The sequence below is a fragment of the Ambystoma mexicanum genome, chromosome 6q (assembly GCF_040938575.1).
Source record: "Ambystoma mexicanum isolate Mex_15411 chromosome 6q, UKY_AmexF1_1, whole genome shotgun sequence".
Classification (NCBI taxonomy): domain Eukaryota; kingdom Metazoa; phylum Chordata; class Amphibia; order Caudata; family Ambystomatidae; genus Ambystoma; species Ambystoma mexicanum.
In genome coordinates this window covers 281835694-282412409 of record NC_090937.1, presented here as the reverse complement: position 1 = coordinate 282412409, position 576716 = coordinate 281835694, and the positions used below count along the sequence as shown (strand labels likewise).

The following is a 576716-nucleotide window of genomic DNA, read 5'->3' as shown; positions in this document are numbered from 1 at the left end:
CCTTCGGGAAGAAAATGTTAGCGATTCTCGAATTGCAGGGCACCGGTCCGTCCGCGCCTCTGAGTGGGGTCGGTCGTGATCGGTCGAGAGACACCGCTCGCACGCCTTCGGACTCTGGTGGTCGGCACGATTCGTGGGAGAGGTCCCGCTCGGACAAGGGGCATCGTTCTCGTCATGCCCGGTCCAGGTCCCGGTCCTCGACACGCTCGAGACCGTGTGAACCTGTGATGTCTTCGAGGAAGACGTTGGCACCGAGGTCGTCGACGGACTCTTTCGAGGCCCCGCCTCCGAAGAAGTCATCGGCGCCCAGGCTGTCGAAGGACACGCTCGGGGCTCCGGCCTCGAGGCCTGTGTCGACGCCATTGATGCTGTCGGCACCGCATTCGGCGTCAACGCCGATTCACTCGATTCCCTCAACGCCTTTCGAGGCTGTGTCGACGGGGGTACCCCGAGGCTCGGTAGAACCCCCTAGAAAGGCTCTGGCCAAGGTCAAGCATGGCTTTGGTTCACATTCTGTGCCTTCTTACCGCCATCTTGAGTTTATTTCAGAGGTGGATGAGGGCTCTGATGATGGCATGGTTCCTAATACGGTGCCAGACGAGATTCTCTCGGGCCATAGCCAATTTGAGGACCTGAGGCAGTCCCTGCACGATGCTAGTGGGCTGGACACCTCTCCGGAGGTGAAGTTTTGTAGGCCTGAGCCTGGCACTCATGCCGACTCCTCGTACCGGCGCCTTATGTCGAGGCTCACCGAGTACTTGGGATGGTCTGCTCCCCCAGGGGAGTTTCTTCAGGATGACCTTACGGATATCCTTGACCTTGGCCCACCAACGCACCCGGTGCTGCCGTTTCATATGGCTCTACAGAGGAGGGTGGCGGCGGCTTGGACTGCTCCGGAGAGACTCCCGGCAGTGGGCAAGTATTTGCCGCGAAAATACAGCCCAGCCAGTAGCGACCCCTGCTACTTGTCCAAGCACCCCACTCCGGAGAGTTTGGTGGTGCAGGCGGCTACGGCCCTGGCAAAGCAGGCGTTGTATCCTACCATCCCTCCTGATAGGGACGACAAGCGTTTTGACGGCTGGGCGAAGAAAGTGTTTTCTTCAGGGGGTATGGTGCTTCAGGCGGCCAACTCCGTATGTGCCTTGTCACGTTTCACGCACACTCTGTGGAACAGTTTCCTTAGCTGCTGAACATATTCCCGAAGGGGACGAACAGGATGGTTTCCTTGCCATGGTTCAAGATTGCAAGGATGCCATGTGTGAGGCCATTCAGTCGGGTTTGGACATGGCAGATTGCGTCAGCCGGTCCATGGCGGCAAGCACCGTGACACGCAGGTTTGCGTGGTTGTGGAAGTCGGGGTTTGCTCCTGATGTGCAGGCCCGGCTCCTCAACATGCCCTTTGACGGGGAACAACTTTTTGGCAGCAAGGCTGACGAGAGCCTTGAGAGGTTGCAGACCTCAAAAGCTGCAGCGAAAGTCGCTGGGCGCTGCAGTTCGACAACCTCCGCCTTTTCGTCCTAGGGGACAGCAATGGAGGGGAGGTTCCTTTCGTTATTACTCATCCTTTGGTAAAGCGAGAGGAGCTGCCAGTCAAAGGGGCCACCGTAGGAGTGCCAGAAGTGGAAAACAAGGTACTCGAGGTGCCAAGGCCGCTCGGGCTGTTGCCTCTTTGCCCTCAGGCAACGCCGCAGCCGCTTCAGTTCAGTCATGAGGCCATGTCCCATGGTTCGCCGGTTGGGGGAAGGCTGGCGCAGCATCTTGCAGAGTGGCGCGCCATTACTTCAGATGTGTGGGTTCTAGAGATCATAACCCACGGCTACTGTCTTCCTTTCCGGCAGAGGCCTCAAGACAATCCACCAGGGAATCGCTCTTTGAAGAGCACGGATCCGCTCCTTGCGCAGGAAATTCAATCCCTGCTGGAGAAAGGCGCCATAGAACTGGTGCCTGTAGTGGAGAGGAACAAGTGATGGTATTCCCCTTATTTTTTGATTTCCAAGAAAGACGGGGGATTGAGACCCATCATGGACTTGCGCGGTTTGAACAAACTCCTCAGGAAGGACAAGTTCAAGATGGTTACTCTCTCTCAAGTCCTCCAGGCCCTTCAACTTCAGGACTGGTTGGTGTCTCTCAACCTCAAGGACGCTTATTTTCATGTGCCGATACATCCAAAGCACAAGAAGTACCTGAGGTTCACGGTTGGCGACTCACACTTTCAGTTTCGGATCCTGCCGTTCGGATTGACCTCCGCCCCAAGGGTTTTCACCAAGCTCATGGTAGTGGTGGCAGCGCACATCAGGAAAGGGGGGATTCACGTCTGCCCCTACCTGGACGATTGGTTGATCAGGGCTGTCAGTCACCTGCCACTCCCTCCACAAGCTGGGCTTCTCCCTCAACTTAGAGAAGTCCCATTTGACACCAACTCAAAGGCTCCAGTACATCGGAGCAGTGCTCGACACATCCCTGGGGCAGTGTTTTCCTCCCCTGGTGAGGGCTCATCACATCTAGCAGATGGTGCACAAGTTTCAGCTTGCCCAGAGTCTCCCAGCGTTCGAGTTCTTGAGATTGCTCGGCCTCATGGCATCCTGCATTCTTCTGGTGTCGGACCCTGTTCAGGTGCCGTCCTCGGTCGCCCAGGACCTTCTGTGGTGGGCCGTCGAAGACAATCTGATGAAGGGGGCTCCATTTTGGCTACCCTGGCCGGAGTTGACGATCGTGACGGACACATCCCTCACGGGATGGGGAGCTCATGCCAACGAGTTGACAGTCAGCGGTCGTTGGTCTCCGTCGGAGTCCGGGGTCCAGACTCCATATCAATCTGTTGGAGCTGAGGGCCGTCAGGCTAGCCCTGAAGGCTTTTCTGCCAACTGTGCGAGGGAAGAATGTCCCGATCCTGACGGACAACACTGTGACCATGCACTACCTCAACAAAAAGGGCGGGCAGGGTCACTTCCTCTGCAGGGAGGCGATGCAGCTCTGGTTCTGGGCAATCCAGCAGGAAGTTTCGATCTCGGCAGTTCATCTGGCCGGAGACGAAAACGAGACGGCGGACGCTCTGAGCAGGCAGAGCGCAATCTCTCATGAGTGGGAGTTGGCTCAGGAGATTCTTCTGGAGATCTTCGCCCTTTGGGGGACCCCTCAAGTGGATCTCTTCGCCTCCAGTGTCAACCGTAAGTGCGCGAGGTTCTGCTCGCGTGAATTTCCTCCGAAAGGAGCCTTAGGAGACGCGTTCGTGGTGGAGTGGTCATTCCCACTGCTGTACGCGTTTCCTCCAGTCCCCGTCATTCCGCAAGTGCTGCAGAGGTTACAGAGGTTCGGTTCCCGGATGATCCTCACTGCTCCGGCGTGGACACAGAGGACGGGGTACCCGGACCTTCTGGACTTGTCCATCTGCCCTCCACGTCGTCTTCCCTACCAAGACGATCTGCTCTCACGGGAGGGGGGTCAGGTTCTCCATCCAGAGGTCAGATCCCTCAACCTTCACGCTTGGTTTCTGAAAGGTTGAGGTATAAGGATTGGGACCTCCCTGAAGACGTGATGGAGGTGTTGCTCTCGGCCAGACGGCCAGCAACAAAGTCCCTGTACCGTTGCCATTGGCGTAAATTCTGCGACTGGTTCAGGGTTAATAATGTGGATCCTTTTTCATGTGACATTCCTGTAGTTCTGTCTTTTTTACTTTCTTTGGCCCACAGGGGCCTGCAAGTGGGTACCGTTAAGGGTTACCTGGCGACGCTGTCCATATTTAAGCGCTCGTCTGAAGAGTGTTCCTATTTTAAAATTCCTTTAATTTCTCAGTTTCTGAAAGGGCTCACTAATGTGTTCCCTCCGTCACCTTTCCAGATGCCCGGTTGGGATTTGAACCTTGTTCTCAAGTTTCTCATGGGTGCTCCGTTTGAGCCTTTGCATTCATGCCCTTTGAGACTGTTGACTCTTAAAACTGTATTTTTGGTTGCGGTCACTTCCGCTCACAGAGTGAGTGAGTTACAGGCACTTTCAGTTAAGCCACCCTTCACTGTGTTTCATAAGGACAGGGTTGTCCTTAGAGTTTGTCCTTCCTTTCTTCCGAAGGTTGTGTCGGAATTTCATTTAGGCCAGAAGGTTGTTCTTCCGGCGTTTTATCCTCCTCCACATCCTGGCAAGGAAGGGGAGAGGCTCCATAGGATTGATCCTAGGACAGCGTTTAAGCTTTTATATTTCACTCATGTCCCGGGTCAGAGTGGACGATCAACTTTTCATTGGTTACGCTGGAAAGCGTTTGGGACAAGCTGTGACAAAACGGACTTGTCTTGCTGGATTATTTTGGCTATCTGTGAGTGTTACCGCTTGGTGGGTAAGGACCCACTGGTTGGCTTACGGGCCCATTCTACCAGGGGTATGGCTGCCTCTACTGCCCTACAGAGGGGTGTTCCTATTCGTAACATCTGTGATGCAGCCACCTGGGCTTCGGTACATACTTTTGTACGTCACTACTCCCTCGATTCCATCCGGGGGCAGGATCTGGCCTTTGGCAAGGCAGTCCTTTACTCCGCAATTTGATTGGGCAGTCTAAATTTCTTTTCTAAATTCTTTTCCCACCTCCTTGCATTGGTACTGCTTTGGGAGTCTGTCATAGATGTGGAATACGTCGGAGGAACCAATCCCCTCGAAGAACAAGTTACTCTCTTACCTGGTAACGTTCTTTCGATGGGATGGTCCGACGACGTATTCCATATCGCTCCCTCCCTGCCTTCCCCACTACAGAATTTCTTATGCGATTGAGCTTACGTTTCCGCAAGGCTTTGTGTGGTCAGACTGGCAGAAGACTGGTGCCACACGTTCTGGGAAAAAACTACAACTGAGGCTATGGGCGTCGTGCGTCCTACTTATAACATCCAGTGACGTCGGCCGTCGGAGGAGGTCCTCGAGGATGGCGTATCGACATCATTGACGCAGGAAGCAGACGCCGAAAGATTTTCCAAAGCAGCACAGCTGTGGTGATTACTGTCATAGATATGGAATACGTTGTTGGACCATCCCATCGAAAGAACGTTACCAGGTAAGAGAGTAACTTGTTCTTCTTTTGCATCCAGAAGGGTGTCAGCCTAGGGTAAGCAACCCTGGGAGGCTTAAAGGCACTGTGCGCTTCCAGAAGCTTGGGGAAGGGAGTCCAAGCAGGCCTGAGAGTTTTTGTCAACCAAGTTGTATTGACACTACCGGAACCTTGCTTGGAAAACTCCAAGGGCATTTTTAAGTTGAACAATTTTTTTGTACTGGCAGCACCAATCCTGACAAGAAGCCCACCTGAATCCAGTCTTGGATATATTTTCTTTGGATCACTATTCTACTTTTAAAGAAACCCTGCACAACATTTGTTTCCAGAGTGAGGGCAAGCATATGTTTGGTATTACCCAAATTGTTCGAACACAATTGTTCGAATGACAGAATTGACCGAAAGTCAAGGGTCCGAATTGACCTTTGCACAATAAAATGGGGAGTTGCGGGGGGTTTGTGTGTATATGTAACAATTGACCTTCACAATCCAGTCAATTGTGCAAAGGTCAATTGTAATTCAAACAATTGTAGTTCGAACAATTCGTATACAACCATATGTTTGAGACAGACAGTTGTTGTTTTGAGACTTATGGACTTCGACTATCCTTAGAAACATCAGTTGAGGGAAAACCCAAATTCGAGATATGGCAAGTTAAGCATTACACCAACCCAAACATCTTTCATGTAGGGTTTGAACGATTATCTCTTGTGTCTGTGTCTCTCTTGATACCATGCCTGTCTCACATATATTAGAGCAACAGATTGCATTCATAGTACCATGCAGAGATCTTAGAAAATCCCCAGCATTCCTAAGCCAAACTCAACTATTTTGATTGGTATTAGATACGCTTTTAATCAGTACATTGCTATTTGCGTCAGGACAAACGCTGCCCTTTTTTACAATTCGCTGAAAAAAAAATATATTGGCACTAAGGTAATGTTTACCCTATTACAAATGCCATGCAAAATTGCTCTTACACTTGCCCTGAGACAAAGTTACTGTAATTAGGTGCCTGCTGTTTAAATTATCACGCACAAAGGATTAAGATAGCCTCATTTAACTACAAAAATATCCTAGAAGCTCTTCAATGTTTATGTTTTTAGAGGATTTAATTTGTGAAGAGCCAGGAAGCATGACGTTTCACCTTTGCATGCATAGAGAGAACAGCTGTAGAAAAAATGAACTTGGTTTTAATGAATCATTTAGCATCATTTTTTTGGTTTGCCGTGTGATGGTTGGTAGGAGGTTTACAGAATGTATCATATGTGTGGCACAGTGCAATTCCAAAAGAGCTGTTGTGACTTGTTGCTTGATTTACCTTCAACTCTGAGTTCTAATGATGTACATGTGTTCTGCTTTTTAACCTAACCTCAGTTTATTGACTGGTTGTTTAATATAATGGAGAGCCCCAAGGAAGCCCTGTCAGACAGATCCAGGGATCTCCTAAAAGGTAAGCATATTTTCACTTAAAGTGTACCACCAGGCGTGTATTTCTTTTATATTACGTTTGCCCCTATTGAACTACATGTGGCTCCTATATTTGCAATTATACATGTATTGTCACTGTTACTGGTACTATTTATACACAGTGGGCACAGAATGACACTCTGAAGACTGGTAGTTTGGCAGATACCATAGTTCTTATTTAATTCATCCCTAATCTTTTGTTGTGTGCTAATCCCCGCACATTTTTGATTTTTGTAAAGTTTTTTCATTATTTTCCAACACTCCAAATTATAATAGAGTGATTTCAAAGCGCAAAGGGCTGCTTTTGGGGGGGAAGTGTAGGGGTAATACAAATGGAAGGGAGTAATGGAGTGGGAAGTTCAGTAAACAATTCATGAGCATGTGAATCCATGCCAGACCCATGCTGGAGAACAGGAGTTACAGGTAAGTAACGTGTTCCTTCATTAAAGCGGGGAATCATTAGTCTTCTGATCATAGAGCCCAGAAAAAACACTGTTGATGAAACCACAGAAAGAAGTGAGGAGGAGGCGAACGAATCGGCTGCTTCTGAAGCCAATCATGCTGCCTTTTGCACTCACCCACAGCAAGGGAGCTATAGCCCAGAGCCTGGATGGAGCAGAAAGACAGGGAGTAAGCAGAGCCTGTGATTTGCTCAAGCCCAGGAGGATGATGTTGGCTTGGGGTAGAAGAACTAAAGTCTGAAAAGTACCCAGGTAGAAATTCCTGCTGTTAACTATTTCAGTCATTCCTCAAGGAAAGGGAGAATCTCAAGTTCTCGTCTATTAGGTGCCTGTTAAGCCTACATTTTAGGAGTCCCGGATGGGAGGAGCCAGGTGACAACCTTTGGACCAGTGAGAGATTGACATAGCAGCCAAGGAAACATGCTGGGGCACTGTAAACACCCTTTGGCTTTGTTCGTCTTGGAAATAACCAGAAGGTGACTGTATCTTTGGACCTTTTTGTTATAGGATTGGGAAGTAGACGTGGACTAGGACCTTGTAGATTAGACCCTTGTTCTTAATTTTATTTACCTCGATCATCGCTGTGGCAGGTTGGAGCTGGCTGTTAGCCTATTGCCTCACCTCCCCAATGGAGCACACTCATCCCTGCTGGCCTTCACTGCCCTCTCCCATTATGCATATTTGACTTGTTTGGAGGCTTCCTCTTTTGATGCCATGTTTCCCTCTGCTAGGCTGCAGGTTTCACTATTGAAACAGAAAAGGCACTTGTTCATTTCAGAATGTGCTTACTATTATGCTTACCTTGTGGGCACCATTCTTTTAGTATTTTTCTTTCTTGCGGGCAGATTGGCACACTTTGCTCCTTTCAGATTCCTAACCAGAAAAACTATAGCACACAGGTTCTTTTGGCAAAAATGGTGGTCGTTGTGGCTGTATGCAAATGTTAACTGCTCTGCCGGCCTCCTTAAAGCCCCATCCACAGTTTGGGCCTGTTAACTAGGTGGTATAGGCTTTTATTGTCAAATACAGATTACCTCATTCCTGGACCAAGGTTATAGATATCTTCAGGCTTTAAGGAGCATTCTTTTTATTTAAAAAACGTTTTTAATAACCATTTTCAACATGTACATGAGGGAAATTCAGCATCACATGTGACGTAGTTAAGAATAAGACATTGCTGCACCCCATGTGTCAACCCAACCCTCACCAACTGTAAACAGCACCTTCCAGTTGCGTCCGAACCCACCATCGCCAGGAATAATACATTACATTGCGTTCCGGCAACTTCGACCATACACAAACTGCCACATATTCAAGATAGGCCACGTGCCGTCGGGGCATTATCTGGGTGCGCAAACATTGCCTCACTCGTCTCCCTAAATCCCAGATACACTGCCCTATGCCAGACCACAGTCTCTGCCAGTGCCCACCTCTGCAAATCCTTCCACCACGCATCAACGCTAGGGTCATCTCCTGACTTCCAGGACATCGCTATTCTGCGTTTGGCTATCACGCGAATGAGATCCTTCATTTTAGTAATGTGCTTTCAATGCGTTGCCTTTCTCCCCCAGATTTTGCATCTTGATAGATATCCATCATCCAACTCTGCTGCTTGGAAACCTTTTGAAAGGGCGCGTAGGGAACCCGATTCGGTCGTCGATCCGTCTTGCTCTGTGCTTGTTCTTGGGCCCCTGGAAGTGACGTTGGTCGTCTTATATATAACACGTCACTACACCCCATGCTTCAGTTCCTTTTTTCTGTGCGATTGAACGCTGCATCAGGAACACAACTTTTGAGTTTTCTCAATATTTTTGGTACTAAATTTGTCTGTTTTCTTCAGAAAACATTGACGCAATGTCATCTGACCAGGTTTGAGGCTTCAAGTGATGCTGCAACTTTGAGGCCAAAATGTCCGTAACTGACCCCCACAATGTTTGTCTGTGGTGCTTAGGTGTGATTCACGACACAGAAGCTTGTGCGTCAGTGTTGGGGAGAATTCTCATTCAGAAGCTCATTTCCCTTACCTAGTGAGTCCCTCCGCAGCTTTGCTGGATTTCTGGAGTTATTTTTTTCACTTGGTAAGAGTGTGAGCTTTTCCCCCACTCTTACCCATGTTTTGCCATGTGTATTTCATCTGTTTTTGTGATTGTGGGCTCTGGAGTACACCACTTCAGTAGCCCCCTTCTTTTGTTTGCCCCCTTCAGCGCAGTGACACAGGGTTGTCTTTTAGACGTCCCACCGACTCCATTTCTGGGGCTGACTACTGTCTCCCAGAAAAGGGTAAAGTTGCCATTAACTTTACTTAGTCATTTAACCACAGGTCCAGTACACCCCATCTTACATGGAGTATTCGAAAGGGTTACTTCTTAGCCCTTTTTATCTGTACCTCCTCGAGCATTGTTTCGCTCCTTTAACATTTAGACTTGGCTGGTGGCCGTGGTATCTACCCTAACTTTTCTACAACGATTATACACATAAACGTGGTATTGTTGTAGGCTATTATATTAGCCTCAAACTTAAACCCGCTTAACCAAATACTTTTTCTTTTGGCTCCCAGTGTTCAAAGGGTTTATTCGCCATTTCTTTTTGTTAAAGTCCTTCTTGTGTTCTACTTTGTGCGGCAAACCAGTTTTGCCTTCTTTGTTCACTGTCTTTTGGCGGGCTTCTGCCAAGAAGCCCTCCTCTAGGCGCCTGGGTGTCTAGGTGGGCTGAATGTGAGGGAGGGGGGTAGTCACCCTCCTGCACAGGGTATCCTAGGAAACCCAAGTCACACTTTGCTATGATTGGCTGAGGTGGTTGTCCGGGCTGGACAACTGCCCTGCTGCGTGATTGACAGCCAGGCTGTGTGAATGGGGCATTTTCGCATAAAAGGCAGGACTCTTGGGCTGGAAGTCAGAGTCGCCACTGGAACTACAAGGAACCGAAGAGAAGCGGAGAAGAAGTTGGCTGCTGCAACTATCCCGTCCAGGTGAAGCCCTGCTGCAGTCCTGAGCTATCTACCCTTCAACGGCCAGAGAAGATCCAGTCCGGAGTCTTCTTCCCTTGAGCCTGGTGGGGATAACCAGCTCGTCTTCTACAGCCAGAGGATCCTCTTCGTGGTCGAAATCGCTGCACACTGCTGTAGTGGTCCGGATAGCCATCTGAAGAGCCTCTCCTGTTTTTAAGGCGCGCACCTTTTATTCACCTTCGCTGCTGCCGCCTTCAGCCCTGTGTGGTGCAGACCCTTCCAGACGTCGTCCTTCTTGCCGAAGCTCCAGGAACCGTGGGTATGCAGGAAACTACCAGGAACAACTGCCGTGGCACCAGCGTCTTCATTGAATAAGGTACTGTGTTCTGCTTGAGGAATTCGGGTGAATCCCTTTTCCTCCTCCTACAAGGCTTGTCCTTATCTTCCCTCCTTCTTATAACTTTTGCTTCCTCCATTGACAATATCTAAGTACTCCTGGCTACGTTGAATCGTGAACTGTCCGACTGTGTGATCCTCGACAACAGGAACCCGGTTCCACTTGACACTGGCTCCGGCCTATTGACTCTTGAATTTCTGTCCATGAGTGTTCTCTGATTTTGTCTGCCTTGACAAAAGTATTGCCTATGATTTTTGCCCCCAACTCTCTCTGGGTATCTCAGGTGCTAAGTGTGTTTTGCCCCGGTAACATTTCTTGCCGCGGATACGCATTTATTTAGTAAGACCGAACTGTCATTACTGTCAAAAAGTGACCGCATATGTATTCCCGGTAACGTCTTTTGTTTCATAACACCGGTCTGTTAAAACATAGGGTACTTACCTTGAGTTATACCGTACAAAGTGAATTGGTTAGTTGTAGTGTATTTTACGTGTGGTTTTGAATTTATAGAAGTGTTGTGTTTATAACAAACGGTTTAAAAAATAAATGTACTTATATTTTTTTACCTGAAACCTTGAGTCAGTGTTTGCTTGAGTCACAGTAAGTGTTGTCCCTTTGTGTAATCTCTGCTACTGCTCATATACTCTTGAGATAAGCCTGGCTGCCCCGCTACTACTACCACTTTAACATAGTAGTACGGGCTTGTACCAAAGGTAAAACTTGTATTACCACCTGTAGTCTTAATTGTGTGTAGTGGTCCCTAAGGGAACTGCACGGGATTCTGCCTAACAGTCCTGCTCGAAAATGCAGCCGAAATCCCTACGTGACAGATCCGGGAAACTGGCTTTGAGCCGACCATCCCCAAAATTACTGGCGTGGCCTCTCATCCTGTCTTCTGAGGCAGAGACTGAGGAACCCACCCCTGACAAGGGGAAGGAAACGCATTGGAAAAAGACTAAGAAACGGTCCTATTCCAGGAGCCATTCCTCGTCGTCTTCCTCGCGAAATAAGAAGCGGCGCCACCATCATCGACACGAGTTCAGCTTGTCGTCGGCACAAGGTAAGCCCTTGGCGGGGCCGACCACTCAGAAAGAGAGAGAAAGTTTCAAAACATCCATGTTGGAAATGTTTAAGCAACAAGCTGCTGTAGGTGCGGTTTCCACCCCCAACCAGCAAGCTTTGGCAGCAAAACCAGCACTCAGTGCTTCTGACCCCAAGCTATCCAATCCGTCAACTCCATTGACATTGATAACGTCTTCGGGCTGCACACCGACCAAGGCACAAAAATTCCCACTAGGCCTTAAAGCCAATGCCCACAGCGTCCATCGGTCATCCAAGCTTCCCTCGACGCTGAAAGAACCATCAGCGCCGAAAGTCCCATTGACTTCGAAAGCCGCTCCATTGGCAGTAAAACCATCCGCCCGACTGTCAGCGATAGTTTTTTAATACTGCTGTCAAGGTCTAGGTTCTTCGACTCCATGCAATCAATCTTCGTCGCTGATGACCATGGGGATATCGACCCTGTTTATGTGGGAGCCGGTGGTGTCGATTATTTTGACGATCAGGCCAATTTGTTAGTACTAGCTCATGGTTTTCAAGACGCTAGTGTCCTAGATAAATCCCCAGACTTTTAACTACAACAAGGCCAGCCTTACACGCATGCTATTGCAAAATTCAGGCCTTTGGTTGACAAAGTTGTAGACACCCTTGGTTTAAAGTCATCTGCCACACCGTTTCAGGGGTACAAACTCACTGACATCGTGGAAGAGGGTCCCACAGTTGAGCATAATATGCCATTTATCCTGGCTATTGCAGACCCTTTGGCCTTCTTATGGCAACACCCTTGTACTATTCCCCCCCGTAAACGCCAATTGTATGTGGCTGTATAGACTGGCAAGAGGAGATCCTTCTTTCCTCGCTACACACCCTTCCCCAGAAGGGCTGGTTGTGCAAGCTGCCACAATCGCCAGCAGACCTGCAGCATCCACTTCCAATCTGCCTCCGGATAGGGAGGGAAAGAAATCTGATGCCTTGGCCAAGAACGTTTTCACTTCTGTCAGCATGGCGCTCAAGGCCACCAACATAGCCTACAGATTTGCAAAATATTCCTTCGACTTGTGGAAAGCTGTAAAGCATGCTGCTGAATACGTCCCTGAGGGTGCTATGCGGGACAGATTTTCACAGCTAGTGGAGAATGGGAAGGAGGTAGCCAAGCAGTCATTGCAAACGGGTCTGGACGTAGCGGACTACGTTGGCCGCTCTATGGGGTCGATAATAGTGATGAGGATACAGGCCTACCTGAAAACCTCTGGTCTACAGGCTACTGGACATGCCCTTTGAGGGAGACATGCTTTTCGGTCAAAAAGTTGACGACTCTTTAGAAAGATTTAAAGAGTCTAAGATTGCAGCTAAATCATTCGATGTAGCTGCCCAGCCGGCCAAGCCTGCCTTCAGTTTTGCCTCAAGAGGCAGAGGCTATAGGCGTTATCTACCCTATGCCAAAAAGGCGCAGCTCCCGCAAGGCTGGCAGGGGCAGAGGTCTTTCTCGCTCCCCGGAATGGGCAGAGGGGCGTTTAGAGGCTCACAAGCAGCAGCTGGGGCGCCTTCTCCCTCCAAGGCACTTTGATTTCCCCCTCCCACGATGCACCGGTTGTTGGACGGTTGTCAGGGCATTGGTCCCAGTGGCAGGAGATAACTCCGATGCTTGGGCCCTGGTGTTGATTCGGTGGGGTTATTGTCTGCCCTTTTTTGAGAAAACCACCAGACAGACGCCCACCACCCCCAGTCCAACCGGGACAGGAGCTTTAGGAAGAACTAAGAGCCCTGTTATCAAAGGGTGCCGTGGAAGAGGTACTTCCCGAACAGAGAGGATCAGGCTGGTATTCCCGGTATTTCCTAGTTCCCAAAAAGGGAGGAGGTCTCTGTCCCATTCTGGACGTCAGGGCTATAAACAAGTTCCTGAGGAAAGACAAATTCAGCATAGTGACGTTGAAAGAAATTCTCCACGCTCTCGAACCTTAGGGACTAGCTGGTGTCAATAGACCTGCTGGACACCTATTTCCATGTGCCCATACATCTCAAGCACAGGAAGTTCCTAAGGTTCCTCATAGGGGACAAGCACGATCAGTTGAAGGTACTTCCCTTTGGGTTGACCTCCGCTCCAAGGGTCTTCACCAAGCTCATGGCGGTAGTGGCGGCTCACACCTCAGGAGATCCGGGGTCTGTATTTCCTTACCTGGGCGACTGTCTGTTCCGGGGACAGTCAGCAGGGCAAGTCTTGTCTCATCTGGAAGATACCTGCCTACTACTGCACAGGCTGGCTTCTCCTTAAACTTGAAGAAGTCCCAATTGCCGCCAGTTAAAAGCCTCCAGTTCATCGGAGCAGTCCTAGACACTCGGGTAGGGAAGGAGAGAGTCAGCAACATAGCACAGACGGAGCATTTATTTCAGAACCACGCCACCTTACCTGAGGCTTCCTTCCTCTGCCTCTTAGGCCAGAGGCCAGACTGCGCATGAGATCCCTTCAGTGGCTCCTGAGGGACCAGTGGTCTAAGTACCTGGGAGCACCCACAGATCCTCTCTCTGTCCAACCTAGAGGTCGGTGACCTTGTCTGGTGGGACAGGTGCAACAATCTTATGGCGAGGGAAACCTTCTGGCCTCATTGGCCTCAGGCCTGAGTGGTCATAGATGCATCTCTAACGGATTGGGGCGCTCACTGCGAGAATTTACAGATGAGCGGCTGCTGGTCAGCAATAGAATTCAGGTGGCACATCAGCAGGCTGGAATTGCAGGCCATCAGGTTAGCCCTGAGGGCCATCGCCAGTTTCTCAGAGGGAAGCATCTCCTCATTCTAATGGATAACACAGTGACCATGCACTACCTCAACAAGCAGGGTGGTGTGCACTCCCGGCCTCTCTGCACATAGGCAATACACCTGTGGTCTGGTTACTGGAGAACAGAGGTGTTGCTAGGAGGGGCTGAGGGGGCTATAGCCCTGGCTCTTTTCGTTGTAGCCCCGGATAGAAGCTCAGGTACTACAACCAAAATGCTAGCTAGCCCCGAGTCCTGCCAGTCCCGATATTAGCTTAGCCCCTAATCTTTTCCAGACCTAGCAACACCCCTGCTGGAGAACGTAGTATCGGTCTCGGCAGTTCATCTGACGGGGATGGAGAACACTTTGGCAGATGCTCTGAGCAGGCAGAGCACTGTCTCACAGGAGTGGGAGGTGTGCCAGTAAGGTCTTAACTCTCTGGGGTACCCCAGCAGTGGATCTTCTCGCCACAGAGTCCAACAGGAAGTGCAAACAGTTTTGCCTAAGGGAATTCCCAGCCAACGGCGCACGAGGGGACGTGTTTCTGGTGGACTGGACCTTCCCTTTTCACTACGTCTTCTCCCTTTTCCTGTCATTCCTTGGGTTCTCAGGAGGTTGAAGAGATTTAGATCAACCATGATCTTGATCGCCCCCGACTGGGCGAGGAGAATGTGGTATACTCTTGGATCTTTCCGCCTCACCAGTTGCCTCGGCATTCGGATCTCCTGACCCAGTCGGATGGTTGAGTGCTCCACCCGACCCCGGATTCCCTCAACCTACATGCGTGGCTCTTGAGAGCTTGAGGTATGACTGGGACCTCTCTGAGGTGGTACTTGAGGTGTTGCTGGCTGCGCGCAAACTTTCTACAAGATCTCTGTACGCATGCATGTGGAGAAGATTTGGGGAGTGGAGCAAGGGATGTGAGATTAAACCCATCTCTTGTCCCACCACTACAGTGATGGAGTTCCTTCTGTGACTTGCCTCAACAGGCCTTCAGGTTCCCACAGTTGAAGGCTATTTGGCGGCCTTCTTTGGGTTCAAAAGGTCCCTGGACAAAGGTTCTTTCTTCACTATTTCGGTCATGGCCCAATTCCTGAAGGACCTTCTCCATAGATTTCCGCCAACTCCCTTTGTTGTCCCAGATTGGAATCTTAATCTGGTTTTAACCTACTTGATGGCGGCTCCATTTGATCCCATGCACTCATGTTCTGTAAGGCTGTTATCCCTTAAAACAGCCTTCTTGGTGTCAATTATGTCTGCCAGGAGAGTTAGTGAGTTGCAAGCATTGTGCTGCAAACCTCTTTTTCTGTGTTGTTTTCGTGAGAAAGTTTATTTCATAGTCAGACCTGGGTTCCTTCCTAAGGTAGTTTCAGAGTTTCATCTGTCCCAATCTATTGATATAGCGGTTTTTTACCCTTCGCCAAATCTCTCGAAAGAGGAAGAGCGGTTCTACTGCCTTGACACCCAAAGAGCGTTAAGCCTTTATGTTGCTCATACATCTGAGTTTCGGAAGTCAGACCAGTTATTCGTGGGTAATTCTTTGTCTCGAAAAGGTCTTGCTATAACCAAGCAAACCCTGTCACGTTGGATTATTTTGTGTATATCTGAGTTCTACCATTCAGCAAGCAGGGAGCTTCCGACGGGCATCGGGGCACTTTCAACCAGAGGGGTTTTAGCTTCTACAGCCATTCAGAGGGGAAGGTCCTGGTAGGGACATATGTCGGGCAGTCACTTGGTCGTCTATGCATACATACACCAAGCATTATGCCTGGGATGTTGCACAGAGAGCTGATGCAGGCTTTGGTAGGACAGTCCTGCAGAATCTACTTGTTTAACACTTTCTGCCTAGTGCCTGCCTCTGTTATTCTAACTGCTTGGGGAGTCTATCAATATGAGGAATCTGCGGGAGAAAGGCAATCCATTGAAGGAGAAATTACTTACAGTAAATTACCGTAAGGATCTTTCTATTGTAAGGAACTCATGCTGGCAACAGTAAAGACAGACACAAGGGATCACAGTTCAAGGGTGTTTAATAAACTATATAAATGGGTGAGACAAGCACCTAATCTAAACCTAAATCTAAGATGGGAGTAAGCTTCAATCATTAAATAATCATAAGGCAGTCCTAGTGGCGTCTTGTCAAATAAAAGAGCCTATACTAAAATAAACTATTGCCAGTCCTTACAGCTAAGTTACAAAAAATAGTGTAGGATAGTGTTCACAAGAAAAGAAAGAAGTGTTCACAAAAATAAGTCAGGATGGTATAGCGAGATCTCCCTTCCCCACGTTTTTAACACTGGACAAGGTGGGCCTCTTGAGCACAGCACACAACTGGGCTTTTCCAACACTAGGCTATTGTTCTTCTCAGCGATATCAGGATTTGCAGTGGTCAAGTCTCTTTACCATAAGTCTCTTGCCTCCAAGGGCCTTAAGTGTTCAAAAATTCCAAAATAAAAGTTTCTTTTGTATGTACGTTGGGTGATGGCTTTTCACCCCTGGATCCCCCTCTTCCGGTCTCAGACCCTTCTCGAATGTTGGCCTCCCGCCATTGGGTTCATTGCGGCTTATTACTCCATATATTTCACCTGTTGGATTCACAAGCCTTAATGTCCTTCTAAACAATCTTTTACTGTGGACATCCCTCACCCGGGTTCACTCTGTCAACACAATGCTCCCGGGGTTATCAAGCGTCAAACCATTTTGTAGGCATCCCTCAGCCGGGTTCACACTTGCCAGGTAAACAATTCGCTCAGTTATTGCAAACATCCCTCGGTCGGGTTCTTGCGTGTTCTAACACAATTCATGATCGTCTCATCTCATCAGAAAACCAGGGTTCCCTTCCACTAGCTTTTTTTCGGCATCCCTCTGTCGGGTTCACACTTACCTTTCTTCGCTAGACCCCCATTGGGTTCTTTCCTGCTAAAGTCCCGGTCTCGGCCCCCAGTCAGGCTTCACATACTTCAAGGTCCTCGGGGTGCTTCCAACCACCCTATTTCGCAGGCATCCCTCAGTCGGGGTCACATTGCCATTGGTTGTGGGTCAAAGACTTACGACTGTACAAGGTGTTTTAATCGAACCTTGTATAACCACTTTGACCTCTTACGACGGGCCCTCCTATGGCCCTCTGGTATTTGTAGTAGTTTTAACAAAACGGGACCAAGACTGGTCTTTCAATTGAGTGCCCATGTGGCTCCGGACCAATCTGCAGCTGGTCTTTCCCTGCGGTTTTAACAGTTCTCCAATACCCACAGTCTTGGTTCTTCAATTCATCTTGTGTTGCCATCTGCAACCGTCACTCAAGATAGTTCACTTTACTATCGGTTCTCCCTCCGACTCACCGGCTTTGATGAACCGCTTGGCGTTTCTTGTCTCTGAAGTCAAGGACGATACCACGGTAGCAAGCGTTTCTCCCTGCCTTGGTTATCAGTGTAGGAGGGCTCCGTGCCCCATTGACATCTGCTACACCACATGCTGGCTGTTATTCCCGGTCTTAAGATTCCTGTCACCGAGGCTTTGTGGGTCTGGGTCGGCAAGGGCACTTCTCTCCTTGTTGTCCTTTTGGTTCTATCCGGCCTTACTCCTCTTGAACTGCCGTCCTGCAATAGCTGACTTTTTGTGTGGTCTGCCTTGCTCGTAGTGTGCTCTCGTGCTCCACCTTTTATCCTTGTGGAGAAGGGAAAGAGCTGTCGGGTGTGTGGTTATTATCAATTGCCTGACTTTGCCTGACCCTTCTGTTGGTACATGTCAGGTAAACGGCTGTAATGTTAATCCGTTGTTTTTCATGGTGTAAGAAAGTGTTCATGTCGGAAAAGGGTTGGGGTAGAGTTTCTGAATATCCTATGGGGTAGGATGGGGAAGAGTTGTTATAAGGAAGAGGGTACCACGTCTCACCCGTCGGTGTCCCACTTCCACTCCCGAGGAGCCCCCATCCTCGCGCACTGGTCCATCCCCAGGAACTGGATCCAATAGCGATGGCCGTGTCCTGGCAACCTGGATGACAGACCCCCGGGGACTAGTCAGTAAGATACCTGCAGTTTTCTTACACTGTGGATTCTTCTCCCGCAGATTCCTCATCAACCCTTCCATCTATCCCTGCTAAGAAAGTCCATGTGGGTTGATGCTTCTGTCCAAGCGAGAAGACCTCTGATGATGGCTCTTACATGACCGCTTCAGTCTTGACAGTCTGTTTCAAAAAATATATATCTTTTTTTTTTATAATCTTTCATTATGTGGGATTACCCTGTTGGGATGTATCCTCTTACGTTTTTTACAGGCTGATTAGCCTCCTCCGGTTTTTTGTTCCTTCCTCTGTAGCATTCAGGCACGGGGGAAAATAGAAGGTACTGAAGCATGTGGCATAGTGACCTGTTTTATATATACGACGATCGAACACAGAGCAAGACGGATCGACGATCGATGGCCGAGTCAAGGTCCACTAAGCCCCCTGCCGAAATGTTTCCGAGCAGCTGAGCTGGATGATGGATATCTATCAAGATGAGGAATCTGCGGGAGAAGAATCCATAGAAAGATCATTACAGTAAGTAATTTCTTCTTCTACCACGCTCGCGCAGGAACACCCCTAACAGATATGCCTCTTGGGACCCAGTGTCCAGGTCTACCCCACCTTTAGACACTTTATTTGCATTCTCCGCCCAGTACCCCTGGATCTTTCGGCAAGACCAGAACATGTGAAGCATGCCAGCGTTTTCCACCATGCATCTGGGGCAATGCCCTTTATCCGACCCCTGAACCGGGAAATCTTGCGAGGTGTCGGGTATGCTCTGTGTGTGACATACAGTTGTGCGAGTTTTAGCCTGCTGTTCCTAGAGACTTTTTTTGGGTGCAGCAGTACTCGCACCCATTCAGCATCCGCGAAAGGCCTCCCCTGGTCTGCTTCCCACTTGGTCCTCACTCCCAAGTCTGAAGCATGCAGTTTGTCCAGGAGTAATGGACACCACATGTCCACCCTTGGACATATCATACATTGCCTCTAGCCCAGTATCCCCTTACACACCCTCCCAGATTATCAGCCACCTTCTTTCCAGCATGCATATCAGACCCAAGTGTAACCGAAATTGTCCTCTATGTATCCCGAACTGCTCCGTTAGCGTTGTGAAATCTGTCTGTTTCCCGTCCTGAAGCAGGTCTCCCATGGTAACCACACCACAGCTTTCCCATTGCCTGTGGACACCCCTCACACATTGTGGCCTCCCTGCCAGCACAGTAACCAGGAGGATATGCGGGAAAAGGGATCCTTCACCTCCAATGCTCTTCAAACCCTGCGCTCCTACGCTCTTACCCACTGTCAAGAGGTGCAGTGACTGATAACTCAAAAGATCTCCTTCAAATAATACTGTAATGGAAGGCTGCAAGAGCGTGGTGTCCAGCGTTGGTTCGTCCGCCAGCCAACCTGCTATGAACTGCAACTGTCCAGCCAGGAAATATTATTTAAGCTTTGTTACCCTGATCCCACCTGCTTAAAGCCATCCTGTGTCTATTCCCTTAACATAGAAATCCCTTAAGTGTGGAGTCTAACCTGCTAAAGAACTGCTTGGAACATTCACAAAGTAGTATAGCAGCCGGTGGAGGACCACCATCTTGAGGTGTGCCGCCCTGCCAGTCATCGATAGAAGCAACCTACTCCAAAATTCTATTGATTTCACAACCCTGTCCAGGGTCGTTTTATGTGTTGCACTCAGCTCAGTCTTAACATCATGGTAAATATCAACTCCAAAGGTTTGGAAAGTGCCATTCAGGGCAGGCAGTTAGTCTCTTCTCTGTCCCCTCAAGCCTGCCAGTGGGAACAAGCCCGACTTATCTCAACTAATGGGGATACCTGAAAGTTCAGCAAAACAGTCCAGGGCGTCTAACATCAGACTGTCATACACAGAGCAGCATGTCTTCTGTATACATGGAGATCACATGTGTCACTCCATCTATCTGGATGCCAGCGTCCGCATATTCCTCCCTGAGGAACACGCCAGGATCGTGTTCTGAAGGCAACTGAACCAAGGAACAACAAAGATTACAAAGAAAAAAGTACTTTGAATATTTTTGAAAAAGAGCCGGAAAATAAGGGAAAGAAATCTAAATAAAATAAACATTGGAATTTAGAGAGATCTACACTCACAGCAAGAGAGAATTCTAATTTAGTATCTCTCTTGAAGAACCACAGGTACATACCGTGGGGAAACACGTGTTGAGAGAAACAAAAGTGTATATAAGGAAGTCAATGTATTGAAAGAAGAAATTGATAAATATGTGAATGGAAAATCAGAGTTGCATGAAAATTAATGCAAATGAGAAAATTCGAATTTGGACTTGCATGAAAGTCATTGCAATAGAGATAGAAATTGACAATTGGGTAATGAAAATATGAGCAAGAATGCATGAAAAAACAAAAATGGTGGAAAAACAACACATTTGTTATCAGAAAAATGTTTTTTTTTGTACCAGAAGCGCATCCCACAAAAGTGTTTTTTCAACAACAACAAAAAATAAGGAAGAAATCATGTTGGAAGCAAGAAGTTCCCCTCGAATACTGTTCAGGGAGGCCTCTATTTGCCTGTACCAGGATCTCACGGCCGTGACACTACTGAAGAGGAAGGCGTTGAAGCCAGTCACTGAATGGCTGAGGGAGAAAGGTGTCTCATACCACTGGGGGTTCCCCACTTCTCTGATATTCTCCTGGAGCGGGAGCACCCGTCACATACGCAATGTAAACGAGGCAGAGAGGCTACTGCACCCAGACGCAGGGGAGGGCACCAATAACGAAGAAGCACCCTCTGAACAGGAGGCGACGTCAGAGGATCAGAGGCCCGCCGCCCAAAAGTAAACGGCCCAGCAAAGATGACTAAGGTGACCAATGGTATCGCGGATCCGAGCAGCATCACCTAGAGGACTACATGCCGGCCACAGGCTCCGACCATATAACAAAACCTACGCAGCAAACCGATGAACTAATCACACACTCAGCTCTCATCACCTAGTAGCGGAGGCCAGAGTGCCGCAACTTTAGAAGGCAGCGCTTGCCCAGCCGGAGTCCCCGTTGGTCGAAGGCTGACCAAGTTTTGTTGTTTCAAGGGGGGAATAGGGGTAAAAACCGAAGGGGGACTTAAATCATCAACACAGGGCCCAGCCGGGTTGACAGCCACCCAAATGCAGTGTTGGAGAATGGAGAAAGGCAGCAATAATTATCCGCAATCTTAGCACTCTGGGAAGGGGTCATCCACTAAAAATGTAACCATGATCACGTGGAATGTCCATGGCTTGAATTCCCCCAGAAAAAGGAAGTCTGTGGAACATCGCCTAGCCCAATTAGAGGCAGATATTGTTTGCCTACAAGAAACCCATCTCTTGGCTTCGGATGAGCAGCGAATCAGGTACTGCAGATTCCCCAAAAGGTACTTTGCATCCTCCAGACAGAAGAGAGGAGGGGTGGCAGTCCTGCTCAGCCAAGCGGCGGTCCTGTCTAAGGTCTCAGTTAAGCGAGATCCCGAGGGTAGATTCTTACTGATCAAGACCTCTTGGTCGAACTTCCAATCACCATTGCGGCCATTTACTGCCCAAATGAAGCCCAGGAGTGCTTCCTACGCAGGGTTCTCCCAGTTATAACCACCTTTGTCGAAGGCAAATTGCTGATCGGGGGGGGACTTTAACCTCACCCTGGATCCCACCATTGATAAGACCCTGCCACCAACTGGATCAGACTTTCGAAGGCACAGGGGCTTGCAGAATTCCTGAGAGATACAGGAACAATTGACGCATGGAGACTGGCAAACAACAAAGTACATGATTACACCTTCTTCTCACACGTCCAGAGGGGGCTTTCCAGGATAGACTTCCTACTTATCTCAAGTGTTTTGTTCCCCTGCATCGTGGACATCCACATAGGCCTGAGGGTAATTTCTGACCATGCCACAGTTGTAGCGCAACTCCAAACGGAAGCCCTACCAACGCTGCCACAAAGGGCCTGGAAGTTACAGGACTACCTCCTCTCGGATATAGCAGACAGCCAGGAACTATCGGAAGCCTTGGTCAACTACTTCACAGAAAACTTGGGTAAAGGTTCCACGGAGGAGATGGTATGGGACGCTATGAAGCCAGTTATCCGAGGTGTTGCCATAAACTGCTCGGCGGCACACAGGCGCAGACATCAGCTTAGGCTAGGGGAACTAGAAATGGAGGTGGCAGAGAAAAAAGCGATCCACAAAAAGTGCCAGTCGGTCAAGTCATGGAATGAACTACGTAAAGCTAAAGTAGTCCTCGAAATGCACCTGGCGGACCGGACGGCCCAAGCCTTAACATACATGAAGCAGTATTACTACCTGAACAGCAACAAGTCCAACCGCCTGCTTCTGCATAAGCTGAAGAAACTGCATACTAGAAACAACATCACAATCCTACGGGACCGAGAGGGGAAACCCCGCTGCTTGGACTCCAAAAAGCTAGCCATCATGACTGAGCACCATAGGGATGTGATGTCAGGGAAGCCCCCGGGTGTGGAGTCACACGCCGAGTATCTGTAAGTGGTCCCAAAGCCGCCTCGCCATCCACAGATGGACTCCCTGGAAGATCCCATATCCCTGGAGCAGGTGACCGAAGTGATTCGCTCCATGAAGAACACAGCCCCTGGCCCGGACGGTTTGCCCGCACCATTCTACAAGAAGTATGTCCACCTCCTGGCCCCCCACCTGGCCTCTCCGTTCAACACCTTCCTGGAAACGGCCTTGGTCATCCCCCTCCATGGAGGAATTCGTCACGGTCCTGATTCCGAAACCCGGGGCAAACCCGGTACTCTGCTCATCATACCGCCCCATCAACCTGCTGAATGTGGACTCTAAAATCTTTTTGAAACTTCTAGCACGCAGGTTCGCTGGACTTCTCCCAGATCTTATACACCCGGACCAAACAGGCTTCATCCTGGGCCATAACACCCAGGACAACATCAGACATATCCTAAACGTCATTGAAACGGCCAACAGAACTGGAGTGGAACTAGCGGTGGTGTCGCTCGACGCACACAAGGCTTTCGATATGCTGGACTGGGGCTTCACGTGGGAAACGCTGTAGCATTACGGGGTGGAACCCAAATTCCAGAAATGGACAATGGCAAATTATCAGCACCCCACCACAACCCTTAGAATCAATGGGGCGACGTCCCCCAAAATAGAGATCACCACAGGCACTCGCCAGGGATGCCCTCTGTCACCTCTCATCTTCGCATTATCGATTGAACCGTTTGCTTCCAGGATCTACCAGAGCCCCGGGCACTGGGGACTTAAGTTTAAGAACGAAATGTATAAAGCAGCATTGTACGTGGACGATGTGCTGCTGACGCTGTCCCACCCATGCACATCTCTTGCGGCGCTAAGGGAGAAGTTGGATAGTTTTGAAGCTGCCTCTGGGTTCACGATCAATCCCAAGAAGTCAGTAGCCCTGGGCATCAACATTCCTAATGCAAAGATAGACTCTCTGTCAGCCAGTCTCCCGATCCAGTGGGCCAGATCACACTTGAGCTACCTAGGCATCCGATTACCCAAGCTAGTGGAACGCACTTTCAAACTAAATTTCACGTCCCTATTGAAGGACCTGCAATCGGACATGTCCCGCTGGCAAAACCAGGCGATATCCTGGATGGGGAGGATCACAGCACTACAAATGAACTTGATCCCCAGACTGCTCTACCATTGCCAAGCTCTCCTAGAGACAATTCCCAAGAAAGCCAGGCAGAAACTTCAAGGAAGCCTGCTGAAATTCAAATGGGGGTGGGGGGGGGCAAGAAGCCATGTGTTGCCAGGAAGGTCCTGCTCAGGAGCCCTGGATCTGGTGGCCTGGGAGCCCCCGAGGTGAAGAGGTACTGCCTTGCTGCCCAGCTCTCGGCGGAGTTCATGTGGCAACCGGGCACTAATAAACCCCGATGGCTGAAGTTGGAGGAGGACTGGAGATGCTACCCACTGGAATCCCTTCCACATATCACATGACCCAAGCACCCTCCAAACACTGGGCCTCTCATGTCAACCAGGAACATGGTGAACAGCTGGAAGCAGGTGGCCAGGAAGTGGAACTGCAAGAGTACGGTGGGCCTGCTCTCCCCGATCTGGGAGAACCCAGATTTCACTCCAGGGATAGGGCAAGGGGTCTTAACAGCAACCCTTCCCAGGGGGAAGATCTCGACCCTGTACAGGTTATTAGAGAGAGTAGCCTCGGAATCGAAGGAATCCTACATGGAACGGTGGGAGCGAGACATTGGCAGAGAACTAGACATGGCCAGCTGGAACCGCACTTGGGCCAGAACTCACAAGACCTCCAAATTTGTCACAAACAAAGAGGGGGCTATTAAGGTTTGTTATAGGTGGTACATCACACCGGAAATCCTACATAAATGTAACGCCTCCATACCGCCACGCTGTTGGAGAGGCTGAGCGGACACAGGTACGCTGTTCCATCTCCTTTGGTCATGCCCGAAGGTGCATAGGTTTTGGAGGGAGGCCCTGGAATAGATCCGACTCATCACGGGCCTAACGATCCCGTGGGATCCAGGAATTGTCCTACTGTGGGACACAGGGGAGGGACAATTCCCGATGTCAGACAATCTAGCGGTGCTCTGCACGCACTTACTCACTGCAGCCAAAATCTCAATCGCCAGGCTGTGGAAACTCCCGGAGGGCCCGGCGATCCCTGTGTGGTGGGTGAAGTGCTGGGACATTGCCGCAGCCGAGAAAATAACTGCCCTCTGCTTCGGCAGCAGTGCAAGTTTTACAGCGTTTGGTCCCCATTTCTAGACTACGTGGAGAAATTTCCCGGAGTAGCCAGACAGCCACCATCTCTCCGCTCGCTGTCAAAAATGGACTAGATCCCCCCCAATCCGTGATTAGAGCTGCCCAACTTTCCGCCATCGTTGAACGCATCCCCTGTAACAATAACCCGAGACTGCAGCGATCCCAATCATGATACGGCTGGTGTCTATTATCTGTCTGACCTGTGTGTACCAACAAAAACCATGTGGGACCCTTTCCACAAAGCTGCTCCTTTTATCCTCCTCAGGAAGGCGACACCTTCACAGGCTGGTGTGTATGAGCTGTCTGGCCTGGGAACTCTGCCCAAGAAGCAGCCCCTTTGATGCCCCTTAGGAAGACCAACATCTTCCTGCAGGGCACAGGATGGTCCCGTAAGAACTGGCAGATAAAGGAACTCTTGGCATGTGAAAGACACTCTTGCACCAGCATGCTGATTACTGAAGTCCTTTTGAATTAGGCAGACATAGAATGGGGATGGGGTTAAAGTAGCCAGAGGAGAGGTTTAGGCCAAAAGAGGGGTTCCATCATCTAGGACTCTCTAAACATCCCACTCCTACCTCACTTCCTGCAGACAAAGCACCTGGGTATGACATCTGAAGGCAGAAGACACTTGTTACCGCAGCCTTGATTGACATCAAGCCAAAGACAACAGGCCTGCTTTGGACTAATTAACTATATAATTTTGCCTTTATAATGGGAAACCCTGCCCTTAGTTGATTCATATTTTGACTTGAAGACAAGAAGGATTCACCTTGGGACTCTGTTGTGGATATAGTGTTTTCCAGGGTATTTGCCCACTGAGGGTTCCAAGGAAGAGGAAACCTCTTCTCCCTAACCACTTTAAGGGCACATTGGGGTCGACACTGGACACTGCTGTGGACAGGAACCCCGGATACCGAAGCTATAGGAGACTGGATTAATTGATGTAAAATACCATCGAAATTGTTAAGTATAGAATTGTACTGCTTCTTTATGTTCACCAATATTATTTCATGTGTTGGTTTTTTTCTTAGTTGTATTAGGTGTTATCACTTTCTTTCATTTGGTTTTCTTGTATGTTCTTTCAAAACAAACTATTTTGTATTGTTGAATATTCTACAAATTCCTTTGACTCTATAGGCAGACAACCCAACACCTATAAGTTTAACCCATTCTGAAACCTATCTTTTCTTTTTTTTTTTTAACTCAACTTTATTAATTTAACAAATTGTAAATTAATATTAAAACTCTAAGGCACATGCTAACATATATACAATACTAGCGGTACCACCCAGCGTTGCACGGGTCTGTAGCTGACATGCACATGGTGGTCTGCTATAGCCTTGTGTATGTTTTATTGTGTCATAACTTCTTATTTTTGAAAAATTGCAAAATAGACAATCTCCTGAAATTGCTTATACTGATAGCACAGGGCCGGACCCTGCTCCACCCCTTTGCAGGGCGAATGGGTGGAGTTGGTCAAATTTGACTATCGCCAGTACACCCCAGGCTGTTATGCCGACCTTGTGTCCTAACTTCCTATTATTGGAAAAGTCGCTAAATCGTCAATCTCCTGAAATTGCCTATACTGATAGCACAGCATAGGACCCTGACTGGTATGCCGACCTTGGCCCAAAATTTCAGCCCACCAGCTGTTGTGGTGCTGGAGCCAACAATTGCAAAATCGACAACCTCACGAAATCGCCTATAGTGATAGCACAGGGCCGGACCCCACCCTGTGCAGAGCGAATGGGTGGGGTTGGTCAAGTATGCCGACCATGGGCCAACATTTCAGCCCACCAACTGTTCTGAGGCTGGAGCCAACCCTGAACATACAAACACACTTTCACAAATATATATATATTTCTGAGGCTTGTGGAATCTGCTTAGATCACATGCTGTGCATAGGTCGACATCTAGTGGAAGCTGCAGAGTATTACAGTTTGTTTTTCCAAACTCGAAAATGGGCGTCGACATAGGGCGTGCCAGTAATACTATCCCTAGTGTGACGTCCACTGTACCCATGATCCCTCACGCGTGTAGGACCCTCAGATTGTTTTTTTTCCGCCGTACTTGTCGGAAGCATTGTGCGGAGTTCCCTGGCTTTCAGCCATTTTGCTAAAAATGATATTTATATTTCCCCGTTCTTTCACCTCCACATCGAGATCCGAAGATCGACGCCGCTCCGAAGAACAAACAACCGTCGAGACTGCACGACGGACTTTGGGCCCCAGAAGGTCTCTGGCCTCGGCCCGGGCCTCGGAAGGCCTGTGGCCTCGGCCCTGCAAGTAGGGAGAGTGGGGGGTGGAAACATACTCACACTTGTTATTATTTCCTACATACATTAGCCCACTGTCTTTAGGTGACATATGGAGAGTACTCCATTTAAATTTTGCCCCAAGTACAACCGCAAGTACCCTTGGGTTGACAAGCACGCCACCTGTAATCTCTGTTTGCCTAGGGACCACCCCGAGGCTAACTGCAGAGCGTGTAGCCTTTTTAAGGCTAAGACACTAAAGGACCGCTCCACTAAACGTTGGGCCCACCACGCCAGGCAGCTGGAGGACATGGAAGCGGTGGGTGCCTTCAGTGACGGCAGCGACGCCGTCCCTTTGGCCGGCGAGGGCACAGGGGCGTTGAAAGACACCCAAGCGCTAGTTCCCGACCCCGGAAGATTGTCTGGCAGGGCAGTTAGGGGGACCACACCCGGCGACACGAGCGCTACCACAACTACTACACATAAACACACTAATCCCAACTGGGACTCGATACGCGTGTCGAGTTCTCGGAAAAAGGAGGCACGTAGAGAGCGGTCCACGGAATCGGTGTCCTCTGGGCGTTCCAGGTCGAGACCACCTCACGACACAAGGCAACCGTCCACAGTTGCGAAAACTCCACGCTCCCCAAAGACACAGAGGTACGATCGTCAGATAAAGAGTCCGACCTCCACCCCAAGCTGCACATTTAGATTCGGCCCCGGTAGCCCGTTCGGCGTCTGCCTCCGAAGGTCGACGTGCACACTCGAAAGATTCCAAAAGTACCGTACACACCCCCGAATCTCGACGCCAGGCGTCGAAAAGTGCAGAGAAGATGAAAACATCAGGAAAACACTCTTCTACTCAAGGGGAAGGGGACAAACAGCAGAAAAAGTCATCACACTCTACTTCTGCACCCCAGACACACAAGCACATTCACAGGTCTTCAGATAAAGATACATCCAAGACCCGAGTCCCTGTCACTAAACCTAAAGTTGCCCCTCCCACTCTAGAGGTTATGGGAATAGGAGAGGAGCCTCAACAGGAGGTGGTCATCCCCAGCTCCAGGGAATGGAGCTCTCAGGACATAGACAGGGTCATGAGGAGAATGTCTTCCTTAGCTAATTTCTACAAGAAAAACACAGAGCATTTTCTCAGTTATCAGAGTACCCCTGACAACGCTACTCCTTCAGGATCCAAGGACCCTCAGACTCCTAATAAGAGACCTCGGGTTCAGACTCCAACTCAGGGCCTGATTTCAGACCCTTTCTACATCCAACTTTACCAACAGTATGGTGAGGATCCAGACATAGAAATGTTGGACGACCAAACAGTAGTCGATTATTATGGAGATGACGAGGGTCAAGGTGAGGAGGAGGAAGACTAGGCAGAAGTCTACAATATAGACTCTCCTGTTCGCAAAGAACCACGGGTTACTGACTCCCCAGTAGATAACCAGCCCCTTCTAAATGAGGTCTTGGCTAGAGCTGCAGAGCACTTCCACATAGATACTCAAGGGGCACAAGAAGAGAGGGACTTTGCAGAGGAGATCATGGAGGACAAGAAACCCATTTCCCAAGCAATTCCAATTCTGAAGTCCATACAACGCAGAAGTGACCCTTCACTCCTCACTCCTAATCTCAGCAGGGCTGTTAACCCCAGAATTGAGAAAATGTTCAGAGCTGCCCAATCAGACCCACTTTACATAAGGGGTCAACTCAAGCCCGACTCGCTAGTAGTCACTAACACCAGGAAAAGGGCGGGGACACCTCTATCGGCATCTGAAGCTCCCCCAGACAAGGAGAGCAAAAGAAATTATGGGTTAGGAAGGAAGGTGGCCTCAACATCTGCTTACCAAGGAAGAATCGCCAACACCACCACTCTGCTGGCAAGCTATAATTGCCACCAGTGGGAGCAGGTAGCTACTCTCATTGACTCCGCACCGGAACCACTAAAGGGCCAGTTAGCCCAGGTCACGTCGGAGGGTAGAGCTGTGTCTGGATGCATTCTAAAGACCTTTGACGCCGCAGATGATGCAGGCCGGCTCATAGCAGGGAGCACAGTCATTAAGAGGCACGCTTGGCTTAGACAATCTGGGTTTAAGCCCGAGACCCAAGCTACCCTTATCAACATGCCGGTGGAACCGAATGTCTTATTTGGCAAAGCAGTTGAGGAGGCACTCAAAACTGCCAAAGATGAATATGATACCCTAGCCCACGAACCAAAGAGGGAATAGTAATTTTCGTCGCTCACGCGGCCAACATTCCCAGAGGGGCTCCAATTACGCACAGGGGCAGGGTACATCGTGGGGTGGCAACCAACAGACTACCCAGAGTTACCGCAGAGGTAATAAAAGGGCCCTTGTTAGAGGTAGAGGCAGCCCAGCCAGAGGCGGGACGCCTGCCGGAAAACATTGACGCTCCGCTCAGGGTCCCTTCCCATGCATCCCCAGTAGGGGGACGCATTTCCATCTTCACCCAAGCATGGGAAGGGATCTCATCGGACAGATGGGTGCTGTCCACAGTGTCCACAGGATACTGCATCGAACTTCTGGAGCGACCCCAAAACCACCCTCCACGTCAAAAAATGCACTCCCTAGACCACCAGAAGATCCTCCTCGAGGAAATCGTCAATCTTCTTGCAAAGGATGCGATAGAACTCGTCCCGGGCAACAAGGTAAACAAGGGTATTTATTCAACTTACTTCCTTGTGCCAAAAAAAAATGTGGCAATGCGCCCAGTATTAGACTTAAGCCCTGCAAACAAGTATGTCAAGCCCCAAAGATTTCGCATAACTACTCTCCAAGAGGTAATCACCCTCCTAAAAAGAGGGGAGTACTTGCCAACATTGGACATGAAAGATGCCTATTTTCATATTTCCATGTTCCCAGCGCACAGAAGATTCTTGCGCTTCAAGGTGGACAGTCAGCACTACCAGTTCAAGGTGCTGCCCTTCGGTATAGCCTCGGCTCCAAGGGTATTCACCAAGGTACTGGCGGTGGTGGCAGCACACCTATGCAGGGAGGCAATCCCAGTGTACCCTTACCTGGACGACTGGCTCATCACTGGGGAAACCCCAGTAATTTGCAGATCCAACATCCAAAGAACTATCGACCTCCTTTTCGAATTGGGTTTCTCGATCAACGATAAAAAATCAAGCCTGGTGCCAAGCACCTCCAAACAGTTCCTAGGAGCTGTTCTAAACACTGAAGAAGGGTTGGCCTTTCCATCAGAGGAAAGAATTTGGAATATACTTCTGCAAATTCCTCAATATCAGCCCGGTCGTCAGATAAGGGTGCGCAAAACAATGCGTTTACTAGGCATGATGGCGTCTTGTATTTACCTGGTTCCCCACGCGCACCTGCGCGTGAGACCCATGCAGGAATGGTTGGCAAAACAATGGTCTCAGGCAAGTGGTCAGTGGCACGATCTAGTGGTCGTTTCACCAACGCTTGTACAAAGTCTTCACTGGTGGACGAGAGAGATCCTATCAAAGAGGAAACCCTTTTTCGATCCAGAGATGCAAGCTGTAGTCACTACAGACGCATCCCTATCGGGGTGGGGAGTACACCTCCTTCACCACACAACTCAGGGTCTCTGGTCTCATATAGTGGCCAAGAATCACATCATTCTGCTAGAGCTTCTGGCAGTCTTCAGAGCCAAGCGTTCGAACCCCACTTGATAAACTTGTCAGTGCAGATCTTAACAGACAGCACTACAGCCATGTTTTACATAAACAAACAGGGAGGGACTGCCCTGAAAATTTGGATATGGGCACGCAGACGGAACATTTACCTGTCATCTCAACATGTTCCAGGGGATCTCAATTCACTGGCGGACGCTTTGAGCAGGCATCCCCTTCCAGAAGAACACAAATGGTGTCTGCACATAGAAGTTGTAGAAGACCTCTTCTCACAGTGGGGTTTCCCCATTATAGACCTATTCGCCACAAGCGAAAACAGACAATGCCCAGACTTCGCATCTAGGTTCCCCCAGCCAGGCTCCAAGGGGAACGCCCTGTGGATGAACTGGTCAGGGATGTTTGCCTACGCTTTTCCACCCACTCCTCTGATGATGAAGTTGGTCAACAAGATGCACAGGGAATCGACAACGCTCATCCTAGTTGCTCCCATGTGGGCGAGACAACCATAGTTCCCGCACTTGTACAGACTGGCAGTGTGCGAACCAATCAAGCTCCCATGCTGGCACAACCTACTATCCCAGCACCAAGGACAAACAGTGCACCCTCAACCCAGTTCAATGAACTTGGTTGCATGGCTCCTGAAGTCCTAGAGTTTGGCCATCTCAATCTACCTCAGAGATGCATGGATATCCTAAAGGAATCCAGGAAACCAAACACAAGGCACTGTTACTTTGATAAATGGAAAAGATTCGTTATCTGGTGCCAGAATAAACAAATCAACCGGTTGATTGCACTCCTTCCAATATTGTCACCTATATGCTCCACCTGCTGGACGCAGGTTTGGTATTTAATTCACTCAAGGTACACCTGGCGGCGCTTTCTGCCTACACCACCTCCCATAACAAGGTGTCGTGGTGGAAAGTACCAGTGGTTAAAGCCTTCATGGAAGGGGTAAAGAGACTCCATCCTCCAATTTCAAACCCACCACAAGGATGGGACCTTAATGTGGTACTTGCTAAACTCATGGGGCCACCCTTTGAACCCATCCATAAGGCTAGTCTCAAACACCTGACCTATAAAACTGCCTTCTTAGTAGCCATTACATCCATAAGAAGGGTCAGTGAAATTCAGGCTCTGTCAGTGCAGGATCCTTTCTTTACTGTTCATATGGATAAACTGGTTCTACGAACACACCCTAGGTTCTCGCCTAAGTTCATTTAAAAATTCCACGTTAAGCAGTTCATTGAGCTACCGGCCTTCTTCCAAGAACCCAAAAGCTCTGCTGAGGTGAAACTACACACGCTAGATGTGCGAAGAGCGGTCCTCTACAATGTAGACAAGACCAGACCGCTGAGAAAAACAAACCAACTGTCCGTCTCCGTAGCTACAGGCAGAGAGGGAGATCGTGTCTCTAAAGGTGCCATCTCAAAATGAATTGTAAACTGTATCCAGCTGTGCTACTCCCTTTCTGAGAAAACTCTGCCTTTTTCGCCAAGAGCCCACTCTACTGGAGGCACTGGGGCCAGTCTGGCTTTCATTGCAAATGTACCCCATGACACCATTTGCAAAGCAGCTACATGGAGCTCTATTCACACTTACTCGGCACTACTGTATTGACACTCATTCCAAGACAGCTACTCAAGTGGGACAAGCGGTTCTAAGACATCTGTTCGCTCATGACCCTTCTCACATCCCACTTCCTTCTTCTAACACTGCTCGCTAATGTATGCGCAGCATGTGATCTAAGCAGATTCCGCAAGCCTCAGAAGGGATACATTACTCATCGTAATCGTATTTCTGATGCTTGTATCTGCTTAGATTCACATGCGCCCTCCCTTCCTCCCCTCTGAGAGAAGGCGCATGGATGCTTGTAGTCTTATCTATCTATCTATCTGCTTGGATAATCTGTACCCAGCTACTCCTCATGCTACCTCATGTCAGAAAAAATACAATCTGAGGGTCCTACACGCGTGAGGGATCATGTGTACAGTGGACGTCACACTAGGGATAGTATTACTGGCACGCCCTATGTCGACGCCCATTTTCGAGTTTCGAAAAACAAACTGTAATACTCCACAGCTTCCACTAGATGTCGGCCTATGCACAGCATGTGCATCTAAGCAGATGCAAGCATCAAAAATAAGATTTGGTGAGTAATGTGTCCCATACAGATTCTGCCTTTAGGATCAACATTAAACCAAGAGGTAAGATACTCTAAAATCATAAGAATCGTACTTTGACAGAATCAAGGAAATTATTAAAAGGCATATTGCAAGGCAAAAGCAGCGCAGATTACAGCTTCCTTCAAAGCTTCTAATATTATTGCTAAACGGGGCCTGATGCATCATCTCCAAACCTCTCAAGACAACGAGGTGTCCAACCTATCTTTCGATTGTTCAAGATAGGAACATCTCTTTTAGTAGGAGATAAACCCTCACTTCTTACAGGCGTTCATCCCAGCCATAGCCCAACAACAACAAAAGCAGTTGAAAATACATCTTTTGTGTGGCTTGTTATTTCAGTCTGCCTCATCAATAAGAGAAAACCTGAGAGGGGAGTTGTTCTGACTTACTTGGCCTCAAGGGACTTGAAGGGGTGGGGAGATCACCTACAATGTTAGAGTGGCCTAAGCATGTTGAACAAGTCCACAGAACACATTAACCTGCTGGAATTGCAAACTATCTGGTTGGATCTAACTGTTTTTCACGCCACAAGGCAAGACATGTTTGTGCTGGTCAACGTGTGAGTTCTGTGACTGTACACTACCTCAACAAAAAGGGGTGGTGTGAGGTTGCTGCTTTCAGGCAGGGGCACCATGCATATGTGGTTCTGGGAGCTGGACAACAATGTTCCGTTGTTAGGCAGAATCCTGGGCAGTGCCCTTATGGACCACTACACAAGATTAAGACTACAGGTGGTAGTACAATTTCCCCTTTGGTACAAGCCTGTACTACACAGTTAGAGTGGTAGCAGTAGCGGAGCAGCCAGACTTATCTCAAGAGAAAATGAGCAGTAGTAGAGATTACACAAAGGACTACAATTACTGTGACTCAAGCAAATAGTGACTCGAGGTTTCTGGTTAAAAAGTTAAAAAGTACATTTATTTTTAGATCTGTTCACGAAACACTTCACTTCTATTAAATTAAAACCACACTTCAAAATACACTACACACAACCAATTCCCCTTGTGCAGAGCAATTCAAGGTAAGTACCTTTGGATTTGTCCGACCGGTGTTGTGAAACAAAGACATTACCGGGGGTTATCGCTTGATCACTTTTTGACAGTAATGACAGTTCGGTCTTACGAAAGAGAAGCGTACCTGCGAACAGAAATGTTACCGTAGTCAAACACACTTAGCACATGAATTAACACAAGAAAGTTGGGGATAAAAATCATAGGCAATGCTTTTGTCAAGGCAGATAGAATTAAGAGACCCTCTCTAAAACATAGATAAAAGTCAATAGGCCTGCGCCAGTGTCAATGGGACAGGGGTCCTGTTGTCGAGGATAACAAGGTTAGAACAGTTCACGATTCGAGATTGCCAGGAGTACTTAGATATTGTCGAAAGGGAAGCAAAAGTTATAAGAGGGAAGGAAGATAAGGACAAGCCTTTGGTGAGGAGAAAAGGGTTCACCCTAGTTCCTTAAAGTCGGACAAAGTCGGACACAGTACCTTATTTGTATGAAGAAGAGCTGGTGCCACGGCAGTTGTTCCTGGTAGTCCCTGCAGACTCACGGTTCCTGAAGCTTCAGTTGTGGGGACAAGAAGGACGATGTCTGGAGAGATCTGCACTACCCAGGGATGAAGCCAGCAGCATCAAAAGCAACGGTGAATAAAAGGTGCGCTCCTTTAAAACAGGAGAGGCTCTTCAGATGGCTATCCAGACCACTACAGCTGTGTGCAGCGATTTCGACCAAGAAGAGGATCCTCTGCCTGTGTAAGGTGAGCTGCTTGATCCCACCAGGCTCAAGGCAAGAAGACTCCGGACTGGATCTTCTCTTGTCGTTGAAGGGTAGATAGCTCAGGACTGCAGCAGGGCTTCACCAGGACTCAGGAGTTGCAGCACCCATCTTCTCTTCTGTTGTTTGCAGTTCCAGTGGCGACTCTGACTTCCAGCTCAAGAGTCCTGCCTTTTATGCCAAAATCCCCCATTCACACAGCCTGGCTGTCAATCACTCAGCAGGGGGATTGTCCAGCCCGGACAACCACCTCAGCCAATCAAGACAAAGTGCGACTTGGGTCTCCAAAGATACCCTGTGCAGGGGGTGACTACACACCTCCCTCACATTCCCCTCACCTAGACACCCAGACGCCAAAGGAGGGCTTCTGGACAGAAGCCCGCCAAAGGTCAGCGAACAAAGGAGGCAAACCTGTTTTGCAGCGCAAAGTAAAACACAAGAAGGACTTTAGCAAAAAGATAAAACCCAACTGGAGCCGAAATAAAAAGTATTTGGTCAAGCAGGTTTAAATTCGAGGCTACTATAATAGCCTAAAACAGTACCACGTTTATATAGTGTAATCGCGGTAGAAAAGTTAGGGTAGATACCACTGCCACCAGCCAAGTTTTACTGTTAAGAGAGCAAAATAAAGCTCAGAGAGCTTCAGACAAAAAGGGATAGGAACTAACCCTTTCCAATATTCCATGTAAGATGGGGTGTACTGGGTCTGTAGTTTTAAATGGCTACATAAAGTAAATGGCAACTTTACCTGTTTCTGGGGGACAGTAGTCATCCCCAGGAAAATGGAGTCAGAGGGAAGCCTTAAAGACAACCCTGTGTCACTGCACGGAAGGTGCTGTGTAACACACACAAAAGTGGGGCTCATGGAGTGGTGTAGCTCCAGAGCCCATGATCATTCAAACAGTAGAAATACACATGGCAAAACACATGTAAGAGTGGGAAAAAGGGCTCACACTCTTACCAGGTGGAAAAAATAAACCCCTGAAATCCAGCAAAGCTGCAGACGGACTCACTAGGTGAGGGAAATTAGCCATGAATGAGAATTCTCCCTAACATCTGTTGACAGCAACCCATCTGCCTCGAAGAGAGAATGTTGTGGTGGATGTACTAAGCAGGATGTTCTTACAAGAGTGGGAGCTTTGCCAGATCTCGGCCAGAGCTTTGCTTCCTGGGGGGCTCGCTGAGTGGCTCTTTTAACCTCCAATCTCAAAGGAAGTGTGATTTATTTAGCTGCAGAGTGTTTCATCTGAATGTACGCTAGAGGAATGTGTTAGTTGGACTCTATATATTCAGCAAACTCCCAGATCCCTTCTGTTTCTTGGGAGACTAAAGAGATCTGGGACAACCTTGATTTGTATCACCCCGATTAGGCCACGAGGACCTGGACCTCTGAGCTCCTGGTCTCTTTGCCAACCCTGACACCTTGCAGCAAATGTGCATTGGCTGTCCCAGGCAGAGAGCAGAGTCCTCCACCGAACCTAAGCCTCTCCAACCTTTTTGTTTTCTGCTAAGAGGTTGAGGTACAGAAACTTGGACTTGGCTTTGAGGTCCTGGCCAACCTGCCATTAGCTAGGAGACAGTCTATCCAGTTTTCCGGTGCCTGCTGGTTCAATTTGTTTTTACCACAAAAATGTAGCTATAATATTTTTTGCTGCTTTTTTGCTTATTTCCTTTTGCTGCTGAAAGCAGGGAGCCGCCCATGGTTCCTTCACCCACCATCTCTCCATCCCATATTGCCTCACCAACCATCTCAACGCCATCTCCTCCTCCTCCGCACTGACCACCAAACTCATCCTCGCAATAAAACCCTATCTCACCACTCCCAACTGCCTCTCCATTGCTAGAGCCACCATAGGAGCCAGGCTAGACTATTGCAACGCCCTCCTAGCTGGCACTTCAACCAAAAACCTGAATAAACTCCAAACAGTGCAAAACAATGCGCTCCGCGCTGCCCTGCACATCCCCAAATTCGACCATGTGTCGCAGGCCAGAAGAAATGCTCACTGGCTCCCAGTTAAAGAAAGAATTCACTTCAAAGTACTCTCCCTCACACACAAATGTATCAATCATACCGCTCCCTCCTACCTAGCAGAAACCATCACCAGGAAATCCTCCCTTCGTCCTATAAGAACCCCCCATGACAACCAACTCCGAGTCCCCTCCATAAGAAGAGCTAAAGCTGGAGGCATTGGCTTCCCACACATAGCACCTAAGCTCTGGAACAACCTCCCTAACTCTCTTAGAGCGGAACCTTCACTGCTTTCCTTTCGGAAATCCCTCAAAACCCTGCTCTTCACATAATCACCTCCTACCCTCCCCTCCGACATGATTGACATATTTTTAAACGCCATGATGTCTGCACTGCTAAGTTTGTAACTAAAACATGTTACTGTAAATCTAATGCCTTGTAAACGTATATTTCTAAAACTTATACCGTAACTCAATATGCCTGTAAACTTTAACAACCTTCCTTCTGTAACCAGCCAATTGCTTATATGTAACAGCGCCACGATGCCCACGGGCTGAGCGTGCGCTTTAAAAATATGAATAAATAAATAAACCCCCACGGCCCCTTAATTTTGCATCAAAAATGCAGTAAATAAATTCAGCAATATAAATTTAGAGGTAAAAAGACTGGATACCCTTCTGCTGATGGCGTACGTACTCCTACCTCCTATCCCCTTCCTCCATACTGTATGGGCGTCCCTCACTAGAGACGGGAGACGGAAACTTTTTCTTCTTCCCCTTTAAATTTAGAGGCACATGGGGGCGCTGCCCTGGGAGCATGATATGATATGGCATTTATAACGCGCCTATACTCAAGTGTTTCAAGGCGTGACGAGGCAAGGGAGGGGAACAGAGGGAAGACAGAGACAACGATCCTACTAGGCCAGGTGATATTCAGATTACGCAAGTGCAGTGGAGGGAGAAAAGTGCAAGGGGGAAAGGGGAGAGGGCAGTGCAGTACACAGGACAACAATAAAATAAATAAAAACCAATGAATACAATAAATGAGAAGTGCAGCCAAGTGCATGGGTAAGTGCAGACATCAGGTGTCAAGTGCTGGTAGGGTGATGTAGGGATACAGAAACAGCCCCCGAGAGCACGGGAGTGCCAGTGTGGCAGTGCAGGTGTGCAACTGCCGGGGAGGGGCCCTGGGCCCGAGAACAGAGAGTAGCCAGATGACCAGTGCATTTTCAGATTCAGCCAGGAGTTCAGCAGGGGAGAGGATGAGAGAAAGCAGAAGCAAAGACAAAGGTCTTGAGGTGCTTCCGGAACCGGAGACGGTTCTCCTCAAGTTTCAGAGAGGCAGGGAGGGAGTCCCCAGCCGATGAAAGAGACCTACCACCAACCTGCGCTCCCCTGACTCCGCCCACCGGCGCCAATCCTCAGTCCTCTTTTCTGCATAGACGGGAGCAGACCGCTTTCAACAGCGCTCCTGGGTTTGGCTTTGGCCTTGTGATTCCACACGCTCTTTCCCGGATACTGTCTTTTGTCTTTAATCAGGTACTCTGTCCTCTGGCGCCACGCTCCTCCCCGGGGCATGTCGACGTCCTTGGGCTTCAGCAGGTGTCCAGCCTGCAAAGGTCTCTTCCTGTGTCTTACCCCCATGCTCTTTGCCTCCGCTGCCTTGGCCCCGACCACAGTTTACACTGCATGCTCTGAAGAACAGGTTAGCTCGGTGGAGAAAGCTCTTCAAACAATTGCCTCCAGAGGACTTGAAGGACTTCGTCAAACACAAGTCAAGGCCCAAGGTAGGGCCGCTTTTTTCATCTGCACCCTGCAAAAGTGACTCCTTCCCAAGGATATGTCCGAGCGGGAGGGACCGTTCAGTTTCTGTCACCAGCACAGGTACGAAGGCTGCTTCATCTACTGGCCGCCAGGCCGAGGAGTCACTCAATCCTACCGGTAATGCCACTGAGGGACGGCAAGGTTCTTTTACCGGGTGTCCACCCAAGGGGCTACGCTCTACTACTAGACAAATGTCAAGAGGCGCGCCTGTACGCAGCACTACCGACAACACAGTTGACGGCACACCGCCTACCAGACTCGTCCTGAGGTGCAGGGTAGGCCTCAAGCTCCAACACCAAGAGTCCTGGAGGAGGCCGTGCCCAGCGAGGCAAACACCACTGCGCAGGCACGTGGAATGCAGCCTGACAAAATTGCCGCCACGCCAGGCAAAATGGCCGCTCGTCCGATACCGCCTCCTCGTGCAGAGCAGGTGGGAGAACAAGTTTCGAGATGGGACTGGTCTTCACCAGGTACGCGGCCTACAGCTTATCCTTCAGTGACGCAGGGCAGATTCACCCTGCAGACAGCAAGGCAGAGTACGCCCAGACCGCAGCAACCTCAGGGTCCTACTCCTACGCCACCTAGAGCCCCACCAGCGTCTGAGGACAGATTCTTTGAGAAATTCCTCACGCTTATAAGATCCTCTTATATGGGCACCATCCTTCGTGATGTGATCAGGGACATGCTACCTCCTGTCCCGCTGGTGGTGCCCATAGTCATTCCTCCTATAGCTCCAGCGTCTCAGGCCCCCATGCAGCCTCTGCTGCCCATGCCTGCCCCAGTGGTTCCAGCAGCCATCGCCACACCTCAACCTGTGCCGCCCAATACTCCTCCACCTGTCCCCAACCAGCCGGACACCCTGGTGGACACCCCCGAGGAGGAGGACAGTGACACTCTGTTTTCAGATAAGGCTTTCTATGATCGAATTGCAGGTCAGGCCGAATACCAGGTGGAATAACCAGAGGTGCAGGGTCCTGGCCGAAGTCCTCACTCTACGCTCTGTGACTAGAACAGGGATTCCGATGCAGAAGGATGTTGTTGATTTGACCAAAAAGGGGTGGCTTAAACCCCATTCGGCACAGCCCACCAACAGGCGCCTCGACGCCAAGTACAGACAATTGGAGGGGGGATACACTCTTGCTGTCGGCACACCCTCAACCACAGTCATCAGTGATTGCCACGGCCTCTATCTACTCAAAGCCTCAGTCTTCCTCTGCCACCTCATCCTCGGCTCTACTAGGTAAGGAGAAGAGCTTGGAGGCGTATGGAAAGAAGGTCTAATACAATGCATTGCTGCACGTTCATCAGTCTGATGCGGATGCCATGCTCTCAGCCATTAACCAAAGGCTGTGGTGGGAAATAGCCGACTTCCTTCCGGAACTTCTGGTACACAGTCAAGCACTCTTCAAGGGAGGGCTGGCAGAAGCAAAGATGGCAGCTCAAGACATCATGGAGTCCACAGTGACACATATAGACACCTCAGGCTGTGCCATCTGCGTAGCCATGGACATGAGAAGGACTGCTTGGCTACGGGCTACCAAATTCAACCCGGACGTCCAGGAACGCATATTGGACTTTCCATTTGAGGGTAGCGACCTCTTTCATTCCACCACCGATGAGGACCTTGATAAGAAGAAGAACAGTTCCCACACAGTGAAATCCTTACCTATCCTCATGAAGTCGACGCCCAAGACGTACAGCCAGACGCACCAGTGTTCCGACAAGTGGCGTGTCTTCGGCGGGTTCCAAGGCTTCCAGGAACGAAGGTCCACGGAGCCGGCCAAGTCTCCCAAGTCAGCACCGCCACAAACAGCACAAGGCGGGTAATAAGGGCTTCTTTCAGCCCCCCTCCTCAGCCCCAGCCTCAGGAAAAGAAGGCATGGCATTCTCCTCCGGGTCCACGTTCTCTGGTGAGGAGCAGGTTTGCCCTTCACGCACAGTAAAGGTGTTCCTAATTCGCGGACCCCTGCATTCTATCAGTAGTGTGCTCGGGCTACCACCTACCGATTCCTCCCTCTCCTCTCCCTCCCGCCCCCGCTCCCACAGATTGGGACAACAACTCTGTTGGCGGAAATGTGATCGCTCGTAGAGAGCCAGGCAGTGGAAGAAGTCCCAGCCTCCCAGCAGTCTATGGGCTTCTACTCCAGGATTTTCACCATACACAAGAAGTACCAGGATTGCCTGAGAGTTGTGTTGGAACTTTCCACCCTGAACCTTTCCCTCCCTCTTCAAAAGTTCAAGGTGGTTACCCCAGCGCTTATTGCGGAGACCCTGTGCAAGGGAGACTGGAGGTGCTCTGTGGATCTGAAGGACGCGTACCTACATGTCCCAATTTGGCAGCCTCATCGGTCCTTCCTGAGGTTCAGGATCATGGGCTTCCATTTCCAATACAATGTTCTACCCTTTGGCCTCAATTCAGCCCCCAGGGTCTTTACCAGGCTTATGAATGCAGTGACAGCCCTACTCGGGGCCCAAGATCACCATGTCTACCCATACCTAGATGACTGGCTCGTCAGGGCGAGATCCCCGGAGGCGGTCCATCACACCTCCTCCGCCCTCATGAATACGCTACACGAATTGGAATTTTCCATCAATCTCAAGAGTCTGGCGTTCCTGGGCCTCATCTGGGACACGAGCACCGAGAGTTTTTTCTTCGGACGACAACATCACAGCCATCAAGAGGGCGTGGGGTCATTTTCTCAACAGACTGGTGACCTCAGCATGGTGGTACCAGCACCTCTTGGGTATCATGGCGGCATGTCTACTGGCAGTGCCTTACACAAGGCTCAAAATGAGAAGATTACAGCTGCACTTCGCAGCCTCATGGAGGCAGGAGCGTGGTTCCCAGGCAGAACTTGTCAGCATTTCTCCCTTTCTCCACCAGGACCTTGTCTGGTGGAGCACAGACTGCAACTTGAGGATAGGTAGACCCTTCAGGCAAGCAGCACCACAGCTTACCGTCTCCACTGATTCTACCTTGGAGGGCTGGGGGGCTACCATGGACAACAACAGCCGTCGATGAGTTTGGTCTCTTCAGGAACAGGAGGCTCATATCAATTGGCTAGAGCTGAAGGCAATCTGGCTTGCTCTCAAAGGCTTCTTGCTGCTTATCAGAGGCAAGACGATCCTCATTCAAACAGCCAATTCCACCAGCAATTATTAGATGAACAAGCAGGGTGGCACCAGGTCTCCTCCTTTATGCACCTTGGCGGTCAGCATTTGGGAGTGGGCTCTGGTGAACAACCGGGGGAGTCAAACCTGGAGGCGGACCCACTCAGCAGGTTGGGTGCAGACAATTACCGATGGCAACTGAACGATCAGGTCCTTCAAGGGACTTCAACAGATGGGGGCACCCCCAGGTGGATCTCTTCGCCACCTGGTACAACAGGACGGGCCCTCAGTTCGCGTCCTGTCAGGGACAGGGCCTAGGCTCCCTGGGCGATGCATTACAGTTACATTGGAACAGCTTGAACGCATATGCATTTCTTCCCACTCCCCTGGTACACAGGGTGATCTGCAAGATAAGGGAGCCCCACAACTCAGTATCATTTTGATAACTCTGTGGTGGCTGGCGAGACCATGGTTCTATGAGATGCTCAGCCTGTCGGACCAGCCTCCGATTCACCTTCCATTGGGCCTAGCTCATCTACTATCGCAGCAGGGGGGCACAGTAATCTACCCCGCCCACAGAAGTTAGTCCTCGCAGCGTGGTTCCTGAACAGGTTACACTGAAGCACCTGCAGCTTTCACAGGCTAACCTAGACACCATACAGTGTGCTACTAGGAGCCATTACAAAAGCAAGTGGTCTAGGTTTTGCCAGTGGGCTCAGTCTAAGGAAGTTGATCTGCTTACTTGCACGTTGGACGACGTGCTATCCTTCTCTGCACACCTCACCCACTCAGGGTTGCAAATAGCCGCACCTGTCTGGCGGCCATCGGAGGAGGACGTTTTCTCTTTCTCCAATCCGGTGGTTAAGACATTTGTCGGGTCTCACCATGCTATAACCGCTTATCAAAAAGCCACACCCTGTGTGGGACCTCAACATAGTTCTGGGCGCCTTGGCACATAAACCCTTTGAGCCAATTGCGTCCACGGACATCGGGCTGGTCACCATTTAGACAGCCCTCTTGGTGGGTCTTACGTCTGCACGCAGGCTCAACGAAATCCAAGCTCTTGTGGCTTCCAAGCCTTACATTACCTTTCATATGGACAAGGTGGTCCTTAGAACGCATCCCGCGTTCCTCCCTAAAGTAGTCTCTTCGTTCCATCTAAATGAGGAGATAGTACTACCATTTTTTTTCACGGACCCTAAGGACGATGCTCAGAGGGTCCTGCATCGTCTGGATGTTAGGCGCATTCTAAAATTCTACCTCGATAGAACCAAGAGCTACCGCAAATCTGAGGCTCCCTTTGTTACCTTTGGGCTTGGGGGGGCAGGTCAAAACCAGTCTATCAGGCTTCTAAGGCTTCCATAGCAAGGTGGATGGTTTTGGCCAGTAAGGAGGCTTAGGAGGGGCAGCACAAGCCACTTCCAGCAAACATGCATGCACACGCTATCAGAGCCAAGGCCACAGCAGTCACCTTCCAGAGGCACATTCCATGGCAGGTCATCAGCAGGATGCCCACATGGGCCACTCCTTCGGCCTTCTGCAAGCATTGCTGTCTGAATGCCAGCTCTAGATCAGATGTGACTTTCGGACAGGCAGTATTAAGGAACTTGTTTTCTTAAGGAGGGTCACCTCTCCGCCCTGGGGCTACATTCAGTTGTAATCGGCCATACAGTATGGATGAAAGGGGACTAGACGTAGGAGTAACTAAGTTACTTACCGTATTCATTAACCTACTCCTAGTCCATAGTCCTCTTTCCTCCATACGTCCTACCATCCTTCCCCCTAATAAAACTGGTGTCATTAGGCAATGGTAATATTGTCAGCGCGTCAGGAGTGGCGCCAGTGGGCAGAGTCACGGGAGTGCATGCTCCCAGGGCCGCGCCCCCACACGCCTCTAAATTTAAAGGGGAAGATGATGTTTTCTAGTGAAAAAGGTTCCGTCTCCCGTCCCTAGCGAGGGGCGCCCATACAGTATGGAGGAAAGGGGACTAAGAATTAGGAGTACGTTAATCACTATGGCGAGTAATTTATAATTTCTCCATCTTGTACTGGGAAAGAGTTCTGGGCCGATCATCTTGCTTAACTTCCTCTGTTATTGACTTCTTCATCTTGTGGGATGGTCTCCAAATTGTCAAGATGATTGGCTACTTGGCTTCCAGCTCGATCTTTTAAGAGTACTCTGAAATAGGGTTCCTTCTTTTATACACCTACAGGTTTGTAGTTTCTAAGGGATTTACTAGTGTTTTTCTACCACGCAGGTTTATTGATCATAGGTTGGATTTTAATTTGGTCTGAACTTTTACAATGGCGGCTCTCTTTTGGGACTTGCCTGCTTGTACTTTACATTTACACCCTGTTACAAAGCCAAACAGAACCAATGAGGGACACACACAGAAGGTTGTAATGTGAGCACAAAACATGTTTATTAAAACAACGTGATGGGTGGGTTAACTTAAGGTAATGCAACATTTTGTGAGGGTGATTTCTTGTTAGGATCTCCAGAAAACCCAAGTCTCTGGTAAAACAATAAGTCTATTGAAGCAATAAAGTCTCTCAATCCTAGGAGATTTCATGAAGGCTCAATCACAGACTATGATAGATTGGTTATTCTTTGCCAGTTCCTTTCCATAGTTCTGATGTTTGTGAGGTGTTCCTCTGCTTTTGTAGTGGTCATGACTAGAGTGGTAGAGACATATAGCCAACCTAAACCCAGGAATCTCCATCAGGCACTAGACCACTTAGACTAGTGTATCTGGAGTGTTGAATGGATCCTCTTTCCTTCCTGTTTACGGAAGCTAACCCTATGAACCAGTATCCCTTTCTCCTCTGCCTCTTTGTCAGGTAGCATTCTCTCATACCTTTGGGGCAGTTTCCTTCCACTGTAGTGGTGTACTGTCCCCTCCATCTCAACACCACCTCCTTGATGCTCTACCACATGCTTCCACCATTCTCTCACACGCTCGGTTGATGTACAATGCTTGTGTTCCTCTCTGTGTGGTTCCTCTACTTCTTTATCGTCTCCTTCCCCCTTCTCTTTGTCCTCAACTCCTTGTCAATGGTGTCTTCTCTTTTTCTCATGCTACTTTCTTCCACTCTCACCCCTGCATGGATCTTCTTTCTCTTTTTCTCCTTATTTCTCCACCTCACCCTCCATTCTCCAACAACTCCTTTCTTCCTCCTCTATTAAAATTCTTCTCTTCTCTGATTCCCTTTTCCAGCATCTCCTGTCTTATTCTCTTACCTCCTCTTTCCAAACTCTCCTCTAACTCCACCATCTTTTTCCAACCTCTTCTCTCCTTCACCTCCTCCTGCCAAACTCTCCTCACCTTTAGCCGCTCCACCCCTGCCAAGCTTCATGCTTCTTTTCTCTCCATTGACCCACACTGTCTTATTCAGGCTCTCTCTTTTTAAAGTTATGAAGGGCCTTTAATTGTTGTCTTAATGGAGTTAGTAGCTTTTCCTCTTGGGAAACTGTTATGGAGTGCTTGTATTGGATGAGGGTGTTTAACCCACACTTTCTACAGGTGCATGTAATCCCACAAGCCGCACGTATAACTGTGGGGACAACCGTTTTGGAATTTTACATAGGTGGTATCGCTGCAGAGCAATTTGATCGTGCCCCCCCCCCCTTTCTCTCCTGTTTGCCCGCTGTGGTAAGAACTGCAGATGGCTCCCGGAATGCCTGCATCTGGCTTCAGATACCTGCCAGAGCATGAGATGGACTCTCTCACTTGTCTGCTGCCTTCTCAGCAGCTGCACTGTTTTTGGGGTTTACTTGACTGTGCCTGTATTTTTGAGTTCCAGGATTTCTCGCTTTGTTCGAAAAAAAAGATTGTGCATTCTTGAAGTGTTTCCTTCTATGCCTTCCTAAAGAGACATAGTTACAACTTGGGGCCATGTGACAAGCCCCTGCCATACGTACGGTCCGAGAACTAAGAAGCCAGAGGATCCTCCCTGCACCATTCCCAGACCAGTATCACTTAGCGGGCAGTGGCAACAGGCCCCCAAAATCAGACTGGGAACTACTTGGCATGACCCATGTGGGGATTTTCCTGATTGACATCACCAGAGCCAGGCAAGCGAGTGGGCTCCAGGTTCTGTCAGTGAAACCTCTTTACCTTGCTGTCTCTAAGGAAAAGTTTAATTTCAGAGAATGTGGTGACAGATGTTCCTCCTCATCCTGATCCTTTCCTGGCAAAGGAGCTGCTCCATTGGCTACATCCCAAGGGGACTGAGTTTTATGTTTCCTGTACAAGAGACTTCCAGAATGATGACCAGCTTTTGTGAGCTTTACAGATGCTTGCCAGAAAGAGCTGTTATGAAACAAATTGCCCAGTTGAATTGTCCTTTGTTTATCCCAATACTGTACCCTGGAAAACAAAGTACTTCTGACCTTTTAAGTCGTTCCACAAGGGATCTAGCTGCAGCTTCTGCTCTTCAGAGTTGTCGTCTGCCAAGTGGCCTCTGGATTCTTTGACTGGAGAAGGCATATATTTTGGTTACTTTGTTCACCAGAGATTTTAGTGCAGGTGCTGGTTCTTTGTTGTCCTCTGTTAGCCCAAGGATCAACGGACGACTCTAAACCATATAAATGTTTGCCATCCCTTCTGTTGTACACATAAAAAGCAGGGATTTGGCTTTGACTAGGTTCACAGCCTGGGGTTAGGGTTATCGTATTTACCATTCTGTCATTCTTTGGGGCTATGGACCTCAGTTATTCCTTCTCTCCCCTTAGTTTAAGTTCACTTCCTTGGCGAGTAAAAAATCACTCAGATTCTTTGGGATTTATAGTGTCCTGAACACTTCTTTGTTGACTGTGGGTCTTTTGTGGCTGCTGCTTATGTTGTCATGATTATGTGATGACCCTCCTGCACACTCCTTCCTGAGAGCTGCCCCCAACTGCTTCCCTTAGGTCCTTCGACAGGGGTCGGGCTTCAGGCAACATCTCAATATTTTGGACCCCAGTGAACTATCACCTTTCCCCTCTTGATTGTTAAACTAGCTTCTCTATCGGGTTCTCCTTTGCTTATGGTCTCTGGTTCCTGTTCAAGCCCTCATTCTGTTCTCACCTCTACCATTTCAGGAGTGCTCTTTAAATCCATATTGTGACGGTCTTCCCAGACTTTGCCTTCTTTCCTGGGGTCACTTGCTGTCTCTACCTTCGGATGTTTTCACTTCTCTCCTAATCTTGGCCTTAAAACTTTACTATTTTACTATGTCTCTCTCCCCCCTTGTGGCAGCTCTCCCCTTCCACCACCCTGCCATATTTCCTCTAGTGTTTCATCTCCTTCACCTCCTCCTGGTTCTTCTGATTTTCTTCCTCTTCCTCCCTATTCACTACCTCTTTCACATCCTCCTTCCTCTGGTTCCTCAGATGTTCTTACTCACCACCTTTTTCCATTTGTTCTGCTCTCCTCCTCTCCCCTTTAACTGCTTCTCCTCAGTTGCTCTCCTCTGTCTTGTACCCGGTCTCTTCCTCCACTTTCTCGCCTTCCCTTCTCCACCTGCTTACTGCTCTGCCACTCTCTCCTCTTCACTCATCGCTCCTGCTGCTCATCACTTCAATCCATCCCCACTGCTGTTATTCACTTATTTAGGCACATGGGGGTGGGGCAAAGCTCTGGAAATGTGTGATTGATGTCAGCTGTCACAGCGATGCAAGCATGTTTTATGATTGGGTACAGCCAGGGCAAATACGGTTTCCCCAGAAGGCTTGTGTTACGGAGCAAACATCCCCTTGCCGAGATTCCAATACTGTTGTCAGCTATCGTGAAATAAGTATGACTGTTTTTCGCTATCGGCCAATCCCTTCAATGGACCTCCAGATTGCCAGACCCTCTTTTAGGATCCCCTTCATTAAATAATGTCTTGCTCGTTTGTGAGACCGGTAGATTACCACAAATGAAGATAAGCAGGTACCAGGGTGTTATCTGTGTGTAAGGATTGCAAGCTCCTTTCCTTTAGATAAACCGAATTCTCCAATGCGGCACATGGGCGGTGTGCTTCTTGTCCTCCATATATGTACTGTAACTCTCCCAACAGGCCGGGGCGCCAAGTCGGACCCTGAGACAGTAGTGGGCCTGATGACACGAGGAACAACTTGTGGACTTCAAGCCTAGGTCCGTCCGTGACCAGGCCTCCTCAACTTGAGGGAACTCTTTATCATTACATGTCCCTCTGCTGATCTGAACAGACCGGTCAAACTAAAGAGCGGGGAACACGCGCACCGCTAACCACAATGCTGAAAGAAAAAGGCACACAATTAAGTGTATAGAAGACCACAAAGTATCAAAACAGTCTTTCTAAATGCTATACCTTGAAATACTCTGAACAAAACAGTAGCAATGGAGCCAGCAACAAAAAGACCAACGGATTACTAATACTGTAGAAGACAGGACTTACTAGAGAGGGTAGAAGAGCTGTTGGTTCTTACCCCTTCAGAATGTGAACAAGAGTCAAGGAAGTCAACCAGGATAACCACAACGAAAGGAGAAAATAACAAACGGGGTGTTAGTACAGGAAAATATACCCGAACGGCACGAGGCACGCACTAGGTCCTAGGTGGTGCACTATCAGCAGAGCATCCAAGAGTGCACTTATAGCAGGACTTGGAAAGTCTTTCAAATGAAGGTAGTTGAGAAGAAATGGAGGCTGAAGGAAGTGGATGGTTCATAGAGTACCAGAAAGTTATGATAGTGTGGGAAGTACAGCCGTTAGCAAGTGGAGACAGCTAGATAAAACAGCATTGGCTCCCACTATGAACAGGAATCAAATGAGTTAAGAGAACGCTGCTTGGCGAGTGCAGAACGGGCGTGGAATAACAGAGTCGCAGCGTCCGGAACTGAAGAGGACGGAACTCTGGAAGTCGAGTGTTGCACACGCCTCGTGTGGATCCTGCTAGCGGTGGACAATGGAGCGTTGTGCAGAAACAACACAGAGTATCGGAACAGGCTGAGGTCTGCAACAGTCAAGTACGGTAAGGATGAAACGCGAGACAAGGCAATCCTTAAGCGGTCCAGGTCAGATAAATGCCGGCGGTTTTACAAATCGTCCAGGCAGTCAGAGTCCGGGAAATGAAGCAAAGTCAATAACAGGAATCAAGAAGTCAACGAGGATAATGGTAAGAAAGCTTAAACATAAGCGCCGTGCAGTGCCTCAACGCCGATTTTAACCCCGGTCAGGGAGGCAGGGTCTCAATCCCATTCCGGATGGGTCAGCTGACAAGTCATGTGACGTTTCCCCAACTCCTTTGTGCGTTGCCATGACTACACCAACACCTCCAAAAAGGTGCCGCTAAACGCTGTAACAATGAGAAGCGTCGCTGCAAAGGCCAGCAAACCGTATTAGGGCGCACCCTGCGACCAGGTGCAACATGTACCTCTAGCCTTGGGCGTTTAGTTCTCGGATAAATTAAGGTTCCCATGGGAATATGTGTTTTTCCTGCAGATGAGGCTATGAATAGGATGGGTGAGGTTGGTTATGCTTGGAATATCCCTTCCAAGACCTACATCACATAGTGGGTCCCTAAATCCCAGAGTCACCCATCTACCATCACCTAACCTCTTACTTATGAAATTGTCATACTTCCCTCCTCCAATTCTGTACTGCTTTGGGGGGGGTCTTCCAATGTAGGAGTCTCTGGGAGGAAGGTATCCATCAAAAGAACAAATTACCTTTGGTTCTTTTCTATTTAGTAGATAACTCATACCTCACACAGATTCCATATCAACACCCCCTCACCCTCAAATGGATTGCTTGTAGCATTACTGTGGCTCCACATCCTGTGAGTGCAGAGATAAATTGGCAGAACTGTGGTAATCGGGTGCGAGTGCCTCAGTGTATTTCCCTGCACATCTCATCCAAAGCCATGGCCATCAGTGATGTTGTGTAGACCTTGTGAGGAGCTGCTGAGCGCCTTCTGACGGCTCTGTAAAGTGTTCTATTCAGTCTTCTCTTGGGGGAAGATATTTAAAAGTTTAAGAAACAGCTGGAAGGACCTATGCACCCGATGTAACATTACCAAAGATAAGAAATGTATTTTTCTCAGGCCCCGGAAAATCCACTTGTACACTAGCATAGTACGGACCTTTTTATGAGAGTCGAGTACCATGAAAAGGTACTTAGAGATGGTAGAACATTGATTGCTGAATTGAAGAAAAAAAATCCATAGGTAAATTGTATTAAGGAACACGTGCTAGTCATTGGGTTGAAATGGTAGGGCACAGGAAGCAAGATTTATTTAGTTCGTATACATGATTTATTCAAAATTACTTATATAGCGCTTCATATTTAACTCTGGATTTCAAAGCTCTTGCATGATAGACAGTGATTGATTTTTTGTGTTTAAGGATTACAAAGTACCATTAACCCATGAGCATGACTGTTATGTTGGAAAAATACAAATGAAACTATTGTCCCAGTCTTGGGCCCAAAGTCATTCAACTGTAAAAGCAAGAATAGCTACAGTAGTAGCACACCTGCATGTTCTTAACCACTAGAACACATTTCTAATGGCGTGTTTTGCTGCTGTTAAAAAAGGAAAATTATTGTGCAGAAGGCCTACCAAACAAGTCGAAACTTGTCAATCCAAATGTTATGTCATATTTAGTTGTGTCTCATGCCATCCTGTCAAACCTGAGTAACTTCAATGTATGTTTGTTTTCTAGCATCACTCTTGGCGTTAAGATTCCTGCCAGAGTTCAAGAAGAAAACCGTGTGGACCAGGGCATACAGGTGGTAGCCAAGGACTGCCGGGATGTCGCCTGGTGCCATTGTCTGCAGATGAAATATTTCTACATTGTGTATCACTGTTGAATAATGTGGAGGTCATTCTTTGTATGGTTTCAAAGCTCTCAGTAGAATGAATTACGGGCTATACAATAATTTATTTCCGAATTTTTGCACAAATATATTTAAACATTGCCACATTTTTGAAGTATTGATATCATGGGTAAGTATTAGATTAGCAGTGGAAACTTCCTAGAAAGGTTTGCAGTGTTTCCCCATTCAACATTATTAGACATTTTTGTAGCTTTTTGTTCCTAAAGGTAGTTGGTTCTCTGAGGCATTGTACTGAAAGACCACAACACAGGGTAGTTTATCCCATAGCAGTTTAATTCAGGCGTCAAATGTTTTGAAGAATTTAGGCACGTTTGCCTGCTGCAGGGGCCACCGTAGTGCCCGTCTCTGCTCCTATTATTTTATGTCCATGTCCAGGTGGTCTCTACCTTTGGCATAGTCTTGCACAGGAACAATCGCACCTTGCTGCAAATGCTGCCACAACTCAAATTCACAATAGACCACTCGCACATCTCCCCCACATCTAGCAGGCCATCCTCCCCTTTTTTGTAAACCTCACTGCAGTTGTGTAGTCCAATTATAAACAAGAATCTTCACTGCCTTGTCAGTGCTGAAAGAATGCTTTCCGTCAGTCCACTTACACATAATCGAAGATTACCAATTCCAAACTTTCCAGCACCGGGACCTCTCAACACCAGGGATTTTAGCTTTCTCTTTGCAGTCGGACTTAGATGACGAGGACACAAGACCAGTGTAAAGTGTTTGAAATGTAGTAGCCAGGATTCCTTTCTTCCCGTTCAGTTGTACATTTCTCCTCCCATTACCATGTTTGCCCCACTGATATCACCAGTACCTTTGGCTGCAGCTGGAATTACAACTGCACCCACAGCCACTTCCAGCAGGCAAGATTTAGAGCCTGGATCATTGGATAGCTTTGCTCAGTAGCTGACGATAGACTAGATTCCTCTCAAATACTTTTAGATAGTTCTGTATTGCCACCTTCCATCTCCACAGAAACCCACACCTTGGCTCACCTCTTTCGACTGAAAGACCCTATACAGACCTTATGGCCTAACCCTTTTATAATTAATGGAAGTGAGATTTTCCAATTTCACAGTTTTCAACCTCAAGTTGTCATCTGCTTTATTTCTTGGTCCATGTTTTGCCTCTTTTGTACCTTTTTGAAATTGTATTTATCAGTGGTTTATTTGTGCTTTATAATGCTCTCAGGTTTGAAAGACAGAAGAAGGCATTAGATCATGCAGGCCTGGTAAATGGCTTTTATTTGCGTTGATGTCCTATGAAAGCTGTATTGTAAAGTTGGGAGACAAGCTCACATACTCTAGCATGGGAGTGCAACAATATCATGGCCCCATGATTGTTTTGTTCATTCCCATTCACAATTATCTATATAGCTTACTTTGCATATTGTTTGTATTTGGCATCTACATACAGATGCTATCGAGAAGCATAGTGAAATCATATATACAGGATGGTTGAAATAACATCCCCAAAACATTACACACATTTGTTTCACTTGAAAAAAACATGAATAAAGTGATGGTATTTCTCTAAGCAGACTATATTGTGATTATTTCTATTGCTTTAGTACATTGATCTATTTCAAATAAGTGGTTTTTTCAATAACTGGCTTGAGGAGTGCTTCGTACACTTATGGGCAGGTATTCCTGGTTTGCTGACTTTAATTGGACTGCAAGAAATAGGTGGATCTTTAACATTATTTTTGCCCAGGGTAGTAACGATGTAGCTGGAACCGTCAGGCCAAGCATATATCGGCTCATGCAATGAAAGACCTGAAAGCGTGTTTGGGAAGTCGCTTAAGTTGTTCCAGCCTCATTTTTTGTAGGAGGAAATGGAGACTGAAGGGAACCAAGCATTCATTAATGAGCATACTCTAAAAGCACTACTGTTATCCAGTTGTGATCCTAGTGAAAATGTGCAAACATATGCCGATTTCCTGGCGATGATCTCTCTAAGTTAACATTTTTGCCATTGCTAAAAAAAAAAACTCAACCCAAAGTGATGTCTGCCCAATACTCATAAACTGATTTTAAGCATGTTGGGAGTTGGTTTTTGCGCCAGCCAAATAAGATAATGTCCTTACTCCGTTTGATCAAGATAATTCTGTATTTTTTATTTTAGGTATCATTTCCAAAACAAAAGTATTTCAACAAAATCTTTGATTTGTTGTTTAATCACAACTTTCTTATTTATCATACATTAATCTTCCCAATAAGACACTCGTGGGTTTCTCTGTACAGGATTTCCTCCCTATTTTTGTTTCTGCACACAATGCTCTTCAATGTTGTTTAAACCTTATTAGTCTGTTGGAATCTTAAAGATCTCTCTATACTAATTGGCTCTCTACATGTGTTTCACCACACTTCATACTGTGGATCTTCAGGAGGTTCGGTGTCCCACTCCCTAAGTATCCCTTATCCAGGTGATCCTCCCTCACTAGTCCACCCCCAGGAACTGGATCCAATAGCGATGACCGTTTCCTGGCTACCTGGATGACAGATCCCTGGAGACTAGCCAGGGAGACACCTTCAAGTTACTCACACAGTCACAACATTCCCGTAGAGCGAACCGGAGAGTCGCGGATGGGACAGTTCCTACACTGGGACTCCGAGCGCGGCTGTGCAAACATGGATGACGTTTGCAGACAAGGTGGAGAATGACAGGTAACCGCGAAGTTCGTGTAGGAACAGCAAAGACGGAGAGAGAGGAATCACGGAGAAGCACTCTCATGAAGCTTTGACAAGCCTCCTAGGTAACCAAAGCAGCAGGTACCGGAGGGGCGGGAGCAGGTGTTGGAACCACAAATGGGTAGTGAACAGCTTTGAGAAGAGTGAAGGGCAAACGCACGGCATCCTGTCACGCATGCAAATAAGAAACCGGAGATGTCTTAGTGGAAGTACTGCATACTCCTATGTCCCGTCCCCTTTCCTCCATCCGTGTGGGCACCCCCCTGGAGTCCCCCATCATGGTTAAGGTACCGGAACCTTTGGCAGTGAAGAATTGAGCTTCCACTTTAAATTTAGTACAGCGCACCCCTTTTTTTTGCTTGGACCGTGTCAGGCCTGGCAGCTAGCCGCTTGCTCGCCGTTCTTTGTTTTTTTAATCTTCTTCACCTCCCTTCTGTGCCTTGTCTCCCCCAGCGTATGTCAGCTGCAGTAGGCTTCACGGTGGAGGGAGATCATCTATTCTTCTCCACCAGGATATCTCAGAGAGTTTGTTGCCAGTACCCCACATCAAGACAAGTTAGGCCCTTTGTTTAGCAAGGCCCCTCAGCATGGAGACTCCTTCCCTGGGATGTCCACTGGAAGGGGGCCTTAGATTCTGGTAGACCCGAGGCCATTAAGGCTACCGACTTCCAAGCCGAGGGGCTCTTCTCTGCGTTCCGTCAACAGACCCGAGGCCGGCAAGTCTACCGGCTGCCAAGTCGACGATCCAGTTCTTCCTTCTCTTCTGCCCCGAAGGGCAAGGGATAGTCATGTTCTGCCTCTAAAAGTCAGGCCGAAGCACAATACAAAACATCTACCAGCTCCATAGCTGAGGGCACCCTGCCTACCGGAGCCACCTCTGAGGTCGTTGTGCAGGGCGATTCAACCAAAGGCCAGCGGGCCAAGGGCTCTGTGCCTACCGGATCCATCTCTGAGGTCCACTGCTTCAGATTCTAGGGCCATGGAGTGCCTTTCTATGTCTGAGTCAGCACGTGACGCAGGGCCTTCACGCCCTCCATCCCAGGGCGTGACGCAAGGCCCAAAGATGCTGGACAAGCACGAAGCAGATCCGGTAAGACCAATGGCCATCTTGGATTCAAATCCGGGGCCTTCTCCGGTTCCTTCGCACACAGAGTGGGCCATGCTTGAAGGTTCCAGTCCCCATCCCTCTGGAAGCGGCCGTGGACCCTATGGTACAGGCAGATGGTCTCCTGCAGTGTTACAACTACCCTTCGCAGCCTTACACCTACACACCCCAGGCTCCTAGATGCTTTTATTGGGCTGCTGAGGGCCGTGCCCCTTGCGATCTGGCAGAGTGCAAGGATCGCTTCTTCAATCGCTTCCTCCTCCTCATGCGCTCCCCACAGATGACATCGTTCCTCAAGGGTATCATTAAGGAAGTGATCCCACAAGTCGTGCCTCCGGGCCCTCCTCTGATTCTGCCGGTGCTGCTGGGGCTGCTGCATGTTCCTCCCCTCGTCACGGCCTTATTGGTACTTCAGAGCCCTCTTCCTGTACCATCAATGCCTCCCCAGCAGTCGCTGATGGATCCACAGCTATCTTTGGGTCTGGATCGGGGGGGGGGGCCTCTGACTCCGGTGACCCAGGACCCGGACTCCTCCCGTCTGGAAAAAGGGGGCAAAGGGGGTGATGATGAAGATGATTCCCAGGATGAAAAGCCTTTGGCCTCAGTGAAAGCGTTTCATGACCATCTTCAGGGCCGCACAGAGTTCTTGGGGGTTCCTCAGCCAAAGCAGGCCCCCAGGAGTCAGGGGTGTTGGTAAAGGTGCTGGCTCGGCATGCCACAAGCCACTCAGCATTCCCCGCCAGAAAGATGTTCTGCAGGTAGCAAGAAAGGTCTGGGAGAAGCCCAGTGAAAACGTCCAGATGAACAAAAAGTTGGACAGCCGCTTCAGGCTTTTGGGGAGCTGGTCCTCCTGGCCTCCCACCCCAAGACACACACTTCAGTGGTGGCGACAGCTTCCTTGTATTCTAAACCATTGTCTTCATCCTCTGCGGAAGCCGCATCCAGTTGTCTTTCGAAAGAGAACAAAGCCCTTGAGTCTTTTGGCAAGTGTTGCTACCTCAACTCTGGGCTGCATCTGCGGCAGGCTGACACCCTCCTAGCGGCAGCCAACCAGATGCTGTGGTGAGAGATTGGGGAGTTCTTGCCCGACCTCCCTCTGGAGAGGCAAGCTTCCTTCAAGACCAGCCTGATAGATGCCCGGACGGTTGCGCAGGACCAAATGGAATCTTTGGTCTCCCACATCGACACATCCAGCAGTGGGTTATGTATGGGGGTCTAGATGAGGAGCACAGCGTGGATGCCTGGCACTAAATTCGCTCTAATGTGCAGAAGAGGATCCTGGATCTTACTTTTAAGGGGTCAGATCTTTTTCATTCGTCCACTGATGAGCTGATGCAAAAGAAGACCTAAACACAGATCGCTACCTCCTTGACCATCCTGACTAAACCAGGGCAGAAGTCCTTTCCAGTCTACTGGCTTCAGTCTTACTCATCCATTTCCTCTACCTTCCTCTCCTCCTCTGCTTCAGATAGGGTACCTGGCCGTCTTACAGGATATCCTCTCTCTTTTGGTGATGCAGGCGATGGAGCCGGTTCCTCAGTCAGACAGGGGCTCTGGCTTCTACTCCAGATTTTTTGTGGTACCCAAGAACAACCAGGCTGGCCTGAGGGTAGTCCTGGACCTGTCATTCCTCAACCTATCTTTACCACTCAAACCCTGCAAGATGATTACTCCAGTGCACATAGCCGAGTCTCTGTGTACACGGGACAGGATGTGTTCCCTAGACCTCAAAATGTGCACCTTCATGTCCCCATCTACCAGCCGCATTGAAAATTCCTGCAGTTCACGATTATGTTGTACCACTTCCAGTACAAGGTGCTGGCTTTCGGCCTCAACTTAGCCACTTGTGTGTTCACGAAGCTGATGAATGTGGTAGCTAGTCTCCTCTGCCTGGAGGGCCACCACTTACACCCTTTTTGGACAAATGGCTGGTGAGGGCCAGCTCGCCCCAGGGGGCAGTGCACACCTGCCAACGGCTGGCGGACATTCTTCACCAGCCGGGGTTCTCCCTCAGTCGGCAGAAGTCGCAGCTAACTTTTGCCCAGGTCTTGGTGTTCCTTGAAGTGCGTTGGGACACGGCTGTACATCAGGTGTTCCCCACGCCCGAGAGGCTCCTTTCCCTCTGCAAGGCGATAGCAAACTTTCTGGCCAATTTGACCACCTCAGCATTGTGGTTCCAGCATCGTCTGGGATTGATGGTGTCTTGCATGCTCACGGTGCGGCACGCCCGCCTCCATATTAGGTGCCTGCAGCTCCACGTGGCGGCCAGTTGGGACCAGGAGACGGGGTCGCAGTCAGACAGGATTTCGATTCCCCTGTCCCTCCTCCCGAATCTTCGCTGGTGGATGATGGACTTCAACGTGGCAGTGGGAGCCCCCTTTATCTGGCCGGATCCCACTCTGGTGATGATGACGGATTCCTTGCTTTTGGGCTGGGGCTACCCTGGAGGGCTAATCGATTCATGGCGCATGGTACAGGACTGAGGCCCTTCTGCATATCAATCGGCACAAACTCAGGGCGGTGGGCCTGGCGCTCAAGGCTTTTCTGCCGCTCATTAAGGACAGTGCGTTCTGGCCCGGAACGACAACTTGAACAAGCAGGGTGGCACCTGTCTGCCCTCCTCTGCATGGAGGTGCTGTCAGTGTGGGGATGGGCCCTGTCAGAGGGGATATGGATTTCCTTGGTCCATCTCCCGGGGGACTGCAATGCAGAAGCAGACCAGCTCAGCCGCTTGGAGTTCAACACCTACAAGTGGAAGTTACACATCAACTCCTTGTTGCCCCTGTTTCAAAGATGGGGGTTTGCAGATCTGGATTTATTTGCATCTCCTCTGAATTCCAAGTGCCCCCGGTTTGCTTCCTGGGCAGACCGGGTCAGGGGTCATTAGGGGACGTGTTCCTGCTCTGCTGGCACAGCCACATGTGCTATGCGTTTCCTCTTCCTTTGCTCCAGTGGACCCTCTGCAAGTTCTGGGCGTCGGTGGGCTGCAGCTTCATCCTGATTTCCTCCCACTGGGCATCCAGGGCTTGGCTCTCGACTCTGCTGCAGTTGTGCTCCCATGGGCCTGTCCATCTTCCGATACCCAGCAGGAACTCAGCAGGGCGGGGCAGTGGAGCACCCTGGTTTTGACCATCTGAGACTGCATCTTGCTCAGTTTTATAAAGACAATTTGGACATCATACAGGAGGCTGTCTACTCGATCCCAGTACAAGAGCAAGTGGAGTAGATTTTACCACTGAGCTCACGACAAGGGGCTGAGCCCTCTCACCTGCTGCCTGGACAACCTGCTGGCTTTTTCTGCACATCTGGCTCATTCCGGCGTTCAGGTCGATGCCTGCCGGACCTATCTGGCGGCCATTGGGGCCTGCAAAAGCACGGTTTTTCAGCAGACAACCCGGTGGTTAAGGCTCACAAGGGGTTGTCCAGGCTCTTTCCTCTGATACATAGGCTGCATCCGGTCTGGGACCTAAGTGTGGTTTCTTGCAGCGCAAGCCCTTCGAGCCGACGGCCTTGGTGGACATCTAGCTGGTGACACTGAAGACCATGCTATTGGTAGCGAGCGGCAGGCCTTGTCATCATGCAAACCCATCACCGCGTTTGTTAGGCAGAATTCCGTGCAGTGCCCTTAGGGACCACTACATACAATTAAGACTACAGGTGGCAATACAAGTTTTACCTTTGGTACAAGCATGTACTTGTAGGTTATAGTGGTAGCAGTAGCGGAGCAGCCAGGCTTATCTCAAGAGTATATGAGCAGTAGCAGAGATTACACAAAGGGACCACAATTACTGTGACTCAAGCAAACACTGACTCAAGGTTTTAGGTAAAAAATATAAGTACATTTATTTTTAAACCATTTGTTATTAACACGACACTTCTATTAATACAAAAACCACACGTAAAATATACTACAACTAACCAATTCACTTTGTACAGTATTTTTCGAGGTATGTACCCTGTGTTTGAATGGACCAGTGTTATGAAACAGAACACGTTACAGTGAATACAATTGCGATCCCTTTTTGACAGTTCAGTCTACTAGATAAACGCGTATCCGCGGCAAGAAATGCTACTAGGGTAAAAACACACTTAGCTCCCGAAATACCCAGAGAGAGTTGGGGGCAAAAATCACAGGCAATATGTTGGTTAGGCAGACAGAATATCAGAACACACATAGACAGGAATTCAAGAGTCAAGGGGCCGGAGCCAAAGTCAAGTGACACCGGGTGCCTGTTGTCGGGGATCACACAGTCGGACAGTTCGAGATTCAACGTTGCCAAGAATACTTTGATATTGTCAATGTTCGGAAGCAAAAGTTATAAGAAGGCTGGAAAAGTAAGGACAGGCCTTAAAGTAGAGAAATATGGATTTCACCCAAAATTCCTCAAACATGACACAGTACCTTTCTCAAAGAACGAAGATGGTGCCACGGCAGTTGTTCCTGTTGGTTTCCCGCAGACCCATGCTTTCCTGCAGCTTCAGCACGAAGAAGGATGATGAGGGGGTCCGCACCACACAGGGATGAGGCTGGCAGCAGCGACAATGAATAAAAGGTGCGCTCCTTAAAAACCGGAGAGGTTCTTCAGGTGGCTATCCGGACCACTACAGCAGTGTGCAGCGATTTCGACCACGAAGGCGACCTCTGGCTGAAGAAGATGAGCTGGTTATCCCCACCAGGCTCAAGGGAAGAAGACTCCGGACTGGATCTCCTCTTAGTCGTTGAAGGGTAGATAGCTCAGGACTGCAGCAGGGCTTCACGTGTACCGGGTAGTTTCAGCAGTCGACCTCTCCTCCACTTCTCGTCGGTTCCTTGTAGTTCCAGTGCCGACTCTCTGACTTCCAGCCCAAGAGACCTGCCTTTTATGCGCAAAACCCCCATTCACACAGTCTGGCTGTCAATCACCCAGCAGGGGGGTTGTCCAGCCCGGACAACCACCTTGTCCAATCATGTCAAAGTGCGACTTGGGTTTCCTAGGATACCCTGTGCAGGGGGGTGACTACACCCCTCCCTCACGTTCAGCCCACCTAGACACCCAGGCGCCCTGAGGAGGGCTTCTAAGTAGAAGCCCGCCAAAAGACAGTGAACAAAGAAGGCAAACCTGGTTTGCCGCGCAAAGTAAAACACAAGAAGGAGTTTAACAAAAAGAAATGGTGAATAAACCGCACCAGAGCCAAACGAAAAAGGATTTGGTCAAGCGGGTTTAAGTCTGAGGCTAGCACAATAGCCTACAATATTACCACGGTTATATAAGATAACCGCGGTAGAAATTTAGGGTAGATACCACTGCCACCAGCCATGTCGAAATGTTAAAAGAGCAAAACAATGCTCTAGGAGGTACAGATAAAAACATTTGTTAAGATGGGGTGTACTGGATCTATGGTTACATTTGACTAAGTAAAGTTAATGGTAACTTTACCCTTTTCTGGGGGACGGTAGTCGCCTCAGAGATGGAGTCGGGGGGAGTCTGAACGACAACCCTGTGCAACTGCGCAGAAGGTGCTGTGTGACACACACTAATAGGGGGGCTACTGCAGTGGTGTACCCCAGAGCCCACAATCACAAAACCGGTCAAAACACATAGCAAAATACAAGTAAGCGTGGGTGAAAAGCTCACACTCCCACCAAGTGGAAAGAAACAACTCCAGAGATCCAGCAAAGCTGCTGAGGGACTCACTAGGTAAGGGAAATTAGCCATGAAATGAGAATTCTCCCTAACAGCGTTTCACAATGAAAAGGTCATCTTGTGCACGCTTCCAAACTTCTTGCCCAAGATAGCTTCTCCATTCCATTTGAATCAGGAAATCTGCCTGCCAGTGTTCTTTCCGAACCCGCAGTCTGAGGCCGAAAGGGCCTACATTCCTTGGACCTCAAGAGAGTCCTCAAGTTCTATGTCTCTCGGATAAAATCCTTTGGGAAGACTGAGGCATTGTTTGCCACCTTTGGGGGCATAAGCAAAACAAAAGAGGTGATGATTGGAAGGTTTAGAATAAATCTTAACCTCTGGCATTGCTCTGGGCAACCCTCCAGACCATCGTTCTTCGCCTGCCAAGCCATTACAAAAGGGGAAAGACCATATGCAAATCAGGCCTGTTCCCACCCCCAAAGGGGTAGTCCAGCCTGAACTGCTAGGTCACATCCCTTCTGCACGAGACCTCAAGCATCCCCAGACATGACCCCTTTTGCAATGCCGCAGACGGGCTAAAAAACGATGGTGTGGAAGGTTGCCCAGAGCAACGCCAGTGGTTCAGATTAATTCAAAACCTTCCACCCATCACTTTTTTGGTTTCACTTTGTCTCCCTGTGTGAGAGAGGGTATGCCCAGACGTGGGTCCCTTGCTCGCTGCGCCATAGGGAACCAAACTGCACCTCACTGAGGAGGCCCGACAAGGCCATAACATGTCTGGGGTTGCTTGTGTTTCCGTGCAGAGGGGACCTGGCCTAGCAGTTCAGGCAGGGCTGCTCCCATTGGTGGCAGTACCTGACTGATTTGCATATGGCTGGACCCCTTTTGCAATGGCGCAGACGGGCTAAAAAACAGTGGTATGGAAGGTTGCCCAGAGCAACGCCAGTGGTTCAGTTAATTCAAAACCTTCCACCCATCACTTTTTTGGTTTCCCCTTTGGGGGTATGTCTCCCGGCTTCCAGGCTTCCAAAGCTATTATCGCCCATTGGATGGTTCAGGCCAACTCTGAGGCATATACGGCCATGTGCAAACCAGTTGCTGTGGGGATACATGCCAATGCAGTCAGGGCTAAAGCCACACTGGTCGCGTTACAGATGCATGCTTCTTAGCATGTCATCAGCAGGGTGACTACTTGGGCCACTCTCTCTGCGTTCTGTAGGCACTATTCCCTGGATACCAGCTTACAGGCGGGATGCAGAGGTTGGTCAGGCGGTTCTGAAGAACCTTTTTGCTTCATCGTAGCTATGAGGCAGGTTGTCACAGCTCCACCCTATGATCTTGTTTGGTGGAATCACCCACAAGGATGGAGGAAAGGGGACAGGACATATGAGTAATTAAAGTTATTCACTGTAGTGACTAGAGTACTCACAGTCCTTAGTCCCCTCTGCCCCATACGTCCCATCCACCTTCCCCCGCTCGTATGCCAGGGGGTAAAATATTCAGCATAGCCAGGTATTAAAGCGTCAGATGTGTTGAAAGGGGATTGAGGTGAGGTGCTGGAGGGCGGGTCTCGGGTGCTTTCCCATCCCTGGGGCCACGCCCCTGCACGCTGTACTAAATTTAAAGGTGAAGCTCAATTTCTCACTGTCAAAGGTTCTGGTACCGTCCCCATGAGGGGGGACCCCCACAGGGATAGAGGAAAGGGGACTAAGAACTATGAGTACTATAGTCACTAAGGTGAGCAACTTTACTTTCTTCATCAACCCAGTATGGTGGGAAACCAAAAGCATACAAGTTCCTGTTATAAGCGGCCTCCGTTATACTCTTCCTCGTCCCGGTATATTTTGAAATTGACAACTTTGCAAAACCATCCCTTTGTGAAAATTAATGAAGGGTGAGCGCAACTGTTCCTTGTCCAAGTGGTTCTGGGAATAACAATTGGCAATACTTGGTAAAGAAGTATACCAAGTCGGCCAGACATTAGGGAAACCACAATAGATTGGTTGCCCACAAATAACTGAAACCAAAGGAAAGAACAGGGGATGTGGATTGTCCACCGTGGCATTGTAAGTTCCACTTCATAGGAGGACAAACACTTCCCAAATAGTGGATAAACCAACAAGTAGTAGAGCTGTGCTTGTGTCTGTGCCACTTGGTTTTGGAACATTTTTGAGTGCTTTACTTTGCATACCATGAAATTGTGTGCAGAGAACTGAGGAAGACTGCAGAGGAGCAGCCCAGAGACGCATTGTTTTTTCCTTGTAGTATATTTTGAAGTAATTAGCTTTGCCAATAGGGATACTTTCTGCTTATTAGAAGATGTTCTTTACCCATAAATTCCTTTTGCGATCAGGCATTAATATTATTAAAGTTCCTTCCTTTCTATGCCACTACACTACTGGTCACTAACTCGAAAAACTATCAGTGGAGCTTTGTGGGTTGAAGCAATATGTTCATTATTTCTCGTTTTTGTTAGGCACATTTTCCTTTTTTTAGGGATTAAAAATGCATGGTGCATATGTCTCTTAGCTCTAGGTCTGGTGTTATCACTACACACAGGAGAGCGTAATGTGGATAGTAAGCAGGGGCACAGGAATTTTGGATCATCATGTTCCAAGGTGCAGTTATTCAAATGCAATTATCATCATTACACAAATTATTAGAAGCATGTTCTCCTGTCCCTTGAATTACTTAAAGTGGCACTTGAACTCCTTTCAGCATGTATTTGACACATCCATCAGCAAATGTACTCTGTCTGAGTTTGACAGCTACATCAGTTATGACAAGAGATATTTGTGTTTGTAATATAAATGAGTAATTTTCCAGTGGCATAAAACATACAGTGCCTCATTACAACTTGGGGCGGTATCCCGCATAAATCCACCAGAATACCGCCCAAACTATTTACTGTTACCGCAACTTGGTACGGAGGAATTTCTGACAGATTACAACTGTTGGTGGCGGTGTAATTCCCCATTCATATTGAGTCCATATGGAGTCCATTGGACTAAAATTGGCTTTTTTGGCAGAATTACTGCTGCGGAAATTCCAACGATTTCAGTTTTGAGTTGTAGGATTTACGTCCAGGATTTTTTTGGAGGCATATTCTCCACTCCAGGCCCGAAACTGTAATTTGGCATAGTTGTAAAGTTGGCGGTAATGGAGTTACCACCAACTTTACCACTTACTGCCAAACTCGTAATGAGACTGGTTGATGAGTTTTCTGTATTATCACATATGACATATTTTATTTTAGCCTATGTGTTTGGAAAAAGTGTTGTAAGATTTGTAAAGAATTGCAGTGACTGGGAAGAGGAAATTCCTTTCCAAACTCTCTTCTGCGACGGTAGCTCACAAAGTGGCTTACCTCATTAGTTAGTTGCGCACATGGAAAATAATGTGCGCACAACAGCCAACCAGTCCTGCACTAGAGAAAAATAATTAGAGGGAACATTGTTGAGGGGTCCCCCAAAGGGCGAAGATCTCCAGGAGAATCTCCTGAGCCAACTCCCACTCGTGAGAGATTGCGCTCTGCCTGCTCAGAGCGTCCGCTGTCTCGTTTTCGTCTCCTGCCAGATGATCTGCCGAGATCGAAACTTCCTGCTGGATTGCCCAGAACCAGAGCTGCATCGCCTCCCTACACAGACGAAGTGACCATGCCCGCCCCTTTTTGTTAAGGTAGTGCATGGCCACCGTGTTGTCCGTCAGGATCAGGACATTCTTCCCCTCGCACAGTCGGCAGAAAAGCCTTCAGGGCTAGCCTGACGGCCCTCAGCTCCAACAGATTGATATGGAGTCTGGACTACGACAGAGACCAACGACCGCTGACTGTCAACTCGTTGGCGTGAGCTCCCCATCCCGTGAGGGATGCGTCCGACACGATCGTCCCCTCCGACCAGGGCAGCCAAAATGGAGCCCCCCTCATCAGATTGCCTTTGTCGGCCCACCACAGAAGGTCCCGGGCGTCCGAAGACGGCACCTGAACAGGGTCCGACATCCTGCCGGAGGACTGAGACCACTGGAGTTTGAGAGCCCACTGCAAAGATCTCATCCGCAACCTGGCCTCTGGCACCAGAAGAATGCAGGATGCCATGAGGCCAAGCAGTCTCAAGAACTCGAACGCTGGGAGAGTCTGGGCAAGTTGAAACTTGTGCACCATCTGCTGAATGTGATGAGCCCTCACCTGGGGAGGAAAACACTGCCCCAGGGACGTGTTGAGCACTGCTCCGATGTTCTGGAGCCACTGAGTTGGTGTTGAATGGGACTTCTTTAAGTTGAAGGAGAAGCCCAGCTTGTGGAGGGAGTGGCAAGTGACTGACAGATGATCCAGGACTTGCTCGGGAGAGCGCGCCCTGATCAATCAATCGTCCAGGTAGGGGTAGACGTGAATCCCCCCTTTCCTGAGGTGCCCTGCCACCACTACCATGAGCTTGGTGAAGACGCTCGGGGCAGTTGTCAATCCGAACGGCAGGACCCAAAAGTGCAAGTCGCCAAGCGCAAACCTCAGGTACTTCTTGTGCTTCGGATGGATCGGCACATGAAAATAAGCGTTCTTGAGGTCGAGAGACACCAACCAGTCCTGAAGTTGAAGGGCCTGGAGGACTTGAGAAAGAGTAACCATCTTGAACTTGTCCTTCCTGAGGAGTTTGTTCAACCCGCACAAGTCCATGATGGGTCTCAATCCCCCGTCTTTCTTGGAAATCAAAAAATAAGGGGAATACCATCCCTTGTTCCTCTCCACTACAGGCACCAGTTCTATGGCGCCTTTCTCCAGCAGGGATTGGATTTCCTGCGCAAGGAGTGGATCCGGACTCTTCAAAGAGAGATTCCCCGGTGGATTGTCTTGAGGCCTCTGCCGGAAAGGAAGACAGTAGACGTGGGTTATGATCTCCAGAACCCACACATCTGAAGTAATGGCGCGCCACTCTGCAAGATGCCGTGCCAGCCTTCCCCCAACCGGCAAACCATGGGACATGGCCTCATGACTGAGCAGAAGCGGCTGCGGCATTGCCTGAGGGCAAAGAGGCAACAGCCCGAGTGGCCTTGGCACCTCGAGTACCTTGTTTTCCACCTCTGGCACTCCTACGGTGGCCCCTTTGACTGGCAGCACCTCTCGCTTTACCAAAGGATGAGTAACAACAAAAGGAACCTCCCCTGCATTGCTGTCCCCTAAGACGAAAAGGTGGAGGTTGTCGAACTGCAGCGTCCAACGACTTCGCTGCAGCTTTGGAGGTCTGCAACCTCTCAAGGCTCTCGTCAGCCTTGCTGCCAAAAAGATGTTCCCCGTCAAAGGGCATGTTGAGGAGCCGGGCCTGCACATCAGGAGCAAACTCCGACTTCCGCAACCACGCAAACCTGCGTGTCACAGTGGTCGCTTCCATGGACCGGCTGACGCAATCTGCCATGTCCAAACCCGACTGAACGGCCTCACACATAGCATCCTTGCCATCCTGAACCATGGCAAGGAAACCATCCCGTTCATCCCCTTTGGGAATATGTTCAGCCGCCAAGGAAACACAGTTCCACAGAGTGTGCGTGAAATGAGACAGGGCTCAAATGGAGTTGGCCACCTGAAGCACCATACCCCCTGCAGAAAACACTTTCTTCGCCCAGCCGTCAAAACACTTGTCGTCCCTATCAGGAGGGATGGTAGGATACAACTCCTGATTTGCTCGGGCCGTAGCCGCCTGCACCACCAAACTCTCTGGAGTAGGGTGCTTGGACAAGTAGAAGGGGTCACTACTGGCTGGGCGGTATTTTCGCGGCAAAGACTTGCTCACTGCCGGGAGACTCTCCGGAGCAGTCTAAGCCGCTGCCACCCTTCTTTGCAGAGCCATATGGAATGGCAGTACCGGGTCAGTTGGTGGACCAATGGCGAGGATATCCATAAGGTCATCCTGAACAAACTCCCCTGGGGGAGCAGACCATCCCAAGTACTCGGTGACCCGTGACATAAGTCGCCGGTACGAAGAATCGGCATGAGTGCCAGGCTCAGGCCTACAAAACTCCACCTCCGGAGAGGTGTCCAGCCCACTAGCATCATGCAGGGACTGCCTCGGGTCCTCAAACTGGCTATGGCCCGAGAGAATCTCGGCAGGCACCGTGTCAGGCACCATGCCATCATCAGAGCCCTCATCCACCTCTGAAATGAACTCCAGATGGCAGTAAGAAGGCACAGAACTCGAACCAAAGCCATGCTTGACCTTGGCCAGAGCCTTTCTAGGTGGCTCCCCCGAACCACGGGGTACCCCCGTCGACACAGCCCCAAAAGGCGTCGAGAGAATCGGCGTCGACGACAGACGCGGCGCCGATAGCATCGACGGCGTCGACACAGGCCTCGAAGGCGGAGCCGCGAGCGTGTCCCTCGATATCCTGGGTGCCGACAGCGTCGACGACTTCCTCAGAGGCGGAGCCTCGAGAGAGTCCGTCGACTACCTCGGCGCCACAGGCGTCGATGTCTTCCTCGAAGACTGCACAGGTTCACGCGGTCTCGAGCGCGTTGAGGACCGGTACCTGGACTGGGCATGCCGAGAACGATTCCCCTTGTCCGAGCGAGACCTTTCCCGCGAATCATGACGACCACCCGAGCCCGAAGGCGTGCGAGCGGCGTCTCTCGGCTGATCACGACCGACCCCACTCGGAGGCGCGGACGAACCAGTGCCCTGCGATTCGAGAATCGCCAACATTTTCTTCCCGAAGTAAGCCCATTCCTCCTGTGTCGCATGCTTGGTGGGGTAAGCGATCAGCCGACGGGCGGAGTCCTCGGATGAGGACGGGGAAGGCGACCGATGACTGTGCTTCCGGGAGTGCCTCGAAGAGGCAGAGGAGTGGCGAGACCGACTCCAGGACCGAGACCCACTGGACTTCCGACGACGACGCGGAGGGTCGCCCCTCGAGTCGTCCGTCGAAAGCCCTACAGACCTCGACTTCCGGGGCTTGGACACCTTACCTACCGATAACTTCTTCTTGCACTCCCGCAAGGCTTTCGACGTGAGCGACTGGCAGTCGACACAGTCATCCGTGTCATGGGCCTCCTCGAGGCACCAGAGGCAGGCATTGTGCGAGTCCGTGACCGACATCTTGGACCCACAGTTCCCGCACTTCTTAAAGCCCAGACGCGGTGTGGAAGACGAGGTAGACATCTTCACGAAGAATAATTTCACAAACGAACAGGTTCGAAGAACAGAGATGAACTACAGAAACTCCAAAGAGTCAAGGCGTACCGAGATTCACGAAGCGAACACGTTCGCTGACAAAACGGAACTGAGGCTACGGGCATCGTGCGTCCTACTTATAACATCCAGTGACGTTGGCCGTCGGAGGAGGTCCTTGAGGGCGGCGTATTGACATCATCGACGCAGGACGCAGACGCCGAAGATTATCCGAAGCAGCACAGCTGTGGTGATTACTGTCATAGATATGTAATACATCGGAGGTCCCAATCCCCTCGAAGCACCATTTTGACTTTATGATTGAAATTGTATGTGCAAAATTAAATAGGATCATATTGGATCAGTGGGCGAGCATTGGAAATATTAGAGCTTGGCTTGTATACATAGCCCTTGTAAAAATGGCTGCCAGGTTCTGAAAACAAAAGTAATTAATCTAAAAAGGCTGATCAGTGAAAAGGGACTAAGACTCAACCCCCGCAATAAACTGTGGAGAAAATCCGGCACACACTTTATTAAGCATTGACCGTGATACATAGACTACATTGACAGTTGTAAGGGAACTCATGGTGGCAACAGTAAAGACAGACACAAGTGATCACAGTTCAAGTGTGTTTATTAAACTGTATAAATGGGTTGGAAAAACGCCTAATCTAAACCTAAATCTAAGATGGGGGCAACCTACAACCATAAAATAATAATTAGGCAGTCCTTGTGGCGTCATGTCAAATAAAAGGGCCTATACTAAAAAAATATATATATTGGCAATCCTTAAAGCTAATTTCACGAAGAGTGTGGGATAATGTTCACAAGAAAAGAAAGAAGTGTTCACAAATGATAAGTCAGGATGTTATAGACGGGGGTCTCCCTTTCCCATGTTTTTAGCATGGGACAAGCCAGGACCTTTGAGCACAGCACACTCCTCGGCCTTGCCAGCACGAGGTTACAGTTCCTTTCAACGATGCCAGGACCTTCTGGGTCCAAGTCTCTTTCTGGCAAATTTGCTTGCTCCGATCCTTCTTGCAATGTTAGCGTCCCTCGATCGGGTTCACTACGGCCTTTCACGCAAAACGTAGCACTCAGGCTTTGTCTTTTTCAACAACTTTTCATTGCGGGCATCCCTATGCCGAGCTCACATTAGCCAATTTCACAGTTCACTCAGTTTTATCACATTGCAGGATTTACTTCTCTTAGCTTTTCCCTTGGTATCCCTCCATCGGGTCCACATAGCCATTCCAACAGTACAGTTTTCGTCTGTGTTAAAGACATTCAAGTGTACGAAGGGATAAAGTGGGCGGAAGCAGAGACTGTGGTATGGCAGGAGTCCAGTATGATGGGAAGGGGAGAAGAGGTGGGAACCCTGTTGGCTTGGAAATCATTGATATCGGAATTGTTTGGAACAAAGCCAAATTTGGCGGATTCCAATGGAGAATGTACCACACCGCGCAGCGCAAACACAGAGTAAACAGACTTGATGGGCTTGTAGGGGGGGTGGGTTTGGGGATTGGAGATCAAATTGCATACTGTACACATTCAAACTGTATTAAGGTATATTGTATTTTCTCCAGCATGGGGTCTGGCATGGATTCACATGCTCATGAATATTCCCCGTCGTCAGGCTGGGAATCCTCGGTAAAGAAAAAACCAGTATCAGTTTTGTTTCTGATCTGTCTTTCGTAGTAATAACCAATCACTGGTCTCTGCGTCATACTGACCACAGCCAATGACTGCCCTCTACCTAAGCACCGCCTCTGGCAGCCATCTTCAGATTTTTACCGCACGTTCATGTGTTGGGATCCTCGTGCTATTGCTCTCGAGCGTTAGTGCTATTTTTTCACGTTTTTTTCTCAAAACTTTGTTTTTTCCGGTCAAAAGAGCCTCAAGCTCCACCGACTCTCCATCCGATCAACGGGGACCCGTGTCGGATTCGTCTGCGACCCTCAAGGGTGAAGATTTCGTCGAGCTACGTTTGGAGGACTCCAGAAGCTTCTCAGGCCCGGACATGGCCCAGGAGAAGGGAAGCTCGACGCCCGGAAAGCTGTTCAGGGCCTGCCCTGGATGCCAGCTGCAGAACGTCTTTAAGGAGGACGAACACTCCTTTTGTCTCTACTGCTTACATGAGGACAAGACGCACGTGGAGAAGGACTGTGCGTTTTGCGGCAATATGTCGGAGCGGACCATGAAGGACCGCCACCAACGCCTCGCCAACTGGCTGGAAGGGAAGAGCCCGTCAGGCGAGAAGAAGAGGAAGAAATCCGAGCGGTCTTCTAAGACCTTTGAGGACGCCCCGGCGACGGGGGTCCAACACAAGGCCAAGCACCGCGAGTCCGCTGGCACCGGGAGCGCCGAACGGTCGGGCTCTACGGGCGCCAGGCAGGGCGCACCCTCCCCGGCACCTTCAGCCACAAGCCAACGCTCTGGGTCGGGTAAGAGGAAGGGCGAGCACCCGGCGAGGCTCCTGGAGAGGCCCCGGTCGAGCTCGAAGGCCCCATCGGAGGGGGAGCGAGGCAGTGTCCCCCCCCTCAAGGATAAGGCGGTGAGCGCACCTAAGGTGGTGAAGGCCTTAATCCATCCGGCCAAGCCCTCTATCGATACTGTCGCGGCGGCCCTGGCTCAGCCTGTGGAGGCTACACCAGTGGTGGCGACCTCGGGGCTCAGAGTCTCCCTGCCACCTCGGAGGGAGTCCTCTTTTGTGCCCATCGATAGGACCCCTGTGAAATCCCCGGCGGGGAAGAAAAAGGGGGGGCAGGGCGTCGTCGTAGATTCGGCTTCAGAGGAAGAGCTGATCGAGGTCTTAAGCCACGGCCTTGGCGTGGATGAAGACCGGCCCGTCGGGATGGATCCCGACGCAAGTGACGACGACAGCGTCGAGGGTGCCGACGGGGCCCCTGATCGCCCGTCGGATTCCCCTCTGCCAGCGCCGCAAGACAACTCGGCGGCCATTTTGTTGGCTATACAGTCCTTATGCTCAGAGATAAGGACGAGACTACCGTTGCCGACGGAGGAGCCTCTCCCGTCGGGGGATCCTGAACCGGGACCTTCGGGTGTTCCCCCTCCCAAGAAAAGAAGGATTCACCCTCCACCTCCTTTTCAGCCGTCGCGACCCGTCCAGCCCTCCTCCCCGTCCACCCGAGGGGATGATACGGGGACTGACACGGCAGCGACGGGTACGGACGACGAGGTATACGACGAGGATCTCCCGTCGTCACCTCCCACCAGGGCCTCTCCGCCCGACGAGATTGGATCGTTCCACTCCATGATCGCCAGGGCATCCGAGCTTTTCCAACTCTGCCCTGAGGAGAAGAAAAAGGAAGGATTCCTTTATCAACGGCGCGAGGCCAAGAGGAAGATGGTCCTTGCGGTGCCTCTACTGCTCTACTGGACGACATTTGGGATGAGGGCCTCGCCCTCCTCAAGAACCCTTCCACGACGCCAGCTAGAAGAGACCGGTACGAAAAGAAGTACCGGGCCCCGGACGCGGCCCCCCTGTGCCTCCGGGCGCAGCCTACCCCGGACTCCGTCGTCTCCGCGGCGGCCAGGAAGAAAGCGGGGGGGGTGCGGCCTCCAAATCGACTTCCCCACCGGACGGCGAGGGAAAGAAATTGGACGCTATGGGACGCAGGGTCATCTCGTCTGCAGCGACGACGATTAAAGCGGCCAACACCTTGGCTATCGTGGCCCGCTACGACAGGGAGCTATGGTACAAACTGGCTCCCCTGCTGGACTTCCTACCGGACGACAAGAGGGCGGATGCCCTAGAGATCCTACAGGAAGGTGAGGTGGCGTCGGACCACGCCATCACTATTGCGACGGACATCGCCGACACTGGATTTCGCCATTTGGGCAACGGCGTGTGCCTTAGGCGGCGTGGATGGCTCAAGGCTACGGACTTCCGTCAAGACGTACAGACCAGAGTCCTGGACATGCCGTTCGATGGGAACAACCTGTTTGGGAAAATAGTGGACGATTCCCTTCAGGCCATTAAAGCGGACACTGAGACGGCCCGGGCCCTTGGGGTTCTACAGCAACGACGGACGCCCTTTCGGAGCAGCGGAGGCAAGGGCGCCTCCAAAGGTTCCGGCGGCGGTTTCTCTACCTACCGTCAAGCGGCCCGCTCGTCGTCTCAAGAGGCCTACAGAGGACGAGGCAAGTCTGGAGGACCCCGCCGTCGTCGCCAAGGAGGTCAAGGCGGCAAAGCCTCGTCGAAACAAGATTGAACCGGCCGTGGGGTCGGGCCCCCACCGAAGCACCCCGGTGGGAGGCGGGCTGGCGAGCTTCGTCAGCGTGTGGGAGTCCATCTCCACCGACCGTTGGGTGCTGGACGCCTTGGCCCGGGGCCACGCGCTCGAGTTTCAAAGAAGGTGCCCGCGCGTCCCCCCCGTGGCCAGGAGAGAGCTTCACGTCCCTCAGCTTCTCCTGGAGGTAAAGGCGTTGCTCAGGAAGGGCGCCATCGAACTCGTCCCAAAGAGGCTTCGGGGCTCCGGAGTTTACTCGAGATACTTCCTCGTGAAGAAGAAGACGGGAGGATGGCGCCCCATCCTAGACCTGCGACGTCTGAACAAGTTCATCAAGGCGCAGAAGTTCCGGATGGTCACCCAGCACGTCCTGGGTCAGCTGGAGGAAGGAGACTTCCTGTCGTCGTTGGATTTGGAAGATGCCTACTTCCATATTCCCATCCTAAAGGGGCACCGAAAATTCCTCAGGTTTGTGGTCCAAGGGCGTCACTACCAGTTCAAAGCCCTCCCCTTCGGACTACGGTCGGCACCCAGGGTATTTACCAAGTGCCTTGCACCGGTGGCGGCGCAGCTGCGCCGCGAGGGGATCCACGTCTACCCCTAACTGGACGACTGGCTCATCCGAGCCAAGACGAGGGAGCTCACCGTGGACCACACGGCAAGGACCGTCCAACTTCTCACGGACCTGGGATTCTCCGTGAACTACGCCAAGTCCCACCTGGTACCCGCGCAAAACGCACTGTTTCTGGGAGCGAAGCTCGACACAGTGTCCCTTCTGGCCTCCCCGTCGGAGGAAAGGACCAGGTCCATCCTGGGCAAGGTACAGCGGATGTTGGTTTCCGACGCGGCCACGGTGAGGTCCATCAAGTCCCTCCTCGGAATGATGTCCTCTTGCATCTACCTCATTCCCATGTGCAGGCTCCGGATGCGCCCGTTGCAGGAGTTCCTGGACGCGCGCTGGATCCAAACGACGGGCGGCTTCGAGGAGAGGATCACACTCGACGAGAGTTTCCGCCGAGCGGTCCGGTGGTGGGGCACCCGCGCGCATCTGACGGCGGGCATGGACTTCCAGACCCCAGACCACCAGGAGACAGTGACCACGGATGCCTCCCTGGAACGGTGGGGAGCGCACACCGAAAATCTGCACGCGAGAGGCCTCTGGCTCCCGACGGAGAAGTCCCTCCATATCAACGTCCTGGAGCTCCGTGCAGTGTTCTGGGCCCTCAGGTCCTTCCTTCCGTCCCTCAAGGGCAAGCTGGTGAGGATCTTCACCGACAACACCACCACCATGTTTTACATCAGGAAACAGGGCGGAACCAGGTCCCCAGCACTGTCCAAGGAGGCGCAGGACCTGTGGCATTGGGCAGTCGCCCAAAGGATGTTTCTGGTGCCGTTTCATCTGGCAGGGATAAAAAACACCATCGCCGACTCGCTCAGCAGGGAGCTGCGCTCGTGCCACGAGTGGGAACTACGGCAGGATCTAGTGGATCGCCTCTTCCGACGGTGGGGCACACCCCAGATCGACCTGTTCGCGACGGCGACGAACTCCAAGTGCCGGAGGTTCGCCAGCAGGTTTCCCCAGGCGAGGAGCATGGGCGATGCTTTCTCGTTCCCCTGGGAGGGCCTGTTCCTCTACGCGTTCCCTCCTTTGCCACTGCTAATCCGGCTCGTCAACCAGCTCAAGAGGTCACGGTGCAGGATGATCCTCGTCGCACCTGCGTGGCCGAGGCAGATATGGTTCCCGGACCTTCTGGACTTGTCAGCGTCCCCGCCAATCAAGCTGCCGGTGGACGCGGATCTACTCTCCAGGGAAGGAGGCGCCATCCTCCACCACGACCCGAAATCGCTGAACTTGCAGGCCTGGCTCCTGCAGCGCTAGCGTTTGGAGGATACGACATACCGGCCGACTGCAGAGAGGTTCTTGCAAAGGCCAGGGCGTCCTCGACTCTTAAATGCTACGGACACAAATGGAAGAGGTTCTCTGTCTGGTGCCACGCACAGAAGATTAACCCTCTACGGATTACGGCTCCCCAGGTACTGCCGTACCTGCTGACGCTGGCCAAAGCTGGACTGGCACACGCGTCCATCAAGATTCATCTTGCTGCGATCTCCCGATACACCAGAACCACGGGCCGGACGTCCATGTGGTCTCATCGTCTGGTGAAAGAGTTCATGAAGGGACTGTTCAGATCGTTCCCGCCGGTGAAGGCGCCGGCCCCGGCGTGGGAGCTCAACGTGGTGCTGACCAAGCTCATGGGACCTCCGTTCGAGCCTCTGAACTCGGCCCCGTTGAAGTTTCTGTCGTGGAAAACAGCGTTTCTTGTGGCCATCACCTCCGCACGACGGGTGGGAGAGATCCAGGCCCTTTCCTGCAAGGCCCCGTACTTGACTTTTCACGACACGAGGGTAGTGCTCAGGACGCACCCCTCCTTCATGCCCAAGGTACCGTCGGTCTTCCATCTCAACGAACCCTTGGTGTTGCCTGTGTTCTTCCCGTCGCCTTCGTCGCCGGCTGAGAGGACTTTGCACTCGCTGGATGTGGCTAGAGCGCTACGTGGACCGCACGAAGTGTTTTCGGAAGACGTCACAACTCTTTGTGAACTTTGGACCTGTCAATCAGGGGAAGGCTGTCTCGAAGGCTTCCATTTCCAGATGGCTCTCCGGCTGTATCATGTACGGTCATCGGTTGGCAAACCGACCGCTGCCTGGCCGTCCGAGAGCCCATTCCACCAGAGCGATCGCAGCTACCACGGCGTTCCTTTCTGGTGTGCCCCTGCTGGACATATGCAGGGCTGCTACGTGGAGGTCGACGCACACCTTCACGAAATTCTACTGTGTCGATCGGGATTCCAGGGAGGAGGCCAGGGTCGGCCAAGCAGTGCTGCGCAACATGTTCGCCTGAGGTGAGCCTGGTGAGGAGGTAAGATGCTTAATGTTGAGTTTGATGTAATGCTTAATGTTGAGCCTTTGCCACCTCCCGTGGTTGTGCATGTGTGTACTGCTATGTATTCTTTATTCATGAGCATGTGAATCCATGCCAGACCCCATGCTGGAGAAGGAACAAGTTACTTACCTGTAACTGTTGTTCTCCAGCATGGGTCTGGCATGGATTCACATGCGAACCCTCCCGCCTACCCCTCTGCGGCTCTTCACTTGGTCATACTGCCACTTCACGTGCTTCCAAATCTGAAGATGGCTGCCAGAGGCGGTGCTTAGGTAGAGGGCAGTCATTGGCTGTGGTCAGTATGACGCAGAGACCAGTGATTGGTTATTACTACGAAAGACAGATCAGAAACGAAACTGATACTGGTTTTTTCTTTACCGAGGATTCCCAGCCTGACGACGGGGAATATTCATGAGCATGTGAATCCATGCCAGACCCATGCTGGAGAACAACAGTTACAGGTAAGTAACTTGTTCAGTATATTTGGTCTGTATTGTTTGTTGGTTGAAATAATAAAAATGTTTTAAAAAAAAAAAAGTGTACGAAGGGATTTGCTCCACCCTCATAGCATCACTTACACACGTCACACCAGCCTCTCCTAAGTCCTCTTAGGTTTTGTAGTTTCCATCAAACAAAACAACCCAAAAGGGCTCCAGTCAGAGTCCTTCGAAAGAGTGTCCTGCGACTCCTGACCGCTCTGCTTCTGAACCTTTTACTATGGGTTCTTTAACGTTCAATCAACACAAGATCGTTGTTCAACAAGGTTGCTGCCTGCAACCTTGGACCCAACACAGTTTGGTTTTACTATCTGTCTTCTCCCACTCACCGGCTGTGCTGAGCTGTTGGAGTTTCTTGTCTCAGGAGTCCAGGACTGCACCACGGTGGCAATCGCTTCTCCCCACTTTGACTGTCAACGCGGGAGGGCCCTGTGTCCCGCTGACACCTGTCACACCACACGCCAGCTGGACTTCCTGGTCATATGCTTTCCTTTTAGGAGGCTTCGCCTATCTGAGCTACAAAGGGCAAGGGCAATTCCCTCTTAGTCATCCCTCCAGGTCTCTCCGCCTTTCTCCTCCGCTTGAACTGCCGGTCCGGAATAGCATACGTTCGGCCTTGCTCGAAGTGTGCTTTCAGGCTCTTCCTTTTATCCCTATGGGGAAGGGGAAGGGCCGTAAGGTGTGCATAGTTATTGTTAATTGCATGACTCTGCCTTGTGTTGGGACATGTCAGCTAAACGGCCCGGGTGTTGGTCCGTTGTCTGCCTCGTTGTAGGAAAGTGTTGGATAGGGCAGGGGGTAAAACCTCTGAGCATCCTATGAGGTAGGATGGGGAAAAGGTGTTATAAGAAAGGGGGTACTGCATCTCACCCGTTGGTGTCCCACTTCCACTCCCTGAGGACCCCCCATGCAGGAGATCCTCCCGCACTGGTCGACCCCCAGGAACTGTATCCAATAACGATGGCCATGTCCTGCCACCTGGATGACAGATCCCCGGGGACTCGTCAGGGAGACACATTTGGGTTTCTCACACTGTGGATACCTAAATATTTATGGCCATAGTAAGTTCCTTTTTTTAGCATGTTATTTCGGGCACGCTGAGTTGATGTTGCTGGTACCTGCACCAGCACATCTCTGAAATTTAGTAGCACATATGTTGAAGGCGCTAATATAGAACTGCCTGATCCAGGGTATTGTAATTGAGAGTATGCCGGCAAGCGCTTGCCAGTGTGAGACGCCCGGGAGCACTTCCCAATCCGGAGGCCCAAAACGAGCATCATTCAAACCACTATTCAGGGAGTGGGAACATTCGGGAGCCTCAACTCCCTTGTCCCCAAACACTGCATGACGCCAAGTGCAATCTGGTCAGTCGTATTCTCTGAGATAAAATCCCTGACCCTGTTTTCATTCTCGTTTGATTAGGGTCTGCTGCAAGAGAGGAAAATCGAGGCGAAATTCGCCCAATAAGTACTACCTGTCTACCCGGAATAGAAGGTCCGTATATGATGACCGTATCATTCAATCAGAGACAATTAGAAAAGGATCTGTAAACAATACATTAAGTTACTTAAGTATATATATGGAGGCAGGATTAAAACCAACATTGTTATTCCAGTAACTGAGACAGGAGAGTCCCTAGCCCATAAATGGATGAATCGTGGTCCATCACAGAAGAACTCCTTAAGAAAAGAAATGGATACGTTTCCCTGCATGTGAACCAAATCCAGGTCAATAGCCGAGGATGGAAGGATAGGTTTGGTTATAGCAACCTACACCAGAGCACCTCACTTATAAATCCTGTGTGTGTTTTGTAATCCCACAGACCATAGAAGACAAGAAGGGGTAGTCCCACGACTTTTAAAGCACTCATTTCAAAATATACGTCCTGATGAATGCCCAATTTTAAGTTGTGTAAGAAGACCGCCAAGAAGGGGCGGATCCTCAATACTGGGCTGAAACACCAGGGTGTTGATCATATATTATATAATACCTCCTTCTGAGATGCGGATTGAAAAACAATAACTTGTCCGCAAAGAGATACAGGCATACAAATGTTAATATTGGTAGAAAAACCATCACACAATGAATCTCTAGATCAAGACTGATCTATCAAGGAATGTACATATTAGGTTGTTTGTGTATGCATATCCCTATGGGTATAATTAAGTATAAAACCTGTTGTTTCAATAAATAAGCACTTTACTTTTCTAACGCCATTTTTGCTATTACTTCTTTTTTGCACTCATGCGCTCTAATGATTAGGCAAAATATGTAGGCCTTTCGTTAGGAGTTTTAGAAACGTGTCACTTGTCATGAAAATGTTATGCATATTCTTCTGTACACCACTTGCGCTGTGTTTTTTTTTTTGTTCTTATTGTCTGTGGAATTGTATGTATATCACAATACATGTTATCGAATAAATTAGCTCTATGACAAACATAAATTGGAGGTATAGCGCAGTATCTGTTCTTGAACCACACACCTTCCTGTCCAGGCTGTTGCGTCTGCACAATAGAGGGCAAGGTAGCCTAACACTCGCTTTTTTGTTTGCTTGATGCAAACCCCCGTGTTTCAAGTAAGGCTCCCAATCAACAAAAATGGAGGGGACAACCCTGCGTGTTTTAATGATGCCAGACTAGAGGCAAGGAGTTTCAGATGAACATCAATGTATTCCGATATCCTTTCTATCAATGATCCCATTCCATTCATGATGGGTCTACAAGGTGTACATTTCAAATATTTTGTATGTACTTTTTGTGCAAAATAGAGTGGCTAGACAACCCACTGCATTATTTGACTGTAACTATGCCAAATACTTAACGCCCCTTGTGCTTCAGCTTATGACCTGGGGGTGAGGCTGCCTTTGACTGTCGTGGGGAAAATAGCATTACTCAAAATGACAGTTCTCCCAAAGCTTCTTTATTTTTTTCAGGATATACCATTATGGCTAGGTGTTATGTTTTTTAAGGAGCTGAAAACTGCCATTAACTCTTTTTTTTGTGTGGCATTCGTGGGCAGTGCGTTTCCAATGGCACACCCTGACTCTGCCCTGCACACATGGGGGATTTGCAGCCCCGACTTTAAGATATATTGGATGGACGCACAGGCGCAATACGCAGCTTTTTGGTTTGCGTGGGAGGTGTCCATTCTGCACGTCAAACAGGTGGGCTAGATGTCAGATCTTTAGTGGTGCCTCCTTTGTTTGTAGACTCTTGCCCATTTGACCCTACGAGCGTCAATGCCCTGGCCTGTTGTATGGCGTGGAAGCTAGTGGGGGGTCACCCATCGCTATCATGGAAATGTTCCGTTATGGAACTGTACCCGGCTTTTCCCAAAGTAGATGCAGTGACTGAGTGGCGATGGTCTCAAATTGGATTTAACACTCTCGGGAGCATGTTTCTCTATGGGAATTTGATCTCTGCAAACGACATTCCTGCTCTTCCCAATGGCTCCAATATATTGGCACTCATAGAGTGTTTAGAGAGCGGTGGGCAGGCTTCCCGGTTGTACCCGAGGACGACTCCTTGCTGGGATATGTTATGGATGCTTATGGTTCCCAGGGCATGGTTTCTTCACTATACAACTTAATCCAAAGCCGAGCATTGTCGCCCTTTGCTAAACTCCGCTCCAAATGGGCACTAGATTTGCATCTCGATATTACAGACGAGGTTTGGAGCGACATGTGTACGCAGACTCGGGAGGTCTCTTATAACTCCTGGTTTCGCCTCATTCAATTTAAAGTCCTACACAGATACCACTACACCCCAGCCTGTCTGAAACTCTTCAGGCAAACCATTGCGACCTGCTGTCCCAGATGTGGAGAGGATAACGCTGGGTACTTTCACATGATGCAGAGCTGCTCTAAAATGGATGAGTACTGGAAAGATGTTTGTACTATACTTACTGACATGACTGGTAGTAGACTGGATAATTCCCCCATGCAATGTCTGTGTTAGGGAGAATTCTCATTCTATGGCTAATTTCCCTTACCTATAGAGTCCCCCAGCAGCTTTGGTGGATTTGAAGGGCTTGTTTTTTTTCTCCTGCTAAGAGTGAGACTTTTTTTCTCACTCTTAGGCATATTTGCTATGTGTGTTCTAGGCTATTTCTTTGTGTTTAATGTCTATGGGGTTTATCTCACCCTCATAGGAACCATCTTTATACACGTGTTACACAGCACCCTCCGTGTAGTAATACAGGGGTGTCCTAGTGACCCCCCAAACATAGACTCCATATCCTGGGACTGACTACTGTCTCCCAGGGCATGTAAAGTCCCCATTGACTTTACTAGTCAATCTTGATGAACTAAACCAGTACAAGCCATCTTACTATGGCGGTACTGGCAAGGGTTAATAGTTTTTCCCTTAGGTTCATTTTCGAGAGGGTACCGTACAGTCCCTCTCTCAAAGGTTTCTGGCTGGTGGCAGTGGTTACTACCAAAAATATTCGACCGCAAATATTTCCCTATGAAATGTTCCCATTGTTCGAGGCTACCACATTTACTGACAGCCTCTAACACACCGCCGGTTTATTTTTATATTAACTTTACTCCGGTAGGTTTTATTTGCCAGAACTTTAATATAACTTCTTTCTCGTGTCTTTCTCTAAGATCCTAACCCAGGTCGGGGATACTTTGTTCGTCCTTTTGGCGGGCTTCTGCCAAGAAGCCCTCCTTTCGGCGCCACTGAGTCTGGGGTGGACCCATTGTGTGGGAGGAGTAGTAGGCCCCCTGGACAGGGTTGCCTCAGCAACCCATGTCGCACTCTGCCCTGATAGGCTGGAGGGTCTCCCGCCAGGATGACCACTCCACTGTGTGAGTGACAGCTAGGATGTATGAATGGGGGTCTTTTTGCATAAAAGCAGGGTCCTGAGGACTGGAAGAGCAAGACGTCACCACTGGAACTACGAAGCCGAAGAAGAGAGAAACCAAAGACATCTGCACCAACTGAACCACCGGTGAAGCCCTGCTGCAGCGTCTCACCGCTTTTCTCCACACGATGAGAGAAAATCTTCATCTGCAAGAGCCTTCTTCCCTTGAGCTGGTGGGGCCAACCAGTTTGCCAATCGCCTTCCAGGACCTGCCTTGGTCGAATCGCCAGTGCACTGCACTCGGAGATCGGATAGCCGGGCACCCGTCCACCACGACCGCGATTTAAAGGAGCGTACCTTTTACTTCGTTTGGCAGCACCCTGGCTGGTTCCATCCCTGGGCAGTGCAGTAACTCGAACCTTCCTCCATGAAGAGATCCTCTCTTCCTCTGCTGGATCTCCCGAACTACAGGAACTGCCAGGAAAAACCGCCACCGCAGGAGCCTCTTCTACATTTTAAGGTACTTTGTTCGCCAGGCTTCCCTTTTCGTTTGGTATCGCTAAAGGTGTTTTAAATCCTTTACCTACCTGCTGGGTTGGCCGCCCCTATCATCTAACATTGTCTTTCACCTTCTGCAACCACCTTTTCGAATCATTTAACAAAGACTTGACTGCAGCTACAAGAACATTTTGCTCCTGGGCTCTTTGCGCTGTACACTGACTCTGGCACAGGCCTATTGACTCTGGCTGAATCTGTTACAACTGCCTTCTCTAGATTGCTTCTCACCTAGAAATGTGTTGGTGCACCTAACTCTTATAACCACCTTTTCCTTCCCACTTTTTAAACTTGTGAAGTGCCATTTTGCTCGGTTTTCACCTCCGTATTATACATACTAAAGTACTGCTTTGCCTAAACTTTTTCACAATCTTATTGGGAAGTGTTGCTAGGGTGCTTAAGAGTATATTCCTGTATAACTTGTTCTTTCCCTCCCTTGTGAGAAATTGCTAGAGTGCCATGTGCGTTTGGTTTTCACTGTGCCATTTTGCTCAGTTTTCACTCTTGCTCAAACTTGTCTACAATTTAACCAGGGAGTTGTGTATATTTTTCTTGACTGATTTTAACTTGCTTTAATAACTGTGATTAATGTGTTGAACTAGAAGTGTGTAAAATAAATATATATATTCTTTTTAATACAAAGCTTTGGTCAGTGTTTCCTTGTGCCATAGTATTGTAGTCCTATTGTGTGAACCCTGAATACCGCTCATCTACCTCTTGAGATAAGTCTCACTGCTTAGCCACAGCTAACAACTAAATCTTTGTGGCACAGACTGATACCAAGGGGGATTTATTGCTCATACCTGTAGTCTTAATCTTCTGTCGTGCTCCCTAAGGGAACTGCACAGGATTCTGCCTAACAGTCTGTTCCATGTATTTGAAGATCAGGTTGGGCATGTGCGAAAACTTGTGAACCTATGCCTAGTACTTGCAATGCAATGTGGTAACGACCTTCACAGGACCTGTGGTAGCTGCCCAGTAGTTATGGTTTATTTGCTGAACTCATAGGAAGAGCACTTTTTGGGCAGTTTATAATTTCGCCCCCCCTGGGCGAATCCTCACCAAACTTTGCAAAAAAAAGTATATGGCTTTATTTTGCAAAGTTTTCTGGAGTTTCGTCCAGGGGGATTGTAGGGCCGGTCCCAAAATGTGTGGAAATCCTCAGACGCAATGGAAATAAATTTTGCTCACACCTTCAGCCCAAATCGCTGGACGGAATTTCACTAAACGTGCGCCAGGAGCAGCGGTTTGGTCCCAAAAGCGTGCTTTTGTACATTTGGTGTAAATCCGTCCAGTCGTTTTTTTTAAACGGGCAAAAAGGAGGTAAAAATATTATTTGGTCCGGTCCGCGTACTTACTCCCCGATTCGGGTCCACAAATGCCCCCTGGACCAATCAGGGTCCAGCGTGATGTCCACACGCATTGTTCGCGCCTGCTGATTGGTTACTTAAAACCGTGAGGTGCATTATAACAGCTTATAACTGTTGCCGTTTGACGAATATGCACAAAAGTTTTGAGAAAGATTAGAGACCCAACTTTGAATGTTTGTGAAAAGTCTCGATTTTGTCAAGTGGGGGCTAAGTTGAATGACTATTTTTTGTACATACATTTTGACACTTTTCAAAAAATAAAACATGTACGGATTTGCAGCAAACTCGTGCAAGGAGCATTGGCAAGGACTCTAAAGCAAATGTGTCTGTTTTATTTTTTGAAAAGTGTCATAATGTAAGTACAAAACATTGTGATATAACTTTGGGGTCTGGGCAATGGGCATGGCCCTGAGCAAGGACAAATGTGTACTCTGATTTGCTTATTGGAACAAGCGCCATGGCCGAAACCATAGGTTTGAATGGTAAAAGATAGTCTGCTTGCGGCTACAGCCTGAAGTGCTGGACTGGATTACAACAAACCTCTGTGAGGAGCATCAGCAAGGACCTGAAAGAATGCTTTTGCAAATCTGTCTGTCAAAAAGTAAGTACAAAAAACAGTGATATAACTTTCCCGCCACACTCTCTCCGTGGTTTACTCTCACTCGCGTACTCTTTCTAAATCCCCTCTACACTTTTCTACACCTCTCTCAATCTCACTCAACTTCCACCCCACCACACTACACTTAACTGGTACCACTCTCTCTCAAACACAACATCTTACCTTCCCTCTCTTAGAACACTGCCACCATCTCCTCCGCACTACACCCCACAGCCCTGCTCTACCTTGTCTCTTGATCCACAACAACTCTACCTGATCTCACCCTTCCTCTTTCTATCGCCTCTGTGCTGGCTTTTATAGCCCAGCCTAGCCCCTTCCAACATTCCCCACCCCCCTAAGCTCACATTGGCCTCCCTGGTCACGTTTCCATTGGTCAATCTCTGGCTAAACTGTCCCTTTGGGGATTGGGACTTCCCTTGGAAGATTTTAAGAAGGAGTTTTAGCCCCACCCCTTTCATTCTCCGTTTGAGGGTGGCAGCCATGTGCTAAGGCTGTTAATTTTCATTGTGGTTTACTCCATATACTGGTGGGTTTAATTTCCTATTGGGTTTAGGGAGGATTTCGGTGTCCACTCTGCCTGCTCCCCTCCAGTTCCTTCTCACTCTGTTCGTTTTCTGTTCCCCTACCATCCCCCACGGATCCGTCTGGGGTTGGTAGTACGGGTGTTGGGTGCCCCATCTCTGTTTGGCAGGTAAAATCTCAGTCCATTCCATTCCTGTTCTTTATTAAATTCCCCTGGTTCCAGTCTGTGTTTTGTTGGTTGCACCCAGGTGAATTTTGGGAGTTGTGGTTCTGAAAAAGATGATAAATATTATATTAAATGTTAAAGGTATTTGTTACAGAGTTGGTCCCCAGGCGCTCAGGCCGATCTGTAAACGAAAAGGCGGGGTTGGTTAGTAAGGTGGGCAGGGAGTAGGATAGTGAGAAAAAAGGTGGTGTCCTGTTGGCAGCTTCAGTTTGGTTAACACTGTGCGCTGAGCTTTGGTGCAAGTATCGGATCGATGCCAGTCCTCGTGTGCTGTTGGTGCGGCTAAGTTGTTTGTTTCCTGTTGCAATGTGCTGAAGTGGGTGCAGCTTGCTGGGCGGTGAGAAGTGTTTGTGTGCGTGTTTGTGTGAGTTAAGTATGCAGACATTTTGAGCTTTTTTGGTTAGTGGGTTATATTTCTTGCGGTCGACCTTCGCAGTTTGGTTAGATGCTTAGATTTGTGAATCCTGTATGGTGGTGGAGAGATTCTTCTAATTGATTACTCCCTATTTTTTGTTTTCGGGGGGTCGATTCTGCACATTGGGAGACTAGTGAAGCAAACTTGAAAAAAGACAGGTCGACTGACTACCCCTCTCTTTTAGTCCCCGAGTGTCTACCTGTCAGTAAATCGGAGATCTATTCATGTGATAGATAATTCAGTGCATTGCCCACAGACATTCTTTTTTAAAAACCACTAAAAAATAGTGCACACTTATAAGATATCAAACACCCACATCTAATACAATCATCAGAAACATTTAACAATTATTTCACAAAAAACCTAATTGTGACACCAGTCAATGAAAATCAAAACAATACTTTTGGGAAAAGTACTTCCTAGATATGTAAGGATTATGATTGACCAGTAAATCCTATGGTCCTATGGTCTGACACTTGTAGGTGAATACATATGCACAACAGTTGAGATACTGTTTGTTTCTTTGTTTGTTTTATACACCCTCCCCGGATTTATTAATCTAAAATGTACTGGTTTTGATCAATACTGTAATTCATATAGAATAACCAGCAATCTACAATTAAAAGTGGAGAGCAGGAAAATACCTGAATTAATATTTCCTGTTTATGTCGACATATGTTTCGGCCACATGGACACATAGTGGGCACTCTCAAATGCTGTTGGTCTAATTGATATATGGGCTATCTTCAGGACAAAGAAAATAATTTTTCAAGAATTGAATTCTTGCCAAATGCAATGCTTCTTCAATTTCAATCTATAACAGAATTGAAGTAAAATGAATATCTTCACATTTCACTCTTTCTAAATTTGCATATTAACAAGGCAATGCCTGCAGTATTTGTCAAACCTACCACCATGATTACTGACCTGTAGTTCACTATGCTTAGTTAGGGACATTGAGAAAGGTCCAAACCGGAATCCTAGTACGATTCAGATCCAGATTTCAAGTGCAACACACTACCTGTGGACATATATTAGACTATGAGAATGTTCTTCCAACTTTCCAGCATGGGGTCTGGCATGGATTCACATGCTCATGAATATTCCCCATCGTCAGGCTGGGAATCCTCGGTAAAGAAAAAATCAGTTTCAGTTTCATTTCTGAACTGTCTTTCTACTAGTAACCAACCACTGGTCTCTGGGTCATACGGCCCCCAGCCAATGACTGCCCTCTACCTAAGCCCCTCCTGTGGCAGCCATCTTCAGATTTTTACCGCACGTTCAAGTGTTGGGAGTCCTCGTGCTTTAGCTCTCGAGATTTTACTGCGTTTTGCGTTTTTTCGAAGAGTTTACTCTTATATTTTCGGTCAATCGAGCCTCAAGCTCCACCGATTCTACTTCCGATCAACGGGGCCCCTTTTTTGGAACTTTCTACACCCCTCAAGGGCATCTTTTCGTCGAATTTCCACTTCTCAGAGGATTCCAGAAGATCTTTGAGGCCTACCGCGCATGGTCATGGCCCAGGACAAAGGAAGCATGATGCCTGTTGGACCAGGCTGTTCAGGAGCTGGCCTGGATGCAGGCTACAGAACGTCTTTAAGGAGGATGAGCACTCTCGGTGCCTCTACTGCCTTCACGGTGACAAATCGCACGTGGAGAAGGACTGTGCGTTTTGTAAGAACATGTCCGAACGGACAATGAGGGATCGTCATACTCGACATGCCAACTGGCTGGAAGGGAAGATCCCAGCAGCAGGTGAAGAGAAGAAGTAGTAAGAGCGATCTTCTAAGACCTTTGAGGGCGCTCCGGGGACGGGGGCCCAACAAAAGGCAAAGCACCGGGAGTCCGCGGGCTCCTGGAGCGCCGATCGGTTGGGCTCCTCAGCTGCCAGGCAGGGCGCATTATCACCAACGCCATCAACCACGAGCCAACGTTCTGGCTCGGGGTAAGAGAAAATTGGAGAACCCGGGTAAGCTTCGGGAGAAGTCCCGGTCGCTCCCGACAGAGACAGCCGAGGGGGAGCGAGGCGGTGACCCTCCCCCCAAGGTGAAGGCGACAGGCGCGGCCAAAGTCACAAAGGCCCTGATTCACCAGGCTAAGGCCTCGATCGAGGGAGTCGTGGCAGCCCTGACAAGGCTACCAGAGTGGAGACGACCTCTGGGCCTAGAGTTTTCCTGCCACCGTGGCAAGAGGGAATCCTCTTTTCAGCCCATTGATAAGACCCCTGTGAAACCCCGGGCTAAGAAAGAGGGGGTGGTGGCCATTACGGTCACAGATACCACCTCTGAAGAGGAGCTGGCTGGCGTCGCAAAGATCCTGAACATGATGTTCGAGGAGGTCCGGTCCTACGGGAAGGATCCCGATGAGGCGGACGAAGAAAACGACTGCAGTGCTGACGAGGAACCGCGGGCTGTGGAGGGGACGGAGGGTCCTACTCCCCAACCGTCGCTCACGTCACAACCAGTGCCTATGCCACAAGACAACTCGGGAGCAATCTTGGTGGCTATTCAGGCCTTGTGTACGGAGATAAGGACAAGGTTGCCCTTACCCCCAGCGGACGATCCAACAGAGCCTGGACTGTCGGGAAGCCCACCAAGCAAGCGGAGGAGAACTCATCCCCCTCCTCCTTTACAGCCTTCACTTCCTTCCCCTCTTCCGAGCGATGAAAGGGGAACGGAGACAGCGACGACGGGGACAGATGACGACGGTGGTGACGACGGAATGGACCTTCCATCACCACCTGCTCAGGCCTCCCCTCCCGACGAAATTGGCTCCTTCCAGGCCATGATCTGAGCTCTTCCAGATCTGCCCCGAAGAGCAGAAGAAGTAAGGTTTCCTCTACCATCGGCGGGAGGCCAAGAGGATGTTAGGGAGCATTCTCATTTTATGGCTAATTTCCCTTACCTATAGAGTCCCCCAGCAGCTTTGCTGGATTTGAAGGTTTTTTTTTTCTCCTGCTAAGAGTGCGACTCTTTTTCCCACTCATAAGCATATTTGCTATGTGTGTTCTAGGCTATTTTTTGTGTTTAATGTCTATGGGGTTTATCTCACCGTCATAGGAACCATCTTTATACACGTGTTACACAGCACCCCCAGTGCAGTGACACAGGGGTGTCATAGTGACCCCAAACATAGACTCCATACCCTGGGACTCACTACTGTCTCCAAGGGCATGTAAAGTCCCCATTGACTTTACTAGTCAATTTTTATGAACTAAACCAGTACAACCCATCTTACTATGGACTGGGAAGGGTTAATAGTTTTTCTCTGGTGTTCATTTTCGCGAGGGTACCATACAGTCCCTCTCTCAAAAGTTTCTGGCTGGTGGTAGTGGTTACTACCAAAAATATTCGACCACAACTATTTCCCTATGGGAGCTTCCCATTGTTGGAGGCTACCACTTTTACTGACAGCCTCTAACATACCGCCTGTTTATTTTATGATGAACTTTACTCCGGTAGGTTTTATTAGCCAGAACTTTAATATAAATTCTTTCTCGTGTCTCTCTCTAAACTCCTAACCCAGGTCGGGGATCCTTTGTTCGTCCTTTTGTCGTGCTTCTGCCAAGAAGTCCTCCTTTCGGCGCCACTGAGTCTGGGGTGGATCCATTGTGTGGGAGGGGGAGTAGGACCCCTGGAGAGGGTTGCCTCAGCAACCCATGTCGCACTCTGCCCTGATAGGCTGGAGGGTCTCCCGCCAAGTTGACCACTCCACTGTGGTCACTGTGTAAAAGCAGCGTCCTGAGGACTGGAAGAGCAAGACGTCGCCACTGGAACTAAGAAGCCGAAGAGGAGAGAAGCCAAAGACATCTGCAACGACTGAACCACCACTTTTCTCCACACGATTAGAGATGATCTTCATCTGCAAGAGCCTTCTTCCCTTGAGCTGGTGGGGCCAACCAGTTTGTCAGCCGCCTTCCCGGACCTGCCTTGGTCGAATCGCCAGTACCCTGTACTCGGATACCCAGGCACCCGTCCACCCGGACCGCAATTTAAAGGAGCGTACCTTTTATTCGTTGGGCAGGTCTGCGGCTGATTTCATCCCTGGGTAGTGTAGTAACTCAAACCTTCCTCCACGACGAGAGCCTCTCTTCCTCTGCTGGATCCCCCGAACTGCAGGAACAACCGCCACCGCAGGAGCCTCTTCTTCATTTTAAGGTACATTGGTCCGCCAGGCCGCCCTTTTCGTGTGGTAGTGCTAAAGGTGTTTTAAATCCTTTACCTACCTGTTGGATTGGCCACCCCTATCGTCTAACATTGTCTTTCACCTCCTGCATCCACTTTTTCGAATCATTAACCAAAGACTTGACTGCAGCTACAAGAACATTTTGCTCCTGGGCCCTTTGCCCTGTACCACTGACTCTGGCACAGGCCTATTGACTCTGGCTAAATTTGTTAGAACTGCCTTCTTTAGATTGCTTCTCAACTAGAACTGTGTTGGTGCACCTACTTCTTATAACCACCAGTTTCTTCCCACTTTTAAAACTTGTGAAGTGCCATTTTGCTCGGTTTTCATTTAAGTATCCTCTATGCTAAAGTACTGCCTTGCCTAAACTTGTTCACAAACTTTTGCTTGGGTGTGTAAGAAGATATTCCTGTATAACTTGTGCTTTCCCTCCCTTGTTTGAAATTTCTAGAGTGCCATTTGTGTTTGGTTTTCACTGTGCCATTTTGCTCAGTTTTCACTCATGCTCAAACTTGTCTACAATTTAACTAGGGAGTTGTGTATAATTTTCTTGACTGATTTTAACTTGCTTTATTAACTGTGATTAATGTGTTGAACTAGAAGTGTGTAAAATAAATATATATATTCTTTTAATGCAAAGCTTTGGTCATTGTTTCCTTGTGCCATAGTACAGTAGCCCTATTGTGTAAACCCTGAATACTGCTCATCTCCCTCTTGAGATAAGTCTGACTGCTTAGCCACAGCTACCAACTAAATCTTTGTAGTAGACTGATACCAAAGGGGATTTATTGCTCCTACCTGTAGTCTTAATCTTCTGTAGTGCTCCCTAAGGGAACTGCACAGGATTCTGCCTAACAGAGGAAGACAGTCCTCTCAGTTCCTTTACTGGACGACATCTGGGACGAGGGGCTGGTGCTCCTGAAGAACCCGTCCATGGCTCCTGGTAAGAGGGACCGGTATGAGAAGAAGTACCGGGTCCCGGACCCCGCCCCCACGTGCCTTAGGGCACAGCCATCCCCGGATTCAGTCGTCTCCACGTCGGCCAAGAAAAAAGCAGCAGGGGCGACGGCTTCAAATTCCCCGCTGGACGGTGAGGGGAAGAAACTGGACGGCATTGGGATGGCGGGTCATCTCTGCGGAGACGACTATTAAAGCGCCCAACGCCCTTGCGATTGTGGCACGCTACGACAGGGAGCTGTGGTTTAAGATCGCTCCCCTGCTGGACTTCCTCCCGGACGACAAGAGGGCTGAGGCCCTGGTAATCCTACAGGAAGGCGAAGTGGCTTCGGACCACGCCATTACGGTGGCCACGGACATTGCTGACACTGGCTTTCGCCAGATGGGCAACAGCGTTTGCCTTCGTTGGCGCGGCTGGCTTAAGGCCACCGATTTCCGCCAGGATGTGCAGACCAGGGTTCTGGACATGCCCTTCGACGGGAACAACCTGTTCGGCAAGACAGTGGACGAGTCACTGCAGGCCACCAAGGTGGACACCGAGACGGCTCGGGCCTTGGGTGTTCTTCAACAACGACGGCTGTCCTTTCGGAACTCCGGAGGCAAGCAAGGTGCCTCCAAAGGATTCGGCGGCGGTTCCTCGTCGTACTGCCAAGCAGCCCGCTCCTCGTCACAGGAAGCCTGCAGAGAACGCGGCAAGACAGGAGGATCTTGTCATCGTCGCCGAGGAGGCCAAGGCGGCAAGACCGCGGCCAAGCAGGACTGAACAGGCCATGGCGTCGGGCCCCCACCCAAGCACCCCAGTTGAGGCCGCCTGGCGAAATTTGTCAGCGTGTGGGAGTCCGTCTCCACTGACCGTTGGGTGCCAAATGCCCTGGCCCGCGGGCACACCCTGGAATTTCAGAGAAGGTGTTCCCGTATACCACCCGTGGCCAGGAAGGAAAAACACGTCCCACAACTACTTCTGGAGGTTCGAGCGATGTTAAGGAAGGGAGCCACACAATTCGTCCCAAAAAGGCTCCGGGGCTCCTGAGTGTACTCGCGGTACTTCCTCGTCCGGAAGAAGACCGGCGGTTGGCGACCCATCCTGGACCTTCATCGTCTAAACAAGTAAAAGTCCCAGAAATTCCGGATGGTCACCCTCCAACACGTGCTGGGACAGCCGGAGGGAGGCGATTTCCTATTGTCGCTGGACTTGGAGGATGCCTACTTCCACATCCCCATTCTAAAGGGACATCACAAATTCCTACGATTCTTGGTCCAGTGGGGGCACTACCAGTTCGAAGCCCTTCCCTTCGGATTGAAGTCGGCGCCCAGGGTATTCACCAAGTGCCTGGCACCAGTGGCGGCGCGGCTGCACCTGCAGGGGATTCATGTCTACCCCTACCTGGACGACTGGCTCATCCAAGCAAAGTCAAAAGAACTCGCGGTCGATCACACAGCAAAGACCGTCCAACTGCTCACGGATCTGGGATTCTCGATCAACTTCACGAACGCCCACTTGGTACTGTTGCAAGTCGCCCTGTTCCTGGGAGCCAGACTCGACACAGTGGTGTGTTTGGCCTCGCCGTCGGATGAAAGGACGAAGGCCATCTTGGGCAAGGTGCAACGGCTGTCGACCATGGAGGTGGCCAGGGTGAGGTCCATGAAGTCCCTACTCAGCATGATGTCGTTGTGGATCTACCTCGTGCGCCTATGCAGGCTGCGGATGCGACCACTGCAGGAGTTCCTCGACGCCCGTTGGATGCAAGCGGCGGGCAGTTTCAAGGACAGGATCTCACTCAGCGAGAATTTCCACCAAGCGATCCAGTGGTGGGGCACCATCACGCATCTAGCGGCGGGCATGGACTTCCAGACCCTGGCACATCAGGAAACGTTAACGACGGACGCCTCCCTGGCGGGATGGGGAGCGCACACTGGAGATCTCCATGCAAGAGGCCTTTGGCTCCCGGAGGAGAGGTTCCTGCACATCAATAGCCTGGAGCTCCGAGCCGTGTTCTGGGCCCTCAGGTCGTTCCTTCCGTCCCTCAAGGGCAAGGTGATAAGGATCTTCACCGACAACACCACCACAATGTTTTAAATCCGGAAGCAGGGGGGCACCAGATCCCCAGCCCTAACCAATGAAGCGCAGGCTCTGTGGCACTGGGCCGTTGCCCAGGGGATGTTTCTGGTACCCTTCCATCTGGCAGGAATAAAGAACACTGTTGCCAACTCACTCAGCAGAGAGCTGCGCTCGTGCCACGAGTGGGAGCTGCGGCAGGATCAAGTGGATCTCCTTATCCGACAATGGGGCAATCCCCAGATTGACCAATTCGCGACGACGACGAACGCCAAGTGCCGGAGGTTCGCCAGCATGTTTCCCCAGCCAGGAAGCATGGGCGATGCCTTCTTATTCCCCTGGGACGGCCTATTGCTGTATGCATTCCCACTGTTGCCATTGCTGCTGCGACTCATCAATCAACTCAGACGGTCCCGGTGCAGGATGATCCTCGTCGCACCAGCGTGGCCGAGGCAGATTTGGTTCCCGGACCTTCTGGACATGTCAGCGTCCCCCCCAGTCCAACTGCCGACGGACGCAGATCTTCTCGCCAGAGAAGGAGGCGCCATCGCCCACCACGACCCGTGGTCGCTGAACCTGCAGGCCTGGCTCCTGCAGCACTAGAGTTCGGAGGGTATGATATCCCGGGGGACTGCAAGGAGGTGCTTGCAAAGGCCAGGGCGTCCTCGACTCTCAAGTGCTATGGACACAAATGGAAGAGGTTCTCTGTCTGGTGCCGTGCACAGAAGATTAACTCTCTGCGGATTACGGCCCCTCAATTGCTGCCGTACTTGCTATCGCTGGCCAAGGCGGGGCTGGTGCATGCCTCCGTCAAGGTCCATCTGGCGGCTATCTCCCACTACACCAGAACTCAGGGGCGCTCGTCGCTATGGTCCCATCGCCTGGTGAAGGAGTTCATGAAAAGACTGTTCCGATCGTTCCCGCCGGTGAAGGCTCCGGCCCCAGCGTAGGAGCTCAACGGGGTGCTGACCAGGCTCATTGGGCTGCCATTCGAGTCGCTGCATTCGGCACCGTTGAAGTTCCTGTCGTGGAAAACATTGTTTCTTGTGGCCATCACCTCCGCACGACAAGTGGGAGAGATCCAGGCCCTCTCCTGTAAACCCCCATACCTTACATTCCACGAGATGAGGGTGGTGTTGAGGATGCACCCCTCCTTCATGCCCAAGGTGCCGTCGGACTTCCATCTCAATGAGCCCTTGGTGTTACCTGGTTTCTTCCCGTCGCCTTCGTCGCCGGCTGAGAGGACTTCGCACTCGCTGGATGTAGCTAGAGCGCTGAAGTCCTACGTGGACCGCAAGAAGAGCCTTCGGAAGACATCACAACTGTTTGTGAACTTTGGACCTGTGGACCAAGGGAAGGCCCTCTCAAAGGCTTCCATTTCCAGATGGCTCTCCGGCTGCATCATGCACTGTCACCGGTTGGCAAACCGACCGATGCCCGGCCGTCCGAGAGCCCATTCGACCAGAGCGATCGCTGCTACCACGACGTTCTTGTCTGGTGTGCCCCTGCTGGACCTCTGCGTGTCTGCTACGAGGAGGTCGACGCACACCTTCACGAGATTCTACTGCGTCGTCCGGGATTCCAGGGAGGAGTCCAGGGTCGGCCAGGCAGTGATGCGCAACCTGTTCGCCTGAAGGTGGGCCTGGTGAGGAGGTAAGAGTTGCTTAATGTTGAGTTGATGAAATGCTTAATGTTGAGCCTTGCCACCTCCTGTGGTTGTGTATGTGTGTACTGCTGTGTATTCTTATATTCATGAGCATGTGAATCCATGCCAGACCCCATGCTGGAGAAGAAACAAGTTTCTTTCCTGTAACTGTTGTTCTCCAGCATGGGTCTGGCATGGATTCACATGCGAACCCTCCCTCCTACCCCTCTGCGGCTCTTCTCTTGGTCCTACTACCACTTTACGTGCTACCAAATCTGAAGATTGCTGCCAGAGGAGGGGCTTAGGTAGAGGGCAGTCATTGGCTGGGGGCAGTATGACCCAGAGATCAGTGATTGGTTACTAGTAGAAAGACAGTTCAGGAACGAAACTGAAACTGATTTTTTCTTTACCGAGGATTCCCAGCCTGACGATAGGGAATGTTCATGAGCATATGAATCCATGCCAGACCCATGCTTGAGAACAACAGTTACAGGTACGTAACTTGTTCCTTCAATTACTTATTTTTAGATCATTCAGTAAGTGTTAATTCGAGGGGATTGGGTCCTCCGACGTATTCTATATCTATGACAGTAATCACTCCAGCTGTGCTGCGGTGATTACTGTCATAGATATGGAATACGTCGTCGGACCATCCCAGCGAAAGAACGTTACCAGGTAAGAGAGTAACTTGTTCATCTATATTACCTTATTTATTCATATCCGCTAAGAGACGGGTCTTCACAGTTATTTGCGTGTTCACAGCAAAAGCTGTTATTATGAATGTTCAATCTTTCTGCAGTGTTTATTACAACTTCTTATCTTCACCCTGGGTTCTCTGTCTAGGGAAAAGAAAGGAACAGAAGCTATTGTCTATTGTTTGGAAGTGGCCTCATTTGCTGGTCCATTTGAGCTTTCCAAATCACATCATGACATATTTATTCAAATGCAGAGGATATTTAAATACCGTCATAGTCGGTTCAGAGATTCACCAGATGGAGTAGATGGAATCTTCAAATATTAGTCCTCGTTGTTTTTATTTATTCCTAAAGTGGTGGTGGAGAGGCCTAGGTTTCATGCTACGTTATGTTCCACCATATAATGGCCAAAGATGGCGGCTATACCTAGGTTTGAGAGTCCTGCAAAGTGGGAGAGGCGCCCAGGCTTCATAATACATTGCGTTTCACCATACAATAGACAAAGGCGGCGGCTACAGCTATATTGAGGGTCCTGCAGAGTGGATGTGACGCAGGCTGATGGTCACAATTCTAACTAAGTGTGGCACTTCTCACATTCACAAATCTATCTAGGTGTGACGGATGGCAACATTTACGAACCTGTCTAGATGCGACGCTGGTTAATGTTCACAATTCTGTCTGGATGCGATGCTGCTAATGTTCACAATTCTATATGTGTGACACTTGTTAACATTCACAATTCTGTCTAAAGGTGGCACATTCTAACAATCACAGTTCTATATGGATGCAACACGGTCTAACATTCACAATTCCGTCCTAGTGTGGCACATGCTAACAATCGCAGTTCTATCTGGGTGCGAGTCAGGCTGGTGTTCCTAATTCTATTTAAGTGTGGCAATTGCTAACATTCACAAATCCGTCTGGAAGCGATGCAGGCTAATGTTCACAATTCTAAGCGTGGCACTTGCTAACATTCACAAGGTAGGCTAACATTCACAATTCCGTCCAAGTGGGGCACATGCTAACAATCACAGTTCTATCTGCGTGCGAGTCAGGCTAATGTTCACAATTCTGTCTAAGTGTGGCAGACACAGATGCTTTGGTATACCTACACTTGAGAGTAGATTAATAAAAGGTGATTGCTGGTGTTGAGTATTCCCTGAGAGTGATGCAGGTGACATTTGCCTGACAAGCTATGTTCTGAGGTAGGTAATGTAGAGTGGCAGGGTTTTCTGGAGTAGAGCGATTGCTCTACACCCCACCCATGCCACACTTACTGCAGTAGTTGCTGCTGGTTGACGGCTGGCGTCTGCCTTGATGAGAGAATTCTAGCCAGAAGAGAAGCCAACAGGCATTGTGGAAGGGACAGTGGTACCCGCAGTTAAATACAAAGCACACTGAGGGGGAATAATGACTGGGGCCCCAGGTTGTTCCTTCCCTGACAAATGTCATGACCCTATCACCTCACATACATCCCTTCACAGGGTGTGCACGACTGCTGAGAGATGCAGACAAGCTGGGCTGGGGCTCCATACGAAGACCCACTTGATCGTGTACATACACTGATCCTTTACTGCTGAAATTTTAGGGACTGCTAGCATTCTGTGGTGGTGCGGAACAATGGGGATCCTGTAGAGGAAACGAATGAGGAAGCAGACTGAAGAGTGGCACCGACAAATGTGGCTGCCCCTCTAAACAATTGTGCAACTCTGAACCCCAGAGGGGGACCAGCAGCATAGAATACCAGTTGACACACCTTCTGGATGGCTGGCCACATGCTAAAAAGAAGAGACCCTGGAGTGGAGATTCGCCACAAATCTATTGCAGAGCATTTGACAGCTCAGTAGTCACTGGTGATTGGTGGGGGTGCTTTGCAGCTTACAGACCAGATATGAAATAGAAGTTGTGATTTCATTGCCTCCGCTTAGGCATCCTCATACTAGAGTAAACTGTGGGTAAAAACTCCTTTACTTGAATACAATGGACAAAGGGTTGTTCTGTCACCTATCCCATGAAAACAGCTGTGATGTAGCAACATCAGGTGACCCTAACCATAAACAACACTTATGGGCTAAGCGACTTTAGATTTGGTATATGAAAATTTAGAGGAGAATCCTAACAGCTTTTTCTTTATATAATTCCTTCAGTGAAGCGAATGCCCCACTGTTGCAGCAATATGACAGTGGGGAAATTGTGAGGTAGCAATAAGCAAGTGAAAACGGAGACATATACCAGCTCCAAAGATTCTACTTGTGAACACAATACATTAGCGGTACTATCGCAAGTGTCTGCCGTGGAGACGCCAGCGCAAGAAATACTGACTGCTTTTAGGGAATTGTGGGAGGTATTGGCACAGAAAAATAGGGAACTAAGGGTGGACGACTTTCTAATTTTCAACCATCTAGAGAAAGTCACAGAAAGTGTGTCAAGTACAAAAGTGATTGTATCAGTCCTTGAAATCATGATAAAACAACTTGTCACATTGGCTGGATGGTCTGCAAGAGCAAAAGAGTTAGGAAGAAATTTATCGGATGCTGAGGGGCATGCCTGCATGAATAATATACAATAATATACTAGTGCTAGGGCTGCCGGAGACATTGGAAAGTCAGGACACAATGAGCTACCTGAAGTAGTAGTTATTGAAAGAAATTGGAGCTTCTGAGCGCTCACTGATATTCATGGTAGAACTGGTCCCAGAATTGTTGCCCAGCTGCCTTTTGAAGCGCCGCCTGTGTGATGATTGCAAAGGTTCTTAATTCTCAGGACAAAGAGGCAATACTCATACGTCCTGTCCCATTTCCTCCATCCTTGTGGGCTTCCCCCAACATGGGGACGGTACCAGAACGTTTGGCAGCGAAAAATATTGAGCTTGCCCTTTAAATGTAGTACAGCGTGTGGTGCTGCGGCCCCCGGCGTGGGTACGCCCCACTGAGGCCCCGCCCTCCGGCGCCTTACCTCAGTCCCTTTTTCCGCACAGACAGTGTTGGACCTGGAAGCCAGCGCAGAGACTTTTTTAAAACTTTTCGCTTGCTTCACTTCTTTGTTTTTCAATCTTAACCTCCCTTTGGTGCCTCGTCTCCCCCGGCGCATGTCAGCTGCAGAAAGATTCATAAGATGTGCTTCATGCGACCGCTCATTCCCGGCCTTGGACCCTCATGCACTCTGTCTTGAGTGCCTAGGCCTGACCACTGCTGGGACCCGTGCCCGGCTTGCAGCACTCTTGGTCACAGGGCATTGAAGAATCGGTTGTTGCGTTGGAGGGAGATATTCCACACTTCTCCTCTGACGCACCTTAAAGACTCCAGGACCTCTTGTCAAGACAAGGTAGGCTCTATTTACAGCGCACAGCGATTCCTTGCAGGGGGTTCCCACAGGCAAGGGTTCCCCAGATTCAGGTTCTGGCAGGCCTGAGGCCTGTAACGCTACCGGCTCCCGAGCCGAGGGGCCCGAGGCTCTTCTGGGCGCTCCTGGGGCAGACCTGACAACCTCAAGGCTACCGGCTCCAAAGCCGTGGTGCTCAGTGGCCCTACTGGGCTGTCCTCGGAAGGGAAATCAAGTTCATCCTCTTCTTCAACCCCAAGGGGTAAGGGATCATCGGGTGCCACCTCCAAGAGTCAGTCCTCAGTTCGATCCAGCACAACTGCCGGTACAGGTGCAGAGGGTGCACAGCCTACTGGAGCTCACTCTGAGGTCCTGAGTCAGGGCGTTATGACTACCGGCATTATGACTACCAGCCAGCTGGCCGAGGGCTCAGTGGCTACCGGAGGTATCTCCGAGGTCGACGCTTCTTCATGTACAGGACCTAAGCTGTATCCTCCCATGCCCGAGCCCTCTTGTAGCTCGGGGACTTCGCGCCCCCCTGCCCAGGGCGTGGTGCAAGGTTCCAAAATGGCAGATAGGCACGTGGCAGAGCCTGCTAGGCCGGTGGCCATTTTGGATTTGACTCCGGGCCCACCTGTGCTGTCGCCCATTGAATGGGTCTTGCAAAAAGGTTCCAGTACCCTTCCCTCTGGAAGCGGCAGCAGAATGTATGGTACTGGCCTCCTGTCTCCTCAGGGGTACATCTACCCATTGTAGCCTTATGGCTACACGTATTAGGCGCCTGAGTGCTTTGACCAGGAGCAGAGACCCAGCGCCTTGGAGGGCCGGGCCCCTAGGGATCCAGCAACTAGCGAGGACCGCTTCTTCAAGCGTTTCCTCCTCCTCATGCGTTCCCCTCAGATGATGGGGCTCCGGAAGGTGATCCTGCAGATGATGCCTCCCCGGCCTCCTCGGCTGGCTTCTCCGACTGTTCCTCCAGCGCTACCGGTGCCAGGGATGGTCCCTCCCCCAGTCCAGGCCCTACCGGTTGTTCAGAACCCTCCACCACCTCCTGTATCACCAACGCCTCCCCCTCAACAGTCATTAGACTTGTCCCAGGGCCCGGACTCTCTTCGGTCTGTAAAAAAAAGGGGTGGGGAGACACAATTATTATGACGCCCAGGACGATGAACCCTCAGCATCCGTTAAGGCCTTTCATGATCGCCTTCATGGCCTGGCAGAGTTCTTAGGGTGTCCCTCTGCCTGAGTAAAGCCCCCCAGGAGTTCTAGCAGAGGTTTTGGGCAAGCGCACCATGATCCGGTCTGGCATACATCTCCAGAAGGATGTCCTGCAGGTGGCAAGAAAGGTCTGGGAGAAGCCCTGGGCCAATGCCCAGATTAACAAGAAGTTGGACAGCAGGTTCACGCTGGCAGTAGGGGAGCTAATCCTCCTGGCCGCAGCCACATTTTTCAGTGGTGGCTGCGGCCTCACTATATTCTAAACCATCGTCTTCATTGTCTTCCTCCACGGGAGCCTCCTCCAGTTGTCTTTCCAAGGAGGACAAGGTCCTCAAGTCTTTGGACAAACACTGTAATGCCATTTCAGGTCTGCATCTCCTTCAAGACGCTTGGTCTGGCAAACGCCCAGGGCCGTAGCGCAGGACCTCATGCAGTCTTTGGTCTGCCACATCGACACAGCCAGAAGAGGGCTGTGCTTGGGTGTCACGATGAGAAGGACGGCATGGATGTATACCACTATGTTTTCATCTGACGTGCAAGAGCAGATCCTATATCTGCCCTTTGAGGACATGGACATCTTTGTCATGATGCCTACCCCCGGGGACCCAGACCACGTCCAGCAACCCCGGAAGCAGGCATCAAGTTATCCTAAGCAAGCCCAACAACCCCTGCTAGGGGCTATTCGGATCCAGTCCTGGCTCCTATGGCGCCAGGCTCATATGGAGAGTCAGTCCTGGCGCCATAGGCGCCAGGCTCATAGATTAAAACTTACCTGATGCAGACCATGCTGCAAGAGCTCCAAGCCAAAAGAGGCTTGGAAGGTACTACTTTACTTAGGGACTATTTTTTTACTCGGGCGGGGCTGGGGAGGAATACTTACCTGGGACTACTTTAGAGGCTATTTAAACCACGACCGAAGAGCAGCACACGCTTCGCGTTATTCTGCATCCAGCAGCGTAACGCTCACCGTGCCTGCAAGTCTGCATCAAGCCTTCTGTCACGCCCGCCTCGAGTTTGGAGCTCCTAGAAAAAGGGAGAAAGAAGGAGAAAAGGTTAGAACAAGAGCAATACCTTTAATCCTTACCTGAATTCCCGATCCATCGCGCCTTCGAGCTGGAAGAAAGAAGTTATTTTATGCGCGTCGCCTCGCCTGCTGCAGCGCCGCGCTGAACTCCCGGCCTTCGCAGCATCTTCACATTCCACTGCATCCTCCTGCATGTTCCCGCCGCACTCCGGCACCTAAGGAGAAGACAAGAACAGCAAGGTGAGCCAAGGGAATATACAGAGGAATATTAGTTACCCCCCATAGACTTACCTGATTTTACCACCGGGGGTACTATTCCTCTTTACGGGTCGGCGTAGCTTCCACTGCATCTTCGCCGAACCCCGGCCCCTAAGGGGAAACAAAAGGACAGCAAGGTGAAACAAAGGGACTAACAAGGGGAACCCTCCCCACCACAATAGACTTACCCGATTTTACCGCCGGAGGTATTATTCCCCAAGACTTCATACTTTCTCTCAGCGCCTGAATAAGGGAGAAAGGAACAAGTTACATATTTACATTAGTTTATCGAACTGTGTTGGAAAATACAAATCCTTACCAGAATACTATCGGTTGCCACGAGGAACTCTTCATTAGGGTCAAGCTGCAACCTGCAAGGAATCGGACAAGAGTGAAAGTCAGGCATTTGAACTCTTACGAACTTTATACTTACGGCGTCTTGCCGGGAATCTCGGAGTCAATATTGTTCTGGAACTCACCAATTCTTTCGAGCCAGTGAAGCAACTGGTTATTAACGCGCCCCTGCGCTCAATGCAGGATGGAGAGCTCATCTTTTCAAACCATCAGGTGAGACTATAAGAGGGGACATCAAAGGCGATCTGTGGGGAGAACAGCGGGGGTGGGGGGGATTTACGCACAACTCCACAGGTGGTTAATTCCCTTTCTGCATTTGCAGAAGATTATTCCTACAGGCCAAGCAAACGAAGCTAGGTGGGCCAGTCCAGTCCGTCATCTCGGCCCTACGTGTCACATTGGTGGAGACCGCAGCTGTCCAGTTCCGATCGACGCCTCTGTGGGAGCCAGGTGAGCGTAACAATCTTTCATTCGACAACCGATGACAAGTTCACAAAGAAGAAAACCTCCACTCAAACCGCCAAGTCATTGGCCATCCTGACGAAGCCTGCGCAGAATGCCTTCCCTCAGTCTCATAGCAGGACCGAATTCATACCATGCGCTTTCACTGGCTTCAATGGTTTCCAGGACTGCGGTATGCAGAGGACTGACAGGTCACCCAGGGTCAACAGGAGGAGTCAGTAGAGGACTTTGCTTGTGTTTTTCTGCTCACCCTCTTCTGACCCCGCCTTTGACGCCAAGAAACAGTGATGCCTCGGCATGGTGGTACCAGCACCTTCTGGGACTGATGGCCTCCTGCGTGCTCACTGTACAGCACACTAGCCTCAAGATGAGGCGCCTCCAACTCCACCTGGTGGCCAATTAGGATCAGGAGGCGGGGGACTCAATTGGACAGGATCCCAATGCCCCCACTCCTGCCAGATATTCGCTGGTGGTTGATGGACGGCAATGTTTCAATGGGAGTCACCTTCACCCGACCGAGCCTACCCTGGTGGTGACAACGGATACCTCTCTTTCGGATTGGGGGGCAACTCTCGAGGGCTACACTATTCATGGCGCATGGCCCAAGGCAGAAGCCCTCCTGCATATCAATCTGCTCGAGCTCAGGGCAATGGGCCTGGCCCTCAAGGCGTTTCTGCCCCTTATCAGGGACAGGTCTATTCTAGTCAGGATGGACAATTCTACTACCATGTTTTACATTAATTAGCAGGGTGGCACCCATTCCCCCCTCCTCTGCATAGAGGTGGTATAGATCTGGGAATGGGCCCTGATGGAGGGGGGTTTGGATTTCAGCAGTCCATCTCCCGGGGGACAGCAATGCAGATGCAGAGCAGCTGAGACGGTTGGGGTTCAACATCTACGAGTGGGAGTTGCACACCGACTCCTTGTTGCCCCTGTTCCAGTATTGGGGGTTCACAGACCTTGACTTGTTCACATCTCCTCTGATTCCAAGTGCCCCCAGTTTGCTTCGTGGGCAGGATGGTGTCGGGGGTTTCTGGGAGACGCCTTGCAGATCTGTTAGCAGGGCCACAGGTGTTATGCGTTCCCTCCTCCCCCTCTGCAAGTTCCCGGTGTCAGTGGGCTGCAGCCTCATCCTGATTGCCCCCACTGGCCTTTGAGAGCTTGGTGTTCGAATCTGCTGCTGCTGTGCTCCCAGGATCCCGTTCACCTTCCGATCCCCAACAGGGGCTTCCTGACACAGCAGGGCGGGGTGGTGGAACATGCGGACCCGGACCGGCTGACGTTGGTGACCTAGTTCCTGATGGGCTAAGGCTTCAGCATGCTCAATTTTCGGATGACAACTGGGACATCATTCAACAAGCCAGGAGGCCCTCTACTCGGTCCCAGTATAAGAGTAAATGGACTAGGTTCTGGCATTGGGCTTGTGACAAGGGTCTGGATCCTGTCCACTGGATGACGTGCTGGCTTTTTCAGCACACCTGGCTCGTTCGGGAGTTCAGGTGGATACTTGCCACACTTATTTGGCAGCCATCAGGGCTTACAGAATTCCACTGAGCATGTGTTTTCGGGGGCCAACCCAGTGGTTAAGGCCCACCTCAAGGGGGTTGTCTAGGCGTTTTCCTTCGGTGCATAGGCCGCATTCGGTCTGGGACCTCAGTCTGGTTCTTGCAGCTTTGTAGCGCAAACCGTTTGAGCAAATGGCCTCTGTGATCATCCGGCTGGTAATGTTAAAAATGGTTCTACTGGTAGCTCTCACCTAAGAGCAGGGTGAGTGAGCTACAAGGGTTGTCTTCATGCAAGCCCTTCAAAACAACAAGGTCATCTTGTGCACTCACCCATACTTCTTGCCCAATGTGGTCTCTCCATTTCATCTGAATCAAGAGATCTGCCTGCTGGAGGCAAAGGGGGCCCTGCATTCCTTGGACCGCAAGAGGGTCCTCAAGTTTTTTCTCTCTCAGACGAAATCCTTCAGGAAGTCTGAGGCATTGTTTGTCACGCTTGGGGGCCCCTCCCCCAACTCTCAGGCTTCCAAGGCTTCCATCGCCCGTTGGATGGTTCAGGCCACTTCGAAGGCGTATACAGCCATGGGCAAACTAGTTCCTGAGGGAATTTATGCCCATGCGGTCAGAGCTAACGCCATGCCCGTCGCATTTCAGATAAATACTTCTTGGGATGTCATCAGCAAGGCTGCTACTTGGCCACTCCGTCAGCCTTCTGTAAGCACTATTCCCTGGATACCAGATCCAGAAGCGATGCAGAGTTCGGTCAGAACATTTTTACTTCATCCTCGATATGAGGCAGGTTGTCACGGCTCTACCCTATGGTCTTGTTTGGTGGAATCACACACAAGGATGGAGAAAGGGGATGGGATGTATGAGTAATTAACGTTACTGACCGCAGTGACTAGAGTACTTCTAGTCCCTTTCCTCCATACGTCCCACCCATCTTCCCCTGCTTGAATGCCAGGGCTAATCTGTAAAAAGTGTAGCCAGTTATCTGGCGTGGCTTGGCAGCCATGGAGTAGGCTGTATCTCCATTGTGCTCCGTGATCCGGCGATCGATCCTAAGAAGCGTGTGCTGCCAGACAACAGACTGCTGCATACAAACGGCATTATGGATGTACTAAGGTGACAGGAAAAGAAAGCATCCACCCGCGAACGAATTGGCCCAAGAGAACGTGAGATTTGATACTTTTTATCACAGACCGAGTGCGGCTGTATAATAACAAGATGGCGACTACTGCAGAACAAAGGGACCCGTGAAAGCAGCAGTAGCGTATGTGGAACGGGCTGCTAAGGGAGGTACGTGTTACAGCTCTTCTAACGGATTCTCTGACTCTGCCTTTACAGGCATCTATGTATGCGGTTTTCCCCTGGAAAGGCACCCGCAACATGGAGGAGCCGGGAACCACCGGCAACGCTTCAGCCTTTCTCGACTCTCATTGCGAGCGGGTAGCCACGCCCCCAACTTCCGGAATCACATATCCAGAGACTCGAACATCAGACCGATATGTTGCTTCTCTAGTCAGCGCTCCGTAAGTTCGCTTATCTTCCTATTTCTCAAACGTACTCTTGAATTGTACTTTCCTTCTTGAAATCCCTTGAATTTACTTTCTTCTGTTTCTTTTGATCTGTGTTGTTAGATATTTTCAGTGACTGTTCGTACGTACGTGGCTAATAGTTACTTCCTTCAACAATCAGCCTTCTCTCAAGGTTTGTCCGGAGCGTAGCGTCACGTTGCTAGAGATTCATTCTTTAGTTTGCTTGTTCTACTCTGCACATGTTCCATTTAACTTTGTTGTTCCTTCGTCACACGTTAGGAAGCAGGCATAGGAATATTCTGCAGTCTTCGGCCCTAAGTCTTCTGGATTGTTATACCCCTTCATGTCAACAGAGTTACGGGTACTTTGGTAAGGCTATATATTCCCTTGTTTCTCGGTTATCTGTTTCTATCTTGACTGTGATTACCACATTTGAGCATAATCTTTTCACCTTCTGCTCTATTAGGTCCCTTACACTGTAGCTTTTCTGTCACTATCGACTTGGCTGATAGTAATCAGGAATCTGTCATTGGCTCCAGGGTAAGCTCTTCCTCCACTCCTAGATTTATTATACATTTGTTGTATTTCCCTCTTTTCTCATTCTATATTCTATTTATATTAGAATTCTCCACGAGGGGATTTTGGTCTGCACTAAGTTCCCGTGTAGCACAAAGAAGACACCACTGCTGCCCACAGGAGTCTATGCACCCTAGCAGCCCACCACAGGGTTTTTTCCCCTTTAGGGTTTTTTTCCCTGGAGGCTCCACTTCTTCCTAGCCTATTCTGCTTAGTGGTGGAGGGGCTTCTAGGTGAGACTCACTTTCACGTTCTGCATGCTACTGAATTGTTGAAGACCTGTGTGGAGGTAGGTGCCATTTTTAAATGCCAAGAGAAATATTTAGATGAAAGTGCATTTCAAACCATAAGATATAACAGTAAGCAACGCCCAATTGCCTTTGCTGAGATAGTCCTCGGCATTTTTAAACGGCTCTATGTTCTACTATGGATCAACAGATTCAGCAGCTAATAGCTGCCGTTCAGTCTCTGACCTAAGAGGTACAGAGTCTTAAACAGGAGAATGCCAATCTGCGGCAAGCGCAACAACAGACTCAACAGCAAGCTGCCCAGCTGGCTGCTCAACAAGCAACAGCCAGCAGGGTTCCACATTGCTCTGAAGTTCCTCCTGGACCTTTACCCGGAGGTCAATTTGATGGCAACCCTCATAAGATGGAGTTTTTGGATGCTTGTGCTATACAATTCTCTTTTAAGGCCGCCTTCTTTCACACGGATCGTGACAGAGTGGGTTATATGATCTCACAAATGGGGGGGTCCTGCTTTGGCCTGGGCAACTCCTTTGGTCACAACAAATAATCCTATACTGGATTCCTACACTGCCTTTTGTAATAGTGTTAGGTCCATGTTTGGAAGGCAAGAAATACGCATAGCAGCCCAGGAACACCTACTAGACCTAAAACAAGGTAGTCAAGACATTTTAACCTATATTACTAGGTTCAAACAGATTGCCAGTGAATCCACTTGGTCAGACGATGCACAAGTGACTCTTTTCGGAGAGGCTTATCTGAAGATTTGAAAGACGAAGTTTCTAGGGTACCACGTCCCACCTCGTTAACAGAATTTATAGCACTAGTCATGCAGATTGACTATAGGATGAAGGAACGGAGAAATGAGAGACGCAAGGGGAAGCTCACCACTCGTTCGTTCGCTACACCTCCAGCAACACACAGAGGCAACACAACTGAGGAACCTATGCAACTAGGAATAACAAATAGAGGTCCATTATCTCCCGAAGAGAGAACACGCAGAAGGACTCAGGGTTTGTGTATGTATTGTGGCGCGAATACCCATACTGTCCAAGAGTGTCCCATCACTCCTCCTCGACGGCCGGGAAACGCCAACGCCCGGTCGTAGGGGGAACCGCGGTCTGGGATCCTGATTCTTCTACAGGTTCCTCTCCTAACATACACATTTCACAAGGAAATCAGTTCTTACACACTCCGATGTTGGTTTTACACATTACTCTCAAGTATGGTAACCAGATTTTCTCTGGGGTTTCGGCTTTAGTAGACAGTGGGGCAGCAGGAAATTTCATCGATGAATTATGGACTAAGCAAAACCACATTCCTCAGTTCTCCAAGGGTGAGGTTGTACCAGTAGAGAGTATGGACGGGAGCCCCCTGATTTCTGGTCCAATAATTAATCAAACCTGCTTATTATTTATGACAATTGCCTCTCACGAGGAAATCATTACCATGGATATAATACGAGCCGCTCATTATCCTGTCATCTTAGGGTTACCCTGGCTACGAAGGCATAATCCTTATATAAATTGGGCAGCAGGATCCTTCTTTCTGGGATCAGAGTTTTGTCTGACCCACTGCCTGGGTCATACTGACAGTAAGTTGTTCAAATCAGGACAAATCCAGACAGGCTACCACAATCAGTTCAGTCGCTGGGCTCCCCTCTGAGTACCAGGAATTCGCTGAGGTATTCTCCTCTTTGGAGTACTCTCTGTTACCTCCACATCGCAGAGATGATTGTGCAATAGACCTCATTCCAGACCAACCATTACCCTTCGGGAGAATGTACATACTTTCTTCTTCTGAAAAGGAGGTTCTGCGGGAATATTTAGATCTGAATCTGCGAAATGGACTCATCACTGAATCCACTTCTCCTGCTGCAGCTTCCCTGTTTTTCGTCCCCAAGAAGAATTCTTCAGAGTTCAGACCTTGCATCGATTTCAGGGGATTAAATAGAATAAGCATCCCCGACAGGTACCCGATGCCTTTAATCCCCGACATTCTGGAAGCAGTCAAAGGAGCTCTCATTTACACAAAGCTTGATCTAAAGGGTGCGTACCACCTTATCAGGATTAGAAAAGGGGATGAATGGAAGACTGCTTTTAGGACACCATTTGGCCATTTCCAATACCAAGTTATGCCATTTTGTTTGTCCAATGCTCCTGCAGTTTTTCAAAGATTTATGGACCATCTATTCTCCGATTTGCTGCTACACACGGTCATCGTATACCTTGATGACATTCTGATTTTCTCCAAAGATACCTCTGAACACGAGTCTCATGTTAAAGAAGTTCTACACAGACTCCAAGTTAATCATCTATCCTGTAACCTAGAGAAATGCTTTTTTCATCAGCCTAATGTGACCTATCTGAGATATATACTATCCGCTCAAGGCATTGCAATGGACCCTGAAAAGGTAACTGCCGTAAAGAACTGGGCTATTCCCCGATCCATTAAAGAAATTCAACGCTTTGTAGGATTTTCTAATTCCTATCGCCGTTTCATTCCCAACTTTTCGGCTCTCACTCAACCTTTGACTAACCTATTGGAAAAAGGAGTTCCATATGTCTGGAACGAGGTAACACAAAAGGCTTTCGATACTCTCAAGAAGAGATTTACTTCTGCTCCCATACTCATGACTCCGGATCAGTCACATCGCTTTATTCTCGAGACTGATGCCTCTCAGTACGCCTTGGGAGCTGTCCTGCTACAAGATGACGATCAGGGTTTGGAACGGCCCATCGCTTATCTGTCCAAAACTCTATCGCCTGCTGAATTGAATTATACGGTTCTCGAGAAGGAATTGTTGGCGATCAAAAGAGCATTTGAAGAATGGAGGCATTTATTATTGGGGGCACAGCATCCAGTGGAGGTTCATATCGACCATCAAAATTTAAGAATTCTTCAATATGCCCAGACCTGCAACAGCCGACAGGCAAGATGGGCACATTTCTTTTCACCGTTCAGGATTGTGTTTTCCTTCATACCAGGGAGATGTAATTTACAAGCAGACGCTTTATCTCGTAAAGAGATTACTCATCAATTTCCAGTAAGACCTGAACCTATCTTTCCCCGCAGTATACTTAGTGTTACAAAATGCTGCAATTCACCTGATTTTCTGAAATGTCTGGAACAGAGTTCCGGTCCCTCCACACTGAAGGGGCTGACAAAAAAGGAATTAAGTCTTTTGTCTAAGAAGGAAGGATGTTATTTCCATGGTCGACAAGTCTATGTACCGACTAAATCTTTACAGAGAGAAGTACTTGGCATGTGTCATGACTCCAAACCTGCAGGACATAGGGGCTACATTAACACCCGTGAATTGATCTCCAGTTATTTTTGGTGGCCTTCCCTAAGGAGTGACGTTTGTAAATACGTGGAGTCATGTCCAGTTTGTCTACAAAACAAAAGCCCAAGACACTCTCCCTTCAGAGCATTGGTCAAGATGCCTTTGCCCACACGCCCTTGGCAGATTATTTCAACAGACTTCATAGTAGATCTCCCTCCGTCTGAAGGATGCTCAACTATTATGGTAGTCATCGATTCATTCACCAAATTGGCTCATTTTTTACCACTAGCTGGTCTTCCTTCTGCGGCCCAAATAGCTCGAATATTTATCTCCAGAATTTTTTCTCTTCACGGCCTACCGGAATCTATAATCTCGGATAGGGGCTCTCAGTACACATCAAGATATTGGAAGCATGTCTGTCAGATTTTGGGAATCACTCGGGCTTTAAGCTCGGGTTATCACCCCCAGACTAATGGCCAGACCGAGAGGTTAAACCAAACACTGGAAGGTTATCTACGGAGTTATATCTCAGCAGCACAAGACAACTGGTTTGGATTACTACCCATCGTCAAATATGCCTATAACAATGCCTACCATTCGGCAATCAAAACTTCCCCTTTTTTCTGCTCTTATGGATTTCATCCAGTCTCCTTTCCAGACTAGAGACTTACTGATGACAAATGTCCAGACGAAAAGACACTCAAGGAAAGGATACACTGGGGTCAACACGCTGCATCCCAGGTGCTGAAAGCAACCCAGGAAAGGACGAAAAAGACAGCCGACCGTCTTCGAACCACAGCTCCTAATCTACAACCAGGAGATTTGGTCTGGTTGTCTTCTCGATTCTTACCCAGACATCTCAAACCTTCCAAGCTTTCCCCTAGATTTATGGGTCCGTTCCAGGTGGTCTCAGCTGTTGGAGCAGCAGCATTTAAATTTAAACTACCCAGAACATGGGCACGAATACATCCTGTGTTCCATGTTTCCCAGTTGAAGCCAGATATACGAAATGTATACCATCCCGTGATCTCCTTGCGTCCTGCACCAGTCCTGCTTGATGCCGGTGCAGAATACGAAGTCGCAGAGTTATGTGATTCACGTATTCATCGTGGGAAATTACAGTACCTGCTAGATTGGAAGGGATATTCTCCTGCCGATCGAACTTGGGAATCTAATTCCAGCATTCATGCTCCACGATTGATAAAACGGTTTCACAAAAAACACCCCGTAAAACCAGGGGGTAGTGACTTTAAGAGGGGGCATACTGTTACAGCTCTTCTAACGGATTCTCCGACTCCGCCTTTACAGGCATCTATGTATGCGGTTTCCCCTGGAAAGGCACCCGCAACATGGAGGAGCCGGGAACCACCGGCAACGCTTCAGCCTTTCTCGACTCATTGCGAGCGGGTAGCCATGCCCCCAACTTCCGGAATCACATATCCGGAGACTCGAACATCAGACCGATGCGTTGCTTCTCTAGTCAGAGTTGCACAGCGCTCCGTAAGTTCGCTTATCTTCCTATTTCTCAAACATACTCTTGAATTGTACTTTCCTTCTTGAAATCCCTTGAATTTACTTTCTTCTGTTTCTTTTGATCTGTGTTGTTAGATATTTTCAGTGACTGTTCGTACGTACGTGGCTAATAGTTACTTCCTTCAACAATCAGCCTTCTCTCAAGGTTTGTCCGGAGCGTAGCGTCACGTTGCTAGAGATTCATTCTTTAGTTTGCTTGTTCTACTCTGCACATGTTCCATTTCACTTTGTTGTTCCTTTGTCACACGTTAGGAAGCAGGCATAGGAATATTCTGCAGTCTTCGGCCCTAAGTCTTCTGGATTGTTATACCCCTTCATGTCAACAGAGTTACGGGTACTTTGGTAAGGCTATATATTCCCTTGTTTCTCGGTCATCTGTTTCTATCTTGACTGTGATTACCACATTTGAGCATAATCTTTTCACCTTCTGCTCTATTAGGTCCCTTACACTGTAGCTTTTCTGTCACTATCGACTTGGCTCATAGCAATCAGGATTCTTTCATTGGCTCCAGGGTAAGCTCTTCCTCCACTCCTAGATTTATTATACATTTGTTGTATTTCCCTCTTTTCTCATTCTATATAATATATTTATATGAGAATGCTCCACGAGGGGATTTTGGTCTGCACTAAGTTCCCGTGTAGCACAAAGAAGACACCACTGCTGCCCACAGGAGTCTACGCACCCTAGCAGCCCACCACAGCGTTTTTTCCCCTTTAGGGGTTTTTCCCTGGAGGCTCCACTTCTTCCTAGCCTATTCGGCTGAGTGGTGGAGGGGCTTCTAGGTGAGACTCACTTTCACGTTCTGCATACTACTGAATTGTTGAAGACCTGTGTGGAGGTAGGTGCCATTTTTAAATGCCAAGAGACATATGTAGATGAAAGTGCATTTCAAACCATAAGATATAACAGTACGATACGATGGTGTCCAGTCAAATGGTCGACAGACAAATGGTCGACACAATTTGGTCAACAGGTCAAATGGTCGATTTTTTTAAAATTTATATATATATTTTTTAGGTTTTCGTTTAGGGAAAAAAAGGGGGTTTTTAGCAAAAAAAAAGTGGGTTAGGGGGGGAAAACACAAAAAAAAAAAACAAATTCGACCATTTGACCTGTCGACCTTTTGGTGTCGACCATTTGTCCTGTCGACCATTTATTTTCGACCAAATGACCTAGAACCCGATACGATCATTGAAGCAAGAGGACATGCAGAGGTTATGTTATAACCATGCTGACCGCAGGCACGGAATGACGGAGTGAGCGGCACCCAGGAGCGAGTGCAGGCTGTGTGAGATGATGCGGCGCTGCAAGAGGGGCGCATAATGGCCAGCTGCCGTTCGCAAAAAAAATAAAATCGCTGACCCAGCCCCCTGGGATTGTAAGAAGACGCTGGGTGCCCCCCAGCAGTAGAACTTGCAGCGCGCACATGCACGTGGCGTGTGCGGCTGCCGGCAGAAACGCCCGCAGGGCTAGTGGTGTGGAGGGGGCTTGCGGTTCTGCGCAGGCTTAGTGCTGGACACTGAAGGCACGCTGCCTATTGAAGCACGCGACTAACTGGGTAAACAACGAAAAGAGGGAATGTGACCTGAAGGTCATGCCCTTAAGAGCAATACGGTAAATGCGGAGAGCCGTGTTGCGTTTTCCTTTCCTGATCCTTTCTGTTCCGCTTTGTTGCGGGCTGGTTGCGCAACACTAGTGATGTAAGATGGGGGGACCCTGCACATCACAAGGCCAGCAAACGAAGGCAACCAGACCCCAGTACTGTGCTTAGGGAGATTCTGCACGGCTATTACTGTGGAGGGCGGCCTGCACCCCTGCAGAGGCCTAAGATAAGCCAGTTAAGGAAGAGGCTGAGCACTAACAATAGGGGGAGTGATTGGAGGGTCACAAGCCCCCACCCCCTCTGGAATCAGGCAGAAGAAAGCTCTCCTGAAAAGGGGGACAAGATCACAAATAGCCCCCCTGAGAAGTGGCACACAGCGAAGTGGCGGAATTCGACATCCCTGCAGCAACGCTGCGGACATCAGAGCGTGTGAGGGTACGTGGGAGAACACAACCCATCTGAAATCAGGGTGCAGCGCATGCTGCCATATACTGCAGCTCTCTGAAGGGGACGCGCCCGAGCCTGGACTGTTCTGGTGTCGCCGCAGAACTACTGGGGGATAGAACTTGTATGACACGAAGGGACCAGAACTGGACACGCAGACAGGGGGGCATCATGTCGGTTAAAGGACTTGGGACCAAGAATAAACAACCCACAATAGAGGCCTTTGCCAAAACGCCACGGACTCCCACTGCTCCGGTACTAAGCTCAGTGACAGTCTCTGTGGACAGTACTCCAGTGGGAGAAAATCACCAGGTCCTAGCAGCGATAACGGAGCTGAGGAACACATGGGGGACAGCAATGGCAGACCTACGAACGGCCCTAGAGAACAAAATAGATGCAGTAGGAATAGAAGTTACCCTGCTGCTGTCGGAGTGCTGGCAAAAAGAACAAGTGGACTGGAGAGTGCGGTGAAAACCAATACGGAAACCAGTACAAATAATGCAAAGGAGGTCCACATATTGAAGCAGCGGGTGGCTAATCTTGAGAACCGAGCAGAGGAAGGGAGGGCAAGATGGAATAACATCCATGTGGTTGGCTTGCCGGAGGGGGTGGAGGGCCAGGACCCCACAGACTATGTGGAGAATATGATCCTGCAAGAGATAGGGGCAGACAAGCTCTCACAAGGGTTCACTGTTGAACAAGCACATCAGGCCCTGATGAGGAAACCACGGCCCGGGGCCCCTCCTCGGGCGATAATTGCGAAAATATTAAACTATAAAGACAGAGAAAAGATCTTGGAGTACTTTCGTAAAGGTGGAACGATAGAAAGGGCATCTACCAACATCACGGCGTATCCTGATTACACAATGTTGGTGCAAAGACAGCGATACAGCTATGTGGCAGTCAAGAGGAGACTGCACACGGCTGGGATCAAGTACGTGCTTTTGTACCCTGCGAGGTTAAAAGTTTTGCACAAAAGTAAAGCGTTCTTTTTTGAGACCCCAGAGGAAGCGGCGGCGTGGCTGGACCTGCAGGGCTGCCCGGAGCGAGATGAGGAGCAGGATCACGAGAAGCACGATAAGTGAGGGGGATGCAGTAGGAACACTGGGGCGATAAGTGGGGGGGAGCCCCATTAAGAGATGTTGGAACATTTGAATTGTATTATGTTACTTTCGGACTTATTTATCCTGTTGGACTGGAATATAGATAATGAAAAGCATAAGTTGACTGGGAAAGTATTAGATGTAGTAAACAGGAGCAGCAGAATGGAGGCAACCTACCCCCCAGGAGTTAGTAGTAAGACAGCCACTAGGGTGGCTTGACCCTGCTGAGCCGCGAGTACGGGCTATTGCCAGAAAGGACTAGATGCGGGGGTGCCTGAGATCCAGGGATGGAGCTGGGCAACAGTTGGGGAGGGTGTTGTTGGGATGGGATCGGGAGGTGGGCGGGTGCAAGGTTGGGGGAGGGTTTGTTGTGTTTTTAGTGGGGAGTTAAAGTTGGGACACAAGCCTATATAGACGAGTTAAGCAATTGGATTTGGACTATGCAGGGGAAGGGAGGAGAGGGATTCTGCCATGCCATGTGGGATCTTAAAGTAGTTACCTGGAACGTCAGGGGGCTCAATAGTTACTTGAAGAGGAATAAGGTCATGCTATACCTACATAGGCAGAAGATGGATATTGCTTTACTGCAAGAGACACATCTGACGCGAGACAATTTGGAGATGGTTGGGAAGAAATGGAAGGGGACTGTCGTCCCATTTCAGCTGCTGCAGACGCTGGTTGAGACGGATGGGAGGATGGTTATAATGAGGGGGTTGGTAGAAAATAGAGAGATAAGTGTTGTAAATATGTACGCCCCAAATCAAAATACAGCGGCATACTTTAAAACATTGTGTAATAACCTCTGCATGTGTGCGGGGTGTGAGGTGATCGGGGGGGGGGGACTTCAACTGCGTATTAAACCCTAAAGTAGATAGATCAGATGGGAAAATGGATCGACCTGCCCCAGCTGCTAAAGCGCTGCAGACACTGCTGAATGACTTTGGGTTTGAAGATGCATGGAGGGCGCAACACCCCCTAGAGAGGCATTATTCACATTATTCTGCCCCGCAGCAATTACATACAAGGCTAGATTATGTCTTTGTCACACCAGAGATAATGGCAGAGACCATGTACATTGAATACAGAGCGAAGGTCCTTTTGGACCACTCGCCTTTGATCCTCTGATGGTAATATCGTCCCCCGAGGGCGAGGATACCGACATGGCGCCTCAGAGCAGAGGCGCTGAGGGACCCCCTTTTTAAGGAGGATATGAGGGAGGAGATTGTTAACTATTTTGAGACAAATACTGGCAGTGTGGACTCGGCGCGCATATTGTGGGAGGCCTTCAAGGTAGTGATGAGGGGGGTAGCTATATCAAAATCCAAAGGACTGCAAGGAGGGATCCCGGCTGACCTGCGGGAATCGGAGATTGAATTGGAAAGGGCACTGAAGGGAGGAAATACTACTAAAGAAGACACCGAAGTGATGCTCAGGCTGCAGCAGAAATGTGCTGGGCACTGGGAGAGACTGTGTAACCTCAACTACTAAAAATATATAGAGAGACAGCATGCGGGAGGAGATAAACCTGGGAAGATTTTGGCATGGCTATATAAGAGTGAAACCCCTAGACCCACGATCAGGACGATAACAAGAGAAGACAGGAGGGAGGTTGATACCCAAGAGGGATTCAACCAGGAGTTTGCAAATTATTACGGGCGGCTATATGGAGATGATGGGGAGGATAATCGCGCGACTATAGTAGAAACATTGGAGGATATAGGATTGCCGCAGATTAGTGCTGAGGAAAGAGAGGAGCTGGATGCACCGATCACTTTGGAGGAGCTAGAGGAGGTGGTGAGACAGTTGCCTACTAGTAAGACTCCGGGGGCTGATGGACTCCCAAGTGAATTCTATAACACATTTAAAGGAGAGGTGCTTCCCCCGCTGTTGGATATGCTGAACGAGGCATATGAGCTGGGCAGACTGCCTGAGTCACTTAGAGAAGCGAATATAATACCACTACCCAAACCAAATAAGCCTGGGCATAGCTGCGGTTCGTACAGACCCCTATCAATGTTAAATCAAGACAGTAAAATACTGACTGCAGTTTTGGCAAATAGATTGAGGAGGGTCATTGGTAAATTAATACATCCTGATCAGACAGGCTCTGTCCCTAATAGAAAGATATCCAATAACCTTAGAAGGCTCCACAGAGTCATTGAATACGGAAACGAGAATGAAGGTGAACTAGCAATTGTGTCGTTGGACGCAATAAAGGCCTTTGATTCGGTTAAATGGCCATGGCTTCTGGCGGCCCTGTTCGTTATTCACAAGATCATTCCTACCAAAACCATATTTTTAGTTTATTACGTAAATGTTTAAGTTTTAGCGTAATATTTATTGCACGAATTATTTTTGAATTCGTATGACTGATGTGTGTGTCTTTCTACTTCTGTTTTATGTTTTAGGCAAAATTATGGATTCAGCCTGCACAAATCTTTACAGCTGAACGCATTATCGCCTCATACATGCAGTTTTCCACATTATAAAATCCTGTGGCATACATCTGATGGGAGTGCACCGTCCTGAAGAAGATGGGCATCAATTGTGAATCAGCTTAGATGCCTTGTACCATCGAAACTACTGTCTGTTTACATGTAGGACCCAGTGTATTCAATAGGTCATGACAGTATAGTAGTTGACGTACGGCACCCCTCCTTTTTCTGTTGGTCTTAACTTTAGAAGTAACCAACATTACCTTGTCTAGTAAGCTACAGCGGTTCTTATATTGTTAAATGTGGCCGTAGCCTCTGACCGCCAGCTGGATGATCCCCTTCAACCGACATGACGTTCAGACTGCTTGGCTACATTAAGTTAGCATTGACTGAATTATCAGTCGTGTTTTTAGAAAAGTACTGTGTTTTTCAATTTTCTAATTAAATGGTATTATTCAGATAATGAGCTCTAAACATGATTTAATATGTATATTTTAAACATATAATGAAATACAAATAAAACGTTCATGGTTTCTAAATTTCTTTGCTTTTGGTATGGTTTGATCTGTGGTTCTGAATTTGGATGCCCCCCTCCTAGTTTTATAGACGGGTTCCTCCATAATTTGTGTTTTTTTTCCGCTGACACACTTTACGGTTATTATTCTGGCGGTCCTGGCCGGCTATGGGATGGGTCCTGGATATTTATAGTGGGCTAAGATGTTATATAGCGAACCGCTGGCTAGAGTTAAAACTGGAGCAGTGATATCAGAAAGGTGGCAACTCCGTAGGTGCAGACAAGGCTGCCCATGGTCCCCTATGCTTTATATACTGGCCCTAGAACCCTTCGCGATCTACTTGAGGCAACAATATGATACGATAGGCATCGCTGTAGGGGGTGAACGACATCTGATATCCTTATATGCAGATGATATGCTGTTGTATCTACGACATCCGGAGGAAAACCTCCAATACATTCTGGAAGTAATGGACAGATATGCGGGGATGTCTGGTATAGCGGTGAACCCTCAGAAGTCCAGCATGTTTCCATTAGGCGGATATAAAGGGATCCCCTTGAAGCAACTACCGGTGTTACAGATACCATGGGTGGTCAGCACGTTTCGCTATCTAGGGATAGACATATACCACACAGTGGAAGAGGAGTATAGGTTCAACACAGAGGTAGCCATCAAGAAAATCGAAAACTGCATGAGGTTCTGGGCAAAGCTGCCCTTAGCAATGATGGGGCGTGGGGCGATGTTGAAGATGGTGGTCCTGCCTAGGCTCCTGCATTACTTTGGGAACATCCTGCACTGGATACCAAAGAAGTTCTTCACTAGACTGGACAGTATGTGCAGGGATTTCCTGTGGCATGGTACGCGGACCAGAGTGGCCCTCTGGAAGCCACAGAATTTCTACCAGAAAGGGCGTATAAAACTGCCTAATTTTGAAGTCTATTATGTAGCAAGCCAACTGCAATATGTTGCTAAATGGCTATAAGAGGAGGTGACCTCTGAATTCAGGTTGTTTGGACAAGATTGTGCCCAGTTTTATTTAAAAGAGATGATGTGGCTGCCCAAGGCATAAATGGAAGGGCGCCCTAAAATGATGGTACTTGGATGGAAGATGTGGCGTAGGGCATGCCAGATGATGGAGAACTCGTCCCCGTGTTCCCTGCAGGTACCACTAGTTGCACTGGCGGGAGGAGAAAAGCAACTGAGGATGATAATCAGGAACCACTGGGAACCGGTTGGGATAGCAACAATGGGTGATATTTGGCAAGAGGGGACTATCATAGATTTTGAGGTGTTGGGTGAGGAAACCGGGCTACATACAGGCCAGTATATTACGTATCACAGAATGGTGCAGGGAATTAAGAGAACATGGCCTGAAGTGGTACTGGAGGAAGAACCAGATGGTACCATAGACATAATATATGACATAGCGGAGGGGGGACATGAGATATCCAGAATATACGAGATGATGATGTCTAAAGTTGGAAAGGAGGTAGTACAACTGAGACAAGACTGGGAAGCGGAAGTGGGAGCCCTGATGGATGATGGGATGTGGGAACAAGCCCAAGGGTATCACAAAAAGGTGTCGAGGAATGCGACGTTAAAGCAGATACAATTGTATATTACGCATAGGCCGTATATGACACCCCAGCGGATATCGAGGTTTAAAAATGCAGGACGGCAAGCATACCCTAAATGTGATGAAGAGAATGCGGGTATGGTGCATATGTTTTGGTCATGCCCGGTTATTGAGCGCTTCTGGAGCGAAGTGGCACAAAAACTAGCAAAAAGAGGAGTTAGGATTGTGGTGGATACAGTGTGGGCCTGTTTGTTGGGGTGGTTCCCTAGACCACAGAAACTTAAGCATGTGAGCAAACTAAAGGACCTGGCATATGCTCTCGCAAAGAGGAGAATTGCTGTGGGGTGGAAGACATGCCACAGACCACGATTAGACGTGTGGTGGAAAGATTTGCAAAAATTGGCGGAGGCAAAAACCATGGTATGGCTAGATGCGAGCAGTGCTAGGTGGGGAGGAGGAGACAGAGACCCTTATGGCCTGGAAATTATTAATAGCAGAGTTGTTGGGTCAATACAAGACCCAACAGAACCCATGGAAGGGGAGACCCTACCACAAGATGCAGGAACAGAATGTGAGAAGTAATAGGCTCGGAACGGGGGGAGGGATAAGGGGAGCAGTGAACACAATTAAGCAAAGTATAATTGAAATGTTAATATATGTACTGCAAGTTTGGTTTGTATTGTTTGTTTGAATAAACTAATAAAAAATGTTTTTAATAAAAAAAGTGTAGCTAGGTATCTAAGCGTCCGATTTATTCATAGGGGACCAAGGTGAGGCGCCGAAGGGCTGGGTCTTGGCAGGGCGTTCCCACGCCCGAGGCTGCGCCCCACACCCTGTACTAAATTTAAATGGGAATCTCAATTCTTCGCTGTCAAAGGTTCCGGTATCATCCCCATGTTGGGAGATACCTACAAGGATGGAGGAAAGGGGACTATGGACTGTGAGTACTCTAGTCACTACAGTGAGTAACTTTAATTATTGTGGTACTCCAAGACCCCACCAGCAATGAAAGTGGTTTCAGCACAAGAAATATTGGTTGTATGTTATACACAATTGGTACAGCGAGCAAGAAATATTTTTTTTTAGAGCAGTCAGATACTATGTGACGTGAACATAAAGTACTGTGAGGTACCTGAGGGCATCCTCACTTCTACTCCCCTTGGATCCTCTTCTCAGGTGGCCAGGTAAAGGCCATCGCTCTTGGATCCCAACATCAGGGGTGGAGATGCGAGGGAGGATCACCTGGGTGGAGGGACCTTGGGGAATGGAGAGACAATGTTTTTGGATGAGACATGGTATCCCCCTTTCCCTTGTAACAATACACCCTCCCCCCCACCTTCATAGGTTACTGCCAGTCATTTCCTCTTACTTTCACTCAGTCAACCACTCTAGTACTGGGACGAGGAAGAGGCGATTAGGAGTTGTACGCACTAACATTAATTTTCACCGCTCTGGTACTGAGATGCGGAAGAGACTTGAAGACTATTGCAAGGGTCAGCATGTCCAAAAAATGAAAGTAATTGTTGACATGCATTTGGCATTAAAGACTTGCACCTGCAACCAGTTAACAAGTCACAGGTGCATAAAAGGAGGGACAGCCAGCAGAGACTGGGAAGGAGAAACCCACCTGGAAGAGAGCAGGGAAGCTGCCCTGAGTGAGGAAGAAACCTGCCGAGCAGGGCGTTGCCAGGTAGGGTCCTGCATGGAGGACAGGACGCTGGCTGCAGCAAAGGGGAGGCCGTGGCCCGAGCGGGTCGTGACAGGGTTGAGACGGCTACAGTCTCCTTTGGCTTGTACCTGCAGCTGTGGGGCACGGAAGACTCCCGAGTACTGCAGGCCATTGATAGCTTCCGCAAGTGAAGAGCAGAGCTACCAGCAACATGCAGCAAGGTTCGAAGAAGGCAAGTGCTGCTCGCTGGGCTTCCAAAAAGTGGACGCGGAGCGAAGGACACCAGAAAAAAGAAGGGAGAGGATGCCCAGAGGAGCGGCCGAGAACCGGTGAGTGAAATAAAGAAAACACTCATATCGGGCCACTCCTGTGACTACTACAGGGCATATAGTAATGCTGAATGATGTGAAACATGTGACAATTGATGGTGAACACAAAGTGAGGGGTTTTGGATATAGAGCAAGCTTTGAATAAGTAATGAACATTAACAAGTGAATGGTTTGGAATTATGTGAAAAAGCAAGTGATGAACATTTAAATGCAAATGATGAATCATTACGAATAAAGGAAAAAGCAAGTGATGAGCACTTATGAATACTGTGAAAGCAAGGTGGTGGAAGAGAGTGCGCATCAAGGAGTGAGTTGTGTGGAAGAACACATTGTGGCAAAGCCAAGAGACTGCCAAGGAGAATATAAAATGAATGTAAACCAAAGCACAGGTGCAGTGAGAGAGAAACCTGTGCTAGCACAAAAACCTAAAGAATGCTGATAGCTAACAAAGTGCCCTGGGTTATCGGTTGTATGACCTGTAATGGGTGGACCGTGTGGTCTGACAACTGCGCCTAGACCAACGATACCCTGCTTGGAAAAAGCCAAGGAAAATAAAGATAAAGAATATAAATTTAGGAATCAGATTGTTGATGTGAATGAGAAAGAGAGCAATTTGCATGAACTATTGTGGAGCCTGAAGGATTATAAAGTTGACCTGGAACCTTTTTTGATTATAAGTTTACAAGCTGGAAGAGCTGTCATCTTGGGGAAGGGAACACTGAGGCCTTTTGGAACTGTGTTGTCTTCTTGGGGAAGGGAACCCCAAGACCTTTTGGAACTGTTTTGAACTTGGGGAAGGGGAGCTGGAAAGTAGGCCAAGAGCTGGAAGAAGCTAAGAACTTTATTTGGAACACTAATTCTTTTGTTGCTGACATTGTTTAGCTTTACTTGTGAGGGCAAGTACAGGTTTTGGACAAGACAGACCTTTCTTTTTTTCTCCAAAAACGATGTGGGCACAAAGACAAGCTGTAAGGCAGAAAAACAAGTTCAGAGCAGGCAATTCAGGCGATAAGGAACCATATTGAGCAAATGAGATACTTTGCAAGATAGAACCCCGTTCCACCCACCCCATATTGAAGCCAGACAAGCCATCATTCTGGGGGCAGGAGAGTGTCATAAGGAGGAAACATTTTACAATAAGGGGGGCCTGTGAACAATCGCAGAATAGTTTCCTGTAAAGTCAATGAACGGGGACCAGACCGAGAAATAATTAGCATATCGTCCTTCACATAATGCCATAATTTTATCAGCAACCAAAATGTCCCACATCTTGACCCACCACATCTGAGCCACTGGGCCCCCAGTGGACTTCCAAGTCTGGGCAGTGGTCAATTAGGGTGGCCATTGGGCCCATGAAAGGGAACAGACCAGCCCCCATTTCCCCCTAAATCACCACATGTGGGTCCATAGGGAGAGACAATGCTAAGGTTGACAAAGGGTTTGGCCTGAGCCGATGCGTTAAGTCCTAACTGCGTGATCCTGCTTTACTCCTTGCAACAGCAGTAAAGACGCTTCATCCCAGCACAGAAAAACACCCCTAAGCAGGGGAAAGTGGTGCCTGCCTGTCGAACCCATCCCACAAGAAAATCAGAGCCGCACAACGGCGGATTACAGAAATCGCAGGAGTTCCCCCTCCACCCCTAGATGGCAACCGCAGCGAGTGATGGACACGACCGGCCGGGCTATGGACATTACTGCTGTGGCCACCCACTGAGTTCAACTTACCTTGCAATCTTAGATCTCAAAAGTAGCTGTGTCGCCGTCTCGAAAGGAAATGGTGGCTGCATTACGATGTGGCAACGCGTAATGTATATAAGCAAGCAGTGCTTTGTTACCACAAGATGATTTGGGCAGAGAAATCAAAACACTATGCAAGTCGGATAACAGAAGCATCCTGCTCTTCTAGGGAACTGTTTTTAGTAGCAAAAGAACTGTCAGTTTCCCCTATGGGAAGTCAAGTCAAAATGCCAGATGCACAACTGCGATGTAACGCAATTAGTGCTTATTTTTTCAATAAAATCCAAGAGATTCGTACAGCAATCAGAGGCAGCTGGGGAGGTTGAAAAGCCCCAGGAGTTATCTGTAAGGGAACATCCTTCTCCTGTTCTGGCAAACACTTTTAGTCTGGAGCCCATAAATGATGCTGTTACACTGAAGGCGCTTCAGGGCCTGAAATCAGCCTCTCCTTTGGAGGGCCATTGGTATGTTCGCAGATGCTTTACAGCACTCCTTTGCCTGGGAGAAAGTCCCAGCTGCTCTGAAACATGCAGTGGTGACACCCCTCCTGAAAAAATCTAACTCGGATACACGAGTACTAGCCAAATATAGGCCTATCTCTCTTCTCCCAGCCATGATGAAATTAATGGAAGCTGTGATCACTCTACAGTTTTTCACATTTTTGGAAGAAAATCATTGTCTTCACCCTTCTCAATTGGGTTTTCGATCCATAATGGGTACAGTGTCAGTTATGATCTCTTTGCTAGATGACCTAGCTTTGCTCCAGGACCGTGGAGAGACCGGGGTACTAATTCTCCTCGATCTCTCCGGAGCATTCAATATGATGGATCATGACATCCTACTAACACGGCTGGAGCAAGCAGGGGTTACTGGACCTCTTCTGGCATGGTTTGCGTCTTTTCTTGAAGGGCGTTCTCAGACAGTTTCTTTTCAAACCTGTTTTTCCTCTTCCTTGGAACTGACCTGTGGAGTTCCTCGGGGGTCATCTCTGTCCCCCCTTCTTTTTAATCTGTATGTGCATCATGTGGCGGACATTATTGCTGAATCTGGAGTCCTTTTCTATACTTATGCTGACGAAACCTAGTTTTTTATTTTAATATACCACACCAATTTACAGAAATAGCATCATAGTGTACAACAGACCACAATACAAGTTACGTCTATTTAACCCCTTGTTCCCCCCCAACTCACACCTTTGCCCCGGCCTACTCGACATCACATAAATCACCACTTTCCTGTCTACTCTTTACCAATCACTCTGACTACTGCACCCTCCTGCACTGGTTGGGTTCTGATGCTCTAATCTCCCGTGTGGAGTTGGTCAAATCCATAATAAACTATCTCCAAGCTTCTATCCCTCACCCTTCCTGGTCCGAGTCCCTGCTTATTGCTTCTTGCCATACTGCGGTTTCTGCATTTGCCTATTTTAGCAGGTCTCTCCCCCCCACACTTGCACCAGAGGCCTTGTCTGTGCCTTCCAACCCATCGCTATTCTACGTTTCGCTAATATATATGCTAGGTCCCTCCGTTTACTCACATGCTTAGCTCTCTTAGGCCTTGTGAATCCCCCCAGCAGACAGGCTATGGGGTTCCAACATCCAAGGTGATATCCGCTTTTGCTAATGCACGAGCCACCTCCCCCCAGAATCTACCTATCTCTACACAGGCCCAGAACATGTGGACCAGATCTGCCTCCCCACACTTCTGGCATGATTGTATTGCTGCTTGGCAAAATTGTGCTGTTCTATTTGGGGTTAAATATGCTCTGTGGAGGGGGCGCTGTTGTGCTTGATGGAGTATGGGCGTCTGAAAAGAAGCTCCGAGCTGGGCGACCACATCCTGCTTAATATCTGCTGCAGTACAACGTATTTTGAGGAAAGAAGACTGGGGGCTCCTTCCACAAAACCTCCTCAGACTGCCACCTGAATATTGAACCGAGATTCTGCTCCGTTCCACAGATATCGCCGCCTCTGGTGGGCCGGGAGGCCGTGTTGCCCCGATCGGCCTACTACATCCGGCGAGGTCTGCCTTCATCGCTTGGACTCGCCGCGACTGCAGGGCCTGCAGTGGGGGAGGGGCGAGCCACTGTAGCCCTTCGATCACCCAGCGCCGTGGGAGAGGAACGGCCGGCGCCCATTCCGGTGGGGGCCTGCACCCTGCCTCTAGCATACCATCCCATGTGGCTGCCGCCCTCCCTTGCTCACAGCCCACGCAGCGTTCCTGTGAGGTCTTGTCCCGGGCTAAAGCCCAAGCTTCCTTGTCGGCCTGTTGGTCCGGGGGATACTGCCCCCCCATCTTCAACAGGACAGTCGCGACCTTTGTGGCCGCCCACCTGCCCCAACGAGAGCATCGTACCTGTGTGGGTGTGAGGAACCCATGCCGGGCCCACACGCGGAGGGAGCCGACTCCCCGCACACATGGTGAGTCCTAACTCTGGTGCTGCCGCTGCTGACGGTGGCTGCAGCTTCCCTCTGCTGCCGGCCCATCAATCGGAGTGACCGGTGCTTCCCCACCACCTACTACTCTGTGCTCCCGCAGATCCCGACCCCCTCCTTCCTGCCTCCACGCGTGATCACGGGATGGTGTTCTCTGGCCTCCATCTGCAGCGCCACTACTGCTGGTCTTTTTCTCTTTCCCCGTAATGCTACTTCTCCATTTAACCCGAGTTCTCAAATGACACTTAACGTGGCACGTCTCCAGTGCTAATCAGCTGTCCTTGGGAGCAGGAGATCTTCATTCTCCCCCTGATGCGTGGGGGGACACAGTACATTCGGCTACAGCGGTGCCCAGCTGACTTTATCAACATTGCCAATTTAGCTATTATGGACAATGCTATCTGCTAGTTGATCCTGGTTCCTCAGTGGTGAATACATACCTAAGAATTGTATCGGATGACCTGTTTCTTGTGCTAAATCCTGTGGCTCCATTTCTGTGCACCTTGTTCCAGGCTTGGGCGAACACGATCTGGAGTGGGGCTGCACCTGTATATCCTAAGCTCTATTGACTTAAGCTCCCTGGCTGCGTTGGATGCCACGCCATCATCTTTTCCTTAAATCTCGATATAGGTGACTGCAAGTCTGTCCAAAACTACGGGTGGGTTCAACGCTCTGCCTCTACCTCAGTGCTCTGATGACTACATGAAAGCCGGATTGCCTCTTCCCCGCTGCTTGAGGGGTTTATGGTTATCCTAGCTCCACCGCTGAGCACACCTACACATACTGGATACCGCTGCACAGTTCCCCCTGACGGGGCCCTTCTCCCCGGACCCTTACATAAGTTCTGCATCCAAGTCTTTCGAGCCTCTCGGCTTCCTGCCAAGAGCCTGCTCCGACTCATACTGCTGATCCTGCCCGAGCCTGCTTACCAGGACCACCCTGACGATCAGCAATACACCTCGACCCCGGAGCCCTTTATCTGCTATTCTCAGACCACACGCTTGTGATCAGTCCTATAACTTAAGTTTGGTGCATGCTGTGTGGGATCGCCCTGGTTCCCCCGGTACGGATCGTTCGTTAAACGTGAACCCTGCTGGAATCATGACCAAAGGGGCTGGCAAAAAACAAAGTTCCATCAACATGTTCACGAAGGCTCCAGCTAGGTCGATTGAACCCAATTCGGAACCTGAGCCTACCACATCTACACCTCCTGGCCCCACAGAGTCCCAGAAGATGATGGAATTCATGCGGGAATGGTTCACTCCCCTTTATTCTAAGCTTGATGACATAACTGGAACCATATCATCAATGAAGGCCCACATGGCGAAAACTGATGGCTGGGTCACGGAGGTCGAGTCCAGAGTGGGTACTGCGGAGGATGACATAGCTGCCCTTCGAACAGAGGTCGCCACATTGTCCAGACAGGTGTCGGAGGTTGCCAAGTGTTAGGCAGAATCCAGTGCAGTTCCCTTAGGGAGCACTACACAAGATTAGGACTACAGGTGAGAGCAATACATCCCCTTTGGTATCAGTCTGTACCACAAAGATTTAGTTGGTAGCTGTGGCTGAGCAGTCAGACGTATCTCAAGAGGGAGATGAGCAGTATTCAGGGTTTACACAATAGGCCTACTGTACTATGGCACAAGGAAACACTGACCAAAGCTTTGTAGTTAAAAAGTAGATATATATTTATTTTATACACTTCTAAGAAAACACATGTATCACAAGTATCAAGCAAGTTAAATTAAGTCAATAGAAAAATATACACACTCCCTATATAAATTGTAGACCAAGTGAACCAGAGTGAAAACTGAGCAAAACGGCACAGTGACAACTACACACAAGGGATCCTCTAACAATTTCTCACAAGGGAGGGAAAACACAAGTTATCTAGAAATAGGTTCTCATACACCCTAGCAACACCTCCCATCAGTTGTGGACCAGTTCAGCAAGACAGTGCATAGTATAGGCAATACTTCAAATGACTGGAAGAGCAAGGCGCCGCCACTGGAACTACGGAACCGAAGAGGAGAGAAGCCAAAGACACCTGCAACGATTACCACCACTGGTGAAGCCCTGCTGCAGCGTCTCACCACTTTTCTCCACACGACGAGAGGAGATCTTCATCTGAAAGAGCCTTCTTCCCTTGAGCTGGTGGGGCCAACCAGTTTGCCAATCGCCTTCCCGAACCTGGTGTGGTCGAATCGCCAGTGCCCTGCACTAGGAGACCGGATAGCCAGGCAGCTATAAATGGACCCTGGCGGATCCCAGTAGGAGTTCCCCTTTGGCCCTCGCTACCCTGAGTAATGTATCCCGATCATGGCAGTTCAAATCCCTTGCAATGATGGGGCACGGGGGCGCACCAGGCTTAGGTTTGGCCGGCGGCGCGCAATGGGCTCGCTCTATAGCAAATTGTGGGGACAGCTTAGGAGAGTCAAGTAGGTGGACTAAGGTGCGTTCAATATAGGCCTCCATAGCTGTTAGGCAGAATCCTGTGCAGTGCCCTTAGGGACCACTACACACAATTAAGACTACAGGTGGCAATACAAGTTTTACCTTTGGTACAAGCCTGTACTACTATGTTAAAGTGGTAGCAGTAGCGAAGCAGCCAGGCTTATCTCACGAGTATATGATCACTAGCAGAGATTACACAAAGGGACCACAATTACTGTGACTCAAGCAAACGCTGGCTCAAGGTTTCAGGTAAAAAATATAAGAACATATATTTTTAAAGCATTTGTTATAAACACGACACTTCTATTAATTTGAAAACAACACGTAAAATACACTACAACTAACCAATTCACTTTGTACGGTATACTTCAATGTAAGTACCCTGTGTTTTAGGGGACCGGTGTTATGAAAGAAAAGACGTTACCGGGAATACACTCGCAATCACTTTTTGACAGTAATGACAGTTCGGTCTTATAGAAACGCGTATCCGCGGCAAGAAATGATACCGGGGCAAAAATCATAGGCAATACTTTTGTCAAGGCAGACAGAATCAGAGAACACTCTTAGACAGAGATTAAAAAAGAGTCAATAGGCCGGACCCAGTGTCAAGTGGAACCGGGTTCCTGTTGTCGAGGATCACACAGTCAGATAGTTCACGATTCGGCATAGCCAGGAGTACTTAGATATTGTCAACAGAGGAAGCAAAAGTTATAAGAAGGAGGGAAGACAAGGGCAAGCCTTGGAGGCGAAGAAAAGGGATTCACCCAAATTCCTCGAGCAGAACACAGTACCTTATTCAAGGAAGAAGCTGGTGGCACAGCAGTTGTTCCTGGTAGTTTCCTGCAGACCCTTGGTTCCTGGAGCTTCAATCTGAAGGAGGACGTCTGGGGGGGTCTGCACCACACAGGGCTGAAGCCGGCAGCAGCGACGAAGAATAAAAGGTGCGCTCCTTAAAAACAGGAGAGGCTCTTCAGATGGCTATCCGGACCACTACAGCAGGGTGCAGCGATTTCGACCACGAAGAGGATACTATGGCTGTAGAAGATGAGCTGGTTATCCCCACCAAGCTCAAGGGAAGAAGACTCCGGACTGGATCTTCTCTGGTCGTCGAAGGATAGATAGCTCAGGACTGCAGCAGGGCTTCACCGGGACGGGAAAGTTGCAGCAGTCAACTTCTTCTCTGCTTCTCTTCGGTTCCTTGTAGTTCCAGTGGCGACTCTGACTTCTAGCCCAAGAGACCTGCCTTTTATGCGAAAAACTCCCATTCACACAGCCTGGCTGTCAATCACCCAGCAGGGGGGTTGTCCGGCCCGGACAACCACCTCAGCCAATCATGGCAAAGTGCGACTTGGGTTTCCTAGGATACCCTGTGCAGGGGATGACTACACCCCTTCCTCACATTCAGCCCACCTAGACACCCAGGCGCCTGGAGGAGGGCTTCTTGGCAGAAGCCCGCCAAAAGACAGTGAACAAAGAAGGCAAACCTGGTTTGCCACGCAAATTAAAACGCAAGAAGGACTTTAACAAAAAAAAGAAATGGCGAATATACCCGACCGGAGCCAAAAGAAAAAGTATTTGGTCAAGCGGGTTTAAGTTCGGGGCTAATATAATAGCCTAAAACAATACCACGTTTATATAGTATAATCGCGGTAGTAAAGTTAGGGTAGATACCACTGCCACCAGCCAAGTCTAAATGTTAAAAGAGCGAAACAATGCTCTAGGAGGTACAGATAAAAAGGGCTTAGGATTAACCCTTGCCATTACTCCATGTAAGATGGGGTGTACTGGATCTGTGGTTAAATGACTAAGTAAAGTTAATGGCAACTTTACCCTTTTCTGGGGGACAGTAGTCCTCCTCAGAAATGGAGTCGGTGGGAAGTCTAAAAGACAACCCGGTGTCCCTGCACTGAAGGTGCTGTGTAACACACAAAAGAAGGGGGCTACTGAAGTGGTGTACTCCAGAGTCCACAATCACAAAAACAGATGAAATACACATGGCAAAACACAGGTATGAGTGGGAAAAAAGGGGTATAATCTTACCAAGTGGAAAAAATAACTCCAGAGATCCAGCAAAGCTGCTGGGGGACTCACTAGGTAACAGAAATTAGCCATTGAATGAGAATTCTCCCCAACAGTACTGGCAAGGGTTAATAGGTTTTCCCTTATGTTCATTTTCGAGAGGGTACCATACAGTCCCTCTCTCAAAAGTTTCTGGCTGGTGGCAGTGGTTACTACCAAAAATATTCGACCGCAAATATTTCCCTATGGGATTTTCACATTGTTCGAGGCTACCACATTTACTGACAGCCTCTAACATACCGCCGGTTTATTCTTATATTAACTTTACTCCGGTAGGTTTTATTTGCCAGAACTTTTATATAAATTCTTTCTCGTGTCTTTCTCTCAACCCCTAACCCAGGTCGGGGATCCTTTGTTCGTCCTTTTGGCAGGATTCTGCCAAGAAGCCCTCCTTTCGGCGCCACTGAATCTGGGATGGGTCCATTGTGTGGGATGGGGAGTAGGACCCTGTTATGCTTGATCTAAAATGGCGCTGGTGCGCAATGCATTCTGGGAGCGCTCTGAGCCATGATGGATATTTACTTCATGCCGCAGTGAAAAGCTGCACACATTTTGCTGAGTGTTAGATTCACGGTGCTGAGAAAAACATTCTTTCCAAACCTGGTATGCGGTCAAGGACATTTCTGCTGGGAAAGCTAACTTTGTTATGGTTTGCTACTGTTCTCCGTGGAGCGTGTTTTTAGAGAAGGGAGGCACTGCGCTTCTTGGGGGGAGCTCTCGATTGACCCATCTGGCAACCGACGGCTGTTCCTCAACTGCGCAAGTGCAATTTCCAGAAGGTTCGAGAATTGACTCCCCTTTGTGGAGTGTGTATATATGCGGAAGCCCGGAGGTGGTCAGGTGAGACTTCAACCGGAGAAGGACGCTTACGTCCGGCCCTCCTGTGAGCTGTGGTGCTCTCGGCCAGGCTGTTCCCGGGGTCTTCCAGCCGCTTCTGGACGAGATGAGGAATCCTGTTACGCTCACGGTGATGTATTTCCTTTTGAATTCTTTATTTCTTCTGTGATTTATGTCCATATTATTTTTGTGAGTTATTTCTATGTACTTTTAAGCTTTGAATAAATAGCCGTATAAGAGCTGATTATCTTCTAAGAGTGCGTGGCTGTGAGTTATTGTGTCTGTCTACGTTCAAAGTATTTGCACTATATTTGCATTGTTGCTTTATGGTTGTTCCGTGCACTTTGGGGGAGAGCAATACAGACCCATGGACAGGGTTGCCACGGTAACTCATGTCGCACTCTGCCCTGATAGGCTGGAGGGTCTCCTGCCAAGATGACCACTCCACTGTGTGAGTGACAGCTAGGCTGTATGAATGGGGATCTTTTTGCATAAAAGCAGGGTCCTGAGGACTGGAAGAGCAAGACGTCACCACTGGAACTGAGGAACCTAAGAGGAGAGAAGCCAAAGACATCTGCAACGACTGAACCACCGTTGAAGCCCTGCTGCAGCGTCTCACCACTTTTCTCCACACGACGAGAGGAGATCTTCATCTGAAAGAGCCTTCTTCCTTTGAGCTGGTGGGGCCAACCAGTTTGCCAATCTCCTTCCTGGACTTGCCTTGATCGAATCGCCATTGCCTGCACTTGGAGACCGGATAGCCAGGCACCCGTCCACCCGGACTGCGATTTAAAGGAGCTTACCTTTTATTCGTTGGGCAGCACCGCAGCTGGTTTCATCCCTGGGTAGTGCAGTAACTCGAACCTTCCTCCACGACGAGAGCCTCTCTTCCTCTGCTGGATTCCCCGAACTGCAGGAACTACTAGGAACAACCGCCACCGCAGGAGCCTCTTCTTCATTTTAAGGTACTTTGTTCCGCCAGGCCTCCCTTTTCGTGTGGTAGCGCTAAAGGTGTTTTAAATCCTTTACCTACCTGTTGGGTTGGCCGCCCCTATTGTCTAACATTGTATTTCACCTCCTGCATCCACCTTTTCGAATCGTTAACCAAAGACTTGAATGCAGCTACAAGAACATTTTGCTCCTGGGCTCTTTGCCCTGTACCACTTACTCTGGCACAGGGCTATTGACTCTGGCTGAATTTGTTAGAACTGCCCTCTCTAGATTGCTTCTCAACTAGAACTGTGTTGGTGCACCTAATTCTTATAACCACCTTTTCCTTCCCACATTTAAAACTTGTGAAGTGCCATTTTGCTCGGTTTTCATTTAAGTATTTTCTATGCTAAAGTACTGCCTTGCCTAAACTTGTTCACAAACGTATTGGGAAGTGTTGCTAGGGTGCCTAAGAATATATTCCTGTATAACTTGTACTCCCCACCCCCCCCCCTCGTGAGAAATTGCTAGAGTGCCATTTGTGTTTGGTTTTCACTGTGCCGTTTTACTCAGTTTTCACTCTTGCTCAAACTTGTCTACAATTTAACTAGGAAGTTGTGTATAATTTTCTTGACTGATTTTAACTTGCTTTATTAACTGTGATTAATGTGTTGAACTAGAAGTGTGTAAAAAAAAATATATATATTATTTTTAATACAAAGCTTTGGTCAGTGTTTCCTTGTACCATAGTGCTGTAGCCCTATTGTGTAAACCTTGAATACTGCTCACCTGTTACGCTCACCTGACTCCCACAGAGGCGCTGGCCTGGTTCGCGCTGGTGTGACCTTTTCTAAGGTGATCCGCAGGGTTCGGAAGACGGACTGGACCGGGCCCCCAAATCTGGCTTGTCTGGCTCGCAGAAGTATCCTTCTGCAGGCGAAAATAGGGGATTAACTGTCTGCGGGGTAATGCAATCGGCCTCCCACTTTCCCCTCTCACCCTCCTCGAAACCCTTCTGTGATTTCTCGTAGTGTCTCACCTTAGGGTCTGGAAGGACGAGCTCTCCATCCTGCTTCTGATGCAGGGGCGCGTTGGTATCCAGTTACTTCACTGGGTTTTCGGATTGGTGAGAGCCAAACTTGCTTGGCTTCCAGGTAAGTTTTTTGATAAGAGGTTTCCCTTGTGTCCATGCATTAATGTACTAATGCTAGTGTCTTTTTTCCCATAGGGGCAGGGGTACGGAATGCCGGGGAACAGGCACCGACCCGAGATGAGAGGTGAAATCCTTGTAGAAATCAGGTAAGTCTTTAATGAGCGTTTTTTGGTAATGTCTTTTCATTTGCTCATTAACGCTGATGTCTCTTTTTCCCCTTAGGGGCCGGTGTCCGGAAATGCCAGGATGCGGCGCGGACCCGAAATGAAGAGGGAATGAATCAACAGGTAAGTCTTAACATGGAGATTTAGCTTTCCTTATTCCCTTCTCTTTCTCACCTTTTGTTCTGGTCTTTTTCTCCCTAGGCGCGCTGGGGCGTGACTGCGAATCCGGATGATCGCTGCTGAACATGGAGGCGCCCTGTAAAGGTGAGTGGAATGCGGCGCTGCAGCGATCGACGCGATGAGCTTTTAAATTAAAGTCTTCCTTTTCAGGATTGTCGGCGAGATGTCTCTGGGATGCGGATTTAGCAGGTAAGGACTTTTCCTTCTTCTGTTCTCTTCTTCTCTTCCTTTGCAGGTGATCCAGGATGCTGGCAGGCGTGGCAGAAGTCAGGATGCAGGAGCAGACACGGTGAGCGTCCAGCTGCTAGATGCAGAACAACGCGAAGCACGTGTGGCTGTTCGAGTGGGGTTTAAATAGCCTTGGAAGAAGTTCCAGGTATGTATGTTATGTTATGTTACCTAAATTTGTAGAGCGCACGGTCGCCCAGGGGCATCATGTATCCTTCCTCCAATCAGGTATGTATCCTTCCCTGACCACGCCCGGATGGTAAATTAGTCCCACAGGTAAAGTAGTTCCTTTCAGGCCTCAAGGAGGCCGGGATCCTGCAGCATGGTCTGCATCAGGTAAGTGCACCCAAGCACACCCATAATGAGCCTGGCGCCTATGGCGCCAGGACTGATGTCTTTTATGAGCCTGGCGCCATAGGCGCCAGGACACTGTCCAAAGGGCCCCTATATGGGGTTGCTGGGTCCTTCCTTGGGGACTGGATGTCCGCTTTCGGGGACGCAGGGCTTGAACCGGCTCCCCGGGAGCGGGCATCATGACATCACCTCCTTCTTGAGATAAGTCTACCTGCTTAGCCACAGCTACCAACTAAATCTTTGTGGTGCTGACTGATACCAAAGGGGATTTATTGCTCATACCTGTAGTCTTAATCTTCTGTAGTGCTCCCTAAGGGAACTGCACAGGATTCTGCCTAACACATGGTCCTGATTCATAAGAGCGTTAAGTTCCAGCACATTGTGTCCCACATAGACCCCTTGGGACGTTATGTTTTGCTGTATGGCAGGCTACACAACAAAGAGATTGTACTACTTAATGTCTTCGGGCCCAACACGGACGACCCTGAGTTCTATACGCACCTTGCTAATCTACTTGCCGGATTCCCCCTGGTACCCATCCTCTGGGGTGGGGACTTCAATATGATCCTTGACGTCGATTGGGACAGGTCGGGCACCAGACCTTGTCAGCTCTCCAGAGCTGCCAAAGTAATCCTGCATGCCTTGTCACAGTTGGCGGTCTCGGACGCATGGCGACTAGTACATCCCGGTTCCCGAATGTATTTCTTTTACTCTTCTGTTCATGATTCACATTCCAGGATAGATAGGTGTCTGACGTCTGATATACTCATTACAAACATCACACATATGTCAATCCTTCCCACAACATACATAGATCATTCCCCAGTGACCATTTCCCTTAACTGGGGTACCAATCATAATAAAAACCGCTGGTGGAAAATGAAGCCACAATCTCTATCGTACATAGCCTTCAATGCAGACCTGGAATCTGTCATAGACAAGTATTTTGCTCTAAATACCTGGTCGGTCCCCACACAAGCTACTCTATGGGACTTGTTCAAGGCTTACATTAGGGGTATAGCCATCTCCAAGGAATCCGGGATCCACAAGGTTTTTCAAAGAGACATATCGAAGAGAGAAGCAGCACTTTCCTCCCTCAAGATCCATTATGCCCAGTCTGTCTCCAGATACCCTTGCCAATATCGGTGTAGAATTAGACCCATTCCGCGCTCATGCTGAAAGGGAACGGAAATGCATTGATAATCACGGCCTTGCTCGGCGATATGGAGAGGGTGAGAGGCCTGGCCGCGTGTTGGCCAGACTCCTCCACCAGGAAACGGGATCTCTGCATATCCCAGCTATAGAAAAATCTGATGGTTCCTTGACCCTTCTTCCACAGGATATTAACGCACAGTTCCAATCATTCTATGAATCCTTATATACAAACGTCGACACCGCTCCCTTGTCGGAGGTTGACGCATACTTGGACAGTCTACCCCGCTCTGTTCTCTCTGACGCAACTAGCACCTGTCTAGACATACTTATTACGGGCGAAGAAATATCAAAAGCCATTGATTCACTAGCTTCAGGTAAAGCCCCTGGGTCTGACGGCCTCCCGATCAAATTTTATAAACAGTATAAATCCTGACTGGTCCCCCAACTCCTGGCATTATGGGAAGAATCCTGCAAGATGGGTATACTTCCACCCCTGACCTCCCCCGCGAAGCCATTATAACTGTTCTACTCAAACCGGGCAAACCTCCCACTCAATGTGGGTCATATAGGCCCCTCTCCCTCATCAACTGTGATGTTAAGATTTATGCTAAAATTCTGGCCCAACGATTGACCCCTTACATGCCCCACATTATTCACCCAGACCAGTCGGGATTTATCCCAGGCAGATCCACATCACTCAACCTGCGCGGTCTCTTTAACATTATCAGTTGAATCGACCTCAACACTCGGGCAGTGGCGGAAGCCCTCGACATGGAGAAGGCTTTTGATTCCATCTCATGGAACTACCTTTGGCGGGTGCTCAAGAAATGCAACTTTGAGCCCTGTTTTCTTTCCTGGATCAAGCTGTTATATTCGGATCCCGTGGCCAGGGTCCGTAAAGAGGACAGATGCTCGCCCCCCTTTCATGTAGCTAGAGGCACGAGACAGGGTTGTCCCTTCTCCCCCTTGATTTTCACCATAGCTATTGAACCTTTAGCAGACAGGATATGGATAGGAATCTCCCCCCACATATAAGACTTGAGCGGCGTGCGGTCGGAGAACGAAATATTCGCTCTTTAGTCCTTTCTCCCCCTAACCTCAAATGTAGCCCTTTGGACCCAGACGTTCTTTGCTTTATCTAAAATTTGGACGCTGTCCAGTGGTTCTCGCCCCTTTCACAGCTGTCTACCACTCTGGAATTTCCTCTCGGGAGCCCCCTGCATTCCCTCGACCGTAGTATGCCACTGGGCGGAGGCGGGATTCGAAACGATTCAGGATGTCATCGATCAAGGTAGCTTTCTGGAATGGTCGGACCTACCGGAGACTCTACGACGAAGGTCATCCATCTGGCTCCAATACTCAGGCCTCTGCTGATTTTTCCCATTATGCCCCCTGACGACCCTATTTTGGCTGAAATCATGAACGCTACAGCCACCAGAGGGAAGGTTTCCAGATTGTACACTATACTACAGGCCAGAGCTTCCCCCCCGCTTGATAAGCTTAAACACAGATCAATATGACTGACCAATGCTGGAAGCGTATGTGTGCTCGCACTCACAACGTGTCATTTAATTCCCGTTTCAAACGTATTCAATTAAAAATTTTACACAGATTCCACTACACCCCAATTAGATTGCACCGTATGTCAACTGATCATTCCCCCAGGTGCCCGAGGTGTAGATCCGAGGATGCAACTTGCATTCATATGATTTGGTCCTGCCCCTGCCTTGACCAGTTCTTGGCAGAGATCTGCTCCACGCTTTCTGCTATCCTGGACCACGAAATCACCCCATCCCTCTGAAATGTCTCTTTCATGATTTTCCTGGTCTTGGCCGGGATTTCAAAATTTTGCCGGGGCTATGTATGCTTCTCGCAGCACGCTGTATCCTGCTGTGTTGGCTTCGCCCCCGAGCGCCCACGCACTCACAGTGGCTGGCCGCCGTGACCTGGGCCTCCGACACGGAGGAGGCATGGGCGGCCCAGCAACCCCCAATGTCCAAACCCAGAAATGTCTGGTCCCTGTTTCGCTCCTACATCTCCTCTATCTCGATTAATGAGGATGGCAGTTCAATTGAGCTGTCTTCCCCTATTAATGTCTCCACCTGAACAACGGCCCTAAATGTTGTGTCAGAAATGTGTTTTGTATGATGGCTGGTCCAGTGCCCCCTCGATTTGATTGTTGATACTGTACACCAATTATTGATGTCATTTCTGTAATTGCTGATCACTACTTACTGCTCGCTCTTCTATTGTTATGTCAAGCACAATAAATAAAGTTTAAAAAAAAATATATATAGATATGCTCTGTGGATTATATATAGTTGAATCTGTGGAGTCTTGTACTCCTGGATACCTTTTTGTGGTACACCATAGCTCTTTTCCACATCGCATCTGACATTGGTTGTCCTGTCTGCTCCAACTCCCTCACCTCTTTGGACATCAACAGACTCATATTCACGAGACTTCGTGCCCACCCTCTGACACATCAGAAAATGTTTCAATCGTATCATCTATCTGTAACGGAGCTCTGGTGTCCGGCCACTTGATTCTCAAATTCCTCAGCAGGCTGACGTGTGTAAGGTGTTGCCCCGAATGCACTCCTGTTTCCTCTATCAACTCCCCAAATCCTTTAGACACGCGCTTCTGTATCAGGTCTCATGATGTCGCCACCCTTTAGGTTCCCAATATTTTCTCACATTCAGCCTCAGTTGGTCACTCACCCCTTCTAATGCCACAAGTGTAATCTACAGGGAATATGGTGCTATGTTCCCCATCAACTGACAGGCTCTGCGCCACATAACACACCCCAATCTCATCAACCTGGGCGAGCCTTTAGTGTGGGAGTTCTTTATCCATATAATTTCACTTAGAAAGAACTGGGTCCTTGTTGGTTGCAACAGCCGCAACTCCTGTGTCTGTTCGTCCCATAGCCATTTAACCACTAATTGGAGCTGGCTAGCCGCAAAATACACTTCGAAGTTTGGTCGTTTTATACCTCCTAGTTCATACACATGCTGGAGCTTCCAAAGTGCCACTCTGCACCTTGAGTTATGCCACAAGAAATTTCGGCATATATTATGCAGTTTATTGAAGAACGACCTCAGTATCGCAAAAAGGACGTTTGTGAAAAAGTGAAGGAGTCTCGGGAGCACCACCATCTTCAACAGTGCTGCTCGTCCCATCATGGATAATGGCAATCTAGCCCAGAAAGATATGGAAATTTCCCATTTAATCGGCAGCACCGGCAAGGTACGCACTGACTTTTCCAATGTATCCACCTAATGGGAACAGACTTGACTTTTGTGGATTTATTGTTATACCTGATAAGACGGCGTATCACTCCATCACACTTAGAATATATTGCAAATTTGTCTCAGGATGTTGCAAGTAAAGAAGCATATCGTCAGTGTACAATGAGATCAAATGCCTTCCTCCTGTGTTTCTATCCCTGCCTCCCCATATTCATCCCGCAAGTAAACCGCTAGCGGGTCCAATGCCAGAGAAAAGAGCATCAGAGACCACAGTCACCCCTGTCTTGTACCCTTACTTAGTTGCCATTGTTCTGAGATAATTGTGCCCGTTTTTTCTCAGGCTACTGGTTTGTTATACAACAACCGTACCCATGTACCAATACCAAACCTTTCCAACACCACCACCAGCCATGGCCATCAGACCGAATTGAATGCCTTGACTGCATCCAACGATGCCACCACACATTGTCATGCATCGTCTTGAGTACAATCTATCACGTGGTGCAATCTGCACAAATTGATGACAATATTCCTATGCGAGTCTGATCCGAATGTATAAGCTTAGCTAATGATCGGTTTGAGCCTGAGGTCCATCACCGATGTGAGTATCTTCCCGTCCTGATTCAGCAGCGACAGGGGTCTATACGAGCCACAGTCTGTATCTGGCTTATTCAGTTTCAGAAGGGGGACTATCAACCACTCTCGTAACGATCCGGGCAATCTGCACATTTCCAATGACTCATTAAGCATTTCTTGCAGTGGAGTCAGGATATCTGTCTTGTATTGTTTATAAAAATTCACTTGGCACCCCGTTGGCCCCTGGGACTTTGCCCGTCGGCAGTTCTTTAATCACTTACTCTAGTTCCTCTATCATAACAGAGACCTCCAACCTGTCTCGTTCTTCTGCACTCAGCTTGGGTAGACTCATCTCGGACAAGGCTTCCTGTATTTCTGCCTCGTATCATTCTGAGGTTTCTTCATACAAGCGCTTGTAATATTCAAAAAAACATTTGTTTACCCCTTCTTGTGTTTTGTGCAACCCTCCATCCATTTCTGATACTGCTCTGATTGGTTCCCGCTTTTATAGAGCCAGGCCAGCAATTGCCCGGCTTGTCGCGTTCTGTGTGTTGTCTCTCAATGTACTTCCTATAGCTTAAATTGCTTAACCTATCCCAGTGCTTCCGACATTCTTGTTGTAGGCAGGTCGCCTCCTGTGTTTCCGCTAGGGACCTATCTCCCGATCGCGCTTTAGCTTCCAACTTTCCCTCCGTCACCTGTAAATCCTGTATAATAACATCCTAAATTCCTTTCGACTTTGACATGGCCACACCCCGCACCACTACTTTAAAAGCCTCCCACAATGTACCTGCCGATTTAACACTGCCTTTGTTATGCTTGAATATTCCTGCACCTCCTCTCTTAGATTTTCTCGGAACCCTGTATCTCTGAGTGCTTCCACCCTAAGTCTCCAAGGCGAATCCTGGCTCGGCAGGGGAGGTTAAGGGGTGGGGGAGAACTTGCAACATGGCAGACAACCAGAGGAGAATGGTCTGAGAGGACCCTAGCTTTGTAGTCGGCTCGTGTGAACTCTGCTAGCAATTCTCCTCCCAGACACACATAATCTAACCACATGTGGAGACTCATGGGGGTTACCAGACATTTGGTCGAAAAAAATTGGTCGACCAGACAAATGGTCGAACCAATTTGGTCGAAAACCAAATGGTCGAATTTTTTATTTTTTTTATTTTCACTTTTTTTTTTTTTTTTTGGGGGGCCCCCCCCACCCCCTTTTTTTTTCTAAAAACCCATTTTTGTAAAAAACGAAAACCCAAAAAATAAATATATAATTAAAAACAAAAATTCGACCATTTGGTTTTCGACCAAATTGCGTCGACCAAATGTCATTCGACCAGTTTTAGGTCGACCAAATGTCTGGACACCACTCATGGGGACATTATAATGAAAATATACCCGGTCCTGCTGATGCATTGTTCTCCACACGTCTTCTAACTTGAATGTGTGCAGCAACGTGTTTAAGGCTTTCACTACAGGGGCTGGATGAACAAATTTACCATCCGACCTATCCATTACCGGGTCCAGGATACGATTAAAATCTCCTCCCCATACTATTTCCCCATCCCTGTACGGGCTTATCTTGGTATACAAGGAACAGAAATATGCAGCTGTGTTGTGATTAAGTGCATAGGTATTAATAACACTTATTTCCCTGTTTTCCACCCTCCCCCTGAGTATAATCATCCTACCATCTGTGTCTAGGTGGGTCTGGAGGACCTTGAACGGGACTGTCGGTGCCACACATATCAACACTGCTCTGGCATATGCCGAGTACGTGGAACCCAAGGTCACCCCACCCCATTTCTGTACCAGGGTGTCCTGTCTGTCTTTGGTCAGGTGCGTTTCTTGAAGTAGGGCTATATCAATTTGTTGGCGTCTTAAATATGTCATCACTCTGTTCTGTTTTATATAACTGTTCAACCCTCTAACATTCCAGGCTACTATTAGCACTTTCATCCTCCAGTGGTCTTCTCCACCCTTTTCTTGCTGTGCTTGTCTGTAGGCCAACTTTCCTCTAACTACCCCCCCTCCCTCTCCCTAACTGTTCCCAACATTTGCCCAGCTTCTAGTTCAAGGCTCAGGCATCCCTGCATCGCTCTCCAATCCCAGCTTAACTGCCGGTATTCGGAGTGCAGCAGGAGCATACTGAACTACTAGTATCCCGCCTAATCTTACCTAATGTGGGTGATAGTGTGATCCTGGTGCCTTCTTAAGTTAAGCGGCACCAGCGTCTCCTGCATTTAGCTAGCTGTATATGAATAGTCAATTTTCTAACTCGAAGTTCAATGTCTAATCCATATACAGTGGCCGCCGAACATTTCAAGTGTACGATATTCAAGCAATGCAGATTCACTTATCACTTCCGCTACTTGTCTCATCAAAACTAACGTAGGTGATAGTATGATTCTTGGTGTTACTTAGGACTAAGTGTCACCAGTGATTCTTGCATTATGCTGATTGTAGTTAGCATTCAATTGTTCAACTCGAATGTCCCTGTCGGATCATTACGTATTGCCACAGTGTGGCTCATGTATTCATTAATTAAACAACGCAGATTCACTTATCACGTTCGCTGCTCGTCTGGCCCTCTTTCTCCACTGGCATGTTCATAGCGTCCATCCATTTGTGCACGTCTTCCAGAGGAGTCTCGAAAAACACAGCACAGTCTTTAGTTTAGTTTAGTTTATTATTTGTATAGCGGCCAAACCCAAGGTCATCAGGGCGCTTTTCATACAGGAAATACAATACAGACAGGAAAACAATACAAGGATTTACAAATATACAAAGGTCAATAGTAGGGTACATCAGGTTAGTAATGTCAGGGAAAACATTCCATAAATACAACAGAAAGTGATCCAGTTGGCATATAAGTTATGTGATTAGATTAAGGTCTTGCTCATGGAGCCAAGTTTTGACCCTTTTCCGGAAAAGGAGGAATGATGGTTCCTCTCTTAGAGATATTGGTAAAGCATTCCATTTTTTAGCAGCAGGGACTGGGGACTGGGACGCTAACCCCACCTGTGCGTTGTTGTTTAAAGCGTGGAATGGTGACGCAGTGCGACTGGGCTGTTCTGGTCCGCCGTGTAGACGATTGTCTGGATACGGTGTTGGCTAGGTAGGTAGGAGCTTGGTTGGATAAGCACTTATTGATCAGGGATAGTGTTTTAAGGTCGATTCTTTGCTTAATGTTAAGCCATTTTATTACGTGTCTGGTTGCAGATATATGTTGTGTCCTGGGGATGTTTAAAGCTGCTCTAATGGCATTATTTTGCATAACTTGCATTTTATTGAGGTTTTGTTGTGAGGTGCCCAAATAGAGTGCATTGCAATTGTCGAGCTTAGATAAGACTAGTGCTCTAGCTATTGTGATGCAACTATTTAGTTAAATAGGGGCGGCAGGCAGTAATGATCTTGCAGGTATGAGCTGTGGATGATGCCAGAGTGTTGGTTTGTCTCTTTAGAGTGAGTGCAGCGTCAATGTAGATTCCTAGTGTTTTCACAGCATTGGCAACTTTAATTATGTTGCCATCTATATTGAAGGAGGTGAATAACGCACTCAGTTTGTTCAGGTTAGCTGAGGATCCTAGGAGAAGCAGCTCTGTCTTCTCGTCATTGAGACAGAGACCGTGCTTCGCCATCCATGCTTGTATAATGAGGTAAATGTCATTTAGGGTCTTACTGTCTACAATGTGATCACCAGTGATAGGAATTAGTACCTGGGTGTCATCCGCGTAATTGGTGTATCTAACACCCAGATAGTCAAGTTTATCAAAAAGGGGCTTAGTGAACACATTATAGAGAGTAGGGGACACACATGACCCTTGAGGAATGCCGCAGGTCACTGCGGTGGGTGAGGCAGAGGCTGAAGGTGCAAAGACCCTCACGGATCTATTGTTAAGGAAGGACTCTATCTAGGCGTTTGCTTGGTCAGAGAAGTGGGTGGCAGATGAGAGATGTTTACATAAGATTTTATGGTTCACCAAATCAAATGCCACTGATAGGTCAAATAAGAGAAGCAAGGCTAGTTTTCCTTTGTCTTTCAAAGTCTGGATTAGAGTCTTAAAATCGAAAAGAGCTGTTTCAGTCCCAGGTCTAGGTCTGAATCCAGATTGTCTGTCCTAGCAGGTTGTTGTCTTCTAGATGAAGTTGTATCTGCAAATAAGCAGCTCGGTCCAAAATGTTTAACAAGAAAGGAACCATTGTGATGGATCTGTAATTTGAAGGGTTGTTGGGGTCTAGTGGTGGTTTCTTTAGCAATGGGAGTACCCTGGCGTCTTTGAGATTATTAGGTACTATACTGGATTTGAATGATGCATTAATGACAGAAGTGATGAACAGAGCCAGTTCTTTCGCGGCCTCCTTAATAAGTGGGGCTAGGCAGGTATCTCCCTGAAATTGGATGGTTTGAGTTGCATGATAATAATCTCAACTTCTTTGATGGATAGGGGAGTGAAATTAAATTGGGGCAAAGCATTCCTAGTGTGAGAGGGTGATACCTGAATGGCATCAGTGTCTGAGATAAGTTTTTTTTTGCTTTTTATTTTATTTTGTAGAAAGGTTATTTTGTCTTGTAATGTGTTCTGTATATTAGTGCACCATAGGGCATCTTTAGTGCAAGTATCAGGAGGTGGTGCAGGTGATTCCAACTCTTTCAAGATGTTAAATTGTTCCTTTGTACTGGACGTAGCTTTGGAAATGTGATCATTAAAGCTATCTTTTTTTTTTGTCTTGGACAATGGCTACCTTGTAGTTAAATGAAGCTGCAATGAAATTGTCCTCATTTGCTGATGATGGTGTACACTTCCATAGTGTTTTGGACGTTCTTTTTAGTTTCCTAAGAGTCTTTAGGTGAGGAGTGTACCAGTTATTGAGGTGAGCGCTAAGTTTAGCTGTACGTGGCTCTCTGACGACGAGACCCCTGAACACAGGCTGTTTGGGAGGGACTGTTCCCCTTTTTATCTGCGGGAGGTGATCTGGGTGACTAATGCATGCATGAGGGAACGTCCTAGAATGCTAGCTTTGGGACGGAACATGTGGCGACGGGCCTGCCGGATGATGGGTAACCCTTTGCCGTGTGTGCCGCAGTTACCACTGGTCGCACTGGCGAAAGGAGACGGGCAGCTCAGAGCAATCATCCGGACATACTGGGAGTCAGTGGGGTTGGTCACCATGGGAGATATTTGGCAGGATGGGACCATCATGGAGTTCGAAGAACTAGAGGCAGTGTCGGGATTGCACAGGGGTCAATATGTAACATATCACAGGATAGTGCAGGAGATCCGGAGTAGGTGGCCTGAAACTACCTTGGCCGATGAACCGGACGCCACGGTGGAGATACTATACGACACATCGGAGGGCGGGCATGAGGTCTCTAGGTTGTACGAGATGTTGATGACAAAGGTTGGTAGTGATTTAGTGCACTTGAGACTGGAATGGGAAACAGAGTTGGGGGCCCCGATGGCAGATGGGTTGTGGGAGCGTGCCTTGGGGTATCATAAAAAAGTATTGAGGAATGCCAGGTTTAAGCAAATACAGCTTTATATAACGCACAGGGCATACATGACCCCCTTGAGAATATCCAAATTTCGGGACACTGGACGCCAGGCGTGCCCCAAGTGTGACGAGGAGAATGCAGACATGATACACATGTTCTGGGCGTGCCCAGTAATTGCAGGCTACTGGGGTGAAGTAGGCGCAGAAGCTGGCAGGAAAGGGTATCACGCTCAAAGTGGATTCAGCCTGGGCCTGCTTACTGGGGGGATATCCCAGAACGCGTAAACTCAGACATGTTGAGAAATTGAAAGATTTGGCTTATGTGCTTGCTAAACGTAGGATTGCCATGGGATGGAAGGAGTGTCATAAGCCACGAGTGGAGGTCTGGTGGAGGGATCTCCAAAAATGGGCGGAGGCCGAGACGGCGGTGTGGCGGGATACCAGTATTGCAGGGGAGGAGGAGGAAATGTGCTCCCTCGCGGCATGGAAATTGATGATATCCGAGCTGTTTGGAACAGGGTCGGCTCAAAATGAATCTGAGAGCGATGACGCCCCTCCGCTCGCAGCGGATACCGATGGCGGACACCATACAGGCTCATAGGGGGGGAGGGATGGGGATTGCAGTGCTTTTGTTGTTAAATGTGTTTATCTATGTTCTGTTGTATTGTTGTTTGGTTTATATAAAATAAAAATATATTTAAAAAAAAAAGTTTAGCTGTACGTAGTTTAAGGGGCGCCATAGTATTGATGGCCTTGAGCATAGTTTCATTGTACAGGTCTACTAGAGCTGATGGGACTGAGTGCTCTATAGTTGGGTGAATGATAGGTTGTAATAAAGGTACTAGTTTATCTAGGGTTAGATTATGTTTATTTCTGGTCATCGTGGCTGGCGCTTGGGATTGAGGAGTAGGTAGTACGGCATCTTTGATAATGAATGAGATTAAGTGGTGGACGGTCCAGGCACAAGGTGTATTAGATAGTATGTCAATATTGCAGTTTAGATCCGCTAACCAATCTAGCGTTCTTCTTTATTATGAGTAGGTTTGGTTATCCGGTGTGTATACCCTAATTCAGAGATTGTATCCGTAAGAGCACAAGCTTTAAGGTCTTTAGGATCTTGGAAACCTAAATTAAAGTCACCCAAGATGATGACTTGAGAGTTGCTTTTAGTATTAGATGATAGCAAGTGGGAGATATCGTTTTCAAAGGTGGTGGGCGGGCCTGGTGGGCGGTAAATCAGATGGATTGTGATAGTAGATGTAGAGACCGTTTGATAGAGAATAGTTCTGCTGAAGGCATGGTTTGGTTATTGAGATTTCATAAGCCTAATGCAGTTTTGTAGATGAATGCAATGTCTCCTCCTTTAGAAGCGTTGGCATCTCTGTCTGAACGGATGATAGAATGGTTATCCGGGATGGCAAGAGCTAGTGATGGGCCTGATTCAGAATGAAGCCAAGTCTCTGTAATGTCAATACAGTCAAGGTCCTGGAGTGTGAGGAAGTCTGCTATGTCATAGGCATGACCTGGTAGTGATCTGGCATTGATAAGACCAGCTTTAATGATAGGTGTGGTGTTGTTTTGGCTGGCTTTAGGTGACCTAAGGTTGTTTTTGGAAACATGGGGTGACGTAGCTGTGTTAGCTGAGGTGACGGAAGCTGAGATGCTAACTTTGCTGGTAGGGGTATAGTGTGGTTGTAGAGATCTCGAGCAAAGTCTATGGTTTCTGAGTGGTAAAGGGGAAGGAGTGGTGAGCAATGGTGACGGTGCGGGTGGATGGTGTATTCGGTGATTGGTGTTGCCTAGGGGCGATATAGCACCTATCAAAGTTCGGGTGGCAAGAGGGGGTAGGTTGGTTGGGTATTAGGCTTTGAATTCAGCAAGTAAGCCTAATGGTGGTAATCTCTGATGATGGTTAGAGTTCTAAGTGTGAGCGTGGTTGTAGGAATGTGGATGGAGGTATAAGTGCTGATGGCGGGAGGTTAGATGCCATAGTTAAGCGGGTAGCAAGTACCCTAGGGTTAGTTAAAGTGTCCATGGGTAACAGGAGAGGATTGCCTATAGTGGATGCTAGTAATGGCAGGTCACAATAGATTAGGCAATTTATGATGAGAAGTAGTATTTGGTGAGATTACAACATGGCTATTCTGTGGGGGTTGATCAGGTACCTAAGTGTGCAACTTCTTATAGTGCATAGGTCTTGACCATAAGTGGATGGCTTATGGTATCAGTTTGAGAAATGCTAGGGGCCATACAGTAACATATTGTAGGACAAAATGCAGTACTTGCAGAGGATAGGTGAAAATCACCAGCATATACAGGTGCAAATGTCAAGTTGGCAATGGCTAGCTAGGCAAGATAAATGGTCACTTTATTACAGTACATTCAGTAGTTCAAACAGCGTAGTCGTTTAACAAGCTAGTTAGGCAATAATGAAATGAGGGTGGATCACGATACGTAAAATCACAGGCTGCAATTTGAACTAAAAATGTGCAGTGGTCAAAGCGCAATGTGAGGTGGGTTAGCTAGTACTGATATCCAATTGTCAAATAAATGATCTCATATTGGGTACAGAGGCATAAGCATATGTGGCGAAGGCCAGTGACTAACGGCGGCGGATCAATCACAAGATAGGCATCAGTAAGTACTCAACTTCAGTAAGTATAGGGTGAAATCATGATACGGTGTGTGCTAGCCGAGTATACACATTTTAACAGGGTATGGCTATTGTGTTGGCAAGAAAAGTATGAGGCGAAGTATGTATATGCCGTGTATAGAGCAGCAGCTGTGTAGATTTAAAATGACATCAATAACTTGAGACATTAGATGACGCTGGGTGCAACTGCAGGCAATTAGTAGTGTTAGTTCAAATCAATTTGAAGCTCCGAAATGTATGAGAATCAGTGCCGGGTGCATAGTGCAGCGCAGCGTAAACTGTGACAATTGTGAGTTTGAAATACAATTGTGGTTCTGTTAATCAAGTATGCACTGTAGACGGTGGCGGACCCTCGCTGTGCAGGTATTGGTAGGCTAGGGAGTCTTTGGGAGTAGTAGTCAATGTGGCCACAATGAATGTACGTAAATTGGCTTGCTTTGAAGTGGCGGGGAGAAAGACGATGCAGACACAAAAGAGGCAGTAATACCAGTGATGGGAGCAGATACTGTAGAGGGGCATCTAGAATGTATGAGGAGTAATAGTTTACTGAGTTACTTAGTACAGTACCTGGATATGTTGTAGGACGTCCCGGCACTCACAGGGCCTTGTCTGTGGGCCTTTGGTGGGAGGCCGGCATTCACCTGCCGGCTCCCTATTGGCCCTTTTAAGAGTGGCTGGGACCAATGGGAAGGGCAGCCCCAGTAAACGGGGAAGTCGGGCAGGCACTCCGGTGCCGTGTTAAATGGCTGCCATCTTTGGGTACATTGCAATCGGTACGGAATTGTAGATTACAACTGCCACGAGACCAATGCGGCAAAAGGTGACTTAATATGATGTAGGTGTAAATATACAACTATGAGGGCATCTTAAGTGTAATTATGGATGTGGATGTTGTTGGTGATGTAGGACCTTATGTAGGACCTTCATTTTTGCTAAATACAATAAGATGTATTTAAGATTAGCTGCGCGTAACCTCCTCTTGACTGCGACATAATTCATCCTTTGTTTTTGTACCAGGAATGTATTATCAAGGTATGCCGTGATGAACGCTGATGCCCGGCTAATCGTTCCTCCTTTCTGAAAGTGTTCCAGGATCCTTTCTCTGGCCTTGTAATTCAATATCTTGGCGATTATCGGCTGAGGCCGGGCTCCCAGCGGTGGTTTCCTCATCAACTGTGAACCTTTGGGTGAGGGACTCGGCTCCTATCTCCTGCAACAGCATATTCTCGATATAGTCTGTCGGGTATGGACCCTCCTCAACTTCCGGAAGACCTACAATCCATATATTGTTCCATCGCGCTCCACCCTCTGCCTCTTCAGCCCTGCTTTCGAGATTCCTCATCTGCTGCTGCAGTACGGAGACTTCCTGTGAGTTTTCCTTGCAACTACCTGTGTTAGCCTTCACCTCCTTCTCTAGCACTCCTGTGCATTCTGTCAGTGACCTGATATCCTGTCTCAAGAGTTTCACATCTATACTGATTGCATAAATCTTGAATTCCAATGTTGACTTTAGTTCCACTATAGCCGCCAGTATCTGCTGGACGCTTCTCCTAGGAGCCTCCTCTTCACGTACCTCTTGTGCTGTTGTATTTGCAGCCTCCGCCCCTATGCGCTGTAGCACTCACTTGCACTAAATCACGTGTGTTTCAGTTTCTTCCTCATTATACGTCCGTGTTGGACAGTCTCTTCGCCGTCTTGCCGTTCCGCACGCCCATTGCCCATATTCCTGTGCCTTGCCTGGCTTAATGTCACTGCACAGTATGTGGTGGGGGAGTTCCACCTGCCCCTTTGTATCTTCAGCACCTAGATAATCTTTCCTTTATCTGTAGGCGTTCCGGTGGGGGCCTTTTTGCGATTGGTGACAGTGCCCCAGCCTGCCCAGTCCTCCGCCGTGCACTGACACCCCCACTTTGCTCAAATCTCTTCCTAGTTCCGTTTAGCGCCCGTCGTAATTCCAACCTCTTCTGTGGCTACTATCCGGTGTTGTGTAGTGCTTTCTCCAGTGACCTCTCTATGCCTGGGCTCCCTAAACTATCAGCCCCATCTAGATTATTCCACTCCAGGGGAAGTTGTATTTAGCACTTATTCTCCCTACCAGAGTCTGTTACGCCTTCTCTGGGCCTCTGCACATCAATCTTCCCCACACGGCGCTGACTTACTTGTATGTCCGCACCCCAGCCTGTGTTAGTGTTGCTGGCCCCATCTCTGAGCCAGGAGCTCACATTATGTGGATGCGGTCCGGGCTGACGTGATTTTAAAAAATTGTGCATTGTCATGCCCCAGTACATTGAGGCTATAGTCCTGGCGAGAACCGTGCAGCTTTATAGCTGTCTCAAATGTGTTATATCTTCTTCCTATCGCTTTGGATCCTCGGGGGGCCGCCTGCTCCTGTTTTCCATCGGTCAGTATTTAATATGCTCGACATCTTGGCTTGCACGCCCTCGGCTGCGCTGGACTGTACTGGAACGACCCCCCAGCTCTCTGTTCATGCGTTCACCGGCCTCTGCTACTGAACGGGCTGAGCCACTACCACTGCTCAGAGGCGGACCGACCCCCGCAGGGGGTTAAAAAGGGACAGCCTACATAGCAGGCTGTCCCCTCTGGCCACCACCTTCCGGGGGTGGCCAGCCTCTACTCTTCCTCCCCAGGGGAGGCGGAAGAGGTGTCCCCCAGGGCCTGACTTCTGGGCAGGTTCCCGGGGGACGCATATAATGTGGGAGCTGCAGGAAATCAGTCTCTTTGTCCAGCAGCTCCCGCCTTGTTTTGATCCACATCGGTCCAGTGTTCCAGTTCATTACGTCAGTCCATTGCCACAGCCATCGGCTAGGATCGGTAAGTATTGGGTGCACACCAGCGCCTGGCTATCGGGGCGTTGCGGGGGGGGTGCTCGCTGGCCGCCGTGCTAGCTGGCGTGGCCCAAAATATGCTATCCATGACTGGGGATTATATATTCTGCCATTGCTGTTAGTTGCCCGCTTGGCGCACTCTTGTCGGTTACGTGGTTCTTACATGTTTTCAAGCAAATATTTTGCATGGACTCGTGCCACTTGCAATAAACTACCACAGTTAATATTGGCATCTTGTCGGATGGTCTGGTACATTTCTAACAGTTTTCGTGGCCGCCGTGAAGGGGCCCCTGAGGGACCCTCACGTATGGAAGCAAGGCACAATCACCACACACAAACTGATACACCAGACATGAGGTTGTGTTCCCAAAAGCTAGGGTTTATTGGAAAGCAAATAGTCTCAGTTGGCCAACTGGGTCCCAGGCCCCGCGACGTGTCTTTCCAGACCCTGGGGGACGCAAGAGAGAGAGAATCGTACAACAGTTACATATATACAAAACACGCATCTTACGATCAGTGGTGACACATTCAATACCACCCATAATGTATTTCCTTTGAATTGGGTAGGATGATTGACAATTGTGACGAGTATGACACCTTCAGACATTTATTTAGCAACAGTTTGCAATTTCATGAGCCTGCAGACACAATTCTTTGTTATAAGAACATACTGCTTCTGTTCTCTGCAAGCAAGCTGCGTGCAGGGGAGAGACACATTCCAGGCCTCGCTATCTCCTAGTTTCTATTTGTGTACTGGGGGTCAACTTGCTCTCCAGGGCTCTACAGGGCTCAGGACGGTGGGCCGCAAAGAAGAGCATAATTAAAGCCATTTAATGTTCGCTTCTAACATTTCTACTGTATTAACGAGACTAGCTGGCACCTGTGTACTGATTAAAATGCCTCGCTGCTTACTTCCAAGGACTTGTGAGGGAGGAGACCGGGCATTTCTGTCTGGGTTGCTGCGTTATGTTTCAACAAGTCTCTCGCGACCTTGCGTTATGCATGAACAATAATGTACTAGTGGAGCAGAATAAGTTTTCAGCAAAGCAGTTTTAACAGAAAGCAAAAGGCAAACGTTAGAAAACAAAATGTCAATTTCAGTCACTTCAAAATGGCTGCACTTTAGTCAAGCTTATGGCTATATATTTCTAATACTAAACACATGAAGCGGTTGGTCTTCGGCCAACAAAGTCCATTGCCTCATGATTGAGGGGTTTCTACTTTTCCTGGACTGACAGCCGCACCACTTTCAATGAAATTGCCATGTTGTAGTTTCCTTGATTTATGGCTGTGGCCTGGCCGCCGCGCCACGTGTGACGCTCTGCCGCGGTGTAAGTTATTTTGTCTGTTTGCATTGTTGCCTGGCCACCGCGCCACTTGTTATTACGGGGTAAACTTGTCTGAGGTTTTACATGCGTTTCCATTTAAATCATTTCCAGGTTTATGATCTTTGTGTGGCCGTCGCGCCACTGTATTACGATCTGGCATTAAGGTGGTGCAACGTTTTTCAATGAAATGCCGCATTGTAGTTTCCTTGATTTATGACCGTGGCCTGGCCGCCGCGCCGCGTGTGAGGCACTGCAGCAGTGTAAATTGGTTTGTCTGTGTGCACTGTTGCCGGGCCACCGCGCCACTTGTTATTACGGGGTAAACTTGTCTGAGGTTTTACATGCGTTTCCATTTAAATCTTTTGCAGGTTTATGAACGTTGTGTGGCCGCCGCGCCACTGTATTATGATCTGGCCTTAGGGTGGTGCAACGGTTTTCAACGAAATGCTGCGTTGTAGTTTCCTTGATTTATGACCGTGGCCTGGCCGCCGCGCCATGTGTGACCACTGCCGCGGTGTAAGTTAGTTTGTCTGTGTGCATTGTTGCCGGGCCACCGCGCCACTTGCAATGTACTGCCTCAGGTAGTATGGTCTGATGTTACATGTTTTTAGAACAAATAGGTCGCAAGTGTTAGGAATGCTTCCATGCCATGTGTAACGTGCTTGCCTTTGACAAACAAAAGTATTTATCCTCGGAGTGACCTGTTTAATCTGTTATTGCTTTTGCATTCGTGTCACAGTTACTGGTTTGAACAGGTTTGCAATTAATTTGCTCGTCCGCCGCACCATTTGCAATGTGCTGCCACGGGGTTATGGTCGGACGCTGGTAAATGCGTTCTGAACAAATATGTCGGATACATTTTTATGAGTGATTCAATTTGTTGGAGGTTGCAGGAAGTTGTTTGGGTTGCACTGAAGGCTTTGTTCAGCATGTTTACATTCCTTGAGAAGGAGGTTGAGGACTCCCGGCTGCCGTGGTACCTCAGTTGGCTGGGCGGTTTCTAATAACTGCAGGATCATGGGTTCAATCCTTAGGGGGGCCACTTTTGCAGGGGCTTTTAAGGTATGCGACTGCATGATGCAATGCTAACTTGTTAAAGCTCCATATTATTTACCCCATCTGGCAAACGCCGGCACCGCCGCATGAACTCCCCGCCATAGGCAGGTTCGAGGATGTAGACCATTGCTGTGTTGGTTGTTGGGGGATTGCGTTACACGTGCTTTCAGGGACGCCGCGCCCGGAGAGCATATAATGTTTGTCTTGTTTTCCGCTATGTCCACCGCTAGTACAACGGTCATGCTGGCATGCTATTGTTCGGGTGGGGGCCATGTGAGGTTACAACATAGCAAGATTCTAGGCGTGCGTCCTAAGGGGTTAGGTGTGAAAGGGTTACTCCGTAGTTGCAGTGGTAGCTGGTTTTTATTATATAAACCATTCCGTTAAGGGCATTTTTTGTAGGCCCGAAGTTTGAGATACGGGCAAAAAGGGACTTATCTGTGTGTCACGGGCCTTTGGCAATGTAAGGGATGTATCATGAATTGATTTATAAAAAATCTTTTTCTGTACTAAATACAGGTCGCATAGTGAGCGAAGTATAAACAAATGAATGTACCCTTACTGGTAATGAAATGCTCTAGGCAAATGTTTTGTTGGACAGATACAGAGTTTTAGGCCTGTCCACAAGTATTTCCAAGGTATGGTCTCCTAAGTAGCAGATCCATAAGAGAAAGTCAAAAAAGTACTAACCACTCACTGTGTTAGAAGGTACAGGAAATAGAAAACAATGATTTATTTGCTAATCATAAAGAAGAACATATAGTGCATAAAATTAAATATAATACTGGGAAATGCGACATATATGTAAAAAATGTAAAAGTAACAAAGGCATCAAAAGACAATTGAAACATATAATGTAAACAGTGAAGTCAACATAAAATACTGCATGGTTAATATACAGATAAATCTCAATTATTGTTTCATTAGCACAGTAAATATACATGCTTATATGGTCACATAAGTGCTTTATGATTGAATCCGAAGAAAAAATGAAAAATGAAACAGAGGGGCTATAAATTTGCCCAAGTAACGAAAGAAATCCTAATTATGGAATAATTTCCTATTCATATTGGGCATTCCTTTTAAATATAACAGTTAATGTTACAGGGTCTTAGGGAAAACAAAATATCTTTTAGCCAACGTGGCAGAAACTGAATAAACAGAATCTGGAACAACGGGGAACCGTGATATTCAAGTGTTCCCCGTGGGTTTCACGTTTCGGCAGATTTTCAGTAAATTGCGTCCGCCTTCATCAGGGCTCTGTAGGGGCGACCCTGCAATATATATAGAAAACTCCAGTGAGTAAATTTATAGATTGCCAACAATTGTTGGGCATGAATGATAGTGCAAGTACTCTCACTGCACCGTGCTGGAAGCTTACCTGCCGGTGCTATATATCCTAAGTTACCGGTTTTCAGTCACTAAGAGGCCAAGGCTGAGCATGGAGGATCATCAAACTGGGTCCCACTGAGGTATACTGGGGCCCGGACAGTGGAAGTAATCCACACGGTAGTGCTGTGTGGGGAACAGAAAGACAGTAGAGGAATAGATCGGAAGTTGCTCGAGATCCATAGTACTGTAGTGGCCTCCTAAAAGGGCAGTCAAAAGTAATGGCTAGAAGGCCAGTAATGCAAAGAAAAATACTCATGGTGGAGGTACCTGCCAGGTAGATGAATGTGCTCCACTAGTTGGTAAGTTGGTTGTTGATGCGAATATTTTTTTTGCCAGAAAGCTATTTACTGAGAAGAGTCCTGGGTGGGTCAGGGAAAAGAGGAAATAACCAGAGTGAGGGGAAAGGCCAAACCTGACAGGTGAAGTCCTAGCTACAGAAGTTAGTACATGCATTAAATGTAATATGCACATGTATGGAGTTGCACAAAAGGACCGTTGGATATGTTCAAGTTTAAAACAGTGAACTAGTACGGTTCAATGGTGGCATCAGTCTTTCAATACAGGTGGCAGAAAACCCCAGTCATCTCAAGGCTGCCGTGCATGTTCGTATCAGTATCAAGCATGCGTGGGATCTTGGTTTAATAATGGTGACCCCATGGAATTCCGATTAGGGAATGTGCGTACCAAAAAGTTGAAAAACATATTTTGCGGTATATTCCATTGTGGACCTTAGTTTGTGGCAAGGTGCAGCCGAAAAAGGGGTAGGGGGAGGTTCAGTTATGTGAACTTGCTTCTTGTGTGCAGGCATGCTGTACGTTTCTCTATGAAGGAAACTCCTGATCCAGAGAATGGGGGTACCATTTTGTAAAAAGGGCAACACCACGTGAACATCTGTGTGCGGTAAGAGTTCGACCGTAGGGATCTCCTTACCTAATTGTGGGACTCGATTGTGCCTCCTGTGTAGTAAGAGCGGGCTGTCCGGCTTGTCTCTAACGCGTCTGGGCGTTGTCTGTGGAGACGCGGGCGGGGAGTGCCGTTATCTATATAGAAGCGTCCCTAACGACCACGCGTACGTGGAAGCAGAGGCGCCATGGCAATGGCCAATCCCGAGTGATCAGGAAGCGCAATCGTATACAGAACGTGCACGCGCTCACTCAGGGTATTTTTGTTGTTTTGATTGCCATGGAAACCCTTATGTTGACCAAACCGGAGGGGGTTAATACTGACGCTCATTGTGAGTCCGGAGGTCATCCCTCATGAAGGATAGGTTTGTTTAAGTAAGTCCCAGCACGTGGTTGTTCATTTCAATAAATAACGAACCTCGTGTATGGGTCCACATGTAATTGTAATGTCTGTAAACACATGGCTTCTCGGACTCAGAGGCCAATTTATAGTGTGGGTACTCGAAAACATGTGAAACTAGTGGGTTTGGTGTAGGAGTACCTGTATGTAAAGCAGGTGTTCCAGGGTGCACTCCAGCTATAAAAAAGGGGAAACAGTGTTGCAAAATAATGATTATGTACACCGGGGTACGTCAGGAAATGTGCAGCCCAAGGGGAGGGGTGACAAGGTTTTTGTTTGTTGAGGATCAAGGGGACTGGTTCCCCACTCTAAAACTGGCTTAAATGAGAGGCTGAAAGATCTCGTTCAGGCCATGATGGTATGTGTCTAGGCGGTGAATCCATCTAGATTCTTTTTTCAGAAGACTGTATTGGATATCAGGCCCACCCTTAATTTTTTCCACCACCCACCACAGAATGTCGTTAGGAGTGTGGTTCAAGGCAAGGTAATGTTCCACTAGGGGAGTGGTAAGATTTTTGCATCTAATTTTTGAACGATGTTCTGAGATGCGAATATTGATTGCCCTGGTGGTCTGGCCTATGTATCTGAGGCCACATGGTCACTCAATACAGTAGATTACATTTTTGCTTTTGCAATTCGACAGATCCCTAAGGGTCCATTGTCGTTCACCGATGAGAAAGGTTTTCATCTTCTTGGTGAATTGGCATGCAACACAATTGCCGCATGGATGGTGACCTTGTAGGGGGCGGAGGGTGCGAGAACTCCCGCTAGTGGTATCTTGTTGGTAGAGAGAGTGTACCAGATGTTCTTTAATGTTTTTGGAACGTTTGTAGGCGAACCTCGGGGCTGCTCCTCTGGCAGGTTCAGACATGCTAAATGCCAGGATTTGTTGACAATTTTCTTTATTTGTGCCGTATGTATACCGAAGGTGATAACACGTGTCATACGTGTTTCAGTGGGTAAAGTATCTTTCCGTTCTGGATGGATGAGGTTATCTCGATTGGTGTTGCGGGCTCGTTTGCTTGCTTGTGTGAGCTGTCTTTTGGGGTAGCCTCTAGCTTGCAAGCGGGCGGAGAGGGCCTCAGAGTGACATTTATAGTCAGTAACCGAGGTACAGTTTCTCTGAATACGGAGAAATTGTCCGTAGGGCAAATTATCTTTAGTGTGTGCTGGGTGGTTACTGGTGTAATGTAGGAGGGTATTCCTGTCTGTAGGTTTTTCGGTAAAGGTTGCATTGTAAGGTGCCCTCTTTGTGTCTGATGATTAGGTCCAAAAAGTTAATCTCAGTGTTGCTATGATCAATAGTGAAATGTATGTCTGTATTGCAGGTGTTCAGTTCAGTGTACGTACCCGTCCAGGTAAAAATTACATCGTCGATGTAACGATGCCAATTGCTAATCTGGGCCTGCCACTGATTTTGGTCTGAGAAAATATGGTCGTTCTCGAATTTGGCCATATACAGGATTGCCAAGCTAGGGGCAAATGCCGCGCTCATAGCAGTTCCTTTAGTCTGCAAGTATATTGTGTTGTCAAATGTAAAAACGTTTTTGCATAGTGCTATCTCCATAAATTCCAAAACAAAATTAATCGGGGTTTGCAAGGGGTAGGGTCTGCAGAGAGCCATTCCCAAACACACTCAATAGCATCAGCTTGGGGGATGTTCGTATATAGGGACTTAATGTCCATTGTCACCAAAAACTGAACTGCGGGGCCAAAGGCAAGGCCCTCAAAAACTGTGATTGTGTGTGTGTCGTATCCTTTAGGTATGTAGGTGTTTGTGTACTAATGGGTTGGAGAAAATGGTCTACAAACTTGCAGAGGGGCTCCAGAATAGAGCCACAGCCCGACACAATAGGGCGACCGGGCGGGTTAAGGGGGTCTTTATGTATTTTAGGCAGGGCATAAAAACATGGAGTTCTGCCCGATGGTCTACTCAGAAAAGCTGCCTCTTTATCTGAATTCCAGTATCTTTCTCGTGCATAATTAACAGCATTGCTTATTTCATGACAGAGATCCTTTGTGGGGTCCTTGCAAAGAATTCTATAGCTTTCTCTGTCGTTGAGTAATAGCAATGCCATGTCCTTGTATTGTTTGTTACTCATTATCACCAAGCCGCCTCCTTTATCAGAGGGCTTAATGATAATTTTTTTGTTATTCTGTAATGATGTCAATGCTCTTCTCTCCGCTATGCTAAGGTTATGTTTGGTTCTCATGGTTCTGGTTTTTAGTCGATCTAGATCCTGTAGAATGCATTTCTCAAATGTGAGAAGATCATGGGGGACTTGACTATCAGTCGTAGTGAAGGTGGAGGGCAAATGAAGGCCAGTGTCATCTTTGTCTGCTTCTAGGTCTACGCCATGTTCCTGGAAAAAGGTTCGCAAACTCACTTTGCGGAGGAAGGTGCGTACCTCCATTTCTGAGTCGTACCAATCTGTTGGAGTTGTCGGTACGAAGGATAGACCTTTAGATAATATGGATAATTCAGATTCGGAAAGATCAATTTTTGCTAGATTAAAGACGGGGGTTGTTTGGACATTTGGTGGGGGATTTAATACCTCTGCTGGCGTCGTCGTTGGTTTAGTCTGCCTCCGCGGGGGCGAAAACCCCATTGTGGTTGCCCCCATTGGGGGTTGCCAAAACCTCCACCTAAAAAAGGGAAGAAAGAGGGAGTAGGTTGAGTGGGATAGGCAAAATTTGCCTGTTGTCGACCCTGTTGTGGCCTAGATTGGTCGTCCAAGGTTGACCCACTACTTGAGCCTGAGAACGTGACGCCCCTACAGCGATTTCTCTGTGGTTTTGTGTTCGGGTTACTAGGTGCCGTCCCCTGATTCAAATCGGAAATGTAGTTGTCGGCGATGTATGGATAAACTACTTCAAGTTGAAATTCCTTAATATCCTTCTGTAGTTTTTGTCTTTCTAGTTAGTGTAACAGATTTAAAGTCATCAAATACTTTAAGATCTGAAAGTTGATTTTTAGCGTTGGTGATGGCAGTGTTTGTTATAAAGGTAGTCTCTTCCAAGTCTAAGTCTTTCTGAATTCTGTTGCTAATGCGTTGTGCTGTTGTGATGGTTAGGACCATCAAGTCCCTACTACATTTAGTTGCACCATAGCTGAAGTTTGTTACATATTCCTTGTCATCTAGGAAGAGGCATGGAGTGTTCCTGACAATCAGGCCGCTAGGGATAACGTTGGCTTTCAAATACTCCCTCAAGAAGTGTGCATGAAGCTCCGTGTGAAAGCACTTTTTCTTAAGGCGTAGAATGCTCTCTCCTGTACTGGTTGTCCCTACCGGAAGATTTGTACCAGTGGGGTCAAAGAAGGAGGGGCCAGAAATGGTATCCTGGATCTGTTGATCTGTAAAGCTCAAGGTTTGGCTTTCTGCCATGCCAGATGGGGAATAAACCAAAAAAGAAGGGGGGGATATCTTAGACTACTATATTGATCCAGATGCTCAGCCTCCCAAAGTGATCAAGTACCGGAAAACAATGATCTTGGGAGAGAGAATAGAGGCCAAAATGGAGGAGAGAAAACGTATGGACTACAATTTGTGGTCACAAGGACCAAAGTCCTAAATGTAGAGTATACCCTAAGCAACAAGGTTGCCTAAATTAGTAACATAAAGTGCCCCGCATAGTGAGCGAAGCCATAAGCACGGAGTGTTTCTTTCCCGCAAAACGAAGAAAGTTGGTAAGGCGAACAGGTCAATGTTTGTCACAATAATGTTTAGTAATTTATTCTAACAACTGGACAGGGTTAAGAGGACCAATAGCCCCATTAATGCACCGGAAAACCCGCTTGGTATTAATTTTCAGTTTTTGCCCCATCTTTAGGCCAATCTGTCTGTGGAGGGATCACAGGACCTGTTCCATACCATTGACAAGATCCCCAACACCCCAGGTTCAAGCGAGGATGAGGATGAAGGAGCACTCTGGGCCTTGTTCCAGGAGAAAATGCGCAGTGAAGGAAAAGGCTGGGCTAAGAAGCTTTTGAAGGGCGAACAGCGCCCGCCCACCCAGCCCCTGGTAGTAAATGCACAGATTTGCCCACCCCCTTTGGTGGACACCCACCACCGAGTGAGATTGCCCTGAAGCCGTTACCTGCTAAAAGGAAGCGTCAGCAGAAGGGTAAGAAAACACTAGAGGAGGGTCAGGTGGTGGCGCTGCCACAAGTCGCCGGCGAGCTGGCACAAACTGGGGTGGTGGCAATAGCCGCACAGTCCATTGCAATGCCTGATTCGCTAGTAGGTAACGGCATGCCAACGGTGGCTCTGGCACCAACACTTGTGCAAGTTCCAATTGCTAGTCCAGCTGTGGTATCCCCAGGAGGGGGCATACTGGGCAATGAAAGATTTGGTTCGATTTTGGAGGAAATGTTGTTGATGGTCAGGGGAGGTGGGGGCCTACCCATAAGGGTGGACAACCAGCCTGTGGCAAAGAGTGTTTGGAAGGGTCCAAGTTTAAGCAGTGTAAGCAAGGCCCCCCCCCCCGCTCCCACCTCCACTGCACCCCCCTTATTCAGAGCAGCAGTACCCTGGGAGCGGCTCACACCATGCCCCGCCTGCTCCAGAAACAAATCAGCCTGCAGTGACGGTCTCCCCCCTGCTGTCTGGCAGGTCCTCTTTAGCTTGGCACATCCCCCGGGACATGAAAGAGCGGGTATGGCTGTAGAGGATGCCGGCCCTAATTTAACTTTAAGTGCAGAGGAAAACAATAAGAGGCAGAAAAAATATCATCCTGAAGAGAACATTGCTAATTGGGAAAAAGCGTTTGCTATAATGTCTGTGATAGTGATGGAAAAGAATTAAGGGAAGGTGGGTATATTACCTTATTGGTTGCGCGTACAGGTATCAAAAGTAAGTTGGTCTTTGAGTGATGAGCAGAGACACAAAGTAAGTACAAGTATGTGTTTATTGGATATTTGTTAATTTCACAGTAAAAATCTATTGTTCTTAAGGATCCTTTGAGGTAACTTCTTGTTTAATGGAGTCCTTTAAGAGCCTTAGTAGTACTTCATAGTATGATCCTTGGAACTTCATTATGTCCCTTTGTTATATTGCCCACAAAGGGAGAAGGTCCTTAATAATGTTGTTGTCTTTAGTGCGCTGAAGTACTACTGTATTTTTTAGGTCCTTGGAAAATTGGTTGCAATAGTTTGCTCAAAATCCAATGGGATAGCTTGTTGCTTCCTTCTTTGCTTCCTATTTTGTTGTTTCTGAACAAAAACAAGCATCAACGTACCGTTATAAATCTTCTACGGTAAAGTTTGTCTCAAACCCAATCCAAAATGGCGCCCCGTACGTCATAGGTACCAACCAACCAATGAACTACACACACGCGACTACGCGACGTACTATGTCATCGCACTATTTAAATTAACCTAGCGCGAATTGACATTGGCGTCATCGCAAACAACGACCAGACCTCGGTTATCATACTGGCGTTCGATTTTTCCTCGTTGCAATTACTGCATTTAGGGTAAGCAGAGTTCTCCCATTTACTCTCTCAGGCTCATGCCTTCATATAAATACGACGCCTTTAAAAAATATGTCCTATAAAGAACCGAAATTTACGGTTTCATTTGTTTGTCACCCTCTCATTAGGTACCCTTGCCTGTAGGGCTTAAGAAACATTGCCGCGCACAAACAAATTAATGTGTGCCGGTATCTTAAAAGGCACCTTGGAAAGTAGCCACCATGAATTTATGAGGTAAGCCTTTAACGTGCAGGTACTCCTCAAAAAACGTTACAAGTGATAGACAATGAAATATGTTCAAATATACAGGCAACCAAACTGTTATCCTTGCACTAACATGAAATTATTGAATGAAACACCGCACAATGTAGTAGTGGGTCACAATTGAGAAATAGCATGTTGAGGGAAATAACATGCAAAGAAGAAACTCAGCTAATCCCGTTGGGTAAAGCAAGCCCAGTATTTCATTTCTAAAAAATGTATTTATCACTGCGAAGTTGCACCAGTGACAACACTTGTGTAGTAAGTTCAAATACCAATCAACCTTTACTTAATGAGCCAGTCATGCAATTGTAACTGTTCTGCCTTATCTTTACAATAGATGGTACTCTCATAGCAGAGCACACTGATCTGTGAACCCTACCCAGTTTTAACCACTGATAACTTTACTATACTTTTTTCTCTTTTTCCAACTAGCAACCAACCATCCTATACATCACAGAATTAGGAGCACAAACACAGTTACATAATTATGCACCGGTCAATCCTTTTATAACCTCCTGAAGAACCAGTATTATTATATTGGAGAAACACTATTGGATATTGGAGGGAATCAGCATGTTGAGGGAACCAGCATGTTAAGAAGAAACTCAGTTAAACAAGACATTTATATGAAGTGATATAAATGTCTGCACCAAATGCAACTATCAACCTTAGCACCACAGAAACAACAAAATAGGAAGCAAAGAAGGAAGCAACAAGCTATCCCATTGGATATTGAGCAAACTATTACAACCAATTTACCAAGGACCTAAAAAATACAGTAGTACTTCAGCGCACTAAAGACAACAACATTATTAAGGACCTTCTCCCTTTGTGGGCAATATAACTAAAGGACATAACGAAGTTCCAATGATCATACTATGAAGTACTACTAAGGCTCTTAAAGGACTCCATGAAACAAGAAGTCTCCTCAAAAGACCCTTAAGAACAAGAGCAATTTCAATAGATCTTTACTGTGAAATTAACAAATATCTAATAAAAACGTACTTGTACTTACTTTGTGTCTCAGCTCATCACTCAAAGACCAACTTACTTTTGATACCTGTAGGCACAACCAATAAGGTAATATACCCACCTTCCCTTCTCTCTCTCAAACATTGGGCAACCTCAATGTCGTATTTCCATGCAGCCACAGTTACTTCACTCCTACACTCCAACTAGCTTGCATTTGTGAGCTCGCTTTGAGATTGCAAATAGGTTGCAAATTTTGCAAAGCAATGGAAAAGAACCCCAAACATGGGCCAGGTTTGAAAAAATATAGTGAGACAATTGTAAGAGAGGCCAAACTGTATGGATCTACAGTTTGGCTTGATTATGACAGGAATTTTAGAAAAATGATGGAAGATTGCCCGCAAATGACCTGGGACCAAAAAGAGATGGAGTGGTGGCACACTTATATGGGAGGCAAGCAGAGGACCAGTATTGTTTGGGCCGATTTGTACAAAGGAGGCAAGAGAAATTGGTATGGTAAGAATGACCAGGGAGGTAAGGGTCGCCCCTATTATAATGGCCCTCAGGGACGGGGGGGCATGATTCCGGAGTTGCCCGCTCAAATACAAATGGAGCACAAGAGGGGCGGTAGACAAGCAACAACACATGCCGGTTATTTAACAAAGGTAACTGTACTTGGGGCCCCAAGTGCAGGTACAACCATGAATGTGAGAAATGTGGGGGAGGTCATCCGCTGGCCAAGTGCATTAAGCGAAAGGGTGCCCCTGGGGGCAGTAATTGCCCAGATGCTGAATTGCCTCCCCCCGGTCACCAGTTCAAGGAGGCAGAGAAATGATTTACAGACCAAGGGACCCTCCCCGGTTATTTTTCCCATTTTAGTAGAACATCTGAATCATTATCCCAAGCGGCAGGAAAGGGATTTGCTTTTTCGCGGTTTCACAGAAGGATTTTGTATTCCTTATGAGGGCCCACTGACCTGTCGGTTAGCAAAGAGCTTACCCTCTGCAATGGATCAGCCAGGTGAGGTAGGGAAAATGATAAGCAAGGAACTGGAATTGGGCAGAATTTCTGGCCCTTTTCCAGCCCTCCTCTCCCCAACTTCATCGTGTCACCATTAGGCATAGTTCCAAAGAAAGAACCCGGCAAGTTTAGGCTTATTCACCATCTATCCTACCCAAAGGGCGAGTCAGTGAATGACTGGCTGAGTCCTGAACAATATTCCGTTCATTATGCCTCCTTTGATCAGGCCATGGTGGTGGTAGCGGGCATGGGAAGTGGGGCTTTGCTCGCAAAGGTTGACATTGAGTCTGCATTCCGCTTACTGCCGGTGAACCCGACCAGCTTCCATTTGCTCGGTTTTCAATGGGAAGGTAGCTTTTATGTTGATAAATGTATGCCTATGGGTTTCTCAGTGTCGTGATCCCTTTTTGAGTCATTCAGCACTTTTTTGGAGTGGGCAGCGCACAGGTTAGAGCAACGAGGCGCCATTGTACATTACTTAGATGACTTTCTGTTTTCAGGCAGGGATGGCTCCAGTGACTGCGCGCTTGCCATGTCTTCCTTCCAGTTTTTAATGATAGAGATGGGGGTTCCTTTAGCTCCAGAGAAGACAGAGGGGCCGTGTAGGGTCCGGACTTTCCTAGGCATTGAGATCGATAGTGTGGAAGGGACGTGCAGGCTACCAGATGATAAAGTCAAAGGGTTGGTGGCAGAGATTGAGAATAATCTGGCAAAAGACAGAACCACATTGGAAAAAATGCAGCAACTCCTTGGGAAACTTAATTTTGCAGCCAAAGTGATCCCAGTGCGCAGGGTCTTTGCGCGCAGGCTAGCCAAGGCAACTGCAGGTGTAGTCCAAAAACAACATCATATCAGATTAAGTGCGGCCCTAAAGGCAGACTTAAGGATGTGGTGCAAATTTCTAGAAAGTTTCAATCGGGTGCAGATTTGGTGGACTCCCTGGGAGACCAGTGTGGAACTGCAGTTGTATTCCGATGCAGCGGGTAGCAAGGGTTTTGGAGTGATTTTAGGGCCAGAGTGGTGCGCCTAGCGATGGCCACAACAGTGGCACAAAACATCATGGTCTTGGAAATGTTCCCCATCGTGGTCGCCCTGTTGTTGTGGCCTAAAACATTGGCCAACAAAAAAGTGCGCTTTTGGTCAGACAACAAGGCCGTTGTCCAGGCAATTAATTTACAGTCCGCATCTTGCCCGGCGATACTGAGCCTGCTCCGGAAATTGGTGGAGATTTGCCTTTACAGTAATATTGAATTTAGGGCTCAGCATGTGGCGGGCGCTGTAAATATTGCTGCTGACGCTCTTTCTCGATTTCAGTGGACCAAGTTTCGGGAGGCCCACCCGGTGGCCAGGTTGGAGGAAGCGCATTTCCTGAAGGAGTGGTGGCAGCTGGTAGAGTGAACAGGGCGCTCTGTGAGTTAAGTGAGCGTTCGCTCATGCCTTGTGTCCGGTTTAGATACCACCAGAATTATGGTAAGTTTAGGAATATAACTGTGGCTTTGAATTGCATGGAGCACAATGCTGAGGAACAGGTACGCACATTTGTGTTCTGGGCACACAGCGAATACAAATCAAAAAGCTGGGCAGCATCTCATCTGGCAGCAGTAGCTTTTCATTTTAAACTGGAAGGTAAAAGTGATCCCACGAAAGGGTTCCTGGTGCGCACTGCTCTGAAAGGCTGGGCCCAATCGGAGCTTAGAAAAAAGGACGTGCGCAAGCCCATTGACTTTGTGTTACTTGTAAAGTTACTATCTGCCTTGTCAGGTGTGTGTTTTAATGAATATGAAATATCCCTATTCAGGTTGGCATTTGCATGGGCCTTTTTCGGGGCTTTTAGGATCAGTGAGTTGGTTTCGACATCCAAGAATGACATATCTGGGAGGGCCATTACCTTGGGAGATGTCTCTTTGTTCAGCAGGGGCATGGGAGAAGGGATCAGGATCCAGTTGAGAAAAAGCAAAACAGACTAGCAAGGTAAAGGTTTTAATATTGAATTGCATGGGTCTCCTCTCAAGGATAGTTGCCCTGTTTATCCCCTCAAGCTCTTCCTGGCGATCAGATCTTCGGGTGCTGGCCCCCTGTTAATTCACACTGACGCGTCCCCCCTTTCTGTGTTTCAATTCCGAAAGGTGCTGGCAATGTCCCTTGGGGTCCTGGGCATCCAATGTGAGGGGTGGTCCACCCACAGCTTTAGAATAGGTGCAGCTACCACGGCTTTCCAACAAGGCATGTCTCCCTGGGCTATTATGAGGTTGAGTAGTTGGGAATCTGGCCGTTATCGGCTCTATGTACGCCCACAGCCTGGCACATCCCCTGAAAACTGTTAGTAAACGCCCCACTCCCGCAGGTCCATGTGCAAGGTGGTTGGTCAAAGGGGGTTCGGAGGGATAGTATGACCGACTTATGACACTCAATTTTTTCCCACAGATGACGCAGTATGGGTCATCGGCCACTCATTCATAACGCAGGCAGAAAAGAGGGCCTTGCAATGGAATGTTGGCCCCAAACTAGGATTTAAGGGGACCAAGTTGGTATGGTTGGGCACTCCTGGAATGAGGTGGCACTCTTTGCTGCCCGCCATTCATTGGCAACTCCGGTGGAGGCGGGCACCAAGGATGATGTTAATTCATTTAGGTGGCAATGATCTGACCAAGTTGGGTCGGGGGCGCTTGCTGGCCCAGATAAAGGTGGCCTTGTGCATAGCAGCCCAGGAGTTACGGGACACTGACATTTTTTGGTCAGAGGTGGTGCAAAGACAGGTCTGGAGGGAAGTCAATTCCTTGGCAGGCATGGAAAAGTCCAGGAAGCGTCTTAATAGAAGCGTGGAGAAATTCACAAGGGCTGAGGGCCTGGGTTACGTGGGCCATTGCTGCTTGAACTCCCTACCTTCCCATTTCCATGCAGACGGTGTTCACCTATCAGACAAAGGCAACGATGTGTTCTTGACAGCAATACAAGTTGCACTAAGAAGGGCTGGCTGCAGATAATTGTTATGGTGAGTATTGTCCTAGTGTATGGGAGCATTGGTGGCAGCGTAAGCCACCACCAAAGAGTGGCGGAGTATCGGGCGGTCCTGGCCAATGAGGGACTTTCACTCTGCAGCTTTGGCGGCAGTGGCTCAGGTTTGGCCGGGCTCGAGCCAAATCCATCGACGTGCACTGACTCCCCTTATAGGGCTCTATGCCAACAACCTCCTTGTCAGTTCCCCTAAGTGTCGTACTGGTAGTAACCAGTGTTTGTCTGGTAGTAACCAGAAGCGTGGTCAGCTTGTGCCTGTGGCAAATAGGGTGACACGGTTCACCCTTACCTGACTGTAATGTAATATGTGGCTGGGACCGTCCCAAGTTTATCGTTTTCTCCAAATAAACTGTGACCTTGTATATTCCAAATAACCTTACAAAAGTTGACTGTTGTTATTTCATCATGTGTGTGTGTTATACTGGCCACATCAGGTGGGGGTGACCAATGGGGATCTCCCCGCTATGTCTGCAGCTGCCATGTCCGTCGGTGCTGTAAAGACTGGTAGGGGGTGTCTGTACTTCCGCTCTCTATGTGGTAGAGGAGAGGCACAGAGGACCCCATCCAAGATTCTCTATTGTGGTAGCAATGGACGAGCAATACAAGGCCTAGCTTCTCAGGAGGTGATGCAGGCTGGTTCTTAAGTACAGTGTAGTCCCCGAACCCCCCACAAAGGAATGTCCACACACTGTATTACTGAAAACACAGTCTTTATATAATTAATATTCAAGGGTATGTACACGATCACAATAACGCACTTTGTACTCGGAAGTCAATAATGATAAATATATACAATTCTAAAGTGGTACCACTAATGTTATCGAATCTCATTAAAGTGCATCAACTGTACGGTTAAAATGTCACACAAATTAATAACGAGGAAACCAGCAATAGAGATAGGCAGGAACGTAAGATGGTTGAAACAATAGGCAGAATACTCACCCCGTTACCTAGACACAGTTCTGTGTGGAGATCCCCCCCCCACCTGGGCAACCTGTAAATAAAGATATATAGCACAAGCCCAGTCCATATGTTCAATAGTCTTACTTCCTCCTATTAAGGTTTTACCCCCCCAATGTACCTGGTGGAGTAGAGTTCTCCGACGATGCGTCGACCGATCCTTCTTGAGTGACTCCCTTTAAGGCAGGAGCCACGGATCGTCGAGAGGTGTCGGGGAACTCGGCGTTCGGTGTTGGGGAATCGACGGCCCTTCTTGAGTGCCCTCCCTTTAAGGCGGGAGTCACGGGTCGTCGAACGTCCGACGGTGAACAGGTTGAACTACGGCCGTGAAGTGGCAGCTTCGTTCCTTGCGGTGCTCGTCGACGACAGAGCGTTGGCGTCCTGCAAGGAAGAGGCGTGCTGGGCACCTCGGTGACGATAGTTCTGGACCGCAAAGAGATGATGAAGAACTGTGGCCCAGCAAGGGCATCGAGTCGTCGGCGTCTCTGTGGTCTTTAGGTGGCGGGAAACCCACCGGTGGATGCTCCTCGGCGCGTCGACGGTCGGGCCTTCTCCAGCGGGAGACAAGTGGATGACGATGCACGCGAGAGCGTCCGATGATCAATTGAAGTTCTTAGGCAAACGGGAGCACGGCGGCTCCGGTCGGCGACGGCAGTCGTCGACAGTGGCGGAAAACAGTCTGGGTGCTTCTCCTTGGAGTTCCGCAGCAGTCCCCGTATCGGGTCGGCAGCCTGTCAAAGGTCTGTCTACCAAGGAGCGTTGGCAAAGATCAGCTGTGCACGATGGTCCCTCGTAGCTCGGGAAGAGGGAGCCTTACCAGGTCCTCTCTGGGTCAGTCCTTGGAGACACAGCAGCTTTCAGATTGTGAAGGAGAGCAACATCAATTCTTCTCGTCCAGCAGGGCTTCAAGGTCAAGCGTCAGTTACTCGTCGTAGTGGACTTCAGCTTCTGAACACGATTCCTACCAGTGAGAGGTCCCCAGATATACTGTTGATCTCCCATTCATTCCGCTGGGTCACACTCAAGCATCCAATCACGACTACGGGCATTCATGCAGGCAGGCAGCCAATCAGGCACACGAGGTATTCAGGCCATTCACTTCTCTCCAGACACTCACAACAAGTTATGTGTATTGGGACAAGTATCGAGCCATTCAACACCCCAAGCTGCATTCATACCGGTTTCGGGCAGGGCTGTCTCAGTCATTGGGTCAACCACCAGATACTAGACATCCACAACACAGAATGCATATTCGTCACACACTCAATTCACCCGGGTCCCACCCGCAGGAGGTACCCACAACATACATCACCGGGAAGGCTCCAGCTAGTCTGGCCAGGCCTTCACAACAACACCAAATATGGCATTTCCCCCCAACAGCCAGTCAGGGGGAAGGGACAGAGTCAGGGCTTCCCAGGACTTTGGGAAAACAAGGTAATGGGTAATAGAAAGCAAGAGGCCACCGGGGCCATCTTGTTTTCCATCAGGAATCAACTGATCCCATTGGCAGGGCCGGGGTATCCCAAAATGGAGGATGCTCCGCGCACCTGTCAACTTCAGCATGGAGCTGCCACCAGCCCATACCCTGCTCTGCGGGCCACCCACAGGTGCCCAAAAACATACACTAGGGGCACAGGGTTGTGCCCCAACCCATGGGTGCCATAAGGGTATCTCACAGGTCCGTTCACCAAACCAAAACAAAGAGAGATGCACCGCCAGGAGTCCCACATGAACTCCTGCGCGGAAAACACAACAGAACACACAATAAAAAGCAGTAAAGGACAAGTATACGGAGGCCCTGTCCCTCCGATGCATTTCCAGCATCACAGGTGCCGTCCTCGCCTTCTTCCAACCCGACTTGGGAGGGCCAATAGCTACTTTATCACCCATGCGTGCCGTGCTCTCACCTTACTTGGCTCTCTGCTACGCTCTGTTGGCCCGCTGCATGTACATCACTTACTGTGCCTACGTCGTGTGTGGGTTCCTCATACAGACCATCTTAGTCAGTTTCCTCATCACAGAAGGTGCGCGCCGCGCCTTCTATGTGCTCGTTTCTGTACTGTCATTGGTTATGATTGTCTGTCTATCTTTTTTGTTGTTTACGCACCCTGAAGCCTGCAGGCTTGTGGCGCGATGGAAGAAACATTTTAAATAAATAAATAGAACATTCCGAGTATTCAACGTTCTTCCTCAGATGTTTCCGGAGGGCTCTCCCATTTATCTCTGTACAGGCTTGGATGCGGCGTCCTTGATACAGTTCCGTTTCTCCTTACTGCTGTTACAATGTCACCGAAATGCACGAGCCGCGTTGGTATGATGGCAGCCATGTTTGTAATAAGAGCCAGCCTTTGTATCTTCAGCTCGAGTGCAAACAAAGTTCCCTGTTTTTTTGTGTTTTTTTCCACAGTGCGCTGCTTACATAACTCACCGCGCCACGGGCTGCGGTGCGAAGGTCCGATCACTACCAGTCACTTATGTGCCCCTCCATCTTGTTATTGTCTGCTAGCCCGACTTTTAACTACCACAGGGCAGACCTGCCTACATTTGAAAATCAAAATTCCTGAGATGTCTGCCCCGCCCACAGTCACACAAAACTCCACCCATTTTCACATGACTCCGTCCACAGGTCAAAAAGGTAAACTCTGTTGTAATGTGACGTCAGAAATGTGCAGTTGAAATTGAAATATGCACATTTCATCAAATTGCCTTTTCACAACCACCCACATTGCATAGGACAAAAGGCATTTGCCTTCCATAATTCAACACGTTAAAATGTGCATATGTAAACTCCAAGAACCAATACAAAGGTTTTCCCTGAATTTTGCAGTACCGAAATTGGACATTTCCCCTTGGTTGTTTTTCATCAGGTGGTGGTGTGGTGAGTTGTCCAGCCTGCAAACCTGATGGCTGTGGTGTAATGGAGTTTAGAGCAAACAAGGCTGCTAAATTACCCCTCTCCTAGTCTACCTTTAGAAGGAGTCAGAAGAAGCAAACACAACTGGATAGATTATATAATTCATCTGTCCAGGTAATTATGCCAAAAAGGTAATCATTTAAAAACACATTTTAATCTACATTCAATTCAATACAATAACGTGCTCTGTGTGCTGTCCAAAAGGCATCACAAACATTTGAGAAGAATTTTATAAAAATAACTGACTTTTTGAAGATTGCCACACCGTTATTTGGGTGGAGATAAGGCTGGATAGTCCACACATAAGCAGGTTAGAGTTCGAAGGAACCCCCGTCTTGTCTCGCTACTTCCTCTCTCTCTTCGCGTTCGATCTGTGATGGGAGATCTTCTGAGATCCTCGTTCTCGAAGTGCCGACAGAGAGAGAGGAAGTGACGAGACGAGGGTTCCTTCGAACTCTAACCCGCTTATGTGTGGACTATCCAGCCTTATCTCCACCCAAATAATGGTGCAGCAATCTTCAAAAAGTCCGCCGGATCTATGCAGGTCCCGCGCTACTATTTTGAAGAACCTCTGAGAAATCACCAACCTGAATAAACAATGAAAACAGGAAATCCATCAATGCACAAAATGCAATCACTGATAAGGAAGTGACATCCTAGTGAAAATGACAAATGCTCTAGTCTAACCATTTTTATGATTAAAAAAGTTTCCAACAATTATCTGACACATCGGGGATTGATATTGAACTTTTCTGTCAACTCACCAATAACTACATACTGTCCTGAACAGGGCTATAATATAAACAGCGGAACACCAGGGAAGGTGTTGACGACATCTGTTCAGCCGAAACATATGTAGACATCCCACAGACACCCCAACTAAGCTGTCTTTTTCTCAAACGAACTTTCAGCTAACGCTGTACATTAAGAGTTCTCCCCTGCCATTAGTAGTTTTTGGTAACAAATTTTGCTGTCAATGTGATGAATTATGAATGTCACTTACTAACACAAGTCAACATTGGTATAAAAATGCGATAATTCCGGACTGTTTTTCCTCCTTAAATTGTTCTTTGTATAAAAATCTTCTCAAATGTGTGTGATGCCTTTTGGACAGCACACATAGCACGATTTTGTATTGAATTGAATGTAGATTAATAGATTAAAATGTGTTTTTAAATCCTGTTTGGCATAATTACCTGGACAGATGAATTAGATAATCTATCCAGTTGTGTTTGTTTCTTCTGACCCCTTCTAAAGATAGACTAGGAGAGAGGTAATTTAGCAGCCTTGTTTGCTCTAAACTCCATATAAGTGGTCCCTATACTGCTTAAATTCCCCTAAAACAAAGAATTTCGGGACCTACCCAATATTTTCCTCCTGTGGTTCAATGGGACTGAGTCCACCCTAACTTGGGCAAAAAGAACGAAAGCAAAAGAAACGTGTGTTCGCATTGAAAGTCGGCAAAAAAGAATGAATGGTGAAGCAAAATAAACGTGGCAGGGAGTCCGAGGTGGCGCAGTCCTGCAAGCATAACAAAGACAAAAAAAAACAATCAGTGAAAGCTTTCCCCCGTCAAAATTCCTGAGATTTCAGGATCTTTCCTGGAGACCCGGAGAAATGTTTAAAATTCTTGAGTCTCTGGGAAAAATCCTGAGGTTAGGCAGGTATGCCACAGGGGCTCTCTTGCATTGCAGTGTCGTGCAGGTCTGCAAGCCTGCTCTCTGCTCCTTCCCGTATCCTCGGAGCCAGCAGCCGCCGCAGAGCCCGGTCTCGTCTGTATTACTATACTTCTGCTTCCAATGTTGTGGCACGTCGGCGCGGTCCTTTGTCCTCACTCGACCAACAACTTAATTCTTCATCCGTGGGGCGCTGCAGCACTTCTCCTTGCCGCAATACACGATCCGGATAAGGAGTCCTAGCGAAATTAAACATATGTTGTTCCCTGCATTTTCATGTATCTGATCTTCCGAGAGTATGCGTCTTGGCCAACTCTGAACATGTCATTTTATCAGGATTCTTCAGGATCAACAGGAGCTCCTCTGGGTTATGTTCTATCGCATGGCCCTTTAGCCACTTCCCCACCCACCACCTGACAACACCTAGTTGGTTTTTCAGCTGGACTTGCTGCATACTGACGCCCCAGAAAAACTTTGGGACTGTCTGGAGAAAATTGGCAGTTGGATGTCAGCAAACTGGCTAGAACTAAACAGAAGTAAAATGGAGGTGCTGGTGTTCGGGCCAAAAAAGGTGGATCACTTCTGGAATTCGCAGTACTAGCCCGATTCGCTGGGTCTCTGCCCCGTGCCCTGTGCTTCAGTAAAAAGCCTTGGGGTTAAGCTTCTGCCCACTTGCTCGCGCGAGGCGCAGATCTCTGCCATATGTAATGCTGGTTTTGGAAAATTGAAGATCTTGAAGATTCTTCCTGGGCTTCCTTCCCCCTGCCAATCAAACAACATTGGTCACAGCAACTACAATTGGGTCATTGGATTATTGCAATGGAATATATTTGGGACAACCCAAGTATCGGATCCAGAGCGTGCAGATACTCCAAAACTCAGCAGCAAGATTGGCACTTATGGCGCCACGGCTGACCCCCTCAGTAGCTCTTCTGCATCGTTTGCACTGGCTGCCAGTGGCGACACGCAATGAGTTTAAGACACTTTGCGTCGTTCACTGGGCTGTGAACAACGCTGGCCCTGAATATCTAAAAAGTAAGATAGAGCGGTACTGCCCAGCCAGACAACTACGCTCTGCGTCACACTTACTCCTCAAGATACCTAAATACCAGGAAGCGACTGGGTGGACGTTCTTTCTCAGTCCTGGCCCCAAGTTTGTGGAATGCTCTAATAGCCACTGATGACTATCTCCCTTTCCGGAGAGCTTTGAAAACACAGTTTTCTCTGCAAGTTATGAGTGTGAAGCATGGTTGCGCAGTTGCCAAACTTTAGTTGCTAGATACCGTAGGGCCTTAGTTCTGCACTTTTATAAATGTTCTAATAATAATAATAATAATAAACTGCATGCGCTCAGTAATGCAGTGTGCCCTAGCTCCCACTCGAGCGGTACTGGTGCGGTCTGCCCCTGCGACTGGCGAGGAGGTGGTCCGCAGTCCGGAGTCTCACTGCCAGGACCTGCTGCATAGTGTGCGGCATCACCCTGCCTCTCTGCGAGAGGCGGTGCCTGCAGCTCCTGCCAGCCCTGATTCTGCGGACGCCACCGGGACACTGCCACTGCTGCGTGGCTACAGGCCAGCAAGTCTTTAATACGCGCTAAGTGCGGCTGACTGCCTCATATCGTAAGACCTCTGCCAGCACCTGATCACGGTGGGCCCTGTTAAATAATGACCTTCACGCAAGGTGCCTCATACCTGGCCAGAACTCACCCAAAAGGGTTTACCCTTCATCTTCTTTTACTCTGCCCCCCTGCCTAAACATCACACCAACGACCTAAACCGAGGGACCTGTACTAGGCAACCTGCTCCAGCGACTGGATCCAGTCCTGCAACTTGGCGCCTTGTGTGCGGGAGCTGCCGCAACTCCCCAAGGCACATACCACACACAAACTCACGTGGCCCTGCTAGAGCTCCAGACTACAGCTGAACCAGGCTCAGAACTGGGTGAGAGCACCCTGGCCTCTGTCTCTCCCCTACCTCTTCCCTCCCATTACTGCAACTGTGGAGCTGGGCTAGTCTACCCTTACATTGCTGAGGTTCACAAAACACAAACCAGTCACCGTGACCATAGGCCTGCTTCAGTGAGCTGTTGCTGCTGTTCTTCCGAGAACAGGTGGTCTGCGAAATGGGCAGCCATAGCATGGTAGATAATTGGATTAATGAGCAATGAGCACAAAATACCCACACACTCAGCAACAAGCCCCCACGTAGGGGCCTGCAATGAGGACAACAACAATCAAGCGACTTGTTAAATTTCAGGCAGAATGGCACTTCCCTAGTAAACCCTGCTGTTTGCGCCCTGGTGGCGTGCCTACCTGATGGTTCAGCTGCTTGCAAATTGCTCCACCACAGACTACGCCCCAGCAAAAGAGTATTCCTGGACTTCCCCGGGAATTACACTGCAAGCACAGCTGGGCCCTAGCTGGACAAGACATAGCACAATCAACATTGCCTGCCAAACATCACCAAAATACATACATGCCAACCCTCCCGATTTAGACGGGAGACTCACGATTTTTTCATTAAAAACAGTCCTATTTTTACTGTGTCCCGCCTAAAATAACAATATCCCCAATGCATTCTTATGGGGAAAATGCATTCTCCCGATTTCAGTGCTGAAATCTCCCTCTCAGGGGCTTCAGAATGTTGGCATGTCTGAAAACATGTCACCTACCAAGAACAAGAAGAAGTACATGACGATGGAATCTTTCATGGTGCAGGGGAAAAATGGCAACGCCGTACAGGCTGAGATCCCTAATCAACAACTGATCCTGGCAACCCCACTGGATTAACAGGAGAACCAAGTTCTCGCAGCAATAGCGGATTTACACACGTCCCTAGAGTCGAGGATAGATGAGGTCAAAATTACAGCTCCTCTGACAAGACGTCAGGCAACTAGCCTAGAGGGTCACATCTGCGGAGGTGCTCCTGCAAGAGACAGCAGACTCTACCAAGGACCTAGACAAGAGGCTCAAGGAACCAGTGGTCGAAGTGTACCAAAAGAAGTAGTGGAACTATGTTCCCTGCTGGTCTGCCCCGCTCCCCACAAACCCCATTGCCACGCCCCCTCCCATTTGAAATACAAACCCCAAAACACATGTGCCTGCTGTTTAAGGCAACGTTCAGTGCAGTGCACTAAAAGTGCAAGTTATCACTGCTTCCTACACTTTTATTTTAAAACAAAACCGTTCCGGAACGGTTTCTTTTTAAAATAAAAGTATAGGAACGGTAAAACATAATTAAAAGAAGTAGAGGAGCACCGCTCCCAACCGCTCCCGCCCACTTCGACCACTGCAAGGAACTGGAGAAACGAAACACCATCCTTGAAATGCACGCAGAAGATGCTGAAGGCAGATCACTCAGAAACAAAGTGCAGGTTCTGGGTATACCGGAAGGAACCGAAGGGCCAGACCCCACCTCGTATATCTAGAACCTATTACTTCAAGAGATTGTGTCATGATTACTAACCTCGGGCTCCTATTTAAACCTTTTCCCCCTTTAGCTGTGGCAAGTGGAGGCAGGTGGGGAAGTCAGGTAGGGGCCAAGTAGGTAAAGACCTGGCATTCAAAACACTCACATCAGTTACTCAGAACTAACACTCCCATCACATAGGAAGTTGCACACTTGTTTCCTGGTTTTACATCACTTCCTGCCACTCCAATATGGACTTTGTGAACCATCCTGGAAACTACAGTGCATTCTAGTGTTTGGGCGTGGCTGCCTTTAAAAGCCACGCCCGGAGATCAGCTGGTGCTTCGTGTGCATCCTGTAAGCTTGAGAGCACACGCTTAACGCCACTTGGTCATCAGTCTTCAGTTTCCCGATCCGGCTTCTTCTTGCGGCCGGAGTCAGCGCTCGCATCATCGGATCTAGTCCTGCAACGAGAAGAAGAGAGAGAAAGCAGTTGACAGTGAGTTTCACGCGCCTGCAAATCTCTGCGCAGCGCACTTTAAGGCAGAACTGTAAAACTTACCTCGTTCACCACTTGGAGCAGGAACCAGCTTTCCCATCATTTCTCGCGCACCTTTCACCCGACTCAGGTGCCCTGCAAAGAAAGAGAAAAGCAATTAGAATTCTTCTGCCATCTCCACTCACCGCAATTGCTGCAGTCCAGTGCTGTAAACTGGCACGCAAATCAGCAAGCGCTGCGGCAGATCAGAAATACTACATTTGAATAACCCCAGTGAGGTGACTGGGCAGTCACGAACTTGGTGACTCTACAAACCTAGCACTTACCTGAAAACTTACCTGAACTGAAAATCCCAGTGCAGTAACTGGGTAACACGAACTTGTGGAGGCAGTTCTCAAGAACAGCAACATCCGAAGCTTCACCCAGAAAATGGCGCCCCTGCATGAGAAGGATGGAGAGTGCACCAAACTAAACACATAGGTGAGACACGCACTTTGGTGAATTAGGTATCTAAGTGGGTTGGGGGAGAAGGAGGGTAAGCTATCCCTTTAATTCAATCCTAACCATTCACTCTTTTGGCAGGCCAGACTTCCCACTAACTGAGGGGTGGTGTAGAGCCAGAGAAGGAACCGGAGGACTCTATTACTCCTGCAGAGACTCAGGTAAGCGTGACAGATTGGACCAGGCAAACTTTCACAAGGATTCACTATCAAAAGAGTCCATGGTTCACTGCCAAAAAGAACTCTGCCAGGATCACACCCACGACCAATGATTGCCAGAATCCTTAACTTCTGAGGCCGGGAAGTCATCCTTCAACACTCTAGAGAGGGCGGCGAGATAGTACGTGGAAGCTCGAAGAACGCTATCTACCCGGACTATACGTCATCAGTTCAAAGAGCCAGGAACTCATTCATCCCTATAAAAGCAAGGCTGAGGCATCTGAATCGCAAACACATGCTTCTGTATCCTGCAAGACTCAAAGTCCTCTACAAAGGGAAAGCACAATTTTTAGAGAGCACAGAAGCGGCTGCCATGTGGATGGACCACAATGACCTGTCTAGCAAAAATGACTCAGAACCTTGACAAAAGATGTCACAGAAGCTATTTGCAAAAACTGCGCACCTGGGTTTTGGGTCTTGATATGAGCACTAACTATATAAGGCAACCAGCCGTCTCTAAACCCATGAGAAACAACTGCCTCCTTCGTGGGAACTACTAGGGCTACCTAAGGCTGGTCAGATTTCCTTAACTACACAAGGAGAATGTCGCTGCTGCAATCACCGTTTCTACCACTGGCGGGAGTGGAGCCCAGCTATTCATTGTTGGTCTCCACCACTCGCCCACAAGTTACTGAAGGCCTCCAGCTCATTGATGGACCGTATGCCCGGTAAACAATGGCTGGATCAAGCCTTATATGTACCGGGCTGCCTGAACAACCTGATGTTTTTGGGCACTATGTTCAAGTTTTGGGTTTGGATTTTGTCCATTTTATATGTTATCCATACAAGGCGACTCTTGAGAATTCTCGTCCACCAGGCACGACGGGCACTAAAAAGGTTGATTTGTGATATCTGTAATGTTCATGCTAGCTCTGTGATCCTGGCAGACTCTACTTCAAACTGGCAAGGGGCTATTGGGGTCAGGACAGCAATGCTACTACTAGGGAACAGTGGCATAGGGCATGGGAGGGCTACCCATCACATAATGCAATGTCTACCGCCATAAGAATAATGTAATGGAACGTGTGAGGCCTGTGATCCTAACTTTGCAGGAATAGAGTAAAATCCTACATAAGACACAAAAAGATATCAATAGTACTGCTCCAGGAGACACACCTACTCCCAGAGGGACAAGAGGCGTTGCTGTCCCGTTGGGGAGGGACTGGAGATGGAGCTACCTATTCCACATTTGCCAGAGGAGTGCTCACTTGGATCGACGGCACACTACCCTTCCAATTACTAGATATAGAAAGAGACAAGGAGGGGAGATACTTGATTGTTAGAGGGTATCTTGAACATACTCCTACTTCCCAAACCATAAGATCCCGATCCAAACACACCCCCTATGTAAACTAGTAACAGCCAGGAGTGAAGGCTTTGTTCTGTGGTACAGAGATTTTAATTGTGTATTGAACCCTGTACTGGACAGATCTTCCCCCACTGAACAATAACACCCCCCCCATCATAACCTGTACCACACTGAACACAATGCTGACAGACCTTGACTTAGTTGACGTCTGGAGGGAAATACACCCAGCCAGCAGAGGCTACTCCTACTACTCTTCCCCCATAAGCTACACACACACACAAATTGACTATTTCTTTGTGGGGTCACTACATCTACTAGAGATCATTAACGCAGAATACACGGGCTGCACAATATCAAACCACTCCCCCATGGTGATTGAGTGGTGCCTAGCATACCCTAGACCTCCTATTCCAACATGGCGCCTACCCAACGGCGCACTAACTAATGTAGCCTTTAAAACGTCACTCTCAGACGTCCTAATCAACTTCCTTGAGAACAATGTTGGAAGCGTGAACAGTTGGGGCACCAAATGGGAGGCAATGAAAGTAGTGACCAGAGGTGAGGTAAAGGCTGAGGGCATCCGTCGGGGTACTACATGAGACCGTGGAATCTACAGAAGACACTAGAGACCCAATACCTGGGCCAGCTGTCCAATGAAAGAAAATGGAAAGGCGCACAATCTAGGTGTCGCAATTCCTGGCAGACACTGTTTAAATCTGACTACACTGTCCAGACTGTCCGAGCACACATGGGGAGGGATAAGCCCGGGAGACTATTGGCATGGCTTTGCAAACGGAAACACCCTAGATCACAGACAACATTGCTTTACGCCGAATGCGGGATCCACTGGAGATCCCAGCTGGCGATTAACAAGAAGTTTCCCTCATACTATGCACAATTGTATAAGCACGACAACCCAGTTTCCCAAAAGGACCTGGATGAGGTGTTCTTCCAGAGACACCCCCTCCCCCTGAAACTCTCAGACATTCAGCGAGACTCGCTGGACCTACCCATCTCTGTTGATGCATTGAACAAAGCCATTGCTTCTTTGCCCGCCAGGAAGACTCCGGGCACAGATGGGCTCCCCACCGATTTTTATAAGGCCTTCACTGCCATCCAACACTTCTGAAAGCCTTTACAGTGGCCTATGACACGGGCACACCCCCGGCCAGCATGAGGGAAACCCTAGTGATACCCATTCTCAAACCTGGGAAACCAGTAGACAGGTGTGATTCTTACTGACCTCTAGCAATGCTAAACTGTGACATAAAGATACTACAACAGTGTTAGCTAGAAGCCTCTGCACGGTCATCACAATGCTGATACACACAGATCAGGCAGGATTTGTCCCTGGGCGCAGTACGGCCCTGAACCTCAGAAGACTCCAATACATCATAGACCAGACCCACACCTGCAAAGAACACTACGTGGTGGCATCCCTAGACGCCACTAAAGCATTTTACTCGGTCTACTGGGAGTGGATGTTTACAAACTGGGACATTTTTGGGTGGGCCCGACATTCATTCATTGGGTCAAACTTCTGTACACCTCCCCCACGGCTAGATTAAAGTCGGGTAAGCAAATATCCAATATATGGAATATTCAACGCGGCACCGGCCAAGGCTGACCAATATCGGCTATGTTATACATACTGGCCATGGAACCCATAGCGCCATATATGCACCAAGAATACTTAGAAGCACCATAACAATAGGCAACACTAAGCACTTGATATCGTAAGCCTTATGAGCATCTAGTGCGATAATGCCAAAGTCTATACCCGAGCGACTCCCCGCTTCGAGTAGACCCAGGACTCGTCTCACATTATCCTGCACGTTCCGGCCCACGATAAACCCTGTCTGGTCACTGTCTATGAGCTCGGGAATAACCTTCATCATGCAACAGGCCAGGATCTTTGAGAAGAGCTTTGAGTCCATATTAGTTAATGTTAAAGGTATTTGTATAGCGCACCTTCAGCAACGGAGTTGGTCTCCAGGCACTCAGGCGGATCTGTAAACAAAAGGTGGATGGGGTGGGTTAGTGGGTGAAGAAGGCGTAGGAAAGTGAGAGGTGGTGTACTGTTGGCAGCTTCAGTTCAGTTTTCATAGTGCGCTGAGCTTGGGTGTGCAAGTAGGATCGAGGCGGGTCCTCGCGTGCTGTTGTTGCAATCTATGCATTGGTTGTTTGTTGCGGTTTGGTGAAGTCTGTGCGATTTGCTGTGAGAGAGGTGGTTGTGTGGGTTTTGTGTGCATTAAGTAAGCAGAAATGAGAGGTTTTGGTTAGTGGGTTGTATGTCTCATAATCCCCGTAGTTTAGTTATGCATCAGGCAGCCACACTGGGTTGACATACTCTTCCCCCAGGTCTCCAGTCCCTATGGCGACACTGTGGCTGGATCAGCAAACCAATTGGCACAGCACCCCTGGCTCGGTGAGCACTGTCCCCAGATCGCCGGTGGAGTTCCACCATCACCAACCAGCTTCTCCCTATCTATTCACTGTCGGTAGTCCATTGGGTGGTATACCTTCTCTTCCCTTTCCTGACTGTATCAGTCCCGGGGGCTGAGGTTGGCCTCCAGCTAGGTTATTGAGCTTGGAACCCCCAGGGGGCGGGCACAATCCTGCTTATGTAGTGGAGATATATTATCTGTCCCCTTTCTTTCCTATGTATTACTGTTTATGGTTCATTGCTGCCTGTGCCCTCAAGGGTTGCCAGGTGCCATTGCTGGGTAATACCTTGCTCTCCGTTCCGATTGATCTGTGGGTCTTCTTGTTATGATTGGTGAGTTTTCTTTTAAGTAGATAGTGGATATGTTACATGTGCTTATATCCTTATTTTAATAAGGGTTGATGATTAGGGGAGTCAGGGTAGGCTCTTCTCTCGGCCTAGTTCCTCTGTGTATGTCCTCATGGGCATTCTTTCTGGTTATGGGGTGAAGAGCCATGGTTTGAGGAGTTTCCTGAAGTGTAGGTGATCTGTTGTGTTCAGTATGTTCTTTGGTAGTTCATTCCAGGTTTTTGGGGCGAGGTGGGAAAAAGAGAATCCTCTGAGTTCTCTCTTGTTGTATGATTTGGGTTCCAAACAGATGTTGCAGCTGGATCTGAGTGGCCTTGCAGTGTGATGTACGTTTAGTTTTCTTCTGATGAACTCTGCACCTTGGTCGTGGATTGCTCTGTGGGTTATGCACATTGATTTGAACATGATCCGCTGTTTGATGGGTAGTCAGTGTAACGTTTCCAGCGCTGGTGTGATGTGTTCTCTTCGAGGTAGTTTAAGGAGCAGTCTGGCCGCCGCATTTTGTATGCATTGGAGTTTATTTAGGAGTCGTTCTGGGAGGCCTAGATATAGGCTGTTGGCGTAGTCTAGTCTGGACATGATGAGGGTGATGACGGCAGTTGTTTTGTTGGTGAATGAGAGGAATGGTAGGATCCTTTTAACCGATCGCACAAGAAAGAAGGATTTCTTGGTTAGGGTGTTTACTTGTGGTTCTAGAGTGAGTTTGTTGTCCATCAGTGCTCCTAGGTTTTTTTTTACAGTTGATGATGGGGCTGGGGTTTCACCAAGTTCAGTTGACCATGGAATGTAAAGGTTGTCTTTTCCGCTTTTTGTGATGATCATTATTTCTGTTTTGCCTGGGTTGAGTTTGAGGTAGTTTAAGTTCATCCAGTTGTATATTTCACGGAGGCAGTTCTCTAGTGTTGCGTTGTCTTCTTGTAAGTCTTGTAGATTATTTGTGTGTTGTCAGCGTAATTGAAGCAGGTGAGGCCATGTCTTTCGATGATTTTAATTAGCTTTGAAAGGTAGATGTTGAATAGAAGTGGCGAGAAGGATGATCCTTGTGGGACTGCGCATGATGATTCTCGAGGGCTTGATTTGTAAGGTTTCATCCATATTGTTTCTGTTCTATTCGTTAGGAAGAATCTGACCCAAAGTAAGGCGTTGTCAGTGATTCCGAATTCTTCCAGTCTCATGATGAGGACGTTGTGGTTAACTGTGTCAAAAGCTGCAGAGAGGTCTAGAAGTATCAGAGCGGTGTTATTGTTTGAGTCTGCGTTCTCCTTTAGATCGTCCCAGATTGAAATAAGTGCTGTTTTTGTTCCTCTTATTGGTCGGAAGCCTACTTGTGCCTGGTTTAGTAGGTAATGCTTTTCTATGAAGTCTTGAGTTGTTCTGTATATGTGCGTTTCAAGGAGTTTAGCTGGGTAGGGGATGTTGGAGATGGGTCTGTAGTTGGAGAGGTCCTCTACGTTTCCTGTTGTGTCCTTGAGGAGTGGTTTGATGTATGCTGATTTGAAAGCTTGAGGCACTCTTCCCGTAGAGATTGAATGTTTGAGGACTTTTCTGTAGTATTCCATTGGTGTTCCTTGTGCGAGGATTGATTTGTAGATGTCAGGGGGTCAGAGATCCGCAGGGGAGCCAGATTTGGTGCTCTGATTTACGAGTTTGATGAAAGTCTCCACTGACATGTGCAGGAAGTTTCGAAGTTTGTTCTGGTGTTCCTTGCATCAGTGGGTGTCTGCAGTGTTGTGCTTGCATGGTCTGTTTTGTATGGTCTGTTGGATGGTCATGATTTTATTATTGAAGTGGTCTGCAAGGTAATTGCATAATTTCTTCGATGGTATTGGAGTGTTGTTGCAGCCTGGTGGGTTTTTTATTTTGTTTATGATTTTAAACAGTTATTTTTGGGTGTTTGGTGCTTTGAGGATTCTGTTGTCGTAATATTTCCTTTTTGCTTTTTGTATTTCCTTTTTGTATGAATGGGTATGTTGTAGTTTGAATTTTTTTCCGCGGTCTTTATTGATCCTCCATTCTAATTCTAGTTTTCGTTTTTTCCTTTTCAAGACGCCTAGTAGTGGGGTGAATAATTTTGCTGTTGCTCTTTTGCGGGATGGATTGAAAGGTTTTTCTTTTGCGATCTCGTCGATGGGTGTGGTGATCCATTTGTGAAGTATATCTATTTTAGTGTCTAGGTCAGCTTCGCCCATGGTCGTTGTTTGCGGTTTGGTGAGCTCCAATGGTTCCATTAAGTTGGAGTTTTTTATGGTTCTCCAGTTTCTTTTCATGATGATTGGTAGTTTATCTTGTTTCTTGGTAATTGGGGAGGGCAATGTGATTACGAATGGGATGATGAGGTGGTCACTTTAGAGGATCTGAATTAGTGGTGCTGTGGTAATTAGTTTTCTGTTGGCAAAGATTGAGTCTAGTGTATGTCTTGCAGTGTGGGTTGCTCCTTTGACCAGCTGATGTAGTTCTATTGTTAGTTGGCCGCAGCGATTTTTGTGAGGCTGTGGTTTCTTCATCGAACCAGATGTTGAAGTCTCTGAGGATAATCAGTTGGTTACGCTCGATGGCTAGGTTGGTGATTGCTTCTTTGAAGTTGTCTATGAAGGCTGCATCGTACGTTGGTGGTCTGTATATCAGTATGAATTTCAGATTTGTTTTGGGATTTGTTGATAGACGTATGATTAGGGATTCACATTTGTTGATGTTTAATGAGTCTTCCGCTTTAATTTCCAGGTGTTCCTTTAGGATGATTGCTAGTCCACCACCTCTTTTGGTCTTCCTGTTTACTTGCATGCACTTGAAGGTATCAGGCAGGCCGTTATTGAGGGTGATCTTGTAGTTGTCATCTAGCCATGCGTCGGTTACGAAAAGGATGGCGATGCCTCCGTTACTTAGGAGGTCGTAGATTTCGGTGGCGTGTTTGGACATTGATCTTGCGTTGATTAGGTTGCATTGGATCTTTTTGGTGTCATTAGGTTTATTTTTTGTTCCCGGTATTGGCTTGTGGGTGTTCAGTCGGGGTGCATTTATGTTGCCTCTGAGCGGTAGAAGTTCTATGAAGGCGGCTTCGTCGTTGAATCTGTCTGTGAGATTGATAATTGGGTCGCTGACTTCTATTGTTTCTTCATTTTTTGTCATTTGGTGTGGGTATCGATAGTGCCCATCTGTTCTTGTGATGTAGGGAGTAAGGGGGTTGGCGTCAACCCATTCTCTTCTTTGGTCCTCTCTTCTTTTGTTCCGTTGTTCTGGTGTTTTATTTATCCATCTGGTAATGTTGGTGTTGTTGGAGTATCTAGGTTGTTTGGTTGGTGCGAGGTACGGTGTTGGGTATAAGGATTTTTCTCTTGTGAAGTTTGTTCTGTTGATAGTATTGTTTTGCGGGGTGGGTCCTGTATTGAAGGCGTCTTCTGCTGGGGCCGGTTGCGCTTGTATATCTGTTGCTTGTACTGTGTTCCTTTTCTCTTTGTCTACGTCCAATTTGCGTCGGGTCATTTTGTTCTTAGTTGGGAGGAGTCAGTCTAGGCGTTAGGTTTATAGGGGCAGTTTCTAATTGTGGTTCCTCGTGCCAGGCTAGTGTAGATTTTAATTTTCAATAGTTCCGTCTGATAGTTTCCGAGGGTGTGCCTTTCCGGTCAGGTGGGTATAGGGTCAGTGGGACTTTTGTTCTGTCAGTTGTTTTCAATCCTCTTAAGTTGTTCTGTCTGGAGGTTTTCGAGGGTTTGTCTTATTCTGTCAGTTGGATATATTACAACGAGGACTGTCCAGGGGTAATGTACTTTAGGAGTGGGCGTATGGATTGGGCTGAGGGTGCAGGTAACTGTGGAGGGAATTATGGTACTAGTTACAGACTTCGGTGCTTCCTGGATGTCTTGGGTGTCGGGTTCCTGGGATTCAGTAGTAACAGCTACTGATAATCCCTAGACGACTACGGGACAGGAGGTTGAGAGTTCAGAAATGTTACCAGTGGTTTACAATGAGATTGTATTCTTTGGAGTGGAGTATCAGAAGTCCGAAGCAATGTATGTTTGGCAGGATCCAAAGCTGATTGAACAGTTTGAGTCTGATCCTTGGACAGTAGTGGGTAGATTTGGTTCCGCAAAGCAGGCTGTGATCAAGATTGGGATCTTGATCTATCGGGAGAGGGTTTGGCTTTACAGATGGCAGGGTTGGTCCAATATTAGGAAGGAGATGCCTAGGTGGAGGGGAGGTTTAGGTTTGAAAAGAGGATGGTGGTAATTAAGGTCAATATTGACGTCTAGATATCGGGAGGAAGGTTCAAGTTTCTAAGTGACCGGCAGCAATTAAACCTAGACTGTGAGACACAGGCAGCAAATGAAACGCCTAGGCTGGAGTACCTGGATAGCGGGAGAGGCTCCGGCCTCACAATGTGGCAGGTTTAAGTTATGAGAAGGAGGTTTGGACACCAAGAGTAGTCTTTTTGGACACCTAGAGTAGTCTTTTCACAGTGCACATAGATGGAGGAGGGAGATTGGACCTGAGGGTCTTGTATTGAGGTGAAGAGGTGTTAGGGAGAATTCTCATTCAATGGCTAATTTCCCTTACCTAGTGAGTCCCCCAGCAGCTTTGCTGGATTTCTCGAGTTAATTCTTTTCACTTGGTAAGCGTGTGAGCTTTTCCCCCACTCTAACCCATGTTTTGCCATGTGTATTTCATCTGTTTTTGTGATTGTGGGCTCTGGAGTACACCACTTCAGTAGCCCCCTTCTTTTGTGTGTTACACAGCACCTTCAGTGCACTGACACAGGGTTGTCTTTTAGACTTCCCGCCGACTCCATTTCTGGGGCTGACTACTGTCCCCCAGAAAAGGGTAAAGTTGCCATTAACTTTACATAGTCATTTAACCACAGATCCAGTACACCCCATCTTACATGGAGTACTGGAAAGGATTAATTCTTAGCCCTTTTTATCTGTACTTCCTAGAGCCTTGTTTTGCTCTTTTAACATTTAGACTTGGCTGGTGGCAGTGGTATCTACCCTAACTTTTCTACTGCGTTTATATTATATAAACATGGTACTGTTTTAGGCTATTATATTAGCATCGAACATAAGCCCGCTTGACCAAATACACTTTCTTTTGGCTCCGGTCGGGTTTATTCGCCATTTCTTTTTGTTTAAGTGCTTCTTGTGTTTTACTTTGTGCGGCAAACCAGGTTTGCCTTCTTTGTTCACTGTCTTTTGGCGGGCTTCTGCCAAGTATAGTCTCAAATATAGGGGAGCACAACTAGAAGGGTGCTGTATAGTGGGGAGAGGCCTAAGGTTTAATTGCTATATCAGATGCAGTTCAAATGCAGTTTGAACAGTTTCGGGGCACTTTCAAAATACAGGGGCACACTTGGAGGGGTCCTGTATAATGGGAGAGAGGCCTAATTTGAAAGCAATTTCCAATGTAATTCAGATGCAGTTAAAATGCAGTTTAAAGCAGTTTCAGTGCACTTACAGAATACGGGACACTCTTGGAGGGGTCCTGTATAGTGGGAGAGAGAGGCCTAAGTTAAAAGCAATTTCCATTGTAGTTCAAATGCAGTTTCAAGCAGTTTCAGTGCACTTTCAAAAATACAGGGGGCACACTTGGAGGGGTCCTGTATAATGGGAGAAAGGCCTAAGTTGAAAGCAATTTCCAATGTAATTCAGATGCAGTTAAAATGCAGTTTCAAGCAGTTTCAGTGCACTTACAGAATACGGGGCACACTTGGAGAGGTCCTGTATAGTGGGAGAGAGGCCTAAGATTCACAATGCAGTATGGTGCAACAGGTATGTATGATGGAGTCAATGTATGTTGTAGACAGAATAGATTGTTCCTACCTTATTTGTTGATGCTGGTTGACAGCAGCCTAGTTGTTGGTAGTTATTTCAGGGTGCTGTGTCTGTCGCAATTGCTGGTGTGGTGAGATGCAGTATGCAGCCACTGTTAGATGGCTGTAGTATGGGTCTATGGATTAGACTTGTGCCTCTAGGTCAGGGAAAGCTAGGCAGAGGGTGCGCTTATTACGTGTAAGAGCCGCAGGAAGCGTGTGCAGTGGTTAGTCTTATGAGAGTTAGTAGGAGGCCCCTGACTTCCCCTTGCTGACACCTGCAGACACTGACTGGAGCTGCTAATTCAGGAGCCGCCCTTCGCCGCAGAGTTGCACGGGCAGAGGGCTGCCCTGGGAGGAAGTGTTAAAAGGGAGGGACAGCCAATCAGGGGAGGGACTGGCCAGAATGAAGGCTCTGGAAGGCTCGGGAAGGGGAAATCACACGTGCGCAGGAGCGCTAATGGGGCCACAGAGAGGCGATTGGGCCTAAATTATAAAAGTGCTATTCCTGGTGGGCAATTTCAACACTACACCTTACCTGCTGAGTGAGTGAGGGTAATAGGGTGATGCGAGTCGCAAAGTAGCAGATATTTACCCGGCTTGTGGATCAGAACGGTCATAGGGAACCCCATAGACTGGGCTACCGGCTAGGAGGTCATAAACGACTTGAAAAGATCTAACACGGGGGGAACCAGGAGGTCACAAACATTTTGTAAAAGGAAGCCATGAAACCATCAGGACCCGGGGCCTTATTCTTCAGATTCTTAATTGCCCATTCTACTTACCCCGCTGGAATTGTTGCCTCAAGAGCCTTCCGATCCTCACAGGAGAGACTTGGCAGATGCGCGTCTCGCAGGTATTGTGCCTAGGGTTCCGAACCAAAAGTGATCCTCAAGAATCCCCATTTTAGCTACCTCTCCCCGCTGCACCACCCCTTATTTGTCACACAGGGCTAACACTGAGTTCTGGGTCTGGAGCTTGAACAGTTTGGCCTGGCCACCAGAAGACGATTGGGTCGGTTCCCATTGGCATTGTAGAACTGTTTGGTTTTTAATATTGCTTGAGCAGTCCCGTCAGCCAGATGCACCTCCAGTTGCTTCAATGCCACCCGGAGTTCACGTAATGCCCTGCGAGAGCCCAACATATTATGCTCCTTCTCAGCCTGGGCAACCTCCTTTTCTAACCTCACCCAAACCAGTTGCCTTGCTTGTTGTAGCCCGCTGTTTTGCTAATAAGCTCCCCCTGACTACCGCCTTTATAGTGTCCCACACTATGTCCCTCGAGGCTCCAGAATCCATGTTTTCCCTAAAGTAATTGTAGATGAGCTCCCCCAGCTCGCCAGTCAAGACAGGGTCTATAAGCACTGGGTCATAAAACGTCCATGGGTGCCTGGGCCTCTCGGGCCTATCCAGTATTGCCAGTGCCATCGACACAGGGCATGATCAGACAACATGCGCGTACCCATCTCCACTCGCAAACATAGGGGTAGCGTGCATTAGGAATAAGGACGAGGCCCAATCTAGAGAAACCCCTGTGAACATGTGAATAAAAAGAGAAGTCCCTTTCCTCTCCACGCGCCAGCCTCCACGTGTCAACTAACCCCAATTCACAGAGGAAGAGGCCAAAAGCCATAGAATGTTTGAAGTATAGCTTGGTCGTGGGGGGGGTGGTATTTGTCAACCAAAGGGTTGAGTACTAGATTAAAGTTCCCTCCTAGTAGAACTTGAACCTCAGCGAAAGGCAGCACTTTAAGTAGGAAGCTTTCCAAAAATACAACTTGGCCAACATTCGGGACATATAGGGACACCATCGTGAACATACGATCCCACAATATGCCTTTGACACATACATAGCGCCCCTGCAGGTCCCGAAGGACCTTGACTTTCGAAATCGGGATTTGCTCCCCCACTAAAATGGCCACCCCCTGTTTATTCTCACCTCCAAAGGCAAAAAACTGGTGTGGGAATGCCCTATTCATCATTCGCTTCTCATCCTGCGCTAGCAAGTGGGTCTCCTGCAGGAACACAATGGAGAGAGAAATGCCCCTTAGTTTGCCCGAAACTTATTTCCTTTTCACAGGGGAATTCAAGCCCTGTCCATTCCATGTTCCCAAAACCATGAGATCCTCCCCTTCGGCATTCACCCCTACATCAGCCAGCATTTCCCCCCGCAAATCAAGAAGCCCAGTTCCCATTTCCACCACCCAAACTACCCACACATTAGTTGCATAACATAAATGCCCTACCCACAGCAAACATTTAGAAACCAACCTCTCCACCACACCCCACCCCAACCGCCAACGATGCTCAAACATGAGCGGCCTCCAGACATCTGGAAACCTCTGGAAACTTTATCGGGAACCCAACTTGAAGTACGGAAAAGAGCCACATCAACTCACCTCAAACCCCATCCCCAAAGGCGCCCACCATCTTCAACACCAGGGAACCCTGCACGGCAAACAGAGAACTGCTCAAAATCACAAAATATTCAAGTCTTTCCGATTGGCACCTTCACTCGCCTCCCCCTTTCCCACTTTGCGCCATTTCTGCCTGTGGACCAGATCAGTGCCCCGACCAGTCCTGTTCACCCAACGCCCCCCCCCACCCACCCCCTGCACCCTCCAAATTCAGCAGGCATTCCGCTTCCTTCAATGATCGTACTACCCAGCGCCTCCCCTGATGAGTGAAATTGAGCGCAGTAGGAAAGTCCCACCTGTAGGGGACTTCCTTTGTATGTAGCCACTCAATCAGTGGGCGCAGTGCCTTTCACTTCACCAAGGTCGCTGACACCAAGTCCTGGTACAAGTAAAGTGACATGTTGCGAAAAGTGATGGAAGACAAGGGTCTAGCTGAAGCCATTATGCTTTCCTTCAGTTTAAAGAAATGACCCTGGGACAGCACATCAGCATGCCTGTCCTGGGATAGGGCGGTGCAAGATCTGGGCCGATGAGTCCTGTCAAATTCAATCTCTTGATCCTCAGGCAGCTCAAGGATGGAATGAAAGAGGCCAGCCACGAAGCTGGGTAGGTCTTCATCCCGCACCGCCGAGGAGATGCCCCGGATGCAAATATTATTTCTACAGGAATGGTTTTCCCCATCCTCCTGCTTATCTTCCAGGACCTTGCAGCGGGCCTCCAAAGCCTCCAGCCGATTGGAGCACTCACCCACCTCATAGGACTGCTCACAGAGAGTATCCTCCACTCCAATACCCTGTGCTCCACCTCAAGTGCCAAAATCTTGTGTGGGAGTCCCTCCGTGCTTTTGTGAATCTCGTTCCGGATCTTGGCCAACAGGTCCTGCAGATCAGATTTTGTAAACATCAGTGTGAACATAGCTGGGAGGGGGTCCGTTCCATGCACCTGAGCCGTTACTACATCAGTACGCTTGCTCCTATCTGCAGGCTGCAGCATAGTAGAAATACCCCCCTGCTTGGCCATTTTCGAATGTTTAGCCATGATGAAGTTGGGAGGCAGCAGTCAAACCAGCTTGCATGTGCTGCAAGAACACCACATGAGAGGACAAGGGGTATATTACCAGGGTGCTGTCAATCCAGTCAAGACCCTCTCTCAAGCATTGCAGAGCTGGCCAGCGCTTCTCCCAGAGCGAAGGTGTTAGCATCAATGACAGATCCTTCAGAAGGGCGCAATATATGATTGAGCCTTAGAGGAAGCTGCCAAAAGGGCCTGGGATCCGCAACAGCCTGGGACCACAGAAAACTTAGAGCCAGCCACTTCACCCTTTAACCAGAGTAGGCTTTGCCAGCAGGGGCTCAGGGGGCAATACGTCAGGGTAACCAAGCAGGCCTTGGGGACGGCAAGGTGCCAGATGATGTTCCCCACCCAGCTAAGGGTGGGCCTAAGGGACCCAATACAGCAGACTGAGTGCCAAAATGTCATCAAAATGTCACCTTAAATCCACGGTGTCTCCTGCTGGGTGCTCCCCTAATGCCAGTACCTCATGATCTGTATCAGAAGGACCAGTGTGCCCCAGGCTCTGCACTGCAGCACTGGGCAACCTTCCCATTCGTTGGTGCCTCTGCCTTCCCGAGCCTGCATTCATTGTGCTCCTTCAGGCAGCCCCTCTGTGATGCCTGCACCACTCCCCCATCGCCTGCCAACGGAGTTCCCCACCAGCTGGAGGACAGCGACTAGTGCTGCTAAGCCAGTTCAAGGAGGAGCCACTTCCAGTCAGCAGGGTCTGCAGGGCACCCTGGAGCATAGGCGCCTCCAGGCGCAGCCAAGGAGGTCAAAGACAGGCAGAGGGAGCAGTGGACACATGCTCCAAGCCCCAGGCACCGCGATGCCGGTGCCATTAGGGAGGGTCCTCTGGGGGGGGTTGCGGGCTCACATCCAGGATGCGATCGCAACCATCATGGAACAGGCACCTCCAATCCTGACACTGGTTAGGCCGCAGTACTGCTCCCCCGCCGGACAGAGGACACACCGGGGACGGCGCCGCAGATGGACCAGCAGCTCTCGCCCCGCCAAAAGCTTCATAAAAGGCGGCTCAGACCCAGCACACACGTCAGAACTGTTTAGCTACAGCACCTTACTCCTCACAACCGGGGTCAGCCCAGGGCTGCTATCTTTTCACCTGGCTAGCTGCACGCCCTCAGGGTCAGACCTCAGAACAGTGGTGACCTTAGAAGACTCAATTAGGACAGAATGTTACCGCGTGGCACCGGATCGAGCACCTACCGCCCTTGCTACATTTGGGGTGCCAGGGAAGAGCTACAGACTCCTTCTCGGCCCTCCAAACACCGGAGACACTCAGGCAGCCATCTTCATGATGGTGTGCCTAGCCACACCCTGGCACAGACAGAGTTTTAAGTTGAATTTACTGACTCGGACTATCCTTAGTATATTTAGGTAGGGAAACCCCACCATAGCATAGGGAAAGTTAGGCCTTACACCATCCTGACATTTAAGTAAATAAAAGTGTTTTATTATTTAAACATTGAATCTGTTGTCTGTGGCTTGCTTCATGATGCCTTCACAGTACATTCTTCTATGACCAGAACATTTAAAAATAATCTGAGAAATGCACCCAACTCTTTGAATCGCCTGAAGAAGTGCTGGAGTAGATGGAGTATTGTAACATCTGCGCTTCTATGGACAAGGGGACTCAACGCCACAAAGATGATTCTATGTGGCATTGAACTGCTTAGGAATGAAAAGATAAATCACTGAGTTGTAGTCTTTCGTTGCAGGGGTGGTAAGATACACTGAACAGTCTACTGGAGATGGACATGCTCACTTCTGGAATGGAGGGAGATATGGCTGAGGTCTGAGGGTTGCGCATCACCTGATGTTTCCTTTCAGGTGGACATTTTCGTTCAGGGAAGAGGTTAGATCTATCATGTCGTGAAGAGTCACCCTGCCCCCTGGTGATCCCTGAATTCGGGGAAAAACCCTTGCAGGGGAAAAAACCCATTGCAATATGGACCGTGAGTTGCATTAGAACAGAGCAAGGATAAGCAGGTTGGCAGACCACAGGGTACAGAGTCTGTACCAAGGCAAATCAGTTGGCTTGGTACAGAACTTGGAGGAATAAGCAGAGCAAGAGCCAGTAGCAGTCAGGAAGCAGTCAAAGGCAGGTAGGGAGCAGGAACTAAGGAAGGCAGCAGGACGATGGAAGAAAGGAGAAGTACCAAGGAAGGAAGGCACAGTCCAAGAACAGCAAGGAAAGGAGAAACGAGCATCCAGCAATGAGGAAAAGCAAGTTGCAATGCACAGCCTTACCGGAGACACTGCCTTTTGTAATGTGGAAGCCTTTCCGTGCTGCAATGTTCGAACGCAATGGCCAGAACCAGAAATGCTTGGCCGCCTTCTTGGAAAGGTCATAGAGACACTGTGTGGGCACCATCTTGAGAGGGGCAGAGCCCGTCTGTAATTGGACCAAAGCGAAATCTGTGGGTGTAACCTGAAATCATGCTCCCGCCAGGCAGAAATGACTGGGTTTACTGGGATTACGAAGGTGAAATCGGCATAACAGAAGGGAAGCATGTAAATCCAAGGCCTTCTCCCAAGTACGTTCACTCGGAGCATAGCCTTTCCAGTCAATAAGGTATTTCAACTTTCCGCGATGTATCCTGGAGTTGCAGATTTGGTGTACTTCATATTCTTCTTGATGACTGTTAATCACAGGAGAAGGTCTCCTGGGAGCAGGATGTATGGAATCATCAGACTGGTAATGCTTAAATTGGGATGAATGGAACACTTGATGTATGTGTTTCCAAGAAGAGGGCAATAAGAGATGAAAGGCAACAGGATTTATGACCTTTTGAAAGGAAAAAGGTCAGAAGTATCGCAGAGCAAATTTGCCAGGTGTAAGGTGAGAAGGTAATGTGCGCGCTGAAAGCCAAACTTGATCTCCAGGTTTAAAGGCAATGGTTTCTGACCTTTTGTGATACACATACTTTTTAATGTTCCGTCTGCCCTTGGCTAAATGCTCTGCCACTGATTGCTGCATCTTCTGGAGGTGTTGTACAAATCCATCCAAAGAGGGAGATGTGGTGTTTTTTGGTAGGTTGCCAGGTATCCATATGGGGTGAAAACCATAGGCACATTGAAACGGACTCATGCCTATCGAGGTGTGGTATGAATTATTGTAAGAGAATTCCGCTGTGGACAACAGATGAACCGAATCGTCTTCTGTAGCAGTGACAAAACACTAAGTATTGTTCAAGGGTTTGATTGACCTGTTCTGTTTGTCCATTGGATTCAGGATGGTATACAGAAGTGAGATTTCTTTGTATGCTTAGTTGTTCACAGAGGGAGATACAAAACTTGGCAGTGTATTGTGGTCCTCTGTCAGAAATTATCCGTTCAGGTAGACCGTGCAGTCGAAAGATTTCTTTCACAAAGACATTCGCCATTTGAGAAGCAGTGGGTAGTTTATCCAGGGTAGTGAAAGGAGCCATCTTAGTGAAAGAGTCTATAGTTACTATGATAACGGTGCATCCTCCAGAGAGGAAGATCAACAATTAAATCAGTAGATATGATTTGCCAACGTCTTGTAGGGATTTCTGCTGCTTTTAGGGATCCTACAGGTATTTGTCTAGGGGTTTTTGACTGTGCATTTATAGAACAGGTAGAGATGAAATGTTGAACACCCTTTCAAAGATCAGGTCACCAAAACCGGTGGGTAATGTTTTCAATAGTGGTGGTGATCCCTCTATGACCTGCAACTGGGGTACTGTGGTGAAGAGAAAGTAACGCCAGGTGTAAATTTCATAACGGAATAAAAAGGCAAGCATCTTTGAACAGATATCCCCCCATAATGACTAAACCCCACTTGTCAAAAAGGCATGGGTAGGTTTCTTGAAAGATCCTGGCGTATTCGTTGAAATGCTGTCTGTATACTCAATTTGAAAGTGGAGGTTGGCAATATCCTTTCTCTTTGTAAGGGAGCCTTCTGTACTTGTCCTCAGTGGGATAACATATCCGCCACTAGATTCTTTGTTCCGGGTATACAAGTCAAAAGAAAACGGTATTGGGACAAGAAATGGGCCCAGCGTGCCTGCATGCTGTTTCTTCAATCAAAAATCTGTAACATTTGTATGTTCCTGTGATAAGTTTGTATTTCAATCATTTCTGGGGTTCCAAGTAGAAGAGGTCGCCACTGAACACAAGCCAACTTCATAGCCAGCAACTATATTTCCAGGACGGAATAGTTCCTTTCGTAGTCAGGCAAGGTCTTGGAAAAATAACAAAAGGGATGTTCTTCTTGATCGTTTTGCCGTTGTTTGAGGACGGCACCAACAGCTTTATCTGAGGCATCAGTTTCTAGGAAAAATTGCTTCTGTGTGTCGGGTTGGTCAATGACTGGTGCTTCGGTCAAGGCTCATTTGAGGGATTGAAATGCATTCTCAGTCTCACTGCTCCATATGAAAGGCTGGATCTTTTTTAACAAGTAAGTTTAAGGTAATACTTTTTTAGAGAAGTCTGGTATGAACTTTCTGTAAAAATCGGCCAAGCCAAGAAACCATTGTATTTCTTTAACAGATGTGGGAGCCTTCCAGTTAAGTATGGTGCTTGTCTTACAGAGATCCATAGCTGCTGGTGGGTCCATAGCAATGCCAATGGCAGATAAGATGTACCTCAAATATGGGACTGTTGTGACATCAAACAAAACATTTTCAGGTTTGGCACTTAAATGTTTTTTTTGTAGGCGATGCAAAACTTCTACGCATTTTTGATGTTCTTCTGGATCTTAAGAATAAATCAAGATCCCATCCTGGTATACAACAAATGAATGGTGTAGCAGATCGGATAACAGATGGTCAATGAACTGCTGAAACACCGCTGGGGTATTGGAGAGACCGAACTGCATGACACAATACTCAAAATGGTCAAACGGTGTCCTAAATACGGTTTTCCATTCGTCCCCTTTTTTAACAGAGATTAAGTGATAAACTCCTCTGAGGTCCAGTTTGGTGAAGGTTCTGGTGCCACAGACAGCCTCCAGGATGTCTGGTATTAGTTCTAGAGGATACTTATCATTCAGAGTAATGTTGTTTAGTCCGTGGTAGTCTATGTAGGGGTGGAGATCAGTAGTATCTTTTTTTTGCCACAAAGAGCAAGGCGGCCCATCCAGGGGATGTGGATTCTCTGATCGATCGGTTAGCTAGAATTTCCTCGAGATAAGCCTAGAGAGAGCATCTTTCTCGGATGGAGAGCAGATGAACATTCTACTGAAGGGAGGTGTAATGTTTGGGAGAAGCTCAATGGTAAAATCCTCTGGACGGTGAGGCGGCAAGGTCTTCACAGAATCTTTTTGAAACACCTTAATGAATGATGAATACTTAACTGGAACTGCACACAGTTGTATTGCATTAAGTGCAGGTTTCTGGAGGGGTTCTTTGATTAAGTGCTTGGGGCATTTGTCCGCCGTGATACAAGACGTTACGCAATGCTCAGAGCCCAAAAACAATGTCTGTGCGCTCCAATCTATGAAAGGATTGTGCAAATTTAGCCATGCTATACCAAGTATAATGGGATAATGTGCCGCTTTAATGAGATCGAAGAAGACGATGGGCCTCATTATGAGTGTGCCGGTCCGGAAACAAGCTGGTAAACCTACCGGCACCATTGTTTCTGGACTGGCACACTACGACTCTGCGGGTGGGTGCCGACCTGCCCGCCAGGGTCAGACCTGGCGGGCGGAACGCCACCCGCCCGGAGAGTTTTACTGAAGCACCGGCACCCTTGTTAACGGTGCCGGTGCTTCAGTGGTCCCCATTCCCCTGGAGTCCTATGGTACTCCTTGGGAATGGAGTACAAAATTACTGGCGCCTGATTCCCCGGCCAGTGGGGTCGGAATGCCCCAGTGTTACCGGGAAGTCAGGCATTGGTAATTCATTACGGGTCCGGCGGCTGCCTGCTGGTTTTACCGGCACGGCTACTGCCGGACCCGTAATGAAGCCCTATCTCTCGGTGTTGTGCAATCTACATCTTCAATTCTAGTGTATTTTTGGTTATAGGACCGCTCTCCAAGGGCCTGCCGTCCACACCTTCAATGGGTAATGCTAACTCTTTAGCAATACACAGAATTCCATTACTGGAAGCCCAGGATCGGTCCTTAAACAGACCTTCAGCTCCATAATCAATCTTGACGGGTACTTCCCATATCTGATCGTCGGTATGCCAAAGGGTTATTCGTATCCCCAACATAGATACACCATTGTTAGGTAGTGTCGGAATTTCAGTGGGTGTTCTCAACAAGGTACTTTTTTCTGTCTCCCAAACCATAGTCCCTACTAAGTGCGCGAGCTGGTGTTTCCCTGTTTTCCTATGTGGTGCCAGAGGGCAGGAGTGAAGTAGATGCATGGAGGATCTGCAGTACATACACAAACCTCATGAGCATCTGCGTGACTGTTCTTCTGCAGATAAAGGTCCTCTTGCTGCTCCTATTTGCATAGGTTCAGCGAGATCTGTAGAAGCTGTAGCTGATGTTTCTGGGCTGGTCACAGGTGAAAAACAGGTTGGTAGGGGTGTCATTTTCTTTTGTTCCGTCTTCCTTTCTTAAAGACGCAAATCAATCTGTAAAACTAAAGCCACCAACTTTTCAAAGGAGGCAGGTCGAGGGGTCCGAGCCACCTTTCAATTCCTCGCTCAGTCCCCGTCGATACAGAGTAAAACATGCATCCTAAGGCCATGCATCTTCTATAGCAAGCTGCTTAAATCAGGTTGTGTAAGTCAGTTTATCCATATTGCCTTGTTAATAGTCCAACAGCTGTTCGTATTTAGAGTCGGTTAAGTCTGACATATCAAAATAGGCTTTGAATGAGGCGATGAATCCATTATAGTTGTTCAAAAGCGGATCATCCCGCACAACCAAAGGGGTAGCCCAAGCCAAATGACTGGAAGTCATATGGGTAATCGTGAACCCGATTTTAGCTTTGTCAGTTTGAAATAGGTCTTGATGAAAAGAAAACACCACAGTACAGGCATCTAAATATTCCTGCAGATTTTTGGGGTCTCCCTAAAACTTTTCCACGGAGGTGATTCCTTTCAGGGAACCCATAGGTAGAGCATCTCGAGTAGTCAAGCTCTGTCTCAGCCAGGCGTTCTCGTCTTTCAGTGATTGTACCTCCACTGACAGGTTCTGAACAGCGGCTTCACCTTCTTGTAATTGGGCCATCTTTTATTTTTGTGGGCGTTAAAAACTCTGAGGTTCACGCCTCACTCGAGATTTTTAATGTTTTCTTTCAGGTGGATGTTTTAGTTTGGGGGAAGAGGTAAGGTCTATCCTGTCAGGATGCCACCCTGCCCCCTGGCTGAACAGGAAGGCAAGGGGGGCTTCGCCTCAGGATGACCCCTGAATTAGTGGAAAACCCCTTGCGGGGGAAAAAACCCACTGCGAGATGGTCGGTGAGTCGCAGTAGAACAGACCAAGAATAAGCAGGTCGGCATACCATGGGATACAGAGTCCATGCCAAGGCTGATCAGTTGGCTAGGCACATGACTTGGAGGAATAAGCAGAGCAAGAGCCAGTAGCAGTCAGGAAGCAGTCAAAGGCTGGTAAGGAGCAGGAACTAAGGAAGGCGGCAGAATGATAGAAGAAAGGAGAAGTACCAAGGAAGGAAGGCACAGTCCAAGGAGAGCAAGGAAAGGAGAAATGATCCTCCAGAAAAGGGGAAAAGCAAGTTGCAATGCACAGCCTTACTGGATACACAGTCTTTTGTAATGTGGAGGCCGTTATGCGCTGTTCGAGCGCCATGGCCAAAACCGGAAATGCTTGTTTGCCATCTTGGAAATGTCATAGAGACACTGTGTGGGCGCCATCTTGAGGGGGGCAGAGCCCGTCTGTAATGGGACCAAAGAGAAATCTGTGGGTGCAACCCGACATGAGGTTTTGGATTCTGAATAAGGAACTGCATCTGAGACAACACTAGATCCTCTGATGAACTAAAACTGGTGCACCCTCCTAACTGGGGCTGGTCATCTACATCAAGGACAACATTTCTATTTTTAGCATGGTTGATTATGCTCGTTAAAGGGGAACACTGGTTTGTCAGTCCTTCAATATCTGTGTCTTAGAGAAGACTGTAATTTGCTTGACACTTAGACCATGCAGTTTGTTGCTGCAAATGTATTTTAATTTATTCTGATCCTGTGTCATTACAATATTGTTTTGAATCTTTTCGGAGTTTAATATTTACAGTAGGCTTTCTTACATTTCTTTCCTGTCAAGCTATTTCTAATCTGCTGCCATGGATTCCTCATCTATGATATCCCTATCCCAGGGCAGCTGTTCTCCAGAAACCTTTCCACTGCCAGGGGGTACAGCGTGGCTCTGCGTCAGTGCCATCCGATGCCTCTATGCGCCTTGCACCGGATATGATGCTCGGGCCAGTATATATAGCGGTCCATAGCCGCATGACCTCAGTTCCTTTTTTTCTGCACGCTCTGTTTGCTAATCGGGAACACACTCATCAAGTTTATTATTTTTGAAAGCGTCATGCTGACTACGTCGAAGTCCTCCGGTTTCAAGCTGTGTGAGGATTCCGGTCAGCAGATGTGCGTCTTGGATCCGCACCGGAAATGATTGTACTGCTTGGATAAGGACCACAACACCCAGTATTACGAAGGATGAGTATCCGCGGTCGAGGTCGCACAGCGCGGATCGACGCTTGGAAGATCGGGCAGCTCCATGTATGGTGGAGTAGGATTAGAAGAGGTCAAGCTCCCCAAGTGAGTCCTCTCATCCCCACTCGTTTTCCTCATCAAAGAAAAAGAGCTACCGATCTAAGGGTTCCCCTTAGCAGCTGGCACAGGTGCCTTTTCCAACCCAGTCCTCCAAACCGGAGAAATGGGAGAAATTCCACCTAAAGATGCTTGACATCTTCGCCAAGGCAACAGAGGCTCTGGCCCGGGGACCTGTGGTGCAGGCAGCAGTGGCGTCAGATTCAGCTGTGGGCCAATGGGACCCACTTTGTCTTTCGCGACTGACAGGGAACCCCTCAGAAGACCACCCCTGAAAGCATAGAGCTCAGGCCTGGTCCAGAATTATAGTAAGGTCTCTCTGCACTACCAGGCCCCACCCTGGGAGGCACGTCCACGGCGCTGTCAACAGCATAGTCATCGGCAGCGATCACCGTCAGGGGCTCTGTGGGAATATGTCCCACCATCGACGTCTTTATGTCTAAGATGTATGACATCTACAGCGAGGAAGGCAACCAGATCCCTTTTGGGCATGAACCCATAGGTTCTAGGGTGGCGATGGACTTCCCAGAGTATTTTTACAGAGGAGGTGTAGACGTGCTGGACCTGGCAGAGGACCTGCAAGGGGCCAGCATCCTAGACTGTTAGGCAGAAACCTGTGCAGTTCCCTTAGGGACCACTGCAAAAAGTTTAAGTCTACAGGAGTTAGCAGTAAACCCAATTGGTAGCAGTCTGCACCACCCAGATTTACCTGGTAGCTGTGGCTGAGCAGTCAGGCTTCTCTCAAGAAGAGTTAGGCAGTATGTAGAGTATACACAATAGGGCTAAAAATACAGTAGCACAAGCAAACACTGACCAGAGCTTTGGTATCAAAGTATATAATTATTTATTTAAAAACACACTTGTAAAAATACACTGGCACTAATATGTCAAGCAAGTTCAAACAGTCACTATAAATATATACACCTCCCTAGTTAATTATTCGACAAGTCTAGGTTAAGACACCACTTATTTAGCAAAACAGAGGTGAGCGCGTAACCGTAGATGGCACTCCAATAATTCGTTTAAAAAGGGAGAGAAACGGCAGAATAGGAAAAACACACAGTACCAACACTTTTAAGAAACCACAGCAAGTCAAGAAAGGCAGGGTCTACTGTAGAGCAAAAAGTTCATAGGCCAGGCCCACTCTTGGAGAGAGCAAGGCGGAATGTGCCCAAAATCACACAGTGGAAATGCACTCAGTCTTTGCAGAAAAGTCAAAAGAGGTTGGATCAAGTTAGAAAGGTAATGTTAACAGGTCCGAGGTCACCCCAGGATAGAGAGTCAAGGATTTATGGGACACCTTGAACAGTCTGTTGCAAGGGAGACCAGTCGGGACACAGTACCTGAAATGGGGAGACCGCTCCAGCGGGGGCAGTTGTTCCTGGCAGCGGTTGCAAGTCGGAGCTTCGCCCAAGGGAAGAGATGATCTTGATGTGGAGGAAAGCTAGAGGTTGTTGCACTGCCAGGGAAGAAACCAGCCGCAGAGTTTCCCGGTTAAAAGGTACTACCCTTTTATTTGCGGTAGTGGAGAAGCATGTTTATCTGTCCGTCGGGGTGCTTGGCACGGGCGATTCGACCATGAGACGATCCAGGAAGGCGAAAAAGGCAAACTGGTTGGTCCCACCAGCTCAAGGGGAAGAAGACTCTCCTGGAAGAAGATCTCCTCTGTTGTTGGGGAAGTGGTGAGTTTCGTACAGCAGGGCTCCACCGGTGGTGTCGTCGTCATAGATGGCTCAGCTTCTCCCCTCTTCTGATTCTTTAGGTCCTGTGGTGACTTCTGAAGTTCCAGTCCCCAAAGCCCTGCTTTTATGCAGCAAAACCCCCATTCATCAGCCTAGCTGTCACTCAATCATGCTAAGTGGTGAGCCGGGTGGCTCACCACTGGGCCAATCACACAAGAGTGCGACTTGAGTTGCCAAGGCAACTCAGTCCAGGATGCCTAATCCCCCTCCCACACATCCTGTTGACCCCAGACAGAGTGGCACCATTTGGAGGGCTTCTTTGGAGAAGCCCGCCAAAAAGTGGAACAAAGGGCTCGACTTGGGTTAGAGTTTCAGAGGCGAACACAAACGCCATTTTAAAACCGAGTCCTGTCAAAAAGACCCAACCGGGGAATAAATATTAAATAAATAACCCGGCGGTATCTTTAACATTGCACCAAAAAGTGGTGCTTTTAAAATGAATGGGAAAATCCCATAGGAAATATTCCGGTGGAATATTTCGCGTGGTATCCACTGCTACCAGCCAGAAACTCGACAAGGGGGGATTGGACAGTGCCCCCTTGGAAAACAGACCCAGGAGCAATCGAATTACCCTATTAAGACTAGTAAAGCCAATGGTGACTTTACATGCCCTGGGAGACAGTAGTCAGTCCCAGGGTCTGGAGTCTATGTTTGGGGGTCACTATGACACCCCTGTGTTACTGAACTGAGGGTGCTGTGTAACACAAATACCAAAAACACATTAAGCCCTATGGAGTAAAAGACCCCATAGCCCATAAAACACATTTCATAGTCAAAGGACATTCTCAAATCATGCCTAAGAGTGGGAGAAAAAGAGTCTCACTCTTAGCAGGAGAAAAAAATAAACTCCAAAAATCCAGCAAAGCTGCTGGGGGACGCACTAGGTTTGGGAAATTAGCCTTAACAGAGAATTCTCCCTAACACGGACACTTCCCCAGAGTTGGACATTTTACCAGCTCCCACCCCAGGTAAACTTCGGGCCGCTTTCCAGCACCTGATGGCTAAGGTGGCTGATACTCTGGGGCTCTCTGCTCCATCCAGGTCCAGAGTTCAATGTGAACTCTATGACGTTCTGGTCTATTTCCTAAAGAAGGAAACCCTCATGCCCCTTAATGTGGCGTTGGATGCCCTGGTATTGGAAGTGTGGGGAAAACCTGTATCTGTTTCGGCAGTGGATAGTGACCTGATGAGCAAGCACTGTCCCACTCCATCGGACCCACTTTTCCTTTCCGGCCACGCTTCACCTGAAAGCCTGGTGTTTCAGGCCACGACAGCAAGATTGAAGACCTCTACCTTTCTGCCCCTTCAGCTGGAAAGGGAGAGTAAGAGGTTTGACGCATGGACAAGAAGGTGTTTGCGTTAGGCAGTCTAGCAACGCGGGCCGTGAATGCCTCTTGTGCCATAGCAAAAACACCCAGGGTTTTCACCAAACTGCTGGCAGTTGTAATAATCAGGAGGGAGGGCATCCATGTCTTTCCCTACCTCACTGGAGCTGGTCTCGGCGCATCTGCTCTTTTGAACAGTTTGGGCTTTTCCCTGAACTTCAAAAAGTGTCAGGTTCTGCCGTCCCAATCTCTCTGATTTATAGGGGCAGTCCTGGATACTCACCTGGGCTGGGCTTTCCCGCCCGAGGATGAACATCTTTCGGATGGTCAATGTCCTGCAATCACAGGAACAAGTCCTTTCCTTCGGCTTTCCGGCACCTTCTGTGCCTCATGACCTCCTGCATCCGAGTAGTGCCAGAGGCAAGGCTGAGCATGAGATCGCTTCAGTGGCTTCTCTGTTGCCAATTATCGCAATTCCAGGGCCACATGTCGAACCTTCTACAGGTCTCGAGCAAGGTGGCCCAGGATCTTGCGTGGTGGGCCGTGCGGGACAACTTGCTAAGAGGTGCGTTGTTTCTTCAACCTTGGCCCCAGGTGACACTAGTCACAGATGCATCTCTGATTGGCTGGGGCACTCACCTGTCAGACCTGACAGTGAGCAGACTGTGGTTTCTCGCTGAGTCTTGAGAACAAATTAACTTGATGGAGTTGAGGGCAATCAGGCTAGCCCTTGCTGCTTTCCTCCACTCTGTGAAACGCAAAACTGTGCTGATTCTGACAGACAACACAGTGGCCATTCACTACCTCAACAAACAAGCTGGCGTGGGGTTTTTGCCTCTGTGCAGAGAAGCAATGAGACTGTGGTTCTGGGCTCCGGAGAACCGTGTATCTCTGATGGCGGCTTATCTGGCCAGACGAGAGAGTGTCACAGCAGATGCCTTGAGCAGACAGACTGTGGCCTCCCATGACTGGGAGCTCTGTCAGAAAGTTCTAGAGGAGATCTTCTCTTTTTGGGGAACTCCTCTAGTGGACATCTTTGCTTCCACTGCCAACAGGTAGTGTGAGTTGTTCTGCTCCAAGGAATTTCCTCATCAGGGAGCTTTGGGGGATGCACTGATGGTCGAGTGGACTTTTGACCTCCTTTATGTATTCCCACTAATCCCTTGAAAACAACAAGGGGGGGAGGGGCGGTTGCTCACCAGCTACTTAAAGGGTTATGCCTGACCAGAATTCTTTAACACGAAAGGGGAAAGGGGAGAGCAGGCAAACCCGGACTGTGAATTATGAGCAAAGGTCATGCTCAATGACAGTGATGTGTTCTGGAATGTCATGGAGGATAAAAGACTGGTTCCATCCATATGTAGGTGACTGGGTCGTCAGATGGATATGTATTTAATCAGTGGCTTGTCCAGACACAGGAAGACGGAAGGAAAGGGAAGGTTCTAACTGTCCCTGCCTCTCTTACAGGATGTGCCTAGTATGTGCTGGTGTGCTGCTTGTATATCAGTGGATAGAATAATAAAAGATGGAAAAGTATTTCTTCTATTTTTCTAAGGTCGGAAAGCCATGGTTATGCAGTTCTCACAGTATATCTTTTGTGAAATTGGAATGGCCAGCTCATTAAGCCTTAATTTGTAAAAATTGGAAGAGATAGGGACAGAGCACCCAGTAAGTATTTGTGACAAAAATACGTTATTAGCCTATACTCTAGATCTCTGTCTCCAAGATAGGCAAAGTACTAGCTAAAACCAATTACATGAAATTACTTTGAAGATCAGTATAGTGACTAGGTCTCCCTATGGTTATTGCGTAGTAAGTGGCTTGAATGTTCCAACCATCAACACGTATTTATCAACTGGTTTCAGTGGTTTATAATATTGTGAACAACTTCTTCAGGACTGTCTTCTTTTTAATTAGAGGCTTATATACATACATGCAGTGGCATATTCATAGTTAACAACATCTCTTCCATACCAACAAGACGTTCGTTTTGGAATGGTTCCACCTCTGATTGCTTTAGAGCAGTGGTCTTCAAACCTTTTTGGCCTGGGCCCCCTGAGCAAAGTTTGGGCAGGCCGGGCCCCCCCAAAAGTGCCAGATGGACAGTATGTAGAAATCGCTATGAACTTTTGCATGCCGTCACTGCACCCTACTCCCAGCACAGACCCTGGGCTCTCCCCACCCTACTTCCACCACTAACCCAGTGCTGCCGCCCATCCTGCTCCCACCACAGTCCCATAACACAAGCATACACACATCCATACACATTTAAATAAAAAATAAATTTCCATAAACGTACCTTCTGCAGGGGCCTGGGCGTGGTTGCTAAAATGCCCCGCTCCAGGTTGCTCTGCCCGTATGTGCGAGGAGGCGCAGGAGCAACCCCTCGCACATACATACATGCAGTGCCCCAGCCAGCACTTCCAATGAGCTATGCAAGACTGGCGAAGCAAAACACCCCCCAGCGTTGCATAGCTCAGTGATCATGTGCGGCTGGGGAAATGAACTGTCAAAGGCAAACAGTGTTTCCATTTGACAGTTAAGCCAGCCCAGGAGCACTCCCTCAGCTGGAAAAAGCTGCTGAGGGTTGTGCTCAGTATTTTACTGGGCTTGTTCCTCGTCTCTTCCATAATGGGTGAGGTGGCCAGTGGGTGGGCACCCCCTCACCCATTATGGATGAGCCGGCAGGCTTGGACTGGCCTTTAGGGCAATAGGGCGATGACTGTACAAAAATGCAAAATGCTAGTGTAGGCCAGTCAAAATGTGCCACTTTTTTGGTTAATGTGGGCCAGTTTGAGGAGTTACTTCACTATGCAGCTAGTAGTTTTGACCATTGTTGCTGAATAAATATTTTTTAAATATCACAATTTGTTTACATTTGAACAAAAAACAATCCCTTGGGTACTATTCAAACAGTCTGTGACTGAAGGACTGACTATCCATTTGCAACTGCTGGCCATTTTTTCATTGGTGCCTAAGACCGTTTTATGGTCCAGTCTGACCATGTGAGCTGCCCCTTCCCATTTCCTCCAATCTTAAAAAAAATAAAAAAGAACGTTTTTTTTTTTTACATTTCATGCTGGGCTCTGGAACCCCCCCACCCCCCCCCCCCCCCCAGGGCGCGTCCCACAGTTTGAAGACCTCTGCTTTAGAGAGACATACATTTGAACCAGATCACAGGTGTACCTTGGACCCAGATGTTAGATGTTGTCTCAACAGTTGTCTCAATTGGTTTTTCTGGGATGTAGACAACCCTTGTATGTATCAGTTTTGGTCTCACTCGCATCCGTCATTATTTCGGCTTACAATTGCGCCTGTTCGGAAACCACAATGATCCTGGTCACCACCGACATGGGGTTGGGAGAACGTGGTATCTGGCGTTGTTGAACATGTCCATCTGCCCTCCATTCTGAGGGGAGTGGAATTGCTCTCCCAATCGGAGGGGCAGGTCCTCCATCTCAACCTAAGCAGCCTGAGCCTTCATGCTTGGATACTGAGAGGCTGAGATACAAGGACTGGGACTTGTCGGACGACATCCCTGATGGGCTCCTTTCAGCTTGGAGGCCTGCTACAAAATCCATTTATGCCTCCAGGTGGTGTACATTTTAGATGTGGTACCGTGAGATGGACCTGGATCTTTTATCCTGGCCTCTGTGTTGGATTTTCTTTCCTTGGCCCAAGTGGACCTGCAGATTTGCACTATGAAGGGTTACCTCGCTACTATTTCTGAGTTCAAGACGTCCCCGGAACAGGGGTAGTTTTTCTCAATCCCCACTGTTAGGCAGTTTTTGAGGGGTTTGTGTAACCATTTTCCTACCCGCCAATGTGTGATTCAGGCGTGCAATTGGAATTTAGTTTTAATATTTCTCATGGCCGCTCCGTTTGAGCCTCTTCATTCTTGTTCAATTAGCTTGCCCAACCATAAGGTGATTTTCCTGGTTACCATCACTCCAGGCATTGCCTGTTTTACCTCCCTATTTGTGTTTTTCTAAAGAGAAGGAGACACTGAGAGTGAGATCCTTCTTTCTGCCGAAGGTTGTCTCGAATTTCCATCTCTCTCAGAAGATTCATCTTCCTGTGTTTTTTTTCTCTGCTTCACCCTTCCAAGGTAGAGGAACAATGCCATCAGCTGGACCCGGTACAGGCCCTTAAGTTCTACATCTTTCGTACTAGAGAGGCTAGAAAAGATGACCAACTTTTCGGTGGTTTTGCTGATGCTCGTGCTGGCAGTGCTGTGACCAAACAGACCCTGTGCAGGTGGCTCATTCTTTGCATTTCAGAATTCTAAGATCTGGCTGGGAAGGATGTGCCTTGGGGTCTCACAGCTCATTCTACCAAAGGAGTGGCTGCCACCTCTGCCCTGCAGAGGGGAGTCCCTGTCCTGGACATTTGCCAAGTGGCAGCAAGGGCATCTCTGCACCTGTTTGCTGAGCACTACTGCTTTGATTCCCTTGTGGGTCAGGAAGACCTTTTTGGTAGGGCTGTTATCCAGAGTTTTCTGTTTTAGGTGGTGTTCTTTCTTCCTCCCTTCTCCAGATTGATGTACTGCTTTGGGAGTCTATCATAGATGAGGAATCTGTGTCAGGAAAGAATCCATTATAAGATCAAGTTACTTACCTCTCTGTAATGTTCTTTATGATGGATGTCTCTGCCCCAGATTCCTCATCGCCCTCTGTACCTGCCACTCTTGCGGGAAGTTAGTACACCATTAGTTCTAACGTTCCTCTGCTTCACAGTCCTAGAGAAAAAGGGTGCAACTGAGGTCATGGGGCGCTGCTATATATACTGGCCCGATATCATATCCGGCGGGTGGAACCGATGCGGAACCACGCAGCGCTCCCTGCGGCAGAAAGGTTTCCAGAGACAAGCTGCACCAGAATAGGGATATCATAGATGACGAACCCCAGGCCGGAACCTCCTTCATAACAATCCCGAGAGATAAGTCATTTATTCCTTAGTGGGAATTGATATCACTTTGATTAATTCTTGGAGTATAATATGGTCCCTGCCTTTCATAGAAATGCTGATGAAGAATTTCTGTTCAAGACATGGTACAGACAGGTGATTAGGTTTAAGCAAGTAGCAATTAAAAATTACAGACATGTGGAGATTCGAAGGTGGTGATTCTCGTTGTCGTTGGTACTCGAGGTTTCTTGAAATATCCAGATCATGTGATCAGTATGGTGGAGACATCTGCATCGAGAATGGGCTTGCAGAACACTGTAGAAAAGATGGGACTGAGAAGGCAGGCTGCCTCTGTGAGGCACTGGACAGTGGATCAGTGGATCATTGTTCAGGTGGTCTTCTTTTTGGTTCTGGTGGAGGTTTGGTGGTTACGCTCAGTTGTTGTGGGATTGTTCTGGCAGAGTAAGCATATGGCTCTGTTTTTTGCCTTACAAGACAATACAACTGTCCTCTGCAACTCCCCTAAACTGACTTGCATAAGCTGTTTCTCTGACAATTTTGTATGATGACTCAGACGTATCGCATTGTGAGGGAACACTGCCAGCTTGTGGATCCCCATCCCATGATTCCCTTTGGTGTTAGAAGTGGGAGATAAGGGGTACTATAACATTTCCATTTGGGTGGTCGGGAGTAGGTTGGTCATAGGTGGTGTTTCTTTGGTGGTGCACAGGGAACCTATTTTAAGAAAGTAACAGGATCAGATGAAGATGGTTCAGAAAAATAACTGTGTCAGGTCAGGAGCGAAGAGACGCTCTAGTCAGTAAAAGGCTATATCTGGTTAATGGTGTCATGAGACAGTAAATACATTTTCAGGTCACTGGTTGTATAAAATGCCCTCCGAAGTTTAACTGTGAGTTAGGAAAAGCAGAATTGTACTGGGGAAGTGGTCAGAGATATTTGCAGAGTTCTGAAAATGACTCAACATTTACATTCTGCCTTTTATCCCCAAACCAGCAGTGTTGTGGAATGCAGGAATGTTGACATTCAGAACCACTTTTCTAAGATTTGCCAAGAGACTGCTATCAAATTGATTGAGGCACTACCTTTAGTCCTACTTCATACTTCATATGCATAATAGAACATTTCAAGCATGGACTGTTTCCGCATGAGACTTTCATACGGTGCCCTATGCGCATTGGTTCTGCCCCTCCTCGATCTTCTTGGAGCCTGAACCTCCATTTGTAAGTTTAAGCTATTTTGAACTATTATAAGTCCCTTGTAAAGGATATCAGACTTCTCTACACCAGGTGAAAGAAAGCTTGTCGGAACCTCCTGATAGACCATGCTATTCACTGAAGCCTGAGGTCAGAGTCTATCCGTGGGAGCACCAGACAAAGTCGGCACTTCAGCCATGCTGGAAAGACCTTTCCAAGTTCTTCTCAGGACTCAAACAGCCATCAAGTGTGAAGGGAATGCCGTCTAGATTCATGCCTCCTCCTGCCAACAGGTCCACCCTTCAGGTAAAGCATCCACACTGACTACAGGGTCTCTGGAGACATCTGCTTCGCTCATTGCTGGAGAGACTGAGTCACCAGGATCACCCTCGCACTAATGTTCCAGGTTAGGATTCTGCTGTATGTGCCTACCACCACTCTGTCAGCTAGCTGTTCTGGGTTTTGATTGATCTCCCGTGCAGGCTTCTCTGTTTTCTCACACTGAATAGCACAATGCTGGGGTGTCTAATTCTCCTGAGCTAGTTAAACAATCTGTTTCACCTGCTCACTTCTTGCCCCTCACTCTCTTAATCCTTCCTTCTGGGTCCTATTTTTCTGCCTGCTCTCAGGACTCTGCCTTCTTGAATTATGTCTGCTCATGAGCCCTGTTATTCTTTGCTGTTTCCAGTATTGTCTGATGTCATGTTTTTGCTTAAGTCTTCGTTTGTTCTCTAGTCCTTGTTCCCGTCACGTCTCTGTTGCAGTCTCCAGTCATTCCCCAGTTGCAGTCTAATGTCTACTATGGCCATTCCAATGTTCTTTACCTGCTGTCATGGACCCGGGAAATGCCAGCACCTACCAAGCATGGCCAAGGTGGCTAGAGGGGAGGGCCGCCTTACTTTCCCTCCTCCAAGCACTCAGACAGAATAAGCCCAGAACAGTAGCCCTGCTTACGAGATTGCAGGCCGGAGCCAATGGCTTGACTCCAGGGGGCACAGGGTTTGTGAGGATTGCAATGAGAACAAGCCTTACAAGACCATGGGGTGATATGCCACCTCCTATACAACCATGGCAGGAGCTTGAGGTAGCTTGTGCCTTGAGATCTGATTGGCGGCACTCAGCTTCTTAGCCAGGTGGTAGCAGTTAGCTACCGAAAGGCTCCTCATCTGAGCCTTAGAATTTCTTACAGTGATTGCTTAATGTTATAAGTTAGACCTGAATCTGTTGTACTTAATGGGCAATAAAAACGAATACTGCAATGAATATAAAACACATTTCTTAAAATGTTTTATTTGATTTCACAAAAGTCTTATTCTTTTGCAAAACCCTTTTTTTCTTTTAATCAAAACACATTTCTCACAGCATTTTCATATAGAAAAGTTATCCCCATTTACCTATTTAAAGATACAATATATACAGTATGTGCAATCATATGAAATCATTAGTCGCTTTTCTTTTTTGCTTTGTAGTTGGAGCCACTTATGTGTATTTTTCTTTCAGAGTAAAGGTGGGAGCAGAGAAAGAGCATTCCTAATTGAGAGAAAAAGAAAAACAGTTGATTAATCGACCCAATCCCCAAAAAAAGGTTTGTCAAGGATACTTTCTTGCTTGCAGGTTTACAACATTTTGGATGATCACCTGGTGTTAACGACAGCAGTTTAAAAATGTTCACACTGAGGCGCAACACAACGTGCTAAATACACAAGTAGACGGTTTGTATGGTTTCACCACAAACAGTGATCACATCCAAGGCCCATATTGTGCCTTTCCGGCCATTGCTTGAATCGTACTTTACTTTATATGCATTTTGAAAGTTTAAAAATAAAATATCTTGTACCATGACTATGCGTGTCATGCCTATGCCCACATTCAACATCAACGACTTGGGTAACAGGATAAGAAGGGCCACCTCAAATTGTATGGCTCTAATAGAAGCAGTAGGCACAGTAGTGAGCTCTAATGAGTGTTAAAAGCCTAGCGGGCCAAGAAAACTGGCCAGAGCAAAATTAGGAGCTTTAACAGTCAGAAGAGCAGGCGTTGTGGGTGATAAAGCTATTACAACCCGGGTTCACCCCCGGGTGTAAAGTTTTGGTGACCAGAGAACATGTTGTCAGAATGGGCATGGAAATAAAGTGAACAAAAAGAAGGTGGAATGCTGAAATCTAGCAAGATGGGCTGGCAGGCAAAGAAAGAATTATAATTTACAGTACGTTCTCTTTTTCTTCTACCAAAACCAAAAATGAACATGACAGAGAATGGCCAATAGACCACCAGGACTGGGGAGGCACAGTGGGAAGGGGTGACAGCGATTGATCTCGCAGACACTTGTAAGTGTAAGAGGCTTTGGTGGTGGGGCAAACCCATGTTGAAAATGTGCTATGTGAAGCCCCTGAGGTTGCTATGAGAACCCTGAAGGTGTCTCACCCGCTAGTGCCCGTGGATCTGTCACCCAGGTGGCCAGGACACTGCCATCTCTGTTGGATCCAGTTCTGGGGGTGGGCCAGTATGGGAGGATCACCTGGATGGGGGATCTTGTGGGAGTGGGACACCGAAGAGTGAGACGAGGTATCCCCTTCCTTATAACACCCTTTCCCCATCCTACCAGGTAGAAACTCACCCCCCTTTTTTCCCGACACAAACACTTTCTCACAGACAGTTAATCGTGAGTGACAACAGACTAACACCAGAGCCGTATACCTGACATGTTCCAACACAAGGGTCAGGCAGAGTCAAGCAATTACTGATAATTACACACACCTGACTTCCAGCACACTTCCCCACACAGATAAGTCGGAGCATGAAAGCACACTCTGAGCAAGGCAAAATGCACGATGAAGCAGCAATTCAGAGATGGCAGTTTAAATCGTGGAGAAAGGAATCGAGATCAAAGAGGACGACAAGGAGGGAATTACCTTTGCTCTTTTCAACGCAGAAACGCGACTTTCAAGAAGCCTCAAGAAAAAGAAACATAAGACCGGGAATTGCAGCTGACGAACAGTGTAGCTTATGTCAAAGGTACGCAGGGTCCTCCCGCAATGATAGCCAAGGCGGGGAGAAGCGATTGCCACTGTGGTACTGTCCTTGACACCGACAACAAAGCTACGCCAACGAGTTCAGCACAGGTGGTGAGTTGGACAAACTTCTAGCAGACCGGACTGTGTTGTGCTCAAGGTTGCAAGTGGCAACATTGTATGAAGAAATTATAAGTTACTCACTGTAGTGACTAACGTAGTCCTAGTCCATAGTCCCCTTTCCTCCATACTGTATGGGCGTCCCTCGCTAGGGACGGGAGATGGAACCTTTTTCACCAGAAAAATCAACTTCCCCTTTAAATTTAGATGCCCGCATGGGGGTGTGGCCCTGGGAGCATGGGATCCCCTGACTCCACCCATCAGCACCACTCCTCAGTCCTCTTTGATGCATCGACAATATTATCATTGCCTAGTGCCACTAGTTTTGTTAGGGGGGAGGATGGTAGGACGTATGAGGGAAAGGGGACTATGGACCAGGAGTACATTAGTCACTATGTTGAGTAACTTATAATTACTCCTATGTCCCGTCCCCTTTCCTCCATACTGTATGGGCGATTCCAACTGAATGTAGCCCCAGGGTGGAGAGCTGCCCCTCCTAGGAAAACAAGTTACTTAACACTGCCTGAACAAATGCCCCGTCCGACCTGGAGCTGGCATCTAAACAGTAGTGCTTGCAGAAGGCTGAGTGTGTAGCCCATGTAGCCGCCTTGCTGATGTCTGGGCCTTTGGAAAGCAACTGCTGTGGCCTTAGCTCTGATAGCGTGGGCATGCATATTTGCTGGAAGAGGTTTGAGCTGCCCCTCGTAGGCCTCCTTGATGGCCGTGACATCCACCTTTCTATGGAGGCCTTGGAAGCCCGATAGCCGGGATTTGACCAACCGAAGGTGACAAAGAGAGCATCGGATTTGCGGAAGCTCCTGGTTCTGTCCAGGTAGAATTTTAGAGCACGCCTGACATCTAGACAGTACAGAACCCTCTGAGCGTCCTCCTTGGGGTCCGTGAAGAAAGTAGGTAACACTATCTCCTCGTTCAGATGAAAAGAGGAGACCACCTTAGGTAAGAATGCAGGGTGAATTCTAAGCACCACCTTGTTCTTATGAAAAGTAGTATAAGGCTCTGAAGCCACCAGTGCCTGGATTCCACTGACTATGCATACAGACGTAAGGCCCACCAGGCGGGCTGTCTTAATGGTGACTAGTCTGATGTCTGCGGATGCCATAGGTTCGAATGGTTTATGCACCAGGGAGCCCAAGATCATGTTGCGGTCCCACACCAGGTGTGGCTTCTTGATACTTCCTCCTCCGAGTTCCGGTAGGCTCTGATTGCCGCCAGAAAGGTGTCACATATATCCACCTGCTTCCCTCAGTGTGTGAAGTGGGCCGAGAAGGATAGCACGTTGTCCAACATGCAGGTTAATGGATCGACCTCCTTTTGATTCCAACCAGTGGCAAAACCTAGTCTACTTGCTTTTGTACTGGCTCCTGGTGCCTTGTATTATATCTAGGTTAGCCTGTGACAGATGCAGACGACTTAGTGTGGCCTGTTCAGAAACCACGCTGCGAGGGCTAACTTCTGGGGGGGGTGGGGTGGATAACTGTGCCTCCCTGCTGTGAGTGTAGGTGAGCTGGGCCAAGCGGAAGGTGCACCGGGGCATCCTCTGACAGGATGAGAAGTTCAGAGAGCCATGGCCTTGCTGGCCACCACAGAGCTATCAGGATGATACGGAGGTGCCGGCACTCCCGGATTTTGCAGATTACCCTGTGGACCAGGGGAGTGGGAGGGAAGGCGTACGCGTTCATGTTGTTCCATTGGCTCTGCATCGCATGGCACCTCCTGTTGGACGAGGTGGCAAAGAGATCCACCTGAGGATGACCCACCTATCGAAAATCCTGTCAACGACCCTATTCGTTCAACTGCCATGCGTAGTTGTCCGCACCCAGCCTGCTGAACATGTCAGCCTCCATGTTGGACTCCCCCGGGAGCTAAATTGCTGCCAGGTGGATGTTGTTTGCCAGAGACCACTCCCAAATGCTGACTGCAAGAGTGCAGAGGGGAGGGGACCTGGTGCCACCCTGCTTGTTGATGTAATACATTCTGGTGGAGCTGTCATTTTGAATGAGGATCACCTTGCCACTGATCATCGCTAGGAAGCCTTTGAGAGCGAGCCAGATGGCCATCAACTCGAACCAGTTGATGTGGGCCTCCTGATCCTGAAAGGACCAAACCCCATTGACCCTGTGGCTGTCCAAGGTCACTACCCAGCCCTCTCGGGATGAGTCTGTGATGATGGTAACCTGCGGTGCTGGTTGACGAAAGTGCCTGCCTATCCGCAAGTTGTAGTCTGTGCTCCACTAGACTAGGTCCTGGTGGCAAATGAAGTGGGATGCTGATCGGCTCCCCCTGGAGCCCTTCTGACTCCAGGAGGCTGCAAAGTGGAACTGCAATCGCCTCATTTTGAGCCTTGTATGTGGAACTGCCTGGAGACATGCTGCCATGATGCCCAAGAGGTGTTGGTACCACCATGCCAAGGTCACTGCTCTGCTGAGAAAATGCCCAGCTGCCCTCTTGATGGCTGTGATCTTGTCCTGTGAGGGGAGAACTCTCTCTGAGCTTGTATCCAAGATGATGCCCAGGAACATTAGATTCTGTGTAGGCTGCAGCTGTGACTTCTTGAGATTGATGGAAAATCCCAACTCATGTAGTGTAGTCATGAGGGTGGAGGCGGTATGGTGGACTGCCTCCGTAGACCTTGCCCTGACAAGCCAGTTGTCTAGATATGGATAGACGTGGGAACCCTGGGCCCTGAGAAGGGCTGCCACTGCGTTCATCAATCTTATAAAGACCCTGAGGGCCGAACTAAGGCAAAAGGGTAGAACCTTGAATTGGAAATGGAAACCCATGATCCTGAACCGCACGAAGGACCGATGGGGTTGCCAGATCGGGGTGTGTAGGTAAGCATCCTTGAGATCCAGGGAGCAGATCCAGTGTCCCATGTACAATCAATGTCTCCGCTATAAGCGCTGGGGTAACCATCTTGAGCATGTGAAGAGGAAGGGAAAGGTTCAGGGTGGAAATGTCCAACACAACTCTCAGGCCCACCTGGTTCTTCTTGTGTATGATGAAAATCTATGAATAGAAGCCCAGACCCCACTGGGAGGCTGGGACTTGCTCCGACTCTCTACGAGTGAGCAAATTTCCGTCAACAGAGTTGCTGTCCCAATCTGTGGGAGCGGAGCGGAGGGGAGGAGCGAGGAGAAGGAGGGAGAGGTAGGCGAAAGCCCAAGGACACTACGGAGAGGTTCCAGGGGTCCACAAACCTTGCACACCAGGGTTGGGAGTGAAGGACAACCCTACCCCCCACCGGAGATTTGTGGATCTGGATGGGCGTGTCATGCCTTTTTCCCATCTGAGGAGGGTGACTTGGAAAATCCCTTGTGCGCCACCTTGTGCTCCATCCGCCAGTGCTGGCTCGGGGATCTGTCCAGTTGCCTGGACCGTCTTTCCTGGAAGCCACGGAACCCTCCGAAAGACTGATCCTTGTCTGAACACTGGTGCATCTGGCTATATTTACTTAAACACAAAAGATCATAGGACAAGTGTTTCTGTGGGTGAGCTCAGAACCAGTACACACGTCTATACGACCATGATCTCACCAATATAAATCATGGGGTATCATAGGGTCCAAATGCAAGAACTTGTGATGTGAAACAATTCAATTCACTTCACTGCACATATAGAAATATAAACATTTTTATTAAATTGTAGAAAAAACACATCAAGTTAATTTGACCAACTTTTTCTAAAAATCATCAATAGTGCCAACATGAATGCACTTCTAAAACAGTAAAAAAGACAATTGACCCATTTTATTAAACACAATATTCTCATACTCTCCTAGAAAACATTCTCCAGACATACCTCATTCACACTCAATCAGACAACCGTCCTAACATCACACTTGTTTCATCCATTTATAACATCTGAATCTAGAATATGAAACAACACTCTAAAATACAATCCATGATCCTTACAATTACGAACAAAAGATCGTCACAGGAAAGCGACAAATAGTATAATCAGAACAATGCAATACACTGTGATATATAATACAACCTACACAATTGTAGGTTGTAAATTATAAATATATCAGTACTCTCCAGTTTAGATCATAGAACAGAGATAGACCTGGTATCCCCTGTCACTCCTATTTTTTGCGTCTGGCTATATGCCTTAGGAGTGGCCTTAGGGAGGATGGATAAGGATTTGGCAGTCTGGGAACTGTTCTTCTTCTTATCAAGTTCCTCGTCTGTAGTTCAATGGAACAGATCGCCAGCCTCGAAAGGAAGGTCCAGTAAACAGTCCTGGACGTCCGAGTTGAACTTGGTCAGCCGTAGCCAGGCCATTCCTCTCATGTCCATAGCGATGTCAATAGCGATGCAACTGGCACGAACTGAGGTGTCAATGTAAGCCTCAGTGGACTCCATTATATCTTGCGCTACAATCTTGGCTTCTGCCAGCCCTGCCTTGAAGTGCGCCTGAACTGCACCGGATGGAAGTTCCGGAAGGAAGTCAACGATTTACCACCAGAGCCTTTGGTTGACTGCAGCGAGCATAGCGTCCGCATCTGACCGACGAAGATGAAGTGAAGCGTTGGAATAGATTTTCTTTCTGTATGCTTCCAGGATCTGATGAGGCTGATGTAGCCGAGGACGATTGTGGCTTGGAGTAGAGTGAGGCTGCAGCAATCACAGAGGGGTGTGGCTGCGGCTGTGCCGACAGCAAGAGTGGTTCCCCCTCCATCTGCCTGAACTTGGCATCGAGGCGCCTGTTGCTAGGCTGTGCAGAATGAGGTTTAAGTCATCCTTTTTTGGCAAGCGCCACCATGTTCTTTTGCATTGGAATCCCCGTTCTAGCCATGGGGCGTAGAGTGAGGACCGCCGCCAAGACCCCCGCCTCTGGTTTTTTAACCTCAGGCTGTGGAAGACCCAAGTATTCGTCTAGGCTCGCAAGCCGCTCATGAAATGCCTTGGCCGATGAAGGTGTGTCGGGGTCCTCCTCCTCATCCGTGTCCACCAATGTATCCTGTTGGTCAGGTGCAGCTGGAGGAGTGCTGGGCACCGAAAGCTGTAGCGTACTGACAAGAGCTGGAGCTGCTGCAGCGGCGGCAGATACAGGGCTGCTGAGACCGTTGGAGGCATGGGAGCCAGTGTAGTAGGAACTGGCGTGGTCAGCAGGGGCTGTACAGGAGCCGGAGGCGCTGGATCCAAGGGCGGACTGGCTGTGGGTAATAGCCGCAGAACTGGAGGGAGCATGTCCCTGATCACATCCTTGTGGGTGATGCCCATCTGCTGAGACCTCATAAGAGTCAGGAATTTCTCAAAAAATCTGTCTTCACAGGCCGGTGGAGCGCTTGGAGGCGCGGGCATGGGCGTGGGCACACTCTGCCATGCTGTAAGCAGAGTGTATCTGCCCTGCAACGCTGAAGGGTATGCCATAGGCCACATGCCCGGTGAAGACCAGTCCCACTTGGAAAATTGTTCCCCTACCTGTTCCCTGAAGGGGGATGTTGTCGGGCGAGCCGCCATTTTGTCTGGCCTTTGGGGCCATCTTGTCGGGCTGCATGCCACGTACCTGTGTCGTGGTGCTTGCAGCGCTAGGCCCGGCCTCTTCCAGGACTTTTGGTGGTGGCGGTTGAGGCCTACCCTGCATCTCAGGATGGGGCCTGGTAGGCGGATTGCCCTTGACTGTGTCGCCAGTAGTGTTGTGTACAGGCACCCCCTCAGACACCTGTCCGGTACTAGGACATAGCCCCTCGGGTGGAAACCTGGTAATAGAACATTGCGGTCCCTCAGCGTGGTCACTGGTAGGCTCTCGCGACCCTCGGCCTGGGACAGGTAGCTGAAGCAGCATCAGTGCCTGCACTGGTACCAGGACTTGTGCACTTCCTGGGAAAGGAGACGCCTTTGCGGGGTGCAGATAAACAGTGCCCCTACCTTGGGCCTGGACTTGTGCTTAATGAATTCCTTTAAGTCCTCTGGAGGCGACGTTCCGTAGAGCTCCATCCACCGAGCTAGCCTGTTCCTCAGAGCGTGTGGTGTCAGCGTGTTGCACACAGTGCAGCCCTCCCAGCCGTGGTTGGGGGCCAAGGCAGCGGAGGCAGAGAGCGTGGGGGTCAGACATAGGGAAGAGCCCATCGCAGGCTGGACACCTGCTGAAGCCCGCTGAAGTCGACATGCGCTGGTGAGGAGCCTGGTGCCAGAGGACAGAGGTATCTGATTAAAGACAAGAAAAAAAGAAGTCAAAAGTACTTCTCCAGGGAACAGCGCATGGAATTACTAGGCTGGTGAAAGCGGTCCATTCGTGTCGATGTGCAAAAGAGGACTGGAGAGCGGCACCGGTGGGCAGAGTCAGGGGAGCGCATGCTCCCACGGCTGCGCCCCTGCACGCATCTAAATTTAAAGCAGAATTTTTATGGTGAAAAAGGTTTATTCTCTCTCTCGTCCCTGGTGAGGGACACCAATACAGTATGGAGGAAAGTGGACGGGACGTAGGAGTAAAAGAACTTGTATACAATTCAACTTTGTAAAACTGAAAGAGGTACCAGATACAGAGTGGTCCGGCACCAAGTGGGTGCTCACTCAAAGGTCTCTCTTTGGTGACCCCCCAGGTTACGTTGAATCCTTTACACATTCTAGAGTCTTCGATTGACTGTAAACTGAAATTGGTCTCAGCACGGCTGAGGGGGACTATTTGTAGAAAAGTGGCAAATGCGAACCCGACTGAGGGATGCCTGCGAATTAGGGTGAACAGTAACACACCCGAGAAGATTGTTGTGGCAAATGGGAACCCGACTGAGGGATGCCTACAAATTGAGGTTGGTCTGAACCTGACTGAGGGAGGCTAACACTAAAAAAAGGATTGGAGGCCGGCTGAGGGAGGATCCAGGTTGAAGAGTAAATCGTCGGACGTGAATATTGAGACAGGAACTTTTCTTTGTTGTTTATGGTACATCAGGTCCTCTGAGGCAAGAGACTTTTCACAATATTGACTTGGGCACAGAGGACCTGATGTTGATGAAAGGAACTGTGACCTTGTGCCAGAGAAGCCCAGGAGTGTGCTGTGCTTCAGTGACTCGCCTTGTCCTGTGCTAAAACAACATGGGGAAGGGAGACCAATGGCCTAAACATCCTGACTTATCATTTTGTGAACACTTCTTTCTTTTTGTGAACATTATCCCACACTATTTTGTAGCATAGCCATAGGGACTGGCAATAGGTTTGTTTTAGTATAGGCCCTTTTCATTTGACTAGACTCTACTAGGACTGTATTATTATTATTTGATGGTCGTAGCTTGCTCCCATCTTAGATTTAGGTTTAGATAGGTGTTTTTCACACCCCTGATAAAGTTCAATTAACACCCTTGAACTGTGATCACTTGTGCCTGTCTTACTTTGATACCATGCCTTCTTTACATTGCGCAGAAGTGCCTGGCAATGCGGTCAGTAACTGGTCTGTGTTCTGAGCAACTTGATTGGTTGCAGCACACCTACAACGTGCCAATGCACCTTGTTTGAGCCCCTACATTCCTGTGAAGCTGCTCACCCTTAAAGTGATCTTCCTGGTTGCCATCACACTTTCGATGAAACCTGTCTCTTCTCTTGGGAGATGATGACTATGAAGGCAAGGCTGATCTTTCTTGTCAAGGCCATGTCAGATTTCCATCTCTCAAAGAAGATTCACCTTCTTGTGTTCTTGTGACTGAATGCCACCTGTGAAGGTGTACTAGCCTGAAACCCTTGTATTGTTGCTGTGGAAATTGATGCTGTTTTCCGCTTCCAGAAAGTGAGCTCTGCTAAGCAGCTTTCCCTTTCCAGTGCTCCATGCTAGAAAAATACAGTTCACACATGTGTACTTTTGCTGGGAAAGTTGCTAAGTTATTTGACAAAATGGCAGCTACAGAGTAACATGAGTATTCCTGAAAACAGCCTGCTGGAATTACATTAATTCCAACAGCCACGGGCAGAATTTAATAGTGGCCTTACACAATGTAATGCTATTTTATATACAGGCCTCGTTGCAGTACTTTGGTAAAATAGAAATACAAACTACATCTAGTTTGAGAAAGCGGCCCATGGGGAAGAACAATTATAAAATCTGAAACCCATCTAATGTCATTTTATCATCAACTGGTTTCCTGTGAGTCCTACGTTTTCTAACATGGCATACGAGAAGAGATGCCTCTTCAAACTCTGCGCAATGTGGATTGCAGAATGTTTTCGTCGAAGATCGTCACCATAAATGCCTATATTGCCTGCATCCGGACCATGATGAAGACGGATGCGAGGCTTGCCGTGGTTTATCGAAAAAGACCAAGGCTGACAGCATGGCTAAAATCCGTTAAGGCCTCTGAGCATGGTCACGCTTCTTCAAGGACCGGCCGGTCCCAAGAGCGAACTCCCTCAGAGAAGAGTTTGAGGTCCTTTGAGGATGCCCCGTCCACGGGGTCCAAAAGAAGGTGAAGCCGCTTGCATCAGATCCAACTGGGTCCGCTGCTGCTGCAGGACCCGACACAGGAAGGGCAAGGTTATACCTTGCTAATACTTTAACGGACTTCAGTTTCACCCATCACATCCAAGAACCTACTCACATTAAAGGAAGGACACTTGACTGGCTAGCTGATATTAACTGTAACATTAGCGTACTCTCTAATGCACCACCATATCATTACCTTTAATATTGAAGCAGCCCCACGCCCTCTGCCAACGATGGCTCTGGCCCTCCCTGCTAGAAATAAAAGGGATATAACCAGAGAGAAATGACTCCCTCTTTTACTCCTCTCCCTTAAAAAAGTCACACACTCCTGCTCTGATCCTACTATTCTATCGGACACTTACAACCACGCAATGCTTTCAGCTCTAAACTCCATCGCCCCTATTGAACTCAGGAAACCTAAACCACACACGCATCTTAACTCTTGGTTTACACCTTAGCTAAGAGAGCTCGGCAAAGCTAAACGCTGTGCTGAAACTCGTTGGAAAAGTCATCCTTCGGATGTTCACAAGGACAGACTTATCCTAGCCTCCCTTAACTATAAAGAAGCCCTCTTCCATGCTAAAAAGGACTCATTTAACAATCGTATCATGCAAGCAGTCTCTAATACTAAAGAATTATTCAAGATCCTAAAGGAACTCGAATCACCCGCCACACCTACTGAGACCTGTATTTAAGATAGCAAATGGTGTGCAAATATCCAGATAGCATTACTGAATAAAATCTCATCCCTCCAATCTAAAATCAAAGACAAACAAAACTGTCTACAGTTGGATAACCGTCAGACCATCCCATTAAGGACTGCCCCCTTGGTCCAACCTAATCTTAAACCTTTTGCCTTCTCTCCACTCGCCACTGCTGAAGTGGAAGACATCATCAACAGAATCAAACCTTCTAACTGCCAAGATGATTCTTGCCCTGCCTATATTATTAAGGAATCCGCTCATGACCTTGCCCCTTTCACCACAACCTTTATTAACTCCTCCTTTAAAACAGTTATTGTCCCAGACAATCGTAAGGACGCATGGGTGATGCCACTGCTTAAAAAACCATCCTTAGACCCGAGTATACCAACCGACTACAGACCTATCACCACCGTCCCTTTCATGCTCAAGATACTAGACTGTGCTGCTTACCTGCAGATCCAAGATTATCTGGAATCTAACAATCTCCTCGGTCTAAGACAATCCGGCTTCCGTCCCAGGCATGGGACCGAAACAGCGTTGATAGATTTGAAAACTCAAATCGAAGTCTTGAGAGACAAAGGGAAATTAGCCTTGCTATTACTCCTAGACTTGTCTACGGCCTTTGATTTGGTTAATCACCAAATCCTGTCCCAGCACCTCCGTTCTGCCACCTACTTCTCCTACTCAGCCACTGCCTGGATCAGTTCCTTTCTTAGTAACAGATCCATGAGGGACTTCTCCCCATCAGCAGCCGCTGACCCCACTCCGATTCATTGCGGTGTCCCTCAAGGCCCCTGCGTATCACCTACACTTTATAATGTGTATACTAAACCACTTTTTGACATTCTTGATTATCTGGGTGTCTCTTACACAAATTATGCTAATGACACCCAGATACTCATCCCCATCACAGGTGATTACACAGCTGACACTAAGGCATTTAATGACATATATCTGGTCATCCAGACTTGGAAGGCTCAACACAAACTTTGCCTGAATGATGACAAGACGGAGCTCCTCATCCTGGGCTCCACACAACGGCTTAATTAATTAGATCACTCCTATCAGTCTTTCATCATCGATAGCAACGTCATTAATGTCTCCAAGGACACCAAAACCTTGGGTATCTACCTCGACTCCACTCTGTCCCTGACAAGACAAACTAACGCAGTCAGATCAGCGTCGGCATATACTTGTAAACTTATTGCAGCCTGCAGACCTTTTCTGATCACCCCCAATAGCATCACTAGCCATAACTTTCATCATGTCTAAGATAGACTACTGCAGCACCCTTTATCTGGGGACCAGCCAGGCTAACCTCAACAAATTGCAAATCACTCAGAACAATGCCATTAGAGCGGCATTAAACATTCCTTGAAACCAACATATCTCTGAATTCAAAAGTAATCTACACTGGCTCCCTGTCAAACAGAGAATCTCCTTGAAAACTCTTGCCCTTACTCACAAATGCCTGGCTAACAAGGCCCCCCCTTACCTATCCAACCGCCTTATTCTTCACACATCCACCCGACCTCAAAGAACTGCTCAGACACACAGCCTATCTATGCCCAGATTTAAACTTCAAAAAGCTGGGGGTGTGAGCTTTCCTGTCTTGGCTTCCAAGCTTTGGTACTCTCTCCCCACTTGTATCAGAGCTGAGCCCTCATTCAATTCCTTCAAACAGAAAACGAAATCATGGCTCTTCACCCAAATCTGATTCTGTCTTTTGACTTGAGTAATCGCTTCAGAGTTATCTGGCCCCAGCCTTAGCTCTCTGGCCCAATACCCTTTTGAAATTATGACTTGTTTAACCTATGTTGCCTCATGATAACTTGCTCAAGTTCGACGAATATGTAACACTTTCATCTTGTCCACGCACTTTTGTATGTACTTGTAACTGCTAACAGCTTGACGTAAGCTCACGTTTCAATTGTATATTTTTGTAATTGTGTCCATTTTTGTAATTGTGTCCATTAAGTTTTCGCTCTCTGATGCCTGTGGGCCTGGCGCGCGCTACAAATAAATAAAATACAAATACAAGGTTGCCATCACTGGCCACATCCACGGTGAGCCTACCGGTGGGGGGCCCTCCCTCTAAGAGAAAGTCTTTGACCCCCTTCGAAGCCCTGCTTGCTGTCGACGGACAAGACGACGAAGAAGAGATCCAAGGTCGGCCCTTTACTGCCTCCCTCGGTGACGGCATCAGTGTCTCAATCAGCCAAGAAGGCACCTTCAACATCTGCATCAAAGGCCACGTCCGCATCGACAATGACTATTGTTACCATCCCGTCGACGGCCTTGTTAACAACCACTATTTCGACAGGGGGCAGACCACGAATGTGGTACCCACAGTCGCAGTGACGACTGCTCCGCGGGTGGCCTTGCCAGCGCGGTGTGAGGTGACCACCGCGCCTTTGGTGAAGACCTCTGGAAAGGAGACAGCAGCCGTTTCCCTCCAGAAGTCTCAGGGTAGGGGAAGGAGTGCGGTATCTATGGCCCCTAGCAGGGTTGCAGAATAAGGGGCTGAGCCAAGTGTACCAGTGCACGATAATGCTAGCTCCAAGGACGATGAGGACCTAACCGAGAGCTACTATTCGGACCATGAAGGGGGCTGTTAGGGAGAATTCTCATTCTATGGCTAATTTCCCTTACCTATAGAGTCCCCCCGCAGCTTTGCTGGATTTGAAGGGTTTGTTTCTTTTTACGTGCTAAGAGTGAGACTCTTTTTCCCACTCTTAGGCATTTCTGCTATGTGTGTTCTAGGCTATTTTTGTGTTTAATGCCTATGGGATTTTCTCTCCCCCATAGGAACCATCTTTATTCACATTTGTTACACAGCACCCTCGGTGCAGTGACACAGGGGTGTCGTAGCGACCCCCAAACATAGACTCCATACCCTGGGACTGACTACTGTCTCCCAGGGCATGTAAAGTCCCCATTGACTTTACTAGTCGATTTTTATGAACTTAACCAGTACAACCCATCTTACTATGGAGGTACTGGAAGGGGTTCATAGTTTTTCCCCTATGTTCATTTTCGAGGGGGTACCTTAAAGTCCCTCTCTCTAAAGTTTCTGGCTGGTGGCAGTGGTTACTACCATAAATATTCGACCTCAAATATTTTCCTATGGGATTTTCCCATTGTTCGAGGCTACCACTTTTTCTGACAGCCTCTAACATACCGCCGGTGCATTTTAATATTAACTTTGCTCCGGTAGGTTTTATTTGCCAGAACTTTAATATAACTTCTTTCTCGTGTCTTTCTCTATGATCCTAACCCAGGTCGGGGATGCTTTGTTCGTCCATTTGGCGGGCTTCTGCCCAGAAGCCCTCCTTCCGGCGCCACTGAGTCTAGGGTGGGTCCATTGTGTGGGAGGGGGAGTAGGACCCCTGGACAGAGTTGCCGCAGCAACTCAGGTTGCACTCTAACCTGATAGGCTGGAGGGTCTCTCGCCAAGAAGACCACTCCACTGTGTGAGTGACAGCTAGGCTGTATGAATGGGTCTCTTTCTGCATAAAACAGAGAAAAAGAACACTTATGCACACCTAAAATTCTTCAGGAAAAAACAAGTTTGTTGGTTTTAGGGTTGGTAGCAAGGTTCTGAGGAGTGTAACACAACCCCAACACCCCCCTTGCGTCCCCTGCACACTCGAGGGTACTGTCAACAGACAGTCAATATGCATGGTTCTCTAGTTATAGATATTTTCAGCCATGTGGGTCCACACATTTATGGGTTTAAGAAAAAATTCATGTGAATACTTCAATTGTCAAAACTTCAACTGGTATGTTAGGGGTTGGATGCATCTAAAGATAAGGTATAGTGATGTTCTTAATTCCATACGGCCAGCTATTAATTCTAATATTAAGTACAAAGTAAGTCAGAAGTTATTTCTGTAATGAATTGGTATCACTATAGGTTCTCTAAGAAAAATATATGTATATATATTTGTTTATTCACAAATATTGTTAATAGAATTCTCTTATTAACATACATACAGTTTACAACTAACATAGTTGCATGATATCAAAATATATACAACATTGAACAGTCTCTGTTAGTTGTCACATGTGATAATCCATAAAAATTCGACGCGTTTCGGGAAAAATCCCTTCTTCTGGAGTAAATGTTAAACAACAAATCTATTACTGTCCATAGATTTTCTTCAATTTTTAAACTTCAGAGATGATGTTTCTTGATATCTATAAGAGAAATCATAATACTCAGATTGTAACTTGCTCATTTAGCGAACAACAGGTATTTCTTACTAATTATATCTGTCAGGTTAACACAGTATTTCCTACCTCACATAGGTGCCCCGAGGTTGTGTCTATGAGCATAAGTGGTAGGTGTTGTATTCACTCAAGTCTTCTGTGACCCAATTGGTAAGTCTGTAACCTACGGTTCAAAGGTAAGTCTACTTAGTAGAAGGAAATAATTTTAAATAATTTTAAATATGAGAGTGACACACTAGGTATATTCTTTAGTGAAGTGAAAGGGAAATGTACCTTATTCCTGGGGCTTGAAGGGAACTTCAGATGTCCTTGGGCCTAAAATACCGGCACCACCTTGGTGGAAAGGGGAATTACCGCCCCATTCCAAGGTTGGCGGGGCGGTAATTCCCCCTTCCACCATTGCCCTTCCCCATTCCCATTTTTGCCCCATAGGGCATAATGGGAATGGGGAAGGCGCTAATTACGGCACCGCAAATTGCGGTACCGCAATTAGCTCCCTGGGTCCCTTTGCGGGTTGGTTTTTAACGCCTGCAAAAAGCAGGCGTTAAATTCCCCAACCCGCAAAGGGACCTCGTAGTAAGGCGGTAAGGATTTCTGGTACCGGTAAAATACCGGTACCAGTAAACCCTTACCGCCTACCGTGTAATTAGGCCCCTAGTTTGGTTAACAGGGAAGCCTGTAATACTGGGTATGCTCTCAATGCCCTGCCGCATTGGAAGTGGCTGTAACTTCAAAGTAAGGGAGGGGGGTGTCCTCCTTGGACTCCAATGTGGGTCAGAATTCCTATGTAGGAGAGACAAAAAGTAGCAGAAAGGCTATAAATGTCTTCAGAAAAAGCAGGGTCCTGAGGACTGGAAGAGGAAGACGTTGCCACTGGAACTACGGAACCGAAGGGGAGAGAAGCCACAGACATCTTCAGCATCTACACCACCGGTGAAGCCCTGTCGGATCGTCTCACCACTTTTCTTCCACACGACAAGAGGAGATCTTCATCGAAAGAGCCTTCTTCCCTTGAGCTGGTGGGAACAACCAGTTCGCCCATCGCTTCCCCGGACCTGCCTTGGTCGAATCGACAGTGCCCAGCACTTGGAGACTGGATAGCCAGACAGCTATCGACCTGGACCGCGATTAAAAGGAGCGTACCTTTTAAACTTCGTTTGGCAGCACCGCGGCTGGTTTCATCCTGGGTAGTGCAGTGACTTGAACCTTCCTCCACAACAAGAGCCTCTCTTCCTCTGCTGGACCCCTCGAACTGCAGGAACTACCAGGAACAACCGCCACCGCAGGTGCCACTTCTTCACATTTAAGGTACATTGTTCCGCCAGGCCTCCCTTTCCCCGTGGTAGCCCTAAAGGTGTTTAAAATCCTTTATCTACTTGTTGGGTTGGCCGCCCTCTCTCTTAACATTGTCTTGCACCTCGCATCTACCTTTTCAATATTCGTTTTCCAAAGACTTGACTGCAGCTACAAGAACATTTTTGCTCCTAAGCTCTTGGTCCTGTACCTCTGGCTCAGGCCCATTGACTCTGGCTGATTTGTTAGATCTGCTCTCACTGGATTGATTTTCAATAAGAAATGTGTTGGTGCACCTGAACCTTCTAAACCCTCTTTCTTCCTACTGTTTTAACTTGTGGAGTGCCATCCTGCTCAGTTTTCATTCACTTATCTTTCTGCTAAAGTGTCACTGTGCATTACTTGTTCACAAAACTTCAGGGAAGTATTTCTAGGGGGTGTCTAAAGATATTTCGGTTTAACTTGTGCTTTCCCTCCCTTTCGTTAAATTGATAGAGTGCCATTTGTAGTTGGTTTTCACTGTGCCGTTTTGCTCAGTTTTCACTCTACCGCAAACTTGTCTACAATTAAATAGGGAATTGTATATACTTTTCCTTGACTGAACTTAACTTACTTTTAAACTGTGATTTATGTGTTGAACTAGATGTGTATAAAATACATATATTCTCTTTTTGATACAAAGCTTTGGTCAGTGTTTCCTCGTTCCATAGTACTGTGATACCTATTGTGTAAACCCTGAATACTGCTCATCTCCCTCTTGAGGTAAGTCTGACTGCTCAGCCACAGCTACCAACTAAATCTTTGTGGTACAGACTGATACCAAAGGGGATTTGTTGCTCTCACCTGTAGTCCTAACCTGGTGTAGTGCTCCCTAAGGGAACTGCACTGGATTCTGCCTAACAGGGGCCAGGGACACTTATCGGAAGTTGATTCACTGTGAGGTGAACTTGATTGTCGGTCTCTCCAGAGAAGGCGTATCGAACCGGAGCTTCCCGCTCTCACCCCTCCAACGCCCCAGCCTAAGGACGTGTTGTTTGACATTCTGAGCATGCTGCACACGCTGGTATCTGAAATCCAGCAGAGACTGCCACCTACACTGGCCCATGCTCTGATGAGAAATCCTCCAAGACTGCTTCCCGGAAGCCCTTCTAGGCGCAGATGCAAGTCAAAGGACCGTGCTGGTCTAAGGCGCCAACCAACACCACTGCCTCTGCCGTCCCCACCCCGGGAACTGACTCCAGTGGGACATCCTGTCACGCACACAGACACAGGCACAGACAAAGCTACAAAGACTGATTAGGCCGATGACTTTGTGATGGCGGATGGGGAAATGGCAGATGCGGATGACCTGCACAGGCCCTCTCCTCCGGATGAGGTTGGTTCCTTCCATTCTATGAAATCCAGAGCCTTTGAGCTTTTTCAACTGAGGCCTGAGGAGACAAAAAAGGAAGGGTCCCTTTATCGACGTCGTGAGTCCAGGAGGAAGACCATCATGTCCGTACCCTTGTTGGACGATATCTGAGAGGAAGGCCTCGCACTGCTGAAGAATCCGAGCACCGACCCACTAAAGCGGGACAGGCGCGAGAAGAAATACAGAGTCCCAGACTCAGCCCCCAAGTGCCTTAGTTCCCAATCTTCACCAGATTCCACGGTCGCTGCCGCGGCCAGCAAACATGCAGTGAACCCGTCGTCCGCGGCCATGCTGCCACAGACCAAGAGGGAAAGAAGCTGGACGCTATGTGGAAGAGGATTATATATACACGTCTGCCAGCACCATTAAAGCCACAAATGCCCTGGCCATTTCAGCCCGCTACAACTGGGAACTATGGTACAAGCTGGGCCCTTTACTGGACTTCTTTCCTGACGACAAGAAGGCAGAAGCTCTTGAGCTGTTCCAGGAGGGGAAAGTGGCCTCCGATCATGCCATCACAATGGCATTGAACGTCGCAGACCACTGGATTCTGTCAGATGGGAAACGGAGTGTCTCCTCATCGACAGGGATGGCTCAAAGCCACCAACTTCAGGCCAGACGTTCATTCTAAGGTGTTGGACATGCCATTCGACAGGAAGAACCTGTTTGGCAAGACGGTCGACGAGGCTCTTCAAATCATCAAGACTGACACAGAGACGGCACCCTGCAGCAACTTCGGTCATTGTCCTTTCGTTCCTCAAGGGGAAAGCCTGGCAGATCCTCTCATCTGCACCGAAACAGGCTTGAACCAGACGTGGACTAGGTCCCCCACTTGTGCACCTCAGAGGGTGGCCGGCTGATGAGGTTCGTCAGCGTGTGGAAGACCATCACCACCGACAGATGGGTGCTGAACACGCTCGGACAGGGGCACACCTTGGAGTTCCAACGCAGGCATCCTCGTATTCCCCTTGTGGCTCGTCGAGTACAGCATGTGGCACAGCTCCTGCAGGAGGTCCATGACATGTTGAAAAAAGGGGCGATAGAGCCTGTTCCCAGTGCCTCCGGGCTCCGAACTGTACGCCAGATTTTTTCTGCTCTGAAAGAAAACAGGAGGGTGGAGGCCAATTCTGGACTTGTGGCACTTCAACAAGTACTTGAAGTCCCAGAAGTTCAGGATGGTCATGTTGCATCACATGCTTGGCCAACTGGAGGAAGGTGACTTCCTGGCGTGTCTGGACCTGGAGGACGCCTACTTCCACGTCCCCATTCATCAAAAGCACCGCAAGTTACTGCGGTTCATAGTCCAGGTGCTACATTATCAGTTCAGGGCACTTCCTTTTGGCCTGAAAATGGGCCAGAGGGTCTTCATGAAGTGCCTGGTGGTGGCGCATTTCGCCTGGAAGACAGCAACGTCTACCCTCACCTGGATGATTGGCTAGTTTGATCCCACTCCCATGCTCTGGCAAGACAGTACATGGTGAGGACCATGCCTCTGCTGACAGAACAGGGATTCTCCATAAATTATATAAAATATAAAAGTCCTGCTTGGAGCCATCGCAGAACGCTCTGTTTCTGGGAGCCTGACTCAACACAGCGACTTGCCTGCCGTCTCCCTCAGAAGAGAGGGTGGTAGCCATCCTAGGGAAGGTGCAGCACGTTTCGTCGACGCTGTCGGCTATGGTGCGAGCTGTCAAGTCGCAGTTGGGCATGATGTCGTCCTGCATCAACCTCGTCCTCCTTTAAAGACTACAGATGAGGCCTTTCCAGGATTATCTGGATGCAAGGTGTCTGCAAGTCTCGGGATCTTGGACGGACAAGATCGCCTTCAATGAGGAGTTCCGACGAGCAATACAGTGGTGGGGCATGTGCTCTGGGGCCCCATTCCAAATCCCTCCTTAACGGGAGACATTGACCATGGACGCTTCTCTGGAAGGTAAGGTTGGAGAGCTGACACCAGACAGTTGCAAGCCAGAGGCCTGAAGAACATTTACATCGAGGATCGGCACCTCAAGACCCTTTGTTGTCTCCACCCAGACTACGAGGAAGAGGGGTGCGAGATCTGCTGTGGCTTCTCGGCAAAGACCAAGATGGATCTCTAACGCAGGTTGGTGGTTTGGCTCAAGGAAGAGAATGCCTCTGACGCGGCCTCCATGCGCAGTCAAACCTCATTGAGGACCGGCAGATCCCATGAGCGTGCTCCCTCTGAGAAAAAGAGGTTGAGGCCCTTTGTGGATGCTCCTTCCAAAGGGAACCAAAAGAACGCCAAGCATCACGCATCTACTCTCACGAAGGTTGTCGCTGCTGTGAGATCTTGTTCAGAAAGGGGTTGCTCCCCGTCACCGTTGACAGTGAGCCTACCAGTTAGTGGATTGCCTCCTGCAAGGACGTCTTCAACATCTTTTAAGGACAAGTCGTCAAAGGAGAGACCAGTCGGAGGCCCATCGGTGGCTCCCTCTTCATCAGCACCATCAGCCCCAGGGGCCGTGTCGACGATGACTTTGTCAGTCAAGACCACTACCTCATCGACGACAACTTCCTCTACCAAGCCCGCCATCTTGTCAGAGGTTTCTTCGTCGACGACCACGGCGCTGTCGATGACTACCTCGTCAATGGCCCCATTGACAACAACATCTGCTCAACTTCATTGACAACAGCAACGGCAAGGGTGTCTTTGCCTCCACGGCCTGTGTCTGCTATACCGACCACAATCTTGTCAGCGTCAATGCCAATTTTGCAAATCCCTATAATCGCCTCCTTCCCAAAAGAGTCGGGCAGGGTGAGGGAGTTTCTGCCTCCATCAGACTTTCCGCTGAGACCCGTGAGGGTGTCTCCACCAGCTCCAGTGGGGTCTCCAAGGAAATCTGCTCACATCTACAGTAGCTTGGAGGATGAACATATGCCTGAGGATTTCTTCTCAGACATTGAAGGGGGCCAAGGGCCCATGTCCCAGGAGGGATCTCCACACCAGGAACTGTTAGGGAGAATTCACATTTCATGGCTAATTTCCCTTACCTAGTGAGTCCCTCAGCAGCTTTGCTGGATCTCTGGAGTTGTTTCTTTTCCACTTGGTAAGAGTGTGAGCTTTTCACCACTCTTACTTGTATTTTGCTATGTGTTTTACCTGTTTTTTGTGATTGTGGGCTCTGGAGTACAGCACTTCAATAGCCCCCTTCTTTGTGTGTGTCACACAGCACCTTCTGTGCAGTGGCACAGGGTTGTCGTTCAGACTTCCCACCGACTCCATTTCTGAGGTGACTACTGTCCCCCAAAAAAGGGTAAAGTTACCATTAACTTTACTTAGTCAAAAATAACCACAGATCCAGTACACCCCATTTTACATGGAGTACTGGGAGGGTTAACTCTTAACTCTTTTTATCTGCACCTCCTAGAGCATTGTTTTGCTCTTTTAACATTTAGACATGGCTGGTGGCAGTGGTATCTACCCTAAATTTCTACCGCGGTTATCTTATATAACCGTGGTAATATTGTAGGCTATTGTGTTAGCCTCAAACGTAAACCCGCTTGACCGAATCCTTTTTCGTTTGGCTCAGGTGCGGTTTATTCGCCATTTATTTTTGTTAAACTCCTTCTTGTGTTTTACTTTGTGCGGCAAACTAGGTTTGCCTTCTTTGTTCACTGTCTTTTGGCGGGCTTCTACCTAGAAGCCCTCCTCAAGGTGCATGGGTGTCTAGGTGGGCTGAATGTGAGGGGGGGCGTAGTCACCCCCTGCACAGGGTATCCTAGGAAACCCAAGTCACACTTTGTCATGATTGGTCAGGGTGGTTGTCTGGGCTGGACAGCCCCCCTGCTGGGTGATGGACAGCCAGGCTGTGTGAATGGGGGTTTTTCGCATAAAAGGCAGGTCTCTTGGGCTGGAAGTCAGAGAGTCGCCACTGGAACTACAAGGAACCGACGAGAAGTGGAGGAGAGGTCGACAGCTGCAACTACCCCATACCGGTGAAGCCCTGCTGCAGTCCTGAGCTATCTACCCTTCAACAACCAAGAGGAGATCCAGTCCGGAGTCTTCTTCCCTTGAGCCTGGTGGGGATAACCAGCTCATCTTCTTCAGCCAGTGGTCGCCTTCGTGGTCGAAATCGCTGCACACTGCTGTAGTGGTCCGGATAGCCATCTGAAGACCCTCTCCTTTTTTTAAGGAGAGCACCTTTTATTCATTGTCGCTGCTGCTGGCCTCATCCCTGTGTGGTGCAGACCCCCTCATCGTCCTTCTTCGTGCTGAAGCTGCAGGAAAGTGTGGGTCTGCCGGGAACCAACAGGAACAACTGCCCTGGCACCAGCTTCGTTCTTTGAGAAAGGTACTGTGTCCTGTTTGAGGAATTTTGGCTGAAATCCCTATTTCTCTACTTTAAAGCTTGTCCTTACTTTTCCCTCCTTCTTATAACTTTTGCTTCCGAACATTGACAATATCAAAGTACTCTTGGCAACGTTGAATCTTGAACTGTCCGACTGTGTGATCCTCGACAACAGGCACCCGGTGTCATTTGACTTTGGCTCCGGCCCTTTGACGCTTGAATTCCTGTCTATGTGTGTTCTTCGATTCTGTCTGCCTAACTATCATATTGCCTGTGATTTTTGCCCCCAACTCGCTCTGGGTATCTCGGGTGCTAAGTGTGTTTTTGCCCCTGTAGCATTTCTTACCGCGGATATGCGTTTATCTAGTAAACAGAACTGTCAAAAATGATCGCAATTGTATTCACCGTAACGTGTTCTGTTTCGTAACACTGGTCCATTCAAACACAGGGTACTTACCTCAAATAATACTGTACAAAGTGAATTGGTTAGTTGTAGTATATTTTATGTGTGGTTTTTGAATTAACAGAAGTGTCATGTTGATTACAAATGCTTTAAAAATAAATATACTTATCTTTTTTTTTACCTAATCCCTTGAGTCAGTGTTTGCTTGAGTCACAGTAATTGTGGTCCCTTTGTGTAATCTCTGCTAATGCTCATATACTCTTGAGATAAGCGTGGCTGCTCCGCTACTACTACCACTCTAACATAGTAGTACAGGCATGTAGCAAAGGTAAAACTTGTATTGCCACCTGTAGTCTTAATTGTGTGTAGTGGTCCCTAAGGGCACTGCACAGGATTCTGCCTAACAGGAACCATACCTGCCGTTTGCCCTGCCAAGAGGGTTCAGCCCAAATCCATTCCAGGATGCACAGTTTACACCCAGACATGCACTCTTCACAGCTGAAATTCAGCAGAGGCTGCCTGGGTTATATGTGATTTTACCGAAGTAAAATTCAGAGTGATTTTACCAAGGTAAAAAAGACAGAAAAAATACCAATTTTTTAAATTTCATTATTTGAGGTGGTCCCCACTAAACACCCTGTTTTCCTATCCGTTTAACCCCATCCCCACCTATTTTAACCCCTCACACACTACCATATATATATTTATTTAACATGTTCTGTATTTCTTTTGGTATATTTTACTTCGGTAAAACTTACCACTCTGATTTTTTTGGGGTAAAATGAATTGATACCGCTGCCTGCTGCTCCAGTGCCTGGGCCGGCCTGCAGTCCTCCCAGGCCTTTTACCATGAGGAGTCCCCCCCCAGACCCAGTCCTCCCAGGCCGACACGTCAGCCAAGCACTCACAGGCCAAAGCGTCAGCCGACGCCGCCCCATAGGGGCTTGACGCCAGTGGAGGAAGAGCTTCCGCGTACTGACACCGTCACTGACAGGGATACCACAGCTACTCATATGGACGAGTTTGAAGACTATGGGCCTCATTACGAGTCCGACGGTAGCCTTGCTGGTAAAATCGGCATGCTGCTGTCGGACTCGTGTATTTTTCCGGCACCTGGCTCCACGGAAACACCAGGGGATTACGACCCCGGTGTTCCTGGAAGTCAGGCGCTGGAAAAATGTAAATCCCCATTCACATTTGAGTAGGCATACCAGCACCGTTGTTACCGGACCGGCACACTTGTAATGAAGCCCTATGTCCCTGCTGACAGGGAGCCTCTGTGTACCGAAGAGCACGCCAGGGCTTCGCCACCGGAAGAGATTGGCTCTTTCCATGCCATGGTCTCAAGCGCATCCAAATTCTTCAGCCTGGTGCCTGAGGAGAAGAAAGAGGGTTTCTCTTTCAGCAACGTGAGTCCTCGGGGAAGACTGTCATGTCGATTCCATTGTTGGACGATATCTGGGAGGAAGGATTAGCCCTTATGAACACGTCAAGTACCACACCCTCCAAGTGGGACTGACTGGTAAAGAAATACAGGTTCTCATGCGTCTCCGGTTGAGCTCTCTCCAGACTCAGTGGTGTCAGCCGCCGCCAGGAAGCACTCGTTCAGCCCCTCATCCTCTTCCATGGTGCCGCGAGACCAGGAGGGCAAGAAGCTGGATGCAGTGGGCAAACAGATCATCTACACTATAGCTTCCACTGTCAAGGCCACTAGTGCTCTCTCGCCATCATGTCCTGTTTCAACAGAGAGCTTTGGTACAAGCTCTGACCCCTGTTGGATTTCCTGCCTGACGACAAGAAGGCAGAGGCCATAGCCCTGTTCCAGGAGGTGAAGTTGGCTTCCGATCATGCCATCACGGTGGCGCTGGACATAGCAGACTCTGGGTTCTGCAAGAAGGGTAATGGTGTGGCCCATCAATGACAGGGATGGCTGAAGGCCACAAAACTCCGGGTGGACATCCAGTCCAAGGTTGTGGGCCTGTCTTTTGATGGGGACAACCTGTTTGGGAAGGCAATGGAGGAGACTCTCAAGGCTATCAAAAAGGACACAGAGATAGCTAGCTCTCTGGGGGCACTGCAGTAGAGGAGGTTGTCCTTTTGTTCCCCGTGGGGAAGAGTCTTCAGGTCCTACAAGGGGTACACTATCCCCTACTGTCAGCCCTCCCGCTCCACCACCAAGGAAGCCTATAGGAGCCGATCTTGAGCCTATGGCAGCAGGGGCCAGCGTCCTTGTTGTCCACAGGGCAGGACGCAGACGCCCAAGCAGGCCTGAACTGACCATGAACCCAAGCCCCCACTTTCGCAGCCCCGTGGGAGGTCGGCTATCGAACTTTGTTGAACAGTGGAAAACCATCACCACAGACAAATGGGTGCAGTGACGATCATCAGCCAGGGCACGCCCAGGAATTTCAATACAGGTGCCCTTGCATTCCTCCTGTAGCGCATCAAGATCTTCACATGGCCCAGCTGCTACAGGAGGTTCAAGCCATGTTAAGAAAAGGGGCGATAGAGCCAGTCCCTCAGCACATTTGGGGCTCTGGAGTATACTCCAGATAGTTTCTGGTATGAAAGAAGTCAGGAGGGTGGCCGCCAATCCTAGACTTAAGATGCCTCAACAAGTACTTAAAGTCCCAAAGGTTCAGGACGGTCATGTTGCAGCTCACGCATGACCAGCTGGAGGAAAGGGATTTTCTGGTAACTCACTCATACTTTCCCATCCCCATTCATGAAAAATATTGGAAGTTCCTGAGTTTTGTGGTCCAGAGATGGCACTACTAGTTCAGGGCCCTACACTTCCATCTGAAATCAGCCCCCAGGGTATTCACAAAATGCTTGGCCTCAGTGGCCGTGCATCTACGCCACCAGGGGATACACATCTACCCTTATCTGGATGACTGGCTCATTCGCTCTCGCTGTCACGCGCTGGCGATCCAGCACATGGCAGTGACCATACGTCATCTGGCTACGCTCGGATTCTCCATCAACTATCCGAAGTCCTGCACGGAGCCATCACAGAATGCTCTGTCCCTGGGCGCCCATCTCAACGCGGTTGGTTGTCTGGTGACCCCCTCGGAAGTGGGTGCCATCCTGGGGACAGTTCAGCAGCTGTCAGTAGTGTCCATCACGACAGTCCGGTTCATCAAGTCTCTGTTGGGGATGATGTCTTCCTGCATCCATATGGTCACCTTTTGCAGGCTCCAGATGTGGTGTCTACAGACGTTTCTGGATGCTAGGTGGCAGCAGGTCACAGGCAGTTGGATGGACAAGATCACCCTGAATCGGGCATTCCTGCAGGCTCTGCAGCGGTGGGCGGTGCATCCGCATCTCACTCAAGGAACCCCCTTTCGCATTCCACTATACCAAGTCACAGTCTCCACGGACACCTCCTATTATATTTGGGGAGCCCACACAGGGCAGTGGCACGCCAGAGACCTCAGGCTCCCGGAAGAAAAGGACTTTACACATAAACATCCTGGAGCTCAGAGTGTTGTTCTGGGCCCTCAAGTCCTTCCAGCCTCAGCTACAAGGAAGGTGGTGCGGATCTTCACAGACAACACCACCACCATGTTCTACATCTGGAAAAACAGGGTGGGCGCGCTCGCCCTCTAGCTCCCTGGAAGCGTTGATGGGTCAGCAATGCGAGGCAGACAACGTTTTGATGATTGTTCAAAACATGACATTTTATTAAAGTATAAATGATATTAAATGCCTCACTATCCCTACTCTGATGAGGACTTCCCTGCCTAACAAAACTAAAAGGAAACACTCTAACAAAGGATGTCTGGACCTCACACTTAAACATCAAATACACAAAGAAAATATATGGCAATTCAGATAACATCAACAATTATATTAACTGTTGCTTGATAACCTTTTAGTACTCTGGATGAACTCCCTTCCCCACGATTCAAAGTAAATTCAGCTCCAATGTTCATCAAAAGAAATAAGGAAATCCACATAGGTAACAAAGTCTCAATTCAGTTCTTGAAATTTCAATGTCAAGGCGATGTTTTGTTAACCAGATTTCCAACAACAGCAAAACTCTTCTTGTTCAAATAAAGACTTTCCACTTCCTCAAAGTAGCATCAATGTTATTCCCAGCCACGATACATTGCCACCACTTCCAGTTATCCAAGAAGACTTGACACAGTTCAAAAGAAATACAACTTCTATAAATGTTAGTGAAACATAAGTCTTGGTTAACAATTATTATGTCTCTGTTCACAAGATGAGGATTCACAATAGGTAGATTTGTCAGGATGACTTCACAGTGCCGCTGCTTCTACTTCAACAATTTCATTTCTACTATAGTTTACCCTGAGGAGATTTTTCTTTGCCTCATACTATTTGACTTCACTTATAAGTCTTGCATCTACTGACAACCAGATATCCCACCAAAGCTTCACTGCTTTGTGACTCGGGACAGGTTCTGACAAGATTCACTTTAAGGTACTTCAATACCTTCAAAAAGGTAAGGCACTCTTCCTCTGAATATCTCCCTTCATAAGGGGCAGCCTCTTTGCCTCACCTGTCTGTCTGCCACAACAACAACATAGGTTTGCCTTTATGACCCAATTCTCTCTTTCTCTCACACTCTTTGGCAACATAGGTTGTGTCAACTTCAAATAATCTTTATAGACAGCAAGGTTTCCCTTCACCAACGTTGCCTTCAGCTCTCTGCCAACGGATAGCCAAAATAATGACTCAGAAGCCTTCGTGCCACCCTATTGGCTTCAAGTAATGCTTGCACACTTGTATTTTAGGCAAGGTTGAACTTCTATTGGGCTCACAGTATTGGTTAGATTGTTTTCTGGCTTTGAGAAAGGTGTTTTCAATCTCAATAGGGGAATACTCATGGATTGGGCAATGCTTGGTATCTCTCCAACTGCAGATACAATGTTTAAACACTTGGACTTCTTTTATGGGCAATAGGTGTTCTCCTGAATAAAGATGCAAAGTTCCCTCGAAATTAGGCACACACAACCACTTCTTCATATGTTTTACAAGGTTGAAATGTGCAACAATAGTTTTTCGTAATGTTTGTTCTGAGTAATGAAGTACACACAACCACTTCTTCATAAGGTTTACTAATTTTAAGGGTTTACAAATAACTTCAGCTTGCTTTAGCTGAGTGAATATTAAGCTGGATACTGTTTCTGGCAGTGCTCGTGCAAGAATTCAGAACACCAGGTTTGACTCACCGGCTTCTGTGATCCTCTCTCCACATGTTGCACAACTTCTATTGCTTCTGGCCTGATCTGGGACCCACACCCTTCCTCGCTGAAGGTGTTTTGGTCCGGCAACTCAATTAAGGAGCTCTTCTTGCTCGCGAGACCCACGGCTTCACAACAGTTCCGACATGCTTCTTGCACGGTAACCTCTGCAATTAGGCTCACATGGGGAAAGCATGTCTTGCTGCACGCCTTCCACTGTGCAGCCTCTGCATTTCAGAGTTTGGGAAAACAGGACCCTCACAGAACAAGCAGGTGAAATCTGCTGCATCAATGTTCCAGCATCCCCCTGATTCTCCCACTTCTGTCTGGATTGCCAACACTGTGCCTTCTTCCTTCTACCTCTGCTACTACTGCACGCACTCCAGTCACAGTTCCAGCTCCTTCTAATTGCCTGTACCTGAGGGGGGCTTTTATGCCTCCCAGGTTCCTTCAGGTGTGGGCTGTTAAGCCTAATTGCCTGACCACTACTACAGCATAACTCTTCAGTCCGTTTCCCCGTCCCAGTACTTACTGGGACGTGTAGTCTTCAACATCAAAATTAGGTATTTTAAGTAACTTCTTGATTTTAAGGGTAGATGTATTTACCTTAGAACCATTGAAAGATGAACCTTTAGGATTCGATGTTACTTTAGGAAGACAATGGGCCTCATTACACGGTAGGCGGTAAAAAATGTGATTTACTGTCATGGCGCTATTAGCGCGTCCGCCATCGTAGGAGACCGCTAATAGCGTTCCATTACGAGTTAGCGGACATGCGCATAGGGCCATGCCGGTAAATGACCCTACCGCCATGGCGCAAAAGCACCTTACCGGCTACGACCAAAGTGCTGATAGCACCTCCACCCTCATGCTGCACGCTATTAGCGGTCACCGCTGTTAGCGGTCACTGCTATTAGCGGTCACCGTAAAACACCGGAACCGGAAATAGCGTCATCGCACCGGAACGGGAAAGAGCCCGGCGGCCATCTTTAAAAACACAATCCATTGCCATCCCCTGCACTCAGGACCTGCAGCAACACCACGACTGGCAAAACCACATCCCACAAGAACAAACAATGCCCAAGGCCCTAAAGAAAGCCGATGCGCGCCAGCGCAAAGAACGCTTCTCAAACGAGGAATTAAAAATGCTGGCAGACACCCTGGCTGCAAATGCAGACGTAGTGTTCGCTAGCGACATGCGGCGCCCGGCACTCCTGAGAAAAAAGGAAATCTGGGCTGAGGTGGCGCAGAAAGTCAGTGCGGTGGGCTCCACCCCCCGCACCGTAAAGGACGTGCGCAAGCGGTGGGATGATCTGCGCCTCCGTGTACGCAGCATTTTATCGGCCAACAGGAATCTGGCCATGGGCACAGGAGGCGGAGGTGGATCCCCGATGAAGATGCAGGAGTGGGAGGAGACATGTGCCAGCACCATTGGCATAGAATCCATCGAGGGAGTGGGCCGAATGGAGTGTGGTGTGGCAACAACGTCAGACGGAGGTGAGTGACCACGCAAAACACAGCAATGCTAAGCATGAGTCCCTCCCCCAAATGTGAAATGGGAATTAGCTAATGGATGGGGTCATCACACACACATGTACACAACCCTGCATATATGCCCTGCACATCCCCACACAACCACATGCATGCAGCACCTCACACACGTGTCACCCTGACACATGTCCGGATGACCCACCCATCTGGCCAACAACCTGTAGGCCCAAACTAGATGTCCAAATCCAAAGAACTGCAGCAACAACAACATATGCATGATGCACGTTGACCCATCACTGATGTTATCCCTGTCTTGCTCCCCCACAGGGTCACAATCTGACAGTGAGGAGCTGGACTCTGCAACGCAGGCCCCACCACCCAAAAAGCAGGCCAAGGGAAAGGATGCAGGCACCAGGCCCAGTACATCGAGGGGCACTGGGATATCTGGAGTGGCCCAGCGTTCAAAAGCCACACACGCAACGACCACACCAAGGGTCGAAATGCCATCCGACACTGTGGCAGCACCCCCACCACCCACCCCCACCACTCAGGAGCCAGTGCCAGAAGGCACGCTGTCCGCAGCCAATAGCTCCGTCGGGGAAGCAGCAGCCACAGCACCTAAGAGTGATGTGGACGACCCATGTCCGACACCGGAAGGGCAGCGTACACCCAGCACCCAGCTGTCCCCACTCCACAGCCCATGCAACACATCCAATGGCAGCATCCATGAGGTGCATGCCGGAGATGCAATGGATGGGTCATTCAGTCCCGTGGCGAGCTCACCTGATGTCGGCCACATGCAGCAAGCTGCGCCGAGGAGTAACAGGGGCAGGGCCGCAGACGACACCATGAGCCTGATACGCCAGCGCCAGGAGGAGCTCAATGCCCTGGTTGCCCGGCAAGTGAGCGAGGCTGCCTCGACCAGGGAGGAGATCCGGGTGTTGTCAAGGGACATGAAAGCTGCCATGGACAGCAACACGACGCGCCTATGTGACGAGATGGCCGCTGTGAGGCAGGTCCTAACGCGCATTGCTGAGGCGATGGAGAGCATGCATCACTCACAGGGAGCAGATGAACCAGCCACCCCCTCGTCTACTAGCTCCGACCAGACAACCATCCTGCGCAGGTCCAGCCGGTCCTTGCGGCGGTCAGACTCACAACCCCCCAATGGTGGTAGTGGAGGAGGGAAGTAGGGCCAGCCTGTCCCTGTTGACACTTGGGAACTAATGCAGCACTGATGTGCACACCATGTTCGGTGGAGTTGTGGGGGGAGGGGGGTGAGGGTGTTTGGTGGAGTTGTGGGGGGAGGGGGGTGAGGGTGTTTGGGGGAGTTGTGGGGGGAGGGGGGTGAGGGTGTTTGGGGGAGTTGTGGGGGGAGGGGGGTGAGGGTGTTTGGGGGAGTTGTGGGGGGAGGGGGGGAGGGTTGTTGGGGTGGAGGGTACATGCACGTTTGAATGTCATAATGCTCAATACACACGTAATGGCATGGATAATCACATGACTGGACATTGATCATTGTGTATGTGTGCTTTATTGTTGAAGGGTGCACTGTGTTTATGTCCTCCATACACCCCGTGCCCTGAGCTGAACACCAATTGCACCCTCCTAATCCATGTGCATCAGAAACAATGGTCTATCAGGTGCTGCCGCACAGCACGTCCCTCATGGGCATCGCCACCTGCATGACCTGCAGCCCCCTCTCCTCCATCCTCATCCCCGTCATCATCCTCAGACGGTGGTCGCAGTTCTATGTCAGGGGGCATTGGCACATTCCGTCTGATACACATATTGTGAAGCATGACACATGCCATGGTGATCTTGGCCACCTTCTCATGCCCGTACAGGAGTGCCCCGCCCGACCTGCTGAGGCACCGGAAGCGTTCCTTCAATAGGCCGAATGTCTGCTCGATCACCACGCGGGTACGGGTGTGTGCATGATTGTAGTCCTCTTCGTGCCTGTTCTGTGGGTTCCGCACAGGGGTAAGGAGCCACCTCTTCAGGGGATAACCTGCATCACCTGCATGGGTGCAACAATGGGTATGTGTAAGTGTCTACATAATGTGGTGCGTGCACATATCACACAAACAAACATTGCATATTCAACGACATCCACAGATCCAAGCACGCATGGCAATCAGGGTAACTGCAATGTGGGAAGGTGAGGTGGTCCTTGCAAGTGGACATGCACCATGCATGCATACGGCAGGGATTGCCATGTCCCGCCTGAGTTTAAGTGATTTGTGTTTCCTGGCCCTGGCAACGTTAGTGCCACACTGCTAGTACACTGCCATTCCTTAGTTGATGTCTCCATGCTGTTTGATGGCAATTCTGTGGTGGGGTACGGGTGTGCCTCACCACAATGGCTACAGGGGATCCATTTGTATGCACTCATGTGCGCGGACCATTTCTGATGTTGTTCAGCGTACATTTCAGTTGTGATTTTGATATGCATGTTGCTGATTTGTGTAATGGGGGGAATGGTGTGTTGTGCGGTGTGCATGTTGTTTGGAATGGCCTGTTTGGCGTAATGGATTGATATGTTTGTCGTGGCACTCACTTCCAGCATGTGGTTTTGTCTCTGGTCCATTGTGGGCTGCCTCACTGTACAGTGATGCAAATATGTATGTCCATTCTTCTCATGTCACCAGTTCACGCCCAGTTGGAGTATGCATCTCCCCCCCCCATTCACGCCCAGTTGGAGTATGCATCTCCCCCCCCACTCACAATCCACATCACACTGACATGTGGTCGGCCTGCTACTCACCAAGTAGCCACGAACGTTGTCCAGCATGTCGCTCCATGTATCGTGGTATTGTCGAGTTCCGCAGGACCATTGCATCATGGGTTGAACCGGGATATCGGGCACAGCAATGTGTGATGATCTTGTTGGAGTCACATACCATTTGGACGTTGATGGAGTGGTATAGCTTTCTGTTACGGTACACTGCCTCATTGGCATGTGGGACCACCAGTTCTACATGGGTACAGTCGATGGCCCCGATGCAACTTGGGATGCCTGCCAGTGAATGGAAGCCAACTTTGGTGTTGGAGATCTCCTGGGCAGTCCGTGGCATGTATATGTGTTGACTTGTGTGCTGCAGGAGGGCATCGAGCACCTGGTTCAGTGTGCGTGAGAATACTGGTTGTGATATGCCATGCATCTGACCTACCGTATGCTGGTAGGTGCCTGTGGCCAAGAAGTGGAGCACTGTTACCACCTTCAGTAGAGGGGGGATGGCAGTACGGATGTCAATGAGACTCACAATGTCGTTGTATATCATGTCTACTATGGTGGTGATGGTATCCCAGTCCAGACGGTACAGGGTGTGTATCTGCTCAGGGGTTAGGTTGACTGGACTGGCTCTGATCCTGGGAATTGGTGGCTGCCTCTGTGGTATCACTAGGTGCACTGGTGGTGCTTGCTGCGCCTGTCTTGCCCTCCTCCTCCTGCGTCTCCTCTGTGCTGCCTGTTGTTGTAGCTGCTGCACTGCAATCATGTCCTCTAGCCCATGTAATGCTGCTAGTATTGCATCCATCTTGGTGTGGGAATGGGTGTGGGGAGGGGTGTGGTGTGCTCTTTTGTGCTGCCAGTCTCCATTGCCTCCACCTGTGCTGATTTTGTCCACCTGTGGCAGGTGGGAACTCTGCTGTGCTCTTTTAACGTGTGGTTCGCGATGCCGGTATTAGCGCCTTGCCGGTAAGGGTTCTTTGGGTCTACTACATGCCGGTATTGCCATGTACGCATGGCTCGTGATGCCCTGATATTAGCGCTATGCCGCTATTTCCGGTCTGAGGGGGGGCGCGCTCACGGACTTGCCGCTAATAGTGCCACCGTACTTAGCGGTGCCGCTAATAGCGGTATGTCCGGGTCGTGATTGGGGAGGGGATTTACCGATACCGGTAATCCCTTACCGGTAACGGTATGTCCCTACCGCCTACCGTGTAATGAGGCCCAATGTACTTAAGGCAATATTTCTAGATTCCTTTACATTATGCCTTTGGGAGTAAGGAGGATTTTTATCCTGAAATACCTTGATGGATCTTTCTGTTAGTAAGGCTTGTTCAGGTTTTATGGTATTTGTGACAAGAGTCACAGATCTTATATGTGGTTAGATCCGTCATAATGGCAATAAGCCATTACCTGTTTTGGCAATCTTGAGAGGTTTTCCCTTTCAAAGGAAAAATATTGCGTCTCATCCCACGGGATCTCCTGACCACCATGGGCCTTGTCTCATCCCAGGTGACCCTCCCACAGTACACCACCCCCAAAGTCAGGATTAGGACATGTCTGCCTTTCCCTGGCCACCTCTGAGGAGACTTTAGGCATGGGTTCAGTGAGGGATCCGTGGTATTCATCACAAAGCTCAACCGCTATGGCACTGGGCCATTCTTCTGTACATGTTCCTCATTCCTTTCCACCTGGAATCATCAAGACCACGATCACATACTCGCTCAGCAGGGAGCTATGGTCCTGCCATGAGTGGGAACTTCAGCAGGTGCAGGCGTCGCAACTCTTCAGCAGGTGGAGTCTTTCCCAGATAGACCTCTTTGCGACAGCTGCCAACTCTGAGTGCCAGAAGTTTGCTAGCAGGTACCCTCAGCCGAGGAGTCTGGGGGATGCATTCTCATTCCCGTGGGATGGGCTCTACCTGTATGCCTTCCCTTCGATTCCGCTCCTGCTATGGTTGATCAACACACTCAGATTTTACCATTGCAGGATGATCTTCATCACGCTGGCTGGCCGCAGCAGATCTGGTACCCGGACCAACTCCCATCTAGCCACCTGCTATGTGTGATCAACACACTCAGATTTTACCATTGCAGGATGATCTTCATCACGCTGGTGTGGCTGCAGCAGATCTAGTACCCGGACCCACTCCCATCTATCAGTGGCTCCATCTATTCATCTGCCTCGACTTCCGGACCTTCTCTCCAGAGAAAACACACACACATTGCACCACGACCCAGCGTTGCTGAGCCTTATGGCCTGGCACCTGCAGCCCTAGAGTTTGTGCTGCTGGTGTGCAAGAGGATCCTGGCCAAGGCCAGAGCTTCCTCTACGTTGTCTTGTTACAGACACAAATGGATGTGCTTCACAGTGTAGTGCATGACTCAGAAGATTACGCCTATGTGGTTAACGGCTCCACAGCTGCTCTCTTACCTTCTGTGCACTGGCCCAGGCTGGCCTGGCTCACGCCTCCATCAAAGTTCATTTGGCTGCCATATCCTGCTACACACAGGCTCCTGGAAAGCCCTCCCTTTAAACGCACAACCTTGTTAAGGAGTTCCTCAAAGGCCTCTTCAGGACTTTTTTAGCGGCAAAGGCTCCGGCCCCGGCTTGGGAGCTCCACGTGGTTATGACTAAGCTCATAGGGCCTCCGTTTGAGCTGATGCATCCGGCCCCTCTGACATTTCTTTTGTGGAAGACTGCTTTCCTGGTGCCCATCACCTCAGCCAGGTAGTTCGGGGAGATCCAAGTCCTCTCCTGCAAGCAGGCGTACTTGACCTTCGACGCTTCAAAGATGGTGCTGTGGACCCATCCTACCTTTATGCCAAAGGTTCCTTTGGAGTTCCATCTCAACGAGCCTTTGGTCCTGCCAATTTTCTTTCAGAAACCTTCTACACTTGCTGGATGTTGCTCGTGCCTTGAAGTTTTATGTGGCACGCACAAAGGATTTTTGGTAGACATCTCAATGGTTTGTAAATTTTGGACCTGTGGGACAAAGGAAGGCCCTGCCTAAGGCTTCCATATCCAGGTGGCACTCCGGCTGTGCCATGCACTGTCATCGTCTGTCCAACAGACCTCTTCCAGGCCAGGATACCACTCCACCAGAGCCATCGAAGCAACGACAATGTTTCTCTCCGGTGTTCCCCTGCTCGACATCTGCAGGGCTGCTATGTGGAGGTTGTTGGGAGGGTCAGGAAAGGGTCCCCTGAGCATGAGCGGTTAATCTTGCAATGGGCATATTAAATACCGGGGGTTGCAGCAAACTGAGCGCGATGTTGCAATTTCATATGTATCCAGTGTAGTTAATTATGGATGGGATATGATACTTTAGTGATAGTTTTTGTTTAGAAGTGATGCATATTAGATTTGCACACGCGCAGAAAGATAAAATATTAAAACCACCAAATGTAACATGAACACGATTCACACATCGACTGCTCCGAAGCATGTGGAACCAGAGAGACGGACGGGTTTTAATGTGCATGCAAAGACGTTGCTTGTCCTGAAGAACTCATTGTAACAAAGAGATCATATTATTAAAAAGATACACACACTGAGAAATATACAGAGGGGATCTATAAATCTGCATGTAGTGGGGTTTTAATGAATGTATTTGGACTTTGCAGCTAGACATTTGCACGATGAATTTTAGGTAACTGGGAAGTTCTGGTTTTGCAGGCTTGGGGGTTGACTGAGAAATAATGAGTAATCCAGCAGAAGGTCAGTCATCGAACAGGACACAGGTTTATGGCTTAGTAATTCCGCAGAGAACATATGCAATCCTTTGCATCAAAGTCTTGCCGGCCATTTGCTTGGGCCAGTAATAAAGACGGGGTGAAATGGTGCTTATGGCCATTCTGTCCGGTACTCAATTGTTTTCTCAGGGTGGAACTAGAGGCCATACATGCTGGAGTGGTAGTCATATAACTTAGAATGTCAATGGGGCCAGTAAAATGGGGCAGATGAGATAGTCATTACTAGTTCAAAGAAAAACTTGTTTGCACAGCTTTTCCTCATATCGCGTAAGTAGCCGTGCGGACAATGTGCAATCACAATTAAGGATAAAGGGCTTAGGCCAGTTGTTACTAGTAATGACTTATGCTTGCAAGTGAATGTTTTATTATGTCATGGTTCCATAGCCTATCATGGACCAATCCCAAGCAGGGGTTTGCTAGGAATATGATCTGAAGATGGTAGTAAAGATATTTGAGGACAAATGAAAAGGGAAGAAACGAAGAAAGATGCAACTTCTTCGTGTATGTTTTGGCCAATCGTGTGTGGGGGTGGATTGTAATAAAGTATCTGGGTGTGTTTTAACTGTTACAAAATTGTATATAATGTATCAACTGATGTGGTTTGTTGAGACTTGGGTTATTTTGGTTCCACAACACCATCTAACTGCTCCCCGGATGATTGCACAATAAACTTGCTTTACGTACAAAAACGTGCACTCATTCCTCAGGTGGTGGGCCTGCTTTGGGTTAAGGTCATTAGGGGTCCTCCCCCACAAATTTGGTGACCACGAAGGGACCTCAGGCTTTCAGAGACAGTGGGTGTCTCCTGTCCGCACAACTCGGTTGCAGTGCCTCTCTGTGGAGACTGGTCTTCTGTGCACAGTGAAAAAGAGAGGTCTGCGGACACCATGTTGGATAAAGTTCCATCTGTTCCACCGGAGGTGTGCTGCTATGTTCCAGCTGTGCAGGACGACTTGACGGAGCACCTCATTGGGGTGCTTCGGGTCACGTGAGTGTACTTTTGGAGGTAAAGCAAGAAGAGAAATAGTGGTAAAAGAGGGTTGTTTTCTTTTGACTTAAGGGGTTTCATATGGGTAGAATTGGAATATGGGGGTATGGAATTAGTTGAGATTGCGGGGGATTGGAAGAATGAATATTTTAAAGGAGTAATTGCACTGTTCTATGTTGTAAGTCCCTTGTATATATTTATTTACCTAGTTTGTTATTTTAGAGGTGTGAGGTGGTATCCTACCCACCACGTCCATTGTGAGGTTTGTCTTGATACCCTTTAGTTTGTCTGGTTGGCTGGAGCCCTCACCTAAAGGTGGGGTGGCATCTTATGGTAATTCCAACCATAGATACCTTTCTGAAGTATACCCTTGCCAGTCTTCATTGTGATTTGGCTATGCGGGCAGAGCCCTAGTCTCGATTTTCTTGGTTAGTCAGAAGAAGTGAAGGGGAAACTTCCTGTAGTCAGGAAAAGATGGTTTTGTAGTAGAGAAGGCCGTACTAGTAATGTAGAGAGTGAGAGTAGCAGTGCTGCAGTGAAAAGCATTGCGCTCCTCCTATGCTCGAGTGGAAGAGAGATTTCTGAGATATTTGCTGGCTAGTGTTATTTTTATAAGATGCTATCTTTTGTGTAAGAGTGAGACGTAGAATTAAAGCAAGTAGCTCAGTGCGGTATAAACGAGTATGGTGAGTGATTGCGGGGAAGGACTAAGAAACTGGGTAGAGGAGAAAAGGGAGATTCTTTGGGCAGACATTTTTTGTGCTGCGGGTTCGGCTTGGTATCATGTTTTTGTGACATTATTTTGGATACCTTGGGTTGGAGTATGGAGACTACATTGAATCATTTGCGCCGGGTACTTCTTGGTTATAAGGCAAACATTCTAAAGTACTGTAGGGAATGGTTGTGGTAAAGTAAGGGTAAAATTATAAATTCTTGGCCTTTCAAGGGAACCTATGATGCAGGGATATTGGAGAAACTGCATACCCTTTTGACTACAAGGCACAAGGGCTTGAAACTAGAGAAGCAGTTAAATATCTTAGAATTATGAAGGATGTATGAAAAAGGCGGGAAGGGCCATAGTGTTCAAATTGTGGAATAGGAGCTGAAAAAGGAGTGTGCAAGAATTCCTTCTTTATCCTTTATCACCCGCAGAGGGGTATACAGACCCTGAGTTCGTACCTCCATTTTCCCCAGCTGTTACTCTAGTGGTTGCGAGACATACGCAGGTACCGCCTCCATCAGCTACGATTCCTAGAAATTGGAAGGATAACTCCTTCAATGGTAAGGGCTACAGAATGGTTTAGAACGGAGTGAGTGAAGGGAATAACTCCCCTGACTGCTAGGTTATCAGAGAGATTAAGGTGGAAAGAACGAGAGAGAGAGTGAGGCCGGCAGCTAGAAGCCTGGATGAAGGGTCAAGAACAAGGGAGGTTAGGCCTTTTCCTGCTGGGATAGAGGATAGGATATGAAGAGCGGTAGAGACATAAGAGTTGGAAACCATGAAAGAAGCGCTGAGGTGTGCTTCTATGACGGCAAAGAGGTGAAGAGCAGGAAGAAGGGATAATACAGGTAAGGGATGTAGAAGGAGGAAGGTGGAGGCATGGGCAGGTTCTTGTAAGGGATGGATAAATTAGTTATCAAAACGGTTGAGGTGGACATGAAGGACAGGGACACTGCCACAGGTGCCGGAGTTGAGCAGGAAGGACGGGACATGGCACCCTATCATAATGCTGAGTATGCTTCTGTGCCTGTAGAAATGTTAGGGGATGTGGTAACCATATTAGAAGATGGGACGGGGATCGGATGTCGAGCAGGGCGAGTAGGGTGTAGTCACCCTACCTCCCACTCCAGTAGCAGCAATAGAGAGTACAGCATGGAGTCGTAGGACGTGCCAGGGTACTTGCATGTCTGTAGCAATTAGTAGTAGGGGAGGGTTGGGGAAGCCCAAGTATAAACGGCTATAACTCAGTTTCCTTTACTCCAGAAGGGTCAAGGAAGGGCGTATTATAACCGTGGTCACACATGGACCAGAATAACTTGATGAAAGCACTCCATTCGTTCACTGCAGGGGCAGGGAAGAGGAATTATGCATTGAAGAAACATATCGCTGGTGTCATGTTGGCCAAAGGGGAACTGAAAAGCCTATTCACGGCTCTGATGGGGAAGTGGTCAAACAAGCTTTGGAAAAGAGTGGGGTATCCAGGAGTTCAGGTAGATACGAATACTTACAATGGAGCAGCTTTAAATAACTATAGGGCACAGGTTTGGGGGGCCCTGCAAATTATGTATTGAAATACGCCAGATATAAATTTGATTTTAACGAAAACCATCAAATTGGATGATAATCCTGCCGCACACATCCAGTTAATTCAGGAGATGTTGAGGGCAGAGATGAGAGAAGCATGGGACAAAAGTGTGACAATTTTTTACTACATATTAAAGAAGGGACTCTGCAAGGAAGTCCAGCACGATTAAGATAAGGTGGTAGGAATGGAGGCCAACAGCTGGCTGGAGATTCAAGCACACATTGTGCATTTTTGTAAAAGAAGACAAGAAAAAGACAAGGCGAGTATAGAACAGGCACACATATCAGAGGCTAAACTTGTTCAAAAGAAATTGGTGAAGATTTGTTTGGATGGGGCAGTAGTTACGAATTCCATGGAGGGACAGCAGGGGCAATTGGGACAACCGGGACAGGATGAATCGGGTATGACACAGGGGTGGATGGGTAGGTATGCTCCCGCTCCAAGACAAATTAGAGGGATCTGAGGGGGAGGGGAGGATTTCCACGAGGACGTGGGTCATTTGAGGGGTTTGGAGGAATGGGTCCTCGGTTTAAAGGGCCACAATTATGGAGGATTCTATGGAGTGCAGTATTGGCCATGTTGATGGTGGAGACACGGGTCATGAGATTGTCATGACAGGCCACATTATATCAACGTGGGAGCTCAGCAGACACAATCCCTGACCCTGCCTTATGCCTCAGGTTCTGTGCAATCGCAGCAGAAACAGGGTGAACAGAACCCAGTGAATGGGAGTACACACACCTTTGGGATCCCACCATCCATGCTAGCACAAGCATTGGTGCAGACATGGGAGAAAAATCCTTTCCCCCAATGAAGGTTATGCATTACAATGGAGCAATTGTTTTTGGAGGGAGTAATTTTCCGCTCCCCGGTGCTAATGTGTACCAGGCGTAGGACAGGCCACAGTGGTCTCTGATGTGTCCAGTCCTGTCCATTACCACCAATCCGGAAGAGGAACCCCGTATCGGTGCGCAGGTAGGTGACCAAACATTCTCATTCATGGTCACCACAGGGTCTATGAAATCTTGCATTAAGGAAGGTGAGTTCCACTTGTCAGGCAGAATGATGGAAACACAGGGATTCTCTGGGGCTATTCTGTCGGTTCCTTATACTTGATACAGTACGAAAAGCAGCACGTTTGCATGTATATTGTAGTAATAACGGGATATGAGGGGTCCCTGTACATTCAATGTTGTTTCTTTATGGGTTGATGGTTTTGTTGAGTTGGGTCCCGGGGATCAGAAATCAGACCTTGCAGGTGCCAATTTAGTTTTTATTTTGGCCTGTTGTGCTGCAGGAAGTAACACCAGGTACCATTGTTACGATTCTCTTAGAGGCCGTAGTGATCAAGAAGAACAGGATGGTTGTCTCAGGCACAGATAAGGAAGGTGGAGAAAGGCACACAGTTTTGTGTAGCATCCGACCTTATCGCTAAGGGACGTTTCTGATGAGCAATTGTTCGCAGACATCGAAGACACAGGAAAGTGGCCTTTGAGATTGGGGCGCCTTGCCAGATAGCGATAGAGCAAAGCTTAGTACCACAGACCATGCTCATTATTAGAAATACATCGCCATATTGGAAGGAGGATTTGGGAAAGCTGCCGGACCCTTTGTGGACCAGCAAGCCTCATGATGTGGGGCTGCTAAAGAATGTTGAAGCAGTACCGATAAAATTGAAACCTGGTGCACTATTACCAATGGTTAAGCAGTATCCCATGTCTAGAGAGGCAGATGAAGGGATTTACAAGACCATTATGGCGTTGTTGAAGCACACACATAATACAACCTTCTGTGTCCCCATGCAACACGGCCACCTACCCTGTGAATAAAGTGAAGGGGTCCAGTTGGAGGATGGTGCAGAATGTGCGCCCCCTTAATAATATTGTTGAGGCGGAATTTCCAGTGGTACCGAATCCTGCCCCCATTCTCTGTAACATCCCTACTGGATCAACCCACTTCACTGTGATTGATTTTAAAAAAATGCTTTTTTCTCAGTTCCCTTACACTGCAATTCTCAGTACCTCACAGCGTTTACGTATCGTGGTCAGAGATTTGATCACACAAGGTTGCCCCAGGGGTACTGTGAATATCCAAGTATTTTTAACAGGGTGGTTCAAATGGATTTGGGAAATGGACATGTTTCCAGTACTGTAATTCACTATGTGCACAGTTTATTAGTCTGTAGCACTTTAGAGGAGCAGTGTCGAGGAGATTCAATAACGCTTCTCACCCTGCTGACCGAGAAGGGGTACAAAGTGGACAAAGAATAATTGCAGTACTGCCAGACAGAAGTAGTATATTTGGGGCAAGTAATATCACCTGCAGGAAGGAAGGTAATGCTGAAGAGAGCCACCCCAATTCAGGATATGCCTCAGTCAGTAACGGTGATACAGATGCAGCAGTTTTTGGGGCTCTGTAACTATTGTAGGTCGTGGATCTTTAACTACTCTAGTTACGTGAGGCCCTTACTGCAGGGCCATATGGAAGTGCAAAAGGTGAAAGGTCTGATAGAATGGTCTCAGGAAATGGGGACTTGTTTTCGGTAACTCAAGGCTGCGGTCAGCAACGCTCCGGTCTTGGTGACCCAGAATTACAAGAAGCCATTTTATATGTTTTCACATTCAAACAGGCAGGTGATGACGGTGGTCCTGACCCAGCAAACATTGCAAGACCACAAACCTTTAGCATACTATAGCAGACTCCTATACCCAGTGATGCAGAGACAGTTCCCTTGTGAGCAGGCTTTAGCAGCAGCAGCTTTTGCGATTCAAAAGTCTTCAATGATTACAATGAGTTGCCCGGTGGCATTGTACGTGGAGCATGTGGTCTTTGCGATTTTGGAAAAATCCAAGTCGACGTTGACAACCCAAAGAGTTTCAGGATACAAGATAATTTTATCGAATGCATCGATACATCCCGCGCAGTGTCACCTAGTGAAATCCGGTATTGGCATAGTTGACCTAATGCCAACTTGACCTACTCCGATTTGACTGCATCTTTTTGGTCGAATTCAGTAGGTCAAATGGTATATTTTAATTACAAAATAGTTGTGGGGTGGGTTAAGGGAATAGGTTAAGGTGGAGGAAGATGGGGGCGGGTTTTGCGGTGTTGCAGGCGGTCTCCCTCTGCAGTAGGTAAAAATAAATTGGACCAAAACAATTCGGTCAAACTGGCAGTAGGTCACATTTTTCATGTCAAACAACCCAGATCCGTCAATCTTGCGACATCTATAGACGAGCCAGTGAATCCTGAGGACATTGTTCATGATTGTGACACTTACGAGAGAGAATAGAAAGAGGATGAATGTTAAAGGGAATGCCCTGGAGGGAGGTGAGGTACTTTTTCCGTTGATGGGTCTTCAATCATCAATCAGGACACTGGTGAAAGGCATACAGGTGCAGCTGTTGTGGGCTTTGTGAATGCGGAATACAGGGTCCGATTGAAGAGACAGTTTCCTTCACATTACTCCACGCAAGCGGCAGAACTAGTAGCACTTATAGAGATGCCAGAAATTAGTAAGGGCAAGGCAGTCACTATTTATTCTGACTTTGTGTACGTGGCCTCCACTGTGCATTCAGGGTTATCAAGGTGGCTGAGAAGAGGATTTAGGAGGTCTGACAGGACCCCTGTCCATCATGGTGATCTGCTCTCCCGACTAATTGAAGCGTTGCAGAGATAGTTTTAGTTAAATGCACTGCACCCACTAACCATACTAATCCAATAGCTCTTGTGAATAATGCTGCAGACAAAGCAACAAAGAAAGCGTTGCACTTACTGTTTACAGATTCCCAGAAAATGGAAACTGTCCCAGCAGGTACAGTTGCCAGCCCCATATACCACAGTCCCGGAGCTTCAGATCATAAAGATGCAAGGGAAAGCTCTTAGAGAAGAACAGGAGCTCTGGAAGAAGAGAGGTTGTGTTCTTTCACCCATGAATTTGCTGTGGAGAAAGGAGGTGATGGGAAATGTAGTATGCCCTTAGAGCTGTTTTTGATGGCTCTAGAGCAACTACACTACCCGTCGCATACTTCTCTGCGACAAATGGCAGCAGAGGCCCAGGAGGAATGGTTTAACCTGAACCCACAGGAACAGTTAAGTAGATTTGTAGGGAACTGTGGAGTGTGCAAAGAATTCAATCCCGGAAATACTACGAGGCCAGTAAAGGGAGTCTTGCTTAGTCCCACTGGGCCATTCAGGGAGCTCCATATAGACTTTGTGGACATTATCATGAGGTGCAACAACTATCAATACTTAATTGCAATTGCTTGTCCATTTTCCCAGTGGCTTGAGGTTGGTCCCTGCGTACATCCTGATGCTAAATCAGCAGCAGGATTTCTGCTGAGAGAGGTATTTCCATAGTGGGGAATTTGTGAGGTCTTAAAATCCAACAGTGGAACCCACTTTTTGAATTCCTTGTTCGCAGAATTTACTTCGCTCTTGGGAATCGAGCACAGTTTGTGCTTGGTGTGCAACCCGCAGGTCAACAGGATCATGGAAAGGCTCAATGGGGTCCTTAAGGCCTGTTTAGCAAAAGTTTACAATAAGTTGCAAAGGTCTTGGTACCACCTTCTTCCCCTTGCATTTGAGAAATCAACCAGGAAAGACCATTGATGGGGTGTAGGCTACACGCACCTCTTTCACCTGCATGCTCTGCATCAGACACACACAAGACAGCAGAAGTCCTAGGAGAGGAGTTTAGGGAGTATCTTAGGGCTTTAACCCAAAAGTGTTAAGATTATACCATCACAGGTTGTGTCTTCTCACCAACAGACTACAGGAGAAAACGGCAAGGAAACTGATGATCAATGCAAGCCACAGCTACTGCCGGGAGACTGGATCTTTATTCATACCTTTGTGCGTTGTTGGAATGAGTGGCATTTCCAAGGGCCTCATTGTGTTATCGACGCAACTCCAACTGCTGTGAAGGTGGAGGGCAACAAGAATTGGATCCACCTCAGTGACACCCGAAGGGTACCAGCCCCCCCGCCACCAGCACAGGAGCAGGAGTAGGCACACAGTTAAGTACGCCCAGAGTATCCACCGTTCATTCCTGTGAAAAGGGGGGTGCGAACAAAGATCTGGGACTTGAATTCTCTGTTTAGGAAAATAACTATTTAAAATGATAATGTGTGTTAAATTTATATTCTTATTATTATATAATTATATATCTTTTATGGTTCTCCTATCATGTTTGAAGATGGCAACAAGTGTAAATATAGGCGGTTGTAATGTATCTGGTTTTATGGAACTCGAAGATATATTGTTAAGAGGAAAAAAGAAATGTTAATATAGTTTTTTTTATATAGTGGGGATGATTAACTAGATCCCACAACAAATGCACATGGTTTTGCAGTGGATAATGTCTGTTATAGCCATATGAGGAAGTATGGGAGAGAGCGATCAATAGGATATTGTACATCTGCTCTCCCATCCCCCATGCTTCTGGCGTCCCTAGGGTGTTTATCCTGAACAAAGTAGAGGTAGCATATGCACTATGACTAGTGCACCTAGCATTGTGCAGGGTTTGAGGGCAGGTTAAAGGGCAATTAGTTACAGTACCAATCATACCTATCGATGAAGACTGTTAAGTTGATGATCGTAAAGAGCAGAAGAATATATAGTGTATCCAAAGAGGCCAATTAAATCTAGAAGGGGCTGTTTTTCTCAAAACCTATGGGAACAAGGGGTGAAGAGTTGCAGAGCTGGAGAAGAAGGGGTGGAATGAATAAACCAAAAATGTGCGACTGTGTGGTGAAGTTACTTGCAGCATCTGACGTAACTCTAAGAGCCAGAAAAGCCTATTAAGATACTAGCACTTACCAATTTCTTTCTGTGTTTTAAGTGCAATGACACGGTACCTGTTGGCACAAATGGGAATTGCAGCCGCACACTTCGCATCGCTGGTCTAGCTGGCGGTACGGCTGCCCTTGTGGACAATTATTGGACCTGTGGATCGAATGCATATAGGTAGTTGCTTCCAGCCTGCGAGGTGTGTGCAGTTTCCCTATACTCCACATGCCGGTCCTCATCATCCCTGAGGAGCACCTGGTCCTGGCATGTCCAATGCACAAAGCTAGATCTGTGCTCCCCTTACCCCTGTGCCCCATGCGTCCCCTTCATCAACTTGTATGGACAAACCAATGACTTTGTTCGATGACGAGAATCGGGAACTATTGCCACGAAGCAGACAGTCAAATTATCTTTCAGCTGCCTCATCAAAAGCTTTAATGGACATTCCTGATCAGTACCGATTGTTTAGCCATACAGAAACTTTCTTCACTTCTCTTCTGGCACCTGGCGTCCAAACCACAGTGAATTTCAAGTTACTGCAGGTGACCAGACATGAACTTTTACTATTTGTCAACATGTCTGAGTCAGCGTTTAGTGCCATCAAAGAAGAGTTACGGTCACTGAGGCTAATGCCTTTGCAGAATTGTTACATCCTCGACCTCCTGCCAGCAATGGAGGGGGGAGTATGTCAAGAATTTGGAGTACTTGCTGTCATTGAGAGTGCCTCTCAATGACACAGAGAGTGGTACCCTAACACAAACTATTGCTGCCTTGCAGAAACTCAAGAGTAATCATGGAAAATGAAGCAGCAGTTACCAATGATTCATGGTTGGATTCCCTTTTCTCCTGCGTACCGTCTTGAATGAGCCTCACTGTGAAGATCTCCCTGCCTATTTTTTGCCTTTTCTCTTATTCTTCTCTTTTCCTGTCAAATGCTCTTACCATGTTGTTCTGCCCAGGTGTCAGGTATGCTGGACATAGTACCCCTGGACCTGGAACAACATCTTCATGCAGAACGAGTTATGCTCATAGAACTGCTAGACCATTCTATTCTAAATGGAGATTGTTTGATGCACTGCCGGCAAAACGACGTCTGCATTATTCATGTCGTTAAATTCACGTGATTTAGGTTAGTCACATGTGTTTTGGCAGTACGTTCATAAGCAGTGTGAATACGTCGCTCGCTGCTTCTGATTGAACCCTTATGGCGTTTGGTAGCTGAATCCCTTGATCTGCGTCCTCCCATTTTCTTCAGTTACTTCCTTGGCTTCTTCGGCGTGTTTCCTTCCACACGCGAATTCCTGGAGCTGCTGTCTGGAAGTCACAAGTTGCCCGCACTGTCTGCGTGCTCTTCAGTCGCGTGTATTCTGACACGCAGGCTCCTGATTTCTTTGCATGCTGCTTTCCTGACTATGTGAAGTTGGTCGCGTGGAAATCCCACGCGGACGCTGTTTCCAAGCGCGGCTGTCCTGGGCTGAGTGTACTTTGTTTGCGGGTAATACACACGTGGATTTTGGAACTCTTCAGGTACGGCTGCTCTGACTGCGTGCTCTTTTGTTTGCTTATTGCACGCGAGCTACTCTACTCTTTACACGCTGTGGTCCTAGTTGCGGGTCCTTGTGTTGCGTGTGAATCCTCACGCTGGCAAGAGCGGCTGTCCCGGCTGCGTGAACTCTGTCGCGTGTAAACTTGCACACGGGCTTTTTCCTCACGCTTGCAAGAGCGGCTGTCCTGGCCGCGTGAACTCTGTCGCGTGTAATCTGCACGCAGACTTTTGAACTCTGTTTGAACGTGTAATTCCACACGCATACTATTCTTTGCTTCGGAGTGAATCCCTGGCACCTGTGAGGAGATAACAGGTGGACTCAGTTCATCATATTTCTGTTTTTAGGTGGGAAAGGAAGTTTTTCTTTTGAAGGTGATTGTGCACAGTACTTTGGACGCTATCCTGTGGTGCACCAACCCGGTATCTAGCGTGAGCCTCGTGCCGTTCGGGATAAGTCTCCCTTATTAACCTTCCCTTCCTTTTCGTTGTTTCAACTCCTGGATTTCTTCAGAGACTTGCTGAAGACTTCAGTTCTAAGCCCACAGGTCAGTGTTGTTAACTAGTGATATTGCTGTTCTATAGTCAGTTGATTTGGGACAATTTCTTATGATACTTTATTTATCCTAGGCTGACTTCCTATAAAGCTCCAACGCCCTTTCAGTGATCCCTCTCTCTACCTGTTTCATCGGTCAGAGAGTGGTATCATTTGGAAGGTCTAATTTGACTTCACTACTATCAAGTCGTATGAATAAGGATCCGGAAGAGCCCTACCAATTGTATCCTTTTTGGTTACTGTATCCTTTTCAAAAGATACCTTGGTGATTTATGACACCAGGTACCAAAAGTAGCTGCTATGATGACTGTGACCCTGTTCAAAGCTAGGACCACTACCAATTCATCTGATATGGGTACTCAGGCTGAAGAGGTTTTGTGTCCTCCACCAAGTCGTGCTGATGGTGTGGAGCAATGGGTAGATTGCGGACATGGATGGGGGGACAAGTTGGGGTTGTTTGTCAGAGGAGTATGCCATTATTGGGACTGGTATGAAAGATGGTTGTAGGGTTGTTTCTCAAAAAGATAATTATGATTTGTTAGTTAAAGTACTAAAGGGGGAATGTTGGGGTCGTCAGGAAAGGTCCCCAAAAGCATGAGGGGTTCATTTTGCGTGCAACATTAATGACTGGGGGTTGCGGCGAACTGAGCGCCATGTTGCAATTTTTTATATGTATCCAGTGTGGTTAATTATGGATGGGATATGTTACTTTAGTATTACTTTTAAAACTGATACAGATTACATTTGCACGCGCGCAGAAAAATAAAATGTTAAAACAACATGAAAACGATTCACACATGGAGTGCTCCGAAGTAGGTGGAACCAGAGAGACAGAGAGGTTTTAATGTGCATGCGAAGAAGGGGCTTGTCCTGAAGTACTCATTGCAATGAAGAGATAATAGTATTAAAATGATACGCACACTGAGAAATATACAAATTGGATCTATAAATCTGCAAGCAGTGGGGTTTTCATGAATGTATTCAGACTTTGCTGCAGCAAGCAGTTTGTGCGATGAATTTTAGCTAACTATGCAACGTGTTTGCTTGAGGTGAGTCTGTTCCAGGGGTAAGTGTATTGCTTCTGTTGAGTTTTGATACCTCTCGTGGTTGTGTACTGCTGTGTAATCATATTCATGAGCATGTCAATCCATGCAAGCCCCATGCTGGGTAAGGAACACGTTACTTACCTGCAACTCCTGTTCTCCAGTATGGTTCCTGCATGGATTCATATGCAAACCCTCCCTCCTTCCCCTCTGTGGCTCTTCATGGTTCATACTGCCACTTTACGTGCTCTACCAAATCTGAAGATGGCTAGCAGGGGAGGGGCTTAGGAGGATGAGTGTCGTTGGCTGGGGGTTGTATGACCCAAAGGACAATTAATGGATATAGAGGAAACAAACAGTTTTCACTCTAAGGTGAAACTGCTTTCTTTTTTGCGAGGATTCCCAGCCCGACAACAGGGAATATTCATAAGCTTGTGAATCCATGCACCACCTATACTAGAGAACAAGAGTTACAGGTAGGTAACTTGTTTCTTTGGTACTTAACATGGCTTGCAAGCACTTCATTGATGTAGGGAAAACTTTGGCTGTACGATTTAATTGCAGACTTATTGAAGAAAGGGGCTATGATAAACTTGCAAACTTTCTAGTAGTTGGCCATGGATTCATCTAATGCAGGAGACCACTCCCATTACCTGCTAGAGATAGCTTTGTGAATGTCATTTTATCTTTTAGGGCAATTAAACAGATTTTTGCGGCTGTCTTTCAGTTTAGGTTCTGAAGGATATTGTCTATGTTGCTTTCGTTTACCACCAAAGGCGTGTACACATTTTGGTAAAACGCTCTGTAATCGTCTTTGATTAGTTTGTTAGCTAGAAGTTGTTTCCTGATTACATCTTTGACTTTGTGAATGGTTTTGTTAGGAGCTATTTAATGTAGTTCACATACTAGAATTGACCACTTTAGTCTCTCTTTCCCAGTATTGCTCTTTTGTTCTCATGTGTGCTCTTTGGTGTATAATTTATTGATCTCATACTTTGTGAATTCAATTTCTCTCCTCAACATTTATGAATTACTCAATGAGAAAGAGTTTGTCTCTATTTCCCACATAGGACCACCCTTCACTTGGGCAAGAGCAGAAACTGGATGAACAGCCAAAACAATGGTAACAATTCTGAGTGACAAATGTCTCGTACACAAAGGGACCTTTTTTTTTTTAACCGGTAGTGCCATTCTTCCATCCCTTTATATAGGTGCTAGAATTGCAGAAAGGGATTTTTATTTAAGTTTAACTAAGACCCAAACTCAACCCTCCATTAGGAGGTGCATAGCAGTGCACCTTTGGAATTTAAAATTAGTCTTGTTTTGGAAATGCATTTAGTTCCCTCATACCTACAATTTTCCAACCTGCTTCATCAACTTACCAATAGGCATCATGGCTAGATACGCTTTGAGAATGTATGGAAAATGGACTGAGCAATCAATTGGTACAGGCATCTCGAAAGAATATGTTCCAAGCGTCTCAAAATATGGTAATGATTCATATATTGTGTATGCTGCAAATGAGAAAAGAAAAATGATCAGATTGCATTTAGGATTGAAGTGTACGTTTCTTCACAAACATGAATGAATCAGCATGTACATATGGGGCCTAATGCCACTGTTAGCCAGCCCACACACCTTCCTTGGAGCAATGCCACAATGTCCTATGTCTGAGATCACATTGATCACTAAAAAAAAGGACTTCAGCACTTTCTTCCTGGCACCAGACCAAATACCTAGTTGACACTGACATCCAAGTTCCTGCACAGACTCACTGTGGTGGAGACCCAACTATCAGTTACCGTAGGCTTCTGGCACCTTAAATAGAGAAACGGCACAGCCAGTTGTCGTGATGCACAGTTGGCTGTAGAGGCCAGATTTTTGTTTTTTGCAACTGCTTAGCACAATTTCAACATGATTCACAACAAGACTCTGTAGTGTTGGACTGGCACTTTTTGCATCTGTCCTTTGTCACAGCTAATGGATTAACAGACAACCTGGTGCCCAGAATGTCAACTTCAAAATGGTTTATTTCACACAACAAACGTATACAGTTACTACAATAGAAAGGAAACAAGGTAAATGGAAATCAAAAGCAAACCATGGTGAGCAAATTCAGGTTACTTAAGGACCGTAGTCAGTCTGTCCTTCTGTCTTCTAATTTTGGCTCTGCAAGGTAAAAGTCAAGCAAATCCATTCATAGTCTTTGGGTGTTTTAAGTGATTTGACACTTATTTTTTGGCTCTAGTTGATGGTCTTCCTTTAGTTTCACTTCAGGATGCCACCCTCCTTGGCAGTAGTTACTACTTTGATTTAGTGGCAACTTTGGGTTGTAGACCTTGTTGGCTAGCTTTGATAACGTTGGGCTACACCATTCTGGGCCTGGTAATAGCCAAGCTTGGACCCCTGTTTGCCGCTGGCAGACTCTACCACATTCTCCGCCAGCACTGGGATGGTAGTTTTCCTATCAGACTGAAGCCCACAGTCTTGGGTACAACCTACTTATTTTGGCCTCCCTTGCTCTCCTCCCTCTGCTATCTCTCTCAGATAGCATTACAAACTAACAGACTCCACGCTGTGATTCAAAGGTTTTTGAACAATATGGGATGTGCAGCTTTCTCAGTGTAGTGTGTCGGGCTGTGGGTATACTAGTGGGTGTCCGTTGCTTGTTCTTCCGTGAGATCTTCCTAGCCCAAATGTCCCTAAACTCCACAATGGAAACTATCAATAGGCAATTCCTACTATCTAAAAGCTGACTGTCGTGATGGCCTAAAGGCCATAGCCTTCTCCTTCTGACTCCTGGCATTCTTCAAAGGGGTTCCCTACGTGCCCATTTTCCTTGATCAGCTTGTAGAGGATTGTCAAGGTTGTGCCTCCATAGACATCCAGCTCCTTTCTCTCCTTCCCCATACCTTAACTCTCTCTGTTCCCTGATTTGCTTACTCTCTACTCTATTCTACTCTTGGCCTTCTTCCGCCCCCACTCTACTTCGTATCTCTACCCACACTACTTGTCTTTTCCTCCGATGTTCACAAGCTCTCCACTCTCTCTCTTTCCTGCTGCTTTCTGTTCTCCATCCTCTTTTCTCCGCTCTCCTCCCCTTTTCTACTCTCTCTAATCCCATTTTACCCTCACCTCCTTTCTCTCCACTCCCCTCTATCTCTACTTGCTCCACGCTGCCTCTCTCCTCCATCCACTCCTCTTTCTCTCTCTCACCCCTCTCTATCTCTACACTTAAACCCTTTCACTCAACCCATCAAGCACTCACTCACACTTTTACAAACTGGTACCAGCTCAACACCTCACCTTCAATAACCCTTGCCACACTCTCCTCAAAGTGCTGCTCTACTGTCCTTTAAATTGGTCTCTGAGCCTGCTTTCTCTCCTCCTGACCTCACCCGAACACCCCACACTCTGCTCTTCATGTGCCAGGTTTTTATACCCCTCCCTTCCTGTTCCTAATCTTCCTAAACGCCTTCATTGGCCTGGCTCTCAACCAGACCCTATGTGCAAGTCTACGGCTGCTCTTTTCCCCAGGGGTGGACTTTCCCATAAAAGTCTTGACAAGCCCTTGTTGGCCCTGCCCCTTTTCCAAGTGACATTGGAATTAAGGTTTGAGGTACTGTTGCACTTGGTCCATTAGGCTTCCTTTTCATGCTGCGATAAGTGTATTTGCTTAAGAGCGGCAATCGGCTCTTTCAATGCCGGCGCTTCAGAAACATTGGAAGGACTGCCAATCTCTGACTCAAGGTTGTGGCGGTCTCCAGCCAACGACAATGCCTGTTGTTCTCTGTATTTCTGAAATAAAACAAAAATAACTCGGGCCAGCAACAGGGCAGAAATGCATGGCATGATTGACAGTGGCACCATATGCAATCAAAACTGCAAATACGGGCAGGGGTGAAAGTCTGGGGTCCTCCCTATTCCCTCCCCCACCTCTTGGTAGGACTGGCTCTGGTAAAGACCCTGGCAGGCATCCTGGCCCAGTCTGGGAGGCAAATCTATTTCCCCCTGATGTGGTCAAGCTCTTGACCTTGTCACATATCTTACAATATTTGCCCTCTCCTTGACATCACACAACATTCTGTCAATCTTGTCCTTCCATTTTAGCTTTCACTCCTCCATCGGTGTGAGGCAACACCACAATGCAACAGCACACTCTTCTTGTCAGTCTTTACTGTTACCTTATTTCTCCTTTCAAAATAACTTTTTTTCCTCATCCTTTCGCCACAGATTCTCTCCAATTATTTTGGTGGTAACTCCTTCACTTCCACTACTCTCCATCTCAAGCTCCTTCTACTGTTGTTTCCAACTCCCTTACTGTACCTTCTTCCACTCCTCTGATTGACCACCTTCCACCTCATCTCATTGTGCCTGCTCCCTCGGCTTGTTCTCCTCTTTCACTTCTTAGTCTTTCCAATTGGCTATGCTTTTTTCTCTCTGCCTGCTTTCCTTCCTCCTCCTCATTTTGCTCCACTACCTCCAGATGATTTTCAACCTCCTCCACTCCCTTTCACTCCCTGGCTCCCTTTCCTATTTGGCATTCTGCCCTTGCCTCCACCTTCACACTCTCTTTTCTTCTGTCACCATCCTCCTCTGCTCTTTCCTTTGCCATCTCTTTCCAACACTGATTAACCACATCTCTCTCACTGAACCTTCAACCAGCGCCAGTTGAATGCTAATATTTATGTGGGGTCCATAATAGAGGGACAGCCCATAATAGAAGGCACAGCCCACAGTAGGGAACTATGAATTCGTAGCTGCAGAGGTCTGCTGTTGAAGCGGCTGTCAGTAGTGAGTGCGACGTGGCTTGACAGCAGGAGGTTATGTGTCCTCTAAACTACATATCAGCTCTGCTGCAGATCAGGGCATGCTGACGGTCCTTAGGGCACGGCTCCTGTGATCAGCCAAAATGAGAGTCATAGACAATGACTCACTCCTGAATCTATGTTACAGCTTAAAGACCATTGCAAAGACTGCCTCTGTTGGACAGTTGCAAAGTGAGGTTAGAACTACAAATGGAATCCTACCCCTGGAGAATACTAATGTCAGTGCAACACCAAGATTATCTGAGGCGGAATCTGGTAACAATAGTTTTGATTCGACATCCCAGGAGTCAAGGGCGGTGGAGCATGGGAACACTCCAAAATGTTACAAGAGGAATTAGGGTGCTTAATTAAAATATGCAAAGCGTCTGAAAAAATCAAAATGCCCAGCACACCACATTGCAAAAAGTAGAAGGTCTATTGATTGACTATATACATCGCCCAGCTAAACATGGACAGGTGGGCCATCCTCTGGCCGAATCCAGTTCATGTGAATTATTAGATGAGCTGTTGCTACCCCTGTGTGGGCTCACCAAGAATTTACACTAGTTATACTGATTACGTCCTCACCCAAAAGTGTAGGTTTAGGGGCCTCACAAAATCATAGCAACACACTCAGATCAAGCAATGATAGTGTTATTCTTAGAGCTGGGGAGCTATCGGGGGCCAGAAGCCCCATCACAGCTCTGGTTGAGGTCATCAACAGACTGCCTACCCAGAAGAATGGCAACTTACACATGCGGGTGTCCAAAGAGAAACAAACAGAAAAGAAGCAACCTAAAAGAAAGGGAAACAAGAGAAAGAAAAAGAAACCGGGATCTGCCAATCCTCAATAAGAAGAATCAAAGAAAACCTCAACTGAATACATTCTATTAGATAATCCCAAAGAAAATACAGAGCAAATAAAGAAGAAAATCAAACGAGGATAGAAGAAACAGGGCAAACCCTCCAAATGTAACCTGGACGACTGGACAATTAAGGAGCAAGTGATATGTCCTGATTATCAAGTAGAAGAACAACATCTGACTTCAGAAGATCCCATTATGGTTGAGCAGTTAATGTCGTCCAGTGATTTAGAGGAAATAAATACTAGTGCAGCTGACACCTTCAATACAGTGCGACAACAGGGAGCACTAAAAAGAATGGTACAATGTAGAGATCGCAGCATTCAGAATCTAGACACTAATGACACATCTAATACGGAGACCAAAACTGAAACAACTCTTGCTGCAAAATGTATTGTGGTACAAGATCTTGTTGGCTCAAAAAATGGTCACCCAATGAACAGATTATATTTTGCTATCCATGCTGCACATGATACCATGGCTAAGAGTAATAGCCTTAGGGACATTGATTATGTAGTGCAGCTGAACCCCAAATCCCTTTAGCAGTACCATTATACATTGCAGGACAACCCATATTGTCTCATACATTATGTCTCATGGCACAGATGTTTTCAAAATGAGTTATGATTTTTCAATCCCAGTAGGTATACCTAACCATCGCAAGCCAAAAGAACAAATAAAGATCATCTGTGACCTATGAGCTAGAAGGATTCTACAAGATGATTGCTTAGTTAAATATGCAGAGACAGATAAGGTGACTAATAACTTGGAATGGTCACACGGTGACCTCCAACCCTAACTAGCTAAGGGTCCCTAACAAAGATACATCTGAACTGAGAATTTGTTCTTGGAATACAAAGGGTATTGAGTCATGGGGAGGCCGGGTGCAGGGCGGGGGGGGGGGAATGAGAGATACACTATTGTTAGACCATGACATCATCTTATTTCAGGAATGCTGGTTTAGAGGCCAGGTAACATTGCCTGGGTGTAAGATATTTCACAGAGCTGCGACTAAATGGGATAAAGGTAGACCCCTGGGAGGTCTGTTAAAGGGTATTCCGACCATTTTCATCTCTAAAGACTGAGAGAAACAATCCCAACATGTTGGCCATTGAAGTAAAAATCAGCTCAGAAACTATGCTGGCTAGAATGAATGTTTATGGTACCCGGGAGGAGCGCATACTAAAGATATACAGAGCGCTATTGAAGAGGTGTATGATATCATTGATCAGTATAGCAGTAACACCATTCGTATTGTAGCTGCCGACTTGAATGCCTGTTGTGGAGAATCGGTGGAAGCAGATAAAGATTTGGGATCACCTCCCACACGTATCCCCCTAGTAGACTTCAACGGTAAAACAACTAACAGGCAAGGGATAAGATGGCTGAAATTTATTACCAGAAATATTCTTTGTATGTTAAATGGTCGCACTGCAAGTCAGCACAGTTGGTCTGTGGGAAAGAAATAAAATCAACCTTAGATTATTTCTTTATTGGTTGGGAACATTATCACACGGCCAGAGAACTAAGCTTGAAATATTTACAAGTTAGTGACCATGATCTGGTGTTTTTAATGCTTTCACCGTATGTCAAATCTGGAGTTAAAGGCAGAATTGGGGATTTAGACGTCAATAGCAAAGGTAACTGTATTCGATAGGGGAACCTAACAGAGAGAAAAAACTAATTTATTAATATATGATTCTCTGCAAATGTTTGCAAATCAAAATGTTGAAGAATTAACTAACTGGATAGACAACCTTATTATGGCTATGCAAACAAATCTCCTCGATTCGATTCCGAAAGTAAGTGGTGTGCCTATGATGCAGCCATACCTTTGAATAAAAGCATGATGAGATGGGAAACTCGTGAAATATGCATGGCTTCTTCCTTCTCCAAATTGGAAAAAGTGGCCTTTAATTATTGTGTAGATAAAGAAACCTGGTGTAGTTTTATTAGGGCCAACTTTTTTGGGATCCGCCAATTTATATATGGGGTCATATCTCATGGTATTCACACGATGCCTTCGCCTCATATATTAAAAAACTGAAGGCCCCGAGAGCACCAGGGCCCGAAGACCTAGCAAATGTAATACTAAAAAGCAATGCTGAAACCTGGGTGCACTTATTGTGCTATTTCAATAAAATAGTGGTGTCAAATAGGATACCAGCCTCTTAGAGAGAGTCATGTCTGGTACCTGTCTACAAAAAGTAAGATCGCATGGACCCCACTAATTATCGTCTTTTGGCCCTGTTGGATGTCTGAAGAAACAGTCTGTCCCAAGATCCTGTTAAGAGAACTTACCTTGTGGGCAGAGAATAGCCAGTTATTGTATCATTTTCAAGCAGGATTTAGGAAGGGACATGAAACAGCACAACACATCTTGCTGTTGAGGCTATTAACGAAACAAGCCACATAAACAGGTCTCCCATTGAATGCTGCCTTTGTGGACTACACAGCAGCATTTGATTCGATAAATCGTCCTCTGTTATGGTGCAAGTGTGTAAAATGGGTCATCCCCAAGGATCTGCTGAATATGGTAGTACCATTTTATACCGATACTACTGTCACTGTTAAGCTAGACAATGAGGGGCATGTCTCCAGAACAATTAATAAAGATAGCTGCTTCAAACAACAATGTTTGCTAGCACCGCTGTTTGTTCATTTATACATGGTGGACCTCCCTAACCATATAGAATAAGTTAATAACTTTCCTCCCAGGATTGAGAGTACTCATGTAGATTGGCTCGGCTATGCCGATGATATCGTGCTGTTGGACCACCCACAGTTTGGACTAAAGAGATCAATAAATGCACTTTTAGTCTACTCCACAGAGCATGATTTAACAATCAACATGTCAAAATAGAAAATGCCCCTGTACTAGTTTGCGATTTAATAATACCACGCTGGAATGGGTTGACTCCTTTGTCTATGTGACATGTATTTCCGTAGTACCCACAGCAAAAAGGCCATTTGGGATTTTGTAGCCAATATAAACTTGAGTAAGCTTTTGGTCTTCAAAAGCATTACTCGCCGTTTTGGGGAATTCAACATGAAGGGTACAACACAAGTATATGACAGTAGCCAAGTCCCCACATTATTATATCCATTCAGCTCCCTCCTTCCAAACACTTGTTGACAGGGCGTCATGGATGGATCTAAAAACCTGCACCCAAACTCTACAAGTAATGTGGCTGAAGGGCCAGTGCCACCCTCCCATTTTATTTATTTTTGTATTATTTGAGTGTGCTCCAGTTAAAATATAGCTTTTCACACTACACAACATATTTCAAATATTTCATCACACAAGCATTATCAAATCAATAAAACATATTAAAAAGGGAGCTTCCTATTACTTCATAACAACCTCTAAAATACTACATATCGCAATATTACTACAGGTCTTAATTCATCTATCAGTCAATAAACTTTATTCGGATAACAATATCCATAAAACCACAAAACGCAGATATAAAACACAATTTTATAAAATCCATACATTAAAACATTTAAAATGCAACCATCCCCTTCAGATTAAACAATAATATAAAACACCCAAACTCTGCCCACCTGCTTCTTTATCCTGTATGATCTCCTCCTTAACACAGCGTAATTGGGGCAAAACAACAGGAAGTGTGCCAAATCCTTCAAACCCGCACCACATACAGGACAAACAGCATGCATACTCAATCCCGTTCTCCTTGCTTTTACTTCCCCCAATGGTAAGCAATTAAAACAGGCTCTGGTAATGTGAATTCTTTGGGTTTTTTATGGCACCAAACCAAATAGTATTTAATATAATTTGTTGATAATAACATAAAACGTCTATTCAATGGTTTTACTGTCTCTAAAATGTCACTTTTGTCATAAATCCAAGCTGTCACTCCCTTTCCCATTTCACGGCTCCTCACCCTGGTTAATAAGCTTGGCATATCAAAATGCCCCTCCAGATTTAGATTCTGTAGCGTTTGTTTTATATAAAGGAGCCATTTTATTTGATTCGCCCCATTATGCTGAGCAATATTTCTTATAAGATGCTGGGATAGGGAAGCATTAGGATTTGCCGAAACCCTGAGCCACAATGAAATCGGTTCTCTTGCCATATCATCCATGATATAGCTCAAGCCCAATTCATTGTGGACAGCACAGTTCGGGGCCGACAGTGGTAGGGCCAACAACTTTTCCAGAAAGGCATTTTCTTCATGTTGAATTTTTTTCTGGTTCACATAGCCCCGAATTGCAGAACCATATTTTGTATAAATCGTTCTAACTATCTTTAGCGACTGCTGACTATTTAGACCCATAAAGTGAAAAAAATGCCCCCTACTGACTGCCTCATACTGCACAGTTGTTTTTTTTAAATGAGCCTCAGGAGAAAAAGCCTCCGAAAAACAGACCCCCAAATAGTTGAATGAGTCGACCGGTGGAATTGGATCCGTCCCACACCACATAGTCCTAAACTACACCTTCTTCCTAGTTGGCTCACAGTACTTTACTGCAGTTTTCTTAGAGTTCACCTGCAGATCCAATTCTGCCATATAGGCTACATAGCTATTAATCACACATTGCAAGGCTCTTGGGGTCCAGGCTATAAGCTCAGAGTTGGCTGCATAAACTAGGACTGGCAGTTGCATACCCCCTATTTTTGGGGCATCCACATGACAATCTACTAAAGCCCTGTAGAGCTTGTTGATATACAGAGAGAATAAAATCGGGACAAGTACGCACCCTTGCCTGACCCTAGCCTGAATCAGAAACCAAGACGTGCAGTGACCATCTGACCCTGATCTTACACATGCAACATTATTCTCTTGAAGTGAAATAAGGAGAGCCAACACCCATGGTGGAAAATCGTAGCACCTCAGCACCTTCCATTGCTTATTTCAGTTGACCTTGTCAAAAGCAGTGCTGAGGTCCATAAATGCAAGGTACATTGGCTCTTTCTTTATATGGAGTGAATGTGCAATAATCAGGTAGAGGTTGAGGCATTGGTCAATATAGCCCAGTGATGGACGGAATTCAAGTTGAATTGGGGATAAAATTGAATTTGCTGACACTCATTCCTCTATTATCTTCAAAGACATCTCTCGAAAATGTTAAAACTTGAATTTAAAAATGAAATAGGGCAATTAGATTAATAAGAATCTTTGCGCCCTTTCTTAAATGGAGGGTAAATAATTGCCTTCGTTCGGTACAATGCCAGTCACCATTATCGCATTGAACAACCCGCTAGAACGGGTCCCCAATTCTCAATAAAATCTTGATAGTAATGTAAAGAAGGCATGGTATCAAAGTAAAACAGACACAAGTGATCGCAGTTCAAGGGTGTTTATTGAACTTTATCAAGGGGGTGAAAAACGCTAATCTAAACCTAAATCTAAGATGGGAGCAAGCTACAATCATCAAATAATAATAATACAGTCCTAGTGGAGTCTAGTCAAATAAAAAGGGCCTATACTAAAAAAACGATTGCCAATCCTTACCGCTGTGCAACAAATAGTGTGGGATAATGTTCATGAAAAAGAAAGAAGCGTTCACAAAATGATAAGTCAGGATGGTGAGGCCGTTGGCCTCCCTTCCCCACATTTTTAACATGGGACAAGGCGGGTCACTCGAGCACAGCACACTCTTGGACTTCTTCGGCACATGGTAACAGTTCCTTTTACCAACATCAGGGCCTTCTGTTCCCAAGTCTCTTACCCTCAAATTCTCTTGATTCAGAGGGCCTGATGTACCAGAAACAACAAAAAAAGTTCCTTTCCAAGTATTCATTTCGGGCGATTCACTCTTCACCCTGGATCCCCCTCAGCCGGGCTCAGATCCTTGTTCATAAAATTAGCTTCCCTCTCTCGAGTTCAGACCAACTTTAATTCACAGGTATCCCTCAGTCGGGTTCACACTTGCCACAGCAATATCTTCTTGGGTGACTTATGGTTTACCCCGGAGCCCCCTCTTCTGGGCTCAGATCCCCTTTTATACAATGAGTCCCCTTCAGCTGGGCTCAGACCAACTTCAGTTCACAGGCAATCGAAGACTTTCGAATGTGCACAAGATTAAACTTAACCCGCTGCAGGACACTTCCATTTCACAGTTCAAATATTCTTACACGCTCAGTTGGATACCAGAGACCTTCGAATGAGCACCGAGGTGGCGTTGGACCACTCTGTATCTGGTACCTATTTCAGTTTCATAAAGTTCAATCGCATACAAGTTTTCTTTCTTCATACAATGTTGCTGCTTGCAACCTTGAGCGTAACACAGTCCGGTCTGCTATCAGTTTCTCCAACTCTGCGGCTGTGCTGAACTCACTGGCGTTGCTTTGCTGTCGGAGTAAGGACAGTACCACAGCGGCAATCACTTCTCCCCACCTGGGCTACCAATGCGGGAGGGCCCTGTGTACCTTTGACCCACACACTGCACCATTCGTCAGCTCCAATTCTCTGTCTTATGTTTCTTTTCCTCAAGACCTCTTGAAAGTCGCACTACTTCCCTGAAAAGGGCAAGGGTAGTTCCCGCCTTGTCCTCTCTGGCCTCACCACCTTTCTCCTCGGTTTAAACTGCCATCTCGGAATTGCTGCTTCCTCATGTGTTTTGCCTTTCTCAGAGTGTGCTTTCATGCTCCGCCTTTTATCTGTGTGGGGAAGTTGGAAGTCAGGTGTGTGTAATTATTAGTAATTGCCTGACTTTGCTTGACCCATGTGTTTGGACATGTCAGGTATACGGCTCTGGTATTAATCTGTTGTCACTCACGATGAACTGTCTGTGAGAACGTGTTCATGTCGGAAAAGGGGACGGGGGGTTGAGCTTCTAGGTATCCAACATGGTAGGATGGGGAAAAGTTGTTGTAAGGAAGGGGATACCACCTCTCACCTTTCGGTGTCCCACTTCCACTCCCCAAAGACCCCTCATCCAGGTGATCCTCCCGCACTGGTACACCCCCAGAAACTAGATCCAATAGCGATGGCTATATCCTGGCCACCTGGATGACAAATCCCCAGGGACTAGTGGCTGAGACCCCTTCAGATTTCTCACAGTAGTCTGCAGGAATTCTGTCCGAACCCAGTGCTCTATTTCTTTTTGACCTCTTAATTGCCTTTACTACATCAAAATATTTAAATTTCACGAGGTTGATACTCATTACTCACAGGATGTTGCCCCAAGTAGCCTGAGCCTCCCCGCTTTCCTTCTCCTCTTAGCCTCCTGCGCTCATGACAGTGTTGTTATAGAGCTTTTAAAATTGTGCAACCCAGCCACTGTCCGGGATCACAGTCTCTAGTCCCAAAACTTGCACCCAGTATGCAGGGGTTTTATTCACTGTCGCCCAGAAGTTTTTTGAGTTTTTTTCCAAGCTGGCTGCCTCCAGTGCTTCCCAACCACTAATATCAATTCGTATATTCCTTTTTTCTACGGCTCTTTTATAGGAGGATCTTGAACGTATAATTTCACACCTCTTCGCAACCTTGCCCTTCAGTAACGAAAAGAGCATCCTTCTTGCTGCTCTGCACTGCTCATCAAACCAGCCTTTGGGGGCTCCTTTCTTCCTTCCTGATCCCCTTTTTAATAGAAAACCCCTGGATACCTATCAGAAGGGCCTCATCATTTGAGATGATTGACTCTGGATTCATCAACTCGTCCAACAACATCATGAATTTTAGACTGTTTAGCTTCAGGATTTGATGCCCTACCCAGGGTTTGTCTGCCAACTTTTATCTCATGCGTTTGGTAGGAATGCCCCTGCAAGTCAGCCCTTCAAGGTGGTTAATTGTATTCCTGCATGGCGCTATTGCTTTTAACTGGACCACCAAAGCCAAGCCGTAATAATCACTGAAAAGGGCTGACTGTGTTCTAAAATCCACTATCTGCTTCCACAGGTTTACTGTCACCATAAAGTAATCGATTGTTGAGCACCCTCTAGTGCTTCTAAGGGTCACTTGACCTGGAATATCGTCACCTATCCTACTGGTTAGCGATCTCATGACCAATTTCACTAACCAATGCCAGAGTTTCAGGCCTTCTGCACAAGATCTAGGGTCCTTCATCCTTGGAGCGGGAATATTCAGCACTCTGTCTTCTTCAGGATTGTATAGCCCCTCAGGGGACGTGTTTCCCATTTTGAGGTTCCAAACCCCCCCCATATCAACACTACCCCATTCCCATGGTGTTTCTTCCATAATCCCTCAAGGCTCATTTGTATTGCGGGGAGGGGATTTGGCCCCTTTACAGAAGGTGCCGTATTATATACATTCGCTAACGATACTGATGCGCCATCTATTGTTTCAAGATCAAATACCTGTAGTGGGACTTCGGCCGACTCCTCCAGATCTATTAACTTGCAAATTAGGGTGCTTTTGAACAATGATGCCAGCCGTCCATACGATATTCCCCTTTTACCTCTCTTGGCCTTTAAGTGATACGCCCTATAACAGTCTAGCACTAGATCCTCCTCTAAACATTTCTCCTGCAGGAAGATATCATACTTTTTAAATGTATCCTCAGTAGCAGGTTCAGCTATTTTCGTTTTGAACCCAGCTATATTCCATGATAAAATAGATATTTCCCTGTGTTCATTCCACCACCTGCTGGATATTGTATGTAACCAGTTGTTTTTTTATTTCCCCCACCTCCCACACTCCCCTCTGGCAGAAGAATACTATGTTCATCAAGGCTACCATGGTCAGTGGGGGCCCGGGTGCGGTGACCAGATGTCCTCCTTGTAAAGGTGTTGGCCCCCGCCAATCCATATGGAATTAGTGTCTTTAACATAGTCTCTCCCAGCCCCCACCCACTGCCCTGTTTCTTCCAATTTGGCCCATCAAAGCTGCTTCAATGGGGGGACATGGGCAGCACACATGTATACTTGCCACAAGGCCTGCTTGGAGGGTCGATAACAGCCAAGCTTGACCTGCGCAGTCTTCACTCTAATTCAGATCTTGTCAGGTCAATTATTAGGCAATTTGGGTAAAGCCTGATGCTTCCCTTATTGGCTTGTGCTCTACACTTGAACAGTCAATCCGGAAGCCAGCAGGCGAACGCCGGCTCCCCCTCCAAAGGCCCCACTCCTAAGGCATCGGTCTGAGCCTGTCCGGGCCTGAATGGGCTTGGATGGGCCCCCATCTTGTTGCCGGCCCTCAAACAATGCTGAAACCTCCTGGACACTTCTTGCTCCTTAACTTGGACCATGCTCCCCCTTTCTCTGCAAAAATCATGAGTGATGGCTGAACTGTCCGATCGCCTCCTCCAGCTATCTCCTTGAACCGTAACTGTGCCATTCATATACTGCCTCTCTTTGGACCTTCTCTTTACGACACTGCACCCTGTGTTCTACATTTGGTAAATACATCTCACATTGTGTTTTTCTTCTTACCTCTCGCATCCCTGTGTACGCTGCATTGTATTCCTGTTTAAAAATTGAACCTAGGTGGGTTTGATTTCACATCTTGCATCCATTTTGTGCTGCACTGCATTGTATTCCTGTTTTAAAAACTGAATCTAGGTGGCTGAGCTTTCACATCTGTGTACGCTGCATTGTATTCCTGTTTAAAAATTGAATCTAGTTGGGTGTGCTTTCTGTGAGAAACCTCAAGGTATCTCCCTAGCTAGTCCCCGGGGATCTGTGATCCAGGTGGCCAGGACACAGCCATCGCTATTGGATCCAGTTCCAGGGGGTGGACCAGTTAGGGAGGATCACCTGGATGGGGGGTTCATAGGGAGTGGGACACAAATAGGTGAGACACGGTATCCCCCTTCTTTCAACACCTTTTCCCCATCCTACCACATAGGAAATTCAAAACCACTACCCCCACGCCCTTTTTCCGACACGAGCACTTTTGCATGACACACAAGAGAACGGACTAACACCAGAGCTGTTTACTTGACATGTCCCAATACAAGGGTGAGGCAAAGTCAGGCAATTGATCAGAATTACACACACCTGACAGCCCTTTCCCTTCCCCACAGGGATAAAATGTGGAGCAAGAGAGCAGGCAGACCGCACGACGAGACAGCTATCCAGGCCCGGCAGTTCATGAGGAGGAGAAAGGCAGCGAATATCAAGAGGCTGACAAGGAGAGATGCGACCTTGCGCTTTTTCGACACAGACCTGTGAAACCTCTGCAGAGGGAATCGTAAAACCGAGGACAATAGCCCAAGTGTGCTGCAACAGATGTCAACGGTACACAGAGCGTGTTGACACTGATAAGCGGGAGTGAGGGAAACTCCTGCTACCGTGGTACCGACCTTGACTCCAGTTACGAGGAAAGCCAAGCGGTTCATCACAGCCAGTGAGCCGACGGGAGAACCGATAAGAGCCGGGCTGTGGTGAATGAATGTTGCAAAGTGGCAAGTTGAACCAAGTTTAAAGAGCTGTAAAAGTCTTAAAAGGGGGAGCAGCTGCAGAGGGAACTGGCACCACGTGGGTGCTAACTCGAGAGACTCTGGTCGATCCCCGTCTGAGTGAAACTACAGACTCCAGAAGGTCATAGGAAAGCCACTAAGATAGGTCAAAGTGGTCATACATGAGGTCAAGCAAAATCCCTGTACAGTCGAAAGCCTTTGATCTAAGAACTATAAAGAAAGCAAGGAAAGTGAATCCCGCCACATGAGAAAGCAAGGGAAGTGAATCCCGTAGACATTGAAAGTAAATGTGAATGTGAAGTTGGCAAGAGCAAACCCGGAAGAGGGATGCTGACGAGAAGGGGGCAAAGTCTAAAGTCCCAAGAAACTGTGTGTTGACAAAGGTGAACCCGGCCGAGGGATGTCCACTGGAACTGTTTAAAAAGACATTAAGATTTGTGAGTGAAGGTAAAGCCATAGTGAACCCGGAGGAGGGAGGCTGAAGTAAAGATGGGTCAGCACCCTGAAGAGGTGAACCCAGGGATAAAGAATCCTCACCCGAAGTAAAACCAAGAAATTAACTTTCATTTTGTTAAAGGAACTTTTGTTTTGTTATTTGAATACATCAGGCCCTCGAAGGCAAGAGACTGTCAAGAGAAACGAGACTTGACCATCGACAGCCCAGATAGCTGCAAATGGAACTGTTGTGTCGTACTGGGGAAGCTCGAGAGTGTACTGTGCTCCAAGATCCCACTTTATCCCGTACACAAAACGTGGGGCAGGGAGATCCAAGCTACCGCATCCTCACCGTGCTGGCGGTGGGGTTGCCTTAATCTTCAGAGTGGGTTCCTTCTTCTATCTTATCTACTCAGCTCTACTCTTCCTTTGAGGGCCTGGTATGCAAATTGGTTTTCTCTTCCTCCACCCTGACCATTGCTACCATTTACCGGTTTCCAGGTGCTACCTCCTTGTTCCTCTCTGAAGGGACTGATTTCTGTTCCTCCTTACTCTCAACCTCCTCCAACCTGCTGGTCCTGGGTGACTTTAACATCCACATGGACTACCCTGGCACAGCATCCACTCTTTTCATTGACCTCTGCACGTCTCTATCCCTCTCTGTTCTCCCTTCTGGTCCAACCCACTCTGCTGTACACACTCTTGACGCCCTCATCCACTCCGACCTCCCTCTCTCCCCTGGTCACCCTTCTCTCTTGGTCTGGCCACTCTCTTCTCTCCTCCCACCTGGGTCCCTACGACCTTGAGGCCACTCCTCCAAAAGCCCTGCCAACCTCGTTCACGAACATCCGTCTGATGAAACGAGTGTCAGTTGCTGCCTTCACTTCCACCTTTATCCTCCTTGCCTGCCCTCCCAACTCAGACTCTACCACTGACACTGCTCTCAGCAACTTCCACCTGTCCATCACCAACACCCTTGACATTCTTGCCCCAGTCATGAGGGTCGGCTTGCAACCCGCCTCTAAGCGGAACACTTGGTACGACTACGTACTTGTAGACCTGAACCGAAAGCACAGAGCTGCAGAATGGAAGTGATGAACCTCAGGATCATCCTCTGACAAACTGGTCTGCTGCCTTCTCCAAAGGAAATACAGACTCTCTATCGTGCCAAGAAAATGGTCCACATTCAGGCACGGGTATCTGGCACAGCCAACCACACGGCTGAACTTTTCAAAATCTGTAGGGAGCTTGCCCACCCTTCTGCAGTATCCCCCCCCATACCTTCTCGGGCCCTTTGCAACGCACTCACCACTCATTTCACCACCAAACCTCAAGATATCCTGAACACCCTTGTCACTCACTCTCCCAACCCATCCATCACCTCCTTGCATCCCTTGGCCACTCACCCTCCTCCTTCCTCCTTCTCCTCATTCGCCCTTGTCTCCCTGGAAGAAGTCACCAGCGTTGTCCGCTCCATGAAGGTATCTTGCAAACAGGATTCCCCTTGCTCATCCAGAACCATCAAGAACAACATTAGCTCTCTCGCCCCTGCACTTGCTGATCTCTGTAAACACTCCTTTGCTTTGAGTTCTTTCCCCTCCTCCCTCAAGCACTCCGTTGTGCGCCCCCTCCTTAAAAAAACATCAGACCCTTCCTGTCCAGCCAACTACTGCCCCATCTCCATCAACCCCTTCCTGGGGAAACTGCTGGAGAAGTTGGCTCTCACTGAACTTGTTGGCGGTCTCCACGACCATCAATCTGGATTTGAGCATCCAGAGGCCCAAAAACGGCTCTTCTGAACACCTGTGAAGAACTGCTCGCATCCCTGGATTCCAACTCCCCTGCTGTCCTCATCCTTCTTGATCTCTTCTCTGCATTTGACACAGTACACCATTCCATCTTCATACAAAGGCTCCATGACACCCTTGGTATCTTGGAGTGGTGACTGGACTGGCTGACCTCCTCCCTAACTGACTGCTCCTCCCAAGTCAATTATTTATTTGTATGTATATTTGTATAGTGCATCAAACCCGTAGGCATAGACATAGGTTACAATAGGAGCATTACAATACAGGGTCAAGGCGATGTACAGAGTTCAGTTACAGTGGAAGAAATCAAATAGGTATCCCAATGCCATACTCAAATAGCGATATGCTAATGTTTAATTGTCTAGTGAGAACAGCCAGGTTTTAAGATTTTTTTTACGAAGGACCAGTAGGCAGTGTCAGTTCTAAGTTGGGCAGGTAGGGCATTCCAGTGTTTGGCTGCAACTAGGGGAAAGCTGCGTCCTCCTGATTTTTTAAGTTCGCCTGGGAGGTTCTAGTTGGTTTATTCACTTGTATTTTCTTGAATTACTTGGTGAGGTATTTGGGGGCAGTATTGGCTAAGCATTTATGTGTGATGGTGAGACTTTTGAAGTGGATTCTCTCCCTGATGGGGAAGCAGTGGCCATTCCTTCTGGCGATAGAGATGTGGTATTTTTTCTTGATATTCAGTGCTGCGCTAAGAGCGTTATTTTGGATACCTTGAATTTTCTTTAAATTCCTAGAGGAGGTTCCGGCAAAGAGGGCATTGCAATGGTCGAGTCTTGATCGTATAAGGGCTCTGGCTAAGGTCAGGCAGCTGTCAGTGGACAGGACACGTCTGCTGGCATTAATTTAGTTGTGTAGGATGAGGAAGAGGCTATTGCGTTGACCTGCTTAGTTAGTTTTAGGGAAGCATCTAGTTATACTTCCAGGGTTTTTACTGCTTTGGAGAGTGGAATGGAGTTTCCATCTATTGTGAAGAAAGCGTAGGATTTGTCCAGTTCGTTTAGTCGGTTATGAGAACCAACAAGTAGGAGCTCTGTTTTGTCATCATTAAGGCAGAGAGCACGGCAGAGAGCCTGGATGCTTTGGTAGACAGAGTTAAGAGCACTAGAGTCTGTGTCATAGTTTCCATTGATGGGAATGAAGATTTCGGAATCATCTGCATAGAGGATACCCAAGGAGTCAAGGCTGTCGAAAAGGGGCTTTGTAAAAATATTGTGGGCGATATGCAGGAGCCTTGGTGAGCACCAGAGGTGACTGTAGCCGGGTCTGCTGATGCTGGGGGTGAGAAAACTCTCATGGTTCTGTTGGACAAAAATGATTTGATCTAGGTTATCGCCTTTGGTGAGAAGTGAGCTGCTGATGCCTGGTGAAGGTATAATGTTTTGTAGTCCACCAGATCTAAGGCAGCTGAGAGGTCAAGAAGGAGGAGGAGGAGGGCAAGTTTGCAGTTGTCAATATATTTGTCCATTTGAATCTTTAAATCAAAGAGGGCTGATTCAGTTCCATGGCCTGGATGGAAACCAGATTGGCACTGACCGAGGAGATTGTTGGATTCTAAGTTTTTTTGAATATGCAGATAGGCTGCTCTATCCAAAATGTGCAGTATGAAGGGAACAGTTGTGATGGGATGATAGTTTGTTGGGATGCTAGGGTCAAGAGTTGTTTTTTTAGAAGTGGGGGGACGCAGGCCTCTTTGAGATTAGCGAGGACCGTGCTAGTGACGAAGGAGGAATTAACAATGTCTGTGATATAGGGGGCTAGTTCGGCGCTGCAGTCTTTAATGACCGGGGCTCGGCATATGTCGCCTTGGCATCTGGATAGTTTGAGACAACTGATGATTTTCATCAAATCCAGATCGGAGACCAGAGCGAAGTCAAACGGTTGGGCTGTGCAGTTTTGAGGTGCTTGTGTGAATGGGGGTGGCATATTCGAAAGCTTAAGTTTATCTTTTTTGGATTGGCTTTTCATTTGGAGTGTCACTAATTTGCGCATTTTGGATGCTAGTGCACCAAGCATAGTCTTTATGACAGATAGTTGGTAAGGCAGTTGGGGGTCTCCAGTTCTCGCAGTATGGCACAATGCTCTTTAGAGCTTGATTTGGCATCATCAATTCTGTCATTGAAACATTCTTTTTTTGCTACGCAAATGGCTAGTTTATATGATTTGGATAAGGAAGTTTGGGAGAGACAAGAGGCTCCAATAGAGGGAGGATAGTGGCATAGGTAATGTTGCAAGTTTTCCTAGTTAGAGCGGCTGTGTGGATTGGGAGAACTTGTGTCAGAGGATTATGCACAGGGATGGCATAAGAGATAAGATAACATTATGATCTGATCAAGGGCACGATAGGTTGGTTAGTATCTTGATATTGCTGTGACATTCTGCCACCCAGTCAAGTGACCAACCTTTATTGTGTGTAGGTCAGCAGATGCAATGATTGAAGCACAAGGCGCTTAGGGACTTTGCAAGAGATAGAATTTAAGAGTGCGCTGGGTCGTTGAGGCTGAGGCTGAAATCACCAAGGATAGCAGTTCCAGATAGGGGTTTGGTTTCTGCATAGAGTAGAGAAACTATGTCATCCTCAAAAGAGATAGCAGGTCCTGGCAGCCTGTATATAAGGTGTAAATTCAGTGTGGCTGTGTGGGAGAGGGTTAATTTGATCGATAGTAGTTTGTCTGATTGGATGACTAGGTTGCTTGTTTCATGAATGGCTAGTGTTTCCTTCGCAATGAATACTAATCCACAACCTTTAGAGGTAAGTCTGTCTTTCCTATAGATAGTATAGTTTTCAGGGATTTCCAGTGATAGCACGTGCCCCGATGCAGGATGTAGCAATGTTTCTGTGATGGCCAAGATATCCAGATGGTTAGTTACAATGAGGTAATGGATATTGAATGCGTGTGCAGGTAATGATCTGCCATTAATTAACGCTCCTTTAAGTTCTACAGGGGGAGATACGTTCGTCGAGCCCTTGATGACTATGGTTGTGGGGGAGTCCTGGCTAGTGTATGCAAGCTTAATTGGGTCTTGAGGCTCAAGCATGCCCCTAGGTTGTTCGAGTCATAGGATGACAGTGGTGCACTAGTTTGGGAAGCTTTGTTTGTGCAAGCACATGGTAGGGGAGCTACTAGGATGCTGGTATCAGTAGAAGGTAATACATAGGCATGAAGCGGTACTGGCAGTACGTGCGCAGCTTTGCCCAGCTTTGAAGAAGGAGGGGTGGCCCCTAATACATTGGTGGTAGCAGGAAGTAATGCATTGGCTCCTAAAACATTGCTGGAAGCGGTGAGTAATACATTGGCATGGGGCAATACATTGACAGCTTTGACTGGTTTGGCAAAGGGCAAGGTGGCTCCTAGGTCATTAGTAACTGCAGGAGGCCGTACCCTGGCAAGAGGGGCCTGAGCTGTAATCAGGCTTGTCTGAGGCCAGGTAGGCCCTCGGGCATTGGTCACATGAGTGCTAGATAGCGAGACATCGACAAAGTTGGCATGGTAGATGGTATTACTTTCCAGATCAAGAGGATAAGATATGGTTAATGGTGACAGACTGAAGAGGCTTGAAGACTTTGAATACCCAGCGGCTAGCCGGGAGCCGTAGGCATAGGTAGTGCATGCGCAAAGTTGTGTTTCAGGAAGCGTGTGAGCAAGCGCCTGTTTCTTGTGTTTGTGGGACATGGTTTCCAATTCCCAGTTGTGCTGAGGTGGCAGTCTTTGTGCAGAGATGCAGGTACGTTGTAACGCATTGGGAGCGCACTAGGAAGGAAGCAGGACGGACGGATAAGGTAGGAGTCCGGGCAGGAGTCTGACATGGTAAGTCTTATGAATAGGTAATGTGTTAGGATTATCAGCTGTGTAATGAAGTGTCACTGCAGTGGTTGGGGCTCACTGGATGCTGGGGAGGTGAGCTTGAGGCAAGGTAGGCATATAATTGGCTCTGGAATGAGGGTGTTTTGGCAGCCATAGGCCCACAAGGCGTGAGTCTGCAAGTGGTCAAGGTGCTTACCCTCCACTCCAGCATTGGTAGAAGTGCCATGCGTCCAATGTTGGATTGGCAAGGCATTTCAGCAGCTCCTCTTTGTTCTAGCCTGTAGCTGGAGCCACAGGTTGCTGATACAGTTTCATTGTTGGAGACAGTGCACCTTCGTGTCTGCTACTTCCTTCTCCACCTTTGGTGTCCCCCAGGGCTCTATTCTCTCGCCTTGGCTCTTTAATATCTATATTACTCAGCTGGCACTCCTCATCTCCTCCTAATGCCCTAACTTCCAGTGTTATGCTGACAACACACAACTCTTCTTCAAACTTCATGCTGACCCTCTTGCACCTTCCATCATCCGTGACTGCCTTTCTGCCATCCAGGCCTGGTGCACTTCCAATGATCTCTGCCTCAATTCAAGCAAAACTCAATTCCTTCCGATTGGGACCCCTGCACCTGACCTTTTCCCTTCACTCTGTTCTTCTTCCATGCGCTCTCCCCCTGCTCCCTCTTCTGAAGCCAGAAACCTCAGAGTCATCTTCGACTCCTCTCTCTCCTTCCTCCCTCACACTCAGGACGTTGCCAAGAAGTCCCACTTTCAGCTCTTCCTTCTCAAAGAAATTCTACCTTTTCTCACCTTGCCCCAGACGCTCAATGTTACCCGAGCCCTGGTTCCCTCTAGGCTTGACTATTGCAATAGCCTCCTCCTGAATCTACCTTCTTCCACTCTGCGACCCCTTCAGCTAATCCAGAATAGGGCAGCAAGACTTATCCTTGGCATCAAGCCCAGGGACTGCATCTCTCCTGCCCTAACAAGTATCCACTGGCTCCCGTTTGCTTCACAGATTCAATTCAAATCCCTCTGTATCATCCACAAGGCTGTCTGAGGCTGGGGACCACACTATCTGCAACTCTCCCTTGCTAAATATTCCCCCTCTAAAACTCTGCGCTCCTCTGGCACCAACTCCTGGTGTATAAAGAATTTCACTAAACAGAGGGCAGGAGGCTGATCGCTTTCCTCAGCTGGCTCCCTTCTTTGGAACAGCCTCCCCCTCCCTCTTGAGCAGGACTTTCTTACATTCCGGAAGATCTTCAAGACCTTCCTCTTTACCTCCTCCTTCCCTCCCTCTCTCCTCTGCTAATATCACAGTGCCTTGTTTGGTGTTCAGGGCTCGTATGCATCCTTGGGGCCCTGACCTCCCACACCAGATTGCCCCAGCTTCTGTCTATCCTCAGCACTAGCCTTGGCTCACCCTCCACCCTTGGAGGCTCACACTTATCATACTTGCACTTCACCTGTTGCTCACCCATGAGCACCTCAGCACATATCCCATTCCCTCTCCCTTCTGCACTTGCATGTTCTGAACACTCACAAGGCATAGAAGGTTTGTCTCCCCCCACTGTATTTAATATTCTTTATGCATTTTAATTGTTTCCCATCCCTTGTCCCCTCCCTGTTGCCCTGTGGGCGCTCTGAAAAAGTATTTACTTCCTGTATAAGTTCCTAACCAGCGAACAATAAATGCATAAATAAATAAATAACATTCCTCTCCGTGCTTCCATTTGGCCCCCACCATGGTCATGCCCCTCTCCACCAAGCTCACCTCTTCAGCCTATTTGTGTACCCTGGACATCATGAGTCATACAAATGACAAACGCCTGCTTTTATAACCTCAACCACTTCAATCCCCCTCATTGCTAGTGAATCACAACAATTCAAGATACAGAGCCGGTAGGTCAGATTTGTAAAATGAAAGTGGACATTGCACCCATATACCGTGGCAACAACACCCCACTCTTCCCCTTGTTGCCTACCCTAGATTGGATCGGCTCGCTGACACACCAGAGAGACCTAGTGGCTGCCTCTAAACACCGGTCAGCTCCTCTGGAGCTGGCCGCCTGCATGCTCAAACCTAAATTGGGATCCCCCCCTCACCTAGACAACCCAGCCTTCAACACTACCATCCTGCCACCACCCACAGCACCAGCTGCTCCCCCACCTACTCCCGCAAGGAACCCCCATCTGCATTGCCACTGCACGCCCTAAATGCTACACGCATTACACATCCCTCACCCACCCTGACCACCAACCTCACCAATCTGCACACAGCTCCATGCCTGAGCGCACCTCGCCTACATAGACTTCGCTCCAGACTGGCTAGCCGCTTAACCCATCCAAGTACAAACAACGCCAAACCCGCCCATATGAGCCTAAACCACCACCCATACAATCACTTCCTGCACACCACAAGCTACCGAGCATACCAACAACCTCCACAATCAGACAACCACCCAAGCCCAACCCGACCCACCTACCACCGCCCTCCTCACCCCCGTCCATCCTGGAGACCTCACTTGTGCCCTCATCAACGTGTGCTCCATGTGCGCCCATGCCCCTGACATTCACAACCTCATACTTGACAAAGATGTCGACCTCCTGGCCATAACTGAAACCTTGCTGCATGTGGCCCTTCATTATCTCTAGCCTTTACCCACCAGCTACTCCATCCTGAGAGCTGACAGAGAAGGCAACCAAGACAGAGAAGTCACAGTCATATCCAAATCCTCCATCCCCATCAGAACCTTCCCCCTTCAACCTCTTCATGGCTACAAACTCCTGTTATCCAAAATTGAATAAAACCCCCAGTCCACCATCAACATACTACTCCTCTACCGCCAATCCAACAACCTCAGCATCCCAGACGCTGACATCCCCCTGCTCATTTCCCCTCTCCTTAAGCCTAAAACCAAATTCCTACTCCTAGGCGATTTCAACCTAGGCTATAAAAACCCCACTGACCTTAAGTCTGCAGCCCTCATCACAGCTCTCGAGGAGATGAACTTCTCCCAAATGGTGTCTGCCCCCACCCATGATAAAGGCCAGATCTTCAATTGGATACTACCCATCAACCTACCCGTTCCAGTCACTTCCACCGACCCTGTACCGTGGATTGACCACTCAGTAATCTGCTTTGCCATGTCTCTCGCACCCACCCCCATCCCTATGGTGGGTGTCTTCCCACCTATCACTGCCAGACACACCCGCAAACTGACCAAGGAATTACTTTAACCTACCATCCGTGCCGCCCTTGAGGCGCAAGCTGACACCACCGACCCCGAAACCATCCTCACTGCCTAGAGCACCGCACTCCTCCGTGACTTAGACCAGCATTCCCCGTTCAAAATCACAGCTTGCAAAAAAAATAACTACCACAGCTGGTTCACAGAGGAATTAATATCCCTCCACAAACTCAAACGCGCCAAGAACATCTCTGGCATAAAAACCCTGCTCTCACCAATAAGAGGCCTTCAAAATCATTGCCTGTACATATAAAACAGCGATCCTGACCTCAAAAGCCAGCATTTATAACGTCAGAATTAACAGTGCCAGCTTTAACACAAAAGAGCTCTTGAAAATCCTGAAGGAGCTTGAAACCCTAGCCCCTCCGAGCGACAGCTTCGCAAAATACAAAGCCTGGTGTACCCTTACACAAACAGCCTTAGCTAACAAAATCCACAAACTCCTTCCCCAGAATCCCAGGAACCCACCATCACCCCCTCTGCTCCCAAACCCCCTCCTGCCCCACCACAGATGTGCACACTACCATCCAACACTTCAAAGACACCAACACACTGGCGACATCTGCCCGGCCCACCTCCTCAAGCTGTGCATTGACTCGCTTGCACCTACTATTGCCAATTTCATCAACGCTTCCTCCAACTCCCACATAGTTCCCAACCCTATCAAAGAAGCCTGGGTCACACTGCTCCTGAAAAACCCTCCCTAGACCCCACCGTCCGCACCAACTACCGCCCTATCACCACAGTGCCTTACCTTCTGAAAATTCTTGACTGTACTGCCTACTCACAACTTCAAACACATTTTGAAACCTACAACCTACTGGGCACTCGCCAATCAGGATTGAGGCCGAGACACAGCATGGAATCAGCCCTCCTCGACCTCACGATGCAGATAGACCTCATCCGCGACACGGGCGATCTCTCCATCCTCCTCCTACTTGACATCTCTGTGGCCTTTGATCTCGTAGACCACACAATCCTATGCCACCACCTCAGCGCCACCTTCAACCTCTCCTCTGATGTGGCCAAGTGGATCGAATCCTTCCAATCTGGACGATCCTCCAGGATCTTCGCCGGGGCTGAAGCAGCTGACCCCATCCCCATCTTCCCCCCTAAACACTTGTGTATATGCGCGTTATAAATGCCATATCATATCATATCATCTCCTACAGTGTCCCACAAGGTTCTTTCCTATCACTTACATTGTACAATATGTACACAAAGCCACTCTTCGACCATCCGGATACCATGAATATCCCATACACAAACTTTGCAGATGATACGCAAGTACTCATCAAACTCACTGGCAATCACGAATCACTCAGCCAACATTAATCATATTTACAATTTCTCTTGCATTGTAGGCATTTGATAACCAGTGGATTCATGATCTGCTAGGTCACTAGTATTCACCCTCTGGGAGCTTGCACTAGCTTGCATATTTAATACAGATTTGCTCAACGTACTAATGGCCTCCAAGCAAACATCCAGTCTCGCTGCATCTCTCTCACTTCTGTCCAAAGAAGGTCTAAGGGCATCGTTTAGTTCCAGATATGCAGCAGTGAGCCTGTTCATATACTTAGCAAGGTGTGATATACTGTCCGTATTCATGCTTGTGTGCTGACCCTCACTCCAACAGACTCCATATTGCCACCAAGAATGTCAGAGGCCGTACAATTCTGTGCACTGGAGGGCCCAGGATGAAAGGCCGGAGGCGAGCCTGCCACACTCCACAGGTCCCCCTCCAATGGAGCCGCTATAGATTTTAGGGTGCAGTCAGCAGCTCTTTGCATTTTGTAGTTTCTCCCAACCTCTTCCCACTGACATGGCAAGCATTGGTCACCAAGGGGTCTTTAATGATCGCTGGGATTATCGCGAGCTCCTTAAAATGATCCACTCCATATCTGCTTCTGGCAGGACTGCTGGAAGCACCCACCTCAGTGTCAGATGAACTATCCAACTCCAAGTCTGATTCCAGCTCAGAGTTACGAATTAATGCACACGAGTCCAAAGAACATTGGTCAGTACAGAAAGGAGCATTATCCGGCAACTTCGTCTTGTCTCCCTTTGTTTGGGGTTGGAGACATGTCTCTTCAGAGCACCAGCCAACAGAATGCTCCAGTGCTGTCAGGATTGTTCTGTCCGATGAGCCAGCCAACTTAGTTGGGTTATTGTACCCACTTAACAAGGGTGGGGACAGAGTGGGGGCTGGGCCCATGCCCTGCACAAGGTTGGGTTTAGATACACACCTGGGAGCTACGTCAATACCTCCAGAACATAGGCCTGCCAGGACCCTTCCCAGGTCGCTCGCAGGGGAAGATGTCAATAATTCTTTCATTGTTGACTGAATCGCCACCCTTCCAAACGGTTCCTTCTCAGCTGGAGCAGCTCCCAACAACGGGGTAGAAACTTCCTCATCATCGCCGCCATCTGATGTTAGGTTTACCAATTCATTCAATTAATTCAGCTCAATTCCCCCAACCACTCCCCCAATTACAGGGGCTGCTTTCATGGCCTTCGTGCTGTGTGCCACCCAGTTTATGGTGGCTTGCCTGGTTGGGTTAGGTGCTTCAGTGTCTTCACACTGAGGTATTTAGTGACCACCCCCTTCTTGCTGGTTGCTTTCCTGACTCTAGGTTTTGCCACCATAATGAGAAGGAAGTACCAAAGTCAATACCAATTCCAGCAAAAAAAGGGGTGCTTTCGGAGCAGAGCCTAGGGCCGCTGGCTGTTAGCTGCCTGTCAGTACTGTACTGCCTGTACGAGTGGGCCAAGCAGGCTCTGTTGGTGATCGGAACTGAGACTGAGAGCGGTAGACCGGTAGCACCAGCTTTTTCAAAAACTCACTGCAAGGTGCAGATTGCACTTGTTGCAGCGTGCTCAGAAAAAGCCTATGGGCCTCATTACGACCCAGGCGGTAAGGGGTTTACGGCGCCGTAAACAGCGCCGACCCTTACCGCCTGAGTACGAGGTCCCTTAGCGCCATGGCGACTTTAACACCTGCTTTTAGCAGGTGTTAAAATCCATGGCGCTAAGGGACCAAGGAGTTAATTACGCCACCGTAATTTACGGTGGCGTAATTAACGCCTTCCCCACTCCCATTATGCCCTATGGGGCAAAAATGGGAATGGGGAAGGGTAAATGGGGATTGGGGACTTACCGCCCCGCCAAGGTCGGAATGGGGTGGTAAGTCCGCCAACCACCATGGCGTAAACGTAGTTTACGCCATGGTGGTAAAGTCACGGCCCAGGCGGTAACTTACCGCCTGGGTCGTGATGAGGCCCAATGAGCTTACAGGTTACCTATACGCTTGCAGTTTGCAATTTGCCTCAGTTGCCGCTCTCCGATTTCCCTTCCCCGTCTACATGTGTCTTTTTCCGTGAGTTGGGGGGAGTAGCTGTAACGCTCACCTGACTCCCACGGAGGCGCTGGCCTGGTTCGCGCTGCTGTGACCTCTTCTAAGGTGATGCGCAGGGTTCGGAAGACGGACTGGACCGGGCCCCCAAATCTGGCTTGTCTGGCTCGCAGAAGTATCCTTCTGTAGGCGAAAATAGGGGATTAACTGTCTGCGGGGTAATGCAATCAGCCTCCCACTTTCCCCTCTCACCCTCCTCGAAACCCTTCTGTGATTCCTCGTAGCGTCTCGCCTTAGGGTCTGGAAGGACAAGCTCTCCATCCTGCTTCTGATGCAGGGGCGCGTTGGTATCCAGTTACTTCACTGGATTTTCGGATTGGTGAGAACCAAACTTGCTTGGCTTCCAGGTATGTTTTTTGATAAGAGGTTCTACTTGTGTCCATGCATTAATGTACTAATGCTAGTGTCTTTTTCCCCATAGGGGCCGGGATACGGAATGCCGGGGAACAGGCACCGACCCAAGATGAGAGGTGAAATCCTTGCAGAAATCAGGTAAGTCTTTAATAAGCGTTTTTTGGTAATGTCTTTTCATTCGCTCATTAACGCTGATGTCTCTTTTTCCCCTTAGGGGCCGGGGTCCGGAAATGCCAGGATGCGGCGCAGACCCGAATTGAAGAGGGAATGAATCAACAGGTAAGTCTTAACATGGAGATTTAGCTTTCCTTATTCCCTTCTCTCTCTCTCACCTTTTGTTCTGGTCTTTTTCTCCCTAGGCGCTGGGGCGTGACTGCGAATCCGGATGATCGCTGCTGAACATGGAGGCGCCCTGTAAAGGTGAGTGGAATGCGGCGCTGCAGCGATCGATGCGATGAGCTTTTAAATAAAAGTCTTCCTTTTCAGGATTGTCGGCGACATGTCTCCGGGATGCGGATTTAGCAGGTAAGGACTTTTCCTTCTTCTGTTCTCTTCTTCTCTTCCTTTGCAGGTGATCCAGGATGCTGGCAGGCGTGGCAGAAGTCAGGATGCAGGAGCAGACATGGTGAGCGTCCAGCTGCTAGATGCAGAACAACGGGAAGCACGTGTGGCTGTTCGGGTGGGGTTTAAATAGCCTTGGAAGAAGTTCCAGGTATGTATCCTTCCTCCAATCAGGTATGTATCCTTCCCCGACCACGCCCGGATGGTAAATTAGTCCCACAGGTAAAGTAGTTCCTTTCAGGCCTCAAGGAGGCCGGGATCCTGCAGCATGGTCTGCATCAGGTAAGTGCACCCAAGCACTCCCATAATGAGCATGGCGCCTATGGCACCAGGACTGATGTCTTTTATGAGCCTGGCGCCATAGGCGCCAGGACACGACCTACCAAAGGGCCCCTATATGGGGTTGCTGGGTCCTTCCTTGGGGACTGGATGTCCGCTTTCGGGGACGCAGGGCTTGAACCGGCTCCCCGGGAGCGGGCATCATGACAGTAGCCTTTATCAGCTTAGTTACTGGCACCTGCACTGGAGTGTCTTTCCAGACTATGGGCTGAAGACCTGATGGTCTGCTGGGAGTCCGTACAAGAACCCGGCACTCAGGATTGAGGACCTGGGCTCCAGCTCCAGGCTCAGCATGCTCAGGCGCCACATGGAGAGATGGGGGAGTGTGCTTTTGCAAGGAGAGGCTTTGCACATAGGCACAGAGAGAGGATTTTGTGAAGCCAACAGGGATAGTGAATGACAATGAATAGAGGAATAGATGGTGTTTTGCAGGCACTCATTAGAAGGCCATGAAGGAGATATGCTTTGAAATGTCACATTGACACAGAACACGACAAGAACACAGACTTTCAGGCACGTTCATATTTATAGAATGCTGACAGAGAAAGAGACATTCTTAGCTTAGAGAACGATGTAACCATGGAGAATGAGTGCATCATGGATTAGTATAACCAGAGGTGGAGAATAAGGGAGTTTGTTAGTTGCTGTTGGAGATGGGGTTAGATACTGATGGAGTTCGTTCAAGCTAGTTTCTGTTGGAGATGGTGATAGATGGAGTTTTGGATGGAGCTGCTCTATGAGAGATAGATCGAGAGACGTTTGGATGCAGTTCTGAGAATGAGGGAGAGATGTCTTGGTGCAGCAGAATCCGATGGCTTTGGGAGAGAGATCGGAGAGCTTGGCAGAGCTTAGCAGAGGCAGTTTGAGTGACCAGATCTTGAGGGGCCTGCCACTGACTGACTGATTGTAGAGTAGCGGCAGAGGAGAGACTTGACAAAGACAGTGCGGGAGACAGAGAGGCACATGCAAATGGGAAGTATGGTTTATGGCCTAAACTGATTGATTAGAACAGACTCACATAAAGAGCTTTGGGTTTGGGAGAAGGGGAAATCAGACAGGGTTTGTCTTAGATAGAGAGTGTGAAGTATGGTGTGGATTGGAGAGGATTGATCCTGCATGAACGGGAGGATTGCTGGATGTTTGTCGCTTGCATTAGACTTCATTAGAATCACAGGCTTGCATTAGAAACCTGTAAGGCTTATAGTTATTGCATGGTAGATTTGCACCAGAAGCATAAAAGGTGCAAAGTTGAGATTTGCATAGTTTATGCAATGCTTGCATCATTATCATGCTTTGTTGTGCATAAATAAATGTATTCTATTGTTATAATTGAATCGATTCATGTGTTTTCTTTGTGTCTTGTGTTTTGTGTCCATAGGAGTAAGATAGGTGTATGTTGTTAGAAGTAAAATAGGAGTAACACAGTGCACATAGGCCCTGAGATACAGCCACCAAAGATGGCAAGAGGAAATGCCCTAGTGAGCATGCCCGATTTCTCGTTCGTGTTAAGCCGCACGGCAGTGCTAAGAGCCGTTTCGACATAGAATTCATCTATATACACTAACTCTAAATTCTTCATAAATTGCAAACACAAGTCATATTTTTATACCAAAGCTAAAATACACAAACCTTACATGGTAGTCGGTTATTGCACAGAGATTTACAGGCCGTACAAGGATTTCCTTCTCTATGCATGACCATAAATTCAATAATGCTAACATCAAAGATAGGCTGGTACAATCGAAGCATCTTGCCCAAAAGGCGTCTCCGAGTAATGCTTTGCTATTATCTACAAATCTAGCTAAATATCTTTCATATAAATCGGCAAATTTCAGACATTGGCCCTCATTACGAGGTTGGAGGTAACCATGCCGCAATTAGCGGCATGGTTGCCTCCTTACCGCATACCGGGCCCGGGTTCCTCAAATGAGAACTTACCGGGCCATCCCAAACTTGGAGGACCCGGTAATTCCTCCTCCGAGGGACCCGGACCTGGTCCATCCCCATTCCCATCCGAGCCCCCATAGGGCTCAATGGGATTGGGGAAGGAGCTAACAGGCCGGTTCATAACGGGCCCGTTGTTAGCTCCCTGGTCTCCTCCCGGGACCCGGTAAGGACGCCTGGTTTTACCAGGCGCCCTTTGCGGGTCCCGCGAGGAGACCTCGTAATAAGGCGGAATGGGTTTACCGGCACCATTACCGGTGCTGGTGAACCCATTCCGCCAACCTTGTTATGAGGGCCATTTTGTCAGCATATACCTGTTGGTTTCGATAGTATCTCTATGGTTATATAATCGGCAGAAGCGCTTGGATTTGGGGATACCCAACCATCTACCTATCACCGCCAGGGTTGGAAGTTGGCTAAGCCGCATTAATAGAATTATTCAACAATGTTTAGGGGACGGATGTATTACTAAGTACTTAGATGGGGTGAGGAATCTCCTGTGTAACCATATAAACTCACTATAGCTCTTTAGGCTATGTAAGCACTCCTGCGTTTTTATCCAGTCCCACATCCGAACTTTTGATCTGAGATCTTTTAACAGTCTGCAGTATCCATGATCCCATTCTGGTTGCCAATCGATTTCCTTAATGAAGCTTTCACATTGCCTTTTAAATGTTCTCAAGGCATAATTTGTATCATCCCGCATGTCATCGCCTAATATACCCCTACATGTTCTGCTGTCCTGCCTCCAGTGCACACCATGTGTGCCTCCCCCTTGGTCTTTCGGAAATGCAAGATATGCTGAAACTGCCACAGTCCTAATGTCCAGATGGCTAATGGAGGTGAGCCACAATTTTCTAAGGATCATTTCATGGGTGAGGAATATTTCCTTTTGCAGTACGTACGCTGTCTGGAACCAGATACAGCACCTCGTGGCAACCATGAATCAGCCTAGCCCTCTTTGCTAGGATGTCTTTGCTTGTAAAGGTGAGGAAGATTTGGTTCAAGCACCATAACCTGTAACTTAATGCCTCTGTTTTCACCTATCGGGGAACTTCCTCTGCAGTGGGCCTGTTTGTAAAATTAAGTTAGCCTTGTTCACCCCCTTATAAAATCCTGACAAGGTAAGTCTCATCAAGAACTCCGGATATGTGAATCCAATGGCAGCCACCAGCGGCACCTTCGCTTCAAGAACCCGTTAGGCCCTGAACATGTGAATGGCTTGACCTGTAGGTATGATTTTTGTCTGCTGTTATTTGTCTTGTACCCACTGGGTTGGTAATAGTAGCTGTAATTCTCTGATCATAATTCTTCACCGCAGAATCATGAGCATTCTGGACTTCGGAGAAATCTATGGAACCAGTAGGCTGACGGACCTTGAAGTGGAACATGCGTTCCTGAAGTGCTCCCCCCTGTTCAGAGAGAAATAAGGCCATTCTGAAGACGAGAGCCCCAGAAAAGTGAGCACTTGTGGGAATTTAAAATGTGAATTTGGTTTATTCGTGAAGGCCTGCAACACATGCAAGGGCCCCCAAGACAGCTGCTGACTGCACAATATAGAGCTATAGCAAAGGTCCAAGTAGGAAAAGTGACCCAACTCCTGCCCCAGTGATATGCTGCCACTAGTGTACAGTTTGGGTGAGGTGTGTGCAAAATAACGAAACTAAGGTGTGAGTCATGCAAAGGATGAGAAAAAGGAAGCATTTGGGGCACATCACACCATACTTGAGTGTTGAGAGGATAGCTCAGGGGCAACACACTCTTCTTGGGAGCAAGACCATGCTGAGCAGCAGGGGTTCACTGCCCGGTCCCGCACTTTCAGGATGGACTCGGGCAATATAAAAACCAAATGTCTTTCTTTTTATTGTGTGAGTTTTTGTCCTCACTATTGTATAGTTGAAGGGAGGAGTAGAGGGGATTTTTAGTGTCCCCCACCAGGGACTGCAGTATACGGTGGCACCATTTGGTAGGTGGACCACGGGCCTCATTACAAGTAAGGAGGTAGCCATGCCGCTTTTAGCGGCATGGCTACCCCCATACCAGGTACCGGGTCCGGGTTCCCTGAATGGGGAAAAACCGGCCATTCCGACATTGGAAGGCACGTTATTTCCCCATTCAAGGAACCCGGACCCGGTACATCCCCATTTGTGCCCCAATAGGGCTCAATGGGAATGGGGAGGATGCTAACAACGGGTCCGTTAATGACGGGCCCATTGTTAGCATCCTGGTCTGCTCGCGGGACCCGCTAAGGAGACTGGTTTTAACAGGCGTCCTTAGCGGGACCCGCGAACAGACCTCGTAATGAGGCGGTAGGGGTTAACGGTGCCGGCAACTCTACCGGCACCGTTAACCCCTTAACACATTCCTCATAATGAGGCCCCATGTCTGTTATTCGCAGGGCCTGATGACGTTCTGTCAGAATGGCTTCATTTGGTCGTTGCATGTCCACACATAGCCTGATGTCTTGCGAGTCTCTTTTGGGAACTGGGACAATTGGGGAAACCCATGGAGTGGGCCCCTTCGCTGGTTTCGATGATGTCTGCAACCAACAGTTTGTGCAGCTCTTCCTCCACTTGCCTCTAGATGTTCACTGGATGCCGCTGTAGTGTTGGGCTACGGGAGGTACCTGTGTGTCTATGTGTAGTCTGATCTACTGATTTTTTAGCTTGCCCAGTCCTTTGAATAGGGTGGTAAGAGTTGTTCAATTTTGGCCGATGGGTCGATGTATTTGTGGGCCATGAGCCGGTAAAGAATGTGTATAAAACCCATGTCTATTGCTGCCTTGAAGCTTAATATGCATCCGCTGTCTGTCGCGGCTTCCAGCACGTGCATCAGTATCCTTTTTTCCTGAGTTTTGTATTTATAATGCGCCATGAAGTATCCTGTACATGGCAACATAGTCTTTGACCCATAGTGATAAATGTTCACATCCGCGGGTGGGAGTCGTGGAGCCTGTGGGAGGCTGTTGTACACTTCCTCGCTGATAACATTTACCGTGGCTCCTGTGTTGACTAGAAATTCAGCTGCCTTGTTGTTCACCTGGAGGAGTAGAATTGGACTTTGTTCAGTCACTGTGGGGTTCCCCAAGTACATACAGGTAGCCCTTTCATTTGGATTCCTCACAACGAGGTTCTCTCCTCCTTGAGTCATCTTCTGATGACGTACTGGATCGGCTGTCTGTCTGTGATTGTTTTTCCAGGTAACATACGTACTGTCTGGGTCGCCCCTTTGGGCCTGGAGCTTGCTTTCTTGCTCGAGGGCCATTCTGCTGGCATTCTTTCTGGTGACCATCCCTCTAACCCTCTCTCTCTCTGTCCCCGATGAGGTGGCTCATAGTATTGATATGATATGATATGGCATTTATAACGCGTCTATACACAAGTGTTTCAAGGCGCGACGAGGCAAGGGAGGGGAACAGAGGGAGGACGGACAATGATCCTACTAGGCCAGGTGTCATTCGAATCGCGCAAGTGCATGGGAAGGGGGGGAGAGGGAAGAGCGGGGGGGAGGGACAGTGCAGTACATGTGATAAAAGAATAATAATAAGTTGAGGTACGGCCAGCAGGTGGCAAGTGCAAGGGTAAGTGCAGACATCAGTGTAAGTGTTGGTAGTGGGACTGTAGGGATGCAGAAAACAGTCCCCAAGAGAGGGGGGTGCCAGGACGGCAGTGCTGGTGTATGACTGGAGGGTGAGGGGACCTGGGCCCGAGATCATAGGGTGGCCAGGTAACCAGTCCAGTTTAAGTTTCAGCCAGGAAGTCAACAGGGGAGAGGAGGAGAAAAAGGAGAAGCAAAGAGAAAGGTTTTGAGGTGTTTCCGGAACCGGAGGTGGTTCTCCTCAAGTTTCAGGGAGGCTGTTCCAGAGGGAGGCCCCAGGCGAAGAAAGAGAATGGCATGGGGAATTACCGCCCCGCCAACCTCAGAATGGGGCGGTAATTCCCCATTCCGCCATGGCGGAGTCGGTAACTTACCGGCATGGACCATGGTGCTATTAGCACCATGGTCCAACGCCAGGGTCGTAATGAGGGCCAGTGACTTTATTGTACGTTACTGTTACTCCAACTGACTAACCCACCCTCAACTTCTGCCTCCCACCCTTCCTCGTCGTCACTTCCCTTAACACGTGACTCGGCCGAGGCCAACAACATTACAGGATTGTTCACACCATTTTCTGTAAAAAAGAATGGGAGAAGAAAGTGGTGTTCTGTCACTTCTGTTTTTTCAAGTACAGACGGAACAATGCAACATTCCAAAATGAATTTTCAATCCTCTGGTCCCTAAAAGCATTCATCTCCGTCCATATGTGATTTTGATGCAGACAGGTGCTCAACAGATTTCTATGGCATCTGCCAGCTTTTTGGACCTGCAAAAAGCAAGCACATTTCATAGAAATCCACGTAAATGCCTCCCACCATACACATACATGTAGGGATGCGTTTATGCTTGTGTTCTCCAGCATGGGGTCTGGCATGGATTCACATACTCATGAATAGTCCCCGTCGTCAGGCTGGGAATCCTCGGTAAAGAAAAAATCAGTATCAGTTTCGTTTCTGAACTGTCTTTCTTAGTAGTAACCAATCACTGGTCTCTGGGTCATACTGCCCCAACCAATGACTGCTCTCTCCCTAAGTCCCTCCCCTGGCAGCCATCCTCAGAATTTTACCGCACTTTCAAGTGTTGGGAGTCCTCGTGCTATAGCTCTTGAGCTTTTAGTGCATTTTCGCGCTTTTTTCAAAGAGATTTTCTCATTTTTTGGTTAAATCGAGCCTCAAGCTCCACCGTTCTACTTCCGATCACCGGGGACCCGTTTCGGAATTTTCTACGCCCCTTAAGGGTGAAGTTTTCATCGAGTTACGCTTCTAGGAGGATTCCAGAAGATCTGAGGCCTACCATGGACATGGCCCAGGACAAGGGAAGCTCGATGCCCGGATCCAAGCTGTTCAGGAACTGCCCTGGATGCGGGTTACAGAATGTTTTCAAGGAGGATGAGCATTCGAGATGTCTCTACTGCCTTCATGAGGACAAGACGCACGTGGAGAAGGACTGTACGTTCTGCAAGAACCTATCGGAACGGAGCATGAGGGATCGTCGTACCCGCCTCACCAGCTGGCTGGAGAAGGGCCCAGCAGGTGAGAAGAAGAAAAGGTCTGAGCGTTCTTCTAAGTCCTGTGAGGGCGCCCCAGCGATGGGGGCCCAACAGAAGGCTAAGCATCGCAAGTCCGCGGGCACCGGGAGCGCCGAACGGTCGGGCTCTTTGGCTGCCAGGCAGGCACGCCTTCCCCGGCACCATCAACCAAGAGCCAACGCTCTGGTTCGGGGAAGAGGAAATCCGAGTAACCGGGTAAGCTTCTGGAGAGGCCCCGGTCGATCTCGAAGGATTCAGCCGAGGGGGAGCGAGGCGGTAACCCTCCCCCCAAGGTGAAGGCCTCAAGTGTGCCCAAGGTGGTGAAGGCCTTGATTCACCCGGCTAAGGCCTCTATCGAGGGAGTTGCAGCGACCCTGGCGAAGCCTGTGGAGGCTACACCAGTGGAGGCGACCTCAGGGCCCAGAGTTTCCCTGCCACCGCAGAGGGAATCCTCTTTCCAGCCCATCGACAAGACCCCCGTGAAGACCCCGGTGGAAAAAGAGTGGGGGGCTGGTGGCCATTATGGACACGGATTCAGCCTCTGAGGAGGTTCGAGAAGGTACCATCCCACGGGAGGGATCCCGAAGAGGTGGTCGAAGAAAGCGGCGGTGGCGCCGACGAGGCCCCAGTGGAGGAGCAGCCTTCCCTCCCGTCACAGCCATTGCCCGAGCTTCAGGACAACTCGGCGGCCATTTTGATGGCAATCCAAACCTTATGCACAGAGATAAGGACGAGATTACCATGAACCCCGGCGGACGGTCCAGAACCGGGCCCGTCGGGAAGCCCTCCGAACAAGAGGAAGAGAGTTCATCCCTCCCCGCCCTTCATGCCCCCATGGCCCGTGGAGCCCTCCTCCCCCTCACCGGACCCCAGGGATGACACGGCGACAGATCCGACGACGGGGACGGATGATGACGGTGGTGACGACAGGACAGACCTTCCATCACCACTCCCTCGGGCTTCCACGCCCAACGAAATTGGCTCCTTTCACGCCATGATCGCCAGGGCATCTGAGCTCTTCCAGCTCTGCCCCGAGGAACAGAAGAAGGAGGGTTTCCTCTATCAACGGCGAGAGGCCAAGAGAAAGACGGTCCTCACGGTACCGTTACTCGACGATATCTGGGACGAGGGACTTGCGATCCCGAAGAACCCGTCCACGATGCCTGCCAAGAGGGACAGGCACGAGAAGAAGTACCGGGACCCGACACAGCCCCTTTGTGCCTCAGGGCTCAACCTATGCCGGATTCGGTCGTCTCAGCGGCAGCCAAGAAGAAGGTGGTGGGGGCAACAGCCTCAACCTCTACTTCCCCACCTGACGGCGAGGGTAAGAAATTGGACGCCATGGGGCGACGGGTCATCTCGTCGGTGGCGAAGACAATTAAGGCAGCCAACGCCTTTGCGATTGTGGCCCGTTTACGACAGGGAGCTCTGGTACAAGTTAGCTCCCCTACTGGACTTCCTACCAGAGGACAAGAGGGCAGAGGCCCTGGAGATTCTGCAAGAAGGTGAGGTGTCGTCAGACCACGCCATAACGGTGGCAACGGACATTGCCGACACCGGTTTTCGCCAGTTAGGCAACAGTGTTTGCATTCGACGACATGGCTGGCTCAAGGCGACAGACTTCCGTCAGGACGTGCAGACCAGGGTTTTGGACATGCCGTTCGACGACAACAACCTGTTTGGGAAAATGGTGGATGAGTCGCTACAGGCCATCAAGTCCAACACAGAGACGGCCCGAAGCACCCCGGTGGGAGGCCGGCTGGCGAAGTCCTTCAGCGTGTGGGAGTCCATCTCCACCGACCGTTGGGTGCTGGATGCCCTGGCCCACGGGCACACTCTTGAATTCCAAAAGAAGTGTCCCCGCATTCCTCCCGTGGCCAGGAAAGAAAATCACGTCCCTCAACTGCTGTTGGAGGGAATGGCGATACTCAAGAAAGGTGCCATTGAGCTCGTCCCCAAGAGGCTCCGGGGCTCCGGAGTATACTCAAGATACTTCCTCGCCAGAAAGAAGACAGGCGCTTGGCGCCTCATCCTGGACCTACGTCGGTTAAACAAATACATTAAGGCACAGAAGTTCAGGATGGTCACTCTCGAGCACGTGCTGGGACAGCTGGAGGAGGGTGACTTCCTATCGTCGTTGGACTTGGAGGATGCTTACTTCCACATCCCCATCCTAAAAGGACACCAAAGGTTCCTCAGATTCGTAGTCCAAGGACGCCACTACCAATTCGGAGCTCTGCACCCAGGGTGTTCACCAAGTGCCTAGCACCAGTGGCGGCGCGGTTGCGCCTGCAGGGGATCCACGTCTACCCCTACCTGAACGACTGGCTCATCCGTGCAAGGACAAGAGAACTCGCCGTCGAGCACATGGCGGAGACCGTCTGCTTACTCACGGAGCTGGGGTTCTCCATCAACTACCCGATATCCCATTTGGTTCCGTCGCAGGTGGCACTGTTTCTGGGAGCGAAGCTCGATACAGTGGAACGATTGGCGTCTCGATCGGAGGAAAGGACGAAGGCCATCTTAGGCAAGGTGCAGCGCCTGCTAGCCAGGGTGAGATCCATCAAGTCCCTCCTTGGTATGATGTCCTCATGATGTCCTCATGCATCTATCTAGTGCTCCTGTGCAGGCTACGGATGCGTCCTCTAAAGGAGTTCCTCGACGCCCGCTGGATGCAAGCGGCAGGCAGCTTCGAAGACAAGATCCCGCTCAACGAAGTTTTCCGTTGGGCGATCCAGTGGTGGGGCACCCGTGCACACCTCACGGCGGGTACAGACTTCCAGACCCCGGCACATCAGGAGACGGTGACGACGGATGCCTCCCTGGAAGGATGGGGTGCACACACCGGAGATCTCCACGCAAGAGGCCTTTGGCTCCCGCAGGAGAGGTCTCTCCATATCAACATCTTGGAGCTCCACGCCATGTTCTGGGCGCTCAAGTCGTTCCTCCCGTCCCTCAAGGGCAAGGTCGTGAGGATCTTCACTGACAACACCACCACGATGTTCTACATCCGGAAGCAGGGAGGCACCAGATCCCCAGCCCTATCCAAGGAGGCCCAGGATCTGTCGCACTGGGCCATCGCCCAGGGGATGTTTCTGGTTCCCTTCCATCTGGCAGTGGATCGGCTCTTCCAACGATGGGGCGAACCCCAGATCGACCTGTTTGCGACGGCAACGAACTCCAAGTGCCAGAGGTTCGCCAGCAGGTTCCCCCAGCCGAGGAGCATGGCCGATGCTTTCTCGTTCCCCTGAGACGGCCTGTTCCTATATGCGTTTCCTCCATTGCCGCTGCTGCTTCGACTCATCAGCCAGCTCAAGAGGTCCCAGTGCAGGATGATCCTCGTCGCACCGGCGTGGCCGAGACAGATCTGGTTCCCGGACCTTCTGGACCTCTCAGTGTCCACACCAGTCAAGCTGTCGACGGACGCAGATCTTCTCTCCAGAGAGGGAGGCGCCATTCTTCATCACGACCCGGAGTCGCTGAACTTGCAGGCCTGGCTCCTGCAGCACTAGAGTTTGGAGGGTACGATATCCCGGCTGACTGCAGAGAGGTTCTTGCAAAGGCCAGGGCGTCCTCAACTCTCAAGTGCTACGAACATAAGTGGAAGAGGTTCTCTGTCTGGTGCCGTGCACAGAAGATCAACCCTCTACGGATTACGGCACCTCAAGTGCTACCATACCTACTGTCGCTGACCAAAGCTGGACTAGCTCACGCTTCCATCAAGATACATCTGGCAGCGATCTCCCGATACACCAGAACTGCAGGACGGCCGTCCTTGTGGTCTCATCGACTGGTGAAGGAATTTATGAAGGGACTGTTCCGATCGTTCCCGCCGGTGAAGGCTCCAGCCCTGGCGTGGGAGCTCAACGTGGTGCTGACCAGGCTCATGGGGCCACCATTCAAGCTTTTGCATTCGGCTCCGTTGAAGTTCCTGTCGTGGAAGACAGCGTTCCTTGTGGCCATCACCTCCGCACGACGCGTGGGAGAGATTCAGGCCCTATCCTGCAAGTCTCCATGCTGGACTTTTCACGATACGAGGGTGGTGCTGAGGACGCACCCCTCTTTCATGCCCAAGGTGCCGTCGGACTTCCATCTTAATGAGCCCTTGGTATTGCCAGTTTTCTTTCCGTAGCCTTCGTCGCCAGCCGAGAGGACTTTGCACTCGCTGGATGTAGCTAGAGCGCTTAAGTTCTACGTGGACCGAACGAAGAGTTTTCGGAAGACGTCACAGCTGTTTGTGAACTTTGGACCTGTGAACCAAGGGAAGGCTCTCTCGAAGGCTTCCATTTCCAGATGGCTCTCCGGCTGCATCATGCACTGTCATCGGTTGGTCAACCGACCGTTGCCCGGCCGTCCGAGAGCCCATTCGACCAGAGCGATCGCTGCTACTACGACATTCTTGTCTGGTGTGCCCCTGCTGGACATCTGCAGGGCTGCTACGTGGAGGTCGACTCATACCTTCACAAGATTCTACTGCGTCGACCGGGATTCCAGGGAGGAGTCCAGAGTCGGCCAAGCAGTGCTGCGCAACCTGTTCGCCTCAAGGTGGGCCTGGTGAGGAGGTAAGAGTTGCTTAATGTTGAGTTTATGTAATGCTTAATGTTGAGCCTTTTGCCACCTCCCGTGGTTGTGCATGTGTGTACTGCTATGTATTCTTATATTCATGAGCATGTGAATCCATGCAAGACCCCATGCTGGAGAAGGAACAAGTTACTTACCTGTAACTGTTGTTCTCCAGCATGGGTCTGGCATGGATTCACATGCGAACCCTCCCTCCTTCCCCTCTGCAGCTCTTCACTTGGTCATACTACCACTTTACATGCTACCAAATCTGAGGATGTCTGCCAGGGGAGGGGCTTAGATAGAGGGCAGTCATTGGCTGGGGGCAGTATGACCCAGAGACCAGTGATTGGTTACTACTAAGAAAGACAGTTCAGAAACGAAACTGATACTGATTTTTTCTTTACCTAGGATTCCCAGCCTGATGACGGGGAATATTCATGAGCATGTGAATCCATGCCAGACCCATGCTGGAGAACAACTGTTACAGGTAAGTAACTTGTTCCTTATTGCCAAGGTGTACAAATGCATGGAAACCAGGGACCGCAGATTTTCGTGAATGTAACACTTCAGCATTAAATGTATCATTACTGCACAGAGGGGACCGTGTGCACGGATGTGCATTTGTATTAAATCCCCTCTGTGTAATACCCAGGGACATTTAATATCACCCTCAAAGTGTCCAAAACAATCATTGGTACACTTCGGCCAGTCATTGTTTAGTGTTTGGTAAAAATCTGATTGTTCTTAAAACTTGTGGAATGCACTGATTTCTGTTACTGAGTGAGCAATGTTTTGTGGCACCTACCTATCTAAGTCCAGTTATCATTGTTTGAGATTTTGCCTTACCTCCAAAGTTCGTTTTGACAGAGCTAGATACACAACCAATGCTTTTAAAAAATACAACACACTATCATTTGTTACTATGAGCATACAACACACGTGACTTACCTTCGCAAAGAACTGAGAGCGGGTACGCTGGAATCCATAGGGTATGGCTGAGCCAGGTCAACACGGGAAACTCTATTTCCATTGATGACAGCATATCATAAGTGTACCTATGCAGAGACAAATGGTGAAGATGGATATAGTTGCACTGTTTGTACCACAAAGTAAACTAGAAAGCAGGGAAACAATTGAGCTTAAGGTTTAGCATGGGGCCATGTTTACTATAATGAAGAGCAGATTATATGAGTCCACTATTTTGAAGGTAGAGTCAATGCACATAGCACCTGGTGGTGTTAACTTCAGAGGAGAACAGAAAGGCAGACTATTGGCCAGCGCCGCCCTCTATTCTTCCGGTGGATCTAACTGTTTTAGGTTGCGATTGGACTTGTACAGTCTCATTGTTGCCATCACCCATAGCACTTGTGGCAGTAAAGAGAAAAGTGTGAAGACTGCACCTTCGATTCGGCCATTGTTGACTTTGCATGAGGGAGTAAGGAGACTCCTTCAGTAGACACGGCCATTGCCCATAATATTTCCCTTGATTGAGCCCTTTTGGATGGTCCAGGTGAAAGTTGTTATAGGGTAACTTTGGTGTCGTAAATACCCTACAGTGATGATCAATGTCCATACACAGACCAGCTGTGGAGCCATAGCAGTGAATCCAGGTTGCTTTATTGTACATATGTACATTTATACATATCCAGTTACTTGCAGGTATTTACAGGATACATGGTTAGGTAGATATAAGCATATCAAGTAGACCGAGAGACACCCACCGGCCATCCTCTCACATCCAGCTCAGGCCCCCAACTGACATTCATGGAACACACACACATCACACTCACTCAACATTCCACTGAGCTGTCCATCATACATAAACCAACATTCTATTGGCATGCATTCATGGCCAGTGAGACTGAACAGTACTAACTCACATCATAACTTTGGAAGTGCATTTCGGCACTGGCATGATTTTTCTGTGAGAACTGTTATCTTTTCTACTTACAAGCAAAACATGTATAATACATGGGAATAAAAAGCTGAAAAGGAAATAGGAAACCAGGTAAAGAGATTAATACCTAAGCAGAATCATTATTCTAAGAATGAAAACATGTTTTCAAGAGTGGTTTTAATACATCCTTCCCATTGTTTTCTCACAACCCTCACAGTTCACCAATTAGGATTTCTCCAAATAAATTGAAAGCACACGTTTCTACATGCAGTCTTCATTTGATTTCTAGTGTTCTTTCATTTAGGCCTTTTCCTTGATATATTTTCAGAAACTTCAAGAATGAGTCCTTGGTAATTCTCCAGCATGGGGTCTTGCATGGATTCAAATGCTCATGAACATTCGCCGTTGTCAGGCTGGGAAGCTAAAACTGCTTGTCCCCTCTATAGCCTATCAGTGTCACTTTCAGTCATACTGCCCCAGCCAATGACACTCGTCCTAAGCTCCACCTCTGGTGGCCATCTTCAGATTTTTATGGCACATTTCTCGCGTTGGGAGTCCTCATGTTTCGCTCCTCGAAATCAATTAGGTTTTCACTCTTTTTAGCCTATTTTTGTGAAAATTCTTAATCTCTTCATCGTCTACCATCATGTTGTGACTACCGGCAGCAGGGACCCATTGCCGGAGGAGATCCCAAGTCCCTCGTCGGATCTCTAGAACGTGGCACAACAGGCCCAGGCTTGGGCCATAACACCATGGCAGATGCCACGAAGAAAAGTCTTTTCATGTCATGTGAAAACTGCGGCCTCAAGAATATCTTCATCGAGGAGCGGCACCCCAGGTGCATTTACTGTCTACATTCTGACCACAATGCGTACGGATGTCCCATTTTCCAATCCTTTGCCTCAAAGAAACGGAAGGACCGTCATTGGAGGGTGGTGCCGTAGACCGAAGAAGGGAAGGCCTCTGACGTGGCCTATGGGCGTAGTCATGCCTCTTCCAGGGCTGGCAGGTCCAAAGAGCGTGCTCCCTCTGGTAAAAAGAGGTTGAGGTCCTTTGAAGATGCTTCCTTGGTGAAGATTCAAAAGAAGGTTAAGTCACACGTTCCAACGCCTTCTTCATCAGTGGTCACCGCGGCTACGGGACCCAGTTCAGAGTAAGCTGGTCACCATCACCGGTTCCGTCGACTGTTAGACACCGGCAGGCTGACTGCCTCCATCTGCGAGAAGGCCACTGGCATCAGCAGTTGAACACAGGTCTTCGCCGAAGAGCAAGTTGTCCAAGGACCCGTCACCAGCTCACTGTCATCGACTCCGTTGTCGACACGAGCCCCACCTATGAGTTCTTCATAGATGACCCCATCTATGAAGACTGCTCTTCCTTCAACGGCTGCAACGCCAACGGGTTCGTCCATGACAGTCACCTTTACCACTGCAACGGTTACCACGCCAAGGGTTTCCTTGCCGCCTAAGCCACCGTCAGCAGTTCCGACGACAGCCCCGTCAATGATGGGCCTTTTCCTGCTCTGCAGGCTCTAGTCGTCGCCTCTTTACCTAAGGGCTCTGGTTTGGTGAGAGACATGTCTCCCGCTCAGGAGTTCCTACCTAGGCTGCACCACTCTTCACTCTAGCACCTCTGGGATCCGCCAGGAGGTCTCCAGCAATATAGACCAGTTCTGAAGGAGACCTGCCCGAGAATTTTTACTCAGCTCAGAAAGGGGGCCAAGGGGAACCTGACCCCATTCTGCCAATGCCTCATCAGGGGTCACCAGCCCACTGGACTTTCCAGCCCTTTAGCCCACCACGGGGCACATCCGGTACCTGCACTTGCTGCACCTGCTCCTGCACCAAAGGACACGTCCCTGGAGATCTTGACCACGTTGCACACACTGGTGGCTGAAATTCAGCAGTGAACTGCTGCCGTCCCTGTTCCAGAAGGAGCCCTTTTAGGCCGTCTTGGGCTCAGCCGACTTCACCTCATAACGCCCCTGTTACCCCTCAGCCATTGCCAGTCACACTGCCCCCTGTGACAGAGGAAACAGCTCAGACGGACACTGACAAGGACACTGTCACAACCGGTACACACACACGGATGAGTTTGATGATTTCATTTCCGTGGATGGGGAACCCCCCCTGATGTCGATATGCCTTCCAGGGCCTCTCCGACGAACGAGATTGGTTAATTGCACTCTATGATATCTAAAGCTATCAAGCTGTTCATCTTAGTACCGAAGGAAAAGGTTTCCTTTTTGAATGACAACAGTCCACCAAGTAGACCATTGTCTCATTTCCCCTTTTGGATGACATATGGGAGGAGGGCCTGGCGGTCATGAAGGCCCCTAATATTGACAAATGAGACAGTTGGAGAAGTAACAGGTTCCAGATTCGGCCCCTAGGTATCTCAGGTCCCAGCCCTCGCCAGACTCTGTGGTCTCAGCCAACACTTGGAACATGTCGTCCAACCCCTCGTCTTCATTTATGGTTTCTCCGGACCAGGAGAGGGAAAAGCTAGATGCAGCAGGGAAGCGCATCATTACTACGGCAGCATCGACAATCAAGACCGCCAATGCCCTCGTCATTCTGTCAAGGTACGACAGGGAGTTTCTGACCACGTGATCACTGTCGCCCTCAACATCGCAGACTCTGGCTTTCGCCAGATGGGCAATGATGTGGCCTTCTGCTGCCGGGGTTGGCTCAAGGCCACCAACTGTTTGGAAAGACGATGGACTAAACTCTGCAGGCCATTAAGACAGACACAGAGACAGTGCATTCTCTGGGCACCCTTCAGCAGAGAAGGACGTCCTTTCGCTCCTCTAAAGTGTGAGTCTCTGCTGGCGAGGGTGTGGGAAGGTGGGTGACCTGATTCATATGTGGTGGACATGTCCTCAGGCACAGACATATTGGAAAGAGATCCTGAGCCACATTAAGGCAATAACGAAAGTGCAGCTCCCCATGGATCCAATAGTGATACTGCTAGGAGAGGCAGTCGAAGGTATCTACGCAAATACTGGGAATAATTCTGCGCTCATAACCCACATGTTGAGCGCCGAGAGAATTAACTTAGCACACGTGTGGAAAAATAAACAAGGACCAGTAGAGGCCATGTGGTGGGCCAAGCTATGGGGAGTTATGGCCTTAGAAAAAGTGACGGCTTTGGCATACGGTTCATATTCAAAATACCTGAACACGTGGATGCCGCTCCATGAATTCACTAGAGACAATGAACAAATGTACTTTAAACCCAGAGTATTACATAAAATCTCCATTTTATGATCAAGGGAAGCAGAGATGAACTACTTTGAGAAAAACTGCACTGACATGTAAATGAAATGCTATATGAACTCAACCGAACATTATTAATATGCGGACAAGCGGGGAGAGGGTGGGGGAGTGAATGTTTGTTAATGGCTTAACTGTTACACTCAAGAACTCAATGGAAGGAGTCAATGAGAATCGCAAGACATGAGAGATTGAATGTTATTAAGTGTACCTTTTATATATGTTTGTAACCTGAGAATTTGAGAAGAAAAGCAAAATAAAGTTTGTAAAAAAAAAAAGTGTGAGTCTCCAAGTCATCCAAAGGCTACACCCCCACCTATCGTCAGCCTTTCCGCTTCACCACCAATGAGGCTTATAGGGGACGCTCCCAGGCCTACGGCAGTGGCACGGAACGTCATATCTTTCCATCCAGGACGCAGATGCCGAAGCAGGCCTGAACAGGCCTAGGACCCACGCCCCCACTTCTGCACCCTAGTGGGAGGACGGTTATCGCAATTTGTTGACCAGTGGTAAAAGATCACCACAGACAACTGGGTGCTCGATGTCCTTCACCAAGGGCACGCTCTGGAATTCCAGGACAAATGCCCTCCAATTTCCTGTGGTCCGTGACAACAACTGCACTGGGCACAACTGCTAATGGAGGTTCAAGCCATGCTATGCAAAGGGGGGATAGAACCTGTCCCTCAGCGCCTCCGGAGCTCAGGAGTGTACTGCAGATACTTTCTGGTAAGAAAGAAGCCAGGAGTGTGGAGACCCATTATAGACATGTGACGCCTCAACAAGTTCCTCAAATCCTAAAAGTTCAGGATGTTCACATTACAGCAGGTGCCCGGCCAACTGGAGGAGTGAGATTTCGCCATTATCAGTTCAAAGCCCTGCCCTTTGGCCTATAATTGGCCCTGAGAGTGTTCACCAAACGCATGGCCATGGTGTCATCGCATCTGCACCGTAAAGGAATTCACTTCTAGCCTTACCTAGATGATTGGCTCATCCAGTTCCGCTTGCACACGCTTGCAATCTAGCAGGCTGCAGAGAGCATCCAGTCCCTTACTTCTCTGGGGTTCTCGATAAACTATCAGAGGTCCTGCGTAGTTCCATCTCAGAACGCACTATTCCTGGATGGATGCCTCAACACACTCTTGTGTCTAGAAACTCCCTCGGAGGAGAGGATGAAGACCATCCTGGGAAAGGTCCACGGCTATCGGCAGATTCCATTGCAACATTCCGGTCCATCAAGTCCCTGCTGGGAATTATGTCCTCCTGCATCCATCTTGTTCCCTTTTGCAGACTGTAGATGAGACCCCTTCAAGAGTTTCTGGATGCCAGATGGCAGCAAGTCACTGGCACATGGACCGATAAGATCGCCCTCAAGCAGGCATTCCGCCAGGCCCTGCAATGGTGGTCGGATCACCCGTATATCACGGAGGGGGCTCCCTTTCAGATCTCGGCATATGAGGTGACAGTCACGACCGACGCCTCCCTCGAGGGTTGGGGGGCCCACACAGGACATTCTCACGCCAGATGAGTGTGGTTCTCGTAGAAGGAGTTGCACATCAACATCATGGAACTACGGGCAGTCTTCTGGGCCCTCAAGTCGTTTCAGTCTCAGCTCCAGGGGAAGGTGGTGCGAGTCTGCATGGACAACACCACAACCATGTTTTACTCAGGATACAGGGCGGGACGTGCTCCCCCCCCCGATTGCCCTAGAAGCACAGAATCTTTGGCACTGGGCCATTGCACAACGTGTGTAACTCATCCCATTTCACCTGGCAGGCATTAAAAACACCATTGCAGACTCTCTCAGCAGAGAGCTATGGTCCTGCCACGAGTGAGAGCTTCAACAGGCGCAAGTGTCTTGTCTCTTCAACTAGTGGGGTCGCCCTGACATTGACCTTTTTGCTACAGATGCCAATGCCAAGTGTCAGAGTTTTCCAGCAGGTACCTTCAGCCAAGGAGTCTAGGGGATGCCTTCTCGTTCCCTTGGAAGAGCCTCTTCCTGTACGTTTTCCCACTGATTCCGCTGTTGCTACATGTGATCAACACACTCAGATGTTACCACTGCAAGATGATCCTCACTGCACTGGCGTCGCCCAGACAGATCTGGTACTCAGACCTTCTCCATCTATCGGTGGTTCCAGCCACCAAACTGCCTCCACTTCTCGACCTCCTCTCCAAAGAAGGAGGGTCAATCCTGCACCACAACCCAGCATCTGAGCCTCACCGCCAGGCTCTTGCAGCCCTAGAATTTGGATACTACTTGCTGCCTTTGGAATGCAAGAAAATTCTGGCCAAGGCCAGGGCCCCCTCTACGCTTTCTTGCTACAAACACAAGTGGAAGCGCTTTACAGTGTGGTGCTGGCCACGGAAGAATTCTCTGCTATGTATGATGCTGCTGCAGCTCCTCCCATACCTGCTCTCTCTGGTGGTGAAGGCTGGCCTTGCCCATGCGTCTATCAAGGTCCATCTGGCCGCCATCTCCCGGTACACCCGGGCTCCAGGCAAGCTCGGCCAGTGGTCGCGCAGGCTTGTTAACAAGTTCCTCAAAGGCCTCATCAGAACATTTCCTCTCGTGAAGGCTCCTACCCCTGCATGGGAGTTGAAGGGGGTACTGTCAAAGCTGGTGGAGCCTCTGTTTAAACCTATGCATTGGGCCTCTTTGAAGTTTCTATCATGGAAAACCACCTTCTTGGTGGCAATCACTTCTGTCAGGCGAGTGGGGAGATACAGACTCTCTCCTGTAAGACTCACTAAGCAGAGAGGTGGAAACGAGGAGTGCAGTGATCAACGAGTCACTAAGGAACAGGAAATGAAGGAGCAAGGTGGTACATTTATGAATACAAACCAATCTAAATCTACCATAAGCCTGATATTCGAAAGAATGTCTCCTAGGAAGGATGGCTAATCTTAAATAGAGCTAATGTGATCTGCTTATTCCATCATGTTCTGGGTCTGAGATCTCTATTGACGAGCAACCTTCTTATAATTGAATTTCCAGATGAAGTGAAGACAGGTTGGATATGGTTATCCTGTATCCATCAACGCCATTGATATCACAGCTACTAATGGAGGAAGCGTGTTGGTTGAGGCCAATGGGATTCGACCTATTAGAGCACAAAGAAGTAATCCCCAAGAAGCATCAAGCATCAAGATCAAACTCAGAACCATCAAGAGCCGTAAGGTTTAAGGCGGAGGACTACAGAAAGCAGGAAGCAACAAGAGTCAAACAAAGTGGGCTCAAATCATCCTAGGACTCCTACAGAGCAAATCACAACAAGAGTGAAAATAAACCTATAGACAACGAAGGAGGCGAGGAGAACTGGAAATGGTTAGCAAGGCTTCTGGCTGAAAAGATGGGAAAGCCATAACACCAAGTAACTCCGGAGTGCCAACAGTTCAAATTAGCAATTTGGAACACAAAGTTGTTCTCCCACTTGTTCACGAATGAAGATCTTATCGAAGGAAACTACAACGTAATTTACCTAGAAGAGACATGGTTGAGAGAACCCCCAATTTTAGAAGGCATATCATCTGCCTAAATTTGGCTACAAAAGGAGAGAGAGGCCGGCATATGTCTGGCCATTTGATAGCCATTAACAACCGATTGCAATTTGAACTTTTAGAAGAACTCAACCCAAGCCCATCCATCCAACTATTAGTGGGCATAATACCTACATAACGTGACAAATCGGAGAGTACTGTCTCCTTTATAAATCTATACTCGAACCCAAGAAGGCGGGAACTGCAAGACTTTCCGGAACAGGTGGTTTCCCTTATCGATGATCAGAGAGAAAAAAGGAGGGATCTCTACTTTGTCTTGGGAGGAGACTTGAACTCTCAATGTTTTGACAAAAACAGAAGAGAACTCGCAGATGATCCAGTGGTTACAACAGAACCTTGTATAAGGGGGCAACGCTGGAGAAACACAGTAACCGCAAGAGACATACTGATCCTGAACGGAAATACTGCTGATGACACGCCAGGGCCGATGACTTGGAGAGGGAAGAACAGAGGCCAAATCTTAGATTACATCTGCGTATCACGTAATATGATCAGGTCAATTCAATCATTAGTGGTTGAGGGAAAGGCTGTCACCGATCACAACCTCCTATCCAAAACCGGGATTGCTTTTGGGCAGAATGTAGGACTTGGGTACTCCGGCAACCCTGAAGTGATTCCAGGTAGGAACAGATTGAGGATTCGAACGAGGAACATAACATCCCTGACCGAAAATCTCCATCTGGCTATATCAGAGAGTATTGCTAAAATAAACAATCATCCTATCGATTATTCTAGCTTATTGAAAGCCTTTGAAAACAAGAAAGGGAGTGGGAATAAACCCATTATCCGTAGGAGCCATGTTTTCGATTAAGCCACTCTTGAAAAAAAAAGGGAATAAATCATTCCATAAGGGTCTTGGAGAAACAGGCAACGATAGGGGCACAAATTGAGATCCACAAACTGAAACAACATTACCGAAACTAGTGTAAAATTCACACAAAATGGCTAGTACATCAGGATGCAGAGAAAATGCTGCATAACATAAGGTCAAAAATAATTGTCTGAATGCGCCGCAGGAAGCTTTACTAGCAAACTCGATTTTAGCAGTAATATGGATTAAATACTATTCAAAATGTTATGACCCTAAGCAATCGGACCCAGTAACATCTTCAAGGAAAAGTAAAACGTGGGACCAACTTGACAACACTCTTCCGGCTGTTCAAGAGATCATTATTAAACTGAATAGCTCTAGAGCTCCGGGCCCAGACGGGACGACACCAACGTCCTTCTGAAAGAGAACCCGATACAATGGTCTATCTTTCTGATGACTCTGTTTGATTACATAATGAAATCTAGGCTAGTACCACAGACATGGAAAAAATCGGTGATCATCCCTATTTACAAAAAAGGTCCTAGATCCGAGCCAAGTTATTACCGCCCTATCGCGTTGTTGGACGTGGCAATGGAAGGTGTTTGCATCTCTAGTATTGAAGAACTTGAAGTGGTGCATCGGATCGGGCCACAGGGATGAATGGCAAGCAGGGTTCGTCAAAGGTGTGGGGATGTCACTTAACATCTTTATTATCAACACTCTGAATGCCCAAGTGGAAAGAAACAAAGGAAAGAAGCTCTTTCTGGCCTTCATAGACCTGACCCAGGCCTTTGACATCGTTAGGTGCCCGAAACTATGGGGAAAACTACAACGGTGGGATGTCCTAAAGAAGTACTAGAAGTCATTCAAGATCTGTAGTTGGACACGTCAATGAACATCAGACTGGATAAATCAGGCCTGCTCACAAAAGCAATTTGGACCAACAAAGAGCTGGAACAGGGCTGCCCCCTGGGACCCAAACTCTTTAACTTGTTAATTTCAGATCTAAAGGATGCATTTCACGATGTCAGATTGGCCAACATATGATTGGGCGTCTTTTATATGCAGACAATGTAGTCCTGCTGGTTCAAACACCTGTGGAGCTACAGAGACAACTTGATGCATTGTATAAATACGTAGAAGCTAATGGCCTGAAGATAAATTCAGCAAAATCAATGAAATTGGCCTTTGAAGTTGGGCCGAAGCGTAGTGTCAAAAAACACAACGCGTGGTATCTAATGGGAAGAAGAATCCTGGAAGTGAAGGGATCATGTTTGAACATAAACAAAAGGGATGTCCGAAGACTAGAACTGTTAAGAACTAAAGTGAAAAACAGGGCGAGTCAAGGAAGGATACTGTTGAAGAGATTTTGTAGATTCTCAATCGCCCGCTGATTTTGTTTTACTGCATGAAAGTTTTACCTATCCTAATGTATGGCGTGGAGTGCTCATTTTAATTTCGGTCGGCGAACTGGTTAAAGATCAAGAGGCTCTTTTGGAAGAGACTCCTCAGGCTACCAAAGTGCACGCCAGGTAAACTGCAACAACATTAACCATTCTACTGCGGTGTAGGCTGAAAGGGACGATGAGGAATACATGGGAGGAGCATCCAGTCAAAAGAAAGTTACTAGGGGTAAGTAATTGTTCTTCGATTGGATTGTGTCCTCCCTTGTATTCCTCATCTATGATAGACTCCCAAAGCAGTATTAGTTTTGGCATAGGGAGTACACATTTTGTAATCAAGGGTTGTTATGAACCGAATGAAGGACTGCTTTCCCAAAGCTTTCATCCTGACTTAAGGTGAAATCAAGGCAGTAATGCTTTGTAAAAGTGTGAATGGTAAACCAAGTGGCTGCCTCACAAATATCTTTTATTGGAACCCCTGTTTGCAGAGCAGAAGAAGTAGCGATGCCCCTAGTGGAATGGGCTCTCAGGCCTTCTGGGGGATCTTTCCCAGCCAGTCTATAGCATTCAGTAATAGCTCATATAATCCATTTGGACATGGTATATTTAGTTACTGCCTGTCCCAGTCTATGACCAGTATATCCTAAAAACAGCTGGTCATCTAGACGAAACTTTGACATTCTTGAAATGTAGAAACTCAGAGCCCTTCTTGATTCAAACCTGTGTAACCTTTCCTCTTCCTTGACAGGGTGAAGTAGTGGGCAAAAGGTAGGTAATACTAACTTTTGTCCCAGATGAAAATCTGATATATTCTTAGGTAGAAATGAAGGTTTTACTTTAAGGACGACCTTGTCCTTATAAAAAACCATAAATGGTGGTTTAGAAAATAGTCAATGTTCAAAGACCTTGGCCGTGAGGCCAGCGGTGCGGGCTGCACTCCTATGTCCACTGCAAAGTGGCTTATTTTCAGTGAGTCAAAAAACCATCTCACTAGTACTCACAATCTGATGCAAAATGCTTATATTATATATATACTGTTTATTCGAACAAAAAAACAAACAAATGTCATCAATTAATATTTCTTCTTAATGCAACTGCTTTCTGGGATAGGCCAATGCATTTCGGACTAGATCCTTCATCAGGGCCTGTATATAATCATAAGTCACACAAGTTAAAGTCAAGAAAACACCAAAAAGAATTATCAAACAAGCAATATCAAGTCCATAGTCACGGTTGGCAAGTATGCACGAATGTGCAAAACATAGCAGTCAATAAATACCACATTTCCAGAGCATTAATCCCACGTATAAAAGAAACGTAAATATGCATCACCAATAAAAAGTGCCACCATTTCATGCCCATCAGTGCACAAACCAGATAAAATATTAAATATACGTACGGAAAATTGGAATGTTGAGAAATTAAGCGTATAACCATACCAATGGAGAGAAAACAGAAATGTCATTTAGTCATTACCCAGAGTCACATCACTTAGACATAATGCTAGGGAACTGATATTTACACTGACCTGGTCTCCCTGTAACAAAATGAAGCCTCCAAAAATGGCTGCACGTTCGCTAGCAGAGATCGCAGTATTTCCTCTGACACGAACAATTCTCGAAACAACAATCTGTAAATATATGTATCCATTAGGTGGTACTCTAGGTCTACTCTAGTTATCATCCTTACGGCTGTAGGCACAAGCTTACCTAGTGCTGTATACAAACTCGTCTCAATACACGGTGAAACCGCAGAAACGCGCGTCTCACTAAATATCTAGTGTTGTTTAAAGGTTACCATGGGAACCCCATGGTGATAATACCTTTGCTAAGTCAACCAAATATGGCGGCCATGTTAGAGTGGTATGTTCGCTACCTATCTAGAGTGAATGTTAGTGGAAATTCGAATGTGCATCATAACACTACCTAAATCATCTAATTTAGAATTAACACTTAAATCTATGCGTTCTGATTCTGAAATATAGCTTATAAAATTTAGGAAAAATCTCCTTACATAAAATAAAATAAAATAAAATTAAAACTATACTTGACCAAGCTGATATAGTAATGAGTCTTCAATATACAAATGCAGAAAAAAGGAAAGAAAAGGAAAACAAGAAGAAAAATGACTATTCGCTTGTCACGTGCATGTAGTACAATAAAGAAAAAAAGTGGTAAGATCAAAAATTGAAAATGCGAGAATAGGATATATATATTAGCCTGGACTTTCAATGAATTCTAACACATAATTATAGCATCTCAAAAAACGAAAACATTCACATAGAAAGCAACTCAAATCAAACTCAGAAACGCGCGTTTCACTGAATATCTAATGTTGTTTAAAGGTAACCATGGGTCCCCATGGTAATAGTACCTTTGCTAAGTCAACCGAATATGGCGGCCATATTAGAGTGGTGTGTTCGCTGTAAATATTAGTGAAAATTCAAATGTGCATCGTAACACTACCTAAATCATCTAATTTAGGATTAACACATAAATCAATGCGTTCTGATTCTGAAATATAGCTTACAAAATTCAGGAAAAATCTCCTTACATAAAATAAAAACTATACTTGACCAAACTGATATAGTGAAGAGTCTACAATATATAAAAGCGGAAAAAAGAAAAGAAAACGAAAAAGAAGAAGAAAAATGACTACTCGCTTGTCACGTTCATGTAATACAATAAAGAAAAGAAAAAAAGTGATGAGATCAAGAATGAAAATGCGAGAGTAGGATATATATGCTAGCCTGGACTTTCAAAGAATTCTAACACATATTTATAGCATCTCAAAAATGAAAACATTCTCATAGAAAGCAACTCAAATCAAACTCCTCGTTAATTCCATCAGGAGCAAGAGCGTCCAATTTATCAATCCAAAAAGCTTCTTGCTGTGCCCTCCATTTCTTCATATCTCTGTTATATTTTTTCGTGGGTAACACCTCCAATACTGCATATCTCAATTGTGCGAGAGAATGTCCTTTTGCTTTAAAATGTCTGGCCACAGCCGAAGTCATGTTGTTATTGCGGATGCACGATTTATGTTCATTTATTCTTATCCTTATTTTCCGTGCTGTTTCTCCTACATAATAGATGCCACAAGGGCATCTAATAGCATAGACAACGTTCTCTGACAAACAGGTAGCATGGAACCTCAACTTAATTTTTGCGCCAGTTTTAGGATGCATTATTGTGTTTCCCTTCATCACATTGTTACAATTATTGCAACTCATGCAAGGATAAGTACCAGGATGTTTATCCGGTTTTCTGGTCGAGTCTTTACCTCTTGTGTTCACCAACATATTCCGTAAGTTGTTGCTTCTCTTGTAAGCAAAAATTGGTGGTTGTGGGAACAGATCCTTAATTCGGGAGTCACTCGTCAAGACATTCCACCTGCTCCGAATGATGTCTTTTATTTTGTTACTTTGTATAGCATATGTAGTAACGAAAACAAGTTCAGGTTTAGCCTTTTCTTTTCTTTGTGTGAGCAATTCTTCTCTGGTCATTGTTCCTGTCTTGACAGTTGCTGCTTGCAAATCTGATTCGGGGTAACCTCTTTCTTTCAATCTTTCTTTAAGATATTCCAATTGTCTCTCGCAATCTTCTGGATTGCTAACAATCCTTTTTATTCTTAGCATTTGACCAAAAGGTAAATTGCGTAACATATTCGGAGGGTGAAAGCTCATACGGTGAAAGAGATTGTTGCGATCAGTCTTTTTTGTGTAAAGCGTGGTATCGATCCTGTTCCCATTAATCACTGTTTGAACGTCTAGATAGTGTACGTTAGGATCACCAATTTCAAGTGTAAATTGTAGACGTGTGTCTATACTGTTAAGGTATCCTAAGAAGCTATCCAAATCTTCTCTTTTGCCTGACCATATTCCAAAGATGTCATCAATGTATCGAATCCACGTTTTCAGATACGGTTTCCATCTTTCGTTTTCAAGAATATTCTGGCTTTCAAAAGCATACATGAAGCTGTTGGCATAAACTGGCGCCATGGTTGCCCCCATAGCTGTCCCGGATATCTGTCTATAATATTTATGATCATACTGAAAACAAGAATGTGTGGCTATAAACTGTAGTAAGATCATCAGAAACTCCTTGTTTGCTCCGATGTCTCCTGTTTGAAGTAGAAGATTCTCAACTGCTTCCTGGCCTTGATCGTGAGGTATACTGGTATATAAACTGACCACGTCGATCGTAAAAAGTATGTCCTTTTCTTCCAATTGCATCTGGTTAAGTATCTGTAAGAAATGAGTAGTATCTTTAACATATGTAGGAGTATTTTGTATAATAGGTTGCAAGAAATAGTCTATATATGTGCCAAGAGGCTGTAAGATACTTTCTGTCGCTGCCACAATTGGTCTTCCCGGAGGTTTTTCCATTCCTTTATGTATCTTTGGCAAGGTGTATAAATGCGGCATTTTGGGGTGAGCTGTAAATAGATATAATTTAGTTTTTTCTGTGATCCATTGATTCTCCAAAGCCTCATCTAGGAGTAATTTGAGTTCATTTCTTACTTCCAAAGTAGGATCGTGTGGCAACACTTCATATGTATTTACATCCGCTAGCTGTCTGAGGCATTCATTATGGTAATCTCCAGTGTTCTGTATTACTATAGCGCCACCCTTATCCGCTGGTCTGATTGTGATGAAAATAGTGCCTGCAACTCACTCACCGTATGGGCTGATGTTAACGCTACTAACAAGATGGTTTTAAATGTTAGCAGTGTTAAAGGACAGGAATGAGTGGTTCAAATGGTGTACACATGAGAAATTTCAAAACAAGATTAAGGCCCAAATAGGAACTTGAAAAGGAGAAGGAGGGAACACGTTAGTGAGTCCCTTTAGAAAATGTACTACCAAATATATTTTAAAATGTTTCCTCAGACGAGCGCTTGAAGATGGTAAGCGCTGCCAAATAACCTTTAATGGTTCCAACCTGGAGCCCCAGATTAGACAAATGCAGCAGAAAAGATAACACCTCTGGTGTTTTACATAGAAAAGGATCCACATTTTTATACCTGCACCAGCTGCAGAGTTTGTTCCAAACGCAGTAATACAAAGACTTCGTTGCTGGCCTTCTGGCCGAAAGCAAGCTCTCCATTACGTCATCTGGGAGGTCCAAATCCTTGCATGACAACCTCTCAGAAACCATGTATGAAGGTTGAGCGTGTTAACTTCTGAATGGAGAACCCAAACCTCATCTCGCGAGAGAAGGTCCTGTCTTTGTGGAAGACATTTTGGAGGTCAGATGGACATGTCAGGTCCGGGTGCCACGTCCTCCTGGCCCAATCTGGAGCAATTAGGATCATGGATTTCCAGAACTTTCTCATCCTCCTGATCACGTGAGGAATGACGGGGACTGGAGGAATCTTGTACAGAAGTGGAAAGTCTCAGTCCACTACAAACGCATCCCCTAGAGCTCCTCTTGGGGGAAATTACCTGGAGCAGAACAGTTCGCACTTCTGGTTGACACTGGTCGCGAACAGATCCACTTGAGGGGTTCCCCAAAGGGTGAAAATTGCTTGAAGGACTTCCTGAGCTAGTTCACACTCATGGGAGACTGTGCTCTGCCTGCTAAGAGCGTCCGCCGCCGTATTCTCCACTCCGGCCATGTGGACTGTCGATAAGGAGATTCATTCTTGTATTGCCCAGAACCAGAGCTGCATTGCCTCTTCACCCAGTGGTAGTGACCCTACGCCTCCTCTCTTGTTGAGGTAGTACATGGCCACTGTGTTGTCTGTCATTATCAGGACATTCTTTCCCCGTGCAGAGGGCAGAAAAGCCTTCAGCGCTAGTCTGATTGCTCTCTGCTCAAAAAGGTTGATATGTAGTTTGGACTCCGATGGAGACCAACGACCACTGAATCGTTGGTATGGGCTCCCCACCCTCTGAGTGAGTCATCCGTAACTCCCGTGATCTCCGTCCATGGTTGCCAAAAAGGTTCTCCCGTCAGAATGTTGTCCATGCAGGCCCACCACAGGAGATCCTGTGTGACTCGATTTGGAACCCGAAGTAGGTCTGACATGTTGCCCAAGTAAAATTGAGACCATTGTGTCCTGAGAGCCCATTCAAGGAATCTCATTCTCAGGCGAGCCTCTGGCATCAGGAAAATGCAGGATGCCATGAGGCAGAGCAACCTCAAGAGGTTGAAGGCCAGGAGATGATCCAGGACTTGTTCGGGAGAATGTGTCCTGATCAGCCAATCATCCAGGTAGGGGTAGACATGAATCCCCCCTCTCCTGAGACTTAGCTGCCACCAATGCCATCAGTTTGGTGAATACCCTCCGGCGGAGGTCAGCTCAAATGGCAGAACTCGAAACTGATAATCGGAACCGCAAACGGCGAACCTCAGCTAATTTCTGTGCTTGAGATGGATTGCCACATGACAATAAGCATCCTGAAGGTCCAATGACACCATCCAATCCTGGAGCTAGAGGGCCTGAAGGACCTGAGAAAGTGTGACCATCTTGCACTTGTCCTTCCTGGGTTACTTGTTCAAGTATCTCAAGTCAAGATGGGTCTCCGTCCTTCTTGAGGATTAGGAAATATGGAGAATACCATCCTTTGTTCCTCTCCATTACAGGTAATGGCTCTATAGCACATTTGTCTAGCAGGCTCAACATTTCCTGCTTTCCCAGTGGATGATTCTGAGGTCTCTGAATGAAGGGGAGGTAGTAACTCTGGGCTATGGTTTCTAATACCCAAGCATCTGAAGTAATGCCTCGCCATTTTTTCAGATGCTGTGACAGTCTGCCTTTCACAGGCTGTCGTGAGTCAAGACTGCAGAGAGGTTTTCAGGTGGCTGAATCAGCGGCTGATGGTAAAGATGCTGCTGCTTGGGCGGGCTTTGCACCTTTCCCTCATCCACCACTAGGGAATCTTCTTTGGCCGCTTTGACCAGCCATTCCTCTCACTCTTCCAACTGAGGAGTAGCAGCAAAAGGATCTAACCCTCCAAGAAGTCCACTCGGGTGAAAAGGCTGAGGCTGCCTGATGGCGGCACTTGGAGACTTGGCTGCTGCCTTCGAGGTCTGCAGCATCTCAAGGCTTGCTGCCAAAAAGATGAGACTCGTCAAAAGGCATATTAAGAAGTCTAGACTGCATGTCTGGTGCAAATCCAAACTTCCTTAACCAAGCAAACCTGCGTATCACGGTGCTTGCCGCCATGGCTCGGCTGATACTGTCAGCAGAATCCAAATCTGATTGTAGAGACTCACACATGGCCGCTTTCCCATCTTTTACAATGGCCAGGAAGCTGTCTCTTTCTTCCCTTTCGGGAATATGTTCAGCCGACATAGATATACAGTACCATAGGGTGAAGGTCAATTTTACAAGGGCACATGTAGAGTTGGCAGACTTGAGAGCCATGCTCCCGGCAGAAAAGACTTTCCTTGACCAGGCATCTATACACTTATTATCCCGATCTGGTGGAATGGTCAGATAGGCAGCTTACTTAGAGGTAGCGGTTGCTGCTTGGGGTCACTGCTTGACAGCCTATATTTCTTACTCAAATTTTTATTGACTGCTGGACTTGATTCTGGTGCTTCCCATATTGCACTTAATTTTTTGTAGCTCTACATGAAATGGTATGATTGTATCCCTTTGAGGACCTTTGTCCAGGATATCCGTGAGGTCCTACTGTTCGAATGGGAGGGCAGGCCTGCTCCATCCCATAAATCAATAACCCCGGTCATTAATTGCCTGTAAGAGGCATCTGCATGATCATCTGAGTTTAGCTTGCTAAAATCCAATTCTGGAGAGTTGTCCACCCCACTGGCCATTTGTAAATTAACACGCAGGTCCTGCAACCTAGATTCCTCTGATGTAAAACTTTCAGGAACATTAGGTGTGCCATATTGTAATCCAAAAGGTGGATCATTGTCATCTGAAGACTCATTGTCTTCATAAATCGATGTGAGAGATTTAAAAAAATCCTTTCTTGGCAATGGTGTAAAGGATTTTTGAAGGTTTGGTAAAGGTGTCGATGGCTGCAATGGTTTCGTGCCAGATGCCGATGGAGTCGTCGCCAAACTTGATTTTGGCACCAATGCCTTTGATGAAGACGTCTTGGGTGTCGATGGTTTTGACGTCAACTTGTCTGTGGACTTTGTCTGTGGTGAACTTCAATGACTCAACAGAGTCTTCAATGATTTTTCATTGTGTCGAGGCCTCGACGGCTCTCGATAAAATTCTGCCCTTTGTCCCAGGCTCGAGGGCGTGCAGGATTTGGCTCGTGCTCTTCCCTTACTGGCTTCAGAAGGCACAGTAGGAGCATGGCCTACTTGTTTCAAGGGCTTCTGAAATAGTGTTTGTATTTCCTGCCTTAGTGATTCCCATTCAGTCTAAGTAGAGGCTTTAGTAGGGCAAGATATATAGATGAGTCGGACGAGGAAGACGAAGTAGGCAATATATGATGCCTTTTCTTCGATTTTTTCAATGATGATGTAGTCTTGGCATTTCTTAAACCTGGTCTTTGGGGTTGTCGGAGCCAAAGACAGACATCTTTCACAATTACAAAGTAATAAAATGAAGCGCGCCGTAGTTCACGAAGTGATGGCTTACTCAGAAAAACGGAACTGAAGCCAACGGGCGCTGCGCGTTCCATATATACCTTTGATGACGGCATCCTCGTGACGGAGGCCCTTGAGGGATATTGTGTCGACCGCATCGATGCACAGCTGTCGAAAAAAAAAATCTGAAGCAGCTGATGCTGGATATAGGAGATATCATAGATGAGGAATACGTGGGAGGACACCATCCATTCGAAAAGAACACTCTCAGAATTCTGTATGATGGGCATCAAAACTCGTTGGGGAGCAGTCCATCCCATTTTCTAATATATACAAAGCTCAATAATGTACCCCCGAAGCAGCAGAGTCTAACATCTGCACACCAGAAGAACAGGAAAAAGGCCCACATGACACAGGAGCTGGGAGTGGGAGAAGGCAACAATAAGTAAGAGTAATGATCCCTCTATAAACTCAGCTTGAGTTCCTCCCAAATGTACAGCATACCCATAACGGCTCAGGCTGGAACTTGAATCTCAAGATATATGTAAGGACATGGGGGTGACTCTGGGGGCAACTGTTATCCATGGATTCCAAGTATACCTTGCACTCAACTAGGGAAATGTTTCTTCTTTAGGCAACTGTTATCCACACAGATTCAGTGCCACTTTGGGAGCACCTCTTAACCTCACAGATGCAAGGTCATTCTAAGGGGAACTTATAGTCTCATATATGTGTTGTCGTCTCCCTAGCACCCCTGGAGGAAGGGCGGACTTGTTAGAATGGCCCGTGATCGTGGTTTCCGCTTACCAGAGCATGAAAAGAAAAAACAAAAATGAAATGCCTTCATTGAAAAATGCCCACCATCTGGTTGGTCTGGCCTCCATCTATCAAGGAAGATTTTTGGCTCTGGTGTATGCTCACTTAGAATCTGTATGTCCGAAAACACGAGTATGGTCAACGGGCAGTCACCCGTGCGGTAAGTTTAGTGGAGGTATTGTGAGCACGCTGTCTTTGACATTTAATTTCCTTCTTGGGCAGAATGTCTGTGACCTCAGTGCATGCTATGGGCATGCCTATGTCACTTCCTCTTGGCCGGAACTGAGGCAGGGGTTTGCAGGAACACCCCTGCCCCTTGATCCTTTCATCGCCGCCCAATCTAGCTTCCAACCATGGCACGCTTACAAGGGGAGCAGCAGCGGTGCGCCCATTGTGGCTGCCAATGCCTCCCATTAAGCTGGGGGTTGCCCCCCCTCAGCCGCTTCTGAGAGTACTGATAAGTTGATGAGTCTCTGTCCAAAACTCCGAAAAAGACATCTCTATAAAGGTAAAAAGGGCAAAAGAAATAAGTGCATGGAAGGCTCTGTGCTAGTCAGTGATAGGGTCTTTCCCTTAGGCAAGGTTCAACAAGTGTTCATAGCAAAAGAAAACTTCCATAACACAAGGTCACTCACAGGTCCTTTGCCAGCTCTCCATACCTGAGACCTCTTTGCTCTGAAGAATGATGTACATGCTAATCAGGTGGTCATACATTTCTTCTCGATTTGTTGAGGGTGGATTTTCAGGCCGTTGCCATTATAGCCCCCTGTGAAGGGCATATTCCCGCTATATTTGGTGAATCTCCTGTAGGATCCTGTTAAAGGTTAGAGTCTCTTCTTTATCCTTTGCACCCAGGCTCCACCTCAGGGAACACCCCCTGCTCTTGCCTATGCCAGGGAGCCACCAGATCAGTAGTCCACGGCTCCTCACTAGTGAGCAGGTGTGTTTAGTATTGCTGGTGGGCTTACCAATTCCACCTGACTGGTTTGGCGCTACTAGCTAGCCCTCTTGGTTGCTGTTTTGGGGCCTTTAGGCCTAGGTCACACCAGCTCTCTGTATCACTTTAACTAGGTTTCCAACAGTCTCTGCTAGGTCATCTAGGCCTTTCTCCATTATAAGACCAACTGGCTCCAACTATGGTACTCTGTCTATCCCTTCTCTAATAAATGCCTTCCTCCCACTGGTAGATGTCTTTCTGTTTGTTCTCCGCCCCCTCTTCCCTGTACAGTTGTTCTCCTTTCCTTCTTCCAGTCTCCCTCCTTGCTCTTGATCTCGCCCTCCTTGGGCCATTCCTCTCCCTGCTACTCTCACTCTCGTCATCTGCCTTCAAACTCACAAACTTTGGTTTCAGCCTCATCTGTTTTTACAATGGAGTAACTTTGCTGAAAATGTTGGGGAGGATATGACATTTCAATAAAAGGGGCCCCTGCCAAATGATTTGGACAAAATTGTGTGACACAAAAGCTGGGTATTGACAAACACCCTTGTTACCCCTAAAACTATGTCCATGCATTTTGATACCCTTTTTCTTGCAGCATTTGAGTCTGTGCATGGGAGCACCTGTGTGTGATAATAGCCAAAGCCATCTGCTTGGCTGAAGTCTGCGCTTTGGGTTAAGGGCAGAGGCATTGCTAGGGGAGGGGGAGGGTGGAGGGGGCTATGGCCCTGAGTCTTTTGGTTGTAGCCTTGGATAGAAGCTCAGGGGCTACAACCAAAAGGCTAGCTAGCCCCGAGTCCTGACAGTCCCGACATTAGCATAGTCCCAGATCTTTTCCAGACATAGCAACGCCCCTGGTTAAGGGAGGAGGGGGCTCACAGAATCTTAATGACAGGGAGTTGTCTGCTACTCTTGGGGTCTGACAGTGCACCCGCCCATAAACCTCAGAAATCTCAAACACTGGTACATCCTTCTAAGGCCCATTGCATAATACATGCTTGGAGTCCCGGAAAAGGGTAGAAGTCCTCGGGAATCGCACTTGTTCCATGTCGACTTTATTTAGCAGGTGTCCTCTACCAAGGTCCCTCCAATCCCTCCTCCAAGTTTAAACAATGTGACTCTGTCACAACTCGTTGGCAAAATCTTGCAGTATGGAACTCGCAGTGGAAACATGTCTGGAAGTCAGCAACTGTATGGAAGAAGACAATCATGGGTCCGGTGGTAACCCTGCCGGTGTTACCGGCAGGTTGCCGCCGGACCTGTAATGATTTACCGGCACCTGACTTCCCAGTAACACTGGGGGATTACAACCCCGGCAGACTGGAAAGTCAGGCACCAGTAAATTGTAAGTCCCCATTCCCATGCACCAGCACCGTTAAGAACGGTGCCAGTGCTTCTGTGAAAACTCTGCAGGCGGGTGCCGTACCGCCCGGCAGGTCTGACCTCCCAGGCAGGACAGCAGCCACCTGCAGAGCTGTAGTGTGCCGGTCCGAAAACAACAGTGCCGGTAGGCTTACCGGCACTGTTGTTTCCGGACCGGCACACTTGGAATGAGGCCCAATATCTACCTATCACACTGGACTTGTTTCGCTTCACTCTTTTAGAGGAGACACTGCATGGATGGACTACCACACCCAGCTTCTCGAATAAACTGGGCTCTCCTGGAACCTATCTTTAAAGGGTCACTGCAGTCTCTGGCTGATGCTAGGGGAATGATGCCACTGTTAATTTATCTAAGTCAGAGAAGAGCAGGGGAAACGCTATTTCCAAAGAGCCACCAGACAGCCTTGACCCTTACTTCCTATCTCAGATTCCACGTGAGAAAAACTGTTTAAATATGTTCCAAGACTGTACAGGAGACACATATAATTATTTTAGTGTACCCCCCCCCACTTTCCCGCCCACAGACGGTGATTACATTACTACCTACCAGATGAAAGTCATGATTCTCTCACTGTGTGTGAATCGTATGCTGGGAAGGGGACACAATCTTCCTGCAACCCCCCAGCGCTTCAGAATAAGGTAAAGGCTGCCACAGGTACTCTAAGAGACCGGGTGAGGGGGGCTGCCTTAAATGCTTCTGCATTATTACAGTATTGTCTGCTTCAAAGGTGCAGTGCACATGCAGGAATAGCAGCCATCTTAGATATTAGTAGTCATACTGTGGCAATAAAGCTTAAATGTAGCGCAGCAGTCAGCAGCCCAGGCTTAAGCCGCGAACATGAGCAAAGGAATAGGTTGTATCCCAGGCACTGATGAGAAAGGCCAGAGTTGCACAGATCCATAAACCATTAATTGTCCTAAAATGTTGCCAACCTTCGCGCCCTGGGAAGAATGTGCCCTGCAAGGCCATGGGAGGAGGGCTGAGTGTCTGTGAACAACACAGTCCCATGAGAAGGAGGGCACGGGCCTCCAACCCCCACCATTCCCAACTCTATGTTATAGCACCTAAATACCCTGGCTTTAGGACCCCTGAATTCCAATATACCGGCCAGACCCAGACCACTGATCATAAACCTGCTGGACCCTCCGATCGATCAAAAAGATCAGAAAGCAGGGCATGTGTGAGTTAGTATGACCTCGGCTTTCCCCCACACCCTTGTCTGCTTGTACCAGGTGCACTGCTTCATAGATAGAGATGTGTTGTTTATTTTGCAAAGTAACTGCCTATTACTCAGCTAGCGACTGATGACGAATGCAGCATCCCCCACATGGAAGAAGATGGATGGATGGGCTGGGACCAATGGCCTAGCATCCCCTTTGGAGCAGGTGACCTATGTGTAGGGTCCCACCAACCAGCTGCATGTGTTTTTACTGTATGTAATGATGTCACTGATTACGCTGTATACCTTTATAATCTACTACACATGCAGATTTTGGCAGAACGTTCGGCGGCAGCAGGTTCTTTTGTTGGCGATTTTCCTTTTGTATGGAAATAAAACTTGGTATCCTTGCAAGAGGTGTATTGGGCCTTTTTCTCTAAGGGTTGTATTTCTTCTGGTGTGAGCGTCTAGGGGCTTTCCTACACCTATAAAGTTTTTAATACACATGTGCTCTTCAGCCATGTATCATAGAAGAAAGAATAAATACAACTTTTTGCAAGGCATGACATCATGCATGTGCCCTGGTTTCCTCACCTTGTCACATCCCATAGATTCCAGAGGAAAAACAGGATGCATACAACATATTTGCCCTGGACCTCTTCCTGACTAGTGATGACGACAAACAAAATGATCAGCCTCTCTGTGACCTGAAAAATAAACAATGACAAAAAACTTTACTTCGTTGACTTTTGACATGCATCTTATATCTTGGTTCATGGCTCCATGGCTCCCAGAAGCATGTGCTTATATGTGCAATAATCGAGCAGCAATAACCGATGGCAAAACACAATTCTGCTATTAATTAATCAGAAAATAAAACCGGTATGTCACTAGACGATCATGTCCAGTTACATGCATGCATGTTTATTGTTTTTAATTTACTGTGTGAGAGCCGCTTGTTTAGCAGTTCCTCGTGCACCTGCATCTGGGACAGCACAGGAACCAATGGCTCAAATTCTGACCCTTGGGAGGCGCTGCATCTAAACGATATGGTCTGAACACACAGAAGTCGCACATCATGGTTCTTAACATTTTAAGCACTGCCCCAATGTCAAGGTCTCAACTCTCTATAAACAAACCACTTATAAAATGAATTTTCAAATCACACCAACGTTTTAACAAGCACTGGCAAAGATGAAGTGTTTGGCTCTTCTTAAGGCACCCCACATTCATTTAGCTTTAACATTTCATATTTTATAAATTGTCCTTTTCTGCAAATGAGCCACAAATAATGAATAAACTGTTGCTGCTAGTCTTGACATGATATGATATAAGTCATTTGTAACGTGCCTGTACACAAGTGTTTCTAGGTGTGACAAGACAGGGAAAGGAAGACAAAAGAGGACAAAACAACAATCTTACTAGGCCTTGTGTCATTCAGATCGTGCAAGTGCGGGGTAGAGGTAAGGGGAGAAGTGCCAAGGGGGGAGGGGAGAGTGCAAGGAATTCATAAGTGCTGCCAGGGAGGTGGCTCATAAGTGCAGATAGTCATCGGACTATAGGGTTGCAGATACAGTCCCTAAGTGGTTGGGAGGCAGTGCAAGGGCAACTGGTCATGCTGGAGCCTGGTCCCATAGGTTCAGTGGGTGGCCAGGTAACCAGAATGCGCAGCAGATAGGGACGTCAGCAAGGAAGAGGGAGAGAGAACGCAGAAGCGAAAAGGAAGGTCTTGAGTTGCTTCCTAGGTGGTCCTGCTCAAGTTTGAGAGAGGCAGGGGGGCTGTTCCAGAGGAAAGCCCCAGCCGAGGACAGAGATCTGCCCACCACTCTCTGCTTGGAGAAGCATCTGACCCTTATAGAGTTGGACGTGGATGAACGGAGGGCTCAAGAGGGAAGATGCTTAGGAAGAGAAAGTTGGATGTAGTGTGGTCCCAGGCCCCAGAAAGCCTTGTGGACGATGCAGAGGGTCTTGAACTTGATCTTTGCAGCCACAGGGAGACAGTCGAAAGATTTCAGGACTGGAGAGATAGGATCCCTGTGCTTGAGGCCATGGACAAGTCTTGCAATCCTGATCTGGACTAGTTGTAGAGGGCGAAGAGTAGAGGCAGCAGATTTAGAAAGAGGATGTTGCAGTAGTCCATCCTAGAGAGGACCAGGGCTCTGGAGACATTGAGCTGCTGGGGGAAAGTGAGAAAAGGAAGAATACCTCTGAGGAGGTGCAGTTGATAGTGTGACTTCTTAGAGACGTCAGAGATGTGAGGAGAGGAGAGGGTGGAGTCGAAAATGACACCAAGGCACTTAGCCTCACAGGAAAGTGCAGATAGAGGGGCCAGAGTAGGCGGCCAGAGGGAGAGAGGGAAGGGCAATCCCAATGAGGAGGATCCCTTACTGGTATTCATGCAGAGATTGTTGGAAGCACATAATTCCTGAATTGCGGACAGACAGTCAGGTATGAGAGAAAGAGCAGAAGAGGCTAAGGGGAGCCCGAAGGAGAGCTGGGTGTCATCCACATAACACTGAAAGTTAGAACAGAAGGTAGAGATGCGGTGGGCAAGAGGGGCCAGGTAGTGGTTAAAGAACCAGGGAGAGAGGCTAGGCCCCTGGAGGACACCACATGTAGAGAGAGAGATAGAAGAGAGGAAAGACCCAAGTTAGACCTGGGAGGGTCGATCTGAGAGAAAAGAGGTCAACCAGGCTAGGGCCTGCCCAGAGATGCCCAGGTTGTCATGGAGAAGATTGAGCAGGATGGCGTGGTTGACTGTGTCAAAAGCAAAGGATAGATCAAGGAGAATGAGGACAGAAGGATAGATTGTTCTATAAAATAAAACTGAGACCAGCTAAGTACTTTAATTTTGATGTAGGGCTGTGTGCTGTATTGCCTAGAAATGAAGTGACTTGGTATATGTTTTATTACAACAGATGGTGATTGGTATTTGGGGCATTCAGAACTTTAAATAGTTGAAAGTAGTACATTTTGTTGATGCTATACCATGGTTAAAAGTTGGTGCAGTTTACTGATAAACTATGATGTGAGCATGTAGTACAAATTGTATCCTAACCATGAGATGAAAGGCGGAGGATACAAATAAAAACGATTTAATTGAGTGTGTATATCACGCTTAATGCCAGAGACCAACCTCTAAGAACAGGACGGGATTCAAACCTGTGTCGTTCGGCGTTGTCTTGCATCCAATATAATTGCGTTACCGCTGAGCTATCCTCCAGGCTCAATAAATATATGCACAGCACATTAAACATTAAAGGGCTCAGTCATAAGAGGAGGGGCAGTGGTAATATTGGGAGAGGGCTCAATTAATCATTCTTTGCTTTATTTTGGAATACAATGCAATCAAATCAGATGCATAGATATTGATGCAACTCTAACAATTAAAATGAGGGAATCTGCTTAATCTGAACCAATTATTACCCAATGTCTTAAAACTATTTAATGAAGACCGCACTAACAAAGAGAAGACTCTTATAGTACAGCGGAAATTCATCATACATGTTATAAAAACATGAACCTTGTCATACCACTATAAAAATTCAATCTCTCTTGGCGGTGGCTTGCAGTTTTTATCAGTACGCTTGTCTTTGTCTTTAGGTTACAGGTTTCGCAAACTTCACAGAACTAGTTGTGGATGCTCCATCATGGGGACCCTATGGGGTTTGTGGGCTGTAGGTTGGCAAATGTCCATGGGCTTCAGCAGGCAGATAGAAGAATGGCTGGGCCCCAGGTGGCAGGCCTTGGGGCATGCTTATCGAGTGACTGTCTCACTGCAAAAAGGTCTTGGTCCTGAGGTTACTTTACCCTCCTCTCTGTCACTGCCATAACCTCCTTGCTGGTGAAGCAGCACTGCCGTGTTCCTCCTCCCACCACTACAATATGCCCTCAACCGCCTCATCCAATTGAACCTCCATGGTCTCACTGGCTAGTAATGAACCCTGTCCTCCCGCCTCTGACTCTTGATGATCCAGTCCTATATCCCCCTTCAGCCACTCAGCCTATCATTCTCTCTGCAAAGTGATGTCCTGCTTTCTCTTCAAACACTGCTCCCTTCCAGCCTCCTCACAACACTTCTCTCAATAACTCACTCCATCAAACCTCACCAATTGTTCTACACAGATGGTAAGAGCTCTCTATCAGTATAACTTGTCCCCTTCAGGTTCCTTCCTCTAACACTTCGCTCTCGCCTCACAATGTTTCTCTTCCACCTTTACTCCTTAGTCAGCGTTTTCTCCCAGTGCTGGACCTCAACCACTATGGCTTCTTGATAATCTCTCAGACTCCTGCACTACCATCTCCATTAGCTCCTCTTCTTCTCTTATTGTTGGTGGGTCCGGGTCTACAAACCACTTGCCCTAGTCTCCCAGTCTTCCTCTGCATCTTGCCTCAAAACAGTTCTACTTTTCTATTGCTCCCTCCTGGTGACGGCCCTCATACTCAACCATTCTCTCCCAGATGGTAACAACTCTTCCTTCCCCCAAACAATTCTCTATCTGGTGGTAAATCCTCCCTTCTCTCTCCCTCCAATCTTCTCTAGAATATTCTCCTCTCAGTATTCTCCTCTTCTCTATTCGCCGACAAGCGATTTCCTCAAACTGCAACTCTGATACTCCCCATATTCTCTGTAATCTGGTTTTTATAGTTTGGAATCTCCTCCGCTTGGGTGGTGCTCAGGGATATGAGTTGAACTTGTGTAGTGTTAGTAGGCCTGTACTGAGGCTATGGTAAGTCAGCTACCACATTGGACTCTAAAGTTGTCTTGGATATGTCTGAGTTCGCGACGCCGCCCCATTGAAGGCGTGCTAACATTGCTTGCTCTGAACTGAGTCCTTCTGTTTCCACAGCATGTAAATTAAAAGCCAGGGACACCTCTGGTAAGGAAATAAGCAGTTTTTTGTAGCATTAAAGTTTTTGTCATAGGGAAATGGCAACATTGTAATACCTGCAACACTAGTGTGGGTGGCAGAACTGTGCTAGTTTGTTTTGACCATTGCACTAATAATATGTGTAGGTTTCATTTAATTTGTCTAGCACAACTTTGCATCTGCTGGACTCTGTGGTCTCAGCAAGTCTGATTCATTCGCATGAATGTTTACTTCAGGAGCTGTGCCAAGGAAAAACATGTATTTCCACAGTCGCCAGTGAATTCAAAACACTGCAATTCTGTTTCCTTAAAGAGTCTTGTATTAATTCCTATGGTGGATCTTTGAGTCTGGCTAGGGGGATACAATAGCTCTCTAAGAACCCCAGTATTATGAATAGAGGGGGCATCAAGGGTTTTGTACCGAACCTCCTTACCTTGTTTGTGACTGTAAGTGGGGTAGTGCTCCTCTGACTAATCCTGTCTAGTAAAGAGACCCAGTGGGTGTGATCTGGGGGATCACCCATATATCCTCACTGGGCCCTGCATCTGCAAGCTTGGGGTGGTCACCAGGCCCTTTGCATGCTCCCCTATAGCCGTCTCCAACCCAAAGCTGCCGGGTTGAGAGGCTGCAGTAAATTCCATATGGGACCCAGGAACTGTGCTTTGGTACCCCCACCAAACTTTGGTCATGTGTATCATGAGGATCCTTTGTTTGACCAATCCCCAAAGTTCCCAGCTTGAAGTCCATTTGGTGATCGAGACAGCACTCCTTCTGGCGGAGTGGTCAGCGAACAAACTAGGAAAGCGGACATCAGTTATGGAGCCAGGTAACCTGTGGGGAGATGTTCTGTGGATCCAAAGGTAGAACCAGTCCATTACAACATGGAGCCTCGTGGACGTTGAAGGAATGGCCATCAGCATCTTCAAAGTCTCAGGCTCACCATGGAACTAACCCCCTTCAGGTCATTGATAGAGACGGGATGCATAAAAAAAGTGCTCTTACAAGCATGCAAGAGATCGATACTGGGTGAGCAACATAGAGCCAGCGGGAGAGCCACTACAAAGAAGCAACACTGTAAGGAGTGGAAGCAGAGAAACGGAATGATGAGCAAGCAGACAAGAGAGCGGTGAGACTGCAGAGCTGTTCGCAGCGGATAGAGGGTTGTGAAGGATGGCTGACTGAGAGAGGCTCCTTAAAACCCTCCATTCAATAGTGAGCTCTGCACTATATATCTAGAATCCCCAGTGCCCAGGGTGAACTGTGGCACCATATCCCCGAAGACACTGTGGGAAAAGCTGAATAATTAACTAGGTACTATATCCCTGAAAGCCACAGTGCTAGATGCAGAGCGAGCTGGGAACTAGTTCTATGAATGAACGGTGAGATATGACACAGTGAGTTGGGTTCTTTAGCATCGAACAGGGGGCTGTATCCCTTGAGGAACGGTGTGAGGTGCAGAGCGCAAGGTACAGAGGGCAAAGCCCCTAGTCCTGGAAACACTGTGTGATGGTATGCATAGTAAGCTAGACGCTATATGCATGGAAGTCATAGTTGTAGCAAGAATGTGTGAGAAGATGGAGACAACAGTGACTTGGGAATTAGATCCCTGGATGCAAAGTCAAGAAGCATGCTGGGAGTTGTATCCCAGAGACTGAGAAGCAAAGCAGCATGCTGTGCGGCATGTATAGCTGAGACGTATAAAGAAGGGTGCTGGGCGCTATAAGACTAAGACAGAGGGGGGCGATACTTGATGAAGAGTCCCCGGGTGGAGGGCGGGTTCATGGCACTAGTCGTTTCCCTAAGTTTAGCAATCCTGGATCTTCCACAAGTAACGTTCTAGCCGTTATATCCCCAAGATGGATAGGGAAGTTAGTGGATACAGAATAGTGGATCCCTGTCAGAAAGGGTACTTACTCCCTTAGACCTACTTATGTTCCCTGTAGCTTAGGATCATGAGACTGAGTTAAGTGATTTGTATGTTAACACCTCATGGTCCCATAACATAACATTACAAACCATCCTGACAATATTAATAAAGAAGCTTAAGACTTTAACCTATGCGGTCTTGTGTGTTTTCCGGTCACCCCAGAGCTAGGTCCACATGTAAAATCTGTAGTACCATGGTTCTACTGATAAAGGCTTTGTCACCCACAATCTCTGCCTTCAGTTCAGACCCTGTCAAAACACTCATTCACAATCAAATATACAATTCCACGAGTTCCATTATCTTAGCACACACCCACCCACACACACACACAGTTTTGAAAAATCCTAGCAGTCAGTGTGATGGAGCCAATCTCTCTATGCTATGTACTCAAGCAGTAGGTCTTTTACTGATTTTGTGTACATTTCAAACAACACCGAATACAGCACTGTATAACTGGATCTCTAAAATAAACTTGTCTGGGATGTGGTGATGTTCGAAGCTCCGGGGTTGCTCAGAAGAAGCTTCCTCTCAGTTCCAGTGCCTTTTCACGTCCTTGTGCAACTCTACTGAAACATGATGTCAAGTATCGAGTTAGGACGAGCAATGGCAGGCACCAGCAAGGGAGCTGGCAACCCATGGCTCAGCAAGGAACGCGGAAGTGGAAGCGCGGCTCGAGGACTTCCGCATTCACTTCTGCGTTCTCTGCATGGAGCTAGAGCCAGAGCATTTCCGAAAGTGGAAATCAAACTGATGGCATCTGGCAGCTGCTGGTGGCAGGACGTGGGGCAAATCTTGAGGCTGTTGTATCTGCTTCCCCCGGAGCCTGAAATTGATGGAAACCTCACTATACAGCTTCCATGACGCATATTATAGGCATTTGCCATCAGCATCTATGCACTCCTTCACACTCCCAGCCGAATGCTGGAAAGTGAAAGGCACGTACAGGGGAAAGTGTGGGGTTTGCAGAGGGGAGAGTGCGGACCAGTGTATTTCCTGTGGTTTCAGTCTTGATAAACTGGGAAGAGCAGTAAAACCTTGAAATTCAGAGCGCTTTCCTACTAAAATAAGAATAGTCCTCTCTGAAACTGGTGCTTATTGGTTGCTACTGGTTTGTGTCGTATTGCCCCCGTGAAACCCTGTGCTTTATTAATATAGAGCTGTCATAAGACAAGCACCACTGATGTGCAACAGTGCAAATGAATTGAAGTCATTTTCTAGGTAATGTGGCCTTTTATAACTACCTAGGACTCACATGGGCCTCATTACAAGTCCGCCGGTCTGGAAATATGGGTGCCGGTAGCAACGTACCGGCACCCTTTCCAGATCGGCCGACTACATACAACTCTGCTTTCCTGGGCCTGTGCACCCGGCAGGTCTGACATGCCGGGCGCCAGAGGCGTAGCCAGGATTGTCTAACAAGTGGGGCCTGAAGCTAAGGTAGTTGGGCCCACGGCAGTGACATTAACATCGATAAATGCCCACACAGTGCTGCTGAGTAGGCATTTACAGGTTTTGGGTGGGCCTTGCCCGCTCAGGCCCTACCCTGTCTACACCTCTGCTGGGCGCAAAGGTCCCGGAAAGCAGAGTTGCCTCGGAAGCACCGGCACCGTTACCAACGGTGCTGGTGCTTCTGAGTCCCCATTCCTGTGGAGTTCGATAGGGGACTAACATTTTCCAGCGCTGGACTTCCCGATCCGCCGGGACTTGTGGCACCGGGATATCAGGTGCCGGAAACAGTGTTACGGTCCAGCGGCAACCCGCTGGCCAAACTTATAATGAGAGGAAACTCAGCCCAGTTTGCCAAATACCGTTTACTTGTCCTCCTGTTTGGCAGCTTTATAGCACTAAGTAGACAGTGCTTCCTGAAAGCAATTGAAAAGCAGCAGGTACATAGAGGGACGGAATTGAAATTAAACAAATGCAAAGAACAAGTAATAACCCTTCGGTTATAGCAAAAAGGACACTTTTGGCGAAGGAAGGGAACATCATTTGACCCAGCCTTTCCTTCGCTGGGTGTTTATAAGCGGAAAGCTGCGATCTAATAGGGCTGAGGAAAATGCACTTCTCAACGAAAATGACAATATCACTACTACGATCTTGCAGCTATTATCATTGACTCAATGATCCCCATTTCTGTGTACCTCACAATATGATCATGTTTCCAGCCAGCACAGCGAGACAGACATACTGCTTAGAATCCTTTGGGGGAATCCTCAGAAGATTAGGTGGAATCTATTGATGGTGATCTAGTAGCTGCATCAATGGGAAAGGGCAATGCGGACCACCACCATTCCTGAGAGTCACCAAGTCACGGTAAACCTTGTGGGAAATTGCATGTTTTAATTAGAGGTGATCTGGGCCATTGCTGAATAGGGTTTGCAACCCCACCTTCAAACGCTCAGTCAAAATGAGAGAACTGCGACACCATGAGTGGTCTGCAAAATAAGCCTGCTGAGCATAACCTGAGCAATGTCTCAACCTAGTATATGTAGGGAGATTTGTAAAGTGCTACATTTACCAAACGGGTATCATTGTTGGGCGTAGACTAATGGTGCTGTAATTTAATTAGCAAAGTAATAAGTTCAAACTGGCCATAGAGGAGAGATGAAGTGAAAACGGAGGTACCGTCCACCACAGAAAACTAAAACGCTTTCAGTTGTTTTCTAAAAGCGAGTAGCCCTTGCGTTTTCCTCAGAGCAATGTATTGTGAGACAGGCATGGTATCAAAAGAGACTCATTACGAGTCCGGCAGTAACCGAGGCGGTAAAACCGGCTGGTTACCGCCGGACTCGTATTACCATTCCGCCGCCGTGATTCCCGGAATTACCGGGGCATTACAACCCCGGTGACCCGGGAATTCCAGAGGCGGAATGGTGTAAATCCCCATTCCCATTGAGTCCCATAGGACTCAATGGGAATGGGGATCATGGAAACACAGGCACCATCTCGTGATGGTGCCGGTGTTTCCTCGTCCGCCTGCAGGCGGGCGGTGTTAAATGGATTGACGCTTCCGCCTGCAGGAGTCGTGATCATCAGTATGGAAACAACGGTGGCGGCAGGTTTACCGCCACCGTTGTTTCCATACTGGGTGAGTTGTAATGAGGCCGACAGAGTCAAAAGTAACAGTTTGAAAACTTTTATTATCAAACTTCGTGGGGATGGTGTAATGCCTACCTGGCCCTAACTCTAAGGGGATTGTTCCCTCAACTAATGCTACTAAGGGCCGTCGATGTCCGTAAGTCCAAAACCAAAGTTTGTCTGTGTCCACACCTATGCTGGCCCTCACTCTTAAACCAAATGTGATTGGGGATTTTCTTAACGGAACAATGGTGACAAAAAAAAGGATATATAAACCACAGCTGGTTTCAGGTAGTCTTACCAATAGTACTGTTTGCTCAGGTAGGTAATCACCTACAATACATTAGTTCCTGATACAGGTAGAGAACATTGGCCTCCTGTAGCTGACTTCCCTGTGGATAATAGGGGATAGGGAGGTTTGAACGGTGGATTTTCCATTGAAGGAGAATTCATCGTGTTTATTTCATCGTGTTTTGCAGAAAATGTATGTTGGGGGTGGGTTAGGGTAATAAAACAAGGTACCAGGGTTTTTGGGAGGGCTGCGTAGGGTCTCTCTGCACATGCATGTGTGGCAAAATGTCATAAAAAATAAAAAAATAAAATTCGATGAATTCTCCTGCATTGTAAAAAACGTGATGGAATCACATAGAAGCGATAATGATATGATATGATAGGTTATTTATAACACGCTTAAAGGAATGGTTCGCCCAAACATTTTTGTTGCAAAAAAAGATGGGCAATAATAAATAAAAATAGATTGGCACTTTTTTTTAAGTCCCTATGTAAAATTTTGAGCAAATGAAGCTCAACATTTACAAAAGGAAGCACATGGGGGCATCCATTTTGTGAAATCGATGCCCGCCTGTGCTTGCTTTTGCGGCACTAATGAAGGAAAAGCCAGCCAGCTGTAGTAAACAAAGGCTACCACTGGGTGGCTTTTCCTTCATTGGTGCCGGGACTCAGAGGATGCAGACCGGAGACTATAGGCAGAAAAGCTGCAGCTGCATCTCGGTAAGTGCTATTTATTTAAAAAAAAATAAGCACTAGCTGCGTTTTTATTTCTAAGTTTTCCGGGCTGGAGGAGCCCGGAAAACGTAGAAATAAAACCGCAGCTTTAAAAACGTTGGATTTATGTTTGCGGTAGCTTTTGAAGCTACTGCAAACATAAATACAACGTTATTGTGTTTGAAAACGCTGCGGTTTTTCTTTCTAAGTTTCTCAGACTCCTCCGTCTCGGAGGCGCCTGAGAAACTCTCGGGCTCCCCGTGGGGAGCCCGAGAACCCCAAATGGGAAAACAGCTTTAGGCAGAAACACCGCGGCATGGAAACACAACCGCGTTGTGTTTCTGCCTGCCTTGGCTTTCACTTTGGGTCTCCGGTGAGCACCGGAGACCCAAAGTGATAGCCAAGACAGGCAGAAACACAACGCGGTTGTGTTTCAAAAACGCTGCGGTTTTTCTTTCTAAGTTTCTCAGGCTCCTCCGAGCCAGAGGAGCCTGAGAAACTTAGAAAGAAAAACCGCAGCGTTTTCAAACACAATAACATTGTATTTATGTTTGCGGTAGCTTCAAAGCTACCGCAAACATAAATACAACGTTTTTAAAGCTGCAGTTTTATTTCTAAGTTTTCCAAGCTCCTCCAGCCCGGAAAATGTAGAAAAAAAAACGCAGCTAGTGCTTATTTTTTTTTTTAATAAATAGCACTTACCGAGATGCAGCTGCAGCTTTTCTGCCTGTAGTCACCGGTCTGCGTCCTCCGAGTCCCGGCACCAATGAAGGAAAAGCCACCCAGTGGTAGCTTTTGTTTACTACAGCTGGCTGGCTTTTCCTTCATTAGTGCCACAAAAGCACAGGCGGGCATCCATTTCACAAAATGGATGCCCCTATGCACTTGCTTTTGTAAATTTTGAGCTTCAATTGTTCAAAATTTTACATAGGGACTTAAAAAAAAAGTGGCAACCTATTTTTTTTATTATTGCCCATCTTTTTTTGCAATAAAGATTTTTGGCCGAACTATTCCTTTAATACCCAAAGGTTTCTAAGCTTGGACCCAGGGATTGAACCCATGTTGCTCCATGTCGTATTTCTTCAAAGGCGAGCAAGTTGCCCCTGAGCTATCCTCCCAAAACTAGAATCGAGAGCGCTCATGATCCCTTAGTACTGACTTTCACACTGCCTTCTCGTCTTCTCCGTGAAACTCGGGATAGGAAGATTCTAACAATTTCTAACCCTGGTTTTAGAACTCAGTCAAAAGTAAAAGTCAGATAAAAAGAACTTATTCTGCTTTAGCAGTAAATGTGGTTCAATCGAAGGGCAGCTCAGCTTTAGAACCTACTTTGAGGGCTTATTGAGATATTATTGCGCAGCTAGATTGCATCTTACAACCCGAGGTTTCTCACAGGCAGCAAACATTGAGCACCGGGTTGCAGTAGGGAGTGTAAGCAAGCCTAAGATATACCAAGAAGACAACAAAGCATGACCCAGTGATAGTAGTGAATTGTCGACACAGTCGGCAGTCTCCAAAAAGTGAGGCCCAGCTGGGGCACTGCTGGGGCCTCCTGGTCCCACAACACCACGGAAGGAAACATTATTCTGCCACCGCTGCAGCCGCCATGGGAGATGCGCCCGCCATTTTCGAGTCTGGTAAGCTGACAGAAGTGCCAGTCTGCCACAGCTGTGGCTGGCTGGCACTTCTGTGAGTCACTGTAACTTCCTCGTGACCTCTGCGAGTTAGTGTCCTTTTGTTTCCCCCTCCGCATGTCACTGAGGCATCTTTGACCCTCTGCGAACCTGGGACTCAGTGCCATATTTCTGTGTTTATAAAGGATGGCTTGAAAAGTACACAATTCAAACCATATTTAATAAAGTTTTGCCGACGGACAAAGATGCCTCAGACTTTGCCATCGTCAAAGCTTTATAAAAGATGGATTGAATTGTGCATTTTTCAAGCCATCTTTTATAAACATATTATTTTTAAAAAAGATGGCTTGAAAAGTATGCAAACCATAAGGTACGCACACAAATATATAAATGCTATATTTGTGTGTGCGTACCTTACCATGGTTTGTGTACTTTTCAAGCCATCTTGAAGTACACAAACCATATTAAGGTATGCATACAGATATATAAATGCTTACATCCATTTATATATTTGTTTGCGCACCGTACTATGGTTTGTGTACTTTTCAGGCCACGCCCATCCTGTAAGCCATGCTCCCAAATGAGGCCCCTCCCTCGATTTCTTACCCCACTTAAAGCCCTGGTAATGGGCAATAACCAGAGGCAAGATCATTGTAACTCAATGCCTTTGAGCTGTGCAGAGGTGTAGGTGGCCTTTCTTGGGTTAACCAGCCGGAAAGTCCCTGGCCCTGATTTAGGCCCTTTGGACCTGTAAAAATATAAGCAACTACTTCGGTTCCTGTGTTTAATCTGGCCTTTGCAAACTGATTCTTTTCACGAAGCTGGAAAGAGGCCAAAACAGTACTTATTTTCATGAAGGGGGTACAAGTCAGACCCTAATTGTTACCAGCCAATCTCCCTTTCTTGATTTGTCTGCTAAGTGGTTTTTCAGACAGATCTATGGTAACGTTGTGGAGTGGTCTAATCCAATAATGTTCTCTCGGATACACAGTTTGGCTTTCGTGAAAGGATGGGTTAAGCTGAGCACGTCTGATACCTCAGTAAAGTCTGTGTTGGGTTAGAGGATCACCATTTGCCTGTAAACCATGGATCTGACCATCGCCCTCGACTGCCATAACTATTCCGAATTATGGGGGTGACGCAAGTGCACTTTTGACTACTTTGGTCGACATGCACAGCCATCTTAAAGTGAGGGTTCATTTTGGCCAGGGGACAGGACTATCCCTCGATTTTTCATCCACCGCTCGGTTAGGCAGCGGTGCGGATTGGAATGTATATGTTAATTCCTTACCCCTAGAGATAAACACAATTTCTTCTGTTATGCCAAAGCTAGGTGGCCAGAACATCTGTGTCTTAGCCTATGCAGATGACATTGTTTTGTTCTGAGGAAGAGAAGGCACTAGAAATGTGAGGATCACCGCGCTAGATCCGTGAATTCGTGAGTGTGACTCAGCTGCCTGTGACTGGGTTCTTGTGAGATGGGGCCTTTCCATCTCGTTTCCTGGCTTAGACAGTATGGGCATTGAACCTGTGCCACAATGTCGCTAGGTTGGTTGGTAGTTTCCCTTTGATGAAAAGGGTTTTATGATGTGGAAAAATGTTCAAATGACGTTTGTGATGTTGTAGGAAACCGTGCCAAGTAAAAACGCTCAATGTTGTATATATATATATTGGTGATTTTTAATAGCACAGTTTTGGCTAAACTGTGCTATTAAACCCTTTAACCACATCATAGAACCCTTTAAATCATAGGGAAACTACCAACCATCCTAGCGCCATTGTGACACAGTTTCAATACCCACACTGTCTAGACCTTGTTTTGTTGCCACACTCAGATGCCTCTGCAGGCACCGGTGAAATGCGATCTGAATTATATGGCTGCCCATGATCTGAGATTAAACGCAAGCAAATCCCACGTTATGCATGTGGGCTGTTCTGGCAGAAGAATTCCAGCCATAATTGCAGCCAGGGCATGACTCAAATGGGTTAGTTAATCAGTTGTGAATTTTGATTGGGCTACGTGACAGACCTATGGATTTACGACCGCTAGTGTTCTTTGAACGCCTATGGGCAAACAAGAACTCCCAGCACCACCACGAATGATGATATGCAGCGCGTGCATGTTTGCTGAGCTACATTACACGTATATACGTTCATTTGGTCGCCCCGCAGATCTTGCCCCATTCGTCTGCTTTGCTGATGTAAAGGTGAACATTCCTAGAAAGAATGAAACATGATATAAGAGACAGAGCAAGGAAAGTGACCAGTTTGACGAGGTTTGCAGACAGTGCAGCGCATGGCTGCCCTCTAAACGTCATTTGAGGTGGATGTCAGGCCACACCAACAGGCTCTTTTATTTTACCCAAGGATTAGTCCCACCTCTGTTAGCTAATATAACTGGCCATATAAATCGGCTGTTCCCCTCCCACTGAACATTGTTTTTGTGATGGTGTATCTACAGAGAATTTAACCATTTTTCTTCTGGTCTGAATTCACAAGTAATTGAAGGGAAATATCTGATTCCAATTTTAAGCACTTCTAGAATTAGACAGAAGTAAGCAGCTTTGAAGCACCTTTTGCCTTTCCCTGTAGACATGCTGTGCTTGCTTTGTATTATTAAACTGAAAGAGCATTGTATATAAGGACTACATGGAATGTGATTTAGTGTTTTTTATTGTTTTTTTTTTTTACTCTTTTCATGTGAGATATTTTAATAGTTATTCTATTCAGTGTGTGTCAGTTTCTTTTCTGAAGGTTGTACTAATCTTCGAAATAAAGGTAATTGTGATTGGGCCCTTGAACCACTCCCCCGCCAGGTCGGCAAGGACATCCAGGGTCTTCGTCACATTATATTTTGGATGGGGACTGTGCAAAATCATATGCAACCGCGGAGAAGGCTGTGGCGTTCCTCTGAAGGTGCGGGGTGGGAGCACGAATGATGAATTCTGACATTAGGGCAGTTTTTAGGTTTAGATTTTTGTAGATAATGTATTGTGGATGGGGTTCTCAGTTTCCTGTGTTTTATTTGAATAGTGTATCATCTTTCTACAGTGGCGTATTTGCCGGCAGATGGGGATAGGTCAGGCATCACATCATGTGTATGACTTTTATTTTTATTTATTTATTTATACCGCGCTGAAGCCCGAAGGCATCAGCGCGCACACACTTAGACATGGACATACATATTGGACAGGACAACAGTGTACTACCTCCTATTCTTACATGTCAGCTCACTATTTAAGCAATATGACCCGAGCGGCGGGGGCATTACCGACTCAGGTAAGGCCCCGGGGCCCATAGTTATAGGCCTCAATGAAGCCGCAGCCTTTCGGGACAGAAAAAAAAAACGACCAAGAAAATGGCCGCCGGGAAAGGGAAAATGGGAGTCCATTTTCTCTTTCCATGGCGGCCTTCGGGAGCGGACGCTGGGAACACAAGTGTTCCCAGCGCGTCTGCTCCCGAAAAAAAAAGAAGCAGAAGGTAAGTGGGGTTGGGAGGGTGGGAGGGAGGGGGAGAGGGGGGAGGAAAAAAAATAAAAAACGTACCTTCGTCCCTGGCAGGGGACGATGGAAGCCTCCAGCTGTGTGGAGGCGCGGAGTCTCCACACTGCTGTAGGCTGCCATCGTTCCCCACCAGGGATACAGGAGCAAGAAGGTAAGTGGGGTGGGGTAGGGAGGAGGGAGGGGAAGGGAAGAAAAAAAAAGCTTACCTGAGTCCCCAGCAGGGGGGAGAAGGCAGCCTCTCAGCCGTGGCGAGGCTCGGAGCGGGGATGGCCCCGCTTCGAGCCTCCTCATTGGCTGAGGGGCTGCCACGCCCCCCCGCCGAGGACAAGGTGGCTGGAATCCTGGCCGAGAATCGAAGGATTCTCCGCTGGGTAAGGACCCGGCGAGAGCCAATCAGAATGCGTGTTGCATTCTGTTTGACTCTCGCCGGGTACTAATTGAATATAATAGTCTTCAGTGCCTTCCTGAATGCTGTGTGATTGTTCTCTTGCCTCAGTGGTATCGGTAGTCCATTCCATATCTGAGCAGCTCTCACAGGTAATGATCGGCCTAGACCATTAGATCGTTTGAAACATGGACAAATAATCTGCCCCAGTGCCTCTGATCTCAAAGAACGACCCAGAGTGTAATGGCTAATCTGTTCCGTCAAATAGGCCGGTGCCTGTCCAAATAGACAGCCATGCACCATGGTCATAGTAAAAATGTCCTTTATCATATGTAAACAAGTTGGCTTCTTCATTTTGCTGATCCCTAGTGGGGGACTGGGTGTCTCCCCAAGCTAGTGGATGATGGACCTAGAGTCAGTGTGTGGAGGGTCCCCTGGTGCCCCTCCCATGGTCCCTGTAATTGGCAGGGGACAGTTACATAGAGGACTCTTACAGATCCCTACCCCAAATGGTAGACCCTAAAAGCCCCTTTAACAAACTCAGGTCTCTAGAGGAACATGCCAAATAGGTTCAGGTATTGACATGCAGCTATGTCCTCAGGAAACCTTTAAACTGCCCCTCTGAGGAGGGCCAACTGTTATGGAAGGGGTGAGGTTGGAGGTGAATGGGAAGGAAGGAAGGACGGCAGTGTGGACGGAGAGAGCAGTGCATAATTGGATGAGCAATGTGATGCGATGTCGATCCCTCAGCAGTTTGCAATATCATTTCACACATGTCGAGCAGCATAGAATGGGGATGACTTCACGATGATCAGTTTGTACGTCGATCATTTTTGGAGATCAAGAGACATCCATCCATATTTAGAGACTGCTGTGGTGTGTTTAGGAGTACGTCTGGATTAAAACTCTATGGAACTCGTGTTGGTATGTGGCGTAACGTGAATAAAAGGCGTAAAGGCCTTCAGTAAGGCTTTACCATCTTCCATCCACATGACGCCACATATTCAATCATTGATATAATGCAGAGGAGGGGCAGAACGCAACTTGCGTTCCGTCACCTTCCTTCCTCTACGCCATACAAATGTCCCAGCATTTGCACTGCCATGGATTTTCATGCCAGCATAAATTCTGGGGATCCCTATGGAGTTTGCCTGCCGACCCAATAGGGATCCATTGTAAACGCTGCCTGCCATGCTGGCATCGTAAGCATTGTTCACAATGAAAATTAAATGCGAGCATGCCAGGCAGCATTTACTCACTTTGTACAGCAGAGTGCAAAAGTGCTGGGAAAAAGGCAGTGTACGTACACACGTGTATGCTGCCTTTTGCCCTGCACGTTTTGCACTCCGCCGTGCAAATGAAAATTTGGGGGTGGGGTGCTGCCTATGTACTTGTCAACACGTGAGCTCCTATATGTGTAAATAACACGTGTGTGTGTGTGTCTATAAACAGGACCAACAGCACCAGGGTGACTCAGACTCTCTTTGCCTTGTATTTCTTCCACACTGTCTGTTCCTATGGATCTATGTGATCACTGCGTCGCCCGTAATGGCGACCGCGAAAATGTCAACCTCCATTACGGTGCCATGCGGGGATCACATAGGTCACACATCACCTGCATCCTCCTGCCCCCCCCCCCCCAATGTACTTACCTTCTCGAAGGCACAGAAGTGTGCTGCTGACTTGCCTCTATCCCCTGCAATGTCAGTTCCCACCTGCTTAGGTGGGTCGGAGCTGGCACCGCAGTGTCCTTTTTTTTGTCTTTCTTACACTTTGTCCCCCCACTCTCCGTATAGCGGAAGCGGGGCACACCCCCGCAATCCCCGCTCACCTTAGTCGGTGTAATGGGGGTCGGGATGTGTGTACTGCGCTCAGGTGCAGTATTAGTAATATCACCACAATCGTAGTGACATTTTGGTATGATTCCGTTTCGTCCACCTTTCTTCTTGCCTTTCCCTTCTCTCGCTGTCTCTTCCTTTGCCCTCTCCCTTCCTGTTCCCAGTCTCTTCTCCCCTTTAGCTTCTTCTGCTCGTTCCACCCCGCTTGTCCGCCTACATTTTGCCCATCACTCTCCCTTCCTCATCTATTTTTTAACAAATGTTTCTTCGTGAAAATAGGTTTGCTTTGCAAGACTTGGCCAGTCTCTCTCGCCTGAACACTCAAGTGGATAGATAAGTGAGAGGGAGGATGAGGAATGAATGAACGTGCAGATTGGTGCATGTGTGAGGCTTAAGTGAAAGACTGAGGGGCTGATTCTAAGCTCACGCTAAAAACCAAAATAGTGTGGAAATACGACATTCTCCACTCCAGTTTCCAGAACCGCCATTCGGAAGTGGGTGGAAGTATTGTAGGGGAGATGATGCACTTTCCAGCAGCGAAAACTGCAAAAATCTCCCATAGTGGGGGAAACGTGCTCCAGTGACATTTGTAAGGAAGGCATGGTATCACTAGTAAAACAGACACAAGTGACCACAGTTCAAGGGTGTTTATTGAACTTAAAAAAGGGTTTGAAAAACACCTATCTAATCCTAAATCTACAGATGGGAGCAAGCTACGACCGTCAAATAATAATAACGCAGTCCTACTGGTGTCTTGTCAAAATAAAAGGGCCTATACTAATAAACATATTGCCAATCCTTACCTCTAAATACAAATAGTGTGGGAAACAATGTTATGAAAAAGAAAGAAGTGTTCACAAAATGATATGTCAGGATGTTCATCTCATTGGCCTCACTGTCCCACATTTTCAGCACGGGACATGGCAGTACACTCGAGCTTAGCACAGTTTCTGGCTTCTTTAGCACGTGGATACAGTTCAATCATTAGCATCAGGGCCTTCTGTGCCCAAGTCTCTTTGCCTTTCAAAGTCTCTTCATTCAGAGGGCCTGATGCAACAAACAAACGATAAGTTATTTTCTTTTTTCAGATTTTCACAAGTTCAAAATTTCTTAGGCGATTCACTATTCACCTCGGATTACCGTCAGCTGGACTCAGATTCTCTCAACACAATGTTCGTAAATTATTTATTTATTTTCTAAAAAATTTTTATTTTGAAAATAAACAATACAAAACAAACTTGCAGCATTAATTACAATAGGCTCGAAAACATCAATTAACACTCGTTACTGCACCCCAATTCCCCCCCTCCCGCTCAAGAGCTTATCAACATTTCGGTTCTGTATCCACTGCGTGTGGCTGGGTATCGCTTCCTTCCGAAGCTGCAGGGTCCACTACTGTGCCAAACAGTCCTGTAATTAAAATCCTCCAAGCCGTCAGGTTACCTACATCTTCCTCCCCGCAATTGCTACATGCCTCCTGCCATACCACCGTTTCAGCCTCTGCCCATTTTTGCAAGTCTCGCCACCATGCCTCTATCCGTGGCTTGTGGCATTGCTTCCAGCTCATGGCTATCCTTCTCTTAGCAAGCACATATGCCAGGTCCCTCAGTTTCCCAAGGTGTTTAGTGTTCCGTGGTGTGGGAAACCCTCCCAGCAGGCAGGCCCAGGCCGTATCTATGTGTAGCGGAACCCCTTTGTCTGCTAGTTTCCGTGCCACTTCCCCCCAAAAAGCTTCGATCACTGGGCAAGACCAGAGCATGTGTGTCATATCTGCGTCTTCCTCATCGCATTCCGGACATGCTTGTCTTCCTGCGTTCGCAAACTTAGATATTCTTTTCAGGGTCATATAGGCTCTATGCGTTATATATAGCTGTATCTGCTGCAATCTAGCATTTCTGGACACTTTCTTAAGGTATCCCATGGCCCGTTCCCACATCCCATCGGTCAACTGCCCCCCCACCTCCGCTTCCCAGTCCAGCCTCAATTCCATCAAGTCTTTCCCCACCCGGGTCATCACCACCTCGTATAATCTGGAGATCTCGTGCCCTCCCTCCGATATGTCATATATCGTTCCAATTAGAGCGTCTGGTTCTTCCGCCAGCACAGTCTCCGGCCAGGTTTTACGGATAGTCTTCACCAGCCTAAAATACGTAACATATTGGCCCCCATGCAACCCTGTCTCTTCTCCCAGGTCTACGAATTCTTTAATAGCCCCTTCTTGCCATATGTCTCCCAATGTGGCCAGCCCAACTGATTCCCAATAGGTCCTGATTATCATCCTAAGCTGGCTGTCTCCCTTAGTTGAGGCAACTAGCGGCACCTGTGGGGAACACGGGCACGGGCTCTCCATCAATTGGCATGCTCTGTGCCACATCTTCCACCCAAGCAACAGCATACTCGGGCGTTCATTCAGTTCAAGTCTAGGAACCCAGATGATCTCTTTTAGGTAAAACGGGGCGCAGTCCTGCCCAAACAGCCTAGATTCAGGAGTTTCTTCATCAGAAAGCCATTTGGTTACATATTGCAATTGGCTGGCTACATAATAGGCCTCAAAGTTCGGCAGCTTGATGCCCCCTCTATCATGTAAGTTCTGTAGCTTCCAGGGTGCCACTCTATTACGGGTGCCGTGCCACAGGAAGTCCCTACACATGCTGTTTAGTTTGGCAAAGAACTTCTTGGGTATCAGGTGTGGTATGTTACTGAAGAAATGCAACACCCTAGGCAGGACCACCATCTTGAGCATTGCTCCCTGCCCCATCATCGCCAGCGGCAGCTTCTCCCAGAACTTCATATTTGTGCGGATTTTCTTCACAGCCACCTCAGTATTGTGCAAGTGTTCCCCCTCCACAGTATGATATACATCTATTCCGAGGTAGCGGAACGAATCAGCTGCCCAAGGCACGGACAACACTGGCAATCGTTCCAGAGGGACTCCTGTGTAGCTCCCCAATGGAAACATGCTCGATTTTTGGGGGTTTACCGCTAGGCCGGACAGTTCCGCATACTTTTCCATGACCTCTAAAATATACTGGAGATTTTCCTCCGGATACTTCGAATACAGTAACACATCGTCAGCATATAGGGATATTAGGTGTTTCTCTCCCCCCACTTCAATGCCAACCAAGTCATACTGTTGTCTGAGGTACACTGCTAAAGGCTCCAGGGCTAGAATATATAACATCGGGGACCAGGGACACCCTTGTCTAGTGCCTCTACTGAGTTGCCACCTCTTGGATATCACTGATCCCGTGCGTACTCTGGCCAGTGGTTCGCTGTACAACAATTCCGCCCACCCGGCCCCATCCCGTATTCTTCCAGGGCCGCCAGCAACCATGGCCACCTCACCGAATCAAAAGCCTTGACTGCATCTAGGGACACTACCACCATTTCCTCATCACTTCTGTTCCCCTCTTCAATCACCCGGTGGAGTTGCCTGTGGTTGTGAGTTATATTTCTATTGGGGACATAGCCTGTCTGATCCGGGTGTATCAATTTACTGATGACCCTTCGTAGCCTATTAGCCAGGACCGCTGTCAGGATCTTGCTATCCTGGTTCAACATTGACAGCGGCCTATACGAGCCGCAGCAATGCCCTGGCTTGTTGGGCTTGGGGAGCGGTACGATTAGTGCTTCTCTAAGCGTATCCGGTAGCCGACCCTTCTCAAAAGACTCATTAAACATCTCTAGCATAGGGGGGAGTACCTCTGCCCTATATACTTTATAAAACTTGCCCGGGAATCCGTCCGTGCCCGGGGTCTTGCAGGTGGGCAGCTGTTTCACCACCTCCTCTAGTTCATCCAGGGTAATAGGTGCATCTAGTTCCTCCCTTTCTTCATCACTAATCTTAGGAAGTTCCATGTCTTTCAATGTTTCTCTAATCTCCTCTAGATTTTCCCCTCCTCTGTCCTCATATAGTATTCTATAATAGTCAAAAAATGCCCCATTGACTCCTACCTGGGTGTCAACCACCTCCCCGTCCTCTTTAGTTATTATCCTAATTGGGGGCCTGGGGGTTTCGCTCTTATATAACCACGCCAACAAGCGGCCAGTCTTGTCCCCACCTGCATGTTGCCTCTCGACATATTTTTTGTAGTTAAGGTTGCAGAGCCTTTCCCAAAGCTCCGAACACCTCTGCTGCAGCTCGAGTACAAGTTCCGCGTCCCCTCCTGCCCTGTCTCTTTCGCGCTCCAGTTGCTTCTCCGCCTGCTCTAGTTCCATTAGGACCCCACCCTGCAGGCCTTTTGACTTAGAAATGGCAGTACCCCGCAACACAACCTTAAAGGCCTCCCAGAGTGTACTCGCTGAATCCACACTGCCCGTGTTCACCTCAAAGTACTGCAAGATCGCATCCCTGATGTCTTCCCTGAAGACTGAGTCTCTAAACGCCTCCGCACGGAGGCGGCACGTCGGTATCCGCGCCCTAGGGCGACAGTACTGCCAGGTCAGCACCAGGGGCGAGTGGTCCGACAGGACCCTTGCTCTATATTCTATGTGGGTGGTCTCCATCACCACATCTGGCGTGGCAAAAAAATAATCTAACCTCGTATGTAAGTGCTGCGGAGCAGAGTAGTGAGAGTACTGCGTGTCATTAGGGTGTTTCAGTCTCCAAACATCCGCCAGCCCAAAGTCCTCTAGTAATACCTGTAATACCCTGGCCGCCGGGGTGGGCCGATCAATCTTCTCATCAGACCTGTCTGCCTTTGGGTCGAGCACGCAGTTAAAGTCCCCTCCCCAAATAACCGCTCCCCCCACACACGCGCCCAGGTGAGTACATAGGGTTCTGAAATACGTGGCAGTGTTTTGGTTGGGGGCATATGTATTTATAATGCACACCTCCCTATTCTCTACCAAGGCCCTCAGCATGACCAGCCTGCCCTCCGTATCCACCACCTCCTGTATGAGTCGGAGCGGAACATGCGGTGCCACCCAGATCAGCACTCCCCCTAGCATAGGTAGAGTACGGAGAGCCCACTACTGTGCCTCTCCACTTTTTCCCCACCAGTTCCAATTTTTGTTGGGTCAGGTGTGTTTCCTGCAGCAGCGCAATATCAATCCTCTGTCGTTTAAGGTACATCATGACCTTGTTCCTTTTTAAATAGCTGTTAAGTCCCCTGACATTCCATGTTATGATCTTAAGGTCTCCCATGGCTCATGAGTATCTTCTTGCTTCCCATGTAGCGACTCCCCTTTGTCCACGTGATACAGATAGCATCTCGTTCTAGTAGCTCCTCGTACCAGCTCAAACCCCCTTTAACTATGTACACAGCAAACCCCCAACTCCCCTCCATTCCCCCCCGTCCCTTCCCCAACATCACACACCCCAACTGCTGCCCAGCTCCAGCCTCGGAGCTCAGGCACCCCCACATCTAGCCCTGCAAGCACCGACCGATGCACAGAGCTCAGTACGGTGAGGTCGCCCTAATGGCCACCCAACTAAAACTATTGTGGGGTAAAGAGAATCATTCCGTAAGGCTCCCGTTAAGGCAACATTAACCACAGTGCTTATGACAAATAGTGCAATCATCTGACCTTCTCTACCGATTGCGGCGCAAACAACTATATTCAAGTCCCACGTGCCACGCCATCTTGCGACGCCATCTTCATGCCTCCCGTATCTCTTCCGAGCTTTTTCTCCTCCGGACTTCTGACTCCTGGGGGCATCCTTGTGCATCGAGCCATCCCATGGCATCCTCCGGGGTCTTGTGAATGACTTTCAATTTTACGGGGTAAAGTAACATATATTTGTGGCCCGCCTCCCTCAATCTCCGCTTTACTGACCCAAAGTTCATGCGGATACGCTGTACAGTCAGGGTATAATCCGGGTAAGCCGTGATGTTTGCCGCTCCTCGTGTGATCGTTCCTCCCTTACGAAAGTGTTCCAGTATCCTCTCCCAGTCGCGGTAATTGAGAATTTTGGCGATCATGGGCCTAGGCGGGTTCCCCGGCGGCGGCCTCCTCGTTAGGGCTCTGTGTGCCCTTTCTACTGCAAATCCTTGGGATAGGGCTCCCCCGGGTATCTCTTGTAATAACATAGATTCGATGAATTCCGTAGGATCACGGCCCTCCATCCCCTCCGGCAGGCCCACAATGCGGATGTTATTGCGATGGGCACGTCCTTCCGCCTCCTCCGCTCTGCTCTCCAGGTTGCCCACTCTTTGTATCGGGGCGTGCAATTCGGCTTTATGGGAGGCGCAATCCGCAGTATTCTGGCCGACTTCCTTCTCAAAGGACTCCGTGCGCTCCGCCAAGGCCCTGACATCCTGTCGGAGTAGGTTAACGTCCTCTTGAACCTCTCCGACCTTGAGGTCCAGCGCCGTTTTTAGTTCGGTGACGGCCAGTTCGAGCTTAGATTCCCCGGCCACCCTTAGGTCCGCAATCGCCGCCAGGATTTCTTGGTTGGCGCCCGAAGTCATTGTGCCGCTCGCAGCCAGCTTGTCCCTGCTCTTGGTGATGTCCTGACCCGGGGGCGTCTTAGTGAAGTCGTCCAGGGTGGGCTGTTTCGCCTTCGGCCTCACTGTCCTATTCGACATGACCCAGGGAACCTGTAGTTTGCTCAAGTGACAAATGTGCACAAAGTGCGCCGCCTCCGCTGGGTCACCGTGCGGCTCACCGTGCGGCTCACTTCTTCCTTTGTTCCGGACTCTGGTCGGCCATTTTGTGTCGTCCGTCGTCTCCGGTGTTCTTTATCTCATCCGCGCCAATCTCCGCCGCACGTCACTCCTGCACCATCCAGAAGTTCACCCTGCGTAGCCCAATCATTCACACACCGGCATGTGTTTTGTCAGTGGTCGGCGGTCCGTCTTAACGCACTTATTTGCCCGGATCGTTGCAGGATCTCGGGAGCTCCTCCAGACCGCGTCCTCCTACATGGCTCTCGCAGCCACGCCCCCATGTTCGTAAATTATTTATGCATACAATTTCTTGTAGGATATTCTTTCTCAGGGGACTCATGGTTCACCCCGGATTCCTGTCTGCCGGGCTCAGATCCCGGATACCCCTCAGTCGAGGTTCGGATCTCGGATCTCCCTCAGTTGGGGCTCAGATCTCGGATCCCCCTCAGTCAGGCTCAGATCCCTTTTAACACAATGTTCAATTTGTCTCCCTCCACCAGGCTCGGACCAACTTTAATTCAACTCATCAACTATCGAAGATTTTAGAATGTGCTTTCGGTTTTGCTTGACCCGTTGCAGGACCACTTCGATTTCACAATTCTTTATCACTCTTCACATTTGCCCCCTTTGAGCTGGATATCTAACAGACTTTCGAATGAGCACCCAGGTGGTGCCGGACCACTCTGTCTACGGTATTATATCTTGGCTTCAAAGTTCAATCACTCATCTGCGTTTTATTGTGATCGCGTCGCTTGACACATACGCTTCATACACTGTTCTCTTCAGTTTTCACTATACAATGTTGCCACTTGCAACCTTGGTTTCAACACAGACCGGTCTGGTATCAGTCTCCCCAACTCACCGGCTACACTGACTTCACTTGCGCTGCTTTGTTGTAGGAGCTAAGGACAGTACCACAGTGGCAAATGATTCTCCCCGCCTTGACTATCGACAAGAGAGAGCCCCGGGTACCTTCGTCACAATGCACGATTCTGCCGCCTTGATTCCTGGTCTTACATTTCCTATTCTCGAAGGTTCATGAAAGTAATAGTCTTTCATTGAAAAGTGTAAGGGCACTTCCCTCCTTGCAATCCTCTTCGGTTTTGTCAGCTTTCGCCTTGTATTAAACTTCCACTTTGGAAATGCTGCTCCCTCGTGTGCTTTACATTGCTCAGAGTGTAATTTCGTGCTCCGCCTTTTATCTGTGTGGGAAAGTGTAATGGAGGTCAGGTGTGTGTAATGGTCAGCAGTAATTGCCTGACCCTGCCAGACCATTGTATTTGGGACATGTCAGGCACTTGGCTCGGGTGTTAGTCAATGTTCTCTTGTAGTGAGCTGTCCGTGAGGAAATGTTTGTGTTGGGAAAGTGGTGGGGGTAGGAGTTCCTAAGTATCTTACTTGGTAGGATGGGGGTAAAGGTGTTACAGGGAAGGGGATACCGCGTCTCGCCATCTGGTGCCCCACTTCCACTCCCCGAAGACCCTTCACCCAGGTGATCCTCCCGCACTGATCCACCCCAGGTACTGGATTCAAAAGTGATGGCCTTGTTCTGGCCACCTGGATGATAGATCCCCGGGGAATAGCGGGTGAGACACCTTTAGGTTTCTCACACATTGCAAGCATTTCTTTAAAGGCTGCCACTTTTCTAATTAAAGAACATTTTCTTAAACTCTCATTAAACTGGAAAAGTGGTGCTGCAGTCTAAGAAATGTTTTGTTTATAAAGGGCAAAGAGTGCAGTGGAGTTCAACGGCACCTCAGAGGTGTCGTATTTTAATTCCTTTTGTTGATGTGCTAAATCAGTGCTGCTGGGTGAAGAACCCCCTCTGTGTGGCTGCCCTGCATTCCCGCTGGCTGCTTGGGCTGTTGTCAAGCCACAAATCAGGCTCATGCAAAAGACAACGCTTCCATGTCCCTGCAACACATTCCTTCCTTGTCAGAACATGCTACGGTTAAGAAATGGGTTGTTCCAGCTTGGAACACATTTCTATTTTTACACAGACCTGTGAATCAGGCCCCGAGTGTGTATGAATTAGAACTTGAGGATGAATGGGAGTGTGAGGGTGGAAATCCTCCCAGATTCCGTGCACACTATTTTGCTCAGTATGGAACTTTTTTTAACGAAAGTATTATACAGAATTATGCAGAGTAAAATGGTGTGACAGGAGGCTTTCAGATTGTTGCCACACTCGCGCATGCGCCTTAAGCTATGCACCTCCACTGATATTCCATAAAATACGGTGCTTTGATAAGCCACGTGCACAGCAACTAGCACCATTAAAGTATGTAGAATGTGAGAATTTGAGGAAAATAAGCAACAAAGCATGACAAAAAGCAATCGGCTGAAAAATAATGATACCGAAAACAGAAATGCGCTTGATACATATATGTCTGGGAAAAACACTGCCATTATTCAATAACAGTGGCCTAAAAACAGATGCGTAATGTGTTTAACAAAGATAGCATGCAAGGAATATAGCAAATATGTGCACAATGGGGTGGAAGATGGTCAAAAACATGAAAGTCCATGTGGGAATCCCTTGGTAATTACAGTGACAATTCAGGAGAAATAATGTCCACAAAATGTCGACCACAGCAGAGTCCGCTTGAGAGACACATTGGGGCTCATTCTGGAGTTCCCTGTACATTTTTCGGCAGGGCCCTGTCCGCACGCCCAGGTCCATGGCACTGAATTTTCATCATTTGCACGGCGGGGTGCTAAATTGCAGGTCAAAAGGCGGTGTACACCTGGGTACGCCGCCTATTGCCCTGCACTTTTGCACTTCACTCGGCAAAGTGAGTAAACATGGCAGGCAGCGTTTACTTTTAAATGTGTACGCTGCTTGCCGTGCTCGCTCACAATTACAATTAAACCACGCCAACTATGCTCACGTGTGGGTAGGGTTTCATTGCAATTATGAACACAGCTTACCATGCAGGCATGGCAAGTAGTGTTCACAATCACTATTAAACCCTACCCAACACGGTCAGGGTTTAATTGAAATGGTAAACATTGCCGGCAATGCTATAATGGCAGATGGCGTTTACAATGGATCCATATGGGGCCCGCCTGCCTTTTGCTGATGCATAAAGCAGGCGGACCCCATAAGGCTCTCCAGCCCTAGTGCCTGCATGCAAATCAATGCCACCGCAAATGCTGGAGCATTTGTATGGTGGAGAGAAAGGAGGTGGCAGAAATGTAAGTTGCGTTCTGCCCATCCTCTCCACCATACAAATGAAAGAAAATGTGGCGTGGCGTGAAAGGAATGGGTTAAAGCCTTACTCAAGGTTTTGACACCTTCCATTCATGTTACGCCACTGTAGAAAATGAGCTCCAGTTGAGATAATGGGTCCACGTGGGTGCAGGTCTCAATTTTTGGGTTACGATTTCCAGAGGCATCAACAAGTTTGGAGCATGTAGTCAGAGATTACCCCTTGAATATCAAGGAAAGGAAATGACATGAACGGGCAGGCCCAGAAACGGTCAAATACAGCGATCAAAATGTAGAAACAAAATGCAGTTTGGGGGGGGGGGGGCATTAAAGCAACTGTCTTGGCTGGTGGTACAAACTCATAGAAGTTTTTTTGGCCAGGGCCCCCCTGAGCAAAATTTGGGCAGGTCGGGACCCCCCAGAAATGCCAAATGGACAGTATATATTGTGCGCCGTCACCTGCTCCCATCAAAGTCGCTGGGCTCCCTCATCCCACTCCTTCCCAGTCGCTGGTCTCTCCCCACCCCATCACACACCCAGGACTCTCCCCACTCTGCTCCCATCACTATCCCATGGTTCCCGCCCATTGTGCTCCCACCATAGTCCCTCGGTTCCCCCATCCCGTTCCCAACACAGTCTGAGGGCCAGTGGCGGCTGGTGAATCTTTTTTGAGTGGAGGGGCATTAAGGGGAGGTTCGGGGGGGTTTCCCCCTGTGAATTTTTTTTTAAATAATAGGTTAAAATGTTGCATTGTAGAGCATACTTTTAACAAAAAATGGGTAAATAGCCAAACAGTTTGCAATTGTTGCTGGGAGTCCAGGGGGCAGGCATTGATATTTTATTTCTATCGCGCTCGTACACAAGTGTTTCAGAGCGTGACAAGGCAAGGGAGGGGAACAGAGGAGAATAAAACAGCGATCTTACTAGGCCCAGTGACATTGAGAACGCGCAAGTGTGAGGGGAAAAGTGCATGGAAGGGGGGAGAAGTGGAAAGTGCGAAGCAGAGGAGAAACAGATAAATAACAATAAATAAATAATAAAGGCAACAAACAGTGGTAGTGCAGCCAGCAATTTGCAAGTGCTACGTTTAAGGCAGCAGACAGGGTAGGTCTGATAAGTGCAGGAAGAAAGATGGTTCTCCTCAAGTTTTAGAGTGGCAGGGCGCTGTTCCAGAGGGAGGCCCCAGCCGAAGACGGAGATCTACCCCCAGCTCGTTTCTTTGATAAACGACTGACCCTGAGGGAGTTGGAGGTAGAGGAGTGAAGAGCTCGAGAGGGGAGGTATTTGCGGAGGAATAGCTGAAGGTATTTTGGACCCAGGCCCCAGAAAGCCTTGTGGACAAGGCAGAGGGTTTTGAATGATAGATGTCCGGTAAAAAGATACCATCCCTGTCCCCTGGGCCCCACTGGTCCTAACACAATGAATATGATTATGTGTATATGCAAGGCGCTGCACATTCATACAGCAATCACTCTATCATTCACATGAGCATCCATCACCATACACTCACTCATAACGCATCCATACACATGTTTAAATAAAAACAATGAACATAAACGTACCTTCTGCATTGGCCTGTGTGTGGGTGCTGAAACGGCCTGCTCCAGCTGCTCTGTCCGTATGTGCGAGGAGGCCCAGGAGCTCCCCCTCGGACATACAGACATGCAGTGCCCCAGCCAGCATTTCCAATGAGCTATGCAATGCTGGCGAAGCAAAACGCCCCAGCACTTGCATGGCTCAGTGAGCATGTGCGGCTGGGGAACTAAACTGAACTGTCAAAGGGAAACAGTGTTTCCCTTTGACAGTTCAGCCAGCCCAGGAGCACTCCATTAGCTGGATAAAGCAGCTGAGGGAGTGCTCACTGTTTCACTGGGCTGGCTCCTTAGCTCCTCCATAATGGGTGAGGGGCCACTGGGTGGGCGCCTCTTGCCATTATGGATGAGCCGCCAGGCTCGGACAGGCCTATAGGGCAATGCCTGTACCAAAAATGTAAAATGCTAGTTTGGGCCAATCAAAATGGGCCACCATTTTGGCCAATGTGGACCATTTTGATGAGTTACTTAACTATGCAGTTAGTAATGTTGACCATTGTTGCTGAATATATCACAATTTACTTACATTTTAACACAAAGCACCCCTTTGGGTACTATTGAAACAGTGGGCTTCATAACTACTCTGGCGGTAGCTGTGCCGGTAAAACCGGCACGGCTGCCACTGGAGTTGCATCCGGGTCTGGCACCCGCGAATGGGCAATTACTAGGTCATGCCGAGTTAGGCGGACATGATAATTGCCCTTTCGAAGGTGCCGGTAGATCCCCATTCCCATTTGAGCCCCATATGGCTCAAATGGGAATGGGGAGCTCGGATGCACCGGCACCGTTAATAACGGTGCCGGTGCATCCGACGAGCTGAGGTCAGACCTGGCGGGGGCTGTCAAGCACCCACGAGCACAACTCTTACTATGGCGGAACGGTAGCAACAGTGCCGGTAGCTTACCAGCACCGTTGTTACTGGTCCGCCATAGTGGTAATGAGGCCCAGTCTGTGACTAAAGGAATGAATATCCATTTACAACTGTGGGCCACTTTTTCATTGTTGCCTGAGACAGTTTCATGCTTCAGCCCGCCCATGTGGGCCACCCCTGCCCATTTCTTCCAATCTAAAAAAAAAAAAAAAAAAAAAAAAAAAAAAAAAAAAAAATCTTTTTTCATGCTGAGCTCTCAGGGCCCCCCTGGGATGCACCCGCGGACCCCTAGGGGGTCGCGACCCACAGTTTGAATACCACTGGGTTAAAGCCTTACTCAAGGTTTTGGTAACTGGAGGGATAGCCCATCACCGACAGAACACTGGGCTAGTAGAACTTGGTTAACAAGGAGGGGTTTGTTCTGCCGTATAACATTTTTAGGAGCGGGACTACTTCCTGATTCTAGTAGGCCCAAGTCATTTCTATTGTGTCCAGGGAAATACAAAAACACTGTAAATGTGAAGATGTACACAAAATAGTTCAGACAGAAATAGGTGTTATTTATACAGCTTGTAAGTTTATTTTGCTGTGGGTGCATTTAGTAAATCATGCATCCATATTGTTGAAACCGGACTGTTTTTACTGAGAGTCAACAGAAATGCAAAACTAATTTTTCCATTCAGAGATACTTGGTATGCAGGAGGTATACACCATTATACACCATTATAATGGCCAAATTAATTGGCAGAATGCAGTAAAACAAAAGAACAAAAGAACAAAGTAACCATCACCATTAGTGACATGTGATTATCGTGTGTTCAGATGCGAGACAACCCAGAACAAACACATTAAATGGGAAATTCTTTGTTGTCTGTAGCCAGGCTTGAGGGTGACCTAACACGTGGTCGACGTCTAGAATTAGATCAAAAGATTTTTTGGGACCAGGAGAGGTATGCAGATATTGGTCCTAAAGACGTTTCGGCTGGTAGCCTTCATCTTGGGCCTGGAATAGGTCTCCCTATAATAAAGATATGGGGACACTATTAATGTCTGAATCAAGGGTTAAAAACTAATGTTTTTATTAAAAAACACACAATATATTCCAAGATTATGGTACACCACAATAAAATCGAGAGCTAGGGAGAGACAGAACTGACCTTGGGGGCTGCGATGCTGCAGGATTCTGTGGATTGTTTTTTGCCACCCAAGACAATTAGGGTGCAGAGTTGGGTGGGCTTCTGGGCGTTAATGGCAGGCTGTAAAACGCTACAGGAGTCAGAGAAATATGTAGGAATCAGAAACATGAAGTACAAGGTAATACGAGCTGTGGTAGCTTGGGAGCGTGAGGTTGGGGAGCGCTCACCTTGCTGGGTGTTTTATGTGTCCAAAAAATGCTGGAAATTCCTAGGAAGTTGGGAAGTAGGCCAAAGTCAGCACAAGTCTGACTTCCACGTAAAGACGGCTGAATAAGGGCCTGGTTCGATGACAGGTCTGTATTAGTAAAAGAGAAATAAATTAAAGAAAGGGAGTGAGAGATCCCGGTATGTTGTATAAGTAAGGTATTACAGAGGAAACGGGAGGCTCTAATTACCTTTGGTCGGGTTCTAAGTGTGCTGCAGTCTGGCGAGTGACTTCTCGTGGGCAGCTTGCGAGCGGAGCGTCTCATTCGCTCGGGGAGGCTCTTGGCAATAAGTGTAAGAGAGGCCGTGCTGTGCACAGCGGTGCTCGGTGCGCATGCGTGCCGCGAGTAGTGTTCAGCGGTTGCGCATGCCCATACCTGAACTTTCGTAACGTTACTGAGTGTGTCAGGAGGTGGAGATGCTAGTCGCTGGCTCATGCGTGTTAGGGAAACTCGGTGCACATTGCTGTATGTGCACGAATGGACTAAATTCTTGTGGTATCTGTGAGTGGCAGTGAGGTATGGGGAAAAAATTGTGTACAACATATAGTAAAATGAGACAAGTTGCCACCATTCGTGGTCTCAACAGGAGAACAGGAGAGTTTGTCAGGAGTCACAGAAGGAGAGTAAGACAAAAGTTGATGTGTTTATCTGCTGAAGTGTGTGGGATCTATCTCATTAAGGCCGTTGGTGGTGCTTTTGAGTTTAAATATCCACCACGCTTCTTTGTGGTTAAGCGAGTTAGTCACATTATTTGTGTTCGGAACTGTATCTGCTATCCACCACAGGATATCGTCCGGGCCATGATGGTTTTCGATAAAGTGTTCTACCATTGGGGCAGATGCACACTTACATCGGATACGAGATCTATGTTCGCCAATCCTTTTGTTGATTTGTCGAGTAGTTTGCCCCACGTACCGAAGCCCACAAGGACATTCGATAATGTAAACTACATTGGCTGTTTTGCAGTTTGTAAACTGTCTGAGTTGCCAGTCTTTTTCACCTATTTTGAATGAGGACATTTTCTTGGTGAAGCGGCAAACTGTGCAGGTACCACACGGGTGGTGCCCCCTTATTTCCCGCATGTTCCAGAGCGTGGATCTTTGTGACTTCTTTTCTAGTCTGGCATGTGAAAGCATGTCTTTTAGGTTCTTGGATCTTTTAAGCGCCATTCGTGGAGTTTTTTCTTCAGGCAGGCTCAATTGTACTAAAGGCCAGAATTTTTTCAGTAAACCTTTGATTTTAGTTGTGTCAGGGCCAAAAGTAGAGACGAACGTGAGGATATTCTCTTGCTCTAGATTTTTGGCTCTGGGTGTTAGCAGGCTTTCTCTTGGTGTATATTTTGCTCTTTTTATGGTCCGTTTAACAAGTTTTTTGGGGTATCCTCTTTCTTGAAGTTTACTTTCTAGCTTTGTGGCATGTTCTTGAAATTTTTCCATCTCTGTGCAGTTGCGTCTTAGCCTTAAGAATTGTCCATATGGGAGGTTATCCCTTAGATTTCTTGGATGGTGGCTACTGTAGTGAAGCAGAGTATTCCTCTCAGTCTCTTTTGTAAAAAGATCACATTGTAGTTTGCCATTTTTCACTAGGATGGTGAGATCCAGAAAATCGATGGCGGTATTACTCTTTTTCATGGTGAATTTGATTTCCTGGGTCTGTGTGTTAATCCATTCAAAGAATGAGGTAAGACTGTTTTCATTCCCATTCCATATTAAGATGACATCATCGATATATCTATACCATGAGGAGATTTGATCTTGGAAAGGGTTGGAAGTGTTAATGACATATTGCTTTTCAAATTCTGCCATGAAGATTATCGCCAAACTCGGGGCAAAGGCGGCTCCCATTGCTGTCCCACTTGTTTGGAGATAGTAGTCATCATCAAAGGTGAAGAAGTTGTTGATTAGTGCAATTTCTAGCAATTCCACTATAAAGTTGGTAGGAACTCTTCTCTGGGTCATAAAGTGGGTTAAGTGGTGTCGAATGCACTCTATAGCTGCTTCTTGTGGGATATTAGTGTAGAGGCTAACTACATCCATGGTTACTAGGATTTCCTGTTCACTGTTGAATTGACGTTCTTCAAATTTCGAGATAGTCGACATAGTATCTCTTAGATACGTCGGAGTTTGTTGGCTCAGGGGCTTCAGGAAGTGGTCTATGAATTTGCAGATAGGTTCAAGGATTGAACCACAACCAGACACTATTGGCCTGCCTGGAGGATTTACGCTATCTTTGTGAAGTTTTGGAAGAGCATAAAATGCTGGTGTTCTATTTTCAGAAGTGTTGAGGAAAATTTCTTCCCTTTCTGTAATCCACTCTTGCTCTAATGCAAATCTAGTTGTTTCCTGGATTTTATGTTTTATGGCACATGAGGGATCTTTTCTTAGTCTTTTGTAATTGCCTTCTGTGTTTAACAATTGCATCACCATTCCTTTGTATTGTGTCAGATTCTGAATCACAATACCTCCCCCTTTGTCCGCTGTTTTTATGATCAAATCCTTGTTTTCTGCTAGTGTTGTTAAAGCCTTGCGTTCCCCAGTAGTCAAGTTCTGTCTCATCCGTTGGGGATTGGTTTGGAGTTTTCTGATTTCTTTTGATATACATTTTTCAAAAGTGAGCAAGGAGCTGGGCACCTCGTTTTCTGAAGGGTTGAATGTAGATTTAATTCGTAGTCCTGTGTCTTCTGGTTCTGGGCGAAGGTCTTTATCCTTGAAGTACACTTTCCTTCTGATACTTCTGAAGAGATTCGATAGTTCAGTGTCTAATTGGAACCAGTCTGTTTGTTCTGTGGGTACAAATGATAGTCCTTTGGTAAGGACGGAAGTTTCTTCTTTTGAGAGCACATATCCTGATAAGTTGAAGATTGGTATTTCAGTTAGAACCTGCGGTTGGTTCTCCTCCTCTGATTGCGTTGTCCCCACTGTGGATAGTTGAAAAACTCCATTGCCTGTGGTTGTGGAGGGGGCCCCCAGTATGCGCCTCTGGGGGCCATCTGCCCTAAAAAAGGCATCTGGTTAGGTGGTTGATATTGCCCATGTTGTCTATTTTTGTGCCTACTTTGATTGGGGTCTCCTGGAGATGAATCCGAACTGGAGGTGTCTGAGAAGGAGACCCATTTACGTCTGTTTCGGGTTGCTGAGGTTTGGTTCGCCAGTCTTTCCTTTTCCTTTTTGTCCTTGTATTCTGCCGATAGGTATGGATACACCACTTCAATTTTGAAATTGCTAATATCTTTTGTTAGTTTCTTATGTTTTTTCTCCAATGTGATAGAGGAAAATTGGTCAAAAGCTTTGTCAATTTCTTTCAACTTCTCCCTGGCATTAGACAAACTTGCGTCATTTAGAAATTTAGTTTCTTCTTCTTTTAGATCTTGTTGTATTTTGGTGTGAATGCGCTGTGCTGTTGTTATGGTAAGAGCCATTAGGTCCCTACTGCATTTTGTAGAGATTTTGCTGAAGCCCAGCATGTATTCCTTGTCCTCAAGGAATAATGCTGGTTCATTCCTGACCAGTAGTCCCATTGGTACTAGGTTAACTCTGAGGTACTCTCTAAGAAAATGTGCATGAACTTCCGTACGGAAGCATTTTTTCTTTAAGTTTAGTAACATGTCTCCTGAGGCTGTGGAGGCAATATGTTGCTGTGCTCCTGCCAAGTTGAAGAGAGATGGTCCCTCTATGATACTGTCTATTTCTTCTTCCGTAAACGATAACATTTGATTCATGTTGTAGATATAAAGGGGCAGAGGCCCTGGGGGGTCAGAAACCGTGTGCTCCCTATGTGGGTGTAAGTGTATGTGAGCCTAAAGAAAGAGGCACATGTACTAAGAACTTTTTTTGAAACAATTTCAAAATTCCCTATTATAGCATGGTGCTATATCAAAATACTGGTAACTGGAGGGATAGCCCATCACCGACAGAACACTGGGCTAGTAGAACTTGGTTAACAAGGAGGGGTTTGTTCTGCCGTATAACATTTTTAGGAGCGGGACTACTTCCTGATTCTAGTAGGCCCAAGTCATTTCTATTGTGTCCAGGGAAATACAAAAACACTGTAAATGTGAAGATGTACACAAAATAGTTCAGACAGAAATAGGTGTTATTTATACAGCTTGTAAGTTTATTTTGCTGTGGGTGCATTTAGTAAATCATGCATCCATATTGTTGAAACCGGACTGTTTTTACTGAGAGTCAACAGAAATGCAAAACTAATTTTTCCATTCAGAGATACTTGGTATGCAGGAGGTATACACCATTATACACCATTATAATGGCCAAATTAATTGGCAGAATGCAGTAAAACAAAAGAACAAAAGAACAAAGTAACCATCACCATTAGTGACATGTGATTATCGTGTGTTCAGATGCGAGACAACCCAGAACAAACACATTAAATGGGAAATTCTTTGTTGTCTGTAGCCAGGCTTGAGGGTGACCTAACACGTGGTCGACGTCTAGAATTAGATCAAAAGATTTTTTGGGACCAGGAGAGGTATGCAGATATTGGTCCTAAAGACGTTTCGGCTGGTAGCCTTCATCTTGGGCCTGGAATAGGTCTCCCTATAATAAAGATATGGGGACACTATTAATGTCTGAATCAAGGGTTAAAAACTAATGTTTTTATTAAAAAACACACAATATATTCCAAGATTATGGTACACCACAATAAAATCGAGAGCTAGGGAGAGACAGAACTGACCTTGGGGGCTGCGATGCTGCAGGATTCTGTGGATTGTTTTTTGCCACCCAAGACAATTAGGGTGCAGAGTTGGGTGGGCTTCTGGGCGTTAATGGCAGGCTGTAAAACGCTACAGGAGTCAGAGAAATATGTAGGAATCAGAAACATGAAGTACAAGGTAATACGAGCTGTGGTAGCTTGGGAGCGTGAGGTTGGGGAGCGCTCACCTTGCTGGGTGTTTTATGTGTCCAAAAAATGCTGGAAATTCCTAGGAAGTTGGGAAGTAGGCCAAAGTCAGCACAAGTCTGACTTCCACGTAAAGACGGCTGAATAAGGGCCTGGTTCGATGACAGGTCTGTATTAGTAAAAGAGAAATAAATTAAAGAAAGGGAGTGAGAGATCCCGGTATGTTGTATAAGTAAGGTATTACAGAGGAAACGGGAGGCTCTAATTACCTTTGGTCGGGTTCTAAGTGTGCTGCAGTCTGGCGAGTGACTTCTCGTGGGCAGCTTGCGAGCGGAGCGTCTCATTCGCTCGGGGAGGCTCTTGGCAATAAGTGTAAGAGAGGCCGTGCTGTGCACAGCGGTGCTCGGTGCGCATGCGTGCCGCGAGTAGTGTTCAGCGGTTGCGCATGCCCATACCTGAACTTTCGTAACGTTACTGAGTGTGTCAGGAGGTGGAGATGCTAGTCGCTGGCTCATGCGTGTTAGGGAAACTCGGTGCACATTGCTGTATGTGCACGAATGGACTAAATTCTTGTGGTATCTGTGAGTGGCAGTGAGGTATGGGGAAAAAATTGTGTACAACATATAGTAAAATGAGACAAGTTGCCACCATTCGTGGTCTCAACAGGAGAACAGGAGAGTTTGTCAGGAGTCACAGAAGGAGAGTAAGACAAAAGTTGATGTGTTTATCTGCTGAAGTGTGTGGGATCTATCTCATTAAGGCCGTTGGTGGTGCTTTTGAGTTTAAATATCCACCACGCTTCTTTGTGGTTAAGCGAGTTAGTCACATTATTTGTGTTCGGAACTGTATCTGCTATCCACCACAGGATATCGTCCGGGCCATGATGGTTTTCGATAAAGTGTTCTACCATTGGGGCAGATGCACACTTACATCGGATACGAGATCTATGTTCGCCAATCCTTTTGTTGATTTGTCGAGTAGTTTGCCCCACGTACCGAAGCCCACAAGGACATTCGATAATGTAAACTACATTGGCTGTTTTGCAGTTTGTAAACTGTCTGAGTTGCCAGTCTTTTTCACCTATTTTGAATGAGGACATTTTCTTGGTGAAGCGGCAAACTGTGCAGGTACCACACGGGTGGTGCCCCCTTATTTCCCGCATGTTCCAGAGCGTGGATCTTTGTGACTTCTTTTCTAGTCTGGCATGTGAAAGCATGTCTTTTAGGTTCTTGGATCTTTTAAGCGCCATTCGTGGAGTTTTTTCTTCAGGCAGGCTCAATTGTACTAAAGGCCAGAATTTTTTCAGTAAACCTTTGATTTTAGTTGTGTCAGGGCCAAAAGTAGAGACGAACGTGAGGATATTCTCTTGCTCTAGATTTTTGGCTCTGGGTGTTAGCAGGCTTTCTCTTGGTGTATATTTTGCTCTTTTTATGGTCCGTTTAACAAGTTTTTTGGGGTATCCTCTTTCTTGAAGTTTACTTTCTAGCTTTGTGGCATGTTCTTGAAATTTTTCCATCTCTGTGCAGTTGCGTCTTAGCCTTAAGAATTGTCCATATGGGAGGTTATCCCTTAGATTTCTTGGATGGTGGCTACTGTAGTGAAGCAGAGTATTCCTCTCAGTCTCTTTTGTAAAAAGATCACATTGTAGTTTGCCATTTTTCACTAGGATGGTGAGATCCAGAAAATCGATGGCGGTATTACTCTTTTTCATGGTGAATTTGATTTCCTGGGTCTGTGTGTTAATCCATTCAAAGAATGAGGTAAGACTGTTTTCATTCCCATTCCATATTAAGATGACATCATCGATATATCTATACCATGAGGAGATTTGATCTTGGAAAGGGTTGGAAGTGTTAATGACATATTGCTTTTCAAATTCTGCCATGAAGATTATCGCCAAACTCGGGGCAAAGGCGGCTCCCATTGCTGTCCCACTTGTTTGGAGATAGTAGTCATCATCAAAGGTGAAGAAGTTGTTGATTAGTGCAATTTCTAGCAATTCCACTATAAAGTTGGTAGGAACTCTTCTCTGGGTCATAAAGTGGGTTAAGTGGTGTCGAATGCACTCTATAGCTGCTTCTTGTGGGATATTAGTGTAGAGGCTAACTACATCCATGGTTACTAGGATTTCCTGTTCACTGTTGAATTGACGTTCTTCAAATTTCGAGATAGTCGACATAGTATCTCTTAGATACGTCGGAGTTTGTTGGCTCAGGGGCTTCAGGAAGTGGTCTATGAATTTGCAGATAGGTTCAAGGATTGAACCACAACCAGACACTATTGGCCTGCCTGGAGGATTTACGCTATCTTTGTGAAGTTTTGGAAGAGCATAAAATGCTGGTGTTCTATTTTCAGAAGTGTTGAGGAAAATTTCTTCCCTTTCTGTAATCCACTCTTGCTCTAATGCAAATCTAGTTGTTTCCTGGATTTTATGTTTTATGGCACATGAGGGATCTTTTCTTAGTCTTTTGTAATTGCCTTCTGTGTTTAACAATTGCATCACCATTCCTTTGTATTGTGTCAGATTCTGAATCACAATACCTCCCCCTTTGTCCGCTGTTTTTATGATCAAATCCTTGTTTTCTGCTAGTGTTGTTAAAGCCTTGCGTTCCCCAGTAGTCAAGTTCTGTCTCATCCGTTGGGGATTGGTTTGGAGTTTTCTGATTTCTTTTGATATACATTTTTCAAAAGTGAGCAAGGAGCTGGGCACCTCGTTTTCTGAAGGGTTGAATGTAGATTTAATTCGTAGTCCTGTGTCTTCTGGTTCTGGGCGAAGGTCTTTATCCTTGAAGTACACTTTCCTTCTGATACTTCTGAAGAGATTCGATAGTTCAGTGTCTAATTGGAACCAGTCTGTTTGTTCTGTGGGTACAAATGATAGTCCTTTGGTAAGGACGGAAGTTTCTTCTTTTGAGAGCACATATCCTGATAAGTTGAAGATTGGTATTTCAGTTAGAACCTGCGGTTGGTTCTCCTCCTCTGATTGCGTTGTCCCCACTGTGGATAGTTGAAAAACTCCATTGCCTGTGGTTGTGGAGGGGGCCCCCAGTATGCGCCTCTGGGGGCCATCTGCCCTAAAAAAGGCATCTGGTTAGGTGGTTGATATTGCCCATGTTGTCTATTTTTGTGCCTACTTTGATTGGGGTCTCCTGGAGATGAATCCGAACTGGAGGTGTCTGAGAAGGAGACCCATTTACGTCTGTTTCGGGTTGCTGAGGTTTGGTTCGCCAGTCTTTCCTTTTCCTTTTTGTCCTTGTATTCTGCCGATAGGTATGGATACACCACTTCAATTTTGAAATTGCTAATATCTTTTGTTAGTTTCTTATGTTTTTTCTCCAATGTGATAGAGGAAAATTGGTCAAAAGCTTTGTCAATTTCTTTCAACTTCTCCCTGGCATTAGACAAACTTGCGTCATTTAGAAATTTAGTTTCTTCTTCTTTTAGATCTTGTTGTATTTTGGTGTGAATGCGCTGTGCTGTTGTTATGGTAAGAGCCATTAGGTCCCTACTGCATTTTGTAGAGATTTTGCTGAAGCCCAGCATGTATTCCTTGTCCTCAAGGAATAATGCTGGTTCATTCCTGACCAGTAGTCCCATTGGTACTAGGTTAACTCTGAGGTACTCTCTAAGAAAATGTGCATGAACTTCCGTACGGAAGCATTTTTTCTTTAAGTTTAGTAACATGTCTCCTGAGGCTGTGGAGGCAATATGTTGCTGTGCTCCTGCCAAGTTGAAGAGAGATGGTCCCTCTATGATACTGTCTATTTCTTCTTCCGTAAACGATAACATTTGATTCATGTTGTAGATATAAAGGGGCAGAGGCCCTGGGGGGTCAGAAACCGTGTGCTCCCTATGTGGGTGTAAGTGTATGTGAGCCTAAAGAAAGAGGCACATGTACTAAGAACTTTTTTTGAAACAATTTCAAAATTCCCTATTATAGCATGGTGCTATATCAAAATACTGGTAACTGGAGGGATAGCCCATCACCGACAGAACACTGGGCTAGTAGAACTTGGTTAACAAGGAGGGGTTTGTTCTGCCGTATAACATTTTTAGGAGCGGGACTACTTCCTGATTCTAGTAGGCCCAAGTCATTTCTATTGTGTCCAGGGAAATACAAAAACACTGTAAATGTGAAGATGTACACAAAATAGTTCAGACAGAAATAGGTGTTATTTATACAGCTTGTAAGTTTATTTTGCTGTGGGTGCATTTAGTAAATCATGCATCCATATTGTTGAAACCGGACTGTTTTTACTGAGAGTCAACAGAAATGCAAAACTAATTTTTCCATTCAGAGATACTTGGTATGCAGGAGGTATACACCATTATACACCATTATAATGGCCAAATTAATTGGCAGAATGCAGTAAAACAAAAGAACAAAAGAACAAAGTAACCATCACCATTAGTGACATGTGATTATCGTGTGTTCAGATGCGAGACAACCCAGAACAAACACATTAAATGGGAAATTCTTTGTTGTCTGTAGCCAGGCTTGAGGGTGACCTAACACGTGGTCGACGTCTAGAATTAGATCAAAAGATTTTTTGGGACCAGGAGAGGTATGCAGATATTGGTCCTAAAGACGTTTCGGCTGGTAGCCTTCATCTTGGGCCTGGAATAGGTCTCCCTATAATAAAGATATGGGGACACTATTAATGTCTGAATCAAGGGTTAAAAACTAATGTTTTTATTAAAAAACACACAATATATTCCAAGATTATGGTACACCACAATAAAATCGAGAGCTAGGGAGAGACAGAACTGACCTTGGGGGCTGCGATGCTGCAGGATTCTGTGGATTGTTTTTTGCCACCCAAGACAATTAGGGTGCAGAGTTGGGTGGGCTTCTGGGCGTTAATGGCAGGCTGTAAAACGCTACAGGAGTCAGAGAAATATGTAGGAATCAGAAACATGAAGTACAAGGTAATACGAGCTGTGGTAGCTTGGGAGCGTGAGGTTGGGGAGCGCTCACCTTGCTGGGTGTTTTATGTGTCCAAAAAATGCTGGAAATTCCTAGGAAGTTGGGAAGTAGGCCAAAGTCAGCACAAGTCTGACTTCCACGTAAAGACGGCTGAATAAGGGCCTGGTTCGATGACAGGTCTGTATTAGTAAAAGAGAAATAAATTAAAGAAAGGGAGTGAGAGATCCCGGTATGTTGTATAAGTAAGGTATTACAGAGGAAACGGGAGGCTCTAATTACCTTTGGTCGGGTTCTAAGTGTGCTGCAGTCTGGCGAGTGACTTCTCGTGGGCAGCTTGCGAGCGGAGCGTCTCATTCGCTCGGGGAGGCTCTTGGCAATAAGTGTAAGAGAGGCCGTGCTGTGCACAGCGGTGCTCGGTGCGCATGCGTGCCGCGAGTAGTGTTCAGCGGTTGCGCATGCCCATACCTGAACTTTCGTAACGTTACTGAGTGTGTCAGGAGGTGGAGATGCTAGTCGCTGGCTCATGCGTGTTAGGGAAACTCGGTGCACATTGCTGTATGTGCACGAATGGACTAAATTCTTGTGGTATCTGTGAGTGGCAGTGAGGTATGGGGAAAAAATTGTGTACAACATATAGTAAAATGAGACAAGTTGCCACCATTCGTGGTCTCAACAGGAGAACAGGAGAGTTTGTCAGGAGTCACAGAAGGAGAGTAAGACAAAAGTTGATGTGTTTATCTGCTGAAGTGTGTGGGATCTATCTCATTAAGGCCGTTGGTGGTGCTTTTGAGTTTAAATATCCACCACGCTTCTTTGTGGTTAAGCGAGTTAGTCACATTATTTGTGTTCGGAACTGTATCTGCTATCCACCACAGGATATCGTCCGGGCCATGATGGTTTTCGATAAAGTGTTCTACCATTGGGGCAGATGCACACTTACATCGGATACGAGATCTATGTTCGCCAATCCTTTTGTTGATTTGTCGAGTAGTTTGCCCCACGTACCGAAGCCCACAAGGACATTCGATAATGTAAACTACATTGGCTGTTTTGCAGTTTGTAAACTGTCTGAGTTGCCAGTCTTTTTCACCTATTTTGAATGAGGACATTTTCTTGGTGAAGCGGCAAACTGTGCAGGTACCACACGGGTGGTGCCCCCTTATTTCCCGCATGTTCCAGAGCGTGGATCTTTGTGACTTCTTTTCTAGTCTGGCATGTGAAAGCATGTCTTTTAGGTTCTTGGATCTTTTAAGCGCCATTCGTGGAGTTTTTTCTTCAGGCAGGCTCAATTGTACTAAAGGCCAGAATTTTTTCAGTAAACCTTTGATTTTAGTTGTGTCAGGGCCAAAAGTAGAGACGAACGTGAGGATATTCTCTTGCTCTAGATTTTTGGCTCTGGGTGTTAGCAGGCTTTCTCTTGGTGTATATTTTGCTCTTTTTATGGTCCGTTTAACAAGTTTTTTGGGGTATCCTCTTTCTTGAAGTTTACTTTCTAGCTTTGTGGCATGTTCTTGAAATTTTTCCATCTCTGTGCAGTTGCGTCTTAGCCTTAAGAATTGTCCATATGGGAGGTTATCCCTTAGATTTCTTGGATGGTGGCTACTGTAGTGAAGCAGAGTATTCCTCTCAGTCTCTTTTGTAAAAAGATCACATTGTAGTTTGCCATTTTTCACTAGGATGGTGAGATCCAGAAAATCGATGGCGGTATTACTCTTTTTCATGGTGAATTTGATTTCCTGGGTCTGTGTGTTAATCCATTCAAAGAATGAGGTAAGACTGTTTTCATTCCCATTCCATATTAAGATGACATCATCGATATATCTATACCATGAGGAGATTTGATCTTGGAAAGGGTTGGAAGTGTTAATGACATATTGCTTTTCAAATTCTGCCATGAAGATTATCGCCAAACTCGGGGCAAAGGCGGCTCCCATTGCTGTCCCACTTGTTTGGAGATAGTAGTCATCATCAAAGGTGAAGAAGTTGTTGATTAGTGCAATTTCTAGCAATTCCACTATAAAGTTGGTAGGAACTCTTCTCTGGGTCATAAAGTGGGTTAAGTGGTGTCGAATGCACTCTATAGCTGCTTCTTGTGGGATATTAGTGTAGAGGCTAACTACATCCATGGTTACTAGGATTTCCTGTTCACTGTTGAATTGACGTTCTTCAAATTTCGAGATAGTCGACATAGTATCTCTTAGATACGTCGGAGTTTGTTGGCTCAGGGGCTTCAGGAAGTGGTCTATGAATTTGCAGATAGGTTCAAGGATTGAACCACAACCAGACACTATTGGCCTGCCTGGAGGATTTACGCTATCTTTGTGAAGTTTTGGAAGAGCATAAAATGCTGGTGTTCTATTTTCAGAAGTGTTGAGGAAAATTTCTTCCCTTTCTGTAATCCACTCTTGCTCTAATGCAAATCTAGTTGTTTCCTGGATTTTATGTTTTATGGCACATGAGGGATCTTTTCTTAGTCTTTTGTAATTGCCTTCTGTGTTTAACAATTGCATCACCATTCCTTTGTATTGTGTCAGATTCTGAATCACAATACCTCCCCCTTTGTCCGCTGTTTTTATGATCAAATCCTTGTTTTCTGCTAGTGTTGTTAAAGCCTTGCGTTCCCCAGTAGTCAAGTTCTGTCTCATCCGTTGGGGATTGGTTTGGAGTTTTCTGATTTCTTTTGATATACATTTTTCAAAAGTGAGCAAGGAGCTGGGCACCTCGTTTTCTGAAGGGTTGAATGTAGATTTAATTCGTAGTCCTGTGTCTTCTGGTTCTGGGCGAAGGTCTTTATCCTTGAAGTACACTTTCCTTCTGATACTTCTGAAGAGATTCGATAGTTCAGTGTCTAATTGGAACCAGTCTGTTTGTTCTGTGGGTACAAATGATAGTCCTTTGGTAAGGACGGAAGTTTCTTCTTTTGAGAGCACATATCCTGATAAGTTGAAGATTGGTATTTCAGTTAGAACCTGCGGTTGGTTCTCCTCCTCTGATTGCGTTGTCCCCACTGTGGATAGTTGAAAAACTCCATTGCCTGTGGTTGTGGAGGGGGCCCCCAGTATGCGCCTCTGGGGGCCATCTGCCCTAAAAAAGGCATCTGGTTAGGTGGTTGATATTGCCCATGTTGTCTATTTTTGTGCCTACTTTGATTGGGGTCTCCTGGAGATGAATCCGAACTGGAGGTGTCTGAGAAGGAGACCCATTTACGTCTGTTTCGGGTTGCTGAGGTTTGGTTCGCCAGTCTTTCCTTTTCCTTTTTGTCCTTGTATTCTGCCGATAGGTATGGATACACCACTTCAATTTTGAAATTGCTAATATCTTTTGTTAGTTTCTTATGTTTTTTCTCCAATGTGATAGAGGAAAATTGGTCAAAAGCTTTGTCAATTTCTTTCAACTTCTCCCTGGCATTAGACAAACTTGCGTCATTTAGAAATTTAGTTTCTTCTTCTTTTAGATCTTGTTGTATTTTGGTGTGAATGCGCTGTGCTGTTGTTATGGTAAGAGCCATTAGGTCCCTACTGCATTTTGTAGAGATTTTGCTGAAGCCCAGCATGTATTCCTTGTCCTCAAGGAATAATGCTGGTTCATTCCTGACCAGTAGTCCCATTGGTACTAGGTTAACTCTGAGGTACTCTCTAAGAAAATGTGCATGAACTTCCGTACGGAAGCATTTTTTCTTTAAGTTTAGTAACATGTCTCCTGAGGCTGTGGAGGCAATATGTTGCTGTGCTCCTGCCAAGTTGAAGAGAGATGGTCCCTCTATGATACTGTCTATTTCTTCTTCCGTAAACGATAACATTTGATTCATGTTGTAGATATAAAGGGGCAGAGGCCCTGGGGGGTCAGAAACCGTGTGCTCCCTATGTGGGTGTAAGTGTATGTGAGCCTAAAGAAAGAGGCACATGTACTAAGAACTTTTTTTGAAACAATTTCAAAATTCCCTATTATAGCATGGTGCTATATCAAAATACTGGTAACTGGAGGGATAGCCCATCACCGACAGAACACTGGGCTAGTAGAACTTGGTTAACAAGGAGGGGTTTGTTCTGCCGTATAACATTTTTAGGAGCGGGACTACTTCCTGATTCTAGTAGGCCCAAGTCATTTCTATTGTGTCCAGGGAAATACAAAAACACTGTAAATGTGAAGATGTACACAAAATAGTTCAGACAGAAATAGGTGTTATTTATACAGCTTGTAAGTTTATTTTGCTGTGGGTGCATTTAGTAAATCATGCATCCATATTGTTGAAACCGGACTGTTTTTACTGAGAGTCAACAGAAATGCAAAACTAATTTTTCCATTCAGAGATACTTGGTATGCAGGAGGTATACACCATTATACACCATTATAATGGCCAAATTAATTGGCAGAATGCAGTAAAACAAAAGAACAAAAGAACAAAGTAACCATCACCATTAGTGACATGTGATTATCGTGTGTTCAGATGCGAGACAACCCAGAACAAACACATTAAATGGGAAATTCTTTGTTGTCTGTAGCCAGGCTTGAGGGTGACCTAACACGTGGTCGACGTCTAGAATTAGATCAAAAGATTTTTTGGGACCAGGAGAGGTATGCAGATATTGGTCCTAAAGACGTTTCGGCTGGTAGCCTTCATCTTGGGCCTGGAATAGGTCTCCCTATAATAAAGATATGGGGACACTATTAATGTCTGAATCAAGGGTTAAAAACTAATGTTTTTATTAAAAAACACACAATATATTCCAAGATTATGGTACACCACAATAAAATTATTGTGGTGTACCATAATCTTGGAATATATTGTGTGTTTTTTAATAAAAACATTAGTTTTTAACCCTTGATTCAGACATTAATAGTGTCCCCATATCTTTATTATAGGGAGACCTATTCCAGGCCCAAGATGAAGGCTACCAGCCGAAACGTCTTTAGGACCAATATCTGCATACCTCTCCTGGTCCCAAAAAATCTTTTGATCTAATTCTAGACGTCGACCACGTGTTAGGTCACCCTCAAGCCTGGCTACAGACAACAAAGAATTTCCCATTTAATGTGTTTGTTCTGGGTTGTCTCGCATCTGAACACACGATAATCACATGTCACTAATGGTGATGGTTACTTTGTTCTTTTGTTCTTTTGTTTTACTGCATTCTGCCAATTAATTTGGCCATTATAATGGTGTATAATGGTGTATACCTCCTGCATACCAAGTATCTCTGAATGGAAAAATTAGTTTTGCATTTCTGTTGACTCTCAGTAAAAACAGTCCGGTTTCAACAATATGGATGCATGATTTACTAAATGCACCCACAGCAAAATAAACTTACAAGCTGTATAAATAACACCTATTTCTGTCTGAACTATTTTGTGTACATCTTCACATTTACAGTGTTTTTGTATTTCCCTGGACACAATAGAAATGACTTGGGCCTACTAGAATCAGGAAGTAGTCCCGCTCCTAAAAATGTTATACGGCAGAACAAACCCCTCCTTGTTAACCAAGTTACTCAAGGTTTTGACACCTTCCATTCATGTTACGCCACTGTAGAAAATGAGCTCCAGTTGAGATAATGGGTCCACGTGGGTGCAGGTCTCAATTTTTGGGTTACGATTTCCAGAGGCATCAACAAGTTTGGAGCACGTAGTCAGAGATTACCCCTTGAATATCAAGGAAAGGAAATGACATGAACGGGCAGGCCCAGAAACGGTCAAATACAGCGATCAAAATGTAGAAACAAAATGCAGTTTGGGGGGGGGGCATTAAAGCAACTGTCTTGGCTGGTGGTACAAACTCATAGCAGTTGTGCTGGACCTGGGTCCCGGTAATCGATGCCGAGACCAGAATGAAGTGGAGAGAGAAAATCCCTGAGCTCTGCACGAGAAGTGTATTAGTTACCGAGTTGAGTAACAGAAGGGCAGTGAACGTTCATGAAAAGGTAACGCTGTGGGGAGAGGGGAACAGTGTGAATCAAGGCTGGGGAAGCCATAAGGTTTGTGGGAGCCAGATCAACCTGAATAAGGGCCTCATTACGACTTTGGAGGTAGCCATGGCGCTATTAGCGCCATGGCTGCCTCCAAAATCGGGTCCGGGTTCCCTGAATGGGGAATTACCGGGCCATTCCGAGTTCGGAGGGCCCGGTAATTCCTCCTACTGGGATGCCAGGCCCGCACCTTCCCCATTCCCATTTGAGCCCATATAGGGCTCAAATGGGAATGGGAGCAGGAGCTAACAACGGGCCGATTCGACCGGCCCGTTGTTAGTCCCTGGTCCCCTCGCGGGACCCGGTAATGATGCCTGGTTTTACCAGGCGTCCTTACCGGGTCCCGCGAGGGGACCTCGTAATTTTGCGGAATGGGTTTAACGGGTCCACCTCCATTAGTGGAGCCTGTTAACCCATTCCGCAAAAGTCGTAATGAGGCCCAAAGTGAGCCTATCAGCGGGCCCGAGGGCATTGGAGACCCATGAGAACGATGAGAACCTGAAAGAGTTCAATATTCGAGGCTGGGAGAGCCACAAGTGTTATGGGACCAAGAGAAACCGAATTGAGACAAAGCAAACCTATCATACGGCGAGAGGGATTTGGGGAGCCCTGGGAAACCAAAAGACATTGACACTCATGGCTGGAGAAGCCACAATGGTTACAGGAACCCAGATGCCATATCGAGGGCCTGCTAAAACAATCCTGATAGAAGGAGGCACAAGAACTTTGGCCAGTCCAAGAAACCTGAACTATAAATGATAAACTGGAGGTGGAGTCGGCCCAGTCCCCAGTAGAGTTAGGACCCCAACGTCCCGATTGGCCAGAGTCCTATGGTTGCCCAAATACCAAAAGAAGCAGGGTTGGCCTCACCATCCACACTTTCACTTCCGAGGCCAACCCACCAGTCAGGAAAGACATAAAGGGTAATAATTATCTACTCTTTAGTCCCTGTGACTATTGGATCCCCGGGAGAGATAAGGCAATTGTTTCTTTGGAACTTCAGGTCGAGCTTCTGATGTATGTAACTGCACCTGCAAAACCACCGTGGAAGAATGCTCTAATAATATGACCTATTTTGCCTTGTATAGAACATTTTAGATTTATCATTCTGAATTACTCTTCCAAGCCTATTAGGATCCAGAGGAAAGACTTGGTGGGTAATTTGATATATGAGGTCCTCCTGGAAAACGTATCCTGGTGGCAGACTGTAAAGGGAGGCGTGTAGAACCTCGGGAAACAACCTCTTAGGGCAAAAGTAAAAAATGATTTCAGTACATACTGGGTTGGAGAGCGAGTTAGGCCCTAACATTAATAAAATTAGGGACAAACACACCACCTCCCTGGAGAACATAGGGTGCTCTGATTTCCAAATATTCAGTGAATCCTCCGCCCGATAAATAAAGAAAACCCTGGGAGTCACGAGTCACACCCCATCTGTCGTGCCGCCGAAATCGTTTCTTGGTGGACAGCTAAGAAGAGGAAGAACAACTTAATCCCTGTGAATATAACATTCTGCTCAGAGGGGATTGAGACATCCAAGCAGTTGGGGGGAGTGGAACCGCAGGAGATTCCCTGCGATAGTAAAACCTCTAATTAACCTCCTGATGGAGAAATCATTGAGGATTATGTAATTTCATCTCTATCTCTACTTCTCACTGCGAGAAACACCTGTTACTCATGCTAGAAATTCAGACATCTCGCGAGATGCTGTCTCCTAAATTGCTTGTCTCCTCACACCTCACCTTCCAGACAAGGTCCCAAAAAGATCAGGGTAATCCAGGTAGAAACTCCCATGCTGTCTTTTGCCACTGCCCTATATGCCCAGGTATCGACCCTACCTACCACCATGGGAAGAGAACATCCTCTTATTCTTTCCCTAAGGGTAGAAAAGCATGAGGAAAAGGCAGAAATAACTGTCTGTATGCAGGAAACCGAACCATCTATAGGGTACCTACCAACATCCAAGAACAAGATGTTTGGGCTCAGCTTGATAGTCGGAGTAAAGTATGTGACATACATCCAGGGTTAATACCCTCAGGGTGGACAGGACCACCACAGGAAGAAGTTCGGTGCATCCAAGGACACACTGAAACTTACCCCATGATTAAAATCCCTAACCCAAATTGGGAAAAGAAGTGTCTATAGCAGCTGGGGTCATTCCTAGGCTACCCGCCCAATTACCAAAGGTAGCAACATCCCACAATTCTATCAGTGGTGCTCGCAGATTGCTCAGACAAAGCTTAAAATAAATGGTGTAATTTCATGCGGCCACAAGTCCCCGGATAGAGAACCATAATTTGTAGGAAAAAAAAGAAAAGTCTATGAGGACCTTGGAAAACAGTCACCAAAGAAGAGCACGACTCTGACGTAGGGAACCTCGCACAAAGAAAACAACAAGTGGATATGGACTCTTTCCCGCTTCCTAAACAAGGGGGGGGGCTCTCAGTTAATAGGAGGGTAATGTGATGAATCTGGACAATTCTTCCCTTCTCCCCATAGAGGAGCCATCCCCTTTGAGGCTAGGGAGGTGAGCACGCTCAGCAAGACCATCTCTAGGGGTCTGGGCAAGAGGGGTCTCACTGGGAGTGGCTCTCGTCTCGGGGACAAGGGCTCCCATTCTGATAAGGAACTCCCAGTCCAGCATACAATTATCCCTGAGAACCTGAAAGAGTTGAATATTTGAGGGTGGGAGAGCCACAAGGGTTACGGGAGCCAGAGAAACCCAAATTGAGACAAAGCAAGCCTATCAGAGGGCCATAGGGCTTTGGGGTGCCCTGGGAAACCGAAAGACATTGACACTCAAAGCAGAAGATGACACAGAGTCTACAGGAGCCCAGATGCCGTATCGGGGCCTGCTAAAACAAACCTGATAGAAAGCACAAGGACTTTGCGGGGGGGGTTTAAGAAACCTCAAACATAAATATCCGAATTGGGAAGAGGGAGAACTTGTAGGGTTCAATTATTAGAAACTAATACAAGGGCACGTTCAAACACCAATTGGGAAGTGGTGGAGCTGTACTAAGAAAATGGTGTCTTTATTGAGAGAAAAGAAAACGTATGAAACATATAAAGATTGCGAACAGTGGCATACATAAACTGAAGAGGCTTAAGATTGTATTGCCAGGAATTTTGAACTTTGGCAAACTTTTCTTTAAGACCTTTGCTTGGAAAGAGAACCAGAATTGAATGAACGTTTCTTTAAAACCTTTGTTGGAGAATCAATCCATCATTTGACAAACGTTTAAAACCTGCTGCTTGGAGAGGAAATCCAAGTGTTGGGCCAGGTAGGAGCCAAACACTGAGGCTATTGCACCAGCCTGCTCCTTTTTGTTAAGTTTTCTTAAGTGGTAGGGCCAGTTAACTGGGTAGGATTTGGACTAAGGACTCTTTCTTTTGAACACCATTAGTTTAGTTCATTAGGCAGGGAACCTCCCTCATAGCGGTCGGGCTAGACAGGCATTTTAATTTAATTTGAAATAAATACCCTTGAAACATATCAGTCATTAGTCCGCCTCATTCTTCTCGTTTGCCACACAGCACAATTAATATTCAATTTAAGTCTGCATGAGCAATATCATCCCTGACTTGACTTTGCGGGAATTCAAGCCTGTGAAGTGCTTCACATACGAAAGCATCAAATAAAATAGAAAAAGATTGTGTGGTTCCCCTGACATGCGACACATTGTTTGACCATGCTTACAGTTCGTGAAAGAAAAGCACCACCTATCCCAACCTGAGGTAAATGTATTTATGTTGTAAAACATGTTTTTCGGGTGATTTCAATGTTGGCTCGTCTTGAAGTACAATGAATGCTGTAGTACACGGTCATTTATAATGTGCTCCATTCTGCCTCATTAGGTGAACAATAAACAGTCACTGAAAGAACACACGTGTGTTGCTGGGCCAATAATGGCACGTTGCTACTCTAAGAGGATGTTTTTTAATGGCTGTGCCAGCAATCAGCATTGCCTTGTACAATTGCACCAGCCGACTCCTCTGGTCCCACTCCCAATGCTCCCTCCAGGAGTGGCAAATCGAGACCCGGTCGCAACTAGGAGTGTCCTCACACTCATCTCTCTGTATTCCCCCTGGCAGACTGACGATAGGGGAAACTGAGAGATTTTCCAACTTGAGGATCCTCTGAGAAGTGCGGGCATGTCGCCCTGCCTGACATACAACTAACTACCTCAGCCGGGCTCCTCTCCGCTACTTGTAAATTCTTCAACTTTCACCACATGCATTTCCCATAGGAACAAATCATGATCACCTCTCACTCATCCTCGCCAATCCTTCTCTCCGAAAAACAAAACTATGACCTCAGCTTAATATTTAACCAGGAATCGTGTCACACAACATTGAATCCTGTATCCATATTTGCCTCTATGAATTGTTACATTTCATTGAAATGAGAAGGCAAAGTATTCGGTTGGAGCTGAATAGCAGGAAAGATTATTTAGACTGAGCCAAATAGCTTTTTTAAGCCAGAATTCAGCCAAATACATACTCGAAGCCAAAAGAAAACACACACACACACACACACACACAGACACACCCTCCCCCCCTACCTAACTACATACTTCCATAAACAGCTTTTGTTAAAGTTACCTGCCGATGACCTGTCCGAGGACCCAACTCCCCTGCTAAAGCTAGGCCTCTGGGAGGGCTCTGCCACAACAGCCTGTAACAAGAACACACAATGTCCAGAATCAACAGGGAGCAGAGTCAACACCTCTCGCGGAGGCCTGCTTTCTGCACACACCCAAGCAACGAAAAGCCAGGTCCCAAGAAAGACAAACAAGCAGGCATAGGAGCGTCCCCAATGCCGAAATGGGCCTGCAGTAGACCTTGTTGCATGTCACCCCTTTTGGGGGACATGGTACCTTCCAGGTTTGGTGTCCTGGTCACATGGGGTAACCATGTAACCAAGTAAATAAAAGACACGAGCCGCTTCCGGCTCGTCAGTCGACCCAGAGCTGACTGCTGTGTCTTTGTGCACCATGTTGGTGCGGTACAGCGTGCCTTGGGCCTACCACGTGGCCTGGCATGAAGACGGTGCCCCTGCCGGGCAACACCGCCTATGGTGATTGGTGATGCCGTGTGACCACAGCGATTGTGGTGCTCGGGCCTGGGTGCCCCCAGGTCCGGGGCTGATGAGTCTGCAGTTCCAGCGCTCTGGAGCTGTGCAGGCCGCGGGGTGCCCCTCGCAGTCTGCCTAAACTATAATGTAGCATCCAGTGAGCCGGATGCTGGAGGGTGCTCCCTCTGGTCCGCCCCTGCATGGATGCAGAGCAGGTAGGGGGCCTGGTGATCCAGTCCCCCTACAACAGACCTGCCAGCATGATGGATGGGCCATGCAAGGCTGGATAAGCAAAACGCCCCTGGCCATGCATGAAATATATGGCATGCACTGGCTGGGGTACTCCCGAACACAAAGGGAAACCATGTTTCCCTCACGACAAAGACCCCCCACCCAAGTTAACATCAGATCTGTATGTGTAACCCTAATTCATCAAATGTGTATTAGAGTCGGCTTGCTTGTGGTGCGCACAAAGTTTCAGATGCGCATGTCAGTTTTTAGGTTGCAGTTTTAGTACCAAGAAGACAGGATGAGGCATGTTTATTAAGTCATTTGCTTTGTCAGCAGTTTTACACTTCCCACGGTGCCCAGTGCAACATATCTGCCGCTGCCATGCCACTGTAGTGTTTGCCAACAATGGTTATGTGAAAAGAGGTGTTTACTAGGTGGAACTCCGAGTGCACGGCTCAGATTACACTGGGACATGCCTATAAACTGCAGCATCAGTACAGCCAGTACGAGTGTGATTGAAATATGTGCACATATTCTAATACTCAGACTGGATTAATTGAACGGTATAACTACCAGAAAGCTTCCAAATGCAGCAGGGTTTTAACCACTGAGCACCAGTGCTGGAAACCTCTTGGGTCTACAGACAGCAGTATCCAATGATAATTGACCCCAACCAATACACTTCTGGTCCAACGTTCTCCCTATCCAACCTCCTTTGTTTTGATGCTGTTATTAGCTGGGTTGCTGCCATCTATGCCTTCTTTCCCATAGGCATGCTGGTTCATTTATGCCACGATTCTTTTTTTTTAAAACTCCAATCAGGCTCCTTCTCTTTATGATTATGGGGGTCTCACGTCCACACATTTATTTCCTTCCACTTTAATCCCTTCCCCATCCACACCTACCCCTACCCCTCTGATTTTGCACTGCCCTTTTTCTGCCTGAAATGCATATTTCGGTGTTAGGGGAGTTTTGCAAATTTCTTGGCAAATGAATGCATACTCTGGATTCTCATGGTCTGGGAGGCACTGCCCAAGTCTAGTTCCTTGGTCTAAGCAAATGCAGTGCCGGGCACAGCCAGGGACGTATTAGCCTGGGGTGGAAGGTTGCCACAGGAGCAGCATTTTATAGCAGTATATTTTCAATGTTGTCATTTTTAAAATATAAAGTAAGTTAGCTTTGTTTCCTAGAGTCTGGCTGATCCACAACAATGCATGAGCAGTCATTCTACTCTGAGAGCTTAAGTGTTTACTGGCCATACCTGTATATATGCTTGATATTTACAAAGGCTTTATTGTTACGGTGACTTATTAAACAAAAACAAAAAAAACTGAAATGCCAGTGTGCATTAGGTATTTAGTAATTCAATCATACAATCGTCCCAGACATATATGACATGTATTAAGATCTTTTTTCATGCTTATGTTCCCAAAATGCTCTTTAATATGCAAAACAGCCAGAGCCACATTTGTTTTATTTGTGCAACTGTCCATTATCATTGGTGATATTTCTAATCAACACACATATACACTGTGTTAAGCAATCACTTTTATGTTCACATAAACATGACATGCAATTTTTAAACCGTTGCTTAAATGAGGGATTTCGCTCCAGAAAAGTAAAGGTTAAAAATGATGCATCATTTTACAATATTAAACATATGCCAATGCTTTGGTCAAGCACATAGTTCCCAATGTTGGGCACCAAAATGAGGTTCTGGAGCAAGCACTACTTTCCCTCCACAGCCCCACATGTCGGAGGTCTGTAGCCGCCCAAATGGTGCAAGCATAAAAAGATTGTACAGAAGTTAAAATGGAGACGAGAAAATCTAAATGCACAAGTGTATCAAGAAAACTGTGAAAGGATACCCAAAGCCATAGAAGGGTGTGAGAGAACAAATCTGTGTGCCAAAGGTACACACAGTTTCACAACTGTAAAGAAAAAAAGTCTGTGGTGTCCTATCAAGATATCTATTCAGCTTCTTTGCATAAGCTGCCCAGTGCTAAGCAGGCAAATGGCACCCCTGCTCAGTTTATCATGTGTCTTTTGAAGACATTCAGCTGCACGCGCAGCACTACCAGGAAACCAACTGCAAAGTAGGCAACACAATGCATAAAAGTTACATTTATAAGTTACATTTACATGAATTAGATTTAAAATACATGGTTGGGCCTTTGCTTTGAAACAGTACCTAAAACGACTGCAGGAAATCTAAGTCTATAACCCACACATCCCAAAATGGTCCTATGTATTTTGCAGTCCAACCAACTCCAAGGAATTAACAAACATTTAGAATGACCATAAATGCAGGTTGGCTAGACCCATAGCCTAAATTGCATCCACAAAGGTAATACTGTGCTGGAACGGCCAACCCTTTATTCAGTTTTACGCCTGGAGTCTTGGGTATTTTGGATTGTTAGGGAGAATTCTCTCTTTAGGCTGAATTTCCTAACCTAGTGAGTCCCCCAGCAGCTTTGCTGGATTTCTGGAGTTTGTTTTTTTCCTCCTGCCAAGAGTGAGACTCTTTTTCTCCCACTCTTGGACATGATTTATGGTATTCCTTTGACTGGTAATGTGTTTTATGGGCTAAGGGGTCCTTTACTCTATAGGGTCTCATGTGTTTTTCCTATGTGTGTTACACAGCACCCTCCGTGCAGTAACACAGAGGTGTCATAGTGACACCCCACCATAGACTCCATACCCTGGGACTGACTACTGTCTCCCAGGGCATGTAAAGTCACCATTGGCTTTACTAGTCCCAAATTATTAACAGAAACCAGTACAAACCATCATATTGTGGACGTACTGGTCGGGGCAATTAGATTGCCCCAGGGTCTGTTAGTCGAGGGGGCACGTCTCCGTCCCCCCTGATCGAGTTTTGGCTGGTGGCAGTGGAAACTACTTTTTATATTCAACCGCGAATATTTTCCTATGGGATTTTCCCATTGTTCGAGGCTACCAACTTTAATTATTTAATTCTTATAGCCTCGAACATACCGCCGGTTTATTTAATTAATATTAATTTTCCGGTTGGTATTTTTTGCCAAGACTCGATTCTAAAATGGCGTTTGTGTTCTCTTCTGTGACTCCAACCCAAGTCGAGCCCTTTGTTCCACTTTTTGGCGGGCTTCTCCACTCTGTCTGGGTACCACAGGGGGCGTGGGAGGGGGTTTAGGCACCCTGGACTGAGTTACCTTGGTAACTCAAGGCACATTCTTGTGTGATTGGCCCAAGTGGTGAGCCGGCCGGCTCACCACTTAGCATGTTTGAGTGACAGCTAGGCTGAGTGAATGGGGGTTTTCTGCATAAAAGCAGGGCTTTGGGGACTGGAACTTCAGAAGTCGCCACAGGACCTGAGAATCCGACTAGGGAGAAGCTGAGCCGACCTACCACGACGACACCACCGGTGGAGCCCTGCAGAACCGACTCACCACTTCCCGACGACAGAGAAGATCTCCCGGCTGGAGAGGCTTCTTCCCCTGACTGGTGGGCACAACCAGTTTACCTTTCTTTCTTCGCACCCCAGCCCGGTTTGTTGTCGAACTGCCCGTGCCAAGCACCCCGGCAGCCGGATAGCCACTCGCCACTGAACCGTGAATCACCGGACCGCTCCTTGTACCCGTGAAACTCTGCGGCTGGTTTCTTCCCTGGCAGTGCAACAGACTCCTGTCTTCCTCCACGACGACATCCTCTCTTCCCCCGGACGAAGCACCAACTTGCACCCGCTGCCAGGAACAACTGCCCCCGCTGGAGCGTTCTCACCACTTTAAGGTACCGTGTCCGCCAGGCCTCCCTTTCTAAAGATTGCTACAAGGTAATAATAACCCCTCAACCTTCTGGACTGGGCTGGCCGCCTTGACCCCCTAACTGGTCCCTTTGGTCCAACTCCTTTTTGAACCTTTACAAGACTTTTGTGCACTGCAACCGTGTGACCTTGGACACATTTCGTTTGGATCCTCTGAAAGTGGATCCGGCCTCTTGAACTCTAACTTCACGGTTTTACTTTGCCTTCCTCTCTTGTTATGTTCTGATAAAAGTGTTGGGATCTGTTTCAACTTGTTCTCTGCTCTTCTCTCCCTTTTTAAAACAAACTATTAGAGTGCCATCTACGTTAAGCGCTCACCGCTGTCTGAAAATAAGTGGGGCTTTACTTAAGACTTGTCTAATATTCTTTTAAGGGAGTGTATGGCCCTCATTACGACCCTGGCGGTAAGTAATCTACATTACCGCCATGGCGTAATCATCGTTTACGCCATGGACCGATGGCGTAAAGAGCGCCATATTCCGACCCATCGCGCACGAGCATTACGCCATGGCGGTAATGTAAACTACGCCATGGCGTAAACAGCCCTTACCGGCATCGAATGCCGCGCTGGGTGACCTACCGCCACCCATCATTGCGCCGACCGTAATCAGCGGGCCCGGTAATCAGCGGGCACCGTAATTAGCGGGCACCGTAATTAGCGGGCACCGCAAATAAGCAGAACCGGAAGTAGCGTCATCGCGGCGGAACGGGAAAGAGCACAGCGGCCATTTTTAAAAACACAATCCATTGCCATCCTACCCAACCACACTACATTCGACCCTGAAACCCTGTGAATCCCATTACCCACCCATTTCCTAACCTAACCATGCCAAAAGTTGTTAAAAAAGCCTGCGACAGGCAGCGGCAGGACCGCTTCAGTCGCGAAGAATTAACCATGCTTGCAGAAACGCTGCAGGAGAAGGCAGACGTCTTCTTCTCATCAGAGATGACGAGACCAGCCATAGCCCGGAAAAAAGCAGCATGGGAACTCGTGGCACAATGCGTCAGTGCCGTAGGTACCACCCCACGCACCGCCAGACAGTGCCGCAAAAGGTGGGATGACCTCCGGCTCCGAGTAAGGGGCATACTGTCAGCAAACCGCAACCTGGGACTGGCAACTGGCGGTGGAGCAGACTCCCCACTGAAGATGCAGCCATGGGAGGAGACATGTGCCTCATTGATCGGCATAGAGTGCATTGAGGGCGTCGGCGGAATGGAGAGAGGAGCCCCGACATCAGGAGACACAGGTAGGTGCCTCCAATCAGCCTTGCAAAACACCCTGAATCACACTTACATGGGAATCACAATGTCGCCCCATATGGCAAACGCAACACATCAGCAGAAGACCCACACCCTGCACACATGCAGCATGTACACTCTACAGCAGGCACACACATTCCTGCATGCTCAACCCACCCAAAAGGGAGACAACCTGTATGTCACGGCCTACAAAGTCCACCATCTATCCATCTAAACCATGGCACTCATCACAATGCCTGCTTAATGCCCACTGAACCATCAATAACACTTTCCCTCCTCTGCTTCACCACAGGCTCACACTCGGACACCGGTAGGGACGAGAGTGGCACCACCCCAGCCAAGAAGACCAGGACAGAGGGAAGAGGCCACCAACCATCCACCTCTGCTGTACCCATGGCCAACACACAGCAGGCCAAAATTCCTGTTGCCGAACAGCCCAGGGCAGCAATTCCCCCCGAGGAAAGGGACATGATGGCACCCACGGCAGACCCACAACCACTGCCGCCCACCGAGGGGATCGTGTCTGCGGGAAGCAGTACAGTCGGGGAGACTGCAGCCATCGCAGCCTGTTCTGACAGCGATGTGGCGAATGCGGATGATGACATGGAAGGTCCCCCCAACACCCAACTTACCTCCCCACACCTGTCCCCATGTAGCCTGCATGGATAGGACACACAGGGGCAATCCGCTGGAGGTTCATGGCCAGCCACTCCAAGCCCAGTGGGAGTAGGGGAAGAGGGGAGTAGTCCTATTGGGCCTGCAATTGCAACCTCCTTTGTGCCTGATTTCAGCCAGGTGCTGGACCAAATATCAGCGAGGCAAGAACAACTGGCGTCAATCCTAACGCAGCATGTTGCTGATTGTGGAGGTGCCAGTTCAGGCATGGAGAGGTGTGCTGACAGCATCAAGGCAGCCATCCAATCAGCAAGCACGAACATATGCACAGAACTAGCCGCAGTGCGGAATATGATTGGTGAACTGATACGGACAATCATGGACACAAGGCGTACCGAGCAGGCCGGTACCTCCTCAGCTGCAAGTTCGGCCCCATCCAGGACCGTCCGCAGGTCATCCAGGACCCGGAGGAGTACAGGCAGGGGGGCCCCAGGTTCCGGGACAGGGGGCTGCCAATAGTGCCCGCCCAGTGGACCACTAAAACATTACCCACTTCACCACAGGCACTGGCACTCCTTTGCAGGGATTTCTGGAGGGAGGTGGAAGGGGGATTGGGTGTGTTGGGGTGTTCAGGGGGGAGGGGGGATTGGGTGTGTTGGGGTGTTCAGGGGGGAGGGGGGTTTGGGTGTGTCATAACTTTTCAGAAGCACAATACACTTTTTCGTTTATCACAAACCAAATGTGTGGACATTGCTCATTGTGTATGTGTGCTTTATTGTTGTACAGTCTACAGTGTGCATATACCAGACACACACAGTGCCCCAAGTGCCGTCCACATGTTACACGCACACGCTGTGTGTGCTAGAAGTATTGGTTAATGAGATTCTGACGCATTTCACGCCCCTCCTGTGCATCGCTGCCTCCTTGAGGTGCTGCCTCATCCCCACCCTCATCATCCTCATCATCAGGTGGTTGCAGTTCTGCGTCAGGGGGCATAGGCACGTTACGTCTGACTCACATATTGTGTAGCATGACACATGCCATGACGATCTTTGCAACCTTCTCATGGCGGTACAGGAGTGCCCCGCCAGACCTGCTGAGGCAGCGGAAACGTGCCTTCAGTAGGCCAAAGGCCTGCTCTATCACCACACTGGTACGTGCATGGGCACGGTTGAAGTCCTCCTCATGCTGGTTCGGTGGGTTCCGGACTGGTGTAAGGAGCCACCTCTTCAGGGGATAGCCTGCATCACCTGTAAATGGGCAACAATGTATGTGTCAGGAATGAGATCGCTTTCTGAACATGACGCGCCACCATGCCTTGCATTCAACTGTTACTTTGCACCAAATTTAGTTGTGCTAAGGGATTCACACTATGCAACCGGTATATGTTCCTGGCTCTCATGTACTGTTTTGCATGCCAAGACACAATGCAGGGGGGACAATTGCCTTGTGAGTGCCCATCCACTGTGTCCGTTCAGGCCGTTACTTTATGTGACCTGGCACGTGTCCTGTGATGTCAAAGCTCACATGATTGCAACATTGCTGTTTGGCTCATTATGACCCCAGGGAGTTTGTGGGTCTTGCTGTCTGTGTAGTGGTGCGTTGATGTTCCTGTCCGACATGTGCCTCCTTTGTGCGCAGTTATGGGGGACAGGCCTTTCAGTTGATGGTGTTTGGTGACGTGCATGTAGGTGCGTTCCTTTGGAGTCAATGTGGTCACATTTCGTACAATGCACTTGCAGATGGTTGTGTCATGGTTGGGGTACACTTTCATTCACATGTTAGGGCTGATTAGGTCAGGCATCATGTATACAGTTGTCAGATGACGTGAGTGCTGCCTCAGGGTATGATCTGGCTACTGCTAGTCGCATTTATGTGACGTATGCATCATTCCCCCCCCCTTTCTGCCAGGTGAAATATGCATTGGTACGTCGATCACCTACACACTTCGCATTTCCATGCTCATGACATTAGACTCACCGAGTAGGCAGGATCTTGGGCCTGCATGTCGCTCCATGTAGCGTGGTATTGTGGAGTTCCGAAGGACCATTGAATCGTGGGTTGATCCGGGGAATCGGCAATGTGTGAAGATCCTGTTGGAGTCGCAGACCATTTGCACGTTGATTGAGTGAAATAGTTTAAGGTTGCGGTATGGTACCTCCATGGCATGTGGGACCACCAATTCAACATGGGTGCAGTCGATGGCACCAATGCAACCAGGTATGCCAGCTAGTGCATGGAAACCCACTTTGGTGTTGGCAATCTCCTGGGCAGACCGTGGCAATGAGATGTGGTCGTCTGTGTGCTTGAGGAGGGCATCGAGCACTTGGATCAGTGTACGTGAGAATAATGGCTGGGATTTGCCATGCAAGTGGCCCACTGTGTGCTGGTATGTGCCTGTGGCCAGGAAGTGGAGCACGGACACGACCTTCAGTAGGGGCGGGATGGCGGTGGGTGTTTCTATCATGCTGACGATGTCGTTGTGTATCATGTGCACAATGTTGGTGATGGTGTCCCGGTCCAGTCGGTACAGGGTGTGGATCTGCTCTGCGGTGAGGTTGAATGGACTGGCTCTGATGCATGGGATTGGGGGCTGCCTGCGTGGTGCCACTGGCTGTGCTGGTGGGGCTTGCTGGCCCTGCCTTGCCCTCCTTCTCCTCCTGCGTCTCCTCTGTGCAGCTTGTTGTTGTTGTTGTTGTTGCAGTTGTAGCACTCGCATTGCTATCAGGTCCTCCAGCCCCAACATTACTAGTCCTATTGGTATCATTGTGGAGTGTGACTGGGGCTGGTAGGGGTGGGGTGTGCTCTTTCTGCACTGGGAGAGTCTGTATTGCCTCCACCTGTGCTGATTCTGTGCACCTGTGGCAGCTGGGAACACTGCACATGGCCATTTACGGTTGGTTCGCGATGGCGGAATTAGCGCCATGGCGGTAAGGTACTTTACGGCCTTGGCGGTGGCGTTAGGGGCATGTCCGCTTGGTTTGTGATCTGCGTAGCTTTGCACCATGCCGGTATTTACGGCATGGTGGGTCGCGCGCGCGCGAACTTGGTGCTGTGAGCGGCACCGTAAACTACGATGTCGCTAATTGCACTTTCGCGGGTCATAATCGGACCTAGCGGAAAACGATGCCGGTATTCATTTACTGGCATCGTTTTCCGCTTACCGCCTGGGTCATAATGAGGGCCTATATCTTTTAGTGACCGTGTTTTTGAATTGCTTACTATTAGTGCCTGTGTGTTTTTCTAGATGTGGTTTTAAATAAATAATTATATCTCTTCTACACCAAGCCCTGGTCAGTGTTTACTTGTTCTACTGTATTCTCTTGACCTATTGTGAATACTCTGTATACTGCCTAACTCTTCTTGAGGGAAGTCTGACTGCTCAGCCACAGCTACCAAGTGAATCTGTGTGGTACAGACTGCTACCAAGTGGGTTTACTGCCAAACACCTGTAGTCCTAAATCTTTTGCAGTGGTCCCAGAGGGAACTGCACAGGTTTCTGCCTAACATGGATCATGGCAGAAACAGCAATGATATAAACAGTATGTACCACTTCATTTGTTTGCCTGTGCTACACAGCTACAAGGAATGCTGCTGCTTCCCACTCAGGAATGTTCAGGGTTGCTCTTATCAGTTACTCCGCGGTGAGAATTGTGAGGGGTCAGAAATGAGAGTTGGACACAAGTTATTCATTTTCTCAAGAGAAGACATTTATTAAACACAAGTGGGTTGGGAAACTGCCTAACTGGCCCTGTTGTAAGAGGGATTTCCCTACATAAAAATCAAAACTAAGGATCAGCCTGTGTCAGGAAGTCTGTAACTGAAAAGCCAACCCTGTGTCTAAAGCGTCCTATCCTGACCCTCAAACTAAAACAAAAACATCAAAGAGTGCAAGGAAATGTCTTTCTCTGAATGTTAGCAAAAAGTGTTCCCTTCCCCTGTTTTCTTGAATAGGATGGAAAAAGTTCCACTACAATTAACAGTTCCTTTGTTTCTTCACTGATTTCACTGAGTTCTTGTTTAAATCACATGTTTTACAACAGTCCTTCTGCAAGGTTTTCTTTAACTCTGCAGAATGCCTTGTGGACTCGCCTACCAGGAATCTTCATTCATTCTCATCCACCTAGTATACTCACCTGCTACGGTTTCTTTTATAGTTCCTTTTGTCAATCTCAATTACCTGGTATACTCTCCTGCCAGGATTTCTCTCATGGATCCTTTCAGATGCCCTGGTATACTCTCCTGCGAGGAATCTTTACATAACTTCAATTGCCTGATGTACTTGCCTGCCAGGACCTTTCTTAATTAATTCACAGTTCCTTGGTTATACAAAAATGACCTCTACCGTGAGGTACTTGGTATATTTGCTTAAGGAAGCACTTGCTCAAACTTCTCCCCCACACTGGCATCTTATGCCCCTGCATTGGGTTAGGGTTTCTCTTGTGACTGTGTCTTGTGTGCATACAAATATTCTTCTTATTGGGTATTGCAATAATACTTAATCTTCACGGTATTCAAATATTCTTCTTATGCTGTTTTCATCATTAACAGTCTTATATTTATCAAATGCGGGGTGGCACGCTTGTTGGTACACCCCAGAGTCCTCAGCTGCTTTGGGCAGACTCACTGGTCTCTCATGGAGTCTCCGACTCTGCCTATGCCTTTGTTGAAGAGCTGCTCCATTCGCTTTCCATCTCGGAGTCAGCGGTGGTCTCCCCAGCATTCTGTGTGGCTCTGCAGTGACACACCGGCTTCCTCTCTCGTTCCGATTGGATGAACGCTGCTTCCACAAGTGTACTGACACCCAGGAGCTTCAATGCACCTCCTTGCGTCTCCACAGCTTTTCCTGTTTTTATGCGGCATCCCTTCTCATATCTGAGTAAGCTTTTCTGTGTGTCTCACGTTCGCGAGCCTTCACCTGGATTGTACCATCCTCTCCTGAACTGCTGCTCTCTTTCTGAGTGCGGACATCATCTTTAATTGTCCCGTGCAATGTAGGCTTTGAGAAACAACTAGCCTGTGTGTTGTACTTTGGGCATTTGTCACTCTGCACAAACTCTCTCTTCCTCTTCTCAGTACCTGAGTAATTATGGTAGTTGGAGTTCATGGATGTTATTGGACTTCTACTTTTCAAATGGTTTTTCTCAAGAGGTTTACAATAAAACATACTAGAAACAAAAGTTGGTGTGTGTGAGTTATGGGTGTTCGGGCCAAAGGTGGAGGCCTGACTAAAATGACAATAGGCCACTAGGACCTCAGGCATCAAATAGTCTTCCTCATGGGCAAGGGCGACACCACATCCTGAGATGGAGCCAAAACCTCTCCCCGGTAATTGTCTCCTCCCACATTATCCTTCCTCATAAAACCGGCCCCATAGTCAAGATCAGGTAGAGGCTGCCGTCCCATAGCCACATGGGAGGAGGTCACCTCACGGGAATCAGTGATGACTCCATTGAATTAATCACAGAATGCACAGCCAAAGGTTCCAAGAACCTTCTCCAACTGTCTTTGCTCTGAGGTGTTTCTGCCAAGGCAGAGTTTAATCATTTCACTTGTGATTTTGCCATCTTTTAATGGTGTTCTAACCCAAGGGATTGGAGGTCCATGGGCTGCCTCTGATGGTAACTTCCCTTGTTTCAATTTTGCGCCCTGCTAACACCAGAGCTGTAACCATGAAAAGAAGGTTGAGTTTGTATTCAACATTTTTATAAGATTTGCCTGTAACACTTGCATACGTTTCATGTTTAAACTTTAACATTTGACAAGACCACTTGTAGGAATGTACTGGTGTAGCCTGAAACATTCATATTACAGAGCATTACAGAGCATTCTAGGTGGGGTGACAGCAGGCAACTCAAGGAAACCCTGAAACCAAAATGTCTTGTTCCAACCTTCCCTCACTTGTGTCCATTGGCAGACAGCTTATGTTCTGATCGCTTCCTCTAAAAGATTGTTTTCTGGCCTAACCAAAAATGGACAGTTGGGACTCAACACGTGCCTCTAGTGCACTGAACTGTAGACCACACTGCCTTCTCTAAATCTTGGGCAGCAGAGATATGAAAAAACTCTTTCAACTAACATAACTTAGAAGATAAGAGGTCTCAATTAATAGAGTGGAAGCAATAACTTTCTGATCCCTGCAGCCCTTAAAAAGGTCCTTAGGTTGCTGGGACAAAATGTGGGACAAAACAGGGGTGTAGGAGCATAGTTTGTCATCAAAGAAAAACAGAAACACTGATTACCCCTCTCTCTCTGCCTATATTGCAGTAACTGGTGAGGAAAATGCCTTAGGGTTCTCCGCCATGAAACTTAAAGTGAAAGTTGTTTGTATATTGACAAAACTTACATTTAGTTTTATCACATAAAAAATGAAATCTAAACAACACAACAAGTATGATGCAAATTAACAACTATTAAAAAATGTACCTATACACACAAATATATCACAGTTCAGAAAAAGCAATCAAGGGATAAAAACAATCCATCAAATGGGGTAAAGGGGAAAAGGGGAGGAGTTTATGATGTTTCACTGTTGTCAGTGTTTTGCACAAACATCTATTGATATAGGCAGGCACCCCTTGGTGCTTGTTTCACAATATTGTCAAACTTCATTTAGACATTCTCTTGAGACACCCTCACCCGCTTTTCTATAGGAAACTAATCTTAATTTCCTGTTTATACAAAAACGCAACAAGACTTATTCTATTGCAGTTTAAAGATAGTCGACGTGTTTCGGCCACATTCTTTATGAGACACTGTATATAGTGTCCTTTTCGGATTGTTCTACTGGCATTCTTCAGGACAAGGGCATTTCTTTTATCATTGCGTTAATCTTCTGTACCCCCGTGGTATAAAGTTGAGCGCACTTATAAATTTCCGGAAATATTTTAGTGGTTGACAGAGAAAAAGTGAACATGAATTTCACTTCTTTAGATATTATTAACACGTATTTCACTTCTTTTTGACACAGTATGTTATCTTTTTTACGCAATTATAGTTGGAAGAACATGCATAGGCTTTTTCGCACGGGTTCCTCTTACGGGGTTTTCCGATGCGAGGGGTGTCTGGAATCGAGTAGAAGCTCCGGGTCCTCACCGGTTACTGCAATATAGGCAGAGAGAGAGGGGTAATCAGTTTTTCTGTTTTTCTTTGATGACTTACATTTTCCTCTTTGAAAACTGATCCCCCGATAACAAAAAGTAGAGAAATTATCCAATTTGTAATACTCAGAGCATAGTTTGACCAAGGCAGACACAGAGTCTGTTGAAGGCTCGGAATCTGGTGAGGGTGCAGAGTCTGGCATAGGTGGAGCAAAGTTGGCGTGTAGTGTATGCAGCTAGTTGGGTCTAGGGAAGTAGAAAGCCTAAATACACTACTGGCTACCAGTTTCTTCTCAAAGTCAGCGACAGTGTTAGGGTGTGCAAAGTGCTCACACACGCTTCCTTTTTGAATTCTTCTTGAGTCCTGTCCCAGACATTGTAACCCTGCAGCTGCGGGTCACTTTCTTATGCTCTTTGGTTGTACAATCTTCAGGAGGTTTCCTACTGCCTCCTCCTCTCCCCCTGCTGGATTCTTGTAAGAGTGAAGGGGTTCTCACTCACCTGCTAACAGTAGCCTATTGGGCTTGAGCCCACAACAGGCTCGTGCTTTCTCCTTCTAGGTTTGAGCTCACAACAGGCTCCGATATTTCAATATTGCACCAAAGCCTGGTTACAGCCTTCAGCAGGGTAACAATACTCCTTTTCAGTTTTTGCGTGCTCTCCTAAGCGCTGGGTGTGTAGACTCAAACGAGCTGGCAAAACTCCTCGGCCTCTTGGCTTTCTCCCCAGGGTCTCATTATGTGGCACCCAGCATGCTAGTCTTCTTCCTTCCTTCTGTGCTGGAGCCCCCAGCAGGCCCTCTGCAAGGTCCTCGCCTAACTAGCTACCACTTCTGAAGGACTGAGCCGCAGTGCACAGCCAAAGCCACTCACTCACCACCAATCCCCCTCACTTGTTCTCTATACACTCTGGCTTTTCTGTAACACCGTCCTCACTCCTTCAAAGTGTGCATCCTTCTGCGACCTCGTATACTGCCATGGGGTTTCTAACTGTCCCAATAATGTCGGAGATAGGTTGCACCATTCCAAATAACCAGCGACACAGAAAAGATACAACACTCTAGTTTCGCGTCCTCCCTACGAGTGTACACCTCTTTACGATGGCTCGCAGGTGTTGGTGCTTTCCCTCATTATTGTATCTGGTAATGAGCTGACCAACCTGTTGATTGTGGACTGTGGGCTAAACACACCTGCCACCAAGTTAAAGTCAGGCAGTTAGTTCATGGCATCTGTTTGGGTCCACAAAACATTCCCCTGTGCCTCCTGTGCCCAGATCTCTTCTAGATTATTTTGGGTGAACAGCTTGCAAAGCGCAGGACCACCCATCTCTCCTGCCGGGGGCAGAAAGGGGAGGAGGCTCTCTCTCCGGCTGTCCCAATCTCTTGGAACTGGCCTGTCACTGTGCCTCAACTTCAGGCCAGTCCTGGGAGACTAGATACCCCCCCTCCCCCAAACAATCAGTCCAATAGGAAAGTTTAACACTGGAAGCCAGTCCTTTGCTCAAAACATGGTTACACCCTGCAGGGTTATTCTAAAGCACCACCCACACAAACGAGAGAGCATGCACCCCTTTCTAAGCAGACCTCCAGCTTCAGGTAAGGTACACGTGACTGTTCCCACAAGGAATAAGATTTCCCTTCTCTAGACATTGCAAGCGTATTCTGCAACACTGGTAGACACTTTAACCGGAACATCAGTAAAGTCATTTTACGCCAATACAATATTGCAAGTCAGCAGCTTTCTGCGTGGGCATTGTATGATAGTGAAGGCTCAGAAGCTTTGTCTCTTCACAGAGATGTTCTCTGCCAGAAATAGAATGAAGTACGTTTTTCGAGCACATAGACTATTTATTCTGTAACGCTGAACAGAAAGAAACGCGTGCCCACTCCGTTTCCAATGTCGAATTGATACGATGGGAAAACGGACGTTCTTAGTCCAGCACAAGCAAAACAGGAAAGGGACAAAGAGGGAGCAATGGCCTCCAAAGTGATGGACTTTGTCCCAGCCCCCCAACTATTACCACTCACACGTGTAGGCCCTGCGTGAAAAGCACACCCAGGGGAAGGAGGCAACACAGTGTAAATACAACCAGCCCTAGTTGAAGAGTGTGGGTTGCAGGAGTAGAAAACACGTGCCAGAGATGTGCGGGGGGAGGGTAGCTGGAGCGGCAGAGGGAGGTGAAGAGGTGTCAGCAGGAAAAAGGAGGAGCGGACATCTGCAGGGGAGAAGGAGGTGATGAGATCAGGAGGCACAGAGGGGGTGGTGATAGCAGTAGGGTGGTGGTGGTAGCAGATACGGAGACGGTGGTCAAGTAGGAGATACATCCGGAGCGAAAAGAAGTGGTGAGGATAGAAGGGAAGTTGGTGGTAGTGACAGATGGGGCAGCGGCTGAGGAGGAAGTGATCACAGAGGTGGTGGTTAAGCAGTCAACACAACAGTTACAAATAGGGGTAAATCAGCCTCTTAAAATTACATAGTTTCAGCCAGTCTCTTATTGTTCAGCTGGCTCTTGTCTGTGCATCACATCCCACCATACTTTTTATTTATAGACATTTTGTAAAATGCAGGCTGTCACCATTACTGGCATCCTTCTGGATCTTTCTGCTGCATTTGACACATTCTTTTACTCTACACTCCTTCGCACTCTCTTCTCACTGGGTCTCTTTGGTGCTCTTCACCAGTACTTCTAATCTTGTCTAACCAACTGCTCGTTTTCCGTCACCTTGACTGGCGAGCGTCCTACTACTTTCTCCCTATACACGGTGTTCCTCTGGGCTGCGTTGTGGGCCCTATTCTCTTTACTCTTTATACCCCTCCTCTTTCATCTACTGCCATGTCGTTTGGCCTATCATCTCGCTTCTACTCTTTCGCCTCCCTCCTCCTTCTATTGCTTTCCCCGACTCTTCTCTATTTCACTGCCTCCGCTTGAAACCGCAACCGCTTGCATCGCACACATTTCCAACATAGCCCACTCCTGTTGCCTTCAACTCTTTAACATTTGCAAAGCGTGCCCCTTCCTTTCTTTCCCTGCTACCAAACTGCTTATTTTTTGTCTGTTCTCTCCTGTCTAGTCTACTGCTCTGCCCATCGTCTTATCCCCCACTTCTCCATCTAGTTTTTAATTCTTCCGATCGTACCCTATGCTGCCTGTCTGCCAGCACCTCCATTTCCTCCTCTGTTTAGCACCCTTCTTGGCCTCCTTTCGATTCTCACCTTATCTACCATTATCTTTGTATCATTTTTAAATGTATCCATGGACTTGCCCCCCTATATCTCTCCTCTCCGATCACTCTATTTGCCCCTTCTCTCTCCCTTTGCTCACAAGGTCAGTTTCTTCTTTCATTCCCTAAACCTTCTTGTTCCTCATCTCGTGTCTGTTCTTTCATTCATGCAAAACTTTTGTTTCAGCAAGTTTGCCATAAAAGCATAGAAAAATACAAACATTAAAATAATCTAAAACCACAACAATAAAACAACACAGTGATATGGAAAATAAAGTAACAGTCCATGGAGACAAAATCCTTCAACGCACAGGCGCCTAAATATGAATACAAATCAGAAATGTTAAGAACAAATTCATGATAATTGGAAAAAATTCTTAAGGCTAAATTTGCTCAGTCTAAATGGTAGCTATTGAGCAAGATTACAAAGACAGAGGAGGGTCCTTCTGGCCAAAGGTTGACTTTAAAAAGACAGCAGCGACCAGCTCAACCGCAGGTTTTCTGCCCATAGTAAATATAGCAGTGCCGGGCGACACTGCACAAACTGCCTGTCTTTCAGAACAGGAACCAGCGTTTTGGCTCTAATGTCTTTGAAAACTGGGCAAACAAGAACGAAATGCAAATTGTCTTCCTTGGCATCACAGCCAAAGGGACACCCTTTCCCCTCCCTATCCCAAACCATCGAGACAGGATAGTACTAATAGGAACGCAATTAAATCTTGCACTTGTCAGAGGATTTCTTTTAGATGGATGATTTGCCCACAATAAGTAATTTTGGATGACGTCAGATGAAATCATTACCAGATTTCTGTTGGATCCCTACTAAATTTCCATGGCTTCCCTGTCGGCTCTAGATGTTAACAGCAATTGATGCTTAAGACGTGTTGCTATCGTCCGAGTAATGAGCGTGGGACTGTTCAAATAGTGTTCAGCATCCAGTTTTAACAACACATTCTTTACATGGACCCGTCATGGCATAGCCTGGAAAATCCCCCCTTGCCCAAAAAGTGCGTAATTAGGGGTTGTGTTAACCCCGCTCTGGGATTAGCCCATAATCTGAGCGAGTGCAGAGCGGGTTCCAACACAATTTCATCCCCCAAAAATTGCATGCCCAGCTCAATCTGAGTGCCATAGTTGGGGGCAGATTGTGGGAGACCGAGAATTACTTTTAAAAAAGAGTTCTCGATAACTTGCAAAGTCTGTACACCACTGAGACCCCATAGCGTGGCTCCATATTTGGCCACTGATTTTGCTTTAATGGCATAAAATGCCATTATCAGGTCTAACGGCTTTGCACTCGACATCGACATGGTTCTCCTTAACCCCCCCCCACAAGAGGTTGTTTAAACCTAGCTCATTGTTTTTCTATATGTGTCCCTGATTCGAGATCAGATGTTAAACATATGCCAAGATAAATCAAAAGTCTGAACTCTTGGGATTACTACCCCGTTTGTCAATTTTGGGGCCATTTTGGGGCTTTTCCAGGAGAGGGGACAGGCCATAACAGCCGACTTGGTGGTATTAACTTTCAGGTCCAAAGAGGTCATAAAATCTGTATGTGGCTTGACAGGTTCCTGCAAAGCCCTTGGCGTGCGAACAATCAGGACCGTGTCATCGGCATATGCCAATACCGGGTATAAAAGACCATTTATTCTTGGGAAGTCCAAGGTCGCCCATACCAATATGTCTCGGAGCACATTTATATACAAGGAAAACAAGACAGGGGCCAATGCACATTCCTAACGTACCCCTGTCCTGACTTTAAAGTCAGAAGAGTACAATGATCAGAGGGAGCACTTCTCACACAGGCCTAGTTATTCCTATGCAAAATGGCCAGCAAATCTATTATGCCAGCCAGGCAACCCTGCGACCTGAGCAAAGCCCTTCATTTGTCCCACTTAACCTTATCGAATGCTGGACTTGGTCCATGAAAGCCATATATATTGCTTTGTGCTTTAAATAGAGTGAGTTAGCCAGAATCAGATAGAGATTTAAAATGTGCGCACTAATGCCCAGACCTGGGCTACAGCCCAGGTGTAGCTCCTCGAGGATGTTACTGGTAACCAGCCAAGCTTCAATTTTGCACAACAGCACACTTCCAAACACTTTGAACAAGCAATCTAGGAGAGAGATTGGTCTGTAGGAAGCCGGGGGAATCTCTCGGGCCCTTCTTATAGAGCAGATGAATAATTGCCTTGCCCCAAGAGGCCGGGAATTGTGCATTCTTGCACATAGCATTAAAACAGGCAGTCAGAACTGGGGCCCATGGAGCTACATTTTCCCTAAATAAATCTGCAGCAATGCTGTCAGGGCCTGGAGAGCAGCACGTTTTTGCTGATTGAGTCTGTGACTTACGTTCTTCCAATCTTCTCGTACCCAAATATTGGAACTCTTTACCTCTTGGTATAGGAGCCTCTTCTACCCTTTCACAATTTCGTTTAAATAAATCTAACAAACGTGGTCCTTTCTTCTCTCCACTGAGTCTGTGACCCTTCAGAATTGTTTTATCATTCACTGTTCCGTTTCTTTTTGTGCAGCGCTTTGGAGAAAGCACCATGTAAATTAATCAACTACACATACCAAAGCAAATCACGGTGCTAATGTGAGAATGATCCAGACATATTCATACTCACTGTTTTCCAATAGGAAAGCCATGTTTTCAGAGCTTTCTTAAAGTGCAGCAGAGTAGGAATACTGTACAGAGAATCCGGAGGAGAACTGCACAGCATGGCGGACTTACTGAAAAAGACCACTGGATCAGATGGAATTCAGGCACCAACGGTTGGTTTTTAAAAAAAACAAATGCATTCGGCAGGTAACAATGAACTTCGTGGGAAGGATGGCTCAGGGACAAGTGTGTCTTCGAAGCAAGACAAGGGAGTGCAACACAGGTTCGAATCCCGATCCCGCGTTAAAAAACCACTCCTGGTATAAATGAAGACTTATAATAATAACCTTAGTCAGAAATGGAGAGGGAATGCATTACTTTAAAAACAGGCATAAAACCTTGAATTTAAGGCCATTCGCAACAAGATGTCGGTGAACAGAGCGAATTACCGGGAGCCAAATTCAGACAGGCATGAGATAGCGCGAGGAGGCATTCTGAAGCCGAGAGATTGTGGTTTTAGGGCATTGCCCTGCTCCACTATAGTGACCTTCCCCTTTAGCCAGTATATCACCAGCCTTACAGACCACGACACATCCTTTATTGCCTTATTCATAATGACATTCGCCAGGCAGGCATTTTCTAAGTAGGAATATATATCCTGGCTGTACACGCACATACCTGTCCTCGGACCAACCAGCATGTGCTTCCCGAGGTTGTATACGAATTGATCGTTTTACGACTGCTCGAATGACAATTGACCTTTTCACAATTGACCGAATTGTGAAGGTCAATTGTACCATATATGTGGGGGGAAACCCCCCACACCCCCCCGCCCAACGCCAAACCCCCCAAAACCCATATATATATGGGATACATTACTCACCGTAATCGTATTTCTGATGCTTGTATCTGCTTAGATTCACATGCTGTGCATAGGCCGACATCTAGTGGAAGCTGCGGAGTATTACAGTTTGTTTTTCGAAACTCGAAAATGGGCGTCGACACAGGGCGTGCCAGTAATACTATCTCTAGTGTGACGTCCACTGTACCCAAGATCCCTCACGCGTCTAGGATCCTCAGATTGTATTTTTTCTGACATGAGGTAGCATGAGGAGTAGCGTGAGTACAGATAATCCAAGCAGATAGACAGAAAGGTAAGACTACAAGCAATCATGCACCTTCTCTCGGAGGGGAGGAAGGGTGGGTCGCATGTGAATCTAAGCAGATACAAGCATCAGAAATACGATTACGGTGAGTAATGTATCCCTTCTGAAGCTTGTGGAATCTGCTTAGATCACATGCTGTGCATAGATTAGCGAGCAGTACCAGAAGAAGGAGGTGGGATGTGAGAAGGGTCATGAGCAAATAAGTGTCTTAGAACCGCTTGTCCCACTTGTGTATCTGCCTTGGAATGGGTGTCAATGCAGTAATGCTGAGTAAAAGTGTGAATAGAGCTCCAAGTAGCTGCTTTGCAAATGGTGTCAAGGGGTACATTTGCAATGAAAGCCAGAGTGGCCCCAATGCCTCTAGTAGAGTGGGCCCTTGGCGTAAAAGGCAGAGTCTTTTCAGAGAGTGAGTAACACAGCTGGATACAGTTAATAATCCACTTCGAGATGGCACCTTTAGAGACGCGATCCCCCTCTCTGTCTGTAGCTACGGAGACAAACAGTTGATCTGTTTTCCTTAGCGGTCTGGTTTTATTTACATAGTAGAGGACCGCCCTACGCACATCTAGGGTGTGTAGTTTCACCTCAGCCGATCTTTGCGGGTTCTGGAAGAAAGCCGGAAGCTCGATGGACTGGTTTACATGGAATTTTGATATAAATTTAGGCGAGAACCTAGGGTGTGTGCGTAAAACCAGTTTGTCTTTATGGATAGTAAAGAAGGGATCCTGCACTGACAGAGCCTGAATTTCACTGACCCTTCTTATAGAAGTAATAGCTACTAAGAAGGCCGTTTTATAAGTCAGGTGTTTGAGACTGCTTTTATGCATTGGTTCGAAAGGGGGGCCCATGAGCTTGGCTAGCACCACATTAAGGTCCCACCCTGGCGGTGGGTTTGAAATAGGAGGGTGAAGTCTCTTTACTCCTTCCATGAAGGCTTTAACTACTGGTACTTTCCACCACAAAACCTTGCTATGGGAAGTGGTGTAAGCCGAGAAGGGCTACCAGGTGTACTTTCAGTGAGTTAAAAACCAATCCTGCATCTAGCAGGTGGAGCATGTATGTAACAATAGTGGAAGGAGTGCAATCAACTGGGTTGATTTGTCTACTCTGGCACCAGATAACGAACCTCTTCCACTTGTCAAAGTAACAGTGCCTTGTGTTTGGTTTCCTAGATTCCTTTAGGATGTCCATACACCTCTGTGGTAAATTGAGGTGTCCAAACTGTATGACCTCAGGAGCCATGCTGCCAGGTTCATTGAGTTGGGTTGCTGGTGCACTGTTTGACCTTGGTGCTGGGACAGTAGGTTGTACCAGGCTGGGAGTTTGATGGGCTCGCACACCGCCATCCTGCGTAGGTGTGGGAACCACGATTGTCTTGCCCACATGGGAGCAACTAGGACGAGCGTCATCGACTCCCTGTTCATCTTGTTCACCACTTTCCTGATGAGAGGAGTTGGTGGAAAAGCGTATGCAAACATCCCTGACCAGTTCATCCACAGGGCGTTCCCCTGGGAGTCTGGTTGGGGGAACCTGGATGCAAATCCTGGGCATTGTCTGTTTTCGCTTGTGGCGAATAAGTCTATAGTGGGGAAACCCACTGAGAGAAGAGATCTTCTACGACCTCTCTGTGAAGAACCCATTCGTGTTCCTCTGGGAGGGAGTCTCTGCTCAGAGCATCCGCTAGGGAATTGAGCTCCCCTGGAACATGTTGCGATGACAGGAAGATGTTCCGTCTGAGTGCCCATATCCAGATTTTCTGGGCAAGCTTGGACAGATTTGGCGAGCGAGTCCCTCCTTGCTTGTTCAGGTAGAACATGGCTGTAGTGCTGTCCGTCCGGATTTGCACTGACAGGTTTAGTAGATGGGGCTCGAACGCCTGAAGCGCTCTGAATACTGCCAGAAGCTCTAGCAGGTTGATGTGGTTCTTGGCCACTGAGTGAGACCAGAGACCCTGTGCTGTGTGGTGGAGATGGTGAGCTCCCCACCCCGTCAGGCATGCATCTGTAGTGACTACTGCCTGTACTTCGGGATCGTAAAAGGGTTTCCCCTTTGCGAGATTCTCTCTTGTCCACCAGTGGAGGCTTTGTACCAGTGTTGGCGAAACGACCACTAGATCGTCCCACTGACCACTTGCCTGAGACCACTGTTTCGCCAACCATTCCTGCATGAGACGCATGCGCAGGCGCCGCGCGTGGGGGACCAGGTAAATGCATGACGCCATCATGCCCAGTAACCGCATTGCTTTGCATACCATTATTTGTTGACCGGACTGATAATGCGGAATTTGCAGTAGTATATTCCGAATTCTTTCTTCTGAAGGAAAGGTCAACCCCTCCTGGGTATCTAGGATTGCTCCTAGGAATTGTTTTGAGGTGCTTGGCACCAGGCTTGATTTCTTCTCGTTGATTGAGAAGCCTAATTCGTGGAGGAGGTCGATAGTCCTTTGAATGTTTGTCCTGCAAATTCCTGGGGTTTCCCCCGTTATGAGCCAGTCGTCCAGATAAGGGTACACTGGGATTGCCTCCCTGCGTAGGTGTGCAGCTGCCACCACCAGTACCTTGGTGAATACCCTTGGTGCTGAAGCTATCCCGAAGGGTAGTACCTTGAATTGGTAGTGGCGACTGTCCACCTTGAAGCGCAAGTATTTTCTGTGCGCTGGGAACATGGAAATATGAAAATAAGCATCTTTCATATCCAAGGTTGCCATGTAATCCCCCTTTTTTAGGAGGGGGATTACCTCTTGTAGCGTGGTCATATGGAATTTTTGGGGCTTGACATACTTGTTGGCAGGCCGTAAGTCCAATACTGGGCGCATTGTCAAGTCTTTCTTTGGCACAAGGAAGTAAGTTGAATAAATACCCTTGTTTACCTGGTGTCCCGGTACGAGTTCTATCGCGTCCTTTTGTAGAAGAATGGCGATCTCCTCGAGGAGAATCTTCTGATGTTCTAGGGAGTGTACTTTTTGTCGTGGAGGATGGTTCCGGGGATGCTGCAGTAGTTCTATACAGTACCCTGTGGATACTGTTGACAGCATCCATCTGTCCGATGTGATCCCTTCCCAAGCCTGGGTGAAGTTTGAAATGCGTCCCCCTACTGGGGTTGCGTGAGAAGGGACCCTGAACTGAGCGTCACTGCTTTGGTGGAGGCGTGCCGCCTCCCTTGCTGGGCTGCCTCTGCCTTTACCACGACCTCTCCTATTACCTCTGCCGTAACCTTGGGTAGACTGTTGGTTGTTGTTCCACTGTGTACCCTGCCCCTGGGAATAGTTAGTTCTTCTCTGGGAATTTTGGCCGCGTGGGCGACGAAAATTACTATTCCCTCTCTGTTTGGGGGGTTTATTGGTTAACTGGCCAAGGGATTTGAGTGTCTCATATTCGTCCTTGGCATTTTTCAGTGCGTCCTCGACCGCCTTCCCAAACAACAGATCGGCTTTCACCGGTTTGTCCAACATTAATGCCTGAGTTTCTGTCTTAAAACCAGACTGCCGTAACCACACGTGTCTCTTGATAACAGTACCTTCTGCTATCAATCTGCCTGCGTTGTCCGCGGCGTAGAAGGTTGCTTTCAAAATGCAACCAGACGCGGCTCTACCCTCTGCGGAAATCTGAGCTAATTGGCCCTTTAACGGTTCAGGAGCAGAGGCTATGAGAGCCGCGACTTCTTCCCACTGATGGCAGTTGTAGCTGGCCAACAGGGTGGTGGAGTTAGCAATCCTTGCTTGATAGGCGGACGTTGAGGCTACCTTCCTGCCAAAACCATATAGTTTTTTGCTCTCTTTGTCGGGAGGAGCTTCTGACGAAGACAAGGGTGTTCCAGCCCTCTTACGAGTGTTGGTAACAACTAGGGAGTCTGGCTTCAGATGTCCTCTTATATACAGAGGGTCAGACTGAGCTGCCCTGAAAAGTTTTTCAACCCTGGGATTGACTGCTCTGGTGAGGTTTGGGTTCACCAGGGACGGATCTATTCTCCGCTGAATGGATTTAAGGATAGGGATGGTCTGGGCAACCGGCCTCCTTTCTCCCACTAACTCTTCTGCGAAGTCCCTTTCCTCCTGTACACCGTGGGTGACAATGTGAAAATGTTCTGCTGCGCGAGCGAGAACCTCATTTAGGAGGGGCTGGTTATCGACCGGGGCGTCGGTAACCGGGGCTTCGTTCTCTACCGGGGAATCTACTCTGTATGTTTCCGGGTCATCCTCTTCTTCTTCCTGGTCCTCATCATCCCCATAGTAGCCCGTCCCGGTTTGCTCTTCTATCATATCAAACTCTTGGTCTCCACCAAGGGAAGCCTCTCCTTGATACCGAGAGTATGGTGTTACGTAAGGTTGTACTGTACCTCGAAGGGTTCAGACCGCATTGGGGTTTCAAACCGGGCCTTCTTACTCGGGGGGATAGGATCAGTAGAGCCTGAGGGTGTGGCCCCTTGTGGATCATACGAGAGGAAGTGTTCAGGATTTTTATCATAAAAATCAGCCAAGGAAGACATTCTTGACATGATCCTATCTATGTCTTCACTGGACCATTTTTTGGAACTGAACTGGGAATGACTTTCTTAGCAAGTCTATGGGATCTATCCTGAGTAGCCTTGCTGGTTGTGGACCTATCAGCAGACCTGGACTTGTCTGTCTGTTTAGGGGGGTTGGGTTGTCTCACAGGTGTGGAAGAATGTACAGGTAGTTTCTTTTGCTGTTTTCCCCCTCCCCGTGCGTAGAAAAATGTTTTCCCTGTCCCTTAGTGGCTTTGGAGTTCTTCGACGCCTGGCGTCGAGGATCGGGAGAGGTGTCCCTGTCCTTCGAGCGTGGGGCCTCGCTGGTTTTAATTGCGGGCTCGGCCTCCTGGAGCGCGGCCTGGGGGTGGAAGTCGTCTTCGTCTTCCGACGATCGAACTTCTGTTAGCCTAGGGAGCGAGGCACTTTTGGCAAGAGTGGATGATTGAATGGCGTCATGCGGCGATCTCGATCGAGAGCGCCCAGAGGATACCGAGTCGGACCGTTCTGTCTGTGCCTCTTTCCGAGAACTCGACGTCGTCGAGTCTCGGTTGGACTTAGTGTGTTTAGTGTGTGTAGTATGTGAAGCGCTTGCGTCGCCGGGGGTCTTCCCCATAGCCGCCCTGCCGGACGACCTTCCGAGGTCGGGGACCTGCGCTCGGCTGTCTTTCGACGCCGTAATGCCCTCGCCGTCCGAAAGTACGGCGTCGCTGCCATCGCTGAAGGCGCCCTCCGCTGCCATGGCCGCTTGCCTGGCGTGGTGGGCCCAACGCTTTGTCGAACGGTCCTTAAGTGTCTTAGGTTTAAACCTACTCCACGCTCTGCAGTTCGCTTCGGGGTGGTCCCTCGGCAAGCAGAGATTGCACGTGGCGTGTCTGTCGACCCAAGGGTATTTGCGGTTGCACTTGGGGCAGAATTGAAAAGGGGTACCCTCCAAACGCACCTTGAGGCAGCGGGCTGATAAGTGTAGGAAATATATAAGGTGTACCTATATATCAAGAGTGTAGAGTATGTACCACCCCCCACTCTCCCTACTTGCAGGGCCGAGGCCAGCGGCCTACCAGGCCCGGGCCGAGGCCAGCGGCGTTCCGAGGCCCAAATCTGTCGTGCAGCAGCCGACGGTCGATTTCTTCTCCAGCCGGCGTCGAGTGTTGAACACTCGACGTTGGGGTGGGGAAGGATGTCAATAGATTACTATTATTTTATAATTTTAGCAAAAGTATGGCTAAGGCCAGGGGACTCCGCAAGATGCTTCCGACCAGTATGGCGGAAAAAAACAATCTGAGGATCCTAGACGAGTGAGGGATCTTGGGTACAGTGGACGTCACACTAGGGATAGTATTACTGGCATGCCCTGTGTCGACGCCCATTTTCGAGTTTCGAAAAACAAACTGTAATACTCCGCAGCTTCCACTAGATGTCGGCCTATGCACAGCATGTGATCTAAGCAGATTCCACAAGCCTCAGAAAAATATATATATATATATATATATATATATATATATATATATATATATATATATATATATTCGGTCAATTGTGAAAAGGTCAATTGTGACCCTTTAAATTCGGTCAATTGTTCATTCGAACAATTGTAAACGACCAATTTGGGTAATACCCTTCCCGACATTGCCACTCTAGAAGTAGAACCGTACCCTTCACACGCCCACATCTTGGCCAGTCCTCGCTTATCTTGTGAGTTCTTACTGGCATGTAGTGGGCTCGGCACATATTTTAAATGTTACAAGTTGTCTCACGCATCAATGAATATGTTACTTGTATTGTAGGCACACAACTCGGAGTATTTGTTTCCAATATCTGTGGCCCGGGTCTGGCAACTCCCTAACCATAGGATAAGGCGGTGGACAAGTACATAGCACTGGGACAGTCTGCAGCACTCGGATACTCTATTATGCGGCCTTGTACTGGACGGAGGCCCGCCCTCCGTAATTGCTGTTAAACATTTCCTAACGACCTATAATAATTCATATTTGTCTGTTTGTGGTTTAGTTCTTCAGCTGTTCAAAGCGAATAAAGGTATTAGTGGGGAGTATAGGGGGGTATCTGCCATTCCTGATATTGTGAAGGGTATTTTATTGCTTAGGTGTCCTCGTCCCTGTGCCTTTCCACTTTCCTGGTTGTATTTTGCAGAGGTGACACAGATACAATAGCAAGAGAATTGGGTGCTTAAACTATGCACCCCTCTGGCTTTATGCTGCTATGCTGCCTCTGACACCCAGTGAATAAAAGCATGGTAGGATGAGAGGATAATTTGCTGCATGGGGTAACTCCAGAGTAAACAAGGGGTGACTCTGAACCAGGGGAGTAGTCAGCATAGCAAGAGTGGAGGCAAACGTATGAAATACTCATTGGCAATGGCAACAGTTTGGGTGTGTGTGTGTAGGCAAGGGAAAGGCACTAGCCAAGTACAGCCGTAGTGTTATTAACTGGCCATCGGTGTTAGCAGCTGCAAAATGGTGCCAGTACCTGGGCATCTATTAGCAGTGTCTGGCAAATGCCTAATACATAGGCACAAGCCAAAACTGTTGGCTTTGCCAATGCTTGTTTTTATTAGGCTTCAGGGATGGACACGCAGCATGCTTATACAGCGAGTGGCTGAAGGCAGACCTGTTTGAGGTTTTCATTACACCAGAAGTGGGTTTACAACCCCAATTAAGTCATTAACTCTCAGAAGACTGCATAGAAAAAACACTGACAGGCACTTTGAACAGGGATCATACCAAAATAAGGGATGTAAACATTTTGAAGCCCAAAATACTGAATTGCGAGAGCCCCATTTTACCATATATATATTTGGGTGGGTTAAGTTGATAAAAAAGGTAGAGGGTTATCGTGGAAGTCTATGGTGGTCTCCCCATATATATTTATGCTTTAAAATAGGTTAATAAACAGTGGCGGCTGGTGAATTTTTAAACTAAAGGGGCGTAAATATTTTTGCCTGATATGGCTGAGCAACTGAGTGTAGCGAGGGAGCCCACAGCACGAAAGGGGTGTCTGTGGGGGTTCTTCCCCTGAGGATTTTATTTAAATAATGGGTGAAAATGGTGCATTATAGACCACACTTTTTTTTTTAGAAAAAATTGGGTAAAAACCAAACAGTTTTCAATTGGGTTTTGTAGGGTAACTCATGAAAACAATCCAATAGATGCAAGTCACCAACAGTGCACAGGCGCATTTCTCCAACACATTTTCATGATGCCTTCTCCCACATTATGTGCCAGTATAAAATATTTTCACACTGGCTGTGCCCATACATTTCCATTCTGACTGCAACATTATACCCTATTATTCACATATAAGAACATACTCCTATTCGCTTTGTGCATAATATCCGTAATGGTACTATAAGAAAACATGTCAATTGTTTTCTGCCATAATAAAGCAGTATCCCCACATAAGAACATACTCCAGTTGGTTTTACCATTATAAATGCATGCCAAAGTATGAAAACATGTCCAAACTGGCTGTACCAAAATTCCAGTCAAGCTACATAATAACACTTACCCATGCTTGCTTTATCAAAGATGCCCAATACAAAATGGCATACCGCAATAAGAAATGGCTAGAATAAGTGCATAAAAGTGACGTCTTGCTTCACAATAACACTTATCATGCTTGCTTTACCAACGATGTTAAACAAAAAAGCCACACCACAATCCGAAATGACTGAACTGGCTGCATTGAAATGCCAGTCTAGCTACATAATAATACTTATGCTTGTTTACCAAAGGCGCACAATACAAAAAGTATAAGTTACTCACTGAAGTGACTAACATACTCTTTGTCCATAGTCCCCATTACTCCATACTGCATGGGCGTCCCTCGCGAGGGACGGGAGACGGAACCTTTTTCACCAGAAAAATCTTCTTCCCCTCTAAAACTAGAGGCGCGCAGAGGCGTGGACCTGTGAGCATGCGCTTCCCTGACTTCGCCCTCCGACGCCACACCTCAGTCCCCAAAGATGCGTCGACAATAGATTTACCATTGCTTAATGACACCAGATTATTAGGGGGGAGGAAGGTGGGACGTATGGAGGAAAGGGGACTATGGACTAAGAGTACGTTAGTCACTACAGTGAGTAACTTATAATTACTCTTACGTCCCGTCACCTTTCCTCCATACTGCATGGGCGATTACAACTGAATGTAGCCCCAGGGTGGAGAGGAGACCCCCCTTAAGCAAACAGGTTCTGGAGAACCGCCTGTCCGAAAGCCGTATCTGACCTGGAGCCGGCATCCAACCAGTAATGCTTGCAGAAAGCCGATGGAGTGGCCCTTGTGGCCGCCCTGCTTATGACCTGCCAGTGGACATGGCGCTGAAAAGCAATGGCTGTTACCTTGGCCCTGACCACGTGGGCATGCATGTTCGCCGAAAGGGGTCTATGCTAGACCTCGTACGCTTCCTTGATGGCAGAGACCATCCAGCTGGAAATTGAGGCTTTTGAGGCCTGATAGCCTGGCTTGGCGCCTCCAAAAGTGATGAATAGGGCGCCTGACTTGCGGAAGCCCTTGGTCCTGCCCAGGTAGAATTTCAGGGCACGCCTGACATCTAGGCAGTGCAGAACTCTCTGAGGCTTGTCCTTCGGGTTAGCAAAGAATGTGGGAAGGACGATCTCCTAGTTTAGGTGAAATGCTGATGGCACTTTAGGTAGAAATGCCGGATGGGTCCGCAGGACTACCTCATCCTTGTGAAAGCTAGTTTACAGCTCTGAGGCGACTAGGGCCTGGATCTCGCTGACCCTGCACGCCGAAGTAAGGCCAACTAGCAGGGCCATCTTGATGGTGAATAGCCTGATGTCCGCGGACGCCATAGGCTCAAAAGGCTTTTGCGCGAGGGCGCCCAAGACTAGGTTCAAATCCCACACGGGGTGTGGCTTCCTGATGGGCGGGTAGAGTCTAGCAAGTCCAGCCAGATGTCTCCTGACAATCGGGTTGGAGGAGGAGAAAACCCCTTCCTCTGAATTCCTGTAGGCCCCAATGGCTGGGAGGTATGTGCGGCAGGTGTCCACCTGCACGCCAGAGTTGGCGAGGTGCGCCGAGAATGACAGTACGTCATCCAGTGAACACGCCAGCGGGTCGATATTCTTGGAGTGGGCCCAGTGGCAGAACCTGATCCATTTACTTTTACACTGGGCTCTGGTAGCCTTGCTCCTAGCCCCTTGTATGATTTCCAGATTGGCCTGGGATAGGTTGAGGTGGCTGAACGTCACCTGCTCAGGAACCACGCTGTGAGAGACAGCTTCTGAGGGGCGGGGTGGACGACCCTTTCCCCTGTTGTGTCAGATGATGCGCTGGGTCTGTCGGCAGGTGGATTGGAGGGACCTCTGACCTCTGAGAGGCTGAGCAGCTCCAAGAACCATGGCCTGGCTGGCCACCACGGAGCTATCAGAGTGACGTTGAGCTGGTGAGACTCCTTGAACTTGCAAAGAACTCTGTGAATCAGTAGAGTGGGCGGGAAGGTATAGGCTGGCATGCCGTTCCACTGGATCCATAAGGCATCACCCAGGGAGCCTAGGCCCTGCCCCTGGCAGGAGGTGAACTGGGGGCACTTCTTATTGTGCCTGGTGGCAAAGAGATCCACCTGGGGGAGGCCCCATCTGTGGAAGATCTCCTATGCAACAAGGTTGTTCAGCTGCCACTCGTAGTTGTCTGCTCCCATCCTGCTGAGCCGGTCCGCTTCCAGGTTGGATTCCCCCGGGAGGTGGACTGCCGTGAGGAAAATCTCGTTCTCCAAGGCCCATTCCCACATGTCGATCACCTGGTCCCTCCTTGCTTGTTGATTTGTCGAGTTGTCTGTCTGGATGAGGACAACCCTTCCCTTGAGACGTAGGAGGAAGGCTCTGAGCGCTAATCAGATGGCATTCAGTTCCAGCCAAATGATGTGGTAATCTTGTTCCTGATGGGTCCACGTGCCCTGGACCGAGAGATCCTCCAGGGTGGCTCCCCAGCCCTCGAGGGAGGAGTCTGTGGTAATCATCACCTGCTGCACGGGGGGCCTGAAGTGCTTGCCCGCCCACAGGTTGCAGTCCACGGACCACCATGTGAGGTCCGGGTGGAGAGAAGTGGGGATCTTGATGATTTTGGCCTGCGATCCCCTCTCCTGGTTCCACGACGCTGAGAAGTGGAGCTGAATCCTTCTCATCCCGAGTCTTGTGTGGGGGACGGCCAGTAGTACCGCTGCAAAAAGGCCCAGTAGATGCTGGTACCACCAAGCCGAAGTAGCGCTTCGGCTGCGAAAGTGGAACTTGGCCCTGTTTATGGCCGAGATCTTGTTGTCCTCTGAGGGGAAGACCCTCTCAGAGCGTGTGTCTCAGATGAGGCCCAGGAAGGACAAAGACTGCATGGGTTGTAGCTGTGACTTCCTGAGATTGCGCAAAAAGCCCAGGTCGTCTAGTGTGTTCATCAGTGCCCGGGAGGAGTGGTGAACTGCTTCTTGAGATGTAGCCCTGACGAGCCAGTCATCTAGGTAGGGGTATACATGGAGGCCATGAGCCCGGAGGAGGGCTACCACCGCATTCATGAGTCTGGTAAAGACCCTGGGGACCGAGTTGAGGCCAAAAGGGAGGACCTTGTACTGGAAATGGCAGGCCATGATCCTGAACGGGAGGAATAAACGATGAGGTTGCAAGGTCGGGACGTGCAGATATGTGTCCTTCAGATCCAGGGAGCACATCCAGTCTCCCCTGCATAATGTCTCCGCAATAAAAGCTGGCGTCACCATTTTGGAGAGGTAAGGCAAGGTTGAGGGTGGAAAGGTCCAGTACAACTCTCAGGCCAGCCTGGTTCTTTTTCTGAATGGCAAAGATCCTGGAGTAGAAGCCCAATCCTTGCTGGGAGGCTGGGACTTTCTCCACGGCCTGGCTCAGGACGAGCGACCGAATCTCCGCCAAAAGAGTTGCTGTCCCAACTTGCGGAAGAGGAGATGAGAGGCAGGAATACGTAGACGGTACCCTGAGGAGACTACTGACAGGATCCAGGGGTCCGTAAGGTTCTGTCTCCAAAAGTGTGCGTGAAGAGCAAGCCTGCCCCCCACAGGCGATACATGGACCTGAGTGGGTCTGTCATGACTTATTACCCTCGGAGGCAGATGCGGAGGAGGGGGATAGGAAAAAGCCTTTGCCTCTCCCCCCCTTTTTGATGTTTGGGCCGACTAGGTGTCGGCGAGCATTCCGGCTGCCTGGAGCTCCGTTCCTCGATGCCACGGAAGCCTCCAGACGAGCGACCCTTATCCGAGCGTTGCTGAGACTTGGAGTATGCTTTGGGCGTGGTCTTTGTCAGAATGGATAAAGACCTAGCTGTCTGAGAGCTATTCTTCTTCCTGTCCAGCTCTTCGTCTGTGCTGGTGTGAACGAGGTCACTGCCCTCGAATGTTCCTGGACATCCAGGTTGAACTTGGTTGCCCGGAGCCAGGCCATCCTTCTCATGTCCGTGGCAATGCAGATGGTACGTCCAGAGGTATCAATGTGTGCTAGCGTGATATCCTGGTCTAGTCCCGCCTCGAAGCATGATTGGCTGTGGGAGGGGAGTTCCAGGAGAAAGTCAGCAATTTCCCGCCATAATCTCTGGTTAGCGGCTGCCAGCATGGCGCCTGCGTTGGCCTGTCGCAGGTGCAAGGAAGCATTGGAATACAGCTTTTTTACCATATGCCTCCAAGGTCTTCTCCTCCTTGCTTAACAGCGCCGTCGATGACGAAGACGAGGACGACTGAGGCTTGGAGCACAGTGATGATGCAGCAATCACCGAGGAGTGTGGCTGAGGATGGGAGGAGAGCAAGAGTGTATCCCCCTCCATCTGCCTGTACTTGGCGTCCAGGCGGCGGTTGACTGGCTGGACGGAGTGGGGTATGAGCCAACCCTTCTTGGCGAGGGAGACTACATCGGTTTGCAGTGGAATTCCCGTTCTGGCAGAAGGGCGCCTTGTGAGGACTTCAGCGATGAAGCCGTCTGCCGGCTGTTCTACCTGGGGCTGGGGGAGGCCAAGGTATTCCGCCAGGCCCAAGATACGTTCGTGGAAGGCCCTGGCTGAGGATGGCGTGTCAGGATCCTCCTCCTCATCAGTATCCTGAGGGTCTGGGGGGATCCTGTGGAGGAGGAGGAGGAGGAGTATCCGGAGCCGGATGCAGGGGCACAGGGACTGCTGCCAGAGGCTGAGGCTGGTATGGAACCGCCTGCGGAGTAGGCTGAGGAGCCTGAGGCGGCAGCTGCGCCGGGGCCAAATGCATCAGCGTCGGCATCTGTGGTGCCGCTAGCATAGTGGGAAGGACTTCCCTGACTGTGTCCTTGATGATAGCACCCATATCTGGAGACTTCATGAGGCCGAGGAACCTTTCAAAGATGCGGTCCTCGCTGGCCGAAGAGGAGGAGGAGGAGGGAACTGACGGGGTAGCTAGAGGCAGCTGAGGCTGCTGCCAACCCTGTACATATGGACGCAAAGGAAAAAAACCTTGCGCATAAGAAGGGAAGGCCGTAGGCCACGTACCTGGTTGATGCCAGTCCCACCTCTATACTCATTCTTTGCCTAAGTCCTGCAGAGGCGTCGAACGGGTGTCCTTTTCTGGCACATGGGCCATTTTGTTGAGCTGCCTACCACGTGGCTGTGACGTGTTGCTCGGCTCGTTGGTGCGTGCCTCTGCCAAGTCTCTTATGTGAGTGGCGTGCGACTTGCCCTGCTCCTTGGGCCCGTGCCCGGTAAGTGTATCCACCTCGACCCGGGGGTCGTTAGAGCTGGGTTCAGGCACCCCCTCAGACGTGCTGCCGTTAACAGGGCATAGCCCTTTGGCCATGATGCAGCTACAAGGGTGGAACCCCTCGGGCGCAAGCCCGGTAATAGAGCCTAGTGGCCCCTCAACCTTGGCACCGGGAGGATCTGAGGACCCCTCAGCCCGAAGGCCGGTAGCTGTAGAAGCCTCAGTGAGTGAGTTGGTATGAGGACCAGACCGGCCCCTCCCGCGTAGGAGAGTCCCTGGGAAGGAGTCTCCCTTGCGAGGTTGCGGATGAAAATATAGGCCCTACCTCAGGCCTGGATCGATGCTTCACGAAACTCTTGAGATCCTCAGAAGGAGACCATTGGAAGAGCTCCCTCGACCTGGCTAGTCTGTTCTTCAGTGCTTTCGAGGACAGCAAGCCGCACGCCGAATAGGCTTGCCAACCGTGGTCTGGGCCAAGGCAACGTAGGCAGAGGGTGTGGGGGTCTGAAGTTGGGAAGGGGCCGTTGCAGGATGGGCACCTTCTTAACCCTGTCGAAGTCGACATGCGCTGGGGAGGAGCCGTGGCGTTTGAGGACCGATTACCTATTGAAAAAAGACAAATAGAAATAGAGGAAGAATCCGCGCATGGAATTACATGGCTGAAGCCAAACCCAGGAGCGCTGGTGAATTCGGCCTGTTCCCGTCGACACGGAAAATGGGACTGAGATGTGGCGCCGGAAGGCGGAGTCAGGGCAGCGAATGCTCCCAGGGCCGTGCCTCCACGTGCCTCTAGATTTAGAGGGGAAGAAGATTTTTCTGGTGAAAAAGGTTCCGTCTCCCGTCCCTCGTGAGGGAAGCCCATGCAGTATGGAGGAAAGGGGACAGGACGTAAGAGTATGTAATCCTACCGTAGTAATAATACCACTGATCATGCTTGCTTGATCAAAGATGTCCAATACAAAATGTCATACCACAATAAGAAATGGCTAGACTGGCTGCATCAAAATGCAAGTCTAGCTACATAATAACACTTATCATGCTAGCTTTATCAATCATGAGCAGTAAAACAGGCCATGCCTGCTCCATGGTGTGCCAGCGCCTTGCAGTCAGACATAATCACAATAATGATGAATGTGATTATGTGTGATCATGAGGCACTGGGGAGCACTGGGGTAAGGCATGTTTTTTTTTACTGGCCATCTACTATAGATGAGCAGTAAAAAAATGACACGCCTGTCCCTTGGGTCCTGAGCTCCTTACAGATACATGTGGTTATGTGTGTATGCCAGGCACTGGGAGACCAGGGGGCGGGGATGATATTTTTTACTGGACATCTATCATAGATGTCCATTAAAAAAATACCATGCCTGTCCCCTGGGCCTCAATGCGCCACACACACAATCAAAGTGACTATGTGTGTATGCACATACATACACTGCTGGGGGAACAGGCTGTAGGTATGGTAATTTTTACTAGACATCTATCATAGCTGTCCAGTAACAAAATATCATCCATGTCCCCTGGGCCCCATAGCAACTCAGACGGAGAGGTGATTTTGGCCGGTGGGGAGGTGTTTGTGTAACATAGGTATTTTTAAAAAGCCTTTGTTGTACAAACCTCCTACCCACACTCTCCAAAATCACCTCAGACCAGCGCAAACACATACACACACACACACACACACTTACGCAACATACACACAGCAAGCACTTGCTGTGTCATTCACAGTCACAAGCACCCATCATGCACTCAATCATAACACAAACATACACGCATCCATACACATATTTAAATAATAAATACACATACAGACACACACATTTACACAACATACACACAGCACGCACTCTTTCATTCAGACGAGCACCGATCATGCACTCACTCATGCATGCACTCACTCATACATGCCTCCATACACATATTTAAATAATAAACATACAAACACACACATTTACACAACATACACACAGCAAGCACTCCCTGTTGCATTCACACAAACATCCATCATGTACTCACTCAAAACACAAGCATACATGTATCCATACACATAGCAAGCACTCTTTCATTCACACGAGCACCCATCATCCAATCACTCATAACACAACCATACATGCAACCATACACATATTTAAATAAACATACAAACACACACATTTACACAACATACACACAGCAAGTACTCTTTCATTCACATGAGCACCTCAAAACAGAGGTATACACGTGTCCATACACATATTTAAATACTAAACACACACATTTACACAACATACACACCAAGCACTCTCTGTTTCATTCACATGAACATCCATCATGCACTCACTCAAAACACCATACACATAGTTAAATAAATTGACATACAGACGAACATTTAGACAACATACGCACTGCATGCACTCTTTCATTCACATGAGCATCCATCATGCACTCACTCATCATAAGACAAGCATACACACATCCATACACATATTTAAATGCTAAATAAATGAACAAACAAGCACACACATTTACAATACTTACACACAGAAAGCACTCTCTCATTCACACTACCATCCATCTTCCCTCATCATACATTCACCTTACAACACAAGCATGCAGGCATCCATACACATAATTTAAATTAAAGAAATTAACATAAACAAACGTACCTTATGCAGCAGGTCCGGCGGTTACAGTGCTCCAGCCCCCTGCAAGCATGAGCAGGAATCAGGAACATAGGTGCAAGGGGCCGGAGCGTGGGTCCATAGGTGCCCCACTCCAGCCAGCTCTGTCTGTATGTGCGAGGAGGCGCTGCACATACAGACATGCAGTTCCCCAGTTAGCATTTCCCATGAGCCATGCAAGGCTGGGGAAGCAAACCCCCACAGCCATGCATGGCCCATTGAGCATGCGCAGCTGGGGACATTTAACTGTGAAAGGGAAACAAAGTTTCCCTTTCACAGTTAAGAGCACTCCTTCAGCTGAAAGAAACAGCAGAGGGAATGCTCGTATTTTACTGGGCTGGCTCCTCCATAATGGGTGAGAGGGGGGCCAAGACTCTGTGGGTCGACGCCCCCTCGCCCATTATGGACAAGCCCCCCCTGTTAAAAAAAATGTTAAAAAGAAAAAAAATCGGTATTTTGGGCTTCGACATCTTATTTTCGAAATAATCACATAGATCGCTTTGAGCACAAAGTTTGATGGTAAAGCTTGTATAAAGTGAGTTCCCATGAGGAAGTGTTTTGGGTGGGGAGGGGCAGGAACTGGGTTAGAATGGCCATAGGGATTAGCATGGGCAGGCAAATAACCAAACAACACCTACAGGCTGTGTGGCACTTCTCATATGCCATTCCTCACTATCTGGACTATAATGCAATCGTTTCGATTTATAGGTGTTGCAAGTGTCACCTAACAGCCCAGACTAAAAAAGATTCCTCGTGGTCTCCAGAACACGCTCTCCCACAGTGGTTGTGAAAGTTTTGCTTTGAAAGAAATCATGATCGTTTCATTTTTATTAGCATTTGGAAGTCATAACTGACCACCTTTCAGGCAATAAGAAAGTTCGCAATGCAGTCAATAACTGGTGGTATTGAATTAATTCCAGACATTCTGACTTCAGACAAAGCAAGAGAAACAACAAAGCATTTCTCTACATTCATGAAACAGCAATGCAATTTCCCAGTGAGATTTGTTTCAAGCAAGACACTGCGACCTAATTTAACACAACAAAATAAAAGCTACAACATGAAATAATGCTTGTAAAGAAAACAATTTCACTTTAACGTTGTACTGAAAGCAACTCATTTTAAAACTGTTCCAGTTCAACCAAGCTTATAATTAAACTACTTAACTGAGGAAGGTAACCTAGTTATTAAAATATTACGAAATGAAACCTCATTTAATTTTTACTTCACCACCACAACTCTAAAACCTTTATTGCTGCTAGCACTATGTGCTACTTGGGAGCGGGTCATTATCCAGTGATACTGACCTCTGCCTCTGTCTCTAAGGCTATACTATGAATTAAAAGCAGACCAGTGAAGATCATTAACAGGCTGTCCTGACGTCGCCCCTCCGTTGGCACTAAAATGCTATAAGTGGGATGTTTGGCAAATCCCATGAGAGCACCGGGTAACCAGAACAAAAAGGAAGCAGCCGCCTTTGTCTTAGAAGGGAGCACGCACTGGCTTAGTTTTCCTCCCCCTGCAATCCTCCACGTTAACTTGCCAACATTTCCAAAGGCAGGTCTGATTGTAAAAGCACATTGGCCTTTATCAGAATTTGCATAAACAACTGTGTTTGCAATAAGGGTCAAAAGAAGGATATCTAACCAACATATTAATGGCAGCATTTGGCTACGAAGGGTTAAATAAAACATAATTTGCTTTTCCATGTTTTACTTATACCATCTCTTTATTGCTTTTTTTCTCCTGGCTGGAAAAGGTTGCTGTGTGGAAAGGCAGAAGGTGAAGCCAATAAGCCATCGCCTCAAGAGGTGGCTATCTCCACACCCACTTCTCTAAATTAGTGAACTACTCTTCAGCCATCCCATCGCACACCCTAAGCCCACTCGACAGTACTCAGGCCAGGAGAGTTCATATTTATCTATATTTATAAATTGCATTTGTCATTTTCATCATACCATGTGTTACATCAACATCGCTTGATCTTGTTACAACGTGGTCCATTCACATCATCATGCTATCAATACAGTTGGTCAGAGGAGGAGGACTAGTCCCCACATATGCAAGCCCCCTGTAGCCTTGCTACTCGATCCAGCACTCATCACTTACATCCCTTTCCCATGGACAGCCCCCGCCCGATCCCTGTGAATAGTAATGGTTTTCCCCCCCAAAAAGTCCCAGCTCGGTTTTACGAGAGTATAAGGCGGACGTAAATCCGATGATGCTTCTATCTTGTCTCAGACCTCATGCCAAACTGTGTACAGAACCCTTCCATCTCCCTGCGGGCCCATCAATGAAGCAACATCCATTTCTACCTGTACCCACTAACATATCGCCCTACGCCACTCACCCACCTTGGGTCTGCCTTTGCCTTCCAGGCCATGGTAATACCCCCTTTTGCAAGTATAAGCCCTAGCACTAACACTCTTGAAATGGCCTTGCTTCGCCTTTGCTTCCGAAGGGGCCACAGTCCCAGCATACAATGCTTCACCACAAGTTGGATCCGAACATTGACCATGCCAAACATCTCTTTACAGACCCCTTCCCAAAACTCCTTTAACTGATCACATCCCCCACCACATGTGAAGAAACGTCCCTGTCGCACCATGACATCTCCAACAAGCTGGATACACTTCAGGTGCCATTTTGTCCACCCTAACCAGAGTGACATAAGCCCACCTCACAATCTTGTACTGTATCCATTGGAAGCGGGCATTCCTAGAGACCTGCTTCGCATGCCCGAGAGTCCTGCCCAATTTGCAATTCGAGAGTTGTTATATATATTACCAAAGTGAGATATATATATATATATATATATATATATATATATATATATATATATATATATATATATATATATGGTCAATTGTGACCCTTTAAATTCGGTCAATTGTTCATTTGAACAATTGTAAACGAAACATTTGGGAAATACCTAAATAACGGATTTGGAGTTGTTAATGAACTGCCCCCCCGCCGAGTCTCCTGATCGTTCCTACCCTCGCCATAACCTGTCCTAAGGTAATCACTGGGTCCCATACATATAAAAGCACATTGTCGGCATATAAGGAAATACAATGTCTCACCCCATTCATCCGTAAACCCAATTTCATTGCCTCTTCCGGACAACCCTTGCCAATGGCTCAATGACCAGTGTAAAAATCAGGGGATACAGCAGACACCCCTGACGAGTGCCCCACCTCAACAGCCCTAGACTGGACACCACTCCATTGATCTGTGCTCTTGAAGTTGATCCCCCATATTGAAGTCTTACCCATTCCGTAAACTGGATCCTCAGCCCCATCTTCCTCAATACCATCCACTGGAAGTCCCAGTTAACTGAATCAAAGGCTTTACACAAGTCCAAACTCACCACCGCCACCTTCTCTGACGTTTCCCTGTATTTATCTAGGATCAGAAGCAACCGTCCCAAATTGTGCGATGTAGACCTTCCTGGTATGAAACCGGTTTGGTCTGGATGTACCAGCCCCAGTATAACTGAAGTCAGGCGACCCGCCAACATCTTACATATGATCTTAGCATCCATGTTTATCAGTGACAGAGGCTGGTACGAAGCACAGTCTCTCCCATCCCTACCTTCCTTAGGAGGATGATCATCAGTGCATCCAACGCTGATTCTGGGAGCTTGCCACGCTCCTTAGCCTCCCGGATGACTTCCAGTGACTTAGGTACCAACATCTCCTTGCATGCCCTATTAACCTCCACTGTAATCCCATCAGTTCCTGCTGTTTTGCCCAGACATAAGCTTTTGATCACCCAATCTACCTCCTGAGCGTCAATATTTCCCCCTAGCTACATCCTCTGCAACTTCGCGACCGAGTGGAGGGGTAATTGGTCCATGGTCCTAACAGTACATTGGCTGGATAATTATCTTGTTTTACTCGTCTTTCTCTATTTGGTGCGCACGAAGTAGTAATGTCTGCACTTCTGGAAGGAAGGGATACAAAAAGGGATACCGATTTTGGTAAAGGTAGATCATCAGGGTCCTGTTAGTTATTAGTCTGGGAGCAGGGACGGGGTGAGCACAAAGAGAATGGACTCAAAATGGTTTAAGTTATAATGATGGGATGAGCACAATTAAGGTTGGCTAAAGTCCCTACGTCACTGTTTAGCAAATTTAACTTTTAACTGCATTGGCACATGGAGTGGTATCTCGTGATGCAGTTAGCACGGTGGATGTGAGGAGGATTAATAAAGGTTATTACTATTTCTTGTTGCTATATCACAGGATAGGGGACAGCGGGGAAGTAAGAAGGACAAGGCAATTTTGGGATTACCATTGGTAAGGTGGGGGATGTTTTCTCCTCTGTGAAGGGTGCAGCGAGCTGAAACGTGGTTGTAGACCAGCCGGAGTGGGAGAAATACCATAGAACAGGTTGTGTGACCCATGTTTGTTCTTAGTGGAGTGGCTCCCACACCATTAATGAAGGTGGGGTTTGTGTGTTGAGTAAAAGGTGGTGTGCCCCACAGAATTAAAAAAATGCCTGTTTGTCTAGGGAGAAACGGTACAGATTGGCGGGATTGCCGACGGTTCATGGAGTTTCGGCATGCCATTTTTACTAGTAAGGTAGCTCAGCGAGTTAAATTATTGCAACTGAAATCCATGTGGGGTTTCAATAGCGTACCATTACGAGTACGCGGACACGAGCATATCGCCATGCCGGTAAAGACCCTACTGCCATGTCGCTAAAGACCCCAAAAAGTCCCTTACCGGCTTCTAAGAAAGTGCTGATAGCACCTCCGCCCTCACTCTACATGCAAATAGCGGTCACCTCTAATAGCGGTTCGTTTTGTTCTCCCCTGTTCCCCTCCCTTGCCTTGTCGTGCTCTGAAACACTTATGTACGAGTGCGATAGAAATAAATTATCATAAATTATTGCAACTGAAATCCATGTGGGGTTTCAAGGTCACAGGTTTGAATATGGGGACGGCTGACTCAGCCTTTCATTTCCAAGGTAGATGATAAATGCCACTTGTGGTTGTATAATAATAACTGTATAGAGCAATGGCCTATATTCCTTTGGCAAAAGGGGTATGTGAATAATATAATTAGATAATAAGAGAACTGGGTCTTAGTGAAAGAGCGTCGGCTGGTGCATCAGACTCCCCCATGCCGAAGGTTCAGGAGCGCATAAGTGCAGCGATAAAGCGTGCATGTTTTTTCTGAATTGGGTCACTGGGCAGAGGGACTGTACGTGTCCAGCTACTGGCTGATGGTGGTTTTCAAGGTGAACTGTAAAGTTAGGAGGCGCCCCCTTTAAAACATTGAATAGTGACATGACCTGGTCATGGGGATGCAGGTTATGATTGTAATGGCTTAACTGCTAGGTTTGTCTGTTGTGTCACAGAAGCGAAGAACCAGCGAGAGGTTTGGAAGACAGAGGTTCTTTATCAGGTAACAGCCCGGTTGGGATTGATGAGAACAAGTGCCCGACGGGCCCAAGTAAGGTAGGTTCATGCATGCATGCATGGAGAAGTCCCCAGTTAAGAACAAGGGATGTATAAAGAAAAACAAAACAAAAAAAATGAAGTGGAGCGAAGTTAGGTATATCGTCGACGTTACCATATCAATGTATGCTCTAATAGCAGGTAATTAGGATATCCGCATGGTCCAGGTAAACCATGCGTACTGCTAAGAAGGGTGTATTTGCAGTTTGCAGGTAAGACATGCGTATGCAATGAGAAGTTCTGGAAGGCCTAGCCATAGGGGCAGGAGACAAGGGAGCAGTTCAAGATGGAATGGTGGCAGCTGGTGACGTGGACCAGACGCTCTGGAAATCGGAGAGCATACACTTGCGCAAGGGGTTACATACAGGTACCAGCGTAGCTGCATTACGTTCTTGAAGGTGGTGTGTCTGAAAAATAAGTGACTGGCAATGGGCTGCGGCCCACATTGATATCTCATGCTTGGCGTTGGTGCAGGTAACTTTGTAAAGGGAGATTTCTTGGGACAACTCTTAGGACAAAGGAATGAGTTCATTGATGCCGGATATGGTATGGTTCCACGGGAAAGGGAGGGGCGATCCCAGCTGAGGAGGAACGATGCCCTAAGGTGATCGGGGCTGGGGCTGTTCGACTGGCACTCTAACCATAGGGGCTGAGTCCTTGTCAACTGCAGAGTGGCCTCGGGCAGTGCTCCATACAGTCTATGGGAGTGTTTTACCAGCGACTGGTAAAGGGCCACTCGGATGAATGAACGGTAATGGCGAAGGGTCACCCGGAATTCTCGAATTCCCGGGCGTGGCGAAGGGCCACCCAGAAGTGAGTACAGGATAATAGACAGACATTAACCATTGGGGGCAGTTCGACTCCTCAACGACTGCTAAGTAGCCTGGTGTTATGCTCCATAAATACAGAGTATATGAGTTACTTCCCGGGAATGGGAAAGGGCCGCCCCGGAATTAGGTAAGACTGGAAGAGACGGGTGTCCCCGGAAGGTGGATGAACGGTAATGGCAAAGGGCCGCCCGGAAGAAATGGCTTACAGCCTGTTCATGGGTAACAGGTGGTGCTGGGGTCACCCATTAGTTGACTAGAGGTAGCAGCCGGAGAGGAACATTTAATGACTGTAAGGAATTGATGTGTGTTGGTGTGTGTACTATGTTTTAATCTAATAGAATAACAATCACCTCTGGGTAAGGATACATTTTTTCAGCCAAAAACTTGTTAAAACATCGAACAGGTGCAGACTTACCCGCAGAAACCTTGGGCCGAAGCTCCCCTTTTCAATTCCAGTTAAAATGTGCAGCAGCTCCAAGACTGACAACAGCTGGCAAATGCGCATCACGTACCCCATAGCATAAAAGGTGTCTGCGAAAGCATCTGGATTTGTAGGAAACATCAAACAGGCAGAGGGTGTCAGTTTTACTGCACAAGCAAATATTGCACTTTCACATAAACATCAAACTTATTCTACGTGACAGTTTCATCCCTGTTCACTATCACGTCCTATGCACTCAACCCATCTTCGGCAGCACAGGCAGTCTAATGTCATTGTGTGCACCGAGAAATTGCGAAAAATAGCGTGCAAGAAGCAAACCATTGTGTCAGTGAATAAATACTTCTCAGCATAAGACTCTTTAGCAACCTGGACTACAAATCCTCCAAAGTAGAAGAGAACATACAGAAGTAGGTGAAACAATGCTGGTGACTTGAGAAAGGGCAAGAGATCTTTGGGAGAGGTTTCTCACCCTTGGCTTATGGTCTATTGATGAGAGTGCTTGGCTTTGGTAATTAGGTTAAGATCTGCACCCTGCTGCGAGGGTGAAGGAATCCAGAAGATGTTGGACCACCCCCACCCCACCTCCGTATTGAGGCGATTGCTTTGATGACCAAGGGAGCAATTCCTGGAAACCCTGAGGGTTCCCTAACAATCAGAAGCTGGACCATTGCAGGCCATAAATTAGATTTTTTAATTTTTTATTCATTTATAACCCGCTCCAGGGCGGGTGAAGTACTTTTAGGCAAAGATCTTAATTTATAGAGTCAATAGTTTAACAGGTACATCCCCAAGGCTAGGTCACCGGAATAGATGAGTTTTAAGAGCTTTACGGAATAGAATTAAAGAGCGGTTGTTTCATATTTCAAGGGGCTGTGAATTCCAAAGACGCAGGCCATATTCTGAAAATCGCCTATCGCCCCTAAGAACACACCAGGATTGTGGGACCATGAGTCATTTCTTGTCCTCAGATCTAAGTGATCTGGTGGGGCGGTAGTAAGAGATCTTACCAACCAAAAAGTAGGGTGCCAATCCATTTAGACATTTATAGACCAAGCATAGACCAATCTAAATTGGAGGGCCCTGGTTAGTTCTCCTTTGTTTCAGGCACGATATAGTGGCCTTTCTGGAAACCTGCATAGCAGAGGCTATATATAGTGAAGGATTTAGATCTCTGTCTGCCCCTGCTTCCCCTCCCAGAGGGAAAGGCACAAGGGCGGCCTGCAAATATGGGCCCCTAGAGCGCTTCCCATCATGGCTCCTGCAGGAATACACACATTCCTCAAATGTACAGTATATAGCTTGCAATTCTGATCTCAAGCTGTTCAGCCAGTTCCATATATATCTCATTAATGTTTATAAAACAAACCTAAGAAGGGATGGACACTCTGAAGCCTTGTATTGCATTTTGGAGATCTTGGAAGAACTGTGCTTGGGCCTAACAGATAATGAAAAGAACCACATACTAATTGGAGATTTTAACAGCCAGTAGAAAGTAGGTTCTAGTGCCCCACACATGACGGAGGAACACATACCTAGAGACATTTCACCAATGATCACCAGAGTTCAAGAGGCCAATAAGGAGAGGGTTAGGACGGTCCATCTCGCTGATGTACAGTTCTGTTTCTGAAGTCCCAGTGTCTCTGGATTGAGCATAGATAAGAAGATGCATGTGGCTATGGTAGTTTGCAGAGCTGTTGAATGGTTTCTGCAGTGGGCAATCAAGGTTGGTGTGTTGCAGGTCCCAATGCTGCCTTTCCTGGACTGCTTCTAAAAAAGGAATCCAGGGAAACGTCATCCTTGGAAGAGCACAACAGAATGGGACTGTTTGCAGGCCTGGAATATGGAATTCCAGTGTCCAGCAACAGGACTGTGTTTTGTAGTGCCAGGAATTTGGTGTGATTGGGCAATGGGATAAGGAGAACAAAAGGCGGTGGGGGAGGCGAGTTGCACTGGGCATGGAGAGTGTGTGGGATGAAACCCCCGATGGAACCATAATCCCACCTGTTTGAGGCAGCTCCGTGGGGGTAAAAAAAGGCAGTCTTTTGGAGGAGCAGCCGCCAATGCGCATGCTAAGCGCAATAGGACTGGTTGTGCAGACATTTGTGGTTGGTGCTGGTGTGGATGAACGCTAACAAGAAGAGTTGGGGTTTATACAGTTTCTTGAAAGGTGTAAGATTCTGATCCATGGGGTAAATGTTTATCTAGGATCAAATGTGAGACCTTGGGACTTCAGAGACACATATTATCCTCCCAGAAACAAGACATTGGAAATACATTTGATTATGTGACACAATGATTTGAAAATTCAGCCCAGAGAGCTTGATGAGTGAAACCCATGATTATTACACAACTGTTGTATCCTTTTAGGGTGCAACATGACTGTTTGTGGACCATTGAGAAAACAGACCTGATTACCAATTTAAAACGGATTTGTGAAGACACACATCCACTTCTGGGTCAGGGGCAGAAGACCTGGTTTAAACAACAGGGAGAGACTGAAACACTGTCAGGCAACGCGCAGGTTTAACATAGCTTCACTCTTGTTTGGGTATGCATCCAGATAATTACTCCCCAGGCTCCCACCCCCTAACTTTCACAGGTCCCTTTTCTTTTGGAACAGCATTCCTGAGTTTCATTCCCACTATTGGACGAGGAAAATGCCTTCAGGACCAAGTTCCCCCTTTTCGCAGTCCTCAGAACCCACTGACCAGGACTGTGCTCTACTCCTCTACTTTCTGAGGTCCATCAACAAGTTCCTCTGGAATGCTCCTGAAACTGTTGACCAGGGATGGTGAATTACTGTTATTCTGTGGAGGACATGTATTAGGGAGCCACTGCGATGTAAACTAAAGAGTGTTTTCCATCATACAGGTCCTAAGCGAAATGCCTCATAATTCTTCCCACCCTTTGCCAGTGTTTGCCATTTTGTGTAAAGAACAAAATAAGAAACGTTTGCTGCCATACACAGCAAGAATAGAACACATTGAATTGGTATTCACTGCAATAGAGAAAACCTGAAATACCAATATGGGTAACATCAGAATGATTGGTATTTAACATGTTCCACCATCTCCAAGGAGAGGCAAAACAACACTGCCGCTGATGAGAAGTCATCTGGATACATACATTGGTTACAATTTTTAATGTTCTCAATGAAGACGAGAACACCTTGCTGACTTCTGCAACCACTGCTTCGCCTCTGGAGTCTTCCCATCCCCTCTCAAGCACTCCCTTGTGCACTCCCTTCTTAAGAAACCCTCTTCCGACCCTTCCTGTCCAGCTAACTATCGCCCAATCTCTATCACACTCTTCCTGGGCAAGCTCCTGGAGAAACTGGCCATCTCTCAGCTTAATCTCCATGCTGAATCTGTTGGTAGCCTTCATGACCATCAGTCTGGCTTCAGACCCGCCAGAAGCATGGAAACTGCTCTCCTGAACATCCGTGAGGATCTACTCTCGAACCTTGACTCTAACATTCCATGTGTTCTCATTTTGCTTGATCTCTCTTCTGCCTTTGATACTGTCAACCATACCATCCTTCTCAACCATCTCCGTGATAACCTGGGTATCACTGGTCAGGCTCTGGCTTGGCTGACCTCTTTCCTCTCAAATCGACCCTCCCAGGAACAACTGGGGTCTTTCCTCTCTGACATCTTTTTCTCTACCTGTGGTGTCCCCCAGGGTTCTAACCTCTCTCCCTGGCTGTTCAACCAGTATCTGGCACTTCTTGCAATCCGCATCTCTGCTCTCTGCCCCAACTTTCAGTGCTATGCGGATGATACCCAGGTCATTTTCAGGCTACCCTCGGCCTCCTCTTCTCCTTCCCTCGTCTCTGACTGTCTTTCTGCTATCCAGGAATGGTGTGCCGCCAACGACCTCTGCCTCAATGCCAGTAAGACTGAGATTCTACACATCGGCACACCCACTCCCTCCTTCCCTGCAGCTCTCTGGCTGGCCTCACTTGGCCCTCTTCCTGCTCCTACCTGCAAGGCAAAAAACCTCGGGGTCATCTTCGACTCCACACTCTCCTTCTCTCCTCATATTTCTGACGTTTCTAAGAAGTCACACTACCAGCTGCACCTCCTCAGAGGTATCCTTCCTTTCCTCTCCTTCCCCCAGAAGCTCACTGTCTCCAGAGCCCTGGTTCTCTGGAAGCTTGACTACTGTAACAGCCTCTATCTAAATCTGCCTGCCTCTTCTCTCCGCCCGCTGCAACTCATCCAGAACAGGACTGCGAGACTTGTCCTTGGCCTCAAGCCCAGGGACCGTATCTCTCCAGGACTGAAATCGCTACACTGGCTCCCTGTGGCTGCGAGGATTAAGTTCAAAACCCTCTGCATTGTCCACAAGGCCTTCTGGGGCCTTGGGCCAAAATATCTTTAACTCTCTCTTCCTAAATATCTTCCTTCTCGAGCTCTTCGCTCATCCGCCTCCAACTCCCTCAGGGTCAGCCACTTCTCCAAACAACGAGTTGGGGGGAGATCTCTCTCCGCAGCAGGGGCCTCCCTCTGGAACAGCCTTCCTGCCTCCCTGAAACTTGAGGAGAACCATCTCCGGTTCCGGAAGCACCTCAAAACCTTCCTCTTTGCTTCTGCTTTCTCTCCCCCTCTCCCCTGCTAAATCACTGAAACTGTACTGAATCAGCAACTGGGCCACTCACCAATCTCGGTCCTTGGCCCAGCCACTCTCCCCTGCACTGCCTCCCTGGCAACCCCTGCACTGCGGGACTGTCTCTGTATCCCTACAGCCCCCCTTCCCAGCACGTGTCTGCACTTATACTGCACTTGCCACCAGCTAGCCCTTATTATTTATCTTGTATTTTACTAATCACTTTGAACTGCACTTTACCCTCTCCCTTTCCCCCTTGCACTTTTCCCGGCCCCTCTACCCATGCACTTGCGCGATCTGAATGACACCTGGCCTAGTAGGATTCTTTATCTGTCTCCCCTTGTTCCCCCCTCCCTGCCTCATCGCGCCTTGAAACACTTGTGTATAGGCGCGTTACAAATGCCATATCACATCATATCATCATAACTATATGTCTGTAACACTCACCTGATTCCCACGGGGGCGCCGATTGGAACTGGACTGCTAAGGTCTCCACCAGCGCTATTCGTAGTGCAGAGATGGCTGACTGGACCGGCCTTCCTAGCTTTGTCTGCTTGATTCGTAAAAGTAGTTTCCTAAATGCAGGAGGAGGGGAATTAGCCCCCCAGTGGATGCAAGGAAACACTTGTTTAATTCATTCCCTCTAAGCACCCCGATATTCCCCTTTTGTTGTCGCACCTTATTGTTTGTAATGATGAGCTCTCCATCCTGCACCGAGTGCAGGGGCGCGTAGAATCCCAGTTGCTTCACTGGTTTGAAGATTTTGGGCGAGTTCCAGACGTGTTGGACTCCGTGGTAAATGGCAAGGAGCTGAAAGTATAATGTCTATAGAGTTCAATTGTCTGTTAGTCACTCATTTTTATCCCTTTTGTATTGCAGCTTAATCCGAGAAGAGTTCACCTGAAGTGCTGCAGGTTGCGCGTGGGTAAGAGTCTGTATTACCCAGCGTTGTCCGGTAAAAGCGAAATAAATGTCTTTAACAAGTGTTCTTTCCTCCGACAGGTGCGGCGTTAAAGAGGTGGAACGCCAATGAAAGATGCCTAGGGGAGCGGTAACGCTGGTGAGTATAATATGGTTGCTTTGATTGTCTTTGTTAGCACCCAGCTCACCTTGTTCTCTTTGTCCGTTCCAGGTTCCACGGATGCTATAATGAAATGATGGCTGCAGCGCTGAACCGCGGAGATGCAGACTGGTAAGTATGGCGCGGCGCGCCTGCTAGCGATGCAATGTTTTTATTTCCGACGTGTCTTTTCCAATTCTGAAGTGCGGCGAATTCTGGAACAGATGAAGATTAAAAGGTAAGTTCTTGTTCTTATTTCTCTTTCTTCTAGGATGGTGTCCAGGTTCGAGGCGGGCGTGGCAGAGGACTAGATGCTGCAGGCACGGTGAGCGTCACGCTGCTGAAGTGCAGAATAACGCGAAGCATGGGCTGCTGTTCGGGCGTGGTTTAAATAGCCTGCAAAGTAGTCCCAGGTAAGAAGTTCCCCAGAACCACACCCGAGTAAAAAATAGTCCCTGTAGTAAAATAGTCCCATCTAGGCCTCACGTGGGCTTTGATTCATTTGCAGCATGGTCTGCATGAGGTAAGTAAAGTCTATGAGCCTGGCGCCTATGGCGCCAGGACTGAACCCAGATAGCCCCCATCCGGGGCTGCTGGGGTCTCAATAAATGTCTGGATGCCTGCTCCCGAGGCTGCTGGGCTGGGTCCGGATGCCCGGGGGTAGGCATCATGACAATGTCTTTCTGTTATAATGAGCTGTATTGGAAGAAAATGGTGCCATGATAACATTCAGGAACTTATATTCATGTCATCTTGATACGCACTGTAATAAGTGATAAATGTGCCCCTCCTGACATTGAATGAATATAAGTTTGAAATGATAACATTTGTCTCTTCACGCACACAAACATGGACATGTCGCATTTTCGAACAACACGTGCTAGTGTCTCTCCTCTAGTTTGATTGTTTCAAAAGAGCTACAGAATGCTGTATATCATGATTGTTTGATGACACTTATACCACATTATGATACTGAATGTTATCGGGCCATTGTGAACAAAGTGTGTGCAGTGGGCCTTAACACTCACAAGCACAGCCAATCAAAAAAGAGGATTCTATGCACGTTCCCAGCAATGTTACCTGCCATTTGCTCGGCATCCTTGTTTCGTGACTGGCTGCGCCAAGCTATACATACGTTGCTCCAGCATGGCCTCACACCCCTCCCAGCCCATTACTTGGTGATGGCCGTCTATGCCTCCCTGACTCACTGTCTGGATTCCGTCATGCCATCCCCCTTTCCATCCACAGGTTGCAGCAAACACCTCCATCTTTCTCAGTGCACTAGTGCCACCTACGACATTAAGACCCCTGCCTTCTCTGTGCACACTGCAGCGGTCCCATGACAATGCTGTACCACGCACCATTCTCGCCGACACATCCTTTTTATTTATTTTTTCCAAAATAAAAGTCTATCTCAGCATCCCTTCCACACAAAAGGGTGGTAAAAACCTTAGCACCTCATGGGGGTGGATATCCCAGGCATTAGGTGATTGAAGCCCATTTTCACTGCTTTGCTTTGTTCATTACGTGAACCTGTCCAGGCAATTCCACCCCAAACAGTGTGCGAAGGCTTAATTAAAAAGCTTGATGTTTCAACCCCAACAATCTTCCTAAAAGATCAGTGCCTCCCTAAGCTAACCTGCCACCAGGACAATGCTCACTTCAAAGTTTTGAGCAACCCCTGTAACTTTTCATTTGTTTTAACCTGATGTTGTGATTAAGCCAGTCAGTCAAAAAAGTTTATTTGGATGCAAAGATCCATTAAACATACAAATACAAATACAGTAGAACAACATCACAGTTTCCCAATATTCAATTTCATGTTTAAAAGAATCTCCTTAAAAAAACATGCACGAAAAATCCATAAAAGTACAATGATGTATCTATTCATAGTAAAACCTGATATTAAAAAAAAACACTGTTCCAAAAATCCCTTCCCTGAGAGGTAATATAACAATTACTTGGTCGCTGAGGAAGCACATCTAATTTTATTCCATCATTACATTAAGCGATACCACCTCCCTGGAGCCTCATCAGCCCCTTTCTAAAATACATTGCTCTTTTCAAAAAGGAGAGCAATGCCCAGGCAGTATAAATGGTGTCTGCACTCAAAGAAAGATGAGTGCTGCCTTATGATTGCGGATCTCTGTCTTCTTTAGAGCCAGTAACAATGTGGCTCTACGTATCCCAGCGTAGCCAATGCAAAACAATAATACGTGTGCCAGATCTTCACGCTGGTAACCGCACACCGGGCAACTAGCAGTGTCAGGGAACCCTCTCCATTTTACTGTATTTCCTTGCAAAAGAAGGCAGTCAAACCTTGCCCTTGTGATTAATCACCGGTCTTTTTTACGAGACCCCCAGATTAGGTATGGTTGAATCACAGCGGGCCTGCTGATCAATGAGTGTAGTTGGCCAGATTTGATTCCATATTCCAATAATACTCTTTTCCTTGTCACAGCCTCCCTCAACACCAATTTATGGCTTTTCCCCTCTACCTCTGTGATTAATGCCTCAGGCGGAAGAAGAGTGCCTAGGTTGGCCTCCTCAAGGGCTTTGGAAATATAGTCCAGCCAAGGAATTTTTTGCCAACCCCCCTTTCCCAATACAGATCGAATGGTAAAATGGCAAAGGGAGGCAAATTCGTTAGCCCATAGCCGGACCCAGAACAAAATCGGGGCCAACGCCCACAGGTCTTCCCAAAACTCCATTCCCATTTCTCAGTGAATTGCAATACTTGCAGCCGAGTTTGGGAGGCCCAGTAGTCTCCTAATGAATTTGTTCTCTTTTATTTGCATTTCCTCAGTCCTCTGGAAGCCCCATGCTGGGGCGCCATACATGGTAACGCCCATTGTTTGGGCACTATAAAACAAACAGTGTGCGAAGGCTTAACTAAAAAGCTTGATGTTTCAACCCCAACAATCTTCCTTAAAGATCAGTGTCTCCCTAAACTAACCTGCCACCAGGACAATGCTCACTTCAAAGTTTTGAGCAACCACTGTAACTTTTCATTTGTTTTAACCTGATTTTGTGATTAAGCCATAATATAACGGCATTACAGCCCCAGGGGGAGGGCTGTAACAGTTGTTATTGTCTCTAACTCCCGTTATGTGCCCTTGGATTCGCCTTGTGCCCATAACTAGGGTGTTGGCTGAGAACACCCATTACAGCCCTTGCCGCTGGGCTGGAATGCCTCAATAGCATTCCTGTAGCTTTCAATAACTTATATTATGCTATGCTCATTACAATCACTTGTAAGGCATCAGAAATTCTATCTATGAAATGGAAAAACACGTTTTTTAGATGCTGATATTATTCTGTTCAAATAATCTATACAATTAAGCATGTGCATCACAATAGACATGTCTTTTAAACACCTTCAGAAATTTGAAAATGACAAATTTGAGGTCATTCAAACAAAAATGGTCATCTTCTGGTAAAGAACTACACATCACAGTCTGTCTTCTATGTTTCTTTCCATAGAATTACAAAATGGTGTACTAAGCAATCGCATGTTTTACAAATACAGTAAAATGTTAACTTTTTCGGGCAACTTGCTTTTAATTACCATAAAGACGAACTGGCTCACCGCAGTAGACATGAGCGACTGTATTGTTACATCTTTTGCACACCCGGGCGCCCATTGATTTAAAAAGTTTGCATAGTGTAAGCATCCGGGTTGGTAGGAGACTTTACTAACCAGGGAAAACGAAACTCCTCTAACAGAAAGTCAGCAGAAGTGTAGCAGTGACAGAGATTTATGGCCTGATTCACAGAGCGTTTTCCTTTGGGATTCTGGCAATATAAAAGGCTTCTGTGAATAAGGCCCTAAATGTTAAAATGTAAGTAAAACAAATATTTTTCAATTTTTCTTTTTTTATTGAAAGCTGGGTGGGTTTTCTCATCAAGAGGGAGGTTGTTCCAGATTCTAGAAGACCCAACTGTAAATGTTATTCTAAGTCAAGGCACAGAGGCTCGTATTATGCTTTCTCACAATTTAACTGTTTAAGCAGCATCATAACAAACCAATAACAAGCTCAGAAAAAACATATACAACTACAAGTCCCAACAGTTGAAAGTCTTTTTTGGAGTTCTTCTGTTATTGGACACAAAAAACATGTGACCTTATTAACCAATCGCCCTAGTCCATAGTCCATCTCTATATATCCAGACCACCATGTTATCTCCTCCTCTTTCTTTGCCACTTGGGCAGCCAGTTAAGTACATAACATTACTTACTTAATTGATAGTGAAGGATGGTGTTATATTTTATGATACATGAATTAAGTGAGTGAGGGATAACACGTAGCGTTTGACACGTGGCAGAGCATATCCACAGGAGTTTTAGGAGTTACTTTAATTATAGAAAGCAGGCGCGACAGGGCGATCAGTTCCGGCGACCGCTTGGAACATAGCGGGCACTGCAGTCATTGAATACGAGGAGCACGACGGTGACTTATCAAGGTTACGGTGCTCCTCATTTACTACTTCCGTGACGTAGTAGAGATTGCCCACATCAAAGCCTGAATTTAGGTCACGGTGTGAGTTAATATCTCCCCAACATTCGGATCACTGCATGAAAGGTCGATCGCATCTGACCGGTTGACATGGACAAGCGGACAAGTGGACAAGATAAGAATCGTGTGAAAGAGAAGAGCATATTAACGCTTCTCCAGCACCACCTAGTTGCCGATAAAGGAATAACAACCAGTAAGACGTTTTTTGAGTCAGACAAGCCTACGGAGCGCCTGATAAAGGCAATAATCTGCCCTAAAATATACAGAGGATGAGTACAGGCCCAAGATACCTGTGATTGTTACTTGTATAGTGGCATTACTGTCCTCAGATAAACTCAGCATGTCCAGCTCAAGTGAAGAGGGGAGGGCACAAGTGAGCCAGAAAAGATTGCAACCCGGCATGGGAGAGATATTACAACAGCCCCTAAGTCACAGTATAGGGCACTGCTCCCAACAGATGGCCATCATTGAGGACTGGATTACGTTCTACAGAGGAATGGAAGAGCTGAGAGGGACAGGTGGTCCAGGAATGGACAAATGGGGAAGAAAGAAAGCCCACAAAGCTTAAAATGACCAAGACCCCGCGAGCTCGCCACAAAAAGACAAGGGCAATAAAGGCTATAAACCAAAAGTTAAAGGGCGCAGATGGCAAGATGACACCTCTGACTGTTCAGAGGGGTACGAGGATGATGATTGAGGGAGCCAATCATCAGAAGAAGAGGTAGAGGTCATATCCTCGGAGGAGGAAGAAGAAAAAAAGGCTTCCAAGAAAAAGAAAACTGAAGACAAGGAGGAGGATGCCGGGGACAAATTTGATCCGGACTCCTTGATACACCCACGTTCCTCTGAATGGGAACCTCCGGCCAAGATAGCGACATATATAAAGAAAAGACTGAGAAAACCACTAGCAAAAGAAGTCAGAAACAAATTGAGAGCAGAGTGTCCAAGACCTCACCTATCGGAAGGCATTGCAGAGACCCCAGCCATTGATGATTGTATGGTCACATTCATGGGGAGGTATGTAAAAGATATTTTAAAAGGACTAGACAGATCCTGGCGATTATGTCACGATAAAATGTTAGATGTAATTGGCCCCATTACAAAGATAATGGAGATGGCAGTAGAAGCAAAAGGAAGAAATTAAGCTATAGATCTGACGATACTATTGACCTGGGCACAGAGCAATTTGCTTACTAGGCAATTATGGCAGAAAGAAGGTGGTCAATCCTGGTCAAGATTGATCCCAAGGTCAGAGAGCTGGCCACATCAGAGGCAGCAGCCTCAGCAAAAGGGAATCTATTCGGTGATGCTTTTATAAAAGAACTAACGAAATTCACAAACTCATATGTGACAATCGATAAAGCCCAAGCCTCTTTGAAGAGAGTGTTTGGCAGACAGGTTTTTGGAAGGGCTGGAAGAGGCAGGGGCTGCTCCGCCAGCCGCTTCACAAGTAATAGGCCCCAAGCCGACAGATACCACTGGAAGCAGAATGAAAGGAAGCCAAATCCGTTCTTCCCGACCAGAGGAAGAGGAAGAGGGTGAGGGTGGAGACACCCTGATAACCAACATCAGCCTAACACAGGTGAGAAGAAATGCGCAAGCGCAGAGTACACAATATCAAACTCCCACAGTAGGGGAAGGGTGGCGAAATGTGTAGAGAAATGGACACTGATCTCTACAGATGCTTGGGTATTAGACACCATACAGGGTTTCCACATATATTGAATATGTTTACCACGACAAGTAAAATGGCCAAAGACATTAATGATCAACACAGCAGAAAAAGAGTTGCTAGATACAGAAAGAGGAGATCTAGCATAGAAAAATGCTAAAAGACAGGTAAAAGACATAAGAGACAGCTTCATAAGCAACATGTTTATAGTGAGAGGCCATCACAAGACAAGACCGATGATAAACCTAAGAGAACTAAGCACATTCATAGTGTACACATTTCAAGATGGAGGGTATACACATCCTGAGAGACATTTTACAACAAGAGGATTGGCTAGCAAGGATAGATCTCAAAGACGCTTATCTGACCATACATATGGCAGAAGAACAGAGAACGTTTCTGAGGTTTTGATGGCAGGGACAAGTGTTGGAGTTCACCTGCCTACCCTTTGGTCTAGCATCGGCCCCATGGTGTTTCACGAAAGTGATGAAACCAGTGGTGACTTTCCTCAGAGAAAGAGGGATCAGAAGGATCATTTACTTGGATGACATTTGCGTAATGTGTCAGGACAAAAATCTGATCAAGGAACGAATACAATTCACTATAGACCTATTACAACGACAAGGTTTCATAATAAACTGGAAAAATCAAGCCTGCCTGCATATCAGAACATGGAATTTCTGGGCTTCAGAGTAGACACAGTGCAGGGAATGTTAAACCACCCGCTGAACAAAGTGAATGATATCAAGAAATAGATACAGACCAGATTAACATCAGAGACGATATCCCTGAGAGAGCTAGTGAGGCTAGTGGGAAGCCTGGCTTCATCAATTCAGGCGATATTCCCGGGCCCGCTACATTACAGGGCCCTCCAGAGACTAAAAATTCAACACCTCAGGAGGGGCGCATCCTACAAACAAAGGATACCCCTTTATATAGAGGCGAAGGAGGAACTGGAATGGTGGTTACAGCGCATTAATGCCTGGAATGGAAGGGCAATATTTGGCTCATCCCCGGACCTAGTGATAGAATATGATGCCAGTGCCAGCAAGTGGGGGATGGCTAGCCAGATGCTGTGATCTGTTGACAGGAGGCAGATGGTCAGGCGAAAAATTAAATCTTCACATAAATTGCCTAGAATTGCTAGAAGGATCCTTTGTGGTGAAATGTTAGACACAAGAGAGAGCACGTTGCTGCATGCTTCTCAAGATGGACAACGTGTCGGCAGTCAGTTACATAAACAGTCTAGGAGGCGCAAGGTCAAGAATGTTAGCAGGGCTAGTGAAATCATTTTAGCACCTGTGCCTACAGAGAGGGATAGCAATGACCGCAGAATACTTACCAGGCTGTCAGAATGAGATAGCGGACTGGAACTTCAGATTCCTTAGGGACGCCAGCGATTGGAAGGTGGATGAGAGAGTATTTCAGACACTGATGGAGAGATGGGGTCCATGCAAGACAGACCTCTTTGCATCGAGGTTGAACAAGCAAAGTGCTTGTTTTTTTCAGTTGGAGACCGGACCCGGAGGCGGAAGCAATAGACGAATTCCTGCAACAGTGGGGTCCGAGTAAAGAATATGCTTTCCCTCCCTTTGCAAGGATTGCGAGGACGGTAGCTCAGGTGAGGAGACAGCGAGTATCCATGGTGCTGATTACGCCGGATTGGAGAGGTCAAGCACGGTTCCCAGACCTGTTAGAGAGGACTTACGACAATCCGATAGCATTACCGTGGTTAGACCTCATAGTGAGGGACCGGTGGGGTCACCGTCTGGTGAGGACAGGCAGCCTCAACTTCATTGCGTGGGCAATTTCAGGGTACCCTGGGTTAGGCCAGGATTATCGGAAGAAGCTGAACAGATCATTGCCGAAGCATGGGCACCTGGAACCAATAAGACATACAGAACAGCCTGGTCAGGTTGGCACAATTGGTGCGTGGAAAGGGACATACATCCCACTAGAAAAGATGTAGTTCACGTAGCTAATTATCTAGCACAGCTAACAGCCCAGGGCAAAGCATATAGGACGATCAACACAGTCAGTGTCAACCTTCCTCCATATCACTACAGATCGACGATGAAATCTGCAGTGATATGGCTCCATGGGCGGTCAGGAATGGCATCCTGTTGCAGTAAACCTATAGGCTTTTGTGTGCCGTATTTACTCTGTTTGCACACATCATTGGTCTTGACATATTGTTTAACATCTTTGGTAAACCCTGGCCAGTAGAATGTCCGCCGAACCAAATCCAGGGTACTGGCTTGTCCTCTATGTCCGGCCGTCTTATGGTCGTGACACCATGATCGGACGTCCTTCTGAAGAGCTTTGGATGGCACCCATAATTGCCTCTTCCTAAAAAATAGGCCATCAGACTTCCTTAAACCTCTTGGTTCCGGGTGAATAGCAGCTGCCTCTCTGATATGCTGCAAAAACGGGGAGAGGGTTGCGAGGATCCGGTTCCCAGGGAACAGTTTCTCTGAGGTACTGGAAGCGACACTTGAGGTACCCGTCTTCCTGGAGAGGGCATCGGCCAAGGTGTTCTGACTTCCAGGGATATATGTGATGGGGAAATCATATTGGGAAAAAAAGTGTGCCCATCGGGCTTGACGGGAATTGATACAGTCCATGGACTGTAGAACTTGCAAATTTTTGTGATCCGTTCTGATGATGAAATGAAGACTAGTCCCTTGCAACAGGTGTCTCCATACCTCACATGCCTTCTTCATGGCTAGTAACTCTCTTTCGATGACAGAATAGTTTTGTTGGCTGGAAGTGAGGGTTTTCGATAAGTATGCTACGGGTTGTTCTTCATTGTCATGTTCCTGTAGCAGGACAGCTCCTATAGCTGCTGCTGAGGCATCTGTCTCCAATGGTTTATGGTCATAATACCGAATTTAGAAATCTCGAAAAAATAAATCTCGAAAAAAAAAGGCCGAAAAAAAGGTCGAATTTTTTTTTAGGACGTTTTTTATTCGAAATGGAACCCCCCAAACCCCCCTTTTTTTAACCATTTTTTTTTTATCCCGGACCCCAAAATAAATATATAATTTTAAAAAAAAAAAATCGACTTTTTTTTTCGGTCTTTTTTTTTCGACCTTATTGTTATTCGAGATTATTTTTTTGAGATTTTGACTGACCACCGTCTCCAATATGAATCGTTTGCTCTGATCTGGCTGACGTAGTATAGGAGTACTACAAAATTGTTTCTTCAAACGTTGAAAACTGTCTTCCGCCTGAGAGTTACAAGTAAATGGCATAGAGGATTTCTTGAGTAGGTTTGGAATTGGCTGGACAATGTCGGAAAAGCCAGATATAAAACGCCTGTAGAAGTTCGCCATGCCCAGAAATCCTTGGACCTCTTTAACAGAAGTGGGAGCTTGCCATTGGAGAATGGCTTCTACCTTTCTTTGATCCATCTGAATGCCTTGAGGCGAAAGTATAAAGCCTAAATAAGGTACTGAAGTGGCTCCAACGATGCACTTCTCTCTTTTAACCAGAATGTGATGTGCTTTGAGTCGTTTCAACACTTCTGTAAGATGCCCCAGGTGTTCTTGTATATTCCGATAATAAACCAAAATGTCGTCAAGGTATATGACAACGGATACAAACAGAAGGTCTGAAAATATCCGATCCATAGATCTCTGGAGTATGGCAGGTGCGTTCACAAGTCCAATAGGCATTAGGTGATGTTCGTATAGACCAAAGGGAGTCCGGAATGCGGTTTTCCATTTGTCTCCACAGCGTATTCTCAGGAGATGATGGGCACTGCGTAAATTCAGCTTGGTAAATACGGAGGCACTCTGCACGGCTTCTAAGATGTCGGGGATAAGTGGCATTGGATACCTGTCCTTTCCGGTTACTTTGTTGAGCCCTCTGTAGTCTATGCATGGTCTAAGGTCTGTGGAGTCTCATTTGGGTATAAAGAACAAAGGAGCACCCGCAGGGGATTTTGAAGGCCTAATGAGGCCGTTGTGTAGATTCTCATCGAGGTATTTTCGTAGCGTCTCTTTTTCCATTTTAGACAATGCAAACATTCTGCCAAAGGGTACTAAGGCGTTTGGAACCAGATCTATGCCACAATCCTCTGGTCTATGAGGAGGTAGTTCCAAAGGAGAATTTTCAGCAAATACTGCACTATATTCTTCCAACACCCGAATAAGAGAATGGACACCAATAGTTGTGAAAAGAGCACTGGGAATGGTTCTTACATTTTGGTGGTGTACTCCCCGAAAACAGTTTGTATGGCAATAGGTTGAGCTGAAATTCAAGCAATTGGTTTTCCAGTCTACACCAGGATTGTGTTGACGTAACCAGGTGATTCCTAATATCAATGGAAAGTGTGCAGCACGGATGATGCCAAAGGTGATGACCTCTGAATGTTGGTGTATCGTGAGTGGTAATGGTTCGGTGGTCTGAAGAATCGGCCCGAAGCTTAAGGGCTTTCCGCCCACGCCCTCTACCTTTTGCCCATGCTTGCAGTCAATACGCTTAGCTCCAACCTTGTCCACCCAGAGTGTGTCAGCGAAATTCCCTGCGGCTCCGCATTCAAGCAATGCCATGGTCTCCACTTGATTGCCGTTCACAGTAACTTTAACTGTCAGCACCATGAGGCGAGAATCCTCTGAAGTGTCGGAGGAATCAATGGACATTGACACATAGGGACTACCAGATGGCCCTCGATAGCCCGTCCCTTCTAGGATCAAGGGTTTTTGTTTTCCGACGGTTTGTTGGGCAATTCATTGCAGGTACGTACTGAGTGTTTGTCGGACCCACAGCAAGCGCATAGTCCTTCTCTTCCTTTCTTCAGGAGTTAGAGAACGACAAGTAGCTCCAATCTGCATAGGTTCTTCGAATTGCTTGACAGTTGGTGAGAAGGAGTCCGTGGGAAAGAGGTACGTGTCTTACGTTTTTCAAGTCGTCTCTCTTGAATCCTAAACTCCATTTGGAGTGCGGCAGTCATCATAAACGATGAGATGTATGTCAACACGTTAGACTGCCCTTGCCGGATATCTAACAACTCTTTTCCTGCTGCCATAGTTAGTTCGGGTCTCTCAAAAGTACGCTTCAGGAGATCCATAAATGTGCCATAATCTTGGAGTACACGATCTGTCTTTGTAACCAAAGGGGTGGGCCAAGCTAGGGCATTACCAGACATGTTAGAGATAAGAAACCCCACTTTAGCGTGATCCGAGGCATAGGTGTGGGCTCTGAACGTAAAGTACACCCTGCAGGCATCTAGAAATTCTTTTAGTTTCTTGGTGCTACCATCTGTTTCAGTAGGTTGTTCTCAACTTTCATGTTTTGCATTTCCAGCGAGAGGTTCTGGACTGCGGCTACTAACTCCTGCACTTGCTCCGGAGTTGCCATGTTGGGTGTGGGCGTTGCAAACTGTCAACCTCCTTGTCCAAATTACTTGGAACGTCCCTTTTCCCCTCCTCCTCCTGCGTCTCCTTCTCACCTGCGTAGTCAGTGTCTTCTTCTTCTAGCGGGCTCAGAGATCGGGGTGCTCTGTAATCCTTTTCCTTTTTTGTTTGAAGCTTGGGTCTCACACGGGAGGAAGCCACAATGAAGGCCGTTAGAAAGCACCACCTTGTGACCTCTTTCCCGGGAGGGACCAAAACGGGGAAAAAAGCCAAACGTGGCAGAAAAAACCCAGTGGATGGATGGTCACGGCAGGACTCCTTGTAGAACTTGGGCTTGTGATGGATTCAACCCAATGTGAAGGGAAGGCACTTCGGAATCAGAGGAAAGGCAAGGAAGGTAAGTATTGAGCAAAATGTAAATTGAGCAAGCAAGAAACTCGGAAGAAACACCAGTAACTAGTGCCAAGGAAAGGAAAAGGGGAGGAGTCAAGAGAGTGAGCCCGGAGGGGCAGAAGGGAAAAGGGCACCAAACGGACCGAAGAGCGAACGGTGGAGGAAGAAAGAGGGGAAGGAATGAGAAAGTACATAGAAAATAGGCCAATTGCAAAGGCTAAGCAAAAAGTAAAGCGAAGCGCAACAGCGTCAGCACGGGAACAGCTGACCGTAACAGTTGCAACGCGAAGAGTGCAAGAAGGGTTTGGTTGAAATAGTGCTACGTACATCCACGTGGAGAAAGACTAGACCGTTGGATGCACGTAAGTCCTGAACGTAACGGAAGTCAGGAAGGATCAGGAAGAGTGTAAGCATACACGGGGCCACAGGCGCCAGTTATAAAGACGGCGCATGACACACAGCCTGCTCAGCTATCTGTGCAGGACACCCGAGAATAGAAGGGATAGCAGTGGGAGAACACCCTCTAATTTGCAGACTATTGAAAGGAGTTTGAATAATTAGACAGCCAAGTCATAAATATTAAAACATTTTATTTTAAGCCAGTGGAAAAAGTGGCAACATTTGTGGTAAGTAAGCTTCGAACAAGCATAATACGAGCCTCCGTGCCTTGACATAGAATTCAGATTTTCCATACATATGTTACAGAAAGTCATAATTCTATTAAAGGCACAGAGGCAAAGGATTATCTCAACCAGTAATCAATGTCATAGATGTTAATGTGCTGTCTTCTGTGATGACAATGATGTAAAGAAATTGTTATGTGGTAAAAAATGATTATGGAATGATTTTATTCACATTTCGATTACCCACCCTTGAGACAGTAGACTGAAATATGGTTTAAGTTTCAGGTTCTATGGTGGATAGATAATAAGTCAACAGGATCATGAGGGTATATCAACGGATCTGTTAAAGTGTCGACTGGTTGGGATGCTACAAGTTTCAAGAGACCAGACAAAGAAAGATGAGGAGATAACATGGCGGTCTGGCTATATAGAGACAGACTATGGACTGTGGTGGTTGGTTAATAAGGTTACATGTTTTTATGTCCAATAACAGAAAGACTCCAAAAAAGACTTTGGACTTGTAGTTTTATATGTTTTTTCTGAGCTTCTTATTGGTTTGTTATGATGCTGCTCGAATAGTAATGTTGTAAGAAAGCATAATCCTTCGCCTCCGTGTCTTTAATAGAATGAGTACTTTCCGTAACGTATGTATGGAAAATCTGAATTCTTTTCACCAAGTACAGTGAGAATTTTGGAATGTTAGAAATGGGAAGCGTGAGAGAAGGGAGGGCATTAGCCACTTATCTGTGCCATATTTGGGTGCAGTTTCTGGAGCCTGGCAATTTCTTGTTTAGTACAGCGCATGGTCAGAGAATGGTAGTGCTATATTTAGTTCCCCACTCTTGCTCTTGCTATATGTCCCAGGTAAATCTCTGGTCTGGGAGAAAATGACATTTTTTATACAAGTTGATGTAATAGCTTGTGGTGCGAGCCATATGGCTTTTAGGAAAAAACATATTAATTTGAGGGTCTCCAAAAGACTCCATTTGATTTTTCTTTTTGCCAGAATAGGCATTTGAAAGTTGGAGTCAAATCAATTGCAAAAGATGGAAGTTGACTAGCATATCTATTGGCATTGGCTGGGGTGGTTAATACAGGTTTTAGTAATATTGAGGGTGTCTGTCAACTTTTATGTCCTGGGCATGATCACTTGAGAGTCTAAACAATACTTGCGTATCATCTGCGTAGCAGTGAACCCCAACTTTCATGTTGGAAAGAAGGTCATGTAGTGGTAAATGTTCAAATAATATTCATGAAAGTTAAGACCATGGGGATATACGGTCTCCGTGGTAGTGCCATGAGCCTCTCTTCCCTTTCTCTTCTGAACAAATCTCAAATACCCAGAAGGCAGTGCAACCGTCATGGCGCCACTAACAGGCTAGCCTTCCTGAACCTTCACGCTCCTTTACTAAGATAAATAAATAGTTGTTCTCCTTTTCTCTCTAAGTAACCTCTAGCTATGTCTGTGGGCAGACAACCACACATCAACCCTTCTTTTCTCTTTTCTTTTCAGATTTTTCAAAGAAAAATAAGTTGCGCTTTAGCCGGGCCTCCAGTACTGATGAACATATCCCTTTGTAGTTTCTTTCAGCTGTCTATCTGTTGGCAGTCCTGGTGAAATGGCACAGCATGAACAATGTGTTCGCTGTACTCCATTTAAATACCAAAATAATGCTTTTTTCGATACAATTAAATAAGAATGATTTTCATTCACAAACCCTCTTTAAAATACTGAATAGCCGCATTGTATGTGTTTATCAACTCGAAAAATACCCGGGCAGACTGATATTTTGCTTATCCCTACCATAAAGTTTTTGGCAAAAGACAATAACCAGACAAAATTGCTGAGTCAGGAGAATGCTAGTCAACAGGAACTACATGTCCGAACAGGGGTAGTCACACACATTTTCTAGGGGGTTTGGTGTCTGTGCGAGGGCCGCTTTAATGACCAGCCACTGGCAAAAACTTAAAGCTCATTAGTACCGCCCTTATAATGACAGTGGTCCGGAAATCTAATTTGCCATTCTCAGTCATATTGATAAAATATGAAATTATTTAAACACCAATTGGTGGTTCAAGGAAAGGAATTGTGGTTGCCACTTGCGCCAAAAGGTGCATTTTAAAGCACACAGACAAGTAACATTAGCATTGCAAACAAGCATTGGCAATGCCAATAATTTGGGCGTTTACTATTGTTCTTTGCATTTTGCATTTATAGGCACCAGGGTGCAAGGAGGAGAGTGCAACGTTTCAAAGGATGATGTGATAGGGTGTGCAGGTGTGCAATGGAATACGGAGGTGAATAGAGGAAGGGAGGAGGCCATGGGTAGAGGGTGCCATTGGTGATGAGCAAGAGGAAATATGAGCAAGAAACGGTGAGAGTGTAAGAAATAAGCGAGAGTGTGCGATGGAGGATGAGAGGGGATAGGGAGGGATTGGAATAAAGGGTGTGGGGTTGGTGGGGCAAGAGAGAGATGGGTGAAGGGTGCGTGGTGGGGGTAAAGAGAGAGGGGGTAGGATTGGCTGTTACTGCTGTTCTTTGCATATATAGGTACCCGGGTGCAAGGTGAGTGCAGTTGCAGGTATGCACTAGAACAAGCAGAGGAACAGACTAAGGGAGGAAGCCATTGATAGGGGGTGCCATCGATGATGATCAAGAGGAAATATGAGGGAAAAAGGGTACGTGGGAGCAGGTAAGAAATAATGCGAGAGTATGACAGGAAGGGTGATAGGGGATAGGGAGAGTGGGTGAGACAAGGTAGGATGGGGTAGGGTTGGTGGTGGGGTTAAAGAAAGGTGGTATGGTTGAGTAGAGAAAGAGGGGGTACGGTGTGTGGGGGTATGGAGAGAGGGGTGGGTTGGTGCGGGTAGAGAGTGAGGGTAGGGTTGGTGGGGGTAGAGATAGTTAGGGTTGGGTAGGTGGGGGTAGAGAGAGTGGGGGTAGCGTGTGTAATGAGATATTGCGAGTTCATGCTTAACCTGGTGAGTCCCCCCCAATCAAGGTGACACACAAATCATTCATAGTATGCACAGAAGGTGTGTGCAGTCAGCTCCCAGGAAGCAGCAGGACCTAGAGCAGTGTGTGCAGTCAGCTCCCAGGAAGCAGCAGGACCTAGAGCAGTGTGTGCAGTCAGCTCCCAGGAAGCAACTAGGCGTGTAAGCACAAGCAGGACCTAAAGCAGTGTGTGCAGTCAGCTCCCTGGAAGCAACTAGACGTGTAAGCACAAGCAGGACCTAAAGCAGTGTGTGCAGTCAGCTCCCAGGAAGCAACTAGGCGGGTAAGCACAAGCAGGCCCTACAGCAGTGTGTGCAGTCAGCTCCCAGGAAGCAACTAGGCGGGTAAGCACAAGCAGGCCCTACAGCCGTGTGTGCAGTCAGCTCCCAGGAAGCAACTAGGCGGGTAAGCACAAGCAGGCCCTACAGCAGTGTGTGCAGTCAGCTCCCAGGAAGCAACTAGGCGGGTAAGCACAAGCAGGCCCTAGAGCAGTGTGTGCAGTCAGCTCCCAGGAAACAACTAGGCGGGTAAGCACAAGCAGGACCTAAAGCAGTGTGTGCAGTCAGCTCCCAGGAAGCAACTAGGTGGGTAAGCACAAGCAGGACCTAGAGCAGTGTGTGCAGTCAGCTCACCGGAAGCAGCAGGACCTAGAGCAGTGTGTGCAGTCATCTCCCAGGAAGCAACTAGGCGGGTAAGCACAAGCAGGACCTAAAGCAGTGTGTGCAGTCAGCTCCCAGGAAGCAACTAGGCGGGTAAGCACAAGCAGGCCCTAGAGCAGTGTGTGCAGTCAGCTCCCAGGAAACAACTAGGCGGGTAAGCACAAGCAGGACCTAAAGCAGTGTGTGCAGTCAGCTCCCAGGAAGCAACTAGGTGGGTAAGCACAAGCAGGACCTAGAGCAGTGTGTGCAGTCAGCTCACAGGAAGCAGCAGGACCTAGAGCAGTGTGTGCAGTCATCTCCCAGGAAGCAACTAGGCGGGTAAGCACAAGCAGGATCTAGAGCAGTGTGTGCAATCAGCCCACAGGAAGCAACTAGGCGGGTAAGCACAAGCAGGACCTAGAGCAGTGTGTGCAGTCAGAGCACAAGCAGGACCTAGAGCAGTGTGTGCAGTCAGCTCCCAGGAAACAACTAGGCGGGTAAGCACAAGCAGGACCTAGAGCAGTGTTTGCAGTCAGCTCACAGGAAGCAACTAGGCTGGTAAGCACAAGCAGGACCTAGAGCAGTGTGTGCAGTCAGCTCACAGGAAGCAACTAGGCGGGTAAGCACAAGCAGGACCTAGAGCAGTGTGTGTCGTCAGCTCACAGGAAGCAACTAGACGTGTAAACACAAGCAGGACCTAGAGCAGTGTGTGCAATCAGCTCCCTGGAAGCATCTAGGCGTGTAAGCACAAGCAAGACCTAGAGCAGTGTGTGCAGTCAGCTCCCAGGAAGCAACTAGGCAGGTAAGAACAAGCAGGACCTAGAGCAGTGTGTGCAGTCAGCTCCCAGGAAGCAGCAGGACCTAGAGCAGTGTGTGCAGTCAGCTCCCAGGAAGCAACTAGGCGGGTAAGCACAAGCAGGCCCTACAGCCGTGTGTGCAGTCAGCTCCCAGGAAGCAACTAGGCGGGTAAGCACAAGCAGGCCCTACAGCAGTGTGTGCAGTCAGCTCCCAGGAAGCAACTAGGCGGGTAAGCACAAGCAGGCCCTAGAGCAGTGTGTGCAGTCAGCTCCCAGGAAACAACTAGGCGGGTAAGCACAAGCAGGACCTAAAGCAGTGTGTGCAGTCAGCTCCCAGGAAGCAACTAGGTGGGTAAGCACAAGCAGGACCTAGAGCAGTGTGTGCAGTCAGCTCACCGGAAGCAGCAGGACCTAGAGCAGTGTGTGCAGTCATCTCCCAGGAAGCAACTAGGCGGGTAAGCACAAGCAGGACCTAAAGCAGTGTGTGCAGTCAGCTCCCAGGAAGCAACTAGGCGGGTAAGCACAAGCAGGCCCTAGAGCAGTGTGTGCAGTCAGCTCCCAGGAAACAACTAGGCGGGTAAGCACAAGCAGGACCTAAAGCAGTGTGTGCAGTCAGCTCCCAGGAAGCAACTAGGTGGGTAAGCACAAGCAGGACCTAGAGCAGTGTGTGCAGTCAGCTCACAGGAAGCAGCAGGACCTAGAGCAGTGTGTGCAGTCATCTCCCAGGAAGCAACTAGGCGGGTAAGCACAAGCAGGATCTAGAGCAGTGTGTGCAATCAGCCCACAGGAAGCAACTAGGCGGGTAAGCACAAGCAGGACCTAGAGCAGTGTGTGCAGTCAGAGCACAAGCAGGACCTAGAGCAGTGTGTGCAGTCAGCTCCCAGGAAACAACTAGGCGGGTAAGCACAAGCAGGACCTAGAGCAGTGTTTGCAGTCAGCTCACAGGAAGCAACTAGGCTGGTAAGCACAAGCAGGACCTAGAGCAGTGTGTGCAGTCAGCTCACAGGAAGCAACTAGGCGGGTAAGCACAAGCAGGACCTAGAGCAGTGTGTGTCGTCAGCTCACAGGAAGCAACTAGACGTGTAAACACAAGCAGGACCTAGAGCAGTGTGTGCAATCAGCTCCCTGGAAGCATCTAGGCGTGTAAGCACAAGCAAGACCTAGAGCAGTGTGTGCAGTCAGCTCCCAGGAAGCAACTAGGCAGGTAAGAACAAGCAGGACCTAGAGCAGTGTGTGCAGTCAGCTCCCAGGAAGCAGCAGGACCTAGAGCAGTGTGTGCAGTCAGCTCCCAGGAAGCAACTAGGCGGGTAAGAACAAGCGGGACCTAGAGCAGTGTGTGCAGTCAGCTCCCAGGAAGCAACTAGTCGGGTAAGCACAAGCAGGACCTAGAGCAGTGTGTGGGGTCAGCTCCCAGGAAACAACTAGGCGGGTAAGCACAAGCAGGCCCTAGAGCAGTGTGTGCAGTCAGCACCCAGGAAGCAACTAGGCGAGTAAGCACAAGCAGGACCTAGAGCAGTGTGTGCAGTCAGCTCCCAGGAAGCAACTAAGCGGGTAAGCTCAAGCAGGACCTAGAGCAGTGTGTGCAGTCAGCTCCCAGGAAGCAGCAGGACCTAGAGCAGTGTGTGCAGTCAGCCCCCAGGAAGCAACTAGGCGGGTAAGCACAAGCAGGATCTAGAGCAGTGTGTGCAATCAGCCCACAAGAAGCAACTAGGCGGGTAAGCACAAGCAGGACCTAGAGCAGTGTGTGCAGTCAGAGCACAAGCAGGACCTAGAGCAGTGTGTGCAGTCAGCTCCCAGGAAACAACTAGGCGGGTAAGCACAAGCAGGCCCTAGAGCAGTGTGTGCAGTCAGATCCCAGGAAACAACTAGGCGGGTAAGCACAAGCAGGCCCTATAGCAGTGTGTTTAATAGCACCCTGGAAGCAACTTGGCGTGTAAGCAAAGCAGGACCCACAGAAAGAAGTGTATGCAGAAGGTGCGTGCACAATTTTGTTTAGTCTGTATAGCAGTTCTGGGCCGGCAATTGCAGTCGTCGAATAGGCCATATATTATGTCACAGATTTGTGAAGTTCCAAATTGATTACAATGCTATGGGGAGGTTTCTTTTGAAAGCCAGGAAGGGTCTAAAGAATTTCACACTTCTGTCACAACCTCTTCATTGAGGAGTCGGGGTGTATGGTCAACACAACTTTGGTAATGTAGACATACTGATGCGTTGTACTGTGTGGCTGTATACACTGTATGCCAATAAGGATTGCATAGTACTATAAAACTGTTCTAGTTGTACAGTACTGTTCATTAGTAACAGGTATACAATACTTTGGAATCAACTGTACTGTGTGCATGGCAATATATACCTACGCTGGTTGCGATACTGTGCACATGTGGTTTCATGGTATCCTATCCCTCCACTAGCTGTATTTTGTTATACTATAAAGTACTGATTGTAGACTGCAATACTCCTGTACCAGTCCCACAGTGCGGCCAGTTGGACAGTCCTATAAACGTGTACCCGGAAAAGGGGACTATCTATACTGGTAGCGGTTTACTAGCCGAAAGGTTGAGCGGTACTGCTCAAATTGTAGGAGTGTGGCTTGTTCTAACGTGGGTCGGATGTTCCATTAAGTGGGAACTGATGATGTATCATACATGCCAACATTCTGACGCACCTGGGAGAGAGATTTTGTCAGAGAAATCGGGAAACAACAATTTTCCCATAGCGATGCATTGGGGAAAGAATTATTTTTGGAGGGAGAACATGAAAAAGAGCAATATTTTTCACTGAAAAATCGAGTCTTCTGCCTCAATTGGGAGGTTTGGCGTGTATGGTGTATGCTGCCTCGCACGCCAACGTCCTCTATTTTGGAACTAGCATGCCGAGATCACAAAACTGCAGCTGCTGCAGGTGGATAACCCACACAGGCAGCAGGGGAAGCACTGCCATTAAGACTCGCTCCCAGGCCCTCCTCCCCCAACCAGGGCACAGCCCTCACGTAAAAGTGCATGGAATACATCAGAACGTTTAAAAACGATTCGAAACTTTCATTGGGGGCTAAATAGTTTAGTTAGCTGCACTTGTGTTGGCCAGTCCAAAGTGTGCTTCAACTTAGAAAACGCGCATCTGTCACATTGTCATTTGATGCTGCAATGTAGACTGCAATAGCAGCGCCACATAGAACTCCCTTGCAAACATGAACCTAGACAGAGTAAGGTTTAATGGAAGCCAGATTTATCTAAATAATTATAGGGCCAATCAATGGGATATGTGCACAGTACACGTGGCAATAATGTAATGCCCGTGCGTGAATCACCCGTTTCTGTCACTCGTGTATGGGTACAACCAGCCCCACAGATAAGGGGTGTATCAGCCACTTTTACTCCCTAACAATAGGCAAATACTCCCAAAAAATAAAAAAATAGGCAGGAAAATACTCCCAAGAAAAAATAGGGAACAAATACGTAGGATCGTGTGACCCGAGCCACACAGCCCCATGGATGGGTTTGGACCAGTGGTGCACGTAGTACCACAGGAAGAAAATACTATTATTCCTGACGGATTGGAAGAAGTAAACAGGTATCTTTTAATGTGCATGAGTTATTTGGTGCAAATACATACCTATTACAAAAAGATTCCTGTTTTACAGTAAAAAAAAATAATCACTTATAAAATACTCCCTTTGCGAATTTAACTTACATTTTACTCCCTAAAAATTCATTTTACTCCCAACTTTAAAACATAGGGAGTAAATACAACTTCATGTGTCACTTGGCAGCCTGTATCTGTGACTGCCATGCTCAAGCCTCTGTGTCTTCTTGCAGTCTGTGTGCAGGTTATGCTTGAGCATGTGTGTACCTGTTCAGGACTAGGTGCGTAGGATATTGTAGCGCCCAAGAGTTTCATTGATATTCGTCTGTAGTGGTTAGTCGGGTGTGTTTGATGGATACGCTTGTATTGGCGTGCCTGTCTGCGACACTGCCATCTTTGTCCTGCTGATATACCCATGTCTTGAGAGGCCTAGGTATGCATCTGTTATTATGCATATATATCATTGCCGATGCCTGTGTTGAATAATATGTACGCCTGTATGCGCGTCATTGCGCAGCGTGTCTGTCTCTGGCATTTCAGAAATATGCAAATGCCTGTGCGTTTTTCATTCACACATGCCCCTATATCACGGTCACCATCCACGTTTATTTTCCTTTTGGACTGCTTCCAGTTCTTGCTTGCTATTTCTCACACTTCTAAGCCTGACTCTCTCACAGTTATGACTGCGCAGGGTTTGTTGGGGCAGCGGGATCAGGGTGGCAGGTAGAATACCCAACTGTCCTTGGAACTGCCGGCAAAGCCATTTTGATGAGCAGCTGCTTTCAGGAGGGCGGGGGAGGGGGAAATAGCGGCCTGTCCGTGGCGGCTCCCTGCACACAGGATAACAACGGGCACATCACCTGTAATACTCAGGCTCCATGTGCAGAACTCCATTGTGTCATTCACCTTCTCACTCAGCAGTTCCAGCATCCTGCCCGGTGAGCCCAGGCCCAGCGGCGACATCCTCCGCTACCGCCTTTTACCACGGAGTGCTTTACTCAGCAAGAGCTCTGATCTGTGATATGCTGTCGCTGGCCTCTGCAGACGAACTGGGGTGTACGGAGCGATATCCCAGACTGCAGACCAAGCAGCAGGTGAAAGAGCTTCCAGCGGAGATGGCTTGCGCCTCGCAGCTCATAGCGGGTGGACAGGGAGCTCATTGCCAAAGAGCTCTGCTGTGCATGGCTTCCGATCACTGATACACTGCAGAGAATGGTTTATGGTCTTTCCATCGAAAACTTTACAATGGCCCTCATTACGACCCTGGCGGAAATCAACTGACATGACCGCCATAGCGTAAATAGCGTTTCCGCCACTGCACGATGGAGGAAAGTGCGGCTAATTCTGACCCATCGGGCACGAGCATTATGCCATGGCGGAAGTGCAAAGTCCGCGATGGCGGAAATGACCCCAAAACGCCCATTACCGCCGTCGTACGTCGCCCTAGGTGCAATTCCGCCACCCATATTAGCGGTCACCGTAATGAGCGGTCAGCGCAAAATACGGTCACCGTAAATATACGGAAACGGAAGTAAAAACATGGGGCCGGAACGGGAAACAGCACGCCGTACACCTATAAAATCAGAATCCCAACACAACCATTAAAAATCCGACCCTGAGACACATCCCAACCCGTTAGCCACCCCAGTTAAAAAAATAAATATGGGAAAAGTTGCTAAAAAAGCGTGCGACCGCAAGCGGCAGGTCCACTTCTCCCACGAGGAACTCACCGTGCTCACAGAGACCCTCCAGGAGAACGCTGCCGTCGTCTTCTCGACGCAAATGACCAGGACGGCACTTGCGAACAAGAAGGCCATATGGACGCTGGTGGCACAGCGGGTAAGTGCGGTGGGGACCGCACCCCGCAACCCACAGCAATGCAGAAAGCGATGGGACGACCTACGGATACGCGTCCGGAGCATACTCTCTGCCAACCGGAACATTGCCACAGCTACCGGGGGAGGATCGGAATCACCCATCAAGTTGACCCCCTGGGAAGAAATCTGTGCCTCCACCATTGGAATGGAGAGCATAGAGGGAGTCGGAGGGATGGAGAAAGGAGTGCAGACATCAGAAGAATCAGGTAGGTGGCCCAAACAAAACTATGCCAAATCCACAATTACCAACCATGTGAAGTACCATGTGTCCCCATAGTGCACTAGAAACACATGTCCAGGAGAACGACCACATACATTGCCATGACAGCGCCCCTTAAAAGTCAGATTAAATAAATAAATATTTAAAAATCCAAAAAACACACTCTACATGTGCAGCATGCACACCCTAACTGCAGACTGCAAAACAACTGCATCCCCAATGCACACAAAAATGAGACCACCTCCAAGGCCCTGACCCAAATCACCCCCAGGTACCACCCCAATGCATGTGATACAATTGCCATTACAATTACCACAGACCCATGAATAACGCTCGCCCTCCTTTACTCCACCACAGGGTCAGATTCCAACGACGAGCTTCAGGACACCCCTACCAGCACACCTGCAAAGAGGGCCAAGACCAACGGCCAAAGACCCTCCACCTCATCTGCACGGAGCAAGACACGGCAGCAGCACAAATCGAGTGGCAGCACACTGGAGGGGACATCAACAGGCACCCCAGCAGCCAGCATGTCCACAACAGCAGCACCACAGGTCCCCCCAATGGATGCCACAGAAGGCACTGCTTCTGGTGGCAGCAGCACCATAGGTGACACTGCTTTCATGCCAGCATGCTCCGACACAGAAAACGGTGCTGTAGATGTAGGATCCATCCATGACCTGTCCCAATCCCCCTGTATGTTTCATCCCATACACCATGAGGACACCACGCAGGGGCACCCACAAGACCACGACTGGCCAACCCCCACAAGGCCTGTTGCAAGGCAACATGAGGCGTCCAGCCCCTCTGTGACACCACCGCAAATGGGCATGGCCCAGCAGAGGCAACAGTCCCTCGAACAGATGATAGTGCAACAGCAGCAAATGGCCACGCTCCTCAAGGAGCATGCTGATGAATGTGGGGGTTCTAAGGCAGCCATTGAAACATCTACTGAGACAGGGCAGAAATGGAGCGTAGTACAGAGACACTAAGGGCACAAATGGAGAGAAGCACCGAGAGCCTGAGGGGACAAATGGAGAGAAGCACCGAGAGCCTGAGGGGGGAACTGCATGCGACGTCCAAAGACGTATGTGGTGAACTTGCCGCTGTGCGCCGTGTGCTCACTGAGCTCTCACAAACCCTTAGGGACATGCATGGACGTGAGCAGGCAGAGACATCATCCGTTGCAAGTTCCGTCCAGGGCAGCCCCCAACGTAGATCTGGGAGGAACCGGCGCTCTACAGGCAGGGGTGCCCCTGATACCCGGAGAGGGGGCTTGCAATAGCGTCTGCCCACTGACGATGAGCGTCTTCGGACACTGGTGTTCGGGGGGGGAGGTGGGAGGGTGTAGGGGGTGTGTTGGGCTTCATTGGGTGGCGGGTCGATTGGGTGTGTAATGTCATTTCACAAATGCAATACAACTCTTCACAATCATCGAATGAGATGTGTGGACATTGATCATTGTGTACGAGGCCTATCTTTGCGTACAGTCCACATTGTGCATGTTCCAGACACACACAGTGCCACAAGTCCCGTGTCCATGTAACAGCCACCAGGCGTGAGTGCTAGAAGCATGCATCTATGAGATTCTGACGTAATTCACGGGCCTCCTGTGCCTCGCGGACCCCTTGAGGTGCTGCCACATCCCCACCCTCATCATGACCATCTTCAGGTGCTAGCAGTTCTGCGTCGGGGGGCATGGCCACATTCCTACGTACGCACATGTTGTGTAGCATTACACATGCCATGACCATCTTTGCCACCTTCTCATGGCGGTACAGGAGTGCACCCCCAGACCTGCTGAGGCAGCGGAAACGAGCCTTCAGTAGGCCGAATGCCTGTTCTATGACCACACGGGTACGTGAGTGGGCATGGTTGTAGTCCTCCTCATGCTGGTCCTGTGGGTTCCGGATTGGTGTGAGGAGCAATGTTCCCTCTAATTATTTTTCTCTATGTGCGGAAACGGTTGGCTGTTGTGCGCACATCATTTTCCATGTGCGCAACTGACTAATGCGGTAAACCACTTTGTGCGCTACCGTCGCAGAAGAGAGTTTGGAAAGAAATGTCCTGTTCCCAGCCACTGCAATTCTTTAAAAATCTTACAACACTTTTTTCAAACACATAGGCTAAAATGAAATATGTCATATGTGATTATACAGAAAACTCAACCAGTCCAAGACTTCAATATCTGCCACAGTACCTTGAAAACTTACTTCTGCGCAGAGAAAACTGTCAGCCTCATTATGAGTTTGGCAGTAAGTGGTAAAGTTGGCGGCGGTAACCCCATTACCGCCAACTTTTCCATTACGCCAAATTACGATTTTGGGCCTTGAGTAGAAGATTTGACTCCAGAAAAATCCTGGAGGTAAATCCTCCAACTCAACCAAGAAATCGTTGGAATTTCCACTGCTGTATTTCTGCCAAAATTCCACATTGAGTCCAAGGGACTCAATATAAATGGGGAATAACAGTAATTCGTTTGGGCAGTATTCTGGTGAATTTACACTGGGATACTGCCCCAAGTCTTAATGAAGCCCTGTATATTTTATGCCACTGGAACATCACTAATTTGTATTACAAAACACAGATATCACTTAGTTGTGGTCCCATATATCTTGTGCAAACAATATTTATTCTTAAAAAATGTTTCTTTGTATTCTGAGTTTTCAAAAAAAAGGGAATTTTATTCATGATGCATGATGCGATAATTGCGTGGTCAGCCGATACGTGTTTCGACTCAAGGAGTCTTTATCAAGGCTGGTGCGTTATTGTTCATTGACCGTTAGGTAGGTTGGCTCTTGGTGGTGGATTGGGGAAGGTGGGTTCCACTCCTTGAATAGGCTGGCTTGTCAGCCTGTTACTACTGCGAACAACGTCCGCGGCATTTTTGGCCCTCAAATATCTCTTAGTTGATGTGGCTGTCAAGAAACAGAATACATTTGCCGATGGATTAATGGTAATTAAAAGCAATTCGTCAAAAACATGCTGAAATGAGTCCAAGGGCCACTTTAATAAAGTAATTCAAGGGCCGGGAGAACAAGCTTCTAATAATTTGTGTAAGGATGATAACGGCATCAGAATAACCGCACCTTAGAATATAATTATACAAAGTTCCTGTGCCTCTGCTTACTATCCACATTACGTTCTCCTGTGGTAGTGATAACACCAGCCTAAGAGCTAAGATACATATGTACCATGCATTTTTACTCATTAAAAAAAGGAAAATATGCCTAACAAAAATGAGAAACAATGAACATATCATTGCTTCAACCCACAAAGCTGCAGAGATATTTATTTGAATTAGTGACCAGTGGCATTAATGCCTGATCTCAAAAGGAATTTTATGGCGAAATCTTTTAATAAGCTGAAAGTATCCCTATTGGCAAAGCTAATTAATTTTTTACTCCCATAAAAATTATTTTACTCCAAGTAGGGAGCAAAATCTGATTAGAGCACTGCTTGTACCCCTGACATAGAGAGGGCGAAATGACAGGGAACATAATACAGTGTATAATTTTGCCCACCATTCCGCACCACAGCCCAGATAAAATTAAACAAGAGTTTTACTGAGGTTTATTATGGAGCCATGTTCAAGAAAATCACACATATATGCCTTTTAAGTTATTGGAATTAATTCATCAGAGATACAAATTATTTAGTGCCTTCTTCTTTAACTATGAATCCCTCTTCTGTAATTCTTTGTGATCAGTTAACACGTGGTTATATTGAAAAATCCTCAGCGGACGAGCATAGAAAGAAAAAGAAGGTGCTGTTGTCTAGATGGGTACTAGAATTTCCTATCCTTTACAAACATGCAACACAATTCCTTCAGTGTACTGCCGAAATGTCTGACTTGGTCTTTAAAATGTGCTGCTTTGTTCATAACCCACTTCCACCCATACCCTTCCCAGGTCCCTGTGCTTGCCTCCAATATTAGTTAATAGAGCACTGTAAAAAGTGAGGGATTGAAGCAGTAAACACTCACTGGGATATCTGCAGACTCACAATGCTTTGCAAGCAAGGCATATTTAAATGCCTCAACATATGATGTGCATTTTAAGAATGTCATGACTCTGCATGTGCACAATTCTTTTGGAGTGCATACAAGATTGTTTGAAACATACCCCACCCTTATATCATTGTGTAGGATTACACAAGTGCTCACTGAAACAGTTTTTGCATAGAATCAGTTACCATATAATGTGTGAAGGTCTATGCCCAAAGAAAACGATGCAGATTGTGTGAAAATCATTCTCCTGCCTGAATATCCGGTGCCTTGATACCATGGACGAATAATCCCAGGCATAGTCCATACCCATTAACCCTTGTAGGTTAAGTAAATGATATTGCAATGTTGTGCTCTACTTATAGGGCAATGTTAGTAAGGCAAAAGTAGGAAACGCTGAGCATCACACATTTGTCTTTTCAAAATATTTAGAGGGCACATTAATAATTTAGTTTCATAATGCGTTCACTTACAAAGCACTTGCGTGACATATGTACAAAGAAGAGGAAGTGCGGGATTTGGTTGCACATCCAAGTAGCCTGCTTACTTAAGTCAATATCCGATATTTGAGCTGGTAGTTAGATTATATAGTGTGGGTGATGCTTTTGGTAAGGCACAATGAGTAACAGAAATTCTGGCGTGTGAACGTTATTCATGTTGCATCAAACATAAAACAATTGGATGTAGGTGCACATCTGCTAACCTTTCGCAGAGCCAACAGAGGAAGAGTCAAGGTTGTCTGGTAGTATCTTAATGTACTCTCAGGCAGAAGTTATCATGGGTGGGCAGGGAACATTTTTGGTTAATGTGTGCAGGCATATCCTGGTTAGATTCTTCTGTTCATGGAGCCAGTTTTTCATATTCGTTTTTAACCTCTTGATTGTATTTTGCTTTTACGGATTTTAAGTGCAAAGTAGTGTAATGCAAATTAGTACAATATCAAGACTAGTTGCTTATTTTAAGAGAAAGAAAATTCAGATAATTGCTGTGGCATGTGCCTTATTAAATCTTTTTGAATAGGTGAGAATTGTCTGTGTGCGCTGCTAAAAATCTTCTGAGCGGCACCCAGAAGGAAGCTGGGCAAGCGCACATGCGCACAGCTTAGAGGGAACATTGGTGAGGAGCCATCTCTTCAGTGGATACCCGCAATCACCTGTATGTGGACAAGAAAGGATGTTTGTGGAATGTCATTGCTACGTACGCACCCCCCCTTCCTGCCAGGTCATTCACGCATCACCTACCCCACATACTCATGCATTAAATGAGACTCACCGAGTAGCCAGGATCGGCGCCCTGCGTGTCGCTCCATGTAGCGTGGTATTCTAGAGTTCCGCAAGACCATAGAATCATGTGTTGATCCTGGAAATCGGGCAGTACAATGTGTAAAGATCCTGTTGGAGTCACACACCATTTGTACATTGATAGAATGATATTGTTTCCGGTTGCGGTACTGGGCCTCCATGGCATGTGGGACAACCAATTCCACATGGGTGCAGTCGATGGCACCAATGCAACCCGGTATGCCGCCAAGTGCATGGAATCCCACTTTTGTGTTTGTAAGCTCCTGCTCCGAGCGTGGTAAAGTGATGTAGTCGTCTGAGTGCTTCAGGAGGGCATCAAGCACTTGGAATAGTGTCCGTGAGAATAGGGGCTGTGAAATGCCATGCAACTGTCCGACTGTGTGCTGGTAGGTGCCTGTGGCCAGGAAGTGGAGTACAGACACCACCTTCAGTAGGGGTGGGATGGCTATTGGGCTATCTATCATGCTGACAAGGTCAGCGTGTGTCATGTCGACAATGGCGGTTATGGTGTCCCGGTCCAAACGGTAGAGGGTGTGGATCTGCTCAGCTGTGAGGTTGAACGGATTAGCTCGGAGGCGTGGGATTGCGGGCTGCCTGCGTGGTGGTAGTGGCTGGGCTGGTGGGGCTTGCTGGCCATGCCTTGCCCTCCTCCTCCTCCTCCTCCTCCTGCGTCTCCTCTGTGCGGCCGGTTGTTGTAGTAGTTGGCGTTCGTCTTCTTCTTCAAGTTGGAGTACTTGCAGTGCAATCAGGTCCCCCAGGCCCAACATCGCTAGTCCTGCCGGTAGCATTCTGGAGTGGGTGTGGTTGTGGGAGGGGTTTGGGTATGCAATTTATGTGTTTTCAGGCTGTATAGCCTTCACCTGTGGTGATTCATTCCAACTGTGTCAGCTGCAATGCCTTTCGTGCGAGCACGTCCCGCACACGACGCTGCAATTCGACGCATGGCATCTTGCATTTGCATTCATGTTCTTAATCCCGAAGGCTGTGGAATATTGGTTTATATATTGATTCTGCTATGGTCCCATTGTTGCACATACGATATTTGCATTCGCGAGCAGACTTGTGAAGGGTCAGTGGAATGTAGTGCTCGATCAACGGTGGACCCTCATGCAGCACTGTACCGAGGTTCACCGACGGCGGGGAGTCCCATCAGTGATTGAGGGCAGTTACCATTTTCACACACAGCCGCACTGCATAGATGTATTTGTGAATACAAGCGTTCACAGATGCCTTTTCAACGTGATGTTGCAAATTAGGAATTCGAAGGACAGCGCTTTCGGTTTTCAACTAGCGGCGTGGAGACGCCCACAGGTCTGACTGGAAATGTAACGTTCTATTGTTGAATGTCCTTGGGACAGGGCCCATGACGGGAATGCAATGATTGATATGATTGAATGGGATGCGCTATAGCGTAGTGGACGATAAGGCAGGACGTTCCCAAATACATGTGACTTCACTACACAAGGAATCCGGGCAGGAGCACAGTGGATTTTGAAGGCTGCATTACGCACAGACTCAATGGAAATTTCGAATGTTATGTGAGTGAATATTCAGGCGTTTTCATTACGGGATGAGGGAATGATGAATGGATGCATGGGAAGATGTTTTAATTGGGAGTCGGCCATGTACATGGCTATTTGGAATGTATCCCCTTCCCCTGCGCTATGTGATGCAAGGCTGCCATAGTGGGACCATCGTCTGTCTGCCCTTGTTGAACCCTCCCTGTCTCGACGCGCCTTCAATCACTTGTGTCCATGCACGTTGATGATCCCATCTGATGGATCCTGTTCTGACAGGCGCATGCACACAGACACTCGTTTGAAATAGTGTATTCACCTCGATTTGTGTCGTAATGATTCGCAAGTGAATTTTGGGTGCAATTGATCCTTATGAGTGGGCTAGCATGCATATGGTTGTAGGTTTGGTGTGTTGAATGTAGTGGTTAATACATATGGAGTTCGGATGCCCATACTATCTTTTTTTTCATTTGGGTGACAGGTATCTCCTCCCCTTCTGCCGCTGCCATCTGTACGCCACTCCTGCAGATGGCTTCTACAGTCGACACCTGCAGCTTCGAGTTAATCAGTGGAGCACCATTACGATCTTATGGGACGATCGCCAATGGCCCACATGCCCTTACGCAGTACTAGTGGCTAGGTGCAGCATACCTAGCTTCCAGCTGGACTAGTGCCTACTTCATGGGACGGGCATGCGGTCCTAGGCGCTTCCATGTTGCCTTTTTGGACGTGGATGTAGCCCCTGTGTGCCATGGAGGTACAGGGCGTCACACATGAGGAAGCTGGTCATTTATTGCGGATGCAGCCCACAGTAATGCTGATCATTTGTGAGTTTATGCTCAAATGGCTGTATGGGCTTGGTGATTTGGATGTGCATTAAATTTATATTCAGATATTAACCGTGTAGCGTTATTCTTTGCTAGTAATGTGGCATATTCCGATTTGTGGCGCGATGTATTGTGAGGTGTTCTGCATTGGGTTCCGGCTTCTGGGTACAGTTGTGTGGTACGTGCTTATGCTGATGGTTGGTTTGACTACTGCCATGTGTACAGGGCTGGTGCAGTCTCCCTCAGGTTACTGCTTTGACTGTTGGTTTACACTGGTGGCAAGCGATGGGGGACTGTTGTTGTTTTGTGTCATGGAATTTTCAGTTCATTTTGATGTACTTGCACCTTCAGATGCCTGTGCTGCATCAGTACCGCAATGGTGTGTTGCCAATTGGGGATGGCCACTCACAGGGCACTTGGGGCCCCTGCAAGCATTTGTTCGTTGGCATGCATGGGTGACTTGTACATTTCACTGGTTGCATGGTGTGACTGCATTGCGCCTACGAGGAGTTGTGCAATGTGGCCAGGGAGTGGAGTAGAGGCACTCAGTAGGGCCATTACGGTTGGTTCGCGATGCCGTAGTTCTCGCCATGGCGGAATGGTACTTTCCGCCATGCTTGATGGCGTTAGGTGAATGTCCGCTGGGGTCAGCATTCGCGTACCGTTGCGCCATGGCGGATATTGCGGTTTTGCACGGCGCGCGTGCGTGTACTTGGTGCAGTTAGCGTTGGCGTTCATTACGGTGTCGCTAATCGCATCGTACTTTACGGTGACGGGTCATAATCGCAACGGGCGGTATTCGATGGCGGTATTACATTTCCGCCATCGTTTTTCGTATTCCGCCAGGGTCGTAATGAGGGCCAATGAAATGAAAATGCATCCAAAGTTTTATAACTAATTTTTTTCCATCGAATGCATTTTTAACCTTTTTTTTGGGGGGGTGAGGTTACCCACCAAACCTCCTATTTTTACCTTTAAAAACCCACCCCAAACAAAATTAACTCTTTATCCCACACACACATACATTTGATGGAAAAAAATGTGTTGTAAAACTTTCAATGGAAAAAGTTTTGTTGGAAACTTTTTCGATGGAAAGACTGGATATGATATGATATTTTATTTATATCACGCTCATACACAAGTGTTTCAGAGCGCGAGATACCGCAGAGAATGCCTTACCGGCACACACAAGCCCTACATTACACTCTGAACGAGCCTGCCTTACCAATGATCTGCCACTCCCCGCACCGGTACGAACTTCACCGACCCTTACCCTGCGAGGTAGCTGTGGAGGGGGGATAGATACACTGGGAGGGGAGGGTCGGAACAGTAAAGTGGCTGGTCTGTGAGGGTTCATCAGTTGGGTAGTCTGCTGACAGGATCATCACACCACTAGCGACCACACGCATGGCTACCTCAGTCTACTCCTCATTGGAAGGAGAGTGATCTCCTTTCAACGAGGAGTGATCGAAAGAAGATCACAAGTGGATCCAAGGTAAAGTCCCAATGCGGGCCAGTCATAAGAAGCCACAGGGTACAGTGACGGGATGTCTCAAATGTGTACCTTGTCTCAAATGTGTTAAACCTTGGTCTCAGCCTAGTATGTAGCGCACAACTGAGATGCCTTTCTCTTTATTTTTATGCAGATTCAATTTGAGATGGTGCACAACTCATATCACACCCCTTCTTCAAATACCCCGGGTCACAATGGACCATGAACCAGGCTGGTTGGTGAAAATATATATATATATATATATTTTTTTAATTCTAAGAAATCATGCAGTTTTTATACGGGGCAGCAATCACCAATGGGGTGATATTCACGATGAAAATGGAAGCAATGCACTTAATTGACCTTCTCCGAGAACATAATGAAGCACAAGTGAATAGGAGCACTTTTTGAATTAGGATAGATAGCACCCAAATTAAGGCCCCCCCTGCAATGTTCCCTCAACCCAAAAGTAATCAAATTCAAAATCAAAATCCGACCATCCCTCATACAATAAGAGGCAAAACCGTTTGCAAAGGTCTAAAATGGCACTTAAATTTTACAAATAATTACTTAATGTGTGGTCAAAATTATGATATACATATGTTTTTTCACAATAGCAGGTATGTTGTATCACTGGCATAACAAGGCAACCACAAGGCAATGGATCAGCAAAAGGCATACCATTTTAAAACAAGTGGAAAGTTTAGAGCATGCTGCAGTCAAATGACATGTTGGAAAACTTGCAATTTACCTAATTCCCGTTTAAAAATGACACAAACGAATTTGAGGAAAACGGGTGAAATACTTGAATTCTTAATGTGGTTTTTGGGCCGGCGGATGGATGTATATCGCAGGGAAGGTATAGAGGTGGAAATAGGTCTCTAGCTGGTGGATTGAGGGAGATTTGGAAGGTGGAGTGAGGTTCGTTGGGGCAGGGTGTAGCAGTAAAGAAGAGAGGGTCAGTTTTAAGGTGAAGGACGGGTTTTACTTGGATTGGATTTGGTGGCTGGGAGGGGAGGGGCACCACCTGTGAATATCAGGGTGCGCTGCAGTTGTGGCCGTTTGCGTGGTGTGCCCCCCTTTTTCTTTGGGGAGAATTGATTTGTTTGGTCAAAATATTGCTAATGACTTATGATTTATGCAGAACAAAGGGAAAATAGGAAAGTGGCGCTGGGAGATTCAGCAGCAGTGTGCGTACAGAATTCTAGCAGTTTTAGCGGGTTTCCGGGGTGGGGATAGAACTGCTTGAAGAAGTGGACGAGGACACATGGATCGGGATGGGATAGACTGTGTGTTGTGGGGTGTGGGATGCTCGCAGTCTACGCTTGGGGTTTGGGAATTTTGGAGCAGTCAGCAGGGTTTTGGTCACTGCACCACTCAGGTTGTCGGTGGCGGACTCTCTTGGCGGGAGGCAGCTGGGCAATTCGGGACACTGGAGGGTACAGGTAGTGGACAAGCCGGTCTGGTCTCAGGATGCTAAGGTACCACAGCCTGCCCCCCTTTCTTTTAATGGGATTTTCTTTTTAGTGGGAGTTTCTTAAACTAGGCCTTTGTTGGAGTAGAGTCAGCTATGCTTTGGCCTGGCAGTGAAATCCGATCAGCTTTGTTGCAGCTTTAGTGAGCTTATTTTACACAACAGTGTGTACAAGGCAAAAGTCTACATTAAATTGACATGTGCACAGAAAGCTATGATTTTCTTTCCAAGCAGTGATTTTTAACATTTTCTAGCACCATTTAAGCATTTCTCATGTAGCTGAAGGAGAGCCTTTGTTGATCTTCTCAGGTTTGGCTGGCACAGCCTGTCTTTCAGGAATAAGGCTCTTTTCTGATGGAGCACAGTGTGAATATGGCTGGGCATGACAGGGCTTTTATAAAGGTGGTGTGATGAAGGACAGGGACAAATGGCATCAGAGCGGCATTATTTTGACGGTGAAATATTCCCTTTTTCAATGGGAATTTTGGGCTTGCAGTGGAGCGGCGCTGTTTTGTTTTTTGCTCCCCTTCTTTTATACATGTAAGGACACCCTGGCAAGCTATTTCAATGTGCCCCCCTTGTTCCATCCTGCCCAATATGTGCTTAGCCAGGTGGTGCAGCTGTTTTTTGTCATTGCAAACGCAGTTTTGGGGTGAGGCAATGGTGCTTACATGAGCCAGGGAAGCCATTTTGCTGGTTCTGCTGAAGTGCAGCTTGGTGATGTGAGGAAGAACTGCTGAGTGGGTAAATGCTACCAACACGGACATCCTTGGTCCAGTACATAGATGATATATGGGAAGAAACTGTCATGGTACTGTTTCACCTTGCAAAATATAATCACAAAATAGCCTTTAGCAAAAATGCAATATGTACAGCGACAGGTTGACTATTTGGGCTATGTTTTGTCATAAGAAGGGTGGTCATTGCCAACAGAGTTGTCTAACACTCACCTGGTATCCACGGGGACGTCACTCAGCCTGTTCTGACCTCTTATGACCTCGAACTTACGACCTCCAACCCTTCCCTGGAGGCTATTCGACTGGAGACTGGGCCTGAAACACAGGAACGGTAGAGTTTAACTCACTATTGTCTCTGTGTGCTTGAACCCTTTCTTCCCCGGGGTCCAACCCTTCCCTTTGAGCCACAGCTCACCTTGTTTTCTTGGATAGGGTGCTCTCCGTCCTGCTTTCAGCACAGGGGTGCGATGATTGATGCAGGCTCGTTGCTGCCTAGTTACATCACTGGCAAGAGTCCGACAGGTAAGTATAATGAGTCTTTTGAACAGTTCTCTAACTTCGTTCCTTTCCTTCTTTAGATGATGGCCGGCGTCCGGGGATGGCGGCGTGCTGCTGAGATGAGTAGCACTGAAGGTGAGTGAGAGCGCGATGCGCGATGCACCCCTTTCCTATTTGTATTGAACTGTTATTTTTCTGTGACTTTTAGGTGCCGCAACGTTTTCAGCGTGGATGCCGGTTATGAAGAACAAATGCAGTGAGTAAGCACGGTATGCGGCGCCTCTAGATGTTTCCACGCTAACCTGGAGTGTGTTTTCCCTCTTGCAGATGGATGAGAAGTTCCGGAGACAGAGTTCCCCCAGAGCAGCTGGGATTCTGGTAAGCGTTTGAAGCTCGTACAGTATTTAAAAATAAGCGAAGATTTGCAGAATGCTTACTAATGCCTTTTTTCTGTTCTTTTCCCTTTTCGTTAGGAAGCGGCGTGCCGGGATGGGAATGGCACCGCCGAAGATGCCCGCAGAACAGAAGGAGCGATGAATGATGGGCAGAAGCGCCGCAAGGTAAGGCTGTTCCTAACGGTGTTCTTGTTCTTCCAGGAGCTGAGCGCAGAAGAAAGATGCAGGCCTACTGGAGACCGATCCGAACATGGTTAGTGTCACGCTGCAGGTGCAGAAAACGCAAAGCATGTTTCACAGCCTGGGCGTGGCTTAAATAGTCTCTGGGTATCCCAGGTGTCTCTGAGCTGAACCACACCCAAAAGACTAGACTGCACATGCAGTTCTGGGAACCAAAACATGTGGAGGCATCCATCGTGTCCCCATCACTGCACTACAAGTCCAATCCCCAATGTTATCCTATAGGAGTGAGTGAGTCTGGTGCCACAAGCACCCAAGTGGGTCTTTGGAGGGATGGAGAGGCCCTTGAGGGCCTTGTAGGTGATCGTGGCCTGGCTCCAGCCTGACATCTTGGAGGGCTGGGGACATGAGGGGCAGGAATCATGCCACGTTGATTCAGGCTATGCCGATTCCCAGAACATATGAAGAATTGAGAAAGGTGTTGGGAATGTTGTCATATTGTAGGCACTAGGATACCAGAGTTCTCAGTAGTAGCTAAGCCCCTGTTAAAAACATTGAAGGATGAGAAACACCACATACCCTTCGAATGGAACAAAGAGATGGAAGAGGAGTACGTGGCATTGAAGAGCGCCTTGTGTAACGCACCAGCTCTGTGGACACCCGATTATGGGATTTTTTTTAATTTATTTATGGATGAGGTGAATGGGTGTTCTGTGTCGATATTAACCCAAGAACAAGATGGGAGGCAAAGGCCTTGTGCCTACTTCTCGACTGGATTGGATGCAGTTGCCCGAGGATTACCGCCATGTATGAGGACGATGGCAACGGCAGCCCTAGCTCTGAAGCAAAGCGCAGGAATAAATAATGAACTGGGACAATATATGTGTGAAACAAAAGGAGGGGAATTGGGTGTAGGGGAACAGGTGGCAAGGAGCCAGGAAGATGTGACAGAGGAAGAAAGGAAAACCTGGCACTCAGATGAAAATATAAGACAACTGGAGAGTGGGGCATGGGCAAATGTGAACACAAGGAGGTGGATGCTACCAGATGCATACCTCCCTGTTGTAGTAAGCGTGGCACATGGACCAACACATGTAAACTCTAGAACAATGGAAGGTGTACTAAAAATTGTCTGGGAGAACAAAATAATTGCTCCCTATTGCAGGCAATGGGCAAAGCAGTGAGAGATCTGTTTAATGTACAATGTTGGAAAGGGTGTGCTGAACCCAACAGGGCACTGTAAACTGCCCACACACACCTTTGAGGTGCTGTATATGGATTTTATACACCTGGAACCTGTAAACAAGTTTGCTTATTGCCTGGTAATGAAATGTCGTTATTCAGGATGGGTGGAAGCCTTTTCCCTCCGAGACAACAATGCTACCTTAATTGCAAAATGAATATTGATTGATTGATTGATATTTTATTTCTATCGTGCTCGTACACAAGTGTTTCAGAGCACGACAAGGCAAGGGAGGGGAACAGGGGAGAACAAAACAGCGATCTTACTAGGCCCAGTGACATTGAGAACACGCAAGTGCATGGGAGAGGGGGGAGGGGAAAAGTGCATGGAAGGGGGAGAGGTGGAAAGTGCGAAGCAGAGGAGAAACAGATAAATAACAATAAATAAATAATAAAGGCAACAAACAGTGGTAATGCAGCCAGCAATTTGCAAGTGCTAGGTTTAAGGCAGCAGACAGGGTAGGTCCGATAAGTGCAGGAAGAAAAGGGGGGGGGGGCTGTATGGGTACAGATAGGGACCCCAGTGCAAGGGGTGGCCCGGAGGCAGTGCGGGAGGGTGACAGGATGAGCAGGTACCTGGGACCAAAAGACAGAGGGTGGCCAGGTGCACAGTGCCAAGAGAGAACAGATCAGCAGGGGAGAGGGGGAGCGAAGGCAGAAGAAAAGAGGAAGGTCTTGAGGTGCTTCCGGAACCGGAGATGGTTCTCCTCAAGTTTTAGAGTGGCAGGGAGGCTGTTCCAGAGGGAGGCCCCTGCCGATGACAGAGACTACCCCCAGCTTGTGTCTTAGAAAAACGACTGACCCTGAGTGAGTTGGAGGTAGAGGAGCGAAGAGCTCGAGAGGGGAGGTATTTGCGGAGGGATAGCTGAAGGTATTTTGGACCCAGGCCCCAGAAAGCCATATGGACAATGCCGAGGGTTTTGAATTTAATCCTTGCATCCACTGGGAGCCAGTGAAGAGATTTCAGAGCTGGAGAGATACAATCCCAGGGCTTGAGGCCAAGGACAAGTCTCACAGTCCTGTTCTGGATTAGTTGCAGAGGGCGGAGAGTAGAGGCAGGTAGATTTAGAAAGAGGCTGTTACAATAGTCCAAGCTAGAGAGAACCAGAGCTTGAGATACCATGAGCTTCTGGGGGAAGGAGAGGAAAGGCAGAGTACCTATGAGGAGGTGCAATCGGAAATTCGACTTTTTAGAAACCTCAGAGATGTGGGCAGAGAAGGAAAGGGTGGAGTCAAAGATGGCCCGAGGTTCTTAGCCTCGCAGGTGGGCGTAGGAGGAGGGTCAAGGGAGGCCGGCCAGAGAGTGAGGGGAAAGGATGGTGAAGGTGTGACGATGAGGAGGATCTCTGTCTTGCTGGCATTCAGACACAGATCATTGGCGGCACACCAATCTTGAATGGCAGTTAGGCAATCAGAGATGAGAGAGGGAGAGGAGGTGGCAGAGGGCAGCCTGAAAATGAGTTGAGTGTCATCAGCGTAGCACTGGAAATCTGAGCAGAAAATGGCAATGCAGTGGGCGAGAGTTGCCAGGTATTGGTTGAAAAGCCAGGGCGAGAGGTTAGACCCCTGGGGAACACCACAGGTAGAGAGGAAGATAGATGAAAGGAAGGACCCAAGTTGGACCTGGGAGGGTCAATCTGAGAGGAAAGAGGTCAGCCAGGCCAGAGCCTGATCAGTGATACCCAAGTTTTCACAGAGACATTTGAGCAGGATGGTATGGTTGACCGTGTCGAAGGAAGAAGAGAGATCGAGGAGGATGAGGACAGAGGGAATGTTAGAGTCAAGGTTGGTGAGCAGATCTTCACTTATGTTTAGGAGAGCAGTTTCCGTGCTTCTGGCAGCTCTGAAGCCAGACTGGTGGTCATGGAGACAGCCAACAGAATTGGAATGAAGGTTAAGCTGAGAAATGGGCAACTTTTCCAGGAGTTTGCCAAGAAAGGGAGTAATGGAAATTGGGCGATAGTTAGCTGGACAAGAAGGATCAGCTGTGGGTTTCTTGAGAAGAGGATGCACAAAGGAGTGCTTCAGAGGGGAGGGGAAGGATCCAGAGGCAAAGGAGTGGTTGCAAAAATCAGCAAGGGCCGGAGCGAGGGTGTCAATGTGGTCTTTGATGGTTTTAGAGGAACAGGGATGAAGCTGTTTTGAAGAGGCTTTCATCGATCGGACTTGTCTAGCAACCTCGTCAGGGGTGAAAAGAGGAAAGGACGAGAAGGATAGTGGGAGGGTGGCTAAAGGAGGGTCAGCAAGCACAGATGGAGAGGGAAGAGGAGGAGTGTGGGTGGAGAGGATGGACAGGATGTCCCGGGTTTTTGAAATGAAGTGAGAGGCAAGGGCATTGCGAAGACCCTGGGAGGCAACAGGAGGGGTAGAGACTGCAGCAGGGTTGGCCAGCTCCATGCAGATTTTAAAGAGTTCGGCCGACTTGTTAGATGCCGCAGAGACACAAGCTTGAATGTGGACTCTCTTCTTGGTGAGGACAGAGAGTCGGTATTGCCTTTGTAGCAGGCGACAGGCCAGTTTGTCAGATGATGAACAGGAAGTCCTCCATTTCCTCTCAGCTGCCCTACACTTACGTTTAAGTGTAGCTAGGTCGGAGCCATACCAGGAATTGCACTTGGCTTTGAACTTCAAACGAATCCTCATGACAGGGGCAAGAACATCAAGCGTATCAGAAATTGAAGAGTAGAGCAGAGACAGGGCTGTATCAGGATGAGAGAGAGCCAAAGGTGGAGGGGGGGGGGGGAGAAAGTGGCAGCAAAAGCCTCAACTGACACACGCTTCATGGGCCGGATGTCCGAGAAGGTGGGTGGCAGTGTTGGGGTAGGCTTGGCTTGGGGGGAAGAGAGGGAGAGATGAGATGAGAGGAGGGAGTGATCGCTCCAGGAGAGAGGAGTGGTCAGAGGGATGGAGAGGGGGAGGTCAGAGGAGATCAAGACATCGAGTGTTTGCCCTGCAGAGTGAGTCGGGCCAGAGGGGAGGATGGACAGGGAGAGGGAGTCGCAGAGGTCACGGAAGAGTACAGAGGAGGAGCAAGGAGAGCCTAAATGTATATTTAGTTCACCAAGGGGGAGGAGTTGAGTGGTAGAGGCCAGGAGGGAGGAGGAGAGGTCTGCCCACTCAGAGAGAAATGAGGTGATTTGACCAGGAGGCCGGTAGATGGTAACAACAGTAAGAGAATGGGTAGGCGAGAGAGAAAGCCTACAGACAAGGCATTCAAAAGAGAAGTAGGTCTGAGTGGGAATGATAGAGGCAGGAATCCACTCAGGAAAGATCATGGCTACCCCCCCCACCGGACCGGGAGGATCTTGTAGCCATCAGGGAGGGGAGTGTCAAAGCTTGTAACAGAGCTGGCCGTAAACCATGTCTCAGTAAAACCAAGGATGTCAGAGGAGTGTTTGACGGCAGAGCGAGAGTTGAGAGTGGCAATATGAAGAAGGTTGCCAGCCTTAAAGACCTTCCGGGGACGGCTACAGATCAGAGGTACGCCCTGCGGAGAAACATTGGGTACCCCTGTACACGGTCCCTACCTATTTATGGTCAGACAATGGGTCACATTTAACGGGGAAGGTGGTGGAAAAGGTATGCAAGGCACTGGGGATCGATCAAAGATTCCATGCTGTGTTTCTGTAACGCTCACCTGATTCCCGTAGAGGCGCCGGTCTTGACTGGGCGTATACCGTATCTTCAAAGGTGATGTGTAACACACGGCTGGCTCTTTGGGCTGGACCTCTGTGCACTGTATGTCTGACTCGAAGGGTAAGATGTCTGCAGATAGAAAATATGGGATTAAGGAACTGGGTTATTGAATGTATCTCTCTTCTTCCCTTTCTCTTCTCCTGTAGAACCCCAAAGGTTAACGCTCTCACCTTAGGTAAGTGAACGCCGTGCTCTCCATCTGCCTCGGGGCAGGGTGCTGTAACCAGTTTCTTCACTGGATAAGGGGAGCAGGCCTCTTGACTTCAGAGGACTGCTGTCCGTCGTTTACTGCATGAACGGTAAGTTTCGAGTAATTCTAATGTCTTTAAAGTCTTTAGTAATGATGTTTCTTGTTTTGCAGGGTTCCGGCGATGGCGGATAATGGGCTGAAGTGAGTTGAAGATGGAGCCCGTGTGATGAATAGAAGCGCCTGGAAGCACGTAAGTAAGCGCTTGTTGCCTGCTTCACGATGTGCTCTAACTGTCTTTTTATTTTGCAGGTACAAGTTCGGAGCGGCTGCAGGGTGCCGGAATACCCACTGGGTTAGATGTGGAAAGGAGTAATGGCACGTGAGTATTAAAGTTCCCCAATGTCTTTAAACGCACCTTGTTTTGTCTTTCAGATGCGGGATGCAGCGCCGAAGGCCTCCGGAGCGTGCGAAGAGTTGGTAAGCTTTTGTCTTTCAGATGCCGGAATGCAGTGTGAAGACCTCCGGAGCGCACGAAGAGTAGGTAAGCCTTTGTCTTTCAGATGCCGGAATGCAGCGCGAGGCGTTGGTGACAGCCGATGGACCAGGTAAGTGAAGAGCTGTCACTGAAGACCGTAATGCTAACCTGTTCTTTCTTGTCTTTATAGGTGTTGCTGAAGACTGGATTCAGGATGGTAAGCCTTTTTCCTTAGGCCCAGGATCAGATGCAGAAGACACGATGAGCGTTCTGCTGCAGAGGATGCAGAATAACGCAAAGCAAGATTCATCCATCAGGTGTGGTTTAAATAGCCTCCTGTAGTGCTTAGGTGTCTCCTTCCACAGCCACGCCTAGGTAAGAAAAGAGTTCCTGCTTTCCAGAAGAGTTCCAGTGTTCTGAATCTAGGGAGTGGCTCCTGCCCCACCCAACAGGAAAAGTAGTTCCAAACAGAAGAGGATCAGAGGCTCAACTGGCAGGCAAGTAAGCAGCATGGTCTGCTGCAGGTAAGTCCACCCAAGCATTATGAGCCCGGCGCTTCCAGCGCTGGGACTGGGCATATTTATGAGCCTGGTGCCACTGGCGCCAGGACTGGGTCCAAAAGGTCCCAATTGGGACTGGTTGGCACTCGGAACCTGGGTTATGGATCTGCTTCCAAGGGAGTTGGGAAAACCCTGACCTTTTGGAAGCAGAGATCATGACAGTACCCCCCCTCAAGGCCCCTCCCAAACCGGGCTTCTCCGGGGGTTTTGGCTTGTCAGGAAATGTTCGGTGAAATCTTTTGATTAGGCGAGGAGCGTGGGCATATTCAGCAGGTTCCCAGGATCTCTCTTGGGGGCCGTAGCCTTTCCAGTCAATTAGGTAAAATAGTTTAGATTTGGAGATCTTGGAGTCCAGAATGCTTTTGACTTCAAACTCGAGTTCTCCATCAACTAGGATAGGTTTTGGAGATTTAGTTAGTCGGGTTTGAGGTTGCACGGGTTTTAATAGAGAGACGTGGAAGACCGGATGTATCTTCATGTGCGGGGGCAAGTCCAACTTGACCGCTACTGGGTTTACTATGGTAGTGATGGAATAGGGACCAAGGTATCTTGGGTTGAATGTGCGTGGCCCTTTTAGAGGTAGATATTTGGTGGATAACCAGACTTGATCCCCTACTTGATATTGAGGGGCTTCCTTCCGATGTTGATCTGCTCCTTTCTTGTATTGTTCTTTAGCCCTTTGAAGGTGAGAAAAAGCTTCCTTAAAGGCTTGGGTGATTGTAGAATGCAGGTAGTCTACTGCTGGTGTTTCAAGATCTTGGAGGGGATCCAACTCCGAGGTTCGAGTGTGACTGCCGTACAAAAGAAAAAACGGGCTTTTCCCAGTTCCCGAATGGACAGAGTTATTGTAGGCATATTCGGCTATCCAAAGGATGTCTTTCCAAGTTTTTTCAGTTTGTTGCAGCATGCAGCGTAAATACTGTTCCAGAGTTTGATTGGTCCTCTCGGTTTGTCCGTCGGTCTGAGGGTGGTGATTGGTCGATAGTCTCACATCAATTTGAGCCGACCGACAGCCACTTCGCCAAAAATGAGAAATAAATTGACTACCTCGATCCGAAATTAGAACCGAAGGAAAACCGTGCAGTCGGACGATGTTTTCGAGAAATTCTCGGGCCAGAGTTGCTGCTGTTGGCAAGCCTTTGAGCGGAATGAAATGAGCCATCTTGGAGAATAAGTCCACGATTACTAGAATCGTATTGTATCCGGAGCATGGAGGTAGATCGGTGATGAAGTCCATAGAAAGCGTATGCCATGGGCGAGGTGGGATGTCAATAGGGCGTAAGAGGCCTGCTGGTCTTTCCTTTTGACTCTTGTTTTGGGCGCATACTCCACAGGACATTATAAAGTCTCTGATATCTTTTTTCCAAGACGGCCACCAGAAGTAGCGCTTGATCTTTTCTGAGGTCTTGGCCATACCGGGATGTCCTTACATTAAAGAATCGTGATAACAAGAGATTACTTTTTTCTGTAAATCTGTGCTGGGTAGGTATAATCGTTCTTGGAAATACAATAAGTTGTCCTTTACTGCAAAGTCCTTTCCCTGCAGATGCCAATTCTGTATGTCTGCTGGAGTTACAAGTTGCCTGGCTTTATCCTTAACTTCCTCTATGGATTCTGTGGCGATTACACCCAGAATTCTTTGTTTCGGAATGATTGGTACAGGTTTAGGGTTGATTAAGTGTTCTTCCACTCCCATCCGAGAAAGGGCATCAGCTTTACCGTTCTTTGTACCAGGTCGATAGGTAATTATGAAGTCAAACTCGGCAAAGAATAATGCCCAACGGAGTTGTCTAGAGGATTGGGCTTTTGCGGTTTTCAAATATTGCAGGTTTCGGTGATCCGTAATCACAGTAACGGTGTGTCGGGCCCCCAGCAGATAATGCCGCCAAGCCTTAAAGGCAGACTTGATAGCCAGAAGTTCCTTGTCAGTAATCGTTTAATTGATTTCAGGAGGCGAGAATTTGCGGGACCAAAATGCCACGGGATGCAACTGATTGGTTACCGGGTCCTTTTGTGATAGAACTGCCCCCATGGCAAGGCTTGAAGCATCAGTTTCCACGATGTAGGGGAGTTCGGGGCGAGGGTGTTTTAAGATTGGTGCAGAGATAAATTTAGTCTTCAAATCCTGGAAAGCTTGTTCCGCCTCGGTAGACCATTCAAAACGTTTGTTTTTCTTTAACAAGGCAGTGATGGGCTGGACTATTCGAGAGAATTCGGGGATAAACCTGCGGTAAAAGTTAGCGAAGCCTAACATGCTTTGCACACCTTTTACGGAGGATGGTGATGGCCATTTGAGAACTGCATCGACCTTCTTTGAATCCATACGCACTCCGCCAGGTGATAATATGAATCCCAAGAATTCAACTTCAGTCACGTTGAAAACACATTTTTCCAACTTAGCGAAAAGTTTGTGTTGACGCAATCTTTCGAGGACCATTTTCACGTGTTTCCGATGTTCAGATTCCGATGAAGAATAAACGAGGATGTCGTCAATGTAAACAACAACACACACATCTATGAGCTCTCTGAGGACATCGTTCATAAAATATTGAAAGGCGGCCAGGGCATTGCAAAGTCCGAAGGGCATGACCTGATATTCAAATAGCCCATACTTGGTGCGGAAGGCCGTCTTCAATTCATCGCCCTCTTTTACTCGTACCAAGTGGTAAGCTCCTCTAAGATCCAGCTTTGTATATATGCATGCTTTTCTGACTTGGTCCAGGAGTTCAGGGATCAAAGGTAACGGATATCTATTCTTAACGGTGATATGGTTCAGGGAGCGATAATCTATACAAGTTCTAAGGTCTCCTTCCTTTTTTGGAACGAAGAACAAAGCTGAAGAAGCAGGGGACTTGGAAGGACGAATAAACCCATTTGCCAGGTATTGATCCAGGTATTGTCGAAGGTGAAGGTTCTCAGGCTCGGTGAGGGCATAAATTCTACTACAAGGAGGAGTAGATCCAGGTATCAGGTCTATCTGGCAGTCATAAGACCTATGAGGAGGTAGAGAGTTAGCCTGATCCTTCCAGAAAACATCTTGGTATTCTAGGTATTCGGGAGGTAACTGGGGAGTCTCTGAAGAAATTGCTGCCAGTGCAACACCAGGTGGAGGGTGACAAGTAGAGACACATTCTGGAAACTGGACCGTTCTTGCTCGCCAATCGATCAGAGGATTGTGTTTCTCTAACCAAGGTATTCCTAGAATAATCTGAAACTGAGGGGCCTTGATCACATCGAACACGATCTTCTCATGGTGTCCATCTTGACTTACTAGCGTCACCTCTTGAGTGGTATGCGTTACTGGCCCGGAGGCTATCTCCGTACCATCCACCGTAGTAATGACGTCCTTTACAGCCTTGGGACAAAGAGTTAGATTCATCCTCAAAACCATTTCATGATCCACATAATTGCCGATGGCACCGCTGTCGACGTAAGCTTCAATTGCATGTAATCGATCCGGATTATCAGGGCTAATGAGGACCATAGGTATCACGAAATGCGAGGTCACGGAACTGGTTTTCACGCTCGGCAAGAGGACCTCTATTCTTGTCGGGCGAGGTCGTTTCCCTGCTCAGAGTTTGTAACTTTGGTAACTGCAGCTCCTACTGCCTTCTTGGCAGGTTTCACCGGACAGTCTCGAAGAAAGTGCCCTGCGTTTCCGCAATAGAGGCATAATTGCAACTGTTTTCTCCTTTCCCGCTCCTTTTGTGTTAGAGGACCTTTCAGACCCCCTATTTGCATGGGTTCCCCGGAGTCTACTCCTTTGGAAGGAGTTGGCGGTTTGGAAAATACTCGAGCATCTAACTTGGAACGATCGGCCTTCCTGTTCTGCAGTCTGTGATCTATTTGAACGACTAAGTCTATATAGTCCGAACAATCTTGTGGGGGATTCACTACTTGGGCTAACACATCTTTGAGCTCTCCACGTAGACCTCTATAAAACAGCGTAATCCTTTTGTCCTCAGGCCATTGAGTTTCCACTATCAGTCTGTTGAAAGACGCAATATAAGCCAAAAGGTCTTGATTACCTTGTCGCAACGAAAGAAGCTAATTGTCCAAGGCCTGCCCCTGTGAATGTCTTACGAACAGTTTTTCCATACTGAGCTGAAAAGCTTGAAAATCATGGAGGACCGGATCATCTTGATTTACTAGAGGGATCGACCAGTCTGCCGCATTGCCACTAAGGTACGAAAGCACGAAAGCTACTTTAGCTTGATCAGTTGGAAAGGCTGCTGGCCGGCATAAGAAATGCAACCGGCACTGATTGATAAATACTGCAAACCTCTTTGGGTCACCAGAAAATCGTTCGGGCGGAGCCAGAAGTACATTCCCAGGTAGGTTGATCTGCACTGGATTCATAGAGGATGTAGAAGGAAGATTTCCCCCAGATGCGGGTAACGGGGTCTGTCCGGCTTGTGACTGTAGCAATTGTCTAGCGAGATCATCTGTTTGCTCCTTGGAAATAATCAGTTCCCTTCTTAGAGCGTTCGTTTCCTGACGGGCTGCATGCACTTCTGCCCTTAGTTCCCCAAGTAACTGGGCTAGCTGGTCGGTATCCGAGGTTTCCATAGCGCCTGGATGGGAGTTTTGTGGTAGGCTTTGCGTTCTGTAACGCTCACCTGATTCCCGTAGAGGCGCCGGTCTTGACTGGGCGTATACCGTATCTTCAAAGGTGATGTGTAACACACGGCTGGCTCTTTGGGCTGGACCTCTGTGCACTGTATGTCTGACTCGAAGGGTAAGATGTCTGCAGATAGAAAATATGGGATTAAGGAACTGGGTTATTGAATGTCTCTCTCTTCTTCCCTTTCTCTTCTCCTGTAGAACCCCAAAGGTTAACGCTCTCACCTTAGGTAAGTGAACGCCGTGCTCTCCATCTGCCTCGGGGCAGGGTGCTGTAACCAGTTTCTTCACTGGATAAGGGGAGCAGGCCTCTTGACTTCAGAGGACTGCTGTCCGTCGTTTACTGCACGAACGGTAAGTTTCGAGTAATTCTAATGTCTTTAAAGTCTTTAGTAATGATGTTTCTTGTTTTGCAGGGTTCCGGCGATGGCGGATAACGGGCTGAAGTGAGTTGAAGATGGAGCCCGTGTGATGAATAGAAGCGCCTGGAAGCACGTAAGTAAGCGCTTGTTGCCTGCTTCACGATGCGCTCTAACTGTCTTTTTATTTTGCAGGTACAAGTTCGGAGCGGCTAAAGGGTGCCGGAATACCCACTGGGTTAGATGTGGAAAGGAGTAATGGCACGTGAGTATTAAAGTTCCCCAATGTCTTTAAACGCACCTTGTTTTGTCTTTCAGATGCGGGATGCAGCGCCGAAGGCCTCCGGAGCGTGCGAAGAGTTGGTAAGCTTTTGTCTTTCAGATGCCGGAATGCAGTGTGAAGACCTCCGGAGCACACGAAGAGTAGGTAAGCCTTTGTCTTTCAGATGCCGGAATGCAGCGCGAGGCGTTGGTGACAGCCGATGGACCAGGTAAGTGAAGAGCTGTCACTGAAGACCGTAATGCTAACCTGTTCTTTCTTGTCTTTATAGGTGTTGCTGAAGACTGGATTCAGGATGGTAAGCCTTTTTCCTTAGGCCCAGGATCAGATGCAGAAGACACGATGAGCGTTCTGCTGCAGAGGATGCAGAATAACGCAAAGCAAGATTCATCCATCAGGTGTGGTTTAAATAGCCTCCTGTAGTGCTTAGGTGTCTCCTTCCACAGCCACGCCTAGGTAAGAAAAGAGTTCCTGCTTTCCAGAAGAGTTCCAGTGTTCTGAATCTAGGGAGTGGCTCCTGCCCCACCCAACAGGAAAAGTAGTTCCAAACAGAAGAGGATCAGAGGCTCAACTGGCAGGCAAGTAAGCAGCATGGTCTGCTGCAGGTAAGTCCACCCAAGCATTATGAGCCCGGCGCTTCCAGCGCTGGGACTGGGCATATTTATGAGCCTGGTGCCACTGGCGCCAGGACTGGGTCCAAAAGGTCCCAATTGGGACTGGTTGGCACTCGGAACCTGGGTTATGGATCTGCTTCCAAGGGAGTTGGGAAAACCCTGACCTTTTGGAAGCAGAGATCATGACAGTTTCACCCTAGTCAGAAGGAATTATTGAGGGTACCAATAAGATATTGAAGAACAGATTGTCACAGGCATGTGCAGAAACAGGTTTGAAGTGGCCTGATGCCTTGCCCTTGGCATTGCTGAGCATTAGAACTGCACCCAAACGCACCCATGGACTATCCCCATTCGAAATAGTAATGTGCCGGCCACCTAGCATTGGTACTCCTGTAAACCCATAAAGATTGTCTGAACAAACCTGGCCAGCGTTGCAACAATATTGTATTGCATTGACTAACAGGATTCTTTCTATACATACGCAGGTGAAAGATGCTGCCCCAGTACCACCAATTGGGCCAGGCCATGATTTGAAACCCGGGGCCTGGGTTGTAATTAAAGCATTTGACAGAACTAGGGCCTGCAGCCACGCTGAAAGGGACCCTACCAGGTGTGGCTGACAATGCAGACAGCACTGAAAGTTGACGGCAAACCACACTGGTACCATGCAAGTCATGTGAAGAAAGCTGCTGCTATAGAACCATTGCAATCAACTGGGGTACAAACAAGCCTGTTGGAATCATCCCAGACCCCTCTCCCAACGGATGTCCTCAAGTACAACCTGAGATCACGGAAAGTATATGTGCCAGGCAACGAGTAAAGACTGTGAATTGAACTTTGATTGTTAGAGAGACACAAACTCTTTTGTCGGTCAGAGCAGTGCACAGCCTTGCTGAAGACAACGAGCAGTTGCTTGAAGGGCCTCCGGCATCCCTCCTGGACAAGGCACAACAAGGCGAGGGACAGATTGGTGAAAGGGCCGCTGGTGCGCCCTGTACGTTTAGGGTACATAGACACTGGAGCTTTAAATAGGGTTGGGAACGTAAGCTGTAACAGTGAGAGGCTGCTCACTAGGGTAGAACGCTAGGCGCTAGGACCCAGCCAAGCCACGGAACTTAACCTGCAAGTGTCAGCATAAGCTCTGGTAAGGTGGCAGAAGCAATGATAAGTGAGATGGAACTGCAGGATTTAGCTCTGCCTGCCCACCCACAAGGACGGATGAAGGTGAACAAATATGGGTGTACATCGAAGGAAAAGACTGTTTTATGTATGGCAGGTGTCTTGGTGGTAACAGGGCTTGGGGTATTTTTATAGTATCTGGAACACCCTTCAATTTATGAATTTAAGAATATGTTTCCCATGGCAAACTTCTCAAATCACACCAATATCAATTATGTATTTAGTAGAGACGGACATGAGCATGATGGTCATGAAGATGAAGAATATAGTAGGAATGCATATATACGCTTAATGAATACAACACAGAAGGTGTTGAATTTGTCAAATTGTTGTATATGTAGTCATGTTCCCCGCCATGCAGGAGATGGAATACCTATGTATGCTTTTGTGGTACCAGAAGTTGACAGTTGTATTTTGCTTTGGATGAGGGTTCTCTCACTAGACAAGTATATGCCAAATACTTCCAGGTGCCTTACAATGAAATGGTCAGACATATCAGCAGGTATAGTTCATAAAATGAAACAGGAGGGAGTAACCTACTCTTCGAGAGACCTTGTAGGTCAGGCAAGGGTAGGGAAATTACCTCCACCCCCCCTTGATGGTAACCAGATAGTACTCAAGGAATAATATTTGTTTCAAGGGAATGAAAGGAGAAACTATTTTGGGATGTAGTATAATATACTATCTTTCTAGGTATAGTAGGGTATAGTAGGTGAGATTGAAGGGTACGCTTATGTTTGTAATAAAAAAGGCTTATCTATGGCTTCCCAGGAACTTTTCTGGAACATGTTATTTTGCAAGGATAATACCTGTTGCTATGACTTATACCCCTATAGAAATGTATGCTAAACACAGGTATAAAAGGGAGACGAGGAAAGGGCTTGACCAATCAGACACTGATCTGGATATATTTATTGACATAGTAAAGGCAATGACACTCCCTGTAGGAATATTCCTGAACTCCCAAGAGGTACGCAGACTAAGTAGGGCAGTGGAGACCATGATTAGTGAAACAGCTGATATACTCACTAATATTATATATGAGATAGAGGCCATACGGTTAGTTGCATTACAGAATAGGTAAGTGTTGGATATTTTGACAGCAGAAAGGGGCAGAGTTTTGTACTATGGTGGGTTCCCAATGTTGCATGTATATTCCCGATGCAAGTGAGGGAGTGTTGTCCGGGATATCCTGGTTACATAAGATAGCCGAGACAATCCACTATGAGGAGGGGGTCGGAGATAGTTGGTGGATGAAGTTACTGAAAGATCTTGGCTGGAAGTTGCTAACCCCAAAACTGGTAGTGATCGGATTAGTCCTGGTTTGCTGCCTGTGCATACAATGTTATCCAATGCTTATTGGAGGTTGTATGGATTGCTTTAGCAGGACAGCCCGCAAGGTACAGGATTCCCCCTCTCATCAGGAAAACAAGCATTTGCGGATAATGTGGTTGAAGCAAATGGAGGATTTGAATAAGATTGACATATAATCTTGCTCAACATGAGCAAAAGGGGCAAATTGTGGATACAAAAAATAGTAAGGTCTTGCCCATGTTGTAGCAAGATGAATCCTGCAGAGCCTCAGAGTCGAAAAGGGTGATTGAGTGCGACTAGGCAGTGTTGCAAATTAGTTTTCTTGTTAATCAGAGGAGGTAGATTAAGCGGGTAACTCTGAGGCGAGGATATAGGCTTTTAGTTTTGTTTTGCACAAATCCATGTGGACTATTTTGCAGATGTCCAGGGGAACAACATTTCATGCAAGTGCAGCAAGCAGAGAGAAAGAGCGGAACCGAGGGGAAGCATAGGGAGGGCGAGGAGCCACAAGGAAGCGGAGCAGAGATTATGAGAAGGCCTGTGGATACAAAAATTAGTAAGGTCTTGCCCATGTTGTAGCAAGATGAATCCTGTAGAGCCTCAGAGTAGAAAAGGGAGATTGCGTGCATCTAGGCAGTGTTGCAAAATTTGTTTTCCTGTTAATTAGATGTCAAATTCCAAGTAGAAGGGAAGGGCAGAGGGTGGTAAAGGCCTGGCACGACAGATACACGATAGTCATGAGCAGCACAAGTGAATTCCCCGAAGAAGGCCCCTGCGATGCAGAGAAGGGCGTAATGACTGTGCAGTTTTAGGCTTATCAGCTCACCCCAGGAGTGTGTTTACGAGGAAGATTACGTGACTAACTGCAATGCTTATGTAAACTCCTTTTCTGTGCACGTGCTAGAGATTGGAACCAATGATATTTGAAAATATATATAAACCATGCAGACCTAATGCTTATCATCTCATTCCTGTGCAGTCTTTTGAATGTGCAGGAAGTCATGCCCATTCGCAAATGCTGAAATTGATTAAATGGATGACTTGACCAACTGTCTGAGTCTTTTTGGAGTGGGGTCCCCTTTGACAGACGTGAGGTGAGTGAAAGTGTACCCCCAGGCTTGTAGAGTTGGATACAGGGTAGATACAGTGGTGATTTACCGTGGATAGATTTGTGAACCAGGGGTAGACATTTTAATCTGGACCTTTTTTGTATCCTCAGCCATCCATTCCGGTGATGGTACGAGGAAGTAGGTGCGAAGTGAGGGAGTTCAAAGAGAGTCTTGGTATGACACGATGAGTCATTTATAACACGCCTGTAGATACGTTTTTCTAGACGTGACAAGACAAGACAAGGTAGAGAAGACAGAGGGAGGACAAAACAAACAATCTTACTGGGCCTTGTACCATTAAGTTAGTGTAAGTGCTGTGGGTGAGGGAGAGGAAAAGTGCCAGGGGGTGGGAAGGGGGAAGTGCAATCAGCCAGGTCAGCGCGGCTCTGGGTAAGTGCAAGGAGGCAGTGGGCTGTAAGGTTACAGATACAGCCCCTAAGTGCGCGGTAGGCCCAGAGGCAGAGCAGGGGCTACAGCCGTAGAGGAGCCTTGTGCGCATAGAGAATCTGAGGGTAGCCAGGCAACCAGTCAGTACAGCAGACAGGTAGGTCAGCAGGGGGGAGAGAGAGAGAGATAAAGCAAAAGTGAAAAGGAATGTCTTGAACAGCTTCCTGAACCTCAGGTGGTCTGGCTCAAGTTTGAGTGGGGCAGGGAGGTGATTCCAGAGGGAGGCACCTGCAGAGGAGAGAGAGCTACCACACACTCTCTGGCACTCTGGCTAAGCGAAGGGCTCAAGAAGGAAGGTGTTTAGGAAGAGATAGTTGAATGTAGTGCGGGCTCCGGCCCCACAAAGACTTGTGGATGATGCAGAGGGTCTTCAATTTGATCCTTGCAGCCAATGGGAGCCAGTGGAGAGATTTCAGGGCTGGAGAGATATGATCCCTGAGCTTGAGGCCAAGGACAAGTCTCGCAGTACTGTTCTGGATTAGTTGCAGAGGGCGGAGTGTAGAGAAAGGCAGAATGAGAAAGAGGCTGTTGCAGTAGTCCAGCCTAGAGAGAACCAGGGCTCTGGAGACAGTGAGGCTCTGGGGTAAAGTGAGAAAAGGAAGAATACCTCTGAGGAAGTGCAGCTGGTAGTGGACCTTCTTAGTGAGGTCTGTGATGTGACGCAATAAGGGGAGAATGGAGTCAAAGATGACACCAAGGTTTTTTGCCTCACATGAATGCGCAGGCAGAGGGCCTAAGGAGGGCGGTCGGAGGGAAAGTGGGAGCTGGAGTTCAAAAGAGAAGGATCTCAGTCTTACTGGCATTAAGGCAGAGATCGTTGGAGGTGCACCACTCCTAAATCATGGATAGTCAGTCAGAAATGAGCAAAGGAGGCTGAAGAGAGCCTGAAGGAGAGCTGAATGTCATCCGCATAACACTGAAAGTTAGAGGAGAAGGTAGAGATTAGGTGGGTCAGATGGGGCCAAGTAGACCTTAAAAAGCCAGGCTGAGAGGTTAGATCCCTGTGGAACACCACATGTGGAGAGAGAGGTGGTGGAGAGAAAGTACCCAAGTTGGATCTGGGATCGTCAGTCCAGGAGGAAGGAGGTCAACCAAGCCAGGGCCTGATCCATGATGGACAGATTCTCACAGAGACGATTGATCAGGATGGCATGATTGACTGTGTCAAAAGCAGACAGAAGATCAAGGTGGATGAGGACAGAAGGAAGGCTAGGGTCGTGATTAGTGAGCAGATCTTCACAAGTGTTCAGGAGAGCAGTTTCTGTGCCTCTGGCTGCTGTGAAGCCAGACCGATGGCCATCTAGACAACCAACAGATTTAGGGTGCAGAGTAAGTTGGGAGATGGCCAGCTTTTCCAAGACATTTCCCAGGAAAGGAGTGACAGAGATCGGGCGGTAGTTTGCTAGACAGGAAGAGTCGTTGGAAGGCTTTTTCAGGAGGTGGTGCACAAGGGAGTACTTTAGGGGGAGGGGGAAGTTCCAGAGGCAAAAGAGTGATTGAAAAAATCGGCCAAGGCTGGAGCAAGGGTGTCAATGTGGTCTTTGATGGTTCTGCACGAGTAGGGGAGCACCTGCTTGGACAACACTTTCATAGATCGGACTTGTCTAGAAACATCATCAGGTGTGGTCAGAGAGAAAGAGGATAAAGGAGGTGGAGGAGACGGAGGGGGGCCAAGAGAGGTAGAGAGGGAGAGGAGAGAGAGGAAAGGACAGGAGATCCTGAGTTTTAGTGGTGAAATGAGAAGCCAGGGCCGTGCAGAGGGCCTGTGAGGGAACAGGAGAGGAGAGGACTGCAATATGATTGGCCAGCTCCTTGCAGATTTTGAAGAGTTTGGCCGTGTTGGTAGGGGCCACAGAGACACGAGCTTGGATGTAGAGTCTCTTCTTGGAGAGGACAGAGTCTGTATTGCCTTTGGAGCAGGCGGCAGGCCAGTTTGTCAGAGAATACGTCCAATGTCCTCCACTTCCTCTCAGCCATCCTACACTTGCGTTTTACGGTGGCGAGTTCAGAGTCATACCAAGAGTTGCACTTGGAGGTAGGCTTCAGACGGATTCTCATGATAGGGGCAAGGATGTCCAGAGTGTTAGAGATAGAAAGATGCAGGTTAGAGAGGGCTGTGTCAGAGTGTGACTCAGCCACTTGTGTAGGAGGAGGAGAAACTAGTGGCAAAGGCCTCCACTGACACACGTTTCATGGGCCGGATGACCGAGAAGATAGGTGGCAGTGCATGGGTCGGCTTCACATGGGAGAAAGACAGCTTCAGGTGGCAGAGCAGAAAGTGCTCAGTTCAAGAGAGAGGAGTGGTGAGAGGGTTAGAGAGGGGGATGTCTTAGGGGATGAGAATATCCAAGGTGTGCCCGGCAGAGTGTGTCGGGCCAGAGGGTAGAAAAGAAAGAGAGTATTGCAGAAATTGCGGAAGAGCCCCGAGGAGGGATTAGAATCATCCAGATGGATATTGAGGTCTCCGAGGAGGAGGTGTTGAGAGGACGAGGCAAGGAGAGAAGAGGAGAGGTCAGTCCACTCTGAGAGGAAGAGAGTGACCTGGCCTGTAAATGGTGGCCACAGTCAGAGAGAGGCCAGGAGAGATAGAGAGCCTGCAGACCAGACATTCAAATGAGGAGTAGGCCTGCATAGGAAAGACAGAAGCATGGATCCACTGTGGAAAGATCAGAGCTACTCTACCTCCAGGACGGTTGGTTCTGGGTTCGAAGAGGATCTTGTAGCCATCAGGGAGAAGAGTGTCAAAACTTGGGACAGAGCTGACCGTGAACCATGTCTCAGTGAGAGCGAGGACATCCAGGTCCAATTCTTCAAGGTGGTGGCAGATGTCAGAGGAGTGTTTGACAGCAGAGCGAGAGTTGAGAGTAGCGACGTGGAGCAGGTTGCCACATCTGAAAGACTTCTGTGGAGGGGTACGAGCTTGAGGTATGGCCGGCGGAGGTGGTAGAGGGGCACAAGAGTGGGCAGAGGAGGAAGAAGGAGATGGCAGAGTATCCAGAGAGGATGAGGAGGGTGCCAAAGAGCTGGCAGAAGAAGGAGGTGGCATAGGGGCTAGCGAGGTGCTGCTAGGGGTAGCAGGAGAAGGAAGGAAGTTGATAAGATGCGGGAGATGCCCATCCAAAAGGAAGAGATTGGGCTGAGGGCCCTGGACCAAGATGGTGCTATTCAGATAGACATTAATGATGGTCTTGGAGGCGTGGAAGGAGGCCAGGAGCACCTCCTACCGAGTGCCACCATTAATGGGAGAGGAGGAAAAAGGAGAGAGAACTGAGCCCATATGAGGGGTCCATAGGTCTGGAGAGGGAATTGCAAAGAGGATGTCGGTAAGAGTCTTTCTGGAGGAAGCACTGATGTAGGTATCAGCGATAGGATGGCCTGGGTTGGAGACCAGGATGTCCCTCTAGAACTTCTTAGCTCCTGACTTAGTGAGAGGGATAGGATAGCAGTCAGAGAAGATAGGGGGGACGGAAAGCACCATAGAAAAGTTAATGATCTTGTCGAGAGGGCAGAAAGCATAGTTGAGGAGACCAAAGGGGATTCTGGTGCAGAAGTTCTGTTTAGCGAAGACAGGAGCGGTTAAGAGATGCCTGGTGGTGTTGAAAGAAAAGTGCCTGATTTTCTTAATATTTAGGAGGTTGAGGTGAGCTGCTGTTCCAGTTGTTGAGATGAAAGTAGAGAAGGTGTGAGAAGAGTCATAGTTGACGCTGAGGTTTCTAGCTGAAGAAGAGTAGTGGAGAGTGTCAGATGGGAACTGGATAGGCAGAGGAAGAGATGAGACAGAGCTTTTGGCAGGGAAGAAGAGTACCTCTGCTTTAGTAGAGCTTAACATCAGAGAGTGCAAAACTATCCAATATTTAATGGCGGAGAGTCAGTTGGAAATTTTATTAGAGAGATCAGAGGAGTTCAGGAAAAGATAAGATTTGGGTGTCGTCCTCGAAGAGTTGATACGAGAACCCAAAGGAGGAGATTAGTGCACCAGGAGCAGAGGTGTAGAGTGTAAAGCGGAATTGAGAGGTGTTGTTGCTTCAGGAGACAGAGGGCCTCATTCCGAGATTGGAGGTAGTCATGGCGCTATTTGCGCCATGGCTGCCTCCAATACCGGGTCCAGCACCGGTCTTCTTCAATGGGGACTTACCGGTGCATTCCGACCCTGGAGGGACCGGTACGTCCCCATTGAACAAGCCATTCCCCATTCCCATTGAGCCCTATAGGGCTCAATGGGAATGGGGAGGGCGCTAATAACAGGCTCGTGACTAGCAAGCCAGTTATTAGCGCCCTGGTCCCTTAGCGGGACCCATAAGGGATGTGTGGTCAGACCACCCATTCCTTACGGTTACTGCTAAGGGACCTCGGAATTGGGCGGTAAGGGATAACCGGCACCGGTCTCCATACCGACCATAATGACCCCCAAAGAATTGGAGAGGTGCAAGGTAGGATTAAATCTAGGCAAGGGCTTGATCGCAAATCCCAAAAAGAAAGAGCATTAAGGAGATCAGAGTGATCGACAGTGTCAAAGGTAGAAGACTGGTCTAGGAGAATTAGGATAGGGGATAGGTTGGGGTGCTTAGCAGAGGCACATTCATGAGAGCAATTTCCGTGGAGTGAAAGGAACGGAAACCTGCTTGTAGGGGTTCTTGAAGGTTGCGGATGCCTAAGAAATTGGTAACACGGTTCAACACAACCCTTTTGAACACTTTAGAGTAGTGCGGAAGGAGAGACACAGGGCGAAAGTTAGCTAATACATTCGGGTCAGTCCCTTGCCTTTTTAGGAGAGGGATGATTGAGGGCGTTTTGAAAACAGAGGGAAAGCAATCAGAGTCAAAGCACTGTATGACTGCAAGCATATCTGATACTGTGCCATTACATTTCTAATAAGTACTGTACTATGAAATAGCTGTGAAGTCTTATGCCTCAAAATAACCATTGGTCGCTGCGCTATGAAATCATCATTACATGTTGTCAATATAATGAGCCAGAAAATGCTTACCAGCAACTTTGCAATTGAAAGCCCATTGGATAACCAGCTGCAAAAAATATATCAGATTTTGTACCAAGCAATACCGATCAGCTAGGGAGCTGTGAAAGGCCCATCATTTCAAAGCTCAGCAGTCAAACACTCAGGTATTTTGGTAGAAAATGCCCATAAAATACAATATGATGAAAAGCCTACCAGTCTCTGTGCACTAGAACTCCTGCCATATGTTGTGGCAAGAAAGAGCCATCAGCACGTATAGTTCAAGATGCAAGTTTAAAACTGGCCTTTCATGTCAAGTATGAATTTTCAAGCTCAACGCCAGAGAGTCATGGTTAAAAATGGAGCATAGAAAGTCATCTTGGCAGTGCAAATTGTTGGTTGCCAGCTCATTCGGTGCTCAACTGTGTCAGTACCAGGCATAACAGCAATAACACTCATGAAACAACATGGCTGGTTGCGAGAAACATACAGGCTAACCCATTCCTCAGTAACAAGACTGGGTTACATAGCTACATCCACGGCGAACCTACCTGTGAGGTGAGGGGTGCCCCTTCTAAGAGAAAGTCCCTGACTCCTAAAAAGCTTTGCTTGCCATCTGCAGACACACTGACGAAGGAGAGATCTTCGGGTGGCCCTTCTCTGCCCCTATTGGCGACACCATTGTCCAAGTCTTTGACTCCTTCAGCTGCTCAGCCTATCACGACTGCTACGTTGACGATCTCGACCCCTTCGGGGAAGGCTTCTGTGACCAACTCATCGACGACTATCACGTCTTCGTTGAAAGGGGGCCTGGCCATTAAGGTGGTGTCCACTGATATGGCAGCGGGCAATCCGTCAGTTTCCCTGCCACCACGGCGAGCAGCGGCTGCAGCAGAGCTGACTAAGGCTGCTGGCACCCCAGGGATGGAGACAAAAGCATTATTTGGCATAAAAACAAAACATTTACATTCATCCTGTTTGCGCCCATTCATCAAAGGGAACGGAATATCAGACAACGCATGGGCAGAGTCCCTTCTCTATAACCACGGAGGTCTGGGAGAGGAAGGGAAGATGGCCTGCCGGCATTGACAGTGTGGAGGACACAGTGGAATAAGGGTCTGACGTGGACTGGGATTTAAGTAGAGGAGTGAGAAGAACATGGGGCCCACCATGCAGAGAGCAGTCGGCAGCTGTCTCTAAATACATGCTTATAATGAGGCATTAAGCACCCGTTCCAAGGGCTGCAACGGGTGGTAATCGCCCGGCAGCCCACGTTAAAGGCTCAAGCAAAGTGAGAGCTTTTAACGAGCCAGGCCCTCAAACGGGTGGTGCTTAACGCCATTAGCACCCGTCCCTTAGGCTGGGATAGGGCTAATTGAAAGTAATGAAAGTATTTTCGTTGCATGAATGGAGCCCCTCTTCCCTTTTCATGGAGGCCATATGCAGGAGAAAAGGAAGAAGGAAGCTGTGGCGGCTGCAAGTGCTGCTACCGCCACAATAAGGTAAGTGGGGTGGGCGAGATGTTTTAAAAAGGTGTCGAGGCATGGTTGAAGATGGCAGGCGATGTGTGGGGAGGTAGTCATCAGGCAGATTGGTACGTCGACTGAGATCGCCAGTTTCAGCCGTGTTCCTAGCCAACTGATTGGCTGGTTCCCCCATCAGTTTGCTAATGGTGGTTGCAGCCCAGCATTGGAGAGAATGACTGTCTGTCTAGCTCCCTCGTGCCAGCTGCTTATACATGTGCCATCACCCTCATCTTTTTTAATTTCGGTGCTCTTAAGTGTACACAACCTTAGTACTGTAGGGCTTTTCTGGCAAATGTTTAGACTATTAGGTAATCATGATAAGCAACTCAGCAAATGATTCACAGGGAGGCGGGCCTGTGTGACTATCAGAGGGAAATTATCATCATTAAGTCAAATGAAGAGGCTCCCAGGAACCAGGCGCTAAAATTCCTTTCTTCTAATACGCGAGTTAAAAAAAATGCCACACACCCATTTCCTTTTTTCAATACAATATTAATCAGAATGATATCACAAACCTAGCTTTCATCACGAAATGTCTTGTCATTCACGCCTTTTCAATGTAGAAGGAATCGTGTTGCTTCTCACTACATGCCAACTTGGCCTTTACGCTATCAAGTCTCAGCACACATTGCCATGCCTCGGAGGTGAAGATATATTAATAATGTTACCACTACAGTTAACAAAATGTAAGCCACGTTTCCTGGAACAGAATATTACAACAGGAGAAATCAGCAGAGATGGTAATACTCAAGGTCAGCTATGGTTTAGAGATATTTACAGGTTACATGATAAAAGAATACATAATAAAATAATCCTTTGATATGTGCTTCAGTTTTGCTCTTGCTTAAGATTCTATTAAACAAGCCTTTCTAATATATATATATATATTTATATATATATATATACACACATACATCTGAAATGTGAAAGTTGTAAAGTCCATCTGAGCCAAGTCACACATTCCACAATGCCACCTAGTAGCCATTGCTGGAAGTTCACCTCCAGTTCTGAGCCACAACAGCAAGGCATTGTTGGTATGCAAATTAGCTCAAATGCAAACCTTTTTCTCCAAGAAATTGTCTTTATCTAGGAGTGCAATGCTACTTTATACATAGCTTAATCAACCAAAGACAGACATTTGCAAGGCTGCCAGGACATACCTGGTTTCACCCTTAATAGGGATCATCAGTGAAGTATAGTCCTGACATCCCTTTAGTTGGAGCATTTGGCCATGTTTTCACAACACCAAGAAAGTTGTGGTGGGTATAAAAAGGATTGAAAAAAACCTTTCACGTGAAAGTAGAAAAGTCCATTTGAGCCAAGTCACACATTCCACAATGCCACCTAGTAGCCATCGCTGAAAGTTCACCTCCAGTTCTGTGCCAGGAGGGTTACTTGAGGTAGGTTTTCCTGCCGCTGGCTCTGATCAAAGAAATCCAGGAACAATGCAGCAGGCACCAATGCTGGCCTCCCACCAAGGGCAATCAAGAACCAGCTCAGCATCGAACTGGAAGGAATGGGGGGATGGGCAGCTATTAAGCAAATAAAAACCACAGGACGGGTGGCCCTTGGTAAAGGTCGCTCCTTAAAATGAACAGTAAGCATTCGATATCGGGTAGACTCACCATCCGCCCCGCCTAGAAGAATTTAGAAGCCTGAGGGCAAATACTTGGAGTATAGACTGTCGCTGTTGCTAACCATTTTTAGCACAGCCATAAGAACTGACAGAAGAAGCCAAGTACCTTAGCGGGCTCCCTAACAATAAACACCATCTATGGCTGCAAGGTATGTCTAATACACCACTCCGCTGGCCGCATACACAGCTATCAACACACATCAGTATACAGCAAGGACTACGAAAAAATGCGGTCGTGCTGTTCACATAATTCTTCGCCTACTTATACCAGACTATACCTCAACACCTCTGGCTGCAGAATGCAGTACAAACCTACAGTAGATTTGGGCACGCTGAACACATAGCGAGTCACTAGCACTGACGCCGCCCCTAATCCTCTCAGCACACATCCACATGCCTGAACGCATGGGTTGCTTCTCTACCGGAGCCATTTTGGCAAAATGCACACACGCATCCTAATTGCACTCCGGGACCTCCAACACTCTACACTTCGGTCTCCGAGGGCGTTGCCACTAACAGTGCATTGAGATCATAATAATGGTAAAAGGGTGCTACACAAATGACAAGCACAATACAATATTGTTTCTCTCCTTCATAGTTTCCCCATGAAGAAAGTCGAGGACAAGCGATATATGTCATTGCTAGAAACAACACTGAAGATCATATTGCCATTAAATATGTGTCTCTCTAGGATTGCAAAAGATATGTATGGCAGAGAATTTCTAGACTGTCTGCAGGGAAGACAGGCCGTTCCCTGTCATGAGGTCATTGCACACAAACATGTGGAGGCCCACGGCTAAAACACCTCAAGGCGCCCCATGGAGGGCTCCTCAGTCCGCACCTTAGGGTCTATGTAGATTTCTCCGGGTAATGGAAGATGTCCCGAATTACAACACTGATCAGATCAATATGACGGGCCATACGTCTCATACCATGAATACAGAGAGGTGCCCCACGACCTATACCGAGTACACTGATGAGTATGTCAACTTGATGCATGAAGATCTCAAAGCCAAGGAAACACCAAGAGTGGCACTTGACACGGGAGGTGTTGCCCATTGTTTTCACATTGACACAGGAGCCACAGTCAATATCATGGGTGAACAAGAATTCCTCCATACGGCAGATAGAAGCATCTTATCCAGGTCCACGGCAAGAATATTCCAATGGGGTACCAACACACCACTTCCATTAATCAGGCAATTTCAAAGCACATTAATACACAGGGGGCGGTCGACCACCAGCACTATCCATGTGCTGAGAAGCCCCACAAGAGGCCAATGCTTACAAAGCTATAGAACAGCCAAATAACTGGTCTTCATAGATGTCCACGATCAAAGATATGACGTGGAAAAATGTGTCTCACGCCCAACAGGAGATGTTCAGGCGCTGGTATCCATGATGGCATTCACCACATTTCAAAACAATCAATTGGCGAGGCATTCTTCAAGGGCTAGGCAGGCCAAAAGAATAAATGTGGTAAAACTCCCCATCGATGAATCCAAACACCCAGTCCCTCAACACCGTAGAAGGATGGGATTCCATCTCCAACAGGCTATGTCACAGGAGCTTCGCCAACTACTGGAAAATGATACCATTGAGAAAGCCGTGGGACCTACGCCCTGGATACCTTAATTTTGGGATTTCCTCTTTGGTGGAAATCTTTCAGAAGGCCATCAGGCAAGTGCTTCTACCATTCAAGACGGCGTCCAACTATAGTGATGACATCCTGGTTCATGGCACATCCCAGGAAGAACATGATCAGACCTTGATAGCTGTCTGCACAGCGCTTCAGGGAGCAGGCCTGACCTTATATTTTGACAAATGGATGTCAACAAACAAGACCTCCGCTTCTACAGCCATATCCTCACAGACCAGGGTATGCAACCAGACCCTGAGAGAGTTGGTACCATTAATGACCTTGCTGGGCCAACCCAAGTTGGTGAAGTGAGATCCTTCATTGGCATGGCAGGGTACTGTGCAACGTATCTACCGAACTATGCAACACCGGCGTATCCCCTACATCGGTTGCTTAAGAAGGATGCACATTTTCATTGGTCAGGGGAGTGCCAGCAGCTGTTTGACCAGATCAAGATGGCTCTAGCGGCTGCCAAATTTTAACCCAACGTGGCACACAGCGATCATCGTGGATGCCAGTCCGGTGGGACAAGGTGCCATCCCAGCTCAAAGTGACACCATAGCCGCCATGCCACATCACATAGTGCCTATGCCAACACAGCCTTGTTGCCTACGGAATGTTCATACTCGTAAGCAGAGAAGGAGAGCTTAGCTGCTGTGGGCGTGTGAACATTTCCACCATTTCGTCATTGGCCAGAAGTTCACACTAGTGACAGATCATCAGGCATTACAAAGATGCTGCCACAGATTGAAAGGTGGGTGATCCACCTGCATGCGTATGACTATGACATTGTACACCACCCTGGGGGTGATCAAAACCCGGCAGACTATATATCGCGCCATCCAGGACATGGCACTCAGGGACCAATGGAAGGGGATGCAGAATACATTCATGAAGTCACCACAAAGGCGCTTCCGCCGGCACTCACACTGGACATGTTCACACAGGCATCAGGAGAAGACCAGTTGATTGTCTTGGCCATTTAACTGACCAACAATAAAAGTGGAGATGCTATCAAAGACATTTTGAGCACCATCCCACTGCGAACAAAACCGAGATGGGGAGAATGGCCAAGATACAGACGGAGCTAGCAGTATCAGATCAACGGATAATGTTAAGAGGAAGCCGGTCAGTCATACCAGCCTCATTATAAAGGAGAATAGTGCAAACGGTCCATGAAGGGCACAGAGGAGCACGAAGAAGCAACTCAGACAACATGTATGGTTCCCATCCATGGATGCACTGGTTGAGGAGAGAATAAGCCACTACCTCCCATGCCAAAGTACAGCCAAGCTGGACCCTCTCATACCCCTGCAAGAAACTGTAATATCTGAGAGTCTGTGGTATAGGGTTGCCCGAGATTTATATGGCCCAATGGAGACGGGCAGCTACTAATGATGATTGATGAGTTCTCGTGGTTTTGTGTATTGAAACAGATACACACGACAGCGTTTGCTCATGTGGCAGGTGTCATCAATGAGGTGTTCAGTGAATGGGGCATTCTGCACACGGTGAAGACGGACAATGGTCCACCGTTCAACGGAATGATTTTAGCAAGTTTGCATGACACATTGGATTTGTACACTAGAAGATCACACCTCACTGGCCGCATGGTTGGCCATCCCTGGCATGGGGCACGTCTAATGGCAATATGAAATAGATAAGGTGGTATCTGTAAGCACTCATTGGCATAGGCCGTTCTAATTGTAATGTGAGTGGCATGGGGCAAGCAGGCGAAGCCGCTTCAGTCTGCCGGCGAAGGCCGCAGGGAAAGGCGTCTTGCCTGTCTATGCCTGTTTCCCTCCTCCATACCATCTAGGAGTGAGGGAGGCAGGCTGCCCAGGATTCCCATTCATTTCTCCTCCACCTGTTGCATCCAGCCCCGATGACCGAGCGGATGCTTTCCCACATACCCCAGCACTGTTCCTGCTGCTGGGAGGAGTGCCTGATGTCTACATACTGATTGGGCTGGAGATTTCTACCAGTCCCGGGCCTACCTGAAGCTGGGAGGAGAAGCTGCTTCATCCACCGGAGAAGGTCGCAGCGAAAGGCATCTTGCCTGCCTATGCCTGTCTCCCTCCTCCATACATTATAGGAGAGAGGGAAGCAGGCTGCCCAGGATTCCCATTCATTCCTCCTCCACCTATTGCAGCCGGACCAGAAGATCCAACGGATGCTTTCCCAAGATGGCCGCTGCCATTGACATACCCCAGCACTGTTCCTGCTGCTGGGAGAAGTCCCTGATGTCTACATCCTGATTGGGCTGGAACCGGCAGGCGAAGCTACTTCAGTCCGCCGGGGAAGGCTGCAGGGAAAGGGGTCTTGCCTGTCTATGCCTCTCCGCAGCTGGACGGCTGCTCGGTGCGACACTCCCTCCATCTCTACCCGCGCCCTAATCGCACAGACAAAGCCCTTTGGGTCAATTTCAACTCAATAGGTAAGGGACGCACCCACCGTTCCGCTGAGTACGAATTACCCTAAAGTCAAATGTTTCTACGCTGACTGTCTACATTGTCCTAATCGCACCGACAAAGCCCTTTGGGTCAATTTCAACTCAATAGGTAAGGGACGCACCCACTGTTCCGCTGAGTACGAATTACCATAAAGTCAGATGTTTCTACGCTGACTGTCTACATTGTCCCAACAGCCCAATCCAGCCAATTATATCGGGCTATGCACTCCCTACCTTACCTGCTCATCTCCGCCTGTATTGTGTTCCCCTATTGAATCCCTGCGCAAGTAGACGCTCTGCTTATGTATCCGGTGCTCCAGCTACAAACTTCGGTTCGCACCTTTCACTTCTTTAGAATCGCTATCCATGCCTCCTGGTGTCCCCCATGCTCCATAACCGAACAGCAAAGCTCTGTCTTTCCACCCGTTACAATGGATTCTCTGAACTTAAAACAGGCTTCTCGGCCGCAACCCAGCCACATGCAAATGACAATCCTCAGATCCTATAAGAAGGACACTATATGTGCTACAACTCCCTGCATATGTACATGCCACCTTTACCTAACTGTATATTTGCACCCACCATGTCCCATGTATGCACGCCTGATGTAGCTCCCCGTAACTTGAAGAGAGGCTTTGCCAGTGTATGGAAGGAAAGGTCTGTAGGACCCCTCTCCCCTGCATTGCCCACCTACATGAGGCTCATGACTCGTCAGCAGCCCCCCATGCACCTGGGCCCGGGAGGTAGGGCAGCTGCGGACCGACACGTGAGGCGGCACGGCCAGTGGCCTGGCATAACACAGACACAATTTTGTAATAAGCAAGATTCCATTTTAAGTGTACTGAACCCCGGCCCATGCAGAATAGCTGGCGTACAAAACTGCAGCTTAGCCCCCACTTGACCGCACACAGAGAGGCCTGCACTTCCCCCAGCCTCCACCCCATGGTAGATCCGCTGAAAGCCCGTTCTCACAAGCAACTAGACACGAACAAGAAACAGAACAAACACTGTATCATTTTCCTTCCGCAGTACATTATTGCCCTAGGACGGACCGGACTCGTGGTTGGAGTCTGGAAAAGAACAAAAACCATCCCCCTCAAACACACCACTACCCCGTGCCTAACCCCTGCACAGGTAATATATGGTATCTCTGACCCCCCTGTTCAGTTCCCCAGATAATATGTTAACTACATATACTAAACCCTCGAGTCTCTCAGCTTTATTCCTGTTGCCCAAGAATGTGAAGTAATCAATGGTAAATGTATAATACAGGCTACTTATGTTAAAGCAAAGTGACCCCGCATACCCTCAAGATGCTTTCATGTTCTAAGGTCCAGTGTATAACTACTCGCAATATTTACTCTGTGCCATCCAATGTTTGCTGCTATTGTAAAAAGAATAAGTGAAAAAGCAATACATAAAATGCTTGTGTATGATGTAACTAAATGTGACGTATTACATGTAAGCCACGTAGGGTATCGAATCAGTTTATAGTATATTTGAAACGTTACATTAATATGCTGCTTTCGTGCTCCTGAGGGTATGACCCAACCTGATACTACCTCATGTTTTATTCGTCCGCCGCTTTCATGAATTACAAGTATTAAGACTGACTAACGTTATGTACTGTATGTGATATTGACAATTCTCTATTGTTACGAACTTAGTAATATAGACAAAGGAAAATGACAGAAATGTGTAATTTCCCAAATGTTCCCAGTCTTAACATTTATCCCCTTCAATGGTATAGTGTGCCGCCCCGTGAACAGAGAGTTGCTTAGTGCTACAAGGCCATCTCCCCCTCCTCCCGCCAAGGCCCGCAGGGGCTCGCTGGTGAGCGAGCTGCACAGCCTCACCTCCCCACATTCCTGCTGGACCCGCTTCAAGTATTTACCTCCCCCATGGCAGAGACCGCCTTGGCTAGGCCAAATGAATTATGAGCTACCTGGTCCTAAATCCCACCGCCTTTGAGGTGCCAGTTAGGTGCCCCCACTGACCCAATGGTACCCCAGTTCACCCCAAATCCAACAGACCACAAAGACAATTATCCGTCCTTGTGCAAATATCCCTCAGAGTCATCCTTTACTACACCAAACAGAGTAAAATGATGAAGACCACCTGACCCATGCCCCCTGATAAGATACCTGGTCCCACAGGACTGAACCCCTTGCAACTGACAATTTTATGATGATGTATAGAAACAGCCTTGTATTGCATATTGTTTTCCTGTGTCCCCACATAGGTATTAGGTTAATGTGTTAGAAGTTTTAAATAACAACTTGATATAAATGAATGTGATGAATGGGTATGAAAGGCCACAAGGGCAAGTTTCTAGAACTATTGTGGTGAATCTTCGTTGACAGCCAGCGCTCATGAGCTCCACCCTCGATGAGCCCCGCTGACCCAAGCACGTCGGGATGCCACCACGTGGATCTCTGCCAATCATGGAGCACTGAACCTATAGCTAGTCATCGCCATCCAATCCCCAAGACTCTGTGGCCCCTATAGCTTACCTCATGCATGACGTGTATTTGTGGTATAACTGACTGTCTTTGCTATTGTCAGACAGAATGCTCTCAGAGTTTGCAGAGTCCTTTGCATGCCCTATTTGATTTCGATAAAACCTTTTAACTTCACCCGCACTTGGTCGTGGTCTCATTCCCTCCTGGGGTGTGTCCTTTATTGCCTCTCATTATGGGGGGGTTTTCCACCTCATTGGGGGAAGCTTACTTTCAGTGGTGACCCCGTGGACGTGATTCATCTTAATTGTCCCCTTTTGGCACAAGACAACCCCGGGCCGCAGTGGAGATGCACGGGCGCCCGCTCAAGAGAGCTGCCCGTCTACGGCAACTGGTACGCTTAGACGTGCGCACGCAGTAGGGTGAAAGGGTACGGGTCCCGTTCCAAAAAACCCTTAGTACCGCACGCCGGACCTGGGAGCAGCCTTTGAGTGTGAGGCAGCGCCGCCTGGACGGACCAAGTCCGGAGAGTCTCGGATCAAGACGGGCACGTGAGTATTAAGTGCGAGTGAGACTAAAAGGAGAGGGATATAAATAAGGGTGCACGAGGTCGACAAGAGGGAAGGGGGTCTTCTAGGAGTAAACTGACTGGTACTTTAATACTTTTCTCTTTTCTGTCGCATATGACCATTAAAATAAGTTAAGGAGATTACAAGGTGAGAAAAGGAAAACGGGAACCTAGCTCTGCAAGGGGGTAGAAGGCCGCGCCGCATAGTGCTATCTTGACTAGTACTGGGAATAGTGGAAATAGAAATAAAAGTGTCTGAGATAAGGGAGACACGGTGTACAAATTAGAAACTGCTTTTTTCTTCTTCTTTATTCCAAGTGAATTGATGCTAGGTAAACTACTATAAACTCTAAGGGTCGAAGGGAAGAATTGGGTGAGGGACAAAGGGTCTTTTTCAAAGGAAAGATACAAAGCAAGTAAAAAGTGAGGGTCTTGTTATGTGTTGTATGTTCAGTGTTTGTTAAATGTCTATTTGTGTTAAATATGCTATGCGATTTATGTTTAAGAAAAACTGCACTGCAAATTAATAATGTTGAATTAATGGTACAAGGGATTTCTGTGATACGGTCATTGTAAGTGTGACCCGTTAAGATTCAAGACAGATGCATTGTATAAAGGCATTTTAACATTTGAGAATTGTTAGTGATGGAGCACACGCACAAACCCACACACGTGAGTCATAGTAACAGTCACAGACAACACAGGAGGGTGAACAATTAGAAAATAACATGGGGGTGGGGAAAACGGTGTTGGCCCGGGCCTGGAAATCCCCAGAAGGCCCTCACATAGCCCAATGGTGGACTAAACTCTGGGACATTCTGATTGCGGAGAAGGTGACGGCAGCACAGGCGGGAACTCTCCATCGCTTCCAGAATATTTGGGGCCCAGTGCTTGAATACGACCAGCGCTTCCCCGCCCGGACCTATAAACCGATCAGGGCCCGATGGATCCTGAAAAACCAAGAGAACCCTGAGGAAGACACATAGACACTAAGGCGTGAACTGGGTAACCCAGGAGGGAGAATTCCGCCTCCAAAACTGAGGGGCGGAGAGGCCAGAGGGAGGTGGGAGGGAGGAAGCCTGGTGGGGGGAATAAGGACTGGTGATCAACATGCCTGGAAAAGCATTGCTTGTAATGTGTGTATTTACCATCCTGCCTTGAGTTAAAATAAACAAAGTTAAAAAAAAAAAAAAAAAAAGAAAATAACATGGGGGCGGAAACACCCCATGCCCATATTTGTAAAAACCTACCTGGCAATGCAGAACGCATAACCAAGTACCATGACCAGTGGGTCACAGAATTAAAAGGAGAAGGGCTACCCCAGGAATGGCCGCAAGGAGGGTCGTTTGATAAAAGTGTCTTGGACATGGTTGCCAAATGCATATTCATAAAATACAAAGGAAAGCAATTTCATAATAGAAGAGAGATACTCGATCTGTGGAGGCTGTTTGAAGAGGTCCCCCCACTTAAAAGAAAAGACATGACACCAGAACAGCCCACCACTACCAACACTCCCCTGGGAGTAAATGAGAGTGAAGGTGAGGATGGGAAGAAAGAAGGGTCAATAGAGGTAACACGGCTGTACCCTCTCCTAAACAAGCCAGTGCCCGCTGAGGGGTATAGTGATCCTGTGTATGTGCCTGCCCCTACCTCTGCAGCTGCCCCACGGCCAACTGCACCACCACCATATGATTGCCCCAGAACTAGTGGGCAGGTAAGTACTCCTACAGTAGATATTGAAAAACTAACAGAAGACTTCCCGACTCTCTATGGCTAGAAATTAGTTATCTAGAATACGAACCATATGTGAACAGAGTGGAAACGAGTATGCCAAGAACCGAACAACTGCCGAGGGTTCAAACACTCGACAGGAAGAGCCAACTAGAATAATAGAATTGGAGTCACATGATCTCGGAGAAAACACAGGGGAGGGAGGGATGGCCACTGGGGGAGTGGAAGAGCTGTGGTGTGATATAGAGGACGATGAGCAGGAAGCTGGAAGACTGGGGGTAGCAGCAGGGGGAAGATCAGGGAGGATGGATGAGACACCCCAGGGAAGGGCCATGGAAGAAGAGTGGATAGGGAGGCTAAGAAACAGGATCAGAAGAATGGCCACGCTGGGGAGAAAGGGGTTGAAGGTAAGTACCGGCAAAGGAACCAAATATAAACTACAGCTTCCCTTGATACATAGAGGGGGAGGGAGGCCAAACTACATACCCTGGTCTCAGATGGATAAGGCAAATATATTAAAACTATTGCCCCTGCTGTCAGGAGAGGCAAGTAAGTGGATATATGCATTCGAGAAACACACTGAGGAAGTGCCATTAGCAGTAGGTGATGTCAAATGTTTGTTAGTATCGGCGGTAGGTGACCAAGCAGACAGGGTTTGGACAAAGGCAGGTTTTCCGGGAGTAACACTGGATTGTGACTGCCATGACGGAGCCTCCTTTAATACAGTACGTGTAAGGATATGGGAGGCCTTAAGAGAAACCTTCCCAGACACGCCAGATTTACAGTCAGTAATGCAATGTACCATGAATGATGGGAAGATGCTAGGGATTTAATTTTTCGAGTGCAGGAGATGTGGAGAGCGGAGACGGGTACGGTCTGGGATCAATCAACATCCCTATTTTTCTTTATAATAAAGAGGGGGCTCCCGAAAGAAGTTCAAAAAGCGCTCGAAAAAATAGCAGGGATTGAAGCGAAAGGCTGGACAGAAATTCAAAGTATAATAGTGCACCGCTGCAAGAGAATTAAAGAACGAGAAAAGGAGATAGCACAGAAAAGGTTGGCAGACGAGGTGAAATTAATACAGACAAAACTGGTCAAGGTCGCCGCAGCCGTAGCCGCACCCCACAGATAGGGGCAAGGACCTAGAGGAGGGCAAGGGAATTGTTGGAACTGTGGGAGGTGGGGACACTTCTTGCGTGAATGCAGGAGCAGGCCAAATAACAATTACAGGATGATCAACCTTATGGTCACCCGCATCCAGGAAGTCCATATGGGCTACCAATGGGAGGGGGAAAAGGACAGCAGGAACAAAGGTGCCCAGAACAACACAGGGAGCAGTCACATAATGTCCAACAGCACCCACAATGCCGCGAACATATACCATACACACAGAACAATCCCTTCGCCACAACAGCAAATGGTGCACCTGCACCGTAGGGGGGAGTGGCAGTAGCATCGGGAAATGTCTTTAGCCAGGGGGGGAACATGAGACATCCAGCATAGGACAGCCCACAGAGAGCTCTTGCGTGTCCAGTACTATCGATGACCTACAATGCAGCAGAGGAACCATTGATAGGGGCTGAGATAGGGAACAAACAATTCATTTTTATGGTGGATTCGGGAGCTGAGACGTCATGTCTGCGTGAAGGCCGGTTTCCGCTATCTAATCATAAATTGGAGACGCAGGGGTTCTCCGGGGCGGTGGCGAAGTTCCGTATACAGAAGAGTTAGATGTCACAGTGGGGGGTAAAACATTAAGGGCACCCCTATTGTTCTATGAACAGTCGCCGATTAACTTACTGGGGAGGGATCTCCTCAGTAAGCTTAACATTACCATATCCTTCACAGAGAGAGGAATAGTGTGCTCAACACCAGGGATCTGCCCTGTGCGCGTAATGCTGGTGGTGCCTGCATGAGCGACAGCACCAGAAGTGCGCGGGATACCAGTGGATCCTGACATGTTTATTCAGGGATTGAAAACATTGGCACGGGTGGTCCCAGAATTAAAGAACCTAGAATGGAGGGTACCCGCAGAGTTTATTTTTCCCCCATAGCACGCCCGGAGATAGTGCCTGGGACAGTGATGTCATTGTATTTAGATGCAGTTCAGATCTCAACCAAAAGAATAGCAATTGCAATGGACATACATGGCTGCGAGTGGTGCACAGTTTTGTGCATCAATGCCGACATTGCATTCAGAGATTTGTCAGACGAAGACCTCTTCACAGACTCAGATAGCGATGGGGAAATAATAATGGAGATAGCAATCCCCTGCGACAGCATGATATAGGAAAGACAAGTGCCAGTCCAACTAATGGCTGTGGTGGGAGCACCACCTTCCTTTTTTGATAGTGACATGAAATCAGTGGCAAGTACCCTGTGGACCAATGGCCCGCACGATGTGTGACTATTGCATGGGATTACACCAGTGAAGATAAAACTCAAACCAGGAGCTATACTTCCCAGAGTCAAACAATACCCCCTATCCCGGGAAGCAGAAGAAAGGATAAAAGAAACAGTCAGTGCATTATTAGCACAAGGAATAATAGTGCCCTCAAACTCACCATGTAATACATGTATCTACCCTATTAAAAAAGCAAAAGGAGGGGCGTGGAGGATGATCCAAGATCTACGCCCACTCAATGACATCATTCAAAAAGAGTTCCCTTTGGTCCCCAACCCTGCATCTATCCTGTGCAGCATCCCAAACGATGCTTCACACTTCACAGTGGTGGATTTGAAGAACGCATTCTTCTCAATACCACTTGCAGAAGAGTGCAGATACTTAACAGCATTTACCCTGGGAGGGAAAAGATAAAAACACTGCAGATTACCCCATTGTTACTGCGAGAGCCCCAGCATATTCAACCAAATTCTACATGAAGATCTAGGGAATATGATAGCAGACAGTGCAATTATTCAATACGTGGCCGATTTGCTGATCTGCGGAAAAAATTAGGAGTGAAGAAAATACTCTATTACCCTCCTGACACTGTTGGCCAACAAGGGTTACAAAGTTGACAAAGAGAAATTGCAGAACTGCCAATGAGAAGTGTTATACCTGGAAGAGCTAATTTCAAAAGACGGCAAGAAAATAATACCAGACAGAGTAGCGGCCATTACGGCAGTAAGAAGATCAAAAACAGTGAAAGAGATGCAAACATTTCTCGGCATGTGTAACTACTGTCGAGCATGGATACTATATTACGCAGCATACACGAGGCCCTTATTGCAGGCACTTAAAGAAGCCCAAAGAGAAAACACTGAGATACAATGGTCAGCAGAACTAGATGATGCGTTCACATCACTCAAAGAACTGATTTCAAGTGCTCCAGTACTCGCGAACCCAGATTATGAACGCGAGTTCTATCTGTTTTCACATTGTAAGGGATCCCTCATGACAGCAGTACTGACGCAAAAGACATCACTGGGACACAAGCCCCTGGCATATTACAGTGGCACACTGGATGCAGTAATGCAAGGACACCTTGCTTGCGAGCAATCTCTCGCAGCTGCACTGTTCGCAATTGAAAAAAGTGCAACAATAGTGATGGGGTGTTCCGTGACATTGTTCGTGGACCACTCACTATTCGCAATCCTGGAATGATCAAAAAGCACAGTCACAACACAAAGAGCCACTGCATATGAAATTATTCTGTCCAGTGCAAACATACACATAGTAAGATGCAACACAGTGAACCTAGCGAGATTCATTACAGAGCCATGCACGCTAGAGGACGTGCAAGCACACAATTGTGCAACATGCAAGGGTAAGGAAGGAGAAACCACCATGGTGAGCGAAAATGCACTGAACGAAGGGGAGGTATTCTTCATAGACAGGTCAGCATCAATAAATTCAGAGACAGGAGAAAAACACGTAGGGATAGCTGTTGTAAGGTTAGAAGAAGGTGAGTACGAAGTGTTAATACAACAACGCCTACCTGCCCATTTCTCAACACAAGCAGCAGAGTTAATAGCACTCATTGAGGCAATGCATGCAGCAAAGCGGTGCGCAGTCACAATATACACAGATTGAGCAAATATGACTTCTACCGTACATGGAGGATTGGCAAGATGGGGCGAAGAGGGTTTTGCAGAGCAGATGGGTCACCTGTACAACACGCAGAGCTCCTAAAATAACTGATAGAGGCGTTAAAAGACCCCACCATGGTAGCCATAGTGAAGTGCCAGGCTGTTATGCTTGAACTAAAATGGCGCTGGTGCGCAGTGTATTCTGGGAGTGCCCGGAGCCATGATGGATATTTACTTCATGCTGCAGTGAAAAGCTGCACACATTTTGCTGAGTGTTAGATTCACGGTGCTGAGGAAAACATGCTTTCCAAACCTGGTATGCGGTCAAGGACATTTCTGCTGCGAAAGCTAACTTTGTTATGGTTTGTTACTGTTCTCCGCGGAGCGTGTTTTTAGAGGAGGGAAGCACTCTGCTCCTTGAGGGTGGCTCTCGATTGACCGAGCTGGCAACCGACGGCTGCTCATCAACTGCGCAAGTGCCATTTCCAGAAGGTTCGAGAACTGCCACCCCTTTGCGGAGTGTGTATATATGCGGAAACCCAGAGGTGGTCAGGTGAGACTTCATCCGGAGGAGGACGCTTATGTCCGGCACTCCTGTGAGCTGTGGTGCTCTCGGCCTGGCTGTTCCCGGGGTCTTCCAGCTGCTTCTGGGCGAGATGAGGAATCCAGTTACGCTCATGGTGATGTATTTCCCTTTGAATTCTTTGCTTCTTCTGTGATTTATGTCTATGTTATTTCTGTGAGTTATTTCTATGTTATCACTGGTTGCTTCTAAACTTTGAATAAATAACCGTATAAGTGCTGATTATCTTCTAAGAGTGTGTGGTTGCGAGTTATTGCATCTGTCGGCGTTCAAAGTATTTGCTCTATAATTGCATTGGTGATTTATGTTTTTCCGTGCACTCTGGGGAGAGCAATACACAGGCACATACAACCAACACAGATGTAATCTCTTTGGGGAACGCAGCACCGGACACTGCTGCCAAAGAAGCTTCTTACTTAATGAAAGAGAGAACAGGTGTGCATGATGTAACTAAATGTGATGTATTACATGTAAGCCACGTAGGGTATCAAATCAGTTTATAGTGTAATTGAAATGTTACATTAATATGCTGCTTTCGTGCTCCTGAGGGTATGACCCAACCTAATACTACCGCATGTTTTATTCGTCCGCCGCTTTCATGAATTACAAGTATTAAGACCGACTAACGTTATGTACTGTATGTGATATTGACAATTGTCTATTGTTAAGAATTTAGTAATATAGACAAAGGTAAATGACAGAAATGTGTAATTTCCCAAATGTTCCCAGCCTTAACATTTATCCCCTCCAATGGTTTAGTGTGCCGCCCCGTGAACAGAGAGTCGCTTAGTGCTAAAAGGCCATCTCCCCCTCCTCCATCCCAGGCTCTCAGGGGCTCGCTGGTCAGCGAGTTGCACAGCCTCACTCCCCACATTCCTGCTGGACCCGCTTCAAGTATTTACCTCCTTCATGGCAGAGACCGCCTTGGCTAGGCCAAATGAATTATGAGCTACCTGGTCCTAAATCCCATCATCTTTGAGGTGCCAGTTAGGTGCCCCCACTGACCCAATGGTACCCCAGTTCACGCCAAATCCAACAGACCACAAAGGCAGTTATCTGTCCTTGTGCAAACATCCCTCAGAGTCATCCTTTACTACACCAAACAGAGTAAAATGATGAAGACGCCTGACCCATGCCCCCTGATAAGATACCTGGTCCCACAGGACTGGACCCCTTGCAGCTGACAATTTTATTTTGATGTATAGAAACAGCCTTGTATTGCATATTGTTTTCCTGTGTCCCCACACAGGTATTAGGTTAATGTGTTAGAAGTTTTAAATAACAACTTGGTATAAATGAATGCGATGAATGAGTATGAAAGGCCACAAGGGCAAGTTTCTAGAACTATCGTGGTGAATCTTCGTTGACAGCCAGCGCTCACGAGCTCCACCCTCGATGAGCCCAGCTGACCCAAGCACGTCGGGATGCCACCACGTGGATCTCCGCCAATCATGGAGCACTGAACCTATAGCTAGACATTGCCATCCAATCCTCAAGAGTCTGTGGCCTCTATAGCTTACCTCATGCATGACGTGTATTTGTAATATAACTGACTGTCTTTGCTATTGCCAGACAGAGCACTCTCAGAGTTTGCAGAGTCCTTTGCATGCCCTATTTGATTTAGATAAAACCTTTTAACTTCATCCGCACTTGGTCGTGGTCTCATTCCCTCCTGGGGTGTGTCTCATTACGGGGGTTTTTTCTACCTCATTGGGGGACGCTTACTTTCACCAGTCTGTATATTTGCACCTACCATGTCCTATGTGCACGCCTGATGTAGCTCCCCCTAACATGAGGAGATGCTTTACCAGTCTGTATATTGCATCTTCTTCGTCCTGTATCAATCACTTACTGTAAATAGCGCCTATATGCCTCAGGGCCTTGCACGCTGAAATACATGCAAAATAAATAAATGAAATGGGGCAAGTCTGGAGCATAATGGCAATCTGCAAGGAGGTATTTCTAGCGTCAATGTGAAATTGGCATGAGGCGATAATGTGAACAATTAATGGCAGTGGATAATTATGGTAGCAATGTCAAAGTGGCATGGGACAATCTAGTGGCAATGTGAAAGTGGCATGGGCAAGCATCCCTCATGTGGGGCCATTCTGATGGCAATGTGAAATAGAGACGGGGTAAAATCATTGGCGTGAGCAGTTCAGGATGACAATGTGAGTGGAATGGGCAAATCTGAAGCATAAGGGCAATTAGTGGCATGAGGCATTCCTAATAGCAAAGTAATGTAAAGGGGCTATGGGGTAAATCTGGGGGGGGGCAGTTGGCGACATGTGGAAGAAAAAAGATAGGGGCATTAGGCAATTAGTGACATGGCACTTTGGGTGGCAATGTGAAATTAGCATGGGGCAAGACTGAGAAATTAGTGGCATTTGATCATTCCAGGGGCAATGTGAATGTGCCATGGGGAAACCTGCAGCAATATAAATTGGAAATGGTAATTCTTTGGAGCGGGTGGTGTGATATGAAACTAACCAATATCCTTTTCTGGGGGCTATGTGAAAACTGTGATGTGGGACAGAAGTAGGACTCGACTATTGAAACTGGCATGACCCTATCCGATTAACTGGTGCGGTTTCAAACTAACATGGCAATGTGTAAATTCAGATGACAATGTTATTGCTAACAGGCTGGCACATTGAGATGAATTCTGGTATACATGAAAGTACTGTTCCGCGAGGGGCATTTGAGAAGCGTCCTTGGCAGCTTAATACATTGGTTAACTCATTATCAGCATCACCATAAGATATGTGAAGGGATCTGACGCGCAGAGGAAGCCACCTCTGAGGGCCAAGGACGCATTAAAGCAAAGAGAGGTGCTAATGATCAGGAGTGCGCCAAGGAATAAACAGAGGCGGGTAAACCGAAGGAGAGTAAACCCTGAGTATGTGAGAGACTGCAAAGGTAGGGCAAGATGGGACAGGAAAATAAGAGAAATGGAGGGAGGAAAAGGGCGACAAGCAGCAAAAAGCAGGAGACAAGAGGAGGGAAAGTCAGCAAAGCTCCAAACCCCAAGGGAAGAGTGGCAGACCGGAATGAACTGCCAAAATTCCAACAAAGCACAAATGGCAATGATCCACAGGGAACTTGAACAAGGGCAGATCCAATTTAGAATGTTACTAAGCAACTTCAAAAGGCTAGTCCCTTTTATTTATAGTCGAACACAAACCCCTTAGCAGACTGGTTCTTTCTCTATTTTCTTCCAGAATATCAACTATGGGAGTCATCATGGAATGGCACCTACTATATACAAAATACTTTCCCCATAATGGAGCCTTTTACCCTTTTGTTTCTTTACCACCAAATGTTCATTTGGGCCTGATTTTCCACCCTCATTGTGGTCCTTTTGCCTTCCAGTTCCTACTTCACCTACCTCCTGTTTCCTGGATCCTGACAGGACCCCTTCCCCTAAAATCCTTCTCTACCCCTTTTAGGGTTTTTAGGGGATTTCTCATGAAATCTGCTGATTAAGAGAGGAGAGTTACCGATTTTTCTGGTTCCAAAGATCGTTCTTCAGGCCCATACCCTTTCCAATCTACCTGGTAATCTAGCTGACTTCTACATATCCGCGAGTCTAGCAACTTTTGTACCTCCTATTCTGGAGAATTTTCAATCATGACAGGAGGAGGATGAGTTCCTGTGTACAAAGTTGTGTGTACTGGTTTTAATAGACATGAAACACTGGATGTATATGCCAGTTTACTGGTAGTTCTAGCTGCACTGCCACTGCATTGGTTATTCGTAGCACTTTCAAAGGTTGCACTAATCAACATGAAAACCTGGGGAAGAAATCCCAGGATTTGCAGTTATCTGACTGAATGTCCCACCTCGTGATGTGATGCTGACATCTAGAGTGTTTATCAGTCTATTTGTGCTTGTTGAAATGCCGATGATAGGATCAATCTGAGGAACATTCTAGGGTGAAATCCAAATGTTGCCAAGAATGGTGAAAACTTAGTAGTGACGTGTGAGATTATTATGGGAAAATACCGTTAATGGTAACCAGACGACCCAATTATCCTGAAACTGCATCATAAAGTAAATTAAAAGTTGCTGCATGCAGCGATTCTCCTGCTCTGTGTGTCCACCCGTTTACAGGTGACTGCTGGACATTTTATTGCAAGCGATGTTCAATATTTTTACAGAGCACCGCACAGAAGGTATAGAGGAATTGCAAACCCTGCTGGAAATTATATAGTTTAGTAACCCGTGCAATCATATAATTTCTTTCACTAAACACTAGTCAAGGTCATCGGGAGGATAGCTCAGGGGCATTGTGCTCGCCTTGGAAGCAAGACGACACGCAGCAACACAGGTTCGATCCCCGGGTCCACACTTAGAAACCTCCGGGTATTAAGCATGTTATAAATAACCAATCATATCATAGCTGTAGATAGATTCTCCTAAGGAATAAAGTGTGTCAATTTAGTCAATATGTCCATGTTGTGGCGCGCCCTGAGAATGACTGAAGGCAGTACAACAGGAGGTTGGTTACTTTATTATCAGGAACTTGAAGGGAATTCACTCTCACCACATGTCTCCTAGGGCCAACTGACGACTCCTGGGAAATGTTGTTGACAGAACCCGCCATATAGAACTAGAGTTACACACATACATTCTTTTTTTTTGATGAGCAACCAGTGAATAAATGTCAGGATGTACAGTCCACCACCACCAAACCACCAGGTAGTTCCACTGCAACATCAAAGGTGATTTGCTGTTATGGTCTGTTTGCTGTAGTTAATGGGCATAACAATCCCATCATTCTTGTTTGAGATGTCTTTGATAACTGGTGCATAATATACATGACTGTACATGACATGTCACCTGTTTCCCCATTAAGGGCCACCAAAATGGGCATGCCAATAGGTCCATGGTGCGAGTGATCCCAAGGTGGCCTGCTAGTGGTGCCATAACGGCACTAGTTCAGAACTATGCTTTGTGAGGTGATTCCAGGTAATATAAAAGGCTTGTTTCCGAAATAGCTTACCTACCCATCGTTCCATGTTAATTAAACTTAATTCCTCTCTTAAGATTGTATCAAAGTTGGTGGTTTGTCGGTTAATACCTGCTGCAAAATTTGACTTAAGCAAAATCAAAGGTTCAGAGTGTGTGACAGTATCTTTGCTAGTCTTGATAATGCATCGGCCTTCCCATGGCATTTGCCTGGTCGGTATGAGACATTGAACTGGAATCTGGAAAAGAACAGCATCCAATGCACATGCCTGTGATTGGAGCATTTCAGAGTCATTGAGAACCCAAAGTACCTATGATCCTTTCACACCTTTAGTGGACCTATAAACACTTCCAGATAATGTCGCCATTGAAGAATTGCTTTTTTAATGGGCAATAATTCCCAATCAGATATGGTGTAGTGCTGTTATGGGCAAGAGAGCATTACAGAAAAAAAAGCAATTGGTTGCATTTCCTTCGACCCCTTGTCGCGTGGGAGAGTATGGCTCTAATGGCCGTTGCTGAGGTATCAATCTCCATGAAAATGGCAGACTCAAATGTGGTGCAGAACGATTGGTGCTGATGTGAAGGTTTTAGTTAATAACAGGAATGCCTGCTTTGATCAGGTCCCCACACAAACGTTGAGGCCTTCTTAGTGTAAGGAAGACATGGTCTCAACAGTAAGACAGAAACCGGTGACCACAGTTCAAGGGTGTTTGTTGAACTTCAAAAAAGGGTTGGAAAATGCCTATCTAATCCTAAATCTATAGATGGGAGCAAGCTACGGCCATCAAATCATAATAACACAGTCCTAGTGGTGTCTTGTTAAAATAAAAGGGCCTATACGTATAAACATATTGCCAATAATTACCTCTAAATACAAATAGTGTGGGAAACAGTGTTACGAAAATGAAAAGTGTTCACAAAATGATATGTCAGGATATTCAGGTCGTGGGCCTCCCTTCCCAACGTTTTCAGCATGGGACCAGGCGGTACACTCAAGTTTAGCACAGTCTCGGTTTCTCTAGCACAAGGATACAGTTCAATCATTAGCATCAAGGCCTTCCGTGCTCAAGTCTGTTTGCCTTCAAATTCTCTTCTTTCAGAGTGCCTGATGCGACAAGCAAAAAATATGTTCTTTTCCTCACAGGCTTTTACAAGTACTCAATTTCTCAGGCGATTAACTATTCACTGCGAATCCCCCTCAGTCAGGCTCAGATCCTCCTTACACAATGCTCGTAGGATATTCACAATTCACCCCGGATCCTGCTCTGCTGGGCTCAGATTCACTTCAACCCACTGTTCAATTAGTCTTCCTCCACTGAGCTCCGACCAATCATCTTTTAAACACAAATTGCTTTAACCAAAAGCTCTTAGCAGATCTCTCTCTGCCGAGTTCGGACCAACTTCATCTATTTTATCATCAACTTTTTTCGTGCCATTAACATTGAAGACTTTCAAATGTGCACAGGGTTTTGCTTGACCTGTTGCAGGACCACTTTGATTTCACAATTCCTTTTCACTCTTTCACTTTTGCCACTTTTCAGTTGGATACCTTACAGAAACTTTTGAATGAGCACACATGTGGAGCCGGACCACTCTGTCTAACGTATCGTATCTTGGCTTCAAAGTTCAATCCCTCATCTGTTGTTCAATTTTGCTCGTGCTGATTAACACATACGCTTCATACACTGTTTGTGTCAGCTTTCACTATACAATGTTGCCGCTTGCAACCTTGGTTTCAACACAGACCGGTTTGGTATCAGTCTCCCGAACTCACCGCCTGTGCTGACTTCACTGGTGCTGCTTTGTTGTAGGAGCCAAGGACAGTACCATGGTGGCAAACAATTCTCCCCGCCTTGATTATCGACGCAGGAGAGCTCGGGTACCTCTGACACATAATGCAGGATTCTTTAGCCTTGATTTCTGGTCTTACGTTTCCTATTCTCGAAGTTTCGTGAAAGTAACGGTCTGTCATTGAAAAGGTCAAGGACACTTCTCTCCTGGCCGTCTTTCGCCTTGTATAAAACTGCCATCTTGGAACTGCTGCTTCCTTGTGTGCTTTACCTTTCTCAGAGTGTGCTCTCATGTTCCGCCTTTTATCCGTGTGTGGAAGTGTGTTGAAGTCAGGTGTGTGTACTGGTCAGTAATGACCTGATCCTGCCTGACCATTGACCATTGTATTGGGACTTGTCAGGTATACGGCTCGGGTGTTAGTATGTTTTTTCGCACAGTGAGAGGTCCTTGAGAAAGTGTTTGTCTTGGGAAAGGTGGGGGGGTGAATTCCTAAATATCCTGTCTGGTAGGATGGGGTAAAGGTGTTACAGGTAAGGGGATACAACGTCTCACCATTCCGTGTCCTTCTCCATCACCCCGAAGACCCCTCACCCAGGTGATCCTCCCACACTGGTCCACCTCCAGGAACTGGATTCAAAAGCGATGGCCGTATCCTGGCCACCTGAAAAACAGACCCCAGGGACTAGCGGGTGAGACACCTTCAGGTTTCCCACATTAATCAACACAGTAATCGGTTCCATGATAGTTGAGAAGTTGAGACTACACACCCTATCAAAATGAGCAGATCCTACAAACCTCTGAACCTCCTTCATCCTTGTGTGTGCTGGCCATTTGAATACTGCTTCCACCATAAATTTCAATCCCTTTTGCTGTGTTCCTAAACCTTAAAAATGACACTGAGTCCACCTCAAATTGGCATTTTCCTAATTTAGCAAACAACATGTTTTTGTGTAACCTCTAGAAGGCTTCTTTCACATGTTCCATGTGGGTTTCTACTGACTCTGGGAAGATCAAAATATGGCCCAGTGAGACAATAATAAAGGTGTGCAACAAATCCTGAAAAGTACATCATTGATGAGGTGTTGAAAAGTAGCTGGGGCATTGCGCAGGCCAAATAGTATTACTAAGCACTGCAAATAGCCACGCCTGGTATTAAAGACCATTTTCCATTCATCACTTTCCTTTATTTGCACTAGATTATATAATGATGATGATAATGATGTATTATTTATATAGCGCCTTTATCCAAAGCGCTTTACAGAGTACATATTTACATACAATATCACCCAACTGAAATTGGTACTCATTTTTCGACCTCGGAAGGGTGAAAGGCTGAGTTGACCTTGCCAGGATTCGAACCTGCGATCTGCAGATCACTCTCAGGGCAATCAATACAGAGATGAGAGGCAGCGGATGTCAATTTTGTACTGTAATCAAAATTAATCTGCGGTAGTTCACAAATGATCTCAAGGTACTGTCTGCCTTTGGAACAGAAAATGGGGACCCCTGCTAACAACGTGGACTGGCTTGTAAAGCCTTTGTTCTTCTCTAAGCAATTTTTTTTATTCTGCTTCCTCTTTCACTATTAAGGCAGGATTAAGGCATCAATCCAGCCATGTGGAATCCTAGAGTCTCATGCTCACTCCATTTGGCAGTCATACTTTCTGCATTGTGGTAGGTGTCCTGCATCCTTTTTCAGAAAAAAACATTTTGGAATTTGTGATACTGAATGGGTATCCCCTGAACCCCCTTTTCCTAAAGAACTTCTATTACCCTTTGTACACAAAGCCTAGCTGGTTGCGGACGTCAATGTTCCTTGCTCCATTGCGAGGAAAAGGTGGCTGTCAGCTTTCACCAATCAATACAGGGATCGCGCTTCCTCAACCATGCTGACTACAATAACTGGAACATCTGGCGAGGGTATGGCATCAAAACAAATTTCCTACAGATGGCCGGCTGAAGTTACCATAATCAGTGATTTTGTTTCTGTGCATGCATTCCCTGATGTCAAGGGCCTCCCATCTACTACGCATATAGGTCACAGCCAGGCCTTTTGTGCTGTTGGGATCCCAGGTGTGATTTCAAAATCTGGATCAATGAAATCCCAGAGGCTCTCGAAGCTATTAAGGCCACCACTGCTGAAGGGCCTACAATGAGGGACAGAAACATCTGTAAAAATAATTGTTTACTGTGAACCGGTTGACATTTTTCTAGCCTCTACCTATGCTGCCTGTTCTTCATGGTCAAGCTTTGGCATTTCCCACCATGCTGGGTCAGTTCCATACATAGGGCCTCATTCCAAGTCGGGCGGCAGGGGATACCGGGCACCGGTAAGGGGACCGTTGCCGGTAATCCCCTACCGCCCGATTCCGAGGTCCCCCAACGGGACGCGTAAGGTACGTTTGGTCGGACCACACGCCCCTTATGGGTCCCGTTAGGGGACCAGGGCGCAAATAACAGGCTTGCCTTTCGCGAGCCCGTTATTTGCGCCCTCTCCATTCCCACTGAGCCCTATGGGGCTCAAATGGGAATGGGGAATGGCATTTTCAATGGGGACTTACCGGTCCCGCAAAGGTCGGACTACACTGGTAAGTCCCCATTGACCTACACCGGTGCCGGACCCGCTATTGGTGGCATTCATGGCGCAAATAGCGCCATGACTACCACCAAACTCGGGATGAGGCCCATAGTGTCCTATCTTCCTACAATTCCAACACACATTCCCTTGTCTCCAACATGTTCTTTCTGTGGGAGTTAAGGTTTATCTCAGATTCCTAATTCTCCTTCAACTCTGGCTATTGAGGGAGTCCCAGCTGTTTTCATCCATACTTAATGTTTCCTATGTTCTTTACACTATTCCTGACCCTGCACCGGTCAATTTGTAGCACGAGTCTGATTAACTTGCTTACTCTACTGTGTAAATTACCCCCCAAATATAATAAACCCTTCAGTTCTTCCTTTTACCCTGCATGAAAGGCCATGGAGGCCAAGGTGTTTATCCACTCTGATGTTATGTCATGGAAATGTGTACAGTGCGCGGTCGCCCGAAGGCATCATGGCGCTAGAGAGGAGAGGAGACCACAGCAAAGGCAGAACGGCTGTGCTGCCACTTGGTAATTCTTGGAACTTGGTGATGTATGCCACCACATCCATGGAGCCCCGTCTTACTGTAAAATGTTACTAGTAACATGTGCCAAGAACTGCTGTAATATTGCACCCGCAAACTTTTCTCTGGAATCAAAGGCGTGGGCCAAACTAACGCGTCCTTGTAGTAAAACGATAGTATGAATGCTATCCTGGCCTCCCCAGATTTAAAGTGCTGTGGTTTGGCAATGACATGCAAGTGACATTGGGCTAGGAATCTGTTAACGGTTTGAGGATATCCTGAAAATGTTTCTGGGCTCACCAGCTCTAAAGCCTAGGGTGTCAGTTTACTATTAGGGTGATATTACTTCCAGAGATCCCTGCACCACTGGTTGCCAGCTGCCTACTAGTGGAAGGGCCTACTTTCTGGTTAACATGGAGGATGGCAAAACCCGACAACTTCCAAACAGACCTCAGTGCTCTGAGACAACTACAGCGTTGATTTGGCGCAGCATAAAAGCGTTGTAACATAGCATAAGATTCCTAATTCTCCTGCACTCAGTGCTCTATACACTCAAAAATGTCTGGAGGAAAGAATTACAGCTAGAAATTACGACTGTACAAAATAAGAGTTCTCTATATTTAACAATGAAGTAGGAAAATGTTTTGTTTGAAAAAAATACTTTTCTCCCCTTTCTATGTTTTCAATCATGTAAACTGTATCTATTTATACCTTTCATTTTCTTTATCTACATGTACTTTTCTAAATATACCCAGAAACAGTTTCTGGTTTACTTTGTTCGCAGGTACAGTCATGGTTCTGTACTGCAATAGGTTTAGCTTAATAATAAAGCCTTTATTAACTTTAAAACAGAAGCCCACCTTTTGGTTCTTAATAGTTATATTTTGTTTACATGTATTTGTACTTAACGCTATAATAATTAAAACATATTTGCATCTAAAAGTATTGTTTCTACTAATATTTCTGAAATGTTTTTACAAAGTAATTTTTTTGCACCAAAATGTCTTATTAAGACCTGAATTCACAACATATTGGTTTATCCACAACTCTCGGAAGCAGCTGATGCTATCTTGTCTGTCACTTCAGTGTCAACAGTGCCAGCCAAGTGACTTATTTCCTCTTTCACTGCCGCCTGTCATTCAGATTACAACACTATGGAAAGACAATTAAATGTGTGCTGCTTACCTTTGCCAAAAGAAAAGAACCTGGCAATCATGTTTGTAAATATCCAAGAATGTCCGCAGAACTGGACCAGGTAATACAAAGAAAGATAGGTCTTCATTTTCAAGTTGCTGAAACAAAAAATTAAGTATTTAGTCCGGAGAATGAAATGGCATGGAATTTTACTAGCACGGGCATGCTTTAAATGTGCTGCCATCTTTTTACATATACGCTAATTTCACTGCTACAAATCAAACTAGGACACAACTCCTCACAAACAATTCACTTTTACTGTATGATGACCCTGTTCCTACAAAGCATACGAAAAATGCGGACTTTTCGATATTACTTAAGTCCCTTTTAAGCTGTCAGTTGTATTTTATATGTATAGGATCGCATGGGTGTTATAAAATGGGGTTTCAAGTATTTCGAGCTGTCACTTTTCTGGGAAGAAACAATTTTTAGCAATTTTCACAATTTTACATTTTTTTTGTTTGTACATTCTGTGTTTGTATGAACTTATTTTATTTTCTATTTTCAAGACTATTGTATCTTCCTGCTCTTTATATTCACTTCCCTCCTACAACCCTGGACCTAAACAACATAGTGGTTGGGCTCATTCTTGGTGCTGGCCCTGTAGGAATGAAAACCTGGATCTACGGAGTAGGGTAAGTCCCATTTTAGTGCATCAAACTACAACGTATTTTACAACCCCTGATTCTGAAAACCCCTGCCTGGGCGCCACTCCCTCCCCCTGATACCCCTCTCAAGCCACACTGCCAATCACTGGAGTGCCCTCCTTCCATTTCAAATCTGCAACTTGCAGGACCATCTTGTATTTGGGGAAAACCCTTAACACCTGGCTAATCATCCCTTCTCAGCACCTAGGCATATGATCGGACAATAGCTCCTTCTGGGCCTTTAAATATATCATCAGCCAAATGAACTTGCCACATTTTCATACTATACTATATGCAATCTATCCCCACCTGTAAGGCCAGTAGACACTCAGTATTTCCGGAAGCCTGCGATCCACCAGTATTAAGGACGTGTGTAGACCTGAACTCCGACGGTGCAGGGGGGAAAGAACCAGAAGACAGGCCTTTTCTGTCTATGCTCTAAGACTCCGGAACCTCCTCCCCTTTACTTTGTTTTAGGAAAGGGGATTGTGATTTCGTTATATAACGTTTGTTAAGGGCTTGATTTTTTAAAAAATACATTAGGAAAATATTGTCATGTATGTTTTGAATTATTTCTATCGATATATACATATGGTGAATAATAAATCAACCTTTAGGTAGTCTTGTGGTCTCTGAGTGTGTGCAACTGTGTTCTTAATGGTGTTTTCTATTAGACAATTGGTTTATTACACTTTGGAGAAGTGACCGTACAATTGTTAAACAATCTCACCTCCTGGCCCTGCTGGTCTTTCATATGTTGTTTTAAAAGCACAGCCGGAAGGGTGGCCATTCATATTTCTGGATCTATTCAAGGCTATTGGGCAAATAGGTAGATTTTTGAAAAGAGGAAATCCAGAGGACTCCCATAATTACCAATTAATGGCATTGCTTGATGTGTCAAGGAAGGTTTTTGCAGCTTTGGTCTTGCGGAATGATCAAAGGGGGATGTTGTCTCAATTTCAATGAGGTTTTCGAAAAAAAAGGCCACAGTACTACACATAATGGTATGGTCTTGATGCAACTAAAGCGAAATATCCTTACAGAACAAAACTCTCCTCTGTACATTGTAAGGGAGGCATGGTATTACAAGTGAAGACAGACACAAGAGATATAATGTTCAAGGGCGTTTATTGAGCAAAAGGGTTGGATAAACTCCTGTCTCACCCTATCTCTAAAGATGGGAGTACGTTAGAGCTTGAGAGGTGGTGTGATGGTAGACCATCAAATAATAAAATAATACAGTCTTAGTTGTGTCAGTAAAAACCAAATGGCCTATCCTAAATAAACCTATTGTCTGCCCTTATACTATTACAATGAAAGGGTGCAGGGGAAAAGGTGTATGCAAAGGAAAAACAGTGTTCTAACAAAGGATCAAGAGGGCTGGGTCAGCTCTCCTCCCCATGTGAGATAGCACAGAGTAAAGCAGCCCCTGTAGACAGGATGACACACTCTGGCTCAGGTTCTCAAAACAAAGGCAGTTCAAAACGTGGATAGAGGCCCGTCTGGCCTTCCACATTAAAGTCTCTCGTTCCAAGCTTTCAAAACACAGTTCAACAAAAGGTTCATGCAGGTCTCCCCCTATCGGGCTCGGACCTCTCAAAGTAAAATCTTCACGTAGGTTTCCCTCAGTCGGGCTCTGACCTTTTAAACACAACACTTGCAGGGGGTGCCTTCCCCAATTTCAATTCACATCATTTAGGGGTTCCCTTCCCCTAATTTATCACACTTCCGGTGTCCCTCAGTTGTGCTCTGACCTTTTCCTGATGTCGAAGACTTTCAAATGTGCGTGGCTTTTACTATAGACCACCGCAGGACCACTTCGACTTTCCCTTCAGCTCCCATTCTTGTGGTATTTTCCCCAGTGTCTCTTGGTCTGGGTAGTTCAATGCCATAAGTACAAATGTTCAACTTTCACCTTTTTGCCCCCCCTTTTCCCAGGGTTCATTTTGATCACTTTGCTTCTTATAGTTTGCTTGTTTGTTTATTTATTTGATAATGCGCACAGAGTCCTTGGGCAGCAGGACGCAACAGTACAAGAAGTCTCAAAGCTTAGTTACAATGCCTACCATAGGCCGGTACATGCATGTAAGTACAGAGTAAATTACAATAAATAATACAGTACAGACAGTTGCCAGGATCAGCAATAGAAAGAGATCTTAACATATGCATAGCAGGATCAGGCTAGGGGGAGGGAGGTTGCATATCGTTAGTATGAAGCCATTTGAGAGCGTTACTTCTAAATCTGGTGTAGGGTAGTGGGCGTCTGAGGTCAAGTGGGAGTGTGTTCCATGATTGTGCGGCTTTGACAGGTAAGCTAGATCCTCCCGCTGTAGTCAGTTTATATCTACAGATTTCAAGCATACATGTGTTAGCAGATCTCGTAGGTCGGGTTGAGGATCTCCTGGTAATTTTTTCAGATAGGTACGGAGGTGCTAGATTACTTAGGCATTTAGAGGTGAGAGATATAGTTTTAAGGAGGATTCTGTCCTTTATCTTTAGCCAGTGGGCCTCTGTCCGGTATTTAGAGATATGCTCTCTGCGTGGGATGTTCAACACTGCTCTTAGGGTGTTATTTTGCAATCTCTGGAGTTTGTCAGTGACAAACTTGTTGGCTCCTGAGTATAGGGTGTTGCAATAGTCTATGATAAGAGCATTGGCCAAGGTGAGACAGCTGGCGCTGGACAGGAATGGTCTGGCAGCTCGGATGAGTTTGCAAGTGTAGGTCGATGTGGAGGAGAGGGAGTTCACTTGCTTTTTAAGGGTGAGAGAGGAGTCCAGGTAGAATCCTAGAGTTTTAACCTCTGGCATAACCTTAATAATATTGTTGTCAATATTAAAGGATGCATAGTTCGGGGTACGTTTTTTTAGTTTATGGTCAGATCCGAGGAGCAAGATTTCAGTTTTATCGTCGTTCAGGCAGAGGCCATGGGTGGCCATCCATGCCTGAATGAGGATGTATATCTTATTCACCAAGGCCAGGTCCGCTTCATAGTTGCCCGAAAGGGGTATGAGGATCTGAGTGTCAGGGGAGTTGCTAGGTCTGGAAAAGACCAGGGGCTAAGCTGATGTCGGAACTGTTGGGACTGGGGGCTAGCTAGTCTTTTGGCTGTAGCTCCTGAGATTCTATCCGGGGCTACAACCAAAAGATCAGGGGCTATAGCCCCCTTACCCCTCCCCCTAGCAACGCCCCTGCTGAGTGTCATCTGCATATTTTGTGTAGGTGACACCCAGTCTGTCCAACTTGTCAAACAATGGCTTGGTGAAAATGTTATACATGGTGGATGAGACACAGGAGCCCTGTGGGACTCCACATGTTATTTGGATAGGATCAGTGCAGGTGGATGTAGAGAAGACTCTCATAGTCCGGTTGGCTAGAAAGGATTGGACCCAGGCTATAGCTTCCCCTGTAAAGTTGGCAGCGAGCTTGAGGGGGTTGCATAAAACTGTGTGATCCACCAAGTCAAAAGCTGCTGACAAGTCCAGTAAAAGTAGCAAAGCTGTTTTTCCACTATCCTTTAACTCCTCAATTTTGTTGCAGTGCCATGGAGGGGGCGGAAGCCCGATTGCCGAAAGCCTAGTAGATGGTTGGCTTCCAAGTAGTCTTGAATTTGGAGGTAGGCTACTCTATTGATAATTTTAAGTAGGAGAGGTACAGTGGTAATGGGCCTATAGTTGGTTGGGATAGATGGATCAAGGGTTTGTTTTTTAAGTAGGGGGAGGACCCAGGATTCTTTCAGGTTGGCCGGTACTGTGTTTGATTTGAAGGAGGAATTAATGAGCTTCGAGATAAACTGGGCTAAATCTCTAGCTGCATCCTTTATTATTTGTGCTGGGCAGCTGTCGCCCTTACAGTTGGATGGCTTCAGGGAGAGGATGACCTTTTCAGTGTCGATAATAGAGATAGTTATGAAGCTACAAGGTGGGATAGTGTTAGGCTCAGTGGTCAATGGGGTTTGTTGATCAGTGGGGGGAGTCCTTTTTATTGGTTATTTTGTGCTGGAGGGTAGAGATTTTATTTGATAGGGCATTTTGTATGTTAGTACACCATATCTTGCCCTTGGGGACAGTGTCGGTTGGTTGAATGGGGGATTCCATTTCCCAGAGGATGGAGAAGAGTTCCTTAGTATTTGATTTGGCATTAGTGATTCTGTCGTTGAATAGATTTTTTGTTTGTGTTGATAATTACTTTCTTGTAGGATTTGGAGAATTGGGTTATTATTATTGTCAGTGGGCGAGTTGCGCCAATTAGCTTGGAGCTTTCTTTTCTGCCTTCTTAGGTCCTTAAATTGGGGTGTGAACCAGGCATTCAGGTGGCTTCTTGCTTGCCTTTGCGTAGTTTGTGTGGCGCAATAGTATCTAGTGCAGACGTCATAGCTTTGTTGAAGGTGTCTACTAAGGTATCTGGGTCAGTATTAGTCTCCAGGCCATTGATAGCAGGCAGGAAGAGGAGGATGAGCTTTGCTGTTGTAATGTCTTTTTAACTTCTAGTAGGGAGTGGTGGTGTCATTCTGATGGTTTGGGACTGAGGAGATCAAGTGTGGCAGTGAAGTTTATTAAGTAGTGGCCCGTCCAAGGTTGAGGGATGATGTCGGTAATGGCAATGTTGCAGTTAAGTTCAGATACCCAGTTGAGGGTTCTACCTTTAGCATGTGTAGGGGTGAGGACTTTTTGGGTAAGCCCATGGTCATTGAGTAAAGCAGTTATAGAGTGGGCATTTTTGTTATCTGGCTCATTAAAGCCAATGTTAAAGTCACCCAGCAGAGTTTGAGAGTGGTTTTGGGTATTGTTGGCAATAAGGCTAGTGAGGTCATCTTCGAAGGTTCCTAAGGGTCCTGGGGGCCTGTAGATCAAATGGATAGTAGGCGTGCGGTTGTTGGAAAGCGACAGTTTTGCTGAGAGTATTTCACCCAATGCGCAGGGAGGTGAGGTACTTAGCCTGATGGGCAGAGTAGTTTTGGAGATGATGGCTAGGCCACCACCTTTGGCCTTAGGTCTGTCTACTCTGTGGATCTGGTAATTGTCAGGTACGGCTAACATCAGAGTAGGTCCTGCTGCCTTGTGGAGCCAGGTCTCTGTTACGGCAAGAAGGTCCATGTTGCCATTGTTTAGAGTGTCTGCATTTCAGTGGCGTGGGCTACCATGGATCTGGCATTAATGAGGGATCCAGTTAATGTCAGGGTACTCTTAGGATTGGGATTGATTACAGGTTTGACTGTATGTTTGTTTTGGCTCGGGTATTTCTTTTTGTGAGAGTGGGTGGGCACCGAGTTCAGGGTGGAAGTTTTCGTTGCCTGAGTTTGCTTAGCCAGGTAATTCTGTATAGTCGGGAGTCCAACGGTCTTGTTTGCGCTATTTCTTTTGGGTTCATATAAGTAAGGTAGTCTCGCCCTAAGTCTCATGTTTCTTTCTATAGGTGGGCATGTGTTATAGGTAGCAGAGGCCATGATTGTAAGGAGGCCAAATGTAAGTAGGAAGGTCTGGGTGTTCGGGTTTCTGCTCATGGTAGTTAGGGTGGTTGTAGGTATAAATTACTTCAATTACTTCGCTAAAGGTTATCTAACTCAGGTGTCCCAATATGGGCTGAATAAGAGATATGCGGGTGGCTAGTTGTATCAGTGGGGTTCACCTAGGATCATAGATCATAGTGTAGGCTAATGGGGCCGTGTAGCAAGTTTACGCAGTTCATTCACTCTATCGCTTCATCATAAAAACATTTCACCTTTCACTGAAACTTTCGAATGGGCTGCTTGCTTTCGCCAGACCACTCTGTTAATCCCTCTCAGTCCCTCTCTTCTTTGTCTCAGTGTTTTTGGAAAAGAGAAGTGATGGGGGATTATGAGAGTTGTCGTTTTTTCGAGTGGTGTTACAAAAAGGAAGAAGAATATTGTCAGAAGAAGGGGAACGATTTTGTCGTGGAATATAAGGTGCTGTATTTTTTCTCATACACCTCCCCTTGATGTGGGTACCTGTTGGAATTGGGGAGGGGGCAACAGGACAGGATTTACAGCAACCTATAAAGGTGGAGGGAGTGTCGGGTAGGAGTATGTCATAAAGGGGGGAATATTGTGTGTCTCCCGAGGGTATTCCTCCAGCAGTCCACAAGGACCACCCCCAGGGTCTGGTTCCAAAGGCGATGGCCGTGCCCTGGCCACTTGAACAAAGAATCCCTGGGGTCTGTAAGTGAGAACGCCCTCAGGTTTCTCACAACATGGTATTTATTGATGTCTAAGCGGCCTTTGACACTGTTAATAGACTCAAACTGTGGGCCAAGCGGAGTACCTATGGCCTGGACACAAGTCTATCCAAATTAGAAATCCCCATCATTTGAATACTGTGGTGCCTCTCCGATTGTCTAGCTCTGGCCAGTTTCTGGAGAGCATTGCCACCAACAGAGGTCTGAATCAAGGCTGCATACTGGCTCTGTGTCCCTTTAATGTACACTAGGCTGATTTAGGCAAAACACTGGATGGTTTTAATAATGATGTCTTGTAAATTGTCTTGCCTTTGCCAATGGTGTAGCCGCGGTTTGTGATCATTTTCAAGGAGGCTTGCAACAAAGTTTGCAAGCACTTCATAAAGATGCTGTAAAACATGATTTAGAAATAAATAAAAGCAAAACAAAGATTATGGTCATTGACAAAATACAACAGAAATGTGGAATGTGTCTGTGGGGGGATCGTGGAAGAATATCAATACTTGGAATTCACAATAAACAATACTGTATCTGAGTAAAGAACTATTCAGATCCTACAGTAAACAGATTCAGGGGTGTTGTGTCTAAAGGGTTTTGCTAAGCAATGTGGTAGTTACGTAGTTACTTTTTATTACCGATCAGGATAGCACGTTGTCAAAAATCGGATTCCAAAGATACAATACAGGCTAGAATTGCAAGGTTATCAGTCAATACTAAATTACATAAAATGAAATAGAACATCTAGAAAAGTATTCTGCAATTACCAAAATGCACTCCAACAGTGGCACTATTGATTGAATTTGAAGTCATTGCACACACTGTAATGAGATTGGAGTTGGAGAATGGCTTGTCCAGAATTTTGCAGTGAAATGTAAAAGGTTTCTGGACATGATTGTTTGTCACTTGGATTTTATACTAGATTATACTAGCAAGAGGACTTTGGTCAAGAAAGAATCCACGTTGTAAATGGCCAGGATTTAAATCAAGCGTCAAATGACAGGAATAGGTGTGTATGTAACTGTATCAGTAACTCAAATTAGCTATCTAATCCGACAAAGTTATCCCCCCTTACTTTGGTGAGCTGGAACTCGCGGGGATTCAAACATTTGCTGAATAACAATGAGAGTGGCCTAAGCAAATTCGACATAATTTTGCTGCAAGAAACCTGGTTAGAAACCTGGTTATTAAGTCCCATACTTTGGTCTGGATATCAAACACACCTGAACCCAGCTAGGAAGCCCATTATAGGCAGACCCACTGCGGGCCTGCTGGTGGCGGTAAAGGATGAACCAGGAACAATGTCACAGATATGGGCTATGCCGAATACTCATATGCTCCTTATTAGGGCGGTGATCAACGACGACACCTACGCAATTTTAAACATATATTGGAATCCAGTAGCTATCACTCCGGAGTGCTTCTTTAGGGACCTGAATTTGATATTTGACATTGTATCTGCGGATGATAAGATTCTGTATTTCATTTTAGCAGGGGATTTGAATATGAACTGCTTGGCAACAAATGGGACACATAAGAGTGAGAAACTGCTACAATGGAACACAATGGTTACTCATAGAAATCTGCAAATGCTGAATGGTGCATTTAACACTGACATGCCCCCCGCACCAACTTGGAAGAGAGGAAACTCTACATCTACAATTGATTATATATATGTAAACTGTGCCTTATGGTCAGCAATGTGCTCCTTTAGTGTGTCCCCGTCTACATTAAGTGACCATAATATGTTGTGTGCTAGTTGGCAGACCAGGGCCAAAATTAAGGTTAGTAACCCAGAGCCAATAGGTGGCGGCTGCATTGTGGTAAATGGTGGCAAGAATCGACTCTGATGGTCAGAGAACGCCTTATGGCACTTCAATCAAATTTTACACGATTCAACTAACTCCACTAATTGGCAATCCTCAGACATAGGATTGACATATAGCAACACAATGCAATTATTTAGCCAACAGAAGGCGGGTCACTCCAAAAAAGTGAGCCACATCCACGTTTTTGACAATTCTATACTCACAAGGAAAAGGGCTTATCGTGCCGAGGTAAGAAGTTTAGGAAGACTTCCTCTCGACATTAGATTGAATCTAACTAAAAAAGCACGTTTGAGTTATAACAACTGGGTCAAAGGACATCGAGCAAATCTTTATCAAAAAGATGGAGCCATTATGTTGTCGACTCTGGCTGATAAAAACATCTCAAAAATGTGGGCAATATTAAATCAAACCACTAATGCCCAACAGTTAGATCTGCAATCCACAGTAGTCGAGGCACATCAGTGGGTAGATCATTTTCAATCTCTATACGCCTTACCTATAAACACGATTTCGACCCCAATTGAACAAAAAGTGATGAGGTTTTGGCTGAACATTGATAAGAAGGAAATTAAACATCTAATTATGACCTCAAGCAACTCACGCGCAGCAGGCCCCGATGGGATTTCTAATGCCCTAATGAAAAAACATCCTGAAGTCTGGAGCTCAATTCTCTACAAGATATTCGCCACAATAAATAAGTATCAGAAATTACCCAAAACTTGGACGGAAGCCGTCACAGTTCCGATCTATAAAAAAGGCGACCGCCAGTTACCAACGAGTTATCGCCCAATCTCATTATTGGACGCTCCGGCGGCAATATTCTGTAGAATAATACTAAAAGAGCTTAATGAGTGGGTAGATCAAAACAGTCTAAGAGACTTATTTCAGTCAGGCTTTGTCAAAGGCATGGGCACAATACCGAACATTTTAGCTCTCTCGATGATTCAATCGGAGCAAGCAGATGGTGGACTCCCCTTATATCTGGGGTTCATTGATTTCAAATCTGCCTTCGACTACATTGACAGAAATATGTTAATAACCAAACTCAGACAACATCGGTGTCCAATTTCTCTCACAAATCTAGTGGCATTACTACACACCTCTACTTCTATGCGAGTTAAATTAAACATGGGAGGAAGACTATCACCTGCCATTCAGACCCACAGAGGAGTGAAGCAGGGTTGTGCTCTTGCCTCTTTCCTATTTAACTTTTATATTCTGGATATAGGCCCTGTTCTAATGAACTGTGTAACAGATGCGCCTCGTATAGGCTCTCAAAGGGTTCCCTATCTTCTATACGCAGATGATCTGGTATTATTATCCTGCACACCTATAGGCCTACAAAACATGTTAAATCAACTAGGTACATATGCAACATCAAACAACCTGGTGATTAACACAGCTAAATCCCAAATATTAGTATGCAAGATCAACTTCACAAAAAAACATCACCTTGAGTGGTCTCTTCAAAACTGTGTATTAACCAAAGTCGTCAAATATAAATATCTTGGAGTTTATATTGAACATAAAAAAACCCTAAGTACTACGACAACTGAAACTAGGGTGAAGTTAAACTCATTGATCTCACAATCGAAAATCATTCTCAGAAGATATGGGAAATTCACAGTGAAGCACATTGTGCAATTTTATAAGGCCAAAGCAATTCCAATTCTGCTATATGGTGTTGAGGCCCTGGTCCCACAAAATCGCAAATTTTGGGATAGCATAGAAGCTAGATATTGGAAAAAAGTTTTAACACTTTCGCCAGGAACACCTTTGGCCATATTGCGACATGAATTGGGTCTGATCTCCCTATATACCCATGTAATATGGAAACAATGCGCTCTTCTCCGAAAAATGTTGGATGGTATGGGGAAACGCAGCCTTCTACATGTATTGGCCCAAAATTTATTAACCTCCAAAACTGGTATGTCGGTGAAGTGGAGAAATCATACGCTAAACGCGATTTCTGATGCCTCAGTAACGATCGAGCTTCTATTGACAAACCCTGATCGCGCCAAAAATAAAATTCATCAAGCAGACTGGATATTCAATATGACAATCTGCTCAAAACTTAAGGATTTTAACCCCGAAGCATTTGGTGTCAAAAGGTATGGGGTAATATCAGAGTACCTACTAAAATATCCATCACCTACATGCCGTCAGAAATATCTAAGATTCAGACTAAATCAGTATGAAACTAACGAGATTCTATATAGAAGGAGAGTAATATCAAAAGATCAAAATTTCTGTCGGCATTGTAATGACAAAGGACAATGTGAAACTTTGCAACATCTTATAACTGAATGCCCCGCCCTATATAACATAAGAGCAAAATGCTTTGGAAACAAAGTGTCGGTCCAGAGTGGTACTAGTCACAGACAGTTATGGAATCTTTTATTTTCTAATCCAAGATTAACAATACAGCTTGCAATTGTGCAATTTCTTAATCAAATATTCCCTGATACGAAGATTGCTTGCACCCATGTGAAGTAAAAGGCTATTTGGTAGTCATAATATCACATATTTTACTGTTTTATGCTGCCCTGTAATGATATGTAATGAGGTACAAAGAATGATTGACTTTCTTTTAATGTTGTAAGTATGGAAATGTAACTACAAAAATGATAATGAGTGTAAATATTTGAAAAGTTGGTTTACCAGCTAAAACAAATAATAATAAAAAAAAAAAAAAAAGAAAGAATCCACTTTGTCAAGCATAAAATGATCACTAGTGGAACATATTAAAATAGGCCTAGGTTTCATGGAAACAGGTGAATATACCCAGAGGTTTCCAAATACACACCTACATCGAGTAATTATGCTGTTTCGTATTAATGGACTTGTCTGCTTTGATCGTCTAGGAGCAAAAAGGGGAGTTACCAAGGAAAACAGGTCATGTCACTTTTGTAAACAAACACAGCAGAATGAAAACTGGAAAAACCTGTATATAAAATGCAACACTTTAATTGATGTCTGGTATGGATTTTTAAAAATATTTGTGCATGGGGCCGAGAAACTTAATAGGGATTGTTTTGGTTACTGATACTGAGTCGTCAAATTTCTACGATTTTAGCAGTGTTTTTTTATTGGGAAAATTTGGAGAAGAAGTTAAATTGAATTAAGTAATATGAGTGACTTGAAGAATTGCTTTTAAATCATTTTACAAGTTAGGAGCATTGTAAAGTATTGAATGTTACTATTTATGTGTTAATATCTGTGTATTGAATGGGTTGTTTTCAATTTACAAATGATTACAAAGTATGCATGGACGCTTGTATGTAAATCAAATCACACAACAGAAAATACTAATAAGAAAATGTTCAAGAGCCATGATATCATTAGTGGCAAGGATTGAGAGGTGGCGTGCTGTTGCCCTGATGAGACATTTCTCTTGTTAATTGTGGAGAGTAAATGTATGTTCTGTGGTGGAGCTCATTGTGGACGGACATGGTTGCAGTGGATGTCACCCACCAAACGCGTGGCTTCGATACACAAGACAAGCTTCCTACCTCTTTCCTATCAGCCATTCCAGTGTTGGTCCATCCAGGATGCGTGGGCGACTAGGCATGGGTTCCAGTCCACACAGCAAGTGGGGTGTGTTGGGCCTGGAATAGGAGGACATACGTGACCCTCGACTAACAGCTCAGGAATAAGGGTTCAACGTGTTTTTATACAAAAGAAGGAGGGCCTTTCATTTCTCTAACAGGAACACAGTACTTTTTTATTTTTCCAGAATTTTGAAATAGTGAGCCAGTTAAATGTGTGTATACAAACTTTTGACACACCAACAAGAACCCCATATATCATATGAAATGCATTTTAACAGCTTGCACGAAAGAATTGCATTCTTAGAAGATCAGCTTTCCTGGTGACAACATTGTTAAAAAAAACACCATTCATACTACAAAAATCAAATCTCATTCACACAAAAAGTCAAGCGTTCTTCAAAATGCGCATTTACAACATAATAAAACAGAGAACAAGCACATTTTGTCAAAAACAAATATGAAAGGGTTCCTAATTTTCCCACCAATATATCTGTTGTAAGTTATTTTTCATACAATGTTTTCGTCTGGGTTTTCTATTTGTGACGGCCAATCAAACCAAATGTACCCCAGAATTGAATACTTGCTTATAAACCTTTCAAATACGTTTCTTAAGGTATATGGAGTTTTTGTTGTTGTGTTGAAAGTTTGCGTGTACACACAAACACACAACCACACCTATACTAAATTGACTCACACTGAATACTCTGGAAACCTTTTTCCTAAAATATATAGGAGTTCTAAGTGCCTTGTGCACAGTGGTCGAAGTGTACGAAAAGAAGTAGTTGAACTATGCTCCCAGCTGGCCTGCTCCCCTGCTCACAAACCTCATTGCCACACCCCCTCCGACACACAATCCAAGCCAGAATGTTCACTGCTGTGCACTGAAATGCAAGCTTCAACTTCTTCCTACACTTTTATTTTAAAACTAAACCATTCCAGGACGGTTTCTTTTTAAAATAAAAGTATAGGAACGGTGAAACTTAAAAATAAAAAGTATAGGAGCACCGCTCCCGACCGCTCCCGCCCACTTCGACCTCTGCTTGTGCAGGAGGGACAAGTGACAACAGAGAAAGGGGGGACATCTGGTGAGCTGTGGGAAAGGGCTCACACACGTTTTATGTTTGGGGTTATGGAATGTGCTTTTACATGTATGTTGACTGTTTTGCGTCCGGCACGCCCGAAATTGCCTACCAGCACACCTGAGGTAGCCCCTTGTATCAAGAGGTGAGGCTTTACTTTAGCAGAATGTTCTTTCACATGTTTGTTGACTATGTCCTACCGGCAGACCCGAGCTAGCCCCGTTCCACGAGGTGAGGCTTTACCGGATTGTGCTTTCACGTGTATGTTGACTATTTTGCCGACTCTTGCAGACGAATGTAGCCCCCCATACCATGAGTTGAGGCTTTACCGAAATGTGCACTCATGATCTACTGTATGCTGTAACTCCTATGCTTGGCCCTACACATGTGGACTGTGCTACTGCATTTGTACCGTAACCATGTAACTAGCGCCTAGATGCCTCTGGGTTTTGTGCAGTGCAATGAATGTAAAAATAAATAAATAAATAGTTGTGTGGATGCCAAAGTACCCGAAAGGCCACAGGCGGCGTTGTTGCTTGAAGGGTTAAGGTATGGCTGTATAACACCTTACAGTGGTCTGAAACCTAGGGCTCTCCAGACGTTTTAGACTACAACTTCCAACACCCCATAACAGCTAAATCAATGGTGAGGAATCATGGACGCCATAGCCCAAAACATTTGAAGAGACGCATTTTGCAGACCTCTCTCTTATAAGGATAACGAATGTGCGCCCTGATACAATAGCAAGTACATTGAAAAAAGGAGGGGAGGGAGGCGAGTGCATCCTTTTCTGGCCAGGCGCACAAGTACAGAGTTGGTCATCACCTCTATCTGGCTTCTTTCCAAGAAGACAGCAGATTTCTGCTCATCTAACACCTGTCATGGTTGGAACGGGGTCAAAGGGGAAAGGATTGGGGCTTTGAAAACAACTTTTTTCTTTTTTAAAAATGAAGCTCACTTTTTAAAATTAAAAAATGTCCTTTTTATGTGGTACAAAACTATGAAGGACTGATCCTGTCCAAATCTCATACCGAAGCATTGTAGGCTATGAATAACTTTCCAACTAGAGGTTTGGCGACCATAACACGGCATAGCCCTATCCTTCCACAATTGCTTTGACACTGCTCATTTATTTAGTGGCATCTTCTGAATCCGAAATTCCCATGCCCCCTATTACCGTATGGATAACAATTCAACTTCTGGATACTCGCTTGTGAGTAGCAATGTTTCCCAGCTGTCAACGCCACCTTTGCTCTAGAAAAATGTCATATTGGAGACTGACAAAATGGCCAATGTGCAATACTTCCCCGAGGTCTAGCATTTTTCTCTTGCAAGATGATACCGCGTGGCACCAGAGCCCTAGTCCTAATGATATAGTTATATTAATTTGTAAGATTATCCTCTACCGTAAAGCCAAGCCGTATTGGTGGATTGATTTTTTATTTCTATCGCGCTCGTACACAAGTGATTCAGAGCACGACAACGCAAAGGAGGGGAACAGGGGGGAGCAAAACAATGATCTTACTAGGCCCAGTGACATTGAGAATGCGCAAGTGCATGGTGGGGGGAAGTACAGAGTAAAGGAGAAACAGATAAATAATAATAAATAAATAATAAAGGCAACAAACAGTGGTAGTGCATCCAGCAAGTGGCAAGTGCTGGGTTGTAGGCAGCAGACAGGGTCGGTCTGATAAGTGCAGGAAAAAAAAAGGGCGAGGGACTGTATGGGTACAGAATACAGACCGCAGTGCAATGGGTGGCTCAGAGGCAGTGTGGGAGGGAGTCAGGGTGAGCAGGTACCTGGCCCGGAGGACATAGGATGGCCAGGTGCACGGTGCCAAGAGAGACAGGGGACAGGGGGGTGAAGGCAGAAGCAAAGAAGAAGGTCTTGAGGTCCTTCCGGAACCAGAGATGGTTCTCCTCAAGTTTTAGAGTGGCAGGGAGGCTGTTCCAGATGGAGGCCCCAGCCAATGACAGAGATCTACCCACAGCTCGTTTCTTGGAAAAACGACTGACTCTGAGAGAGTTAGAGGTAGAGGAGTGAAGAGCTTGAGAGGGGGGGGTATTTGCGGAGGGATAGCTGAAGGTATTTTGGACCCAGGCCCCAGAAAGCCTTGTGGACAATGCAGAGGGTTTTGAATGTAATCCTTGCATCCACTGGGAGCCAATGGAGAGATTTCATAGCTGGAGAGATACGATCCCAGGGCTTGAGGCCAAGAACAAGTCTTGCAGTCCTTTTCTGGATTAGTTGCAGAGCGCGGAGAGTAGAGGCAGGTAGATTTAGAAGGAGACTGTTATAATAGTCCAACCTAGAGAGAACCAGAACTTGGGAGACAGTGAGCTTCTGGGGTAAGGAAAGGAAAGGCAGAGTACCTCTGAGGAGGTGCAGTAGGAAGTTTGACTTTTTAGAGACAGTAGAGATGTGGGCGGAGAAGGAAAGTGTGGAGTCAAAGATGACCCGGAGGTTCTTAGCCTCGCAGGTGGGGGTAGGAGGAGGGCCAAGGGAGGCCGGCCAGAGAGTGAGGGGAAAGGATGGTGAAGGTGTGCCGATAAGGAGGATCTCCGTCTTGCTGGCATTCAGACAAAGATCATTGGCGGCTCACCAATCCTGAATGGCAGTTAGGCATTCAGAGATCAGAGAGGAAGAGGAGGTGGCTGAGAGCAGCCTGAAAATGAGTTGAGTGACGTCAGCGTAGCACTGGACATTTTAACAGAACATGGCATTGCGGAGGGCGAGACTTGCCAGGTATTGGTTGAAAAGCCAGGGTGATATATTAGACCCCTGAGGAACACCACAGGTAGAGAGGGAGATAGATGATAGGAAGGACCCAAGTTGGACCTGGGAGGGTTGATCAGAGCAGATATTCATGGATATTCAGGAGAGCAGTTTCCGTGCTTTAGACAGATCTGAAACCAGACTGGTGGTCATGGAGAGAGCCAACAGAATCGGAGTGAACGTTGAGCTGAGAGATGGCCAGTTTTTCCAGGAGTTTACCAAGAAAGGGAGTAATGGAAATTGGGCGATAGTTAGCGGGGCAAGAAGGGTCGGCTGTGGGCTTCTTGAGAAGAGGATGCACAAGAGAGTGCTTCAGAGGGGAGGGGAAGGATCCTGAGGCAAAGGAGAGGTTCCAAAAATCGGCAAGGGCTAGAGCAAGGGTATCAACATGGTCCTTGATTGTTTTAGAGGAACAGGGATGAACCTGTTTTGATGAGGCTTTCATAGATGGGACTTGTCTAGCGACCTCATCAGGGGAAAAAAGAGGAAAGGATGAGAAAGAGGGTAGGGTGGTGGTTGAAGGAGGGTTAGCAGGCACAGAATGAGAGTATTGGGAAGGATGGCAGTGGAATTCAATGACGCAAGAACTGCACCATCTCTAATGTGACGTATCTTGAGTGGCATGGGCAAATGACATATCAAATGTCAGTGGCAGCACTAACTCAAACAAAACATTCCCTCTAGCACTCAAGAACCTGTCTCCATTGAAAGGACTGCCATGTCAGTGCAAGTGCATTCTTATGGCTTGACATAAATAATCCATCCCAGTGACCCTCTCAAAAAGTCTCCATTGAATGACTATTGATCTTTTGTCTTTTTGGAAACATCAACAATAATCAAAAGTTAATATACACATGTATGCCTAAAACATCAGAAAAATACACAATAGCAATACTACACCAAGAATTTTAAAATGTACATACACTTAAACTATTGGTCCTAAAATACACTATACAAAAGTTACAAGAACATCCAAAATGCATAATTAACATTTGATCCAATTATATAGGATGACCAGATTTTTTAAATAAAACCAGGACCTGCCATAGACATAGATGTAGTACTACAGTAAGCACAAACAGGACTCCGATAAAACGGTAGTCCTACTTTTATGTTCCTGGCTTGTTTCGACAGGTGGGGCGGGGGCAGTGTTAACACGCACACTCCTCTCATTGGAGGAGAGCAGCCATGGAGGCGAAGGAGAAGGAAATGGGGCGAGAAAAGCCTTCACCCGAAGGAAGAGTTGCGCTAGACGCCCGATTTTGGGATTTATGAATTGGTTCCCGGCAAAAACTGGGACCGTAGCCACCCACCCTTCCAATCCCGGGACAGAGTTTATTAAATTAAAAACTCTTGGGACCCTAGGACAGAGGGCGATTTCCCGGGACTGGACCGGGAAACCTGTTAAAACCAGGAGGTCTGCTGGTCACCCTATTCAATACCAATTTACTTACTCATCTTTAACACAATGGGGTCACTACGAGTTGGGCGGCATTCCGGCAGAAATTCTGCCCGAATACTGTCCAACAGATGTACTGTTACCGCCACTTGGTCCGGATTACAAGTGGTGGTGGAGTAAGTACCCATTTTTTAAGTCTACTGGACTCTATGGGTCATTTTTGGTAGAATGACTGGGGTGGAAAATCTGCTGCGGTAGTTCCACCAAAACTTGGCGAAAGCTGGCAGATTTACCTCCAGCTCATGGCTGGAGGTGAATCCTCCAACTTTCTGCCAAACTTGTAGTTGGGCGGTGCGATAATGCAGCGGTAATGGCATTACCGCTTCATTTTTACTGCACTGCCCCACACGTAATGAGGCCCATATGTGTCTGTAACCATGTTCTATCCTGCAATGCGCAGTTACAAAAATATGTACGGTTGGGTTACCGAACTAGACCTGCTCCGGTGGTGGAGCAATTTATCACTGATTCTGTTCCACAATTGTAGCTAGGACAAAGGCACTGATGTGGGGGTTTAGCCAACCACAACTCCACATGTGAACCCAGTGCCAACTGGCAGGTCTGGAACTTTCTTTAATGGGCCCTACACATAGGTGAAACATTTGCCAGAAATGGCTTGACATTACAATGGTTCTTTGTCTCAAAATAAAGCATTGCCACCTTGCCCATAGCAGCCGTTTCCACCAATGACTTACAGCTTAGGTCGTTTTGTACCCTCCCGAATCCAAGCAGATGTGCTGCTTGTAATAGAACAGGTAACTGATCGTACCACCGTGGGGGTGGAGGGGTCACGTTGTGATCTTTTGGACATTCCTCATTGTTTGTTTGTTTATTTTTATAGCGCACCTGGCCCAGGGGTATCTGGGCGCTTATTATAAAGATTACAGTTACAGGTGAGTAGCAAATAAATGATACATGACAAGTACAAAATAACAAAGTGTACAGATATACAGAAGTAGCAGTCACATAGGTGAATACAACATACAGGTGATCCATACACAATTCATATGATCTACGGAGGTGACATAGTATGAGCAGATTAGGTTTGTTTTTGTTAAGTAGCCATGAGATGGCAAGACTTCTGAATTCATCGAATGATTGGGTGGATTTGATGTTCTGCGGGAGTGTGTTCCATAGTTGGGCAGCGAGAACTGGGAAACTAGTTCCGCCAGCCCTTTTAAGGTTGTATCTGGGCACCACAAGACAGGAGGTGTTGGAGGATCTAGTCGTTCTGACCAATAGCTTTTTGGTGAATTTGTCAGTAATATAAGGCGGGGCGCGATGGTTCAGGGCTTTATGGGTAAGGCACAGGGTATTTAGGTACATTTTTTCTTGTATGGACAACCATTTGCAGAATTTTCTAGTAGCTGAGATGTGCTTATTTTTTTGTATGTTTAATGCCGCTCTAAGTGCATTGTATTGCAGAATCTGCAGCTTGTTTATTATAGATTTGTTGGCACCTAAGTATAGGCCGTTTCAGTAATCCAACTTGGATTGTATAAGTGCTCTGGCCAGTGTGAGGCAGCTGTTGGAGGACAGTAATGGTCTACAAGCTCTGCTCAATTTGCCTGTGTAGGCGGTGGCTGAGGCAGTCATGTTGACCTATTTAGTGAGGTTGCAATTAGCATCAAGGTAAAACCCTAGGGTTTTTACATCTTTGGCTATGGTTATATTGTTTCCATCTATGAGGATACTCGTATAGGTGGGACTGAGTTTTAATAGGTTGTTTGGTGAGCCGACTAGGAGCAGCTGGGTCTTATCATCATTCAGGCAGAGGTCATGAGTGGCCATCCATGCCTGAATGATGGTGTAGACTTCATTGATACGGGAGACATCGATGTCATAGGTCCCAGATAGAGGTAGGAGTATCTGGGTGTCATCTGCATAATTAGTGTAGTTGACACCCAGATGATCCAGTTTGTCGAATAAGGGCTTTGTAAAGATGTCAAAAAGTGGGTGATACGCATGAGCCTCGTGGGCCTCTGCAGGTAAGAGAATTATGGGCCACAGCCCAAGTTTCAAGTTTTCTTGATACTTGGCAGCACTTACACCTTGGAAAATTGCAGGCCTGCGTCAAAGTACAGAGAGACCACCTATTTTGGAATGGTACCCATAGCGGCCAAGTTTCCCAGTTACATGCAGAATCTTAGAGCCAGTCCTGTTTTGTTTTCGCACTGCATGCTGGGACTTGCAATGGGAAACAGGAAACTACAAGTTCCAGCTTGCAATTGGAGGCAAAAAGCAGGACTGGCTCAAGGTGTCACGCATGGAACTGAGAAACTTGGCAGGGATGGGTACCCCTTGGAACTCCTTCCTCCAGAAAATAACATCATTATTATGCACCCGCCAAGGTTGTCGGTTCGGGCTCAGTGCACATAGGCAGTGTTGCACTTATCCACATATCAAACTTAGCCTAATGGTGCACCAGGTTGTCATTTTGGATGGGCTCAGGTGTTGGTTGGCAGAAGGTGGAGGTTGCTTTTACGAATGTTAATTTTGTCAATACATTGCTTTATGACATTTGCTATACCAACTTTGGGCTATTTGGTTCATGTAGTAGCTTGCAGCTGGTTTGACTGCCTGAACGAGAGCCCTACACCTGGTAGCAGCTGATGCTATGACTGTTGAATAGAAGGGTAGCTTTAGGGTGCCGATGAGTCCCCGGCAGGAACTTAGGATTTTTAGCATGCAGAGATCTTTAGTGTCACACAATTTTCACCAATGCTTTTCCTTTCTGCAGATTTCACATTTGCTGTCTTTAAGCGGCTGTGTGTACTATAGTGCCAGACTGTGTTTTTTGTGTGTATGTGTGCCAATTAGCAATTTTACCATCTGTTTGAATGCTGCCGACAGTGTGTCAACATCATCTGCCATGGGATGGATACTGTCAGGATCTGGAGAGTTTAGCAAGAGCTTTTTGGGGAACCATCTTGAAGGAGGGGCATGGTAGCCTTGTGGTTTTGCCCCAGTGGTTGGAAATGTATGTGAGATTTGAATGAGTATGGTGGCATGCTCTGTTTAATATAGTAGGCAAGGGTGTTGACATGAGATGCAGGGGAAGCTAAGAACACCAGGCCAAGTGTGTTGCCCTTATTGTGTTTAACGTCTCCAAGATGTGTGATACAGAAGGAGACCATAAGGTTCAAGAATGCATGCTTGATTTCTTTGGTGGCCTGACTACCGGGCAAGTTTGAAGTCCCCCAAGAAAATGTGGAGCAAGTTGGTGAATTAAGCCAATGTGATAAGCCCCTTGTGAGAAACCTAAAGGCATCCTCACTTCTACTCCCCATGAATCCTCTCCTCAGGTGGCCATGGAAAGGCCATCACTTTTGGATCCCGACCCTGTGGGCGGATATGCAAGGGAGGATCACCTGGGTGGAGGGAACTTGGAGAGTGGTGAGAGGGTGTCCTTTGATGAGACATGGTATCCCCCTTTCTCTGGTCAAAGTGAATCCAACATTCCCCTACCTTAGGCTATTGTCAACCTTTGACTATTATTCTGACCAAAATGCCTCACAGTCTTTTTCCTTAAGACTGGGATGAGGAGGAAGTGACTGCGAGTTATACACACTTCCCTACCTTCACACGACTTTGGTACTGTGACGAGGAGAGGGCTGTGGAGGAGTTCAACTACAACAGACAGGCATGTCCCACAAACAAGTTTCACCAAGGTAAGGCAATTAATGTAGAGGACTTACACCTGCAGCCTGTTAACAAGCCCCAGGTGTATAAGAGTGGGAATGTGAGACTGTAGGGGGAGAAGGAGCTGGTGAAGATGCAGCGTGTGAAGCAGAAGCGGGCTGGAGAGGAGGAACCGGCTGGGGGAAAGCCGGGATAAGTAGGAGCATAAGGGAGATGACGGGGCCACGACTGGCCATGAGAGGGTCCAGGCTCCTGCAGTCCCTCCTCCCCGGTGCCCACGACAGAGGATGCGGGGCACTGAAGCCTCCAAGGTGCTGCCAGCCGCTACAAGAGTGATTCTCACCAGAGCCTGCAGTGGAAGACCGGGCTGTAAACTGCCTAGGACAGCGAGCATAGCTGGGCATTCCACAGGAAGACGGAATGCAGAAAAGTGAAGTGAGAAGCCTGCAGGAGTGAACGCTTACCGGTGAGAGCAGAAAGGGAAACACTCATACTGATGAGCTCCGGGGCTGGGAAACCGAGGTACTTGAATACCGAACAAACTGAATCTTTTGCACATGCTACGGAAGGTCAAATGGGATGACTATGAATAGCAAACAAGTTACAGAACAAAAGAAATACTTTTGAGGAATGCAAAGATCATTTTTGAATACCGAACTAATTGAAAGATACGATAAATATGTTTACAAAGCCAATGAAGTATTTTTGAAGGATACAAAGAGCCTTATTGAATACCGAATTAACTAAAAGATATATTGAGTATGTTTTAAATGAAGTGGAGGCAAAGCAAAGCCAGTGATGAACCATTATGAACATGTATAAATGAAGTGGAAACAAAGCAAATCCAGTGATGAAAAAGTATGAGCATTTCTGAGTGAAGTTAAAGCAAGGGGGTGAGAAGGATTAAACCCTCACTGAGCGAACTGTCTGAGATACAAATTGTTGCTAACTCAAAAGACTGCCATGAGGAATGTGCACTATGTGTTGATTCAAGAGTCCACAGTACTACGGAATGAAAGAGGACGAAATGTTGTCCAAATGCTTAAAGAATACAGAAGTACAGCAAAGTGCATTGGGTTATCGGATGCGTGACCTGTAATGGGTGGACTGTGTGGTCCAACAATTACGCCTGGACCGAGTAACCCCTACTTTACAAGAGCCAAGGAAAGCATGGCTATCGGTTGTGTGACCTGTGAAGGGAGGACAGTGTGGTACGACAACTGCGCCTAGACTGAGTGACCCACCGGGAATGAACAAGGAGTTGAACTGTGTTGAACTCTTGGGGAAGGGAACTCCAAGGTCTTTGTGGAACTATTTTGAACTTGGAAAAAGGGAAGCTGAGAGAGAGCGAAAGAGCTAGAAGAAGCTCAGAGCTTTACTTTTTAACACTATTTTGTTGACACAGACTTTTCATTTGAACTTACATTAACTATCCCCAGTTTTCTTTAGGTAGGGAAATCGCACCTTAGCATAGGGAAAGATAGGCCTTTCTGCATACTGACATATAAAGAAAATAAAGCTTTCCTAAGAAATGTGAATCTATTGTCTGTGTCTTACTTCATGATATCTTCACACCCAAAGCAAGTTCCATTCTTGGTGGGTCATTGGGTGAGGTGGACAGTGGTAGTTTTGGTTGGTGATAGCTAGAGGTTTCAGGTTAGGATGTCCATTGATTCCAGGTTAATGCGTTCCTGCAAGGAGCATGAACAGGTTGTTTTCGGTGGCCACTGTGATTACATCACCAGTCTTTGCCGCCCAGTCTATTAACTGAAAGCTGTATTCAGCGGGAGCAAGGGCATCCATCATGTAAAAGGTAGATGGGAATAAGTCCGTTTTCTGTGATGAAGATTGCATCCAGATGGTGTATGGTCCATCATGTTTGCTATGTGGAGACAGCAGAGTAGGCATTGATATACATGAAGTTGTGAGAAATAAGAGAGCGTGAGGGTGGTTTTTGGTGACAAGCGGGATGTGTAAAGGGTTGCAAAGATTTTTGTTACGGGAATTTGCCCTACGGTCGGTTACATACATGGTGAGGGCTGCAATGGGAGTATGGATGGCAGAGTAAAGTTACACAAGACTCATGGTCAGTATCTAACGGTGGTGGGCTAGGGTTTATGAGGTTTGGCTCATTCCAGGTCCTGATAGGTCAAAACAGAAGAAGCTCTTTTCCTCTGCCCTTTGCTTTGAGCGCCCCACAAGGGATGACCTAGGCGAGAGGTGATTAAACAAGGGAGGGAGGGGACAAGGCAGGCAGAGGGAGGCGAGGGGGGCAAACAAGTAGGAAATAAAAGACAAACAAATGGAGGAAAACTAGCCATACACAAACGAGGGTGGCTGGCCGAGGGGTAGGCAGAGGAGTAAGGGAACTGCAGGGAAGGAAAAAAGCAGGGAAAGGGAGAACAAATAGCCCAGTAGAAACAAGTGTGGGATGGGGTGGGGCAAGAAGAAGGAGGCAGGAGAAGCTATATAAACGGGGGTGAGAGGGTGCGGGTGAGGCACTGTAAGACAGGAGGAACATACAGAGGTGGAAAAAGAAGAAGGTGCCGCAGCAAGTCTGGGGTCACCCTGTATCCCAGAGCTGGCTTAGGATGCCCCTTCAGAGTTTTCAGCAGCAATCTGCTGGTGCCATCAGCCTCGGCAATGTATTCGAATGCTGATTTATGTATTCTGCTGGGCAAGCATACACATTTCAGCAGGGTACATCGTGCAGTATGCTTTGTTATTTTCCCATCGTGGTAGGCTCAGGTCTGTAAATGGCTCCCTTGCATTCTTGACCCTGGTGATAAAGTCCATGTTATATGGAACTGTGGGAACCATGATAAGAGAGGTCTCCTTTCTCTCTGGCCTTTTGCAGAATTCCATCCTTGTCCCTGAAGTTTAGGATACAAACAATGAAGGGCCACAGATGTTGTTCTGGGACCATCTTTGAGCACCAAGGCCATGGGCGACGGGGCCCTGCTGCACGCCCTTTGACGCAAACACATCCAGATTATCATGGCTGCCCTGCTTGCCCTCATTTTCCCCCATGGTTGGAAGGCTGTCTATCATGTCTCTGTGAAGGATTGCCATGTTACTGCTGTCTATTGCTAGTGTAGTATTCTAATGGAGTCTCCAGTGACTATGGGGTGTGGCACACACTCCAAGCCAGTGGTACTCTGTTTATGGCACAGGCGCTGTGGCAGGGATCTACTCATCATGTGCTGGGGTGTATGCAGGCTCTTGTCTTTTTTTCTATTTCATTTTTTTCTTATATCTTGATCTCATCTTATTTTTGTTTTTGGTCACCCCTTAAAAGATTTGGAGCAAATGTCTCCAAAGTGGTATGTGAAGTCTCTGGGTGCTAGAGCGTCCAAGTCCCAGACACGGCAGGAAGGGAGACACCTCACCCATCCACCCAGCTTCCCTACGCTCATGTCATGTCCTCAAGCCACTGGTCTTGTCAACCCTTGAAGTGATCATTTTAAGAGAGGGAACAGGTACTCCACGCTAACGCTGGTCTCCCCACATCACCCTTGCAACTGTTGCAGCATTTTTCTGCTTGCCCGGAGCTTGGCAACAGCCTATGTCACCTTAAAAGTGCCTGGGCAAGCAGACCTGGCCCTTCATTGACCAGAGCTACACTGATGAGGCCCAGCGAGCCAGAAACATGTGTGGGGATGCTTGTGGTCTCATACAGAAGGGATGTGACCTAGCAGTTCAGGCTGGTCTGCCCCTTTTTGGGTGGGAACAAGCATGATTTGCATATGGTATTTGTCCTTTTGTAATGGCTTGGCAGGCGAAGAACGATGGTTTGGAGGGTTGTCAAGAGCAATCCCAGAGTTTAAGATTAATTATAAACCTTTCAGCCATGATATGATATGACATTTATAACGCGCCTATACACAAGTTTTTCAAGGCGCGACGAGGCAAAGGAACAGATAGATGACAGAGACAATGATCTTACTAGGCCAGGTGACATTGAAATCGTGCAAGTGCAGCGGAAGGGGGAAGAGGAAAAGTGCGAGGGGGAGTGGAAGGGGCAGTGCAGTATATGGGATCGACAGTAAAAATAAATAGAATAAATAAAAATAAATAAAAAGTGAGGCCAGCTGGTGGCAAGTGCGTGGGTAAGTGCAGACATCAGGTGTCAAGTGCTGGTGGGGGACTGTAGGGATACAGAAAACAGTCCCCAAGTGCGGGGGTTGCCAGGGAGGCAGTGCAGGTGTGCAACTGGTGGGGGAGGGGACCTGGGCCCAAGATCAGAGGGAAGCCAGGTGACCAGGGCAGTTTCAGTCAGGAGTTCAGCAGGGTAGAGGAGGAGAGAAAGCAGAAGCAAAGAGGAAGGTTTTGAGATGCTTCCGGAACCAGAGATGGTTCTCCGCGAGTTTCAGGGAGGCATGGAGGTATTTCCAGAGGGAGGCCCCAGCCGAAGAAAGAGATCTACCACCAACTCATTGCTTGGAGAAGCGACTGACCCTGAGGGAGTTGGAGGTGGATGAGCGAAGTGCTTGAGAAGGAAGATATTTAGGAAGAGAGAGTTGAAGGTATTGAGGCCCCAACCCCCAGAAGACCTTGTGGACAATGCAGAAGGTTTTGAACTCAATTGCAGCCACTGGGAGCCAGTGTAGAGACTGCAGTACTGGAGAGATATGATCCCTGGGCTTGAGGCCAAGGACAAGTCTCTCAGTTCTGTTCTGGATGAGTTGCAAAGGGCGGGGAGTAGAAGCAGGCAGATTTAGAAAGAGGCTGTTGCAGTAGTCCAGCCTAGAGAGAACCAGAGCTCTGGAGACATTGAGCTTCTGGGGGAAGGAGAGGAAAGAAAAAGTACCTCTGAGGAGGTGCAGCTGGTAGTGTGACTTCTTAGAGACGTCAGAGGTGTGAGGAGAGAAGGAGAGTGTGGAGTTGAAGATGACCCCGAGATTTTTAGCCTCACAGGTGGGAGCAGGAAGGGGGCCAGGAGAGGCCAGCCAGAGAGTGACAGTAAAGGAGGGAGTAGGTGCGCCGATGAGAAGAATCTCGGTCTTACTGGCATTGAGGCAGAGATAATTGGCGGCACAGCACTTCTGCATAGCAGACAGACGGTCGAAGATGAGGGAAGGAGAAGTAGTGGCGGAAGGGAGCCTGAAAATGAGTTCAGTGTCATCCACATAGCACTGAAAGTTGGGGCAGAGAGTGGCAATGCAGTGGGAAAGAAGTGCCAGGTATTGGTTGAACAGCCAGGGAGAGAGTTTAGACCCCTGGGGAACACCACAGGTAGAGATAGAGATAGAGGAGAGGAAGGACCGAAGTTGGACCTGGGAGGGTCGATCAGAGAGGAAAGAGGTCAGCCAAGCCTGGTCCTGATCAGTGATACCCAGGTTATCACGGAGGCGGTTGAGCAGAATGGCATGGTTGACTATGTCAAAGGCAGAAGAGAGATCAAGTAAGATGAGGACACAGGGGGTGTTGGAATCAAGGTTGGAGAGCAGGTCTTCACGGATGTTCAGGAGAGCAGTTTCCGTGCTTCTGGCAGCTCTGAAGCCAGACTGATGGTCATGGGGACAACCAAAAGATTCAGTGTGATGATTAAGCTGGGAGATGGCCAGCTTTTCCAGGAGTTTGCCGAGGAAAGGAGTGATGGAGATTCTGCGATAGTTAGCCGGGCAGGACGGGTCGGCACAGGGTTTCTTAAGGAGAGGGTGTACAAGGGGTGCTTCAGGGGGGAAGGAAGACTCCAGTGGCAAAGGAGTGGTTGCAGAAGTCATCCAGACCAGGGGCCAAGGTGTCAATGGGGTCTTGATGGTTTTGGAGGAACAGGGGTGAACCTGTTTTGGAAAGACTTTCATAGATCGGACTTGTCTAGAAACCTCATCTGGGGAGAACAGGGGAAAGGCAGAGAAGGAGGAAGGAGGGGTGGTCTAAGAGGGGCCAGAGGAAGAGCAGGGAGTAGAGGGGGCAGGGGAGAGGAAGAGAGAGAGGACAGGATGTCCATCACCTCTTTTGTTTTGCTGGCCCTTCAGTCATCCCTTCTGCATAAAATAATCACCATTAAATTAAGGGGTAATAAACAGCAATAAACAGCACTTGGAATCATGGGTAATCTCCACTCGATAAAATGGGATATTGTTACAAAACCTTCTGCTTCCACCTCACAGTAAGAGCTAAAATGTTTCTGAAAACAATTTTCAGTAGCTTTGCCCATCCAATATCAGCAAATATATCCGATTTAAGAAACGTGTGTAATATTCACCTATTGTCATTGAACAAAAAACAGAATTTCAAAAAAGTCCAGCATACACCATGGGCTGTTAAAGTTGTGAGTCATCTGGGGCAATGATGGGGACTAAGTAAAGCATGAGAGGTGCTAGGACTGGTGGTCCTCTAGGGCGATCACTTCATATGAATGTACACAAAACAGAACGGCATCAGGGCACACTGTGCTGCAGGCACTCGGCTCACTGCTCTGCGTAAACCCTTGATGTACATACTGTGTTCAACATATGCCGATATTTTCTGAATAAAACTAGTGCTGTGTATGTTTACGGTAGCTAAATGGACAAAAGGCAACACGTCAGCATTATGCAAAACGCTAACACTGAAACTATTGCTCTTATGGCTACTAACACTATTATTATATTTATGTATTTAGATTTGTATAGCACACTGCAGCCCGCAGGCATCGAAGCGCTGTAAGATGAGCTTAAGAGGGCTTGACTCAGGGTTACAGAAAAAGCCGCCCAACATAATTAGACTTAGTGCATGGAACAGTGCAAGGTACATGGTTACAAATACAGAAATAGTGGCACAACACATTACTTATATAGTAATAATAATGATAATGATAATAATAATATTACAAAGAATGGACCATTGCTCTCTAGAAATTGAATCCCAAATGAGTTGTGAATTTGTTAAAGATACATAAATGACAGATTGCTGTTAAATGTAAGAAGTTCTAGTGGCATCATTATTAAGTCCAAGAAACCTGTTTTTATTTTTTATGTTGCATGGCTTAATTTGCTGTAGTACACTTATGTAGTTCAGAAATGAAAATGTTTGTGGAGCAACAGTAAGTAGAATAGTACACTGACTGGGAGAGTGCAGCAAAATGAACTGACTCTTTCGGTGTTAGACTTAGTTGATGGGATTCTGACGGCTAATACAGAGGTGTTCTTCCTTTTTGATTTTCTGTTTTAAAACATGTCCTGCTGCAGCAGTAAAGCATCTGGGAAGCCGTTCGCAGCCTTGGGTTCAATGCTTCGAGGTGCTACCGATGAGGTATTATCAATAGATGGGTTGTAGGGTTAATGCCTCTCTACGTTCTTGCACTAGTGTTTTGTTGTGTCTACAAATAATACTTTTCCACTGTGGTTATAAAATACCTTTTAATCTCTGCCTCCCCATTCCTTGCGCCTTGCTCTGTTCTTTTTTATTTGTACATTTGACCAATATTATATTTATGGAAGACATCAAGAAAATAATAATTCGTTTTACATCTCATAACATAAGGTATGTGGCAGGGCACCACCTCATACTTCCAACACTTTCAGGTTTTGGTAACACATTTTGATGACTAAGAAAATAATCAATTGATTTTCACCTTTCATCGTGCTGGGAGGATAGCTCTTGGAAGCAAGGCGACACGGTTCAACACAGGTTTGATCCCCGGGTCCGTGCTTAGAAACCTCTGAGTATTAAGTGCGTTATAAATAAACTATCATATCATTAAGATATGCCATAGTCTATTCAATACATCATAACAGTACAAAGTAGAATCACTTTTAGAGTGATGAAGGTTTCAGTCTTTCTTCACTTGAGAGACCTCCCTGGTCAAGTTCCAGACCATTCCGTATCAATTCAAATTGAGGGATGGATGGAAATCCTGCAGACCAAGTAGATGAGATGGGAGAAGAGCTAACTTCCCAAAGGGGTCTATGGACATCTGCAATAAGAGAAGGAACACCTCTGTGCTTGGCCAGGTCTGGACTGCCAATGCGTATTCAGCCGAAGAGTCCTCGATGTTGACAAGTATCTGCAGAATTGGAGGAATGGGCAGGAAAGCAGGAAGCAGACACCTGGGCCAAACTAATGTCATGGCATCTGAACAGGCATATAAGCTCTGGTCCTTTCATACTTGATTAGGGGTAATTCTCTACTTGCTGAAGTCTCAGCCATCCCCATGGACCCTCAAAAAGTTGTCAACCACACTGCAATCCATTACATCACAAGATGGAAGACAAACAACCACATCACACCAACCCTCAAAGTTCTGGTTACCCCTGCAGACCTCTGTCACCTTCATAACCGACTGGACTCTACAGGTAACGGGAAGCCTTTGCATGAGTTGGAGTCAGGCAGACTCTGCAGTTATTTCCCATTTGGAAGTCCTATTGGACTCTATTGGGGTTGCATATTATTGCATACGGTAATTACCTCATTTGGTAATTCCCACATGCGATAATGGTTTTGTATGGAGGAGGTTTTCTGTGTACAAAACCAGGTGCTAATTTAACAGGGTTTGAAACTCTGAACTTGGCGCTGGCCTAAAAGTGGCACTCACAGCACCCCTAAACTATAAAGGAGGCCCTTAGAACGGCTTTCATACCAAAGAAAATTACAACAAATTGGAAAGGACTTTTCTCTACAACCAAATCAAGGAAACGGCAATGGCCCTACCTGGTTGGAATGGGACCTTGAAATATCAGGGGATTATAAAATGTAGAGTTTCCATCTTGAAATGGACTGATCAAATGCACCCATGGACTATCTTTAGGTCCGGAGCCAGTCTGATGTCTCTCGAAACATTCGGAACCAAGAGGATTACTGAAAAGATCCCCTTCTACCGGTGATCCACTAGAACTGATTTTACATTAAAAGCTCACTCAATCTAAAATGTGTGCCATTTTATTATCAAAAATAATGCGAGACGTCTCTCAAATGGATTAACTTCTTGTGAATTTGGAGGTAACGGACTCAAGAACAATGCATAGCTCTCAACCATTTGTCTCGCAAAGGCGGGTGAAATCACCCGATTTTGTTTTTGGCGGGTGAGACGCCCATTGGAGTGAATGGGCGTGCAGGAGGCTTGGCGGGTGAGTCAGCCCTTTGCAAGGCGGGTGACACCCGCCAAAAGCGGGTGAGTTGAGAGCTATGACAATGTGCATTTGTTATACAAAAATCAAAAAATTACACATTGTCGTTATGATAACAGGTTGAATTTGAACAGACACTGCTGTTAATTCTAACACGTTTCGCATACACGTATGCAGTGCACTGCTCCACACGCACACAACAAAATCTACATCAATAGATCAGAAGATTTTAAGCAAACTCACTTGCTGACATAATGCACAGGAAGGTATCTGCCTATGTAGGCCCTCAACCTTCCTGGATCTTCAGAACTAGACTTATGGAAGTTCTGTTGTTGGTGTCCTTACTGCCCTGAAGCAGGGCTGATCCCCTTTCTGGATTACAATCCATAGAGAAATCAAAAGTCCCAATTCTCGAGGCATGAAGCTGAATTTGATCTTCTAACCTCCCAACCAAACTTCTAAAGCTTTTGGTCTTGCGTAGATTCCTGTCTTGTCTATGTCACAAAACCTAAGCATCTTCCCACTGCCCAACAGATATCATTTTAATATGTATCTGGTCATAGGACTCTTCCTTTGGTCCCTTCATTTTCTCTGAATCACATTCTTGACTGAAGAAAGCAGAGTAAAGCTGACTTCTGGAGCTCTCACATGTTTGGTTCAGAAGCAGAACCAGGCTCTTCTGGACCATAGAAACTCATCACGCCACAAACACGGGGTAGAGTGCCTATGGCTGCTGTGTCCAAGAACTTCCCTTGTCTTCCGTTGCACCCCATCCTCAGAGCCAGAAGAGGAAAGCACATCATGTAGAAAAACAGGAAGGAAGGTTGGTCTCTTCTTCTGCTGAACCTTGTACGCTTTTTCAACAACACCTGACCAATGACTAATTCAAATAAACGCACATACCGACGCCCAGACACCAACTCACTGTAATGCGCTACTGTTAAAAGATGCAAGCCCAAATGCTGGCTACCCACACTCTGTACAGCAGTCCACTGCTCTGAACAATAAAATATCTGAAATAAAAATGAATAGTCTTTGTTTAGCCCCACACCTTCCTCATTGTTTGCTTCACAAAGTTTCTGATCCTGGTTTCCCGGAATATGGGCGACCTCTGTTTGGCCTGAAGAGGAAGCACCCCTGACACATGTTCTTTACACTCAGTGGATCTGTGGAAACTCGGAGAGCATAGGTGCAAATGACCAACCACACCATATCCTTGCAAAAACGAAAAGTGTGGTATGAAAAGTCATTCGTCTGATCCTAAAGTAGAAGCTGGCAAAGGGCATGCATGATGTGAGCACTACCAGTGCGGCAGGAAATTAATATTGCAGGGAGATATCATTTAGGTCCCACTTGAAGCCTAGTAGAGCCTTGTTAGATTAAGAGCAAAGGCTTCCGGGGTCTACTTTTGACTCCATGTGGAAACGCTTGCCAAACAAACATACCTATTTACCGCATTAACTTGTGTGTTGGGGAATGTGTATATAGGGGCTTTAGGACATACATATGACAAATGTGTCAAATATAATAGACACATTCGCACAAGATGTACAAGATCCTCATTTCCAACTCCTGCTTACTGGGTAATGCCGGTTTCACCAGAGTTTCTTTTAGGCTTTGGTCATCAAAGCATTACTTCAATCCCTGTATGCTGCGGGATACTTTGTGGGTCTCTCAGTATTGGCTACCAACCTATTTTTGTACAGAAAGGGAAGCAGATGCCACATCCTAAAGGCTGTCTTGAGAGGATGCACTCTACATCCGCCAAGAAAACTTCACAAGTAGGCTGAGTCGATGGGAGCCGCCCTGATGTCCTGGCAGCGTCTTCCAGCAGAATGTCCCTACACTAAAGAAGGTCAAGCTCTGGTATAAGGAAAATGGCGCAAATTCTGGACACTTGAAGCTGCTTGTTGGGGATGCGCCTGCCACCACAAGGGTAAGCAGTGTTGGCAGGAAGAAGGCTACGGTGCATAGCGGGCATCAACCAAGCATAAGGACCTGATACTTTAAGAGCATTGCATTTCACTGCTCCGTCCAGAGGGCCACAATATACTGCCCCCATCTTCTTAATTGTTCACTGGGCCAGCATGGAATCCACCGATAACAATCACAATCATGCACCAGCAGATACCCTCATTCTGGGAACCCTCGATCAGCAAGGTACAAGGTAGAACGATATCCGCACCGTGAATCATCCTATCATCTGGCAAGGTGGCTCAGAGTGCGAGCCTACACAGTGCCCACTCTAGAGACAAGAAAAGAATCAGTTGGCTTATGGGCGAGGCGAGGATTTATGTACTTAATGTTGGAGGGACTGTAAAACAACAAAATGCATGTGATGCAGTCATGGGGGACGGGCCTTCTGTGAAGTAAGGTCTGTGACCAGGAAGCAGGACATGGAGGCAATGAGCACCTACTCGTAGGGGTCTAGAGGTAGCATGATTTGTACTGTGTGCTATACAGATCTATTGAACAACGCAAATGAATCAAGTAATGTGCCAAGAGCAGATGTTATAGCGTTTTCAATGGGCAACTACAACATTTTTCCAAGACCCCGAGTTAGCTAATGTGCAACGACTAGTTGTTACAGTGAGGTCAATGTGCAATTCACAACATTTTGTTAAAGAATGACTTGAACATCATAGGTCTGTCGGTACACAGGGCGCATAACATAGGAGTCCTGCACAACCAGTATATAGTGCTATACAGGCAGTACGTAGAGACATGCAGAAAAGAGAACTACATATAATTGCCTCATCAATCCTTTTTCTAAATCGTCACAACAATTGCACTTTAATATCCAGTTCTTTTGTGTACTAGTAGTCCCCAAATAAATTGTACGGGATGCTCAGCGTGAAGCAAATGAAGTAATTCTTTGCATCCCAGCTTAGGGCCTGCATTTTTAACTTTATGTATCTCTATATATAAAATACTTATGTGTGTTTCTATACTCAGCCAATGCAATTTATCAGTGTTCGGTTGCCCTCTGCTGTCCAAATGCCAAGGTGCACCCACTTCAACAACAGCTATCATTTCAACATATGGATGTGATTTATCAGTTTTAGGTTGCCCTCTGCTGTCCAAATGGCAAAGTGCTCCCACTTCAATAACAGCTATCATGTCAACATATGGATGTGATTTATCAGTTTTAGGTTGCCCTCTGCTGTCCAAATGGCAAAGTGCTCCCACTTCAACAACAGCTATCATGTCAACAAACAGAAGGAGCATGGTTCTATGAGGTCACCTTCACCTTCCGCTATTGCAAACATTGGGAATAATTTCAAGATACTTCTTTCCACCCCCACTTCTCTTCACACAGGGCACAGCAATTCCAGTATCAATGAACAGTTAATTACCAGCTCAAAGTTTCAGTCTTAAAACGAGTGAAACGCTATAGGACGAATACCTCCTCACAAGCTAAAACTGAAAGTAGGTGCTTTAATTATGCTACTACGCAATCTTATGCCATCACTGGGACTCTGCAATGGAACAAGGTTGACAATTACGTGTCTACAAAGGCACATCATAGAGTCCATCTGATCGAAGGACCTCAGATACTGTTATTATACCGCGCATACTTCTCATTCAATTTGATATGTTTAGCCTTTTCAATGATCATTAATAAGTCACAGGGACCTACGCCCCCTTCCTGGAAGCGATCAGTGGTAATTCTGATATTTATTAAGGATAGAAGTGACCCTATGAATTACCGACCAATATTGACTGTTAAGATATGCTAGAACGGTTTATGTCATGTCGGAACTGTTAGTTAATGTATATTGGTCTGGGTGTTTAGTAGTATGAACAGCAAGTGGTGTTTATCTGTTTAGGTTGATCATGAAAATGTAAATTGTTTTAACGTCTATTTCAGTAGTGAGTAATATATATATATATATATTTTAAAGCAAATAAGCAAAATATGCATTGAATGAAAATGATAACAATGCTTTGAAAATCAATTAAATGAACCAAAATAATACACATATTTGTGGATAGCATTCTGCCGCAGTGAATTATTTAGCATTGAGTGCGCATGAAATTTTGTAAACAATATTTAAATGCATATTGGTGATGTTGGGTACATCTGCATTGTAGTGTTTAATCTGGCTCCAAGTAATATAAGGCGCCTGTGTCAGTGGGGAGGTTCCCCTATGGAAACCATGTATGTTTGGTGTCATGAAAGCTCTGTTTAACCTTTCCATATTTGTAATGAAACTTACCCAAGGATCAACAACAGACACGACAAATGGGTGGTACCTATATTGATATTCACTGAAAAACTTCAGTGGAAGGAGTGTTGTGGTTGCAGCACCAAACATGAAAAACACTGAAATGTACCAGTTCGTTAAACAACCATTCTGGGTTACTACTTTTTAGTTCTGGCTATTAGGTGGTGAAAAAGTGCCACCTATAAGCCAAAACGATTGTATTAGAATACAGCTAGCGAGAAATGGCATGTGAGGATTGACACGCATCTTGTAGGTGTTGTTTGGTTATTTACCCACCCAGTAACTGCCCATGGCCATGTTCATTGCTATGCCCATTCCCACTCAGTTTCTGCCCATCCTAGCCCAAAACACATTCCCCTGGGATCACTTTGAGCTAACTTTATCAAGCCATGGGATCAAACTGTGTGCTCAAAGAGCCTGACAGTGTTTCTTCAAAGCAGTCTTCTGAGAGTTTGGCCTCATTACGGTAGCAACGGTGCCGGTAAGTCTGCCGGCACCATTGTTACCAGACCGGCACATTCCGAGTCTGCGAGCGGCTGCCATCCTGCCCGCCAGGTCTGACCTACATGGAGGCACCGGCACTGTGCCGGTGCCTACGTGCTCCCCATTCCCATTGAGTCCTATGGGACTCAAATGGGAATGGGGATTTACCTTTTCTGGAGCCTGACTTCCCGGACCGCCAGGGCTGAAATGCCAGCAAGTCAGGCACCGGAAAATCTTGTAAGTCCGGCGGCAGCCTACCAGTTTTACCGGCACGGCCCCCGCCGGACTTGTAATGAGGCCCATGACTTAATTGGAGCTGTAAATGCGCTATGGGTGTCATTAAAAAATGTCTGAACCAGGTCTGCCTTAAGCCACTCGATTTATAATCGCTATGCGTGTCCTTCACTGAAGTCTGGTTAAAAACAAGCATTGGCAAAGCTAAGTTTTGGCGTGTGTATATGTATTAGGCATTAGCCAGGCACTGCAACTACATCTACGTGCCCAGGTAATCACACCATTTAGCAGCTGCTACCATCAATGGCCAGGTAATACCACTACGGCAGTGCCTGGCAAGTGCCATGCCCATACCTGCACAAAAGCCAAAACTTTTGCCATGGCCAATCATTGTTTTCCTTAGCTGGTATCCCCTCTTGCCCTGAAGGGCATGTAGGCTATATGCGTGTCACCTGTCATACCATGCGTGGCGTCGTGATTTAGAATCGGAAGTACAACTTCTGGGACCCCTCTATAACGTCTCCTCCACTGGAAGGAACTGCATACAACTTTGCAAATACATTTGGAGTGGGGGCTATAGTTTGAGGGAAAGTTTTGCACAGTTTCGTCAAACGCAAACAAAGCTAAACGCACCTGAAAACGTGCGCATTCTTTGAGAAGTCCAAATGAACTAAAACACAGTGTTTATGCCGAGTCTATAATGAAGTTGGGAAGATGCATTGCATAGCCTATGCATTATCTAAAATCAAAGGTTTAATGCACTATGTGGAAGATTGGTTTTAGAAAACAGAGAGCCTGCACTATTCACTCTTCGTCCTTTCGAATAGTAGCTGGCGGCACTTATTCTATCTGTAAACTAGGCGGCTGCTATGGCGTCAGTAAAATGCGAACAGGCAGCCCTTTTCTTAGCATTAAAATTGCCGTGGGAGAACACAGAGTAATTACAGTCTGTTGTAAATTATAATTTGCCAATCTCAGGCTTCTGTGCAAAACCTTTTGCATTGCAGACAGAAAAGAGGAACTCGCAGCCTGGTTTGCGGCGTCTTTATTCGTGTTCACACACCCTTAAATCCGGCGGTAATAGCGCTACCGCCAGATTTAAGGGTTACCGCTGAAGTCGTGATGAGGCCCAAAATCTCTGTTCTCCGCCACCCCACAGGAAGGAAAAAACAGGGAACCGCTTACTTTCAAAACAGAAGTCTTCAGAGCCTAGCGCCTATAGCAGGCGCGGCAGGGTTACCGTTGTCGCCAAAAGAACCAGGGCTCTCCTCGCCGCTGACAAACGACCTGGCTTATTGTGAACTCAATAAAAGGCGTTGGGGCGCGAGGGGGGCTCTGGCTGCCTGCCGGCTCCTGCAACTCGGCTCTTCCCTGCCCGAGCTCCGCAGCTCCAGACACGCTCTGCTCATTCCTCGGAGGCTAGTTCTCCCTCCGGACCCACCCACCAGCATCCCCGCCCCCTGACACACACTCGCGTGGATTTTTAGCATTCCTGAGCGGGAAAAAATGCCATTTTCCCTGTCACCTGTCGAGTTGTTTTTCTTTGTTTCCTTAAATCCGAGTGGAGTGGTGTTTGGGGGAGAAAAGGCCAGCAGTCGGGGCTGTTACCAGTTTCCCTGTTTTTCTTTCTCCAGTTCTCGTCAGGACCATAACTGTCAGCAACTTCCCCGCAGCACTTCTGTCTGGGTTTTCTATCTGAATGGGGGTGGCGTTTCCCAAGCGCGTTCTGGCTCCTTTGCCCCATCTGCTGTTCACTTTACGAACCCACGTCTCCTTACCATGTGGTTATCTAATAATATTGAGACAACGATATCATATGTTGTGTATTCTAATTCCGTGGCTTTACTGGTTTGAGTCAAACTCAGTCAGAATTCTGTAGAATATGCATCCAGGAAGCGCAAAACGCTTACAGTGCCCAGGCAATGGAGCGATTCTGAGCAGTGGCAAAAATGGGAGTGGAAAGCTGGCATTCTCCCCTCCAGTTCCAACATTTCGTAGCGGGCTCGAGGGTCACATCGGCGTGACCCACACCACCATCGCTGGAGCTCCAACAATTTGCATATTTTGTTAATTTGCACATCTCCACCGACCACCCCAAAGGACACAAACCCCTGTGAGTCCACCACAGTGAGAGAAACTTCACCAAAATCACAACCAGATCGCAGTTCATCTTGATTGACCTTTCGTAAAGTTTGAAATGGCGTATTTACCCAGATACAGCTGACAGTTCCTTAGTGAATCCTGATTGGCCATTAGCTGGCCTGGTGGGCACCTAGTTGTCCTTTGCAGTGGAAGCCTGCGCTGAATTGTGCTTTTGAGTTTCTCTGGAGCCTGCGTGAAATTGCAGATGGGAAGAGGTAGCAAAATGTGCTGGATTGCCCAGGTGGAAGACAACAATCAGCAGTAGAATCAGTATTTTAAGTGGGCCGGGGCTAGCCGGGCCGGACCCCGGCAGTCTCAAGCAAAGGGTCCCGAGCCGGGGCCCTGCCGGGGCCCACCCCCGACTAGTCCCAGACTCCCAGGCATGCTGACACCTGAGGCAGCCGTGGTTACACGAGCTGCCGGCAGGTGTCAGCACTTCGGTATTAGAAGAAAATAAACGGCATGCCTTTTCTTTTTTTCTAAACCGAAGCCCGGACACCAGAAAGCGGCAGGTTTAACTTTGGAATGCGGGCTGCCTGATAGCTATTTACTCTGAAACAGGAGAAGGGCTGGGCAGTCCAGCCCTCCTTTTGTTTCTAAGTAAATGGCTATCACCCATGGGCTCCTCCCGTTTGCTGGTGGCTATTTAGTTGGAAACAAAAGGAGTGCTGGGCAGTCCAGCCCTCCTCCTGTTTCAGACTACAGAGCCATCAGCAGTGGGCAGCATTTTCATTCAAGGAGCCCGTGGTAAAGCATTGCACCACAGGGCTCCAGGAATGAAAAGGCTGCCTGCTGGGTGTGAGCTGGGGCACACTGGCGTCATACCCTTGGTGCGCCCAGCCCCTTCTTTTGTTCAAAAGAAGGGGCTGGGCGCATCAATGGTAATAAACCCCAGCTCTGCTTCTTTTAGCATCCCCAGCCCTTAGGTGGGTGTTACCGAGCACCCCAAGGGTTAAAGGAGTGTTGCCCCCACCGTTGTGGGGGCGGAGCCAGTTACGGCGTAAGGCCGGGGAAAAGTGGATTATGGGTAAGGCGCGCGAGCGCCGGTTACTTTCGCGGAGAGTTGAAATAAAGACGTTTCCACAATTCCTGGGTCCGCGTCCTCCTTCTCCGTGGCCGCAGCTGAGTAACACTGGTGACGAGGACCATCCCCGTGCGCCCACGGAGTCCTCCTTCGGCAGTCCGCCGTCCTCCTGTGGTTCTCCACCATTTCCTGCGCTACGAGCGCATCCGCAGCATTGCCGGCAGTCCGCCGGCTCTCCTCCGCTCTGATCTCCTGCCGCCTCCGCGCTGCAAGCGCGTTTGAGGACGTTCCTGCACCTCCCTCTGCCGGTTAACCTCCTACACGGCCAGAAAGGCAGGCCGCTCCACAGGTACCCTGCAGCTGCGCCATAGCCCGACATCGTACATTGGAGGCTCGCCTGATTCACACGGCACTGCGACGAGCCCCCCCCAGGAACTGCCCAGGGGAATTTCAGCGTTTCCACTGCGCGGCGTGTCGGCATAGCCCGCCCACGCCCACGAAAAAAAAAAAAAAAAAACATTTTTTTGTTTTTTTTTCATTATATAACATCAAGAACAATTTTGGCAAGCTTGAAGCAAGGACGTGTGCCACCCCTCTCCACACCTGGCAGACCACTCCCTCAGCATAACTGATCCATACGCAAGTGCTGTACCCAGCTCCTGGCACCATGAGCACGCCGGCATCTGCCTCAGGGTCCAACCCTGGGTCGCCTACACTAGCCCATATTGTACAGCCAATTCAGCTGCGACTTCCACCGTCTTTCACCATGACTCCACAAGCCACGAAGGGGCCCAGATGGACCGACTGGATGGAAGATTTCCAGCACTACGTCAGGGGGTCTGGTGATGGTAATTCCCCCAACATTAGGGACATTTTCCTCAACTTGGTAGGGGGTGAGATTAAAACGGTGGTCAAGACCATCCCTGCAGCTGAACAGAACACATTCAAGGACTTCATCAACGCTCTAGATAGACTCCTCATCATAGAGGTTAATCGTGACTACGAACGCTATCTTTTCAACAAATGCACCCAAATGCCACAGGAGACAGTTGACGAATTCATAACCCGCCTAAGAGTGAAAGGCGCAAATTGCCAATTTGACGCCTTCTCGTTGGAAGAAGCCATAAGATTAAGGGTCATCAAAGGCTGTCTATCCCCGGCTCTCAAAAAACAGCTCCTGAAGAAACCCCTCACCATCCAGGAAGTGAGCGAACTCGCCCGTATACATGAAAGGGTTGATGCCCAAGCCACATCCATGGGAAACCCGAGTAACACCAAGCAGGACGCAGCGGAACTGGTCGCAACTATCCAACCAGCTCGCCCAGGTGACCGAGGGCCGCAGTCATACAGAACTCAATCCATCCAAACTCCCCGCCAACAGAGACAATGTTATCGTTGTGGGATGTCTTTTCCGCATGCAGGCTCATGTCCGGCTCTATCACAGCGATGCACGAACTGCGGAAGAGAAGGACATTTTCACTCAGTATGCCGGGAAGGCATACCATTTCCCCCTGCGAGACCCCAAACGCCTGCCAGGCCGGTTTTCCGTCCACCACCCCCACGATACTTTCAACCCAGATACTACCAACAAGGCCAGGGGCAAAGGAGATACGTCCGGGCCATCGACGAATACCAAACTCCAGGATATCCACTACAGCCGGAGCAAGCCGACCGAACAAGATACTTCACGGACGAATATGATCATCCACCAGAGGAATATGGGCCCGAGACTTTCTTCCAGGAGGAGCATGGAGCCGCATATGACATGCCATATGACCTCTACGACCATGACGAGTTTGTCAACCTCGTACTTGACACTGAAGAGGCCAGAGAAGCCCCAAAAATCCCCATCAAAATGGGAAACAGACAATTCCAGTTCATGATTGATTCCGGCGCGACCGTCAACATTATGGGCGAGCAGGACTATGCCGCACTACCGGACCCACCAGCACTCGAACACTCTCGCTCAAGAATATTTCAGTGGGGAGCTACCACCCCCCTACCGACGGTAGGATGTTTCACACAACGCCTTCTCCTAAATGGCCGGAAAGTCGACACAACAATACACATTATCCGGTCACTCGCCAGAAGCCGATGCCTACTCAGCTATCACACGGCATCCAGCCTGGGCTTGATTGAAATACACGTGAGGCCGGGAGACTCCATCACAGCGACCTCCGAGAGCACAATCACGAGAAACACAGTTGGCTCCATCGCATGCCACCAGCCGCAGATCCTGGTCACACAGTCTGACATCACGAGACAATTCCCCAACCTCTGCACAGGGTTAGTCAAACTCAAGGCCCCTCCCATCCGGCTCCACGTCGACACATCAGTGAGGCCAGTACCACAACATCCTCGGAGAGTAGGATTTCACCTGCAAACGGCTGTGTCAGACGCTCTTCAACAGCTGCTGGCTGATGGAATCATTGAACCAGCCACAGGCCCGACACCATGGGTCTCCCCGCTCGTGGTCGTACCCAAAGAAGGAGGGAAGATCCGTCTATGCGTGGACATGAGGGTGGCTAACACTGCCATCCAGCGTGAGAGACATCCGGGCCCATGCATCGAGGACATGATTGTGCAATTGAACAACGCTCGGATGTTCTCCAAACTCGACCTCAACCAAGGATACCATCAACTAGAGTTACATCCGGAGTCCAGGCCCATCACGACGGTTGCGACCCACGACGGTCTCTACAGGTACCGGCGGTTGAACTTTGGAATCTCATCAGCCGCGGAAATTTTCCAGGAGGCCATCCGACAGGTGATCCGACCCATCAGGGGAACACTAAACTACAGTGACGACATCCTCGTTTTTGGATCATCTAAGGAGGCCCATGACAAGGCTCTACTCGCCGTGTGTGCAGCACTCCAGGAAGCGGGCCTCACTCTCAACATCGCCAAGTGCCGTTTCAGCAAGACAAAACTGAAATTTTTCGGACACATCTTCTCCAGCGAAGGAATGTTGCCGGATCCCGACAAGGTTGACACCATCACCAACTTGGATGAACCGCGGCAGGCTGCAGATGTTCGCTCGTTCCTCGGCATGGCTGGTTACTGTGCGAGGTACATACCTCACTATGCGTCCCTTACCGACCCTCTGCGGAAGCTCCTTCAGAAAGATACAATTTTCGAATGGACCCCTGCGTGCCACCAGGCATTTTTCAACATCAAACGTGCCCTGATGGAAGCACATCGCCTGGCGTACTTCAATCCTTCGTGGCACACTGAAATAGTGGTGGACGCTAGCCCGGTGGGCCTTGGTGCCATCCTAGCCCAGACCAGCGGGGCGGACGTCCACCCGAGACACGTTGTCGCCTATGCAAGCAGAGCCCTCTCCACCCCTGAACTGGCTTACTCCCAGGCGGAAAAAGAGAGTCTAGCTGCCGTCTGGGCGTGCGAACATTTCCACGACTTCATTATCGGAAAAAAGTTTACGCTGATTACGGACCACCAGGCCTTGCTATCGCTTTTTGGCAACCCGCATACCAAGATGCCCCCTAGAATCGAGCGGTGGGGAATCCGTTTACAGGAATACGACTATGACATTGTGCATCGACCCGGGGGTGACCTCAACCCCGCGGACTACCTATCACGACACCCAGTTGGGGCTCCACTAACCCGCGAAGGAGACATCGCCTACGTACAATACATTGCATCCAACTCGCTACCACCGGCACTATCCCTGGAGAGAGTTGCAGCTGCATCAGCGGCCGACCCCACCATGGCTCTCGCCATCAGCCTCACACTGACCAACAAATGGAGAGATCACCACAGGGCAATGCTGGCGCACCCAGGGGTGTGCAAACAGGAAATCGAAAGACTGGCCAGGATACATGGTGAACTGGCCGTCAAGGACAACGACATCCTCCTCAGAGGCTGCAGAGTCGTCATCCCCGCCACGCTCAGGAACGAAGTAGTCAGCACGGCACATGAGGGACACAGAGGAGCGGAGAACACCAAAAGACAGCTGAGGTGCCATATCTGGTTCCCATTTCTAGACGCAGCGGTAGAGGAATGGGTAAAAAACTGTCATGCCTGTCAGTGCACGGCTCCTGCGGAACATCCACCCCCGCTCCAACACACACAGATACCTGAACGGCCGTGGGAGCGTGTAGCCATGGACTTCTACGGGCCCACGGAGGACGGTGACTACCTCCTGCTCATGATAGACGAACACTCACGCTTCCCGATCGTCAAAACAGTCACCACCACCGCATTCCCTCAAGTAGCAGCGGCAATAGAGGAAGTGTTCAGCGAGTGGGGGATCCCCAAAACAGTCAAGTCCGACAACGGGCCCCGTTCAGTGGACACGAGTTTGGAACCCTAGCAGAACACCTAGGATTTGCACACATGAAGATAACTCCTCAGCACCCACAAGCGAATGGGATGGCGGAACGCTTCATGGCGTCGATCAAGAAGACAAGACAAAGAGCCAGAATAGAAGCAGTCGATCCACACCAGGCACTGTGCCGACTGCTACGGGACTATAGAAACACTCCGCACGAAGCCACCAACAAGACACCTGACGAGCTAATGTTTCGATACATAGTGCGAACCCGTATACCGTGCAACCCATCGGATGAGGAGCTGCCTGACACAGACGTACTCCGAAGGGACGCGGAAGCCAAGGAGAGAGCAAGACGAGAGACAGACGCTCGCCGCCACGCGGTAATACCAGATTTCCACAGTGGGGACGAAGTACTCGTCCAGCAACCAACGCCCAGAAAGACAGATCCGCGGTTTGCTCCAAGCCCCATGAGAGTAACCGCCGTGAAAGGCACGATGGTGACGGCCGAGGATCAAAGCAGATCTGTCACCAGGAACTGTCAACAATTCAGGCACTACACCAGACGAGAAGGAACAGAGCCGTTCCAGCGGTCGACCTCTCCAGAACCACGAGAACCGCGGGACGACCTGTGGATCCCGCCAGGAGGAGATCCGGGGGAGACAAGTGGAGAAGCGAGAACCACGGAACCGCAAGAGGCAGGTGACCAAGAGGAGAGGCCACGGAGAATCGTAAGAAAACCTGAGACTTGTTAAAGAATGTTGATGTGATGTTTGAATATATTGTTCGGGGGTGATGTTACCGAGCACCCCAAGGGTTAAAGGAGTGTTGCCCCCACCGTTGTGGGGGCGGAGCCAGTTACGGCGTAAGGCCGGGGAAAAGGGGATTATGGGTAAGGCGCGCGAGCGCCGGTTACTTTCGCGGAGAGTTGAAATAAAGACGTTTTCACAATTCCTGGGTCCGCGTCCTCCTTCTCCGTGGCCGCAGCTGAGTAACAGTGGGGGGTACTTAGGCCACACCCCTCCATTTCTAATCCCACTTAAAGCACTGACTAGAATGTAGTGTGGATTGCATTGCCTTGTGATCAATGTTCATATGTTTTAGTGATGGAGCAAATACAGTTTTGAGGACTTACATATAACCAATTTGCCAATTGCCTTTCCGGCATCCAAAGCAGATTTATTTTTGGTATTTTCAAAACTGACCTTTAGTTGCAGCAAGACACACTTCTGGCCACGGTTGTTGATTCAAAACTTCAGAGGCCACAGAAGGGCTTTTGGAGATAAGCAAAACCCCATAGCAAGGGGGAGAAAAGCTCCCGCTGGACATGACAATGATGTCATCATTTATGTAACACAATGCCATCATTCTACAGTCTGCTCTGCTCGCGGGTTTTAAACAACTTTGCGGCCTCGCCTGTGTGTTGGACTTTACTGAGGGTCAAATCCGCGAGTCGGGGGTCAGTGGGCAGCTATGGGCTTCCAGCACCACCATACTGAGGTGGGTGGAAGGATTGGATGGACGCTGTCCTTCTTTCCAGCTTTAACATGTTTTGTTGTGGGAGCAACGTCTGCATACTGCTCAAATCAAGACGCTTTTGGTGGCTGACACCCGCCATGTAAGCAGCTCTCCCACCCACCAAGATGCCGACATGCCCAAATAAGTCAATGGGCGGTAGCCCGCCAAAAAACAAACTCGTGTGTTTTCGCAAAAGGTTGCCCATTTTTTGGGTGACTGAAGTCTCGTTGAGCCTCCAGTAAATTAGAAAAGTGATGCTGCCATCGAGGGACACACCTAGCTTTTAAATGAAAAACGGCATTGCAGCAAAATAACGAAAATGAAATGCTAAATGTGCTTTTTCTGCGCATTCGTCGTGATAAAAAATGATGAAGCCCAAAATACCGAGCTAGGTGAGGGGGGTTGCGGGCATACCTGCCTACATTTGAAAATCAAAATTCCTGAGATTTAAGACCCCGCCCATTTGCACACGGCTCCGCCCACACGCCCCGCCCACCTGTCAAAAAGGTAAACTTGGTTGTTGTAGCCTTCAGTTTGCTTACTATAGTATTGAAAATAATTCATTCAATGCTAAAGTAAGCAAAATGTCATTGGATTGAAAGCACTATTATTGCTGCGGTGGCGCCCTCAGTGTGCTTACTATAGCATTGAATGAATGATTTTCAGTGCTATTTTAAGCAAAATGAAGGCGGCGTCCATGTCATTGCATTGAACGCAGCATTATTTCGGCAGCGCTGCCGCCGCCTTCATTTTGATTAAAATAGCACTGAAAATCATTCATTCAATGCTGTAGTAAGTAAAATGAAGGCGGCGCCGCAGCAGAAATAATGCTGCTTTCATTCCAATGACATGGATTGAAAGCAGCGTTATTTCGGCTGCTGCTCCGACTTCATTTTGCTTACTACAGCATTGAATGAATGATTTTCAGTGCCATGATAAGCAAAATGAACGTGGCACCACCGCCGTAATAATAGTGCTTTCAATCCAATGATATGGATTGAAAGCACTATTATTATAGTGGTGCAGGCAGTGGGCACGAACATTTCGCGCCGGTCCCGTCATATTCTCCACCTGATTGGCTACTGCGGCAGCCAATCAGGTGGAGAATATGACGGGACCCGGAAAGAATCTCACAATTCCTGAGATTCAAGGAACTTTTCCAGAGATCCGGAGAAATGCTTGAAATTCCGGAGTCTCCGGAAAATTCCGTAGGTTAGGCAGGTATGGTTGCGGGGCGTCCCTCACTCAGCTACTTCGGCATTATGGTCTTCGGGGTCCGGGGATGCAGGGGTGTCCCCCGCATACATTAAATGTAAATGCAAAGCGGGGGACACAAGATCAGAATCCGAAAAGCTTGAGTTTCAAAATGCGACCAAGTCGGCTTCGTGATTTTGAAACTAGAGCTTTTCGGAATTCGGTTTTTTAACATACATCCATGAAAAACGTGTACAGATGTTGACAACCACTCACATGTGCCACATTCTGACTCCTTTTTAAAAACTTAAATAAGACGGGATCTGCAAGGAGAATGCCCTCGGAGTGTCTTTGCAGAATTAATGATGGGCAATAGGGCTGTTGTCAGGTCGTAAATCAAGCACATGCAAAAGCCAAGCGTTTGGAGAACCACATTCTTAGCTTAACAGAATATATTGCTTTTAAGAAAAGTGTTGCACCTTCATGGAACAACACTTTTCTTTTTTTCTTTGCCTGTACGTTAGAGTCGGCCCTACTGCAGCTTTCAGACTGTAAATCAGGCACATGTAAAAGCGGAGGCTTTGGGCCTAATTCTGAGGTGTCAGAAAAAGAGCAGTGGAAAGCCGACAGTCTCCCATCCAGGTTCTAGCACCACGTTCGATGGTGGGTGGAAGGGTTGGAGGGGAGCTGTCGTGCTTTCCAGCTGCAAAAAATAAACACATCTTTCATTGTGGCAGCAATGTCTGCACCAGTGTCACTAACAGGATTTAAAAAAAGTGTGCTATTTTTCTTATTTACTAAAGTCTTGTGGAGCCTTCGGTAAATTTGGGAAATGATGCTTCTACTCACATTATGTGTCATAATTAAATGAAAAACGCTTTCATGATTCTGGTGCAAAAAGCATTTGGCATCAGTGCCATTATAAAAGACTTTAATGATGCTGGTGCCAGCAGTTTGTCACATTGCCACTGCATACTTAGATGATGCTCATGCCGACATATACATTATGTCATCATTGCCACTGTGAAACACTTTCATGGCGTTGGTGCCCACAGTATATGTCATACTTGCCACTGTAAAATACTTTCATGATGCAATACGCTGAACAACAGGAACCCCAACCCCATCTTTCAGCCTTGTTGGATGTCAACTGTGAGGTGAAGCTGTGTCTCCCTAAGCAGAGCGAGCAAGCAGCATAGTAACCTAGGATTAAACCCCATTTTTTCAAAATATACAAACATGGGAGTCCCTCAACTGAGAACGAGCACGGCCAAATAACCTGTTGGATGGGTTGTTTCCCACTCAGGGCCAGAGTGATATGCAAATGGCATGGTGGATTTAACGTGGGTTTAGACCCTCCTGAGTGGGAACCAACCCACAAAACGCGACTTTTGGCCGTGTTTGTTCTCAATGTAGGGGCTCCCACATATTTGTATATTTTGTTTTACTTACCTGCTCTACCCGCTCTGCTAGCCTACCTCAGAACTGCACTACACCACCAGCTCATGATTCAGCCATCTTCAGGCGGGAAGCAGGGAAAGGTGTTAATCAGCGTCTCCCCTGAGTCCTTCTTCCCGTGAATGCCCCAGAGCTGGTAAGCTGGTGGTGCCCAGTTTCGAAATATCCCTAAAGTCCAAAGGCCCAGACCTTAAAAAATCAACCAAAACATTTGAGTGGGAAGATTTATCCACGAAATCCCTCCCAAAATGACTGATCCTAGAGGAAATTGCCACTCCATATATACATATGGTTTCCCGGACATGCGCTAGGTTAAGATTGATTGTGTGTCACGAGGAATATGCCTTCTAGGAACCACTGAAGCTAAATTTATGCTTTCTTTACTTTGTATACTTAATTTTGGCACTGAGAATGTAAAATGAAACACGGTTATATTTTCTTTACACATTGTATATATATGTCACTGTGAATCAGTTGTTATTACACCACACACTTGTATTATATAAATCTTTATTTTTTCAATACATTTGGTCAGACATGGTCATTTGTCTCCAGTTTTGTACATACTGTACTTGAATCAATAGAGACCAGGTACAGATCAGCACAGACAAATGTTGAGAGCTCCTCAGTAGTCCCTTTGTCCAAAACCCAGTGAAGATTTAAACAGGGACAAGGTTGGAACGAGTTTTTACCCCCACGAATGGTAGGAGGGTTCTTAATAATCTACATAATGGGAAAGGGGACAATTTTTTCTTTGTTGGCATAGGCATGTAACAGCAAACATTCTCCAGAAGGCTCTGTTGGGGGCATGCAACGATGGGCATCCAAAACACACCCAGTCTTGCTTGGACCGTTTGGCATGCAAGGGCTGCAGTACTGCATGAAAATAGGATACTAGGTATCCAACAACACCAGCCATCCCTGCAGTGCTCCCTCAGATGAGTCCTGCAGCAGAGGGAGGACCCAGGTTTCATTGGACACGCCTTTCCTCCTGGCTTCTGTGTGATTGGTTGCAGGGCACCCCTCTTTGCCCCTTATCGAGGAGCTGCCACTGGGTATGTCTATTGAAAATCTCCCAGTGTTCTCCCTTCTACTCAGGTTGGCCATTTTAGGCATGGTCTCACCCAGCCAGTGAGGCGCGGGCCATCAACGCCATGGTCTTCCACTTCGTCTGGGGTGCAAAGATGTACAGAGTTAAGAGATCGTCCATGTACAAGGAGCCTCACAAAGGGGGGAAAGGAATCCTGGACCTCCCTACGATACTGCGGGCCTTCTTCGCCTGCACCTGTGTCAGGATTTCCCTGGGTAACACCAACAAGACCCACTCAGCCTACCTCCTTTTCCGCTTCTTCCTCACACCAACATGGAGGAGGCTTGGCTGGGACAAGTAGGAAAACTCTGTCCCATACCACTGGTCGCTCCCTTGGTACTAGCGGGAGATGGAAAAGTTCAGAGGGGATTTTGGCCTTCAGGGGGTGGTGCCTGCATTGTGGAACCCGAGGATGATCCACAACCTGATCAGGACACAGGACATCACAGATCCCATTGAGGACCAGCCAGTGGCCACAGTTACCCAGGTGTGTGAAAATGTGGCATCAAACAAACTCCTGAACATTCACAAAGACATTGCCTGGCTGACGGTGAGGGGGGCACTATCTGTGCGAGCATTCATGCAGAAGCGGGGCCTCTGCCCACACAGGAGATGCCCAAGGGGGTGCCCAGCAGAGGAAACAGCGTACCACCTCTTCTGGGCATGCCCCTTTGCAAGGAAACTGCGGAGGGCCCTGAACACTGAGCTGAGTGCTCACATCCTGCCCCAAGACATTATACACTAGTCTGTGCTGTATGGACACTTTGCACAGACCCACGCAGTAGATGCAATACAGGACTGCTGGCTGAAGGACATTCTCCTCTACGCAAGGAAACGCCTGGTCCTCAATGAGGAGCTACTGACAACTGAAGCCTGCCGCAGGATGGTCCACGGCCTGCTAAGAGACTATGAAATCAAAGACAGCCTGGAAGATGGGGGATCTGAGTAAAACCCCCATCCCAGGCAATCCTCCAAATAAAGACTCTCAGGCTACCTAGGCAAAAACACGAACCTTGTACAAACCACAGACTTTGAAACAGAAAATATATATGTACCCACCCAAATGCCCAAAGTAAAACTGAAACCACCCCTTCTGCTTTGAGGGGGGAATGTAATTGCCAGCAAAGTCTTCTTATTGAATTGAATGTATTACCCTTGTATCATCTTTAAAGCACTTAATAAAGATATGTTTAAAACAACAAAAAAAGGTGGCCATTTTAGACCTTCTATGAATTCAGTGCTTACATTTTCTTCCCTCTTGTTCTCATACTTGAATAACCAAAGGCAAGGCAGTTCTACCTGTAATGTTACTGAACTACAGAAGCCCATTTTCTTTTGTGATGGAATTCATGTAATCCTAACAAGTTAACGATGGAAGTATTTCAATAGACTAGACACGAGGGGGGCCAATGATATCAGATCAGCACTGTGTTGTACAACCAGGCTTTGCAGGGATAGAAAATATAATTTAGGGGTGCAGTGGATCCTGTAAACACTTGACACAGAAGTACATTCAAAACATAGCTTGTCACGATGTGGTTGGGGTAGAATCCTATGCGTAATAGGGGTCTTTTTTTAAAACACAACTGGATATTTTTTTTTGTGAACAATCTAGGCAAGCAGTGTTAGGATGGGGTAAACTATCAAGTCTCGGGGTTCCTAATCTATAGTGGGACATTTGTAAAATCGTCCGACATGCAATGCACCCTTTTCTGTCAGACAGGAGTCAAGAAACTTTGTCATGTTACCCACTAAGCTAACTTTGCATGTCCACCCCTGTTACACCTGGTCGGGGGTCGGGGCCCTGTTCCCTCTGGCTCCTCTTTGCCTCCCAGCAGCACTTTAATAGAAAAACGGAGCCACTGGTAGGTACAACTTCCCTTTATTCTCCCTCTCCACCTTCTGCCTTTCCTGGGCCTTGGTAGCCCCTCCTCTTCCTACCTCACCCCAGCCCCATTCCTTCCCTCCTTCTCTTAAGGTCGCCTCCTGTTAAGGGGGGACTGTCCTTAATTCCTTTGCAACATCTCCCCCCCCCACTTAACATTGAACTTCCCTCTCTTACAGGTCAGTCCACTGGCTCGGGGCCCTTTCATCTTCTGACTGTTTGGGCTCTTCCTCGAGTATCTGTCCAGTGGCTCGGCTTGCTTTGCTGGTTCCCACAGGTGCCTTTCGTACAGCGGTTTTGTCATTCTTCTTTTCAAGGGCGGGGCGTCTCTTGGCGGGAAGAGCGCACCATCCCTGCACACTTCCTCTAAGTGGCTCTCTCTTCCACATCTGGTGCATTGGTGGCCCATGGCCAGGCACAGGCCCTGGTGGGGAACCACAGGCCACACCTGTAGCACACTGGTTCTTCTCGACTATGCTGGGCTGTCAATTGACGAGGCATTCCTACTGTGCTGCGCTGGTCACATGGCAGTGTAGTGCGGTCTGCGCGTATGGCAACAATGGTGCCATCCTGCTTTAGATTTTCAATCTCTGCAGCCTGGAGGATCACCCTTTCATAGATGTGGGTCAACTCTAATATTTCCTCCACTCCAGCGGGAGGGGTTTCTTGAGGAGGTGCTTTCGAAATATTGGTGATTTAGAGCCTTCTATTATTTGCAGCTGTATTGCTTCCTCATCGGAGACGGTGATAAAGTCGCAATAGGCTGTTTTCTTTTATAGCCTGATGACAAAGTCTCCTATCGTTTCGCCTGGCAGTTGCTGGCATCAGTTAAATTGATATATTCAAAATCCTTGTTTGGCTGTGTGACCAGCCTTTTGTTCAAAGCGGCTATGGCCAGGTCATACGTTGCTTTCTCCGGCAGGGGAATGGTCTTGAGAATGTCCTTTATCTCTTTCCCCACCAGGTTGGTTAAGATGCCAAGGAGGGCTGTAGAGTTGTTGTCCCCTACTGCTTTCATGAACTCAGAGAATTCTTCTACCCATTCCTTCCACCGCAGGCCCCTGTCCTGTTTTGGCTGTAGTTGGAAGAGTTGTGGTCTTCTTAGGAATAGTGCTCTGGATCTGGCGGTTGCCTGGGATATTCTTTGGGTTTCTTGTTCATCGCCCATGGCTGTTTCCCTGGGGTGTTTCTTTGTGTTCCGGTATCTTGGGTTGACTGTTTGGGGAGGACGCTTGGTCAGACTCGGGTTTCTGGCCTGTGTATGTTTTCTTTGTTTCCCTCACACCTTTGGATCCGGAGCGTCCTTTTGTTCCTTTCCCCCTCTTTAGTTTGTCTTGTTGTTGGACGTACCTGCAGGCTGCCTCCTCGATGAGGCTCCTGTCCTCTGCGCCGCGTGCAGTGCGGGATCTACTACACCCCCCCACCCGTGGTGGATTGTCCCTTTGACATCTGACAGTCTTAGGGGCGGGTTGCCCCTTTCTCCGTCTGTGTGGCAGTCTTCTTGGTCAGACGGATCACCCTCCTTCCCTTGGAGCCAAGATTGGCGGTGTGGTTGTTCGGATGGATCCCTCCCTTTACCCAGGCCAGGAATAGCTGTTCGTCTGGGCAGAGTGCCCTCTTTCTGCTTCGGACGGACTGCCCATTCTTCTGCTGCGGGTGGACTGCCCCCTCTTCCACTCTGGGCAGACTGCCTCCTCTGCACTGCGGGCGGACTGCCCCTTGTCACTGCGGGCGGACTGCCCTCGTTTCATTGCGGGCGGACTGCCCCCTTTTCACTGGAGGCGGATTGCCCACTTTTCACTGTGGGCGGACTGCCCCCTTTTCCACTGTGGGCAGACTGCCTCCTCTGCACTGCGGGCGGACTGCCCTCGTTTCATTGCGGGCGGACTGCCCCCTTTTCACTGGAGGCGGATTGCCCACTTTTCACTGTGGGCGGATTGCCCTTCCTCCTCACACCTTTCCAACATAGCCGGGATTGGCACGATACTGGGCGGACTGCCCCAGCTCCTGCCACCATTCCTTGGCCCCCTCATTTGCCACTATTCTCTTGTGGCCCTATCGTCTGCCATCTTCAGCTTTCTTTGTGCCTCAAAGTCATCAGGATCACCCTGTCACTTACTCCTTTCAGTCGTCCTCTGGCTTTATGCTCCTTGTTTGCAGCGGGTCATTTAGTGGCCTGATCCTTCTGCCATCAGTGGACTGCCACCTGCAGCGTGCGGCATGAGTCCCACGAGACAATTGTTGTGTCATACCTGTCTGGTTGTTTCACTGTGGTGGCGTGTTTGGGTGTCTTTGGGTGCATTGCTGTGGCCTTGGGCTGTGAGGCCTTTCCTTCCTGAGGCCGTTGTTGGCGTGCTGTGCGTGTAGGCTCTGTGGGCCGAGGCTTGAGTTGGCGCCACTTGTTTCAGTGGTATGGGGTTCCTGAGTGGTGTCCTTCTGTTCGAGTGTCACGTAGTGTCCACAGAACTCTCATGAGTCTGGGCCTGGTGGCGCCTCCTTTAAGAGTCGTGGCGTACTAAGGATTGTGGGTGTCGTGACCCTTTTGAGTGTGTGTCTTTATTTATTTATTTCTTTTCCAGGGCGGAGGATCCCGTTACCGTAGTTTCTGCGTGCACATGCGAGCCGTGCGTAGCACTCCGGTGCAGCTGCAGGCTGCTCCTCTCTGCATAGTCGTTACTGCTGGGCGTAACTTCAGTATGTACACGCGTCCTGTGCGTAGTGCTCCGGTGTGGCTGCAGGCTGTTCGTCTCTGCGCGCTGCCTGCTACTGGGCTCACCGTCGGGGTCGTCGGACTGCGGTCGTGGGCCGCACTGCTCCTGGGTCGGACTCCACCATTTGGCTGTTCCGGTGTATAATTTCACTTGCGGACGGTGGTGATCCCCTCACAGGTCCATGCTGCCTGTACTTTACGGCACCGGCCGGCAGGCACAGGCTTGCGCACTGTGTGAGTTTCGCTTCCTCACCAGTTGTTACACCTGGTCGGGGTCCTGTTCCCTCTGACTCCTCTTTCCCTCCCAGCTGCACTTTAATAGAAACACAGAGCCATTGGTAGGTACCATTTATTCTCCCTCTCCAGTTCTGCCTTTCCTGGGCCCTGGTAGCCCCTCCTCTTCCTCCCTCACCCCGCGCCCAGTCCTTCCCTCCTTCTCTTGCGGTCGTCTCCTGTTAAGGGGGACTGTCCAATTACTCTGCAACAACCCCTTCCACAGTGTAGTGCTAGACGCACACTGCACGGCCTTGCTTTTGGCCACAGCCAACAGGTTGCATTATCCATTGTTCAATGGAGCAGGTCCTCTATCGCATGGCGACATGGGCCTGAGCGCATGGTGATGGGCAGTGCTGTGCATAAGCTTATTGTCTGCTTGTACAGGCTTGAGGGTCATGGGTTTGATCGTTTAGAAGTTTCAACGCTCAACTCTGAAAAGGAAGCAGCTTGGAAGCTTAGCTTACTTCTCGCCGTCAATGCCTTGTTTTTGACGGCCTGATAATGATAATTAACTGTACTGTATGTTTTTTTGGGCAGAAATTGGCAATCCAACTTGGCAGCTGCAGGGGTCAGAGTTGATAAAAAAAAGTAGTGGAACTAAGTTCTCTGGTGTCTCGCACGCCCCACTCCGCCCGACCACTTACCCACGGCCCCCCAATAGAAAAGGCCTGCCTTTCCTCCACTCCACCCCACCACTGTATTTTACAACTGTACTACAAAGACTGAAAGAAGAGTAAAAAAGGCATCTTCAACGACCACTATTACGTCAAACATTGTCCCCATAAGCAACGTTTTCTTTTACTTGAACCACTCCCAGCACAGCTCGTGCAGCTCCCCTCTGAAAGCAGTTGGGTGGCTGTATCTTGTGTGATACTTTCAATGTTAATAGGGTTATTTATTTATTCATGCAATGTTTGGCGGATACATGTATATTTATGTATCCGACCAACATTGCATAAATAAATAGATAATCGGGGTCCATGTATCCGACAAAAAAAATTGCATAAATAAATAAATAAACCGAGTCTGGCTGATGACTGTAACTCACTCTGGTGACCCCTTGCACAGAGTCACCAGAGGACGTTACAGTTTGCTAGCGCTCATGGCGGCAATGAGCTGCTCCGCCCCCTACCGCATGCCATTGTGGGCGCTTTCTTTTTTATTTTAATTGTTTTCAATTTTCTTTTTTTTTCTTCCATTTCCATAATTTGAGTTTTGCAGGGGCTGGCTGTGGCTGGATCCCGAGATTCGGCTACACCTCTGGTACCAGATGTCGGATCCGGCGAGAGCTGTTGGGAAGTTAGTCAAAGTTGCCATTATGTGTTGCAAGATTTTAAATGTTGCTATTTTCCATGTGGCTTTATCTCCGCTGATCATCCTTGACCACCAAGTTTCGTCGTCCCCCATTGTAGGCTTTATGAAGAAGTGCTTCCCAAATTGGGACCTAACCCACACGGTACCTGGACACGACAGGAGATGTCGAATTGTCTCTTTCTCGTTAGCAACTTTACATTATCTCCGGTTGTTGGTCATAGAAAGGCCTCTGATTGCAGGAATTTCGATTCTCTATGAGGTTAAGCCTGGTTCTTAGTATAAAGTTACGCGCCAGTCTCCTGGGAAACTTCTTGATGTAGCCCTGTAGATCATTCCATTTTTTCGTGTTCGGTGGCAAGTGGGTCGCAAGTTTGTTGTTTCCCGCCGATGTTAAGGTCTCAATCCAATCCAACTCATTTAACTTTTTTAACACTTTTACTGGGTTGTAGATCAGTTCCTCCTCTCCACCTGAACTGTTTTTAGGAGTGCTATGTTATCATCTCTCCATATGTTTAACATTTTGCAGTTTGAATCCCTTGTTTCATTGTTGATCAAACTGTATAGGAAGGTAGAGTTAGGCATTACACATTTCCTGAAGAGCATCAAGGAATTACAGTTTAGGGTGCCTTGCAGAGAAAGTCGACTGAGTTCTCCTCTGATTAGTACTGCCAGTGTGGATTTTGGCAGGCCCATTACTGTCCGCCAATAAAGTGCCTCTAGTCTCGTCCATAAGATTTTTGGAATCAACGGCATTGCCTCAGCCCCGTATGTGATGGAGGGAACCACTTTCCTCTTGTAGAAGTTTAGTGCTGGGATGATAGAGAAACGGCCACATTTCCTGTCAATAGCCTTTCCCTGCGTTGCTAGTTTTCTGATTTTGGCTAACAGGGTTTCTTGCATTGCAACTTCTTGTTTGTACTGTCCAGTATAACGGCAAGGTACTTAAAGTTTTTGACTTTCTCTATGTCACTTTTATGGAGACGCCATTTTAGTTTTTCGGACTTCTTGGCTGACCTTTCTAGTACCATGATTTTCGTTTTTTCGATGCTAATTTTAAGGTTGTTTTACATCATGTATTTGGATAGATTGTCAAGTTGTCGCTGCAGCCCAATCGGAGTCTGATCAAATAGAATTAGGTTGTCAGCGTAAAGCAGTCTGCTGATTTTTGACTGTGCTATGTTTGTTGGAAAAGATCTAACAGATTATTCTGTACACTTGTAATCGCCTATATATGCCAAGAAAAGGGCGGGCGCCAAAAGACAATCTTGCTTCACTCTCCTTATTGTTGGAATGGCTGTTGACAAAAGGGCCTTGTTGACTTAGGCACACTCTCATGTTGGTATTTGTGTACAGTGCTTTTATGGGCTCGAGGATTTCTTTAGGACATTCCCAGTGTTGGAGCTTGTTCCAGAAGCGAACTCTGTCGACCCAGTCAAAAGCCTGGGTTAAGTCGATGAATGAGACGAACAGCCTTGGACCGCCCTCCATCACTTTACTTTTATGGTACTTAATAGTAAGATGTTTACTGCTGTTCCTGTGTTCTTTTTGAAACCTGATTGAAAATGATTGTTACATGGGGTAAGCATTGCCCATGTTTGGAATTTCCTTAGGAGCAGGGAGACAAATACCTTCCCAATAGGGTCTAGCAGTGCGATCGGGCGATGATTTGAAGGATCGGTATTGTTTCCTTTCTTGAAAATAGGGACCACAATGATGGATGTCCATGATGCCGGGATAGATTTTGTCTCTGCACACCTGATGAAAACATTTCTAATGAATTTTGCACATTCCTCTGGGTGGGACTTGGGGTCAAGGTTAATGATGCCATCTGGCCCAGGCACCCTAGAATTTTTCAACTTTTTTAGTAGGTTGAAAATTTCAGCTTGGTTATCGAATTTCACCCATTCATAGGGTGCCGTTTCAGGTACCTCTGTCTTTGTGCCAGGAACTTCAATTTGGCCTTGATGTTTTTCCCCCTCATCAAGCGCCGTTTCTGCTCTTGCTGAATTTGGGCCAGCAGGAAGTTGAAAGAGGTTTTTGAAGTGGCTGACCCAAGTAGACTCGCCTATTCTGTTCAAGATCGCATCTCCACTTTCTGGCAAGGTGGTTTTCAGAAGAGATCAGAATTCTCTGGTGTTGTTGCCACAGATTGCCTTGAGCATTGAGTCGCCATCTTGCTGGTATAGCTTCCATCGGGAGGATCTGACCCAAGACTGGTAAGTTCTAGTGGCATCACGAATTGCTGCTTTGGCCTGTTGCAGTTCCAAGTTAGCTGCTCTTCTTTTGATTTTCCGAAACTCTATTCGCTTAAGCACCAGGCCAAACCTACCCCCACACTGCCACCCACTGCTTTCAGTCATTCGACCCATGAAGTGTGTATCAGTCGAGGCTTTCGTTGCCTCTTTCTCTCCCCCTTCTGCACCTGCGGCTGACTCTCATCCTGACACATCCCTTTACATCATGCTCCACTTTACTATCTGTGATACTCAGGATGCACTTGCCCCTGTCATGAGGATCCACATGAAGCCTAAAGCCAAGTGTAACTCCTGGTACGACTCAGATCTCGTCACCCTTAAACATAAGTGTTCCGTGGCTGAGAGGAAATGGTTGGCTTCTTGCACATCGTCTGACAAACGGGCCTGCCACCTGCTCCAAAGGCAATACTGACTCGCTGTCCTCACTAATAAAAGAGCCCACATACCAGCCCGCGTTTCTGCAGCATCTAATAACTCAGCTGAACTCTTTCAAATCTGCAAGGAACTTGCCAATCCTGCCACAGTCACGGCCTCACCTGACCTTTCCGAGGCCCTCTGTACGGCCCTGGCTTCTCTCTTCATCTCTAAAACCCAGGACATCCTGTCCACCCTCTCAACTTCTCCTGCTTCTCCCTCCAATCTCTCCTCTTCCTCCGGCACCCATGCAGCCACCCTCCCCCTTCCTACTCTGCCTTTCCTCTCTTCTCCCCTGATGAGGTTTTTAGACAAGTCCAAAATATGAAAACTTCATCAAAACAGGTTCTTCCCTGTTCTTCCAGAACCATCAAGGACCACATTGACACGCTCGCTCCAGCGTTGGCTGACTTCTGCAACCACTCATTTGCCTCTAGAACCTTCCCTTCCCCTCTGCAGCACTCTCTTGTGCACCCTCTTCTCAAGAAATCCTCAGCCGACCCCTTCCCTCTGGCTAATTATCGCCCAATGTCTATCACTCCTTTCCTAGGCAAACTCCTGGAAAATTTGGCCCTCTCCCAGCTTAATCATCACACTGAATCCATTGGTTTCCTCTATGACCATCAGTCTGGCTTCAGAGCAGCCAGAAGCATGGAAACTTCTCTCCTAAACATCTATGAAGACTTGCTCCCTAACCTTGATTCTAATCTCCCCTCTGTCCTCATCCTACTTGATCCCTCCACTGCCTTTGACAAGGTCAACCAAACCATCCTGCTCAACCGACTCCATGATAACCAGGGTATCACTGATCAGGTTCTGTCCTGGCTGACTTCTTTCCTCTCTGACCGGCCCTCCCAGGTCCAACTTGTGTCTTTCCTCTCCTCTCTCCACCTGGGTCTAACACAGGGTTCTAACCTTTTCCCCTGGTTGTTCAACCAATACCTGGTACCTCTCACCCACTGCTATGCTGCTCTCTGCCCCAACTTCCAGTGCTATGCAGATGATACCCAGCTCACCTTCAAGCTCCCCTCTGCTGCCTCTTATTCTCTCATCCCTGACTGCCTGTCTGAAATCCGGGAGTGGTGCGCCGCCAGTGATCTCTGCCTGAATGCCAGTAAGACAGAGATCCTACTCATCGGCACACCTGCACCCCACTTTCCCTCCACTCTCTGGCCAGCCTCCCTTGGCCCTTTCCCCCCTCCCACATGTGAGTTATCTTTGACTCCCACTCTACTTCTCCACTCACATTTCCAACGTCTCTAAGAAGTCAAATTACTAACTGCACCTCCTCAGAGGTATTCTTCCTTTCCTCTCCTTCCCCCATACGCTCACAGTCTTCAGAGCTCTGGTTCTCTCTGTGCTTGACTACTGCAACAGCCTCTTTTTAAATCTTCCCACCTCTACTCTCCGTCCTTTGCAAACCATTTCGAAGAGGACTGCAAGACTGTCCTTGGCCTTAAGCCCAAGGATTGTATCTTTCCAGCTCTGAAATCTCTCCATTGGCTCCCAGTGGCTTCAAGGATGAAATTCAAGTCCCTTGCATTGTCCACAAGGCCTTCTGGGGCCTGGGACCATTATATCTACAGCTTTCTCTTCAGAGGTATCTTCCTTCTCGAGCTCTTCGCTCCTCCACCTTTAACTCCTTGAGAGTCAGGCGCTTTTCTAAGCAGCGAGCTGGGGCAGATCTCATCTTTTGCTGGCGCCTCCCTCTGGAACTGCCTCCCTGCCTCTCTGAAACGTGTGCAGAATCACCTCTGTTCCAGAAGTGTCATGTTCCCTACCCCTGGCCCCCAATGGCAAGTCAGCCTGCCAGGTAGGGCCAGGTTGCGGGGTTCCATTATGGCCTTAAAGGACTTCAAATCTCACCCGAGACTCTCTTGGAGTCAGTCCTGGCGCCTTTGGCACCAGGCTCATAATCACTATGGAGAACACCTTTAGGTTGGGACTATTTTACTTGGAACTACTTTCTTGGGGGCTTCAGTCAACGCAGAGGCACTCACATAGCTCAGATCCCAAGAACTGAGCTATGCGGTATAGTGTTTGGAGTGTGGCTGGCCTGGGACTTCTTTACTTGGACTACTTTACCTGAAGACTATTTAAACCACACCCAAACAGCAGAACACGCTTTGCGTTATTCTGCTGTTTTCAGCGTAACGTTCACCGTGTCCAGTTGGATCTCCAGTATTCTTTGATGCCAGCTATTCTTGGAACCGCGTACCTGCAGAGAGAAAAAGAACATCGTTATTGGAATCCTACCTGTGAGTAGCATCCTGTCTTCAGCCCATCGTCAGCTCCTGATTCTGCTTACCTGGAGACATTCGATCCAGCGAACTCCATTATCTGGGCACCGCATGCTTCCCGGAATGTAGCAACCTGAAAAGGGGAGATAAGAACAGCATTAGTGAGCTCATACTCACGGTTCCACACGAACAACGAAAATCACAAGATTCTTTCCGGATAAGTCGCCTTTTGTTCATCATCATTCCAAAACATCACTGCAACCGGTGAAGAGCACTGTGGCCTACGAAGGAAGAGGAAATACCAGGTTAGCTTATACAAGGCAAAACAGCGCAGCGCATCGCGCATTACTTACTGGACAGCATCGCGCATACTGCGCCTTCATTTACCGGTTCGTGCTCAGCTCCAACCTGCACAAAAACGACAAAACTCTTTGCACACCTAAAGAGAGGAAATAAGATATTAATAACAATAAGAGGACAGAAGGAAAGAACAGAATCGAATACAAAGACTGTAAAGCAGAAAGACCTACCTTAAAGACACTCAAAAGGGCTCGCACCAGTGAAGCAACTTGGTCGCTCACGCCCACATGAGACTACGCACCCCTGCCACGAAGAGCAGGACGGAGAGCACGCCTTCTAAGAAATTAAGTTGAGGAGAGGGCCAAGGGAAGGTTTTGAATCCAAGGGAGGTGGGAAGACACCCTACCAGAGACAGTTAAATCATGAATCCAGCTCTCCTGTATTTCAGGCTCAACTTCCATCGGAGGCACTACCCAGGGATCGGGGAAAGGGTTTGAGACGCATATCATCCAACCAGGGCTGAGTGGCGTCCCTGTGGATATCAGGTGAGCGTAACAGAATGCAAAGCCTAAATAACATAATCCACCTGGGCGTCATGGAGACATCAGAAATTGATCAATTGGCTCAGTTGTTGGGACAGTTACGTGCCGAAGTACATTCAGCCAGGCAAGAAACCAATGCTCCGAGGAGGGATTTGATTGTTACTAAAGATCGTACCGATGAAATCAGTAGACAATTACTCCAATCACAGGCAGGACAAACCCCATTGCCTGGAAACATTCTGCCGGCGCAATCACCAATCTCATAAACCAGTCCAGTACAAATAACTCTTCCTGGGGCAGTTCCGTTAGCTCCACCTGAACGATTCACGGGGGATCCCAGGAAGTATGCTACGTTCATGAACCAGTGTTGTCTTCATTTCCTTTGCAGACCTGGTGCATTTCCCAACGACCAGGATCGGGTTGCTTTTGTTTTGTCATATCTGAGCGGTAGTGCTGCGGATTGGTTGGTACCATTAGTAAGTCAAGATAATCCATTGTTACATGACTTTGGAGGGTTTCAGATGGAAATGGAGAAACTCTTTGCTCATCATACCCAAGGACAAGCATTAGACAACAAAGTTTCATCACTCCGTCAAGGAAATCAAGACTTGGTAACGTATATAGCAACCTTTAATAGATTAGTCGTTGAAGCTGGGTGGCCTGAAAACAAAAGAACCACACTATTTCATCGAGGTCTACTGGAAGAATTGAAGGATGTCCTAGCCCAGGTGGTTGACCTACCTAAAGACTGTGCTGAATTCATCAAACTAGTTGTGCAACTATATCACAGATTACAAGACCGAAAGGCAGACCGGACTAGATTAGACACTCAGGCTATGTATGTTCGGTCAAAGGATGATGTATCACGTGTATCGGAGAACACTGTAGAACCCATGCAAATCGGAGGTGTACGACCCCCGTTAACAAAAACCGAAAGAGACAAGAGAAGGCAACAGCAACTATGTTTAAACTGTGGAAAATCAGGGCACTTCCTCAAAGAATGTCCAGTGAAACCTCCAGGGAGAATTGTAGGGGCCACAGAGAAGGAAGATAATAAGGTGTCAGAAAACGACCAAGTTCGGCAAGCGTAGAGGTCAGTTTGTCGAGTGAGAAGAATGAGCCGCCGACCTCACACTTTGCAATACCAGTGATCCTAATCAATCACCAACAACTGCCTCGGATGCATGCCGTCGAAGCATACATAGACAGCGGAACAGTTGGGAATTATATAGATCAAGAACTGGCAGCAGAGATGGGGCTTCCCTTAGGTTCAAAGTCGACCACTGAAAAGGTTACCACTGTGGATGGGACAGAAATAGCTTCTGGACCAGTAACCCAATGTACAGCAGCACTAACCCTACTGTGCCAGGACGGACACTGAGAATCTATTGCCTTTGATCTCATCAAGCCTCCTCAGTTTCGACTAATATTAGGGATGTCATGGTTAGTAGCTCACAATCCTCAAATAGATTGGCTTGCAAAGAAGTTGGCCTTTTCCGATGACTGTGCTCTTACCTGCTATTACCAAGAAAGGAGGAAGCCGTCTTATGCACATCTGTGACTCCCAGAACGGCGGCATTAGTACTTGGCGCGACTAGTACTTTACCAAGTGAATACCAAGATTTTCTGGATGTGTTTCAGAAAGAACAAGCTAATACGCTACCACGGCACAGGGCCTACGACTGTCAGATTGACCTCATACCTGGTGCGCAAATTCCTTGTGGCAGAATCTATGCACTCACAGAACCAGAAAACCTCCATTTGAAATCTTATCTAGACCAGTACCTGGCAAATGGGTTTATCCACCCATCTAAATCAACAGCAGCCAGTCCCTTATTCTTCGTACCAAAGAAGGAAGGATATTTGAGGACTGGCATCGACTATCGCGCACTAAACCAAAACACTGTAAAGAATCGTTATCCACTGCTACTCATTCCCGAATTATTAGACCAAGTCAAGGAGGCCCAAATTTATACCAAACTAGACCTTAGAGGGGCGTGCCACCTGGTTCGAGTAAAGAAAGGAGATGAATGGAAAACCACCTTTCGTACCAATGGCTTGTACGAATATCAGGTAATGCCTTTTGGACTTTTCAACACTCCCGCTGCATGCCAGTACTTCATGAACGATGTCTTGCAGGAATTAATCGATGTTTGTGCCTTGGTGTACATTGATGACATCTTAGTATATTCTGCCTCAAAACAGGACCATGGCCCTCATTACGACCCTGGCGGAGAACCATGGTGCAATTTGCACCATGGTCCATGGCGCTAAGCTGCCAACTCCGCCATGGTGGTTGGCGGACTTACCGCCCCATTCCGACCTTGGCGGGGCGGTAAGTCCCCAATCCCCATTTACCCTTCCCCATTCCCATTTTTGCCCCATAGGGTATAATGGGAGTGGGGAAGGCGTTAATTACGCCACCGTAAATTACGGTGGCGTAATTAACAACAAGTCCCGTAGCGCCATGGATTTTTCCGCCTGCAAAAAGCAGGCGTAAAAATCACCATGGCGCTACGGGAACTCGTACTCAGGCGGAAAGGTGCGCCATGGTTTACGCCGGCGTAAACCCCTTTCCGCCAGGGTCGTAATGAGGGCCCATGTCAAGTACGTCCGCTCCGTTCTTACCAAGCTCCGCCTACATCAACTGTATGCTAAGCTCGAAAAATGCTCTTTTCATGTAACCAAAGTTGAATCCCTTGGTTTCATCCTCACTCCAAAAGGCATCAGAATGGACATGCACAAGGTAGATGCTATTCTAAATTGACCGTCACCAACTTTGCTTAAAGGAATCCAGAGTTTGCTGGGTTTTGCAAACTTTTACCACTGATTCATCCCAGACTTCTCTCAAATTGTACATCCAATTACATAATTATTACGAAAAAACAATAAGAAATTCAACCAGACCGAAGAAGCAGAGAAGGCTTTCCAAGAGCTTAAGAAAAAATTCACTTCCGCTCCAGTTTTACGACACCCTTGCCCAGACCTCCCTTACATCGTAGAAACAGATGCCTCTAGTATGGCTATGGGAGCTGTTCTCTCACAAAGGGACCCTGAAACTGGCCAGCTACAACCCGTGGCCTTTTGGTCACGAAAATGTTCACCTCCAGAGCTCAACTATGCTATCACAGACAAAGAACTTTTGGCTATTAAATCAGCTTTTAAGGCATGGCGACATTATCTCCTTGGAGCCAGACATACCGTCACGGTAATAACAGATCATCGAAACCTGCAATACCTAAATAGAGCGAAGGCTCAATCTTCACTTCAACTACGGTGGACCCTTTTCTTCACCGAATTTGATTATGTAATCACATATCGACCTGGATTCCGAAATGGAAAGGCGGACACCTTGTCCCGCATGGGCATTAATGAAAAGGTATATACAACTCCAGATCCAGTAGCCATCATTCCAGAGGACAAACTCTTAGGCTTTAGAACAACTTTGACACAGACTGAACTCCAAGACAAGATTCAGCATTTAATGGATTATTTTCACTAGAATGGTGTGCCCAAGGAGAACAGTACACAATTAAAGATCAACTACCATATTTTAGGAACCATTTATATTCGCCAAAAAAGAATTACAACAGCAAGTCATTTCAGGTTATCACGATTCCCTGATGGAAGGTCACCCTGGAATTGCCAAAACCCTAGCCAAGGTCAAACGAAACTATTGGTCGCCCACTTGGCGTAAAGACATTATCCAATTTATCCAGTCATGCAGCGTGTGCGCACAAAATAAATCTCAAAAGCAGAAACCAGCTGGTCTTCTTCAACCATTGGAAATCGCTCCCGCACCAAGGCATACACTTTCCCTCAATTTCATTACAGACTTACCTCCCAGTCAGGGATTCAACACTATTTTAGTGGTCGTAGACTTATTCTCAAAATGGCACACTTTATTCCTTTTAAGGGTCTTCCAAATGCATCCAGTTTAGCAAAAGTGTTCCTGGAAAATATTGTACAGTTACATGGCTTTCCATCAGTTCTGATCTCTGATCGGGGTAGTCAGTCTGTGTCCAACTTCTGGAAAAAGTGCTGTTCGATGGCCCAAATCAACATCCGACTATCCACCACTCACCAACCTCAAACAGATGGCCAAACAAAAAGAACTAATCAAACACTCGAGCAATACTTGTGTTACATGCTGCACCAAGCGGAAGGAAATTGGAAGGACTTGTTATGGATAGCAGATTATGCTTATAATAATTTGTTACACTCCATCACTGGACAAACCCCTTTCTACATCCTATATGGTAGACACCCACTTACTTCTGAATTGGATCTTCCAACCACTTTGGAAATGCCAGCGGTTAAAAACCTACATACAACCATTTCCCAGGCCTTCAAAAAGGCAGCTGAACACTTGCTCCAAACCAAGCACAGACAAAAGAAATTCTCTGACCAACACTGAAGAAAGCCCCCCGACTATCAAGTTGGAGACAAGGTTTGGTTAGCATCAAAATATGAACCCATGAAAGGAACCTGGACCTTTCGTTCTCAGTATTTGGGGCCTTACTCCATCAAATCCATAATCAATCCAGGAGCCGTCAAATTAGCATTACCATCCAACATGCAACCTCACTCTGTGTTCCACGTATCACTCCTGAAACCAGTACAACCAGGTACTCGGGTTACAACACCACCAAAACCAGTATTGGTCGATGGAGAACCTGAGTTTGAAGTGAAGGATATCCTGGACTCCAAATACACCAGGTCCAAGTTATAGTACCTAGTCGATTGGAAAGGATACGGCCCTCAAGACAGATCCTGGGAACCTAGCAAAAACATCCATGCATCACGTCTGATTAAATAATTCCATCAGAATTATCCAACCAAACCAGGAATAGGCAGAAGAACAACCGTGAGAGGGGCCTTGGGGGGGAGTGCTGTCATGAGCCCTACCCCTGACCCCCACTGGCAAGTCAGCCTGCCAGGTAGGGCCAGGTTTCAGGGTTCCATTATGGCCTTAAAGGCCTTAAAATCTCACCTGACACTCTCTTGGAGTCAGTCCTGGCGCCTTTGGCACCAGTCTCATAATCACTATGGAGAACATGTTTAGGTTGGGACTATTTTACTTAGATCTACTTTCTTGGGAGCTTCAGTCAACACGGAGGCACTCACATAGCTCAGATCCCAAGAACTGAGCTATGCGGTGTAGTGTTTAGAGTGTGGCTGGCCTGGGACTTCTTTACTTGGACTACTTTACCTGAAGACTATTTAAACCACACCCAAACAGCAGAACACGCTTTGCGTTATTCTGCTGTTTTCAGCTTAACGTTCACCGTGTCCAGTTGGATCTCCAGTATTCTTTGATGCCAGCTATTCTTGGAACCGCGTGCCTGCAGAGAGAAAAAGAACATTGTTATTGGAATCCTACCTGTGAGTAGCATCGTCAGCTCCTGATTCTGCTTACCTGGAGACATTTGATCCAGCGAACTCCATTATCTGGGCACTGCATGCTTCCTGGAAAGCAGCAACCTGAAAAGGGGAGAGAAGAACAGCATTAGTGAGCGCATACTCACGGTTCCACACGAACAACAAAAATCACAAGATTCTTACCGGATTAGTCGCCTCTTGTTCAGCATCATTCCGGAACATCACTGCAACTGGCGAAGAGCACCGTGGCCTACGAAGGAAGGGGAAAGACCAGGTTAGCATATGCAAGGCAAAACAGCGCCGCGCATCGCGCATTACTTACCGGACAGCATCGCGCACACCGCGCCTTCATTTACCGGCTCGTGCTCAGCTCCACCCACACGAAAACGCCCAAATCTCTTTGCACACCTAAAGAGAGGAAATAAGACATTAATAACAATAAGAAGAAGGAAGGAAAGAACAGAATAGAATACAAAGACTGTAAAGCAACAAGATCTACCTTAAAGACACTCAAAAGGGCTTGCACCAGTGAAGCAACTTTGTCGCTCATGTCCACATGAGACTATGCACCCCTGCCATGAAGAGCAGGATGGAGAGCACGCCTTCTAAGGAATTAAGGTGAGGAGAGGCCAAGGGAAGGCTTTGAATCCAAGGGAGGTAGGAAGACACCCTACCAGAGACAGTTAAGTCTTGAATCCAGCTCTCCTGTATTTCAGGCTCAACGTCCATCAGAGGCACTACCCAGGGATCAGTGAAAGGGTTCAAGGCACATATCATCCAACCAGGACTGAGTGGCGTCCCTGTGGATACCAGGTGAATGTAACAGAAGCAGCTCAAGACCTTCCTATTTGCTTCTGCCTTCCAGCTTCCACTTCCCTGCTAATCTCCCGTCTGATACTGCACTGGTCTATCTGGCTAACCCCTGAATCACAGGGCCAGGTCCCTACCCTCCCAGTTGCACACCTGCACTGACCCTGGCACCCTTGCACCGTGGCTGTATTTGCAATCCTACAGCCCCCCTACTTGCACTTATCTAACTCTTGCTGTCTGCACTTAACCCCCTTGCAATGCCACTTGTTGGCCGCACTACTTGTATGTCTTCTCCTATGTCTCGCACTTCTACTCCTCCCCTTCCCCTGGTGCTTTTCCCCCTTCCCTCTACCCTGCACTTGCACAATCTCAATGTCACTTGGCCTAGTAAGATTGTTGTCTTGTCCTCCCTTGTTCCTCCCTTGCCTTGTCGCGCCTTTAAATAATTGTGTATAGGGGCGCTATGAATAAAATATCATATCATATATGTGTCCTGTCATGCAGGTAACATTTTACATTTTATAGGCACTCAACCAGGGCTCACAAAGTCCCCTTCGCCCATTCAAATAGTAGAGTAGATTTTATGAAGGGCAAGTACCATATGCAGGGTATGTTTGAAACTTTTATTTAACATGCACTTTGCAGTAAATGTCATATCTTTCAATATGCATGGATGACCTCTGGGTGGCAGCAGTGTGCCAAACAAAGTGATTTTGTGGTGACATGCACCATTTTACAGAAGGCACACTTAACTTTGTTGTCATCCGTTGCCATGGGTCGAGTGCATTTCTTTTAGGTCGATTAGGTATATTAAGTTACTCGGCCTGCAGGTCTAGTGGATTTTTTTTTTCAAAATGTATATTTTATTCAGGTATTAACCAATAACAGGAAGAAACCAAATTAACATTAGACAACATAATTAGCACAAGATTGTGATGATACAGTTCATTACAATAAAAGGAAGAAATTAGGAGATGAGATTCAGTATGCAGCTCATTCATAGCAATAGTCCGGTAAGAAAGCAGTAACGGGGGGATATTTCTATAATGGGCCAGTTATGGCTGCACGGAGTGCAGTTCAACCAGCGGACACTAGGCGGTTTTAGTGTGAGGGCTGGATAGCGGTCCGCGTAATCTATAAATGGGTCCCAGGTGTTCCGGAAGGGATTGAGGTTGCCCAGGCGATTTGCCGTGACTCTTTCCGCAATAACAATGTCCCAACACTTAGCCCACCATAGCGGGATTGAGGGGCCTTCGCGGTGCTTCCAAAGGCGGGCGAGGGCGATCTTAGCCGCCAGTAGTAGATGAGAGCATAGGCGAGCCGCGTTTCCTGATAGCGGCAGGTCCCCCTCCCCCAAGTCTCCCAGTAAGATTATTCCAGGGTCCCAGGGGATATTGAGAACCGTTATTGCTCGGATATGCGCTAGAACCCCCTTCCAGTAGTGTGCCGCTTTAGGGCAGTCCCATAGGAGATGGAAAAGCGACCCCTCCCGCTCACACCCCCTCCAGCAGTTCGGTGAAGGACTCACACCAGCTTTATACAGTTGGGACGGAGTAATATAGTACCTAAAACATACTTTATATCCCCCTTCCCTATTAGTAACACACTGGGAGCTTCTGTGGAGCCTTGACCAAATTTTGTCCCAGGCCTCGGGGTCCAAGGGCCACCCCAGGTCTCACTCCCAGTTCAGCATATACCTTTCCTTCAATTCAGGGTTGGCTTTTTCTAAGAGTTTGTGGTGGGTGGAGATCTTACCTCTTGGGGGGGATGCCGTCAGTGTTTATTCGAGGGGTGTTAAGTCCCTGGAGCCTCGCTCTCTGACAGAGCGTTGTGAGATCCAGTGCAGGATCTGAGTATACCAGAATCGTTCCTCCTCGGTGATATTGAACTTTGCCTTACAATCTTCAAAGGAGAGCGGCCAGCCTTCATTCAAAAAGTCTGACATTTTATGGAGGACGCCTTCTGACCAGTTGGCAAAGCTTTGGATGCAAAGGACGGGGGAGAAGCCCGGGTTGCCCCAGATTGGGGTTAGCGGGCCCAGCGAGCTTTTGATGCCCCACTTTCTATTTGCGGCTTTCCAGCTGTTTGATTTTGATTTTGATTATTTCTAAACGCGCACCAGGCAGACCAAACTGCATTCGGGCGCAGATGTTAACTAAGAAATGACATTTGGCTGTGGGGAGCTAAGGGGGACTGTATATGCCCTATAGTTAGGTTCACTTGAATAGGTAGGTTTTCAACTCCTGACTCTCTAGTAGGTTGGTGATGGTGAATTCTTGTGATCAGGTATCTGGGTGCAGTTTTATAGTAGCACTTATACATGAGGAATGCCACTTTAAATTTTACTCGATCCTCCACCATAAGCCAATGGAGTGCTCTCCGAGATGTTGAAACATGATCTCTTTTCTTTAAGTGGGCTATAAGTCTAACTGCTGCATTCTGTGCCCTCTGAAGTCTCAACATCTGTTTCGCTGGAATCCCTATCATCAGACTATTACAATAGTCAAGATGTGAGTTTACCAGCGCTCCTACAACCACAGAGTGATCTTGGGCTGCTATGAAGGGGAGTATGTTCCTGAACATCCGTAAGGAATGGTATGCGGCTTTTACTTTGGCCCCTACCTGTGCCTCACTAGCCAGATTCTCTTGCCACATACATCCACGGTAGCTGTCCACGGTATTGCAAGTTTACTGGGAGCGGAGACATTGCAGGTGGGGCTTTCTGGGACTGGATGTGCGGTAGGTCTGACAAATGGGACGTACACCATGCTTCTTCCAATTGCAACCAGGCTGGGCGATCCCCTGAGCGAGTCCATGCGAAGGCATGTGCGAGTTGAGCTGCGCGCCGATATCTAGAGATGTCCGGGACCCCCAGGCATCCAAGTTGACGGCTTCGGGTCATGATTTTCCTGGCGATGCGGGTCTTCTCCCTCCCCAAATGAATTTCATAATGTTGAGCTGCAAAACGCCAAGGTCTACTTCTGGAATATGGGTTGGGAGTGCGTGGCAATGATATAGCACTCTGGGGAGTAAGTTCATCTTTACCGCGGCAACCCGGCCCAGCCACGAGATCTCCTGTTTATCCCACCGCTTCAGATCTGAGTGGAACGTTTTAAATAACTGAGGGAAGTTGTGTTTGTAGACTGACGAGCTGGATTTGGGGATATGGACACCGAGATACTGCAGCGAGGTGTAAGCCCATGGGATTGGCAGATCAGGACCTAGGGTATTTCCCATGCGCCTTGGAAGATTAATCGGGAGGACAGAGGATTTATCATAGTTCACCCTGAACCCGGAGCATGCCCCAAATGCTTCCAATTCTTCGAGTAGAGGTTGCAGCGAGCTAGCAGGATCTGAGAGGGTGAGAAGTACATCATCGGCGTAGAGCGCCACTTTGTGTTCTGTCCTGCCTACCAAGATCCCCTTGATATTAGGATTGAGGCGAATTCTCGCGGCAAACGGCTCCATCGACAGGGCAAACACCAAGGGAGATAGAGGGCACCCCTGGCGGGTCCCTCTGGATATAGGGATGCTTGCCGATTTCCTCCCATTGATACGGAGTTGCGTTGAGGGGTGTACGTAGCTTGCCATTAACCAAGTTCTAAAGTTGTGACCGAAGCCCATTATGAGAAAGAGTGTTCCGAATGAAGTCCCAGTTCACTAGATCAAACGTTTTATGTGCGTCGAGGGAAATTACTAGGAACAGAATTTTCATTCTGTTCGCGGACTCGATTATGTTGAGTGTACGCCTGATGTTATCATGAGTCCCTCTGCCCGGGATAAAGCCAGATTGATCTTTGTGAATTAGCTCGGGGAGAATCCTAGCTAGCCTGACCGCTAGAACCTTGGAATAGATTTTCCCATCAGTGTTCATTAGAGCGATTGGTCTATATGAGGACGCTTGCTCAGGATCCTTTCCCGGTTTCTGCAGTAGGATAGTAGTGGATTCGGCCATGGAATGTGTTACTTTTTTAGTGGATAGAAATTAGTTGAATAGTACTGTTAGTAGCAGGGTCAGGATGTGAGCGAATGGTTTATAAAACTTAGGCGTGAGCCCATCCGGGCCAGGGCGGTGTTCTTGAGCGATTTGATGGCCTCTAAAATTTCCACTGAGGAGATTGGGGCTTCCAGAGAATCCAGGGGGGAAGAAGTCGGGGGGGGGTGAAAAGATTCCAAATAGTATTGCTGTTGGGCACTAGCCTCCTGGGATATGGGTGGACCCTGCATGACCACTTTGTGGTGGTCCACCAGGGTTTCGATTATGCCCGAGGTGGTGAATTTGCTTGTCCCATCTGACCCCTTAAGGCTGATAATGTTGTTTCTGGTGTGGGTTTTCTTCAATTTGTAAGCTAGCATCCGGTTCACTTTATTACTTATTTGATAATAGAATTGTTTCGTATATGCCAGGGCCTTCGCCGTGCGATCGGCCCAATGCATCTCCAGAGCCTTCTCGCCTTTTTTAGCTCCCTGTCCGCTTTTCTCGAGTATTGGGTCTTCAGGTCGTTTTCTAGGGAGGATAGTTTGGACTCTAGAGTTTCCGTGAGGATTTTGGAGACTCGAAATTGCTCGGAGGCTGCACCAATAAATACCCCCCTCATGACTGGCTTCATGGCTTCCCATAATAGTCCAATTGGGGTTTCAGGGGTCTGGTTCTCCCTGAAGTAGTTGACCAATGCTTCTTCTGCCTCACCCCTGATCGCCTGATCTAGTAGCAAGGAATCATTAAGTTTCCAGGACCTAGGGGGTGTCCGGGCCTCCGAGGATAGAGAGGTCTGCCGAGACAGGCGCATGGTCAGACACCATTCTAGTGTGGATTTCGGTGTTACTAAAGCACGGGAATAAGGTGCTGGTGGCCAACAGAACATCGATTCGGGAGTGACCTCCATGCGCGTTTGAGAAGAACGTGTAATCGCGAGAGTCGGGATTAGCTACCCTCCATATGACGACCGTGCCCGACTCTTTGAGGAATCTAGCAAATGCAAGGGCTCGGGAAAAGTCAGGGCGGGATGGGGGAAGGGATTTGTCCTTCACGGGATCAGGAACCAAGTTAAAGTCCCCCCCGACTAGAGGATACCCCGAGATAAAAGTTAATAGCAGGGGGAGCAACTCATCTATAAATGTATCCTGATTTGCATTTGGGGCATAGATCCCGACTATTGTAATTGGTTGTTCTGCAATGTGGCCTCGGATGAAAAGGAATCTGCCCGTCGGGTCTTTTTTGACTGTGGGGTTGGATAGAGGGAATTTATTGCTTAGGAGAACCGCCACCCCCCGCTTCTTCTCGCCACTAGAGGCGAAGAAGCACTGTTTAAAGCGCTTGAACTTAATTCGGTGTTCGTCGGCTGGCAAGAGATGAGTCTCCTGGAGAATTACTATATCCCCATTTAACACCGCCAGTCTATGCTCCACTGAATTGCGTTTCCTGGGGGAGTTAAGGCCTTGGACATTCCAGGATAGGATACGGACCTCCCTAGCATTATTCGGGCCTATCGATTCTGGGTATGAAGTAAGTGTTGTGCGGGTGAACTATGCAGGGGCTGCAGGGCTTTGGAATCTTCGTGAAGGAGCGCGATGATGTGCCATGGTTACCGATGTCTACGAGTAAAACTATAACCGTTAACTGGGGCTTCTGGGAAGTTAAACAGCTCCTGTGGCTCAAAACTGCCACCCACCCAAAACTGAGAGAATGAGACCATAAAGCTCATTCGTGGGGTTACTGGTGGACCCCGACGTCGGGAGTTGCATCCCGGCGAGTGAACAGAAAACCGCCTAGGACATGGTATGATAAACCTAGGGTGGTGTAGAGAGCAAAGACCTGAGGCTATGCGCCAGGGTGCAAGTTTATTGATGTCCCCCAGGGTGGTAGGAGTTGGCACCGGACCTTCCGAGAGAGGTGAGAGGAGCTAGGGAAGTGATGGAGACCAGAGGGCGCAGGGGGGTGCCAGTCGGAGAAAGACATTGAACCGGCGGGCCGGCATCAGGGAGACATGTGAGGGACACCGATCAATCCGGATTATGCTGCTTCCGGGGGCCCCGCGGCCTGCGCCGCCCACTAGCACGGGACCAACGATTGGATATGGGCGAGCTGGGTTGGGATTGAGTACAAGTGGCCTGGTCTGAGTCCTCGCCTGCTGGTCTTATCCCCAAAAATTGGCCCGCCTCCTTGGGATTCCGGATTTGCCTGCGCACGCCCTCCCATTCGAAGCACAGGGATACGGGGTGACCCCATCTGTATTGAATTTTCCTTTCTTGAAGCCATTCCGTGAGGTTGCGAAGGGCTCTCCTTTTCTGGAGGGTTATGCTCGCAAGGTCTTGGAACAGTGCGATGTTTGCACCTCTGAAAGTGATTTGTTTTGAGGACCTGGCCTCTCTCATTATTTCCTCTTTAACCCTGAAAAAGTGAATCCGGGCGAGAACATCTGGCGGGGAAGATGAGGCTTGCCTGGGCGCCGTGCGGTGGACTCTGTCGATTTCCAGCGGGGCGCTGTCCGGAAGAATTATGATGAATCTAAGTAGGTCTTTAACAAAGCCCTCGAGATCTGCATTCGTAATTGAGGAGGGGATTCGCGAATGCGGATATTATTGCGTCTGGAGCAGTTCTCACTGTCCTCCTGCTTAGTCTCGAGAGTGTTGCATCTGGCCTCCAGAGTTGCTATTCTGTTTAAGCCAAGCTCTAGTTCGAAGGAGTTATCACATAGGCCATTCTCCGCCTCCGCAGTGCGCTTTTCCACTTCTTCCACTCTTCTGTCTAGAGATGCAATCTTTTTGGTGACCTCCTCAGTGCCTTTTTGAATCTCTTTAGTAAGGGCTGCTAGAAGGTCTTTTAAATCTGTTTTGGTGTTGAAATGGGCGGCTTGCGGATGCTCCACAGGAGGGAGGGTGCTGGGGAACGCTGTGACAGTGGAGTCGATTTTGCCCACCTTATTCTGGCCAGAGTTGGACATCATTGCTGCGATGTCTGCTTGCTTTGCCGCTTTCCCACTCTTCGACATGGTCCGCTGAGTGGTGGAGGCGGATGAGGGGCAACTGCCGCAGTATGGCTAGGAGTCCGCACAGAGAAGTCAGGCCTGGCCACGCTGAGCAGAGATGGTGCAGGGAAAGAATAGTGAGCCCCACTTCGCTGAGGGTCAGATCAACAGGTGCGGGCGTTGAGGATGAGCACAGAACGGCTTTGCGGGCTGCCCAGCGATCCGTTGTTCTTTGCGGCGCCAACTGGAGGGCCCGGGAGGCAGTAGTAATTGGCGGAGTAGATGGGGTCGAGACCCACCAGGGGCCTGGATGGAGGCGAAGGCGCAGGGGATTGGCAGGTCCAGAGCAGTGCTGTAGTCATAGAGTTGAGATGGAGTAGGTGAGCATTAATTTGCCTCCCGAGGATAGCTAAGCCAGATGCAACTCCATTGATCACCAGCAGAGGGCAGGGTGCATGAGTGTTACTGCCCCCAGCCTCAGGGGCTGCTAATGTTAAGCTGTGTACTTGTTGTCGTAACTTGACTCGTTGTGAAGAATATATGGGCCTCTGTCCCCAA

The 576716-nt window shown here is 47.6% G+C and overlaps 2 protein-coding genes across 6 annotated transcripts in view; one reads left to right on the top strand and one right to left on the bottom strand.

Annotated features, from left to right (window-relative positions):
• The window catches only part of FOCAD (focadhesin), a 2926805-nt gene extending 2874780 nt beyond the window's left edge, over nt 1–52025 (top strand). The window contains exons 43-45 of one of the 2 annotated variants that reach the window (XR_011282193.1): nt 6404–6479; nt 50318–51391; nt 51432–52025. Coding sequence is in view for 1 of the 2 variants with exons in the window: in XM_069630760.1 (XP_069486861.1) it covers nt 6404–6479; nt 50318–50391 (150 nt within the window). In the remaining variant the exon portion in view is untranslated. Of the gene's footprint in view, nt 1–6403; nt 6480–50317 lie in introns of both variants that reach the window. The other variant, XM_069630760.1, reaches the window with a different exon arrangement.
• Nucleotides 52026–204873: 152848 nt separating this feature from the next.
• On the bottom strand, nt 204874–540046 carry HACD4 (3-hydroxyacyl-CoA dehydratase 4). Of its 4 annotated transcripts, none has more exons than XM_069630757.1 (8): nt 539871–540046; nt 515352–515447; nt 503165–503271; nt 413642–413769; nt 318917–319029; nt 295515–295621; nt 254328–254459; nt 204874–205144 (listed from the first exon to the last, which is right to left on the bottom strand). In XM_069630757.1, exons 2-8 carry the CDS (start codon nt 515408–515410, stop codon nt 205056–205058), a joined length of 735 nt encoding a protein of 244 aa, XP_069486858.1. In that variant the 5' UTR covers nt 515411–515447; nt 539871–540046; the 3' UTR covers nt 204874–205055. The 4 variants fall into 4 exon arrangements, with proteins under 4 accessions (XP_069486858.1, XP_069486857.1, XP_069486859.1 ...); XM_069630756.1 differs by lacking the exon at nt 539871–540046 and adding an exon at nt 539531–539665; XM_069630758.1 differs by lacking the exon at nt 515352–515447 and having other exon boundaries at nt 539871–540038.
• Between the last annotated feature and the right edge of the window lie 36670 nt (nt 540047–576716).

Coding starts and splice junctions, on each gene's coding strand:
- HACD4 (XM_069630757.1), bottom strand. CDS start 515,410: ATGCCTAGTCGCCCACGCATCCTGGATGGACCAACACTGGAATGGCTG. Junction 295,622..318,916: donor AATCTATGGGATGTGACAAG/GTGAGGAAACCA, acceptor GTCTCTGCATAG/GTACACTTATGATATGCTGT. Junction 254,460..295,514: donor GCTCTCAGTTCTTTGCGAAG/GTAAGTCACGTG, acceptor TCTCATTTGCAG/CATACACAATATATGAATCA.